The 576,716-nt window shown below is 39.9% G+C and overlaps 20 protein-coding genes and 2 long non-coding RNA genes across 32 annotated transcripts; 10 read left to right on the forward strand and 12 right to left on the reverse strand.

Annotated features, from left to right (window-relative positions):
• Positions 1-1,881: 1,881 nt before the first annotated feature.
• On the forward strand, positions 1,882-8,242 carry LOC148361446 (synaptogyrin-3-like). Its single transcript, XM_088342124.1, has 4 exons — positions 1,882-2,114; positions 4,687-4,921; positions 6,791-6,936; positions 7,012-8,242. Exons 1-4 carry the CDS (start codon positions 2,010-2,012, stop codon positions 7,249-7,251), a joined length of 726 nt encoding a protein of 241 aa, XP_088198250.1. The 5' UTR covers positions 1,882-2,009; the 3' UTR covers positions 7,252-8,242.
• Positions 8,243-13,448: 5,206 nt separating this feature from the next.
• LOC148361447 (voltage-dependent T-type calcium channel subunit alpha-1H-like) lies at positions 13,449-175,006 on the reverse strand. Its single transcript, XM_088342125.1, has 35 exons — positions 174,658-175,006; positions 158,142-158,392; positions 118,901-118,994; positions 115,468-115,601; positions 115,071-115,168; positions 109,811-109,970; positions 103,260-103,575; positions 98,026-98,118; positions 92,408-92,930; positions 78,124-78,482; positions 68,532-68,683; positions 68,246-68,431; positions 66,293-66,410; positions 64,467-64,622; positions 61,634-61,721; positions 60,189-60,373; positions 58,453-58,755; positions 56,134-56,234; positions 55,923-56,046; positions 54,640-54,708; positions 49,916-50,103; positions 48,552-48,678; positions 46,566-46,691; positions 46,410-46,499; positions 43,212-43,404; positions 38,955-39,106; positions 38,776-38,885; positions 36,759-36,892; positions 35,750-35,820; positions 30,950-31,028; positions 30,690-30,811; positions 24,910-25,194; positions 23,297-23,453; positions 20,303-20,808; positions 13,449-19,166 (listed from the first exon to the last, which is right to left on the reverse strand). Exons 1-35 carry the CDS (start codon positions 174,676-174,678, stop codon positions 18,624-18,626), a joined length of 6,414 nt encoding a protein of 2,137 aa, XP_088198251.1. The 5' UTR covers positions 174,679-175,006; the 3' UTR covers positions 13,449-18,623.
• A 15,684-nt stretch (positions 175,007-190,690) lies between these two features.
• On the reverse strand, positions 190,691-200,613 carry LOC148361448 (uncharacterized). Its single transcript, XR_015851129.1, has 3 exons — positions 200,494-200,613; positions 195,078-195,157; positions 190,691-194,098 (listed from the first exon to the last, which is right to left on the reverse strand). It is a non-coding gene; the product is annotated as an uncharacterized LOC148361448 (long non-coding RNA).
• A 3,342-nt stretch (positions 200,614-203,955) lies between these two features.
• LOC148361449 (uncharacterized) lies at positions 203,956-218,450 on the reverse strand. 2 transcript variants are annotated; one of them, XM_088342128.1, is made up of 20 exons: positions 217,483-218,450; positions 217,146-217,245; positions 215,969-216,008; positions 214,469-214,510; positions 214,249-214,337; positions 214,053-214,149; positions 213,842-213,978; positions 213,581-213,753; positions 212,607-212,710; positions 212,125-212,519; positions 211,985-212,051; positions 211,760-211,820; positions 211,629-211,686; positions 211,037-211,366; positions 210,264-210,359; positions 208,549-210,121; positions 207,533-208,326; positions 207,362-207,432; positions 205,503-205,587; positions 203,956-205,439 (listed from the first exon to the last, which is right to left on the reverse strand). In XM_088342128.1, the coding sequence occupies exons 1-20, from the start codon at positions 217,646-217,648 to the stop codon at positions 204,566-204,568; spliced, it is 5,352 nt and encodes a 1,783-aa protein (XP_088198254.1). In that variant the 5' UTR covers positions 217,649-218,450; the 3' UTR covers positions 203,956-204,565. The 2 variants fall into 2 exon arrangements, with proteins under 2 accessions (XP_088198254.1, XP_088198253.1); XM_088342127.1 differs by having other exon boundaries at positions 203,956-205,442.
• A 1,592-nt stretch (positions 218,451-220,042) lies between these two features.
• Positions 220,043-223,542, forward strand: ufl1 (UFM1-specific ligase 1). The gene is made up of 2 exons (XM_088342131.1): positions 220,043-220,931; positions 221,023-223,542. Exon 2 carries the CDS (start codon positions 221,051-221,053, stop codon positions 223,409-223,411), a length of 2,361 nt encoding a protein of 786 aa, XP_088198257.1. The 5' UTR covers positions 220,043-220,931; positions 221,023-221,050; the 3' UTR covers positions 223,412-223,542.
• A 1,696-nt stretch (positions 223,543-225,238) lies between these two features.
• Positions 225,239-255,902, reverse strand: gtf3c1 (general transcription factor IIIC subunit 1). Of its 2 annotated transcripts, XM_088342130.1 has the most exons (38): positions 255,445-255,902; positions 253,485-253,661; positions 253,245-253,421; positions 252,988-253,131; positions 250,829-250,925; positions 250,629-250,752; positions 250,177-250,374; positions 249,981-250,096; positions 248,705-248,757; positions 248,307-248,632; positions 247,256-247,386; positions 247,079-247,185; positions 246,856-247,009; positions 244,713-244,816; positions 244,485-244,633; positions 243,698-243,952; positions 243,477-243,622; positions 239,738-239,835; positions 239,572-239,668; positions 239,263-239,446; positions 239,080-239,179; positions 237,526-237,658; positions 237,357-237,444; positions 236,471-236,532; positions 235,697-235,805; positions 234,214-234,356; positions 233,994-234,136; positions 232,385-232,469; positions 232,206-232,318; positions 232,084-232,143; positions 231,924-232,017; positions 230,688-230,860; positions 230,236-230,607; positions 228,560-228,687; positions 228,127-228,488; positions 227,422-227,825; positions 225,579-225,765; positions 225,239-225,497 (listed from the first exon to the last, which is right to left on the reverse strand). In XM_088342130.1, the coding sequence occupies exons 1-38, from the start codon at positions 255,663-255,665 to the stop codon at positions 225,303-225,305; spliced, it is 6,009 nt and encodes a 2,002-aa protein (XP_088198256.1). In that variant the 5' UTR covers positions 255,666-255,902; the 3' UTR covers positions 225,239-225,302. The 2 variants fall into 2 exon arrangements, with proteins under 2 accessions (XP_088198256.1, XP_088198255.1); XM_088342129.1 differs by having other exon boundaries at positions 225,239-225,765.
• Positions 255,903-258,486: 2,584 nt separating this feature from the next.
• LOC148361452 (axin-1-like) lies at positions 258,487-291,445 on the reverse strand. 3 transcript variants are annotated; one of them, XM_088342133.1, is made up of 16 exons: positions 291,289-291,445; positions 287,279-287,386; positions 283,162-283,258; positions 282,428-282,573; positions 271,970-272,660; positions 269,625-269,818; positions 269,238-269,381; positions 268,950-269,084; positions 268,781-268,877; positions 268,388-268,525; positions 267,917-268,304; positions 266,137-266,314; positions 265,880-266,053; positions 263,365-263,676; positions 263,129-263,278; positions 258,487-260,759 (listed from the first exon to the last, which is right to left on the reverse strand). In XM_088342133.1, exons 5-16 carry the CDS (start codon positions 272,588-272,590, stop codon positions 260,633-260,635), a joined length of 2,658 nt encoding a protein of 885 aa, XP_088198259.1. In that variant the 5' UTR covers positions 272,591-272,660; positions 282,428-282,573; positions 283,162-283,258; positions 287,279-287,386; positions 291,289-291,445; the 3' UTR covers positions 258,487-260,632. The 3 variants fall into 3 exon arrangements, with proteins under 3 accessions (XP_088198259.1, XP_088198261.1, XP_088198258.1); XM_088342135.1 differs by lacking the exons at positions 282,428-282,573; positions 283,162-283,258; positions 287,279-287,386; positions 291,289-291,445 and adding an exon at positions 275,531-275,739 and having other exon boundaries at positions 265,880-266,050; XM_088342132.1 differs by lacking the exons at positions 282,428-282,573; positions 283,162-283,258; positions 287,279-287,386; positions 291,289-291,445 and adding an exon at positions 275,531-275,739.
• Positions 291,446-305,839: 14,394 nt separating this feature from the next.
• Positions 305,840-315,421, reverse strand: thumpd1 (THUMP domain containing 1). Of its 2 annotated transcripts, XM_088342139.1 has the most exons (6): positions 315,270-315,421; positions 314,994-315,200; positions 312,680-312,842; positions 311,346-311,431; positions 307,918-308,080; positions 305,840-306,497 (listed from the first exon to the last, which is right to left on the reverse strand). In XM_088342139.1, exons 2-6 carry the CDS (start codon positions 315,198-315,200, stop codon positions 306,076-306,078), a joined length of 1,041 nt encoding a protein of 346 aa, XP_088198265.1. In that variant the 5' UTR covers positions 315,270-315,421; the 3' UTR covers positions 305,840-306,075. The 2 variants fall into 2 exon arrangements, with proteins under 2 accessions (XP_088198265.1, XP_088198264.1); XM_088342138.1 differs by having other exon boundaries at positions 314,994-315,421.
• Positions 315,000-316,589, forward strand: LOC148361454 (uncharacterized). Its single transcript, XR_015851130.1, has 3 exons — positions 315,000-315,457; positions 315,557-315,689; positions 315,761-316,589. It is a non-coding gene; the product is annotated as an uncharacterized LOC148361454 (long non-coding RNA).
• Positions 316,202-328,681, reverse strand: eri2 (ERI1 exoribonuclease family member 2). 2 transcript variants are annotated; one of them, XM_088342137.1, is made up of 10 exons: positions 328,468-328,681; positions 326,151-326,215; positions 322,715-322,795; positions 322,494-322,621; positions 321,095-321,257; positions 320,932-321,032; positions 319,835-319,916; positions 319,665-319,753; positions 317,271-317,448; positions 316,202-317,174 (listed from the first exon to the last, which is right to left on the reverse strand). In XM_088342137.1, the coding sequence occupies exons 1-10, from the start codon at positions 328,488-328,490 to the stop codon at positions 316,630-316,632; spliced, it is 1,455 nt and encodes a 484-aa protein (XP_088198263.1). In that variant the 5' UTR covers positions 328,491-328,681; the 3' UTR covers positions 316,202-316,629. The 2 variants fall into 2 exon arrangements, with proteins under 2 accessions (XP_088198263.1, XP_088198262.1); XM_088342136.1 differs by having other exon boundaries at positions 316,202-317,448.
• Positions 328,682-328,991: 310 nt separating this feature from the next.
• rexo5 (RNA exonuclease 5) lies at positions 328,992-348,968 on the forward strand. The gene is made up of 18 exons (XM_088342140.1): positions 328,992-329,082; positions 329,704-329,964; positions 330,178-330,304; positions 330,388-330,511; positions 333,116-333,226; positions 333,314-333,399; positions 333,471-333,586; positions 341,035-341,173; positions 341,264-341,461; positions 342,728-342,810; positions 342,889-342,997; positions 343,744-343,839; positions 343,904-344,038; positions 344,116-344,208; positions 345,646-345,940; positions 347,518-347,687; positions 347,793-347,902; positions 347,974-348,968. Exons 1-18 carry the CDS (start codon positions 329,000-329,002, stop codon positions 348,038-348,040), a joined length of 2,403 nt encoding a protein of 800 aa, XP_088198266.1. The 5' UTR covers positions 328,992-328,999; the 3' UTR covers positions 348,041-348,968.
• Positions 348,777-369,228, reverse strand: parn (poly(A)-specific ribonuclease (deadenylation nuclease)). The gene is made up of 25 exons (XM_088342141.1): positions 369,106-369,228; positions 368,830-368,907; positions 367,111-367,190; positions 366,969-367,036; positions 366,173-366,254; positions 366,020-366,080; positions 365,474-365,642; positions 365,318-365,380; positions 365,185-365,223; positions 365,070-365,112; positions 361,793-361,873; positions 361,669-361,725; positions 361,506-361,583; positions 361,376-361,419; positions 361,260-361,302; positions 359,610-359,685; positions 359,429-359,539; positions 359,274-359,343; positions 359,129-359,184; positions 358,826-358,912; positions 358,499-358,748; positions 356,235-356,353; positions 352,611-352,653; positions 352,379-352,533; positions 348,777-349,359 (listed from the first exon to the last, which is right to left on the reverse strand). The coding sequence occupies exons 1-25, from the start codon at positions 369,122-369,124 to the stop codon at positions 349,313-349,315; spliced, it is 2,019 nt and encodes a 672-aa protein (XP_088198267.1). The 5' UTR covers positions 369,125-369,228; the 3' UTR covers positions 348,777-349,312.
• Positions 369,229-372,008: 2,780 nt separating this feature from the next.
• On the forward strand, positions 372,009-379,217 carry atp6v0e2 (ATPase H+ transporting V0 subunit e2). Its single transcript, XM_088342142.1, has 4 exons — positions 372,009-372,204; positions 373,997-374,044; positions 375,352-375,450; positions 377,331-379,217. The coding sequence occupies exons 1-3, from the start codon at positions 372,101-372,103 to the stop codon at positions 375,443-375,445; spliced, it is 246 nt and encodes an 81-aa protein (XP_088198268.1). The 5' UTR covers positions 372,009-372,100; the 3' UTR covers positions 375,446-375,450; positions 377,331-379,217.
• Positions 379,218-381,696: 2,479 nt separating this feature from the next.
• On the forward strand, positions 381,697-407,788 carry LOC148361459 (uncharacterized). Of its 4 annotated transcripts, none has more exons than XM_088342143.1 (11): positions 381,697-382,079; positions 390,434-390,495; positions 391,210-391,281; positions 391,370-391,486; positions 391,627-391,950; positions 392,359-392,662; positions 395,074-395,250; positions 397,795-397,984; positions 400,204-400,277; positions 402,837-402,965; positions 404,264-407,788. In XM_088342143.1, the coding sequence occupies exons 3-11, from the start codon at positions 391,273-391,275 to the stop codon at positions 404,392-404,394; spliced, it is 1,455 nt and encodes a 484-aa protein (XP_088198269.1). In that variant the 5' UTR covers positions 381,697-382,079; positions 390,434-390,495; positions 391,210-391,272; the 3' UTR covers positions 404,395-407,788. The 4 variants fall into 4 exon arrangements, with proteins under 4 accessions (XP_088198269.1, XP_088198273.1, XP_088198270.1 ...); XM_088342147.1 differs by lacking the exon at positions 381,697-382,079 and adding an exon at positions 382,113-382,137; XM_088342144.1 differs by lacking the exon at positions 381,697-382,079 and adding an exon at positions 388,918-388,997.
• Positions 407,789-415,507: 7,719 nt separating this feature from the next.
• Positions 415,508-435,315, reverse strand: LOC148361460 (ectonucleoside triphosphate diphosphohydrolase 7-like). 2 transcript variants are annotated; one of them, XM_088342149.1, is made up of 14 exons: positions 434,416-435,315; positions 431,854-431,938; positions 430,688-430,846; positions 430,335-430,540; positions 430,071-430,221; positions 425,368-425,471; positions 425,228-425,287; positions 425,001-425,149; positions 423,905-424,071; positions 422,942-423,146; positions 422,729-422,848; positions 419,523-419,608; positions 419,275-419,436; positions 415,508-417,391 (listed from the first exon to the last, which is right to left on the reverse strand). In XM_088342149.1, exons 2-14 carry the CDS (start codon positions 431,859-431,861, stop codon positions 417,175-417,177), a joined length of 1,794 nt encoding a protein of 597 aa, XP_088198275.1. In that variant the 5' UTR covers positions 431,862-431,938; positions 434,416-435,315; the 3' UTR covers positions 415,508-417,174. The 2 variants fall into 2 exon arrangements, with proteins under 2 accessions (XP_088198275.1, XP_088198274.1); XM_088342148.1 differs by lacking the exon at positions 434,416-435,315 and adding an exon at positions 432,534-432,715.
• LOC148361461 (mitoferrin-2-like) lies at positions 434,433-444,520 on the forward strand. Its single transcript, XM_088342150.1, has 4 exons — positions 434,433-434,872; positions 440,511-440,739; positions 440,812-440,868; positions 442,309-444,520. The coding sequence occupies exons 1-4, from the start codon at positions 434,543-434,545 to the stop codon at positions 442,851-442,853; spliced, it is 1,161 nt and encodes a 386-aa protein (XP_088198276.1). The 5' UTR covers positions 434,433-434,542; the 3' UTR covers positions 442,854-444,520.
• Positions 444,521-453,584: 9,064 nt separating this feature from the next.
• Positions 453,585-458,489, reverse strand: LOC148361462 (homeobox protein Nkx-2.5-like). The gene is made up of 2 exons (XM_088343129.1): positions 458,133-458,489; positions 453,585-455,180 (listed from the first exon to the last, which is right to left on the reverse strand). The coding sequence occupies exons 1-2, from the start codon at positions 458,437-458,439 to the stop codon at positions 454,609-454,611; spliced, it is 879 nt and encodes a 292-aa protein (XP_088199255.1). The 5' UTR covers positions 458,440-458,489; the 3' UTR covers positions 453,585-454,608.
• A 31,375-nt stretch (positions 458,490-489,864) lies between these two features.
• On the forward strand, positions 489,865-501,616 carry LOC148361463 (aspartate aminotransferase, cytoplasmic-like). Its single transcript, XM_088342151.1, has 9 exons — positions 489,865-490,056; positions 493,804-493,985; positions 494,572-494,695; positions 494,788-494,900; positions 498,044-498,148; positions 498,227-498,377; positions 498,457-498,622; positions 498,771-498,913; positions 500,301-501,616. The coding sequence occupies exons 1-9, from the start codon at positions 489,948-489,950 to the stop codon at positions 500,438-500,440; spliced, it is 1,233 nt and encodes a 410-aa protein (XP_088198277.1). The 5' UTR covers positions 489,865-489,947; the 3' UTR covers positions 500,441-501,616.
• Positions 501,617-507,426: 5,810 nt separating this feature from the next.
• On the reverse strand, positions 507,427-530,141 carry LOC148361464 (metal transporter CNNM1-like). Its single transcript, XM_088342152.1, has 13 exons — positions 529,658-530,141; positions 527,755-528,016; positions 526,076-526,428; positions 523,765-524,098; positions 519,114-519,257; positions 518,682-518,822; positions 517,312-517,481; positions 515,472-515,562; positions 515,288-515,409; positions 513,395-513,650; positions 511,344-511,424; positions 511,165-511,269; positions 507,427-508,514 (listed from the first exon to the last, which is right to left on the reverse strand). The coding sequence occupies exons 1-13, from the start codon at positions 530,126-530,128 to the stop codon at positions 508,396-508,398; spliced, it is 2,649 nt and encodes an 882-aa protein (XP_088198278.1). The 5' UTR covers positions 530,129-530,141; the 3' UTR covers positions 507,427-508,395.
• A 1,451-nt stretch (positions 530,142-531,592) lies between these two features.
• On the reverse strand, positions 531,593-542,873 carry LOC148361465 (beta-1,4-galactosyltransferase 3-like). Its single transcript, XM_088342153.1, has 7 exons — positions 542,733-542,873; positions 539,784-539,969; positions 539,461-539,699; positions 536,993-537,183; positions 536,119-536,241; positions 533,387-533,491; positions 531,593-533,317 (listed from the first exon to the last, which is right to left on the reverse strand). The coding sequence occupies exons 1-7, from the start codon at positions 542,857-542,859 to the stop codon at positions 533,149-533,151; spliced, it is 1,140 nt and encodes a 379-aa protein (XP_088198279.1). The 5' UTR covers positions 542,860-542,873; the 3' UTR covers positions 531,593-533,148.
• A 1,371-nt stretch (positions 542,874-544,244) lies between these two features.
• On the forward strand, positions 544,245-553,329 carry LOC148361466 (uncharacterized). The gene is made up of 5 exons (XM_088342156.1): positions 544,245-544,484; positions 544,601-544,719; positions 547,184-547,293; positions 548,808-549,656; positions 551,875-553,329. The coding sequence occupies exons 3-5, from the start codon at positions 547,197-547,199 to the stop codon at positions 551,919-551,921; spliced, it is 993 nt and encodes a 330-aa protein (XP_088198282.1). The 5' UTR covers positions 544,245-544,484; positions 544,601-544,719; positions 547,184-547,196; the 3' UTR covers positions 551,922-553,329.
• Positions 553,330-554,214: 885 nt separating this feature from the next.
• On the forward strand, positions 554,215-572,397 carry hoga1 (4-hydroxy-2-oxoglutarate aldolase 1). Its single transcript, XM_088342155.1, has 7 exons — positions 554,215-554,599; positions 557,895-558,023; positions 563,843-563,970; positions 565,435-565,569; positions 569,800-569,896; positions 571,054-571,187; positions 571,310-572,397. The coding sequence occupies exons 1-7, from the start codon at positions 554,359-554,361 to the stop codon at positions 571,457-571,459; spliced, it is 1,014 nt and encodes a 337-aa protein (XP_088198281.1). The 5' UTR covers positions 554,215-554,358; the 3' UTR covers positions 571,460-572,397.
• The last annotated feature ends 4,319 nt before the right edge of the window (positions 572,398-576,716 follow it).

Consider the following 576,716-nt stretch of genomic DNA (forward strand, 5'->3'; position numbering starts at 1 on the left):
ACAAACAAGATTCCGGACGATCGTTCGTAAGTTGAATTTGTTTGTGAGTTGAATTTGTTCGTAAGTTGCTTCAGTACTATATTTTGTATGTTTAAGGCTTGTATAAGAAACTGGTTTTGTTTTGTACTAATAAATAAACATTTCAAGAAATAATATGCTCAATAAGGATAGATAAAGTTTGCTGCTTGAAAAGTAAGGGAGATTTGTACAAGGGACTTTAAATAAATGAGCTATCACTCCATTTTGTAAAGATACGCCATGGACAATACCCGATTGGATCAAATTTAATCCTACAACAGGACAATGACCTAGAACACATCCAATTATGCAAGAACTATTTCGGGAAGTATCACCCTACTGGTATTTTTCTGTGATGGAGAGGCCATCGCAGTCACCAGCTCTCAACCGCATTGAGCCGTTGTAGGAGTAGCTGAATCGTATGGTACGTAAAGTGACCAAGCCAATTTAACTTGTGGGTGGTGCTTTTGGAAGCCTAGGGTGAAATTTCTCCAGATTACCTCAACAAATGAAAAGCTAGAATGTTCTTCAAAACTGCAATGGGTGCAAATGGAGCATTCTTTGATTTTCATCAATTTTTGAAGGTTCAATTTTTTTTTTCTCCAAAATATCATTATTTTTAAACTTCTCAATGTTTTGACATACATTCATTTGATAAAATAGTGTCACTTTTCATGGAAAACAAAATTATTCAGTTACATTTTTGTTCTATATTTTCACATTTGTTGGATTGTTATTATATTAGAATTATTGACTTGATTTGCATCGAGGGCTTCGCGGCGGCTGAGTGGTTAGTGCGTCGGCGGCACAGTTCTGAGATCATGGGATCTAAACCAAATACCAGCCTTTTATGTGCGGAGTTTGCATGCTCTACCCGTGCTTGCATGGGTTTCCTCTGGGCACTCCGGTTTCCTCCCACATTCCAAAAACATGCATGTCAGGTTAATTGGCCGGTCCAAATTGCATACCTGTCCACCTGTACGGTTTTGCCGTACAAAGTACGTTTTTATGCATTTTAAGACGAGTACGACGCACAAGGAAATCTGTGCGGAAAAACGCAAATTTGATGGGTACCTCCCGGTATACAACGACTATCACGAAACGACAAATCAATCAAGTCAAAGGAGTCCGCCGCGGAAGCCTCTATCTCGGTATAGTTTTTTTCGTCGCAAACGAAGCGAGCGGTTTGATGCTACTGTGCGCATGCGTCTACCACCTGGGGATTTCCCATCATGCATCATTCTGTGGTAGATGTTTGGTGAAAGGAAGTCCGTCTCTTTAGAGAACCGGCTTTTTCGGCTCAACTCATTAAAGAGAGCCGGCTCTCACACGGCTCACTTGCTTTGATGCATTAAATTACGAATTATTATGTTGTATAAAGAAGTTCAGAAAAAAAGGAAGTATAAAATGAGAAAATGAAAAGACAGGTTTGCGGTTATCCCTTTAATCAGTATATTACCAACATTAATTTAATGCAGAAAATGAATTAATAATTTGAATAAGAAAATGTATTATTCTACTTAATTATATTTGCATGTATTTTTTTCTTCTACAGTGAAGGTCCAAGCTACTTAATTTTTGAACTTTTTTTTATAATAAACCTCATTCATGTCGAGCAAGTCAGGATCTCACAACAAAATGTTAATTAACAATATATATTATATAACAAAACGCATGCACAATATAGCATGTTAAACTACAAAAATAAACACGTTTGGAAAAAAATATGGTGTAAGATTATTTTGTATTTTGTAAGGGAAAATACGACATTTTGTAAGGGCATGGAGCCCTGGAGCTTGACAGGTATGCAATAATCAGCATGCAGTAGTCTGAGTGTGACGTCATCGCGTGGCTGCGGGACGCTGCGGCTGCGCACAGTGGCGCACACAGCTGCTTTCTCGCGCCGTCTCGTCCGCTTCAATCGGCGGGGAGAAGGAGCCACAATAAGCCGGTGGAGGTCGCCACTTCGCTCACAGGCGAGGCCGACCGCGATGGAGCGAGCGTCCGCCTACGGAGTCGCCAAGTCCGGCAAGCTCGCCTTCGACCCGGTCGCTTTCTTTACACATCCGCGGACCATCTTAAGGCTTCTGTCATGGGTGAGCATCTTTCCAATGGGGGAAAAAAGGAGGGGGGCATATCCTGTCTTTGTTTCATGACGTGAATGGTCCAGGATCTGAATTAGTCAAATTAAGATAGGCTGTTGTGGACTGATGTAACAAAAAGGGACATTTCGTTTTGTTAACATCAGCAATTTGCTCGAGAAGATTATGCAAAATGAACATATTACTAAAGCAGAGGCAGTGACGTGCGGTAAGGTTCGTGTCTGGTAAGGCAGAGTCGGATTTACATATAAATTAACCTTTGTCATATTCATCATTTGATTGGCAGGGAATAAAGCAATAAAGGAACTGTTGCATAAAAGTATTTCAATGTCTTACCTTAACCTATGCATGAAGTCTATATGCTGGTCTTTCTTTTTGAAATAAAAGCATTAATAGATAGGTAATCCTCTATTTTGGTAAAAAAACAAAAAAAAAAAACCCACAGAGGTCAGATCAGAATCCGTGGTCTCACTATCGCCCTCTGCGCTGAGGCAAGAGAATTACGTGCCTCACTCTCAGCACAGTAATACGTTACAGACTAATTTTATTCATAATTTCCATAACATAATGTGAAAATTAAATGATTTGCAGTGACAAAGAATATCCCCCAATTGTGAAGTTAAATGTAAACAAACTTTCATACATTTTAAATGTTATATTGCAGGGGCGGCAGTAGCTCAGGAGGTAGAGCGCTCGTCTTGGGATCAAAGGATCCCAGTTCGAATCCCGGCTCGTCTGTGTTATATGTCGAAGTGTCCTTGGGTAAGACACTGAACCCCTAATACCCCCAATAAGCAGGTTAGCGCCTTACATGGCTGGAAGGCCGCTATTGGGAAATGTGGAGCACATTGTAAAGCGCTTTGGGAAGTCATTGACTTGAAAAGCGCTATATAAATGCAGATCATTTCATTTTTTCATTTAACAATTTGGGAGGGGGTGTCCTTAGCAGCAAGATGGCCGACAATCATGTCAGCTCCCTCTAGGTGAGTGTCACATTCATATAATACTTAATGTATTTTTGTATTTTTCTCATTCAACCAATATTGATTTACTTCTAATAAATGACATAATGAAAACGTTTTTTTTTTTGTTTTTTTTTTTAAGTTTTAGCCTCTAGCAGGCACTAAATTATACACAGTGTCCCTTCAAGTGAGATATCTGGAACCTTTCGGACTCAATGTGCCAAAATATTTTATATTTTTATTTTGGGGGGAAAAGCGGTATCTTATATTTTAGGACAGAATTTAAAAAAAAAACTGCTAAACCCGCTTTCCAGACAAAAGCTTTTTTTCCACTTTGTGATGTTTGATGTTTTAATAACATTTATAATATAATAATGATAATAATGTTTAAGCCCCATATAAAGAAATATCCTAATTGAAATGGTCTCAGTCCTCAGAAATTCGAAGTTCATTTCTACCAGCCTTTTCATCATAAGGATTTCCAAACAGGGTGCAAGCAGACTTATTTTGTAAAAATGCCACAAAAAACTGCAAACAGGAAGGATATAAAATATATCAGGGTCGGAATTGTTTTGAGCCAGAAAGCCATAAAAGCAAAAATGTTTATGATTTTTCTTTCTTGAGAGAGCCAAACCTTATATTTTATGACCAAATTCAATAAAACTGCCAAACCTGATGTTTGATGATTTGATAAAATGCATTAAAAATAATAATAATTATGTTAGAGCCTATGTCTCATATCAATATAATAACGATACCACTTAAAATCTGTCACCCTCCCGCGCTTGACTTAATCGTGTTGAGTTTTAAGTAATGGTTTTAAAATAAGGTGCGAGCAAAGATAATTTGTGAAAATGTCACAAAATACCCATACCCCAGCCTCCCTCCAGAGGGTGTTAGTTTGAACGAGTCTGAATACATGAAAATAAGGCTAACACCAGTGTCTTATTTTTAAATACCGGTACCTACAATTTGAAATGTGCACATTCAAATACAGTCCCATATTTCTAAAAACACACACACACAAAAAAAAATCGCACTGGTAAAGTTCCAATATTCCAATATAAAAAATCAGCATATTAAATTTGATGTAAAAATAAAAGTGTATTAGAAAACACATTTTAAAAAAATGGTTCAAATGTATATAATAACATCAATATTTTAAACCAACTTTCAGAGTGAAACCTGCTCTGTCAGGGGTTTCCTTATTTTGAAAATATACGCTACAAATACGCTATTTCAATGTATTAGTCTCCTTATACTTTTAGATACTGTAGATCCAAACTTTTGAAATATTGTTTAAAATTTAAATGGTAAAAAATAAACACATACTATTACAAACACTATAAACGCACACAGAGAAAAAAACAAACTCACACATATTTTTTTAATATTAGAATAGAATAGAATATACCTTTATTGTCATTGTTTCAAAATGGGTTAACATATTGTGACAATGAAATTGGGCATTAAGATCAAATTATACATATTTTTTCATTTTTAAAGGATCGGTGTGTAATATTTTGCTCTTCATTGTGGTGAAACAAAACAACTTCATAAAAAAATAAAAGTAAAAATGTTTTTTTTTCCCTTTTGACTGTCAGGTTTTCTCCATGGTGGTTTTCAGCTGCATCGTCAACGAGGGTTACGTCAATATCGGCAGCGAGCGCCTTCTTTGCGTATTCAACAAAAACGCAGACGCGTGTAACTTCGGAATGACAGTGGGGGTGGCCTGCTTCATGGCTAGCGTCTTCTTCCTGATCCTGGACGCCATCTTCCCATCCTTCAGCAGTCTGACGGACAGACGACGTGCTGTGTTGCTTGACCTCATCTGCTCTGGTACCCCAAAAACTTTGGAATTGACCAAAAAGTCATGAAACCTAACCCCATTTAGTCTTCACACCTTTTATTTGAAACCCAGTCTACCCCAACGGTTCTCTTTTCCCCACATCCCTTATTTATAACCATAACCTTATTCAAAACCCTCGTTGGAACCCTGTCTCTTCCTCAAAGCTCATCCTTCAAACTATATGAAACACTTTTAAAACTATAAACCTTTTTTGTTGTTAACCCCTTAACATTTCCCCAGTCCGCCTGCGACTCGTCAGACTGTTGATAAACAAAGTTGTGTCTTCACGATATAACTAGTCACTGAAATACATCATGCCACCTATCGTTGGAAAGCTTAAAGTCTTTAAGATATGATGACCATTTTAAAATAGACTCATTACAGAAACATAAAGATCAGTCTGAAACATGATACCTGAAAACTATAAAGCCAGTTTAACTCACCCAAATGTGGCGTGAAATTCCACTCACGACATGATTCCCCACAAACATGTTCTGGTTACATTCTCAAGAGTCCAATGAATCCATCCGTGTAAAATATTTACTCCAAAATACACAATAATGCCAACAGAAAAACCCCCCGCCTAAAAGCATTACTGTATTGTTGTCATCAGTTCATTTCGCACCAATAATCCCCTTACAAGATAGACGGACTCGTCTAATGATTTCTAATATGGTCGTTACCTCTGAATTTTTGTCCGAGACCACTCTCAGCTTATTGCAAGCCAGTGACACGCTATGAGGGCCTGTATTGAAAAAAAAAAAAACATCAGGATCTACATCGGCTTTAAATATCTTTAGCCAGTACAAACAGAATCAAATGACGATTGACCCATTGGTTAGCCAATAAAATCTGAAGAAACAAATACGCAGATGAATAATGTGTATTTGAATTAGACCCCAAAATAAACATGCATAACGTCACTCGTGATTACTTTTCACGCGCTACTATTATGCGCAAGTGTGCACAATTATTGACTACTATTCACAACTCTTTCAAAATTCCTAAAAAATTAGCCAATGTAAAATACACAGTTGCAAAGATGTTAGTGCTGTAAACAGGTCATTTCTAAATGGCTACTTTGGGAAACTACTAGACTTACCAATATTAAAATGTTTAAAATACAATGCTTAGTTTTTCAAATTGCGATCAAATGTGACTAGGTACAGTTTAAGGCTTCAAGCTATTGTCTCACCTGTGTTCCCAGCTAAGATGACCATATACACTCTCCTGGAGGCATTCAATTGCAAAAAATGCCTGATTACTCAACCTTAGAAGCACTTGCAGTGATTATTTCAGTTTGAGACAAAACATCGGAGTCTTATCTTTCAGAAGACCCCAAAAACCGTCACCTTCTTCAAACGCTTTAAGAACAGTTTCAATTTACTTTGGGTACGTTTTGGATTGGGATTCTAGGCGAATTGTACAGGAACATTAAGAAGATTACATTGACATCAACACAGTAAGTAGCTCCAGAGACTCCATGTAACAACTATCTGGTCTGCCTAGCTCCACTCGGTCTAAGGGCAACTTAGTAATTCCCTTAAAAGTATTTATTTGTACGATAAGTGGCCAAGATCCCTTTCACCTCTTCAAAGGTCTAAGACTATGTATATAGTATCAAATTGTCATTTACTATTCAGTTATCTCCTTACGGAAGTTAGAAATGAGTTGTTGAATTTAATAACATCCCTTCAGTCCGGCCCTTGGCTTGCAATCAAATTTTTGATTTAGCCCTCAGTAAATTTGTCTTTGACATCTACTGGTCACACAATACACACGGTCCTTTTAAATGCACTTTCAAAACCTCAACCTTGAAGTCCTTAAACTTGCTGTTTGTGTGTTTTTCCTCTCCTGAGGCGTGGCCAGTTTTCTGTGGTTCGTCGGATTCTGCTTCCTAGCCAACCAGTGGCAGGCGACATCACCGGACGAACTGCCGCTGTCGCAGGGATCCGACGCCGCACGGGCCGCCATCGCTTTCTGCTTCTTCTCCGTCATCACATGGGTTGGTCGCGAGCACTTTTTGGAACGAGAATCTTCATTCTGATATTAAAGATTTACTTGAATTTCTTGGCAACAGACGGTGCTGACACTGAGCGCCCTGCGACGCTACATGTCGGGCTCGCAGGCTAACCTGTTCACTTGGCAGCACCTGGAGGCTGGCTCCGCCCCCGGCCACACCCGGGCCACGCCTTATCCCATCGCTAATGGCGCCACCATTGTGACCACCAAACCCTACCAAGCTCCGCCCTTCACCGAGACCCTGGATCCGCAGAAGCTCACGCAGCAGCAGCACAGGCCTGTTGCACCCGCATTCTAACTGCTTGTGTTGCCATGACGACCGTCTCTCTTTGCTTTTGTGTATTTGCGTCAGGCACATTCACGGGCACGCCGCGGTAGTCAATCACTCACACACGTGTGCACTCCAACACTCTCAAACACGAGCATGTTCTTTTGGATTAGAACAGTGGTCCCCAACTTTGTCCTGACCACAGGCCGATTCATTGGCTGACAATATTTTCAAGGCATTAAAGATTTTTGTTCACGGTTCATGGATCCTTTAACTCTCTGGGTTGTCCTGGCACCACTTCCTGTGGTGTGTCTTGAGCAAGTACAGCCTGGCAAAACCCATTCATTTTTGGGGTGAGGGTTTGCTCCCCTACGTGAAACAGTTTTCCATGGTTATTAGTAGCAGGAGAAGCCTCCTGATTTGACTCAGATACAGCACCTTTATCGTCTGCTCAAAGTTGTTTTTTAAGTGTAAAGTGTCATCCCACTCTACATGGATAAGCAGGACCTTGGCAGCGTTGTGTGATGTCCTAAATCACTGGGGAAAAAAATATTTTGCTCCGAAAATAAATCCACGGTACGGAAGAGCCCGAAACAGATGGGTGGACGTGGATATGGACTAGCTCTTTTAGAAAGGAGCAATTGCACCGTCAGAAACAGGGCTAAGTTCAGCGTCCATTTCGGGCCTTCAAAGTACAAAACCTTCACCCTAATTAGTGGACGCTGAGGAAGCCCAAAGACAGCATTTAACATGTTTGTACTCTTTCTAAAATAATAATCACAATATTAATAACAAGACTAACATTTATAATACTGTACTGTAATAATACAAAAATAATACAGATATACAACAACAAAATCTACTTTCACATACAATAAAAGTACTACAGAAAAAAATCCCACTATGGAAATACTACATAAAAATTAATTCAGAAATAGTACAAAAATAAAACTATAGCAACACTACAAAAACTACAGAACTTCAATAAAAATCTGACTTCAGAAATACAAAAAAAATAAAATAAAATTACTTCACAAGTAACAAATGAAGTGCTTAAAACGGAGACCTAATAGACTATTTTGCTCTAATTGTGTTTGTTTCCAAACCAATTTGATGAAACTTATTTATTTAAAAAGAAGTATAACATGTCACATGCGGCCACCGACTCCAAATAGTTGCCCACCCCTGGAGCAGAACATGGAATGAGTTCTAGTAGGTATGCATATTATCAAATAATAGGGGGCCCCAAATCTACTTTTGCTTAGGGCCCCATGAAGGCTTGGGCCGGTCCTGTTGGGGACCACTGGATTAGAAGACACTGTCACTTTAACAAGGGACATTTTTATTGGAAGCATTTCATTGGCTCACTGTATGAATGTCATAGACTGCGGGTTTTGCGGGATATCCTGGCAGGGGAATTTTTCAAAAAGGCAGGCCAGAAGCTTCCTGAATATTCCGCTCCATATGAAATATTCATGTGACTTAATATTTCATTGTGATATGCTCAAGTGTATGTATAATAAAAAAGAAAAAATGAACAAATAAAACCAGCACCATTATCAAAGGGTTCTTCCTTTGTTTGTCAGCACGTACATGCATCAAATCGGAGCTTATTGACATGCATGGAAAAGTAAAATATTCATCGTGTGGGATTTACCATCTCTAATTTGCATTCGTGTGTCTCTCTCGATAATAGCTTTCTTTTAGATGAACCTACCTTTTGTTGTTATCGGTAGCTTAGATACAAACAATAATACATTTTTTTTTCATTTTGGTGTTTAAGTTCAAATATTTGTATTATTCAGTGGTTACAAACAAAAGAATCGCAAAAAGCAATCAAAAAGACAAAACGTGCTCACTTTAAGTCACTGTTTGAATTCTCCCTTACGTTTTTTTATCGTGCTCGATTTAAGTTGCAGTACAAAATACAGTGTCATCTTGTGGTCAAATAATACACACTGTCACTAGTAAAAGAAAACTAGATTTTCACAAATGCATTTACGTACATGCATGCAAACCTGAAAAATTCTACATGTTTATGATGTTAATATTATTTATCCAAAAAACACAATACAATTAAAACTTTACTATAATTTTCTGCAATATAATCGCTTTGATGAGCTTAAAATGCGTGTGTGTGTGTGTGTTTGTGTCTGCAAGTGTCGATTTCTATCAAATTAAAGAAAGATAGAAAAAATGGAAAATAAGACAATTATCCTTTGGAGCAGGGGTGTCAAACGGGCGGCCCATGGGCTGGATCAGGCCCGCTAAGGGATTGAATCCGGCACGCAAGATAACGCTGAGGGAAGTGCAATAGAAAAACGAGCTGCAGGTTGAAATATGTCCACTTGATGTTACTAAAGCCAGGTGCCTCTCACTCTCTCTCTCTCTCTTTCTCTTCCTTTGTTCCTCTTTGTCTCTTTCTCTCGCAGGGACTTTTTAACTTCTTCCTCTCTTCCTTTTTTACTTTTTCTCTCTCTGTTCTATCTTTCTCTCTCTCTCTCTTGCTTTACCCTTCTCTCTTTCTCTCCCTTTGTATTTCTCTTTGGATTTCTTTCTCTCGCTTTCTTTCCCCCCTCTGCTATTTCTCTTCTTTTCTCTTTTGTTTTTATGCTTTCTCTCTCTCTCTCTTTCTCTCTCTTCCTTTCTCTTTCCTTGTTCCACTCTTTCTTTTTCTATTCCTATTTTTCTCTTATTTCTTTCTCTCTTTTCCTAAATCTACTCATCCTGCCCCCTGAAAGAATGTTTGTTCTATCATGTGGCCCCCGAGTTAACATGAGTTTGACACCTTTGCTCTAGAGTAAATGTTTTATTTTTACTTAAGTATTTTTCCATTATAGATCAAAGCAGCTCATAACCAATAAACTCCAATAAAATTCAAGAAAGATGTAGTAAAATAGAACAATAATAAATGGTTGAAAGACCTAATAAGCGGAGTGACCGGAGGCAAGTCAAAGTCTGACAGGAAGTAGTTTTATTTGACAGGTTCTGTTTTAAGCCCTGCTACTCTCTGTGCATCCCAGATCATTTTATGTTTTAAACTTCAAATCATCATCATCATACATACATCCCGAAACATTCAAAGGTTTTCATAATACACCTCCTTTCTTTACTCGGTTCTGCTGCCGCCAAGTTAATAAAATAGAATCTTCATTGTTTAATCATGAGTAAGCCCTTCTCATTTCCACACCTAAGCCCCAAAACACAAACAGATAGTTTGGATTTTTCTCAAAATGGCCACCATCCTTTTCAGTATGATACAAATGTCATTGATAATCTCAGCCCAATGTCAGGTTAATTAGTTATTGAAGCACCTTCTGAAACAATTTGTTCACAGAAGGGACACTATGTGTTATTTGACCACTAGATGTTGCTATATTGAGTAGAGCAACTGAAAATGAGTGCTACAAAGCACAAGGAAGATTATAAACCTGAGAGACTCAAAGTGACAAAACTGCACTATTTTTATAGGGCTTATTTGGAGGGGGGTATCCTTAGCAGCAAGATGGCCAAAAGTCATGTCAGCGCCCTCTAGGTGAGTGTCATGGTATGTCAAATCTCTTGACCTGTGAGTATTAAAAAAAAAGAATGTTTATTTGATACTTCATGTATTTTTGTTTCTCATTCAACCAATATTGATTTATTTATAATAAATGACGTAATGAATAAAGTTTTTTTTTTTTTTTAGTTTTTACCTCTAGCAGGCAATAAATCATAAACACTGTCCCTACAAGTGGGATATCTGGAACCTTTTTGACTCAATGAGCTAAAACATTCTATATATTTATTTTTGGGGGAAGAGCCGCACCTTATATTTTAGGACAGAATTAAACAAAACTGCTAAACACGCTTTCCAGACAGAAGCAATTTTTTTCCACTATGAGATGTTTCATGTTTTAATAACATTTATGAAATAACAATAATGATAATAATGCTTAAGCCCCATATAAAGAAATATCCCATTAAAAATGGTCTCAGTCCGCAGATATTTGAAGTTCATTTCTACCATAATTTTCATCATGAATAATGATTTCAAAACAAGGTCAAGCAGAGTTATTTTGTAAATATGTCACCAAAAACTGCAAACAGGAAGGATATAAAATATATCAGGGGTCAGAACTTTTTTGAGCCACAAAGCCACAAGAGCAAAACTTTTTATGATTTTTCTTTCTTGAGAGAGCCAAACCTTATATTTTATGACCAAATTCAATAAAACTGCCAGACCTGATGTTTGATGATTTGATAAAATGCATTACAAAATAATAATAATTATGCTAGTGACTGTGTCTCATATAAATATGACAACGATACCACTTAAAATCTGTCTCCCTCCTGCGCTTTACTTTTCATGTTGAGTCTCAAGTAATGGTTTTAAAACAACGTGCGAGCAAAGATATTTTGTAAAAATGTCACAAAATACTGCAAACAAGGATACCAACGTATTTACCTTCAGTGCAGACAGAGCTGGGCTAAAAGAAGAAGTGCGGGCGTCCTGTCCTGTGTATAACTCCGACCATTCCTACCGCTCACCCTATCAAATTGCTTCAGTTGCTTTGCTAGAGATTCTTGGTAAAAAGTTTGTTTAGGGTTAGAGTTTGTTTTTTGGCTTTTTACCATAAAGTGTCTCAACAAAGAACAGATTGTTTAACAGGCTTCCATATCAAAGTCAATTGAGATATTTGCAGCCAAAACAGGGTCTGTTGGTGTGACACCTTGACTGTAAACTGTAATTATAATGGTGTACTTTACAAACTGGACTGGACTTCTTGGACACCATTTTAGTTTTGGCTTTGCATGTGTGTCAATCAGCATTGTGGTTTTCAATTAATTCAATACAGTAATTACATACTATTTATTCATCTCCCAACCATGGTCAGAATTCCAACTTTGGGAATTGAGTCATTGTTATTTGTCCTCCCATCTGTTTTATAAAATGTTCAACATCTTTGAAATCTACATTTTTCTTAAAGGTTCTCATGTGCTTCATTTCTCATTTGTCATTTTTTTATTAACTTGTACATTTCAAAATATATTCAGGAAACGGTATATGAGCATGCGTATTCTGATGCATCTCAATGGCTAAGTTACATGGGGAAAAATCCTAATGACATGTATCCTTACTATACTTGAAGGTAGCACTTCTGCCTTTAGTGGTAGAAGCGCAGTACTGTATTGCAATCTCTGCATTCCCTATTTCGTTTCTTAGGGTCATGACAAACATGTCCACAGGGCTGAATTTGTAAAACTTCCAAGGGTGTGCCATTGATTGACATTTTTAGTATTGTGCCATTGATTGACATTTTTAGTATTTTCCTCGGTTCATCCACAAAACAGAAACTTTTTAATGTTTGTGTTTGAAATGTTGCATACATTGTTGCATTTTGGACCAGGTTGAAGACCCAATCCTCCTCAACCCAGCCCCCAGCAACATTTCTTTCAGGTCCAACTTCAGACAGGAAGCTAAAGCTATTTCTACCCTGAGATTACAAAGCCATAAAACAGGAAAGAAAACTCATCAGGTGGTAATAGTAAGTGAACAAATATTGAGTGTGTGCTGGGAGCAAAACCAGATCAAGACCCCTTAAGCCTAGGTCACATTTCATGTTTGATGTATTCATCGGATTGAGTATATCAGAAAATGGCCTCCTGGCAAGAAACCTCTGGGAAGTTGCGGCAATCAACCAGATTGCTAAATACCTGTTACATTTACTATTGAAGTAAACAAAATAACTAAAATTGCTCTTTAACATGTATGGAATTTTTGTGATTTAAAGAAAATGTGGTTTTTTTCACTACTGTACATGTAAGTTATATGAAAAAATGTGGGCACCCTTGATCATCTTCAAGACTTTCTTTTAAAAACAATTCTTTGGATCAGCAATTTCCGTTCAATATACCATTTAGCACAGTGGTCAGTAATCTTTTCTGTACTTCTTTCTGAATCTCACAACCTGACCCACAAAGAACATTAATAAAAATAACAACAATAATAATAATTATCAGACATGGGGACTTGAGACTTAGTGACTTGGACTCGAGTCGACTCGAGTCGCTGTTTTTATGACTTGTGACTTGACTTGGACTTGGCAATCTAAGACTCGGGACTTGACTTGTGACTTGACTTGCCCAAGAAAAAAATACTTGGGACTTACTTGGGACTTGAAGGTGAAGACTTGAGACTTACTTGAGACTTGCACATGTGTGACTTGGTCCCATGTCTGATAATTATTATACAAATGATATGTCAATAATAATAGTAATAAGCCTGAATCCTCTGTGTTGACACAATATCTCAAGAGAACTACCGTAAATTCCGGACTATAAGCCGCTACTTTTTTCCCATACGTTCTAACCTGCGGCTTATTCAGTGATGCGGCCAATTTATGTAATTTTTCTAACAGCCGCCAGCGGCGCTCGAGTACAAAAGGTAAGATTTAGACCGGTGGAATATGTGCGCCGAGGAAGACTGCAACTTCTTAGCTTGTGCACAAATTAAATTAGCGTAGAAATATCCTCACCATGCAAATTGCACAAAGAAAGGCACAGGACGCAGCTTTCAGGCTAGATGCAATCGAGCAGTCCGATAAAGAAGGAAACATGGCTACTGCACGTAAACTTTGCGAGCGTGTTGCTAGCATGTTTTTGAATAAGGGAGCGTGGGACGACGTCTATATGACATAGTCTCTTTCCCATACTGGGGAAGACGACTTTGATGACGTCAGTTATAAGTAGGAAGTTGAGGACGGATTTCCGTGATTACCACAAGTACGGTATGTTTTTTTAACAGAGCCGTTTACTGTGTTGTGAGTGTGTTTCTAGCAAAACGCTACCCTTCACAGGCACGGTTTGGGATGAAAGTTATAATATTATTATTAAAGCTTTGAAAACTCTCTCGGTGTACCGTCTTTCTTTGTAAATATGTGTAACCATGTATAATATGTATTTGCAACTGTATATTTTTGTAATGTATTTATTTTAGAGACTTATTCTGATATGTTTTCCACGGGCGAATCAAAAAGAAGGGGTGAAAACAACGGGGGCTGACGGGAAGTGGAGTAAAGGTGAGACGTGTTTGTAGACGCAGTGGACAATAGTGGATATATATTTTTCCCACCCTTACCTTTGGAAATATACATTTTTTTTTCCTTGGATCATTTTCAATGGGACCCGGACTCTGCAGGTCTGCATCAAACCTTAAGTGCCGGTATCATTTTCCGTTCATTTTGCCGGCTGTGGTTTTTGGACTGTGTACCTTACCTGTATATTCAGTTACAATCGCGGGACTCAAAGTCGGGTTTGGGTTAAATTTGTGATTGTGTTACATGTTTTAATGTGGGCGCATGCGGCTTATATACAGGTGCGCCTTGTGTAAGTACAAAAGTGGTTATCCTCTTAAAATATGGTGGGTGCGGCTTGTAATCAGGTGCGCTCTATAGTCCGGAATTTACGGTAAATGACATGGGAAAAGCATTAGATGTAACCTGCTCAGCACACTAGTTTTACTGGCAGTACCACGTTGTATCAGATTTGTTAACTTGAGGGCTCATGTGATTTAGAATCATGCACAGATCGCTGCAATGGGAGCCCAGCTGATGACATGGGAAAAGGCATTATGTTTGATCTTATCATCCCACTATCTTTATTCACGGTAACCCATTTGTATCGCCTTTTTAAAATTGAAGGTGCATGTAATTGGTCAATCGTTGTACAATGTTGTTATCACTGAACTAATTCCCCTAATGTTCCATTACGGTTCCACATTGTAGAATTTAGTATTGGGGCATTATGAGAATTAATTCAGCCAAAACAACGTTGTACAACGTTTGACATATCGTAGCGCCTTCAAGATAAAAAAGCTAGAAAACATGATGGCGTGAGTAAAAATGGTGTGATGATGAGATCAAATCTAATACATTTTCCTATGTTATCATCGGTATTCTCAATGCTACAACCTGGGCTTGATTCCCGTTGCATCCAATGTTAATCAAACATTATCAGAGGTTTTTGTCGACTAAGTGACTTTTGCCCAAATACAAAGACCCCTCGCTACTTCTCACTACCTCTATGACTCCTTGCTTTGGTTATTGCTTGTTCACCCCTTCACAGATTTTTAAATGATTTGATTTTGTCTTTGTTGTCATTAATATCATTGTGTGGTGCATTGTGTTCAGTTGGGACAGATTAAGAAGGGCTCTTTGAGATGGGTGGGCATGAATGTCTGTGTGCGCAGCCGTGATAGGCTGCTGTATGCAGTCTGACAAACAGGCGGACATGCACAGTCAACGTCCTCGAATACAAACAAACTGCGAAGCACAGTGACAGCTAAGCGGTTAATGACATTGAGAAACAAATTCATCAATTAAAACGGACCCTAAGAAAAGTCCGAAGGGTGCAAGGAAATTGTGATCACCAGCAGGTGCTTCGTGGATTATTCGGCTCCAGAAGCGACATGGGCAAGACAGATGCTGCTAGTGCGGCTTCCCGCTAACGGCTAGGCTAACAATTCTTGGACGCCACCGCAGCAGACCCTGTATCTTGCCAACGACAGGTCTATTAGCCATGAAATGGACGATTTGGAGCCGCAACTTCTGGACAACCACTGCATTTGGGACGGTCTTATTTTAATCATCGCAGAGATTTGTTTCCATTTGAGGACACTTGATGTTAGCGCGTAGCTAGCCGGCCGCTCTCTAAATTGATTCTTTAACATTGGAAGGAAAAGCCCTCCAATTTTGTTTTACTTTTGTTTAATGACAATAAAACCATTCATTCAACTGCTATTATGCGTTATGTGTTATTATTTGTAAATCTATAATTGTTATTTTGTTACAATCCTATACTCTCAGTTGGTGATGAGGTCATCTTGAGGTAAGTTGAACCTTTTTGGGGCTTTCAATAATGGTGCAACGCTTCTTCGCCGATTTTAACTTTTCGCGGGTGGTTCAGGTCTCCATTAACACCGTAACAACCCAGAGAACTGTACCGGACCCCGTTTTGGTGTTTTCTGACCACTGATTTAGCAGACAAACACTGTGATGATTGAGAAGTAAAATCAACTTTGTAAGATTTGCAAAAAGTGTTGAGGGTCATTGTTGAAATATCCAGCCCTGGTTCAACTTCAACTTTACTGATTGTTCGTAAGTATATGCTAATACTGACTGGAGTCCATGCGACCCTCAACTTTTTCAGTACCGGCAATGGCCATACAGACTCACACTGTGATGGAACCCCCACCAAATTTTACTGTTGTATCAAGTGTTTGTTTTGGAATGCTGTGTTCTTCTTCCACCATGCATACCACCTTATTATGTCCAAATCATTCCATTTTTGTTTCATCAGTCCATAGCACCTTATTCCAAAATCAAGCTGGCTTGTCCAAATGCTCAAATTCTACTGAGACCTCAGTGTAATTGAAAATCTGTGGTGTTATATAAAGCGGGTCGTCCATGCTTGGAAATGATCAGACCTGACTAAGCTGGAGATGTTTTGTAAAGAAGAATGGTCAAAAATAGCCTCAACCAGAATCCAGACCCTCATTGTAGGCTATACCAAGCGATTAGAGGCTGTTTTTTCTGCAAAATCAGGATCTACAAAATATTTATGTAATACTTCTGTTTGAGCGGCCACATTTATGCCCCTGCTTACTTTTGTCTAAGTAATTTTTACACTCTCGGTCAATCCTATAATCTTGATTTCGTTTCTCACTATAAGATATCCAATGAAATCGCTGATCCAAACAACCAATGATCTATAAAGGAAAATATTGAAAATGAAAAGGGGTGCCCAGACCCTTTTCATTCAACTATATTTGAGTAAAACAAAGGTGTTCAAATTTACTGAAAAAAATGGAAACATAAAAATGGTGCTGATTATGAAAATGTGCAGGGGAAAAGCAAAACAATTCGTAAAAGTTGCTAACAACATAAGAGTTGAGCTGACTGTGCAATAAAGGGTTTACTTTCCGCACATGCTGGTTTTTATTTGGAAGTTTCTTGTGACAGTCCTCAATTCTTCTCAAATGTGATGCAAAAAAAACAATAATTGTATTCAATTAAATTTTAAAAAGTTGCAAAATCCGTTCAAAGCATTCGTTAAATCTGGATGTACTTATTACTGGGATTTTTTTGTCCTCATAAATAGAATGTCTTGACTAGTCAACCACCAAAAAAACTACGCAAAACAGAGTTCATCATTACCTCTAATTGTCTATCTTTTCAAATTCCAGCAAAATTTGGAGCATAAAACATTACAAATATTAGCAAATTTTGTATTGCAGGTTAACCATGGTGCATTTGTACATTAACACTTTAGAAGTACTCATTATTTTTTTGTTCCATGTATTTGACACATGACTTTGCAATTGAGCAAAAAAAGCAAATATTCTCACCAAAACATGAAAAAATAGGATGCAAAGTTTTCATTAATTATCCAAAATATATCTTTTTCTCTTATCATCCATCGCAGATAACATCACATTTAAGGGCGTAGCTTTGGCATGGACAGTGGGGACATGTACCCACCAATATCCAGCAATCATTGCTACGACCCCATCAAATTTATGCCCTTGGTCTTCATACACTTGTAACCAGAATAAGAGCAATAACCATTTTTTTGTTCCATATTTTTAGAGACACTGTGTATTATTTGACCACTAGGGGTCGCTGTACTGTGTAGTTTAACTGAAATTGAGTGCTACAGACCCTAAGAAAGATTACAACCTACGGAGACTTAAAGTGACAAAACCGCAACATTTCCATTCTCAATTTCCCCCCCAGCCTTTTACAAGGTTTTGTTTTTTTGTGGGTACTCTTAGCAGCAAGATGGAGGACAATCATGCCAGTTTCTTCTTAGTGAACATCATGGGATGTAAAATAAATCTACATATCTTAAATTACGAGTATTAGAAAAATGCAGGTCTTTATGATAATTCATGCATTTTTGGTTATTTTTCTAATCGATACTTTCTTTTTTTTAATGAATGACAATTTTTTTTACCACAAGGAGAAGCTAAATAATACACAATGTCCCTTTAAATGCTCCTAAAATGTAAGGGCAAGTTACGGCAGACATTTTTATGTTTTTATCACTTATTTGGTCTTTTTAATTTCTTTCTTTCGAATCATTTTGAGTTCTTTTTGTGGAACAGAAGATACAGTAAATTCGTAACAGTGTTGAGTTTGTATTTTACTGTGACCTTGGCTAGAGGTGTAAAGAGTTTAAAACAAGCAAGAGCTAAGTGGACGTGTAGTCAGTAAACGCTATAGGCTAAACGACTTCAAAGTTGTGCATCTTGTGTGCATAAAACAAACAAACTGCATGGCAGGGAGCAGTCTGAACACACAAACCCTGTGATTGGCCCGGACAAGGCGAGGGGGCGTGGCCTAGCCTGCTTTCAAAAAAAGTCAGTCGTCCACAGAACCGGACTCGGACTGATTGGTCGCCAAAGTGGTGGCGTCAAATGAGAGCGTCCGCCTCCTGAGGTCCAAACTGCTGTCCATTAGCTGCGTCGCCGTAGTAACCGGCTCCTCCCCTGGGGGCGGGCTAACGCGCTCCTTCCTGTTGCGGCTCGACACCGGCGACACCGATTGGCAGAGACGCTCGCGGGCCTCGTCGGGATTAGGCGTTAGGTGTCTGTGCGAGTGTGCGTTGATGAGGTGCACTTCCTCATCCACGTCGTCCACCGTTTGCGGACCCGAACCCCTCACATCCTTTACCACTAGTTCCGACTCCGGTCTGGGTTCGGATCCGCCCGTTTCGCCGCGACTCCGGCTTGAGATGACCCTCTGTGGTTGATTGTACTTTAAGGTGTGAACGCTGGACGAGCGCTGGCGAGGCGGCGTGGAAAGAGGGGCAGCGGTGGGCACGGGGGTAGGCACGGGGGCGTGGCTGTCCGAAACGTTGTCGGTAGAGCCGCTTTGATCCAGCGAATCACAACGCACGGCCTCCTGCAAGCAAAAACTTTGGCGATGAGGTCTATCAGAGTATATGGCCCTTTGTGCCCTGCTCAGAGATAAGGTCTTAAGATCAAGCGCGAATCCGACCTGACCCTGATTGGACCTAAAATGTCAATCATTACGTTTGGGTCCGGCATTTATTTGCCTGCCGTTTTTTACTATTCAACCGTCATTGATCTTCTTTGTCACTCTGCTTCTCCCTCTCTTTAAGTGGCATGCTTGCTTTCTCAGGACAAACTTCTGCTGTAGTATGTCACCAAATTATCAGCTTGTCAAAAAGACGGACGGATTTAAAATTTTTGCATCAACTCTTAAAAAAACCCATCAATGATTTAAAATTGTCTGTAAATCTAAACTCTGAAGACACAGAAATATAGAATATCTGAATATTTGTACAGCCTTGTTTAACTTGTTTTTTGTTACAAAAGACAGTCTGTAATTAGTTATCATCAATCACCTCTAAACAAATAAAATAGGAAATTTCAGGTTTGCTTCAGCCTTGGTCTTGCAAATCAAGTAAATTGGTCAGGCTCGGGCTGGGTCGGGCTTTATTACCCGTGGGTCTGGGTCTGGTCTGGCTGGATATTTTTAGGCTGATCTTAACTCTGACCCTGACAAAAAAATTATACTGTTTATGTTTTCGTGGGGAAATATTAACAAGAAATTAATTCATACACTGCCTGCCAACTTAAGGAAACTGAGGTTTGATGCCGATAGTGGTCAATAGCACAAAATGTGTGTGTGTGTTGGGACTAACACGTTACTATGTTACTGCACTATTTATTAAAAGCAGATTATAAGGGTGGGCGTGTTTACATTCACCCACAAAGGAAAACTGAATACAGTTACGGTGGCTCCTTCTCAAGTAGTAGGAGGTGGAATTTCTCCTCATGGAGATATTCTCCCTACTGTATATACTCACATCAGAGTCATATTTACAATTAGAAAATAAAAATTCTGAAATCAGGAAGTCAGTTTACATGAGCATTTCTGGTTGTGTGTCACCTGTAGCGACTCAAAAGGTTTGCCACCCCTGGTCTAAAATCACAAGTTTAAACATATGAAGATAATAATAATAGTAATAATCACCTGTACTGCTAAAATGAATAGTTTCAGAACACACTTACTTGTCTACGCAACTGTCTACCCGTAGCACGGAAGGACGCCGGCCTCTTGAGGACGGAGCTGTCTGGGACATATGAAGGGCTCAGCTTGTTACGGTCCAGGCTCTCTTCAGGGCTCAGCCAGTGAGACGGCCCTCTGCTCGGACCATGCCAAGGGCTCAGCCTGAGCGAAGGGTGTCTGTCTATACTGCAGCTGGAGACCAGCTTGGCCCTCTCAGGGCCCGCCCGGTATCCGTCCACGCTGTGCGCCGAACTCAGTCGACGGATGTCGGGGACGCGTGCGGGGCTAAAACGGCATCCGTCTACACTTAGGGCCGAGTCCAGTCGGCGTCGGTCGGACGGGGCGCTTCGATGTGGTGAACACCGGTCGATGCTTTGTGAGCTGCTTAGGCGGATCATGGGACGACTACTGTGTCCATAGCCCAGCGAGGCGTGGCTGATGGCGGGGAGGGCGCCCGGGACCTGCAGCAGGGAGCCGCCCCCGCTTGAGCCCAATGAAGTCACCGACCCTGTGTGACCACATGCAAAATTATTATGCAGACTATCATAAGCGTCATAAATTCTGGCCTACAGGCTGCTACTTTTTGTTTGCATTTTAAACACTTTAAATATGATGCAACTTATTTTTATTTTTTTTTGCGAGGCAAATGGTCGGATACATCTCGGTGGCGTACACCCGCCAGGCCCCGCATCAACTGTGCGGCGCTTTCCGCCCCGGCAGCCGGGCAGCCCGGCGCAGAGTAACATATTGTGCCGAAATCAAGACACTCGTTTAAAGACTGTGTCCGTAGCTTTCAATCGTAAGCAACTAGCGCAGCAGTCAATATTAATTACATTTGTATTAACATATAGGCAGAAATACGATAAAAACATTCTCAAAACAAAACTCAATGTACTGTACTGACTAAAGTTCAGAAAAACATACAATCACACCAGCCTGTACACAAGCTGTGAAAATTGAATGATCTTAAGCTCTCCCATCCGTTGCGCACATAACAAAGTGATAGAGGAGACCAAGTATTGTTACTACTACATTCGAAACATATAACTAAACATGTCAACACTAGTTACTAACTGTTCAACTTACTATCGTGGCTGACAGTTGTTGGATTGATAGCAGCCTAATATGACTTTACAGTTTTGGGCTGATAGGAAAAATATACATAATATTTAGTGACCTGTTTGCACACTTAAATTTCAGCCAACACTACTTGTTAGAAAGATTCCAAGCATTTATGTAGAATTCTTTTTTATGTAAAGGAAGCAATACTTGGTTTCCTCAATGGCTTGCACATTGTCTCTTTATGTTTCACATTATTTCACTCATCGTCCTCTATATCAATTTGTCATGTGCACAAAGGATGGGAGAGCTTAAGATCAGTCGCAAGACTTTTTAATTTTAGTCAGTACAGTACATTAGGTTTTGTTTTGAGAATGTTTTTCTAGCACTCAAATATGTTAATTTAACATAAATAGAATTTTGACTACTGCACTAATTGATTAAAATTGACAGCTTACATAGTCTGCAACGAACATCGTAATCACGGCACAATGTATTTTTTCCCTGTACTAAACAAATCCCTGCTGTTTTTTTTTAAATGTAGGAAATGGAAGTGAATGGGTTCATTTTAATAGCTATTTAAGTCTGCGGCCTAAAATCTTGTGCGGCCTGTACAAACGCAAAGCTGAGTTTCTTGCTTAAAGGTAGTGTCCGCAGTTTGAAAATATCCAATCGCTGGCGCCATCATCAGGTTGAAATCATCATTGCAGCCTCTATCAGCTGCTTGTGTGGCGCGTGTAATATGTGTCTAAGTTGCGCTCGAAAAAACTTTGCTTTTTTAATATTTCTCGGGATTCGGGTTGGCATTTGGACTGTAATTGAAACTGTCATTTTCTTACTTTCACCATTTTCACCCTAGAATTAAAAAAAAATGACAAGAGCGGGAAATTACTCTCCGGACCCCTCCACCTGCCTGGTTTCCTACAATCTAATGCGCTTCGTGGCCTAACACCAATGATAAAAGAAAGATAAAAGCAGATATGCATAGTTAGTTAGTTGGGTATGGTTAACACGTACTTAATATAGAAAATATTTAATTTTCAACTATTTAAAGAAAGCTCAAACTGGGCACCCCACCTTTAAATTTGCACATGTGGCTTTTAATCTCATCTCAGTTAGCACATCTCAATCCCGCCTCAGACACCTTTTTAATGACACTTTCAAAAAACCTTTAGGAAATGAAAGCATTGTAAGAGCCGCTGAAAGGACAAGTTCAAATGAAAAATAAATAAAAAGGGGGTCAAATTTGCAGAAAAGAAAAAAAAAAGAAAAAAAGAAGTGTGCTTGCAGTGGTGGAGAGTGACGGGATGCTCGTCCTTGCATTTTTTGTTTCTATTTGTTAGTGTAACAATAAGTGGTGAAAGTAAGAAGGGGCCTGTTTCAAGTCCAAACGCCAACCCAAACAACAAGAAAGATGAGAAAAAAAAAAGAGTTTATTCAGGCGCATCTAAGAAATGTACATACTTGCACGGGCATCATAAAGGAGTTTTACAGATGTTATAATGATGATATAAGCCAAAGTTGGCGGGTACAAGTAAGAAAGATTCTGTACAGCTCTTTTAAGTATGCAATACATAATATTGGTAAAAATAGTAATTACAGTAATTAGTTATACTATTTTTTAAATATATATATTTTTTGATGACCGAAACATTTTTGGACAATTCTCAGAAACCCCCTCATCAGAGCGTTTTTTTCTTTTTTACATTTCCATATCCGCATTTCCATTTTGTTTTGTGCAATTTGCATTTTCCATTAAACTGAGGGGAATGGAATGGAATAACAAACTTTTGTTTTGAAGCATCAATTTTTCAAAAACATTCATGACAATAATAACAGCAAACATAACAATTTTAACAACAATAATAAAGAATTTGTTCGACATCCCCGAAGGCCAAAAAAGAGGCAATATAAAAAGTTAAAAAAAAAACAAAAACCTGAGTAGCTGTACGCCGAATAGGCGTCAATGGCACCCGGCAGGTATGGCGCGCATCTGATGGGCAGCTGCTGGTTATAGCTGTCACTGGGCAGGGACAGCATGCGGCCGATGCTGAGGAGGTTACCGTGGCGACGCTCTTCGTCCTCCACCTGCACCTGCCCGGATCGCATCATATGTAAATTAATGTCACAATACTCAATCATTCATGGTCCCTTTAAACCTCAGCCAATTGCTCTCCTTATTGATGATTGCATTTTCCCTTATCATAAGCGTAATAAAAACAATGCAGCACCTATTTATTCACATCAACACATACAATGAAAATATAAAACAAAGAAAATGAGTATAAACATTTTTATTTTATTTACCAAACAAACAACATAGTTGTTTCAGCATCTTTCTTAGAAAATTAAATTTTGCTTGTGAGCAGTGCAGAATTTTGAAGACCATGTTCTAGGTTCAAGGTAGTTTTCCTCTGGAACAGAGGGCCACATACCCTTCGATGATGAGGGGTCAGGGTCAGTTTGTAACAGAAAAGATGTGACGACCGCAGGGGTGCCCAAATGTAAACATTTATTGTTTTCCAGAAAGCCACAATCAAATTACTTTCTGGATTATTCACAGAACTAAATTCCGAGAATAAAAAAATACTACTATTTATGAAATAAATAATAACCAAATAAGACTGAAAAAAAGAATAGAATGGAATTTCTTGTCATTGTAACATGCACAACAAAAAATAACATTTGTCTCTGGTACTAAAGCAATGTGATAATGAGATAAATCCCAATGCCCTTCCACTTGTCATCCATTTGTTTGTAAGAGTTCAGCGCCGTCAAATGCGGAACCTGGGTTGTAATACTGTCACAACCAAAAATATGCATCCAGACTATGACTTATTTTTAATGTAAAACAAATGTGTGTCAAAATGTTAATATTGTCTGGTATTGTTAAGGGAGGCAGGTTGTAGTTTGGGGACCAATGCTGTAACAGAAGCTTTTCGCAATTTTGTTGAAAATAAATGCTTGATCGAGGAAAACACTAACAATATGCCATTGTCATCTGATACCACTGACCGAGACAATCAAGATTAGACCAAAAATGGTCAAGACAATACCATCCATCCATTATCTGGACTGCTTATCCTCAGTAGGGTCGTGGGGCTGCTGGAGCCCATTCAAGCCATCTTTGGACAATGGGCATCCTGAACTCGTCAGTCACAGCCAGTCTCAGGGCACACAGACAACTTGCTCAGTCACACCTAGGGACAATTTGGACTGGGCAATTTACCTCACATGCATGTTTTTGGAATGTGGGAGGAAACCGGAGTGCCTAAAGGAAACCCAGGCACGAGGAGAACATGCAAACTCCACACGGGGGAGGCTGTGGTAGCTGGACTTGAACCCTGAATCTTTGCACCGTGGGGCTGTGCGCTAACCATCCAGCTGCCTAAGATGAGATCAGTCTAACAAAAATACTAGTATTTTTTTCCCCCCCCGAAATAAATTGTTATAATGCATGCACGATTTGGAATGTTCAAAAACGTATAAATTACAGGGAAAACGTTTAAGTTGGCAGGTACGATGTCCCCTGACTTAAAAGGCAACCCACCTGGGCAGCAGCATCTCCGTTAGGAGCGGCAGCATCCCCGCCTCCTGATGCCGTGCTGTTGCGACGGGCGGCCTCCTCGCGCTCTTCGCGCTCCCGCCTCTCCTCCATCTCTTCCAGTTGCGCCTCCTTGTTGCTCTCCTCCAGGTGCTTCATGAGGACGGCCACCACCACGTTGACCAACACAAACTGCGCCGTCAGCACAAAGGTGACGAAGTAGATGGGCGAGATTAACGGCAGGTAGCTCAGGCAGTGCCGGTCCTCCGGTCGGCATTCGCGTAGTGTGTCCTTTAAACACAGAGACAGTTCTGGATATATAGATATGAGATTAATCAGTTCACGGATTGTGCCTGTATCTAGAATTTCTCGTATCTCTGGCAAATTTTCCCTACACGAAACAATCTCGTAAGAAAAATTCCCCATATTATGCCGGTTTTAGAGAATATTGTGTTCATTATAATGTTTTCTATTCTCTATTCAACTCCCCTTTCCCCGCATGGTTCCTTTTCTTTTGTTAATTAGAGGTAAGCGATTATCTCTTGTCAACGATTTTCTTTGATTTTATATTTTATTTTCCTGTATATAAATCATAGTTTGTTTAAAATCAAACCAGCCATCCGTTATCTGCACTGCTTATCCTCAATAGGGTCGCAGGGGTGCTGGAGCCCATCCCAACCATCTTCGGGCAGTGTGCAGGGGGCACCCTGAAGTGGTGCCAGCCAGTCGCAGGGTACAGAGGGACAATTTGGACCGCTCAATTAACCTGACATGTATCTTTTTGGAATGTGGGAGGAAACTGGAGTGCCCGGAGGAAACCCACGCAGGCACGGGTAGAACATGCAAACTCTACATGAGGACCTGAACCCTGAACCCCTGCACCGTGGGGCTCCATGCTAACCACCCATCCGCCATGCTTAAAATCAAACCACGTAGCATTATTTATTTGTGTGTCTAAATTTTCCGTTTGAATTGATCAATCATTATCAATCATCATCGATATCAATAAACTGAAAACTCAATAATATAAAGCTAAACACAATGTTTCGAGGATTGCTTCCTTTAGAATGAAATGAGACTGTATTTTGGGGAATAATTCGGGTGGGGAACCTTGAGCACTATCTGCTGGTTGACTCAGTAACCACCCAATTTGATACTAAACCAAATGAAAATAATTTAAAGCAATACTCCATTCATCACTTTGAATGCGTTATTATTTACTGATTTTATGTAATTGTATTTTTCAATATTAAATGGTTAGACTATATCAGTCAAAAATGTTAGTTAAGGATTTTTATTTTATTTTTTTTATTTCATTTTAAACATTTTCTGTTAATAAACCTAGTTTTTGTCTTAATTTAGTCCATACATCTTTCTTTTTTATTCCTCTTATATGTTAAAGGTGGGGTGCCTTGTTTGAGGTGTCTTTGAAAGTTGAAAGTTAAATATTTTCTCAATCAACTCCTTACCGTTCCTGTAAAATTTGCCTAAAATCCCAATCCAAAGTAAATTGAATGCTGTTCTTGAATTGTTTGGAGAGTATGGATGGTTTTGGTCTCCTTTGAGAGGTAACACTCTTAAGTTTTGTCCCATACTACTGTGAGTGCTACTAACAATGAAAAATCTGAGTTGGAACACACAAACATAGAAGGCTATTATTCTCGTCTTTTACAATCAAATGCCTGCAGATAGGTGAAGCATGGGCATTTTAGCTGGAAAACAGGTGGGACAATAGCTTTAAGCTTTACCAAGTACCTGGTGAAATTTTATCACAAAACTAAACATTTGATTTTACACATTTTACTAATGGTAGGTCTAGGCGTTTCCAAAAGTGGCCATTTGGAGAAGACCAGATCACAGCCCTAAAAACCTTCTTTTATTTTATTTTGGACAATTTTAGACCATGTGAGAGAGTTGTAAAGATTTGACTTATTTTTCAATCACTGACTGTGCACATTTGCACGTAATAATTACGTGTAAAAATGGATCCCGGGTTGCATTTGGCTGTGTATATTCGGCTCTGATTTCAATACAGCTCGTAAAATTGAGTAAAATTTTGTTGGCTAACCAATGTGTCAAGCCGCATTTGATCCGGTCACTATTGGCTAAAGATTTTTAAAGCCGAATCTGTGATGAGGTTTTTTTTTTTCCAATACAGGCTTTCATAGGTTGCCACAAGCTAAGGAAAGTGAAAAAAAAGCTTGCAATTGGCTAGGACTAATTTCAATCAAAAGGTCAGGGGCTAACGGCTATACCATAAATCTGTAAAGAGTTATTTTTAGTGGGGAGTTATGGAACCAAACAGATTGATTAGAACAAATATCGTCAGATGATGCTTGTGGGTTCGAGATAGGTTTTCTTTTTCCTAGGAGGTCATGACAGAAAATAATTGAGAAGCACTGCCATGGAGGAAGTCAGCGGCTGGTGCTGGAGGAGTGAAGCATGAAAGATTGTTGATGAAATATAGGTGGTGAAATGAAAAGAAAACAACACAAGAACGATGGATCTGGTCTGTATGGCGGGAAACGCACGTGCTAGCAGTCTCGACCAGTTTCTAGTGGTAGCGTCAGGAAATTCTCATAATTGGGATTTTCTCTCGGAGGTCCGGAAAAACTTTTGCTGGAAAGAAATCTCTTTGGATTTCTCGTATCTTGAGAAGCTGTATGGAGAGGGCCCAAACTGTGGTGTAATATCACAATACGGAAGATTTTGATCATTGTGAAACACTTGTTCACAGCCACTGACATCTATCAACGTTAATATTCATGAATGAAAACAAAAACATAAGAAAAAATCATAACTGATACCTTAAAATAAATTTGGGTAACGGCTTGGGACAGATAGGCAATATCGATACTAGCACATCCACAAAGGAAAATAGGAGGGAAAAAATATTTTCCCACACAGGGTCCTTTTAGTGATGTCATCAAATCGACCACATTGGGCTTCTATTTGTCTCCGACTAGAGGTGCAAAAGACCTTGAGGCAGCCGAACAACAGGCTCCCTTGTCCAGGTTCTTTACGAGATTTGATCCGGTCTCCAGGCTGTCTCATAAAGTACGCTTAGCTTCGCATGAACCCTTACAATCTTTTGTCTTTGTTAAGTACCAGACAGGTTTGACATAACCTTCAGAATTCCAATACGGATGTCCTCATTGGACGGGGACAAAAAACGATGAGCGATGATTTAGTCACCGTTTTGCACCTGACTGCTCCACTCACTCTACTTTACATTCAAGAGACGTTTAAAACAAAATATATAAACAATAAGGAAATGTCTTAAAAAACATTAGTATATATATATATATATATATATATATATATAAATATGGGGCGCAGGGTTGGGTAGGGTTACTTTAACTGGCATACTTTCAACTACTTTTGGATTACTCCAATACCAAATATGCTAATAAAAGACAGAAGAAACTAAATATGAATAAAATAACTAAATTTTGTGCAGGCTTGGGGAGTAACGGTATACATGGAACGGCAAAAATGATGTTAGCAAGCTGTTTGGATTTATTTTCATTTTGTTTCTGTCCCATTTTATGTTAGTTTTGCCGGAGATCAAAGCCAGGAGAGAAAGCTTACCACGTGTTGTGAGTCATAATTGTATTCATATTTAGTTTATTTTTTCTTTTATTAGCATATTCGGTATTGGAGTAATCCAAAAGTAATTGAAAGTAATCCAGTTAAAGTAACCCTACCCCACCCTGATGGGGCGGCACGGCGGATGAGTGGTTAGCGCTTCTGCGGCACAGTTCTGAGGTCATGGTATCGAATCCAGCTACCAATTAGGTCCACACGACCAGTGGTCTGCAACCCCTGGGCAGCAGACCGGTACCGGGCCATGGGTGGTTTCGCACATTTTTATTTCATGCTCATACCATATTAATGTATACAGTACACATTTATTTTGCCCTCACGAAAAGTTTGGGTGTATATATGAAGCTTTAAGGTAGTAGGTTGGTTGGTTGGATACCTCAACCACTAGGGTCGTAGCGGCACTTTTTCCTGTAGTGTGTCTTGGGCAAGTACAGCCTGGTGGCGCCAATCCTTCTCCAGGCTAGTGTATTCTCGTATTCGAGCTATGATTGATCAGCCGATATAGACGGCTGACCACTTTTGCTCAGAATTGGATGCAATAGGAATTTAACCCGCATTTCGGCAGTGAGTACACTGAATTCCAATCACTGGGCCATCGGGATTGAGGGCGGCACCCGAAAACACATTAGATTATATCCCATCATCACACTATTTTCACTCACAGTGCCATGTTGTACAACAATTTAATGGAGCTTTTTGCGAAATGGTTTAGCCAAAACAACATTTTTACAATGCAGTTGACAAATCCCTTAAACACCTGGGTCGTTGAGACACCACTGAGAACACAACTCTGGACAGCTTTCTCTACTGATAATGGAAGTTTGCCCGTTTTGGGGTCGTGGCAGAGTTGGCACTGGTCCATTCCTCAATTTTGACGGCACAGTTCTTTTTTGGTCCTACTTTCTTCCTGCCCTCTGGACTGTGGCCTGGAGAATAATCTTGGCCAGTCTGAGTATCTTGTGTTGGGAACCGACCACTTTACTTTTTGTCCGCGCAGAGTTGACAACAGTTCTTTGTAGGGTCTAATGTTTCCTCTGATTGTGTTCATACTATTTTGTTTGTTACATGGGCTATGTAGCTGATACCTGGAAGTTTCCTGTCGCATCGCATCTCCAGGGTCTAATTTTCCTTTCCAGCTTTGCTTTGAGAGTCTGTATGTCTGGCAAGCGTTGAGAAAAATGGAAGTAACCAGCGCTTGCATGAGTCTGATGCTTTGTCCCAATGATTGACCAGATTCAGATTCAGATTCAGATTCAGATCTACTTTATTGTCATTCTAGTACACGTGTATACAGAACGAAATGTCGATGGATCTGACTCCCACAGTTTCCCTCAGTGTCCTTCTCTGAGTTCCTGTTCTTCTGTTGCCAGTCCCGTAACATCATCAGCAAAACAAGGTTAATGACATTGTGTCCCCCAAGGCTGACCGTACCTCCATATTGGTCCAGTGCTTTGATCGCGATCCTCTTCAAAGATCTTGAATAAAGATGGGGAGAGAATGGAGTCTTGTTTCACACAGACTGTGGTTTAAAAACCCGCTCCAATGGTAAAATTGATTAGTAACCTCACTGTTGGCATTGGTGTACAGCTGTTCAATGGGTCTGAACTAGTTTCTGGCCCATGTTGCAATTTTGCTTGCGGCTTGCCCTACTCTGTCAAACGTCTTCTTGAAATCCACAAAGACTCGGTACTGTGAGCAAAAATATTGTGATAATGAGATAAAATCTAATGCCTCTAAATCTGTAGTGAATACACAGTGGAGGAAGGCTTAATATCATTATTATCATTGTTATTACTACTATTATTATTTTTGTCATTATAATCATCATTTTTACTATTGTTATTATTGGGCACGAGAATATCCTTGGACATTAAACTGGTCAGTCGTACAGAAAATGTTGCGGACCACGGCACTAGACTATATAATTTGATCAGCTTGGCCCTTGGGTTGTTGCTATTATTGGGCCTTTTTTCCGTTTGACTGTGACCACCCCAATTGTATGAAGTGTTTTTCACATTGTCTCTCAAAATTCTCCAAGAGGGGGCGCCAAAGCCCTTTGGCCAAACAAACAATGGCATCATCAGCCTTCCTATTGTTTCCCCACTCTTATTGTGTCCCCGTTTGATGACAGTTTCCGAAAGTAAACTCTTGCTTAGTGCTTTGACTGTCCAGCCAATCACCTTCATGATTCCGTTCCAGTTGTCTCCGGTGGATACTCGGAAGAGCGTCAGGAAGGCCATGCCAAAGTTGTCAAAGGTGGCGTGACGACTCAGGCCCTCGCACGGATTCTCCTCCGAGCACTCTGGAAACCAAATGTCAGGAAAACCTTAGACCAAGGTTGGGCTTGAGGGAGTCTGGTGGTCTCTGATTGACATGATTAATGCATACAACACCACAAGCGCGCACAAGCGCACTGTACGCATGCACACGCTGCACTAACCCAGTTTTCCAAAGAGCTCAACTCCCAGAGCTGCATAGATGAAGAACAGCAACATGAAGAGCAGACCCAGATTCCCCACCTAGACGGACGCAGAGTACACACACACACACACACAAATACAAATATGTGTACGAGGCCACAGACACACACACGTACAGAGAAAGTGGACACACACGCACAAAGAAAGAGAGAGGTATACATAAAGCAGACAGAGCGCGAGGGAGAGATGCTACACTAACTTTAAATCCCAAAAGGGATGTGAAGCCCATTGGGTGAGAAAACACAGGGGATCTACCCTGTTGTAGACTTATTCAAAAGGTCTGATTCATCCACATTATGTCAAATATGGAAGTAGCGTAAAAAATAGGACACAAACTCAAAAGACCTGAAGCTAGGGAAGTGCAGTCAGGGGAGGCAAACGAAGCTGTGCCTCACCTGTTATCCTGGAAATATAAAAAGAAAAAAATACATGAAATGGTTAGATTTATTCCCTGTTAACGGTTCTTTCTCATTTAACTTCACAATTATAGATTTTTTCTTTTTCAAATTGCTGAATTTTCACACTATAAGAAGAATATTAATAATACAATTAACATGTAACATATTACAGCGATAAAGGTCTGCAGATGCAGAACGAGGCACGGAATTCGCTTGCCTTATGGCAGAGGGGAATAGTGAAAACAAGGATCCTACCTTAGACCCCGACAATAAAATTTGTGATAGTATTAGCAAGACAACAGCAAGTCAATCAAGGCAGTATTGTTTTTTCCTCCTTGCATTTTTTAAACAATGGAGGATTACAATTACACGTTGAGACAACAGAACGTTTGTTTCTATGCTAGACTTTTGCCTTCTTTTCATGCCAATCAAATGATGAATAAGATGAAGGTTCATGCATTTGTAAATCTGACTGTGCCTCTTCAGACACGAACCTCGCCTCCTGTTACTGAAGTACACATGGTAAGTAGGGTAGTAGTCTAAAAATATTTTGAAAAAAGCTGAACTGTCAAGTATTTAAAAAGCATAAAATGGTTTTGCAACTCATGAACAAATAGTCATAGTCTTTATCCTGTGCATAGAATAACAAGTCTGAATAACTACCCCCAAGTTGTCATGTCCAGAGTAATGATGATTAAGAGTCAACATTTTCTTAAACACTTTAAAATATTTTCCTTTGGAAGGCTGAAGTAAAAATCAACATGACAGAAGTGTTATAGCCTTTATCCTCTGCTTAGAACGAATACCATTGGCCTTAATACTGACTCCAAGTAGTTATGTGCTGAGTGAGTAATGATGATTAATAGTAAAATTGTTTTTAAACACTTTTATTTATTTATTTATTTATTTATTTATTTATTTATTTATTTTGGGGGGGGTGCTTATAAGGCTGACATAGATTGAAAATAGAGGCAAAAAAAATTAAAATGATTAAAAATTGTCGTATATTTGATCGTCCCACTGTTCGAAAAAGTAAGCCTTTCTTAGACTTTATTTTAATTATTATTTCTATTGCTTTTTATATTTACAAGCCCTTTTAACAGTCAAGAGCGGGGAGGTTTTGCGTCAATTGCAGCACAATTAGATTTATATTAAATTAACCTAATTCATATTCATCATTTGATTCACAGAGCAAGAAAGCAAAATATAAACTGTAGCAATAAAAAAATAGACGTTTTAAGTGTCTTACCATAATTTATAAAGAAGTAAATCCGCTTCATTAGGAAAACAAGTTCAATCAACAAGAACTAATTGCAAAAAACAAATGCAACGAGAAAAAAAAAATACTTCGCGGCTTGACTTGCTGTTAGCTTGCTAATACTATCACTGATTCGATTGTTTAGGGCTGAGGTGTGCGCCAAAACATAATACTTGGTCTACTATTGCCCTCTACCTTGAGACAAGTGAATTCATCAATCAACATCTGCAGATCCTCAGCTCAGTAATACTAATAGTATTAATCATATTCAAAATGTAAAAAATCAGCAATTTTGAATAAGAAGATCCCAAAATTGTGTTTTTAAATAAGAAAGAACTTACACGAAATAAATATGACAATTTTTTGTATTTCTAATTTTATATTTCCATATTGACAGGTGAGGCACAACCTTGCCTGCCCGCACTGCCTTTTATATGGAGTGCTGGTTGTTTTTGTACTTTGTTAATAAGTTGAGTGCATATAATGAAGCAGATTTTTTTCCTTTCCATCCATGATTGTTGTTGTGGCCCCTTTTTCCATTTTTAAAAGGACCCACCAGCGACTGATGGTGGCCTTTTGATCTTTTCTCATTCCAACCCTTCAACAACAACAGCAACATTCCGCTTGCCTGCAGTGTTTTGCTTCCCATTAAATACGATTTGTTACACTTGTTACACAAACATCAAGCAAATCAGCCAAACGCTGTTAATTTCCCGACGCAATTCTCATCAACGTGACACCTTTATACGCTCTTCGGAGTGGTTTTCCTCTATATCTGATAGCGAACGCGCGGGAGCCGAAGCCTTTACGCAAAAGTCGAATGACTTCATTTGCCGTTCATCAGGCGCACAATTCTGATTAGGCGAGAAAACTGCAAAACGACGCCGTGAATCACGCTGCCATGCTGCATAGGTCGGGCAAAGAAAAGAAAAAGGACAAAACGTTTTCTGAGGCTTATGTCAAAAGAAATATCTTGTAACTGTTATGTTGCGTGGCTCTCCTGTGACCTGTTTCAAGGTTATGAAATGTAATAACTGATGTGTCTCTGGGGCCATAATGTCATGATTGTCTTATTTGGAATACCTGTGGCAACTTGATTGGCGCCAACAGCCCGGACAAGATGATTGGTGGCCACACCCTTCTTAAACCCCTGTCTCTAGTTCAAACTTTGTCAGATCGTTGCGAGCTGTTGTGTTTTCACTCAGTGAGCGTTTCCGTCTGACTCCGTCCCTGCTAAACCTGTTTTCTGCCTGATCCCTGTTTTTGACCCATTTCTGAACCTGACTACGCCTGCTCTGCCTGCCGCCTGCCTTCGATCACTTTTACGAACTCGACATCGCCTCTGATCTCCAGCCCTGGTCTAACGACGTGCCATTCCCGCCTGCCTTCTTCCGACACGGATGTGTCACCCCCGCCTTGCTCGATTCCGCTCTTCGCCAGTCCTCGGATCAAGCAATCAAGCAAGCCTAAATCTCGCTCTCTTTCAATAAAACCTGAGAAACGCATGCAATTGAGTCCTGTGTCCGTTCTGGTCTGTGACACAAAAAGTCAAATTACAATGGGAACATATGGTTATGGATGCATAATAGCATGTAGGATACTCTTTTATGTGGTCAGGACTGAGTTAGATCCCGGGTCAAAATGGACCTGCTAACAACGATTATTGGTGCCAATTTCTTACACAACATGAGGGTTAGAATGCATTTAATGAACCCAAGTCAAAGAAAAATTGTGTTTTCTTTTAAAACGAATACAAATCTTAAACCCGGAGTGGGGAAACTCTTTGATTGGCGGGCCATATTGGCTGGGCGTATCTCATTTTTTTGGCCCTTTATCTAAACATTCCATTCATGCAAAAAATAAAAACAAAATGTATTTTAATAAAATGCTTTTATGAATAAGAAAATGAGAATGTGCAATGGACAAGGCATTATTTATTTAATATTCCAAAATTTAAAACTTTTATCCTTAACTTATCATTTTTAACCGTGGTATTTTACCTTGTTATAATCTTACACATAAGGGTAGCCCTTATGAATTTCGTTTTCGAAAATAAATTCCATTATATTCTAAATAAACATGAAAAAATGTTGTTGTTTTTTTATTATAAATTGACCATTTGCCAGAATTGGTTTTAAAGCACTCAGAATTAAAGCAAAGTAATACATTATAATCCTTTTTAAGCACTAAAGTTAATGATATGCATTGATAAACTCAAAATGTAATACAGCTAGTGTTTTACTTTTAGGATATTTGATATCTTGATAGATAAAATAAATACCAGTTTTAAAAAAAAAAAAGCACGTAAAGGAAAATGTAGCCAAATTTTATTTCATGTTGGGAAAGCTGGGAACAAAGTGGCACCAAATCATCCATTATATATCTATATTATCGTTATATTTTTAACATTTAGCGGGCCGGACTAAAAAGCCTGACAAGGCCACATGTGGCCCACGGTCTGCAGTTTGCCCACCATTGTAATAGACAGTTGGTTCTTAATTTGATACATTTGAAAATAGTTTTCTGAAAGGTTAAACAATATATGTTTTTATCTCTAAAAAATATAGAACCTTACCACCAAATATATCAAAAAATGATATCAAATAAATTAATATTAAAAAAAAAGATAATAAAAAGTGGTATTAATTAGGTATTAGTTAATCTACCTTATGATCCATATATTCAAATATCCTTGTTTAATTCTTATTGACTATTGTGTCCTATCAATATAGCCATATACCTAACCATTATATAGTCTCTACTATATACTACAAGTGGTCTTCTGAATTACTGTTAGGAGATCTTGTGTCTAATCAAACCACCTTCAGGATTAAGTCTGGACAAAGGACTGGTGTGAAGCTGGGATTTGGGGAATTTTACACTAACTGGTTTAATTTTTCTCATAGCCCGCTGTGTTTCACCCTTAATCTGGACTCACAAGCCTAGAATATTCTCCTGTATTCACTTTATTTATTTTAGTGTAATAGAAACATCAAACTGCTCACTCCAGCATTTGTCTTTACCCGTCTTGTCCCGGGACCCAGATGTTGATTCAACCGCCCAGACGAAGAAAAATTCTGTCCTCTTTCACGTGTTATTGTTACCTGAGGTAGCGCTTGGATGACCGTATCCAGCAGAGATCGCATTCCCGTGGCCATCTTCAAAAGTTTTAGAACTGCAATATACAAAGCCCTGTGCGTTAGGAAGCCTGGACGCTAAAGAATGCTAAAACAAGAGCGCAATCCCGATAAATGACCATTAATGGGACATTGTTTGTTATTTGACCACTAGATGACGCCGTTTCACGTAGTGCAACCGAAAATGAGTGCTCAAAAGCAGAAGGAAGAATACAAACTATGGAGACTATGGTGACCAAACCGCATCATTTTTCTTCTAATTTTGTCAAGCCTTTTATTAGGTTTTTCGTTTATTTCGGGTAACTATGGCAGCGATATGGTTGACAATTATGTCAGCTCCTCCTAGGTGAAACTCATGTTATGTCAGATAAAATGATAAGACAAATGGTACGTTTTTTTTTTTTTTTTTTGAGTTTGTAGTTTTTCTTCCTTGTGCTTTTGAGCACTCATTTTCGGGTGCACTTTGTAATACAGAGTCACCTAGTGTCAAATAATACACACTGTCCCTTTAATGTTCATGTTATCTGGATCTTTAGCGGAGGGAGTAACCAGTGTGTGCTGTCGTGCCTCTCTGCTGGTGAAGGGTTGCATGGCACAGCAATTTACCCCTGGTTGTGCTGTGGGCTCAATATTCAGTGTCAGGTTAGGAAGAGCAGAGGGAATGAATGTTTGGTGAATGTAATTGTTTTCTTGACTCTTGCCACCTCCCATTAGGCGGATTTGGCTTCGGTATATAGATAGTTTTAGTTGCACGACATTACACTTTACAGCGAGATGTACTGGTCAAATATAACACACACAGTCCCTTTGAGTAAAGTCTATATCAACACTTGTTATCCTCACCAGTTCAGACCAAGTGTCAATTTGAGATTAATTGGCAGATATGACCTCATAAGAGCTTGCTCAGTCGGTTTTACTTTTGAGGAAATGGAGTGCTAAAGTTTTTTGTCGTTGTTTAGTGCGTGTTTGCGCATACCCCGTGTGATCCTCAACACCCTCATGATGCGTATAATGGTTGGGTTGATGGGCAGCGAGGCGTTCAGGTCAATTTCCTCCAGCGTGATTCCCATGATGGACAGCAACACGATGGCGAGGTCCAATTGGTTCCATCTGGATAACAAGCACACAGTCAAAAATGAATAAATACATTTACAACTTTTTCGTCAAGTCAAGTCACAACTGCATTGCCTTTAATCAGTGTATGTTGGTAATAAGTAAGTAAGTATATGTACTATGACGTTTTGACTTTGGCTTTTTTATTCAAAACTTATTTTTCAATGCTCGCTTTATTTTAGTTTTTTATTTGTTCGTTTGGTTGTTTTAGGTTTATCAGTTTTATGTATTTAAAAAATTGTGATTTTTTTCTTAGTTGGTTTTATTTATATATAATGGAGAATGTTTCAATCAATAGCCAAAATATGCAACAACGTTGAGTACAATTATTAGATGCAAATTGGAACAAATGCCTTTTTGAAAATTTGATTTGACCGTATTTCTGGCATTGGCTGGTAGGGCCATACCAAAATACATTTAGAGTCAACCCTGAAGGCTCATGTTTATATAAATACATAAATAAAATATTTTAAAAAATGTACATTTTCAAGAACCTTTCAATGGTTTTTAAATTGTAGTTAAGTTTAACTAATATTTTGAATATAACATATAGTGAGTAATGAATAGAATTAATGTTTCAACAATTTTTTTTCTTTTCATTTTAAAAGCATGGCTATTTTATATACTTTAACAAAAATCAGTTCAAATCAGTCATTTTGTTATATAAAGAACTTTACCATTTTGTATTCTTAAAAGGACAATGTATATTATTGAGTGCCTTTTCGTGGTAAAAAACAATAATGATATAATTCATATGCAAAGATTAATCAAGTATTGTATAAACATGCGATTTTTAAAATACTCATATGTCAAGAAATTTGTATTTGCTGTACATAACATGACATCATTTTCCGCCATCTTGTTGCTAGAGGTACCATGTCTCATATCAATGTAAATATGCCACTTAAAATTTGTCTGCCTCCCGCAGTTTCTTGAGCGTGTTAAGGCTCATTTTGACATTTGCCATTTCAAAATAAGGTGAGAAAAGTTCATTTGTTTCACAAAATACTGCAAATGATGATACCAACGTATTTACCTTCAGTGCAGACAAAGTTGGGCGAGGTTTGGCAGTGCACGTGCCCTATGTATAGCTCCGCCCATTCTTACCGCTCAACCAATCAAATTGCGTTAAGTACTTTTCTTTTGAGTATTCATAGTTAATTCTGTGGCTTTTCATCATGAAGTGTCTTAACATAGATTTTTAAATGAGCTTCCATTAAAAGGATGATTTAGCAATGTAAAGCCAAAACGGGATATGTTGGTGGGGCACCTTGACCGTAAACTGTAGCTAGAATTGAAACAATCAGCTCAACAGGTAAGAAAACGTTAAGAATTGCACTAGATCTGTTTTACCTTCAACCCATGTGTACTAGCCATTTATGGCCCGCGAGCCATAGATTCCCTAACCCTGGGTTACAACCTACTCCCTTTGGGTACATGTTTAAGTACAGTATTATTGTGTTGTACAGCTGTTTGTGTGCAAAAATTTGTTTTATTTTGTTGATTTATGATCGATGCTGTTTCTGGTGTTCTATTCCTAAACAAAACAAAAACAAAAACAATAATATTACATTATTTGACTGAGTTCATAATAGCATATTATTTCGCAAAATTACACTATTTGGTTTTACATTTTGAGTTTTTTTAAACTCCATTTGTATTTAAAGTACACTTAAATGACATTTTGGGTGGAACTTTGGGACCAGTCGAATTCATTTTTAAAAATGTGTTGAAAAATATGACTTTGGATAGATTCAAGCCAATTTTATGTGTGCCCAATTTGTGCGGATAGCCGGATGTTTGTGTTAAAGAGGGCACATTGTGACTCGCCACTCGCCAAAACGGCACAGGAGGAAGATTGCATGTGGAAACGTCGCAACCTTTCTTTGAAAAAGCGGCGGAGGCCCAACGCGATGAGCTTGAGGATGGCCTCGATTACGAAGACCACGGTGAAGACGTAGTTGCAGTACTTGAGGACATCCACCAGGTACTGTTACGCAGACACAAAACGAGGGCGGTTATGCACGCTGATGAAAGGAGGGACTGTTGCCGTGGATACCTGGGGTTGGTTGTAATGCTCCATACTCATGGTAAGCAAATTGGTGAAGATGATGATGGTGATAAAGAGGTCCATGTAGTGGCTGGTGCAGACGCTGTGGATGGAGCGACGAAGCGGTGAGTAGTCCGAGTAGTACGGCTTTTCTAGGGCCTCTGCACACAAATTCACACAAAGATTATTTCACTCCGTGCAAGCTTCTCTCTCTATGGAGGTCTGATTCCCCCACTGGGATTTGTACACACACAAGATTCTGTGAGGACACCTCGTTTTATAGGTACACATAACTCTGTGGGGACAAACAAAGCTTTTGCTCAAATAACTGTGAAGACGCACACCTTTGAGAAGACACTTACTTTTCTAAATTTACAATACCCTGCGGGGGTACAAACTACATGGTTTTGAAGCAATGGGAGTCTTTTCTTGATACGCATCTTCGGGGACACACAAACTGTGGTCAAAGTGGTATTTATTTACACAGGAGAAGACAATGTGTTTGTTTAAAAAGATATAGTAAGGTATTGTGACATGCAGTCATATTCAGTGTTGAAGTTATTTTTCATTTGATTTAACAATTTGGGAATTTCTATTTTTTGAAATCACGGAATTATTCTTATTTAAGAAAACATTTTGTTTAATATGCCGGAATAAGCTTATTACGATTAGAGATAGGTTTTATTCATTTATTTTGTTAAACAATTTGAATTTTATTTAGTAATTTTTTGAAAAGTACATTATTAACCAACTTAATTGCAAATTACAAGTGGAAAATAGCAAACTATATCTTTTGAAATAAATATTTGTATCAGTTTTTGTTCAATATTCCCTAAAAACTGGCAGACGTTTTAGGTAAGTTTTAAAATGTATTTACATTATTAAAGTAGGGTTAAAAAATAATGTACTTGAAACAAATAAAAACACTTTATTTTTCATTTATTATTATTTTTTATACTTTTATTTGAAAAAAATATTGTATAATGCAGTGACGTGCAGTCTGGTAAGGCAGTTGAGGATGTTCCTCACCTGTTGTCATGGAAATGCTGTATCAAATTAGAAATGGTTATATGAAGTAGGTGTTAAAGTTTGTTCTCAATATTTTACGTTTTTGGGGGATTTTCTTTTTTAAATCGCTAAATTTTCACATTATATAATGAATACATTAGTATGTAACATCTTAGTCTGCTGAGCATCTGCATATGCAGTGTGAGGCTCGGTGAGGCACGCAATTGGCATGCCTATTTGCTTGTTTATTGCCAATCATCAATGACAAGGCTCACCATTTGACAAAACACAAATACTGGAAAGCACAGATGTTTATAGCAAAAATTAGCGACCTCTGTGGCCAGGTTATTGTGTAATAAGACGCACAACAAAGTCTCAAGGACATTTGGTGAGAAATAAACAGGAAGCTAATAATTTCAGTGAGGAAAGGCCATTTTCGCTTCACTGGGACTACCTTGTAAAAAAAACAGGCTCTGGATGTAGTTTCAGCAATTCACATAAGAAATGGGTGGCTTTGCCTCACTTGTCATCATGGATCTATAGAATGAGGAACATAGTGAATTTTTATATTTATTCAGTTATATTAAATAGTTTTAAAGTTATTTCTGTTTTAATTTAACTCGACTAAACTTTAACAAAATTTCTGGATTTTCTTTTTCAAAATTGCTGAATTTTTACATTATATTATGAATATTATTGAAGCACTTAGTATGTAAAGTATTGCTATGTTGAATGCCAGCAGATGGACAGTGAGGCACGCTATTCTCTTGCCTCATGGCAGTGGCTGATAATGAGACCAAGCATTCTGATTTGGCGCACCCTACAGCCCCAAACAATAGAATTAGCGATAGTATTGGCAAGCTCAAGATATCCAGCAACTTGTTTGTGCCTGCATGGACCTTTTCTCCATAACGAAGCCTATCTATTGTTGCTTCATCTATAAGTTTAAGGTTCCAAGCGGAATTTCCTTTTACGCCTTCTCCTGTCAAGTCATGATCGCAGCCTCAGTCAGCTCATTCATGAACATGTGCATTTTTAGACACGCCACAATAAACTATTCTTTTTCTTATCCTTTTTTGGGGTTTTGGGTTGGTGTTTGGGCAGTGGGCAGGGGACACTCTCAACTGGTAGCCAGCCAGTTGTAGGGCACACAGAGACAGACAACTCACTTGCTCATTCACACCCAGGTACAATTTGGACCGACCAATTAACCTGACATGCATGTTTTTGGAATGTGGGAGAAAAAACTGGAGTGCCCGGGGAAAAACCACGCAAGCACGGGGAGAACATGCAAACTCCGCTTATGAAGGCTGTTAGCTGGATTTGATCCCATTACCCCAGAACTCTGCGGCAGATGCGCTAACCACTCCTCCGCCGTGCCGCCTCTGTAAATCTAGGTGTTTCTAAAGTGTTAAGTGTCTGTTTACGCAAAGTAATGTGGAATTTAAATTGGAAATGTCTGCAGTGAGTAGTGCCTCTCCATAGATTTGGGTTTCCCCGTGGGAAGATATGTGCTTGTGGAGTGAATTAGGGTCCCTAGACTAGGCGCTGTGTCCTTATAGATTAATGTGCATCGAACAAGTTATGTGCGTGCATAGGTATGCCTTAATGATGCAGCATAAACAAACAGTAGAAAGACACACACACATATACACAAAGTTAATAAAATGCTTCGGAGGGGGACACAAAATAATATGTAAAGCAAAGTTGCTGATGAAACCAAGTGAAGTGAATGTAGAAAAATGTTCCACCTCATAAATTGGGCACTCTACACACTCGCATAATACACACTTGAAGGTGTCTTTGGGCCAAAACGCTACTGTTGGCAAGGGAAAAGAGGGGGCTTTAAATACGAGTGAGAACTCAATTAACACTTTGGACCCGTCTTTAAGGAAGGTGTTCAGTGTGTACGCATTTTGAGGCGTTTTCGGATGGACATAAGCATTATGTATCTATAAGTATATATTTACTCAAAGGCCGCAATTAGAAATACAGAATATGTTTTCATCATGTACCCTAAGCTAGATGTTGCCCCTATGACCTTAGAGAATTAACCAATCAACCAATCACCTTTTTAGCTAACTATCAAGCTACCTTTTTACCTATTAAAGCAAGGCATCCAGGTAAGTTGCTTTTTAAGAAATGTATATAAAACTGGGCACCATAAAGAAACAAATATTAGGGTCTCTGCTTGAAAAAGGGTGGAGACCCCTGTATTAATATGTACCTGTACCAGTGTCTGAAACTCATGACAAAAAGTTAGCGGACACCAGGGCAGACAACTCTGAAAAGTTGCCTGCCCAGCCCTGAAGTCGCATGCCCCATTTTTCACAACTTGAAACACAATAAGACAACTAATCGCAAAAAAAAAAAAATACCTTGTTGCAAAGTATTAAGGATTGATAATCAGAATATGTAACAAAACAACACTTTAAAATTAAGTTTATTATAAATCTACTTATAACATTCATTGCATGTAAATGACACCGCTGTTTTCCATCTGCCATCAGTATGTACCTGTATTTACTCATCTTCATTCATGCAATATTTGTGTCGCGTCGCCTGCTACAAGCCACATGACCTCCTTTCCACAATTCTTTTAATGTACGTTTACGTTTTGTAGCGTCATCAATTTTGCTTGTTTTGAATCTTTCTTCTGAGGCTGAGGTTTTGGCTTGATTCCAAACCACTTATCCATTTTTCTTGTGTTTTCTGTGCGTCTACTTTAGAAAATGATATGCAAATGCACGACCTTATAACGCTCGGGAAAGTCCGGAAGCACGAAGTTATTTGATGCAGGCTTCTGATTGGCTGCCCAGTATGCAAATTGCCAAACGAACCGATATTCCGAAATTTCCAAACCGAAAGAAAATTTTGAAATCGGAATAAATAAAACGTTTGATTTGAAAAAAAATAAAATTAAAAAAAATAAATATATATATATATATATATTTTTTTTTTTCCCTTGAAAAAGTGTTCCGCCACCCGGGCGGAGACCTTTTGTAAGTTGTACGCCCGACGTAAAAGATGCACGCCCCGGGCAGTGTTATTTCAGACACACGTGGCTCTTACTATAGGCTCAATTTCATACGCCTTACGTATGACAAATATATGACAAAAAACTATTATTGGTGGGGGGGGGAATGGGAGCTTATGATCTAGCACGCCTCACAATGTGAAAAATACGGTATAGCAATTTTTGGTGATGTCACCAAGACTGATAAGAAGCTGGCTCCGGTGCGCTTGCCCTGAACTCACTTCGCCTCCTCTTCTCCAGACGCTTTCGTCGCTTCTCCTCACGCAGTCGCGCCTCCTCCTCCTCCTGCTGCTGTCGACACTTGTGGAAGTTCTCCACCACCACGCCCACGAACATGTTGAGCACGAAGAAGCTGACGATAAGCAGGAAGGAGATGAAGAAAAGCAGCATCCATGGATTGTTGTTGCGCACGGGCTGCCAAAAAAAAACAAAAAACAAAAACAAGCGGGCAGGAGGCCCGAGTCAGCAGCTGTCACAGCGCATCCAGTTATCTGACACGTTTTCCTTTTTTCACCTTCCTCCCTTCTCCTCAAATATCCTTGTTTTTTCACCCCGTCTCGCTTAAAACTAACAAGATCACGAGGCACTGTCGGATCTAATGCGGTTTCTTGACAATTAATAATGCATTACAGTTGACTTTTAAAAGAGAAAAGTATGTCAAGAAGACAAAAACTGTCAAACTGCTCGTATGAATTTGGTTAAAAGAAAACACCCTATAAAAATACTATTGAATGAAATGGACAGTCTGTATTATTTAGATACTCTTAGTGGTGAAAAAAAAATGTATTTGTTAAAGAAAAAACAATATTGGATTCAGTAATTATCAAAAAATACATGAGCTATCATAGAAAATGCATTTTATAAATACTTGCAAGTAAAAAAAAATTGGATGAATATAAACATAGCAAGAGCCTCAGCTACAAAGGGCTGACATAATTGTCCATCATCTTGCTGCTACAGGTAGCAAAAAAAAAAAAAAAAACAACCTTAGTCGGCAAAAAAATATCAAGAAAATATGAAAAAAGTGGTGCTTTGTAATTTGTATTCCTTTTTGTGGTTTATAGCATTAGTTTTTGGTTGCATAACACAATTCAGCGCCATCTGGTGAAAATAATACACACTGTCCCGTTAAGTTCTTTATTCAAAAACATTTTTTGTAATACATAATAAGCAAATTACAAGTACAGATAAATTTGATTCATTGAATTTTATTTTCAAAATATTTTTTAAACAATTCTACAAATTATTTCAAGCTAATTATTCAAGTTATTTTAAAATATTGCAAAATAAGAATAATTTAATGAAAATAAAGATTTGTGAAGGTTACATTATTTTGCAAATTTCCCTAAAATCTGGTTCCAAATCATTTTGAGAAAATTTCAAATGCATGTATCTTAAGTCAACAAGTCTACCAGGGGTGAACTGTCAAAATTACTGATAGATGGACATTGATCAACCATGGAAAACAACCCAGAACGTCAACAATGGTTTTGCACTCAGAAAATGTATAAGAGCTTGCTTCAAATGTCGATTGCACACTATTGTCCGAAAGTAACTTTTGTCTGCATCACAATGGTGTCCCAAATATTCTACCAATAATAAACGTCTCGAGAAGTAGTTAAATTTTCATCAATTAAATCCTACTTTGAGGACAGTCATAAGAGCTCAAAGAAATGGTGATCACCATCGGGGGCTCTTTGGAGTAGTATAAGGTTCCAGAAGTGACTAGCTTGGCATCTAAGAGAAGGAAAGATTGATGCAGCTTCTAGCGGCTAGGCTAACATATCTGAAGCCACCGCTGAGGACCCAGTATCTTGCCAACGCCACGTCCATTAGCAGGGAAATGTATGACCTGGAGCTCCAACTCGTGGCAAACAGCTACATTCGGGACGGTCTTGTTTCAATCGTTGCGGAGATCTTTCCCCTTTAAAGGACACCCGATGCTAGTGCGGAGCTAGCCGGCCGCTCCCATAATTGCTTTTTTACATGGAAAGGAGAAGCCCTCCAATATCGTTTTACTTTTTATAACGACAATAAAACAATTCATTCAAATGCTATTACGTGTTGTGTGTTATTATTTGTAGATCTAGTTTTTTTGTTGCATTTGCGTACTTTTGGTAAAGACCTTAACTCGAGTTGAACCCTTAAGCCCCCCGCACACCCAGTGCCAGCCTCGTGAAGGTTTGGCGTCGAGACGCCATTGGCTGCAGAATGCCAACGGCGACCAGCCCACCACACCTGATGCGGTTTTCAGTGGCGTGGTTTTCCTCTTTTCCCAAGATACCCTAAAAAATAGTGAATACTATATAGTTAGATAGCAATTACTTATAAAGTGTTTACTAATGCGCCAGGAAAAAAAGGTCATAAGGGCTCTGTCGCAAAAAAATTGAGCCCTACATTTGACCGTGCTATTGTCAACTAACGTGTTTTGTTCACAAACGAAATGGCTCTATGAGCCGGCTCTTGGAAGTGGATGACACCATTTTTCTTTTGTGATTGTTCAAAATGCTTTTTTTCTCAGGGACTGTGGGCTGTTGACTTTACATTTATTAAGTATAAAATAGATTGAAATTGTTTTGTATTGTATCTTTTTCATTGTACATTTATAAATATTTTAATTTATGTTTCCTGTGTTTATCAGTGTTACCGGTCAAGTTTTCTTTATTTCACTTCTCTAAAGCATTCATAATAATTTGCGATAAATAGGTAATATATGAATTTAATTAGACAGGACAGCGGAGTTTGCATGTTCTTCCCATGCTTGCGTGGGTTTCCTCCAGGCACTCCGGTTTCCAACAAACATGCATGTTAGGTTGATTGCCTAGTCCAAATTGTCCCTAGGGCGAGTAAGTTGTCTGTCTCTGTGTGCCCTGAGACTCGCTGGCAACCAGTTGACGGTGTTCCCTGCCCACTGCCCGAAGATAACTCGGATAGGCTCCAGCAAACCCGCGACCTAACTGAGGATAAGCAGTGCAGATAATGGATGGATGAATTACACAACCTGAAAAGCCGTTTGGGAGCCGAAAGCGTTGGCTTTATTCTGTGAGCCGTGCCGAAAAAGCCGGTTCTCTAAAAACAACCGGAATTCCCATCTCTTCAACGGACAATTCGCTCCTCGAGGATAAAACTCCGGCCAAAGACGTGTTTCGCATTTAGAGCGCATGCGTCAAGTCGCGGTTTTCCTCACTACCCTTGCACACTTGAAGAATTTGGCGACCGAGCGCCAAAAATATCAACCATGTTTGATACCCGGCCTTTTAGGGGGCTTTTATGAAGGTGCGATGCTACTTTGCGGATTTTCACTTTTCGCGAGTGGTTCTGGTTCCCGTTAACAGCGAAAACCGAGGGATATCGTCTTTCAAAAATATCAAGTCGGGATTCTATTAAACAGGTGTTTGTTGTGATGTACGGCGAGGCACCTGCTGGTCGACACCGGCAGCGTCCAAACCGTCGTACATGATGCTGACCCAGCCGTCTTTACACGACAGCACAAACAGAGACATCAGAGCCTGCGAAACGGATATTTCAGGGACATCAAGATTTTTCGGCGTCACAGGCCAGCGGGTGTGTCACACCTGTCCCAGGTTGTCGAAATTGTATTTTCTTCGCAACCAACGATGCCCCGCGTCCAAGCACTGCGTCTTGTTGGTGATGCTCGTCACGTTATAGCCTTCACAGTGGAAGAACTTGCCTTTGAATAACTGCAGACACAAACACAAAAACAAACACGGGAACACGGTCCGTACATCATAATATCACCGGGTGGGTGACTGTAGCAACAGTTTCTAATTCTCTCCGGGTCGAGCCCTTGAAAAGGCCAGCGAGCCGTGGCCGTTTACCGTGCTCAATTAATTTTTGATTTCAAAAGAAATCCACTTATAATTGGAGAAAATTTTTAGGATTCATATGAAAAGTGAAGTAAGATTAATGGCACTGATGCTGTATATTTGCTTTCTTCCAGTGATTAGCTGGGTAACTGTAAATTTATCCATATCAGTGGGTGGCAGCAAAATGCTATTTATTTTACCTTTCAATCTAGTAATTGCCTGCTCGTGATGTGTGATGTGGTTTAATCACTAATTTTGTTTGATAAAGCTGTTGTATCATTTGACCACTAGATGTCGCTGTATTAGGTAGTGCAACCCAAAACAAGTGCCACATAGCGAAAGGGACAATGCAAACTACAGTGACTCAATGTGACGAAAGTGCACCATTTATTTGTATTTTCTTCATATTGTTTGCCCAGCCTCTCGTAAGGTTTTAAGTTCTATGTAACAGCTAGATGGCAGACAATGATGACAAACGCACATTTCTCAGCCTGCGAGTATTTTCATAAAATGCACATTCATAGGATAGTTCATTTATTTTTGCTTATCATTTAATTTTTTTTTTAAAGAATTAAGTTCTTTATATCACTAGTAGGCACAAAATAATACACACTGTCCCTTTAAAATTGCAAAGCAAAAATAATATATCAAGCAAACTAAAAACCTTGCACATCATTTTGATTTTAGTTATTGTTCATTGTACAACAACTAAGTTGTAACATATAAATAACTTGTTTACTTGGCAGATATTACTTAAAACGGGTAAAAGTTGTTTTTGTTATTTTTCTACATAAAAAAAGATCAAAAATATAGTACTGGGTAACACTTGATACAGTTTTAAAGTTAAGTATAATTATTGCAAAATTATTAATCAAAATGGACTGTGGTTCTTTTTTTTTTTTTTACTATATTTTAACTTGTTTTGATAGTAAAATATGTAGAAAATAATGTATTTTTTCGTATTTTTTTCCCTCTTGCCCCAACCTACTTGCTGATTTGAAGAATTTCCATTTTATTTTAATGTAATCTTTACAATTTTAACTTTTCACAGTGAAACAAGAACATGTCTTAAGATTGATGGTTACTATTTTACAATATTTTAACTTATTTGACTTAATTGCATAACATTTTAAAATATGTCTGTATTTGTATCATTTTTTTCCTCAACTGGAATCCTATAAAGCTATTTTAAAGTATTTTTTTATGTTTAATAGAATTTTAACGTTTTAAATTTTACTGTGATGGTACAACATATTAGTTAAAGTTTTAAGAATTATTGTTATTTGTTTACTGAATTTCAAGTAAAAAAATGATAAAGAAATACTGGTTGTCTCCGTGTTACTTTTGATATTTTAGTTTAATTCAGCAAGATAAGAAAATTAGACACGAAATGAGTAAAATTGACTTACTGTATTTATATCTATCTATCTATCTATCTATCTAATTCAAATAATTTGTAGTTGAATAAATTACAATTAATTCAAATTCAAATGATCAGCCAATGGGGAGAGTTGTTTTTGTAAAGTTCCCCTGTGTTTTTAAAATTTATTACTATCAGCGTCACCAGCTTTTGATTGGAATCAATACCAATTCTAGCAGAATTGCAAACCACTGGAGTGAGATGCTTGTTCAGCACTCCATTTGCATTTTCCCACCGTGTCCCGTTTTCATCTGTAATCCTGCACCTCGTTTGTCTTCAAACCATGTGCATGTTTATGTTTGGCAGATGTTTACCTGAACCCCCAAAATCCCAAACACGATGAAAAAAGCACAGCAGATGAGAACAATGTTCCCGATGGGCCTGAGTGACGTGATCAGAGTTTCCACCACCAATTTCAGACCAGGAGCTCGACTGATCACCCTGAAACAAAGCAAATATTCTTTAGCTGCAAAATTCAAAGCCTGATATAGCAGTTGGAAATGACGTGGGTGTCAATTTGTGTGGGAGATTTACCTGTTATCGAAATAAACTCACACTAACAGAATGAGATACAATTCTCCACCTTAATTCTCAAGAAATCGCCACAATGAGTCCAACTCAACGAATTCCCTTTTGCGCCTCAAGGTTGTCAATTGAAAAATGTGACAAAAGGATCCCTTTAAGCGACATACACATATCAAGTTTGACCTTGTGGAGGCAAACTTTTAAGTTTTCATTTAAAATGTGCATTTTTACAAAAACCTAACTTGCCATATAATTTTCGACTGAAAATATTTCAAGGTTTACTGCAGTGAGTTGCAGTCAGGGGAGGCAGTATTCATACAGTAATTATTAGGTGTTAGAGCTATTTCTTATTTGAACTTCACAATTTTGGCAATTTCCTTTTCAAAATCGCAGTTTTTTTTCACTAAATTCTGTATATTATTGCAATTAGGGTGAATTACCGTGCTGAGCGTCTGCAAATGCAAAGGGAGGCAAGCAATTCTCTTGCCTCATGGCAGAGGGCAACAGTGGGACCAAGGATTATGAATTGGTGCACAACCAAGCCCCAAACAAGAGAATATAGTTTTAGAAAGCCATCCAATAATTTTTTCTTGTTGCAAGGACTTTTTTTAATAATGGAGAATTACTTATCTATTGATGCTTTTATTCAAATGGATTAGTATGTTTTTTCTTACTGTGCTGACATTCTACAGATACAGAGTAAGGCAAGAGGAAGATAGTGAGATCAAAAATTAGGATTTGGTGCACACCTCAGCCCCAAACAATGGAATTAATGAAAGTACTAGCTGGTTAACAGCAAGTCAAGCCATCCAGTCTTTTTTTTCATATTGCATGATCATTTTAATGTAGGATTTCTTATTCTATTGACACTTTTATTCAAAAGGAGGAGGGCTTCATTTATAGGTTAAAATCGGACAATACAATGTTTTATTTTCTATGTTACAGTTTACATATTGCTTTTTTGCTCTGCCGATCAAATTTTGAATCAGATATAGGTTCATTTATTTGTTATTCTGACAGTGCCTCACCAAACACAAACCTCACTGCATCTCGCTGGTTTACTGTATGTTGAGACTCCAACAAAGACGGTTCAGAATTTGTATTTTGGCTGTAAATGTTAGCCTGAATGTTAGCCGCTGAAGAGGACTGGTACCTGAGTGGTCGCAGGGTGCGCAGCAGCCGAAGTACACGCAGGATACCAAGGATTCGATTCCCACCCGCTGAAGCCACGGACACTAGGATGTCCACCAGGGACACAAACACCAGAAGCCCGTCCAGGACGTTCCAGCTACTTTGCAGATACACACCTTTGCCACCAAAGTACATGCCCATCGCCACCACCTAAAATCACACAGAGAAATGGATTTATGTATCTCTACACAATGGTCAAAACATGTTTACATAGTGTCGGAGGAAGGCTTTTATGTTCCTTCCTGTGTTTGTTTACTTTCAGGTTGTGAGACAGTTAAAATAAGCACTGCAGCTGAAATGAGCAGTTTCTTCAAAGTTTTATTGTAACGGAATATTCTGGGCACAGGTGAGCTACAGAATTGCTTGTAGGGTTCATATGTGCACCATCAAAACGGCTGTCAATTACTTTTATACTGGGAGGGCAGTTCCAAGGACTAAGAGACTAAACAGAAACATACATGATGAGCCCAAGCCTCTACAAAATAAAACACAACTGACATAATGGGGAAGTCTTACAATAGCGACTGAATAAATGAAGACGTTAATTTCTTATGGCTAGATAAATGAAGACGTCACAAATGACTGAAATAATAGTTTTTTTTATAAAGAAAACCTCACAAATACTAAAAGAGACATAATTTTAAACCAAATTCGTTTCTTTTGAAATATTGAAATATGTCACAGTGTATATCTTTACGATTGTCTGATTTGTTTTTTCATTTCCAACATTTTTATTATTTCTGTCGTTTAAACTTACTTCATTTGTTTAGTCATTATTAATGACTACGTGATTTTATTTTAATTAAGTATACATTTTTACTTCTTTATATAATTATTTGACTTATTGAGATATCCATTCGGTTGTTATTCAGTTCTACATTGTTTTAAGAGGTCTTTTAAGTTTGCAGTTAGGAGAAATCTTGAGTTTGTTCAGTATCCCTAAAGACAAACGGGCTGGTGTAAAGTTGGGATTTTCCCACGACCTGTAGGATTTTTGTCATCGCGCTCCCTTTTAGTATACCGTAAATTCCGGACTATAAGCCGCTACTTTTTTCCCAAACTTTCAACCCTGCGGCTTATTCAGTGATGCGGCCAATTTATGTAATTTTTCAAACGGTCGCCAGCGGCGCTCGAATACATAAGGTAAGGTTTAGACTGCAACTTCTTAGCTTGTGCACAAATTAAATTAGCGTAGACATATCCTCATCATCCAAATTGCAAGAAGAAAGACACATGACGCAACTTTTAAGTTGAACGCAATCGAGCAGTCCGATTAAGAAGGAAGCAGAGCAACCGCACGCAAACTTTACTTAGCGAACGTGTTGCTAGCGTTCTTTGAATAAGGGAGCGTGGGACGACGTCTGTATTACAAAATCTCTTACCCATACTGAAGGAAGAAGACTTTGATGACGTCAATTATAAGGAGGAGGATGCGGACGGTTAGCCGTACTTACTACAAATACGGCAAGATTTTTAACAGAGCTGTCTACTGTGTTGCGAGCGTGTTGCTAGTAGCGTTTTGCTACTCTTCACAGGCACGGTTTGGGATGAAAGTTATAATAATATTATTCAAGCTTTCTTTGTAAACATCTGTAACCATGTATAATATGTATTTGCAACTGTATATTTTTGTAATGTATTTATTTTAGAAACTTATTCGGATATGTTTTGTACGAGCAAATGAGAAAGAAGGGGCGGGGCAAAAAAGGGCTGACGGGAAGTGGGGTAAAGGTGAGACGTGTTTGTGGACGCGGACGACAATAGTGGATATATATTTTTCCCACCCTTACCTTTGGAAATATACACTTTTTTTCCTTGGATTACTTTCAACGGCCACCCGGACTCTGCAGGTCTGCATTAAATCTTAAGTACCGGTATCATTTTCCGTTCATTTTGCCGGCTGTGTATTTTGGACTGTATCGGGTATGGGTTAATATTGTGTTTGTATTGCGTTCATTCAATGTGGGCGCATGCGGCCAATATACAGGTGCGGCATGTGTATGTACAAAATCGGTTTTCCTCCCGAAATGTGGTGGGTGAGGCTTATAAACAGGTGCGCTCTAGAGTCCGGATTTTACGGTAAATGTAGTTGTCAACCACTTTGACTGCACACTTGTGATTCAAACAGTTTTGTTCTGTACCTCATTTGTGTCTTGGATGTTCCCAATAAAAAGTTCAAAAGACCTGCTCAAATCCAGTGCTTGTCTTACCCGTCTCTCAGCCGGGATCTTAAATGAACGAAAAGTCATTTCCCTCAGTATTTTATGACCCTGGTGGCCCACCGTTTTTTCTTCACCTCCACCAGGCTATCAATGAATGCCGATAAATAGTAATGGCCAATAGACATGCTGAGTCCCTTTACCCATTATACCAGCTCAGTAGCCTAGATGGTAAGGCGCCCGCTTTGAGACTGGGAGGTCGGTGGTTCGCGCCCCGGCCGAGTCATTCCTAAGACTTAAAAAGTGGTCGGCGGCGCCCTCTGTTGGCTGCGGCTGCATCGGCTCGCTACAACGGGTCAGGTGCAATCGACATTTCGTTCTGTGTACATTGTTACACAGAATGACAATACAAGGAAATTATTATTATTATTATTATTATTATTGATTACAAAAGTAAAATATGGATCGCTGAGAGCATTACACCACCAGTCCCATTCATCTCCCTTTTCCCATTGGCTGGGCAAACAAGGTTTTCTGGGAGAAATCCTGGGCTTGATAAAATAGCCGCAAACTTTGACTTGAATTGGAATAATCACTTTTACAACCTCATAAAGGAATCATTGACTATAATGTTTTATTGCCAAATATGACATATTTTACTTGAATGTCCATAATCACACATACCATACATGGTTCTAGAATTTAGATTTTATGTCCAGGCATTCACCATTAGGAAACATGTTTACAAAGGCATATAGGTTGTTAAAATATTAATTTGGGACTTGTGATATAACAATTGCTGCTGTTAAAGTGACATTGTGTATTACTTATTGCCTCCTGGTGGTGAAAAAACGTCATTCATTAAAAATTGAATAATTAGCAAAAATACATGAACTATCATGTAAACGTGCGTTTTTAAAACACTTGTAATTTGAGAATTGGTTAAAAATTGTGTTTTACATAGCATGAGTCTTACCTAGAGGGAGCTGACATAAGTGGACGTAATTTTGCTGCTATGGGTCACACAAAAAAAAGTACCAAAAGATAAGAGGAAGAAACGTGCAGTTTGGTCACTTTGAATCTCGGTAGTTTGTATTCTTCCTTGTGCTTTCTAGAACTCCTTTTTGGTTGCACTAAACAATAAGTGGTCAAGTAATAGACTCGGGCCCTTTAAGGCACAGGTGTCGAACAGGCGGACCGCGGGCCAGATCAGGCCCGCTAAAGGATTGAATCCGGCCCGCAAGACAACTCAGAGAAGTGCAAGAGAAAAACAAGCTGCAGGTTGAAATATGTCAACTTCATGTTGCCAAAGCCATGTGCCTCGAACAAAGACACTGTACTTGTATTTCTTTTTTCTCTCTCTCTCTCTCTTTCTCTTTTCCATCCCCTTTCTCCCACTTTCTGTCTCTGTCTCTGTCTCTGTCACTCTCTGTGTCTCTCTTTTTCTCTTCCTTTGTTGCTCTTTGTTTCTTTCTCTCTGTGTGTCTTTTTAACTTATTTTGCTCGTTTCCATTTTTCCTTTTCTCACTATTCTCTTTCTCTCTTCCTACCCTTCGTGCTTTCTTTTCTCTTTTCTCTCCCTCTGTCTTTCTTTTTCTCTTTGGATTTCTTTCTTCCTCCTCCTTTTATTTTCCCCCGCTCATGACTTTTTATCTCTTTTGTTTCTCACGCTCTCTCCCTCTCTCTCTTTTTCTTTCTTTGTCCCGCCCTCTCTCCTTTTCCCTCCCTCTTTCTCTTATTTCTCTATCTTTTTTTTTCTTTCTCTTTAATCTACTAATCCGGCCCCCGACAGAATGATTGTTCTATCGTGTGGCCCTCGAGTTAAAATGAGTTTGATACCCCTGCTTTAAGGTATTGGATTTATGCAGACCAAAATTAGATAATTTTAGGAGTGACTAAAGTTAAGAAAACGCATTTGCCTGTATAAATCCTGGTAGTGTTTTGACTTGTAATAAAGAAAAGCTAATCCTTCATATCATTTCAGTTCGGCATGTCCGATTTATGACCCCCCTACAACCCAAAATGACAGGATCACGTCCCAATGACAGTCGTAAACTGCTCAAAACACCCACGCGGTAAACACTTCGTTTTTGTGACAAAAGATTGAGAAATCCATTATTTCACTAAGGTCATGAAGTTTATGACCCTCAAATGTGTTTTGTAATCAGTCACAATCAAACACAACTTTTAAATATCCAAATATTTTTTCCTATCTATTTAAAATACAATTTTTGTTCAATATTCGTTTCTTAATAATAAGCTCAAACAAATGTGTAAAAATTGTCGTGAAAGTAAATAATATTCCCCAAGTGGTATATATATATATATATATGTATACCACTCAAGCGAAACCAAACGCACGTATCAGGAGACAAATCAGGTTAGTTTCTGATTTGTGACATGATTAAGTAGTCCAATCGTAGGACTATACTGTTACGTGATTGATGTCACCTAAGATGTGACTTTGTCATTGAATTCGATCCCAGTGCGAGAGAAATATGAACAGAAATGGCGTAGCCAGATTCACCTTGATCATCATTTCGCCGACAAAGATCACAGTGAAGATGTAATTGGACACGCTGAGGAACACTCGCTCCTGTAACGAACACACACAAAAGCGCACACACAAAAAAGGAACATTTGTCACGACGTCCCTTCTTAAAAGAAAACAATTATTGCCGCAGAAGATGAAATGATAATGAAAAACCTAGCGGGACACTGTAATCGTAATAATCATGGCTGGTTGATTATTATTAAGTCCGCACGCTCAGAGGGGAATACATTAAAATGCCAATGGCAAATGCAGATCAAAACGAGAAGTTTAAAGGAAAATGGTGAAGTCGTGAATTGAATCGTCTCAATATCGCTTGATATCAAAAATTTGGGTTATCATGTCGAAATACTAACCTGCAGTTTTAAATATGTCCATTAGATGTTGTGTTCACAGGCTTTCCAATATTGTTTATTACTTTATGTATATTTTCTTTCTTTATTTGTTTATATTTTTTTCCATACTTTTTAACATTTCAGTTTTTTAGGTACTTTTCAGTAATTTTCATACTTTTATACTACTACTACTACTTTTTCATACTTAACAGAATACTTTTTATAATTTCATTCTGTACTTTGTGATGCTATGTATTACTTTTTAATACTTTGCAGTACTTCCCAAAACAATTTTGGTACCTTTTCCTACTTACCAGTACTAATGTTACTTTTTTTTTTAGATATCAATTTTTAGTCTTACTTTCCCCTACTTTTTCATACTTTACAGACACTTTTATATTTTTTTCAGCGATTTTCATATTTGTCAGCACTTCTAAGTACTTTTTCATACTTAACACACATTTTTGTACATTTCCCATACTTTTTAGTACCTTTTTGTACTTCTCATGACTTTTCAGTATTTTTTAGGTAACTCTTTTTAACTTTTTTTTAAACTGTTCTGTTGTTTTTAACTGAGAGCGTTTATCTTTCCCAAAATATGTTTGACACCCCTGGTCCAAAGAGATCTGAGATTTTTCGTTTTGTGATAAAAAATTCTGTTAAATTTCAACATTTTCGTAATGTTCTCGTGTGTCTTTAAATCAAAACAAAGGAAAAAACATAATATTTGGTTTATTTATAGCAGAGTATTGAATCCTTTTAGTCAGGTCCACTTACAATCTTCTGATGCCGGCTGTGGCCTATAATGTGAAATGAGTTGCCTAAGTGTGTACGATGTACCTAATGAAGCGTCCTTGATCTGCCACTTTCTAAATGATGGATGTTGACATGTATGTGTTTACATGTGCGCGGTGTGTGCGTTACCATGCTGTGAGGCTGAATGTCAGGTCTCTCCAGTGCGATAGTGATGCAGTTGAGGAAGATAAAGAGCAGGATGATGTGATCGAACATCTTGTGCCCGATGGTCTTCTGGCACCACTGCCTGAAGCTAAACACACATACACTGTGTAAACACTGAGAGCGCACACGCGTGTTTCGATATGCCGCTCGGTCGACAGCGCACGAGGGGATTTACCGGTTGTGTGGAGCAAATACGTAAAGTGACCAATCTTCGTGCTCCACGCACCACTGAGGCTCGTACGGCTCCAGAAGTTTTCTCAGCTTCTGGTACAAAGTCTGCAAAGGCGCACAATCGACATCCTCAAGGACCGCATTTGCTGTTAGTAAACCACTAAGGTCAGTTGTTTTGTGTTTGATGTATGCGTGTGACATTTTAGTTTGAGTTTCAAGGAATATATGAGACACAATTTGCAAGTTGCAGCTTTAATTTTGGGGTATTTGAGTCTGCATGTTTGTAGAACCTTTAAAGAATAACTTATAAACAATCTTGAAGAAAGTTTTGAAACACAGCTAGTTTTTTCATATGTCTCCTTCAGGTCTCTTCAAGGCCACTACCACAGTCGCCTTCATTTTTTACAAGTTTAATAAATAGGTTTCAATCTCATACTGTGTTTGGTTAACTTAGCTCAATTATTTTCTGTCATGTCCCCCCTCGGAAGAAGAAAGCCTCCCGCGCCCCCACAAGTGAGAGTGCTACTGCCCCTTGGTGAAATGAAAAAGCAATTGCACGTTATTCTAGGACAGTTTAAAAAAAAGTTTCAAACACACACACCTTGGCAACTGGGTTAACTAAAGGGGTGTCCTAAAGAAAAGTTTTCATTCGTTATGGCTATGCCTGTTCCAATAGCAGCCATGCAAGCTGATCTATGGCCTGTTTTAAAGTATTTCTGTTCCTATGCATATCCCATTACTGTTCATATTTCTGCCTTGCCATTACTTTGGTCAGTGTTTATCTCGGTCTCAAAGTGGTCTCAAACATTTCATTCACGCAAACAGTATATTTTGTCCCTCAGAGCCTTTCCCAAAATATGGATTTGTGATAACTTCTCCCCTGCTGTGGCAGTGATGTCAGCAACTGTCGGGTTTGGTTGTTTTCTTCACAGTTCTCACAATGTTTCCATCATCAGCTGCTGTTTATACCCTCAGCCCACCTGCTCAATGTCTGTTTCTAAATACAGCAGTTGTTTCTTTGTCGGGAAATTTTCTAAATTTGTATCAGAGACATTCACAAAGACTGCCATTTTTTCAGTTTTCTTTTAGCTCCTGAAGTGTTTTTCCCATTGAAAGCTTTTTTGGTCGTCATGTTTTTCAAACCATCACAGTATTATATGTTAGATGGACTACACAGTGACATTAAATGAGAAGATATCTGCTTTATTGGTCACTATGAAATCTGTAAGAGTCTACATATGAGATACCCTAATACGGGAAATTCAAGATATATGATGTCTTTCAAGCAAAAATCTTGCCCAAATATGAGAAAAAAATCCAGTTTACGAGAATTTTAGGTTGCTCTTTCTAAAGTTCTGCGTGCTGGAGCCCGCTTACTACCAGCATCAGCTCCTCCCAATAGCACAAGTCTTTCCTGCTATGCAGACCTGATCCCGTGCTCTTGCGTTGTGTGTGTTTTTATAGCATCGCTTATGTATTATCAACAGTCTCTTGTGCTTCTTCACTCCTCCCCCACCTATTTCTCTAACTCCACCATGCTTTCATCTGTTTGCAGCCACAGACTTTCTCCGTGGTAATTGATCATAATAAACTGGCATTTTGTTTTGTTAATATTACCTTATTTATCTTATTACTGTTATTCTAAATTTGAATTGTAATTTGCACTTGTGTTTAGTGATCAGGAAGATGTGTTTTACACTTATTTATGGTTAACTTTGTCTCAATCCTGCACTCAGGTTTGGGTTCCTCTTTCTCTTTTACTCTCACTTGACCTTGCCTTATTTGGTCGCTTACTTCCTAGCTCTAATTTCTACCCCAAACCTGTCCTGATTATTTTTTCAATCACACGTCTCCCTATTTAAAATAGTCTGTCCCTTTGGCTCTGTGCTAGTACAATGCCTACGTTGTCATGTCCCAATCCCTCTTGTCAGAGGCTTGTTGTTCCCAGTGTACTGAACCCTTGTCTGGATCACAAGTACAGCTGCAGAACCCTGGATTTTGCAGTATTAGTTTAGGGGACCACTGACCTTTGCCTGCATCACGGACCACGATTTTTGCCTCACCCCTTGACTTGCTGTGTACCAAACCCTGCCCAAATACAGAAATCTGTTACTGCACTAATCTGTTTGTGCGTTGTGGTTCTGCACCACCAAAAGTGGGTCCTACACAAACTTGGATGATTTTGAGAGGCCCGGAACAGATCAATTGGTTTCCAGTTATTTCTTATGGAAAAAAAATAGTTTGCGATACAAGAAAATCTAGATTCAAGTTCGATCCATTATGTAAGTAGAGGGGAAATCATACGTAAAATTAAATTGCCAACCTCTTCTACTTCCTCATCCTCTGCGTGGGTGGCATAAAGCGATGTCTGGAGCGTGTCTTCATAAGCGTACTCGGGCAGGTGGAAGGCGGCACTCCCATTGCAGTCAGGCGTGTGCAACACAGGCACCTGCAGGTAGTCGGGTGTATCCACCGACGCTTCTCTGCTTCCCCCATTGGAGGCGCTATAGCCGTCGGATAGCAGCGACTCCATCTCCCCCGACTGGCTCCTGCGGTGGAGGCTGGAGGCCCGGCTTAAACTTGTCCAGCTGGAGCGTCTGCTCTCCAGGACACTGTCCCATGGAGGCTGTGGGGATGACATTATAAGATTATTCTGTTTTTAATAATGATAGATAGATAGATAGATAGATAGATAGATACTTTGTTCATCCCCGAAGGGAAATTCACATTTCCAGCAGCATCCCTGAGCTGAGAACAAACAATCGAGAACAATCGAAAATAACACGGGAGCTGCTGGAGTGGCTGCCATTCGTGACGGCGCCGGAAGAAACGATTCAATTTGAATCATGTACAAACAAACAAACAAAATATTTATGTTTCAATAAGTGGAAAATGGGGGGAAAATAATTTCTCATACTGAAATGGTTTAAATTGTATTACATTCCCAAAAAATGCAAGACGACGTGTTAATGGACCTCTCCAAAAGATTAATACATAGGGTGCCAATCCTTCATTTTTCTAATTTTGTTCGTCGTTTTGACTATTACGCACTGTTTACTTCATGGTCACTATCACAAAATAATGTTGCTGTTCTTTGATTACCACACCCTTTAGGGCTGGTTTGCTTTTGTCATCTAGAAAGTTTCATAAAAATAATGGGCTTTTAGAACAGATTTGAAATTCTGCCTCTTGATGGTTTCTTTTACAGTCCTGACAAATGATATGTGTATATATATATATATATATATATATATATATATATATATATATATATATGTATACATTTTATATATATATATATATATATATATATATATATATATATATATATGTATACATTTTATATATATATAAAATGTTGATATCACATATTTACAATTTTTGAATGTGCCATGATTAAAATTAGCAAATATAAAAAAGCTAGCTAAAGATGAAATTATTATGGATTGTACAAGCATTATGAAATAGCCCTAAAACATTTCTAGATGTTGAACTATCGCTTTTTTCATTCATTCCTTTTCCGAATTACTGATGAAAATATTTTTTTGTATTGAAATTGTATCTAAAATTTCTGAAAACCTCTTATTTCTTCATTATGCATATTTTAAATTATTTTCAATAATAAACTTTGTTTTTTTACAAATGTGTTTGTCATTTTTATTAGTATTTGTAGTTACAATAAAGTTTTTAAAATGCTAAAAGTTCATATTTTAAATCGAACTAATATTTTTTCATTTCCTGAATAACTAATTGCATTATGGTTTTTTCAATTTTGAAAATATTACATACAATTTCAGAAAACTTCCTCTTAATTTTTCATTCTACAATTTAGCAACATAGCTTGCATTTTTTTAGCCCATTGTTTTACAGTTATAAAATAAAAACTGTGTTTTTACAGAAATCAAAGCAAGATAAATTAATATTTTCAGTTTTCAGATTTAGTGCTTTTACCTTTGTTTTCATATTCTTTAGTTACATTTTCTTATAACATTTTAAGGTGACACCGAATTATCTTCTATTGTATTTTATTCCAACGTAAAGAGTATCAAAAAAACTCACCGGGGACCTCTGTTGCTCGAAGCTGTCAACTACTGAGGCAGCACTAGCGCGCCGCGATTGGCTGTAGATCACTGTGGGCGTAGCTGCTGTGTGTGTGATGACAGGCAAGGAAAGGGGCGGCGGCATGGATGCTCGAGGATTTAGGAGACCGTTGGGGCTTGAGATCATAGCCTGGATCTTCAGTTCTTCCAGTTCCAAGGAAAGAAAGTGAAAAATTGAGTATAGGCTAAGACGGCTACATTAAGGGTATTCTTCAAGACGTTTTTTTGTTAGTTAATTAGGCAGATCGTATAGCCTTCCTCCCCACAATATTCCACGCGGCAAAGGACTAGAGAAACTAGGTCTCAAAGCTGACGGATTGGGCTTGTTTCCTCTAGAGCTGTAGCGTTATTGGAGGACACAACAGTTTCAAAATGGCGAATCCCGTTAACACAACCAGTGTGACAGCTCTGAAAAAAAAACAGCTATTGCAGTTCTATACTTGGAGAACTTTAATTACCTTGTCGCAGGGGGCTTTGTGACTTTTGTAGCCGTGCAAAATACTGCACGGGGTAAGTTTACCTGCCGCCTTTACAACGTGCATTCTTTCTTTGCTTTCTTCTTTTAGGTAGGCGATTGTGGCTTTTTTCTATGTATTTTTGGCCACATGTGTCGCGGTTAGTATCATTTGTCCTGCTAGTTTCCGGTTAGCTTCGGGGCTGCCATATATTCTAAACCACTCTCTGCACAAAATCTAGTTTTTCCGCTTATTTTATTTAGCTGTGTGACGTTAGATGATTTGATCAAATTTAATAAATAATAATACTGCCAGTGCCTGTGTCCCATATCGACAAATATACCTCTTTAAACTTGTCTCTCACTCCCAATTACTTAAGATCGTTGAGGCTCATTTTGACCTTCCTTTTTTTTCATAAATAAAGGTTTCACAAGAAGGTGCAAGCAAAAGTTTTTGTAAAAATGTCACAAAATATTGCAAATTAGGATACTGACGTATTTGAGTGGACTGTGTGTACTGCTAAGCCCACCCCGACCGCTCACCGAATCAAATTGCTCTGTGTGTTTGGCTGGTGTTTCTGGATGATGACAGTTTTTCTCTGGGGTTTTATTATCATCTCATTAATGAACCTAAATAGTTTAATGAGCCTTATATGAAGGATTCTTTAGAGACGTACAGCAAAAAAGGGGTCTGTTGGTGTGGCACCTTGACTGTAAACTGTAGTGAGAAGTATGATCTTTATATACTGGACCCAACTATCAATACCAGCACTACTTCAGCTATGCGCACAAGACTTGACTCTCGCTTATCAGATTTGGAACGCTACAGATGAGATTTGTATGGCTACGTTTTTATCTCCAAAGCATATATACTCACGTAAAGAGCCATAGGTTTCGACTTCTGTTTTAAAATATGGGAATACATTTAACTCCTCGGGCTAGACAGTCACCTGCAGCGTACAACTCCCTCAGCTTTTCCTCATCATCCAAAGACAGCGACTGGGCCTCGCCGTCGGAATCTGATCGGCTAGCGTCGCCCTAAAAACACACACACATGGAAATATACAAAAGCATAAATCACATCAGGCAGACAAGCCAGGAGGATATTTTTCGGGGCACTAATATCAAATTGTCACGGCAATGAAAAGTTGCCCAGTTTAATTTTTCGTTCCAAGGATTAAGGAGAACGGCTGGGACGTAGGGCATTGTCGTGCATCTATCGGTGTGTGTCTCATTCTGTATGCCTGCCTGTCTACCATTGTGTGACTATCAGTGTGCACCGTCTGATGATGGCGATAAAGCAGCGAAAACTAAACAACAAAAGCTCACCAGCTGTGAATGACAGAGCGATACCAAACACAAGTCTGCCCTGGAGAGTTTTGTGTGTGTACAAATGTGGGTATGTGTAAATGTGTGTGCATGAGTTTCATGGAAATCTATGTCCAACTGGAGCAAAGCAAAAGCATGTAAGCGGAATTGTAGGGATTATTCTCCGTAAAACAGCTTTCCCAACACATTTTCTAATGCTAAAGGACGCCTACGCCTACATAGACAACTGCGTTTCCATTTAAGCCTTTGGATATTTTTGCTGAAAAATATTTGGACTTGTACATTGAAGAGTGATTTGCTTCTCGTATTACAAAAACACAGAATAACAGCATGAGATTATCTGGTAAAGGGTTAGAAAAGAAATGAAAATAACAAGGTGACTATGAAGTAGAGATTTTTAAAGAAGACAGCAGTGACAAGAACAACAAACCTTGAGACTTTACTGATTGGTGACAGAAAGCTTTCTGTATAATTCTTCTTCAGTGTTTATCTCCCATGAGCAGTATATATGGATGTATGTATGGATGAATGGACGAAAGACAGACAGACGGATTTTTTTGTTTGTTTGTTTGTGTGTCTGTCCACCCAACAAAAGGGCGGAAGAAGTTTAGATATGACCACTATCCTTCACAGGCAGTCAGGTAAGTTTCCTTATATGTGAAAAATGCGCAAAAAAGCTGACTCAACAGTGTTTGTTTTGCTTATTTAGATTTTTTTTTCCCCAGAACGACATTCCAGGCTGAATGACATTGAATATCAACCCAATTGTTGGATTTCAGTCTCCATCTGTATTCAGTCTTACGCATCGAATTTACCATTATCTTGTGCCAATGACCCTGCCAAAAATGAAATTCCACCCAAAAATTATTTTTGCATCTCAAAATGGGTGATACTCTAATTGTGCACAACCATTTTTGTTTTACACTAAATTTACTGCTACTGGTTTGAAGGTTTTATAGAGAAGACAAATGTACTATTCTGAGGCAAAGTCCGTAGTCTGGAAATAAGATCATACAGGATTAAAAAAGACAACCCAGCTGACATTGGTCAATGGGCGGGGGAAACGGTTGCCAGCCAATTGCAGAGTACTATACATTCATTTGGACAGGTAACTTAAAATTAGTTTTACCTGATGAATATTTTGTTTGTTTGTTTGTTTGTACATGATTTAATTGTTTGTTTGTTTGTACATGATTCAAATTGAATCTTTTCTTCCGGCGCCGTCACGAATGGCAGCCACTCCAGCAGCTCCCGTGTTATTTTCGATTGTTCTCGATTGTTCTCAGCTCAGGGATGCTGCTGGAAATGTGAATTTCCCTTCGGGGATGAACAAAGTATCTATCTATCTATCTATCTATCTATCTATCTATCTATCTATCTATCTACATGTATAGTATCCGTGTACAGGTATCAACTTGTCTCTCTTGTTGTGATTTTCTGAAAAACATACAATTGGGTCACATGGGGGCTGGAATTCGAAAAAATAGTGTCTCCATTACGCTTTTTCAACACATCTTAAAAAACACCTCTTAAAGCCAACAACATTTTTGAGATAAGTTTAAGTTTTTAAAACACAGAATTTTGATTTACAGTTTGTTTTACTGGATTTGTATTTTGAGCTAAACTGAGGGGAATCGAAGCGCACCTGGTATTGATGCAAGGATTCCCCCTAGATTGGTGCAGATGCTGACAAAACAACAATAACACTGGTAAAACCAGCAATGGCTCCAGGGCAATCGCTAAAACATCCAAAAACTGTAAGTAAAATAATCTGCGTCAACAAGCTGCCACTGCTTTACACCCCAATGTTGCAATCAAAGCTGCCGATGGAATAACATCAGCACTCACGCCAAAGGCGCCTTCTACCATAAACACAATCACACAGTTGCCAACACCATGACAACAGCATGTCAAACATACGGCCCATGGGCCAGATTGGCCCATTGGATGATTTAATCCGGCCAGCCATACATTTTTGAATATGTCAAAAAGAGAAGCGGGTCACTAGGTCTTTTCCATTAAAAGTTCTGATTATTTTAAATAAATGCAAACCATTGCACCTAGAGGATAGTGTTGAGTTTACATAGCGAGGTAGGTTAATTCAGGTGTGAAACAGTATTCACTCAACTGGTAAATTGAGTTAAAACATGAAAATCTTTATTTCTCCAATTATTTGTGAATAGATGTGTTTAGAAAGGATACCTTGTCATCCGTGATTATAATATGTAGGGGAGGTTACTAAAGTAGGGTAAATGAGAAAGCATGATACTGAAAAACAAAGATACAAATTTGAAGTAGACATTATCTTGCTGATCTGGCCCGCCTCAGAACAGAAAGTCTGAATCCAGCCCCAGAGCCAAACTGAGTTTGCCGAACCTGTCCCTGAATAAAAGCCAAGACACCACCCATGCCATAAGATCAATATCAAAAGCCAAAACCAAGACGTGCCCTTACTTCGGCTTGGAAACCTTCGACCAAAATGGCTACGAGCAGGTTGAAGAGGACATAATTGCCAAAGGTCATGAGCGCGACGAAGTAAAGGGCGGCTAGCGGCGTGGTGGAGGCCATCCCGTTGTACAGGACGGCGTTCCAGTCCTCCTGCGTCAGGATCTAAGGACAACAGGGACAAAAGACACACATCAGATCCAATGTGGTTTTATTGGTAAAAATTTCTAAACACGATCTTCAAAATTTTACACATGTTTATAGTAGATTAAAAATGATGAGTTAGAATGTATGTTATACCTGGTAAAGGTTATATGTTTCACAAGTTGTATCACAGCTGCATTTGTTTAGAAAAGGACAGCATGGTGCATTTTGATCGATTGCACTTTTTACAGCTTTACATGTAACTGTTTAATAATCATAAAAATATATTTAATTTAAGAAAAGAAAATACAAAATTATGTAACTCATTCACCCCTAACTTTAGCGTGTGAACATCATCGCCAATGTCAATTCAAAAAAATCACTGCTTATTTAAAAATTACATTATTCAGTCAAGGGAGGAAGGTGAGGATATGACTCACTCGTCATCACGGAAATTTAAAAGTGAAAATAGAATAAAGGGTTATACAGTATTTATTCAGTATTACAGTTATGTCTCGTTCAACTTCACAATTTTTTGATTTTATTTTGTCCAAAATTGTTAAATTTTCACATTCTATTATTAATCTTATTATTACAATTAGTATGTAACATTTTACTGTGCATGATGTCCTCAGATGCAGAGTGAGGCACGCAACTCTCTTGCCTCAGAACAGAGGGCGCTAGTGAGACCAAGGTTTTTGTTTAGGCATTAGCCCCCTAACATTAGAATTAGCGATAGTATTAGAGTTACCAGGAGAACCATCATCATTTATAAGTTACAGTAAGACAATAAAACATTTGTTACTATGCTACAGTTTATATATTGTTTTCTTGCTTTGCTAATAAAATGATGAATAAGATGTAAATTAATTTATTTGTAAATCTGACTGTGACTCACCAGACACAAACCTCACCAACAGTCAACTAATGGAAACCAACTCAACAATCAAAAAGCTATTGAAAGCCATTTATTTAGCATTTGCAAAACGCTTTTTAATGACAGTGTGTAGTGATTTCAACTATCCTAATACAATTATTAAAAAAATCGGACTTCTGGTACAATCCTAAGACATTTGTCCGGACTTTATTCTCAAAATGACTGCCACATAAAAGCAGGAACTGTTTTTTACATAGCCACAAGAAGCTTTCTTTTAACGTTAGATTTGAGGAATTAGCTTAACCAATTCTGAATAAATGTAAAAAAAAATCAGTATAATAGCTACCAAGGGATGGAGAAATCATTTGGGGTAATCATTTGAGAGAAAGTACTCTCTCCCTGTGGTATAATAATAAACACGTTAACGTAGAATTTAATATCTGTCTCTGCGGGGCCAACTGCAATAACGCTCGTTGCTGTTAAACAAGCTCCTGCCGGGTGCATTTTTCTGCCTTGCGGTTTCTACTCTTCTTTTTTTTCTTTTTTTTTCTTTTTCAGAGCACATCATCTGGCTACTCTACCGTTTGCTTGCATTCGGTCATTTCTAGGTGGGGGGTGGGTTGGCTGGGAAGTGGGGGGGTTGGTTCCGACAGCACTACATTGGATTAAAATAATGAAACTGAGTAGCAGGGTTGCAGCCAGTGACACTACAAGCTGCTTTGGTATAAATGCCCGACGATTTCATTTCAAATTAAATAGCACATACCACAATTGTTTCTGCACGATTCTGTACATGAATGTGTGTGAGTGAAACCTGGAAGACGGTGACTGTGGCCCAAAGCAGTGAGTCAAAGTTCTTTCTGTCAGGTAGCGTGTCGCCGCTGTCTTGTCTCAAACCAAATTTACATCCAAACAAATGCATCCCCAAGATACTGCAATAAAAGAAGCAGGTGGAGTATAAGTATCACACATAGTACATTTACTCCACAAGAAGTGATCAAAAACTTAACACAAGGAAACCAAATAAACAAACATATTAATAAATTATTTTCAGAAAAAAACTGATGCATAAATAGGACTTTTTTAAGTAAAAAGGAGTTTCAGTTTGCAAAATTAGCATTTGGTGGTCATTTATCATGCGAGCATCAACAAAAAGGATCAATTACCCATGCCAAATTCACATTTTTAGCATGTGTTCAATGAGTAAATAGAAAAAAAACACATAATAAGCAAATTTAAATATGCTATTTTGGATTAAATAGGCACTTTTGGCAAGGCCTTCTCTGCTTGTCGAAAAATATCTGAATCATGTGATGTTAATAATATGTTTCCCATGAATACTTAATAAATAATTCAAAATTGCTTGTCAGCTTCCTTTAATTGCTTTTCCCCTGTTTGCGCTGATTGATTCCAGGTGTCTGCTTTCATATTCAAGCATTTAACCAATCACATTTCAACCATTACTTGTTGCCAGGGTCAGTAATCTAACCGGAGTCCTTCACAATGAGCTCTGCAGGCCCGGGGTCATTAAACAAGTGTTAACGAAGCTGTTGGTTTAGCGATTGAGATTTGGTGACACCCTGGTCTTCTAGAAGGTGTAACAAAACATCAGCGATTTCACAAACTGATTGGCTAGGGGTATCACAGCAAAAATGTGAACAATAAATTACCCTTCTACACTGCTTCTGTCAAACTGACTTTGTTAGCCCTAAATAGGATAAAAATGTATGCCAGAAATAGGTTTTATGGTTTGTCAAACCCAACATTCAAAAAAGCCTGGAGAGTATTGCAAAACGCAGAAAGTTTAAAATTCTAATTCGAAGCACGATTAAGAACAGGGATGTCAGACTCATTTTGGCTCTGGGGCTGGATATAGACTTTGTTTTCAGGTGGACCAGATCAGTAAAAAAATGTCGACTTGAAATATTTCAGCTTTTGTTTTTTTCAGTATTATGATGTACGATTAACCCTATATATTATAATCACAGATGAGAGGGGATTTTTCCCAAGCATAGCACGTTTCTCAACAAAAGACGAGAAAAAAATGATTTTTCTGTTTCATTAAATGCTTTAATGTGTTCTAAACGTTAAGTGAATGCAGCTTTACACCTGAACCAAATCCCCACGCTATAGAACCTCAATTGGACGGTATAAAAAAATAATGGTTTGAAATAGATACAAAACAAATAATAAACAATGGAGCTTGGCCTACTATAGCTGAGAGTACATTCCCCAGATCCCGCTCATTCATCGCTCTGAGCGTAACGGAGGGGGATGCGTTCAGTCTGCATTCTGGACGTCAGCTCTTTTACAAATTGATAGCCCTCTAGTGGCTAGAAGAAGTATTTGATTTGCATTTGTTTAAAAAAAATCAGATATTTTGATTAAAATGACCTAGATACTCGCTTCTGTTTTTGACATACTCATAAATGTTATAGCGGGCAGGATTAAATCATCCAATTGGTCGGTCCGGCCAGTGGGCTATGTGTTTGACCTGCATGATCAAGAAGCTGGGGTTAGAAAAAAAAGGTTGAAGACAAAGTGAAGAGAACGGTTTTGGTGGCTAAGTAGCATACACCAGAATGTTAAGAATATTTCAGTCCCTAAAACAGCTTTCAAGTAGCAGTGTTAAATGTTTGGCCATTTATATGATGACACACAAAAAGTCTACAGACGTTATGCCCTGCAAACAGATAGAAAGTCGTCCATTCTGTAAGGAAAGTTAAGGTGGTGACAAACCCAAATACTGTAATTTTGAATCCCATACCTGAAGATGAAAATAAAGAGCATCAGCAGCATGCAGAAGGTGGCCACGTTGTCCATGGTCTTCATAAGCACCACCAGTTGCCTCCTTAACGCCGGCAAGAAGCGGACCAGCTTCAGAACCCGCAGAAGACGGAAGGTACGAAGCACGGACAAACCTCCGTCGGCCTCACCAACAATCTCCCAAACGCTGACACACGCACAAAAAATATTCAAATAACATCTCCAAATGTGACTGGGAACATTAAAATGCCCTCTAAAATGTCTCGCGTGTTAAAAGAACATTCCACCTGATGATGACGATGATGCTGTCGAAGCCGTTGTAGGGGTTCTTGATGTAGCCAAAGAGTCCAAGGGCCAGGACTTTGAGCAACATCTCTAGGCTGAAGAGACTTGTGAACACCATGTTGCTGATCTCCAAAACGTCCGTCAGTTCCTGCGGCTGGATACAGGACGGCTTTAGCTGAATAGACTAATATATGCTTTTATGCTGTAATTCCTTGTTGCAAGGCAGAACTTAAATGTAGAATCAAATCCCACAGAGTCAAATGGATGCATTTTGTATCATTTTCACTCCACAGATTTTTGCTGCGCAGACTATAGAGGTTAGTTGTTTTTTTTTTTATTGACAGAATGAATAATCAATGATAAGTGTTAGTACACCTTTTCATGGCCAAATTCAAGCACTTTTTAAGGACTTTCTCCAGTACCATTCAAAGAAGAAATCCGATTTTGCAGATCCAGAAATATATTTGCGATTCCCATATGAAATTTTGAATCTTAGCTGTCCATTCACCATGTCATATGATTTTTATATTATGAGTGAACAGCAACTATACTTGTGTGTACATAATTTTAAAAACAACTCTCAATATACAGTAGGAGTTGAGTAAAATGACGTCAGTGATTTGTAGATTACAATTTCAGTTGCAGGAAGTTCTTCCCCTAAAAATTTACCACAGGAAAACACTACCTTATTTTTTAGCGTGGCTCATAAATAAATGTTCATAATTTATATTTAATGCTTGCACAAAGAAACATTTCATAGTGCTGCTTCATAGGACGATGCCATACAAACTAAAGATAATCAGTTTCCGTTTCACGAGAGAAGAAATGCAAAAGCAAAGCAACACCACCAGAGAGCCGTGTCTGCATCATTTTTAAGCAGACTTGCGAATCAAGGCAACAATTTCAAGCATTTACTAGCACTTCACCCTCAAAATTCAAGCACAATTCAATCCTTGAATACATATTTAAATTAAAGAATTTTCAAGGACTTCAAGCACCCAGGCAAACACCGTACCTAGTAATAAAACAGATCAACAAAAGAGAGATTCATAAAAAGAGGCCTTTGCTCGGGAAAAAAAATATGAAGTAGGTTGCTTTTCAAAAGGAACATACAGTATGTTATTTTACCAGTAATGTGTACTGAGGTTTGTGTATAGTGAGGCATGTTTTATTATTCTACCTTAACTTATAAATGAAGTCTATGTGCTGCTTCTTTTGAATAAAAACATCAATAGAAAGGTATCCATCCATTCAATCCATTTTCTGCACCGCTTATTTCAGTAGGCTCACGGGGTAGGTGATGGAGCCCATCCCACCTTACAACCTTACCTCCCCCTACCTTCGGGCAGTGGGTAGGGGACACCCTGAACTGGTTGCAAGCCAGTCGAAGGGCACACAGAGACATACAACTCACTTGCTCATTCACACCTAGGGGCAATTTAGACTGGCCAGTTAACTCGACGTGCATGTTTTTGAAATGGGGGAGGAAACCGGAGTGCCCGGAGGAAACTTTGGCAGGAACGGGAAGAACATGCAAACTCCAAAGAGTAAAGCTGGTAGCCGGATTTGAAACCCATGACCTCAACACTGTGCTGCAGACGCGCAAACCAATTAGAAAAATGGTCATACAATGAGAAAAACATTACTGGATGACTTGACTTGTGGCTGAGGTGTGCACCAGAATCCTTGGTCTCACTATCACCCTCCACCATGAGGCAAGAGAATGGCATGCTTCACTTTGCATCTGCAGACTCTCTGTAAACTGATATGTTACATACAAACTGTGTTCGGAATATTGATAATGTAAAGTGAAAGTTCAGCAGTTAAGAAAAAGGAACCCCCAAAATTGCGCAGTTAAATGAAAACAAATTTTAACACTACAGTATATAAATATAACCATCTTATATATTTATAATTTAATATTCTCGCGTTCTGTGACTGCACATGACTGTATTTAACATGTCAATATTCTGTATGAAAACACATACACGCATACACGTCAAACTGTTGAAATATGTGAAGAAATGTGGTTACAAATCCATGCTAAGGAATTAATGGCGCTAACTGAAAGCTGGGATTCAATTAGTTTTATCAGGACCGAGTTACATTTGCATAATTTCAATTTGTACAACAGAAATACATTCTGCGTTTTAACTCTAATTTAACCTCAATAAAACAAAGTTTATAATGTGCCTGCAGCACCTAGCCCATACAGAAGGAAATAATCATTTATAACAACGCTAGAAAGAAACCATATGGAATGGGGAAGACATTTATTTATACAAGTCTGCACGTGTGTCTGTCTGTAACATCTGGCAGTATTGCCGATGTTCTCCAAAGACGCCACGGCGGTCTCCGATGTGTTCCAGACAAAACCGAAAACTGACAGCAGGGTCGCGTGCATTGAAACGGCAAACGTGTAGAGTATAGTGCAGCACGGAGCTTGTCAAAACAGGAAACTGCCTTGACAAATATCTTTGTCCAAAGTGGACAGTTGTATCCATTTCTCTGAATTAGCTTCAATGTCTAGAAAGATGCAGTAATCAATTTCAAGGATCACTCAACAATAGTTTTTTATATCTAAAAAAGAAATGTTCTGCTGCGTTAATTGGTTCCAACCAATTAAAAAAAGATGCATTAGTGGTGCCTGTTGATATTAGCTGATTAAAAAGAATCAGACTATAAAGTTTTGAGAAATGTATTCAGTAAATAATCCAAATTGCATTGAGTTTCCTGATGCATAATATTTACTATGCGGTCGTCTGAATCAAATTGAATGGTTTCGTTCACTTTGAGATACATTTTAAAAGACCACAGTTGAATCACTTCGTTTTTAAAGATATTAAGGAATTATACACAACCTAAAATTCCGATCATACCTCATGCGCCTGAAGCATTAAATCAGGGGTGTCAAACTAATTTTAACTCGGCGGCCACACGATAGAACAAACATTCTGTCGGGGGGCGGACTAGTAGATTAAAGAGAAAGAAAAAGAGAGAAAGAAATGAGAGAAAGAGGGAGGGAAAAGGAGAGAAGGCGGGACAAAGAAAGAAAAAGAGATAGAGGGAGAGAGCGTGAGAAACAAAAGATAAAAAGTCGTGAGAGAGGGGGAAAAGAAAGGGAGAGGAAGAAAGATATCCAAAGAGAAATAGAAAGACAGAAGGAGAAAAAAGAGAAAAGAAAGCGCCAAGGGTATGAAGAGAAAAAGAGAAAAGAAAGAAAAGGAAAAAAGGAAGTTAGAGCAAAAGAAGTTAAAAGACACAGAGAGAGTAAGAGAAAAAGAGCAACAAAGGAAGAGAAAAAGAGAAACACAGAGAGTTAAAGAGGCGGAGACAGAGTGTGAGAAAAGGGGTGGGAGAGAGAGAGAGAGAAAGAGAGAAATAAATACACAAGTACAGTGTCTTTGTGAGAGGCACCTGGCTTTAGCAACATCAAGTTGACATATTTCAACGTGCAGCTTGTTTTTCTCTTGCGCTTCTCTGAGTGTTGTCTCGCGGGCCGAATTCAATCCCTTAGCGGGCCTGATCTGGCCCGCGGGCCGCCTGTTTGACACCTGTGCATTAAATGATGAAGACCTCGCCTTGTTTGACCTTTTCGGTCCCCTTACTCATGAACACAGCTCAAGTGGTGTATATTTCCTAGGCAACCTCTGCTGGGATGAAAACGCCGGATATGTCCTACAGTTGAGTAAATAGGCCAAAAAGGCAATCTACCCTCCGCAAATCAGCAAGCCTTCATTGACTTGCTTGTACTGTCTTACCCTCCCTTTCCCAATCGCTCTCTCTCACTCACTCTTGTCCAAGGGTCACACTTTAATTAACACTTCAGGTCTTATGAGTTGCTCACATACACGCACAGACACACAAGCACACATTGAGCGGCGATCTCAAGTGAGTCTTGTGGCAAGTGTTGATTGCATTTCATTGAAGCCAGCAAGCACGTCATTAACACGCCTGTTTTTGGCATCATTGCAGCGTGAATAAATCTAGCCAATAAGTGATTGTAATGTCACGAAGCGTAACCCAAAAGCTGCATCAATCGTTTTTCAACGTTGCTGACGGTCTGTAGAAATTACTACCGTAAATTCCGGACTATAAGCCGCTACTTTTTTCCCAAACTTTCAACCCTGCGGCTTATTCAGTGATGCGGCCAATTTATGTAATTTTTCGAACGGCCGCCAGCGGCGCTTGAGTACATAAAGTGAGATTTAGACCAGTGGAATATATTCGCCGAGGAAGACTGCAACTTCTTGGCTTGGGCATAAATTAAATTACCGTAAACATACCCTCATCATGCAAAATGCAAAAAGAAAGGCACATGACGCAGCACATGAAGAAGATGAGGACGGTATGTTTTTTTTTAACAGACCCGTTTTTTACCAGACTGTGTTGCGAGCGTGTTGCTAGCGTGTTTTGGAATAAGGGAGCGTGGGACAACGTCTATATGACAAAGTTTCTTTCCGACACTAAGGAAGGCAACTTTGATGGCTTCAGTTCTAAGGAGGAAGATGAAGACGGTTTACCGTGATTTTTACAAGTACAGTATGTTTTTTTAACAGACCCGTTAACTGTGTTGCGAGCGTGTTGCTAGCGTGTTGCTACCATTAACTGCCCTGTCACAGGCACGGATTGGGATGAAAGTTACCGTATTTTCCGCACTATAAGGCGCACCTAAAAGACTTTATTTTTTTCAAAAGCTGACCATGCGCCTTATAATACAATGCGCCTTATTTATGGATCAACATTAAGTTTTCCAACTAACTTGCAGCCGCCGACTCGATTTTCCCCCGAACGCCAAGTAGTACGCGGTGGATGGTGGGATTTATTTACCGGCGTTTCATTGGCTAACCAATGTGTCAATCATCAGTTGAATCGATCACTATTGGCTAAAGTTATTCGGAGGTCAAGAGGCGGATCCTTCTTATCATTTACAGACTGCCATTGGCTCAAACGGCAAACAAAGCCTGCAATTGGCCGAAAAAGATGTGTCAATCATCAGTTGAATCGATCACTATTGGCTAAAGTTATTCGGAGGTCAAGAGGCGGATCCTTTTTATCATTTACAGACTGCCATTGGCTCCAACGGCAAACAAAGCCTGCAATTGGCCGAAAAAGATGTGTCAATCATCAGTTGAATCGATCACTATTGGCTAAAGTTATTCGGAGGTCAAGAGGCGGATCCTTTTTATAATGTACAGGCTGCCATTGGCATAAACAGCGAAACAAAGCCTGCAATTGGCCGAAAAAGATGTGTCAATCATCAGTTGAATCGATCACTATTGGCTAAAGTTATTTGGAGGTCAAGAGGCGGATCCTTTTTATAATGTACAGGCTGCCATTGGCATAAACAGCGAAACAAAGCCTGCAATTGGCCAAAAAAGATGAATGCGTATAGCATGTGGCCGATGGCATAGAGAAAGCATTTTTTTCTATTCTGTATTTGTAAATATTGTATTCTCCTGGATTTACTACCCTCACGGATATAAGAGGACATTGCCTGCACATTATTATGAACACAATGACTTCGGTGAGCTATTCCCGGTTTTATATTGTCTTGTTTCAGACTGAACTCGATGTTTCTGTGATAAGCGGTGCAGATAATGGATGGAATGGAGTGTCTTATTAAATTAAACTCAATTCCAAGTGTTTATTGTCATATGCACAGTAAAGTTGCGAGCGAAAAAGAAAATAGATACGAAGGAATGGTTATCATTTCTTAAATCCCAAGACTTTAACCTTCCGAATGATGGAACGATGCATTTGAGTGACATCTTACGGACACCGCATTTGCACGTGTTCACGAAACGTATTTGCGTCTTTGCAAGCTTTCGGAATGTTAAGGGGGTAATAAGTTGGACTGAACTATCTGACTGTTTTGTCCACGTTCCCATTGTAGCGCCTTATAATCCGGTGCGTCTTATATATGTCAAAAATAGGACCAAAAACTATTTTTTCGGGGTGCGCCCTATAACCCGGTGCGCCTTATAGTGCGGAAAATACGGTATATTATTATTATTAAAGCTTTGAAAACTCTCTCGGTGTACCGTCTTTCTTTGTAAATATGTGTAACCATGTAAGATATGTATTTGCAACTGTATATTTTTGTAATGTATTTATTTGTATTTATTTTAGACACTTATTCTGATATGTTTTGCACGGGCGAATGAAAAAGAAGGGGCGGAACAAACGCGGGGTGACGGGAAGTGGGGTAAAGGTGAGGAACAGACAGACCTGTTTGTGGAGAGGGCGGACAATAGTGGATATATATTTTTCCCACCCTTACCTTTGGAAATATACACTTTTTTCCTTGGATTACTTTCAACGGGACCCGGACTCTGCAAGCATCAAACCTTAAGTACTGGTATCATTTTCCGTTCATTTTGCCAGCTGTGATTTTTGGACTGTGTACTGTGTGACATTTAGTTTCAATCGCGGGACTTAAAGTCGCGTTTGGGTTAATTTTGTGTTTGTGTTACATTTTGTAATGAGGGCGCATGCGGCTTATATACAGGTGCGGCTTGTGTAAGTACAAAATCGGCTTTCCTCTTAAAATGTGGTGGGTGCGGCTTATAATCAGGTGCGCTCTATAGTCCGGAATTTACGGTAATTCTTTGTATTTTCTGGATTATAAGGCTGGTCTAAAAACCTCAATTTGGTACTTTTGTTTCATAGTTTTACAGCAGTGGTTCTTAACTGGTGGTATGACGGTTAAGTGGTTAGCACATCCATGGCACAGTTCTGAGGTCATGGGTTCAAATCCAGCTACCAGTTTTTCTGTGCGGGATTTGCATGTTCTCCCCATGCCTGCATGGGTTTCCTCTCAGCTCTCCGATTTCCTCCCATGCATGTAGTGTTCATTGGCCGGTCCAAATTGTTCCTAGGTGTAAATGAACGGGTGAGTTATCTGTCTTTGTGTGCCCTGTGTCTGCCTGGCAACCGGTTCAGGGTATCCCCAGCCTACTGCCCGAAAATAGTATGAATGGGCTCCAGCACACTCGCAACCCTTGTGAGGATAAGCGGTGCAGAAAATGGATGGATGGGATCTCAACTGGTCAGACTTCAGGACCCGACATTACACCCTGATGACAAGCTGCGACCCAAACAAACTTATCCGATTAAAGGAATGTGCAGTATAAAGCACACATAGCATAATATATTCCTCTTTTTCATTTTTTTGCAAAACCAAAATGACTTCAAGTACGGTATTCCCTTCCATACAAGCCTACATCGCGTATAAGCGACCCTGTAAAACTGCTTTAAAATAGCTGCATACGAAAAATCAATTTAAAATATTTGTAAAGCTTGTTCCTAAACATTGATAATTATTTAATTATGTATTTTAGAAACATTATCATACTGGTGAAAAGCTAAAAATTTCTGAAGCATTTGCTGTACCTAGGTCTTCAATGGCAGGCACTTGTACATTATTTATGTAATTTGAAATCCTTTTGAAGTTATCGTTTTGCTTTGACTTAATCGTTGTTGTCTCAGTTTTCTAACTTTCCTTTCCCTTGTCACTAATTTTCTTGGGACCCATTATTATGGGCAGAAAAGAAAATAAAACCAACAATATCCCAATAAAATGAGATATGGTCCCTCTCAAACACTATGATTGACTAAACAGGAAGAAGCAGAGCATTATCTCCATCTACTGTTTAGGACTGTAATTGACCTTTTGTTTTTTTCTTTTTCTCAACATTGTTTTTACAAGGCAAAGGGCTGCAACCCACTTTTGGGTTGTGACCAGTCGCGAGACACTGTTTTAAATGATTTAGTACTGTCCCCCAGAAAAAAAGGACTTCAAATTTGTAATCAAGGACAATGTTGCACTCAGGGCAAACTAATGCCTGACACCCCACATGACGAGAAATGTAGAAGTCTTCAAATTCTCATCTGTGTTTCAAACAGTACCTACTGAGTAGTGTGCAAAATTATGTAAAATGTATATCCAGTATATTAAAAATAGATGGGGTGTCCTAGACATTTTGGTCTCCTACTGCAGTGTTTCCCAAACTGTTATAAGCCAATACACACTTTTTTCCATCAAAAAAAAACATTGATTTATTGTTTCATGTTTAAAGGAACTGTGAGGAATTTAGAACTTTTTACTCAGGGCGCCATCTCCTGGCTTGTGTCATCATTGCAGCCTCTGTGAAGCTTCTTATGATGCGTGTGTAGGTACATGCATTTCTTAGACGCACTTGATTGAACTTCACATAAACTTTTTTATCTTTCTTGGGGTTTGGGTTGGTATTTGTACTGTACTTGAAACAGGCATTTTCTTACTTTCACCATTGTTCATGCTAAACTAACAATGGGGTTGTTTTGTTATGCATTATTGTATTGTTATCCATTTGGAGATATAATTATACATGACCAATTTTTTTCTAAAGGTAAACAAATGACATACAGTAATTCATTTCATTACTGACATCTTATTTGTTTGTTTTTTTAAAACGAATTATGGGTTTAAAGGTGTAATTTATTGCCGGTGCAAACTTAGAATTGATCACTTTTGGTGATATCGTTAAGTAGGTCAAGTGGTCTTCTTCATCTCTGCTTTCACCCGAGCCCGCACTGTCCACTGTTCCGCCTCTTCTGAAAATTTTACGCCGGTAACAAAACGAGTATTGTACATCTCTCTTCTTTTTATCATCACAAATTTCTAATTGTTGTCACATCCATGAGCAACATTTGATACTTCCGTGTACTTTAATATGTTAACGAAAGTAAAATCCTTCAAAAAAAGAGAATAATCGGCGATGGAAAAGAACGCTTCGCTATGCTTGGCGACCATTTTTAATGCCAGAGCGGTGCCAGTAAACAGCAGGATCACATGACTTTGGGACTGGAATGCGGCCTCCGTGCATTAACCCCATTATAAATAAAAGAAAACCACAATGAAGAGAAAGAAGTAGCTCTCATGTTATGTCAAAAGACTAAAAAGGCAATTTTGTTTTGGTTTTTTACCAATGAGTATATTTTAAAAGGCACCTTTAGTTCCTGTACTTTTGCATTTAAAGTTTTGTTTTTACCACTTGTAGGCGCTGAATAATACACACTTATCCTTAAACTCTGTATCTATTTACCCTGGTCATATCCCTCGAGAGGGGTGACCGACAGTAAGTAAAACACAAACACAAAAAGAAAAGAAAAAAGAGAAAAAGTAGCAAAAAACACACACACACATTTTTGGACCATGGCCAACCCAAATGTCCAAACCTCCAGTTAAGCCCCTGGGCACCCAAGTCGGTCATGCTTTCATCCTTCCAGATGAAACGAGACACAAGAAAGCCGCCATGTCAATCGGGTCAGGGTGACACAACACACTCTTCTGTTCAACAGCAGGGCCGGACAGCTTTCACTGGTTTACCCCTGCCGCATCATATAAACATCCCACTATCCTTTTACAACACCTCACCAACAAGAGCTCTAGCTTCCACTATATTTAGACCTCTTTCCTGCAGTGCACTCATAACACCATCCAATCCACGTCAACACTAACCCTTTAAAGACGTAAATTTATTAGAAAAAAATCATAAAGAATTCACACTTTTATGTGAGGTTGTGTTCACGCAGGGGCAGCACACATACCTGTTCATGATACTCAATCCCCATGGACAGCGTGTTGATGAGAATAGCAATCATGATGCCTCTGTTGAAGTATCGACTGCTCACGATCAGCTCCAGTTTGGCCCTTAGTTCGGCCCAGCACTGAGCGCACGCCCGCAAGAGGTGCCGGGCAGATGTGCCCTCGCGCGGGCCTGGGCTCTTGCAGGCTAGTTGTTGCAGTGGCGGGGGACTGGCAACAGGGCCCCGCAGATGTTGGTGCCCCCCGGCCGCCTCGTTTTGGGGCTCGCACAGTTGGTTGTAATAGCTGCAGTACGGACAGGCCGAGGGATCTACGGGGACTTCGCCTGGCAGTGGCAGCGCAGGGTGTGCCGCACAACCTCCTGCACACAAACACACCATCATCGGTACTGATAATTCTATAATGTAGATATCTAAAAAAACAAGACCATGCGAATATCTTTTCTTTATTGCATTTTTAAGAAGTTTACAAAACACATCATATAAATGATGTACTTATTTTCAGTAAATGTCAGATCAATATGATATTTGCTATTTCAACATATTGACCTGACCGCAAACACAATTCATACACATTTTTAAACAATGTATAGCACGTCTCTTTATAAGTGTCAAATATTTAAAAAAAAAAGGTAAATTCTTCGGGAAGACCAACAGATAAGACAGAAAAATATAGCATTAGCATTATCTTTCGCTTAGTGTGTAAAAGGAGTTGACCAGGTATTTCAAACAAAACAATACATAAAGAGAAATAATGAGGTCCAGTACTAATTATTTTATAAAGTCTTCACTTTTTTTCGATACAAACTTCTCTACCAGTAACTGGTTTGGTCCTTCAGTAAATGTATTTTTCCTGAATTCACTTCTCCTTCTTTAAATTTACAGTATAAAACAATAGTGTGTGACAACCTTGTTGTCAACTGTGAAATTACACTTCCAATAATATACAGGAACGACAACCTTGAGTCACATAAAAAGTACAAACCAAAACTGGAAATATCTACCTGTACCTATATTATTCTTTGTCATTTATACAATTAAGTTATTATCATTGTTTAGGTACACGTTTCATAATGTTTTGTATCTGACTGCAGAAACACTACAAGACTATAACTACAGTCTTTATTTGTTAGCCTTTCAAAACCAATTTGATATAACTAATGTATTTCAAAACAAATCTAAAGAAATATAGCATGTAGATGTCTGCGTATATATTCATTCATTAAATAAGAAATTGCTCTCTCTCCAGAATTGGCCTCATGGCCACATTCTTTAACCAAATGCAGCCCGCCACTCCAGAATGTTGCCCACCATTGTTCTAGATTGAATTTGATATCCACAAAACGTGTAAACTACATTGTTTAAAATGGTTTCTAAGGACTGATTCCGAAACACATATTCTAGTTTAGATTATATCTGTGAATGTAGGTGGAATTTCATCTGATCTCTGTCGTGGGGATAAAAAAACGTCAATAAGAAAGAAGGTTGCTGCCGGGATTGTTCGAGCAGTGAGGTGTTGGGTTTTTCTTAGAAGTGTTACTGTGCGTGCACAATCATTAGCGAGCAGCCCAAGGGGCGAGAGAAAGAAGGAAAACGCTGCTGTGACAAAAATATAAGCGAGTCATGGAGAAGGAGCTCTCCTTTTGGCGCCTTGTCTGAAATTGCCAACGCCGTTTCCCTAAAGATCGCTCAATCCAATCAAGTCACTCCGTCATGTGTAACTCTACGTAAAGCTCGACAGGAGGCGGAAGCTTCCTGCCCGAGGGCCTCCATCGCGAAACGTACCCACGCTGCCGCTTCACTGACAATTCAAAATCGTCTTTGATGTTCATAAAAACTTGCGGTTTGTTTGGTTCATTAAGGATTGGGAATTGTTTTCGCCAACACTTTGAACACTCGTTTAATTAATGGCTCTTTAGTATCAACTTTAAATTTAGTGTCATCAATTCAACCATTGTTTTACTTGTCTTTGTAGCCCTAATTGTCTTTGATTAATATCACGGTTTAGACTCATATATATGTCCTCGCAGTTAAAACATTTTGAAGCTAATACTAAAAGCGTGTTTTTCGAGCTTTGTGACACGTACAGGAGTCAGTGTCTTTTGGTATAAGAACACTTTTATCGGGGTCATTGATTATTGTCTTTGATTTTCTAAAAATAGAAAATGTTTCAATTTTTTCCCAAACACATTGGCAAATAATTGTTTGTGTTTGTGTTGTGATGACTGATTAGTTTCACTTGTGCCCGCTCATTTGGCGCCGACCGCGGCGGGCTACCTGATTGGTTCCCCGGCCTTTTTAAGCTCAGTCCTGTCACTCGCCTGTTGTCAGTCCGTCAGTGAACCTCTGTTTCTACAAGGCAAGCACTTTGACTCCCACTCCTGTCGGTCCCGCTTTTTGCACCAGTTTTCCACCCGTCCGTTCCTGATTTCCCCGTTTGTTTTTTTGACCCCGACCACGTTTTGCTCTCCTGTCCCGGCTGTCGACCTCTTTTTTTCCCGTCCTCGACACCACGATCTCCCGCTCCGGAAGATCCACTTACACATTCTGAACACGTTCCGATTCTGTGAGCGGCTTGCTTCCCGCGTCCAGCGAGCATCGGATCGCAGGCGCTGCCTTTCCTCTTTATCTCAATAAACTTGTGGTTAACATTCCGTTCTGGTCGTGACTGTTTGTTTCAATAGGATGTTGAAGACCTGAATTTGCTTGAATTTAGAAAGGAAATTGCAACATCTTTTTGATGCAATAGCAGAAAACTTAAAGCTTAATATAAGTGTAGTTAATCTCATTTTTCGGTACATCAACTTGTTTTTCTGGTCAAAAATAAGTACATTTCTTTTTGAAATATTAACATTGTCTTTTACAGCAGAAGGTTGATAATTTTTCTTTTTTTTTTTAATCTTGGTGGGAAGTATTTCTTAAAGTGGGACCAAATATATATTCTCTACTCCATAAGATCATTTTGTTTATTTTAAAGATTGAAAGTGTATAATCCTTTCCCCCCCATGTGTTCTAATTAATATCCAGGTTGAGAGAGACTACAGGAGTAAAATCAAGCTTTGGAGGAGAGCAGTCCCTTTGAGGTTTGTACAACAATAAAAACAAATGTTAACAAATCCGAATATACTCAGGGTCCGTGAGTAATGAACTGCTGTGTGTCCTTCACAAAAAGCATATAAAAATTGTCTGACCACTGGTTTTATAGGAAATGGGCGTGGTTTGGAAGAATGAAGCATTGCTGGTCCAGTGGAAAATTGCCAAACCTCTGTCCTCACAACAAATCCCGGTCAGACTGAATCTTGCTTTTTTTTAGGTGGTTTTAAAAGATCCAGACTCAAGCCTTCACCCTCAGCAAAACAGATATCCTTGGAACAATGTAAAGACTGTATAACTACTAAAAGAACGAATTAATACAGTGAGACATCATGTGAACACATTAAGAAGTATATAAGTAAATACTTATTAAGTTAACGATGTGATGATTCAAATTAAAATGTTATAATAAAAAGAGAGAAACTCTTACAGATGTATTTTATTATTTTAGTACAGAAATGCTAGGTATGTTGGGTGCACTGAAGCAGACAGGAGAACCTTACAAAGGGTCATCAACAAAGCCCACATAATCATCAGGTGCAATCTTCTCAGTGTGGAGGACATTGCCAGCTTGCAGTTCCGCAGCCGAGCAAACAACATTTTAAGGACTACTCTCACCCTGGCCACCACCTCTTTGACCTGCTGCCCTCTGACAGATGCTACAGATTTCTTTAAACAGTTTCTTCCCCAGGACAATCACCACCCTAAACAAGCACATAAAAGTGTGAAGAAATATCTTGCCCTTTGTATAAACGGATTTATATACATATCTTATTTTTGTTTTTTCACAATGTTCCTGTTAAATGTCCTTGCATTATTTTCCTTGTGCTATCTTATAATGAACTTAAAAACAAGGCCAGTCTACAAGCACTATGTCTGATATTCTATGTTTTCTTCTTAAAAATATTTTGTCACATCTTTATCCTGGAGTACCATGTGTGATCTTATAAACAACGTGCACTAAGTTGCAAGCAATGACAATAAGAAGTAAGACCGGGCCTAAAAAAATCCAGCCAGACCTGACCCGCGAGGACATAAGCCTGTATCAGCCCGAACCCGACCGATTAACTTGATTTAAGGTACCAGGGCCGAAGTAAACCCGGAGCTGCCCTTCGGTGCTTTGGTTGAAGTATGAAGGGAGCCCAAGTGCAGCGCCGATGTGCAGCTTTGGGTTTATCTCGGGCTCGGATCCTCAAGTTGAGTGTGCACTTTGGCACCGAAGTACGCACTGTCCCAAAGTGCACTCTTCAGCGGTGAAGTACAGCGCCGAAGTGTGTTACTTCAGAATAATATTACTCGAGTCGAAATTAATAAACTGCGAGAGAGAAGCCCAGCCGACCAAAATTTCAGGCTGGGTTCGGGCCCGGGCCCAAGATCTTACCTGTAATGGTAATAGAGGAAAATCTAATTCTAAAGAAACACCAAACAAGATTGAATATCTTAAAATGAGAAGAAAAATAAAATAAAATTATCATTTATTTGGTTAAATAATATTTTTTCAGAGCTCTTCTTAGAACTGTAACAGTTACAAAAAATGTAAGATAAAAACTGGAAATAAAAACAGTTTACAATTGAATAATTCTAAAAAAAATGCTTTCTTCACTGCTCAACACTTTATAGACTTTTTGTTGAGTCTATATAATGCTACTACAAAAGTTTTTCACAAAATAAAAAGGTATTTCAACAAAAAACCTGCATTTTGCCAAAAATACACATACAAAAATCAGAGAATACTTTCAGGTGTCTCACACTTAACGGTGCTAATCTAGCACATGGTGCTTATTTCTGTGATTTTCTGTCAACCCTTATTTAACTGGCATTCTAACTGTCAGTTTCACTGACTTTGCAAGATAGTAGGCCCGTCTGAAGTCTAGATAAAAACTAAAGGGGTGACCCTACCAGCCATAGCAAGACAAGTTGATCGTTACAAATCTGTGATTTCAAGAATATTGATTCTTTGTAAAACTACACTCTTTCAAGTCCACGGTGGACAAATGCAAGAGAGGATAGGTCAGTGCGGAGGATATCAATGGGTAATTGCTTCCAAGCTGCAGCTGAAATTGCTTGCCAGTTCAGTGCTGAAAATGGTTAGGATCTGTCTCGCCGTTAAGGAGCATTTAGACTAAAGGCCCACATTGCAGTGAACAAACCTCTGATTAGCAAAAATAATCAAAAAGCTAGACTGAGCTTTTCTGAAGAGCATGCTGTGTGGACAGTGGAGAACTGGTCAAGAGTTAACATTAGTGATGAAAGCCGATTTAATTTTTGGGGTCTGATGGAAAGCAATATGTCCGGCGACACATAGGAGAAAGACTAAACCCAATGTGTGTCAAAAAACTAATGAAAGGTGGAGGAGGACGTGTCATGGTTTTCGGCATGTTTTCTTCAGCCTCTTGGACAGCTTCATGGTTGTGTGAATGCAAATATGTACCAGAACCTTCTTCAACAGTACATGGTTCCGTACTTGGGTTCGTCACTCAATCAGCCAGCAGTCTTCATGCTACAATGTTTCTTGTCACACAGCAAAATGTGTAAATAATTTCCTTGAAAGTGAGAACATTTAATTAATGGCATGGCCTGCCCAGAGTCCTGATCTCAACCCAACAGACAACCTCTGGAAAATCGTTGGTGAAAATGTTACGGTCAGAAACCCGCTACAATCACAGAACTGTAAAGGTAGCTAGAAGAAGAATCGACCAAAAATTACATTAGAACAGTCTGAGGGACTAGTGTTATTCTGTGGCCGCAGATGTGCTGAAATAATTCCCAACAGAGGCTTGAAAACTTCTTACTAATTACTGACTGTTGTAACCTTCAGGAATTATTTTTCATGCCAAAGTCATTCCTGTTCTCTAAATTGGATCAGTGTGTTATCTAGTTTTGATTAGTGCGTTTTTTGAAAAATAATTTTTGGTCATTTTGTGAAAAAAAGAGTTGTCGCATCATGATATAGTCACAATTAAATGCCGTTGAACTGTAGATGAGTGAAGATCTCATCTCATCTCATTTGCTACACCGCTTATCCTCAGTAGGGTCGCGGGGGTGCTGGAGCCCATCCCAGCAATCATCGGGCAGTGGGCAGGGGACACCCTGAACTGGTTGCCAGCCTATCGCAGGGCACACGGGGACAGACAACTCACTCGCTCATTCACACGTAGGAACAATTTGGACCGGCCAATTCACCTGAAATGCATGTTTTTGGAATGTGGGAGGAAACCCGAGTGCCCGGAGGAAACCCACGCAAGCACGGGGAGAACATACAAACTCCGCACAGGAAGTCTGGAGCTGGATTTGAACCCACGCAGGAGGTTCCCAAGACATAAACTGTGTCGCACATGCACTAACCACTGCGCCGCCGTGCTGCCCCATGAGTGAAGATGTTATTTAAAAAAAATCTATTTATTATTAAAGATTGTTCTCTAATTTTGAATTTCAATACACTGACACAGGAGTTCGGAAAGACTATGCTAAGATGTTCATACAAAATCACACATGTAGACCAGGTTTACAGAAGACCGTAAAAGGCTTGGGTTACTTAAACAGTCTCTATTATTCATGAAACAGTCCTGAAAATTACTTTTATTGAGATGCAAAGGTAGGCAAACAGAAATTTTAGTTTGGCATTTAACCGCACTTTTCTTCTTCTATTTTATTCCAGACTTTTTTAGATTCCAAAAATGTACTTGTACGTCAATAAAACCGACATTCAGTATTGATGTGATGCCCCCCTCTGAGTTTCACATGAAAAGTAACTTCACTAATCCGTTTTGTGGCTCATGCCGTTGTGTATTAGCTGTTGTTCCGATTTTCATTCGTGTAAATGAGCCCAAAAGTCAAATCCGCTTTGTGCAAGATGACTACGCTCAACAATAATACCTCCAATAGGATTATGTCCCTCCTCAGATCCTGTAGTGCACTGTTTGCTCCCAGCTACTTAGCTTTAAACCAATTAGGATGAGTGACAATCTAGCAGGCGCTCATTTAATATCATCTTCCATATTGGACACGAAATGAATAAGCCCATCTTTTATTTACTATATTTGTAATGACTGTTGCAGTAAAACAGAAATCATTTTAATGGTTAGTACTTGGTGTTACTTTATTTCTAGGATACACTAGGATGATTTTAATGGCCTTTTCAAGTGTTGTTAATTAGTGGCCATTGTACCATAAGCCACTACAGTAGCATATTCTCCTTGAAGATGTCATTAAAAGTTACATAAAAACTAATGAAAGCTGGGGTTTTTGCTCTGGGCCAACGGAAGACACCACCCGAATGTAATTTATATTCATATTTTATTTCTTTATTTTTGCACACTGCTGCTGCTAATGTCCTTGCAAAATTTTTCAGTGCACTATTTTCCAGTGCACTATTTTTCAGCGCACTTTTTTTCTGACACTCCTACAAGTTAGGCCAGTATACATGTTAAAGTCTGGTACACCTTCGACCAGAGGGCTCCAACCGGGTTTAGAACCGGGCACATGTGTGTCCAGTGCAACACACCTGTCCCTAAATATTCCCCACCCTTTATAATGACATTTTGAACAGCACACGTCATCGGGTCATTTCATTTCCACTGCCACGCCGTCTTTGTTTTCTTTTATTTCTGGTTTGGTGTTTGGACATTTTGTTTGTAGTTTAGTACTCACTCGATAGTTTGTTACTTTGTTCTTTGCATTTTTCGTTTCTGGTTTCAGTCTTTGTTTCTAGTTCGGACTTGGTCTGGTTTGATTTTGTTTGGACATGTTTTGAGCCCTTTTGTTTGTTGTTTCTTTGTTCCTGATTTCGTTAATAAAATACTGTTAGATTTTTAAAATAGATCACTCAGTATGTTGTCACCATAACATAAGTTTATTGATTGATCATCACATTTTGGTTGCCGTAAATGCACATCATGTTCGTCCATATCTTTAGTGATTTTTTTACGAGCTGTATCCTTTCTTATCAGTACTATCCCAGCAATGGTCTCCCACCCTTTCTTTCTACGTCTCAGGAATGTGCAGTACTCAATCTCGTAGGAGTTATCCTTTCTTATACCTGTAATGCGAGATCCCAGAGGTGCCTGTAAAGTTTCATGTTCCATTTCTCAAATCCACACTCTTTCCCTATAAGACAGGGGGAGAAACATTCCTGCATGCATTTTGGTGGGAGCGCACTCCTGGCCAATATCTTAGTGGGAGGGCGCTTCCCATCCACTGGTCCTGAGTGCAATCTTGATTTTATCGTTATGTTGAAACTTTGTAATAAATGTCTTCAACTGCATTGCTTTTCTCCAGCTCTTTTTTTCAAGTTCTGAATACTCGGTCTGGTCAGGAAAAGAACACGTAGCGAGACACTGGAAGAGAACACGTGGCATGACATCGGAATATCTTTCGCCTTCATTACCATTCTTAAAGGTAGTGCGCCTGCCTTATTTCCTGATTCCCCCACATGGGTCCACACTAAAAGAAAACACATACCACATACACACTACATGCACTATCCACCCAAATATTATTTTAATATTTCTTTAGGCGTTCTATTACATGTTTATCCTGGAGTGTTATGTGTAATGTTGTTGTAAATAATGTAAACTATACTTCTTAATGAATAACAGTTAAGACTATGCTATCCTATTCTTGCTTTATATCAGCCATGAAAATAAAATTCAAGTCATTTGAAAATGTGGGTCACGACCTCTGATGGCATCAAAGAAGTAAATTATAAAACCAAAACACAAGAGCTTTCGGATTATTATTTGAACTAGAATTCCAAAATAAGTCGAAAAATAAGATATGAATCCCCATTTTTCTCTGTATAGGCAAGATACAGTGAAGAAACTATTTGAACACCCTGCTATTTTGCTGTTTCTCCCACTTAGAAATCATGGAGGGGGTCTTAAATTTTCATCGTGCGTGCATGTCCACTGTGAGAGAGATAAACTGAAAAAAAATCAGGGTGTTCAAATAATTATTTTCTTCACTGTATATGTTTTTTCCCAGTCTTGTGCGCCTGTTTAGGATGGTGATGGCCCTGGTGAAGAAACTGTCTCTAAGCCTGTTAGTCTTTATTTTAAGGAACCTAAAACGCTTTCCATAGGACAGCAGGTCAAATAGGTGGTGGCCAGGGTGAGAGGAGTCCTTTATAATGTTGATTATAATGTGTTATAATGTCGCAACATCTAAATGAGACACATTCTTAAAACCAATGCAATTGAGATCATTAAATCATTCATTTTTCAGCCCCTTTCCTCACTAAGGGTCAGGAGGGTGCTAGATCCGATCCCAGCAGACTTTGGGCTGTGGAAAGGAGGATATCCTGGAATTTTGACTTGCCAATCAACCTACGCGTGTTTTTGGTACGTGGGAAGAAACCGAAAAAAAGCTCAGAGAAAACATGCAAACTCCTGGCTGGGAGCTGGAACCCAGGACCTTCTAATGGTGAGGCAGATGCTCTAACCAGTCACCACCATGCCAACCCATTTGAGATCAAAACATCAAATATTGCGCTTTTTTTCTTGGTGTCAATGCAAGTAGATTGCAACGGTAACCGATTTAATCCAAAAGGATCTCTGTACCAGAATAACAAATAAATTAACCTACATATTATTTATGATGTGATTGGCAGAGCAAGAAAGTTATACATAAACAGTAGCATAGGGAAAAATAACGTTTTTTTTGTCTTAACATCTTCGTGAAGTGATGCACTGCTCCTTTTGAAAAAGAACAAAAGAAAAATAAATAGGTAATCCCCCATATATTCCAAGATGGCGGCGCGCGCGAATGCAGCGGCTTCAGGGGCTCCAGTTCGTCTTTTGTTTTTCAGTGTTCTTTTATCTCTCATAGTTCCCTTCGACTCCTTTCACAACTACAATAACATCCACAACATCGCGAGGGATATACAGAGACCACCGATCTCCCTGGGTGATCTGCCTGCCGACAACGATGGAGCAAAGTAAAAGGCTGCCGGTCGGGCCTAGGCTAAGAAGGCGACCACACAGACCAGCGCTTCCAAGCATGTTCCTGACCATCACCAGATCCACCGTCCACAAAATGAATGAATTTGAGCTGCAGATCGCCACCAACAGCTTCGTCCGAAATTAGAGTATTTTTGTCATCACGGAGCCTTTGCTTCCCAGACGCCGCAGTCCAACTAGTTAGGACGCACGCTTCACTGGCACGAACGAGACGGAGACTCCGGTAAAAACAGGGGTGGAGGACTATGCGCTACAATAAGAGCCGAATCATTGACACACACTGCTCACTCAATATAGAGTTACTAGCAGTATCGTGTAGACCCTTCTATCTACCGAGAGAGCTAACTGTGGTCATTGTGGTTGCTGTTTACGCTCCACCGGATGCTAACATTCCACCGGATGCTAACGTTAGCATAGCTAAATCTCCTGTCCGCTGCTATCAATAAACAGCAGCTTGCACACCCCGACGGAGCTTTTATCGTCGCCGGACTTTAATCAGGCATGCTTAAGGACTGTACTTCCCAAATTCACTCAATACGTGAACTGAGCAATTAGGGGAAAAACACTGGACCGTGTGTACAGTAAGATCAAACATCTAGTTGGATCCGGCCATCGCTGTCTGTCCCTCACCCCCTCATACAACCCCTCCGGAGGAAAACAAAGCCTATGCAACAAGGACAGTACAAACATCTTCTTTGTTCCTTTATCTCTTTGTTTTCTTTATCCTCTCTGTAAAATGTGAAAAGGGGTGCCACGTCCAATTTCGTTGTCACAATATATTCAACCCATGTTGTAACAATGACAATAAAGGTATATTCTATTCTATTCTATTCTATTCTATTATGAAAAAAGTCCATGCAGCAAGAAAAAAATACTGGTTTGAGGTGTGCTTTAAATTAGAACCCTTGGTCTCACTATCACCCTCTGCCTTAAGGTGAGAGCATGCCTCACTATGTATTTGCAGACTCTCAGTAATATATACCCTACTAATTATATTAATAATATTAAACATTCAATATTTGTGAAGTTATGGTTATAAACAACTTCAACACTGAATGAAAATAACCATTCAGTATGATTTTATTTTTATATTTCCATGATGATCAGGTGAGGCTGTGCCTCACCTGCCTCCCTTGACTGCATGCCACTCCTCTCACAAAAACTGAATAACTCACTAAATGTTTTCCAGTTGGAGGTATTTAATGTACCACCACTCCATTTGGCCTGTCGCAAGTGGACTGTAACCATAAACATAATACTAAAATGGGTATATCTTCGGATGCAAATAGCCCCCAAAATGCAACTTAAGTTTTATATCAGTGTTTCTCAAACGGTGGTACTAGTATCCCTAGGTGGTACTTTATGGCGCTTGAAGGGGTACTTTGAATTTTAAAATAGGTCTTATAAAGTAGTACCAATGCAAAATTTAGAGCATTTACCTCCATTGTGAAAAAACAAAATACACTTGTCCAATTTTCAAATCATCTTTAAGTGCGTAAGAAGATTTTGTTAGCAAAATAACAATATAAGAATTAGATTTTTCTAAAAAATAATATTGTTAAATGATCCAAATGATCTGCAACATCAGATGATTTTGTGCTTCAGTTTAAATTTACTTCATGATGTATTTTTCATTTTACTACAAAATAAGTTGAAAAATAGTGTAATAAAAAGAATATTAAAAAAGTGGTATGAAAAAAGAATAAGAACATTCTAAATCCAAACAATTTCATGTCAATTGGATAAGATTATTCTTCAAACACTAGCTATTTGGTTTAAGAAATTTTCCACTTGGCGGACATTGATAAAAAAAAAAAAGGTAGAGGAACTTTCCAACTTCCCTTTTTTCTCCACTGACACTGCTACAAGTACTCAGCTTTTACCAGCTCATACTAATTTTACTCATGAAAATCGCTGCAAAAGAAAGACCTATTTTTGAAACGGTGACGTCAGACATGCCCTTCCCACGAATCTCCACAGCCCGTTGGGGCCCTGTGTCGACGCAGAGTGCTCCCCACCTCATTTGGTGGTGTGTCCCCGCCTTGCTACCTATTATCTGGCTTACAACTGGTGTGGACCACGGAAACCTACTGTGTGATGTGATTTCTGTCAAGTCCTCTGAATGTCAAAATGAAGAACATCAATGAAGCGCGGGTAAACGGCAGGAATAACTATGACGTGCATGAATGGATGAACGAGATTCCCACTGTTCCTATGGAGCAAGATTGGGATCTTGGCAGAATCAGAGGAGAAATGTCTATTACAGAAAATGAACACATTTTGCCGAGATCAAGACACTTGTTTATGGACTCTGCCCGCAACTGTTCTCAATCAACTAGCGCCGCAGTCAATCTTAATCAAATTAACATTAACTTATATGCAGAAGTGAGACACAAACATTCCCAAAACAAAACTCAATGTATTGTATTGACTAAAATTCAGTACCTGTAAAATCACAACAAGCTCTGCACTTGCTGTGCCTTGCGACTGATCTTAAGCTCTCCCATCCTTTGCGCACATGACAGAGGGAGAGAAAGAGAGGAGACCAAGTATTGCTACATTAAAAAAAAAAAAATCATTATATATGCTGACACAAGTTACTAACTAAAGAGGGGTACACGATAATTATTGGGCTGACAGTTATCCGATTAATCGGACAGCCTTATGTGACGTTACAGATTTCGGCCCGATAAAAAAAGATTATACCTGATGATTAGTCACCTGGTACCACAGTAAAATATTCAATCAGCAATACTACTTGTTAGAAAGATTTTAAGCATTTACGTATAATAATTTTTGTCGCACTCCTGTAATTAACGTTGGCTGCTGCGCCAGTTGATTGAGATTGACAGCAGCTTAATCGTGGCACAATGTGTTACTTTTCTCTTCTAGACATTTTCCCACTGATTTTTTTAAAATGGAAGAAATGGACGTGAATGAGATGATTTTCTGGCTGTTTAAGCCTAAGGTTTAAAATCCGATGCGGCTTGAACGAAAAACAAAGTTGAGTTTCGTCCTTATGTTTACGCAAGCGACTTTTGATCAGGTGCGCTCTGTAGCCTGGAATTTATGGTCTATATACAATGAAAAACACAATAGAATTACTCTGTCGGAAAACCTTCAGTTCCTAATTATATCGCCAAAATCATGGCTAGATGTCCTGTCAATTTCCGTCATAAATACAGATACAGCGGAACCTCGGTTCTCGAACATAATCCGTTCCAGAACCCTGTTCGAAAACCGATTTGTTCAATCACCGAAATCATTTTTCCCATTAAAATAATGTAAATCGTTTTAATACGTTCCAACACCCTGAACGTTTACCATGAATGTTTAATGTAAACATGAAGCTAACCCAGGCTAATCGTACGTTCGCGTTATCGTAATCTTCCGTACGAAAGATTACGCTAACATGAACGTGTAAAAATAAAAATATCAGGTCGTTTACAAGTCCTTTGGCACCCGGGTGTCCACAACAAGTTGTGAGCGGTTCATTGGAAAAGGGGCGCCGTTCCAACACCCTGAATTTTGGCCTCAGTTCCAACACCCTGAATGTTCAACGTAATCACAAAGCTAACCCAGGCTAATCGTACGTTCGCATTATCATGTTTGCGTAATCTTTCGTATGAAACATGAACGTGTAAAAACAAAAAAAAGGATAAAGAAAAGAATTATGAATATGATTTCTTACCTTTGTGGTCGTCAGCAGAAGCCATGCTGTATGTATAGCAAGATCGGAAACTCGCACACCTCTTTCATATTTAGCCATTATGTCTTTCTTAAAGGCAATAGTTGCACGAACAACTTTTCTTTTTTCACCCGTCCTGCTTGCACCGACCTTCTTCGGAGGCATAATTAGGGGCTAAAACACTCCGTTCACCGATATTAAAAGCAAAAGCGAAAAGAAGCAAGTGCGCACGTGATAACAGTTGGTCACGAGGGGTGGGGGCTATCTACACGATCTACACCTGTACGCCGCTCAGCATCGCACCCTAGCGTACCGGCGTTCAAACTCCGATTTTTTGACCGAACAGCGAAGCAAGAATTTCTTGAAATTTTGGGTCGAACACCGATTTGTTTGAACTGAGAGGCGTTCGAAAACCAAGGTTCCACTGTATAGCAAAATATTGTTTGATATTGACCTGCAAATTGTATCGGTAATTGCCCATCCCTACTCCTGAGAAGCTCGCTGTGACAAAAATGAAGTAACCCAGAAAAAATACTCCAACTCATCTCACCGTCTCCCAGCTGCCTGTTGAAAGTATCCGTGGCTACGACTGACTTGTGATACGGACTCCTCCCATCATGGTGAGAGAGGAGTGGAGATATGACGGGGTAATTAAATCCTCCGTTACTGAGCCGACCTTCCGGTGGCGGGGGCGGCGGATGGCGCTGGTGATACATCTGATGGAGGTGCGTCAGGTCGCCAGAAACATGGCCGGAATGCCGATTCGCCAGCCCGTTGACTTCGGCGATATTTCGTTCACGACGACGAGCGCAAAAGCAAAGCAGGCCGGCAGCCCATCGGGCGGCAAGCCGAGACAGCCGGCGCCACGCCTTGCGGCCAAGGTGCGCCAGGTAACGGATGATCTCCTCGTAGCAGCTTCCTGGTTGGCTGTCGCTGGCCAGCGTGGAAGTCGATTGGTGGAGCTGACGGGCGCGCTGCTCCGACTTCATCAGGGCGTGCTCGCGCTGCTTAGTCTCAGAGAACTGAGTGGCAATGACCACCAGGCACAGGTTGATCATGAAAAAGGAGCCCACCTGGGAAGGACAAAAATACATATAAAATTGTTATTTGTTAAACAGGAAAGCAAGTCATGTGCAGTGAGTACTCTTACTTTTTAATAGTTTAGGGACTAGAGTAGGGGTGGCGAACACGCGGCTCTAGAGCTTGGCCAATAAGAATGCGGCTCTTTGCCTCATCATATTTTCTATATACTGTGGTTCTTTGCCTCTTTTCATGTTTAGTTTTTTCCCCTCTTAAATCACACTTAAATCCATCAGAGTTAATAACAAATAATAAATAATATTTTGAAATCAATTAGGCAGATTTGTTGTTTTTATGATGCTCCGGACACATAACGGACTCCCAATCATCTGCGTAGGTTACGTCTAATGGCGGGAAATTAAGTAAACATTTCATGAGCGTGCAGACTGTTACCCTCATGGTCAAAATGGCAAAATGCAAAGCGAAACGGAAATATGAAGATGAACACAGGGCATTTCAGGACTACTTTTTTGTTGAACGGAATGACAAATCACTCTGATTATCATGCAGTACCACGATATCCCATTTCAAGACTTCAAATCTTCAGCGTCATTTTAGCACAGCCCATGCTAATATTGACACGGAATTCGCCAAAAGTACTGAACTACGCAAGCAAAAATTGAGCACCTTGAAAAGCCAGGTGAAAAGAAAGTCTCAAGTGCGTGGTGTGGTTCTTTGACCCTCACAGTTAAAAATTTTGGCTCTTTGTGTCAAACTTGTTCGCCACCCCTGGACTAGAGGTACTATCGGGCCTATAAGATCCAGCCCGACCCAACCCGCAGGTATTGAAGCCCGAACTAGCCCGAGGCCGACAAATTAACATGATTTGAGGGACGGAGCCCTAAGCAGATTTTTAAATTTTATATGTAAAGACTCTTTTTTGTGAGAAGGAGTAGAAGGATGGCTTCTTTCTCGCTGAGTTTTTTAAAGATTATCTACCCGTAATTGTTATTAGTTTAGGATCACTGCAATAGATTTTGTCCCCCTTTTGGGCAACCCAGCCCGCGGACTGGGACACGGCAAGCCAACCGCATGGAAACGGATGCGTTGCACAAAAGGGGAAAAGAATCCGCTGCCGGATTTCCCACAGAGAAAAACAAACTAAGAACTATGACGGATGTGCACCACCACTAGGACGAGAGCTATGTTTTGCAAAAGGGGGACAAAATCTTCCACACGGATCCACCATAAAGAAAAATAAACTAAGAACTATGACGGATGCACGCCACGCGTGTGGACAAGACCTGCATTGCGCAAAAGGGGGAAGGAAGCCACTGGGCGGATCCTCCACAAAGAAAAATAAACTGAGAACAACCATGGATAATCGAAAAAAGAAATCAACGAGAGAAGCCCGGCCTGACTCCAACACGATGTAATGATTGACAATTTTAGACCGACCCGACCTGAAAATTCCATTCAGGCCCGGGTCTAAGATCTTACCTCTCGTGTGTCTTAAGCATTACAACGGAATGCAATCTTGGAACACAATAACTTCTGCATACCGAGTACTGTAACACGTTATTAATACTCGTTTCATATACAAGGTCACAACCTTCCCTCAATTCGGTAAAGGTATCCCCTGAAGGTTGATTGTATTTAGCTACAAAAAAAATCAAGAAAAAAGGGTAAAAGAAAAGGAAGAGGAAAAGTCACAAAGAAAGACAGTCTTTTGGGTCTCTTAACTGCGTTTGTGTTATATTAAAACAATGTATGAATAATTTGAATGTAACAGTCAATCTTTTGGCCAAAAATGTACATTCAATGAAAAGTGTGATTAAATACAGTTCTGTATTGTAATAAATAAATCCAGAAATGTTAGTATTATGTCATTAAAGATATTTTTTAAGAAATCTCGCGTTATAGTTGTTTCCAATTATTCCAATCCAACTATTCCAATACTACATTAGTCAATTCATTAAGACTTGAAAAGACTAACTAGTGTTGCCTCCTGAAAAGCCAGCAGAATCTAACTTGATTTGATCTTACTGTGCTGAGCGTTTTGATTTTACATAACATGAGGCTCACCTAGAGGGCGCTGACATGGTTGTCGCCATCTTGCTGCTACAGGTACCTCAAAAAACTAAAACCTTGTGAATGGCTCGGCAAAGAAATGAGAAGCAAAATGGTCACTTTGAGTCTCAGTAGTCTGTAATCACCCTGTTGCGTTTTAGTACTCGGTTTGCACTCCAAGAAACAGCGATATCTAGCGTTGAAATATTAAACATGACTTTACTTGACTTAAATATTGTCCCTTTAAGGTGCATTTTTTTAGATGGATACATTGAATAAAATACATAGATCCTTAGCCCATTGGATGACAATTTGGCTCATTTTAAAAAAAATGTTAAATGTTTACATTTAATTTAAATATTTCATTGAATTTTAAGATATCTTACATTGTTTCTCAAATAAAAAGGAAACTAGAAAAATGGCAAAATTGTCTGATGTGTCAGAACCAGAACAGGAGGAGGACCAAGACGTGTGACATTTCTCACACAAGCTTTATTTTACAGGAATGTGGCAGTCATGCACGTTAACACAAACGCCAGTGATTCGGCGATTGCTGGGCGGAAGAAGAAAAGCAGAAGTCTGGCGTGGAACAACAGAAAACCAGAGGCCGACGAGATCAATACCACATACACGAGCAGATACCGGACAGGCGGGGTTGATAGCGGACAGGTCGGGAACGATACCCGATACTGGAGATTGTAGCAAGGTATCAAACAGGACAAAATAGACGGGAACGATACCCGATATTGGGCGATCAATACAGGACAAGATACAAAAGCAGGAAACCGGAGGGAGTCAAAACACATGTCTTGCTGGTGTAGAGGTTCGTTGCCGGACTGACAAAGGGCGAGTGAGAGCACTGACATTAAATAGGAGGGCGATCCAATCCGATAACCAGCATTAGCTGGTGCCAAACGAGCGGGCACAAGTGAGTGTAATGAGTAACCGTGACATGATGATGGATTGAGTTATTCATTTTTATTTTTTTTCCCTATCTTGATAGAGTCTCATAAAATGAGCAAAATTATCAATCATCTGCTAGACAGTTTTGCTCATTTAAAAAGAGCAGTGAGTAGATTTTGACCAAGAGACGTCGCTATATTGCGTCGTGAAGCTGAAAACGAGTGCAACACAGCACACGGGAAGACACAAACTAAGGAGACTAAAAGTGACAATGAAGCACAATTTTTCCTTTATTCCTTTTTGTCCAGCCTCATTCGGCTCAGGTGGTAATACAAGTTATTCATTTTGGTTAATAAATTTCCAGTGATTTAGGATTTTCATATAATTTTAATCAGTTTTTTTTAAATGTAACTATACATTATCTTGTTTTTGCCCATTTTACGATGATCGAACTAAATATTTTTTTCTATACCTATTGTTACCTTTTTTCTTGTAAAATTAAAAGATTAAAGACGCTCCCCTATTTAAGCCCATTCGACTTATATAAAACGGTAGAAACGAACATTTTTTTCGGGACGTCGAAAAATATCCAGACATTGCTGAAAGTTAGATTTTGTATTGTGTGCACCTCTTTCCGAGTAGAGGACATTACTATAGTGCTTCTTTCCGCCGCTACAGACGTGTGGCTTATACTCCCTACTTCGTGTGTAAACATACTGTACTCCATGTACTGTATCTCTAACGCGCTAAGAAATTTGACATTTTTTTTGTTTAATATCTTGTGCATTCATTCGATATGGTTGGTGTAAAGTGTAAAGAAGAGGCAGGCCGTTTCTTTTGAAACAAAAGTGGAATAAGAAAGCTTGATGCGGTTGAGAAAATGGTTAGATGGCTTTTTTTTTCGTCATCTTTTTGCCACGGAGGAGGAAGTCGCCTTACTCTTCCAAAAAGGGATTAAACTTAACTTTATTGATCTTTATAATCAAGTCAAGTTATGTTTATTTGTATAGCCCATAATCACAAGGTGTCGTAAAGGGCTTCACAGACCACAGAATGTCAATGCCTAATGTGTAGCTTTGTTTTTCAGTACTATGCTTTATCATTCTGCCTGCTTTGTAACATTATAGAGCATATTATTTTATCAAACGTTTATTTTTCAGTTTCAAAACAATACTGGTTACTTATACAAGACTTACACATACAAAATATAGCACTGAAGCAACTAACGAACGATCGTCCGTAAGTAGGGCAGCGTCTGTACTACAACCAGAAAAATGATGTGCAAGGTTTTTACTTTATTTGATTTATTATTTTCTAAATGCACTCTTAAAGGGACAGTGTGCATCATTTGACCTCCCTCGAGGAAAGGTTTTCTATCATAAAATGTCAAATTTTGTGAAAAGAATAAACATGCAATTGTTCAATTGAAATGAAATGAAATGATCTGCATTTATATAGTGCTTTTCAAGTCAATGACTTCCCAAAGCGCTTTACATTGTGCTTCACATTTCTCAATAGCGGCCGTGATCTGTGCAGCCATGTAAGGCGCTAACCTGCTTATTGGGGGTATTGGGGGTTCAGTGTCTTACCCAAGGACACTTCGACATGTAACACGGACAAGCCGGGATTCGAACTGGGATCCCTTAATCCTAAAACGATCGCTCTACCTCCTGAGCTACTGCCGCCCCAATTGACGATCTTTGTGTGCTTGATAAATGAAAGGTGAAAAAAAAATTCAAAGTGGCTCTCACATTCTTTATGTTCTCTGCTTATCGAGGCAATTGAAAGAAAATCTTTCAACAACCATGTATTATATGAATACATTTTAAATATAGGTAATGATGTAGAGGTCTATTTGGCTGCGGTGACCACTTGAGCAGAAATGCATGCAAGGTATAGTAAACAAAAAATGTGAAAATAAATCCTCGGTATGTCTTTTCTCTCCTTTGCTTCCTGTTGCGAGGCGGCGCGTCTGCTCGGAAGAGCGAAAGGCTTCATGAAAGACATCAAACGTTCTGCAATACTAAGCCTCTTTTGTTTGATATGACATGCAGCAGCGGCAATAAGCTTACGCCGCACAAAGTAGAGCCTGCGACACGTTCAGCTTGTCAGATACTTCATGTCTTGAGTACCTGGGATGGAGTGTGTGTATTGTGTGCATGTGTGTGTTCTTACTATGATGAGGAAGATGAAGTAGATGAAGTTGTAGAAGGAGTGGGCATCCATGACGTAATACATGATGTCCACCCAGCCTTCCAGAGTAATCACCTGACAGAGCACACAGACGCATACACGTGCATTCAAATGTCAGTCGAGGCCCAGCTTCATTTGTAATCGATGGATAACTGAATGTACAGTTCCAGAAAGGACAAAGAAATACATGTTGTGCCCTATCAAAACTAATTTTAGATTGGGGGCCACATGCTGGAAAACTCTTTGATAAATGATAAATGGACTGCATTTCCTTGGCACTTTTAACCAGTCCCTGAACACCTCCCAAAGCGCTTTACAATGTACTTCACACACACTCACACATCAGAGCCGGAGTAGTAAATTAATGGCATCAGAAGTGTGCCTGAGCTGCAGGGCTGGGGGTCTTTTCAGAGGCTCGCAACTAAACTTGTATTTAGGGATGTAGGATTTGATGATAAAGCAATTATGTTTTTTTTTTTTACTCAATATTGTTTTCCTTCACTAAGATTTATTCAAATAAAATCAAATTTATTTGTAAAGCACTTTTCAGGGAAAAAATTGCCATTCAAAGTGCTGCAGAAAAGCATTCAGCATTCAACAAGACACCCATAAGCCCCCGTGCTGCTGAGTTTTTTAATACAGTAAACCTCGGATAAGTCGGATCCAGATGGACCGGTCATTTTCATCCGACTTATCCGAGGATCCGACTTATCCGAGGTCGCAAAATTTCGAACTAAGAAGAAATTTAACTCTTAGAAAAGTGCATACTTGTATATGTAAAATGAAATACCAAGCAATGATATCTTGTAACATGAACGTGATTTATTATCAAAAAAGTTCTTAAAATGAACATGAACATGGTTGATATGAACTATGGTTAATAATACACTGTATATGAACTGGTTATGTAATTTTATCCGTACGATTCATCGTCCGTTAGATTCGTAAGTCTGTTAGGTTCGGAGTTACATTGTACTCATTTGAAAAAGTCTGTAATTTTGGTTTGTTGCATAGATAACTGGGATTGTTTCAGCAGCAACGTCTCCATCTGATCGGCAAGGTCTTCGAGTTCTGGGCATGCAGCAAGGCCGTAATACCTCAAAGTGCGCAGTGCACTGTAGGCGTCGTTGAGTTTCGGGGGCGGTCTTTCAACGTCCATTTGCTCATCCTCCTCCTCGTCACGAAGGAGACCTTCCTCCGCTGAAGGATCACGAACGACTTCAACAATTTGTTCATCTGTTAATTCCTGGACAGTTTCTACATTGTCGTCTACGCAGAGATAATCATCAGGGTTACTTGGAACTGCCTCTCCAAACAAGTCTCGTAGTCGCGACCATATGTTCCGGAAGTTTGTCACTTCCTCTTCTGAAGTGTCCTCCACGACCTCTGGTGATTCGTCACGGACTTGATCGTCGGTTCCTACATCGTCAGCGATCTCTGCAGGTCTCTCAAAACCAGCTTTTCGGTAACAGTTTTCGATGGTCTTGGCAGTCACTCGCTTCCACGCAGACTTAAGTGCGATTACTGCGTCCAAAATCGTCCATGAGAACGGAGGAGCGTTATCATCTGTTGCCTCAAGTCTTCGCAATGCCAGTGTACGTCTGTAGAAATACTTCAGGTTTTTTATGATACCCGAGTCCATCGGCTGGGTGTGCGAAGTGGTATTTGGTGGTAAAAACACCAATTCGATATTGTTCAGTTCAATGGTTGGATGCGCCGGACAATTATCCACCACCATAACGATCTTCCTCTTTTCGAACGCCATCCTCCTGTCCAACTTTTTCAGCCAAGCTTCAAACAACGACGACAGCATCCAAGCCTTCTTGTTGGCCTCATACAGCACCGGAACTTCTACGTTTTTAAAGGCTCTCGGTTTTTTACTTTTTCCGATAACCAGCAACGGCAACTTATCAGTACCGTCCATATTGGAACCCACAAGCACTGTCAGTCGAGATTTTGGTTGTTTCGCACCGTGATGAGATTGTCCAATAAAACCGATGGAATTATCCGGCAAAAGCAGCCAAAAGAGGCCCGTCTCGTCCGCGTTATAAATATCCTTTGGCTCATAATTCTTGAGTATTTCTCGCAGTTTTCCGCTTTTCCATTCTTCAACAACCTCTGTATCCACTCCGCCCGACTCCCCGGCTTTAGTAATCCGCCCAAGTCCATATCGTTTTTTGAACCTGTCGATCCACGCTGGTGCAAGTTCAGCCGATTCCGGTGAAAACTGTTGGCGAAATTTGTTAGCTTGCATTAGCATCATTCCACAGTCAATTCTGATTTCAGGCCTCGATGATTTTTGACGGAACCACAAAATCAGTGCTTTGTCGACATCTGGATGATCATTTACCCTCTGCCTTTTAGCGGTCGGAGCTCTAAAATCTGTCGCACACATATCTTTTATCTTCTTCTGGCTTTTCAGAATGTCGCTCAAAGTTTGAGGGCTCATTCCAAACTTCGCCGCGATGTCTTTTTGCTTCATGTGCTGATTCTTTTCTTGGAATTCAATGATAGCGAGCTTTTCTTCATACGTTCTAGTCTTGAGACTCCTGCCTTTGGTTTTAGAACTTGAGGCCATCGCCACACCGTAGACCGCACAGACCGCAAGGAAGTCCAAAGAAATTCACACAAATTCAATTTGAATGCTAGCACTACTGTAATAAGAAACAATGGGATTATGATTACGAGGCTTTGTTCTATGACCGCGTGCTGTGATTGAGAGTGCTATCATTCAACACTGAGGAGGAGTTTGATGAATAGCCTCTGCCAATCACGGAACGCCACGTCACATCAAGAAATCTTCCCGGAAAATCTGGGAGGGGTGAAAATCTTCCCGGAAAATCTGTGAGGAGTGAAAATCTTCCCGGAAAATTCCATCGCTTACTGCCACTGGAGGCTGAAATTTAGAGCATTTGGGAGATGTCCTAGGCGACCTGATACCGATCCGACTTATCAGAGGCGAAAACCATTAAAAAGGGTCAATTGTACGGAAAAATCCATCCGACTTAGGCGAGGATCCGACTTATAAAATCCGACTTATGCGAGGTGTAATACTACAGAAAAGCCTAGAGAACAAACGTTCCACGCAATTTGTCCGACTTATCCGAGAATCCGACTTATGCGAGTCCGACTTATCCGAGGTTTACTGTAGATGCAAGCTAGCAGTACTCTTTTTATGAAGACCAGAGAGCAGGGCATCACAATAATCAAAAGGAGAATATATAAAAGCATGCATCAGTACCTCCGTGTTTGCCTGAGAGAGATATGCGTACTATAGCTATATTCTTGATAGAAAACAATTTTAGTTATGTTTTTGATACGGGAAGTAAAATTGAGCTCAGAGTCAAAAATAACTCCCAAATTTTTAATGTAATTTAAAGGTCTTAAATCTTGTAGTTTTGGTAAAAGTTTCTCTCTCTCTGACTCTAAGGACAAATGAGTAAAACCTCTGTTTTTTTCCCTGGTTGAGCTGTAGGCAAGTTTCTGCCATCCATGACTTGATATCTGATGTGCAATTTTAAAGGGTATCTATAGGACATGTGTCATCAGGGGACACGGCAATGTAGAGCTGGGTGTCATTAGCATAACTATGGAAGTTGACCCCAATGTCTTCTGATGACATTCCCAAGAGGAAATATATACAAATTAAAAAGTACTGGGCCTAAAATTAAACTTTGGGGAACCCCGCATGTTTAATCTCTTGTAATGTGTGGCAATTGTGTACTTTTAAGAAAAATAGCAAAACAACAATTGAATTCATTTCCACTACAGTTTATTTAACTGTAGCGTAACAACTCATGCAGACTTGAAAGTGACTAACATAGCATACAAACACTGATATAAAAGATTAATTTAATGATGTATTCTTTTATTACGTTTTAGTATTATCTGTGTTTTTTTTTTTAATGTTTACTTCGGTGTTAGATTTAATATCTATTACGGAAAGGAGCTGAGCTTATTTAAACTTCTGCAAAGACACCCAGGTACTTTTTTCATTTTTTGAATTATTATTTATTGTCTTGAACAGCGCTCCCATGACTTTTGATTACGAAAAATAATATCAGGGTGGCTGATTAATTGTCGTCAGAAAATATAGTTACAGCGGGTGTTTTGCAAATGGCGCCTGGCTTTGATGACATCCAGTGGGTATATTTAAAACTTATGCCTCTCCAGCATTGTCTCTCAGGCCACATCAAATGACGTGGAGGGCCACGCTTGGCCCACGGATAGTAAGTGTGACACATGCGTCCTATTTATAAAGACAACATTAAAAAAAGAAAATAAATAAAAACATCGGTAACTGGTTAATGGATAAAAACTGTAACTCCCTAAAAATAAAATGTTACAATTTATGAAACTTTTGTGTATTCAAAAGAAAAAGGCATAATAATAAATGATTCAATTATTTTTCCATTTTCAATTAAGAGAAGGTTTGTATTATTTGACCACTAGAGGTCGTTTTAATCTGCAGTGCTAACTAAAACGAGTGCTACGAAGCAAAAGAATACAAACTACACAGACCCAAAGTGACCAAAAGCACAGTTCTTTTCCATATATTATTTTTATTGCCCAGCCTTTTGTGAGTTTTTTTTGTTTGTAGCAGCAAGATGCATACAGGTAAACTTTCTTACATTAAAAAGCGGTAGACACAATCCACCTCCAGAATATATATAAAAAAAAAATCTATACGTTTAAAACTAAAATTAGCAACAGTTTTACCAAAACAGATATCTATTGCGATCGTTGGAGCGGTTTATTCACGAAAGAGACTTAATATCTTAATATAGATTTTTGTTGTTGTTTAAATTTGTATAAGCGGTAGATTTTTTTCTTTAATAAGTAGGCGTTTTTCAGGAGAAAAGGCATTCTAATGTGTAAAAGCTGTAGTGTTTGTGAGTATGAAGATGGCTGACAATTATCTCAGCTCCCTTTAGGTCGCCTCATATTTTGTAAAATAAATACAAAATGCTCCACACACGAGCATTTAAAAAAAAATGAATGTTTATAAAAAAGAAAAATGGTGCAGTTTGCTCACTTTGAATCTCCGTGGTTTGTAATGTTACTTGTGCTTTGTAGCACTTGTTTTCCGTAGCACTGCACAATACAGTGACACCTAGAGGTCAGATATTTCACAGTATCCTTGTATTATTTTTTTTCTTACATAAGAATTGTATCCACATTAAGGTCACTCAATCAGGACTGTATCCATTAATTACCTGAAAAATGGCAATCCAGGCATAACCGATGTTATCAAAGTTGATGGCACCCTTGTGGGGGTTTAACTCTCCAGCACGGCACTCATTGTAGTACTGGTACCAGTTGACGCATGACTGCCCGTGCCCGGTACCCGCTGCCGCCCGTTCGGTACGGGCATCTTCAGCCGGCAAAAAGCAGGACGTGCCGGCCACGCGACGGCGAGGTACGTCGCTGCAGCGTAGCATGCCGTTGTCGCGCTCGGTTGAGCAGATGAACGGGTGGTCTTCTGTGATGCCAGGACGGTAATAAATGCTCAGGAAGGAGATGTTGTACCTCCTGAAACACGGGTGGACATAAAATCCAATCATAAAAATGGTTCAAATAATAAAATGGGTCACTAAATATACCGGTGATTCATTGTGTGAGTTTTCCAGTTGTATTTTCATTCTTTGAAATCACATCAATATTTTGATCAAGGTAATCATTTAGAGGTAATTAATGCACTGTATGATGATCCATATATTTGCATTTATGTACTTAATTAAGTCTTTTTTTTATAAGTTTTTATTTCTCGCACACATTTTGACAAAGGTTTGATTCCTCCATCATACAGCAACACAAACACAAAATAAATACAATTGGCATAGCCATAAATAATAAAACAAAAAAAACAACAACAACAAAATGTTAATAAAACAAATACAATAAAAAGTGAGGTGTTTAGACATCAAGTAAAAATGGTGTGATAAGCTTCCATCTTCTCTCGAATTGATCTAGTTTCATTTGAAGTCTTGCAGTGATTTTTTTTCCATAATGTACATTTGCTTTAATTTGTCTCTTCATTGTTTTATGTCAGGAAGTTGTGGTTTCAGCCAGGACACTGTGATCATTTTCTTTGCTACCAGAAGCAAAACCTTTACTATATATTTATGTTGACCAGTCAATAATTCTTCTGGCAAAACTCCTAATACGTTGGTCACTGGGTCTAACCGCAACTCCCAACCAATAATTAATTTTATTTCTGTCTGAATACTTCTCCAGAAATGTAATATTACAGGACAATTCCAGAAAATATGCGTAAGATCTACGACCCTCCCACGGTTACGCCAACATAGATTTGAGGTATTTTTATATTTTGAAGTGATAGAGGGTGTATAAAAGAATCCCATTTTTACTTTCCATTCAAACTCCCTCCATTTGGGGCTGCTGGTTATTTTGAGTCCCTCTTTCAAAGTTTTTTCCCATTCGTCGTCTTTTATCACTACATTAACTTCTTGTTCCCGTTTTTCCTTAACCACCATGTCATCATTACTGAGATCCATTCGCAGAGCTTTATATAATTTTGAGATAACGACCTTTATTGATTGTCCTTTTGAGTATATTAATAATTTCCTCAACTTTAGTTGGCTCCTTACATATTTTCCCCCCATTCATCATGTTTCTGGAGGTAATGCCTTAGTGCAAATATTTGTAAAAATCATTTCTAGGTAGGTCAAATTCTTGTTGGAGTTGTTCGAACGATTTCAATGCCTGTCCTTCGAACATTTGGTTAATCAACATCAATCCTTTTTGAGCCCATTTTTCAAATCCTACATCCATAACCCCAGGTTTAAAGTCGGGGTTTTTTGCTATTTTTGTAGTTACGTCTTGTTTTATTTACTAAAATAATTTATCGAGTCTTTATACAGTCTCTACTTAGTTGAAAGTGGTGTTCCGATTTACTGTTAGAAGGGAGGCCTTGAGTCTCATCAAACTACCTGCAGTATTCAGTCTTGACAAAGGACTGGAGTGAAGTTGGTGCCTTTGGAATTTTCCACTGACTTCTGTGTTACGCCCCGTTGGTAAGTATGTAAACAACAGTCAGCCATTTTTAAAGCGCATTTGTGAAACCAGTCCAGCCTTGTACTGTACTCACAATCCCAGAATATTATTTTGTATCAACTACATTTATTTTATCGTAATAAACGCCTCAAACTGCTCACTCCAGCGCTTGTTTTTACTTGTCTGGTCTTGCGATCCAGATGTTTATAAGACAACGTGGAGGGAAAAAATGCCAGTCCTGTTTCAAAATGTAAAATAATTATTTTTGTAGAATTTAATACGCAAAGTGGACTACAGGTGCAACAAACAATTATAAGGAAAATCTATCAATTACTGAAGATTATTGATGAATTGGATGGACAAATTATGATTGTATTTCAATCCCTACATTTCAAAATAGAACACGAGTTGAAACCATTAAAGAAAAATTGTTTTTATCACTAAGTAATTCTTGCAAACATTAGGGATTTTAAATAAAAAAATAAAAAAACAAAAAACATGTTTTGAAAATATAGCTTTTTAAAGCCAGTTTCTGTCATCTAAAATGTGTTTCAATTCAGCACAACCCAACGCAGAACCTTCTATCAAGTAAAAACAACCAACAAATAAATAGGGGAAAAAAGGGTTAAATATTTAGATTTTAGAATCTTAAATTGATGGTCAGTTATTTGTTGATCAATTAACTACTAAACCTCTAAAATGTGCATATAAAAAGCAAACAAAACTGTTCCAACTAGTGACGTGCAGTCAGGAGAGGCAGATGAGGCGGTCCCCATGGCAAAATACAATTCAAAATATATGAAATGGTTATATTTAGTCAGTGCTTCTGGTGTTCCCTTTAACTTCACAATTTTAGGCTGTCCTTTTTCAAAATTAGTAATTTTTCCATTATAATGTGAATATGATTGAAATATAGCTATGAAACATTTTACTTTGCTGAGCTTCTGCAGAAAGTGAGTCACACAATTTTTTGCCTCAAGGCAGAGGGCGATAGTTAGACCAAATTCTGATTTGGCTCCCTTCTCGGCTCTAAACAATGTTATCACACTGTTAATAGGTAACGACCAAGACAAGTCTGGTCACGTTTATTTGTATGGCCCTTAATCACAGGAAGTCTCAAAGGAATGTACAGACTACAGACTATTATTACATTATTACACAGTAATAACTCTAAAAAATGTTTTCGACTTTGTTAATACTAATACTTAACTCTTGAACCTAACTGACTGCTACCATATTGCGAGGCTATGCTACAAAAAAGGCTGATATTCTTAAAGAAATGCTTTTAAATCCCACCATCATAGATGTGCTTGGATTGCATGAAATAACTGGCAATTAATTGCTCCATAATTTCTAGTTTGTAGTTCCTGATTATAAAAAAAAGCTAGTAGAGGGCAGCTGACACTTGGTATTGGGCACTGTCATGAAATGAAATAAATTGATCTGCATTTATATAGCGCTTTCAAAGTCAATGACTTTCCAAAGCGCTTTACAATGTGCTCCACATTTCCCAATAGCGGCCTTGTATTGCAGCCATGTAAGACGCTAACCTGCTTATTGGGGGCATTAGGGGTTCAGTGTCTTACCCAAGGACACTTCGACATGTAACACGGATGAGCCGGGATTCGAACTGGGATCCCTTGATCCCAAGACAAGCGCTCTACCTCCTGAGCTTACTCCTGGCTGCCCGCATTTGGTCATAAGCATAACCTTACTTGGGTTACGACTGTCTCATAAAATCAGAATATTGTGATAAAGTTCAGCATCAATACCAAATTTGTCTCACCCATTGAATTAAATCAATCTGTATCAGCCCAATACTGATATCTGGTTTTGGAACTTAAATCCCAATTGTTATTAAGTTCAGTATTCAAGATAAGTAAGTGTATTTAAACAAAAGAGATGCTGAGTGGCTATTCCTTGAAAAAGATTTATGAAATTGCATGTTCTCGCCGTGATACTCCACGATGGATGTTCGCAGTCAGCAGTATTCCCCCATACGGGCTGGATTAAAAATAGACAATTTCAACCAAACGACAATGGTAAGCGCGCAGCATGACACAATCCACATCAACAACTCTTGTTAGCGGGATTAATGGTGCAGTGGCATAACCAAAAGAAGCCGCAACCTTAAATAAACGAGCGCTTTACCCGGTGATGAATGACTTGAAGCTCTTTGTGTTTCTAAACAAAGAGGAGACGGATATCTAGAAAAGATGAGGGATCGATCTTTAAAGAGAGCCGGTGAAAAGACGTTTCGCCATCGTGAGGATTGGCTCATTCGTCCATATAGCAACTTGCAGATCGCTAAGTCATGTTCGGACCTTCGAAATATTTGAAGTTGTTTTTCAACATGTTTATGCTAAAGGAAAGAATTTGGTACATAAAGTAAAAAAGAGGAAGGGGAAAGGGTTTATAGACCTTTGTCATGGCCAAATTCAAGCACCTTTAACAGAGGTGGCTAGTAACAAGTTACATTTACTCCGTTACAATTACTTGGGTAAGTTTTTTGACATTTGTACTTCTGGAAGTACTTTTGAATCACTATACTTTTTACTTTTACATGAGTAGAATTATGAAGAAGAAACTGTACTCTTACTCTGCTACATTACGCTACATTGAAGCCGTTACTCAATTAAATCCCTACTCTTTTCGTCGGCTGAAAAATAGTCTGTGTAATATAGTGTAATAATCTGTGAAGCCCTTTGAGACTCTTTGTGATTTAGGGCTATACAAATAAAAATGACTTGACTTGACTCCACGTAAGTACACGCATTTCTCTGAGTCTACTGCGTGCTTTTTTTCTCTCCGATGAGAGCCACTGAGTGGCTTACCCCCGCCTCTTTTAAAGGGGCAGCGTCACATACCAAGCAGGTGGCTGTTTTAAAGCAAATCGGCGGGTGTGTGATCGGCCATGGAGCAAAGAGGTAAAGAGAGAAAAATAACTCAAACTTAAACTGTATTCATGTAATTGTATTTTCTTAACCTTTTCAAAAGGTTGCAATTGTATTTCAAAAATGCATGCTTAGTTTTATTGCACTCTTTTTGTTGGCCAGATGAGGAGCCACTGTTTTCGTCCATTTAACTTGCTGGCATAAAAAGTGATTTGACTCGTTACTTCCCCAATATGGACAATCTATGTGTAGTGCCAATCAATTGCAGGTTTTTTGTTGTTGTTGACTAAAATGAAGTTGCTATCTTGCATCTTGCACATACTTTTGGCTTCTTTGAAGATTTTACTATTTATGATCCGCAATCTTTTTCTGGCAATCGACTGGTATGAACTGACATGAATTACACCGTTCTGGCTACGTCCTACTTGTATATGGGGCGATGACGCTTCGCATGACAACGCCATACAAACTAATGCCAGCTGCCATTAATCACAAGACAAGAGGAAATACAATGGCAAAGTTAAGCCACCAGAGAGCAGTGTCTGCATCGTTTTTAAGCAGACTCCTTTTATTTTTCTCCATTTAATGCGTGGTCTATTGAGTTAGACTGCTGAGAAACATGGCAAGAATTCCAAGCATTTACAAACACTTCAACAAAAATGTAAGAACTTTTAAAAACACAACATTAAAATTCAAGCATTTCATTAAGGATTTTAAGCACTCGTACGAACATCGTGATATATATTAGATAGATAAACATATTTTGAATATCATTGCTCAATGCTACAACTACAATAGCAAACACATTGACACAACAGGTTTAGTGGGGTACTTTTTTCTAGGCCACCATTAATTTTTGTTTTGTTATATATATTTTTTCAATAAACAATGTACAGTAGATATCAACATGATTAATGATGTGAAAATATTTTTGAGTAACCACATTGGTAAAAAAAAATAACAAGGGCCACTTTTTACTATATGTTACACGTCAGTCTTTGTTTTTCCGTTGTTTTTTTTTTAACAGAAACAAAAAAAAACCTTCTGTAAGGTTAGTTTAAAAAGAAATCTATCTCATTTTACATTTTTGTGACAGTCTTAGTTTTAGCGTCTGCTGTTGGTAGTGGAAAAATGTCGCCCGGGACTTAGTTTGGATACCAATGGACGTAGCACGTAGGTCTTACTTTGTGGAAAATAATATTGTTTTCAAACTAAAATTGCCATATTAGTTTGTGATATTTGAAGGAAAAAAGCCTTAATTTTTATGAGTTTTAAGGAGTTTATTTTGAAAGAAAACGTCAGTATTACAAGGAACAAAACATTTTAAAATTAAAAAGAATAAAAATGAAATGTCATGAAAATAAGAATTGAAATATTAAATGAACGATAAAAAAAAGGATAATAAACTTTAAGATAAACTCATATATCAAAACTTCAAATTATTATTTTTTTAGTCTTTTGAATTAGAATTAATTTTAACAATATACTCTCATAAAAAAGTAATACAAATGAAATATAAAAAAATCATTATTTAAATAAAAATTTAAAATGAGAATAAAAATAAGAGACAATATATAACATAAAAAATAACATAAGCATTTATTACAATTTTTCTCTCATTTACCGAAATCTCAAATTAAAACTTGTATTCTATTGAACTAGAATTACATTTAACTATATCTTTCGAGAAAAAAAACAAAACCTATCAGTTTTCTAATCAATACTCCTGATTGGTGATTAGCACCTGTTTAATCAGGATGCACAGCCAAGGGGAGACATTTCGAGGCTTTATCGATCGCGCGGCGACGTCACCGAGACAATGTGTGAATTGTGAGGCGGTCGCCGCGGTAACTCACATCTTGATGTCCTCCCCCATGAAGCAACGGTTCCTCAGGAGTCCTGCCCACAGTTGCACGCCCACAATTCCGAAAATGAAGAAGACAAAGAAGCACAGCGCCAAAACGTTGCCAAGCATGGGAAGCGTGTCCAGCAGGAGCGTCACCAGGATGCGCATGCCTGTCATCACACAAAGAAACACAACTTTTTTCTGTTTCAAAGTTTTTCGGCTGTTATTAAGTGCGATGTCAACGTTTCCTCACAATTTTCACAGCAGGATATGTCACAATGAATAGCCGATTGCCAGTAAAAGCTGGGCTGTGATCGATTGGGAATGTGCACTTCGAAAAGTTCAGTGGGAAAAAAATGATAGTAATAAAAACAATTGTTCTTATTATTATCTTTCGCTATCACATAATTCAAATTTTTAATACTGTAAATTCCGTACTATAAGCCGCTACTTTTTTCCCGATTGTTCAACCCTGCGGCTTATTCAGTGATGCGGCCAATTTATGTATTTTTTCCAACAGCTGCCAGGGGCGCTCGAGTACAAAAGGTAAGATTTAGACCGGTGAAATATATGCGAGTGTGTTGCTAGCTTGTTTTTTAATAAAGGAGCGTAGGACGACGTCTATATGACAAAGTCTCTTTCCCATACTGGGGAAGACGACTTTAATGACGTCAGTTAGAAGGAGGAAGATGAGCACGGTTTACCATGATTTTTACAAATACCGTATTTTTTTTTTAACAGGCCCGTTTCCTTGTGTTGCGAGCATGTTCCTAGTAGCGTTTTGCTACCCTTCACAGACACGGTTTGGGATTAAAGTTATAATATTATTATTAAAACTTTGAAAACTCTCTCGGTGTACCGTCTTTCTTTGTAAATATGTGTAACCATGTATAATATGTATTTGTAACTGTATATTTTTGTAATGTATTTATTTTAGAGACTTATTCTGATATGTTTTCCACGGGCGAATCAAAAAGAAGGGACGAATACAACGGGGGCTGATGGGAAGTGGAGTAAAGGTGAGACGTGTTTGTGGATGCAGCGGACAATAGTGAATATATATTTTTTCCACCCTTACCTTTGGAAATATACTTTTTTTTTCCCCTTGGATTATTTTCAACGGGACCCGGGCTCTGCAGGTCTGCGTCATATATTAAGTACCGGTATCATTCTGCGATCAATTTGCCGGCAGTTGTTTTTGGACTGTGTGCTTCATATTCAGTTACAATTGCTCTTAGGGATCTTTTCTATAGTTTTTGACGATTCTGAGAATCATAACGACACGTCGGGAGCATGATCATAACGACACGTCGGGAGCATGATCATTCGCAATGATCGCAGCAAGGCTTTAGGGCTAGGACCTTAGCTTGGCCTTTTGGCTGAGAGTAAGTGTCCCGGCTCCTAGGCTTTGTGGCGTATTATGAACTGACCGATAACAGATAATGGATAATGAATAAAGAAGGTAGAACAATAACCCTTAAAAATCCCTCCCCCCCAGTTACAATTGCGGGACTCAAAGTCGGGTTTGGGTTAATTTCGTGATTGTGTAACATGTTTTAATGTGGCCGCATGCGGCTTATATGCAGGTGCAGCTTGTGTAAGTACAAAAGCGGTTATCCTCTTAAAATGTGGTGGGTGCGGCTTATAATCAGGTGCGCTCTATAGTCCGGAATTTACGGTAATTCTTCGTATTTTCTGGATTATAAGGCTGGTCTAAAAACCTCAATTTGGCCAGAAAGTTTAACGTGCATCTCACAATTCAATGCTACTCATATAGGACAAAATACGGTGGATAAGATTGGAAATACATACAGTATATACGCACAAGTGCTTTACTACACAAGGTATACAAAGACCCCTCGCTACTTCACGCGTCTGTTATCGCTGGTTCGCTCCCATACGTTTTTTTAATTGAATTGTTTTTGTCTTCAATGTCATTGATATCATTGCATCTTGCATTGTGTTCTGTTAGACTGCACACCTCGGGGACACATTAGGGAGGGCTACTATGTTGAGTAGGTGTGACTGGATACGACTCTGATGGCTTACACCACCCTGTCAGTCAACAAGACAGCGGTCGCTGCCTCTGTGAACAAACTGGTGGCTCGTTACATTGAAAATGAATTAATCAATTGAATCGGACGCTAAGGAAAGTTTTAAGAACGCAACAAAATTGTGAACCAGCAGGTGCTTCGCAGGATTATTAGATGGTTCCAAAGGCAAGAGCGGTGCTGCTTGTTCAGCCTACTGCTAACGGTTAGACTAACAACTCTTTGAAGCCACCTCTGCGGACCCTGTATCTCACCAACGGTCCATTACCGATTAAATGGATGACCGGAGGTTAGAACTCATGGGAAACAGCTACATTCGGGTCACTTGTATTTTAATCATCGCAGAGACTTTGCTCAAGTCGGGGGCACCTGATGCTAGTGCACAGCTAGCCAGCTGCTCTCTAAATCACTTTCTAATACTGACAGAAGAAGCCTTCCAATTTTATTCTAATTTTTTATGACAACATTCATGCAGCTACAAATATATGTTGTGTGTTAATGTTTGTAGATCTATAATGGGTATTTTGTTACAGAAGTATACTCTCAGTTGGTAATGATGTCATCTGGAAGTAAGTTTAACCTTTGGGGGCTTTTATGAAGGTGCATGTTACTTTGTGGATTTTCACTTTTCGCGTGTGGTTCTGGTCCCCATTAATTGCGAAGACCGAGGGATCTATGTACATGAGAAAATAAATACTGGGGAAAAAAATTACAAAATTAATGAAAAAATGCATACATAAACAGGGTTGGGTAGGGTTACTTTAACTTGATTACTTTCAATTACTTTTGGATTACTCCAATGCCAAATATGCTAATAAAAGACAAGAAACTAAATATGAATACAATTATGACTCACAACACGTGGTAAGCTTTCTCTCCTGGCTTTGATCTCTTTGATCTCCGGCAAAACTAACATAAAATGCGACAGAAACAAAATGAAAATAAATCCAAACAGCTCGCCAACATCACTTTTGCCGTTCCATGTATTCTGTTACTCCCCAAGCCTGTACTAAATTTAGTAATTTTATTCATATTTAGTTTCTTTTGTCTTTTATTAGCATATTTGGTATTGGAGTAATCCAAAAGTAATTGAAAGTAATCAAGTTAAAGTAGCTCAACCCAACCCTGTACATAAATCAACAAATTGGTTTTTATGGCAGATATTTACGCTAACATGATTTATTCATGTGTTGATTCACTCATATTTATGGAAACATTTATACATAGAGCAGGATTTGTCATCCATACTGTTAACTATTTTTCAGGGAAGGTCTCCATTTGGCTTGCCAGTGCCATGCAGACCAATCATCAAAAACATAAAAAAAAAAGCATAACAAAATTCACCCCCCATAGTGATTGCCACAAAAATGTAGTCATTACTTTTTTCAAGCAAGGTTCTTATTTCAATTCAGCTGATTCCAGCTGAAAAAAGTAATGAAATTGATCGTGTCCAATAGCATTCAAATGTCAACTGCATACACCACACAGATGGTCCACATCAAATTATGGAGGATTTTAGTTTTGAAGTACTGTGAACAATTCAAGTGCTGCTCCTTAACATTACACAAACTATTTCCACTGCCAAAGTCGAAACGAAGCACTCGGTAAGAACCCTGTTGATGGCCCACAGCGGACGCAAAACATGTTCAATTCAAATCTAATCTAATTTAATATTTTCTAAATATAAACTACTTCATAACTCCTGATGTGTGTGTGTGTATGTCAACTGATTTTCAAGAAAATTTACACATCAGGCCTCTGCGAGTGTGTTTAGCTAGGTTTCCTGTCAGGGCATTCTCTAAATACCAACAAAATCGTTAAACATCTGCTTTTGTGTGGTATGCTCTCGTGGGGTCTCCCTCAAGCTCCCAGGCCGCAAAATTGGGTAGTGCAGCTCTGGACCACCCCAAGCAGCCAATTCCAATCTGCTATGTTTTTATCTTCTTGCTTGTTACATTAAAAAAGCGTATCAAAGTTCACCTCCCAAAGTGATTGCCACAAAAACATGCAGAAACTCAGTCATTGTTTCTTAAGCAGTGTTTTTAATCCAATTTATTCAGTTCCAGAACCCAAATAGAAATTATTTTTAATGTGCCTTATCTCATGCATGTTCGCACCCGGAGTAGAAAAAGAAATTTGATGTGTGCTGTATGTTGTGTGTAGAACATATTTGACAATAAAGATAAAGTTGAGTTAATAATGGCAAAATATTTTGATTTTTCAGCGCATTTTTTTCTCATTGTAATGATTTGATAAAATTGATCAAATCAACAAATATACCACTTTAAACTTGTATCCCTCCCGCAATTAAGATATTTGAGGCTTATTTTGACCTCATTTATTTCATGAATAAATGTTTTAAAAGAACGTGCAAGCAAAGTTCTTTTGTAAAAAGGTCACACTAGATAGATAGATAGATAGATAGATAGATAGATACTTTGTTCATCCCCGAAGGGAAATTCACATTTCCAGCAGCATCCCTGAGCTGAGAACAATCGAGAACAATCGAAAATAACACGGGAGCTGCTGGAGTGGCTGCCATTCGTGACGGCGCCGGAAGAAAAGATTCAATTTGAATCATGTACAAACAAACAAACAATTGAATCATGTACAAACAAACAAACAAACAAAATATTCATGTTTCAATAAGTGGAGTGTTAATAAAATGGGGGGAAAATAATTTCTGATACTGATATAACCAGGTAAAACTAATTTATATTGTCCCTGTATCTTGTTTCAGACCGAACCCGACGCCCCCGTGACAAATGACACAAAATGTCTGACGTGGGATGAGTACGAACCCTTACTAAGCAATGCTCAACAATAATGGGCGAATTTGATTAATAATATAGAAGGTTACTATTACAGATAATATTAGTCTCTGTAGAGACTGTCAAAAATTGCCATGGCCGACTATATATGCAGCAAACGAGGATACTGACGAGGTTACTTTCTGTGCAGACGGCGCTAGGCAGAGAGAAACGAGTACAACCGCCCACCCCTACCGTGTGGTGTGCGACTGGCTGGCAACCAGTTCAAGATGTCCCCTGCCCACTGCCCGAGGACAATTGCAAGGGGTTCCAACACCCCTTGCAACCCTGCTGAGGATAAGCAGTGCACATAATGGATGGACGGATGGAAGTTAACCACTAATGCTGCTCCCTAATAATTTCAAACACTAGATCCATTTTCAAAGACAAGAAAAAATGAAGCACTCACTTGGAACCCTGTTGATGGCTCTCAAGGGACGCAAGACGCGTACGGTTCGAATGGCAGACAAGCTCACGTTGTGTCCATCCAGCGAGTACTCCAACATCCTGCAGGAAAGAGCAAAGAGAGCGCTGACCTGCTTGGTCCAGCGGGAATAGGATGGAACGTGCTGTCCAGTCTCTGGAATCCTACAGTGGCTTTTAACTGGGAATCTCGGGGGCCTCCCAGGACATAGTGATTCTGTTGCCATTCTCCAACGCTCTGACACACACACACGCTTGACATTTCACTGGCATTAAACAAGTGTCTATGCTCCACACACACACTGAAGCGCACAATTTTGGCTGGTATTTAATGTCAGCAGCGCTCGTGTCGGCACGCTGGTACACATGTGTCAAAAACTCACCCCACGATGACAATGAAGAAGTCCAGTCGGTTCCATGTGTCTCCTAGGTAACCGTTATGGCCGATGATTCCCAGGGCCACCATCTTGACCAGCATCTCCACGGCGAAAAATACGAAGATGCCGTCGTCTAGTGCCTGCAAAAACACACACAAGTGCAAGGGATTAGTAGAAACTGATTAAGATCAGGCAGCTGACTCTTGTTAATGAAGTCCCACTGCAAAACATAATTAGTCGTTTTGACAAGTATTTAGCAAGTTATTAAACTTTTGAAAAAAATCTCGATTTAGCGGAACTCATCTTTTTCACGACAATAAGACAAAAGAAAATTTCTGAAGAGCTGCTGGAAGCTTATCATATTAACCTGTGGGCATTTCAAATATTTATATTTTTAGGCTAGTCTCCTCTGTCTACTCATGCCTACGATGAATGTCATTCAGTGAATCCTCGTTTATCCTGGGTGTTACTTTCCAAAAAGTATCAGTGATTGGCAAAATATGTGAAGTAGAATACTTTACTTTTTATAATTATTATTCAATTGAATCATCTGTTATACATTGAAATCTGATGGGATTATTGTAAGTAAATTCATTTTTAATTTACTAAAATGTTAGAGTTACAATTTGAATCAGAATCGTCTTACTTATATAGGGTTCCTATAGTTGAGTAAAATGTTTTTCTTGCTTCAAAGAGTTTTATCACCTTGTGAACCACTCAACCATTCGCTTGAGAAGAGAAGCTGCTGCATTGTCATGTACTTTTCCTCTGGTCTGTTTGATGTTTCTTGTTTTACGATGGTGTCCTCTGGCTATGTAAAACTCTCCTCCCCAATCTACCCCGTGACTCAGGTGTTTGCAATAAAATAAGGGAGCTGTTCCAGTTCTGGTCAGAATGTGAATCAGGCGTTGACTGTTAAGCATCTTCTTTGAGAAAATATTAGTGTCGCGTGTCATTCTTATTTTGTGTTTTATTCAGAGATCTAAGGTAATAGACCTGACAAATCCAAGATCAAACACTCTGTGCAGGTCTAATCATTCGTTTAAAAAAGAAATACTGTAAACTGTACCGGTAAACATTTATTTATTTTATTTATTTTAGCTAATCAAAAATCAGACTACATGATGCTAAATGAAAACCCATGAAGCAAAAAGACCGTAAATGATGAACTGTGTTGTCGCAAGGGATTACTGTTTTGTCAAATGGAACTACTGTTTTTGTGGTAAAAGAAAAAAAATCGTATTAAAGGTGCTTTTTCAAACTAGACTGGCTGAGTTAATTTACTTTGTTGGTAAATAATCTTATTGTCTTTTTATTGTTTTTGTTGTTAAGGTTTACTCTTGGGGGGTATCACACAAAACTGGGATGTTTGTTATTTTTTCTGAATTTAGCCGCAAGTCCGTTGCATCAAAGCAGGTGGAATTCAGCCCGGCTTGGTTACCATGGTGATTTGTTTTCTACTGCTATCCTGCTGCAGACTAGGCTAACAACCAGGCTAAGAATAACCACTCAGATACATGTGGCACTCCTATTGTCAACCGTGTGAAAGATGAATGGATTTTATAGTATTTCCATGGACATTCTCGATATGTTGCATTAATTCAATCACCCTGCATCATAAATTTTACTCATGGGTTATTTTGTCATTTTGTAAACTCGGTTGCCTGTATAATTGCAACAGACATTTACAAGTATTTCATGTCATAAATATATTGCCATCAGATAATGTGCATTATTAATATGCCACTTAAGAATGCTTGGAGAATTGCTATTAGAGCTTTGATGATTCTGTATATTATTACTGTTTTTTTAGGTTCTAAAAAGTGATGCAAAATAATAATAATAATAATAATAATAATTTCCTTTGTATTGTCATTCTTTGTAACAATGTACAGAGAACGAAATGTCGATACACCTGACCCGTTGTAGCGAGCCGATGCAGCCGCAGCCAACAGAGGGCGCCGCCATATTACCAATTAGGTATGAGTCGGCCGAGGCGCGAACCAGCGACCTCCCAGTCTCAAAGCGGGCACACTACCATCTAGGGTACTGAGCAGGTAAACTAGCTGGTATGAATATATATTAGGTTGTATTGTTGTTTTGAATGTGTATTAGGTTTAATGTTATTGCACTTATTTTCATTGCACTATTGTTTCAATGAACTTTTTCTTCTTCATGCATTATTATTCTTAAGCCAGTTTTTCAAAGCATTATGTTGCAACCTCAGTGGAATCTAGGCTTAAAACACACATCTAATCTATAGTTTTTGAATGACCTTTATTTTATGTTGACAATATCTATGTATTATTTGTTATTGCATCATCCATTGCAGCCTGGTCATCCTGGAAATTACCCCATGTGCAGTCCCTTCTCAAGGTTTTTTCATTTACCTTATGTTGAGGATTTTGAGTTTTTCCTTGCCCTCGTGTAGGTTTTAGATCAGGGGGATAGTGTAATAATAGTCTGTTGTTTGCTATAGTCGGTGGTGTGTGCAGCCCTTTGACACTCCTTGTGTTTAGGGGCTATACAAATAAACATGATTTGACTTGACTTGACTAGCAGCTTTATTGCCTAATAATCCTGACAGTGTTTCATTTTTTCCATTCAAAGTCTTTATATTACATGTTTTACCCTGGAGCGCCATGTCTAATCTCGTTGCATACAATGTTTCACAACTTTAAGGTCAATGACAATAAATATAATTCTAATTCTAATTCATGAAGTCTTTGACAAGGATTGTATAAAGGTCTAACCCTCATTCATCGGTTCCTTTATCAAAGAGAGAGAAGTTTGTTCTTTAAGAAGGATCAATGAAATTAGAAAAAGCAGCTCACAGTTCTTTAGCTAATTTTCTATTTATCATCTGTAGTTTGCAATAATATTTGATCTGTGCAGCCCTTTAAGACTCTTTGTGATGAAGGGCTATACCAATAAACATGACTTGACTTCAAGATAAATAAGCAATCATTTATCATTTATCAAACCCAGGCCTCCCGCTCAGGAGGCAAGTATTATAACATTGAATCGGTGACTCACATAGTATGTTCCATGTATACTATTCATTTTAATAGAGCCGATGCGCAATTGTCTGCAATACCTTCTCTGTTTCATTAATAACTGTGGGTGTAACCTTTTATTTTCATAATTTATTTGATGTTTTAACAAAACTCCATAAAGAGCTGTTGTTTAGCGGCTGTAAAAGAGAAAGGGGGGACACTTCCCCGTTTTCCAATCCTTGATTCAGAGATCTATCTAAGAAAGTGATGATTGCGCTCATCTATTTTTCCTCACATTTAATTCAATATTGTTTTTAAGGGATTTTTTCCCCCACTGATAAGTTCTAAATAATACACACTGCTTCTTTAAAGCTTTTTGTGGGCTCACACTAGAAAGACATCCTCACCAAGCTCATCTTCTTGTGTCTGTGTGTGCCTGTTACCTGCAAAAGGAAGTGTGTGTCATCGCAGGGCTGGAACATCCCCAAAGTCACGCAGTTGAGCAAGATGGCCAAGATGCTGACGCGCTCGAACCAGGTGAAGAAAAAGTCAAGGGTCACACTTGTATCGATTACACAAGGAAGGGAACCGATAACACCGCCGACCACAACAATCAGGGAGAACAGTAACAATATCGATCGCGGCAATGAGAAAAAACGACAAGGTATTGATGACTGACATCCAGCCGACTTTCAAGCTCCTGATGAGGAGAAAACTGGAGATTGATCCGAACGGTGAAGTGTGAAATATATGGGAGCCTCAATTCAGCACGGCCAATACGATCAACTGAATTAAATGAGTAGTAAACTGTATTGGAATAAGAGAAAGTGGCTACATTTAAGGGCAAAAATGGAAAAGCACCAGACATATACACTATTAAGCTTAGTCCAGAACTGTTTAAGAATTTCAGAATTTACAAAAACATACTGCTACCAAAATATCTCTAAGTAATAGTTTTCAACCCTGATTTAAAAGGTTTTGCTATATAATTTGACGAATTGAGTGGTGATTCACTGATGGTGGTAGTTTATTTCATTAGTTTGCAACATAACAGCGAAATACTGCTTCACTTGTTTCCTTTACCTCTACGTTCCCAACCCTGCAGGTCTCCGCAAACTGCTTAGTCCAGTGACATGCAATCAGGTGAGGCAGGGGAAGCTGTGCCTCACCTGTCATCATGGAAATATAAAGATCAAAACAGTATACGGATATATTTATTCAGTGTTAAAGTTGCTTCTCATTTAACTTCAGAATTTTTTAATTTTCCGATTTAAAATCACTGACTTTTTCACATATTATGAATAATATATTATTAATACAGCACGGCGGCGCAGTGGTTAGCGCGTGTGCGGCACAGTTCTGAGGTCGTGGGAACCTCCTGCGTGGGTTCAAATCCAGCTCCCGACCTTACTGTGCAGAGTTTGTATGTTCTCCCCATGCTTGCGTGGGTTTCCTCGGGGCACTCCGGTTTCCTCCCACATTCCAAAATCATGCATTTTCAGGTGAATTGGCTGGTCCAAATTGTCCCTAGGTGTGACTGAGCGAGTGAGTTGTCTGTCCCCATGTGCCCTGCGATTGGCTGGCAACCAGTTCAGGGTGTCCCCTGCCCACTGCCCGATGATTTCTGGGATGGGCTCCAGCACCCCCGCGACCCTACTGAGGATAAGCGGTGCAGCTGATGAGATGAGATATTATTAATACAATTAGTATGTCAAATATTAAAGTGCTGAGTGTCTGTAGTTGCAGAGTGAGTCACCCAGTTATCTTGCCTGATGGCAGAGGGCGATAATGAGACCAAGGATTCTGATTTTGAGCACACCTAACAACAGAATTAGTGATATTATTAGCAGGTCAAAACATTCATTTTATTTTTCTATTTTTCATAACGGAGGATTACCTATCTCTTGGTGCTTTTTAATTGAATTTAATTTATAAGTGAGGGTAAGACCACAAAATGATTTTCCTATGCTACTGTTCATATGTTGCTTTCTTGCTCTGCAAATCAGATGATGAATAAGATGTAGCTTACATTTTATTGTAAATTGAACTGTGCCTCCACAGACACAAACCTGGCATCGTCTATAACCAAGAGTTGATTAATCCCATTGAAAAAGAACCTAATGTGGCTTAAATAACTAATGCATGATATCATTGAAATTAAATCAGTTAAATGTAAATAACAATAATTGACTCTATTGAAAAAATATGTTTTAAATATATAAATACTCTGGATATTGACAATAAAGATAAAGTTGAGTTAATAATGGCAAAATATTTTGATTTTTCAGCGCATTTTGTTTCTCATTGTGATGATTTGATAAAATTTATTTAATCAACAAATATACCACTTTAAACTTGTCTCCTTCCCGCAATTAAGATCTTTGAGGCTCATTTTGACTTCAGTTATTTCCTGAATAAAGGTTTTAAAAAAATGTGCAAGCAAAGTTCTTTTGTAAAAATGTCACACTATGCTGCAAACGAAGGACCTTCCAAAAAATTTATCACATTTGAATTACATTAATTTATCATAGAAAATTAAGGAGCTAATCTCATCTCATCTCATTAGCTGCACCGCTTATCCTCAGTAGGGTCGCGAGGGTGCTGGAACCCATCCCAGCAATCTCCGGGCAGTGGGCAGGGGACACCCTGAACTGGTTGCCAGCCAATCACAGGGCACACAGGGACAGACAACTCATTCACACCTAGGGACAATTTGGACCGGCCAATCCACCTGAAATGCATGTCTTTGGAATGTGGGAGGAAACCGGAGTGCCCGGAGGAAACCCACGCAAGCACGTGGAGAACATACAAACTCCGTACAGGAAGTCCGGTAGCTGGATTTGAACCCACTCAGGAGGTTCCCAAGACCTTAGAACTGTGCCGCACACGCGCTAACCACTGCGCCGCCGTGCTGCCCTAAGGAGCTAATCATATATTATTATACACCTACCCAGAAATTTCCCACTATAATCAAATTTCCTACTTGAATATGTTACTTTCCATTTATTAGAGGTGGTGTCTGAGACTTAAAATTTTGCTACTCTCTGCTGCCATCGCCTGGCTAAAATCATGATCGCATTCCTCAAGTACCAACAAACTCTTCTTTCTTCATCCTTTTGGAGTTTGGGTTGGTGGTTGGAGTGTACTTAAAAACTTTTCCTCTCTTTTGCCATTTTTAGGCTACACTAACAAAAAAACTCAGGGATGAGCATAAAACCACTCTTGACACACCCCCACTTCCTGCTTCCTAATGAGTTGCGAGTCCCAGAACAGCTGTGCTAAAAGCAAGATAAAATCAGATAGACAAGGTGAAAAAAAAACAACTACAGAGGCTCTTTGAACTACGTTAGGCATTGTTAGCAAATACCTAAAAGAGAAAATATTCTACTTTCAACTTTTTAAAGACACCTTAAATAATTGCACTCCACTTTTAAGGTTTATTAAGTCAAGCATAGTAGTAAAATAATGAGTTAATTAAGTACCTCAACCTGGAAGACAAACTTCCTTGACGGAGGTAACAAGGTCATCGGAGTTTGATTTCAAAGTGTCAATCGGGCTGACCGGGCTCCTCCACAGTTCACCTTTCAGCGTTTCAACATGATGAAGCAAATGATTATTCGTATTATTACTCACCCTTCTTAAAGCAATCGGTGACCCGTCCTGACCCGCTTCCCAAGTATCTGCATCTATTAAGCTTCCGTGCTCACTTCATCAGCCTTTGTTTGTCCTTTGATTGGTAGCCAATCCATATCTAAGCCGGTGAGCCTTGCCGCCATATTTTTACGCCCTCACACCTTCCACTAATCCATGAAGATGTAATAGTCCAAGGGTAAAACGTAAGGGAAAACAAGATGGAACATTTTCTGGATAGATAATTTATTTACCTAGAAGGCAGTGACATGCACTCAAGGGAGGCAGGTGAGACTGTGCCTCACCTGTCATCATGGAAGAACAAAATTACAAATAACTTAAACGGTTATATTTATTCAGTGTTAATGTTCTTTCTCATTTAACTTCACTATTTGGGATATTTCAAAATCACAATTTTTAATTATATTATGAATATTATTAATGCATTTACTATGTAACGTATGAATATGCTGGACAGATGCAGAATGATGCAAACAATTCTCTTGCTTCATTGCAGAGGGGGATAGTGATACCAAGGATTCCGGTATGGTGCATGTCTCAGCCCCAAAAATATATTTAGTGATAGTAGCATCATGCTAAAATTAAGTCGAGCCAACCAGTATTTTTATTTTGCCTTTGCAGTGAATTATTTCAATTTATGCTTCATTAATAAGTTAAAGTAAGACAATAAAATGATTTTTTTCTATGTTATATGTTGGGGTCTGGTATGCCACCTTCCCCCAGAGGGTGCCAACAGGGTTTGGAACCGGGCATAGGTGTGCCCAATCGCCACACACTTTAATAATGTCATTCCCATTGTCATTGCTACCTCTGATTTTGTTTTGGTTTCGTTTTTGTGGTTTTGGACATTTTGTTAGTTGTTGCAGCCCACTTGTTTTTGAATGTCCTTTTTTTTTATTGCATTCACACTGCCACCCAGGTTTGTTGTTTTTTTTTTATTCTGGTTAGTTCTTTGGATAGTTTGACAGTAGTTTTTTGACCCCTTGTTTGTTTCTTACTTTGTTCCTTGCATCTGTTTTTACATTTGAGTCATTTTTTTTCCTTTGAACATTGTCAGGTCTGAATTTGTTTGGACATGGCATTTGTTTCTTGACCCTTGTTTGTTTGTTTTTTGTAACTTTTTTTCCAGGCTTTTTTAAATACCATCCTTATTTTGAGTGACCCTGCCTCAGTTCCTGCTTCCCTTAACTTGGGTCCCCACCCAAAAAGGGTAAAAATACTAATAGGATTTACATGAAGGTTGCCTCACCAGACACGAACCTCACTGCATGCCACTGGTACCAGGTAAGGCAAAAACATAATAAAGTTGCAAACCTTGGTAATGGACACAAAATGAGTTTTGAAAATGTTTAATATCCGTGAGGATAAATTGGAAACATCAAGAATCAAACATTTTACTCCATCGAGGAGTAAACTGAGTTGGAATAAAACAGTTAATAGTTTTAGTCATAAATTTTGAGTTAACCTCAAATGGCTAATTAGTTCAAACTTAGAAAATAAAATTATTTGCGGCTGATCTGTCCACCAGAACTGATTTTCATTTGACAGCAATCGAAAATATCCAGGATAAGATTGTTTTTTTAAGGAGTCCCAGATAGAGCCTTAGACACTCCTTAACAAACAAAATAGTACTTTATGCACAACCTTTTGAGACTTTTTAATAGGTCTAAATATCTATCAAATTTCATGTTGCTAACTGATTTGGGGGAAACAATTTATCTAACTACCTTGTATGATAAATGAGGGAATAAATAAATTGATGAACAATAATATATAATAACAACTAGGGGCATAGTGGCACCATTTCCTGTGGTGTTTCTTGGGCAAGTACAGCCTGGTGCTACCCAACCCTCTCCTGGCTAACAAATGTTTCCACCCAGTCTCAAACGGGGACGTTTTGCGTGTCAGGCGAATGTGCTAACAACTGCATTGCAGAAACAGTAATAACTTAATAAAGAATGAATGAATGGATGAATGACTAAACAAACGAACAAACGAAAATAAAAATGTGCAAATGTATTTTCAAATACTCCGTGGTACTGAAAAGTGTTACGAAAACATGAATAAAAGATGGTAGCTACCGTCTGTATCATCTTTACACACATTTTCCTTCATTTAGTGTGGTCTATCGAGTCAGACATGGCAATGGCAACAATTTCAAGCATTTTCAAGCACTTCACCCAAAATTCCAATCTGTGCCTAACCGTGAAAATACAAGAATTTTCATAGATTTTAAGCACCGGTACTAACGCTGTTAGCATGTCACTGTTGTTCGTTATTTTGACTTTTCTGCGCTGTTTACATCATTGTTACTATTGGCCAATCATGCTGCTGTTCTTTGATTTCAACAACCCTTAGGGCCGATCAGTTTTTGTAACCTGTGAGATTTGATTAAAAGGAAGGACCTATAAAACAGAGTGTAATTTGCATCTTGAGGGATTCTGTATTGATGTCTTCTCTCTTTATTTTGAGTGTTTACAAAGTGATAAACGTATTAAAGTTTTAATTTCAGACACTTTCTCGTGCTTTTTATTAAACATGGATTTCGCTTATGTATTGACTCGCTCTACCTTTACGTAAAACAAGGTTCCAAATTATATTGGAAAAATCTGTTTATGACAGACATGCCTCGCTTATACCTGCTTGCAACTGTGGCGAGACGTTTTGACACGATTCACTATTCATGCCTACCAAAGCAGCCGGCATCAAACACGTGCGGGTGTTTGATGGGAGCGAGAGAGCGAGGCCCATTTGAAGTAAGTCTGTCACACCGGAAGACAAAGTTTGACTACCAAGTGTGATAAACACAAGGAGGAAATATAACCAAAGGTGACAAATAAGAGTCAAAATAGTGTCGAATGAAAGAAAGGAGAATGCAAGGATGCATGCATGACAGCATGGATCGTCCACACACACACATAAACACACACAGATGCCTTTGTGGACACTTTTCTCTCAAGAGGGCGGAAAAAATTAATGAGAGCACAATCCTTTATCACCCTTGAGACACAGCGAGCGAGCGAGTGAGCTCGAGAGACAAAGTGAGAGAGAGAGAGAGGGACTGAGTGAGAGCGAGAGGGTAATCCAGTGTCATCCCGGTGCTCAGGTTGCCATGGGAACCCAACATCTCTTACCGTGGGAACTGACTTGTGAGTTTCACAATCGGCCTCGTCTGGGCCATGAAGCAAAGGATGCATCTAAACACACAAACACAAGCTTGCAAGCAGTAGGGGAAGCTGTGTCCTTCAGCGCAACAGAGGCCTTTAAGTGGAATTTCTTTGTGTGATTATAGGCAATCTTCAATTCATGGGCTTTTGTTTAGGATCATACCTTGACAAAACACAGGCGAGTGAAGTCAGCCTGATGTACACGTCTATTAGAGGCCACGGGATGGACAGGAATATGGAACAAGTTCGCTAACACAAATTTAACACAGTGAACCGGAAGCTAATACTTTCAGTAAGAAAAAGCAATTGTGTTTTAATCAGGACTACGATTTAACAAAAACACCTCTCCTATATACGTTCTGATGGTTGTTTGGAGTTAGGGGTGAAAAATCATTCAAATCAAGCTCCCCATAGCGGATTTTGGCGGTAATGCAGCTCCTATAGGAAATGCAGGCTTTGAAAGTAGTTCTAGCAATTATCATAAAAAAAAAAAATAAGTGCACTCCAGAGACGCGCAGGCAGGAAATGCAGGGGAAGCATCTCTCCTCTTTCACAAAGGAAATGAAAGAATAAGAAATATATTCAACGGTTATATTTATTCAGTGTTAAATTTCGAACATTTAACTTCACAATTTGGGAATTGTATTTTTCAAAATTATATTATGAATACTATTAACAGAATTAGTATGTAACGTATTAAGGTGCTGAACAGATGCAGAATGAAGCATGCAATTCTCTTGCCTCATGGCAGAGGGCAATAGTGAGACCAAGGATTCTTTTTTGGCGCACAACTTGGCCCTAAAAGTAGAATTAGTGATAGTAGTATCATGCTAAAAGCAAGTCAAGACATTACGTTTTTTGTCTTTGCAGGGCCTTTTTTCTTCATGGAGGATTACCTACCTATTGATTCTTTTTTTCAAAAGGAACAGCGCATAAAAGTCATTTAGAAGTTAAGGTAATACAATGAAATGTTTTTCATATCCCTCATATTACTGTGTTGGGACTAACTAGTTACAAAAGAACAAGTTCCTGGAACGCAATTACTTTACTTGATAACATGTACTCCAATATATTTTTGATCAAATTTAGTAACTCAATTATCGTTACTATATCAATACGCCATGGGCATGTTTGCAGGCACCTTCAAACTAATACTAAAAACAGTTATGTGGTGCAGTCTCAGGAACAGAATACAAGGATGCTTAAATTCTCCTTAGGTAGATATTCTCCCTACCGTATATACAGGCATCCAAGCCAAATTTATAACTATAAAAGACAATACTCAAATCAGGAGGTCAGCTTTTATGCGCAGATTCGATTTTGTGTCACAAATAGCGAACAAGAGGCAGCGCATTGGGAAGAGGGTGTGACTTATACAGGAACAACACACCAACTCAATCCACGAGGCAAACAAAGGCACAGAATGTAGGGTAAAAGTGTGCTGAATTTACGCTGGCTTTCCCTGAAAGTGTATGCCATCCTTTTGTCCGTAGAAAAACAGATTTCCCAATGCGTTTGTCTTTGTGGGACGTCTTTCCGGTTATCACTGACTGACTATATCATTGTGATTCAAGTTGAGATCTATTTGTGCAAAACGACACCAAAGGAAACTGCGCCGAGTGTCACATCACGGCGTCAGTGACAGAGAGGAGTCGAGAGGACCGGACATTAGAAGATAAAGTATAGATCATACAATACTGTAACGGTCATACTGGCATAAAAAAAGAAATATATCGCGGCTTATTTTCACATGAAACCTCAAACATTGTCAGATATTCTGAAAAACGCGGTATGTATGTTTCATTAATATTCTGTAGTGGGTTTACATAATTCACCCACGGAACACTGCTAAGTTGCGCTGTCCCTTCTTTCGGTTAGAGTGATAGCAATGTGCTATTGTTGTTGTGCCCTGTTTTGAAGAGCTATGTCAATAAAGCTCCCATTTTCTCCGATATTTATTATTCCGCCTCAGACTCCCTTTCTTACACGCTACAATTCTCGTTCTATCTGTGAGGATATAAACGCTTGAATCCGTGTTCAAACAAAAGCAGATGAGTTATTCATGTATTTTCTACTAAACACCATTTTGAGGTCAGGGGGTCTGAGAGTACCGGACATTGGCTCATCCGGATACACGGATTATCCGGATAATTTTCCCGGTCCATTTGAATCCGGATTAACCGAGTTTTACTGGAGATGCTAGTTACTTTTGGAGTAGTGCAGTGTAAGGAATCTGAGTTAAATTCTAAATGAAGTGACTAGTAACGCTAACAAATTCGTGTTTTTCAGTAACACACGCCGTATACTGTATTTTCTGCACTATAAGGCGCACCGTTTTATGAGGCGCACCCCCCAAAATATTTTTTGACATATATTTTCTATACATAAAGCGTACCGGACTATCAGGCGCTACACTGCGAACGTCAACAAAACAGATAGTTCAGTCAAACTTATTAACCCCTTAACATTCCGACGGCTTGCAGAGAAGCAAACACGTGTCTCAGACACGTACGGACACGGTGTCTGTACAATGTCACCAATCACTCAAATGGGTCATTCCACATATCATTAGGAAGGTTAAACTGTTGGGATTCAATAAATGCCAATCATTTCTTGGTTTCTATTTTCTTTTTTGCTGGCAACTGTTTGGAGAGCAAAGTAAGAATTTCATTGTGCAGGGAAACGTGGTTCTTTACTGTGCATATGACAATAAACACTTTGAATTGAATTGAATTTGAAAATAGACTCATCACAGAAACATCAAGATCAGTCTGAAACAAGATACTGGGAAAATATAAAGCCGGGGTAGCTCACCAAAGCCGTCTTGCAGCCATCACGTTCAATAATAATACGCAACCATAGTCCTCTTACATCCGTGTGTGTAGTAAATCCAACCGTGTAAAATATATAATATAATATAATATAATACAATATAATGATAATAATATAATATGTAAAATATATATATAAAAAAGCCGCCGAGAAGCATCTCTGCATCGATGGACGTTGCCTGTTGCTAGCTGTCTGTTTAGCCCCATAATTCCTGTTTACAAATACAGACTAGTAAAAAAGAATTATCTAGGCCGTAGAGTGACCTAACTTGTGATTCACATCTTTTTGGACCAATTGCAGGGTTTTTTTTATGCTGTTTTAGCCTATGAGAGCCTGCAAATGCTAAAAAAGACCCTCCTCCTTCCTTGAAACATTGGTTAGGAAATGAAACGCCGGCATATATATCCCAGCATACTCCGCAGACTACTTCGCCTATGGGGGAAAATCTAGTCGGCGGCTGCTTGCCTGAGTTGCGAGACCTTGGGACTCAATATTGATCTATATGTAAGGTGCACTGTATTATAAGGAAAAAAAAAGGCTTTTAGGTGCGCCTTATAATGCGGAAAATATGGTAGTTTATATATTGATTTCTTGCTCTGCAATCAAGAGACTAATAAAACCGGTTCCTACATTTAAAAATCTGACTGTGCCTCACCAGACACGAACCTCACCGTAGGTCATTGATGGATGCTAGACAGAACCCACTAAAAGGTTCTGAGGACCAAAGCCGGGAAGAAAACACCAAATGTGTATCAATTTCGAGTTCAAAATCCACATGAGTCAAATTCAAGATTTTGTACGTCAACCAAAAACAACTGAAATTAAATCAAATTTGGTAGACTTTATATCCCTCCAAAGTTCACTGGGAAAAAAAACTCTCAAGGACCTATGCTAGGAAACTGAAAAGTAGTTTTGCTTTAAAGCAGCCTAATCTGAAGCAAGTGCCTCAGACAGTCGGCCCCATTTTTTTTCTTTTTTACTCAAGTCATCGAAATTTGTTTAGTGCTCGCCCATGCAAGGTGACGTCTTGGTCAAACTTGGTGTACGTGGGCTAAAAGCCAACCTGAACGTATCCCTATGTCATCTTCCCTCATCTTCCTGTTCTGTACTTTCTGTTCTGTCATGTTCTGTGATTTGGGGCTTTCAGTGGAAATATTGCTCATTGTTGCCGTAAAATATGATGTCACAAAGAGTTCTTGGAATTATATAAGAGCACTCACAGCTTCCACCGTTTTGTTGGGTTTTTGTTCCTCTCTGTGTCTTGTTTCCTCACAGTCACTTTGTTGCTACTGATTGCAAGTCGGAATTGTGACTCTCATCTGGTAAATTTGTCATTTTTAAGAGCCATAAAAGCAAAAAATGTTTTAAAAAGAAATTGAGGGCGCCACATCATATATTTTCAGACAAAATTGAAGCCAAACACGCTCTCTAGACAAAAGCTAATTCTTCAGCACATTTTATTTCACTGTGTGTCATTTGTTGATTTAATCAAATGTATGCAGGGATCAGAATTTTCCGCGGATCCGCGGATTTCCGCTGTTTTTGAACCCCAAAGGCATTCCGACTTTTTCACTTTTTCTCTTGCGTAGCAAACAAATTCAAAATCCGACTGTCTCACTCTTTCCTTTATTGCTCTGGCGCACCCTGGCGGCCGTTAGAAAAATTGGCCGCATTGTTGCTCAAGTTGCTCCGCCCTGCTTTATTCCTGGACCCTGGCTATTTCAGCTGAAAATGAAAATCTCCATTCTGATCCCTGTGTATGAAATGATAATAATGCCAAATCCCGTGTCCCAAATCAATGTAAATATCTCATCTCATCTCATCTCATTAGCTGCACCATTTATCGTCAGTAGGGTCGCGGGGGTGCTGGAGCCCATCCCAGCAATCATCAGGCAGTGGGCAGGGGACACCCTGAACTGGTTGCCAGCCAATTGCAGGGCACACAGGGACAGAAACCTCGCTCGCTCATTCACACCTAGGGACAATTTGAACCAGCCAATCCACCTAAAATGCATGTCTTTGGAATGTGGGAGGAAACCGGAGTGCCCGGAGGAAACCCGCGCAAGCACGGGGAGAACATACAAACTCCGCACAGGTAGGCTGGTAGCTGGATTCGAACCCACACAGGAGGTTCCCAAGACCTTAGAACTGTGCCGCACACGCGCTAACCACTGCGCCGCCGTGCTGCCCCAATGTAAATATGCCATTTACAATTTGTCTTCCACCTTCAGTTAAGAGTGTTGAGGCAATTTTTTTTCCATGAAATTTGTCCTTAACAACGGTTTCAAAACAATGTGCATGCAAAGTTCTTTTGTAAAAATGTCACAAATTAGTGCAAACGATAAGCATATCGTCATATTCACTTTCGGTGTAGACTGCACTGAGCGAGAGAGAGAGAGAGAGAAGGAAGTGCCTTGCGCTGTGTGCGGGGATCCGCCCACCTGTACTGCTCACCCAATCAAAGTCGTTTGCCAGCGTTTTTATTCATCAGTTTAAATGGTTTCTTATCGAACTTTTGCATTAAGTTGTTTCGGCTTTATGTGGACCAAAATCGGGATGAAATCACTTGACTTTGGAACGCCACAGAGAGATGTGCAATAGTTTCATTTTATTTCGGAGCCATATGTACTCATGAAAAGAGCCATATATGGCTCCCAAGCCATAGGTTCCCTACCCCTGTTTTATGGTCTCGTCATCATAGTATTGTTGTATCAATGTCCTGCGTTGTCCTTTGTCATGTTTTGTTCAGTAAAGGTTAGTTATTGGAATATCTCATCTCATCTCATCTCATCAGCCGTACCGCTTATCCTTATTAGGGTCGCGGGGGGGCTGGAGCCCATCCCAGCCATCTCCGGGCAGTGGGCAGGGGACACCCTGAACCGGTTGCCAGCCAATTGCAGGGCAAGTTATTGGAATATGTCACTGCCTAAATAGTTAAGAATTGTATACATTCTTTATTAATAACCTTTTTATTATTTCATTTATATCTACTTATTTAGTCGTAATTAATGTACTTCAGGATCACTCATTTATTAATGTGTAATCATTTACTTCTTGAAGTATTTGACTTGACTTAATATTGGCCCTTTGCACGTGACGACACGTTGCTTTTTTGGCAGAATAAGAGCCATGACGGACGGCAAGTGGCACTTGAGCGCAGTTAAAAAGGCAGTTGAGTTAAAACAAATAACAATAACCACGACAGGAGAATTTAACCACCACTGTTTACCATGGTAATTAATTCCTGAGCGGTGGGCAAGCTTCTAAAGCTAAATTAAAATTGCATCCCTTCTGATGAAGACAAAAGACACTAACGTTTATCTACAGCCAAACGCACAACACTGGCATGCTGGCAGCGCTCAAGTATTCCAGGATTGCAGCGAACATTTTTAAAGGAAAGTTTTTACAAGCAATTTTATGTTAAGTCGGTACAAGTCACATCCAAGACACTCAATACAATAAGTTAGCTAGTGCTAACTAACAACATTAGTGTTTTACCGGTGCCATTTCTTACTACGTAAATGAGCTGCTTTTATGGTGATTAACCAGGAATTCAAAACAGTGATCTCGCAAATATTACATGTATTTAAAACTGTTCCCTACGATGAACCTTATTACACCGAAATGAACTGCCAAATTATCAAGGGAGAAAATGCTACATGCTCTAAAGTGTTTTTTATGCAAGTTGTAAATGTCGCATGCGTTACTGTTCTATTATATTCCTCAAAAATGGAGCTACAAAGTTGTTTTATTAACGTTTGCGGGAGGGGGACATTTCACGCAAAGGTGCATTCGTTGGCAAAACGAAACACAGTAACGCATACTAGCCACGAATAACTTGTATAAGCTTTTAGATCAGCACCGGTGTATGGGGATACTCCATCTACAAAATAGTGGTACAAATTGTGTGGACTGAAGTCAGGCAGACTGGACGATTTTTTTAGATGTGTGAGTATGTCAGGACTGTATTACTCTGTAGCTCGCATGGCTAATACTTTACTCAATTTCTCTAAAAAGAGCCCTTTGTCTTTTCCGACAAGGTGAGCCACCTCATCCGACAGCTGCAAAATATTTGTTAGACTACTCAGTGTCAACGGTGTTGAATATTTTAGCTGTTTTAGCTGTTGTTATCTACTGTTCACTAGCCTCGTCCACTGTTTACAATGGGTTATGAAGGATTTTATACATTTGACTATAAAGGATTTTATACGATTGAATACAGGTTACATTTATTGAGTTTAATGCTGTAGTTATTTACTGACTGTGCCTTTATTCAATGAGCAGTGAAAGCTCAGGGCACCCTGGTAGGAAATATTGTTTACAGGGATGGCGGGAACGGGACGTAAGGCTGATAAGATAATCAGCACATCCAGACGCAGAAAAGCCCTGATGACAGAGGACGGCAGGCATTGTTTTGAGAAACGCTCGGTGCTGTTTTGAGTTTTCCAGACATCGCGGCGAGGTGCTGGAGCTCACGTTGGGCTTCATTGGCACGCCCATGGGAGGAGCCGGCACACCATCTTGCAGAAAAAAGTGGACCAAGAGGAGAAGCTGGAGGACTTCAGAGAAGGCTTGCCAGGGACCTCGACGACACTAATTCAACTAATTTGGCCATTTTCGATGGAGTACACTTAGTTCAATTGCTAATGAAATTAAATCTGCCCTTGTGTGATAATGTCGGCTTTTTTTGTTCATCTTTTCCATCAAGAAACGAGCGCGCATAAATTTTTTGGTGAATGTAGGTTGTGTTTGGTTAATGGAGTCAGATAACTATTTCGAATGATTTGGTAAACGGTACATTTAATATTTAATTCCCAAGTTACTACCATCCGTCATGGTGTCGTCATGTGTGTTCAAAGGATCAATATCCATTCAGTTGTTATTCAGTCTCTACATTACAGTGTTTTTAGGTTTCAAGGAAAGGCTTGGGTTTTATTAGTACTCGACACACCCAGTCTAGACAAAGGGCTGTTGCGTAGTAGGGAATTTTCCACAACATATAAGGTTTCATTTTTGGCGTGATACGCCCTCTTGGTATAAATGTAATTGTCACCCTATTTGACGGAAATAAGTCATGCAACCTGTTGTTCTGTAGCTTATTTGTGGCCAGAATCTTCTGTTATAATAAAACTTCATCAAAACTGCGGATTTCAGCTCCAGCGCTTAATTTACCAGTCCCACAGCCCGGATGTAAACAAACAATTTTCCAACCTTTCCTGTGTTGTCCTGTTCTATGTTGGAGCTAGTGTTCCAACATATAATGAGTTTTCTTGCCATTAATGTTTTTGATGAGTTAATTTTAGGTAACGTTGTGTGACTCCGTGTTTTTTTCGTGTTATAACTAGAAAGTAAATGGTATATACTGCTTTACCAATTACTGAGCACATCCAAAGCGCTTTACAATACATTTCACACTCCACACACACACACACACACACACTTACACACTGATAGCAGAGTCAGCCATGCAAGGCTACAACCTGCATAACGGAGGCATCAGTATATCAACATATCCCAAAATGTCTTCCTTTCATGTTTAGTTCAGGTAGAGTTTGTTTGTGTTCAAACATATCGTGTGCCTTCCTTCTCTCAGTTCATTTAGTGTAGTCAGTGTTTCAATATTGTCAAATAATTGGCTGCTCTCTGCCCAGTCTGGAGGACATTGCACTACATGTACTTTAAAAAAGAGCTAACAGGCTAAGAGATCGTATATCCCCAAGGCCATCACCACCCTAAACACACGTACATGACTGAAACATATAACGTACATCTTGAAGCTGCAGTACCAGCCGTAGCTGCTAGGGGCACTGTACTTAGGAGCCGCAGTACGCAAGTTGACAGATATGTGCATACCTATCAACTAGTACGTTTTTGCCGAAGAAAGTACGCTTATTATGCATGCATGTACGACATACGAGAAAATCTGTGTGGAAAAACGGAAATTTGTCAATTATGGGTACCATCCGGTATACACCGACTATTACGAAACGGCAAATCAATCAAGTCAAAGGAGATCGCCACGGTAGCTTCTATCTCGGTATCGTTGATATTGAGGATTGGTTTACAAAATAGAAATGCTTACTGATTTTTTCCTCCAAAAAATATCTTTATTAACAAATTTAAATGTAAAGTGTTATTAAAGGATATTTTAGTTACGCTGATAACAATTGTTCCTGATTTTTGTATTTATTTTTTATTTTATTATTAAGAATATGTACAGAATGATATAAGGAAACACATGTACAATATAACATGTTAAACTACATAAATAAATATGTTTGAAAAAAAATGTGGTGTAAGATTTTTTTGTATTTTGTAAGGGAAAATACAAAAGTTTGTAAGGGCATGAAGCCCTGGAGCTTGACAGGTATGGATGGATATGTGGCATGTCTAATCTTTTTGGAACAATGTTCACTAGGTTGTTATCAATGACAATAAAGACAATTGTAATTCCAATTCGTGGCGTGTGTAGTTGGAGTAGCTTTGATGTCATGTCCAGCATGGTCGCCGTGGCGACCGTCTGGCCCCGCCCCCTGGGCACCGGCTGTAGCAGATCGTCTAATTTGCGTGTGTGCTTCTTAAGGGGCGTTTTGGGTATTGCTGGTTGCTGCTTCATTGCGTTTTCTGTTCTGCATTTATCTGTTCTGTTTGACTTGAGGAATCCTGTGTTTGCCCGTTCTGAGTAAAAGCCTGTTTTGTGAGTATTCCTAGTCTGAGTTCCTGTTTGCCTGTAAGCCTGTTTTTGTTTTGTTTTGTCCCTGAGTGTTGGACGACTTTTATTTCCTTAATAAAAGTATCTGATCGTTAACGCGAATGAGTTCTCCCTTCCTGCCTCCGATGTGGTCCGGTCTCGTGACATTTGATGTCTTTTGAATTATGTAGATACTAGTAAACAATTTTGTTCAGTTTCTGTACACTATCCGATACCAATCCCTTTACTGTGAATAAATCAATGTGTATGTTGAGTAATTTGCTTGCCAGTTCTGGCAATGTTAAAAACATCTGTTCGATTGGTGTTCTCCACCGAGTTCTCACTTTTAGTACTCAGTATGTCAGAATTAAACATGAAATAAGAGTTCACAGACTCTCGCCAGCGACATAAACGCACAAAGCTACACAAGACAGGCCAGGGTCAAGGTGCGAGTGATGGATGAGGCGGGGACTCATTTCCTCAGCGGGACCATCATTCAACATCACAACAGGGAACGTCCTTTGCGTCCCCTCCTCCTCCTCTACGCGCTTTCTCTCCGCCATTTTCCCGCCTCGTTCGGCCCAATTATTTCCTTCCCTGCCCGTTCTGCTCTTTTCCTTTTTTTTCTTTTAACCCATCGCCAAATGATTTCACCAGCCGACTTCAACTCCTCACGTCCCTTTCGGAGTGCCTCGCCGTATCAGGAACCAGAGTGTCAGCCTACAGATAAACTGTGACTTTGCTTAATAATTAACAACGGCACGGAGACGGAGGCAGCCCGAAGGGGTACGGGAGATAAAGTTAAAGGTAGATGTAGCGGGGTATAGGATGGCGGAGTGAGGATGAGGGACAAACTCTTGCACACAGTCATCTTCGCTGACCATCAGAAGTTCTTTTTATTTCCAACCTGGCAACATGGAGCCGAAGAGGCTGAGCAGGCAGGGGAGATGGGCGAGACTGTGCCTCATCTCTTATCGTGGAAATGTCAAAATGAAAAAAAATTACATTCTTGTATGTATTCAGGATTAAAGTTATTTCTCATTTCACGTCACCGCTTTTGGATTTTCTTTTTTAAAATTGCTGCAAAAAGTTTGCGTTAAACTATAAATATTGCAATTGATATATAATGTATTACTGTGTTAAGTGTCAGCAGAGTGAGGCACGCAATTCGATTGCCTCCTGGCAGAGAGCGACAGTGAGACAAAGTATTCTGATCTAGCGTCACCTCATCCTCAAAAATAGAATTAGGGATGGGATTAGCACGGGTCTCAAACACAGGGCCTGAGGGGAGATTTTGTTTTCAAATTATTATCGATAGTGACTTCAGATATGCAACTAATTGTCTTGATCTTCTGTCTTATCTGCTTTACCAGGGTTTGCGAAAATAAATTTCTCCTATTTTTCATTTTAATGGGTTTGTCTTTTACATTGATTCATTACGCGTTGGAATTTAGAATTTAAAGCCCCTGTCTTGGTTGCCATGGGGCCCAATTGGCCTCACCCAGGCGTGTCACGGTTGCCATGGTGCCCAATTGGCTCCGCCCATGTGGCGCCAGCTGCAACTCGTTGAGAGATTGGCTTTTCATCTATATTAAGCTTAGCGCTCTCTTGCGTTTTTGTCAGACCGTCAACAAACCTCTGTCCCACAACATGTGGGTTCTGACTTGGTCCTGTTTTCCTGTTGGATTTTCCTGTCCGGTATCGCTCCCGTTTATTTTGTGCTGTTTAATTTCGGTTTCCAGTTTTGTTTCCATCTATTTTTGTCCTGTTTATTATTTTCTCCAGTTTTCGTTCCCGTCTAGTTTCTCCCGTTAATTTATGATATCCTGATTCGATATCATCCTGTCTGTCCCTTCCTGTCAAATTATCAACTCGGGCATTTGGAATCGGTTTCGTTGGTCTCTGGCCTCCTGCCTTTCCACGCCAGAACGGCTGCCTAACGTTCATGACTCCCCATTTCCCGTAAAATAAAAGGCTTGTGTGAGAGCGTCACGCGTTTGGGTCCTGATCCTGTTCTGGTTTCTGACAGCCCCTTTAAAAAATCATTCAGAAATGCTCATTTTGTTATATTTGGAGTAAATGGAAATCACAAATCTTGTCTAAACTTCTTTTTAAGCAGTTTTAATATTAGTTTTAATATAAAATAAAATGCATATCATTCTTACTGTAGTTAAGATTTTTATTATACATCAATAAAACTAGCGGTTAAAAAAAGTCAAGCCTGATAAAGGTTTATAAATATTTAAGAACTAAGATGAAAGAAAAACCTCAGAGAAAAATCCAACTTCATTGCAAAAAGTCAATTCAAAAAAAGGAAATAATATTTAGTTAAATTGTCTCGCTTCACTGACAAGATATTTTTGCTCATTTAAAAAAAACATATTTTCTGTTTTACGATTTAGTAAAATTAAAAAGATTGTAAAAAAATAATACTTAAAATGAGCACAAAAAACAATTTCCCATCCCCTACATTTAATTGTTCTGCGGGGTTTTCTCTAGATATGTTGTGCTCTGTACAGCCCTTTGAGACTTTTTGTGATAAAGGGCTATACAAAAAAATATGACTTGACTTAAAAAATACACTTAAAAAATGTTTTTAAATTCCATGCATTGTGTTATTTATTACAAAACCAGTCAGAAATATAGTAATATCATAAAATAACTCAAACAAATTAGCAGTATATGCAGTGTCTGAAACTCATGACAAAGTGTTACCGGACACCAGGGCAGATAACTCTGAAAAGTTGCCTGCCCCATTTTTCACAACTTGAAACATAATAAGATGACTAATTGCAAGGAGAAAACAAAAACAAAAAATAAATAAATAAATAAATAATTGCAAAGTATTAAGGATTGATAATCAGAATATATAACAGAACAACACTTTAAAATTAAGTTTATTATAAATCTACTTTTAACATTTATTGCATGTTTATGACATCGCTGTTTTCCATCTGCCATCAGTATGTACCTGTATTTACTCATCTTCGTTCATGCAATGTTTGTGTTGCGTCGTCTGCTAAAAGCCACGTGAACTCCTCTTTCCACGATGCTTTTAGTGTACCTTTACGTTTTGTAGCGTCATAAATTTTGTTAGCTTCTTCTGAATATTTCTTCTAGGGCTGAGGTCTTGGCTTGATTCCTGATATGTCAGAGTGTGCAGTTTCCTCATGCGTGAGAAGATAAGCGGGACATTGTGGTTCAGCCTTTAAGCATATTTATTCGTCAACAGCAAGCAAACAAGAAAAAAAATCTCACAGGGGCCAGACTAGTAGGTTTAAGAGAAAGAAAGAAAGCATGAGAGTGGGAGAAAAAGAGACTAAGGAAAAGTGAGAGATAAGAGAGAGAGATAAGAGAGAGAGAGAGACAGAACCCGAGAAAAAAGGGAAACAAGTGAAAAAGAATAGAGATACTAAAAGAATGAGAAAGAAGTGAAGAAAGAAAGAAAGTAAGAGAGAGGCAGAGATTAAACAAATGAAAAAACTGAAAAAGACAGAACGAAAGAGAGAGAAAAGGATTAAGCATGAGAAAGAGAGAAAGAGAATGAGTGAGGAAAAGAGAGAGAGAGAGCAATACAAATTATAAAGAGAGAATAACAAAATAAGAGTGAGAAATAGAAAGAGAGAGGGTGAGAAAGAAGTAAAAAAAGAGAGAATAAAATAAAGAGAGTAATAGAGGGAGTTGAAAAGAGGGAGGAAAAGAGAAAAAAGAAAGAGATAAAGAAGAAACAGAGTGGGTGAATGGGAAAAAGAAAGAGAGGAAGAAAGAAAGAAAGAAAGAAAAAGAAGAGAGAGAGAGAAATACTACTACAAATGCTTGTTGAGTGGTGCTTGACTTGGGTGGCATCAAGTGAACACATGTGAAACTGCAGCTCATTTTTCTCTTCTGCTTCTCTCAGTGTTGTCTAACGGGCCGAATTAAAACCCTTGGCGGGCCTGATCCGGCCCGCGGGCCGCCTGTTTGACACCGGTGCAGTTGAGCATTATTCTGCATCACAACTATCGAAAATCCGAAACTCCTTTTGAACGGAAAGCTATAAAAACATCTGAAGCGAACGAATGAATAAATGAATACGATGACTCCATAAACAATGTCCAACATAGCCGACCTAGCACAGCAACGAAGGGCAAACTAAGCAACCGATCAAAATCCACCCCTCTGCTCTTGGAGGACGTCCAACGTGGCGAGCAGGTGAAAAAACATATCGGCATTACAGGGGGATTAAAAGCGTTAAGACCACGAGGCCGTTCAACAGACAGCAAAGGTCTCTTCTGTGTAATTAAGCGGTCGTGGAGCAGACCCGAGCTTCTCACTGCGAAACTTGTCTGCAACAAGCAAACGGCATCCCTCCTCCGACGGCAACACGGGTGGGAAAGGTCAGGCAGACATGATGAATCAAAGGCGGTCGCATCACTCGTGATCTTTGCGCTCCAGGATTTTTTCCCGAAGAGATTTTCAGGCGGAGCCCTCGGGAAGCGACGGGGCCAACAATTGCAAAAGTCTTGAATTCATTCGATGCAGCCAGACACAAATTGACTTGATCGGGGGAGATTTTAGGTTCAGAGCTTTGGGGGTGCTGAGCATCCAAGAGTGTCTGGTAAAATCTAATTATAGAAATATTATTTTTATATTTTGACTTTGGCTTTGTATTTTAAAAGGCCGTTATCATCAATTGAATGTTTGTTTTAAGGTCGTTTTTCTTTAATGAATGTTAATTTTTTCAACTGAATTATAGCACTCTTAGGCTTCCATACATACTCTCACCATAATACATTGAAGCCTCCACAGACTCCGCCACTATGCCGCAAGTGAGACTAGCTGGGGGAAATGGGAGCAAGGAGAGGGGCGAGATCAGTGCTAGGAGTCAAATGATTGTGGAACTAGTCAGTATTTATACTTTCATCTTGTGTTTCGTTGGGGATAGTTGGTGTTCTAACATGTACATTTTGAAATCATTGGACAACATTGTTGACTTGCGATACTACAGCAGAGTCAACAACATTCTCTGACCCTGGCTACCACCTTTTTGATCTGCTGCCCTCTGGTAGGCACTACAGGTCCCTTAAAACAAATAAAAAAGGCTCAGGGACAGTTTCATCCCCAAGGCCATCACCACCCTAAACAAGCATGCAAATTTGTGGGAAATATATCCTGTAAATTCTGGAGTACAAGCTTACCGGCACTGAGGAAAATGGCGAGCTGCTCTTTTCCACCACGCACGCGATTTAAATACAAAATGGTGAGGTCTGGAAACGTTTATGGCACTCTTCAAGAGAAATGTGTCCATGTGTTTGCCAACATTATTCATATAATACACAAGAAAAGCAAAAGGGGAGGTTTGACAGGATTTTATCAAATAGTTACAATTTATTCGCGATATTTCAACTTTTTCCCTCCCAAATCAACTCCTCAATTTATACATCCGAATTGAACAGCAGTGGAAGTGATCCATTAAAAATCCTACACTTCTCTTTCTGTATCATCAACGCTCATGTCAGGTCACTGAAGTTTCCTTTAATCCTCAAGGAACGATAACAAGCTAATGCAATTTGGTCCATCACCACGGCAACCACCAATGACAACAACTCAAAAAGACACGTCTGTGTTGCAATCTTGCACTTTTCTCTGAATGTTTGCCCTGGCGCGGTCATCTATAAACATAGGGCTCACAGTCTACGCGACAAAGCTCTCATTTCTTTCACCGCAGTAGTAAATATGTGCTCGTCTTTGTGATCGCCATCTCGAATGGTCCCATGACGTAAAGCTTTCAGAGCATCTAAAAAAATGACGCAACTTAAATGGCGTCAGGTCACTGATGGGGCACTCCGCTGTTGCTGTTCTGCAGCCAAGGGCGATGACTGCCAAATTTCCCATGCAGTTGGTGCCAGGTGTGCACTGGACTTAAAATGTAAGAAATTGACGTAGTTTAGTTCATTTGTATAGCTGTTTAATCATGTGGCTTTGAGTCTGGCTTGGCTCATACAAAATAGAGTTCTGTTCTGATAATTAAGCATGCAGCTTTTAATCAGGTGCACTATGTAGTCTGGAATTTACGATATTCCTTTGTTCAAATATAAGGTGCACTGGATTATGAGGTGTACTACATTAAAGAGCAAGGTTAGCGTATAAAAATGTCCGAAAATTTGAAAAAAAAAACATTTCGTAGAACATAAATATTCGATTCCTTCATAAATGGTTGCCATATGTACAAGTATTTCATAGTATTTATGCATTTCGGATTTTATTTACTGTATTTCCGGTCTAAACGGCGCACCAGGTTATATAGCAAATTTATGGAAAATCTGTTTTTTTTAGGTGTGCCTTACTTCCAGATAATATGGTTTTCAGTTTTATATTTTTTAAAAATGCAAACATTTTGAGGGGTTTGTAAGTGTCCTCCCTGTTATTGGGAGCGAATAAGACAATTTTCCGTAGGAGAATTTGGTTTTAAAGCACCACTAGGCTAAACGTTTACAAAATGTCAGGATACTGCAACAAAACCAAACTGCTAGACTTCCTACCTTTGACTGAGCATGACTTTTGAAGATCTTATTGGGGTCTACTTTTACTAAACATCCTTTACCTCATTGGAAATCTAAATTAATTATTTTGGAAGCTTTCGGAAAGTCCTACAAAGTCAAAAAAGCTCAATGACAGACTCCCTCTTTTTTCTGTGCCTGACTTTTGGAGAAGTTGTTTGTACTTGTACCCCTACGACCCAGGTGGTTAAGGGATCCGTGAAACAAATTATAAATCTCATTCATTTTTGGGGAAAATTTCATGAGAGTGCTACTAACCCTAAATGGCTGCAAACCAAAACAGCCTGACTTCCTGATTCTTTGTGACTTTAGCTTTCTGAGATTTTTTGCTGGTGTACGCATTATAGAAGTCACATCATTTAAGCTTAGTAAGTGGAATTCTGAAATAATTTGGATGTGTCAGGAAAGTGATGGCAAACTAAAATAGATGTGTTAAACAAAACCTGAAGTGTTCATGCCTATTTGTAGCTTTTAAGAAATGTTTGAGTTTTTTTCTATCCATCATAAATTACTTATATTAGATTAGATTGTTATTAAACTATTTTGGCATAAGATGAATGTGCTACCAAGACAATATGGCAGCGTCAAACCAAAATCGCAGACCTCCTGTTTCTTCATGGGAGGAAGTAGTTCAAGAGGTAAAGCGGTTGTCTTGGGACAAAAGAGGTCCCAGGTTTTATTTCGGCTCCTCCAAGTTAAATGACCCAATGTCCCTTGGGCAAGACACTGAACCGTTAATGCCCCTGATAAGTAGGTACCTGCCTTGCATGTTTGACTCTGCTTTTGATGCGTGAGTGTGTGTAAATGGGTAAAGTGTGAAGTGCATTGTAAAGCGCTTTGGAGGTCCTCATTGACTGGTTAAAGCGCTATAGCAATGCAGTCCGTTTCAGAGGCCTAGCTTTTTCAGCCTCTTTTGGGTCTCTTTTCAATCAACATCCCTGAGCTACTTTTGTTTTGTTATGGGGGATTTTATGTGATTTTTTGGTGAAAATTCCACAAAGTGATACTCCGTCAAAAAGGCTGCGTCTAACCAAAATAACTGACTTTTTGTAGAACTAAGTACATTGACGAAGCTTTGCATATTATACCTAAGCCTTCAGTAGTGCTACGTCTGAATCAATCCGACCCTCAATAACAACCTCATAAATTTGCTTTATTTTTTAGGAATGTAACCAAACTTTACTCACCAAAAATCATATTTATTTGTATACAAAATCCATCCTGCTGTGGTTCCTCAAGAAGATTTTGATTACTCTGTTCTACAGATTGTCCTTGAGTTTCAGTTCCATCAAGAAGTTCTTTTCTACCGCTATTGAAGCTCATGCTGAAATTTGCAGTGTTCCTCCTCTATCACATGACAATCATTCAAGTTCGACAGTGGTTGGCACCATAACTTTGGTGGCATTACCGTCCCCAAGCCAATCATACTTTGTAAAAACGCTGAAGCTTCCCTATGCCGAATCAAGGGTCCTGGTGTCGCCAACTCGAAATATGATTGTTTGAAACAGCTTTATTGGCACTTATGCAGAACTGATTTTTGAGGCCTCCAGGTAGATTTGTGACCCTGGCATCAAGTCATGGCTGATATGTTATTGGTTGAACGCTTGAATATGAAAGCCCACACCTGGAAGCAGCGCAGCCAGGGGAAAAGCAATGAAAGAAAGCTGAATGACAATTTAGAATTATTTAATAAGTATTCATGGACTAACTATTCATAATGTTTATATCAGCAGAGAAGGCCTTGCAGGCCCGTAAGGTCCACCACTGTCTAAATATGACTAGGTCAAACTAAAATGTCTTTTTGACAATTTTTTGGGTCTATTAATGCTAGGTTTCTCTTTTTTTGTATTTTATTTTTTTTAATTAAGCGTCAGATTTTATAATGGGGGGGTAGTCTGCATTTTTAAGCGCAGCTCCTTGAAACCTTTTTTGTGATTCTCCTCACGCTTGACGCGTCAAACTAATTTCACCTTTTGAAACTATGACCTCCAGAGAGAACTAGCGAGCACATTTTGGCAGGTAAGTTAAACTGAGTGGGTCAATTTTTCTCCTGAAAGCAAAAGCCCGGAAAAAGGGCCAAAAATAACAAGCACGAAAAGAAAAACATAACATTGAAGTTATTCAGAGAACAGAAATACAATGTGGGAATTCCTCCAGCCTGTTTCCAAGTATAGCAGGGACATTTCAGGATGAGTCGCAAATGTCCTTATTAGATTTATCACAAGCCTTTACTTGTTATATCTTTGAAGAAAATCAAAACAAAACATCAAAAAGAATGCCTAATATTCTTGCTCTACTTTTGGCCAATCTGGGATCAAATAAATCAGTGCATTCAAGTACAATTAGCTTTCCCTTAAAGTCTCTCATCACTGAACTTAAAAAAAAACGGAAAAATATTATCTTTCATGTAATAGAAGCTAAAATGTATTTGTTTTCTTAGACTTATTTCGTGATGCCTTGAATGGTGATGCTGTTCCAAATTCCAAAGGCCTTCATGCAAAGATTAGGGTTTCAAAGAAGCATTTGGATGCAAGGTTGAGGTTTCAAATTTTGGCTGTGGGTTTGATCTCAGAGTAGGGTTTCAAATATGACAAAGATATGATTGTGGTTTCAATGAATAGTTAGAAGCAAACGGTCTAGTTTCAAATAAAGGTTTTGAGATTGAGTTCGGGTTTGAATTAAAAAGTTTGATGACACTGTCATGGATTCAAAGTTGGGATTCAAGATTTATCGTAGTTAACATAAAAGACAAAATTAGGTTATTTTTTAATGAAGTGATCTATAACATAGATTACGGATTGGGGCGGGAATATTGATGTTATATTATAGGTTAAAGGGACACTGTGTTATAGTGACCACTAGATGACACTGTATTGTGCAGTGCAACCAAAAATGGGTGCTACAAAGCACAAGGAAGAATACACATTATGAAGACTCAAAATAACCAAACCACACAATTTTTTTTCTAATTTTGGGGGTTTTAGGGGAAACACGATGTCCGTTAATATATTTTTTATTTTGGATGTACAATTTTGGTCTGACGTTGTTCTTTAGAAAATGTCTGAATTTCAAACCAAGTCATGCAAGAGTAGGGTTTAAAATCAAGATTAGAAAATTGGGGTAAATCTACTTTGGGAATGGGTCAAATTATGGTTTTCAGGCAAAAGTTTTTAAATTAGGGTTTTAAATCAAGTTGAGGTTTGAAAGCAGAGTTGAGCCCGGTTTTATTCACTGATGTCAAAATATAGTTATATATCCTGGTTGATTTCATTCAAGAGTTACGGTTTCAAGTAGGGCTGCAATAATTAGTCGACAAAAATATGACACGAGAAAATCTGAAAATAAATTTCATTGTTGTCGACAGTTTTCTACAGACACGTTATCTCTGATCATTATTTAGTGACATTTGAGGTGCTAACTAAATGTAGAGTTAATAAAGCTGAGGGATTTAGCGGACGCAATATAAGCACTGGCACAGTTTCTGAGCTCTTTGAACTCCTTCCTGGAGCAGTTGCGTCCTTTCCTAAATACAATGGCTCGATTGACTCACTCATGAATGAGTTCAATACCATCCTGACTAGTGTGCTGTATTCAATAGCGCCCATAAAACTAAAATCACGTCCTAAAAGACGCACACCTTGGTTTACTGATGAAACTAGAACCCTTAGAAAAGAATGCAGGAAATGGGAGAGAAAATGGCGCGCTACCAAGCTTGAGGTTTTCCATCAAACCTGGTGTGACAGCTTGTTAAAGTATAAAGCGGCCCTTGCCTCTGCAAAATCGGCCTACCTTTCGAAGGTGATTGCGTCTCAAAAGAACAACCCCAAAGCCCTTTTTGACACTGTAGCATCGCTTACAAGGCAACAGGCTATCGCAGACAGTTCGACACACTCTGCTCAGGACTTAATGGTCTTCTTCACTAAGAAGATTCAATGCATACAGGAAGAAATTGCAAAAGATATTGTTAGTACCACACGTATTAAAGGACTGAAATTTACAGATGCACGACAGGGTGGCTGCCCTGGGAAAATGGCCGGTTTTAGTGAACTGTCACTTGATGATCTCAAACAAGTGGTGAATGCGGCCAAACCGACAACTTGCCAGTTCGACCCGCTCCCAGGTTCACTTATTAAAAGTCTTTTTAGCGTCCTTGGGCCTTCAGTTCTAAATATTATAAATACATCACTCTCCTCAGGTGTAGTTCCAGCAGCTTTTAAGTCCGCCGTTATTAAACCCACACTGAAACGACCCAACCTTGATCCAGAAATATTAAGTAATTACAGACCTGTGTCAAACCTACCTTTCCTCTCTAAAGTACTCGAAAGAGTAGTGGCACAGCAGCTGAATGCTTTCATATCGGAGAATAACCTTTTTGAATCCATGCAATCAGGATTCAGGGCTAACCACTCTACTGAGACAGCTCTGATCAAGGTAACAAATGATCTCCTAATGTCAATGGATTCTGGCGCTTCATCACTTTTGCTGCTGCTGGATCTTAGTGCCGCTTTTGACACAGTGCGCCACAATATCCTACTAGAACGGTTGGAAAAATGGATTGGTCTCTCAGGAGCCGTCCTCTCGTGGTTCAAATCCTACCTCTCAGATAGGACGCACTGTGTTAAATATGGTGAAACGACATCTGAGCCCTTTAATGTTACCTGCGGTGTTCCGCAGGGTTCAGTGCTCGGCCCCCTACTTTTCAACATTTACATGCTTCCATTAGGTGATATTATTCGCAAGTACAATATCAGCTTCCACTGCTACGCAGACGACACTCAACTATATCTTCCGTTGGAGGAATCTTCCACACTAAACTGTGGAAATTTGGAGGCCTGTCTCACTGAGATAAAAGAGTGGATGTCACTCAATTTCTTGCGTCTTAACTCTGAAAAGACCGAAATGTTAGTCATTGGTCCTTCTAAATGCCGGGACTTATTCTCAAAAACTGCTGTGAACATTGACAAATGTCACATCACACAGAGTGACTCAGTTAAAAATTTAGGTGTCATATTTGACCCTGATCTATCCTTTGAGATGCATGTAAAGCAAATTACTAGAACTGCCTTCTTCCATCTTCGCAACATTGCTAAAATCCGTTCAATACTGTCTCAGTCTGATGCGGAAACAATAATTCATGCATTTGTTACCTCCCGTCTCGATTACTGCAATGCACTACTCTCCGGTCTCCCGAAGTCCAGAATCAAGTCTCTTCAGCTAGTACAAAATGCCGCAGCGAGGCTTTTAACTAGGACAAAAAAGTACGATCACATAACACCGATTTTGGCTAACTTGCATTGGCTCCCAGTTAGCCAAAGATGTGACTTCAAAGTTCTCTTAGTATTGTACAAAATCATACATGGACTTGCTCCCTCTTATCTTTCAGATCTGATCTGCCACTATGTCCCGGTCCGAAGCCTACGATCTGAGAGTGCTGGTCTTCTGATGATCCCGAGAGCAAAGAAGTCTTCTGCTGGTTCGAGAGCGTTCTCCATCCGGGCACCGGTGCTGTGGAATGCTCTTCCCCCTGAGATTCGATCTGCAACCTCAGTGGAAATGTTTAAATCTAAACTTAAAACTCACTTCTACTCCATTGCATACGAATAACCTACTCCTCTTGTCGGTTGAAAATAGTTTGTGTAATATAGTGTAACAATCTGTGAAGCCCTTTGAGACTCTTCGTGATTTAGGGCTATACAAATAAAAATGACTTGAAAAATGACTTGACACGTTTTTCAACTAAGAGAGGCATCTCTAGATAATTATAATTTCTCAATAGCGTCTCTGTCTCAGCAGTAAAATAACATACAGAGATGTCAGCATCAACATTACCTACGGGTACCAATCTTCTAAAGTTTGGGAGCATTTTAGCTTGGATACGGTGATTAAAAAGACTACTTGAGAAGTTTGCAAAGCAGACCTTGCGTATCATGGCGGTAAAGCAGTGATGCACGAACATTTAAAGAGCACGTCCGAGAGTTGAACGAAATGAAGTATGAATTGCCTCGGTATGATTCAAGTAACATTTAAGCCAGTGCGTTTTTTTATGACACGCGTTGCACATATTATACGCGTATAATTTGCTATAAAAGAGAGTTTCGTTATGCCAGACTGTGCCTGACAGTTTGAAATTAAATGCATGCAGTCCAATAAACAAGTCAATTGTTAAAACACCAAATGTTTGTTCAAAGTTGATTTTAAACCATTGAGAATCGTTAAGTACATTTGTTGCAGGCTTCAAAGTTAACCAGGGAATGTTCTTCACAAAATGGACATTATATTCATCCCCTAAATAATTGGATGGAGGAGTATTAAAGTATCTATGGCTCTACTGATTAAGCACAGTGACTAATTGGTTTCTTTTACTTTTGTACGAAACCGAAGTATGTTCATTAAAAGATGTATTTTCATTGTACCCATTTTTTGTGATTTTTTGCTACATAATGAATTCAACTTCGTGCCAAATTTAAGACAAAATAATAATCATCCGATTATTCCACTTATTGTTTCAAATGTCGGTGACTAGTCGATTATCAAACTCGTCGTTAGTTGCAGTCCTAGTTTGAAGTAGGGTGTGTTAGATTATTAAAATAGCTCACTGAGTATGTGGTCACCATAACATGGGTTTTGCAGATATATTAAATTTATTATTCAGTCATCACATCGTTACTTTCAGGACCCGGTTGCGGTATGTTTCTCACAAGTTTTATTAAAGGAAAGAGGAAGGGCTGCGCCCACAATCCGGAGTTCGCTAGGCGCGAGACGCAAGTCGCTCTCGTACTCGGCTTGTGATCCGAACACGGAAGTGGATCTTTTGTAGCGAGTGATGGCCGTGTAAGGGACGGTAAAACTGGTCAGTAGCCGGGACTGGAGAGAAAAAACATGGTAGGGGTCAAAATGCGTCGTAAGCCGGGACGGGAGAGCAAACGTGGTCGGTATCGAAAACGAATCGTAATTCGGGACGGGAGAGCAGACGTGGTCAGGATCAAAACGGGTCGTAGCCGGAGACAGACGGGAGCAAAAACGGGAAAGGTGGGAGTCAGGGTTGAAAAGGCTTGACTAGTATTCACTGAGGTTCGCAGGCGGACTGACAACGGGGGACTGACGGGACTGAGTTCAAATAGTGACAGGGAGCCAATCAGAACCCGCAGCAGTTGGCGCAAAAAGAGCGGGCACAGCTGAATCACACCAGTAATCATGACAGTTACTTTGATAATCACGTTATTTGTTTTAGCTGTTGTAAATGCACATCATATCTATCCACATATTTTAGTGAAGTGTTTACTTGCTGAATGGATTCTTTTATATCAGTGTATTTCTCAGGAATGGTCTTATCACACAACCTTAAAGATTCATCTGTGTGTCAATCTCTTGTACATGGACTTTTTTTGACTTGTAATGTGAGTTCTGTATGTCTCTTTGTGCTTCATGTTCCATTTCTGCAAATGATCCTCATTATAAGAGAGGGGCAGAAACATTCTTGTTTGACTTTTGGTGGGAGAACACGCCTCCACCAATTGGTCCTGAGTGCACTCTGATTTTATCTTTATCGTGAAACTTTGTAATAAATGTCCTCAACTGCATTGTTTTCTCCAGCTCTATTTTTTCAAAGTCCGAATACTCGGTCTGGTCCTGGAATAGAATATGTGGCGAGACATCGGAATGTCCTTTCGCCTTCAGGTGTCAGGTAAAAGTTTAGCTTTACAAGTAAGGTTTATAGGAAGGGTTGGATTTCATATAGTTCCTATCCATGTATATGTATGTGGGGTTGAGTTCTGTCAATTTATCACCATCTACCTCTGCCACCCCTCTCTTGAGCAACGCCTATATCTACCGGTTACCACGGCAACATGCCGCATCCACCTTAATTGGATGGGGGGTGTTACCGGGTTGACGGCTTCAGCCTACTTTGAGCAGGACCACGTGGGCACGTTCGGGTCTTCATCGGAACTACGAGCAGCCATTCAACGCGAGCCAATTAAGTGGTATAGATAGAGAGAAAGAGAAATAAATAAACGAGCAAAACAGAAAGGTATAGTAAACATGAGGGAACGAGGACAAGAGGAAAGCCGTGATAGAATGAGCTTTTCGCATCGTATAACAAAAGGAAACACCCTGAATGTTTCATGCACTAATGAATAACTTATCATTTGTGTTTGCATGTGCGCGCGTATGTGTTTCACACGTGCCAATAAAGGAGCAGTCCATGAACGTACCACCACATGAAAAAAAAATGTTATAACAGTTTAATGACTGTACGTAGTGTCGCTCTTTCGTTGCGTTTCAATGCAAAATAAAATTTTACACATTTTAGCTAACCTGCATTGGCTCCCTGTTAGCTTAAGATGTGATTTTAAGGTTCTGTTGGTAGTATACAAAATCATGCATTGACTTGCTCTCTCATATCTTTCAGATTTCATTTCCCCCTATTTTCCGGTCCGGAGCCTTCACCCTGAAAATGCTGGTCTACTAGTGATACCAAGATCCAAGTAGAGCTCCGCAGGTTCGAGAGTGTTCTCCTTTCGGGCTCCGGTGCTGTGGAATGCTCTTACCCCTGAGATGTGATCTGCAACCTCAGTAGAAATGTTTAAATCTAAGCTTAAAACACACTTTTATTCCATAGCACAGGGGTGGCGAACAAGTTTGACACACAGAGCCGAAATTTTTAACTGTGAGAGTGAAAGAGCCACACCACGCACTGAACATTTGAGACTGTCTTTTTACCTGGCTTTTCAAGGTGCTCCATTTTTGCTTACGTAGTTCAGTACCTTTTGGGAATTCTGTGTCAATATTAGCATGGGCTGTGCTAAAATTATGCTGAAGTCTTGAAATGGGATATCTTGGTACTGCATAATAAACAGAGTGATTTGCCATTCTGTTCAACAAAAAAGTAAGCATTTTCCCATTCTTCCTAAAATGCCCTGTGTTCATCTTCATATTTCCGTTTCGCTTTGCATTTTGCCATTTTGACCATGAGGGTAACAGTCTGCACGGTCACGAAATGTTTACTTAATTTCCCGGCATTAGACGTAACCGACGCAGATGATTGGCAGTCCGTTATGTGTCCGGAGCAGCATAAAAACGACAAATCTGCCAAATTAGTGGCAAAATATGATTTATTATTTGTTATCAACTCTGATGGATTCAAGTGAGTTTTAAAAGGGGAAAAAAACTAAACATGAAACGAGGCAAAGAGCCACAGTATATAGAAAATATGACGAGGCAAAGAGCCGCATTCTTATTGGCGAAGAGCCGCATGTTATAGCATATGAATAACCCATATTTTATGTTGACAATATCTGTGTATTATTTGCCCTCATGTAGGTTTTAGATCAAGGGATGGTGTCAAAATAGTTTGTGGTTTGCAATAATATGTGGTCTGTGCAGCCCTTTGAGACTCTTTGTGATTAAGGGCTATACAAAGAAACATGACTTCACTTGACTTGACATTTTGATGGTTTGTAACAATGTTTGTTATTTTAAAGTAAAGATTGTCATCTCAAAATAATGTTTCAAATCCAGGTTATGGTTTGGGACACAGGCGTAAAGTTCTGGTTTTAAGTCCATAAGTGTAGGGGAGACTGTGCCTCATCGGTCATCATGGAAATATAAAATAAAAATATATTAAATGGTTATATTTATTCAGTGTTCATATTTTGTAGAATTAGCAAGCTAACAGCAAGTCCAATCATCCAGTATTTTATTTTTCTCATTGGATGGTCTTTTTTTCTATTGATGCTCTTAGTCAAAGGGAGGAGCAGCACATATACTTAATTTATAAGTTAAAGGAGCTGTACAGAATTTGGAACTTTATTCATCTTTGCCGTCAACATTATGGCTTAAAATCATGATCGCAGCATCAGTCAGCTCATTCACGATGTGCGTGCGAGGATGTGCATTTCTAAGACGATTTGAATAAACTCTTCTTTTTCATCTTTTTGGTGTTTTGGGTTGGCGTTTTGAAGCAACATTCTTCTTACTTTCACCATTTTCATGCTACACTGAAAAATAGATACAAAACAAAAACTGATACTGATTATTAATATATTATTAATTACTGTATAATTCATGGTTCACAGATCCCTTAACCACCAGGTTCGTTGGGTCACCACTTCCTTTGGTGTGTCTTGGGTAAGTACAGCCTGGCGATGCCCATCCCTCTCCAGGCTGTTATTTTAAATAGGTGTTTATGATACTGAAATATTTTCTTCTTGGTCATAGCAGTTTGTGTTTGAGAACACAGAGGAGGCTTTCTGTTGTGACTCAGGACTGGCTTAAGGGGATTTATGTATGGAGTCCTACTTCTGACAATTTTTTTTGTCTGTGCCACAGTTGTCAAGTGCATTGTGGCATCAAATTTGAGTCAAGAGAAGTAGTGGTTGCAAAACAAACCTCTGAAGAGCAAGAGTGGGTCTGGTGCCATTGAAGACACACTATCTGTGTACAATCTCCTGGATATTACAATGTTTCCAACTCTGAAGGCAGTTATTCAGATTTCACTAACGATTCCAATAAGCAGCTGTAGCTGCGAAAGGTCTTTCAGGGCATTACCCTGGCTTGGTAGAACCACCGGTTAAAACAGAGTCCAGCACCTAGCTGTGATGGCAATTCAAAAAGATGTGCAAAAGTGTATTGACAGGATTGCAACCCTCAAAGTCAGGAGACACAGCTTAATCTGTAATGTGCAGGGTGGAGTTGTAAAGTGTTAAATAGAATACATCATTGTCTTATTAGTTCCATGCTTCCTTTTTTGTATGCGTATGTTTTTGTGTACTTGTTTAGAAATAAATGAATAAAAACTGGGCATAGCGTAGTAATAGTGTTTGTGCTGATCAGAAAGTCTAATGTGATGTTCCCAAATGGGAAGTGACAGTCTTGAACAGTGTTGAATGACCCTTAATCGCCCCTGCAGAATAATAGTGTGTATGAGCGTATAGTAATATGAGTGAGAGTATGGTAGTTTGTGTATTAGAGTAAAGTAGTATGAGTGAGACAGAATGTGTATAAGAGTAGTATTTATGAGAAAGTACAGTAGTGTTTGTGCATAGGTAAGACCGTGTCTGTATTAGAGTATAGTTGTGATCCTGTGAGAGTTTGTCGTTATAAGTGAGAGCAAGTACGATTTACTTCTCAAATGGCCTCTTATAGGAAAGTGTCGGTTGAAACAATTCAAACACATCAATTCACACACATGCAATGTTTACAATGTGGATTCCGCGTGAACGATACGTAAAATCGTGTGCGCGCGTGCATGCCACAGATGCGCGAGCGGAAGTGTGGCTGTCACGCCAGAGTTGCTAGGCAACCGGGTGATTCCTCCAAAGAGAGTCTCCCTGGGAGATTCCCTGCCCGTGTCTGTGTGTGTCTTTCTGTGCAAGTGTGCATGTGTGGGCGTATGTGTGTGGCACATGCCTCAACATAGAGAGGAATAACTCAAAATATCATTAAAAGGACTTGGACGGTTTTAACTCAAGGTTCCATAACTAGGGCTTTGAGAAAGGGTTGGGCTTCAAAAATGAGTGAAAAGCGAAATATAGAGGCCCGTCACTACTTCCCACTTTGGTTATCGCTGGTTCACTACTTCGTGGATATTTATTTTAATGTAATTGTCTTTATTTTCATTGATATACAGTAAATGTATCATGCATTGTGTTCAGCAGACAGCACAGAGCAAATGCGACCACAGGGGCAGGTTAAGAAGGCCATTGTGTGTTGGGCGGGCGTGACTGTCTGCGTGCGCGACTCTGATAGGCTAGTGTCTGCTGTCAGTTAAACAGTGGACCGGTAGCAGAATTCAATGTCTCCACCCAAAACAAACTGGGAAACATGGTGAAAGTATTGGCTTTAGCAGCTCATTACATTGAAAAGAGATTCATCAATTAAATTGGACAGGAAAGGCAGAGGAGCGCAAAAAAATGATGATCACCGGCGGTTGCTCTTTGGATTATTATCGGGTCCGGGAAATGACTGAGGAAGCGTCGGGGAAAAGGCAATACAGAGGCTGCAGGAAGTTCTTCTCGTTACAATTTACTACTGGCAAACGCTGCCCCAATAAATGTCCATAATAGATACAGTATGTCACAAAACTGAGTAAACATCACTGAAAAAAACATGCTTTGACACAATGAAAGGCAGTCTGTGTAAAGCTTACATATCAGTGTAAATTTATTTTTACTCTCCAAAAACTCAAAATATAGCCATTTTTAGTTAAACCGCTGATTAAAAAAAAAAAGCGGGTACACCCTTAAGTAAAAGTTACTGAAGTTCAATATTTTCCGTGGCCATTTATGATTTTGCAAAACTACTTTAATTCTCCTGGCCATGGATTTCACCAGAGCCTCACAAATTGCCACTGGAATGCTCTTCCACTCTTCCATGACAACATGATTGGGCTGAGCTGGAAGATAGTCAAGATCCTGTGCCTCGCTACCTTCCACTTAAGGATGCCACAAAGATGTTCTATTGGTTTTCGATCCGTAGATATGCTTGGCCAGTTTATCCCCTTCACCCTTAGCCCCCTTAGAAAAGCCTTTGTCATCTTGGAAGTGTATTTGGGGTCATTGTCCGCCTGGTGAACCAGTTTCTGGGGGGAGGGGATCATTTTCTGCAGCAGTTTTTCACAGTATATGTTTGTGTTTCCCTTAATTAAATGCAACTACCCAATTCCAGTTTCACTCATGCAACCCCAAACCATGACACTCCCAACACCATGCGTGACATAGGCACAACACAAACATCTGGTTGCCGCCACACATGCTTCACACCTTCTTAGCCAAATAAAATAATATTTGTCTCATCAGACCAGAGGATATCTTTCCAGTAAGCCATGGCTTTTGTTTAAATATTTATTTTCATTGTGTTAAAGTGATGTCCCTTCAGTGATGTTCTATTAAACATACTGATGAAATCTCCACAGAAATGTGAGGGGTGTACACACTTTTGTGACATACGTAATCCTTGCACTAATACAGTACACATAGTGTAGTGCACTCTTTAGGTGTAGCATGCATCTGTCCTCATGGGCGTGACCCGTAGGGACGATGACGTTTCAATCCCATACAAACTTATGCCAGCTGGCGTTAATCACGGGGGAAGAAATGCAATGGTGAAGCAAAGCATCCAGAGAGCAGTGTCAGTGCAATTTTTAAGAATTGTTGAGACACACTGTGACAATTTTAAGCAGTTACAACCACTTCACTCTAAATCAAGCAACTTTAGATGCTAGAAAACCCAACATTAAATTCAAGGACTTCAAGCACCAGTACATGATATTTGAGAAGCAGGTTTTGGTGATCTAAATGAAAAATCCCAAAGACAGTTGATTTCAGTAAAAAAGACAAATACTACAATAAGAATTTTACACAACCTGTCAAAAAAACTGTGTCTTGAGTTCAAAACAAAACAATCACATACAGGTGCCAGAGCAAAGTCAATACACACGCCCCGAGAAAAGACCCCGAAAAATACCTTGCTCTTCTTATAGGCTTTCCTTTAATTGTTTACTTTCTGCACACTCCTGGAGCTTTTATGTTAACATTGACTGATTGGAAAAGCTCAAAATCCCCTCCAGGCTGAAAAAAATAAAAAGCTTAGAGTCATATGCAAAAGGCTGGTACTACTTCCTTCTTTTTTTCTTACCGGACTTCTTGTCCTTCATTTATTTAACTCAACGCGATTATGTCATTCATATTTCATGCCCTTGTACACGCAAACTCACATCCATTTTGTGACACCGGAAAAAGAAAAAAAGAAATAAAATAACGCCACAGTGACAGGCATGCATAACCCCGTAGATTCATTGAGGACTGTCACCATGGAAACGACCAATCAGGATGGATTAGCATTTTTCTGTCACTCGAAGCGAACACGTTTGAGGAAATACCTACGCATGCACATGCACACGCGTGCATTCCACATCCCTGGTGTGTTTACAGTCTGACTAAACATAAAAGTGCAGTTTTTTGTATCACACGCCAACATTGTTAAAGTTGAGACTTTCATGAAATTCGACAAGCGTTTGCTTGAAATCACCACATGACGCATATAGTAATTTCGAATTGTATTACAGTTCCTTTTTGTGGTGTTTATGTTTAAAAAAACAACAACCCGTATCTAATGTTAGGGTGTGTACACAATAGGACATCACGATTTTGGGAAAAAAAACCTCATTGAGATTTTTTATATTAGAATTGCAATTTTGATGTGATTTTTTATTTTAAAAGAACAGTGCATTTTTGTGCTAGTTTTCCTTTTTGCGATTTCAGCCAGGTCTCTGCAATGATTAAAATACAAGAGTCACGAATGTAGCGGGTTCCCACGAGTTGTAGCTCCAGGTCATCCTGGGTCATCATGGGTAATTGAGCTGACGTTGGTGGTGTCTCAAGAGAGTTGTTAGCCTAGCCATAGCAGGCCAGACCGTTCTTTCCCAACGCCGCCTCATTCGATTCGCAGATGCAATAACAAACAACAGAGCACCCTCTGGTGATTACCATTTCTTTGCGCTATTTTGTTTTCTTCTTACAGGGTCCGATTTAACGAATTAATTTATTATCGAAGCAAAGTCCTGCTAGGTCTACTAGCTGTCACGTCAGGTCGCTGTTAGTTTTGGTGGCCCATTGCGCAAAATGCCCGCTGTTTGCGCAGACACTGCTTGTAAACTTTGCCTTGATCTTATTGGCTATTTTCGTTAAGACTTGTCTCTAATTGGCCAGCGCCGTTAAAACCCCGACTGTGACATTTCTGGTTGGCTGAGCACTTCATCGCTCACAAAAATGAACTTTAAATCCTTTAAAAAACACAGTGTCTTGCGATCACACAATCGCAACATATCACATCGCAATATCGATTACCTTCAGGTTAAGCATGATTCCCTCATTCACAATGTAGATTTTTTTGGAACGTTTTTTATATTTTAAGTGTACTGTGTTCACATAACTGAGACAACAGGAAGTAACAGGATTGAATGTAGACACGTACATTATTTAATGCATAGATTTCAAAGTGAAGGCTCGTGGGCTGGATGTGGCCCGCGAGGTTTTCCACGGTCCCTGAGATGATCCTGACTCATTACTCTATCTTGCACTTGGATTTTTTACACTTTATGCACATTTTATTGTATTTGAATACAATTCTATTTCAAAATATATTTCAGTTGAGTGAAAGACAGAAAATTGCGACAATCAAAAGTCAATTTAGCTCAATTTTACTGAAATGGAAACAATAGGCGACAGATGTTACCTGAATGTGTCTTTTATTTAATGTTCACATTATGGAATTTTTATCTCATCTCATCATCTCATCAGCTGCACCGCTTATCCTCAGTAGGGTCGCGGGGATGCTGGAGCCCATCCCAGCAATCATCGGGCAGTGGGCAGGGGACACCCTGGACTGGTTGCCAGCCAATCGCAGGGCACACGGGGACAGACAACTCACTCGCTCATTCACACCTAGGGACGATTTGGACTGGCCAATTCACCTGAAATGCATGTTTTTGGAATTTTTATGTCAAGGATATTTATCTTTTGCTCTTGTTGAAAATTAGGATACTGACAGAGCCACAGAAAAAGATAGCTTTATTTATCTGATCATAATTGAGGATTACCCATCTACTGATACTTTTATTCAAAAGGAGTACCAAATACACTACATTTATGAGTTCAGGTAAGACGATAAAAAAAAAAAAAAAAAAACATGCTACATTTTATATATTGCTTTCTTGTTCTTCCAATAAAATGATGAATAAGATGCAGGCTCATTTATTTGTAAATCTGACTGTGTCATACCAGACACAGACCTCACTGCATGCCACTGGGTATCGTATAGGAAATAAAGTTATCGAGCCATCCCTACGTACCTTATATTGTGTTGTGGAATGGTGTATATGTAAAGGAGGATATTGCAGATTTTTAACCACCAAAGGAAGTCATTTTTTGTCATCTGATAAGAACATCACACGGAGTTCATCTGAAATGGCTCTTGAAATTTTAAACACCAACTTTCCTTGAGAGAAACTATGAACATGATCGGATCTTCCACTCTACTCAAAACGTTGTCATCAATAACATCACATTAATCAGAATCCTAAATTTTGATGAACTCAATAAATAACAAATGTTATTTATCCTCTTGATGATAAATATAACAGGGGATTGGGAGTAATCTATCATAAAGTCGGGGTAAAGTACATTTTCAGTGAAGACAAGCCTCGAGAAAAAGTCATCAGCGTCGTATAAATCAGTAATCCCACATTTAATTGAAGCCATCAAACTTTCCACGAAGTGTAATAAATCGAGCAGGTACTCCTACTCTTATACACACAAACACATTAAAGGTGAGCCTTAAAAACCCAGCTCGACTTGACCCAGGCCTATGGGTATTTAAGCCCGATCCAGCCCGAGCCTGGCCAATTTGATCTGCAGGCCAGGGCCTGAATCAAACCCAAAATGTCACATATTATTTGTGAAGACTTGGGCAGAGGAGATGATTTATGACAACAAATTAAAGACCGTCTTTTGTAACAAAATCTTAGTTAAAATAGAAAGATTGAGAACCATTCAAACATCACCGGCATTGAGACAGAATTCCCATTGAGACAGAGAGAGACAGAGAGAGACAGAGAGCCGAGGAAGAACAATGACAGGTGGATGAAAAAAAAATCAGCGATAGAGAAGCCCCTTCCAACCCAAACGTAAGAATTTACATTTTCAGATAGGGTCGGGCTCAGTCTCGGGCATAAGATCTTACCTCTGACACAAACAAGCAGGCACGCACATACACATGCACATACACACACGAGGCGCAAGGATATGGGTGACATACGGCTCGTAGGCACCAGGACCTGGGTGGACTTGTCTGGGACAGTGCCAACAGAACCACGGGGGCCAACGTGGGGTAGGGAAGCTCATCTTCTTCCTCTTTGGTCTCCGTCTCATCCTGGTCTTCGTCATTCTTCTGTTGCCCCGCCCCCTCCACCGACACCTGAACCCCGATCCTGGCCTCCGGCTCCGTCGAGGGTCCTCCGTCGTCCGGCTCCGGGGGCTTTGTCATGACCCGAACCACCTAAAGGAGAAGGGTTGAGCCATGAGGATTCCTCTGCTAAATGAATGTGAGTGTTCCTGCAGGAAACACTGTGTAAGACGTAGGGCTGCAATGATGACTGTATTTTCTGCCCTATAAGGCGCACCAGTCAATAGGGCGCACCCCCAAAAATTAGTCTTTTGTGATGGGGGGGTTTTCATATATACCGTATATTAGGCGCACCTGACTATTAGGTGCATAAAACTTCAGTTACGGTTTGAGTTGCACTAAATGTAATAAGAACCATATTTGTGCATTTATTCATCAGTCAAGCTTTATCACTGATCACAATTGCAAAAATTGGATGTCCTGGGAATCGAACCGAAGAACCTAGTGACAGAAAGGTTAGGTCTTATCCACTAGAATAGGAGGGATACCAACAACAAATCAAAAGGCATTAGGTTTTATGTCATCATCACACTATACATAGCCACTACCATGTTGTTGATTTTATTATTGTGCCGGGCTGTGAGAATTACGTCAAACATGAAACCGTGTTACAGAAAAGTTTGAGGACCGCTGAAATGCAGTATTGAATCACTGGCTTGCAATGGCTCAACATATCGCAAGAGATTCTAAAGTGAATGAAGGGAAAGGCATTGTGGTAAGTAATCCGGTTGTCCTGGAAGGTATAAATAAATGCAATGCTGCACGTATGTACATTTCTGGCCAGTTTGGGGTTTTTGAGTTCACTTTATATTCCGTAAAATACGGTAGTCGAAGACATTATACTGTTAATACTGTTGTTGTCAGACACATTTTTCGAACAGAGTGAGGCATCTTATTTGATTATAAGATAGTCGCTTCTAAAGTTTGGGAGCATTTTAGCCTGGATAAGGCCAATAAAAAGACTACCGTATTTTCCGCACTATAAGGCGCACCGGGTTAAAGGGCGCACCCCCCAAAAATAGTTTTTGGTCCTATATTATCTGCACCGGATTATAAGGCGCTACAATGGGAACCTATAGTCAAACTCATTACCCCCTTAACATCCCGAAAGCTTGCAAAGAAGCAAATACGTGTTGTAGACACGTGCGGATGCGGTGTCCGTACGATGTCACCAAACAAACATTTCTTAGTTTCCATTTTATTTTTTGCTGGCAACTGTGTGGACAGCAAAGTAAGAATTTTACTGTGCAGGGAAACGGGGTTCTTTACTGTGCATATGACAATAAACACTTTGACTTGAATTTAGTTTAAAAATAGACTCATCACAGAAACATCAAGATCGTTCTAAAACAAGATACCGGGAAAATATAAAGCCTGATAGCTTACCTAAGTTCTCTTGCAGCCTTCACGTTCATTAATGATACGTAACCATGGTTTTCTTACAACCGTGAGTGGAGTAAATCCAGGAGAGTAAAATATTTACAAATACAGAATAGTAATGTTGTGGAAAAATTGTAAAAGTAAAAATTGTTTTCTCTATGCCGGAGTGCAACCCAACCTGTGACTCACATTCATCTTTTTCGGCCAATTGCAGGCTTTATTTCGCCCCTTTAGCCTATGCGAGCCTGTAAATGATAAAAAGGATCCGCCCCCTTTACCTCCGAATAACTTTAGCCAATAGTGACTGATTCAAATGATGATTGACACATTGGTTAGGAAATGAAACGCCGGTATATAAATCCCAGCATACACCGCGGACTACTTCGCCTTGGGGGGAAAATCTAGTCGGCAGCTGCTTGCTTTAGTTGCAAGACTTTGCGACTTAATATTGATCCATATATAAGACGCACTGTGTTATAAGGCGCATGGTCAGCTTTTGAAAAAAATAAAGGCTTTTAGGTGCGCCTTATAGTGAGGAAAATACGGTATTTGAAAAGTGCAAAGCAGACCTTGCTAATCGAGCCAGTAGCTCAGTGATGCGCGAACATTTAAAGAGAAAGCACGTCGGACAGTTGAATGAAAAGGAGTCTGGCTTGCCTACATAAGATTACAGTATCAGTAATCTTTAAGCCAATATGGTTTTGATGACAAGCATTGAACATTGTATGCGCGTATATTTCGCAATGAAAGAGAGCTTGAGTGTTATGCCAGACTGCCTGATAAATGTATCTAAAATAAAAAGCGTGCAGTTCGAAGAACATACACAAAATAGGTTGTAAAAACCCTTTAATTTCTAACTGTTGAGAAATATTAAGTCCTTTTGTTACAGACATTGCAGTTAACCACTGAAGGTACCGTATTTTCGCGCCCATAAGGTGCACATAAGTCTCTGGTTTTCTTCAAGTTGCAGGGCGCGAACTATGGGCAAAGTGGTGAATAAAAACCAGCTCGTTAGACTTAGGACTGGGCGCCCGCTCCTGAGAACGGAAGGTCACGGCTCGTACCCTGGGTCAAACCATACAAAGTTTCTGTGTGAAATTAGATTTTTTTTGTGAGATTGCTTACACTTCCCAAAAAATTGCGTCTCCTGTGACTTCTAAGTGTCTGTTATTTGATTGCCATCATATCCCCCTTGCGCGAAAGAGAACGTGTGACATCAAACGCAATGCATTGTTAGCGGAAGTGCTCATGGATGCTAACGCGGTATTTAGCAATTTGAAAGTTATTGTGCTACCGGAGGCTAAACAGAGCTGTCTCTCAAGATACAAATTTAATCCAAAACCTCACTTTCCCTCCTTTGACTGCTTTCCGCGGAAGAACATGGCCGTGAGAGAATTGAATATTAATGAATCGAAGGTTCACATGTTGGATGAAGTCGAAAATGAACCGACAGTTTTTTATACGTGTGTTTTACTTTGTAATCAATATTTAAATAAACAACAACCTAACTCCGTTTTGCAACCACTGTATTTTTGAATACGCAAACTTTGTCCGTGTTGTGCCGAAAAATGACCCAACCACCCTCTTGCATGAAAATTACCCCACTCACAAGACACACGTTAGTAAAATGTCTTTGTATCTAATTTTAGGGGGATGTAAAAGAACAGAAAAACAAGGAGCATTTGCACCTTTTATGAGCGGGGGGGAAACATTTCATGAAAATGTGTTAAATTCTGAAATAGAACCAACTACAGAGACTGCGCCCTTTCACACTGTGCGCCCTGTGGACGTGAATATACGATACAGCACACATTTGTTTTATTTATTGCTCTGCTGCTGTCAATGAGTCTGTTCTTGATTTGAACGCATAAGTGATGTTGACTTGATTTTGAATTATTATTGATTTACCTGTCCCTAAAAACGGGACAGAGATTTATTCATGGATTTATGTCTCTACTTACTGTCCAGCATTGGTTTCAGATGGGAATTTTTAGTTAATTTTTGTATAAGTCCCAGTATGTTCAATAGTAAAATACAATTTTCATTGTACCCATTTTTCTTGTGTTCAATATCATTTAACACATAATCTAAGAAAAAAATGACAATTGTCTGATTATTGAACTTATCAATTTTAAAGTTTCAATAGTAGGTGACTAGGCAACTATTGAAATAGTCGTTGCAGCCCTAGTATGGTGAAAGTGCTGTTTTGTGTCCAAGAGACAAATCTCCTTCAGAGGCAAACACTGCACAGCCGGATGAAGAACGTAAACAAACAGACTGAGAAGCTAAGCAGGCGCTTTCAGTACCAGACCAGATATGCATGACTTTGATTAAAAATAAACTACAGACAATTTTTTAAATACAATGCAAAACATTGTAATTACTGCAGTTGTAAAAATTAAGTAAGTATTGTGTTTCCATAATATGAACTAAAGAACTTGTTTTTTCAGATAATGATTCTCAGTTTGAATATTGCTTTTCTTATATTGCGATTGTACAGGAATCATCCACTACAACACACTATAATTTTCATGGTTTCGCTACTTCACGGATATGCATTGTGCATGGGGTTCAGCGTTCTGATTGGCTAGACCACATATGTCAGAGTCAAGGCCCGCGGGCCACATTAGGCCCGCGAGAGGGTTTTACCTGGCCCGCGTGACGATATCAATATATTATTAGATCCCGCCCGCAGGCCGCTGCAAGCCAGCAGCCCGCAGTACGCATAAATACTACATTTCCCACAATGCAACGGGGACGCGCCGAGCGGGAGCAAAGCGGGAGGCGGTTTGATTTATTCAGCAGTCGATCAGCAGTAGTCATTAGCATAACAGCAAAAATTAGCCCACATTACCCATCAACAATGGCTAAACGGAAGGTGGACACTGAAAACCGGGGCTTTCAAACAAGGTGGGAGTTGGAGTACATGTTCACGGAGGTAGCTGGAAAAGTATCAGCGTCAGCCTCAAACAAGTAATGTAGAGTTGTAGTAATACAGTACTGTATATAAATGTATGTAAATACAGTAATAATACAGTAATGTTTCCTGTGCAATTACACATTTGAAGTTTTTACTCCGTTCAAGTTTAAAAGTTAAATATGCACATAAAGAAGGTCTTGTTTTTTGTTGTTCCCCTCGGGAATTTTAAAGCTTTATTGTCTATGTTGACTATGTTGTTTTTGTTTGCCGACTCTGTCCCGGGAGTGTTTCTTGTTTTTCGGCTTTTCATGGAAAATAGATCTTGATGTGGACAACAGTCTTTTGATAAAATTGTCTCCTATTTAGCAGAGAAAATGACTTTTGATTGTTATTATTTGTTAATCAGTAATTCCTTTTTTTCACACTAACCCAGAGAAAGCCCAGAAAGGAAAGTCAATGTACATTTGAGCAGGACAGATGAGGTCCAGTGTGTTGATTGCTATTGGTTTTAAGTAACAAGAGATTTTTGCACTTTATTTTATTGTATTTCGAGGCAATATTTATTTTTAATAATTTCAGATGATTGAATGATAGAAAATGGTTATGAGTTGTTGTTATGAGATATGTTATGAGTTTTTTATATAAAGGACATTTGTATTTTGTGCCTGCTGAAATTAAAAATGACTGACAGAGTCATAAGAAAATATTGCTTTATTTATACAATCATATTGTAATATATTTGTTGTGTTTTCAGTAGGTTAAATCTTGGTTTCAGTAAAGATTGGACAGTCCGGCCCTCGGCTTGTAGCCAAATGTTTTATTTGGCCCTCCGTCCATTTGACTTTGACACCCCTGGGCTAGACCATCTCCCACTGCTAGTTATATTTGTACGAAGAAAAATAACGCTTTTGCAGTATCTGTATTCGTGGAAAAATGCTTGAGCCTGTAAACCGGTTGGGGTATTTTTTTCAGTGTGCTGTATAATAAAGTATTTACAGACGCTTCACTACTTACGACCAATCGAGTTCCAAAAAACGGTACATACGAACATTTTTTCGGGATGTCAAATAATATCTGGACATTGCTGTAAGATAGATTCTGTATTGTGGACCATCTACCGAGTACAGGGCAGTACTGTAGTGCTTCTTTTTGCCTCTACCGGCGTGTGGCGCTGTGAGAGCTCACTTAGCATCCACCCCGAAGAAGAAATGCGCTTCCTCTTCCTAGTTTGTGTGTAAACATACTGTACTGAAGAACTTTGACATTTTTATTGTTTAATATCTCGTGCATCCATTCAATATGGTTGTTGTAAAGAAGAGGCGAGCCGTTTCTTTTTAAATGAAAGTGAAACAAGAAAGCTTGATGCGGTTGAGAAAATGGTTGGATCACTTTTTTTTCAGCCACTTTCTTCCACGAAGGAGGAAGGCGCCTAACTCTTGAAGCTTATCTTACAAAAGTAAGTTAAACTTAACTTTATATATATTTATATAGCATATTATTTTATCAAATGTAGCATCTGTACTTTTATGAAAATTGCAAAAAAATAAAGGTTTCTATTTAACAAATTTCATGTTCCAGTTTTCTTTGGAACGTAACCCCCTGGGATAAATGTGGCCTCACTGTATTGTAAAAAATATATTTAGTTTCACAGATACTATTAAATAATATCAAATAATACTGAAAATGATTAATTTTGCTTATCACTTTACTTATTTTAAGTATTGTTTTTTTAATTTAAGAGAGTAACAAGATCAAATATAGTTAAGGTCGTGTTTTCGTTTTTTTAAACTCTGTTTTCCTAACTCTAAGGCGCACCGGATAATAATGGAAATGAGAGAAGAGTTTATCACTTCATGTTCTTTGTGGAATTTGCTAAGATGGGGCAGCACAGCGGCGCAGTGTTTAGCGCGTGTGCGGCACAGTTCTAAGGTCTTGGGAACCTCCTGTGTGGGTTCAAATCCAGCTACTGGACCTACTGTGCGGAGTTTGTATGTTCTCCCCGTGCTTGCGTGGGTTTCCTCCGGGCACTCCGATTTCCTCCCACATTCCAAAGACATGCATTTCAGGTGGATTGGCCGGTCCAAATTGTCCCTAGGTGTGAATGAGCGAGCGAGTTGTCTGTCCTTGTGTGCCCTGCGATTGGCTGGGAACCAGTTCAGGGTGTCCCCTGCCCACTGCCCGATGATTGCTGGGATGGGCTGCAGCACCCCCGCGACCCTACTGAGGATAAGCGGTGCAGCTAATGAGATGAGATGAGATGAGAGATGAGATGTAGACTGCTTCTGCATTTCCGATTTAACGATTTGCTTTTAAAACACAAATTTGAACATATTGTCTATTCGTGACCATAAGGCGCACTGGATTGTAAGACACAATTATGACGTTTTTAGGAGCGCCTTGTAGTGCTGAAAATACTGTCTTAAAAATTGAATTTACATTTCTTTAATTCTAAAGTTATAATAAGAATATGTTTTCAAGTATTATTTATAAAGGGACAGTGTAATATTTGACCACGAGATGTTGCTGTATTGTGTAGTACAACCGTAGAGGAGTCCTACAACCCACAAGGAAGATTACAAAGTACAGAGGCTCAAAGTGGCCAAAGAGCACCATTTTATCCCCCCCCCTAGCATTTCACAAGGTTTTCGGTTTTAGGCAGTACCAGTGGCAGCAAGATAACTGACAATAATGTCAGCCCCCTCCAAGTGAGGCTCATGTTATGTAAAATTAATCCAAATTTCTTGAACTCCGAGTACATTTATATAATATTTCATGTATTTGTGCTTATTATTCAAATCAAAATTGCTTTTTAAAAAATTGGGTTTTTTTACTCCTAGGAGTCAATACATAATACACAATGTCTCTTTTGGTATTGTGTTTGTAGATCAAGTGCAAGTGTATTATTAACAAAAGATTAATCTATCAGTATTATAGTATTAATTATCAGTATGAGTTTTCTTATTTGACTGAAGATAAGGTTATGAATATAATAAATTCATTTTATTAGGTAGAAGTATTGGTTAGTGCTAGTTTTTGAGTAATGATCAAGTATTTGTCTCATTATTTTAAAAAAAGCAAGGTAACATATAACAAAATTGAAAATACTTACTTAAAATGAGTGGAACAAAATTGATTTTGCAGTTCAGACATTCATTAATGATAAGTATATGCTAAATTATGATAAAATACCAAAAAAAAAACTAAAAATGTGTTTATTAAGCCATCATCTACAATAAATGAATCCAAATAGGATGTCACCCTATAATAGCCACATGTTAGTTGTATACTTATAATGAGAAATATATATTTTTTGTGCCATGAATGCCAAGACAATTGAAGAACCATCCAACAGCACCAACAAGTTTGTATTTTTTCTCCAGTTGAGATCGTTTGAGGTTAAATCCTCCACTGTTTTTGTGCGCCTTTAAAATGGGTTTTGTTGCAACATGCAAAAAAATTGATTTAGCTCCACATCATGAGTAAAATATCAAAACTTTTACAAGTCGCCATTAAACTATGACCAAGTTCTGTCGAATCAAATGACTGTTGAACAAGCATAATGGCCTGCAGTTGCCGGACATTCTACTTGTGCGATGTTATTGGGGCCGTGGTTTGTCTAAAAAGTGCCTTGAAGCCACTAGGGAGTGCCAAAGAGCTGGAGGGCCGTATGCAGCTGCAAAGCCGCTTGGATACAAGAGCAGATGTTTATTAATTTTCTTGTTATTTATTGAGGCTGCCTTGACACCAAAGCTAGCTAAAAACACTACCTTAGGCCTAAAGTACAACTGTGTAAATATTCACGAAAACCAGTGCAGCCGTTTTGTGGCCTATAAGCCACATACGAACACTAGCGCGCAAATCTGAATTTATGAAAACGTATAGTTTAGATAAAATTATATTAATAACTTTGCTTTACAATGACATGACAATGAACACTTGTCACTGTGAGATGAAAGAAAATAGGGGATAAAATATTGCAAATCAATTTTCTATCCATCTATCTACCTACCTTGGTCATATCCCTCAAGAGGAGTGACCGACAGCAAGACAAACACATAACAAAGAAAATAAAATTAGGAAAAATAGCAAAAAACACACACAAACATTTTTGAACCATGGCCAACCCAAATGCCCAAACAAGCAAATAAGTTAAGCACCTCGGCACCCAAGTTGGTCATGCTTTCGTCCCTCCAGATGAAACGGGACACAAGAAAGCGGCCATGTCACTCTGGTCAGGGTGACACAACACACTCTTTTGTTCAACAGCAGGGCCCGACAGCTTTCACTGGTTTACCCCTGCCGCATCATACAGGTGCCCTGCCCATCCCTTGTAACGCGTCCAAACATCCCACTATCCTTTTACAACACCTCTTCACTCATTCCTATCACTAATAGGGTCACTAAATCAATTTTAATCAAAAAAAATTGAGATTTTTTCAAAGTTGTATGTCCCGAGGTGACATAAGTGCTAACAACAGTGAATTGTGTTATTTTAGAATTATTCTACTTTCACTTTCAGATCACAATCTCACCAAAATTCAAGAAATCTTGTATCCTGTGTACGAAGTGCATACTAAAAAGAAGGTACTTTGAATACCAAAGGTAATAATATATACCATAAAGTATTTAATGAGTATATGCAAATAAGGATGAAGCATACTGCCAATTATTATCAAGTTAACTTATTGAGCAGGAGAGCTGGCACTCTTTAAGAGACACAATGAGATGCCACTCTCACACACAGAATGTGCATATTGGTATGACGCGGCGGGCATGCAGCCTGGAAGCCAGCGAGGATTCCAGAGCACTTTCACTTTGAGGCTTTTTCCCACTTTTTTTTCCTGGTATGCGATGCAAGCTGTTGGGTGGACATCAGTCAGTCCGTCGTTACACAAATACACACACACACATCCGCACACACTGCAGAATGTGATTTCCTGCACCCTTGAAACGAGGCAAGGAATGCTTTCAAAGGACTTGAGAAGCAGAGTCGACAATCGCGCAGTGTGGCATCCGAGTACTCTTCATCTTGATGAGCAACAATAACAATGCACGAATCAGCACAATCCAGTCCAAGATAATATGATAACATTAACATATCCTCTTTCCATCCTGTTATGTTGACCTCAATTTCAAGTAAGTCCAGTGGTATTTACAAGTAAACATTAAAATTAAATGGACAGTGCGTATAATTAAGTTTGTCTTGTTTTTTTGAAAACTCAATTCATTAAAAGAAAAACAATATTCATTAAAACAATAAGCAAAATACATGAACTATCTTACACTACCCTGCTATAAATGAATTTCCCATAACCTTTTCCAGACACCGACTCTGCCAACATCTCGAAAGACCCACTATAAATTTACAAGACCCTCACTTGTTCCTAAATGGCACACAAGAGCACACATAACAGGGCCCACGGACTGAGATTGCATTTAAATTTACAGGAAATGATCAGACTCTCCAGATGTATGATAAATGTGTGAACCCCCAATGTGGTCATTTGTAATCAAAAGATGAATGTTTTACATATGTGTGTCATGCTTCATGCCAGAGGATTTATTTCATTGCGGGTCCGAATAAAATTTCGCCTATTATCTATCTTGTAATCAGAGAATTTTATTGTGAAAAGCACCAACAGGAACTCCCACACAGGAAGCACCCCCCACCACACACACACACAAGTGACGGATGATATCAGAGGCAATTAAATAAGACTCGCGAAATCCTCTCTTGTTCTTTTTTCTTTTTTACACACTCCTTCCTTAAAGGGGAGACCAGAGGGGGACCTGGTTGGCCTTTGCCCCCGGGACCATGGGGACAAAGAAGGCTGGGATCAGAGCAGGCCGCTCGACGAGGAAACCTCAAGCACGACAATCAACTATAGAATTTCTTCTCACTCCCCATTGCCAACACCGCAAGTTCTTGTGTCAACAATGTTGTTAAATCTTTGGTTTAATTCAATTTTCCTTGCAATGTAAATAAATTGGAGTTGGTTTGAACCAAACCACGTTCATTCTTTATTTGTGTGTCCATATAATTTTTCTTTTGGATTGAGCAATCATTTTCCATATCAATAAACTTCAAAGGTGATCATTTAAAGCTAAAAAGACAATATGTTAGCAGGTAGTTGCCTTGCATGGCTGACGCTGCTTTTGGTTAGTTAGTGTGTAAAGGGGAAAGTGTGAAGCATATTGTAAAGCGCTTTGGGAGGTCTTCATTGACTTGAAAAGCGCTATATAAATGCAGACCATTTACATTTTTACATTTATTGGTTCCTTCATGATAAACACTGCAGGCACAAAAAAAGAGGCTATTTAGGGAAATAATTTGAGGGGGAAATCAAGTGCACCAAGTGCCGGCCGAATTAGTAACCACAGAATTAGATTCTAAATGAATTAATAAAGACTACACATTTGCGACAGTGAAGGTGCAGAATTTTGCCCTGTAGACCACTAGTGTTACAGATGACAAAGGAAAACGCTTTAAATTTTATCTCACCATCACACGGTTTTCACTCACGGTGCTATGTTTTAATGTGCCATTATGGGAAAAAGTTCAGCCAAAACAATGTTTTACAACGTGGTACCTCAAGTAAAAGTAGTGTAATGATATGAGATTGAATGCCGATTCCTATACAATCTTATAACCCTAGAAGTATAGTATTTAAGGTCTAGGTTCAAATCCTGCTGCATTGAATGTTGTGCAAGTGTGGTCCTGTTTTTTTGACATGTCAATAATTTCTCAAATATGCAAAGTACTAAACGGGTTCAGAATCACCTTTGCAAATTTTAGACACAACACCTGTGACCTAAAACGCTTAATTTGAGCCAAGTAAAAATGAAAGAAAATGGTATACTTTTATGAAAAATATTATATTTCTTTTTCATAGAAAATTAAGGATGGGCGTTATACGAGAGTGCTCGTTTTAAATGACTAAATAAAGTAATCTTAAGTCAAGCTAATAGCATTTATTTGACGCACCGTGACCCTCACCTATAACTGTCCGCCATCTTGCTGCTACGGGTACCCAAAAACCTCAAACAGGCAGTGGCAATGAAATTAGAAGTAAAATGTTGCCGTTTGGTCACTTTGAGACACTGTAGTTTGTATTCTTCCTTGTGTGTTTTAGCACTTATTTTCTATTGCAGTACACCATACAGTGACATCTAGTGGTCAAATAATACATACTGTCTCTTTAATATAAACATATGATAACATTCATTTTCATTGATTTTTGATAGCATTTCTTGAGTTTTGAAAAAGCAACAAAAGAGAATAAAAAATAAAAAAGGGGAAAGGACAATAGTAAAATAAGAAAAAGATAAAAAGGAAAGAAAAATCATAGAAGAAAATGAGTAAAAAAGATTGAAAACAAAGGGGAAAAACACACACACAAAAACTAAGGGGTCTTGTTGCTAATGCTAACCACATATTAGATGAAGTGGTGAATCCACACACACAAAAAAAACAAATATGATGCACTGACCAGTAAATTAGTTTACAATATATCCATGTTCATTTACTAATGATATACAATTGATTGACTTCAATGACTACTACTCATAATTCGAATGCAGAAATATATAATATCTCTATTTTTTTAAGTGAACTTGCAGCAATGCATGTTGTAATACACAATAAATATGCACAATCAAGTTGCACATTCATGATGAACCCAAATCCAGTTAGGATCAATCTTTGTTCCCTATTCACTGATAGGGCTAGGACCTTAGCTTGGCCTTTTGGCTGAGAGTAAGAGTCCCGGCTCCTAGGCTTTGTAGCGTATTATGAACTGACCAATAATGAATAACGAAGATAGAACAATAGCCCTTAAAAACCCCATTCACTGATAATAAAGCGCTGTTGCACTACATTTCAAAATCAAATTGTGACAAGATCTTCATAAAAATGCAAATAATAAACATAACTATTTGATGACATCCAAATTTGATTCCATGTGAATTCAATTGTTGCAAATTCACTCTACGATTCTGGTCAGTCACAACATTCATTTGGACAGGTAACTTAAAATTAGTTTTACCTGGTTATATCAGTATCAGAAATTATTTTCCCCCCATTTTATTAACACTCCACTTATTGAAACATAAATATTTTGTTTGTTTGTTCTACATGATTCAATTGTTTGTTTGTTTGTACATGATTCAGATTGAATCGTTTCTTGTACATGATTCAATTGTTTGTTTGTTTGTACATGATTCAAATTGAATCGTTTCTCCGGCGCCGTCACGAATGGCAGCCACTCCAGCAGCTCCCGTGTTATTTTCGATTGTTCTCAGTTATTTTCGATTGTTCTCAGCTTAGGGATGCTGCTGGAAAAGTGAATTTCCCTTCGGGGATGAATAAAGTATCTATCTATCTATCTATCTATCTATCTACTTTTGACAAAACTGCATTCCCATTTAGGTGTACTAATGAGCGAGATAAAAGCCTGTCCATTTACAAGAGCTTGATTCACCAGAAAATAGTCTTCAGACTCTTCACCTATGAAAAATCTACCTTGACCCGTAGCAGCTAGATGGCGGATAATTATGTCCGCTCCCTCAAGGCAAGATTTGTAAGATTTGTAAAATAAACGCACATTTCTCAGCCTTCAAGTATTTTTAGTGCAAATTCATATGCAGGTTCCTTTTTCTTTAGAAATGAAGGGAGGATGCACTGAATAATACACACTATCCATTTAAGACGTGACAAATCCATGAAAAATACGATGAAGTCAAAGGTGCTCATCACCTTTTAACTCATGAGTGCCACTAGTGGCCAAAAACGTAACTGCAGGCCTTTGTGAAAAACGTGGTGCCACTGCAGCCCTCCCTTCAGCAGGAAATTTTGTATTTGACCCGAAATGCTCTGAACTGGAAGCTGTATTGAAGCTGTCACAGACTTTAAAAAAAAAAAACGGGCACTTTCCGCTCATCTACTCATTGGTGGATTCTGCTTGAAGGAAAAAAACGTTTTTTTTCTGCATTAACATTTTATAGACTATGATGCACATTAAATATTTACCTAGAGTAATTTTATTTGAAGGGTTATGTCACATATGTTAAAATGCTAATTCACAATGAATTCTCATGAAACATAATTTTAAATATAATATATATGTGTACAGTATATATGAGGCTACAGCTATGTACAGTGCGCATACAGTTCACGGTTCATGGATCCCTTAACCACCAGCGCAAGTGAAAATACTCTTACCAGATCCTACATCACTTGAGAAAAAAAAAATCTGAAATTTTGAGTATCACATTGTACAATAGATAGATAGATAGATAGATAGATAGATAGATACTTTGTTCATCCCCGAAGGGAAATTCACATTTCCAGCAGCATCCCTGAGCTGAGAACAATCGAGAACAATCGAAAATAACACGGGAGCTGCTGGAGTGGCTGCCATTCGTGACGGCGCCGGAAGAAAAGATTCAATTTGAATCATGTACAAACAAACAAACAATTGAATCATGTACAAACAAACAAACAAACAAAATATTCATGTTTCAATAAGTGGAGTGTTAATAAAATGGGGGGAAAATAATACTGATATAACCAGGTAAAACTAATTTTAAGTTACCTGTCCAAATGAATGTTGTGCCATCTCACCTTTCCCACTCTCTCTCCTCTCACCTTTCCCACTCTCTCTCCTGCAGTTGACTTGCTGCTGCTCGCTCCTGAAACTAATACGATCTCCTGACGAGGGTGACGTTACTTGGTCACCTGAAGCCATAATCGGCAATACTAAAATAAATAAAGGCCTGCAATATTGCATTTGATTAGCCATGAATCCAGAAAGTATGACGATATACATTGCATCACTTGTGGCTGTCATATGTTTGTTCCAATACAAACTTTATGGCTTTTGCTCTTGTTCTACACTCAAATTATGAATGTATTTAAATGAATAAGTAAAACACTAGATGGATAAATACATACAATGATTCCATACGAAAAATAAAAGAATAAATTATTTAAAATAAATTCCACTTAATTTAAATAAGTTCTCTAAATAAATGATTCAAAAAAATACGTGAATAAATACATTTCTAGAGGGATGAAATGAAATGATCTGCATTTATTTAGCGCTTTTCAAGTCAAGTCAAAGCGCTTTACATTGTGCTTCACATTTCCCAATAGCGGCCGTGCAGCCATGTAAGGCGCTAACCTGCTTATTGAGGGTATTAGGGGTTCAGTGTCTTACCCAAGGACACTTCGACATGTAACACGGAGGAACCGGGATTCGAACTGCGATCTCTTGATCCGAAGACGAGCGCTCTACCTCCTGAGCCACTGCCGCCCCGATGGATGTGAAATTAAAACATACCTAACAAGCCACTGTCCGGCAATAAAGTTAAAATAAAAAACGTTCCTAACCGTGCTCATAAGTGCCACCTGTTGGTTGTTTGGGTCACTGCTCAAATCGAAATAAAAGAAACAAATAAATAAATAATGCGCCTTAGCAGAGACAGAGAAACGGTTACTTATATGGAAGGGATTTAAGTAACGGCTTCAATGTAGCCCAATGTAGCAGAGTAAGCGTATCTTTTCGTATTCACAAACCTACTCGAGTAAAAAAAAGGATAATAATTTTAAAATACTCCTAGAATTACAAAATGTCTCAAAAATTACTCAAGCAAATGTAACGGAGTACATGTAACTAGTTATTACCCACCTCTGATTAAAGCTGTGTTCATTTGCAATCATTACAATTAAACATTGCCACTGCTATTCTCAAAAGACTCATTTCAATTGTTTTGTTGATATTCTTACCACAACTGGGATGTTTTCACTAAAAAAATTGCAACAAATGTGATGAAAATGGAAATTTGTATTTGTGAAACTGCAGTGATGAGATTATATGATATAACATTATATGATATAATATTACATTGTATCATTCCGTTAAATTATGAAAAACAAATGTTTGTTTATTTTTAAACTCAACATTTAACTGTATGAACTGTCTGCTGATTTAAAATTAATCCAGACGAAGTTAAGACAAATCAATATCAATTTACAATTTTCATTGAATTCTAGTAAACAATGTTCTCTTAAAGGGACCATGTGTATATTTTTGTGCCTTCCAGTAGTAAAACTGTTGGAAAACAATACTACAAGATAAACAAAAATACGTGCATTTTTAGAAGTACTTGTGAGGAATTTCCTTTTCTTTTTTCCTGCTTTTACATATAATGAGACAAGCGGAAGCTGACTTGACTTTGCAGCTTAGAGTACTCCCAAAAACCAAAAATCTTTTGAAAGACAAAACCGAAAAGAAAATTTGTGCTTTTTTGTCAATTGAGTATCTGTAGTTTTTATTCTCCTTTGTGCTTTTTGCACTTGTTTCCCTTTGCACACCCCAACACAGCAACTCCTGGTCAAATAATACACACTGTCCCTTTAAAATTTGACAACTGCTAGAACGAAACGCCTATTCAAGATGTCTTCTATGTGTATGAATTTGTCAAAATACTAAATTGTGTTGGATTCAGATTAGCAAAATCTTAATTTTTACAAAAAGTAATAGTTGCAGGTAATGTACAATAATGATCATACAGACTTTATTTTAGATTGCCCTGATAAAAAACACCATATTTATTCAACTATAACCAGGCTACAGCAATGACAACGTCAATTCACAATTCGCATTTGCTGACCTTAAATCCGTTTTTTAAACAAAAAGTGCAAAAATATACAGTTTTAAAAAACCTAAAACAAAAAAAACTAAAACAAACCAATTTGTGTGCATGTGTGATCATTTTCTATGGCAAGAGCAGTACTAAAAGTATATTATTACGAATGAAAGCACCGCTTAATGCCATTTTACTTACAAATTAATCCACTGCAGTCAGCAAACACAATGAATGCTCACATCGACATTGCAAAAAAAATAAAAATTAATTGCGTAAATCAAAAACAGTTTGGTCACGTTTTTCTTTTCAAACAAAGAGCGAAATCCAAGCCTGGTAAACACAAAGAAATTGTGAAACGCGTCAAGAAAAAGTCGACCGATTAGACCGAAAAGTTGTTGCCGGGGCTTACCGGGGAGCAGCGTCCGTCCATCGGTCACTGCGGGTCGGCCGCGCGGCCGGAGCTCCCCCGGGAGCCTGGATGATCCATTAAGCCACACTTCACTCGTGCCCAGACCGAAACATGGAAAAATATTCAATTTGGGAGGAAATTAAGTCCATTAACTTGTTGTTTTTATTAAGGGAGAGGGGTTTGGGGGCGTTATAAAATGGGGGGCGTGGGGGGGCAGTAAAGTTGTAAAAGACCAAGCGACCCCCGCTTGCTTGCTTGCCCCCTCAGCCGCCGGAAGCCTTCTGGTGTCAGGTAGAGGAGTTCACCGACATCGGGGTGGGGGGCGGAGAAGCGGGAGAGAGAACGAGAACGAGCAAGACAGTGTCGGAAATACTGGAGCGCCCAGCTTCAAAATAAGAGTATCCTCTGAATACTTCCGGTAAGAACACTGCTTTTTTTCTCGTATATACAGTAAAGAAATTAGGTATTTGAACACCCTGCTATTTTGCTATTTCATGGAGGGGTCTGAAATTTTATTCATAGGTGCATGTGCACTGTGAGAGAGATAAACTAAAAAGAAAAATACAAAAATCTCCATCCATCCATCCATTATCTTCCGCTTATCCGGGGTCGGGTCGCGGGGGCAGCAGCCTGAAAGGGAAGCCCAGACGTCCCTATCCCCAGCCACCTCCTCCAGCTCATCCGACCGGATCCCGAGGCGTTCCCAAGCCAGCCGAGAGACATAGTCTCTCCAGCCTGGGTCGCCCCCGGGGCCTCCTGCCGGTGGGACAAGCCCAGAATACCTCCCGAGAGCGGCGTCCAGGAGACATCCTTATCAGATGCCGAGCCACCTCAACTGGCTCCTCTCAATGCGGAAGACAAGTGGTTCTACACAGAGTCCCTCCCGGATGACTGAGCTTCTAGCCTTATCTCTAAGGGAAAACCCAGACACCCTACGGAGGAAACTCATTTCGGCTACTTGTATCCGCGATCGTGTTCTTTCGGTCATAACCCAAAGTTCATGACCGTAGGTGAGGGTAGGAATGTAAATCGACCGGTAGATCGAGAGCTTTGCCTTTCAGCTCAGCTCCCTCTTCACCACGACGGACCGGTAAATGGTCCGAATGACGGCAGATGCTGCACCGACCCGTCTGTCGATCTCCCCTTCCATCCTACCCTCACTCGTGAACAAGACCCCAAGTTACTTGAACTCCTCCACTTGGGCTAAGATCTCATCCCCAACCCAGAGGGAGCATGCCACCCTTTTCCGACTGAGTACCGTGGTCTCGGACTTGGAGGTGCTGATCCTCATCCCGGCCGCTTCACACTCGGCTGCAAATCGCTCCAACGAGAGCTAAAGAACACGGCCTGAGGAAGCCAACAGCACCACCTCATCTGCAAAAAGCAGTGACGCAATGCTGAGGTCCCCCCAAACCGGACTCCATCCCCACCAAGGCTGCGCCTAGAAATTCTGTCCATAAAAGTTATTAACAGAATCGGTGACAAAGGGCACACCTGGCAGAGTCCAACCCTCACCGGGAACAAATCCGAATTACTGCCGGCAATGCGGACCAGACTCTGGCACCGGGCATACAGCCAGGATAAGACCCCATACTCCCGAAGCACCCCCCACAGAGCCTCCCGATGAACACGGTCGAATGCCATCTCCAAGTCTACAAATCACATGACAGGCAAACTCAAAGACCCTGCAGAGTGTGTAGAGCTGGTCCAGTGTTCCACGGCCAGGACGAACACCACGCTGTTCCTCCTGAATCCGAGATTCGACCTCCTGGCGGACCCTCCTCTCCAGTACCCCTTAATAGACCTTACCAGGGAGGCTGAGATGTTTGATTCCCCTGTAGTTGGAAAACACTCTCCGGTCCCCCTTCTTAAAGAGGGGAACCGCCACCCCAGTCTGCCAGTCCAGAGGCACTGTCCCCGATGTCCACGCGTTGTTACAGAGGCTTGTCAACCATGACACACCCACAACATCCAGAGCCTAAATGAACTCCGGGCGACCCCCGGGGCCCTGCCACCGAGGAGCTTTTTGACCACCTCGGTGACTTCAACCCCAGAGATGCGAGAGCCCAACTCAGAGTCCTCCAGCTCTGCTTCCCCAGAGGAAGACGTGTCGGTGGGATTGAGGAGGTCTTTGAAGTACTCCGCCCACCGATTCACAACGTCCCGGGTCTAGGTCAGCAGCGCCCCATCGGCACTATACACAGTGTCGATGGCACACCGCTTCCCCCCCTAAGACGCCGGATGGTGGACCAGAATTTCCTCGAAGCCGTTCAGAAGTCGGCCTCCATGGCCTCGCCAAACTCCTCTCATGCCCGAGTTTTTGCCTCGGTAACCGCCGAAGCCGCATTCCGCTAGGCCAGCCGATACCTGCCAGCTGCTTCCAGAGTACCACAGGCCAGGAAGGCCCGATAAGACTCTTTCTTCAGCTTGACCACATCCCTCACCGCCGGTGACCACCAATGGGTCTGAGGGTTGCCGCAGCGGCAGGCAGCGACTACCATACAGCCACAGCTCCGATCAGCCGCTTCGACAATGGAGGCGCGGAACATGGTCCACTCGGACTCAATGTCCTCCGCCTCCCTCAGGACATGGCCAAAGTTCTGCCGGAGGTGTGAATTGAAGCTTCTTCTGACAGGAGATTCTGCCAGCCGTTCCCAACAGACCCTCACAACACGCTTGGGCCTGCCGGGTCGGACCGGCATCTTACCCCACCATCAAAGCCAACTCACCACCAGGTGGTGATCAGTTGACAGCTCCCTCCCTCTCTTCACCCGAGTGTCCAGAACATGCGGCCGCAGGTCCGATGAAACGACGACAAAGTCGATCATCGAAGCACGGCCTAGGGTATCCTGGTGCCAAGTGCACATATGGACACCTTATGTCTGAACATGGTGTTCGTTATGGACAAACTCGGCTTCAAGTCAACAGGGCCGTTCTTCCCAATCACGCCCTTCCAGGTCTCACTGTCATTGACCTCGTGAGCATTGAAGTCTCCCAGCAGTACGAGGGAGTCCCCAGGGGGCGCGCTCTCAAGCACACCCTCTAAGGTCTCCAAGGAGGGTGGGTACAGTACTCTGAACTCTTATTTGGTGCATAAGCACAAACAACAGTTAGGACCCGTCCCCCCACCCGAAAGCGGAGGGAGGCTACCCTCTCGTCTACTGGGGTGAACCCCAACGTATAGGCGCCGAGCCGTAGAGCAACTAAAATGCCCACACTGTCTCTGCGCCTCTCACCACGGGCAACTCCAAAATGGAAGAGAGTTCAACCCCTCTTGAGACGACTGGTACCAGAGCCCAAGCCGTGCGTGGAGGTGAGTCCGACTATATCTAGTCGGAATTTCTCAACCTCACACACCAACTCGGGCTCCTTCCCTGCCAGAGAAGTAACGTTGCTTGTCCCAAAACCCAGTTTCTGCAGCCGGGGATCATCGCGCCAAGGACCCTCCCCTCCTGGCCTGGCTCCAGAAGGGGGCCCCGGTAACCCGCGTCCGGGCGAGGGAAGTTGAGGACCAATGTTTTTTGTCGTCATGAGGGGTCTTCTGATCTGCGTTTTGTCTGGCCACTCACCTTGAGCCTGTTTGCCATGGGTAACCCTACCAGGGGCTTAAAGCCCCCGACAACATAGCTTCTAGGATCATTGGGACACACAAACTCCTCCACCACGATAAGGTAGCAGATCAATGAGGAGTACAAAAAAAAAAAAATCTCAATGCATGATTTTTTAACAATTTATTTGTGTGATACCCCTCCATGATTTCTAAGTGGGAGGAATAGCAAAATATCAGGGTGCTCAAATACTTATTTTATTTGCTGTACTTATTTTTTGCTATTATGTTGCAACAAACATCACATCACAGAATGAACAAATCACCTGAAAAGTAAAACAGGATTACAGGTTGAACCCAAAGGCTTATAAGAGACCTCTCCCCACAATAAGTGTAGGTGCTTTTTCTATCAATCATGTAAACGAATTATCATATATTTAAATCTTTATAACAATTATTTGTTAATTAATTTAAAAACAATCACATGATCATAGCCGTTAATTCCCCCACTAGCGTTCAAGCCCTTATGCAATTTAAGGTGCTCTACAGATACGATACGATTTATAAGCAAGATACCGTACAGGACGCGACGGACGGGATCGATACCGGATACTGGAGCAAGATACCAGACAGGACGGGACAGACGGGATTGATACCGGATACCGGATACTGGATACACGAGCAAGATACCGGACAGGGCAGGACAGACTGGATTGAGACAGGAGATCGTTTTTTGGGGATTATTTCAATATTTTCGTAAAAAAGCCATCTTTGGCAGGTCCCCGACGATCGTTCGACAACTATTATTAAGGATGACATTTTAGCCTTTTACTTTTTTGATATACTACTTTTTTGGAAGCCCTCAGGACCACCTATCTTTGAAATGTGGCGACACAATATAGTCTTTTTGCTTAAATTGGAAAAAAATCTAATGTAATCTCAAAGGATCTGATAGTAAATTCATTGGGAACCTTCGATCCACTGTTTTGGAATGCTCCCACCGGACAAGATGTCTGTCTCTGTGTGCCTTGAGACTGGCTGGCAACCAGTTTAGGGTGTCCACTGCCTGAAGATAGGTGGGATGGGCTCCAGCACTCCCACAACCCTACTGAGGATAAGCGGTGCAGACCATGGATAGATGGATGTCTAACTTTAAATTTTGGTATTTCAGAGGCTTGTGTATTTGGGGGGTTGCTTCTTTATGAATATTGAGTATATTGTATGGCAGTTCAAGAGCGCTCAACGCAAAAACCTGTCAGACCCTTTCTGATCTCATCACAAACACAGCGAAAAAAGCTCCTTCGCACTTGTCCTCAATCGTGTTAACATACTTCTGTACATCTTTCGTCCATGTTTAAAAATAAGCTATCTCGTTAGTCAAGTAAATATTAAAACCTCAGCCAATTGCTCCTGTAGTTGATGGTTACAGTCCCCAGTGGTTTGGATTCAGCTCTCTCACCATGCAACCTGGGATCTATTCCCATTGCATCTAATGTTAAAAGTGGTGTGTGTCATTTGAAGTGTCCTTAAAAAGTTCAAACTAGAATATTTTCTCTATTACGTATGTGTTACACAATATCCAACTGAGTTCAAAGAGACTTTATTTACTCATTTTTCCACCACGCCTATCTGCTTTTATCTTACTTTTTTCAGAGCAATTCGGGACTCACGGCACATTGAAAAGCAGGAAAAGGATAGAGGAGGGAGGCAGTGATTCAATGATCATGTTAACATGTTTCTGTTAGTGTCACGGATTGGCGTGGTGACGTGGAAGGTGACCGGACCAGAACGGAGGCAGGAGGCATGAAGGGAGAACTCAAATGCGTTGACGATCCATAGGTTTTATTTAATAAAATAAAAGTCGCCCAATACTCCGAGGCAAAACAGAACAATACAGAGTTCCTCCGGCACGAACTCAACAGGACAAGGCATAACAGACTAAAACAGGACAAGGCATAACAGACTAAACAGGACAAGGCATAACAGACCGGGACTGTGAAGAATGAGTAGTAATGAACCCGCAACCGCAGAGCCCACCATGCAGCCTTAAATACAGACCCACCATTAGTGGAAATGCTTTCAGCTGTTGCCCAGGGGGCGGGGCAGACTGGTCACCAAGGCGACCGTGACAGAGCCCCCCTCTTAAGGGACAGCTCCCGAGGTCCCAAAAAAGAAAAAATTACAACCTCACGCCCCGGAATGGTTCGACGCTCACGATTGGGGCAACCCCGCTCCCTCCTCCGAACACGCAGGAACGGGGAGAGGCAGGCGCCATCTGCGTCGGGCGGATCGGAATCGGCGCTCGGCAGGGGGGGGTCCGGCGGGCAAGCTGGACAGGGGATAACAGACAGGCAGAACCGACGAGAACAGGACAGGCAAAATCAGAGCAGAATCAGAACAGGTAAACAGGACAGGCAAAATCAGAACAGGTAAACAGGACAGGCCGATGCAGAAGAGTCGCACTCAGGACAGGCCGATGCAGAAGAGTCGCACTCAGGACAGGCCGATGCAGAAGAGTCGCACTCAGGACAGGCCGATGCAGAAGAGTCGCACTCAGGACAGGCCGATGCAGAAGAGTCGCACTCAGGTCAGGCCGATGCAGAAGAGTCACACTCAGGTCAGGCCGATGCAGAAGAGTCGCACTCAGGGGGGTCAGATTCAGAAGAGTCAGACTCAGGGGGGTCAGATTCAGAAGAGTCAGACTCAGGGGGGTCAGATTCAGAAGAGTCAGACTCAGGGGGTTCAGGTTCAGAAGAGTCAGACTCAGGGGGTTCAGGTTCAGAAGAGTCAGACTCAGGGGGGGATCAGATTCAGAAGAGTCAGACTCAGGGGGGAACAGATTCAGAACAGACAAGACAGGACAGGAAAGACTGAACAAAATCAGTACAGGGAGACTCAAGGCAGGCATGGGAGTCGAACAGGCAGGCATGGGAGTCGAACAGGCAGGCATGGGAGTCGAACAGGCAGGCATGGGAGTCGAACAGGCAGGCTTGGGAGTCGAACAGGCAGGCTTGGGAGTCGAACAGGCAGGCTTGGGAGTCGAACAGGCAGGCTTGGGAGTCGAACAGGCAGGCTTGGGAGTCGAACAGGCAGGCTTGGGAGTCGAACAGGCAGGCTTGGGAGTCGAACAGGCAGGCTTGGGAGTCGAACAGGCAGGCTTGGGAGTCGAACAGGCAGGCTTGGGAGTCGGAGTCGGACTTGCACGCAGGGGAGAGGGAATAGCAGGCAATCGGCACGGGAGTCGGGCAGGCAGGCGTCAATTCTTCCTGGGACCCCATTCGAGGCACAGCAAGGGCCACGACGGGCGGGGCCGTGGTTCGAACGGGCAGGGAAGGCCAACTCAGTAGGCGCCTGCCGAACTGCGCTCTCCAGCTCCCCAAGTCGCGCTGGGATCGTTCGCTGAGTTCTATTTGTTGGCGGGTTCATTCTGTCACGGATTGGCGTGGTGGCGTGGAAGGTGACCGGACCAGAACGGAGGCAGGAGGCATGAAGGGAGAACTCAAATGCGTTGACGATCCATAGGTTCTATTTAATAAAATAAAAGTCGCCCAATACTCCGAGGCAAAACAGAACAATACAGAGTTCCTCCGGCACGAACTCAACAGGACAAGGCATAACAGACTAAAACAGGACAAAGCATAACAGACCGGGATTGTGAATAATGAGTAGTAATGAACCCGCCACCGCAGAGCCCACCATGCAGCCTTAAATACAGACCCACCATTAGTGGAAATGCTTTCAGCTGTTGCCCAGGGGGCGGGGCAGACTGGTCACCAAGGCGACCGTGACAGTTAGTGTAGCATGAAAATAGTGAAAGTAAGAAAGGACTGGTTTAAAAACAGTCCAAATGCAAACCCCAACCCCCAAAAAATAAAAAAATGAAGAGTTAAATCAAGGGCGTCTAAGAAAACCACCATACTTGTACGCGCCACGGAGACTGCAATGATAACGTAAGCCAGAAGATGGCGTCAGCGAAAAAGAAAATGTCAAAAATCCGGACACCATGTCACAGACCAGAACAGACACAGGACTCAATTGCATGCGTTTCTCAGATTTTATTGAAAGAGGGTGAGAGTAAGGCTTGCTTGATTGCTTGATCCGAAGACTGGCGGAGAGCGGGAATGAGCAAGGCGGGAGTGACACTTCCGTGTCGGAAGAAGACAGGCGGGAATGGCAAGTCGTTTGACCAGGGCTGGAGATCAGAGGCGATGTAAAGTTCGTAATAGTGGTCGTAGGCAGGCGGCAGGCAAAACAGGCGTAGTCAGGTTCGGACACGGGTCAAAAAACGTGAATCAGGCAGGAAACAAGTTTTAACAGGAACGAAGTCGGACGATAACACTCACTGAGTGAAACACAACAGCTCGCAACGATCTAACAAAGTTTGAACTGAAGTCGGAGCTTAAGAAGGGTGTGGCCACCAATCAGCTTGTCCGGGCTGTTGGCGCCAATCAAGCTGCCACAGAGGTTCCAAATAGGGCAATCATGACACACCACCTTTAAAGAATAGATTGATGCCGTCTTTGACACAACCAAAACTCAGGCCAGGAACTGTCGGCAGTGGAGAAAGCTGTCCAGAGTTGCATCCTCAGTGGTGACGTGACAACCCTGGCAATTGAGGGATCCGTAATCCATGATGTGAACTGGGAAAGCTTACAAACACAACGCAGCACCTATTTACTCACAGCAAAGGAAACTATGTAGAAAAAAAACCCAAAGATAATTGGTTTAAACAAATTTATTTACCAAGTAAACAACACAATTGTTTCAGCACCTTTATTAGATCTTTCCCCACTTGCAGTAAATTAAGTGTTGCTTATTATACATAGCAACTATATATATATATATATATATATATATATATATATATATATATATATATATATATATTTGTGTATGAATATATTTATATATATCCCATCCCATCTCATTAGCTGCACCGCTTATCCTCAGTAGGGTCGCGGGGGTGCTGGAGCCCATCCCAGCAATCATCTGGCAGTGGGCAGGGGACACCCTGAACTGGTTGCCAGCCAATCGCAGGGCACACAGGGACAGACACCTCGCTCGCCCATTCACACCTAGGGACAATTTGGACCGGCCAATCCACTTGAAATGCATGTCTTTGGAATGTGGGAGGAAACCGGAGTGCCTGGAGGAAACCCACACAAGCACGGGGAGAACATACAAACTCCGCACAGTAGGTCCGGTAACTGGATTTGAACCCACACAGGAGGTTCCCAAGACCTTAGAACTGTGCCGCACACGCGCTAACTACTGCGCCGCCGTGCTGCCCTATTTGTATATATTTATTTATTTATTTATTATTTCATTTAGTCATTCATTTATTTATTTATTTATTACACAATCCTAATTGATTAAAAAACATAAAATACAGGGAAAACGTATAAGTTGACAGTATGCCAACAGAATTGTTCTAACTTCAATTAAAGAGAAATCTAATTTACCAGAAAATCTCTATAGGGGCCAGTAGGCAGAGGCATACCCTCAAGTGCTATTATGGAAATATCAAAATAAGATGGTTGCATTTACTCAGTGTTAAAGTTCTTTCTTTTTAACTCAACAAATTTTGGATTTTGTTTTTCAAAATCGCTGAATGGTTTTCATTCTTTTGTGAATATTATTAACGGTATATTATGTAACTTGTTACTGCGCTGAGCGTCTGCAGATGCAGAATGAGGCACACAATTCTCTTGCCTCATGGCAGAGGGCGATAGTGAGCCCAAAAAATCTGATTTGGCACACACTTCAGCCCTAAAGAATAGAAAAGTCATAGTTTTAGGGAGCTAACAGTGAGGCAAGCCATCCCAAAAGATAATAAAATATATCAAATAAAGTAAAAAATGGAAGCATAATTTCATTTTTATTTCCCTTCCTCCCCATAGAAAATTAGAATGCAGTAGAAAAATATTTGTTCCACTGAAAGATCATCGGAAAATCCAAACGTATTAACTAAATGAACCACCTGAGCCACAGCGGACACAAATGATAAGAAAACCTGTGCACTGTCCATTCAGGCAACATTGTTTTTTAAGATAAAACTGTTGCCGCCATTTATTTTTCTTTTAACATTTCTGATTAACACTGGACAGTGTTTTTAATGAGAAAGTGTGCTTTGGCTTCAAAACACTGAGGGAATTCAACTTGCCATCAACCTTTGTCAAGTTAACCATAGATAGTTTTCGAGTGCAAGAAATGCATCAAAGTATCATCATTAGCATTTAGCTTAGCATCCGAGCATCTACATTTCGTGGAACCCATGAGGACAAATCCTGGTCGAACATCTGTCGGAACGCGGTGACCCGCGCAGATGTGTGAGGGGTCAAAGTTCGTCGATCCGGATCGACCCTGCTTTGCCTTTGACGGACAGCTGCACAAACCACGCACAATTATATCATTACAACACAATGTAACACCAAAAATGGACAAAATACAAGCTCAAGGGCGGTCCTGAGTGTTAAGTTTCGTGAGTTTTAGTGCAGTTTTGTACTTAATTTATGAAGTTTTTGAGGAATTCTGTAAAAAAAAAAACATTCACTTACAAGAGATTTATTGCACTTTCAAGTTAAAGGGATAGTGTTTAATACTGATCCCCTCTCAGTGGTAAATAAAACTGAATTCCTCAAAGAAGAACTATTTCTAAATCATACAACCATAATGGCTTGGCGTTGCTGGGCATTCTACTTGAGCGAGGTTGTTGGGGCTGTGGTTTGTTAAAAAAACATCAGGAAACCACTAGGGAGTGCCAAAGAGTAGTATGAGCACGTGTAGCTCCTGATCTGCTTGTACATGAAAACAGATTTTCTTGGTATTTAATGGAGGTGCCTTGACACAAAACTTAGCTAAAGACACACCAGAGGCCTAAGGTACTACGGTGTAAATATTTCAAAAAAATTGTTTCCACTGTTTCGAAGCCTATACGCTACATACAAAATAAATCAGGATTTATATAGCATACATGAACTTTAATTTAACAATGCATTTTGAAAAATTGGCATTTGTTCTTGGAACATGAGCAGAAGGGACCTAATATAACTGTCCGTCATCCTGCTGCTACGGGTATCTAAAAACCTCAAAAATACCGGTCAAAAATGAGATGTAAAATGGTGCGTTTTGCTCACTTTGAGTCTCCGTAGTTTGTATTATTCCTTGCGCTTTCTTGCACTTGTTTTCAGTTGACCAGTACAGCAACATCTAGTGGTCAAATAATACAAACTGTGCCTTTAATTTATGGTACTATTTGGTTACATCATGAATATAAGTGCTCAAGAATGGATGGATATGAATTTACAGCACACCCACGTTGCTTTATAATGAATTCATTCAATTACAGTAGCGTCAGGGTGGTTTAAGATGACTTAACTAGTAAATCCGTGTCGGTTTGGGACATCTAAAGATAATTAGGATATCTTAATCCACGATAACTCCAAGTTAATATGTAATAAATCCATGTTAAAGTAAAAAACATGTCCATGTCAACCCAGAACACACAAGTTCACTAACAATAAATGCACAAGCCTGAGATTGAAGGGACAGTGTTATTATTTAGCGCCTCCTAATGGTAAAAAAAACAATAATTGATTTTAAAAAAAAAAGCAATATGTGTTTAAATGATAAGCAAAAATATACAAATGATCAAAATGTGTATTTATTTGACATAACATAACCTTCACTTTGAGGGAGCTGATATAATTTTCAGCCATCTTGTTGGCTTTGGGTACCCAAAACTCAAAACCTTTCCGAAAGGGTTGGAAAAAAAAATCGAAGAAAAATGGTGAATTGGTCACTTTGTAGTTTGTATTTTTCCTTGCGCTTTGTAGCGCTCAATATTGGTTGCACAACACAATACAGCGATATGTAAAATTATAGACACCGTCCCCTTAACAAAAACTACAAGCGTCAAGTCAATGATATATTCACTAAGATGGACAGGCGGCATTTTCCGCGTACATTTTCGTATAGCGTCTTGGGGGCTCCGGGAAAATCTCACTGGATCCCATTTGGAGAAACTAACATCCCAACTACTATATCCAATGCTAGCACTAAAATAAACTATGTGCTATGGAATGCTCTTGCCCCTGAGATTCGATCTGCAAGTGGAAATGTTTAAATCTAAGATTAAAAAACACTTTTATTCTGTAGCATATGAATAAACTATATTTTATGTTGACAATATCTGTGTATTATTTTCCCTCATTTAGGTTTTAGATCAGGAGATGGTGTCATAATAGTCAGTGGTTTGCATGAATATGTGGTCTGTGCAGCCCTTTGAGACTCTTTGTGACTAAGGGCTATACAAATGAACATGACTTGACTTGACTTGATGTACACCAGTACAACAAACATAGTTTATATTTACTTTTGAACTAGTTATTTGTGTGTAGTGTTAGTTCTTGCTTTTATTGGTTTGTTTTTTTGTTTTGCCTTTTTTTGGGTCAATGTTTTTAATCAGCGTTTATGCCATGTTTGTTTTGGTTAGTCAGTCGGTCGGTCGGACAGTTGGTTAATTGGTTGGTTGGTTGGTTGTTATTTTGTTTTTGTTTTTTTGGTTCGTTGGTTTGGGTTGGTTTGGGTTGGTTTGGGTTGCGTTGGATTGGGTTGGCTTGGCTTAGCTTAGCTTGGCTTGGCTTGGCTTGGCTTGGCTTGGCTTGACTTGGCTTGGCTTGGCTTGGCTTGGCTTGGCTTGGCTTGGGCTGGGTTGGGCTGGGTTGGGCTGGTCTGGTCTGGGCTGGGCTGTGTTGGGTTTGTTGTTGTTTTTTGGTTGGTTGGTTGGTTGGTTTTGGGGTTGGCTTAGTTGGGTTGGCTTGGGCTGGATTGGCTTGTATTGGGCTGGGCTGGGCTGGGCTGGGCTGGGCTAGGCTGGGCTGGGCTAGGCTGGGATGGGCATTGTTGTTTTTGTGTGTTTCATTGGTTGGTTGGGTTGGGTTGGGTTGGGTTGGGTTGGGTTGGGTTGGTTTGGGTTGGGTTGGGTTCGGTTGGTTTGGGTTGCGTTGGATTGGCTTAGCTTGGCTTGGCTTGGCCTGGCTTGTTTCATTTTGGGTTGGCTTGGGTTGGCTTGGATTGGCTTGTATTGGGCTGGGCTTGGGCTGGGCTGGGCTGGGCTGGGTTTGTTGTTTTTTTGTGTTTCATTGGTTGGGTTGGGTTGGGTTGGGTTGGGTTGGGTTGGATTGAGTTGGGTTGGTTTGGCTTGGCTTGGCTTGGATTGGGCTGGGCTGGGCTGGGCTGGGCTGGGCTGGGTTTGTTGTTTTTTGTGTTTCATTGGTTGGGTTGGGTTGGGTTGGATTGAGTTGGGTTGGGTCGGTTTGGCTTGGCTTGGCTTGGCTTGGCTTGGCTTGGCTTGGATTGGGCTGGGCTGGGTTGGGCTGGGCTGGGCTGGGTTGGGCTGGGCTGGGCTGGGCTGGGCTGGGCTGGGCTGGGCTGGGCTGGGTTGGGCTGGTCTGGGCTGGGCTGGGCTGGGTTGGGCTGGGCTCGGTTGGGTCGGTTTGGGCTGGATCGTTTTTTTTGTTGTGTTGTGTTGTGTTGGGCTAGGCTTAGTTGGTTGGTTGGTTGGTTGGTTGGTTGGTTGGTTGGTTGGTTTTGGTTTTGGTTTAGTTCTCTGTTGGGTTTGGGTTTGGGTTTGATAACGTTTACATTACAGTTATTAAGAACCAAAGTCAGTGTATTTTCAATCATTCAGCTACAATTATAAGACTAATTAGTTAACTAATTAACTAATTAACCTTGAACTGTCATGATTGCCGAAGTGAAGACACTTGTGGCAATCATTTGGCGCGCCGGAGCGCGCTCTCTGTTTGGCTGACGTGCACTTTTTAAGCGGTCAGCGTCCAGACAAGGAGGTCCGATCGTACTCCTGTGTTCCTGTGTGTTTCGCCAGATTAGCAAGTACCAAAGACTACTCTCCTGTTTTGATTCCTGCCTTCGGTTCCGACCTGTTTCTGCTCCGCACTTACGAGCTACTCTCCTGCCCTGGCCATCGACCTGCCAGCTAAAGGCCCGGTCACACAGCCTTTCGCGGGCGTATCGCGGCTGAATCACGGACAGAAATTTCTACCCGTGAAGCAGACGCTGTTGGACGCTTTGAGATTGCGATACGGACGCGATACAGCCGTGCTTTACACGCGGTAAGAAATTCACACGCAGTTGGCCGCGCGAAAAAGTTTTGCGCTGCTCAAAAATTTAGACCACGGGTAACCGCGGGCGGCACAGCGATGCCGCCCGGGGTTACCCGCGATAAGGACGTGGAACAGTCGCCAGCCAATTTTGCACATTTTCCACCGCGGGCAACCACGGGCAAAAAAAAAAATCGCAAAATTTTACCCGCGATACAGACGCGAAAGGCTGTGTGACCGGGCCTTAAGACGTATTGATTCTGCCTACCTGTCACGGGACTGCCGTCCGTCCGATCGCTGCGAACCTTCAGCTCCCGCTAAGAGAAGTGCCACTTCCGCGTCACGAGCGACCTGCTCCCCACAATCAACGATCACTTGATCGTGGGTGCCAGCTTACATCTCCTTTCAAATAAAACTAAGAAACTAACACAATTGGGTTCTTGTTCTTGACAAAAACATATTCTACGGAAAACAAGGAATACGGTTCAGATCATTTTAGTTTTCCGTTTTCCGAACCAACATTTAAATATAAAAGTGCTTGTTGGCCATTTTTTATTTCCTTACATTTCGTTTTGACTCATGGATCTCCTCTCCAGTGTAAAAGTGATTGTCAGACTTCTTTGATTTTTACACCAACAGTCACTGTCCTGTAGCTAGTTTTTGAACGTAATATTCTGTAATAAAAACATCGAAAGAACTGCTTACCTCTTAGATCTTACTTTGACCGATCTATCGTCTCCTAACCTGGATGTACGAACGTACATGCTTGTTACGCCCGAATTGTTGGTTAATAATGAAGGAACAGTTATCTTATTTATTTGTTTCGGATGTTTGGAGTGTTATAGTGTATTCAATTTTGTGTTAGTTTATCATTTACGTACCTATCCTTTGAGGGTTTTTTTAATCTCGATCGCTGTGATCACATGCGATGTTTTCTTTCTTAATTCATTTTGTCTGTGATTTTGTTTTCTAGCTAATGAATGTAACATGTCGGTTCAATTGTTTTGCCTGTTAATTGGTGTAAATTGATGCTTGGTTTATGTTAATTTGGTTAATTTGTTAGTTTATGGCAAGAATCAGTGGATAAATGTAAAATTTTTGTGTGTTCTTTTGTCGAATTAGTCAGTTTTATGCAAAGTTGGATATACGTGGATGTGTTATTTCACTTGCTGGATATCAACAAGATTTGGAAGATTTTGTGCTAAGGAACAGAATTGATGGTTAGTTAGTAATTTGGAAATGGGAATCAGAGGATTACACTAAGCCAAAAGCCACTCTATTTCCGAGAAAAGTCTCTATTAAAAAGTTGGGTTGTGGTTATAAGGCTATCATGTCATCATGTTACATTGGGGTTGTTTTTTGGGGGGGGAAAAAGTCTCAAGGATGATAAAACTGAGAAGACTTGATGCCCGGGGCCCTCTGCGGACACTCTAATGAGATGGCAAATGATTCCAGACTGCAGTGACAGACCATAATCCGGCAAAGAAGCCCCCCTTCTGCGCAATGAAGTTTTCTATTTGGGAATAATTGCATCCATCACTCCGGCTCGGAATTTGGAGTGTGTTTTTGACAGCGGCGAGGAGGATTAGCATGTCGTTAGCGTTCGCTACGCGTCTGTTAAAATGCTATCAGGTGACAATTTGTATGGTGAAAGAAAATGTCCACCGGCCGTCTTCTGGGTTATTAATAGCTGCTTTAGCCCATTGTTTAGTCAGTCGGCCAGGCTGGCTGCAATATTACAATGTAAACATGAACATACAGACATTTTTTAACAAATACGTTTTTTTTTAGCTGAGATTATATGACACGGATCCTGAGCATAGTGAGTGAGTGAGTGAGTGAGTGAGTGAGTGAGTGAGTGAGTGAGTGAGTGAGTGAGTGAGTGAGTGAGTGAGTGAGTGAGTGAGTGAGTGAGTGAGGGAACGCTGCAGTTGCGTTTTCTTAGTCTAGTCAGTCAGTAACAGATAAGTATATAGTTTAGTGTTTCTGTTGTGCAGTGGTTAGCACATTCGCCTAACAGGCGAAAGGTCTTCCGTTCAAGACCAGGTGGGAAAATATGTTGACCTAGAGAGGGATGGGTGCCATCAGGCGGTACTTGCCCAAGACACACCACAGGGAATGGTGCCTCTATGATCCCTGTGGTTAAGGGAACCGAACAAACCAGACACTTAAAATAAGGAGAGAAGACATCAATTAATTTTGAAGTCGAAGGACTGTCCAATAAACCCTCACAATCTGAAATTCAGAATCCGTTCTCAGAGCAATCCCCAAAGCCATTTTTGAATTCAAGTCAAGTCAAGTCAAGTCAAATTTATTTATATAGCCCTTAATCACAAAAATGTCTTAAAGGACTGCACAGGATTACAGTTACAAAATTACACAATTACCTGATCTTAAACTAGCAAACCAGCATGCGGGCAAGGAAAAACTCAAAAACCTCAGTGTGAGGAGAAAAGAGAAACCTTGAGAAAGGACCTCACATGTGGTAATCCCCCTTCCAGGATTGAACAGGGTGAATTACAATTAGCATTACTGTACACAGAATAGTAAACACTAGGTAAGATGTTGAAAATGTCCGGAAAGAGCATGACATCAAGGACGACGCCAGCTGGTAAATGCAGGGGTTGACATGCTGCAGGTCAGACCCCGGTCCGCTGACCCATCCCAAATCATCCTTCTCCTTCGTATCAGCCAGGCAGGCCTCAGAAAAAGACAGGACAAAACAGAATACGAGGTGGGCATCAATCATATGCTTTGGAATAGAAGTGTGTCTTAAGCCTCAATTTAAAAACTTCCGTTGAGGTTGCAGATCTTATCTCCAGAGGCAGGGCATTCCACAACACCGGGGCCCGGATGGAGAACGCTCTCGAGCCCGCAGACTTCTTGGCTCTCGGAATCACAAGTAGACCGGCATTTTCCGAGCGCAGACTCCGTGCAGGAACATAGGGGGAAATCAAATCAGAGAGATAAGAGGGTGCAAGCCCATGCAAACATTTATATGTTAATAAGAGAACCTTAAAGTCACATCTTAAGTGGACTGGGAGCCAGTGCAAGTTGGCCAATACAGGTGTAATATGCTCAAACTTTTTAGTCTTAGTCAAAAGTCTAGCTGCCGCATTCTGAACCAGCTGCAAACTTTTAATGCTAGACATCGGGAGACCAGAAAGCAATACATTACAGTAATCAAGCCGAGAAGTAATAAACGCATGAATTAAAATCTCTGCATCTGATTGGGACAGCATTGAACGAATCTTCGCAATATTACGGAGGTGGTAGAAAGCTATTCTAGTAATATTTTTCACATGTAACTGAAACGACAGATTAGGATCAAATATAACACCTAGATTTTTGACCGAGTCACTATGGGTGATATTACATTTGTCTAGGTTCAGGGTAATGTTTGAAAACAAATGACGACAGTGAGCTGGACCAATAATCAACATTTCAGTTTTTTCTGGGTTAAGGCGTAAAAAATTATTTGACATCCATCTTTGAATCTCAGTAAGGCAATCCTCCAGATTTCTAAAACTTAAATGTCCAGTTTTTTCCAGTGGCACATACAGTTGAGTGTCATCTGCATAGCAATGGAAACTAATATTATACTTGCAGATAATGTCACCAAGCGGGATCATATAAATACTAAAAAGAAGGGGGCCAAGTACAGAGCCTTGAGGAACACCACAAGGGACATTAGATTGTTTAGAGGTCATATTGCCATAGTTAACACATTGCATCCTGTCTGACAGGTAGGACATAAACCACGAGAGTACAGTTCCTGAGATACCAATGCGTTCTAGACGAATCAATAATATGTTGTGGTCGACCGTATCAAAAGCAGCGCTGAGATCCAGCAGCAGTAACATTGATGAGGCACCAGAATCTATTGTTAAAAGGAGATCATTGGTTACTTTTGCAAGGGCTGTCTCAGTAGAATGATTTGCTCTAAATGCTGACTGGACAGTTTCAAAAAGGTTATTTTCTGACATGAAGTCATTTAGCTGCTGTGCAACGACCTTTTCAAGTAATTTCGCAAGAAATGGCAGATTTGACACTGGCCTATAATTACCTAGGCTTTCTGGGTCAAGGTTAGGTCGCTTAAGCGTGGGTTTAATGACGGCAGACTTGAAGGCTACAGGAACAATACCCAAGGATAGCGATATATTAATAATTTTTAAAACTGATGGTCCTAAGATCTCAAACAGATCCTTCACCAGTGAAGCTGGAAACGGATCAAGCAGGCACGTAGTTTGTTTGGCCCTACTGACCATCTGTGTTAGATTATCAAGGGACAATTCATTGAAACTGGAGAATGTTTCTAAACAACCGCTGACACAGTCCATACCTAGCACCTCCACATCTTTGATATAGGAGGAGGAAACAGAGCGTTCTTTTAAAATTTCATTCCTGATTAGTTAAATTTTTTTATTAAAAAATTCCATAATGTCATTAGCAGAATGAGTGCAACCATTTGGGTTAAGTTGTTGTCTGGTAAGTTTCGCCACTGTGTCAAATAAAAATTTTGGATTATTCTTATGTTCAACAATAATCTTAGAGAAATACGAAGCTTTAGCTGAGGCAAGAGCTACTTTATATTTCAGCAAACTGTCACACCAGGCCAGTCGAAAAACCTCCAGCTTAGTAGTGCGCCATTTTCGTTCAATTTTTCTGCAACTTTGTTTGAGTAACCTAGTTTCTTCAGTAAACCAAGGTGTATTCTTCTTGGGTCGGAATTTATACTTTAGGGGCGCCACAGAATCAAGAACATTTACCAAAGCAGTATTGAAGTTGTTTGTAAGTGAGTCAACAGACCCAGTGTACGAAGGGAAGGCTGCAGTTACCGTAGGTAATAATTCTTTTAAGGCTAACACCGTTTTAGGGCGGATATTGCGACTGCTAAAGCCTATATTTTCCTTATCACAGTAAACATTAAACAACACCTCACATTTAACAAAATAGTGATCAGAGATGGCATTAGGATACGGTAACACTGTAACATTTGAGGCTACTACGCCACGGGTCAGGACAAGATCTAGAGTGTTCCCATCTTTATGAGTTGGCACATCAACTATTTGATTGAAACCAAATGTATCCATCAGTGACTTAAATGCAATTGCAAGTGAATTTGATGGGGAGTTTATGTGAACATTAAAATCACCAATAATTACAACATTATCCGCATACGTAACTAAGTCTGTTAACAAATCAGAAAATTCTTCCAAAAAATTTGAGTATGGTCCAGGTGGGCGATACACAACAACTACATAAATTGGTGTTGACATTAAGGACCTCAAAACAAGTGCTTCAAACGTTTTAAAACTAGTAGGGGTATTAGAAGTAAATTTCAACCTATTTTCCGATATAAGAGCAACACCTCCACCTTTTTTGCATGGTCGTGCCAAGTGCGCACTCACAAAGTTAGGGGGAGAAGCCTCATTTAACACTACAAACTCATTTGGTTTCAACCAGGTCTCACAAAGGCCAATAAGGTTAAGATTGTGTTCATTAATAAGGTCATTAACAAGTAAAGCTTTGGAGGCTAGTGATCTAATATTAAGAAGGCCAAGCTTCAGCACTGTGGACTGAGCTGAAACCTTTCGTGAGTTTTGCACCTTAGTGGTAACCACCACAGGATTCGACTGCCGGTCCCGGGTCTTGTGCCTTGCATGACGGCAGATGCGGCCCGAATTCCATACCACAGGAATATTGTTGACCGGTGGAGTAGCAGGATGACTATTGGTAGAAAATAATGTTATTTCTTCTCCCTCCTCACCTAACAAGGGAGAAACAGAGGTAAGAGGCACAGAAGAAGATGCTATAGAATAGTATAAATCAGGGTGTATGGTGCAGTCAGTAGAACACTCTAAACTACAAAAACTATGTGAATTGCATGAATCTAGCATAGCGCTAGTTAGCTCTAGCGTTACAGACTCCACACCCATGGTAACAGGTTCACTAATCACCTGTGACCTGGCCTGCACTAGTGTATCCTGTCATGGAAGGCTTAAACAGTAATCTATATTTTTAGAAAGAGTGAGAGCACCTTCCCAGTTAGGGTGAAGGGCGTCTCTCCTCAGCAGGTCAGGTCGGCCCCAGAAAGCAGGCCAGTTATCCACAAACCTAAATCCCTTCTGATTGCAAAAACTTGCCAGCCATCGGTTAAGCGAGACTAGTCTGCTAAACCTCTCATCATTGCCTCTCGCAGGCAAGGGGCCAGAGACAATTACTCGATGCCGACTCATCTTTCTGGCGAGATTACAGGTCCTAGCAATATTTTTCTTTGTAATCTCAGATTGTCTCATTCTAGTATCATTGGAGCCGACGTGAATGACTATATCGGTGTAGCTAGCCCTGTCCTGGTGTCTAGGTTTGCTCGTCAGCTCCCTCAAATTAGCCTCAATGTCGGGTGCTCTGGCCCCAGAAATACACATAACCGTGGCTGGGGTGCTAAGCTTTATGTTACGGGTGATGGAGTCACCTATAACTAGGGTGCGGGAGCCAGTAGACCGAGGTGGAGTGGGACTAGCTAGGGGGCTGAACTTGTTATGCGTCTGAATTGGCTCACCGCGATTAGCATGCCGTTTAGGGCTAATGCTAACCGGACTAGCAGGTTCGCTACAACCCACGCTAGCAGTGGTGTCCGAGGCACCTAACATTTTCCGTTTAAACTGCTCTAGCTCACGGACACGTCCCTCTAGAAGGGCAACCTGCCTACGGACACGGGAGCAACCTTTACAGCAACCCATACTTACTTGTAAGCGTCGGATGCCAAGAGCGTCCTAGCAGCCGTGGGAGGGGATATCCTTCAACAACGATCGGCAGCAGCTTCCGACTGTAAAAACAATTGTGCGCGGCACTTAATAATAAATGTAATCGCTCAGATTACAAAAAGCAGATGTACCTTAAACATTTTTAGCTAACAGTGAGAATGATGTAAACGGTGTATATAAGCCAAAATAACAACCAACAATGAGGTATAATAATACGGAACTGGCATCCGATGCAATCTCCTTTGCGGGTGTCCAATGTTAAAAACAGAATAAACTTATCGGTAACTTAGAAATCATGTTAGTTGTCCAGTAATTTTGGGATCAGTTCTCTATTTTTGGGCTAAGAGTCACCAATATTGGTGAGTGAGTGAGTGAGTGAGTGAGTGAGTGAGTGAGTGAGTGAGTGAGTGAGTGAGTGAGTGAGTGAGTGAGTGAGTGAGTGAGTGAGTGAGTGAGTGAGTGAGTGAGTGAGTGAGTGAGTGAGTTTTTTTGTTTGTTTAATTGTTTGGTTGTTCATTAGATTGTCAGTCATTAGATTGATCTGTTAGTTAGTTAGTTAGTTATTGTTTGTTTGGTTGGTTGTTCGTTAGTTCACCAGTCTGTAGGTTGATCTGTTAGTTAGTTAGTTGGTAAGTTAGTTGGTCCGTTGGACGGTCAGTCAGTCAGACGGTTAGTTAGTTTCAACTGGTTATAGATGCGTCACAGTTAAATTGCCTGTGCTAACGAATATGTGAAATATTCTTAACAGGTGGTTAAGTACTTTTGTGGTTGGCTATGTTAGGATTGTAGATGTAACAATGAGTTCATTGGTTTACTTTGGTCTAGTTGTATAAAAGGTCAATAAATCAGCCAGTCCTCAGATAAAATGACCATTTAAACTTGCTTACTCCAAGTCACCCATTGATTTACTGCGTGACTTTGCCTTCAGTGGCCAACTGCACCTGGTTTGCTGAACATCAGCATCCAAAAGGGGGCTCCGATCAACTCACTACTATAGTTTTTGCAGGGAGTCTCTTCCCTGGAGGAAGGGTACCCGCGTTACGTAATCTTCAAAGGCACGCTTGCGAGAATCTTCCGGATGATGATGATGTCATCTCTCCTCCACCACTTTGTGTGTGCGTGCGTACGTTCCGTAAACTCATCCAACTCTCTGTTATTCTGCTTACATGAACTCATTTCATGCATTTTTCACCGCGTCGCTGTCACTACCCCGTGCTCAGATGCCATTTAACGCACACACGTACACAGCCGGGATAACACACTCCCTGTGTTATTGGTCGAGCGTGAGTATCTAGGCCAAACATTATTATCGCCCCCCCACCCCTTCCCCGTCTCCCCATTGGGTGTGTTTCCATGGCGACCATCACATCACCGGGGAAGTGCCTGATTCCACGCCGCCGTCGGACATACGTACACACACTGTGGGAATTCAACCGCCAATCAATACTGTTGATCAGTTGGCGGAATTGCTATGGCGACCACCCGGGGGCACATCACACTTTTAATTGTGCACACAAACACACACCGTGCTTAACTTGACCTGGTTACCGCACAGACACACTAAGGGGTCAAACACGCGCACACAAACTGGCGTGTCGCTGTCAAAGTGTTGTACTTAAAGTTTGTATCGAGTTGGCTTCAAACGCAAATTATTTAGATCACAGGTGTCAAACAGGCGGCCCGCGGGCCAAATCAGGCCCGCCAAGGGATGGAATCCGGCCCGCAAGACAACACTCAGAGAAGCGCAAGAGAAAAACAAGCTGCAGGTTGAAATATGTCAACTTGATGATGCCAAAGCCAGGTGCCTCTCATAAAGACACTGTACTTGTATTTATTTTTCTCTCTCTCTCGCTTTCTTTTCCACCCCTTTTCTCCCACTCTGTCTCTGTCTCTTTCATTCTCTTCTCTTCCTTTGTTGCTCTTTGTCTCTTTGTCTCTCTGTGTCTTTTAACCTCATTTGTTCTAACTTCCTTTTTCCTCTTCTCTCTTTCTCTCTTCATACCCTTCGCGCTTTCTTTTATCTTTTCTCTCCTTCTGTCTTTCTATTTCTCTTTGGATTTCTTTCTTCCTCCCCCTTTCTTTTCCCCCTCTCTCATGACTTTTTATCTTTTGTTTCTCACGCTCTCTCTCTTTTTCTTTCTTTGTCCCGCCTTCTCTTCTTTTGTCCTCGCTTTCTCTTATTTCTTTCTCTTATTCTACTAGTCCGGCCCCCGACAGAATGTTTGTTCTATCGTGTGGCCCCTGAGTTAAAAAGAGTTTGACACCCCTGATTTAGATGATTTTCGCATGGCCGTCCATGTGTCAAATTGCTTGGCTACTTAACCTCATGGGTACTTATGTGCATTATGTTCGAATATTGAAATGCGTCAATGTGTATGTCGTATTTTTTCATCTATGAGGCACACTGGATTATAAGCCGCACTTTTGAAATAATGCCTGTTTTTTGTCGGGGGTTGTTTTCAAAAAAACATCCCGCGATAGTTAAAAGCCATAAAGTAGAAACCCTTATTTATTTATTCATTTATTAAATGGTCAAGAACAAACTCAATTTGCAGGCTCAAGTATTTGTTTAACAGATAAAAGTACTGTATTCTATGAATGTTTTTTTTTTACAAATAACTTCTGTACTGTCAAATAATAATTTAGAAAAAAAACTGTTTTGATTTAGGACAAGATCCACTTTACTTTATATGATACTTTTTCGCTATCATGTGGAAGTCATGTCACGGTTACCCATGGCGCCCAATTGGCCCCGTCCATTTGGCGCCAGCTGCGGCTCGTTGACTGATTGGCTTCCCTCCCATTTAAGCTCAGTGCTCCCACTCACCCTTTGTCAGTCCGTATACGAACCTCTGCACTCGCAGGACGTGGGTTTTGACTCTGTCCGGTTTCCTGCTTGTGTTTTATTTCATTCTACAGGGTCTGGTATCGTTTCCGTCCATCTCGTCTTATTATCGGACTCCAGTCTCCAGCGCCTGATATGAATCCTGTCTGTCCCGTCCCGTCCGGTATCGACCTTCTGCCTGATGCTTGTGCAATTGATATCGATATCGTCGGCCCCTTCATTCCACGCCAGACTGCTGCCTTACGTCTTCCGCCCAACGATCGCCGAATCACTGGGGTTTTGGGTTAACGTGCATGACTGCCCCGTTTCCCGTAAAATAAAGCATGTGTGAGAAACGTCACGCATCTGGGTCCTTCTCCTGTTCCGGTTCTTGACAAGTCATGGAAAACTTCATATACTTTTCAATCAGTTACCTGAAACAGCCATATTAGACAAAAAAGCAACATATGACCGAAAAGTAACAAAAAGTCAAGTCAAGTCATTTTTATTTGTATAGCCCTTAATCACAAAGAGTCTCAAAGGGGTGCACAGGTTATTGCACAGACTGTTATTTCAGACTATTATTACACCATCCCCTGATCTGGAACCAACATGAGGGCAAGGAAAAACTCAAAAACCTCAACATGAGGAAAATGAAGAAACTTTGAGGCGGGACCGCACATGTGGTATTTAAACATTTCCACCGAGGTTGCAGATCGGATCTCAGGGGGAAGAGCATTCCACAGCACCGGTGCCCGGATGGAGAACGCTCTCGAACCAGCGGAACACTTCTTGGCTCTTGAGATCACCAGTAAAACAAAACAAAAAATTGCGAATACATAATATAGGGAGGCTCCTTCTGCTACTAGTAGTCATGGAAACTAGGAGTATCTGTTTCATGTGAGGGAGCAAACCCCTACCCAAAAGCAGCCTGGAGAGGGATGGGCACGAACAGGCTGAAATTGCCCACAATGACAAACAACAGGAAGTGGTGCCGCTATGACCCTAGTGGTTAAGGGAAGCGTGACCGTGAACAACTCGGACCACGATGCACAGGCAGACAAGCATAAAAGGGGCGGTGTAACTGTTAAGCCAATCAGAATCCAGAACACCATACACGATAAAATTCCACGAAGTAGCAAAACCGTGATAAGTAAACCTCGATACAGCAAGGTATTACTGTACAGCACGCTGTGGTGGCTGAAAAAAAAGAGTACTACCGACCCCAAATCGCCACTTTAGGACTTTTTCGTGGGTCAGGAAAAAGAAATCATTTAAGTGAGTGAAATGGGCTCAATTGGCCATCATTTCTCATCAGGTTGAGTTACTACAGGAGATAAACGCTAGCTCTTGAAAACACGCTCAAGATGCACCACAATAGAGTGCGAAACATCTTTTGTGACACTGTCAAGTTGCTTAGCAACCTTTGGCCTTGACGACAGGAAGGGACGTCACCCCACCAGAAAGAAAGTAGTGATGGGAATAACGTCTCTTTTAATTAAACATTATGCAATCAAGTAATTTGTTTTGAAAATGTATTATGATACAATATTCTACAGTTAAATTTTACCTCATTAAACTTTCATATTGTTTATACTAAGCAAAATACACAGAGATTACGCTACTAATATTGACCAATCTTGAGCGTCTTTAAGAGGGTACAGAGACAGAAAGCTAGAGAAAGAAAGAGAGCTATATAAAGGGGAAAAGACACGGAGAGAAAGAAATAGTGAGGGAAAGATATATATATACCGGTACTATATAATATATAATAAGAGAGAGAGAGAGAGAGAGAGAGAGAGCGAGAGAGAGAGAGAGAGAGAGAGAGAGAGAGATAAAGGGAGCAAGTCAGACATGAAGAAAGAGGGGGAGAAAGAAATTGAGACGGAAAAAAAGAGAGTGGGAAGAAAGAGAGAGGGGGAAAGAGGGGCGTAGAGAGAATGAGAGACGAAGAAAGAGTTTGAAAGATGGAGAATGAGAGGAAAGGATAGAGAGTGGGGTAGAAAGAAATAGAAAAGAAAGAAAGTGGGGAGAGATAGAAAAAGAAAGAGAGAAAGAAAAAAAAAAAGAGGGGGTGAAAAAGAAAGAGAGAAGTAAAAGAGAAAGATAGAAAGGAGGAGAGAGAGAGAGAGAGAGAGAGAGAGAGAGAGAGAGAGAGAGAGAGAGAGAGAGAGAGAGAGAGAGAGAGAGAGATACATTAGGTGAGAGGAATAAAGAAAGGGTTTCGAAAGGAGTCGGCTCCTAATTGATGGTGAACCAGCCCTCCTCGATCACTTCAAAGAGCCAGCTCTTGGAACCGTTTCGTTCACGAACCACTCCCAATAACAAACGTGGCCTAAAACGTGAAAGTGTGAAGCTACGTGGCAGACACTCGCACAATATTAAAAAAAATAGTCACTGATAAACGTTCAGGGAATAATGGATGATAATCTGTGCATGGGGTTCAAATAATTAATCTTCTTGTGTGGGCCTGCATCCATTAGAGGACGGCCTTACATACGTGACGATAACATAAGCCGACTGTTGGCTGGAGAAAGGAAACCCATCTGCTCAGCCATTTCGCTGCCTTCTTACCTGAATTGTGCTCATTAAGTCTCACAGCGCCACACTGTGGCCAAAAATAATTTACAGTTTGCTTAAAAAGATGTTTTACTATAATCAACGTTCCCCCTGAATGCTCAGAACCAATTAACATTAAATCAAATCCTCTTACGTTATGTTGCATTTCCGGTAAGGGTAGGTCGATCCAAGCATCGATATTATCGATCCTGGTTCTAGGGATCGATGCTGTGTTTTCATTACAACTAGTACTATGATAATGAATTTCGTGGGTCATAAGGTTGTGCATACATATAACTTTTAAATTGTGTTTTCACTTTATTTGCAGTACTTCTTTTATCTTCACTGTAAAATGTGTAGCTGGAGTGCCACGTCCAATTTCGTCGTCACAATATGTTCAACCCATTTTGTAACAATGACAATAAAGGTATATTCTATTCTATTCTATTCTACTGACTTTATTTTCAAAATGGAATGTATTTATCTATATTGCTGCTTTTTTTGTTTAACTCTTGACTTTGTTTTGAAACAGTTGTAATAGAAACATTCATATCTTTTTATACTATCAAAGTTTTCAATTAAGTCATTTTTAAAAAAGAACATTTTTAGCACCTAAAATCTTTGTGCTGTTTTATCATACATAGAAACAAATCTATCGGGGTTTAATTTTTTAACCCTCTTGTTGCCCTCGGGTCAGAATGACTGCGTTGTTAAAAAATAATAATAATAATCGCCCGATTTTATTTTATTTTTCACTTTAAATTATACGACTTTACCTTAATTGGTCCCAACTGTAAAAAAAAAAAAAAGTATTGTATTGATTCACATTCCCAAGTAAGTTGGATAAAAAACAAAGATATCCTTTAAATTAATGATCATGACAGTTTCTGACAAAAAGTATTGGTATCGATTGATGCTATATGGACAGACAGACAGACAGACCGATAGATTCAGAACGACAGTACGACAGATAGATAGATATACCGAGATAGACAGACAGACAGACAGACAGACAGACAGACAGACAGACAGACAGACAGACAGACAGACAGACAGACAGACAGACAGACAGACAGACAGACAGACAGATAGATAGATAGATAGATAGATAGATAGATAGATAGATAGATAGATAGATAGATAGATAGATAGATAGATAGATAGATAGACAGACAGACAGACAGACAGACAGACAGACAGATAGATAGATAGACAGATAGACAGATAGATAGATAGATAGATAGATAGATAGATAGATAGATAGATAGACATACCAAGATCGATAGATAGGTGTAGGTAGATAGACATTCAGAGATAGATAGAGATAGACATACAGGTATAGAGATAGATAGATAGACATACAGGTATAGATAGATAGATAGATAGATAGATAGATAGATAGATAGATAGATAGATAGATAGATAGATAGATAGATAGATAGATAGATAGACAGATATAGACAGATAGTCATTATTTAAATCAGAACCTCTATTTTTTCAGTCATTCATAACTACTGCGTTTTTCATTTAGTTTGTCGTAATTAAATAACTTCATCATGTATATATTTATCTGGTTGTTATTATTTGACTTATTGATTTATTTGGTAGTTATTATTCAGCTTCTCAATTTTTTTAGGTCAGTGTTTGATTTGGTAGCCAGAAGTTGTCTTGAACTGTATCAGTACTTGTTAGAACCGGTTAGACTCTTATTTGGGGGATATTCCTCTTCAGCCATTTCTTCACGCCTGAGTGTCTCAAATTCCACTTTCCTGGAAGCCTCTAGGGCTAGGGTCTGGGTGAGGTGTGTCCATGTAGGATTTTCCAAAAGAAAAATATTCCACTATTCTCAAATAGGTCTAGTCATGTTTATTTGGATAGCCCTTTATCACGAACAGTCTCTAATAGCTGCAGAGATTACCATTAAACCATCATCTGATCTGAAATTTAGATTAGGGCAACGAAAATTAACTCAAAATTCCCGTTCGACACTGTAGAAGCTCTCACGAGGCTGCGTAAATAAGAACAAACGATAATTTAGTCCAAAAATGTTTGTCTTACTGTATTTTTATTTTTCTAGTGAATTTCGTTTACAGTATGTTCGGTGTTTTTTTGTCGCAGTGTCTCAACAGTGAACATACATTGTTGGATGAGCTTCCATATAAGGATTATTTAGCCATTTACCGTCAACGGGGTTTTTTGGTGCGACACCTTGACTGTAAACTGTAGTTGAGATTTCATCAAATACAGAATTCAGGTAGGTCCTCCTTTTTGGTTACAAAACGGTGAATTTCTCCTTAAGACGAGAGATTTTTTATGTCTGATCTTGTTACATTAATCAAATTTGGGGGATTTACATCATTGGTGGCACAGAATGGTTCTCATTTTAGTACAGTGCTTATCAAATATCTTGATCTAATTGGTGCATCTAAACGCTGTGACTTGTTCTAAAAAACTGTTCTGAACATTGACAAATGCAATATCACCCAGTGACTCAGTCAAAAACGTTGGTCTCATATTTGACCCCGATCTGTACTTTCAAACACACGTAAAGAACATTACTAGAACAGCTTTTTTCCATCTTCACAACATTGCTGTCTCAGTCGAATGCGGGGATAATAATTCACACGATTGTTACCTCCAGTTTCGATTATTGTAACGCACTACTCTCCGGTCTCCCAAAGTCCAAAATCCAGAGCCTTCAGCTGGTACAAAATGCTGCAGTGAGGCTTTTAACTAAGACAAGAAAGTTTGATCACATCACCCTAATTTTAGCTAACCTGCATTGGCTCCCTGTTAGCTTAAGATGTGATTTTAAGGTTCTCTTGGTATTATACAAAATCATGCATGGACTTTCTCACTCATATCTTTCAGATTTAATTTCCCCCTAAGTTCCGGTAATTATAAATTATAATTATTACCATCTTATTTCCTGGTTAATTATGCAGGGATCAGAATGGAGATTTTCATTTTCAGCTGAAATAGCCAGGGTCCAGGAATAAAGCAGGGCGGAGAAAACCCTATGGTAGATAGGGTTCCAGGGTCACTCAACCACTAAAAAAGGTCATTTTACTAGAAAAATCAAAATGACCAAGTACTGGTGAACTATTTACAGAACAGGTCTGCGGACCCCTGAGCTGTCCTTAGGGGGCCCCGTGATGGAGGCCGCTGGTTGTGCCCCGAAAATCTCAAAAGAAAAAGTTGCTCGACTTTCCGTTCCTTATATATCCTGTCCATTGTTTTCTCACATTATCAATGTTCAATCGTAATAATTATAGTTATTTGACACATATAATAGTTATTCTTATTCAATAAAAGGGTTTCCTCACTCCTCAGCCCGACTTTTAAGTGTTCTATTACAATTGTCAACTCTTAGTATTTTAACCTGACGCAGAGACCTTTGCGTTCATGGTTACGTTTCAAAAGGTTCCTGTGGTTTAATTTGATTTTACATACATTAAATAACACGAAGAGCCAAAGTTTTGAGGGGACAACGTTTTAATTTAAAAAACAAACAATTCACCAGTTTAGAATCGTCAACTTCTCGCCACGAGATCAGTCCGGGCAAAACTATAATATACAAAATAAGCTTGTTAGATTCAACAAAACCGCGGCTCTTGAATCCAGTGTCGCGCTGATTGCACTAGAAAGGACCACAGAATAGTTTCCTAGTCTGAACCGGAGAATGGTCACACGTTGAGGTGCAATTCACAAAACCTCCCGACTACCGAGAAAAATCACAGCTTCACAATGTTGAGAACCGTCCTGTAACGAAGGGTTGCTTGTCAAAGTATGACAGAAGTATTTACACATTGACGCTTCCAATTCATTGGCGAAGCTTCGATAAACAGTCTCGAAACATAGCCATCAAACAATATTTACAGGTGCACGCCATTCATGCATGTGATCCTTCACGTGGAAGTCCTCATAAGGGAAGGAAGCAAAACTTTCTGGTTTGCTGTTCAGCGATATAACAGACGGGAGATATTAATCTCCAACGCATCCCTGAGTGAACGGATTAGCAAAGTGGCTTCAAGGTTAAAGGTCTAGTTTTGTCTCTCATCACGTTAATGCTCATACCAAGTGCCAGTCAATTTGCCAGTGAGGAGTCAAGTTGGGTCTCCTCTTGTTTGACATTTAAAGTTTTGGGGGATTCGGATTCAGACACGGTTTGTGGCTCTTCATCCTTGGGGTTGGCTTCTTCGCCTTCCTTGTCTTTGCTCTTCTTGTGTTTTTTCTTCTTGTGTTTATGCTTGTGATCTTTCTGCTCGCCACCCTCCTTGTCCGCTGCTTTATGCTTCTTGTGCTTTTTGTGTTTCTTGTGCTTCTTATGTTTCTTTTTCTTCTTCTTGTCGCCCGAGGCAGCTGAGTGCGAGTCGCTGCGGTTGCTGTTCGAACGCTGGCTGGCCGTAGGGCTGCTGTCGGAGGCCTCGTCCCCTTCGCTGTAGTCTGGAACGAAGGCCGCCTCGTCAGTCTCGCGACCCAGGTCCGAACACAGGCGCGGTCTTTTGGCTTCGGGCCTATTAGCAGTCTTTTCCTCCTTCCCAGGTAATCCTCGCTCTTTGCAGTCTCTTGCATCTGGTTTCGATCCCCTCTCCCCCCGAATCGTTTTTCTCTCCTGTCGCACGATCTTGATTTTAGTGGGTTTACTGCCTTTGCTGTCCTCTTTTGGGAGCCTTTTTCTTTCCTCCTTGACCTTCTCAGTTCTGGTTGCCTCAGTCTTTTGGGGGACAGGTGACGTCTCCCTGGGAGTCTCTTGAGGAACTACAACCACCGACGCCGCTAGCGCTTGCTCTTCCTCTTCATCATCCTCGCGTTCCCATTTTGAGCGAGGGGGCGCCTGAATAAGAAGCTGCTCCCCAGCGGGCTGACTGCTAGATGCCGTGACCGGATCCGCGGTTCCAGAGGAGTCGCTCTTCTCTTCCTCTTTTACCTCAGTGTTCGACTTGGGCTCCTGAGTGGACCTACTGGAAGGGAGGATTGTTATTCATCACAGTCAAAAAAACTGAGTGAGTGCATCGAATTACCTGGCAGTGCTGGCAGGTTGGCTTGTTAACACCTTGCGGCTGATCCTGGGCTTGCCCCTCACTACTTTTGTCTCCCCCTCTTTTGCTGCAAAGATGAGGAAAAAAAATTCGATTAGAGAAAACCAAAACTTAATATTTAAGAGTTGTTTTCCAAACCATTACCAATGGGATAAATAGATTAAATTTACAATTTCCCCTCTTTCAAATTACTTATGGTCACAATTTAAGTAATTATACTTAAAAATGACCGTTTTACAGCACCAAGTCATGTTCTGCATTTTACACCCAGTCAGTGGCACATACATAGCACAAAGAATGAGTATGACGTGGGGACACCAAGTGTTGCATATCATAAAGAGACTCCATGAAAAGTATTTAACCGGGTTGAAGAGACAGGCAGAACAGGGATAAGGAGGAAAACGAAATTCCCCTGAAAGCCAAGACGAGGAAGTTTGAAAAAACGCATTTAGCGCTTAACTTCACCGTGACCACTTTATTAGACGGGGAAATATGTGTGCTTGCTATTCAAAAATGTTGACAGGACAAGGCATGAAGCAAAAAAGGTTAAGCTGTCATTACACCCCAATCACACTGATGCAGGGATCAGAATGGAGATTTTCATTTTCAGCTGAAATAGCCAGGGTCCAGGGGCCGCAGGCCCCGGCCAGGTCCAGGGCGGAGCCCGGTGGGGGGGGTCAACAGCATTTATCTTATTTGCTATGTGAAAATTGCACTAGAATGAATTAAATCCAACAAAACAGAAACCATGTATTATATATATATATATATATAAATTAAAAAAATAATAATATATTGACATTAAAAGCATGATCATGATGATACAAAATAATTTATTTTAATCATGTTTATAACAAATTTTAAATTTTGTTTATCCTGTTCTAAATATTGTATAAACACAAAAGATAAAATCATTTCATAAATAAATAGATTAATAAATACCTCAGATTGGGATTTTCTGTAACACAGGGGAACCAGTGGTTGATTGCTGCTAGTATTTGAAGTGGAAGGATTTGAAACGGCCAATAATGTTGAACCGGTGGTGTTACTGTTAGTTTCACTGCCGATTTTAAATGCGGATCCGAGTGCATAATTTGATCGCTGGCAAGCTATTTTTGCTTTGAGCTTGTTCATTTTAGCATAATCGATCAGTGCCACACAACCTCGCGTACCATAATTGATCAGATCGACACAGTATAGACACTTTGCTTTCCCTGGAACATCACACTTTGCGATGAACTGGCTCAAAGTTTCTGTAACTTCCTCGATCTTTGCGCCGATTTTAACGTTTACTGTCACATTCTTCTCCAGCCATGACCACTTAAATTTATTCTTGATTCCTTTATCAATCTCGGAGACAGAAGCCTCGTCTTCTTTTCTTAGTATTTTCATATTTACTTTTTCAAACACTCATTTCACCGTTTGAAAAGACCGGAAGGAGCGCCATGTTTGAGAAAGCCAATGCTCTGAACAAAAGCTCCGCTGATTGGTTATCAGCGAACCTATCGACCAATGGTCTAAATGCTAACTTGGGGTGATGAAACAGTCACGTATCAGACCTCACCCCCCCAAAATATTTTCTCATCGAATTTAGACGATTTACGGGAATGACCTTTGGGGTTCAAAAACAGCGGAAATCCGCGGGTCCGCGGAAAATTCTGATCCCTGACTGATGAGACACTTGAGTGAAAATGTGGCCAAAAAAGGGCTTGGATTGGGCATGAATTAAAGTGATGGATAAGCACCAATATTTAACAATACTTTCAAGCAAGATGTTTTCTTCTTCAAAGACAGAAAATAAGAAGCACTGCACTAAGTCCATAAGTTTGTCTTTCACTGACCATCTTTGGGAACAGCATCTGTTTTCTTCAAGGTAGATGCAGTCTTTGCTGTTCTTTCTTTGGAAACACTCCTGGAGAGGGGCATGAAACAAAGAATCATATAAGTTGGATTAATTATCCATTGGTTATAAGCAAGTGCACGAGACAAGTGCACGAGACAAGCGCACTCACCGGTCGGATTTTGACGCTTTCTCAGCAGCCTCCTTGGAGGAACTTTGTCCCTGCTTCTTGCTAGTGGCTTTCTCTGCAATGGTCATTTTGTCCAAACAGACAGATCTGCCGGGTGCGGTTCCAGAGTTTTTACCCTCTACTTTGTGTGACTTTCCACTCGAGTCAGTTTCTTTTGCTCCAGAGACCTTCTTTGAGCTTGATCCAGACGCTCGGTCGCGCTCTTTTTCAGAAGTCAGAGTCCTCTCTCGGTCCGATATTTTTGCACGATCCCGGTCTGAACTCTGCTCTTTTGCCCGGTCGCGGTCAGAAGCTTTTTCTCGGTTTCTGTCAGAAGCTTTACCCCGATCACGATCTGTAGCTTTTTCCCTTTCCCTGTCTTTATCGAATCCTGAGACCTTTTCCCATTCTCTGTCAGATGCTGAAGCTTTTTCCAGGTCTCGGTCTGATCGTGAAACCTTTTCCCGTCCCCGTTCGGAACCTCTTTCGCGTTCTTTGTCCACCTTCCAGTTACCTTCCCGCTCTTTGTCTACTCGTGAGTTCCGGTCAGGGTCTCTATCAGATGCCAAAAGCTTTTCTCTAGATTTTTCTTTTGATAGGTGTCCATCAGAAGTAGGCCGCTCCATTACCTCATCTGCTTGTGACTTAATGGCAGATTTGGTGACGTCTGGGTTGTTAGGTCCAGATCTGTCTGCTGAGGTCTTGTCATTGCCAGAAGACGATCTGTCAGTGACGAGATTGTCTCTTTTAGCGGCATCTCGGTTTGGAGGGATACTTCTCTGTGCAAAAGGCTTCACCTAGGAAAACAGGCAAAGTTATGTCAGGTTCGCTTAAGTAGAAATCGTTTATATCTGAAAATACCACAAAGTTATACATTCTGTGAGTGGCTTGCCAAAACATAAGCTCAAGTCTAAACATTGACACCATTTGTCAGAATATACGGTTAATGGCAAATGATAAATATATATATCTATTTATTTACACATTACTCATGAGTACTAGGAAAACTAGAGACCCACCGGGAAATCCATGAGCGGTCTGATTGCACTTCGGTCTTTATCCACCCAGACAATCTCACGACCCACCGTCACAGGAAGCAGCTCAGGTCTGTCAGGCTGGTGTGAAAATCTCTGGAGAGCTGACAGATGAGGATCGTGCAGATGATGCGAGTAGACCTCCACACCGATCCCGGGTCCATCCAGCCTCCGCAGTTTTCCGGGCGGCGACCCGAGTGAGGAACGGCTCTCCTCCCCCATACGTGAGGGGGGGCGATGGAGGTACGGGAGCACTTGGTGGGGCAAGGGAATGATGCCACCACCATGCGGGTTGTCTCTTCGACCGCGGATGTCGTTGCCGGGTCGTAGGCTGTCATTGAGAGTAGGATGTGGAAGAAGCAGGCTTTGAGAGAAGGATGGAGGGGTCTTTGACAAGGGGGGTCTCACAGAAGCAACTTTAGTCTTTTCCTTTTTATTTGTGTTTTGAGATTCTTCGGGTTTAGGTTTGGCAGTCTTCGACAATTTTGCTGAAGAACCTGTAGATAAAGGATCTTTCTTTTTGGTCAACACCGTTTCGGCAGTTTTTTTCTTAACTTTGTCACTTTTGACTTTAGAAGCATCGATTTTGGCTTTTACTTTGGCCTTCTGGCCCCTGTCCTTCTTGGTCTTGTCTGTCTTGAGCGTAGACTTGAGTGAAGGTTTTGTGGCTGATGTGGTGCTTTTGGAGGGGAGAGCCTTTGAGTTGACACTTGAGACCGACTTGGAGGATATGGGAGGAGTCTTACTTGGCGACAATATGTCGTCCATGGGCTCGTCTCTGACAGGTGTGGCGTCACCTCTGTCAACAGAATGCTGCGATTGTTCACCGTCCTCCCCAGCTTTTCTCTTTTTGACTTTCTTGGTCTTCAGGAGCTTGGGATTTGTCTTAGTCACAGATGATGTGGATGAGGGAAGATTTTGAGAAAGTGGGACTTTTTCATCACGACCTCTTCTTATTCTGCCGGCAGGGGAATACTCCCTATGAAACGGGGATGCCCTTTCTCGGTCTCTGTCCCGCTCTCGTTCTCTGTCTCTTTCCCTGCTGCTACGGCCTCTGTGATGCAACGCCTGCTGTTGTTTCTCATAGTCTTTGTAATATTTGTTGTACCAGTCTCGATACTCTCGCTCCCATTGCCGGTAGCTATCGCGTTCCCAGCGTTCTTGACTAGTGGGACTAAGACCGTAGGGCGCCAACTCACGTGGTGCTGGTTTTCGTCCGACGGGACTGCGGTTCCTGAAACCTCCCGGAGAGCGGGAATGAGACCTGGAACGGAATTGCGCGGCACCCTCCGCCCCCTCCCAAGCAGCGTTGCGGATTGGGGGTGGTGAACCAGAGCGCCGGTAACCATATGACCTCGAGCGGGAGCGGGATCTTGACCGAGAGCGGCCATAACTGCGTCCATTACGCCGGGAGTAAGGTGAGCGTGGATAAGGCCGCCCGTGGGAGCGTGAACGTGAGCGTGAACGACTTGGGGTGTACGAATAAGATCTCGATCTGGACCTGGAGCGAGAGCGAGTGTAGGAGCGGCTGAACGGAGAGCGGCTATATGACCGGGACCTGGTTCAAAGGGCGAAAAGAAAACAGTATGAGAGACATCTAAAGTTTGAGTGGGCATGCTTATACAATCGCAATTCAATTTCACTTTATAATTTACTAGGCCAACACTTTGTTGTTTGATGCGCTGATAAAATGAGGTTACCTGGAATATGAACGTCTCTGCCTCTTAGGTGCATTTCGGTACTTCATCAGCTCTTTGTGAAAATCTTTTGTAAATTCATCAAGTTTGGATGAGATGCTGTAAAACGAAAATGTGGCACTTGTTTAGAACCTTAAGAAAAATAACCTAATGCTTACTGACATATTGATATCACTTTACCAGATTATCATAGCTATGGGCTATGATAATCATGATTACAAGTCTTGGATTCAAGACTAATGTTCTTTGTATTTTATTTTAGTTTTTGAAGCAGTTCTGTTGAGTTCAGTCAGATTTTTCATGGTAGGAATAGCTTCATTTTTATTTGTCTTTTTTAGGGGGACCTAGTGCAATTTTTTATTGCCAAAGATGAAAACCAAGGCCGCAAGAAAATCTGAACATAGTTCATTTTTTACCATGATGACAATATAGTTATTGCAATGTTGTCAAAAACACTCATACAACAATCTTAAAAAATGCAAAATACAGGGGGGAGTGAATATTTATTTTTGGCTATTGTGATTTCACATCTAGTAAGTACAAAATTATAAATTCCCACAATCCCTTATTTTTTTTATTTCAGTGTTTAGCCAACCATTTATCATTATGTGTTTCTGCCCATAGTATTCAATCAGGCTGCATCTGTAATCAGGGTTAGGTCATCAAACTACGAATTATGTGTTAAAAATACTAATCTGAAGAGGTTAATACTCTAATAAATTAACAAGGCTACTCAACTTAATATTGGAGAACTAACTGTTATAGGTTTTACTCACTTGTCTTGTCGATGATGTCGCTGCCTGTAGAAATCTTCTTTTGATAGGGGTGGCTGATTGAGGGAGGAAGGCAAAGGGAGCAGAGGGGGTTGGCTGCCAGGTGCAGTCCATGGAGGGTTGACACCCGGTGGCCCGTGGCCATACATGGGCTGAGGAGGGTAACTCATTGTCGGTGGCGGGAGGAGACCAGGAGCTGTCGGGTAGAGGGGTGGGTATGCCTGTGGTGGCGGCGGGTATAAGGTGGGTGAAACATAGAGCGGGGGAGCGGGAAGAGGAAGTTGGCCAGGCTGGAGGTGGGAAGAGGGGGGCTCGCCTCTGCTTCTATAAGACCTAGGATTAATAATAAGGGATTTTAAGGAAAACCAAATTCAATTTTTATGGAATTTACATCTGTTTAGTATTTAAGGTAATGATCAGCCAAAAAATGTTACTATAAAAGGTTATATAATTGTGGAAATTGTGAATATTTGTTGCTGGCTTAACAAGGCTGAGTTATTTTGTTTTGCTTAACGCACATTCTGAAAAATATTAACAACAATATTTTACACAAAAGACAGAAGTTTTGACAAGTGAGTCGTAAATATGTCCTTACCTTTCCCAATGGCTTCCTCCCCTGTCCCTGTGAGGTTGGTGGAGTCGGGAATGCGGACCTTGAGAGCAGAACCAACAGTTTTAAATGCAGATACTCTCTCTGTTACAATTACAAGAGACAGGATTTCTTACCAGAAAGATGAGAGTGTGGCCTCGAGGATGAAGCTGCACCAAGGAGGGGCGGATTGTAAGCCTAATAAACAAAAGGTTGTTACTTTTTAGACAATAATCAATTTTTTTCCCCAAGTTCAGAATGTTTGGATAAATATTAACTTTGTCAGCAGAGACATAATCATTTACTCTACATAAACCTGTAGCAATAAAATCATTTATATTTTACAGGAAAAACAGACTCACCTGTGATCTGCTTTCTGCATCGTTGGGTGGGCCTGGTCTGACAATGGGTGGTGGTGGCTCTGCCTCACTATTAGACAAAAGAGAATTAATTCCCTGTCCATTTGCGTTCTTTTTGATAATACATAATTTGCTCAACTCACCCTGGTGGAGGTGGTTCGTCCTGATTTCCAGAGTCCTGAGGAGATTTACTGTCCATAACAGGTGACCCAACTGGCAGCGGAACCGGCGATGCTTCTTTACTTTCCTCTTTGATTTCAGTTTGGGGTGGCGGCGAAGGCGTAGGGGTGGGTGTGTTAGTGGCTGGAGGTACTGTCGGTGGAGTCTGAGCCTGAGGGGCTGTCACAGTTGTAACAGAAGCAGGTTGGGGAAGAACCTGAGGCGGGGGCTGGGAAATATTGGCCATCAGCGGATCCTGCTGCCTGGACTGCAGATGCCTGTTCAAGAGATGAAGCCGTGGAGGAGGAGGTGCCGAGGGTTGGATTTGTTTGCGCCCACGCTTGGTGTAGCCCGTCTCATTTTTGAAATTGTTCACAGCCTGCAAGGCGGGGTAAAACAAATGTATGATTAAATTGATACGTTAAAAGACAAAGAGGTGTAAAACAAGCCGTAGCAAAGTGGTCACCTGTCGAAGGAACTTGTTGGCAATTAGGTTGTCAGGCGAAACATCAGATTGCTTACAGGTGAAGCAAACGTGCTCCTCAGAGTCCAACAATGTTGTCCGAATACCTGGAAGCAAAACAACATTTAAAAATCCAGATTCTAAACATACCATGTCGAAATATTCTGAAGGTTTGTAACGAAGATTATTTAATTTCTTTATAAAAAATTACAGTACGTGAGACTTTGTGATCTATTTGGTTACAAAAAGACAGTGACTGAAAGAGTACTAGTAACTGGGGGTTTTAATGTAGGAACTTCAAGGGGTACATTGAAGTTTTAAATAAAAAGCATCAGCAACAAGGTGCATTACTCCTATAAAAGATAATGTCCAATTAGATAGAAAAAATATTTTATTTTAGGAATTGCAGTCAATAATATTTACTGATATTACATTCACTAGATAACATATTCCCATTTTCTAAAATAATGTTGCTCATTTAAAGATGACCAAATTATAACATGTACACATTTGTTTCTTTTAAAGTTTTCATTTTATTGGATACACAAGTTGAACATATAGTAAAGCAAGGCCAATAAAATCATATACAATTTTATAACTAGAAGTTGTGTTTTATTTTGCTATAAAAAATAAAATATTTTAATAATCTATAATTATAAATTTGGTCATTAAAGGATTACTAAATTATCATTCATAATTTTTTGTTAAGCACTTTTTATTTTATTGGGAAAACAAGGGAAAATGTAGTAAAATTAGACTCCTTGTTAACTAAAAAGTTATATTTTTCTATAAAAAACATGTATACATACATATAAGCAAAATACTAAAGAACAAACACAAATGAGAAAAATATTCTGCCAATAAGAAGCTTTTTTTTCAGCAGAGCACAATGACAAAAGTACTTAGTAATTTTCTGATTGAAGGGGCACAAATCCTTTATAAATCAATAAATTCTTAATCACTTTTTCAAAACTCACAATCATCACAATAGCTGTTTCCACAGCAGGGAATGACCACAGCATCTGTCATCAGATCATTGCAGATTGGACATAGCAGCTCATCTGGGATAGGATCTGAATCGTCCTCAGACGATGATTGGTCATGAGGCACAAAGGGCGGACGCTCCTTCTTCCCCTGCGCATAGGCCTCCCTGTGATGAATCCAACATTGTCTAATTAAAGGCCAGGTCAAACTTTCCAGAAGATAAAATGAGAACAAGATTTAGACTTTGGACGTACGCATCAATAGCAGGTATGGCGTATTCTCCAGTGCTGGTCAACATGGCTCCTTTAGTGCCAGGCTCAGCTTTCACCATAAAACTTTGAGGGATCCCTTTGCTGGTTCTAACTTGCTTAGGACCCTCTGCGCTCTTATCCTGCACCGATAAATTGTAATCACTATCCACTACTTAACTAGGTTAGAATCTCAGCAAGCCGATCAGGTCATTACCATGAGCATTGGGCATTGCCGAATGTAGTGACCGGTCTTTCCGCAACGGAAACAAAGGTAGTGAGACGGAGGCGGTCCAACTGCCTTCTTAGAGTAGCTACAGGAAAAAATTAGGTGTCACTTGTTCCAAAAGTTTAACCTCCATCAATGTGGGAGGAAGGATGGGCAAAACTTGTAAGAGTGATGAAATACTAACTGAATAGGGTCATATTCGTGGTTGGACTGAGTCATCATGGCTTTAATCTTGTCCTCTTCGGATGCGTTAGCATCAACGAGATTAGCGGTCTACAAAAAGAAAACGATTGAAAAATTAAGATTCAAAATTGAGGTGGAATGGGTGTTTGGGTGAATCTGCTCTCTGTAGCATTAAGCAAAAAGTTGAGCGAGATTCTTTAAGTGGTCAAAGTAAACGCTACCTTGGTGAGCTGGGCGAGTGACATTGATGGTGAGGAGTCAGTCTGCAGGAGAATCATAATACAAGATATTCAAGGTTTAACAAGGCTATTTCACATGCCCCCGAATTGTGTCCAATTCCTCAGTTAGTCTAGTCGCAAACCTGAAGCAATGAAGACAAACTTGCTCATTTGAAATTTATTAGCTATGATTTTTTTTTAAAAAAAGGCACAAAACTTTCCAGTATAATGTATTATTACCCTCAATGTAAAAAATATAAATTCTCGGTGGGCAAAAACTATATCTCTCTTGGTTGTTCTTAACCGATTGAGATTTGCTGTGTAAAAACACGATTGGACACCTCAGACTAGTCATTCCATTTAGCAGAGAACACATTGCTTGAAAATTTGATCAATTAAGAAGGCTCCTAGCATTAGCGTTTCGAATGAATCAGAGGCCTTGAGGTTGTTGTCTTTGAAAGTACCAGCTATAAAATAATAGGAAGGTAGGACATTCATATTAGTTACAGGCATAAAAAAAGCAAACCCGGCTTCAGAATGTAACCAGAGGCGCGACATTCGTGCCAGGGTCAGCTAACTTCCCCCATATGACCCCTAAAAGACATTGAGCCAAAAAGGTATTTCTATATGATTTAACCACAATAAAAAGTAAACATCTGTTCGGAATGTAGACTGGATATTTGTTGAGGGAACACACAGGGAATGTGGTGCAGAAGTGGCTCTGACATGCAGAACCCACTTGAAAACCTTTATTGATAGGCTTCACCATCTTACAAGAAAACTACACCAGCAATGTTGTGTCACTCATAAAACGCACCTAAGAATAAAACCTTTACCTCCCTACACTAGTGTGTGTGTTCTGTGTGGAATATCAAAGATGCAAGAAAGTGGGTTATGTGCAGTCCATGAAACAAGGCATTATATACATGAGACATCTGACAAATTAGGATTGCTCTCAAAGTGTGGCAGAGTTCACTTTCCAAACTAGAATAAAATAATTCAAAAGAGCAAAGCAATTCCTTGAGATTCCCCACATTCCCCTTCACTCAATTGTGAATTACAATCAATCCCAGGAACTCTTCATTGGTTTTCTAAAAAGCACATGTTATTTTCACAGAAAACACAATTACATTATCATGACATTAATTTACCATTATGTGACAAATAGTTGCCCGAAGCGTAGCGGGCTACAGAAGCCATTTCATTATGAAACACAAGTTAAGAAAGTGCAAGCACTTGTAAGCTAGCAAACAATACATCATGAAGAAAAATGACTGCTCGATTGTTGGAAAACAAACAATCCCGTCAGTACGAAGACACCCCCAGCCCCCTGCCCGAAAAATAGGGAGAGCCGAATCACATGTAGCACTATAAAAACAAAATGCTCACGATGCAATTGATAGAATGTCGTCAGAAAAGGAGGGAGTAGATAGGTAAGGGGGGGAAGTGAGTGTTGCTTTTTTGGGTGTGTTTGCTTTGTTTTTGGTTGTTTTTGTTACATACGAGTCTCGAAGATCCTGCCACAGACGTGTCAGAACGATCTCTGTAGAAAAAACAGATGAGGAAAAACGTAAATTACCACAGCAATTAAATCATCACTTAAATTAAAAATGTATATATGAATTTGATTTACCGTCTTTGATAAACACATAGTAAACATTGTTTGCAACGTGATTAGATATAATGCTTCAGGGTAAACACTTGATAAAAATAGAGAAATGTCAGGATAAATTAGCAAAAATAATTGCAATGTAGTGCTTGGACACTGGTCTAAGTTGTTATTTGATTACAATGAATAGTGCAATAACATAAGCAGCAAACCCCCCAAAAAAATATTTTCTCTGTGTTGAGCGCTGGTTTAGGGTGGTAAAGGCCCTGGGAGAGAAACGGTCTCTGAGCCCACTTGCCCTTGATTTAGGGGACCCGTCTCTCCTTCAGAGAGCAACAACTCAAAGAGGTGGTGGCTGGGGTGAGAAGAGTCCTTTATAATGTTTGATAGCTCTGCGGCAGTATCGAGGAATTTATCACTTTGTCAGTGGAGATATGGAGATTCTAGGTAGACATTGTTTTAAGAAGGCAAATTCTAATCTCGGAGAAAAAAACGTTAACAGAGGAGCGAAGTAAAAGAAATAAATCTTGTTGGGTCAATGTATCTCATAATAAACTACTGGGTGATTATAAAAAGATAATTATTTGAATATTATTATAATAAATATATAAGTATTTCACTACACTAACCGAGGAGCAGATGATTTGTATATAAATTGACATATGACCCTCCAGGCACTGCACATAGTGAACATATGTGAAATCGATCACAATCCACATGCTTTTGGATTTAGCATTTCGGTTTTAAGAAATAAATCTTGTGATCTTCGAAATTAATACTTTCTAATGCCATTTGCCTTAATCATGTACTTTCTTTGATATCTGCATCCCATTTTTTGCCCGTATTTTCCATTTATGTCAGGACTTTGATGACTTAGTCCCAATGAACGAATTGGCCTTATCAGTAGTCATTTTGGCTAAATTTTATTTGCAAACTTTATTTGGCTGAGAGGACGCAAGGATCCTTGTCCATGTAAATTTAAACAGATAGAGGCCATTCCTCCAACAGCAGGTATTTAAAACTGACGCAAACTTATACTGTCTGCAGTTTATTATTTTGTAATATACTTACACTATGAACGTCCTGCCAGCAGGTTTGACTCCGCCAATCGGTGTCCTTCTGACAATTACAGAGGAATGCTTGGGGATGTGGGCTTCGTCATCCGTGTATTCTAAAAAAATGATAAATCAAGTTTAATTGAAGTGACCTTGCAATATTCAAGATTGTTTCTGGAAGTACGTTGTCACTTTCACATAAGTGCAGAGACTAATTTGATGTAATTGTGTCTTTAAGGGGAAATAGATAAGACCAAAGAAGCGAACTCTTAAAATGTTTAATCTAAATTGAAATACAATGTACTATTGTCGAAAAATATAAAAAAACATTGCATGGTGACGTCAAAGCTCACCTTCTCGCGTCTGCGCATTGGTGATCTGTAGGTCGCAGTCAGTGGCCTTGAGGCGCTCCCTGGCCATGATCTGGCGCTTGAGCTCACACAGGGTTATATGCAGCCCGTCGAACGTGACTGTGTTGTAATCCAGTTTAGAGGAGAACTTGTAGTGAACACACGACATTTTGTCACACTTTTTTTTTTTACAACAACAAGGATCGGGGGAGAAAGAGGGTTGCAGGACTGGGGTGATAATAGACACAGGCTTTCAATAACCAAACACTATCAACACTCAAAATCACAGGAGGCCAAACCTGGTAACTTTTTAATTACTTGAAAATGTTCTTGAGAAAAATGGACAAAAATTGAAAATAGGAGGGTGAGTCAATGACGCAGAGTCCTCGTTTAATTCCAACGTAAGCGATAAAAGGCCCGCACGCCGATCGAAGGCGCCATGTGGCCTTCAATCAAGTCCTCTCGAGTCCCAAACCAAAGCGAAAACACAAGCAATGACACGGAAATCCAACCCAAAAGGGAAGCATAAAAAATGAGTCCGGTGTTTCTTCTATTGAGAAAACGGCATTTGAAAGCTGGTTTCGTCCGCCGGCAGTCCTTGGGGGCACAAGTAGACGGCAAGTACAGGCCGCTCAGTTAGCAGCTAATGTTGCTAACCGCAATTCATACAACATACTGGATTTTAAATGCAAATGGTGTCCTTGTCCCCATTTCTTCACAAATGTCCACAGAAAATGAAACCTAACATCACTCGACCGAGAAGACGTATTAGTTGCAAACACCGAGAAGGCTTAAAAAAACGAAACCGATGGCGAAGATATAGCAAGCTCCGGCTAATATAAGCCTCTGCTATGCCAAACAAAAAACGTTTATTTTCCTCTCCGGGTCCATCAGAGTGTGTCCATTTGTCTCCTCGACGCAAGTATCCAAAAATATAAAAAGCAAGAAAAAAAAAGAATGTATCCGTCAAAACGTCGAGCCACAATAGTCCTTGTCGTCGCTGTTTCATTAAAATGGCGTCGATCGGAAAGAACGCCTGTGCAAAGAGTAACAACACATATGACGATGAGAGAAGTCCGCTCATATCACTTCCTGTTTGGACAGACACGCCGTAACGTTGCGTTCAGAAGCGGAATCAAATTTTAACAGCCAAGTTTTATCAACTTGTGCTGAATTAAACACATCCCAATTATTATTGTTGCTTTTTTTCTACGTACTTTTGCAGCACTTATTTTATTTTATTTTTTTAAATTGTCGATTTTGCATACCTTTCAACCTCAGCCAAATGCTCCCCTTATTAATGATTGCAATTCAAGTTCAGGTTTCGTTTATTTGAAAAGGGACTAGTATGCACCGTAAACTCATGTCACATACTATAATATTTTAGCCATTGGTGTGTAAGTGAATGGGTAAATGTGAAGCAAATTTTAAAGCGCTTTGGGAGGTCTTCAATGACTTGAAAAGCGCTATATAAATGCAGACCATTTACCAAAGCTAATTCTCAATGTCTGTCACCAGAAGGGCTTTTGCAGTCAGTCCAGTCATGTTTATTTGCACAGCCCTTAATCACAAGAAGTCTCAGAGGGCTGTACAGAAAATACACAGGCAAATTCAATTCATGTGTGTGAATATTGGGTACAAAACAAGGTGCGAGCAGAGTTCTTTTGTAAAAATGTCACTAAATACTGCAAATCAGAAGAGTACAGATGCATCTACTTTTGTCTGACATCGTCAGTTATAACTTTGAGAATTGAGTAGTCCTTAATTGTTGACCATTCCGTTCCATAGAAGTGAATCTTGAACATATTTAAAATCTACAAAAATTTTTATGATCATTGTTTTTTTTGTTTTGTTTTTTCCATAACTTGCACAGACTACCGTTATGTTTGACAAAATTTTCCCGGAAATGATAGCAGGCAGACGTCACACTCGTATGTTCTCCTCTGCACTATCGTACTCCAGTGTTATTGTTATTGTATAGTGACTTGTTTACCTGACTGCCCATTTTGCACATCTGGTTAGCTGCTCCTCTTGCACTCTTTGCACTTCTGTATAATACTATACATAGCTATAATTATTTAGTATATTATTAGTACTTCAATACTCCAACTCAATACAACATTTTATTTATATCTGTACATTCAAGGAAACTGTGCGGGTCGATGTATCGACATTTCGTTCTGTATACACGTGTCCAAGAATGACAATAAAGTATATCTGAATCTGAATTCTGATGCCTCTCATTGGCCATGAGACACAGGAAAAAATCCTAATGACATTTCTTCTTACTAGCATTAAAGGTAGAAAAGCACTACAGTGTTCCTGCCAGTTGTGGTAGAAACTCAGTGTTTGAGTTCCGGCCTAAATGTCTTAAAATAGTGAATTTTATCTCCGAGCCAAATATACTCAGAAAAAAACACAAATAAAATACACAATATTATAAAACAGCACAAATGGAGAGGCTTCGGGTGGTCAAAACACTGACCTCTGATTAAAAAGTCTTTGAGTTTATGTCTAAAAAGGACCCAGTTTGACTCTTCCTTTAGTTTAGTGGGTAAACAGTTCCAGGCTTTAGCGCCTTGTACTGTAAAAGCTGATTGTCCCGAGGTAGTTCTTCGCTCTGGACTTGACAGTTCCCGCTCTGAGCTCCTCTGGTTCTGGAGCCCATACTCCTGAGGTGAACCATGCTCTCACTAGGAATCTAAGGGGCCTGTTGATGCAAGCATTTATAAATAAGCTTCAACTCTGCACATTTAATGAAGTTCTCGAAAGATATCATTTCTACAAACAAACACAATGATGTGACCTAATGGACTTCTTATCTAGGATTTTAACCGCTCTATTGTAAATCCTTTGTAGTGGCTTTATTGTAGTGACCGTGGCCTGTGACCAGGAAGAGATCCACATTAGGCGATAATAAGCTGCACCTATATACTGTTCTCACAGCAAGACAAACTATGTAAATTAAATAGATTATTTTGATTACAAAGTTAATAACACAAAATAATTAATCAAGTGTCTGTCTCAGTTCTTCCCCCATTTGCAGTAAATTCAGTGTTGCTTATCATACGCAGTAGGATACTTTTAAAATGTTTTCCTGTACAAAATATTTTATACGACATTCATAATTTGAAAAACGTATAGACTATTTATAAGTTGTCGAGTATGATTACGAATTGTTGTTTTTTTTTTGGCTGTTTCATGCCAATTTTGTTTGTAATGTTCAACGAAAAGGGAAAGGTGTTTCATGTGTGTCGCTTAAATTTTACGTCATTTGCCCGCGCCTATGACATTTAGCAAATTATTTGTGGGCGGGCAGACACTTATGCAATTTTTAACTAAATTCGCCCACAGACAAGCAAACGGAATAATTATTTTTGTTGCGTGAATTTTGTCGGTGGTGTTCCCTCGTCCGCCTTTGCTCCAACCACAAAGACCCCAAACACGAAAAGGTAACATCTCGCTCTGCAAAATGAAATCCGCCTCTTTGTAAGTATCGTTGACGTGTCTTTAGACTCATTTCCCCCTTTGCTTGTGTGCTAGTGAACTGAAAAAACTATATCAAATAACAATGGCAAGCGAGTGGGAAGAAATTCGACGGCTTGCAGCTGATTTCCAGAGAGCACAGTTTGCAGACACAGCGCAAAGATTATCGGAGAGGGATTGCATTGAAATCATTACAAGACTTATCCAAGACAATAAGTTGGATGTGGTGCACACAGTCGACGGGAAGGAGTACGTCACCCCTGCTCAAATCACCAGAGAAATCCGAGATGAACTTTACCGTCACGGAGGGCGGGTAAATATTTTGGAGCTCCAGCAAATTCTAAATGTCAATTGGATTGATGTTGAAACTCGAGCACACGAAATTGTGAAAACTGACAAAAGTGTCCAACTGGTGCTTGGACAACTCATCGATGATACATACCTGAACCAGTTGGCAGAAGAAGTCAACGACAGACTGCAAGAAGCTGGTTTGATCAGCATCTCCGATCTTTGTAAGAGCTACGATCTACCAGGAAATTTCCTAAATGATGAGCTCGCTAAACGACTTGGGAAAATTATCCGAGGAGAATTGGATTCGTACAGCCGGGGAGTCATTTTCACTCAAGCCTATGTTGCCCGGCACACAGCCAAGATCAGAGGACTGTTCAGCGCAATAACTCGCCCGACTTCTCTCACCGGGATAATCAGCGCTTTTGGACTTCAGGAACATCTTCTGAATTCCGTACTGGAGGAGTTGGTGAATACCGGCCGTCTGAGAGGAACCATCGTAGGAGGGCGACAAGACAATGCTGTATATATCCCTGATATTTACTCGAGAACACAGAACGCTTGGGTGGATTCCTTCCTCCAACAAAATGGGTATTTGGAGTTTGATGCGTTGATTCGACTAGGGATCCTTGAGCCTGTGAGCCACATTAAGAAGCGCTACATGAGCCACAAGCTGCTTTTCCTCAGCGCTGCTTGTGTGGGCCAGGCGCTGGTCGACCAGGTCGAAGCCTCCGTGGAGGAAGCTGTGAGCTCTGGATCATGGGCAGACATGCAATCGATTTTGCCGAGCTGCCTGTCAGAAGAGGACATGGGGATGCTGATCAACCAGGCCATGAGGAACACAAACGTGCAGTCGTCTGCCAGGCTTTTGGGTGGAACGTTTATTGTCAGTGCAAAGTATATCAGCGAGTGCTTGGGACTTTTCGAAGCTTCGATACAACAGAAAGCTCAGAAGGAGTTCAAGAATAATCCCGTCCTACTGATCACAGAGGATGATGTGAAGCAGGCGGCCTCGCTGGTGGAAAACCTGTCAAAAAAGGACAAGCGGGATGTAGAGCGCAAGAAAAAATCCACAGAGGGAAGCGGGTCTGTCAAAGCGGGGGGTGGCGGCAACGCCAGAGAGATCCGAATTCGCAAAACCAAGAAGAAAGGACGGAGAGACGAAGAAGAAGAAAGCAGGCCTTGTCCGAAAAAGGAGGAAGTCCCATTCATGACGCAGGAGGAAATCGAAGCCATGCTGGAGGAGAAAGCAAGCGACTTCCCGCATGAGATACTTTCAGAGCTGGCTGAGGATTTTGTGCGGCCGCTAAACAAAGCCTACCGTGAGGCGTGTCAGGCTTTGTTGGCATCCACCATTTGCCCGCTTGCAGGTGCCAGCAAGAAATCTGTCAAGGATCTTCAGGAAGAGCTCACGAACCTTTACAATAACATCAGGCTCTTTGAGAAAGCAGGCAAGATTTTCTCAAACGAAACCCAGGTGATCATTGCCAAGCACGTCCTCAAAACTGTAGGTACAGACCTCACCAACATCCTGGTAAACTTCCTCGCGACCGACCTGATGATGTCGGCCGACAACCCAAGTGCCATCACCGCCGAGCTGCGGATGAAGATCTTAGCCAAGCTCCCGGACGACACCAGAGCCATCCTGATGCGGCTCCACCACTGTCTGAACGGTAAAACCATCGATGAGTTCCTTGAGAACTTTGAGGCGTCGGCGGAGGCATGTGGATTTTTGCTGAAAAGGGCGGACAAGAAAAAAGAGCGCCAGGCCTTGTTGCTGCACCGGCAGACTCTGAGCGAACAGCTCAAGGATGCTCAAGAACCTGCGCTGGTCCTCCACCTGGCCAGCGTGCTCCTCTTCCAGGATAGCACCCATTGCATCCTGCATGCCCCGGGACGCTGCGTCCCTCACATCATCGGTACCCTGACGGGGCGCATACCTGCTGAGCAGCATCAGTTGCTTACCAGCTACCAGAGCCTGGTGGTGAAGCAACTGACTGGCAAGAGTCAAGGCCGGAAGAAAGACGAGGAGGAGGAGGAGGATGAAGACGCCTTGAGCGTCCAGAATCAGTTCAAAGTTCTGACACCACAAGTCAAGGAGCTTGTGCTTTCTCAGAGGAAGAACTCGACGAGTGAGGCCAACGCTCAAGATAAATGACAAAGCAGATTTCATCATGATGCTGGCGGCAAGGCAGGATGTTGAAATCCTTGCAGAGGCCACTTGGATTTTTGTTTTAATTTATCATGAATACAAAAATCCTTCAGTAAAGCTACTTGGTTTTGCCATTACTTTTGTCTTTTGTTTAGGGGTGGGCAAACTTTTGAGTCATGGGCCGCATTGGTTTGAAAGTTTGCACAGGGGCCGTAGGAAAAAAAATAGTTGTCTTTTTATATTTCTATATGCTGAGATTCTTAAATCTGATAGCCATTACATGAGGAAAAAAATAACGAAGCCAATTGATTTTTTTATCGTTTGCATTTATCTGCAGAAAGTTGTGTTTCATTGTCAATTTTTTATAAAGGGAACATTTCCTCCAATTGGTTTTGAAACACTTGAAATATACAAAATATTAATTTACTACTAAAAACTTGATAAGTAATAGCTCCCCTTTTAAATTTGATTATTTCATCAAACTACAAGCAATAGTGCTACTTCAGAAGTGTTTCATTGCACAAAATTTAAAATTTTGATGAATAAAATTGATTTAATTTTTATAGCACATATATAAAGATGAATTCAGCTATATAAATGTTTGCAATGAGCGCAGTGAAAATGACACATCGTAATATATATAATCTCCACCTTTTATCCTCTGTAGGGTCGCGGGGGTGCTGGAGCCCATCAGTTATCTTCGGTCAGTGGGTAGGGGACACCCCGAACTGGTTGCTAGTTTGTATTATTTTATATAATATATACATGCAGTATGTATATATACAGGAGAGTGTAATTATATTGCCATAAACAAAAAAAATATACATAAAAAAAAAAATTAAATACATCGGAATGGGCGTTTCCACAAATGCTTTTGGAGTACTTGAATAAGTTACTTAAAAATGGACCTTGGCCAGAGCCGGGCAAATTGTAGCCCGGGGGCCACAGTAACGTGTCAGCCGTTTTCATGTGACTCGCCAAATGAAAATGGTAAAACTAGAATTATATTTATAAATTGATAAAAAGACTAACAAAAGTGGAACTAATGCAAATGAGTTAATTTGGTACCAATCGTGTCCCCAACATTCAAATAGCTGGCTAGATTTGTATTTAATTGCCGTTATTATCATGTATTTTTTGTCATTATTTAATCAAATTTAATGAGGGAAAAAACAGCTAGCCCCTTTACCTCAATTTTGAGCGTATAAAAAGCAATCTAATTAAATGCTTTGTAGACAAATATTCTAAAAACACTTCTCTATTTGTTGCAATTTTTGTATGTTTGCATGAACTAAATGGGAAAAAAAAAAAGATATGCAGTATTTTTGAGACTAAGATGAATTGAGATAGGCAGTCATATTTTGCCCTCGTGTTTTGCAGAGGTATCAGATTAGAGACGACTGATAGGTTGGTACAATTTATCCATATTTTTTTTCTTCCTGGCCCTTTTGCTAATTTTGTCAACCCAATGCAGCCCGCATGTCATAAAGTTTACCCACTAGGTCTAAATACCTGTGATCAAAGTTAGCCCTGTAAAGTTTACAGTAGAAATATTTTTCAATTTAAAAAAGTTCCATGAATCCAATAAATTCTGAATCTTCACAAAAATAAATTTCACCAACCCTAATATTTTTGATCAAAAGAAACATGTCAGGCAAATCTGTAAATGGTGAAAATATTTTGCTTTTGTAAACCCATCAAAATAAATGAGAAAATTTAAATTTTTATTTAAACTTAATATACAACCATTATCTTCCTGAAAGTCATTTTCATATTTAAAAAAAAAACTCCTATTTTTGTGTCACTGTTGTGTGTGGACAAAGAATACACTCATTTGAGAGGTTAAAGGCTTTATTCCTTACAAAATAAAAATATCTATTAAAAAAAAAAATTAAAGTTACGATCCATAGTTCCAGTGTGGTTCGTTTGGCAGCACCTGGGAAATTCTGATGCCGCAGCTGACCGTAGGCTCGTAAAAAAAACATTCTTGTTCCTCTGTGGTTGCGTCTCTATACACCATGGGTCTGAACAGGGTGGGCTTGGGTCTTTTTCGCAGGGATTTCTTTGTCACGCAGCCCATTTTTATCAGCGCCTGCATGAGAAGGAAGAAAAAGAGTTTGGGATAAAAAAGGAAAGACCGTGTAGAGGATTTAAAAAAAAAAAATGTTTTCACCTGGACCAGCTCCAGAGCCACGACAGGGTGCAGCACCGCCTCGTAGTCCAACAACAGCTTTTGGTGTGTAATTCCGGGGTGGATCATGATATGGTGGAGGAAACTTTCTAGCATGCCTTTGCACACCGGGCCATTCAGTGTCCCATCCACCATGCGCCACGGACGGCTCACAAAGCTAATCCTGTCCCTGCGGCACGGCCACACAAACAGAAAATAGCATTTGGTGTACATTAGGGTGGTCTTATTTTCAAAATTTTCATCAGCAAAGGCCTCAATATAGTGTGAAACAACTAGAAATGGCTTCCTATGAAGTTTCACACAGATCACAACCTATTTAAAAAGGTACCTCAAAGTCTAATAGAGTGGGCTCTCATAGATGGGGGGACTTTCCAAAATTAATATTTCAACTAAATATGGCATCAAACTAAGAAAAAACACATGGATCGGGAATATTTAAGGGATTCCCCGAGGCCAATTTGGCCTGGTAAAATAGGAATTCTGAGCTGTGCTTTTAAAAGGATTTGTTTTAGGAAAAGTGGGTTCGAAAGAACGTAGGGTGCAAGACATTAAAAAGAAACATTAATATTTGTGTGGTTAACTTTAATTTAGTATTATACTTTATTCATCACTAATTTTGTTCCAACTCAGTTTTATAGGTTATAGTATTGGAGCGATAAGCATGGCTACTGTGAATGCAACGAAGAAGCAGCAGAGGTCTGGCTCATTGGCCGGCGAAGTTAAGACAGTACTGACTTCAAATGTGTAGTACCGTCAATTACTTTTTTCCCAAACGTTCAACCCTGCGGCTTATTCAGTGATGCGGCCAATTTATGTAATGTTTCTAACAGCCGCCAGCGGCGCTCGAGTTCAAGGCACATGACGCAGCTTACAAGCTAAACGCAATCGAGCAGTCCGATAAAAAAGGAAACAGAGCTACTGCACGCAAACTTTACCTTGCGAGCGTGTTGCTAGCGTGTTTTTGACTAAGGGAGCGTGGGACGGAGTCTATATGACAAAGTATTTTTCCCATACTAAAGGAGGACAACTTTGATGACGTCAATTATGGGGAGGAAGATGAGAACGGTTCACCATGATTTCTACATGGATGGTATGTTTTTTTTAACAGACCCAATAACTGTATTGCGAGCGTGTTGTTAGAAGCGTTTTGCTACCCTTCACAGGCACGGTTTGGGGTGAAAGTTGTAATATTATTATTATTAAAGTTTTGAAAACTCTCGGTGTACCGTCTTTCTTTTTAAATATGTGTAACCATGTATAAAATGTATTTGCAACTATATTTTTGTAATGTATTTATTTTGGACACTTATTCTGATAAGTCTTGCACTGACTAATTAAAAAGAAGGGGCGTAACAGACGCGGGGGATGACGGGAAGTGGGGACCGGTAAAGGTGAGTGTTTGTGGACACAGCAGACAATAGTGGATATATATTTTTCCCACCCTTACCTTTGGAAATATACCTTTGGAATGATTTTTTCCTTGGGTTACTTTTAACGGGACCCGGACTTTGCAGGTCTGCATCAAATCTTAACTACCGGTATCATTTTCCGTTATTATGCCGGCTGTGGATTTTGAACTGTGTACTTTATGTTCAGTTAAAATCGCGGTACTCAAAGTAGGATTTCGGTTAATTTTGCGATTGTAATACATGTCTAAAAGTGGGCACATGCGGCTTATATACAGGTGCGGCTTGTGTAAGTACAAAAGTGGTTACCCACCTAAAATATGGTGGGTGCGGCTTATAATCAGGTGTGCACTATAGTCCGGAATTTATGGTAATCACTAACTCCCTAATCTTCAACCAGTTGTCAACACAAAACTTACCCATCAACGTTGCTGGTTTGTTGCGCAAAAGACTCTTTACAGTCTTTTATCTCATTCTCCGTTTGGTTCTTGGTAGCCACATCCTTAGTTTCTGTGTTTTCACACTCCAATAAAACGTTCCCAGCAGAGTCCTTGTTTTCTGGCTTTTCGAACCTTATCTCTTCGTCCTTACGGACTATTGCAATTTTTTTTGCTGGTAGCACTTCTTCCGTTTTGTCGTCCTCCTGGGCTTTGGTCCTTCGCCGCTTGTGCAGGACGCCATTGCTTTCACCACTGGAGGCGCTATGATAGTGGGACCAGTTTTTGGGATTAATGGTAATAATCCAAGGCTCTGCATGCTGGCTGAGCACCCAGTGAACACTGTAGCCGCCTACTTTGATGACATGGCCTTCTTCTTCTAAATCCTAAAGTGGATGAGGGAGATGGAAAAACACATGAATAGTGTGTGTAGGTCTCGGGTTATTTGGTTGTTAATTTTGATACAGTTGATAACTAACATTAAATAAATAAATGTTCTTACTTAGCAGGTTTTGACGATCGCGAGACTTTTTTGGACGCAACCCTCCCAAAAAATGAGGGATTACTGCACTTTTAAAATTAGGTATCTTGTGACTATTATTTTTTCCACTAACGTGCTCAACACTGTTGACCAGTGACTTTAATTTCCAGCCTTTAATGTAAAATCCACAGTCTGAGGCCACTTACCTCCAGGTACTGCTCTAGGTTCCTGGTCCGTCCTGACAGCGGAAAACTGAGGTGAGCTAGGTCCCGGAACAAATCTGCCTGGTCCACCCCAATTTCTCCCGCTTGGTCCAGATGCTCCCTAATCTGAGTGCTCGCCTGTTCGTCCTCAAGTGAATAGCCTTTGCGCTGACATGGATTGGACGCAACATTTCGGACGTAACGGGTAAAAACTGCCGGCAGAAGGGACAGGCCAGATGCGGACAAGTCCAGAGAACCCAAGTCATCGCTGAAAAGACTGCGGACCGGCGTTTGTCTCAGCTGCATGTAGATCAAGCACGACTCAACCACGAGGCTGTCGGTGGGGCTTAAATTCCGAATTTTAGCTGAAATCAAAATTTGAATCAATACCACTTTTTGTCCTTTTGGAATTCCTGAGTTTCAAACTGTAACATACCGATGCCTGGACTGCTAAATCCTTTCATTAACAGGTACTTTGTGTGCGAAGCTTTTTGAGCATTCACTTGCGATGTCTTTTTGCCCTCGCCGGCAACATCGTCGTCCTCTTCCTCCAAAGACACCATGCTTGAGAACAATCAAATTAAAAAAATTATACAAGTGCTACATAGCAAACTAAATAGCTAGGCAATTCATAAGGCATTACTGTCAAAGTTGTATTCTTTTACCATGTGATGTGGTAATCCATCTTAGAAGAAAAGGTGACCTGTTGTTGTATGATTAGACTAGTTGTACTAACATACTGCAGCTATAACACACCTAAATTTATTTTTGTGACCTCAACATAAAAAAATAGTTTTAGAGCCTTTCGAAAGCCTTATCTCTTGGTACGAATACAAGTCATTCAGTATTTGCTCCTCTGTAGTCTTACAGATCATATTTTCCCAAGTATAAGGCTCACCTAAAATCCCAAACTGGGCCAGAAATTTGTAATTGTGCCTTATAATCCGGTGTGCCTTATATACCACAAAATAAGGCAGATAAGATTGTAAATGCATACAGTAACTATATGTACTTGTTACCTTAAAATGTTTTACAGTAATACAGAATTGGAGCAAGGATTGAGCAAGAGTTGACCAAATGGATAAATATCATACTCAGATAGCCAAACATGGCATGCAACGGGAACCGAACCAGAGTAATGGTGGTGAAAGTGTAGACACTTAACCACGACAATACATTGGACTATTGCATTCTAACACTATTTCTACTCAGGGTGGCAGGATCTGTCTCGTGCATTCTGATAGGTTGAACAGTTTCTCCACTTCACCAATGAATGTCAGAGAATGGAACAAACACGATTTATTTACGATACAAGTTCTTTTACATAAAATTACATATTGAACCTAGAGATTTAATGGTGAAGAAGTGGAGAGAATGTTAATCCTATAAGAATGCACTATGTAAACTAATAAGGGGATAATTGCCAAGGTCCTGTTTAAAGTCATCTGTACTGTATCAGCGCTATCATGGCCTTTACTAAGGTTAGATTCCCATTGCATCCAATATTTTGTGAATGTGGTCAGCGGCACATTTTAATGCATTGCTTTAATATTCACACAGTCTCAATTTCATGCACCTTATAGTCTGATGCGCGTTATATATTAAAAATATAAGACAAAATACTATTTTTAGGGGGTGTGCCTTAAAATCCAGTGCACATTATAGTGCGGAAAACAAGGCAACAATATCAGGTGATTCAATTTTTACTTATATAAATTTACTTCTACAAACTCTACTCTTCTTCATGCTTGTCACGTTCTTATACACCCCTGACATACTGTGGTAAATATTGATAAAAGGATGTATATATTACAATATATATGTATCAGTCTGGAAAAGCAAGAAATAATAGGTTATCTATATAGGTTTTAAAAACAGTGTACATCCCTATTCATGATTCACATAAATGGCATGAACACAAAATGTATGGTTTTGATGTCAGCTCAAAAATGTTCATATCATATTGGTTCAGTGAAAATAATGCATTAGGGAGATGTTACCTGCTGTGATGCCAGCGTGACTGAGCTAATGTGAATCCAAGAGTCGTTTGTCATGGAACAAAAGAACTTGAACGCAAATGATGCCGCCTTGATGGCATGATGAAAAACATACCTCTTGACGTCACTGCTGACCAAGTTGCTATCCACCACTACCATCTTCTTGGGGAGAGAAACTTGTACCGATAAGAGTCCCAAACTCATCAGGGTTAGCGAAACCAGGCATGCTGCTCCGGGAGACTCCAGAGAGAAGGGCATCATTCCAGAATGTTCTGGATTGTCGGTTTGTCTGCCGTCTGCTTTTTCTGTCTCTTTGGGCAGGGATTGTGTTTTTTCTGACAGTACCTCACTACTTTCTAGCCTGTTTTCTGTCTCAAAATGGTAAAAGACAGAAGGCTTGTTGTCGCATGTACCATGATTAAGTAAAGTCGTCAGGAAGCAGAATGAGTCGCCGCACAGGTTGTAAGGAAAAGAGCATGAAAATGACCTATTGGGACAAAAACATGCATTACACCTGGGTCAACAATTCTTAGAAAAGGAAGTTCTATTAGTCTTTGGGGCACATACCTGAAGTAAGACTGTGAAAGCTGGTACGACATTGGTAGGAAGGGCAACGATCGCTTCTTTTTAGGTCCTTTCATCCGAAAGACACGGCGCTTGTTGACCATATGACGTTTACGGCACCGAATAAACACCTGGCACAGAAGGTCCTGGGAGTACTGACTGTAAATGTGGAATGTCTGGTAACAAAAAAGACAGCATTTTAAGTGGAGGAAATTACTGAACACACCTGTAATGCTATTTTTATAGACAGCAATTGAAAGTGCTTGTAATTTACCTTTGAAATGACTGCTTACATTTTTATGTGCTTATACTTTTATTTTTAATCGTCTACTTCCTATTTAGCACAGGAGCTTGATATCCTCTATATCGGCAAATGTTTCCTACGAAGCTTTAGCAAAGATTCACTTTCAATCATCTTAAAGGCCATGATGTATTTCATTTAAAAATTGTTAAACAATAGCGCGTTTGTAGAGTGAATGTAGAATGTGAAAAAATTTTGTCAACGTCTCATCTCATCTCATCTCATCAGCTACACCGCTTATCCTCATTAGGGTCGCGGGGGGGCTGGAGCCCATCCCAGCCATCTCCGGGCAGTGGGCAGGGGACACCCTGAACTGGTTGCCAGCCAATCGCAGGGCACACAGGGACAGACAACTCATTCGCCCATTCACACCTATGGACAATTTAGACCGGCCAATTCACCTGAAATGTATGTTTTTGGAACATGGGAGGAAACCGGAGTGCCCGGAGGAAACCCATGCAAGCACGGGGAGAACATACAAACTCCGCACAGGAAGTCTGGAGCTGGATTTGAACCCACGACAGGTTCCCATGACATGAACTGTGCCGCACAAGCGCTAACCACTGCGCCGCCGTGCTGCCTTTTGTCAACGTTAAAATGCATATTTGTTGCGCAAACACACAGTTTAAAAGGTGCATGGTCAATCTTTGCTCAGATAACTGGCAAAAAATAATCATAATCTCCTGCAATTACAAAGCACATTTTTCCGAGATAGCATAAAACCTACTTCAAATATTAGGTCATAACCATATTAGGCAAAACAGGTCAAATTTGATTTATTTTTAAAGACGAAAACGTAACAGAGTGCCCTTCTCCAGAAAAAAAGCCTTTTTAAACTAGCATTGATGTCATACTCAATGAAAGTAATAGTGGTATTGTGCAGACAGAACATACAATATAGCCACTTGCCATTCTTAATCCTTGGTGACTAATGTTACCTGAAAGGACCTGGACTCCTTCATTTGATCGTTGGTCATGGCCAGCGTACTCTGGATAAGGTTAAACAACACCAAGGCATGGATTTCCATTTTGCTGGAACGAACAAACAGTATAAGGTAATGAATTCCCATTTGTGCTAGAGGAAAATATAATTTGTACCAAGTCAAGGTGTCCCGGGAGGGAATCTGCTTTTCGGTCTGGATGACGCATACTTTAAACCTGTGAAAAAGTGAAAAGTATTACAAAATCTTGCCATGTTGGTTCCAAGCTTCTTCACTTACTGTGAAAAAAGTTGATGTTTGGTTTCAGGCAATTTCACATTGTCACTGTTACAAACTGCGGTGAACTTTTGTCTGAGAAGCTTGAAATACTTGTTGAATGATTTGGTACAATCCTGAAGATGAGTAAATAGTTAAAAATGAGTCTGGAATTAAAAAAAAAGCATTAGGAAAAATGTTACCTCAACATTATTGATATCAGCAGGCTTGTTCTCTTGGAGCTGTTTCAGCAGATCTTTGTCCTGATTGACTTCAGCTAGGCAGATCCTGTAGAACAGAATCACACAGTTGATACAAGTGGACACACAAACTGGCAACAAAATCATTTTGTTATGTAGAGTAATACTACAGACACAACCTGAAGGTGAAATATCGCTTTGCACCTCAAGTCTTGCGGTAAATTGTTTGCGGGAAGGGCTATTTGCGCTCATAGCATGTGACAAAGACGATGGGGCTCTTACTCCACAACAAACAAACAAAGATACTGGGTAGCCAGAAAACTGTTCCCATTTGGAAAAGATTTGGTGTGACGTATTGGTGGTGCTTGTTTTCAAGTACTAACGTGTTTCCCACTCCATCTTGCACTTTTCTCAATCAAAGTATTGACCTTTTCACTTCCGTTAGGTGGTCTACAAATTGCAATTGTAAATCTGTTGTCCTCCATTGTCAAACCTTTCGCCTATTGTTGCACGTTTTTTACATCAGGATTGGCCGAACTTTTTGAGTCGCGGGCCTGATTGGTTTGAAACAAATTGCCAGAAGAAATGGCTGATTGATGTAGTTATTATTTTTGTATATGCCATAGAGTGTCTTAAATCTGATACCTCAGCAATAAAAGAGAAGAAAATATAACACAAGCCAAAATATTTTCCCCCATCTGCATTTACCTGCACATGTTTCATTGTCTAATTGTTTATAAAGGGACCATTTAATCCAATTAATTTTGAAACAAATATATTAATTCATAGATTAAAAAAAACTTTATTTAAAAGTAAGTAATAACTTTCTTACTTTTACAAAAAACTCCCGTGAGCACTAAGTTTGCTCATTTGCCTTAAAAAACTCAATGCAATAGGGCTACCTCAGTAATGTGTTATTGTAGGAAATATAATATCTTGGTAAATGAAATTGAAATTAAAAAAGCAAGAACAGAAAAATGTAGCCAGCTATTTGAATTTTGACCATGAGCGCAAGGAAAATTTCTTTTTATGGGGGTACACAAAGGGACACATCAACTTCTATTTTGAATAAAATGAATAGGGATGGGCGTTTCTTCAAATGTTCTCTGGTTGATAAATTGTAGTCAGCATATACTGATACAGTAGGTTAGGAAAGGGTGTGTGACCATAGCGACATCCAGTTGACATATTTAAAACTGCTGGTCATTGTTTGACAAAAAGCGTCTCATTTATCTTTCTTATGCTTCTCTCAGCATCGTCTTGCGGGCCAGATTCAATCAGTTGGCCCAAAGTTTGCTGACCCTTGGTTTACATGATCGTGCAAAATATTGCATTGAGCTCTCGTGTACTTTCCGAATCACATCGCGCTCAACACAGATGTGCCACTGCACAAGCCGTGTCTGTAGCATAAGCCTCAAAAGTATTCATTTTTTAATTGGTTTTGCATTACGTCAAATGTTTACATTTTTTTGTAGGATATTTGTATGTTAATTGCCGATATTGTTATATATTTTTTATCTATCTTTTAATATTCATTCAAATGTTTTCCTTTTTATTTTTCTATTATTTTGTAACACATTTTTGATCCTCATACTTAACCGGGAGAACCAACCTGTAGTTGAGAAACGTCTGAGGATTCTTGAGGATGTAGTAGGTGCGTCGCCCAACTGCCACTGAGGTTTTGTCCTCGGAGATGTAAAACTCCTTCTGGAGGAGGTCTCGCACCACGCAATGGGCAACGAACTTCCTTCGTAACTGAAATCCATTGCACGACCATGGTGAGCGACATGGGCTTGGGACGGCAAAACATGTGGCAAAAGCTAATTGGATACCTTGCAGTTGAGCAGATGTGAGGCCACGTTACATAGGAGTAGCAGAGAGTCTTCTTGTATCGTCCAGAAGACACGCTGCCTGGTCATCTTTTTCAACGCTTTGTGGTCAGCATCGTCGTGTGCGGGGATGCGCTTCTTGGGCTCTACACAGAGGACAATGGATGCACATTTAAAAACGACACACATGCATATGGTAAAAATTATTTTTGAAAAACATCTTTATCATTTTGTTTGATATTCGGTCCACTTTTCAACATCTTGTGTGTGTAAATATGTATATATATATATATATATATATATATATATATATATATATATATATATATATATATATATATATATATTTATATATATATCAGTACGTCACTAAAGTGAGTACATTTTTCACATTTCTACAGAGATTTCATTACAATGTTTAATGGAACATCAATGAAGAAACATCACCTTAACACAGTGAAAAGAAGTATGTAAACAAAGACCATGGCTGGTCTGATGAGCCAAAGATTATTTTTCGGGGCTCAGATGGTGTATCGCATTTGTGGTGGTAACCAGTTGAGTACAAACATGTTTGTGTTGTGCCAAAAGTCAAGCATTGTCTTGGGAATGCCATGGTTAGGGCTGCATGAGTGCAACTGAAATTTGGGAGTTGCAATTTATTAAGGGAAACACAAACTAAAGGATATATTGTTAAATAGTGGAGCAGAGAATGATCCCCTTCCTCCAGAAACTCGGTCGCCAGCCTGACAATGACCCCAAATACTCTTCTAAGATGACCATGGTTTTTCTAAATGGGCTAAGAGTAAAGGAGATGAATTGGCCAAGCATGTCTCCAGATATGAATCTAAAATGAAAATCTTTGGGGCATGCTCGAGGGAAAGGTGGAGAAGCACAATATCCTGAATATCCCCCAGCTCCGTCATGTAATCATGGAGTAGTGGAAGAGCATTTCAGTGGCAATTTGTGAGGCTCTGGCGAAATCCATGGCCAGGAGGAATAAAGTGGTTCTGCAAAATCATGATAGCCACACAAAATATTGAACTTCAGGAACTTTTACAAAAGAGTGTACTCACCTTTGTTACCAGGGGTTTAACTACTAAAGGCTATATTTTGAGGTTTTTGATGACCAAATACATTTACAATGCTATATTATTTTACACAGAATATGTTTCATTGCATTGTGTCAAAGTGATGTTGTTCAATTAAACATTAAAACATTATGATGAAATCTTTGCAGAGATGTGAAGAGTGTAGTCACTTTTGTGACACACACACACACACACACACACACACACACACACACACACACACACACACACACACACACACACACACACACACACACACACACACACACACACACAATAATGGTATTCTTGTTCTTTAAAATGTGTAAATTATTAAATGCAATATTCCGTAAACTTATAACTAATTTTATCCCTTAATGATGTGTTAAGGGCACTATCTTAACATGGGTGAGACTAACCCTTTTTCTTCTTGCGAGGAATCTTTACAACCTCCTTTTTGAGTCTCTTCCTTTTCTGCCGCTTCCCACCAACCACCCGCTGATTCCTGGATGAAGGCTCAATAGCCACCTGGAGCATAATGGGGTTATTAGTTATGGAGGTTGACCTGGAAATGTAAAAAATGTAAACACAACAAGGTAGTAAGAGAAGTACAGTGGGACCTCGGTTATCGCGGTTAATGAGGACCAAAACCACCCACAAAAAGTGAAAATCCGCGAAGTAGTGGCGCCCCTTAAAAAAAGAAAATAATAATAATAATAATAATAAATATATTTTTATTTTATTTTTATCATTATTATTTCTTAGACCCAGTTAATGAAAATCTGCGACGTAGCGACGCCCCTTCAAAAATGCTTTAAAAAAAAATGTTTTTTTTTTTTAATTAATTTATTTTATTATTATTTTTCAGACCGGCGAAGCTCTGAACCCGCGAACGTGAAACCACGAAGTAGCGACGCCCCGTCAAAAATGCTTGAAAAAAAAAATACAATATATATTTATTTTTTATCTTTTTAATTATTTTATGTTATTATTATAATTTTTTAGACCCGAGAAGCTCTGAACCCGCGAACGTCGAACCGCAAAGTAGCGAGGTCCCACTGTATTTCCACAGTATTCATATACGTACTCAGGTTAGATTTTTAGTATTATATTGCAGACCTACACCTAACACTACAGTGGTATTTTACCTTTAATATTTGAAATATTATAATGGCAGACTCCCTTTTTCTCACCTCCACAGTTTCTGCCGTCACTGCCATCTTCTTGGCAGTCAAGAATCGGGGTGAAGAAGCTCCTGTGAAACGCAAACATGTAAATAACCCATGGCAAAGAGAACCCCTAGAGGACAGAAAGATTATCATACAGATACCACATGTGTGTCCCAGGGCTGTATCATAGGGGCCCCTGCTCTTCATAACCTACCTCATCCCCCCTAAGCCATATATTCAGTGAATATAACATTTATTTCCACTGCGTTATAGAAGACACACAACTCTACTTTTCTTGCACTTTCCCGCCATGATTACTGGAATTCTCTCCTCTACAGCCTACCTATAAAGTCCTTGCGTATACTTTAGCTGGTCCAGAGCCCCGCTGCCTGTATCATCACCAAAATCCCCTCTCGCCACAACATCACCTCTTTCCTTCAACAACTCCACTGGTTCCAGATCAAACAAAGAATCACATACAAAATCCATCTGCACAACTATAAAGCCATCAATAACCTTGACCCTCCCTACCTTTGCCACCTCCTACACATTGCCACGCCTCCACTCACTCTCAGATTTTCTTCTTCTCTCTATCTCACCGCAGCCTATGCCCGTCTCATCTCCATGGGGAGAAGAGCGTTCAGTCACTCTGATCACTAGCACCTGACTCACAGAATTATGCGACCCTGTCCATCTTCCTATCCAGACTTGCCTATCCATCATAAATGGCCTCAAATGCCCGCCCCCTTTTACTTTAATTGTCATTTGTTTTTTCCTTCTTGTATTTATTCTGTTTGTATTGATACCACCGTTCTTGTTCCGTGTACATTTACCTTGGGTGTCCTGAAAGGCGCTTCAAAATAAAATGCATTTTTATAATTATTACTTTTATTATTAGGCACAAACTGACCGGCTTGAAGAGCATTCCGCAGAGCTTCTTTACTCAGTAGGCTTTTTAGTCGCACATTGGCTTGCTGTGAAGATGGTGGGTTGTGCAACTAACAAGGCAGCATAGACAAAACATAAAAGTTAGGGTTATTCCAGAAAAGGGCCAAAAACTCCTGTGGCTCTGGTCATACATTTTCAGACAGGAGCAGGCGATTCGTCCAAATCCAGTTGCGCTTCATGTGAGAGAAGAACTTGGAGGGCAGACCAGCAGCACCTTTCCCGTCGCCCGGCACGGTGCCGTTGTCACTCACGACACTGCTACCCCTGTCATTGCGCATGTGTACAGTATACAGATTTAAGCCTCTCAATCAGAATTTGAAGATAGATAAATACTTTATTCATCCCCGTAGGGAAATTTATATTTCCAGCAGTATCCTCATGTTAAACAATAAAATAAAATGGGAGCTATAGAATACAAAAAATACCCAACATAACATGTAGGATGAAAAACATTTAAATAATGTTAAAAAAATCGACATTGTAAAAAAAATAAAGCAAAATATGCAAATGTGAGGTTTAGGGCTTAATGTGGGCTTTTACTCCCTCAGGTGGAGTTAAAAATCCTCATGGCATGAGGAAGAAATGATCTCCTCAGTCCGCCCGTCTCTCAGCCATAGTTGTCAGGCTGTCCAGCTCTGTGCCCACACCAGAGCCCGACTTTCTCACCAGTTTATCCAGACGTTATCTTTCTCATGATATTGTTTTATCTAATGTCTTCTCAGAGCGCGATATTTTTCTAATCCAGTGTTTCAAACTTTTGATATTCTTTCAATTCATAATATAATAAATATATGCATTTCCCTGTACTAACTCATGAGCAGATCATTTGTATATAACAAGAAAAAAAATACTAATTTTCTGGAGACTGCTACCTGAAATAAGCCTTATTGTGTTTGGCAGGAGCTGGATTATAGACTTGACGTATTTAGTGTATCAGGCGGTGTGCATATTGAACATTTGTGAAATTGTTTAGGTGAGCTGCATGCTTTTGAATTTCTCATTCAGATTTGGAAGAATACATTTTATGATCTTCAACAACAATACTTTTTAATTGTATTTGCCTTATTCATGTACTTTCTGTAATATTTACACCTCAAAGGAGATCCATTTTTTTAACACCCTGAATTTTACCTTTCCTTACCTCTAATATTTTGTCATCGAATAATTTAGTTTTTTGTTCAAAACACGCTTATGTATTATTTTATGGTTTTGCCACCAATACATATTTTTACCACGAATCCGTTTTTCTTTGATTTTTTTTTAATTTTCTATAAATTTTGGGGGGAAATGAACTGTTCAATATTTTCTAATATGATGCTTTATGCAAAATTTCAATTTAATTCACAACAATTTAAATAATTTTGTCACTGACGAACACATAGTTTAACATTGTATGCAGTGAAATTTGTAGGGCACATGAGGATAAATGCATAATAAAGAGGTTAAAAGACTGTCAGGATAAATTGTCAAAACATTTACAATGTAGTGCTAAGAGACTGGCCTAATTTGTAATAATAGTGCAATAAAAAATATTGCATCATTACAATAGTGCATTTAAAAGTAGTGCATTAACATTTTGCAAACAAAAAAAAATCTCAAAATCTATCAAGACATACTTTTCCCACAACATTGCGCACCCGTTTAGGGTCTTTACCTTATCATGCATACATCGCTCCATCACTTACTTGAGCAAAGAAGCCATTTCCACAAAGAGGCTCCTGTCACTCACAAAAGACGGCTTCTCTTCATGACAATCAGTGGCACCTTGCTTGGAGCGAATGCACCCTGTAGAGATTTTTTCCTTATTTTGATTTTTTCTTAAAGAACACTCAAGGGCTGAACACATGCAAATGCAATTATGTACAAACCCAAAGGTGTGTTGAGGCAGACACACATGAGGTCGAACCAGTACGTATCCAAATCTTCAGCACTGTTGAAGGTGTAGCGACGTCTTTCAAAGGGTTTGTCAGTGGGCTCTTGCACCAGCCAAAAGTGCGGTTCTGTATTGATGGTGTCTACAATGGTGGTGTGGCGTTTTAGGTAAAAAAGCAGCTGTGGGCAAAAGTGATGAACTGTGAGGCAGTTTTAAAAAAAAAAAATAGGGATTACATTCTGAGAAAATGTTCTCCTCGATAAGAATAATGACCCAAAGAAAAATGTCTAAATGGCCTACTTACCAGGGCTTTATCCTTCATCTTCTCCACAGGAGCTAAGTGCACAAGCCCCATGCAGACCAAGCACTTCAGGTTCTCAAAGAACACCAAAATGTATTTTCTGTTAAGGCGAGAAGATTTTTTTAACTCGTAAACTAACTAAGATAGATAGGCAGGGAGTTCAAAGGACCGTTTGTAAAAGAGCTGCCTTCTCATTGCAAGCGGCAAATGCCGAATCAGATGGTGTTGCTTCACGGGGTCCTTCAAGTACTCCTCCAGTCCTTCAATCTGCAGATGGACACACCATAGATGAGTGTCAGCAAGTAAAAATACCTTTCTTTAGCACCACTCTCTCTATTATACTTTAAATAATTACATTCTAAAAAGCAAAAGAACATGTATTTTTAGGATATTTCTCACCATTTTTCTTTATTGTTCCCTTTTTTAGAAATTGTCTTCACATTTTTAATGTGGTATTTTACTAATTTATTCAGTCATTTTCATCTATTTACCAAATATTTTATGACCTAATATAATAATCTATCTGATCCAAACTATTATAGCTAACACTGGTGTCAGGTTGTTAAATTAGATTCACATGAAAATGCATGACCCAAATGTAATATTTGCAGAAAAAAAGTTAAATCAAAATAAAAAACTGGAAAAAAAAAATGCTTGACTCCTCAATAAGACAAGAAGAAGCTGTACGGAATTTGGAACTTTTGTACACACTGGCGCTATATCCTGACTTGAGTCTTTATTGTAGCCGCTTTCAGCTTGTTCATGGTGCGCATGGAGGTACGTGTATTTCTTGGATGGATTTGAATAAACCCTTTTTTTTTCATCTTTCTTTGAGTCTGGGGTGGCGTTCTGACTGTACTCTAAACAAAGCTTTTCTTACTTTCAACATTTTCATACAACACTAGCAAATAATCAAAAAAATTTAAATCATGATGTCACGCTCCAGCACTCCCTCCAGCCCCCGTTCCTCCTATGTAATGCGTTACACTTCAAACAGCTTTGCTAAAGGTAAAATAAAAGCACAATGGAAAATGAAGCATAAGGACTTTTTCAACTCAGTTGGACAGAGTTGAATGAATGAAAACTTTATTTCTAACACTAGGAAATAAAAACAGGACACAAAAATGACTCAACAACAAAAATAATAATAACATAACATGTTTCGTAAAGGGGTAGTAAGAAGCAGACACTTATTTTCCCTACCCCTTCATCTTCCTTATTGATTACATTTCACAGATAGCACCTCTTTTGTGTCTAAATATTACAAAACCTCACAGATATACATATTACCTAGGTCGGATATCAATAATTATAATAATGACAATAGTCACATATGTTATATACAATTATCTATTAACATTATAATGCTACTAGTCACTAAATATCATTGAGACACCAATGATAATAACAACAATAGCAATAATAACAGTTATGATATAATAATAGTAACAATAACAAGGTTAACTATAGTGGAAAACCATCCATTTGCCACACAATATTTCCAATCTCTAGTATCACTCATACCCCATTTTCTTCATTTCTGTATTCTGCCAGTAATGTTTTTTGTATTTAAATTTGAACACGAGAATATTTGGACATTGTTTGATTTGTCTTGTAAAGTTAGACTCCACACACAGACACACACATACTTTTCATGGTGGTTCTCACCAGTGGGATTTTGAATTTACTACAGCCCTTTAAGTTATAACTTCCCTCTTTCCGAGTGAATACATTTTGGATGTTTTCTGGCACTATGTTTTTGTTGACCTTAAACAGCAGTTGTGAAGTGAAAATGTTTTACTAAAACATCTAATTTTAATAATTTGGACTGCAGGAATAAAATACTAGTATGATCACGATATCCTACCCCGTGTATGGTTAAATTGCACGTTTTTGGAGGATAAAAAGGGGCTGTAGTGAACTTTTGTAATTATTGCCCCAGACTTCTGCACAATATGTTAAGTATGGCAGAACAAGAGAACAATATAATAAATACAATGCATTAAAGTTTAAAAGGAATTTATTAATTATTGAAATGCTTTTAGATACCTCAGTTTGTATATGTCTGATGTGTGTTTTCCAGCTTAATTTATTGTCTATTATGACCCCTAAAAACGTAATTTCTGATACAGCGTCTATTGCAGCACCATCCATTTTTACTTCTAAATTTTGATTTGCCCTGCGATTACCAAAGAATATTACTTTGGTTTTCTTTAAATTTAAAGATGATTTATTTATATCCATCCATACTTTTAAGTTAATTAATTCATGATTAATACAGGTTACTTAATCAATACAATTATCATTTGAATAGAAAATGTTAGTGTCGTCTGCAAATATTACTAATTTTAATAGTTTTGAAACATTAAAAATATCGTTAATATACAATTCAAATAACTTTGGACCCAGGATGGAACCCTGTGGTACTTCACAACAAATGTCCAAGGATTCAGATGACAACTCTCCGATTTTTACATTTTTTTTCCTCCCTGTCAAATAATCCATTACAAAGCCACGCCTCTGATGCCATATCTTTCCATTTTTTTTATTAGTATACTATGATTAAAGGTATCAAATGCTTTTTTTTTAAGTCAATAAATAACCCAACTACGTATCTTTTCTTTTCTATGCTATGGGTGATTTCATCTACTGCATCAATAACAGCCATTGTTGCTGATCTGTTTGCAATAAAACCTTATTGACATTCATTAATCAATTTATGTTTATCTATACATTTTTCTAGTTTATTATTGCATAGTTTCTCAAATATTTTAGAGAACTGAGGAAGCAGAGATACCCGTGTATAGTTTGTAAAGATGTGTTTGTTTCCATTTTTGTGTATTGGTAAAACTTTTTCTATTTTCATTTGATTTGGAAATTTCCCAGTTAGAAAAGATAGATCACACAAGCAGGTTAATGGTTTCACAATGCGAAGTATAATTTGCTTAACTAGTACCATATCGATGTCAATAAAATCCATAGATGTTTTATTTTTACAGTTGTTCACTACGTCTGAAATCTCGGATTCCGTAACCCCAGACAAAAACATGGTTTTGGAGGTTATTTTTATCAGTGACTCAAATTGCTTACAACTGCACTCTGGGATATTTGCAGCTAGCTCTGGTCCAACATTTACAGAAAAATCTACTGAAATTCTCAACAATTTGATTTAAATTATAATTTTCACTGTTCTTATCAATAAAGTAGTTTGGATATGCATTACTTACATTCTTTCCTTTTATCATACTATTTAATATTTCCCAAATACCTTTAATATTACTTTTGTTATTATGTAATAAATTGGTATAATATAATTTCTTGCTAGCTCTTATTATTCCTGTGAAATTGTTTTTATACGTTTTATATCAGGATGCGACTTCTTCACTTCTTAGTTTTAATACATTTTATATATAAGGTGTTATTCTTCTTACATACATTGTATAAACGCTTAGTTATCCATGGATGCTTTACAGATATATTCTTAATTTTAGTTTGTCTCGTTGGACAGTTGTTATACTCTTTGCTGAATATTTTCAAAAATATGTCAAACGCACTATCCACATCATCTGTACCATATATAGCATTCCAGTTTTGTTTAATAATTCCTCATAGAGTGCTATAATAGTCTCTTTAGTTCTAACTTGTTTGTAAATATATTTCATAGTTGATTCTTGTCTAGTAAGCTTTTCATCATACACTGTAAATACTTGATAGAAAAAATATTTAACTTCCCACTTTTTTAAGGACACCTGAAACGACGAGACACACCTTTAAAACGACAGCGTCAAGTGAGAAAAACAATACAAGGAAAATATAATTTAAAAAACAGTATTATATACTAAGAGCAAAGTTTTGAGAATGCGTTTTGTGCTGTTTCTTTTGGATGATGTGTGTTGTGCAATACTCACGTGATAGTTGATCTGTACAATTTGAATAAATATGGAGAGCGGAAGGCACAGGAGCAAGTCACCCACAAACACCCAACCGCTGCCGCGATCTTTGTGCCTCCGAACGGGTGGGACAAACCTCTTCCATGAATCCTCCTCACAGTAGACTGAACACAGGAAAATGGTGACAAAATGTAAACAAATAGAAAATGCGTAATTAATATTAAGTTTAAGTGTTATACCTTTTATCTCACAATTTGAATTACAGGGAATTTTCACCACGGAATCATCCTCCTCCCCTGACAATACCACATCCAAATCTTTCATCATAATGTCATCGTCATTATTTGGTTCTGGTGGTTCTTGAACATCTTCAGGACCTTCTTGAGGTTTTGGCCCCATAGGGTGGTCATAGATGGTATACCAGAGGAAGGTGTGCAATAAGCGCAGGCGGTGCATTTTGGGCTGGAAACCTAGAGTCTTTCCCAGTCCTTTAACTGGAGGGTACATTACAGGAAATAGATTATTTTTTTGTTGTTTTAAAAAGGATATTACATGGAACTCAAAGAATAATAGGAACTCTTTTCAAAGAGGTTTTGTTTTGGTTTTCAAACAGTATGTATCAATATGAGGTTAACAAAATGGCAACTGAACCAAACTTAAGCAATTGTTTTCCTTGTTAAAACCAGGCTAGACTGTTAGTCAATAAAAAGCAGAATATGATAAAGCTGTCAATTGCTGAAATTCTTAATTTAAAAAAACACACCCTTAGTCACAACACAACCAACGGTCATTTAACTTCTGGCTGGGGGACGTTTCACATTTCAGTTTTTACTTCTAGTACATATCCATCACCCGGATTTCACCATTTTACACAATTCCTTACTTCTAAATTATTTTCATTTCGGCTTAATGTTGTATTTTAATAACATTGTTGAGAAAATGGGGGGAAAAAATACAAATAAAAAAAAAAGTTAAGATTACTAAAATGTCAGACTTCAGAGGATTTCTCGGGTAATCTTCACTCACCTATTGTAGGCTTGAAACTTTTCTTTTCCTGTTTTGAAAGCTTCTCCTTATTTTCAAGTTTTTCCTTGATTTCTGCAAAGCTTTTGAAACTCCGGCTTGACTCTTCCTTTTCCACTTTGTCGGGGCTCCCTTGGCCTACTGGTTGCTGGCTACAATGACGAAAAAATAAACACGTGGAATGGGGAAACTGTGCTGTATCCAATCAAGCAGGCTTGGTTGGTCACTTACGATATATTAGCACAAGAGCTGCTGATTTTGAAGCGGACTTGATCAATGGTTGCCCTCACCAACTCATGGTCAGGTTGGACAGACGGATGGACAAACAACTCCACCTAGAAAGCACGTATTGGCTATGTTTAATATAAATATAACAACAGTGACTGAAACTCATGACAAAAAGTTACCGGACACCAGGGCAGGCAACTCTGAAAAGTTGCTTACACAGCCATAAAGTTGCAGGCCCCATTTTTCACAACTTGACACATAATAAGACGACTAATCGCAAAAAAAAGTATTAAGTATGTTGCAAAGTATTAAGGATTGATAATCAGAATATATAACAGAACAACACTTTAAAATTAAGTTTATTATAAATCATCAAAGCGGCACCGCCACAGAGCGGCTGTCTTTCCAGCAGCTCCGCTGTTATCTCTCACTTTTTGTGATTTATTGTTTTATTGTCTGCTCCTATCTTCGGTGTTTTTCTTCCCGTTTGACAACTACACTTTGGATTACTTTCTATCCTATGGACATGGGTTTTAGCGCACAAAAATGCGTTCTTTCGAGGAATCAACTCCCTGCCCTGAAGAATTCTCGTGCCGGCGTGATCAGGGGGCCTATTGTGGAAGAAGAGCCGGAGCTAGCTAAGCGTCTAGCGGCGTTATAAGTCTTCGTACCATCTGTAATCATGGTAAATGTGAACTCACTACCAAATAAGACCAACGAGTGCTGGTGGAAAACATCGAAGCGCACAGGGAGCGCAGTTGCTGTGTTTTGCGGAAACGTGGCTCACGTTTAGCACCCCGGACGCTAACGTGTAGCCACCCGGAGCTACCCGGAGCTATCCAGCTTTAGCGCCGCCATACAGAGACACGAAAGCCTACGGGAATCAGAGAGGAGACGAGCTCGCTAACACGAGGTGGTGTATCCCTGGACACAAAGAAACGATTTCCATCTGCCGCAGGGATGTCGAACTTTTGGACTAGCGTGTGACGTCATCCACTCCGCTACAAGAACCCCTAGGGCATCATGTTAATCTGTTAATGAACAACAGGGTAGACTGCTGGAAGTGTGAATTTCCCTACGGGGATGAATAAAGTCTATCTATCTATCTATCTATCTATCTACTTATATGATTCATTGTATGGATATGACATTGCTGTTTTCCATCTGCCATCAGTATGTACCTGTATTAACTCATCTTCATTCATGCAATGTTTGTGTTGCGTCGTCTGCTACAAGCCATGTGAACTCCCATTTCCATTATGCTTTTAATGTACATTTACGTTTTGTATCGTCATAAATTTTGTTAGCTTCTTTCGAATATTTCTTCTGGGGCTGAGGTTTTGGCTCGATTCCTAACCACTCATAGATTTTTCTTGTGTCTCTGTGCGTCTACTTTGGAGAATGATATGAAAATGCACGACCTTATAACGCGCGGGAAAGTCCGGAAGCACAAAGTTATTCGATGCAGGCTTCTCATTGGCTGCAGAGTATTGCCAAACGACTGAAATTCCGAAATTTCCCAACCGCACAAAGATTTCGAAATCAAAATAAAGGAAACGTTTGATTTGAAAAAAAAAAAATTTTTTTTAAATGTTTTTTCTTGAAAAAGTTGTCGGCCACCCGGGCAGAATAAATATTCATTGCATATATAAACTTTTTTCTATTTTCAGAAAAAAAGCTTAAGAGTATATCTAAAAAAAAAAATTATTTCAAAATATTTAATGGCTAAGTGACGGCAATTAGATATTTCTTTATCATCATACAATTACTAGGCCTGAAATCCCATTAAGAGGGGTCAATTGAACATTGAATGTAACTTTAAGAGAGTTCCAAGCCATTTGTAATAATTTAAAGTGTGGAAATGCCTATTCAAGCTACACAAATTTACTGCGACGACAGGATGTCTCATCCTTTTACACACAATAAAGCTTTGTTTATGAACCATTCTTAAAATGCTCATTAATCTATCGACAAAATGTAAATGACCTATTTTTAAACTGCTCAATACAATAAGAAGTCTAAAATCACCACTGTGCCATTAAAGGTATTTTACCTGCTTATAAACATTATAACAAAACAAAGGATAAATAATTGCATAGTTACTTGAAGTCCATTAAAACAAATGAAAGTGTGTTTGTCGTTGCACCTTCCTGCTGATACCATCCTGTATAATGGTGGTTGTAAAAATCTTGAGCATTCCTTCTTTGACCAGAGTGTAGACGAGGCGACTTATGGTTTTCTTGCAGCACCTGGTGGAGACACCTTGCAGCTTCTCTTCATTGTTGATGAGCTTTTGAAACCTGGCGAAAAAGATTCATTCATCATAATTTCGATTCCTTTCAAAGGGCACAATTCAAGATGAGACTAACTCGTGAAGGTTGCTGAAGACTTTGAACTTAAATAAAGCCTCCATGATGAGGTTCTTCCTCCTGAGCACACGATACGTTTCCTTAGAGTTGTTGGTGCTATTGGCAAACTGAAGGTAAACATTAGCTTTTAGATTCTGACGCAAAAGAAAGTGACCAACAGTATCAAAGGAAACAAACCAAAAGCTCCTTATGATCCTTTTCCAGCACCACAATATCCCTTGCTGGGTTTGCTGCAGTCTCCCCTTCCTCCTCCTTGCATGAAGGCAAAGACTCTTCTTCCCATTTTTTTTCCTCCACCGAAGCTTGGTCTGAAAGAGACGCAAATTGCCACTGGGTCCCACTACTCAATTAAACTTTATTCATATAACATTTTAGGACAACCATATTGGTGCCGTTTAAGTACTACTATCAGGCCGAAAATTGCCTTGATTCACAGTCCAGGTCTTATAACCTAGTTTGGATTTTTTTTTTAACTCCATTTGTTTGTGTCATGTTCACATGACACACCAAATGAGGCCATAAGTTTGTTGTGTGAATGACAAGTGCTCCCGTGCGCAGAAAAAGAGTCAACATCACTCAGTGTTTTATTCAAACATGGAGGTAAAACCCTAACCCCAACCCTACTTTAAATTTCCCGCCACGGGGGCAATTTTGATGAGAGGATACAGAAATAATATTTTCGGACAATAAAGATTTTCGATCTTCTTTGATTTATGGAGCACGAACCGACTAGGGATGAAGTCACACACTTGTTGTGAGAAACAAAGACTGTTGTCTGCATAGCTGACATGCAAATTTGTAAAATATGACCATAAAAAAAGACACAAATTGCAGAGGTCAAAAAATTTGACCAGGGTCCAATTTAACTCCATTGGTAATGTGGCTATAATGACACAAACCTAATTTTCTGATTAATAAATACCAAATGGGCAGCCAATTAAAGTAATTCCTTAAAGAAAATTAAATCAATAAAATTATTAAATAACAGTAATTAAAAATTACCATTATGATTAGCAAACTTAATATTTAATTGTCAATTTAACTTCTGGTGACATCTTAAAAATAATTCTGCAGAAATTAGACAGGCTAACTCAAGTAAAACATTTAAATCTCCAAATGAGATTATCCTTCTACAACAACATTCCTCATTTAACCACTTAATTTTGGCATAATACAGACAATTCTACCCCACACCCTTATGTGTTCTGCATTGTAAACTAAAGATTACCTGTCGGGCTATCAGGTTCCGGGTCCATTGAAGATGGAGTTGGAGCAGCAGCCTCCCCGTTGACGGCCTCAGACTTTGTCTTATTGTTAAGATTCATTTCAAATGTATCTTGAGAGTCAACCTTTGAATTATCACCTTCCTCTTCTCTCTTATCACTTGCTTTTCTGCTCTTCTCTGTAGTTTTTTGCCTTTGTTTGCCACTAGCAGTTGTATGAAGGGCGCCCTTACAGGTGCTCGATGATGCAGCAGAGGTCGAGCAGTGGAAAAGGTTCTTGCGTTGCTTTTCTTTTGAAAGGCGCTGCAGGTGGCCGCTCGTAGCTACATTCCTAATAACAACAAATCTAAGCATCACGGGGAGTTTTGCAATATTATACAATAAATGGAAGCATCAAACCTACCTGTGACAGATGAACTTTGTGACCCTCTGACGGCCCTTATCCACCATGAATCCCTAAGAGGAAAGTAGATGTGACGTGAGATTGAAAACAACAAGTACCGTACATACCGGATTATAAATCACATCTAAAAACCCCATATTGGCCAATCTTTTAAACGTGCATCTTATAAACCAGTGTCCCTTATATGGGGACATACGTTCCAATATATGTGCAATTATGCAGACATGCATTTCCATATATCAGTGACCACAGTTGCATAACAAAAGGTGGCAGTGAGTATCGAACCATATATTAATGGTAAGAGCAGTGGATTCTAACCACAAGGTCACCAGGGACATGGATGGTTGTTCACTATTGCACGACATTTAATAAAACGGGAATTGAACTCCGGATGGCGACGGGGAGAGCACCAGATCCTATCCACTAGACCACCAGGGATACAGACAACAAATGAAAAGTCATTAGGTCTCATCTCACCATCACTAGTATTTTGGGTCACAGCACCAGATGTTAGAGTAGAGAGAATGTGAAGTGACAAACATTTTGAATAGGTGTGGTCATCCGTTTATTTATATATTTAAGCACGACCACATTACTTCCCACAATGGCGTTCTCTTCATTCTGTTCAGAACGACCTCAGTACTTTCCCTGATGGCTTTGTAGTAATTCTTGTGTGCCTTGTTAAGACAATGTGAGTCGGCTGTACCACAGACCGGTTTAATGTCTGACAATATTCTCGTGGCCTGGCCCAATAATAACACAATTTGGTACCGTGACTAAAAACATGATGATAACAGGAGGGCTAATGCCATTTCATGTGTTGTCTGTATCCTTAGTGGTCTAGTGGATAGAATCAGGCTCACTCTATATTGCACGTTTCTGTTATTTATGCTACCCTAGCACTGCTGTAGTTTTCATTCCATGTGCCTGATAGTCCGGTGCGCCTTGCATATGAAAACAAATATCACAGAAGACTGTTTTTTGGGGAGTGCGCCTTATAATCCAGAGCACTTTACAGTGCATCTTCCAAATAACAAGAGAAGCAAGACATTGATAAGCTTGCAACATAAAGTTTAAATGTAATTAAATATATATATATATATATATATATACATATATATATATATATATATATACAGTATATATATAATTGCCTAAAAAGGGACATCACATCACTGTTTATGGTAAAGCCTTCAGGACATGCATTTCAAGACTACACTTTTCTAAAAAAAAATAAAAATTAATGGGTCAATTTCCTAAAAAGATGGCAAATTACTTTGATGACATGTTCCCTTTCCAACTTCCTCCACAGCATGCGAGCCTCCAGTTGACCGACATTCATTTGAGAGGCGATTCCCGACTGAGGAATTCCAGTGGTGCCGCACGATACAACTGGTAAACGAAAACAACACAAACATATTAAAACAGTATCAGGAACAACTAAAACAAGTCAAGACCCTGACAAAACGTACTCAGCTTGTATGCCTGTGCCAAGAGGTCCTTCTCCATGATCCGGCCCATTGGGGGAATAGCTTGCCTCTTGTCGCTCTCATCATCATACTCAATGTCATCATCATCATCGTCGTCCTCTTTCCATTCGTCTACTGGTGTGTCAACTTTGCCTGTGTACGGCTTGAGTAACTTTAGGCAGCGAACGTGCACTTTTTTGCCTGTAAATGTCATTTATAAAAAGGAGACATTAGACGGCGATAAAATGGAAAATGTTTTTTTTTAGTCTTTTAATTACTAGGCATTAAATGAGACCCATATCCCAAAGAGAAGAAATGAGACTTTGGGGGAGAAAGGGAAAGAAATCTCCAGATTCATTTCTTCAAGATGTGTTAGAGTATTGGTTAAATTGTAGATGAAAACCCATTCAGAGTAAAGTTTAGAAAATTTCATAGTGATAATAATAGATGTTTACCTTGCTTGGTAAACAAAGGCTTTCCCTCGTTATCCAATTCCTCTAATGGCACGCTGCAGAACTCCACAGATTTGACGTCTCGCAAAAATCGAAACACACGCTTGCATATAATCTCTTTCAGATTCTACAAAAACAAAAATATTTTTTAGGTTTAACGGCAAAAATCTGAAAATATTACAAAAAAAATCATAAAAGCAAACCAAGTGCTCTCGGATGGTGACCATGGCGGCAAGCTGACGTGGCATCTTCTCGAGGAACTTGGACACATGCTCCATAAGCATATCATACTTTGACCTCCTAAAGGTAAGCAAAAAAGCAGTTTTGAATGTAACTTTAATCTTAATATTTAACAGGATATATCTTCAATTCGACAGATTTGACAAATAGATTAACTGAAAGCCACGTGATGGACCAGAATTTGGATCCCATTACCTGCTGTTTTTTTTTTTTTCGAGAAACAAAAATCGAATTTTGAGAAAAGATATTAAAGATCATAATATAGATGTTATAAATTACTAATGCCACAAGTCATAATTTCACAAGATAAAATGTTAGTCCTAAAGTTAGAGGATATGGCTAAAAGATCATGACTGATTTGTCCACAAAATTTAATTGACAATCTCGATGTTATCACAATTTCTTTTTAAAGGTGGGTGTGTATTTTTATACTCTTGCTCATTTCTGACCAGTCTCCTATCATGTTGAACTAAAAGGAAATCAAAATAATTATTTAGTTAACTATGCCCTCTGAACATGTTTTGATTTGAACGGTGAAGATTTCTACCAATTGAGGATGGAGTTCAATAATTAGGCCCAAATCAAATTAAAGCACACCATTTCTACTCACTGTACATTAGCACACACTGGCTTTAATCTATTAAGAGGGCTCTATTCATATGGTTAGCCTCTTCCTCAAAGTATCACATCACAATCGATAATGATAAAATAACAACGATAACAATAAAAGTTGGCTGCATTTAGTAAAACTCTGTTCTCAATGTATAGGTCTATATTGTCTATTAATAATTTAAAAATTCCTGTTTTCCAAAAACACTGCAGTTACCTAACCACCCAGACACTGACAAAGAGACATTTAAATCCATAGGCTCTGCCCATATATTATGTTCCAAAATCTCTGTAGTTTGCTTGTACCCATGAGCACGTGTGAGCTTCATCCAACAATTAAAAACTCTTAGATTGGACCCTCAGTGGCTTTACTGAAACAGGGCAAGAGAAGAATCTTGGATATGTTTGTTGATTAAAAACAAATCACTGACTGTAAGGAAATTTAAAAGGACGGAATGGTCTTCAGTAAAATATGGACATTCTTCCTATTTTGAAGCTGTTTAATGATGTAATTTTGTTTATGTCCTTAACAATCTAATACAGTGGAACCTCGGTTTTCAAACGCCTCTGAGTTCGAACAAATCGGTGTACGACCAAAAATTTCGAGAAATTCTTGCTTCGCTGTTCGGTCAAAACATCGGAGTTCGAATGCCGGGAATGTGTGAGTGCGTACGCTAGGGTGCAATGCTGAGCGGCATACGGGTGTTTAGCCCCTTATTATGCCTCCGAAAAAGTCAGTGCAAGCGGCAAAGTTGCTACAGGTGAAAAAAGAAAAGTAGTGCGTACAACTATTGCATTTAAGAAAGAAATAATAGCCAAATATGAAGGTGTGCGAGCGCTTTCTGCTGACCACCACAAAGGTAAGAAATCCTATTCATAAGATTACGATAACGCGAATGTACGACTAGCCTGGGTTAGCTTTAAGTTTACGTTAAACATTCAGGGTGTTGGAACGGAGCCCCATTTCCAATGAACCGCTCACCACTTGTGGAGACCCGGATGCTACATGACTTGTGAACGACCTGATTTTTTTTATTTTTACACGTTCATGTTAGGGGATCTTTTGTAAGGAAGATTACGATAACGCGAACGTACGATTAGAAGGATTAGCTTTATGTTTACGTTAAACATTCAAGGTAAACATTCAGGGTGTTGGAACGGATAAAAATGATTTAAATTATTTTTAATGGGAAAAATAATTTCGGTGATCGAACAAATCAGTTTTGGAACAGGGTTCTGGAACAAACAAGAGCAAAATTGGTAATAAACTAAGATGGTAAATGGGCTGCATTTATATAGTGCTTTTCAAGTCACTGAAGACCCCCCAAAGCGCTTTACAATGTGCTTCACACGTACCCATATTGAGAATAACCCAATCAATGTAAAAGCATTTACTCAATTATGCATGGTACATTTGATTGATTAGAATACCCCTGGATGATTGGAAGAAATCATAGTTCTACGCTCTTCTTTACGGTAACTCATTTCCCTACATGAAATAAATGCGACAGACCTGAAAACATGGAAGCGCTTGAGCAAGACGAGGACAGAGTTTTGAATTTGTCCTGTCTTTTGGCGTTTGGTGCAGGCCTGAATGTTCACCAGACCGTGGCGGAGCAGAGGCTTACGCATGTAATGCAACTTTCGCGAGTCCAGCCTAAAAACATGTAAGTGTGCACATGCAACCAACACAGAAACACACATGCAAAATAATGTCAGCATCTATGATTGTGTAAGTGTGGGAGTCTGTGTTTATGGGTATGCAAATACTTGAAAGAGTAATTGTGCAAGTCACTCTGCAGTTCCCCCTGCCATCGTGCCCTTCCGACACGTTCCAGCATGCAGTAGGAGTCGTCCATAAGTGAAATGTCAGGGTCAGCCTGGCTGCAAATCAGAGCCCGGAAACGACAACTCTGTGACGCCACCGCCACGAGCTTCCTGCCATACCTGCAGCAAATAAGACCGCAGGTGATGCTTGGAACACCAATGAACAAGTTGGTGCAATCGTACCTTTGCAAAACATCCTCAAGGCTGATGGCAGTGGAGCGGAGTTGCGCAGTGACATCGACCCTTTGGTGAAAGGTGGAGCACGAGCCCTGTAAGCCGTCCTCATTTCCTTGGACGATGTGCAGCGGGTACACATCCTTCTTGTCTTCAACATAGGTGTCTTCTGGACACTCCCTAAACCTGACACGTGATTACAAATAAAATGTACTTTTTACAGTGTAGAGAGCAGTGTTGGGAATAACGCAGTTATGTGTCGGCATTATTTTTCAGTAACGAGGTAATCTAACTCACTGTTTTTCAACTAGTGTGCCGCTGGAATTTGCCCAATTTTATCTTTCCAAAAAATCAGGCCCTCATTCAGTATTTTTGCTTTCTTCAGACGAGGATCTGTAACAGTCATCCATATCACTAGGTGGCAGTAGATTTTTAGATACTAATTATCTGCTCATGAGGTAGCACACTACATTTAATAACTTGAGTTGTTTAACAAAGCGCTTTAAGATTGCACTGCAAAAAAAAAAACATAAATAAAGCACATCATTCTTTTTTATTTTAAGTATTATTTTTTTTCTTTGTATATACCAATTATCTGCTTATTAGGTGCAGTGAAATATTTGACATAACTTCATTTTCAAACATTTGACGGATGGTGTGCCTCAGAGCTTTTTTATGTACAAAAGTGTACCTTGGTTCAAAAAGGGTTGAAAAACACTGATCTAACTAATTACTTTTTCCACCAATTTTGTTACTGGCAGTCAAAAGCGGTGAAACATTTTAGCTGCAGATCGCCAACAGCAGCATATCCCCCACACCTGACACAGTTATCAGTGGCGTGGTTATCCGCTCTCTTCAGAGTTCCTTACGTCACATCTTTTGGGATCATGTCACCATTCAAAATAACAACTACCATATGGTATTTACTGAGTAAGGAAAGAAAAGGCGAATTAGTGAGTGCGGTAACAGACTTATCATTCGTGAACAAAACGGCTATATGTGCCGTCTTATGGAAATGGGAGGCAGCTACCCACCAATTGAGAGCCGGTTCCTTTTGAAACACGATTTTTTTTCATTATTGTTTTTGGTTAAAATTCAAATTTTCAGGGATTTTGTGCTGTTGACTTTGAATTTTCAAGTATAAAAATGTCTTGGACATTACCCAGAAAAGGAAATATTAGAGTGGTTAGAAGACAAAAGACAAGATGGATATGAAGTGTCTCAACTGTTCGTTTGCAAGCTCTCAAGATTGCACAAGTCATGTTTTTTCCTATATATTTTATTATCTGGCTATAAGCAGGGTTGAAAGTAATCAAGTTAAAGTAACCCTACCCAACCCTGGCTATAAGGGGTCGACTTCGCTAGATAGTCACTTTCAGAGTAACACACTACTTTTGGGTGTCAGTAATGTGGGGGGTACCACACTTATTTTTTAAATTGATTAACCATTACAGTAACCAATTGCTATTATCAGTAAGGCATGTTCCCGATAACGAGTTGGCATTTGGACTGCACTTGAAACAGGCGTTGACAAGCATAAAGTCAATCTCCCACCTAGGATAGACGGAGACAAGACAGATATGCAGAGAATCCCCCAGAATATTTCTGAAGTGCACAGCAGGGAAGGTAAGGATGAAAATGTGAGTTATGGTGAATGGTCTGCATTTATACAGCGCTTTTCAAGTCAATGAAGACCTTCCAAAGCACTTCACAATTTGCATCACAGTTACCCATTCACACACACCATAGGGAGTCAGCCATGTAAAGCACCGACCTGCTTATTGGGGGCTTTAGGGATTCAGTGTCTTGCCCAAGGACACTTCTACATATAACACGGAGGAGCCGGGAATCGAACCTACGATCTCTTGAGTTCTATCCCCTGACTTTGAATTAGGAAGCCATTGTTTGCCAGGCCCGATCGAACTTAAATTTTAGCACTTTAAAGTCAACGTCGAATGGGTGAGCATACCTGTCGTACAGCACCACATCTTCCCTCTCGGTTGGCAGTGCGTAGAACGTAATCTCGCTATTGGCCACCAACGATCTCCACAAGAATTGTTTTGTGGCGTCGTCCAACTTGAGTGAAAACTCGGGTTTCCTATCCACTAGTCGTATCCACAAAGTAGGAATGGTAATGCCGTCCAGTCCTTCCAAAGCCACTTCATCCTCCACCGCGCTCAGCGGATCCATGTCAAACAACAACAAAGCTAGCGCTTACTCGTCGCGTCAGCTACCTAGCGTGTCTAAGTCAAGTCATGTTTATTTGTAGTTTTGAGCAGAACACCGACTTTCTTTTACACTGTAACGTTAAACCAAACCTTGGTAAATTCGTAAAGAATAATGTGTCTAACAAGGTGTCACAGAATGTGTGCCATTTGAGGCGTCTATGTGTGATAACTTTGAACCCATGATAAATCACACTATATCACCGAAAGACGGCGCACAAGCACACTTCCTTCTCCTAGCTACTTCTTCTGTGGTCATATCACAGACGCACGAGGAACATTGCCCCCTATTGGTGAAGTTGATATTGGAATTAGAATTGCCCTTATTGATTACGAGATTGGACATGACACGCCTGGATAAACACATATTAAAGCATCAAAAGAGAAAGATAAGATAAAACGAATGTAAGGACAATTTGGAAAAATCTATTTACAAAGTCGTGATTGGAGAATGGCCTCACAAAAATAGAGCAATGAGAAAAAGTGTGATCACGTTTAACAGGAACACAATTCCAAAAATAAGCCAATAAGTAAGATATGAATACCATTTCTTTTATAAACAGGCAAGATATATATTTTTCACAGTCTTTTGTGCTTGTTTAGGCCCTGGGAAATAAACTGTCTCTGATCCCATTAGCGCTGACCAGAGGGCATCAGATAGGGGCGGTGGCTGGTGAAGGATCAGTCCTTAATTATGCTGTTGGTTCTGCAGACTGGGCATAGAGCCGTCAATGATTTTCTTTGCAGTGTTGAGGACCTTCTTTATGTTTTTTCCGTTCGCTGCCGTGCTCCAAGTATACCACACTGTGACACCGTATATTTTGAAAAGAATGCTCTGTGATCTGAGAATAATGCATTCATGCATTTCTGACCAAGAGCATTTATTTTAAATATGTGTGTGTCTGCCATAGACTTGTTAAAAAAGGCACTAGTCTTGTGTACAATTAGGTGTACCATCAAGTCCCTAAATTTGAAGCATGTAATCAATAATTCATGCCCTTTAGTTGAATGATGTTTATTTATAAACTATATATATTTATAAACTATATATATATATATATATATATATATATATATATATATATATATATATATATATATATATATATACATATATATAAAAGCAATGACTGGTTGCCAGCCGGTCGCAGGGCACACAGACAACGTACTCTCCCATTTGTACCCAGGGATGATTTGGACCGGCCAATTAACCTGACATGCATGTTTTCGGAATGTGGGAGGAAAACGGAGTTCCCGTAGGAAACCTAGGCAAGCACGGGGAGAACATGCAAACTTCGCACAGAAAGGCTTTGAACCAATGACACCAGAAATGTGCCGCCGCCGCGCTAACCACTGATCTGCAGAGTCACCCTTATACATATATCCATCCATCCATTATCTGCACCGCTTATCCTCAGTAAGGTCACGGGGGTGCTGGAGCCCATCCCAGCTATCCTCAGGCAGTGGAAACCCTGAACTGGTTGCTAGTCAGTCACAGAGAAGAGACAGACAACTCAATCGCTCATTTATACCTAGGGACAATACGGACCGGCCAATTAATCTGACATGCATGTTTTTGGAATGTGGGAGGAAACCGGAGTGCCCGGAGGAAACCCATGCAAGCACGGGGAGAACATGCCAACTCCAAACAGGGAGGTTTGATATCACAACCTCAGAACTTTGCCGCACACGCGCTAACCACTGTGCTGCCGTGCTGCCCCTTTATATATATATATATATATATATATATATATATATTAGTTAAATGGTATATCAATGTGTCTATATATTGGTAAAACAACACTTTTTTCACAAAATGACTCAATGCATTTCACAAAAATATATTTTACAGAAAACGCACTGATCAAAACCAAAGAATACACACTGATCAAAATTAGAGAAGAACAATGACTTTGGCATCCAAAAAGTAATTCTGAAGGTTACAACAGTCAGCAATTCGTAAGAAGGGTACAGGCCTTTGCTGTGAATGATTTCTGCAAATGTGCGGCTAACGCTAGTCACTGCTCTGGTGTGACTTTGGTCCATTCTTGTTCCAGTTTCCTCCACCTATGGGTCGATTGTAGACCGTTTCTTGACCATAACTTTGTCACCTAAGTTCTCTATTGGTTTGAGATCAGGACTCTGGGCAGGCCAAGCCATTGATTCCATGTTCTCACCTTCAAGGAAATTCTTAACCCGTTTAGCTGTTGATCAATGAAGATGGTATTATTTCAAAATTATTAAAAACATTTTTGTCTCATAATTTTGATCTCTGGTGTATAAAAAATGCATAAGCAAGAAAGTAACAACTTCATTGATTAGTGCATCTTGATTACAATTAGAATATTAATGGGACAGTGTGTATTGTTTGACCATTAGTTGTATTGTGTAGTGCAACCGAAAATAAGTGCTGCAAAGCACAAGAATACAAATTACAGACTCAAGTCAAGTGACCAAACCACATGTTTTTTCTTATTTTAATTTGTTTTGGCCAAGTCTTTTGTAAGGTTTTTTTATTCAGGTACCGGAAGCCGTATGATGGCTGACAATGTCGACTATTTGTAGGTGAGGCCTATGTTATGTCAAATATTTTTTTTTTACGTAAGAGTATTTTTATATACACATGATAGTTCATGTATTTTTTCTTATTTAAATCGATATATATTTTATAAAGCTTATCTCTAGGGGCTTAATAATACTCACTTGTCCCTTAAAAAACCTGATTACCTCCCATTATGTGTGACGAAAGAAAAATCTTTTCTATAGGTAGACAAACTCCAAAGATGGCTTTTAATCAAACTTCTTTATTTATGAAGTACCTTTTTTGGAAAAAAAAAAAAATGTACAAGTGGAGCCGACACAGTGACATTTTGCGGTGGCGCGTGTATGAAATGATAATGTACATATTTACAGCAGACCAGCTATGATAGCTACAAGTAAGCTTAGCAAATCTGAAGTGAAAATAAACAAGTACAGTAGAGGAAAAAAAAAAAAAAAATTCCTCCCCAATAACAAAGGGACGATGAAAAGGCACTGCGTTTCTCACGAACAGGAACGAGATGTTAGCTAGCATTAAAAAAGAAAATCCACCGGCAAGGCAATTACAAACAACGTACAGGACATGCTTTAGTGATTATTAAAATTATTTTTCTATAAACAGATATAGTTTAAAAAAGTTCAGAAAGGCATAAATTGAAGTCAGTTGAGGAACCCGACATATTACCCTGCTGACTTGGTCTGAGGTCCACGCATTCAAATGTCAGTTTTGTTTTCTTCTGTATGTTCAAACTTGGCGCACACACTTACTTACATTTGACATAAAAAATACATTCAACCGACACTCAAGTATTATTTGACATTCAGACAAATTTGCCTCTTTTTCCAACCATGACACTTCATTTCATAGCAAGCCTGATTTAAAAGTAGCGCATGTGGCAATAGTTTCAAGAGGGAGACACAATATGCCCATAAATTACAATTGTTTTTGTCCATTTTAGTAAGAAAAAATCATTTCTGTCGTTTCAATTAAAAGCATCCCATTTTTTTCACTCCACATTTGAGCTTTGCAAATATTTTCTCTCAGCATCCATATTCAAGTAGGAATACAATATTTTCAAATCATCCAAGTGCAAATTGCACTGTCATTATTTGTACTTTTTCATTAGGATGTCAAACAATAGTTTCTATTATTTTTTTGAAAGAAATTGAGACATGCATACTTTTAAAAATAAGGTAACAGACATGCCTCATCTAGAAAGAAATCTGTATTTGGGGTGCTGTACATCACATTTTTTGTTTTATAGTTTAGCAAATATTTCAATGCAACTTGTATATATTAAATTCATAACTTTAACTTGCACCAGTAATCCTGTTCCCTCACTGCGTTGACAACAAGTTGTAGTCGAAAACTTCCTAATGACGGACAATTATTTGACGCTTTAAATAGCCGACCTTACGAAAATGTCACATTGCATTGTGGTCAAAGATAAAATTCTGCTGTCAAGAAAATTAGGCTACAAGGGACGTTAGGAGCCCTGTTATTTTTGTTTTATTGTACTTTTTTTAAATGTGACTTCACATTGAGATTTTTATCTTTTTCATTTTTTGACTGGTGCCCAACTGTTGAGGCAAAAGTACACAGAAAAAAAAAAACCCCTTACGTTTCTAACCAAAGCTGAGTTACAACAAAGTTGAAGACCTAGAAATAAAAGGATGTCAACATTTTTTGCATTATGATAAAAATATATCCCAAACATTCTGCAGTGTCTTGCCAACTTCTAGCAATAACTAGACACAGCATTTCATTCTTTGGCTAAGCTGGACAAAATTTGCAACCAACTTCTATCTTTTTTTAATATCGTTACGCAAGGGTATAAAAAAAAAATCAAAAGCTATGTTTATCAAAAATAAAAAGCATTGTGCAAGGTACTGAATCAGAACCGCAGTGACAGCAAAGAGCGGAATTAGCTAGAAGTGGGGGAAAAAACAAAACAACACACAGGATAATACAATGTCTATGTCCGAACCAGGCTGCATTAATAGTACCATATGTTGTATATAAACATTTCAAATAATAATTTGAACACAAAAGAAAACATAGCTTTGGTTGGTAAACACATCTGGAGAACGTCTTGTCGTCGATGACTGGTCACGAACGTCCCACAAACAGCGCTGAGAACTTGCGCACAGACATCCCTTTGATCCGCCATCACCCGCGAAGCACCTAAATGAAGGTTTATGTTTTTTCTAGGGTTGCCGTGATAAAGTAGCAGCATCGGTCTGGTGTAGAGTGGAAGACGACATGATCCCCAGCCATTTTGTCCACGGCAGTAGCCGTTTTAGAAATGTGACGAAATATCTCGTTGCTCTAGATATCCCACTTCACGCTCCACATGCTGCTTCACCTTCTGTTTTTCCCAACTTGAAACCTTTTCAGTCCACCTTCTCCACCTTGCCAATGATCTTCTCCTCAAAGATGGGGAGAATAGCGTCATCGTCACGCACCTCCTCAAACACCACGCCACAGTCAAACTCATCGCTGACTTTCTTGAAGTAAAACCTAGCGGAACAAAAGAGGCATTTTGGGAAGGTAAGCACGTGTGCACCTGTCCTCTTGGGCGTGACCAGTAGGGGGCAATGGCGCTTGCAATGAAATACATACTAATGCCAACTATTGTAAATCACAAGGGAAGAAATGCAGTGGCAAAGCAAAGCCACCAGAAAGCAGTGTCTGTCATTTTTAAGAAGACTTATTGTGAAACATGAAAACAATTTCGGGCATTTACAATCACTTTAGCCAAAATTCAAGCACTATCCAATCTGTGAAAAAGCAACATTTAAATTAAAGCATTTTCAAGGATTTCAAGTATTTGTACGAACCCTGTGAACTTAACTTTCGGGCAGTATTAAAGAAGCATTCAGTATGTTTACAAGTAGAGCACATTTTATTTAAGGAACTGATCAAATCTATAAAATAATGCTAGTGCCTGTGTCCCATGTCAATTATGTACCACTTAAAATTTGTCTCCATCCTTTACTTTCTTATTACGAGTTTTGAAACTTATTTTGACCTTCATTTTTGTCCTAAATAATGGTTCAAAAACAAGCTTCAAGAAGGGTTCTTTTGTAAAAATGAGAATGATATCATCATGTTAACCTTCAGCACAGGTTGCACTGAGCAAGATAACTAAGCGCAAAGTTACGTCAAAGCTGCGTCTTCCTTGACACACATATTTCACATTCCAATATTTCGTATTCCAAGTCGACATGCCGTTTTTAAAGTCTTCTTCCCGGGAAACGCTGGATGACGCAACCTTTCGGGAAAGTGTATGCCCTCCATTTGTCCATAGACAAACAAATTCCTCTATGCGTTTGTCTTTGTGGGACGTCTTCTTGGAAATAACTAACTATTCCATTGTGCTTCGATTCAAGTTGTCATCTATTCATGCAAAACATCACCGAAGGAGACTACGCTGGGTGTCACATCATGGCGTCAACGAAGAAAAGGAGTCAGGAGGAACGGATATTAAAAGAAAAATTAAAGATCATACAATACTGTAACGATCACACTGGCATAAGAATGGAAGATAGCACATCCTATTTTTACATGAAACCTCAGACATTGTCAGATATCCCGAAAAATGCGGTATGTTTCATTAATATTCTGTAGCGGGCTCACATAATGTGTCAAGGAAGACGCAAGTTTGATTTAACTTGGCCCTTTGTGCATGAATAAAACTACCATGAACAGGCCCTCATCATGGAATAGGTGTAAATCGTAAAGGGACCACTAACTACCATACTGGGAATAATTTCCGATTCTTTTTATTTGTAAACGGAAATAGTGTTGCAAAATGAAACGAATTACAAGAGGCAACGTCCAACGAAGCAAAAATGTTGAAGTCGGATTCCTATTTGTCTGTTGGCATTATCGTGTGTTTTGGAGTGAATATCCAACGGATTGTCCTTGATGTAATGAAGCCATTTTTGTAGACATTCAAAGTTGAAGATGGCAAGGGGACATACTGGTGAGTTACCTCAGCTTTATAGTTTTCGGGTATCTTGTTTCAGACTGATCGTGATGTTTCTCTTTTGAGTACATTTTGGAATAGTCATATCTTGAATCCCAAGAGTTTAAGCTTCCGATTGATATGTATTTCAGTGACTGACAACATCGTACAGACAAGTATTTGTTCAAAAAAGGCTGACGTTTAAGGTACTGTATATTATTAAAACTCTTTATGTTGACTGTCTTTCTTTGTAAATATCACATGTTTCAATGTGGGCACATGCGGCTTATAGTCAAGTGCGGCTTATGTGTGTACAAAATGATTTTTTCCCCCATTTAAAATGTATTGAGTTGCGGCTCCAAATGTTTATTTGGGGATCCAATATTGCTCCTTCAACATTTTGGGTTGCCAACTCCTGGTCTATTACAAAAAGCAATATAAACGGGGTTAACTCTAGTCACTAATCATTCAAACATAGTATAAGGATCGGTCCATGAAACCCAAATTCTGATATTGACCCGACAATTCCTAGCAAGGAAAAAAATACCCACTGACATAAAACATTGGAGAGACAAATTAAAGCAAATGTACATTATGGAAAAAAAATCACTGCAAGACTTCAAATGAAACTCGATCAATTCGAGAAAAGATGGAAGCTTATAAAACAAATTTTACTTGATGTCTAAACACCTCACCTTTTTTTTAATTGATTGTATTGTATTAACATTTTTTTTTTCCTGTTGTTCCTTCTGTTATTTATGGTTGTGTCAAGTGTATACGTTTTCTGTTTGTGTTGATGTATGATGGTGGAATCAAAACTCTGTCAAAACTTGTGTGAGAAATAAAAAGTTATATTAAAAAAAAACAAAAAAACCACTGAGGGTAATTAAGTTTTGTCGAGTTCCAAGTTCTGCCTCACCTGTATTGGCCCTTTTTGGTGAGAAGCTCCTTGAACTGGCCCAAAGTAACCACCCGTCCCTTGACCGAAGTCCGATAAGGGATAGGCTCCCCACAGAAGTAATAGGCCACTGTCATGTTCTCACACACTTGCCGCTTTCCAGACTTGTGCCTTCAGATGGAAACCAACGAGGTTAGACTTATGACATGACATCACCAGTACATATAAGATCTTGAAAGTAACATTTTGAGATGCACCTCTGTTTAGTCTGTTGAAGCGCTGCCCTCCACCTTTCCTCCTCCAGCCGGCGTCGGGCCTCTTCTAGCTGCGTGAGTGGGTTGGGGGCTGGGTTGGGAGGCATAGCCGGGTCCTGGATGAAAGGGTGCGAGGGCTGTACCTGTCCAGACACGGCTGATGAGGGGTGGGCTGCCAGGGCAGGCGATACCGAGGAGGGGTTGTTGCGTAGCTGGGCCGACACCCAAGGGTGGACAGCCCCAGGCCGCTCCACTGAAGTGGGCCGGGGTGACTCGCTGCTGCCCCCGGTCCGCCGAGAGCTGCTGGTGCTGCCTCTGCAAACAAGTCAAGGTTTTTATTTTCCGTTTCCTACTTTTCACACCAGAATCTCAAATTAAACAGCTGTGAACAAAATGACTAACTGTTGAGGTGCAGCTAAGATTTTTTTTTTTTTACCACATTTTTTGCACCAAAAGGTGCACCCAAAATAAGGCAAACACCCCCAAAAAAGTATTTTGGAATATTTCTGTCATATATACTGTATGTCAAAAAAGTAAGAACACCAGTCACATTTCTGCAGAGATTTCACTCTAAAGTTTAATTGAACAACGCTGACAAAGCGTCGCTTTGACACAATGAAAGGGTAGTCTGTGTTAAGCTTATATGGTTCGTTGGATTCCTTAACCACTACGGTTGTAAGATCACCATTTCATGTGGTCTCTTGGGCAAGTACAGCTTGGTGGCGCCCATGCCTCTCAAGGCCAACAGTCCAGATTCATTTTCCCTCTCAAAAGAACACAGACTATAGCCATTAGTAGCTAAACCCTTGATAACGAAAGTGAGAAAACCCTTCAGTGAAAGTTCCTGAAGTTCAATATTTTGTGTGGCCACCATTATATCAAAGAACTCCTTTAGTCCTCCTGGCCATGGATTTTACCAGAGCCTCCCTCAAAAATTGCCGCTGGAATGCTCTTGCACTCCTCCATGACAACATGAGCTGGGGGGTATTCAAGAGCTTGTGCTTCATTACCTTCTACTTGATAATTCCTAAAGATGTTCTAATGTTCATCAAAGCGGCGCTGCCACGAGCGGCTGCCTTTTCCAGCAGCTGCCCTATTGTTTTATTGTCTGCTCCTATCTTCGGTGTTTTTTCTTCCCGTTTTGACAACTACACTATGGATTACTTCTATCCTATGGACATGGGTTTTAACGCACAAGAAATGCGTGTATTCAAGGAATTTCAACTCCTTGCCCTGAAAAATTCTCGTGCCTGCGTGATGAAGGGGCCTATCGTGGAAGAAGAGTCGGAGCTAGCGAAGCGGCTAGCGGCGTTATAAGTCTTCGGTACCATCCGTAATCATGGTAAATGCGAACTCACGACCAAATAAGATCATCGAGTGCTGGTGGAAAACATCGAAGCGCACAGGGAGCGCAGTTGCTGTGTTTTGCGGAAACGTGGCTCACGTTTAGCATTCCGGACGCTAACGTGTAGCCACCCGGAGCTACCCGGAGCAATCCGGCTTCAACGCCGCTAAACAGAGACACGAAAGCCGGGGGGAATCGGAGAGGAGGCGGACTTGCTAACACGAGGTGGTGTATCCCTGGATTTTCACAAAGAAAAGTTTTCCATCTGCCGCAGGGATGTCGAATTTTTGGACTGGCGTGACGTCATCCACTTCGCTACAAGCACCCCTAGGGCATCATGTTCATCTGTTAATAAACACTGGGGTAGACTGCTGGAAGTGTGAATTTCCCTACGGGGATGACTAAAGTATCTATCTATCTATCTATCTATCTAATGAAATTTGGTTCTCGAGACATGCTTGGCCAGTCCATCCCCTTTACCCTTACCCACTTTAGAAAAGCTGTGGTCATCTTAGAGGTTTGTTTGGGGTCATTGTCATGCTGGAGCACTGCCCTGCGACCCAGTTTATGGAGGGAGGGAACATACTCTTTTGCAGTTTTTCACAGTACATACAAGTTTTTGTTTCCCTAAATGAAATGCAACTCCCCGATTGCAGTTGCACTCATGAAGCCCCAAACTATGACATACCCAACACCATGCTTGACTTTACGCACAACACAAACATGTTTGTACTCCTCACCTGGTTACCGCCACACATGCTTCACACTGTCTGACCCAAATAAATTAATCTTTTTCTCGTCAGACCAGAAGATATCTTACCAGTAAACCATGGACTTTGTTTGCGAACTTCTTTTTATTTTGTCAAAGTGATGGTTCTTAAGTGATGTTCTAATAAACATTATAATGAAATCCCTGCAGAAACATGAGGGGTGTACTCACATCTGTAAAACTTAAAGGGCTAGTGTTGCACTACAAATGAAAAAGTGCAGTATATGTGCATTGATTGATCAGAATTTATCACTGGTCCTAATTGCATAACATTGGATGCAACAGGAATTGAACCTGGATCGTGAACAACCATCCATGTCTCTAACGTCATTGTTCTGTCCATAACATGTGAGTTTAAGCTTTTGTATACATGCACAGTCAAAAATAAAGTCTGCAGGGCTCACCCGTGGGAGCTTTTTCTCTGTCGGTCTCCCTCCATCATCCACTGGAGGATCTTTTGATTTCTCTCCAGATCCTCCAGGGGGACCTGTGCATCCATCACGCGGTTGCCATCATCAACTTTGCCTGACACATCAGATGACTTCTTGCCTCGCCTAGACAGCGTACTTCCTTTACTACTGCAAAACCATTGCAAACCAGTTAGAATATGGAGGCATCACAGGGATTCAAATCTTATGAGCTCTTATGAATCTTATTTTACTTGTAGCCCATCGCGTCCTGGGTGATGGTTCCAGCACCGTCAACGTAAGTGCGACTCCTGGTGGCATAGTGGCCAACTGGCTCACCGTTCCACAGGAAATTAGGCGGAGGCCGGGGACCCGCTTCTTCCTGGCTTTCTCGTCCTCTGTGGTGATACAGCTGCTTGTGGTGATGCATACCTGATAAAAAAAACTGAATTATTGCTTTGTATGAATTAATGATGCATTGAAAAATAATTAACAAAAAGACTACCAAACATGCTTACTATAGGCTATTCAACATATTAAGCACTGCCACCAGTTTTCTTTCTATTTTCTTTGTTGTTTTAGAACTATACGCATCAATGCATTAATGTTACTATTTTTTTCTACTCATGATGGACTTGGTGTCACATTCTCCTTTTTTAAATTCAATGTATGTTTGCAATGTACAAAATTTACCCAAAAAAATCCTAATACTTTCCTTTCACGTGACAGCGACAATGTTTATCAGATGTGTTTGAGAGGGAGCCATTTAAAATGGGATAACAGCTCTAGAGAAATAGTGAGCATTGACCGGGCCATGGACCGGTACCAGACCGTGTGTCGTGTCATAGTGAGCCGCACAGCAAGCAATAAAAGTTGCCTTATTTTTAGGTTATTATATACATATATACCACAGCCATATCCCCCTAGTGGGAGGTGGCTAGAGTCATTTCTGACTCTTTTTGGGAGACTGATTCAGAGGAGGGGATTCTCAGCCCCCTCGCTCAACCCAACTGAGGTGTTGGGAGTCATTAGGTGACCAAACCCCCCAATTCCAACCCCTAATGCTGAACACCAAGCAGGGAGGCAACGGGTACCAATGTTTAAGTCTTAGGTATGACTCGGCCGAGGTTTGAACCACAGCCTCCCAGTCTCGGGGCGGGCGCCATACCACCAAGGCCACAGAGCTTCATTACTCTATATAATGCACATTCCTTTTACTCACATATGCACAATCAAAGGTTGGGTGCACATTATACACATGGTTTTACGGTAGAATACTACCAGATTTTAGCAATGATTGATTAGTCGAAAAATATTGCTGACCACATTTACACAACTCTGCAACAGTCCTCGAACCCGGATGGCAATGGTAAGAATGCCAAATCCTAACTACTAGACCACTAAAGATGTAGACGACATAGGAAAAGACGTTAGATTTTACCTCATCACCACACGATTTTTACTCACAGTACCACGTTGTTAAAAATGTGGGGCCATGATTAAAATCATTAATTGACAACGTTAACTATGAACACTATATCTACCTAAAATATAAAATGCATTTAATTTATGTCCTTCAAAGTACACTAAAGTGTTGTTTCACTTGTCGTGCTTTTTTGCGTTTCTTTTTCATCTTTAAGGACGTCTTTGTTTTATTCATATTAGTTTTACATTTGTTTATGGCACGATGAGTAAAAATAGCGCAAGTGTGAGATCAAATCTAATGTGTTTCCCTATGTAATCTACATCCCTAATGGTCTAGTGATTACACAGTGGATTTAGGATTATTATTATCATTTCTAATATCATTGGACCAGGCTGCAAGAATATTGTCAGACATTAAACTGGTCAATGGTACAGAAAAGGTTGGGAACCACTGCTTTAGAGGACTGTTCTTTTGGAGCCCAAGTTTTGGAAAAAACAAAGTAATGTTAATAAAAAACAACTTCCCATGCTGCTTTATTGAAAGCAACTGTATCTCTCTGCAACATTGTCATTAAGAAGGAGCTTGTGTGTTCTGTTGTAACTAATTACCTTTTACCCCAGCAGCAGGTAGACTGTGTCCTCCAACTCTGTGTGGTGGGTAGTGAGGTGGACCAATACCTCCATCTGGCGACCGGGATTTGGGTGGGGTCTGACGGCCACCACCCCCTTGGATCACGTTGGTGGCACCTGGAGACTGGCAGCCCGGCGTTTTCATCACCCTCTGCACATGTTCGTCTAAAATGGACTCTGGGTCGTCATCATGCGAGTCACCCATGGCCACCAAGCCGCCATAGGTTGTGACTGCCGTCGTATTAGCAGTGGTCTCTGAGTAATGAGCACCATAAAGAGGCGGGAAGGAAGAAGGGAGTGGGAGCGACATGCTATGTGACGAAACTGAGGTGGTGATGGAAATGTCGGCATCATCCCCTTCTTCTTCCTGTTTGAAACGCGTGTCAATATCAAGCGTACTGCGTCTTATTCCAATTAGTGTTGGGAAAGTGCTTCTGTGTAAACGCTTACCAGTCGTACTCGCTTCAGCCTCTCTTCGAGCCGTTCTTCAGCATCTCTTTCTCTGAGGACCATTTCCAGCCTCTTTATAAGCTCAGCTGCAAACCTTTCAGGCTCTACGTGGATGTCCTTTGGCATTCTATACGTGCGCTGCATTGCAAGCACAAGTTCACAATATAGTATCGGATTGTTATGGATTGGTTTCATTTTTTTGTAATTGAATTTTTAAAATAATGATTCGTATTTTTAGCACCTATTTGTTGCGCTAGTAGGCACAATGAATCGCAGAATAATATTTGCCCCATTATTTTATTAGATTTAAGAACTATTGGTCAAAAAGTCCAATGCATCCCTGTTCACTTTGATCAAACAGATGACAAATGACAGCTTAGAAAATTTACTCACAGGTATATGAGGTAGGGGCACACGTCCATTAGCTTTGGCACTTTCATGCATCTCCTTGCGATGCTGCTTCCGATAACGGTAAGGAGGAATACCATCTCTGCAAGGCACAAAAAGTGTGAAACTAAATAATTGTGCTAAGTGCAATTGGAAATAAGAGGTATGGACTTACACGCTGCTGTCAGTCAGCGACAGAGTATCAGCGTCACTTGACATGCTCTGCTGCTCACTGTCGTTGGCACTGGTGGCGGGGGCACGGGCGTAACCCACATTGGCATAGTAAGGGTTCACAGGCTCTTTCCAGGGCCTGAAAAAACAAACACAGCTATTGCGTTATGTAAGTGTACTACTTGATTTCTTAACTTATTGAACCTAAGGGTTTATTTATTCCACAGTTTAGACCAACTTCCTCTCAATGGAGTTGCTACCTCGCATTACTACAGATTCTATTGAATCCTACCTGTACTCCCTCGTGTCTTGCCGCCGCCTGTTGGTGGCGGTCCTCTGCGGCACAGATGGCATAAGCAGGCTGTGAGTAAGCCTTCCTGCTGGTGTATCCCCACACTCCTTCTCTTGCTCCTCTTCCTTGGGCCCACCTCCACACCTGTAAGTAAACAATTTCCAAATTAAAAATGAGATACCGTCAGAATATGTTTAAAGGACGTTTTTGTGATGATAGCTATAAGTGATTGTCTCCTAAACATTTATCCACTCATTTCCCAAAACCTTGTCCACACAAACAGTAATGTCAAAACTAATTTCAAAATAAAACAACCTGGGCAGAATTTTGAACAGCAAAAAAAAAAAAAAAAAAAAAAAAAAAAAAAAAGGACAACACCATTTATACCTCCACTCTTCATCTTCCGTCAGTGTAGGCAAGCAGCCAGGCATGGGCTTGGCGGGCCCTGATGATGGGCTCTGGTCGCTGGGATTAAGCTTTGGGCTCTCACCGCCAGTGCGCGTGTACTCCAAGTATAGGTCTGATTTAAGGAATAGAGGGTAGGTGTTCTCCTCCATCATTGCTTGGATCTCTGTCTGGGCCTGCACAACAAGGGAGATAACATTACTTCAAATAATGTTAATCAAAAGATAGGACACAGTCACCAGGAAGTTTAACAGCTTTCAGTCTTGAGTCAAGTCACATTTATTTGTACAGTGGAACCTCAGTTTTCGAACGCCTCTCAGTTCGGACAAATCGGTGTTCGACCAAAAATTTCGAGAAATTCTTGCTTCGCTGTTCAGTCAAAAAAATCGGAGTTCGAACGCCGGTACGCTAGGGTGCAATGCTGAGCGGCATACAGGTGTTTTAGCCCCTAATTATGCCTCCGAAGAAGTTCGGTGCAGGCAGCAAAGTTGCTACAGGTGAAAAAAGAAGGGTAGTGCATCCAAATATTGCCTTTAAGAAAGACATATTAGGTAAATATGAAAGAGGTGTACGAATTTCCGATCTTGCTATTGAATACAGCATGGCTAAATCTACTATCAGTATAATAGTAAATAATAAGGAGGCTATGAAATCGAGTGATGCGGCTAAGGAAATTAGCGCTATAAGCAAGCCACTGCCGCAAGTTTTGGAAAAGGTTGAAAAACTTTTGATGATTTTTCTCTCCCCACCGTCCACCACAAAGGTAAGAAATCCTATTCATAATCCTTTTATTTTTACATGTTCATGTTAGCGTAATCTTTCGTACGGAAGATTACGCTAAGGCAAACGTACGATTAGCCTGGGTTAGCTTCATGTTTACGTTCTTGCTAAACAATCAGGGTGTTGGAACGGATTAAAATGATTTTACATTACTTTTAATGGGAAAAACGATTTTCCGTGATCGACCAAATCGGTTTTCGAACAGGGTTCTGGAACGGATTATGGTCGAGAACCGAGGTTCCACTGTATAGACCTAAATCACAGAGAAGTATCAAAAGAGGGGCACAAGCCCACAGTTGATAAATGGAAACAATATCCCTTGATCTTTTACTTACAGTGTTCACATAAGAGTAATTGGAAATTTCTACAGTAGTACAAGAGTAAAAAGACATCTTATCATTTTGAGATGTAGAAAAAGTTAAGTGGGGCAGCATGGGCTCAGTTATTTAAATTTATTTTTCACTCATCATTCAGGAAAGATTTTTGATTTTAACACGATTGTAATTAAACGATAATTCAAAATATTGATTATTTAAATTTAAAAAGTCCTGTTCATGTCTTGGGCATAACAATCTAAAATGCCACAATTAAGTAGTTAGTAAATACTGTATAAATGTCATAAACAACTGAAAAACCACGCACCCATTAAAATGGTCAATTGTTTGACATAATTTAAAATCTTTATTTAATCCAGAAGAGTTTATGTACCTTATTTATTCATGAAGTTAAGTCTACTTTCATGGGTATTTGATTTTTAGCCTCCCTGTGGATTATTTTACTATAACAGAATTGCAGTGCCCACACATTAGTCCAACAGTGTTTGTTTTATTTGTCAGTATTAAGTCAATAACCTCTGTAAGTCTGTTGAATCCTACTTGCTGGCAAACAAAATGAAAGAACATGCATCATGTATTTAAGTTTTCTCCAGCTGAATGACACTTGGAACCTGAAACATGTATTCGGTGTACCTTTTCCTTTCGGATATATTCTACAAATCAATCAAGTTTTAATGACCGACTACTACCTTTTGGCTAACATCTGGCATCTTATTTAGCAGTTACTAATGCATGAAAGTTACAGTCCATCAATTACACAACTTCACATCAGTCCTAAACATGGCTATTAAAGGTATTAAAAGGTAGAATATTTAAATTAATGAACCAAATATTTAAAGCAAACATGGAGTATTAATTAAAATTTACAATATAGGCATTTTTCTCCATTACTGCTCATGTAATGTTGCTCCACACGAGCTCATAAATTTAGAAACCAGTGACTCTGGTTATGCAATAAGCATGTATTAAGTAATGTTAACAGTAATTGTTGTCAACAGTAAAAGGGAAAGATAAATTAATACATGAGAGAAATAGTTATTGAGCCAGTGGGGGTCCAAGACACTCAGTCTAAATTGTATCATAGAAAAATCAACACAGGCCTGTAAAAAAATATACATCAGAGCTCCAGCATCAATGAGAGATGTGGTTCAAAGTGTCAACTAGCTGTGCAAGTCAACATACACCCGTGCAATTTAAATGTTAAAAACGTACCTGTTCAAACATGGCAAGGTCAGGATGCGGCCTCCCCACACAGTCACGTATGAAACTCTTGGTGGCCGGCTTGATCTGCCTGGAGACAATTCCACCACCATCCACAATGTACTTCCTGTAGATGGCCTTGGCCAACTTTCCCCGCTTCTCCGGACTTGTCTTGCGGAATCCTGAGCAGGCAAACCAAAAGTCCAGAAGGTCGGCACAGCCTTCCTGGCAAAGGAAGTTGCGGAACAGCTGGATACCCTCCTGGTCATCCAACAAAGAGTGTAGGGACTCAGCCCACTTAAGGTAGGGTGGAGTGGGTGACGCCGAGCCCTCCGGTTCATAGCCCAGGTCGAGGTCGGGTCGGCGGGGTGTTGCGGATGACGAAGACGAGAGCGTATAGCCGGAAGAGTCTGCAGTCTTGGCGGATAAGGAAAGCGGGAACCCAGCAGTTTGCAATAGTGTGCCGGGACGAGGGCCCGCAGACTGCAAGGGAGGCTCCACATCGGAACCCTCCTCGCCAGGGACCGGCGGCCGCGGTGCATCCTCCGTAAAGTGGGCTGGGCCACTCAGCGGGGTCACTACCCCACCACCACCTCTGAATCCAATCCCGTGCAAGTCCCTGACAACGCTCATGTCTCTGGTTGTGTACAGCAGAGGTCACACTTGGCCTCGTAGCAATGATTTTGTGGACACAAAATTCACCCTGCAAAAAGGGGGACAAGAATAGCGGGTGGTGTCACAAAGGAAATCAACTTGGGGGGAGGGAGGTCATGGAGTGAGTATGTCTGTATGTGTGTGTGTGTTTGGGTTATAGCTGTCAAATCTATTATTATGGCGAGCACTCAGACATGACATTAACCATCCTCATTGTTGTGCATCAAACAGTAATTACATTAAGTTTCTCAAAGCAAGCATTACAGTTGCTGTGCCTCAGATAAATTTTAGATGAAATATGTTTTACAATTATGATAATTAATGACAATATATTTTCGTTTAAGACAGCACAGCGGCTGAGTGGTTAGCGCGTCCGCGGCAAAGTTATAAGGTCATGGGTTCAAAATCAGCTACCAGCGTTCCGGTACTGAGTTTGCATGTTCTCCACTGCCCACTGCCCGAGGATAGCTGGTATGGGCTCCAGCACCCCCGCGACCCTAAGAGAATAAGCGGTGCAGATAATGGATGGATGGGAACATGACTTGAAATATATTCGTGTACAACTAGGATTTTTGTACTTAAAAAAGAACTCAAAGTTAGGGTACGCGTTATACTACTGTATAATACCGTATTTGTGCAATGATTGATCAGTCGAAAATATCGCTGTCCACATTCGAAAATCATTAAATGCTATAGGAATTGAACCTGGGTTGGGGTGGTGAGAGCGCCAAATCCTAACCACTAGACCACTAGTGATAAAAATAGACAAATGTTAGAGAATGGAGAAAACAAAGTTAGCCTCAAAGATATAAATGATTGCAAAAATGCATGACAACTTTTTGGTTTACCAAATAATGACATCATAGGCGCCGCCGCCAACGGCAGCCTTTCCAGCAGCTCCGTGTTATTTCGCTCTTTTTGTGATTTATTGTTTTATATGTCTGCTTCTATCTTTGGTGTTTTTCGTCCCGTTTGACAACTACACTTTGGATTACTTTCTATCCTATCCTAATGGGTTTTAAAGCACAAAAATGTGTTTATTCGAGGAATCAACTTCTTGCCCTGAGGAATTCTCATGTCGGCGTGATGAAGGGGCCCTATCGTGGATGCAGAGCCGGAGCTAAGGTCCTTCACCTTAAGTGGCTAGTCACCTAATTGGCTAGCGGCGTTATAAGCCTTCAGTACCGTGCGTAATCATGGTAAATGTGAACTCTCTACCAAATAAGACAGACGAACTGGCAGTGCTGGTGAAAAACATCAAAGCGTACAGGAAGTGCAGTTAGCTGTGTTTTACGGAAACGTGGCTCACGTCTAGTATCCCGGACGCTAACGTGGAGCTACCCAGCTTCAGCGCTGTTAGAACAGACAGAGACACAAAAGCCTGAGGGAAGCGGAGAGGAGGTGCACTCGCTATCTACGTGAATCGAGGTAGTGTAACCCTGGGCACAAATATTTCCATCTGCTGCAGGGATGTCGAACTTTTGGCCTAGCGTGTGACGTCATCCACTACACTGTTGCTAAACTACAACACAGCACCCTGAGGCCATCCTGTTAATAAACAACAAAAGGATACTGCTGGAAGTGTGAATTTCCCTACGGGGATGAATAAAGTATCCATCTATCTCTTTATCTAATGAAGCGGACTTTGAAAGACAGTAGATGGATACATTGTCAACGTTATGTTTGCGTTATTGTGTTCATGGTTAATGTCAATAAATAATATACTCATAGCTTCGCACATTCAGCAATGTTTGGCACTCACAATGCTTAGTTTGTGCTGAGAAAAAGTGGAACATGATGTTTTAAAGATTTTTGATCATAACATAGGCGTATACGTTGTACACGACTGTGCATTATACATGAATAGATCTGGTAATCAATATTGTTCCTTGTTTTTTGACTAACAATAAGCAACTTTGTAATTCTTAGGTTCCATTTTGAAAACCGTGTCACTTATACCAAATAAAGAGTTCATAAATAATAAACATCGCTTGCAAATTGATCTATGACGAAAATGTATCATACGAATCTAATACATATCTTAAATGACAAAAGAAGAGTGCACAGGGGGAACACATTGCGATCAGGCCGTATCATTTTGCATTTGGAAAGATGCATTTTCCCGGTGATTATCAAATATAGAGGGCGATAGATTTAGTCTGTGAAGCATACACAAAAATGGTGTTAATCGTGAATTTGAAAGAACAGCAGCCAGAATAGTAGCCGTGCTGAGCAAACAATAGCACGGTTGCATTCTACTCAACGGTGACAGTTAGCCACTGTTAGCAAAAGTTTGCTAGCAGCGACTCTCCTATCGACTACCGCCGTATTGAGTTCACAACAATCCGTTTTTAAAAAGCAATCAGACTCCGACTTTTGAATTGAAGTGGTAAATTCTTATTAACATTAACAATACACCGAGATTAAGTTTTCAATTTTAATAACAGGCTAGCGATCGTTAGCACGAGGGGCTAGTTGGCTAACAAGCCTTGAAGCTGTGCCCACCCGACAGTGTGCCAAGGCTTTGAAGTGAGAATCTCATTCATCTTGGGCCTTGCGAGAGGGGCGGTGTATGAGTGGGGGATGGGGGGACTACAGCAACAAACTCCACAACTACATAAAACGGTCCGAACAAGAATTAACAAAAAAACAACAGCAGCAGCAGCAAATCAACTACTCCGCTAGTAACATTGACACTACTTTCACGGTTGTTCATTTTCACAGAAAACACAATATTTCCAAAAAAGTTGTGTCACTGCTCCGCGAAGGAAATGAAAAAAAAAAGGCAAAGTGGCACGTTTCCACTCGGGAGACTAGCCTGTTAGCATGCTAGTTAGCATTAGCATCATAGAGCGCCCCCTCCACACACATACACTGTTTTTTTTTTTTTTTTTTGCTTGAGCCACAAACGCGTCCTACCGTCTCTGTGAGGCCGTTTCCCCTGTCGTGCCGCATTGGGGATAATGGCACCGAGTGTTTACTCCGCAAGGCGACATAAGGGAGGCTTCCTTAGAACGCAAAGGGAAAGAAAAAGAACTGAAGCAAACGTCTTTGCCCCCCCTTTCCTCAACTCCCCATGGTGGCCGAGTGGCTCGACAGCAATAACGAGAGAGCCAGCCAGACAGAGAGAGAGAGAGAGAGCGAGAGAGAGAGAGAGAGAGATAGAAAGAGGCAGTGGCTCGCGCGTGTTTCGTCTACTGCGACGTGGAAAGAGGAACTTTAATTAAAAAGTTTCGTACGTTTCAATTCCACAAACGTGTAAAATCTTTGACGTATATCTATGTCAGACACCCCTATGTCACCCCAACATACATGGTGGTCATATTTTATTTTCACTTAAAAGATCAAATAAACAGGTTTTTAAGATGTACAGTTAATAACCAAACCTGTCAACCTCCACGGCTCCATGCCCTTACAAAACGTTGTATTTTCCCTTGCAAAATACAAAATAATCTTACAGCATATTTTTTCCCAAACGTGTTTATTTATGTAGTTTAACATGTGATATTGTAGATGTGTTTCGTTATATCATATGTATCGTTAATTAACATTTGGTTTTGAGATACTGAGTTGCTCGACATGAATGAGGTTTATTATAAAAAAGGTTCAAAAATTAAGTAGCTTGGACGTTCACCGGAGAAGAAAAAAATACATGCAAATATAATTAGGTAGAATAATACATTTTCTTATTCAAATTATTAATTGATTTTCTGCATTCAATTTTTGTTGGTAAAATACTGATTAAAGGGATAACCACAAACCTGTCTTTTTTCATTTTCTCATTTTATACTTCCTTTTTTTCTTAACTTCTTTATACAAAATAATAATTTGTAAGATAATGCATCGAAGCAAGTGAGACGTTTTAGAGCTGGCTTTCTTTAATGAGTTGAGCCGAAAAAGCCGGTTCTCTGAAAAGAGACGGACTTCCTTTCACTACATCAAACCACTCGCTTCGTCTGCAAATTAAAAAAAAAATGGTACAGAGATAGAGGCTTCCGCGGCGAACTCGTTTGACTTGATTGATTTGCCGTTTGGTGATAGTCGGTTATACCGGATGGTACCCATAATTGACAAATTTGCGTTTTTTTCGTACAGATTTTCTCGTACGTCGTAGACGTCTTAAAATGCTTAATAAACGTACTTTGTACGTCAAAACCGTACAGGTTGACAGGTATGAGTTAATAATGTTTCTTTTTTCGCAACTTGAACCAAAAAGAAAATTATTAAATTTTGGAGTTGTTTACAAAATGTTGATCAATGCAGTGTTTCTCAACTTTCCTAGAGCCAAGGCCCACTTTCTTTTTATTAAATGTACAACCATCCATTATCTGCACCGCTTATCTGGCAGTAGGGTCGCGGAAGTGCTGTAACCCATCCCAGCTATGTTCGGGCAGTGGGCAGGGGACACCCTGTCCTGGTTGCCAGCCAGTCGCAGGGCACACAGGGACGGACAACTCGCTAGCTCATTCACACCTAGGGACAATTTGGACCGGCCAATTAACCTGACATGCATGTTTTTGGAATGTGGGAGGAAACCTGAATGCCCGGAGGAAACCCATGCAAGCACGGGAAGAACATGCAAACTCCACACAGGAGGTTCGATCTCAAGACCCCAGAACTGTGCCGCACACACGCTAACCACTGCGCCGCCATGCTGCCCCATTAAATGTACAGCATTTCCAAATTCTTAAACATGCCAAATGTGAGGAAATAATACATAATGTGTGCATAAAAACATTGGTATATCCTAATTATTTCCATAGAAAATGTATTTTAAAAACAGCATGCCTTGTCTTTGTCATCCTAAAATGTGACATCTCAGAGGAATACCAGCACACTAGCAAGCCAGTCGCCGTATCGTTTTAAATTTTAAGTCATCTAAGAGATTACGCGTGTTTTAAGCAAAGTTTTGGTAGTTTTTGTGGGGAAGGCATAGGCAGTAATGGTACAACAAAGGGCAACAGGGTTTCTACCCCTTTTCATAGCCAAAGTCAAGCTCATTTTAAGGTCTTTCAAAACCAACTTTCTAATTTCTCCATTACTATCCAAGGAAAAAAATCCAATACAATTTAATCCATAGCCCTGTCGGTTAAGGTCACTGAATGCTGCCTAAAGGAAAAAGAACAATCAATTTGGATCAATCATAAGCCAAATATTTAACCAGCAACTCCTATTTTAAAGCTTATGAATGACCTATATTTCATATTGACGATGTCTGTCTATTGCAGTATCCATTGCAGCCTGATCATCCTAGAAGGGGGATTACCTCATGTGCGGTTCATTCTCAAGGTTTTTTCATTTTCCACATGTTGAGTTTTTTTAGTTTTTCCTTGCCCTCATGTATGTTTTAGATCAGGGGATGGTATAATAATAGTCTGTGGTTTGCAATATTCTCTGGTGTGTGCAGCCCTTTGAGACTCCTTGTGTCATGATTACCCAAGTGGAGCCACCTGGGGTAATCATCTGGCGCGCTGGAATGCGCTTCCTGATTGGTTTATGTTCCCTTTTTGAGCATGCTACGCGGAGACCTCTTCGTCGGAGGATACTTTTTTTACCCCGCCCGTTTGACTCGCCTGATTTTCCTGTGTCTTTTTGACTTGTTTACCTGATTCTGCCTGCCTCTGATCCGACCTGCTTCCGTTCCACGCTACGATCTTCTCTCCAGTCCCGGTAAACGCGACTTGCTTCCGTCCCACGCTACGATCTTCTCTCCAGTCCCGGTAAACGCGACCTGCTTCCGTCCCACGCTACGATTGGCTACGTGTTCCGAAGTTGTCTTCACGGCGTTGCTGCTGACGTTCGACGGTCATCGCGTCTCCCGCTAACCCTGTACGCTTCCCCAAATAAAAGACTTGTAACGAACGCTCTGGGGTCCCCTGCTCTGTTCTGGTCCTCCTGACACCTTGTGATTAAGGGCTATACAAATAAACATGAACTGACTTGACTTAAAAGGGGCATAGAATATTAAACCGAGTTTCTGTGCCCGATTTTATTGATGTTTGCTGTCATCGCATTCACACAGAAGAACATATCCAAGTCACATTTAGTTGGAAATGTGTACGATCTCACAAAAACATCGGATTACCCCCAAAATTGGATTTGAGCATTAAGCTCTGCAGTGTGAACCTAGCCTTATTGTACACTGAAATATTTTATACAGCACTTGTTGTGAGAGGGAATTGATTGCCTGAAATGCGCTTTCCAAATAAATTTGATTTGATCTCTGTTTGGCGTATGTTGTATCACATTTCTTGTTGTTTTTCTTACTGAAAGCACTCGATGAAGTCAAACTGTAGAGAAAGGAAAGCAAATTATTCTAAAGCTTATCTTGTGTGTGAACTAAGGCGGGTCTGTGTCATTTTTAAGTAGACTTGGTTTTTTTTTTTCATTTAATGCGTAGTCTAGAGTTAGACGGCTGAGAAGCATGGCAACAATTCAAGAATTCACAAGCACTTCACCCAAAATTGAAACACATTTTAAACCTTGAAAACACAACACTAAAATTCAAGCATTTTTAATTATTTTAAGCGCCCTTGCGAACCCTGGGGCAAGTAGCCAAAAAGGGGCTAACTGGCAGAAATAAAACACTGAGAGATGTCAATGGGGGGGCTAACCTCGACCTACCAAGCAAAGTCGGCCGCGGCTTTGGCGGAAAAACGCAGAGTCGAGCGACAAAAATATATGCAGTGAGCAGCCAGGCTAGCCAGGAACCATCACTGAAAAACGGCGAAGGCTACAGCGATAAACGCAAAGCCGTCCAGAAATGAATCAAGCAACACGGCCAAACCGGAGCTAACGCCAAGCTAGCCAGCCAAACAACACTGGCAGCCAATGAGCGCCAACCAGGGACAAACAAAACATGAAAGCCCTCGGCAGCCCCGACACTAACAGGGAGCTAGTTGGACAAAATTATACCAACCGGAACACACCCGGCAAAAAAAGAAAACGAAAAGCCACAATCGCCTACCTAAAATGAGGCGAAGGCAAAGATGGAACGCACGCTGTGACGATTGCAGGTAAACTTATCCCACGCAGCTTTTGGAGGTCAAGCATGCAACTCTGACAAACCAGTCACAAGTCCCTCAGCAACAGGGAAAGTAAAGTTCCAATGTATACAAGCAGAAATGAGCGTTATGCAATCACTGTTAACTACAACCGCTGTCTGTTTCGGAGCTTGCCTTATATGTTGTGTTAATGGGATTCACCATTTTGAAAGTGCTGTGTTCTTACAATGACGTCACTGCTCTAGAGGAAACAAGCCAGATTGGTCAACTTTGACACTAAATTTCTCAGCCGCAGAACGTGGAATCTTTTGCAACATATTTGCATAATTGTGGGGAGGAACACTAACCATTCTGTGCCTCATTGAAAGAAAAAAAATCTGTTTGGGAATACCTTACAGTTTTTTTATTTAGCACCTCCTGGTAAAAATACCCTTACATTATTTAAAAAAAGAAGTAAAAAATACATGATATATCGGATAATAATGATATATATTTTTTTAGAATTGCATACATTTTACAGAACATAAAGCGTCAAAGGGAGTAAACATACTTGTCCACCAATTTGCTGCTAAAGGTACTCAAAAACTTCAAAAAGGCCGGTCCAAAAATTAAGAAGAAAAAATTGTAGACCCCTAAGAAAACCTCAGTAGCCCACAGACAGGTTCTGAAAATAGCTCACCAGTAATGGGTCATTGTGATTTTCCAGGAAATTTGTTTCTGTCTGGCATAATGTTTCAGTGGTTGATTTAGCTCATTACTTTATTATTAACTCAACTTATATTAAATTCAATCTGATAATAACATAGTAACAACATAGTAATAACATTAAAAGTTGTCATTTTAGAAATGTATATAAAACCGGTAGCCTTTCGTGCAAGTCAGTATGAAAAAGCAGTTCTCAGCTTCAAAATAGTAGATGACCCCTGCACTAGACCATACAGCGATATCTAGTGGTCAAATATTGCGATGTCCCTTCGAATTATCATGATGCCTAAATTTAGGTGCACAACGTTCTTAATGTTTGTGGTCAGCTTGGCTCAAAAATTATCCAGGTTATTCATTCATTTGGAATAACAATGTTGTAAATTGTATTTATGCTTTATTTTTAACTGCTTTTTCAGGTTTAAGTATATTTCTCTTTTTTTTTTTTAAGAAAACAAACAAAAAAAAACAATATTTGAAATGAGCAAAAATGATATGCCAGTGCATTTTTTTACTACATTCTAACTCGTTTCTTTTTTTTTCTGTAGGGCAACTATACTAATTATCAAATCAGCAAAGAAAAAAACTATTTAAACAAACAAAATATCCATCCATCCATCATCTCCATTTTAAAATATTAGAAAATTGTTAGTGTATTGTCTTTTTTTGTGAATGGTTGCTATTTAGACGTGTTGTTTTTTTTTAATAAATGATGCATGATTTGAAGAGACAATCATAACTTCCACTGATTTCCTTTTCGTATATCTATGTATTAAAATATCAAAACTATGGGTAATAGTAAAACATTTCTTATATAGTTTGATGTATGGATTCTTATTATTCAAATCTACCTGCCATGCATGTTTATAGAACATGGAGAGAACATTCTCGGAGTAAACTCTCTAAGGCACGAGGAGAACATGCCAACATCACACATGCAGACCGTTTTTTGGAATTGAACCTGGGAACTCTAAGCGTTGAGGCAGACGTGCTAAACACTCATCCACGGTATTAAATACAAATAATATATTTTACAATATTATAATTTTATGGCAGTTTTTAGATATCCGAAAATTTGTTATTTTTTCCTATAATTTATTTGGTTTAGTTACATCATGTCTTGTAAAGTGACGCTTTTTTAAAGAGCCATTGTGTGTATTTTGTGACCACTAGATGTCACTGTATTGTGTAGTGCACCCACATAGAGTTCTAACAAGGAAGAATACAAACTATGGAGACATAAAGTGACAAAGCCACCCCTTTTTCTTCCCATTTTTTGCCCAGCCTATTGCAAGTTTTTAGATTTTTGTGTACCCATAGCAGCAAGATAGTGTACAATTATGTCAGCTCCCTCTAGTAAGACTCATGTATAATAAATGCAAATTTATTGACCTACGAGTATTTAAAAAAAGGCAAGTGTATATAATAGTTCATGTATTTTTTCTTATTAGGCAAATCACTGTTGTTTTATGTGTGAATGAATTGTTTTTCACCTCTAGGAGGCTCTAAATATTACACACTGTCCCTTTAGAAATTACCAAACCAATTTTGTGATCCATCACCTTGTCATATGCCTATTGATAGACATTTTTTTTGTTTTAATATATGTTATAGTGGGTACTATATATATATATATATATATATATATATATATATATATATAAATATAAATAGGGGTGTAACAGATCCCAAACAGTCTTTGTTCAAATCCCATGGCTCATTGCGTATGATCGGACCACAAATGCGCAATTTCATAGCAGCATCTGCACTGCAAAGAAGGTGGCACTAACGCATAAAATCAGTTAAAAAACTAAAATAGACACAAATTGGTGTCCTACACAATGCGCTTCTGTTTTTTCCATTACTGCCCAATGAGCCTCTTGTTGGCAAACATAGGTTAGTGCACCCTAAGCACTGAGTTAATTGAGGTTAAAGCGTATCGGGAAAAAATGGATCGATGGAGGTGCTAATTAACGGCTTGTTTGCTTCAGTACGTCACAAGTTCATTAATTAATAAGACAAATTGGGCATGTCTATTCATCTAATAATTAACTGCTAACAATTGTTATACTGTATGTGTTAAATGGGGTAAGAGAAAAGGTATTCCTACCTGCGATTTCTAACCTGCGTCAGTTCAATGGGGCTCACATCCACTTCTGCACCCATCCAGCAGCCGGCAAGCATGCTGCCCACATGCAGCATCCTCATAGCGGCTTTCAGTCAGCCAGTAGGCGCACCTACTGACTGAGTCTTCATCTGTAGAGAGGGAGAGAGACAACAGGCGTGTGTATGTGTGATAGAGAGTAAGAGAGAGAGAGAAAGAGAGAGAGGGAGAGAGAGACCGATGAGTCCACAACGCATACGCATGTACCGTAATGTAATTAAAGATTTTCAATTAAATCTACCATATTTTCTGCATTAAAAAGCACACCGGATTATAAGGCAAAAAAAAGATGACATTTAAAAAGGTATGAAACGTTATCTCGTTATTACACTATTTTTACTGAGCCAGAAAAATTGTTTTGCATAGTGCATTCCGATAGGTTAAACAGTTTCTCCACTTCTTCAGCCTGTGCGTCAACAATGTGTGGTTTAATATGTATACGTACATAAAATACATTTTCTTGAAAGGCTTTCTGTTTTCCCCATTCTCTATCATTCGTTGGTGATGTAGTGGAAAGACTGTTTAGCCTAGCAGAATGCACTATGCAAATCAGTGTTATAAGGTGCACTTTCAAATTTCTGGTCAAATTAAAGTTTTTAAGTGCGCCTTGTGGTCTGGACATTTTGGTTGGTGATACTGTTTGTGATATATTCTTAAAATAGTTTAAGTAAATCGCTTACAGTCATGTCTCCTCAGTCAGGTGGGGTCCACACATTTGCACTGGTCCATTCCTGAACTGGTGTTTGGTGCTGCTGTCTCACGGTGGTGGCACATAGCCTATAGGAAACAACATTATATTTAAACATAAGCATAGAAATTGAAGGCGACAGACCTCAAAGTCTAATGCAGAGGGCAGGAATGTATTGTTCACGAGTCAGATATGGCTCTTCTCATGAGTACATCTGGCTCGGAGCTAAATTAAGGGTCATAACACTCTTCTCTGTGACTTTCCGAATGTAGTGTATGTGAAGCTGAAGTAACACAGAAAACATATTGGGCATAATTTCAAATACAGTTTACGGTCAAGGTGTCACTTCAGGTGCCTTTGTTTTGGTTGTACGTCGCTAAGGAATCCTTTTAATGGAAGCTCATTGAGCAATTTATCTTTACTGTTGCAACAGTTAATGAATAAAACCCACAGAAAACACAAGCCAAGCACCCAGAGCAATTTGATTGAGTGAGTGGTAGGTGTGGGCTGATCTCTCCACACATGGCGCACTCTCCCAAATACGTCCGTATCCTTCTCGTCTGCAGTATTTTATGAGATTTTTACAGATACATTCTGCTAACACCTTGTTTTAAGACCATTATTCACGACAAAAATGATGGTCAAAATTACCTCAATGATCTAAAGTAACTGCGGGAGACCAATTTTAAGCTGTATATTTGTTGATATGGGGCACAGGCTCTGGTTTTATTATTTTATAAATTTTGTCATATCATGAAACTGTCACAATCACCCGGATCGGGAACACCTGTGCTCAGGATTTGGCGCCAACAGCAAGGACAGCTGATTGGCGCACCCTGTCCATTTAAATCCTCAGCTTCCGGAAACAAGCTGTCTGATTGTACTATGCCACCTGTTGCCATCTGCTCAGAAAGCCCGTACCTCCGACTCTTTGCCTGCCTCCTGTTTTCTTCCACTTGATCTCCGTTGCCGACCCGTTTCCGAATTTGCCTACGACCTGCTCTGCCCGTCTGACTCTTGATCACTCTTCCAAACCCGACGACGCCCTTCTTCTCCAGCCCCGACCAACAACACGACGATTACGCCTGTTCACGACCATTCCCGCCAAGCCTTCACCCGCCTGTCAAGCTTCGTCAATCCGTCAAACAACGGATCGAAGAATCACGCTTTGTCATTCCTTCCTTCCAATAAAAACCAAGAAACGAGTGCAAGTGATCTCAGTCTTCCTTTCGCCTGACAGAAACATTACACAGTGAAGTAAAATCTGCTGAAGAATTACCTTTTGCCTGGAGAGAGGGTTTGGTGGTTTTCTCTTTATTTCTCTTAAAATATTTGGTGTGTTTCTTGAATAAAACCCAAATATTTTTCTTTCATGGCCCTTTGAGTCAAAACGTATCCCGACCTCTTGTTTAATGGGACAATAGAGTTTCTAATCGAGATTTCCTGAAACAATGTGATGCCATCATGATTGGGGTTAATCTAGTCTGTAAAGTACTAAATGTCAAGTGTTGGCTGAACCTAAAGAGACAATGTGTAATATTTAGAACCTCCTATTGGTATAAAACATTGGTGCATTAAGAAAAACGACTTAATGCATCAAAATATCGGCTAAAAAAATAAGCAAAAATACATGAAATATCGGGCAGCATGGTGGCACAGTGGTTAGCGCTTGTGCGGCACAGTTCATGTCATGGGAACCTGTCGTGGGTTCAAATCCAGCTCCAGACTTCCTGTGCGGAGTTTGTATGTTCTCCCCGTGCTTGCGTGGGTTTCCTCCGGGCACTCCGGTTTCCTACCACCTTCCAAAAACATGCATTTCAGGTGAATTGGCCGGTCCAAATTGTCCCTAGGTGTGAATGAGCGAATGAGTTGTCTGTCCCTGTGTGCCCTGCGATTGGCTGGCAACCAGTTCAGGGTGTCCCCTGCCCACTGCCCGGAGATGGCTGGGATGGGCTCCAGCCCCCCGCGACCCTAATGAGGATAAGCGGTACGGCTGATGAGATGAGACATGAAATATCATATACAGATGCTTTTTTAAAATACTCGTTAGTCAAGACATTTGTACAGTATTTATTTTGCCATGATTGTCCACCATCTTGCTGCCATGGGTACCCCCAAAAACCAAAAACCTCACGAAAAATAGACAAAAAATTAGAACATTGCGGTTTGGTCACTTTGAGTCTCAGTGGTTTCTATTCTTGGTAGCACATATTTTCATTTGCACTACACAACACAGCAAAGTTTAGAGGTCAATTATTACACAGTGTCCCTTTGACTTTGAAATATGGATTGTTTTCCCAAAACCTGGACTACAATTATCCATGCAGGGAAAAATGAAATCTTAAAATTATCAATGTAAAAACTTTGATCATTGTAAGGTTCTTCTGGTGCTGCTAAGCAATTTCCAGTACATGTTGGCTTGAAATCTCAGATATAGAGCCAAAATTTCTATTAGATGACTGAAGGCTTGGCTCTTTTGATTGGCACACCTTACGTGCATGTAATACTTATTACAGAAGTTTAATCACATCGAACACACCCACACACACAGATTAGTCTTTCTATCCTAGTCAAGACATTCCATTAAAATACATTTTCAAGTCCCTTAACCTCATCTTAACATTTCAAACTGATTACCTAACCCAGTAGGGTTCAGTCGGGTTTTTTTCTTTCTCTCTCTCAACCTTACCCTATTCTCCAAATATCTGTGGGCGCTTGCCTTGATTTCCCCATGGTTTTTCCTACTATCACAACTCGTCTCCTTTCTTTTATTAGTACTCTGTCCCTATGGCTACTTGCTCGTACGCAGTCTCCCTTGTCACATCCTAAGCACCCTTGTCTCAGCTCCTTTTTCTTCTACTGTCTGCCTTTACGGATCACAAGTGCTGCTTAATGGATTGTTGCCATTGCTGTTTGTTTTTTCTGGAACACAGACCTCTCGCCTCACGGTTATTGCCTATGGTGTTCTAGAATCTAAATAGCGATGGGCAAAGTCAAGCCTGGTCAACCAATGAGACATTGGTTTAACGTTTTCAGCCAAAAGGTTTACTATTTGGTTTCATTCATATTGGCTCTTTACTGACCCTGAGGCACTTGTACAACACAACAGCTCTATCTAATATTGTAATGCGCAACCGAAGCCCTGAAGAATTACTACTGGTAATAACTAGCTTTTTCTCCCAACAAATAAGAACATTAATGCACATATATATTTACAAACACCTTTTTATTTATGTTTGGCTTCATGTGTTTTGTCTATTGACTATAAATGAATGAACTACCTGGCTTAGTGCCAAACTAAATGATTCAAATATAACTAACTCTCAAAACACTACTACTCACAATTTCTCTGAAAAACAATCTCTGTCCAACCCTCTCTCTCTTTTCATCTCTCTCTTTCACTCTCTCTCAGAACCCCTCAACCTGCTACCCATTAACACCAAATTCAACTCAGCCTTTACATACCTTTGTGATACATCACCAAAAGAGAGTGATGGGTCGAGACTGGTCACGTGACCATTCCCGCTCGACGAGCTTCGCCCAAAACGAGGCCTCGTTTGTCAGAGATCGCGTTACACAACTTCACTAACACATATTTTGAAACGAGGCTTTATTTCACATGCCAACTTTTACGTTGAAACAGTGGTTTATTTTGTCTATCATAGTTTTTAGATACTTTTGTCTACCTACCTGACTCTCTGTGTACCGAACCCTGCCCAAATAAAATACCTGAGTTTGCTGTACTAATCTGTGTTTTTGCACTCTGCATCAACATCAAATATCCTTTTTAGGACTATTGGTGTCCACATTGAGAGTAAAAATCCTGAAAATGGCTCCAAGAGAGTAACATATACAGTACACACGTACACTCAAACAAATGGTGTTGTTATTGTTTGCAGTTGTTGCCCCCGGTGTCAAAAAGGAGCATGAGAAGGAAAGAAAGACAAAGGCAGAATACTGAGGAGGCTGAACTTGACCTTTATGGTGTCTTGGTGAGGAAGAGTTGGGGGCATGTTGCCACTTATGAATCTATAATGAGTCTCTATTATATGTGTGTGTTTATACGCTTGTGTGTGTGTGTGTGTGTGTGTGTGTGTGTGTGTACTTACGTGTATGTGCTGTTGTCTGAGCGCTCAGCTGAAGAAAGGTCAACCCACAGGGAGGGCTTTAATACACCTGGCATCCGTCCATCCACCTGCAGCACCTATGACCTCCACCTTGAGAATAAAACAACATTATTATTATTGATAGTCTAAATGTCCGATGGCTATGAATGTGTCTACTAAAGTTGTTTGGAAGTGGAGAACAACCCAATTTTTATAGTGAATCCTCGACATGATCAAAAACTGCTGAACACGTCATTTGGCTCAGCGATCTTTTTGTATGTTAGGGCAGGTTAAGGCAATTTCCCTAGGAGAGGTTTGTCAGAGTGCAAGCATTGATATGATTCGAAAGAATGACCTTCAAAGATAATCCAAGGTGGCCAATTTACTGTCATGCATGGGTCTTTGAGACTTTTTTCTGTCCACCCAAGATTACAATAAATGTTCAATTTTAGGGCCTGGAGTGTTTAGATTGTATTTGTAGCTCTTTACTTTATTGTTTTTAAAACATTTATATTTGCCATTTATGCAGTTTTTAGTCATGTTGAAAAATCTTACATAACAAAATTATCAAATCAACTGAAAAGAAAAAAAAGCACCTAAGGCACCTAAGTTGGTCATGCTTTCGTCCCTCCAGATGAAATGGGACACCAGAAAGCGGCCATGTCACTCGGGTCAGGGTGACACAACACACTCGCCCGACAGCTTTCACTGGTTTACCCCTGCCGCATCATACGGGTGCCCAGCCCATCCTTAAGAACGCGTCCACAATCCCACTATCCTTTCACAACACCTCTCCACTCCTTTCTATCACCAACAAGAGCTCTAGCTTCCATTATATTTAGACCTCTTTCCTGCAGTGCACTCATAACACCATCCATCCACGTCAATCGTGGCCTTCCTCTTGGTCTCCTTCCTTTAGTAAATATAGTGTTGCTTATTATAAGAAGCGGTGCATTTCCTATAATCTTCAGATGATTTTACCCTATAACAGAAAGTTTCACAATTTACCGCGACAAAATTATCAATATACGATGACGTTGTGGTCTGCTACCAGTGACTGAGACAATCGGATTAGATCCTAAATGGGCAAAACTGGATTGGTCAAACAAAATTGAAATAAAAAAACAAAACAAAAAAAATATACACAGTATTTACAATTTAAAATGATAAAAAAAAAACCCGTATAAAATACAGGGAAAACATATAAGTTGACAGTTATGTAGTTTGAACTAAGTAGTATCTGTAATGCTTGTTTTGTGATATCTGATGTTGTTTTGGTAGGGTTGTTTCAGTACTACAACTAAGATAATTATTCCTTTATGTACACCTATATTTAGAAAGATATTAATTCCAAGAGCTGTATTATCCACCCTGCAGTCATTGACAAACAAGCCATACTAGAGTGTCAGCTCACATAATAAGGCAAAATTGGTTGGAACTCTTCACTTCTTTACTGCTGACAAGCACGTGACCATGACTGCCACTTCAAATGAAGACAAAAAGTAGGGACCAGGATGTCTGGAATTGAGTGGAAACCGAGGAGATGGGTGCTTTTTGTCCTGTGCTTTGTTCCAGCTGCCACTGCAGATTTAGGCATCTGTACATAGGGCCTGTCAGAAACAGGCTTATCTCTTTGCCCCCTCCCCCTTTTCTGAGGTACAAAGAGCCACTTAGATAGAACTGGCCCGCAGTAAAATCTTCATTATGTGGCGTTAAAAAGAGCAACAGACCTTTGGCTCTTTAAGATGAACTCCAGACAAGTGCTTGACCAAACAGGGGGGGGGGACTTGATGTCGATAGGCTTGAACTGATGTCTGGGCAAAACTGTGGCCAGTGGTATTTACATCATTTTTCTACTTGTGCCTTTTAAACACAACTTGTTGGTGGCTTGATTCCTACGAAATGTATCACATTGAAAGGACATTGTTTAAAAACATGATGTAGCTATTTTTAATGTAAAATTTTGACTTAAGCTTTGTCTTCTTCGATTTCTTGTTTTTTAATGTCTAGTGCCATGAAAACAAGATCAAGTAGCTAACTGAATAAAACAATATAGCATCTAAAAGCACAATTTGGGTGGTACAATGCCAAATTTGACTTCAATTAGCTAAGGAAAAAGTCTGAATCAACGTAATTTAGGGTTTTTCCCACAACATTAATCTTTATACAGTAATTGAATTTCACATTTTTTCCCAAGAAAACATATATTATATTGTTTTGTTATATTAAAACCCCAAATGACAGGAATAAAGTCATTTAAGTTTATTTTTTATATCATTATTATTCTTGTATCACCGAAAAAGAATGTTGAAAAGAAAGTGATATAAATCTAAATTAAGTACAGTAGATGGATAGATAGATAGATAGATAGATAGATAGATAGATAGATAGATAGATAGATAGATAGATAGATAGATAGATAGATAGATAGATAGATAGATAGATAGATAGATAGATAGATAGATACTTGTAGATAGATAGATACTTGTAGATAGTTAGATACTAGATACAGTAATACATTATATTTCTATTACCTAAAGAAAAACAGTCTGAATCAACATAATTGAGCTATTTACACATCATTTCTCTTTAGAAACTGACTTGTATTGAATTTCATTCCCCCTAAGATAGCGTACCAATTTAACAGGAAAAAAGGACAGTATACAATTTTATAATTTTGAATTCCCAAATCATCGGGATCATTCAGTCATTTAGTTTTGTTTAATTTTATTCCAAAAATTTAAAAATGGAAAAAATATGTTATTTAAGATTGAGTTATATTTAAAAAGCAAGACAAGCAAATATTCCCTATATTTGTATATTCATGTAACCAATGCCACATGCCATTATTATAATTGTAAATACAGCACTAGATCCCATTTTAGGGTAGTTCAGTTATTTGGCACAACAAGCCAATAAGACATGATTTTTGGAACCAGATCAGACTCAAAATTTGATGAAAAACTGTCACTCCTAGACAAAAAGATATAAATGAATGAAGCTACTTTTTACTGCATTTAATTGAGCTGTCTAAAAGCCTAGCCACTCTGTGCTATTGCTATTGGAACTTACGTATTATAGGATATTTAAAGAGAAATCTTCAATTAGTTGAACAGGCCAGTTGAAAAAGCTTTTAGAAATCATCAGATTACGCAGGTAAAAAATGAAAAATTAGTAGAATTAGGTCATTGCCTTATCATTAATTGTAAATATTTCTAAATATTTAGGATGATGTCTGGCCAGTGTCAGATCACTAAACATTTATGTAGAAAAAGGTGTCGATTTTTTTACCGCAGGTTGAGTGGACATAAGAAAGGCGTCAGCAAAGCCTTTCAACGATTGCTTCCATCTCTCTGTCCGTCCATCCAATGCATCCATCCATCCATCTGCTGGCCTTTCCCAGCCGTTCCCGTGTTGGTTTGCAAGTTGTCAGTAAATCTGCCGTGGCGTCCCGCTGACGTGCATTGTGACGGGCCTGAATACTCCTTGGCCGCCAGTATGGCCTGCGCCAATGCTGGATTAGCCACACCGGATTAGCTGTCCGCCCTCCTGCTGCTTATTCAAATATTGTTTCACGTATTGTCATCATTCGTATAGAAAATATGCTAAAAATCAAAATAAAACCGAAAACAATAAAAGGCCGGTTTTCCGAGCGATTTCAGAAGGAGTCGGAAAGGACAGGCCGAAAAAGCGCCACTGCTTATCGACCGCCACCCGCTGCCTTTCGAACGAAGACGACCAAACGAAAATGAGGCATGAAAGTGAGCCTTGATCTTTGCTAACATGGCGTTTGTCTGTCTTTTCCTTCTCTCTCCCCCTTCTCTCTCCTTCAACCCTCTCGCACATACACTTGGGAGTCAAGGCAATTGATGTGCTGCCTTTGATGGGAAAGAGCGGCCTATATTAGCAGCCAAAAAGGAGCCCTCGATGAAAGGGGGCAAAAAGAAAATGGACGGGATAAATATAAAAAAAGACTGGGGATGGTAGAGATTGGCGAAAGCGCAGTAGCTTACCGTGCGAGTCCGATGGCGGTCGCGGCATTGACACTCGGTCTTTCGTCCCGGGTTTTCGCTGGGCGTACCGATGCGGGCGTAAGGGGGCTTAGACCCTCGCCGAGGTTTTCGGGGGGGCATCCTGCCGGCCGACGCTGTCGCCATCTTTGTCCCGTTGTTGTCTTAGATGTGCCTCTCCTCCTCCTCTTCCTCAGCATCTTCATCCCTCCCCTTTCCCCGGCTTTGATCGCGCCTCGCTCCCCTCCCTCGCGATGACATCATCACGCAGAGCATCAAAGGCGGCTTCTGGGACTGGACCCTGGGTGGAAATATGGCGCATAAGGAAATCTTGGACGACAACACACCCAACCGGCATCAGATCCACCCTTTAAACAGGCGTACCCCAAGGCCCCCTGCTGGGACCCTTGATGATTTTTTTAAAGGCTTCCTGCACCGACACCGGCAACTTGTGTGATGCTCAAGTCTATCCCAGGATGATGGCTGGCCACCCGATTCTGTCTCCCCTCCAGCAAGTGGATACCATGCTTAAAATCCTCTTAAGGTCCCCCTGCATGTTCTTGATGTGCCATAACACATGTTGCACAGTCAGAATCACTGAAAGTGAGAATAAAGTGTATTTTTAAGCCCTCCCAAAAACTTGTAACATTAAAAGAAAAATACATAAATAATACTATAAAAAGTGTATGTTTGCATTGTACATGATGTAATATATTTGAATAAATAAAAAACTACTAAAAACTAATTAATTTGGTCTCAAATTTGGATAAAAAAGATCTTGTTTAATTTCGAAAATCAAGTTTTCTTAAATAAAAACTTTCAGCATTACTTAACACGAACAATTCGTATGTATATATTATGTTCAACAAAGAAAGTATTTTTTTTAGTCTGAAAAATGCTTGAATGCAAAGAAAAATAAAACATAATATTATCCCTGTAAAAAACGTTTTTTTGCCGGAAAATGAATATGGCAGGATGAAATGTCATCTTACCACAATAGCAAAAAACAAAGTTAGTTTTTGAGTCAAACTATTTTTGGAGAAAAAATTACAAACGTCATTATTCAATGTCGATACCTTGAGAAAGCAGCAAAAAATATTTCTGCCGCCTACAGGAAAAAAGGCAAATTTTTAAGAGAAAAGTCATAAATAAGACAATTTTGTTTTGATAGCACATTTAGTGTTTGTGTAAAATGAAAGTCACAATTACATTTTTTTCTAGATTTTATAAAAATTAATATCCTAATAATATAGCATGCACATAAAATGTAGGAATCTATGCAATATTTGAGTCTGAATCTTACAAGAATAGCCTCCTTCTCTCCCAGCACCATCATTTTGTGTGACGCTTGCCTCTGACCCTGAATGTTGGCCGCACCTCCCCATCTTACTTCAGCCGGTGGGCACCCGTCTGCAAATCCTGTTAGCGACCCTTGTGCGTGCATGTGTGTGTGCCACACAAGTTGCACTAACGCTCTCAGCTGCCAAACCAATCTGATGAGGTCTAGAAGAAAGAGAAGGGAATAAAAACTGATTTTAATGGATTCTAATAGGTTGAGCTAGTGTTCTTAAACTTTGTAGCTGCATGGTTCACAAAGCCTGCTTTGATGTAACCTTGTCTACTTTGATGATTGATACCACTGAAACTTTGTCATCCTTTTCTACCTACTTTTCTAAAATCTTGTTTTTTGTTTACTTGTATGTGATCCGCCTCACATTACAACGTCATACTATACGAGTAGAATTAACTTATTAACTTATATTTTGTTACTGGCACAAATGGGTACTTAAGTGAAATGAAATGTATATCGATTTTGCTACAGGTAAATAGTTTTTCCCTAGGCCTAGGGAATTAGGATCTAGTATCAGTACCACACTTTAAGGCTTTGGGGGCAATAAACTGCAGCAGACATACTCGCTTGGGCCACTGCCTGTCAAGGCCAAGGTCTGGCTCATTTCTGAAGAGAGCGGGGACACTTTACACAAGGGATTGAGAACCTTTTTGACACAAAGGAAAAATATTTTGATATTTGGGGGGAAAGAGCCACACCATATATTTTGAGAGAAAATTAAACAAAACTGCTAAACCCGCTCTCCAGATCAGAGTTTATTCTTCCGCACATTTTATTTCACTGTGTGACATTTGATGTTTTGATAAAATCTATGAAATAATAATAATAATGCAAAAGCCTGTGTCCCATATAAATACAACACTTAAAATTTGTCTCTCTCCTGCAGTTACTTAATAGTGTTGAGGCTCATTTTGACAGTCATTTTTGTCATAAGTAATGGTTTCAAGACCCGAGTAAAGTTCCATCCATTCAGCCATCCACTATCTGCACCGCTTATCTTTACTAGGGTCGCGGGGTGATGGAGCCCGTTCCAGTCATCTTCTGGCAATGGGCAGGGAACGCCCTGAACTGGTTGCCAGCCAGCACACAGAGACAGACAATTCACTCACTCATTAGCACCTCGGGAAATTTTGGACCAGCCAATTATCCTGACATGCATGTATTTGTAATTTGGGATGAAACCAGAGTACCTGGAGAAAACCCATGCAAAAACAAGGAAAACATGCAAACTCTGCAAAGGAAGGCTGGTAGCTGGATTTGAACCCATAACCCCAGAACTGTGCCGCGGATGCACTAACCACTCAGCTGCAGTGCCGCCCCCGAGCAAAGATCTTTGGTAAAAATGTCAAATAATTCTGCAAACGATGTATTTACCTTCTGGGCAGACAGTGCAGGGCGAGAGATAGGAGGGAGTGCTTGCACTATTTGCATAGCTCACACTATATGAAGTCTTTGCTAGAGCTTCTGGGTAATTAAAAATAGTTACGTGGCTTTTCATCATAAAGTGTCTTATTAATGAACATATACATTTTTTGTTGCTATATTAAAGATTCCTTAGCGATGTAAACTTTCGTTAAAATTTGCCCTATATATACTGGACATTACTGACAATTATAACAGTGTTAGTTCTCAACCCAATTCTGAAGTAAACATAAAATAATCTTGATTCAAATCATTCAGGTAAAATTTACATGAAACACTATTGAAGAACTAATTTTCAAAGCTATTGAGTGTGAGTTTTGCTGGACTTTGAGTCTCAAATATTACGGTAACTGTAATTTACTTTAAATCACCTCTTAATGTGCAACATCTGATCTAGAGATGTCAAACTCAGTTTGGCTCAAGGGCCGCATCCAGACTTTCTGTTTTCAGGCAGACCGGATCCGTAAAAGAATGTCAACTCCATTATTTTATAGCTTTTTTAAAACGTATTATGCTTTATAATTCAGCCTATATTAGTGATTTACCCTTCATTTTATAATCAGGGATGACAAGTGATCTTTTCTAAACACAACACATTTATTCACAAAAAATTGGGAATAAAGATTTTCATGTTTGTAATTGAATGTGTAAAGTGTTTGTTTTTTAACAGTTGAGTGAACACAGTTTCATACCTGAACCCAACACTGCTTTTTAGTAGGATTTGGTTTGCATATACCTAAAAAAATCATAACTTTTGATAGAATTGACCTATAGACTCGCTTCCTTTTTTTGACATACTCAGAAATGTATGGCAGTCCGGATTAAATCACCCAACAGGCTGGACCTGGCCCGCAGGCCATATGTTTAGCATGCCTTAATCTAACGAAATGATTTAGGCCACAACAACAAAATACACATTATAATGTTATGTAAATAATGTTTACTCAGATCTCCCAATCATAAAAGCAGAATAGGTGAATGCAAATACTATATTGCTGCGGGTATTAGGAAAACTCATTCGGCCGCACTAATAGCCCTCCCGCTCTGCTTTTTCTTCATCCACAAATGACTTCCCGCATAATCCTCATCAACTAAATCCTGAAAGCCCACCTGTAGGATCATCAGGGGGTAAACACTGTTAGCAGGCTGCTGAGGTTTGATAAGCATTTTTCTATTAGTACAATAGAGCATCCTTCCTCTGGGCCTGTTACTTACACACACTCCAAAATGTTCCCATCATGCGAACTAACAATGGATGAAATAAACAAATCTGTGCAGTGTGTGTCTGTGTGTGGGGAGATGCTGCACCTGCCTGGAGGCCACAAGGGCACAAAACAGCTCTTCACTAAATCCTTGTTTGGCACCTAATAGCATGCCGCAAGTTGTCAAGAATAACAACGCTGAAAGAAATGCAACTTACACTTGTGCATGCACACACACTACACTCCTACAGTTACTTGTGATGCACTGCACAACCTCATTTAAATAACAATAGCACTCATCTCGCGCTCAATCGTGCAAACATGTACACAGTGGAGCGGTCTTTAAGCCAATTTTTTCCCCCGAGATCAATATTTTATCATGAAATGAATTAATGGAAAAAAACCCTCTATTTTTTCTAGTTAGTTATCAGAATCAGCCTGCATTTGCTGTGAGACAAAAAGCAGCATATTACAAGAATATAGCGTCTCAGCTCAACCAAATCATTCATAATTGATACAACCCGGCAACCAAAACTAATGTACAAATGTTTGGGGTCACTTGGAATTGTCCTGATTTATTTAAGGAAAATCACTGTTTTTTTTCAATGAAGACAACATGTCATGGCTGGGTGGTTAGTGCGCAGCCCCACGTGGAGTTTGCATGCTCTCCTCGTGCTTGCGTAGGTTTCCTCCGGGCACTTCGGCTTCCTCCCACATTCCAAAAACATGCATGTCAGGTAAATTGGTTGGTTGTAATTGTTCCTTGTTGTGAATGAGCAAGTAATTGGTTATCTGTCTCTGTGTGCCCTGGCAACCACTTCAGGGTGTCTCGAAGTCCGAAGATAGCTGGAAATGGCTACAGCATCCCCGTGACCCTACTGAGGATAAGCAGTGCAGATAATGGATAGATGGAAGACAACATGAAACTAATCAGAAATGCACCATTTCCAGCAACCGGCACGCCTGTGTTCTGATCGTACATTGTCTTTGATAATTGCTTTAGACAGCTAACGGGTGATTGGAAAACCCTTGTGCTATGATGTTAGCACTGCTGAAGCGGTTTACCTGGTTAAAAAGCTATAAAAGAGACCTATTGTTTGGGCTAGTCCAATATCTGGAGCATCACATTTGTGGGTTTGATTATTCTTTCAGAATGGCCAGAAAAAAATAAAGTTTGTGTGAAACTCTTCAGTCTATCCTTGTTCTAAGCAATAAAGGTTATTCCCTTACATACATTGACAAGAAACTTAAGATCTTCTATGATGGTGTGTACTATTCCCTTCAGAGAGCAGCACAAACAGGCTCAAAACGAGGAGAAAGAGAAGTGGTGAGATGACATAAGTTAGTCTCTTGTTTAGAAAAATAAACAGCTTACAGGTCTTTAACTGGCAGCTTGGTTAAATAAACCCGCAAAACAACAGTATCAAATGAAGAAGTGACTGTGAGAGGCTCGCCTTCAAGACAGAGTCCAAAAAAACATGTGAGACTGGCTAATCAAAGGAATAGATTAATATGGGAAAAAGAACATAGATATTGAACAACTCATTTGATAAATAAAAGTGTGACTTTTTCATGGAAAACACAAAATTGTCTGAGTGACATTATACTTTTAAATGTTATTGTAGTTTTCACATTTGGCGAACAGACACAATGCTAGGGTTTACTGTTGTTGCACCGTTTTAAATATTGATGGTACCATATCCTTACATCCTTGCAATGCAGAGAGAAAGCTGGATGTGAAGTTTGTGTGTGTGAAGTTTGTGTGTGTGTGTGTATGTGTGTTTGGGTATTGCTCAGCTAAAGTAAGACAAACGAGACCCTGGAGAACACTACTTAGCCGCTCATAAAGGTCAAATATGGAGGCACAGCGGCTAATCTCCAACCCCCCCCCCGGGACGGCAGTGGATGCTGTTGTTTCGCAGCCGTGTGACATTTAAACCTTAGTGCGCCGCACAACGTTGTGGATGTGTCTCCAGCCTCCTGTACTGCTCTAGAGTGCCCGCTGAGGGTTAATTAGACATGGCCTCAGAAACCATTGTTAATTATTTTGAAGTACAGCCATTTCTGTTGACGCAAACTCTTTACAAAGTACAGCTAATGACTTGTGGACTGACTGAATGGAGCAAGGGATGAGAAGAAAATTCCTGACTACAAGCGGCTACTTTTTTTGCTACATTTTAAACATTGCAGCTTTATATACGGTGCAGCTTCTTCTTTTTTTGTTTTTTTTTTCAAGGTAAACAGTGGAGTGCTCTCTTCCACAACGCATGCGTTCTAAACACAAAACACCGTGGGGACGTCTGGAAAGATTTATGATGCCTGTAGGGGAAATTAGTCTATGTTTTTAGCAACAGTACTCATACAATACAAAAATAGGAGCAAAATATTTACAATGTTATTTCAACTTTTTCACCCACAAATCAAGTCCTCAATTAATAAATTCTAATTACATTGCAAGTTATCCATCCAAACGCTAAATTTCTTTTATCGAATCATAGGCGTCAATGTCAGGTCGCTAAAGTTTCCTTTAATCCTTGAGAAACGATAACAAGCGAATTGGCAATTTGGTCAATTACCGCGGCAACCACAAAAGAGAACAATACAAAAAGACACGTCTGTGTTCCAATATGGCACTATTCTTCACAGAATGATTGCCCTGACGCTGTCGTCAAAAGTGACTCAGCTGAAAACAGCGTTGTTGATGTTATGCATGCAAAGTTCCCCACTCAGTTGGCGCTAGGTACGCGCCAGACTGAAAATGTAAGAAATGTATGTGAATTAGTCATTTTTATGGCTGTTTAGGCCTGTGGCATAAAATCCAGGGCAGCTTGTACATCACAAAATTGATTTTCGTTCTTAAATTTGAGCATGCAGCTTTGAATCAGGTGCGCTGTGTAGTCCCGAATACACGGCATGTACTATGGCACAAGAAGTTGGTTAAGAGTTTGGTAAGAAGTGCAGATTCCAGGAGAACAAGCGAACCAAGCTTGGAGACATCAGTGGACAAATGTGTGGACTCTGCAATAAGTTCTGCTCTTGTAGAATTACCCATTTATAAATTTTGGAAGAAAAGCCATCGGCTAACCTTTGAAAATAACTACAAAACAACTAATATCTGAAGCCTTGGTGTCAACTGATAAAAACAAGTTGCATGTCAGTGATGACATTTTCATCATTAAATGTATTGTCCAATCAGCTCAAAGAAACGTACAGAATGCCCCGCCTCTACTGGGCAATCACAGCAGCAAATCATTAGAAGAACTTCAATCACTCACGCTCACATATCCCTTGAGCACATGGGTCATAGGGGCACTACTTCCTGTGATGTGGCTTGGGCAAGTTGAGCCTGGCAGTGCCCATCCCTCTTCGGGCCGTTTTTTTGGGTAGGGCTTTGCTATTCCACATAAAACAGATAGTATTGGTTTACAAGGTTACCAATAGAAGGTGAAGCCTCCTCATCTGACTCAGACACAGCACTTTCACCATCTTGTCGCTGTTGTTTTTCGGTGCAAAGCGTCATACTGCTCTTCTGAGATGACCTTAGTAATGACTGGCAACAGCGTGTGTATAACAATATTGATACTAGATCCTAAATCAGTGGGGAAAAAACAATGTTCTGAAATTTTGAGTACAGTGGGACCTCGCTATGCTTTTTTTTTATTTAAAGCATTTTTGAAGGGGTGTCGCTACTTCGTGGTTCCACGTTCGCGGGTTCAGAGCTTCGCAGGTCTAAAAAAATAAATAAATAAGATAAAATATTTAAAAAACAAATATATATATATATACATATATATATATATATATATAATATTTTTTTAAGCATTTTTGAAGGGGCGTCGCTACTTCGCGGATTTTCACTTTTTGCGGGTGGTTTTAGTCCCCATTAACCGCGATAACCGAGGTATTACTGTATAAGCATTTGATCCTTTGTTGCTTTCAAATTTTGTTAAAAAATAAACTGTAGTTATTTGCTATTCTGACATAATAAAGACTCAAATGCTCTTTGTACGGTAAAGGACTTTGCATTTGGTATACACAGATATGTTCTTATATGTATTCAAATTATGTATTTATTTAGATTAATAAATAACTAGATGGATAAAAATGCAATGGTTCCTTCAAATAAAAAAAATACATAACTATTAGCAAAATACAATTATTCAATTAAAAACACATGAATACATCATTCAATATTATTGTGCCATTGATAATACACAAATAAATAAATACATAAATATCTAAATGAATAGAAATGAAGACATACCCACAATAAATTATTTAAATTCTGTTCGTAAATGGGTAGACATAATTGTCTGGCCTCCTCCGCATAAAAAGCACCACGGTAAATCTCATTAATAAATATTGTTGTCGCACGTTGTTACAGTTGAGGGCAGCCACATCATTAAAATTCCACCATGGCGCTCGCTATATGTTAACTGTCACGTCCTCGAGTCACGTCTAATTGGCTAATCTAATCAGAAAAGTTGCAATTGTCTGCGGGGTCACGCGTTGATTGCGGCTGCTGACAGACAACAATGCTGGCCAAGCGAATTTCCACGCAAAATATCCAGAGATAACGAATGCTGGGTCAGCAGCAGTTCAGCCAAAGAGTAACAAGCGCCGAGAAAACCCACAAAAATGGTGTAAGGTTGAGCGTGACGCTGATTAAATAAGCAATGTTTCACCTGTCAAGAAAGAACGATGAAATACAGCAAAAGAAATACAACAGAAAACTGTTAGAAAAATAGGCAAAACAGTTTTTTGCGCTTGTTTAGGGTGATGATGGATCTGGTGAAGAAACGGTCTCTCGGCCTGTTTGCCCTTGGTTTTAGGGCAACTGGTCAAAGAGGTGGTGGCAAATGTTTTGTTATTTCCTTGTGTTAATTAATAAGTAGTTGATGTTTTTTGTGTGTGCTGTGCCTAAATGTTTTAAAAATATGATATTGGTCTCATAAAAAACCATACATCTTAAATTTGGAAACGTTGCATTGTAAGACCGAGCTTTGTAGAATTACAACATTTACCCATCCATCCATTATCTGCACCGCTTATCCTCAGTCAGGTCGCAGGGGTGCTGGAGTCCATCCCAGTTATCTTCGGGCAGTGGGCAGGGGACACCCTGAACTGGTTGCCAGCCAGTCGCAGGGGACACGGAGACAGACAACTCACTCATTCACACCTAGGGCCAATTTGGACTGGCCAATTGCATGTTTTTGGGATGTGGGAGGAAACTGAGGTACCGGGAGGAAACCCACGGGGAGAACATAGAAACTCCACACAGAAAGGCTTGTAGCTGGATTTGATCCTATGACCTCAGAACTGTGCTCAGACGCGCTAACCACTCATCCGCTGTGCCGACCTTCAACATTTATATTCTTTTCAAAAATCAGTAGCAATATTTTTGTCGTTGTGGACTTTCTTCACATTAACATAGTCATTGGGTGCTTTTGTTTGGACTCAATTATTCTGGGTGGGACATTTGTATATAAGTCCCGGCCCACAACTGTAGAACTTTCACAATCTGCAAAGTTTTGGCTGGGCAAAACTTTTAGAATTATCTCATCTCATTAGCTGCACCGCTTATCCTTAGTAGGGTCGCGGGGGTGCTGGAGCCCATCCCAGCAATCATCGGGCAGTGGGCAGGGGACACCCTGAACTGGTTGCCAGCCAATCGCAGGGCACTCGGGGACAGACAACTCACTCGCTCAGTCACACCTAGGGACAATTTGGACCGGCCAATTCACCTGAAATGCATGTCTTTGGAATGTGGGAGGAAACCGGAGTGCCCGGAGGAAACCCACGCAAGCACGGGGAGAACATACAAACTCCGCACAGTAAGGCCGGGAGCTGGATTTGAACCCACGCAGGAGGTTCCCACGACCTCAGAACTGTGCCGCACACGCGCTAACCACTGCGCTGCCATGCTGCCTTTTAGAATTATTAATTGTGTTATTTACAGTAGCCAACGAACAATCATGCACGTGTTGTTTTCTGCAAGGTACAGTATAAACGTTCGCACCTTTCCATTCCTACGATGAATACAGAAATTTCTGCTACCCTATTCATCCTGTGTTACGTCCTCATAAAACTGTATAATTTTTTTGCAAACAATTTATTTTCATCTCCAAATGCCTCATACAACACCATTTAAGAGGTTAATTACATTTTTTTCCATGTATAGGCGTTACAGGGTTAAATTTTGAATGATGATAACTTTCAACAATCTTTTTGAATCAATGCAATCAGGATTCAGGGCTAACCACTCTACTGAGACAGCCCTGGTCAAGGTAACCAATGATCTTCTACTGGCAATGGACTCCTCCGCTTCATCACTCTTGCTGCTGCTGGACCTTAGTGCTGCCTTTGACACTGTGGACCATAATATCTTCCTAGAACGGTTACCAAAATTGATTTTTCTCTCAGGAACCGTCCTCTTATGGTTCAGATCCTCCCTCTCAGATCGGACACACTGTGTTAAATATGGTGAAATGACATTTGAGCCCTTTAGTGTTACCTGTGGTGTTCCGCAGGGTTCAGTACTTGGCCCCCTTCTTTTTAGCATTTAGCAAATATAAGATCACCCAGAGTGACTCAGTCAAAAATTTAGGTGTCATATTTGACCCCGATCTGTCCCTTTAAACACATGTTAAGAATATTACTAGAACAGCTTTTTTCCATCTTTGCAACATTGCTAAAATTTGTCCTATGCAGTCTCAGTCGAATGCGGAGATTATAATTGACGCGTTTGTTACCTCCCGTCTCGATTACTGTCATGCACTACTCTTCGGTCTCCCGAAGTCCAAAATCAAGAGCCTTTAGCTGGTACAAAATGCTGCAGCGAGGCTTTTAACCAAGACAAAAAAAAGTTTGATCACATAACCCCGATTTTAGCTAACTTGCATTGGCTCCCTGTTAGCTCAAGATGGACTTGCTCCCTCATATCTTTCAGATTTAATTTCCCCCTATGTTCCGTTCCGGAACCTTCACTCTGAAAACCCCGGTCAACTAGTAATCCCAAGAGCCAAGAAGAGATCCGCAGGTTTGAGAGCTTTCCCCATCCGGGCCCCAGTGCTGTGGAATGCTCTTGCCCCTGAGATTCGATCTGCAACCTCAGTGGAAATGTTTAAATCCAAGCTTAAAACACACTTCTATTCTTTAGCGTTCGAATAACCTATATTTTATGTTGATAATATGTGTATTATTTGCCCTCATTTAGGTTTTAGATGAGGAGATGGTGTCATAATAATCTGTAGTTTGCAATAGTCTATGACCTGTGCAGCCGTTTGAGACTCTTTGTGATTAAGGGCTATACAAATAAACATGACTTGACTTTAAATTAGCCTACTACGTTTATTGCCTTAGAATTAACATTTAGTATTTGTTAAAGTTATTGTACGCTGATTTGAGCAACACTATTAAACGATAAAATATTGAACTCAACTTTAAAACCATTATGATATAACTATTACTACAGAAGCTAATGTAAGCCTTCTTACCTGTCGGCGGTCAAGGTGGAATACCCGAGGTTTAGTCGATTATAAAGATTAATTTTGTACAGGACATACAGTATTGTCTAATTTTACCTGACAAAAACGTGCATTTTAAGCCTTTCATTACATTCAAGCTACGAAACATTGATTTTACCTATTGAGAAGTGATAGTTGTGGGGAAAACACCCCCAAAAAGATAAAAGTGGATTGAGTGCGCGCATAAAAATGCAAGACTGACTCCATCTGATGGCACACTGAAGCACTGCATCTCATTTCCAATCAATAATACTCTACTTAATTCAATTAATGCAGCTCAATGACATTTCTTATTAAATTACCCTTTTCTGTCGACCCTCTATTTATGTGAGAATCTAAAAACCATTGCCTGCTAGTTATACAGCACCAGAGCCAACAACATCAACGTAAAATGTTGTTTCTGGTATTTCCAGATTGTTGTGACTTGAGAGCATAGCGACACAAACACAAAAGGCTGCAAAAAGGGTACTGAATTAAATAACTCTCTTGGCTTTGAGGCTGTTATCACATGTAGGATCTGTAAGCAAACATGGACATTAGTATGGTACTAATGCACCGAGAATTTGGGTTGCATTAGAAACCTTTACATTTGGCCTACATAGGCTATGTATCAAACAAAAATGAATGAACTTATGTTGGTCCTTTGTTTGATCTCCTTGCGGGACCAGAAGCAGCGATTTAGACGATAGAACGCCGAACGGGCTAGGTTGATGCGGATGGCGTTCACATCTTTGGCCTGTCTTGTGGCAGTGAATGTGGCCCCAAGGTAATTGAACTGATCAACCTCTTCTATGGCGGATCTGTTGAGCGGGGATTTGCAAGGGGGATATTCGGAGAAAAGGATTTTAGTCTTTGCAATGTTTATCTTCATGCCTCCTTGTTTCGCCATATTGTTGATTTTATCGAGGACCTGTTGATTAGGTGGTGAATGAGGACCCATGGACTGCCACATCAGCGGCAAAGTCCAAGTTAGTGATGGAGGTGTCGAGATCCGTTTGCACTCCCTCAAAGTTATCAAGGCTGTTCTCGAGGAATCAGTTGATAATGTAGTTGAAAAGAGCTTGATAAAAGATGCAGCCTAGCCGGATGCCGGTACGGACGAAGAAGAGTGACTCCTCACCGCAGCAACGTTTTTTGTGTATGGGCATAGTAGGCTTTGATTAATCCACTGTTGGTTACGTTAAGTTGGTTAAGTAGTTTCGGCGGGAGGCCATCGTGGCTCATGATCTTCCAGAGACTGTCCCGATTGATTGAGTTGAATGTTGCATGAAGACGATAAAGCAGATGACAGATGGCTGTTGGTATGCCCAGCGATGACTGAGGATTCGACGGAGCGAGAACATTTGGTCTGTACATCTTCTACCTCTTCAAAATACCGCTTGGTTGGGGCAGGTTCGATGATTCCTATGGGCTTGAAAATGACATAGAAAAATGGTGGCAAAGGTTTATCGATAAGGCTGATTCCACATTAGTTGGAGCAGATTCGGCAGTCCCCAGTCTTAAAGAATGAGAGAAGGATGGCATCACTCCAGTCTTGAGGAATAGCTTCTGTGCAAACCCGTTCACGGAGTCTGGTGAGCCATTTGGCCATCACTAGTTTGACGTGTGCCCACCGTTTGAGTACCAGGTGACAGTGTGCTGGATGGGATGGTCAAAGCAAGTGTTCATTATGATAATTTTATTTGTGAGCGAAATCTGATCTCCGTTCGAGTAACGTTCTATTTAGTTTTCCGACAACACCTTGTGATAGAAGGTTGTTTTCCCATCCGCATTCCAGTCTCCGGCCAAGATCAGCATGTCACTCATAGGTCCGCGCCGAAAAGCTGCGTGAGGATCTTTGGAGAATAGGTTTTTCATCTGGCCGTCAGTGTCACGCATTTGAGCATAAACTGCGATCAAAAAGATGATCCCACGTAGGCGGACACACGTGAGTCGTTCTGATATAGGCTCCAGAAGAGCACGGGCTGGTCTTTGTTTCTTCAGAAGGCCGTGACTCCATGCAGCCTAGACCGGAAAGCAGGAGGTCGGCGTCTTCTGGTCAGCCATCCTTCTCAACAAACTCTTCCAACAAGACACCTTTGGGTTCCCGTGAGGTGAACCAAGAAAATAGTTCACGACGGACTGTTTTGGTGCAGGGGGAAATCATGTTTCATTTCTGACATGTAATGAAAATAATTCCTGATCATTGAAATGAGTTCATCATCTTATCTGGGTTTATAGAGCAATGACTTCATTAATGCTACCATTTTTTTCCCTCTGTTCCCATTTTCTAAGTCTGCAAGGGCTTGTGTCAAAGATGTCATTATATTCTTTTGTGTGATTCATGTTTCCTGATCATGTAAAACATTTATTTTGTTAGTATCAAACACTATTTGATCATTTAATCTAAAATGAAAATATGCTTGAGACAATATGAGGCAATATCGAAATAATTTGACTGGGAAACCGTTAGCACCAACTGCTGGCCGAATTAGTAACTACCGAATTAGATGCGGGATTAAATAGTATAATTTAAAGCAATTTACTGTACTGTACTCTTTTCACACCCATCTACTACGCAGATGTAAAGATGGTACAATAGCAGCCCAGTTAACCCGAGGCCCGCTGGCCGGCGCGGCCCTAGACCACCGGGTGACAGACCAATCCGCCATGGTTGGACCTACCAGTAAGTAAACAAGTGCACAAGGCTGTGGAATAAATATATATCTCGTTTTTGTAAAGAAAAATGATCATTCATCTTATTTCAGAAATTTGTTTCTGCTTGATGTCATTTCACTACTTTTTCATTCCAATTCAGGCCAGTCTCCAAGCACTCCATTTTAAATCTTTTAGCCCTTTTTTCCGCACATTCTTTTTTGTTATTGTTCTCTTTCAGGTCTTTATTACATGTTTGTCCTGGAGTGCCGCGTCTAATTTTGTTGTAAACTATTTTTACTATGTCGTTATCAATGTTGATAAATACAATTTTCATTTTAATGTGTATAGTGCACACGACTTTTGCATCCGTGTCCTCTCAAGCAGGAACATTATAGTACAAACATCTTATAACGGAAGAGTGAAAACTTTTTTTTTTAATTCTGCACCTTTGACAAAAAAACAGAATGTGACACGCGGCAAAATGCAAGAGGCAGAAATGAAAACACATTGGAAGGTTTAAAAAAATAATTAAAAAATATCAATGATCAGTAACCTTCCCAGTTTAAAACAAAAATAATTTTAACAATAAAAAATAATCAATTCTCTCCATCACCTCCCCCTCATTATCAATCCTTCCTGCATCTCTTCTACATCAGGCAGCCTTCTCATCCTCATTGCCACCTGCAGCTACAAGTTCAGCCTTTATTTTGTCTTCCCCCTCCTTGAGTAATTCCACCCTGCCGATGTCTGCTGCTGTCGTTTCTGTACCATTGTTGCCTTCTTCCATCTTGGCGACTTCCTTGTTGTCAGGAGATTGTACTTCCTTTTCAGTTACAGCCCTACATTCCTTGTCCTTGGCTGCCTTCTCCTTGTCAGTGTTTTCCGTTGTGGAGCCTTCTTCCTCCTTTTTGGGCTCTTCATCCTTGACCACTTCCTGCAGATTATACTTCCTGTAGCGCATGTACTCACGGACAACGCTTACACAGCAAACCGCCTTGATGACCTCCAAGATGATGGTGAGGTCGGGATGCGTCAGATCCACCTTGTTTTTTGGGTTTAGCTGCCCAACCAGGCCTTTGAGGGATGCATAGAAGGTTGAGGGGTGAAAATAAAAATGGAGCAAGTAAATACGTGGAACAATTTCCTTACAAACAAACTGTTGTAATTGTAGCAAAAGGTAAGATTGGAACCAATAAGTCAAGCCAGACCCAGGCCCACGGGTATTATTAAAGCACGACCAAGCCCGAGACTGACCAGTTAACTTGATTTGCAAGGCCGAGCCCGAAGAAAACCCGGAATTTCGTATTTAATTTGTGTGGACTTAGGAGGAGAGATTTATAATAAATTAAAGCCTGTCTTTTGTCACGAAATCTAAGTCAAGGAAAACATGTATAAACATTTACATCTCTTTCATAATTCTGTGTCTGCAGATGTTATATTAACCAACAATTTCCCATTATTGACCGAGGTGTTTTATGAATTGACGGGAAAATTATAAGGCCGTCATATTGAGCGCTTGAAAATTGGGAGATAAACGACAGCAGCAGTACGTTCTTAATAGGGCTTCGTACACCTTTTTCATAGCCAAATTCAAACACTTTTTAAGGGACTTTTAAAGCCAATTTTACAATGTTTCCAGTACTATTAAAAGAACAAATCTGGGATAAATCGTGTATTTTGCAGAGCCAAATATACTTGCAATTTATGATTTTTTATCTTGCATGTGCATTCATCAAGATATGGGATTTTAGATCTTGAGTAAATCGTGCATAGATTGGTTTTGGGTAAAAATGAGTAATATGTAGCTTAAAATTTACCACTGGGAAATGTTACCTTAATTTTTTTGCATGGATCATACAAAATACATAATGTTTGTACTAATACACATTTAGGTGTAGCAGGTCCTTTTGGTGTGCAATCTGTAGGGGCCACTGACGCTTCATAGGACAAAGTCACACAAACTAATTCCATCTGCCATTAAAGGGAAGAAGAAATGCAACGGCAAAGTGATTCAAAAGAGCAGTGGCAGCGTCAAATTTAAGCAAACTTGTTGAGAAACATGGCAACAATTTCAAGCATTTACAAGCACTTTAGCCAAAACTCAAACACTTTTAAATCCTTGAACACACAATATTAAAATTCAAGCATTCTCAAGAACCCTGCCATTAGAATCTAGCATGGCGCTTTAGGAAAAAGAGAAGCAAAGAAAAAAACAACAGTGACGGGTGGATAATAAAAAGGATATAGGAAGGAGTTCTTTGAATTGTCATTGAAAGAGTTAATTATTGCACATGTTATGATGAGGGGACAGCGCACCTAAAAAAAAAAGTCAGCGAGGAGGAAAGCCCCGGCCAACCCAAACATAATTGTTGACATTTTAGGCCCAACTTGGGTTAGGATCAGACTCGGGCTTATGATTTGAATTGTAGTAAATTATTTTTCATGTAAACGCTTACTTTGGCTTTCCCTTAGTATTTTGTCATTCATAGCTTACCAGCAACGGCCTTGATGACATCATCCCTCTTATTGTGGCTGCTGTTACGCGCCTTGAAGGCGATCTGATAGGTAGCGCAATTGGGCGTCTTGAACCAAGGCTCCAGAAAAGTGGACATATACTTCATCATGTCCTCTGGAAAGGCCTTGCACGAGCCTGTTACCTGTGTCACACAAACTCAGGTTGTCATTTTGTAGCTGGCCCTTATAGCTACAAATCAGTTAATACAGGGGTGGGCAAACTACAGCCCTTTATAGGTTTTAACCTGGGCCGCTAAACGAAAATGGTATAAATGATAAATAAAACGGCCAACTACATTTACCTATACTAGCCATTTCTTTCATCATGTATTTATTTTATTTATTTATCAAATTTCAAACAAAAACACTTCTAAACTAGCCCAATTGCCCTTTGAAGCCATCATTACATATTGTTAAATTTAGTGCAAAAAGGGAGATATTATATAACTTTGCTTTAAATATGAGTGTTTCAAAATTAATTTGATGAAATGGTCCATTTATCAACAGGTATAATAATAACTATAGCGTGCATGTAAATGCAAAGAAAATGGATAGACCTGCATTATTTTTTTCTCATGTATTGCCGAGCTATCGGATTTGAACTCTAAAATGACAAAAGGAATTACTAAAATATATGTTATTTAAAAACATAAGTGGGGCTTGGCAGTAAATCAAAGCAATTCAATGATTCTGCAATTTTAAAAATCCGAAATTCGCTAAACAGTAAAATTGAGGGAATTATTTTATTTGTTTGTGAAATAGTCATTATTTAAAGCTAGTGTTGATTATTAAATAGTAATAACTAAATAATTAATCGTGGCATCCGAGCAAGTTAGTCACAAGCTATGAAAGCCAATCTTTGGTTTTGGTTTAGGTTTGCGTTAAAACTTGTGTTGTCTGAAGATTATGCAAAATATTTTCAAATATTGTGATGTGATGTTAATTGCGAACAAAGCAATTAAAGTGTTAATGTAGCTGTTATTCCCCACAATGTCATTTAAACACCTAGTGGTGGAAATTTGGTTTGCTTATTTTTGTATTCTATTTTTAACCCTCCTGTCTTGCCGTAGCCGTTTTGGAGCGTGTCACACAATGTAAAGGCACAAGGGAAACAAAAAGACACAGCTTTACAAAATTTCACTAATTAGGTATGAATAGGTGAAGTCTCTTTTGTCTTTTTTCAACAAGAATCAGAGAGAGCGCGAGAGCGAGATAGAGCGCGAGAGCGAGAGCGAGAGCGAGAGCGCGAGAGAGAGAGAGAGAGAGAGAGAGAGAGACAGAGAGACAGAGAGACAGAGAGACAAGATAGTTTATTCATCCCCGTAGGGAACTTCACACTTTCAGCAGTATCCTTGTGTTAAAAAAATCTATCTGCTAAAGCTAACCAGAAAGGAGCAAGAGCAGAATACACACTGACTGTGAATGATGAAACTGGGCGTTTACTTTTTGGACAGAAAAATAAACAAATAAATAAAAATGTGAAAAATATTATCATCAGTTAACATCGTTGTTCTATGAGACTGTTGTGGCAAGCACCCTCTCCTATGCGGCAGCGTGTTGGGGAGGCAGTGACAAGAAGAAGGATGCCTCTCGTCTTAATATACCGGTGAGTAAAGCGGGCTCTGTTGTGGGCACAGAGCTGGACAGCCTGACAACAGTAGCTGAGAGATGGGCACAGAAAAAGCTGCGGTCAATCATGGACAATTCATCACATCCAGTACACAGCATCATCTCCAAACGGAAGAGCAGCTTCAGCGACAGACTGCTGTCACAGTCTTGTTCCACGGACAGACAGAGGAGATCATTTCTTCCATGAGGCTCTTTAACTCCACCAGGGGGAGTAAAATCCCACATTACATATTAAGCGGCGCTGCCAAGAGCGGCTGCCTTTTCCAGCAGCTGCCCCTGTTGTTTTATTGTCTGCTCCTATCTTCGGTGTTTTTTCTTCCCGTTTTGACAACTACACTATGGATTACTTCTATCCTATGGACATGGGTTTCAACGCACAAGAAATGCGTGTATTTGAACTCCTTGCCCTGAGGAATTCTCGTGCCGGCGTGATGAAGGGGCCCATGGTGGAAGAAAAGCCGAAGCTAGCGAAGCGGCTAGCGGCGTTATAAGTCTTCGGTACCATCCGTAATCATGGTAAATGCGAACTCACGACCAAATATGATCATCGAGTGCTTTTTGAAATACATCGAAGCGCACAGGGAGCGCAGTTGCTGTGTTTTGCGGAAACGTGGCTCACGTTTAGCATTCCGGACGCTAACGTGTAGCCACCCGGAGCCACCTGGAGAAATCCGGCTTCAACGTCGCTAAACAGAGACATGAAAGCCGGGGGGAATCGGAGAGGAGGCGGACTTGCTAACACGAGGTGGTGTATCCCTGGATTCTCACAAAGAAAAGATTTCCATCTGCCGCAGGAATGTCGAACTTTTGGACTGGCGTGACGTCATCCACTCCGCTACAAGCACCCTCGGGCATCATGTTAATCTGTTAATAAACAACGGGGTAGACTGCTGGAAGTGTGAATTTCCCTACGGGGATGAATAAAGTATCTATCTATCTATCTATCTATCTATCTATTAAACCACACCCTCACATAGCATATTATCCTATTTTTATTAAAGTGTGTATTTTATGTAGCACTATTTAAATACTCTATATCACAGGTGTCAAACAGGCGGCCCGCGGGCCGGCCCGCGAGACAACACTCGGTGAAGCGCAAGAGAAAAACAAACTCCAGGTTGAAATATGTCAACTTGATGTTGCCAAGGCCAGGTGCCTCTCACATAGACACTGTACTTGTATTTATTTCTCTATCTCTATCTCTCTCTCTTCCACCCTTTTCTCCCACTCTGTCTCTTTCACTCTATGTATCTCTCGTTTTCTCTTCCTTTGTTGCTCTTTGTCTCTTTCTCTCTCTGTGTCTTTTAACCACTTTTGCTCTAACTTCCTTTTTTCCTTTTCTCTCTCTCTCTTCCTATCCTTCGCGCTTTCTTTTCTCTTTTCTCTCCTTCTGTCTTTGGATTTCTTTCTTCCTCTCCCTTTCTTTTCTCCCCTCTCACGACTTTTTATCTTTTGTTTCTCCCCCTCTCTTTCTTTCTTTGTCCCACCCTCTCCTTTTCCCTCCCTCTTTCTCTTATTTCTTTATCTTTCTTTTTCTTTCTCTTTAATCTACTAGTCCGGCCCCCGACAGAATGTTTGTTCTATCGTGTGGCCCCCGAGTTAAAATGAGTTTGACACCCCTGCTCTATATCAACACGTAACATTGGGTATTTATGTAGTATATTCGTTTTACTTTATTATTGTTTTTTTTTTTCAACACAAGGATACTGCTGGAAGTGTGCATTTCCCTACGGGGATGAATAAAGTATCTATCTATTACTTTTTTAAAATCAAGCTCACCGGAAGCATGCGAAGGATGACGCGCGTCTTTTTCTTCTTGGTGGCGTGCAGGTCGGACAAGATGTGATGGACCAATTTGTCAGACTCTTCAATATGAAAGGAACATAAACAGCAGGTTCCAAAATGTAAGGGCACGTCAAAGCGAACAATTAACCTACGCATGCGGCTAAATTGACCATAAAAACTGATCAGGTCAACAAAACGTGAGAGTACCAAGTTCCCTTTGCTGTTTGTTTTATTTTAACTCACTACTTGATAGTCGCCATCACCTCCACAGACTTGTCCCTACCAAAGAAGGGTGCAACTAAATCCTCAGGGCAACCAAACAAAAGTGCTAAAAAGAACAAGGAAGAACTGAAACTACGGAGACTCAAAATGACCAAATAACACCCTTTTTGAGAGGATGCTTTTTGTGGTATGGGTAGCAGCAAGATGGCGGACAGTTATATTAGCTCCCTCTAGGTAAGGCTCATGACATGTAAAATAAATTTAAAAAAATCCACCTCTGAGCATTTTTAAAAACGCATGTTTATATGTATCTTTGCATATTCATTAAATCAATATTTTTAAATCAATTATGTTTTTTTTTATCACTAGGAGGTTCTGATTAATGATCTGCATTTTTATATAGCGCTTTTCAAGTCAAGACTTCCCAAAGCGCTTTACAGTGTGCTTCACATTTCCCAATAGCGGCCGTGCAGCCATGTAAGGCGCTAACCTGCTTATTGGGGGTTATACATTTTCATATAAAAATAAGCCAAATTTTGACCCATACGGACATTATTATAAGGGACACTGAGTAATCTTTGACCACTAGATGTCATTAGATTGTGTAGGCCAACCTAAAACGAGTGCTCCAAAATCACAAAGAAGAATATAAACTATGGAGACTCAAAGTAAACAAACAGCACAATTTCAGTTCTCCTTTACTTGCCCAGCCTTGTCTGACCTCACCAACATGCAACCATAAGGTTTTTGGGTATCCATAGCAGCAAGATGGCAGACAATAGAGTCAGCTTATTCTAAGTGAGGCCCATAATATGTAAAATAAATACAAATATTTGTTTGTAAGATAGTTCCTGTATTTTTGCTTATTGATCAAATCAATATATATATATATTTTTTTGAATGAATCATGTTTTTCTTTTACCACAAGAAGGCGCTAAATGACACACAATGGCCCTTTAAGGATGACAGTCATATTGCTGTCTTAACCAGCAGTATGCTACCCAAGGATCCACAAATAGCGATTTATTGATTATCCTTTTGAATCAATCTCAATGTTTTTATCCTGTGCTACTTATAGTGTTTGCAAATACAGTCAAAATCTTTACCCAGGTTGCGTGTTCTGATGAAGATAACGTTGTTTGCCCCACTCTCCAAAGCCTGGAATCGTCTCTCTTGTTTCCTATTGCTTTCTCGTAGCTTTTCTACCTCTTTTTTCAGAGAATCCTCAACATCTTCTTCTTCGCTGCAGCCTCCAGCGTCCTCTTCAAACTGAAAGCACAGCTTTTTTACTTTGTTGATGCCAAAATAATGGACTTTGTTTCAGGGGGGACAGATCTTGGGGAAAATTATTTTGGGGTGAAATTGAGTACATTTTTGCTGACCAATTAAACTCATACGAAGAGGTACCACTTCATCTTTTTCATAAGTTGGATTTCTCTTGTTGATACTGGTACTCAGGAATGTGCTTGTTTACATATAGCGTGAGTTAAAGTGTATGTCTTATGTCTCTCATTGTGTACTCCTCTCAAAAAGTAAAGTAAAGTTGTAAAATAAAACACAACTGAAGTAACATAATAATGACTAGATCTGCAACCTCAGTGGAACTGTTAAAATCTAGGCTTAAAACACTCTTCTGTAGCTTATGAATGACCTATATTTCATTTTGACAATATCTATATATATTTTTTTTAATTCTACATCCATTGCAACCTGGTAATCCTTTTAATTTTTTACTGTACTTAAATTATTCTAGATTTTATTTCTAATGGTATTGTTTGGTATTGCCACATCCATTGAAGCCTGGTCATCCTGGAAGGGGGATTATCTCATGTGAGGTCACTTGTCAAGGTTGCTTTATTTACGTCATGCTGAGGTTTTTAAATTTTTCCTTACCCTCACGTAGGTTTTAGATCAGGGGATAGTGTAATAACAGTCTGTAGTGTTACCTGTGGTGTTCCGCAGGGTTCAGTACTTGGCCCCCTTCTGTTGAGCATTTACATGCTTCCATTAGTTGATATTATTCGCAACTATAATATCAGTTTCCATTGCTACGCAGATGACACTCAACTATATCTTCCGATGGAGGAATTTGCCACACTAAATTGTGGAAATTTGGAGGCCTGCCTCACTGAGATAAAAGAGTAGATGTCAATCAACTTCTTGCGCTTTAACTCCGAAAAGACCGAAATGTTACTTATTGGTCCATCTAAATGCCTTGACTTGTTCTCAAAAACTACTCTGAACATTGACAAATGTAATGTCACCCAGAGTGACTCAGTTAAAAATTTAGGTGTCATATTTGACGATCTGTCCTTTCAAACACACATGAAGAATAATACTAGAACAGCTTTTTTCCATCTTCGCAACATTGCTAAAATTTATCCTCTGCTGTCTCAGTCAGATGGAGAGATTATATAATTCATGCGTTCGTTACTTCCCGTCTCGATTACTGTAACGCACTACTCTCCGGTCTCCCGAAGTCCAAAATCAAGAGCCTTCAGCTGGTACAAAATGCTACAGCGAGGCTTTTAACTAAGACAAGAAAGTTTGATCATATTACCCCGATTTTAGCTAACCTGCATTTGCTCCCTGTTAGCTTAGGGTGTGATTTTAAGATTCTGTTGGTATCATACAAAATCATCCATGGACCTGCTCCCTCATATCTTTCAGATTTGATTTCCCCCTATGTTTCTGTCTGGAGCCTTCGCTCTGAAAACGCTGGTCTACTGGTTATCCCAAGAGCCAAGAAGAGATCCGCAAGTTCGAGAGCGTTCTCCATCCGGGCCCCGGTGCTGTGGAATGCTCTTCCCCCTGACATTCGATATGCAACCTCAGTGGAAATGTTTAAATCTAAGCTTAAAACACACTTCTACTGTATAGCATATGAATAACCTATACTTTATGTTGATAATATGTGTATCATTGGCCCTCGTGTAGGTTAATAGTCTGTAATAATAGTTTGCAATAGTCTTTGATCTGTGCAGCCCTTTGAGACTCTGTGATTAAGGACTATACAAATAAACATGACTTGACTTGACTAGTTTACAATAGTCTGTGAGCCCTTTGAGACTACTTTTGATGAAGGGCCAAAAAAATAAAAATGATTTGACTTGGCTTAAAAACTTCTAAGTGAATATATACAATCATGACTAAATATGGACGTTCACGTTCATCAATTTTGCAATAATCTACACAGCATGTGTTGGACCGTTGTGTGAACTGTTGCTGCTGATACTGTACAGACCCCTCCGGTTTAGGGGATTTATTTTAAAACTCTTCACTGAGTGAAAATGTGTAAAAAGATCAACTATACCAACAGCCCTTTGGGACTCTTTGTGATTAAGGGCTATACAAATAAAAATGACTTGACTATAAAGAAGACCTAATAATATACGAGACCTGTGTGGTGCGTTCACTGACCTTCTCGGGTCCGTACAGCTGGTCCGCGTACTCGTTGAGAAGGTTGTAAGCCTCCGCCATGCACTTCTTCTCGTTCATGTTGCATGTGATCAGGATCCCCTGCATGCCAACCTCCAACTCCTTCGAGCCCTTCCAGCGTTTAGCTTGATTTTGGCCGCCCATGTAATGCTTCTTGATGCGCTTCCGACAATCATTCTGCGCCGCCATCTTGACAATGACGTCACAGAAGCGAGCTATTAATAAATCCCAATTTTCTTTTTTTTTTTTTAAGTTTACCTGTACAGCTTCTTAGCGTACCAGGGCTAAGAATTTGCTTCAGGGCGAAAGAACGCGCAATAAAATCTGATAATTGGTTATTAGAATTAACATGTTCTATATTCTTAAAGGCGCGTTCAAGTGAAGAACTTGGTGACGAAAAAACAACTTCACGTTTTTCACTAACGGAAAGCGAAGAGGAACAAATGGTATCTACCCATGTTGGGAGTAACACATGCAAGATTTTGTATTAAAATAAGATTAATGTCATTTTATTTCAAGACCCCTTTTCTTATTTTAAAATTTAGGACATGCGGGTACTCCAGGCTCCAGTGGCACAGCAGCTGAGTGGTTAGCGCATCCATGCCACATTTTGAGGTCATGGGTTCAAATCCAGCTACCAGCTTTCCTGTGCAGTTTGCTTGAGTGGGTTTTCTCCAGGTATTCCAGTTTCCTCCTACATTCCAAAAACATTCATGTCAGGTTAATTGGCTGTTCCAAATTGTCCGTAGGTGTGAACGATCGGATCGAGCTAGTACGTTGTCCGTCTCTGTGTGCCCTCCAACTTGCTGGCAATTAGATCATGGTGTCCAAAGATACCTCGAATGGACTCCTGCACCCTCGCGACCCTACTGAGGATAAGCAGTGCAGATAATGGATGGATGGATGTAAAGTTCAAATAATACTCGTCACTAAAAATAAGAAGAAAAGACATCCATGGATTTTGATCTCGCAACGACCGGGAAAGGGGACTTCAGGCAAGAGAATTCTATCCTGTCCCGAGGCCCTCCCCCGAGATTCCTTTTTATTCAATAATAAAGTTTACAAAACCTGATAACCTGAGGGGTGTAGATATCAAAGAACAGCAGCATGATTGTCTGTTAGCGAGAATGCTGTTATAGTCAAAACAATGAACTACATTGCACAATTAAAGTCAAAATAAGGAACTGGCAACCTATGAAATCTCATTTTTATTTGTCCAATATTAAAAACAAACTTTTCACATATTCAGGACATTACATCATGAACAGTTGATCTTTTACCTCATTTTTAAAAAAATACATGTGAGATATGGCAGACAGATTGAAAATAATTATATACAGTTTATTAACCCAAGACACGAAAAGTACCTGCATTTACAGGTTTTGCTATATGTGGACAATCAAGGTTGTCAGCAGGGGATCTGATATTGTTTTTATTTTTGTAAAAAACTAAGTAGGTGGACAACCATGACAAAAACAGTCACATATTAAATCACAAAACTAAAAGGGAGAAAACATGATTAGATTTGTTTTTACGTAATGGTTGAAACCATCATTTGAAACCTAAGTATTGCACGATTTGTTGTTTTTTTTATAATACGGTGAAGTCTTATTGAGCATTACCAGCTTTTCCTCAACTTGGACTCTTGATGCGACCGGCTGGCTTTGATCTGAACTGACGAAATAGACCACCTGGCCTTTAAAGTGGACTCCCACTTGAAAAACTGACACCCCTTATTTTTGTTCGGCCCCGTTTCCCTGACACCGCCCGAACGTCGGACAGCACAGCAGTAGAAGCCCTTGCCTTGGTTGGGTCCCCCATTTGATACCTGCAGGCGCTTGGCACGCCGTCCACAGTTGCAAAGCGGTGATGTCATCTTCCCATTGGTGGGTAACGAGGAAAGGAGACTTCGTTTTTGGGCCCCACCACTGCCACTAGGACGTGAACTAATGATCTCAGATTTTGGTGTCCTCTCCTGGAGGGGGAAGCATTTAGGCTGGAATATGGAGGGTGTGTTTGACTTAATCACCACCGGAGCTTCTAGACACTCTATGTTGTAATCTGAAACAAACACACCAGCAGAATCCTCCAGAATCACGTCGTCGTATGTGGACCGGTTCTCATCTTCCACAGAGAACTCCTCCACACTTTCGAAATTCGAGCCTGGAAGTTTGAGACAGACCAATGTGCCAGTGATGGAGGAGCACAAATTTAGGCTGTTGCTCTTGTTCTGAATCCCCCACCGTGGCGTTGTCCTACCATCCAGAACTGTCTTCGGGGACAACAGTCTCTGAACGGGAACTTGGTCTTTGATGTTTAGGACCAAGTTTTTATTCTTAATGGGTGTTTTGATTTTTGCAGGCAGACGGTTCTCGCTGTTGGGACAGTGGGCTTTTTGGATAGTTTTTGCCAGTGTGGGTTTAGCTGCCGGAGGGATCTGTGATAAGAGAAACACAATTAGTAGTGTGAACAGTTTGGCGAATAATATCCCTAAGATGTGGCACATGTTTTTCCCAATTAAATTGTATTTTAAGTTAAACATTAAGACAACAATGGATACTCATTGTGTATTCAAACAAACATTAACCTTGTCTTACAAATGTAAGCTAAATTCATTCTAATCCACTTTGCAAACACACAGACAAACCACATGAAATCAAATTTATTTGTAAAGCACTTCTTAGGCCCAAATTGACCAAGTGCTGTATAAAAGCATTCAGTATACAACAAGAAAATAAAATCCATGCTCTCCCTTCCCTCTCTCCCAACAACCTGAAACACTTCATACACAGACACAAGCAATGCTCTTATTGGGAAGACTGGAGAGCAGGGGCATTACAATAATCTAAACAAGCATATATGAAAGCATGCATCAGTACCTTGGTGTTTGTCTGAGAGAGAAATGAGCAAACTCTAGCTATATTTTTGAGATGATGAAAAAAACAGTTTTCGTTATATTTTTGAAATGTGGAATAAAATTGAGCTCAGAGTTGAAAATAACCCCCACGTTTTTATTGCAATGTAAAGGTCTAAAATCTTGTAGTTTTAGTAAGTTTCTCTCTCTGACTTTTAGGACCAATGACTAAGACGTCTGTTTTGTCCTGGATGAGCTGCAGGAAGTTCTCTGCCATCAATTTAAAAGGGTATTCATATCAGGGCACACAGCAATGTACAGCTGGGTGTTGTCAGCGTAACTATGAAAAGAACATTGCCTGCTTGCAGCTATTACAAAACTCAGCGACACGGGTGCTTTTCGAGGACCAGGGGGAGGGGTATCCCAAGGGTAAGCATTTACAAATTGCACTACTGGGCATAAAATGGAACCTTGGGGGACCCCATATGTAACTTCATGGGTACTGGAGGAACATGAATCCATACCTACAAAGAAATGTCGGTCTGTGAGATAGGGATAAAACCAGCTTAAAAGAGGTAAGACAGGTAATTGGAACAGCCTCAATGCCATATTTTTACCTTTTTTAAAATATGCTGGAATTCAAATGATGCAGAATTACACTTAGAAAATATGAGGAAAAAATAATTTTACTGTGCAGTTCTACAGTGTGTATTTTAAGTAGCACTATTTAAATACTCTATATCAACACGTTATATTGGGTATTTATGTATTCTATTTCTTTTATTTTATTACATCTATCTATCTACACACACTACTATACTGTAACCAGCATTCACAATCCTGCTCCTTAAGGGCCGCAGGTTTTACATGTTCCAAGTTTCTAACAAACGCAATTCATACAGTTTATCAGTTATCGAAAGGAATGGTAACAATCTCAATCCTAATTGAATTAGATGTTTTAAAACATACAGGGCTATAGTATTTGAAAGCCTTGATAAGACAAGCCTGCCACATTAATAGTGTACTAAACTCTGGTGACCGATTTGTACATAGATACACAGCTCAATGGAATGAAGCAAAACATTTTTGAACATACATTTGTTTTCCTGGGTTTCTTTTCACATTATGTGGTGGAATTCATTACATAAATCTTGAGTTCCTTACTCGTATCACAAAAAAATAAAGTGTATTTTGTATAGAATTGGACTGCGACCAACAATTTTGGGCTTTATTATCAGTTTTTTAATTTTTGTCCTAATAATATTTTTGCTGTTTTATCTGTATGTTATTATCATTCAATTTTTCTTAACCTTTTTCTTTTAATGTAATATTATGTTGCATACGCACACAATTAAAAAACAAAAACAAAAAACGATCCTTCTAAAAAAATATTTTATCAATAAGTTTGTGGAACTGAAGTCCAAGATTTTTTTTTTTTTTTAACTTGACATTTTGTCTCGCTATATTATGTATTCTATCTAAGTGAAATATAAACAATGTCAATAGTATACTTTAAAACAAAGCACATATGGAATTTTAAAATTCAGAAAGTAATATTGAATGAATTTATATTCAAAAAATCATTTCAGTATTACAGTAACTGTACTATAAATCCATACAACCACAGCTTAAATCGCATCTTAAAATAAAAGACAACAAACAAACACCATTGAAAGCATCAGACCCTCCCCCCAAAATATATAAATCTTTATTAAATTCAAAACAACTGCAATGCCAGGGTCGCAAACAGGAGATGCGAGGGTTCAGGAACTGTGGTGTGCGATGGGACGTCCACTCACCCTCTCCAAGCTTCTTGTGATCTTCATCACACATCCATCTCTCATCATCCTTGCTGCCAGGTGAGCTGTGTTCCTGGCATCATCTAGACCTAATGAGATAGCAGATTTAGTTGATTTCCAATAGATACGTTTTAGATATGAGTAGAGGGGAAGCCTTCGTCCACACATACCAGAATGTTCCCTTCCAGAGAACTGAATTCCCAAGTCCTGTAGCGCTCCATTTAGACCTTTGGGTTTCCTGCTGTAAAACATCTATAGGACACAAAAATGATTTGGTATGAGAGGAAACTATTGGAATTCTGCTTTTCCCTTGTAATAACATGTTTTTCTTTGCACTCATACGACTTACTTTATATATGTAGATGATAAAATATAAAATAAATTCCTGTTAGTGTACATCTTTAGTTCTGTAAAATAACATTTCCAGTATTGTTTTATTCTGGAGTAAATTACATTCTCTTAAAATGCTATGCTCCAATATTAGCTCTGAGATCATAAAATGTTGATTATTCTCGATAAAAGAAATGTTTTTAGTTTTTAAATAATAGTTAACTGACATTTTTTTCAAAATAAAATTACATTAATATAAGACGTACAATTATATGAAAGGAATTCAATACATAAAATGTTTTTCACAGCACAGCAACTTCTAATTCAGATTAAATATTCCTACTTTTGGACTTTTTCCACATGGATTTATTAGTCTTTAAAATGTTAAAAAAACACAGCTGAGTTTTAGTGATTTACAAAGAGGACCAACTAAGAAGAATATGACATGATTGACGTTTTTATTTGGGGAAGAGCTTAAACCAGCTGGAATACATAGCTAAAAATGTGTCTAAGACTGTTTTTTTTTTTTTTTTTTTAAAGAAGGACGGAGTGTGCGCTTTGTGCTATTGACTGAGACATCAGTCCAAAACATTTTATGAAGAGAGAATACGAAAGCTTGTGCACCAATGGGAAAATGTGTAAGAAAGAGCCCGGAAATTAACCAGGAAATAAAACAACAAAGTAAGCTAATTGTATTCAGAGTCCTTATACAAAATCATATTTCACATTTATTGCATAATCCCAGTAGTTCAGTTTGAAAACAATTGCTAAATATTAGTAAAATTACACATTTGTTTAAAGTCTTTGAAAAACACCTTTTTTTCTTGTAACATAGCTCTCTTATCAGAAACTTACAGAACTTGTAACATGTTGACTTCATTCACAGTAATAGTTTCTCATGAAAAACATTTATCATAAAGGTGCAAAACCAACTCACCCTATACGTGCTCCTAAGGTCAATCCAACTGTTGAGCACGTCTGGTTTGTGGATCTGTTTGCGTTTACACTCATAGTGCAAGCACACACCTAGATCCCAGTCTGATATCGTATATTCATTATTAGAAGTTCAAAAATGCATGTAGAAAAATGTCTAGTTTTACCTGACCAGGTGAGGAAGGCACTAAGCTTTTGTTCGGGCAGGCCAGTGGAGGAGCTCTGTTGCCGGGCGGGAAAGACCACACCCTTTTCCAAGCTTAGTTTCTGCAGCCAACGGCCAAACTGAGACAGACAAATTCTCAATGGGATCCCCGCCTCAACCTGCGACTGTACAACACGGGGGGAAAATCTTACTTTACAATCTTTACCATGTAATTAAAGTTTGCACTGTGTGAAAATTAGGAAAGAAAGGTCACTTCATCAAAAAAGTTCTTTTCATTCACAAGGCAACCTACTCACTAAAGGAAATGCCATTAAGAACAAAAGCAAACAATTATAAAAGTTCACCAGAACTAATAAAAAACACATACATTAACTAGATTTAAACACAATAATACAAAAATGTTAAAGTGAAAAGATAAGCAAAAATGTTAAAATTGAGAAATGAAAGTAGGTTACTTACATTATTTTAATTCTAATATTTTGCTCCAGTCTTTTTGAAATTTTTAGGTAACCGAAGCAGAAAGATGGTGGATAATTGTGTCAGGTGCCTTTATGTAAAGCTCATGTTATGTAAAAAACACATAAAAGCGGCCATGTCACTCGGGTCAGGGTGACAACACTCTAATCAGTTCAACAGCAGGGCCCGACAGCTTTCACTGGTTTACCCCTGCCGCATTATACGGGTGCCCTGCCCATCCCTCAGAACACATATAAACATCCCACTAGCCTTTTACAACACCTCTCTACTAACAAACAAGAGCTCTAGCTCCCACTCTATTTAGACCCTTTTCCTGCAGTGCACTCATAACACCATCCTATCCATGCCAATTGCAGCTTTCCTTTTGGTCTCCTTACATTTACTTCTGCTCTGTAGATCCTCTTCAACATTCGCTCCTCATCCATTCTCTCCATGTGTCCAAACCAACCGAGTACTCTCTTATCCACACACTTGCTCAGTTCCACTACTACTCCAGTTCTGTCTCTCACGATTTAATTTCTCAATCTATCCAATCTTGTCACTCCTAACATACTCCTCAAACACTTCATCTCAAAACATTTAATTTCCTTCTCAAATCTGCGTTCAGGTTCCAAGTCTCTGCAGCATACAACACAGTCGGCGCAATCACATTCTCATACAGTTCCATCTTAACATCCATACTCATACTGTTTGTTGCTCATCACTCGCCTCAGAACACCCAAAAACTTTGCACCTTGAACCTTGAAATACTGGCCTCTTAAAATAAACACAAAAACGATTGAAAAATAAACTTTGTTGAACCAGTCAAAAAATCAGATCCAACAAACTGAAAATAAACTTCCTAGTTAGTGTAACACAAATGAGTCTGAAAAAAAAAACACATGCCAAATAAGTGAACATTATTTTTTTCTTTTGCACATTACCTGTGTGATGCCAGTTAGCTCAGTGCAGAAAGCTGACAGTATGGGACGCTCCTGAGGTTGAACGTATGCGTGAAACTCCGACTCAATCTCCCCCGTGGACGTATCAAGGAGAACGGCTGGAAACTCAACTGTGTCAGAAAGGCAAAAAGAGTAAAAGAAAACAACAATCATCCATTAAGATTCCAGTTTAACAACAAGGAAATTTCCCAAATCAAACGTACTTATTTCTTGAGTGTGGTTGTTTTTCTCTCGCCAGCATGTAGATTCAAAATCAATGACGATCAGGTATGAAAAGGTTTGATCTGAACAGAACATTTTATTTGACAATTTTTAAAACACCACATTTGAAATGAGGAATGTTTGTTTCCCCCTCGGATGGGTCTGGCCTTGATGCGGCGAGGGGGCTTGCGTGTTCCAGTGACCCTGGAGAGCGATACCGTCGGGAGCTTGCTCCTGGTAGGGTCACCCATGGCGGGCCGGTCTCCGGGGTAGGTTCCAGACAAACAAAGACCCCAGCGTGTCGGTACGCTGTGAGGTGGCAGCCCCACCAACCGACTATCCTGCGGAGGGCTAACAACTCACCCAGGAGAAACACACTTTGTTACGAAACTGACCAGAGAAAGAAGCCGGACTGACCAACACGGTAACGGACCCCAGCCTGCCCCCGACCAACGAGTACGGATCGATCTTCGTCATAAGACCCGTGTCGCCACCTGGAATGTCCAGACACTCCTTCGCCCCGGAGCTGCCACCCTGCTGTCCCGAGAGCTCTGTCGCTATAACATCACCATGGCAGGGCTCTGTGAAGTACGATGGCAAGGCAATGGTGAAACAACAGCTGGCAACCATTGCTACATCTGGAGTGGCCCCGAGAGTCGGACCGGCCTTTACGGTGTGGCTCTTGCCATTCCAAAAGCCCTCCGGAGGTCCCTCATCAGCTGGACACCAATAAGCGACAGACTACTGTCTGCTCGATTCCTCCACCATCACGGCAAGATGACAGTGATCGTCGCCTACGCCCCCAACGATGTCGCTGATGAGGATGCGAAGGACACGTTCTTTGACCAACTCCACCAGGCTGTCAACCAAGCCCCACCACACGACGTCACCATCATCCTCACTGATGCCAACGCCACTCTATCCAGCAATGATCGGTCCCCCGGCTCACCTGTCGGCACCACCTTCGTTGACAGCACAACAAACGACAATGGCAACCGCCTCCTCCTCCTCTGCCACCAAAACAACCTTTGTGTTGCTGACACCTGGTTTCCCCGGAAATGCATCCATCACTGGACGTGGTACAGCCCAGATGGCAGAACCAGGAAGGCATTGGACCACATCCTGATATCACGACGCTGGAAGTCGTTTGTAACCAACTGCCGGGTGTTCAGAGGAGCACAGCTTGGCAACACAGACCATCGTCTGCTGGTGGCCCAGCTCAAGCTAAAGCTCCGAGCCAACCAGCACAAGACTCTGCCTCGCCTCGACTCCTCCCGACTCAGCGACCCCAACATTGCCAGAGACTTCAGTTGCTCCATCCGCCGCTCTCTTGATACCCTGGCTCCTGACAAGCTGACAGACTGGGCGGCCTTCAAGGAAAGTGTCCTCCAGTCTGCTCACAATGTCCTCGGACGCCCGCGATCCTCCCCGAGAAAGCCCTGGATATCAGAGAGGACACTAAACATCATAGACCAGCGGCGTGAGGCCCGACTCCGAGGCGACCTCACAGAGTATCGGAGACTGAATCGCCTGCGCAATGTGGCCATTGCTGAAGATAGGGAGAGGTTTTGGCAGGCAGAAGCCCAACAGCTTGAGTCCGCGGCCAACAACAACAACATGAGCCGCGTATTCAGTCTACTACGCCAAGCCCGTAGCGGCCCACACATAAAGACAGCCCTGGTAAAGGACTCAGACGGCAACCTCATCATGACAGAAGCCAACTGCCTCGAGCGCTGGAAGGAGCACTTTAGCCTCCTCTTGCAGCACAGCACCATCCCGGCTGATCCCACCCTCCTAGGGGCTGCGAGCACAGCACCTCCTAACGACACCTGCTGCACAGACCCTGTAACACCCGAGGAAGTGAGAGCTGCTCTGAAGAAGCTGAACACCAAGAAAGCCCCCGGCATCTGTGCCATTACCGGCGAGATGCTCAAGGCCGGCGGTGATGGCATGGTGGAGTGGCTAACCCGCCTATTCAACCAGGTGTGGGAATCGGAGCAGCTGCCCACCGACTGGACCAGAGGAGTCATCTTGCCCTTCTGGAAATGCAAGGGCGACAGGCTTGTCTGTGGAAACCACAGAGGCATAACCTTACTCTCCATCCCGGGCAAGGTCTTTACCAGGATCTTGCTCAGCCGTGCCCTTCCAGCAATCAGAAGCTGCCGCCGTCCCCAGCAGGCTGGCTTTATGCCCAACCGCTCCACAACGGACCACATCTCTGCCGTCCGTTTGCTGATAGAAAAGACCCGTGAATTCCGTAAAGATCGCCATCTATATATCGGATTCATTGATCTGAAGGCCGCCTTTGACACTGTCTGCCACTCTTCACTGTGGAACATCCTCCAAGCTCTCAGAGCACCACCCAAGATCATAGCCCTGTTCAAGCTGCTCTACAGCAACGCAGAGAGCTGTGTCCGTATCAACGGCATTGACTCCGACTGGTTTGCTATCTCCAGCGGCGTTCGCCAAGGCTGCGTGGCTGCTCCCGACCTTTTTAATTGCATCATCGACCATCTGATGTTCAGGGTTAGTGAGCGCATCCCCGGAGTGTCTTTCGGCAACTACCACCTGACTGACCTGGAGTATGCTGACGACACCATTATTCTCAGCACTTCCTACAGCCAGCTGAGAGACGCTCTGGGCATTTACAGCGAAGAGGCAGCGCGGCTTGGCCTGCAAGTGAGTTGGACGAAAACCAAGTTCATGTATGTCGGTGATGGACCAGATCCACCTCCCATCCAAATTGGTAGCGACATTGTAGAGCCTGTCAAGAGCTTTGTATATCTGGGGTCCATGGTGACAGACAATGGGGACCTAAAACCAGAGATTCTCCGCAGAAGAGCCCTGGCAGCATCTGCTCTGCAGTCTCTCTGGAAACCACTCTGGCGGCACCAGACCATCGCACGCAAGACGAAGCTCCGCATTTACAACCTCGCCGTACTCCCTATCCTGCTTTATGGCTCAGAAACATGGCCCCTGAACGACACCCTGGCCACAAGAATCGATGGTTTTGATAGCAGGGCTCTCAGAACCATCGAGAACATCAGGTGGCCCCAGCGAGTCTCCAATAAAGAGCTCAGAGCCCGCACGTGCCAGCCCCAAGCATCTTCCTTGGTCGCACAACGCCGCACCCGCTGGTTTGGCCATGTCCTTCGTCTACCACCAGACCATCCGACACGAGCCATTCTCCAGTTTGACCCAAAGGCCGCAGGCTGGAGACGACCACGAGGGAAACCCCGCACTCGATGGCTCGACGTCGTTGCGGGCGACCTCCAACAACACGGAGTTGCCGTAGAGGATGCAGAACAGCTGGCACAAGACCGCCAGCATTGGAAAAACCTGGTTCATCTGGTCGGCTCAACGCACAGGGACGGGACCCCCCGACCTTCGCTGGAGCAATAAGTAAGTAAGTAATGTTTGTTTAATTGCGTCACTTACTTGACAGAAAATGTTTTTTTTGCTCTGTGGATGAATGACTCCGCTGCCTCAGTAGTCCCAATTCTCTGTGGACATAAATAAGCATTACCAAATATCAATGGATACTTTCATCAAACAATGTCATTTAGCATAAACGAATGATGATAAACCATTGCTCTTCTAAATTACTGCAGCTCTGCTTACCTTTCAGCTTTGAAACAATACTATGACTGTTTTCTGTTCACATTGAAAGTTTGTCCTATCTTTTAGGCTATCAGTGATGTGCAGTCACAGGAAGCGGGTAGGCAGTGCCTTAGCAGTCGTCACGAAATATAAATTCAAAATGATATCAAACGGTTAAAAGTTTACATAACTTCTCATTTAACTTCACAATATTTGGATTCTCATTTTAAAATGGTTATATTTCCGACTTAAGAATATTCTTGACACTAAAGCATTGTAATATTGTGCTGAGCATCTGCCGATGCAGAGGTAGCATTTCTCTTGTCCTGTGGCAGAGGGCGACAGTGAGAACCAGGATTCTGATTTGGAGCACGACCTCAAACAATAGAATTAGTTATATTGTCAGCAAGCTAACAGCAAGTTGAGCTATTCAGTGTTTTTTTTTTGTTGTTGTTGCAAGTTTTTTTCCATGATGGAAGATTACCCATCTATCGATTTATTTATTCAAAAGGAGAAATATGTAACATATTACTGTAGGCCTCCAGCGTTTGATTGGTCCCGCCAGAGTCTCATAAACTTGTATGATTAAAAAAACACAATATTTTAATAAAAATCAGGGCTGCAACCAACGATTATCTTAATAATTTCGATTAACTTTTTTTAAAAAAAAATCTTCAATATTCAAATATTGAAGTTTTGGACAGAAATAAAAAAATAGTGCACAACACAACAGAAGAGTCTATAATATAAAACAATAAAAAAAACAAGTGTTTGACCAATAACAATAAACAAAAATACATACAAATGTATGCCACTGTATAGGATACTCTTTTTTAATTACTTTTTCCATAGATTACATTACATTTAGACTTATTACACAAAACAAAATTTTGAAAGTGCAATAAATTTAATTCTTATGAGTGGCAAAAGTTTTATCAGCCAAAAAATATAAAAAATGTAGACCCATTCTTAAAACTGTTGTCAACAATTTTTTTTAATATTAAAATCTATGAATATGATCAACATTCCCAATGTGAAAATAAAATACAATATGCTTACATGCAATTATAAGTTTTGCATATTTTTTTCCCTCTGTGTTTCTGCAGCACTTTCTGTTACCACGTTAACTTTTTAGCGCTTAATGCCAATTTGGTTTGCCATGATGCAATGTTAAAATTTTCTTTAAATGATTTGGAAAAAAAAAATAAGATACTTCAAAGCACTGGTTCTCAAATAGTTCTCCTTAAATCTAACATTTTTCAACTTTTAGTGTCCAGAACAAAAGGTTTAGCGCAAAGCGTTCTGCGCAGAAAACCTACCGAGTGCAACGCGGCACTGCCCGCGCAGGCAGTTAAAACATTTCGCTCAGAGCAGAAAAATGCTTCAGTGGACACGAGCCCTTCTCTCAAACACCCACCCACCCTTGGCAACTTAGTTTATGCCTGTGTAACTGAAAGGCACACTTTTAGCAACTCTCCCTACCTGGCTTTTTTGCTGCATCCTGCTTGCATTTTTTCAATGACAGAAAAGGACAATGCCAAATGTAAGTTCTGTGGTAAAGTGGTCTGCTATTGTGGCAACAGCACACATTTACATGAAATCATGAAAAAAGCTCACCCGGCAGAAAGCAACAAGCAGCAACAAAACAAGTTACTATTCCTGAACCTGTAAAAACCTGGAAATCCGTGGTCACGATGGAAACAGCGCCAATAAGACAAATGACACCTTATTTGCATTACTGACTGAATAATTAAGATGTAGGTTCATTTCTTGACTGTGTTTATACAAAGTGTGCCCCAGAAGAAACGTACTTTACCGGTGTTGTGCCCAATTCCGACTCCCGTACAGAATCCTCCCCCCCTCGCGTAAACGCGCATTTGGGAGTCGGAATTGGGCACAACACCGGGCGTCATTAGTGTTTATTGTGCAACCTAAACATTTGTGTCGAAAAACAGTCGCACACACTTTTTCATAAAATAGTGTAATGATTTTTGCTTTATTATTTAATCTAAGAATGTATGTATTTAGGACTCGACCATATTCATAGAAACACTGAATATATACCATTAGTCTTTCTAAAAAAATACCATGGGTTGTCTTGTTTCTCAGCAGAAAAATACAAGTTGGAGTAACTCAAATTTTGGTTAATACTTACTTGGCAAGCTTTTTCGTCGACATTTGCGCCACCTTTGTTGTCTTCGTTTCACCATTTATAGTAAAATTGAGGTTCGAAGAGAGATTATCTTTACAAAATCGCGCTTTCTTTTCAAACAAGCAGTATCTTCGAATCTTAGTTCGGCTAGTTTTGTCTGCACGGTAGGCCAATCGATAGCAGAGTTGGTAAAACGGATTCTTTAATAACGCATGAGTGTAAAACCTTTTTCATTCATTTTCTAGCATACATCATACATATACTCATTTTATGAATGTGCATTGACTAGATTGAATGTATGAATTTGTTTTTCCATGTAGACAACACGCATACACACTGTCATACAAAAAATTGCATTGCAGCAATGTGTATTATGACCAACTGTACAGCAAAACAAATACAAAACAAATAAGTAAACATTCAAGGGGGTAAACACAAGTGACATAAAAGTACCAAAATACCTGTCAATATATTTTTTATTAATTCAAACTTCCGTTTAATTTTACGTCATCATTGTGCGTCCGCATCGACCCTCATGTGGGAAGTTTTTGTTGTCGTTGCCGTGCTTCGTAACATTAAACATGTGAGTTTTGGAATGCATTGGATCTCCGTTACATGGTAATCAATTACATGTGTCATTTTGATTGATTTTGGCATTATTTTCTCCTACTTAATCAACAACCATGTATTAACTCAGAATCATACCCGGTGTATTTCCTTTTCCCCTCTCTTTGTTTGAGTCAAAGAGTGATTGATATGTTAAAAGGCTTGCTTGCTTTTTAACAAAATGACCTATTTGATAACTCATGCATATTTCACTCATTTATCACTATACTTTTGAATTCTCAAAATTTTGAATTTACTCACTGATTTGCTAATTTAGGATACTACCTACTAATGTTCTCGTGGTTCGAAATGTTGTTTCACTGTAGTGTTAAGTTATTATATTCCAAAGTAACTTAACCACTGCCTCCCATCATTTTACAAAAAAAAAAAAACCCAAAAAAACAAAAAACAAAAAAAAACACTCAAACTCTAACATGTGTCATTGGCTTATCTACACACTCAGGATCATCTATTTACTGATTCATTAACCTTCTATCTTAAAAACTAATACAACCACTGATCTCACTCATAAATTAACTTCAGTTACTGTATTTACTGATATGGTACAAGAAAAGCATTTCAGCATTAACAGTGTTGTAATTGACATTTGGATTTATTTTTCATCAAGATCAGCTGCAAAATGGAGTCTTCGCCGTCAAAATCATTCAATGGAAAGAAGAAAAAAAAGGATCGGGATCATTATTCTCATGACCATGACCATCACATGGCTAAGAAGTTCAAAAGCAAAAATGAGAATGTCAATGACATAAAGGATGTTGCCCCGTACATCTCCATATTTCCCGACCGCCTGCGAGATCACATCACCACTGAGGATCTGACAGAACTGCTGCATTTTGCTGCTCTGGGTTTGGGCAACGGAACCAGACACCCAAGGTGATCATGTACCTAATTATTTAAAATGACTTGAGAATGAAAATAACACCCTGCATCATAAATATTTAATATGGATAATGTTTTGGTGTAAAACATTTTTAACGTCATAAGTGAGTTTGTTGGGACAGGAAGTGAATTATTCAGTGACTACGAACATCAGGTGGTTGTCATTGAGCAATTAATTTTTAAAAAATTGTTTTGTTTGCTTTGCAGTTGGTTTGTTCTTCACGGGGAAAGACGTGTAGAATGTGTCAATATAGTGGTGGTGGAGGATGTGAGCCAGAGGGACTTTTATGAACACTACATCACTCTTAGGAACATGAGGACCAAGTACAGTAATGTGGGTCAAATCTATGGAACATGTATCTTTACTGAGGAACCGAAAAGAGTTGACGTTCATGTGTTTTTTTTTTTTGTTAACAGCGGTTGACCCTCATTTCATCAAATAGCAGCAGCCTGCTTTCTTCAATATTCAGCAGTCGGGTGGATGCATTAGCACATTCATCGCTGTTACATAAACAAACGGACAATAACAAGCTTCGTAAAGGTAAGCAAACACTTAATGTCAACAAAGACATATGCAATCAATTATTGTAGTCCTCAAAAGGTCAGTATGACATTTTCTGAAAAGCATCAGTATGTGCACTCCAATCCTGGTGGTGGCGTTAATGCACAAAATCACAAAGAAGGGCTTCTAGACACTAAGTACAAACACATGTTACTATCATCAAATCTGTTTTTTTTTTTTTTTTTTTGCTTGCCACTTTTCATACAATGAAATATGCCAAAACGTGCTGTTTGTATAACTACCAATCTTCCATACTTAACAGCATACAGTTTATAGAGAATTATGGAATACACATTTTCTATGAAAACTACAACAATCAGGAGGAAGAAAATCAAGCAATGTTCATTGTTGTAATCACAATGTCAATTATTCCTTGCTTATTTCTGGTGCATTAGTTAGAACAAGCATAAAGGCCCGGCGTTGTCGGGTTTGGCACTCTACTTGGGCAAGGTTGTTGGGGCCGTGGTTTGTTGAAAAAGTGCCAGGGAGCCACTCGAGAGTGCCAAAGAGCCAGATGGAGCGCCATAGCCGCTTGTACAGGAAAGCAGATGTTAATTGATGTTGTTGGTATTTATTGGTGGGACTTGACCAAAACCTAGCAGAAAACACTCCCAGGAGCCTAAAGTACCACTGTGTAAAATTACACGTAAATTAGTTCAGCCGTTGTGGAGCCAATAAGCCACATACACACACGCAAATCGGGTTTTACATAGAATAAAGTTTAGATACGTTTTAGATAAGACTTGTCAATAAAAGTACATTGTGTAATATTTGATCTAGTAGATGGCACTTTCTAATGTGAACAAATAACTGCCAGTTGAGCATGGCTTAGCAGCAAGCTACCAGAAAAGCATGATGGATTCCACTATGTAAAAGCAATACAAATATTTAAACCTATAAATATTTATAAAATATAACATAAGTGTTTTTTTTTACTGAATAAAGTTTTTTTTTTTTACTGTACCACTAGGAGGAACTAGCGATTACACAATGTCTGTTTAATGTCATTGATAACAACACAGTAAACTTAATTTACAACAAGATTAGAAATGGTACTACAGGATAAACATGTAATAAAGACTAAAAGGAGAAAGATAAGATTATAAGAATGTCTGAATAAATCGGGAAACGTATTTACAAGGTAGTGCTTGCAGACTGGCCTAATTTAAAAGTGCATCATAAAAATAGTGCAATGAAAAAATCGGGAAATATCATTTAGCAGCAAAAAATAATAATCAAATAATTAGAATAATCAAAGGAATATACTGTGCCATCTGCTGGACCTTTTGAGTAACATTTTTGTTTTTTTGGTCAAAGAACTACTTTAACTTAAAAATGGCTTTCTTAAACGCTCCTACCAAAAATTTAAAACACCTCAAAAATCTCTTCACATATTCCAAAATAGGATTTTCAATGTTTGAAAGCTCTGTTTTATTAATTGACTAACTAGCTACTCGTTTTTTCTCTTCATAATTAATGACTCATTCATGATTTAATTGAAACACTTTCCTAACATTATTATTATGATTTATTTCCTTAAAATACTTACTTATCTATATTAGCAAAGTCGAGTACTCTTTGTTTATACACTCATTTGCTGACAAAGTAACCCACAAGTCCAAACTAATTATTCAATAATCACTCAATCCCATACTAAATCAACAATGCACATCACAAAGTTGGTCAGTAACCCATTAGTTTAGTCCCAAACTAACTAATTTGTCTAAGTTACTCAATATGAAGTACTTTGGCACTAACCCAATGGAATATTTTCACTATTTTCCTTTTGTGTCAAATATTTCAAGTAGATTTAAATGGTTAAGCTATGAACTACCTTCAGGTAACGCCTTAATTTTGACAGCACTGGTTTCCTTCCAGGGCAGCACGGCAGCGCAGTCGTTAGCGCGTGCGTGGCACAGTTCTGAGGTCATGGGTTCAAATACAGCTACCAGCCTTCCCGTGTGGATTTTGCATGTTCTCCCCGTGCTTGCGTGGGTTTCCTCCAGTTCAAAAACATGCATTTCAGGTTAATTGGCAGGTGTGAACGAGCGAGTGAGTTGTCTGTCTCTGAGGGCCTTGCGACTGGCTGGCAACCAGTTCAGGGTGTCCCCTGCCCACTGCCCGCAGATAGCTGGGACGGGCTCCAGCACCCCCGCAACCCTACTGAGGATAAGGGGTGCAGATAATGGATGGATGGTTTTCTACCATTAGCATTACGTAATATAAGATTAACCCGTCAGACTTCCTGTGTGGAGTTGGCATGTTCTCCCCGTGCTTGCGTGGGTTTCCTCCGGGCGCTCCAGTTTCCTCTCACATTCAAAACACATGCATGTCAGGTTAATTGGCCGGTCCAAATTGTCCCTAGGTGTGAATGAGCGAGCGAATTGTCTGTCCTTGTAGGCCCTGCGACTGGCTGGCAACCAGTTCAGTGTGTCCCCTGCCCACTGCCCGAGGATGGCTGGGATGGGCTCCAGCAACACAGCGACTCTCCTGAGGATAAGCGGTACAGATAATGCATGGATGGATGGAAGATTAACCTGTCACCAAACTGTTTAACTTTTGAGTGTGTCTGTGTGTCTGCAGCAGTGTTGAGAAAACACCCTGTGGTCCTCAAGTATGGTATTGTCAAGCGTGGCCTAACAGCATACGTTCTAACGCCGGAAGAGATGATCAAGCGGCATTACCCTGTGAAAGGTAATTTAAAATATAAAGATTTTTGCCTCTGACTTTTTCTCATTTGTATCTCCCTTCTGTCCCTCTGCCGTTTGTCGTCTGCATCAGGACAGCCAAACTTTGAGGATTTTGTATGCACCGACTGCATTGAAATCACAGATGCCAGCCCTCTTTTTGGGTTGGACTGTGAAATGGTAAAAATCTCTTTTTGGTTAAACCTCACCAGCTTACCAATTCACAACTTTTGATGGGTCTTATGTGCCAGTGTTTCACTGCAAGCGGCTACGAGCTGACTCGAGTCTCCCTGGTGGATGGCGAGGGAAACTGCCTGATGGACCAGCTAGTTAAGCCAGAAAACAAAATACTCAACTACCTCACAGAGTAAGCCTGGGAAAAAAAGTCAATTTTTCAGTCGACATGAATGAAAACCAACTTAAAACCAAGAGGAAGAATCAAAACATAGATAGATTACATTTATAACACAGTGGTATTACGAATCAAGCGATAGAGAATATGATTTGTTCTTTAGTCAACTAAACAATTCTCTACCTGATTGGTGAATGATTATGTTTCCAGTTATTTAGTTTGTCATTGACTAGTTATCTAGTTTGTTGCTTAGATGTTATGTTTTTCCTCCATATTTTCAGTTATTTACTGACAGATTAATTTGGGATATTAATCTTTGGCTGATATGAGAGTCAAGGAAGATGCAGGTTTGATATCAACAGGAGGCCTCCAGTAACCGCGGGGAGAAAAACGGACCCACTCCATTGAATGACTCCCTTTTTCTCACCGTGGCCCAGTGACCTGAATGTTTTTATTTGGAAGAAGTCAAGCAGTTGTAAAAACATACCAAGATGACTTTCCTGTATCCTTCAAAATAAAGACTGAAAGTGTGCATATATTTTAAACAGAATCATATAAAAGAGTAGAAAAATAGAGAATAAGTAATAAAAATAGTATGAACTCAAGTACATTCCATCAGAGCCATTTGTGACGTGAATAATAGAGATAACAGAGAAAATTACAAATAACTAGATTTAATATACCTTACATTTCCCCCCTGTTGTAAATTTCGAAGAACATCCATGAAAACAATACCAGAGGTTTCAAGTTTACACATCATTAAGAAATCCATCAGGTAGGTAGCTTTGTGGAGGGGCGAAAAACCTTCGTAAAGGAAAAAATTCCCCTCCTCCCACCTCGTTTTTATGAGGTCGAGAGTGTTTCTTATAAAACATAGAAAACATAGTAGTAATAAGTGATGGTTAACTTTAAGAATCATAGCTAAAACGAACAAAAACCAAAACACACAAAAAACAAAAAAAAAAAACGAAATCCTGCCTGCGCGTTGGTCCCCACAGGGCCTAACCCGAGCCTGTGTGACATCGTAGGTCGCCTGCCGACGACGGTGTAAGCAGGGGCCCGACCGGCCTTACCCACTCGGATCTTCGTGTGTCAGTGGTGTATACAGTGAGGGGGTTTTCCCTTTTAGTTCGTAGGGATAAGTCCATTAGACAACGCTGTCTGGGTCAGTATCATCATCATCAGAGTATTGTGGGACAGAAATCAATTTGTAATGGTACATATGAGCAATAAACATTCTTGACACCACCTTCTTTGTCATGGGCACGATGCAGCAAGAACATACGCCACACAGGAGAATAAAGATCACTAGGATTCCGACAAATGGTGCCAGGATCTTCACCAGAATCTGGGACCAGCTGCCAGAGTACAGCCAATCGAGCCATCCCGGCTGAACGTCCTTCTCCTGGGTCAATGTGTTTTCATCCGGGATGTAGGTGCAGCAGTGTTCTCCTATCAGTGCACATACACCACCTTGAGGGGCCAGAGCGAGGTCAACTGCCATCCTGGTCTGGAGGGCCATGATTAGGGATATACCGGACCTCCAGACCAGGTGTATTCCCCTTCTATTGGCTTTATGACAGGACATGTCGTTTGTTGGCTTTCTGGACCCCAAATTTTCGTGCGGATGTTGGCTTGCATCGATTGGGCTGGCAAGAGGAGCAGGGTGAGGATGAGTCCCCACCCTAGGATGGTGACAAGCATGTTTATTTGAGTTCGGTGATTTTTTTGCAGTGACTGGTGAATCCAGGTGTCTCTTTCAGCTATCTTGATAGCTGTCGGCGTGGTGAGCAGGACTGTATATGGCCCGTCCCAACGTGGACTGGACCAGCTCTTTCTTTTCACCACTTTTATGAGCACCAGGTCACCAGGAGTCACTGTCTCCTGAAACAAAGGAATAGAACCAGGCGGCAGATCATTTGCAGACACAACTTGTTTCTCTCTAAATAGTTTACATAACCACTCTTTCATTGGATCTGCTTGGTTTTTTTCTTCTGAGAATGGCTGACCTTCCCACATTGGAAGGTGGAAAGGTCTGCCATGCACAGCCTCAAATGGTGTGATGCCTGTGTTTATTGGTGTAATTCTCATATATGTTTTAACTAGACTTAGACATTCAGGCCATGGTTTGCCTGTTTCTTCCATTGTCTTTTTGAGTCTTAGTTTAACTGTCCCATTAGTTCTTTCAACAAGCCCTGCACTCTGTGGATGATAGGAACAGTGGTATCTGAGTGTTATACCCAGATGGGTAGCCATGTTGTCAATAATGTCATTGACATCACTCCAGAGCACTCTTGGAATGCCATGCTCTGGGATGATGTGTTTACAAATGGCTTTGGCAACTGAAAGTGCATTGTTATATTTTGACGGTACAATTTCTACCCATTTTGAAAACGAATCAACAAGCACAAGACAGTATTTATATGGACCACTTTTAGACAGTTCAATGTAATCCATATGTACGATTTCAAAAGGGTAAGTCCCAGCTGGGGTCTTCCCTCGTTTTGGCCTAATGTTACCTTGGACGTTGTGTCGGCAACAAACCAAACAAGATCTACAAACATTTTTAAAATAGGTTTGTAATCCTAACGGTACTATACACTGAGATCCAGAATGGGAGTTGGTAGCAGATCTTTAGTCTCATCAAAGTTCTCCTCATCTTCCTCCTTGTCTATCTCTCTGTCGGTTAGTCAATCTTCGGATGATTGAGGATTATTATTTTTATGATAATGTCTTGGTTTCGGCTTGGAATTGCACTCATCTGCGAAGTGTCCATATTTTCCACAATTGTAGCAGTTGTTGTTGTTCTTTGGACGTCTTTTCCTTCTTCCGGTTAACCGGCCGTACTCTCTTCCACGACCTCTTCTTCCTTCTTCATAATACATCGGCGCAGATGGGGTGTTTCCAGCGGCGGAAAGACCTTCAAGTAGTGTTGTTATGGTGAAAACAGCTGTCTGGCTTTGCTTCTTCCTCTTCAGATCTTCAGCGTGGATGGCGTGTGTCACTAGATCACTCATTGTGGCTGTTCTCCAGGTGATCAGATGTTTTCTTATATTATTGACGATGCTGTCTTCCAGACCATCTAGGAAAGCCGACCTTAGCATGATTTGGAAAGGTGTATCCGGGGCTTCAGCTTCTTGGACTCCACTGCAGTTTCTCATTTTCTCCGTCAGCCTTTCGACATATTGCCTGACTGATTCTCCTGCTTCCTGGCGGCATTGGGTGACGGAGCTAAAATCAGGTGGCTTGGTGAAAGCTTCTCTTGTTCGGTCCATAATTTGGGTGAAATCCGCAGTCAAATCATCTCCATATGGACGTGCGACTTGGTTGACATCGAGGGGGTTGAAGTTCCCCATAACCCGTCCTACCCTGTATCCTAAAAGGTATCTGAGGACCGTCACAATTTCTGGGCCATTTAACCTGTAGCTGTTGACAAGCTCCCTAAGTGCTTCAATTCATCTTCCCACGTTCTGCTCTAAAGGAGGGATGGAAGCACAGGCTTCTTTCATCTCAGTTTGGGTCCAAGGGCGATAAACGTGAATTTGTCTTTCTTGGCCCAAAACTCCGAAAGCTGGATTTGCAACAGCTATCATTGGATATATAGTATTTGTTGGTACGGACGAATCAGGCAGTTGGGGGTACAAGTTGGCTGGTTTTGTGGTGGTTATGTTGATCCTCGCCGTTTGTTTTGGAGCGGATGTACTCATCTCTTCATTCTTTGCTTGAAAAGTCTTGCCTCTGGTGCGGCCTCCCATTGTAGAGTGGTGCTTTTCAATTTCTCTTTCTTCACCCCCAACTTTTCCTCCTTTTGCTCGCTCATCCCTCTTATGCCTGTCGCTGACAGCCGTACGTTGATACTCCTCTTCTCTAACCCTCGCTTCGTTCTGCTCCTGTTCTCTCCTCACTCTGTTCCTGACTATCTCTCCATTCACCCCAGTTTCTTCTTCTGCTTCAATCTTCATGCGTAACATTTTTCTCTCTTCCTTGCTAGCAATATCCATCCTTCTTTTCTTACTCTGATCAATCCACAGATGTAATATTCCTATCTGTGAGTCTATCTCACTTGTGTCTCTTCCCTTCCTAGCCCTTTCCTTTCTCCTGTGAATTAACTCAGTTTTCAATTCGAGCTTTGTCTCTATTTCCTTCAGTTTTTGATTAAAACCTTTCTTTAGCCATTTCTCCAAATATTTTGAACTATCAGGGTGTATTCTATTCATAAATTTCACATCTGGGTCCTCTGCTAGCATCTTTCTTTGGGCCTGGCCCATTTTTTCTTAAACAAATGTCACCCACAAAGAAAAGTATCTCTCAATAGCTTATTCCTGATCTTATTAAACTTTGACTTGCTAATTTTAAACTAAAAATGGCCTTTTTTTTTCTTTTTTTTTTATTAATTTTATTTCCTGGTATTGCTTTTAATTTATCCGTGTAAAATTACCAAATTGTATTTTACCTAACTTCTTCTTTCTTAAATTATCAATTTTCAAGTGAAAAAGGAGAGGAGAGTGTAAAGGAATCCTTTGTTCTGCCTCTCTTTCTCCCCCCCTCCAAAACGCAGGAATAATTCCGTGGGCCGGCGAGCGCTTGCGCAGTACACAACACATAAGACAAAGGACACCAGAGGAATGCGGGAGGGGTTAGGGACATGCAAAAAGTAACTAACAGCTCAGATACATAAATCACGTACACAGACAGACATAGGGCCCACAGACAGACTCCTACAATACTCCCCACTTTAATGAAGCCACGTATTTATTCTGGGTTATTTTATTTTGGCCTGCTCATTTTAAGACGATTTCAAACAGAGGACTCTGCCGACTGCAGAGATTATATATATTCTCAAAAGCGAACCACTTTATGCCTGTCTTCTCTCTCTGATTTACGAGGCAAATTCCTCTAGTAATATCATAAAAGTGCCGTCTAACTTTCCGTTAACAGCAACTGAAACGAGGCCTATTCCTCTAGTTTCATTCGATTGAGACTAGTAATCAATCGTACAGGCTACCGACACCGTTAGCGATGAGGCGAATCCTCGAATCCGATAATCGGCTCGTCAATATATGAATCACACACACACACACATATATATATGTATCATACATATATATGGACATACACAATCATATTTGACTCGGTGAGGCACAACCCTCGAACCAATTTAATAATTCGCTAATGAATCCCCAATTGTCAACCTCTTATTTCATTTTATGGCTTTCCTTAATTATTTTTAATCTTAATATCAAAAATGCATCCCACCTGATTGATCAGATCAGCCTCCCCTTGTTCGAAGAACGGTTTTCCCAGGTCGTTGACTGAAACTCGATGGGAGAGAGAAAAAGGAACCAGTCAGGTGGTCCTTTGTTTGAAAAAAAAAAACTGTTGAAAAGTTCTCCCTCCAGACCGTTCCTCAGTCAGACGACTGTTGTGGGTCACGTCCCGGGTTTCGGCACCAAAATGACAGATTAATTTGGGATATTAATCTTTGGCTGATATGAGAGTCAAGGAAGATGCAGGTTTGATATCAACAGGAGGCCTCCAGTAACCGCGGGGAGAAAAACGGACCCACTCCATTGAATGACTCCCTTTTTCTCACCGTGGCCCAGTGACCTGAATGTTTTTATTTGGAAGAAGTCAAGCAGTTGTAAAAACATACCAAGATGACTTTCCTGTATCCTTCAAAATAAAGACTGAAAGTGTGCATATATTTTAAACAGAATCATATAAAAGAGTAGAAAAATAGAGAATAAGTAATAAAAATAGTATGAACTCAAGTACATTCCATCAGAGCCATTTGTGACGTGAATAATAGAGATAACAGAGAAAATTACAAATAACTAGATTTAATATACCTTACATTTACCCCAACTGAGTATTAGGTAGCAAGCTTTGTTGTTAATCCGGGGTTAATTTGCTTTTGCTGTTATTTGTGAAATGACTGTCTTAGTCACAATATTTTCAATTTGGTGGTCAAAAAAGTGTTATTTTGGCACCTATGTAGTTATTTCCTGCTCTATACCTGTAGGTAAGTAGTTGATTTATTATTTGGCTAGTTAGGGTAGTTTTACGGGTAATTATTTCATGAGCTAGTAAATTATGTAATACTTTAGTTTGATGCTGATTACTGAAAGTAGTTCAATGCTTAGTTTGTTGTTCAGTCATTGTTGTGGTAAATACACTTGCAAATGTAGAATGGATTTGCATACATGTAGAAATTTAGAAAGACTTGCTTACAGTAGTGGGAAACGGTCGGGTAGACATCCTTGAAGATACTCTTGGCAGACATTAAGTTTCCTTGAAGATAGCGTGCAAGGGACGGGACGCTCTGTACTTGATACGTGATACAGGACCGCCTTTTGGGGTGTACTCAATCGAAGCCTAATCGTCACTACCAGCTTTAAATACATTGTCATGTTCCTAGCTCTGTGAGATCTTTATTGACGCATCAATAAAGTGACATCTCCCTCCGTAACGAGGCTGGCTCCTGTCTATTTCTCTTATCCACATATGAGAAGACTTTTCTCTCGATTATCGGACCTCCAATTTCTACAACATCATTTAGTAAGCTGTTTTGTTAAGTGGCATCCAAACAGTATATAGAGAACTTGTTTTGATAATTAGTTAATCATGTAGTTTGCGTGATATGGCAGCATGGTCTCTAGTAATGGTATTTATCTATGTGGCTAATTGTTCATTGATTAGATGATTATTTATTTTGCTTTGATTTGGTACAAAATTATCTATTGAGCTAGCCTGCTTCCAAGCCAAATAGTCGATTAGTTAATTTGCTAGTTGTTGGACTACAGTTATCCATTTTCACTTCATTAATCTACTCAGCGAGTTGATTAGCTGATCAGCTGTTGAAGAGTTGATAGTTTAGTAGACACTCAAAACAAGGAGAGAAGACATCAAGAGAGGACAATACAAAAACCCTCCAGATGCAAAGATTGTACTTTGTTCTAAAGGTCCTTCCCTTAGCAGTTTCTTTTTATTAAATCATCTTGGTTATATATAGCACATCCACCCTAAGGGGTGTGGATATCAAAGAACAGGAAACATTTTGGCTGATAGTGACAATGATGGAAAGAGTGCATAATGGTCATAATAATGAACAATACTGAGCAATAATAGTCAAAATGATGAACAACCCTGGCATCCTATGCAATCTGCTGTGCAGGTGTCCAACAGTAAAAACAGAACTATATTCTTTTTGCAAGCAAGCAGAATAAACGTATCAGCTGTTGAAAGGGAAACTCAACACTTTATTCTGATTCGTTTTGCAGATATGATTTAAGAAGCAAAATCAACCCATTTCTATCCCATCTGAGTGAAAAGCCATTTTTCTAATTCCTGTTGATTAAAAATGACATCATATTAGCCACATTTTAGGATACAGCTCATTACAGATCAGCTGATTGATCTGAAATAACAGACACAAGATATTTTGATCAGTTAATTTGTGTCAGGTTCTCTGGCATCACGGCAGCCATGTTGCTCCCGGTCAATACAAGTCTGCGTGAGGTACAAGTGAAGCTTAGGACGTTGTTGCCGCCGGATGCTGTTCTTGTGGGTCACGACATCATCAACGACCTCCGGGCTCTCAAAGTAAGTGAACCGATGCGTCAAAACTCAAACTGATATCTGAAAACCCGAAGCGTCTTCATGATTTCTTTGCATTTGCCCTTTACGGTTTAGATGATCCATCCTTACGTGATTGACACGTCGCTGCTCTACAAGAGGAACTTGGGCCAGAAGTTCAAACTAAAGATTCTGGCTGAGGTGGTGCTCGGCAGGAGCATCCAGACTCAGGAGGAGAAAGGACACAATCCTGTGGAAGACGCCTTGGCCGCCTTGGACCTGGCCAAATACTTCATACGCAAGTCACCTCTGAAAGTAACAGCCAGCTAAATCCTTTTCAAAGATATACTGATTTGTCACTAAGCTTTAGTGAATAATCATCTTGTTTGCCTATTAGTTTCATTTTTAATCAGTGAGCTGAGTATTTTTTTTCAGTAGGTTAAAAATACCTACATATTGTTATTCTTTAATGTTTATTTATGCTCAGCTGTTAGTTCAGCTATGTTTGTTTGATAACAGCATGGCGGCACAGTGGTTAGCGCGTGTAAGGCACAGTTCTGACGTCATGAGATCAAAACTTCCTGTGTGGAGTTTGCATGTTCTTGCCATGGCTGCGTGGGTTTTCTCCGGGCACTCTGGTTTCCTCCCATATTCCAAAAACATGCCTGTCGGGTTAATTGGCCGGTTCAAATTGTCCCTAGGTGTGATTGAGCGAGTGAGTTGTCCGTCTCTTTTGTGCCCTGCTACTGGCTGGCAACCAGTTCAGGGTGTCCCCTGCCCACTGCCCGAAGATAGCCGGGATGGGCTCCAGCACCCCCGCGACCCTACTGAGGATAAGCGGTGCAGATAATGGGTGGATGGATGGTCTTTTGTTATGCAAAGTTAAGAGTCCGACAGTCAGTTTGCCCGCTAGATTATTACTTTTTTTGTTAACTAGCTGGCTAGTTGGTTAGTTATTTGGTCAATTAGTTGGTAGGTAGTTTATTTTTTTTTTGTGCATCCGGTATTTGGTTTTGTATTTAGTGTTTTGGGATACCAATAAGTTGATTAGCTACCTAGTTAAGAATGTAAACTATTATTGTTCACTTTTGAAGTCCTTTTAAGAAACAGTGTTTACCCAATTATGATTCTGTCTTTTGGTTACTTTGTGAGGTATGTAAATGTTACCTAGTTAGATAGTTAGTTGGTTGAGTAGATATGTCAGGTAAATCGTTGGTTGTTTGAATCTTGGGTTTTTACTTAGTTATCTTGTTATGTACCTCCGTAGTTCACAGTTTTTTATTTTTTAGTTAGCTGGTTTGGGATCTGCTCGAAAAATGAGAAATTTTAGATACAAGCACGATCGGGAACACATTTATCTCGAATGTTGGGGTATCCCTGTATAAGTGTTATCTGCCATATTTGTCAGTTATTTATAAGAAACCCAGCTAGTTAGCCAAATATTTTATGTTTGCATTGTTAATTCATGAAACACTTGTGAAGTTGTGTGCGTTCGCAACTTCTAACTCACAATAGCATCATCAAAGGGAATGAAGTATCACAGCTGTGCCATGTTTTGGTATTTTTTCTTGTTTTTGCAAGGTTGTTGAGGATCACCTGGAAGACCTTTGGGGTTTGACCATAAAAGAAGAAGCCAAAGAAGCTCCACTCACACCCAGTAGCAGGTGAAACTAGCACGCACCAGTTTTATTTACGATAAATTTCTAGGTAATCTTGTCCTTCTTCCTTCTTTTGGCATGCAGGTTTGTAGATGTGATGCAGAGCCTTGGCAGGTCTGTCTGTTATGTGGGCAAACGCAGTGACATCAGCATACCGTTGACCATTCAGCAGTGGCACAGCTCTGACAAACAGGTGAGACACGAAGTTCTCAATTGAATTGAATGACCCCTCCTCTACATACGAGATGAATTCATTCCCGGATCTACAGTACTAGAATTTTTTTGCATCTTGAACAAATGTTTCCCATAAGAAATAACTGAAAGCCAATTAATCCGTTCCTGGCCCACCAAACTCAACAAAATAAACCTAGATAGCTACAAAACACGTCTTCCTGATTTCTAACATTCAAATCATTTAAACCAAATTAAAGTACTGTATAAAAATAAGGTAGTAAGATGAATTCGATAATACTACCAAAATAAGAAGTGAGTTTATTACAAGGAGTTATTGTGGAGGAAGTAGGCGGTTTCTAACAGGTATATGCATAGTGGCGGTAAAGGAGTGAGCGTTGCATGTAGGGTGAGGGAGCATAAGAGACTAAGATAAAAACACGACACAAGTGTGCAGGATCAGGTCTGTATAACGGGAAACGCACATGCTAACTGGGATGAGCTGATGCTGGAGCTGAGCGGTTTCAAGCTCTTGGCCCTCTACTTGTGGTCTCTGACATATTTTCTCGAAACTTTTTTCGTATGTTGGGCAAGATTTTTGCTAGAAAGACATATCGTATCTCGAATATCTTGTTACTAGAGTTGCTCGTATGTAGAGGGGCCACTTTACATAGTAGTGGGAAAGCACGAGAAGTTGCATTTTCCTTGTTTTCTTAAATGAGCATTCAACTCCCCTTTTATCAACGTCACCTATGGAATGTTCTACAGGCCGTGGCCTCTTTCCTGGGACAGAGCAAGTGTCCTTACTTTTCTGTCCTCAGCTTGTCTTCCTTGTCACAAGTCACTCCAAGTCAAGACCACAAGGTGAGGAGTCTTTGTGTAAGTTTGTGTGTTTTGCCCTTCTAACTCTTGAGTGTTGTTTTAGTAGGGATCGCCGTTTCAAGACATGCGCGTAGTGTTTGCCGGACCATTACCTCCCGGTTTTTCCGAGAGAGAAGTGAAGCGATTGTTCCGCTGCTGTGGCTCAGTCAGGGCCGTCAAAATGCTGATCACCACACACAGGGTGCGCTTGATTGACAAGACTTAAAATAATGTAAAATGGGTTATGTTTGATATTGTCTCCTTTTTTGGTTTTTACAGGTTCATGCTGTGGTGGAGTTTAAATTGCTAGAAGGAGCCGCGATAGCGCTGCAAATACTAAATGGTGTCAGTGTGCTGGGACTCACCATGAAGGTTAGCTCAATACAACCAAATACTTTAAATCAGGCATGTCAAACTATGGCCTGCAGGCCAGATCTGTCTCGCCTTAATTTTCTGATTATGTCAAAAAAGAAGCAAGTATCTTGGTTATTTCTATCAAAAGGCAAGATTTCTTCAAATAAATACAAACCAAATGCTCTCTGGTCGCTAGGGGGCAGTTTTGAGTCTATGGTCATGATATTTAGTTTAGTTTAATAAAGTAGGCTAAATTATAAAGCATATAACTGGACACTTGCAGTAACAGCAGGTTTGATGCGCAGTACATACGTTGTCTAAGAACCACTTTCAACTTAAAATGCCGTTTTTAAATGCCACTTTAATGTAAATTTCTAAGTACGTCAAAAAAAATAATCATTTTTATCAAGACTTATGATTTTTTTAAATAAATACAAACAAAGTGCTCCTTCCCGCCGCTAGAGGGCAGCAAGGATATAAAACAGCTAATGTCCAGTCTGGTATTATGTTAAAGACAGTATTGTGCAGTATTTTCTCAGCCTTAGTAGGCTTAACCTAGTAGTTTGCTCTGATGTTATTGCCCATTCACTGCTAAATATATTATTTTGTATTTCTTTACTTATTTTACAGCAGTATGACAACTAAGGCAAGAATTTAATGATTCATAGCTCCCACTTGAGTTTGTTTATGTTTATGATGTTTGTGGTGAGTGGGTTCAAGCTGAATTTAATCAACTGTTAAAATAAACACATTGTTGACACATTCAATGCCAAACATAAGAAATCATTGGTTTGTAAATAAATGTGTTGCGCTTAGGAAATATCCCTTTGTAGGCATAATTATAAATATTAGTACTGAAAAAAAGCTAAATATTTGGAGTTTACATTTTATTTCTGATCCAACCCACCTGAGAACATGACGTCTGGCCACCTTCCACTAGGGGGATACGGCTGTGGCCCCTTGCCAAACTGGGTTTGACATGCCTGCTTTAAACCCAAACTCGTGTTAGCGTTCGCAGCACAGGATTTGATTAAGCTACTACATATATTTCGTTAGCGCGTCAACCCTACAGTTCAAGGGTACCAGGATCAAATCCAGCTACAGGCCTCCCTTTGCGGAGTTTACATGTTCTCCACATGCCTGTGTGGGTTTTCCTGCGGTTCTACATGTCAGGTCGATTGGTGGATCTAAATTTTTCCTACATGTGAGTGATCTCGTGAATGGTTGTTACTCTTCATGTGCCCTGCGACTGGCTGGCAACCAGTTCAGGGTGTCCACTGCCCGAAGATAGCTGGGATGGGCTCCAGCACCCCTGCGACCCTACTGAGGATAAACAGTGTAGAAAATGGATGGATAAATATATTTTGTGCCAGTTATTTTTCAAAACAACAGAGGGCCATCAACGCACTTACGATTCAACCGAAAGTCAAAAGTAGTTGAATGCATTTGTTTCAGGTACAGCGGCCAGTAACTGAGTCGACGCTGGATTTCGACCTGACTTTGGACGCTCTGATGAACGACGCCATCAACGCACGGCGCCTTTACGTGCTTAAGTTAAACTTTCCCACGATTGCCAACGGACACAAGCCGGACAGAAATTTTGCAGTGAACGGTGAAGCGTCTGCGTCGCTTCCGATTAAGACGTGCGAGTTGAGCCGCGAGGAGCTGACAAAGACGTTCAGCCGCTTTGGCGCAGTGGAAAGAATTCAGATGGGCAAACCTGAAAGACCGGCCAACCATGCATACATACGTGAGTGGTAAATTAGGATTTGTTTTGTTTCCTTGGAGGCATTTCACATTTAGGCTTTAAGTCACATTTGTCTAGCCCTTAATCACAAAACATCTAAGGACTGCACAGGTTACAATGAAACCATCCCCTGATCTTAAACCAACATGCGGGCAAGGAAAAATTCAAAACCTCAGCACGAGGAAAATAAGAAGCCTTGAGAAAGGACCTCACAAGTGGTGATCCCCCTTTCAGTAGAAGTAAGATCTTAAGCCCAAACTCGGCTCTGAATATTGGCCCAGATTAGGCCTAAAATGGCAATCATTATGTTCAGGTCAGGCCAGGCTTCTCTCTTGCTGACATTTTAATAAATATTATCCATTATCCATAATTATTATATTTTTCTTTTTCCCACAATGGATTGTTCCTGAATAGGTTCAGGGCTACCCGTTGTAATTTCATACAAGTGCATACGAATTGTTTTTTTTTACAAAAAATAACATCTGTTTGAACATTTTTTAAATAATTCCGAGAAAAAAGTTATGATAAAAATAACTTATTTCTGTGAATTTGTATTTAAATACACACCGTAAATGTTTACGTCTGGAATTTTATTTCCAATTTATTAATATATATTTGAATTGGTCACTAGTGGCTAAAGATTTTTGTTTTTCAATACATGCCCTCCTAGGTTGTCACAGGCCAAGGACCAGGGAAAAAAAAAAAATTGTAATTGGCTAAGAGTGGTGTCAAACGGATGTATTGAAAATAATCTGACGAGTCTGTTTATTTTCAAAGGGGAGTAATGGAGCCAAACAGGCAGATTACACAAAGATTGTCAAACAGTTGCAGGAATGCTTTAGGGCGGATTTTTTAATCTGTCGGCATTATCGTGTGTTTTGGAGTAAATATTTTACGTGGTGGGATTTACTGGACACTCGTGAATATAACCACACCATATTTGCGGGGAATCATTCTCTGATGAGTATATTTTGAAATGGTCATATCTTGAATTCGAAGACTTTCCAATGATACTTGGCATGATGTATTACAGTGACTGGCCACATTGTAAAGACTTTGTTCATCAACATTTCGAGTATATAAATAGATCATTTATAATCTTTGATCTATTGTAAACCTGGTGTAATTCCATGAATTTCCTAAAATTTTGGTATTTTTCTCCTCAGTGCTGTAGGGTCAATTGTTTGCTAATTGAAAATGTTGAGTGTTTTTGTCACTACACCACCTGGTGGCACTTAAGCCCAAATAGTGTTTCTTTGACAAAATTAATAGGATTTTGGGGAAACTGCTATTGTAAAATAATGGTATGCATATAAAAAAGTCACCACTTTTTGACTAATTCCAAGCGAAAATTATGCCATATAAAATATTCACCAAGAAATGTTATGTATATCTTTATGCATTTCAGTGTTCTAAGGAGCAGTGGGTATAAATAAGTGTAGGTAGGTCTGATGCCACCGAAAATAGAGTTGTTTGAAATGAAAAAAACATAGTTATCAGACTTTTAAGTTTACGTCCAAATAATGTACTCGATCACGCCACGAGGGTTAAGTGACGCAAACTGGGCTTCTCTTCCACAGAGTTTGCGGATTGTGAAGGAAAGAAAGCAGCCGTCGAGTCGTCAGCAGAACTCTGGGAGGAACGGTACGTGGCGTGTGCTGCCCTGACCCCAGCACACGCCACTTCTGGCATGTGGCTGCATGAGGGGCCTCACCACTCAAGAAGCGGAACACACCAGCAACCTCCTCAGGTCGACAATACATTTAAACGTACAAATATCAAACTGGGGAGCACACATACATGTCTTTTTACAGGTTGTATCCTCAAACTTTGACCTGCGTTGTCTTCCATACAGAATGGAGCAATGTGTCACATGATGAAGAAGCTGGACAAGCGCCTGGGAAAAGTATTTAACTCTCTCCCAGAATGCACTTTGTCGATTGTGTTGATGCTCGCTCCTAACAGGTCTTTTTCAAACCTTTTGTTTTTTTCCAAAAATACTTAAATTTCTAATCTTTTATTTTCTGTCTCTTCAGTGCTGAAGAGCCACCATCACCTGGTTTGTGCCTTCTGGATATTAAGTCAAATTCAACAATCAAATGACAGCCCGACCAGGATCCTGCGATTTTCACTCTTTTGAAGAAAACTATCAACTGACTTTTTCTAGAATACAGATGGTTTTAAAATACGTGACATAGCTATTTGGGTGTCATTTTTTTGTATTTCAACCTCATCATGAAACATAACCTTAGTTTGTAACCCATTATCCCAAACCCTATTTAAAGACCAGAACCACATGTTCAACTTTTACCCCCAAGTGTATAGCCCAGTGTCAGAAGTCAAGGCCCGCAGGCCGCACATGGCCCTTGAGAATGTGTCCTTTTGATCTCTCAAAAGGATCTTGATTCATTGTATTCTACACTATAAATCATTGTATGTTTTAACTGTACAATACTTCTTGAGAGAAAATTGCCTCTAGTTTGTTCTTTGAAAGGATTTTTTTTTATCCCACTTCTGTGAAAGTTAGCTATTTATGGTGCCTTACTAGTTTCATTTAATGTTCATGTAATGGGTATTTTTACAATCAGGGAAATATGTATTTTGTGCTGGTTGAAAACTACAGATTATTAAGAGTCATTAGAAAATATTGTTTTATCTGTTTATATTGGAATATATTTGTTGGCTTTCCAGTGGATTCAATTAATTTCACGAGACTATATGCATCGTTTCAAAAACGGTCAACATTCCATAAGTCCAGCCCTTGTTTATTTGTTTGGCTTTGACAACCCTGAGTCTTAGTTATCAAAAGCAATGGGCTGTACAAAATAACCAAGGATACTTTAGTAAGAAAATTCTTTAATTCTTAACATCTCCCTGCCTTTTCTTCTTCAGGGAAATAGTAAAGGTTTTGAACCTCATACAAAACAATGTCGACATTTATATAGATTTTGACAAATTTGCCATACAGCTACAAAAACAAACATCTGTACAAAAACAAAAAAACATAGAAGCACCTCCTGAAAAGTCCAAATCAGTGTCATAATAAATTATCACATGGTGGTTGTGGTTTCTTGATATGCTTGATAAAACAAGACAGTTTTATATTTGCTTTTTAAAAACAGGCATTACGATGAACCCTGATGTTGGAAACTACATGTTCACCATAGAGCAGCTCGCCTACATGTACACAGGTAAAAATAAGTCAACCATGCCGGTTCAATCCCAGTATCGTCACGCATAAAATAACTGTTTGAAATTCAAAATAAGAGTGTGACTAAGTTTGAAAAAAGCAGAACCGTCATTATGGCTTGTGAGCTTTATATGCTGGTCCGCACTTTTGAGCTGCCGTGTTCCCGGTCACTGAACGCTTCTTGATCACCAGGCCTCAGGAACCTCAAACAGTGACGATGATGTTGCAGCAGCTGGACGGGGGGAAACAGACGTGTAATATATATAATAAAATATTGATATCGATAGAAAGTAAGTACTTGGATCAAATCTATACTGCTGTCCTGGGATCCATACTCCACCAATTTCCTCAAAGTGCTGCTTCTATATGTAGATAGCGTAGCCCTTTTCTCTCTCACCTAGGCCACCTTCTAAGTTTATGCGAGACTGACTTCTAGCACATCTCCCTACCTGTCCTGCTGCTGCATCTTGCCTGCAAGGCAGGGGAGAGGGCCAAATCTATGCACACTTATCATAAGCTAAATATGATAGAGGCGAAAAGGAAAAGCAGCACTTTCTGACTTTATTTTTAAAGATTGTGCAAAGGAAGGTATAATAGACATAATATTATTAATTTTATTTGGCTGTGGTTTGCAATAATCTGTGGTCTATGCAGCCCTTTGAGACTCCTTGTGATTAAGGGCTATACAAATAAACATGACTTTTGTTCTAAAACTAGTAACAAAAATATTTCTATTTTATACTGTTGAAGTTTGAATTGTAGTCATTTTAAAAAACATGAAACATTTTTAGTGCCTAAAATCTTTGTGCTTGGTTTCTCAAAGGTATAATCTAACTAAGGGAGCGTATTCAAGTATTTAATAAACATGACATTTCCAATCAAAAAGTATTAGATCGCCCTCAATTGATGCTATCATATATCTACTTGGATAGCACCGATATAAATTCCCAGTATCGCCTAACTCTTTGTGAGAAAGAAATGGTTTGTCATGACGCTAAGCCAGGGGTAGGCAAATTTTAAGTCACGGGCCGCACTAAGTTAAAATAAATTGTCATAAGGATCAGACGAGGAGAGTCTGGAATCTGATACATAATGAAAAGAGAGCTATCCATTTTTTTCATAATCTTACTTGTAGAAAAAAAATTACATGTTATTAGTACCATATTTTGCACACTATAAGGCACCCTTGACAATAAGGGGCAACCCCCCCCAAAATAGTCTATCATATTTTTTCTCATATAAAGGCCCATGGAATTAATACCACTGTAAGAGCTACCATATTTATTTCTGATAGCCAATGCATCTTTTATTACCTTACAGTGATTATTATCGCAATGATTCTGACCAAAATCGCAAAACACTTATGCAACGAGAATTGAACCTGGGTCACGGTGGTGCGAACGCCGAAACCTAACCATGAGCCCGACAGTGATATCGATGACATATGAAAAGGCGTAAAATTTGATTTCATAATTACACTATTCTTACTCCCGGTGCAAGCAAGAATGTTAGAGAATAAAGAGAACAAAATCGACCTGATTTAAATAAACGCAAAAAAAGCGCAACGAGGGAATCAGCTCTTTAGTGTAGCTGATGATGAATCGATCTTTTGGGAAGAAATTCTGTAACATTTGATTGATCGATCGATCGATTCTCATTGCATACAATGCTTTGCGGTTATGCTTGCCATTGGATTATCAATTTTTGAAAAACTACGGTACATCTTAAAATTTCACACATAAATCCTGTAGGCATTTCCAAACCTATCGAACATATTTTGCGGTATAAGGGCGCACTTTCAAATTTCTGGCCAATTCCAAGGTAAAACTGACCAAATCAAGATCACAAATTAGTCAGAAGTGCCATTTAAAAATCTGCAATATGATTAGTGACCGACTTGGACACTTTTGAGCAAAAAGTGCAGCTCTTCATGAGATGCTGATCAAGGCAAAAATCTCAATTTGGACCAAAAAAAAAAAAAATTGAGTTACGCACTTATGTGATCAGTGTGACGATAAATTATACGTTCACATGTGCGTTTGGCAGACCGGATTAAAAAAAAACCCCTGATGTTTCGCGGGCCATTGTTTGCCCACCCATGCGCTAGACTAGTCATATCAATTAGTAAACATCAGAAATCAGGAAAATCTAAATATTTCTAAACTCCAAAATACTGGATAAAAGTGTGCCTAAAAATGCCTTAGGGCAGTGGTCAGAACTAGCCTAACACGCGAAAGGTACCCAGTTCAAGAACGGGTGGAAACATTTGTTGGCCTGGAGAGGGATAGGCGCCACCAGGCTGTGGCTGCCCATCACACACCACAACCCCGTACAACCTTAGTGGTTAAGGCAGGGGTCAGGAACCTATGGCTTTGCGAGCCATATATGGCTCTTTCTAGGAGTACCTGTGGCTCAGACAAATTTGATTGCATGCAAATTTTCTCCATCTCGTTCAAAACATGAGCTATTAATACTGTTCAGATACACGCAAAGCCAAACCAAAGCTGAATTACGAAGCAGTACTTCGCAGAATATATAGGGCACATTTTTCACTGCAATTTACAGTCTAGGTGTCACACCCAAAAAAAAAAAAATCGTTTTGGCTGTACAAAGCTTAAGAATCCTTTATATAAAAGCTTACTATATAATCTGTGTTCAGTGTTCAGATACCTTATGATGAATCCACAGAACAAACTGTAAATATGCCAAAACACCGGAAGAGAACTTAGTTATTTGATTGGGTGAGTGGGAGGGATGGGTGGACCTATGCAAAAAGTGCAAGCACTCCGTCCCATCTCTCACCCTACGCCGTTTGCGCCAAAGGTAAGCACATCAGGCTCCCTGTTTGCAGAATGTTGTGACGTTTTTACAAAATAACTGCTTGCATCTGGTTTTGAAACCAATATGTATGTAAAAAAGGGTCAAAATGAATTTAACCGATCTTGAGTAATTGCAAGAAAGAGACACGTTTAAAGTGTTATGTTTGTTGATTTTGGGACACGGGCTCTGGCATTATTCTCTTTTAATAATTTTTATCAAATCATCAAAAATAAATGTGCTGAAGACTAAGCTTTTGTCTGGGGCACGGGTTTAGCAACTTAGTAAATTTGTCTCATAATATATGGTGTAGTTCTTTCCCAAAATAAAATTAATATATTTTGCTTTTATGGCTCTTTGAGTCAAAAAGGTTCCCTACCCCTGGGTTAAGGGATCCAACAGAAACCTCCCACCTACACCGAATATAAATATACCTTCAGAGTTCTGGTTCTTTTGACTTTTTTGTGCGGCGGGCACTGCCGCTGCAGCAGAGGCCTGCTGCCAGCTGAGCGTCCCCTCTGTGTCCTTTGCCGAATCAGCGTCTACAGAACAGCCTTCATCTGCACCAGGACTAGACTCCGTGGTGTCCCTATAGTGTACAGCATGAGCAGGTTATAACATTTACCAAAGGGTTTATGTGCAAAAGAGGTGAAATCATGGACTTACGTGGTCTTAAGCCATCCTTCGGATGTTTTGCTCTCCACAACTTCTACAGAAAAATCAAGAGTATTTAAATTCAGCAAATCATGAGGCTTCAAAAAAATTGTCTTTTTTACGTCCGTTCAGACAGATGATTTAATAAAGAAAAGAACACCTGATGGTAAACAAACTTTATATAGAAAGGGCTGCACCAAAGGATCAATGAAACCAATTAAAATGGATTTTCAAAAGTGTTTGCAACTTATTTTCCTCATCGATGCGTTGTGTCGCACGTTTTACAGTGTTCTCGTTTGCCTGCGTCCTAGACACATCATTTTTGCTGGGGACGCATAGTGTCAAATCAACGTGCGTCCCCAGGACGCAACTTTTTTTGACACTAAATTGTCATTACCCGATTACTTTTTTTTTTTCAACAAAGATTTACCGCACTCCAAACTTTTTGTCAGGCAGATCCGCCATTGTTGTTTTGGTCTCGCGTTCGAGTTTTCGTCTGCGCGTCGATCTCGGCAAACGAGATCTCGTTGCTTCGAGATTACGTCATTGTTGTGGTGGTTGTCGTCGAGGGAAGGTGTAGGTTAAGTATGCCCCCGAAAAAAACAGTATTAGGTGAAAATCAACACAAAATTGGTAATTTCTTTAGTGTCAGTAATAAGTCGAAACATAATGCTGAAATTCTTCAGAAGATCGCGCAGACAAGGAAAACGCGCGTGTTGAAGCAAAAGATTCGACGAAAGAAAATAAACAAAAGAATACTCCTAGCAAGAAAAGGATTTTTCTGCCAAAATGGACTAAATTATATTCCTGGTTACGCTATGAGGAGGATGATAATGGATTGGACCTTAAGAAGGCATTACAACTGTGGCGGGACAGCAAACCACGAAGAATATATGAACTGAAAAATCTGAAGTGATAACTGCTTTGTATTACCAATCAACTGTAATATTAAAAACTGAATGAAAATATAGATTAATATAATTATTTCAGAAATATTATTTTGTATAATGTACAATATTGTTGTGAACTGAAAAATCTTTAAGTGATAACTAATTTGTATTACCAATAAGCTGTGAAGATTAAAACTGAATGAAAATATGGATTTATATTATATATATTTGTCGCCGATTTACAATTCAATTCAACCTCGATAAAGTTTGGGGACCCATAGATCTCTGTTGGGACACATAAACCTTTGGGCATGCGAGTACCCGGGACCCATCACTTTTCAGAGGTAAAATGAACACTGGTTTTATGAGCCACTAAGACCGTTAAATCGAGTAAAATAAACACATTACAATTCGATGCGAAGTTACGGGGTTGTAGTACCACTTCATTTCGGCAGAGGGCGCCCTAAGAACCTTTTCATAAAAGTCAAGTCATGTTTATTTGTATAGCCCTTAATCACAAAGTCTTAAAGGGCTGCAGGCCACAGATTATTGCAAACCACAGACTAATTATTACACCATACCATGATCAAAAACCTACATGAGGGCGAGGAAAAACTTAAAAACCACAACATGAGGAAAATGAAGAAACCTTGAGAAAGGACCGCACAAAAGGTAAATCCCCTTCTAGGATGACCAGGCTGCAATGGATGTTGCAACAACAAATAATACACAAATATTGTCAACATAAAATATAGGTTATTCATGTGCTATAGAATAGAAGTGTGTTTTAAGCCTAGATTTAAACAGTTCCACTGAGGTTGCAGATTGAATCACCCACTGATCTGAAACCTACATGACGGAAAGGAAAAAATCTAAGGAAGAGGAAAATGAAGATGAAAATGAAGAAAAACTAGATTTCTTCTTGGCTCTTGGAATAACAAGTCAAATTGCATGACATGACTTCGCTCTGAAAATGCTGGTCTACTCGTGATCCCAAGAGCCAAGAAGAGATCCGCAGGTTCGAGAGCGTTCTCCATTCGGGCCCCGGTGCTGTGGAATGCTCTTCCCCCTGAGATCCGATCTGCAACCTCAGTGGAACTGTTTAAATCTAGGCTTAAAACACACTACTATTCTATAGCATATGAATAACCTATATTTTAAGTTGACAATATCTGTGTATTATTTGCCCTCATGTAGGTTTTAGATCAGGGGATGGTGTCATACCGGTTCCTGTAACCATCAAGGGAGAATGTGTAGAATTTGTCCAGACCTACAAATACCTGGGTGTGCAGCTGGACAACAAACTGGACTGGACTGCCAACACAGAAGCTCTATGTAGGAAAGGGCAAAGCCGACTTTACTTCCTCAGAAGGCTGGCCTCCTTCAACATCTGCAAAAAGCTCCTGAAAATATTCTATGAGACAGTAGTGGCAAGCGCCCTCTTCTATGCGGCAGCGTGTTGGGGAGGCAGCGTCAAGAAGAAGGATGCCTCTCGTCTCAATAAACTGGCTAGGAAAGCGAGCTCTGTTGTGGGCAAAGAGCTGGACAGCCTAACAACAGTAGCTGAGAGACAGGCACTGAAAAAGCTGAGGTCAATCATGGACAATCCATCGCATCCGCTTCACAGCATTATCTCCGGACAGAAGAGCAGTTTCAGTGACAGACTGCTGTCACTGTCTTGTACTACGGACAGACTGAAGAGATCTTTTCTTCCTCATGCCATGAGGCTCTTTAACTCCACCCGGCAGAGTAAAGGCCCACATTAAACCACACCACCTACATTGGATATTACCGAATCTTACTGCATTATGTGTTCTGTGTAGCACTATTTAGTTACTCTATATAACATGCTAAAGTGGGCATTTGCACGTCACACTGGGTATTTGTATATTGTATTCTTTTGGCTTTATTATTGTATTGTTCTCAGCTCAGGGATGCTGCTGGAAATGTGAATTTCCCTTAGGGGATGAATAAAGTATCTATCTATCTATCTATCTATCTATCGTCTGTGGTTTGCAATAATCTGGTCAGTGCAGCCCTTTGAGGCACTTTGTGATTAAGGGCTATACAAATAAACATGACTTGACCAAACAAAATGAAAATTATATCTTTTTTAATTAACTTTGCATCACTCCAAACAAAATTGACATCAAACAGTCAAAACCCTATAAAGTTAAAAATGTTCAAGAGAACATAAAGTGCTGCAAAAATAGAGACAAAGATCATGAATGATACACATAAAATAAAATGTATTGTTTTATATGATGAATCCAAATTTAATATGAGCTCTGGATAAGGTGGTAGGAAAAGAGTATCTTACACATTTGCCGGTGTATCGTATACATTTGTATGCCATCCATCCATTATCTGCCCTGATTATCCTCAGTAGGGTTGCTGGAGCCCATTCCAGCTACCTTCAGGCAGTGGGCATGGGACACCCTCATGGTTGCCAGCTATATTTGTGTGCATTTTTGTTTATTGTTAAGTTATTTAACAAACGTCTGGGTATTTTTCTATGGTTTTCTATTACAGAATATTCTGTTTTGTGTACTATTTTAGGACCTGTCTAAAACTTAAATATTTGAATAGAACAGGACATTAAAAATGAGTTTTTTAAAAAATCAGAATCATCGATGAATCAAAAAAAAAAGAAATAAATAAACCAACCAATTAATCGATTATTAAAATAATTGTTAAATGCAGTGCTCCCCAGGTATAGTTAATAAAGGAAAACAGGAGCACCCACCCTCGGTTTTTGTCTTCTTGCCCCCTGTGCTGTCCCCGTACGAGTAATGGCTCCAGCCGTCTGCAGCCTCCCCGCTTCCCTGGTCCTGCATGGGACTGCCTCTGCGCTTCCTCGCAGACCTGTAGCAATGACAATGAACAGGTTGCTTTAATGCTTTTGACCCCCCAAAAACATGAACAAAACTAGACTATTTGTCATTGATAACAATACTGAACATTATTTACAACCAAATTAGATATGGCACTCCAGGATAAACATGCAATAAAAGACTTCAAAAACCAAAATAATAAATAATATCAGGATAAATATACAAAAAAAATTACAGAGTTGGAGACTTGCCTGAGTTGTATGTGCATGGAAACTCTAGAATTTGAACAGTGCAATGAAACAGTACTGCAATGGAATTTAGCAGCAACATAATTCCAAAATAAGTAGAGGAATAAAATGATATATTTTTCAATACATTGCACTTGTTTAGGATTGTGATGGCCCCGATGAATGTAAAGGATACAACAGAAGCAAAAGAAATGTATGTAGCAGTTAATTTGGGACATGAGTATAGTATGTCAATATATGGTTGAGATGGGAAGCTGCTTCGTTGCTGTCATGCACTTTCCAGACAAATTTCAGCATGTTACCTAGTGTTCTCTTTTATTGATATTTGTGTACTGTGACCCAATGCTAAATCTTTTCCACCCTGGTCACATTGAAAGGGGGATTACCACTTGTGAGGCCCCTTCTTAAGGTTTCTTTTTTCCTCATGCTAAGGTTTTGAGTTTTTCCTTGCCCGTATGTTGGTTTAAGATCAGGCGATGGTGTCATTGTAATCCTGTGCAGTCCTTTGAGACATTTTTGTGATTGAGGGCTATACATTTAAATGTGACGTGACTTGGATGTTGTTCAATGCAGAGTTTCTCAACCCTTTTTGAGCCAAGGCACACCCTTTTTGTTAAACAATCTCGGGGCATGTCGTTTGTAGAAAACGTTTAAAAACTAATTTTTAAATGCTCTATTGTCACCTGCTCTCAGCAATAATCGGCCGGGGATAATGGAATGGAGGCACAAATGTGCATTTAAATTTAGGCAGACCAGAACAGCATGCCTCCTGACAAAATTACCTTGTGCCCCAGCCCCAGCTTGCAGCAATATGGGATTGGAGAGTGCAGTTCACTTTTTGGTAGATTGAATGGCAAAAAGAGCCACCAGGCCTAACAAAAACCCGCTCTGCCGGCAATATGCAATCAGGGATAATGAATCGCGGAAACATTTTCAACCTCCGATTTACTGAGGCTGCGTAGTACGAAGTGCAAGGTAGCAAAGGATTACAAGTATACATATTATATATATATATAAAAAAGTAATCTTGTGCCATCCACTGATATAGTAATAATGAAGATACTTGACTAATCACTAGAAGACAGCAAAGATACTGAGCAATGGCATGTTTTTCTTTTTTAAAGTTACAAAAAAGCAAGCAATTTGCTGCATCACAGTAGATCAAAGTCACACATCACACTATTGTGCACCTGCACACTGGTTGAAAAACACAAATGTATTGTGTTCTACTACTACTTCCACCAAATCAGCAAGAGAATGGGATGATGCAACATTTTCATGACATTTTTTAATATCTCATTTAATATACTCCAAGTGGGACATTCATGCAATAACCAGGGTTTTTTTTTAACCGGGTTAATAATTAGAAATTATTATGCAGCCTTTGAAAGTTGTAAAATACTTGCTCCAACAAAAAGAATGAAAGTGTAGCATTACCTGAAAATATTATCCAGCAAAGTACATACATTGTTTCCCAACCAGTCTTAACATCGCATTTCAAATAATACTGTTTTGATGGACTACGAAGTCAGAATCAGAATCAACCCATTTGTATCTGATCTCTGGGGACTGCAGTTTTATTTACTTGCTGTAGTTACCTGACCCTTAAGCAACTTCTGTGTGTAAGCTGACAGTAAGTGAGGTTTTCCTTGCCCTCATGTAGGTTTTAGATCAGGGGATGGTGTAATAACAGTTCGTGGTTTGCAATAGTCTGTGCAGCCCTTTGAGACTCCTTGTGATTAAGGGCTATACAAATAGACATGACTAGACTTGATAAAATGACGAATGAGATTCATAAGATATTATTTTGCTGAGACAATTTTCCGATTTTGTTGCCCATTAAAAGAACAACATTCATGCGGCTTTGTGCTTACTCTTAATAAATACAACCTTTGTTCGCATAGAGAAATTTGATATAAAAGTCATACTGCGAGTATCCGAAGCTGGTAGACGAGGCGGAGGCCGCATAGTTAGGCTTGACCCATCCGTCCTCCGGCCAGGATTTGGAAACGGGAGCCTTCTTGTCTTTCTCCTGCTTCCCCCTGATGTACTCGGCGTACGTTTGAATCTTGTAACTCTCGGCGTAGCGACTCGTGTTCATGGCAATCTGCACCTGATCCGTTTGACTCAGCGACACGAAGGCGGACGTGTCATCCATCCACGAGACCTGGATATTTCCTAATGTCGGCAGTATGTGAGAAAGGATGACATTGTTATTTGTTAGTAGAATTGATCCTGCTAAAGTCAGAATTTACCAAAGGCACTGAAGAGTTGGTAGAGATCACTGGTCTTCCACTCTTTGGGGAAGGTGACGTAGAGGACGTTGTCTCTCATTGGTTGCACTGGAAAATAAAAAAAACAAATTTAGAGTTAAAAACCTGATATATCTGAAAGAGGTTTGATGATTAAATGTTTATGTGATGATATGCTTTCCCTATGACAAGGGTATGACAATTCAGTGTGCTGAAGTTATGCATACTGAGGCAAATTGTAATGTTGCTGTGCCAGTAAATGGTTTTAATTTTCCACTACAAAGTGTGACCAGCTGCAGTACTTACAGTCTGGTCCTGTGATATTGAGGTAGGGGATGTCTATTATTCTCATTAGGAAGAGCCTGTTGTATGGAAAAACAATTTTTTTCAAAAAATGGAAGCATAACATAATGAAAGATACCAATAAAAACATCTCACTATAATAACTCACTTGTTGAAGAAAGGCTCAATTAGTTTAGAATGAGCAGAGACATATGCTTTTGGAGGTGTCAGGAAAGAACCTGGGGGAAAAAGAAAACAGTTATTATGAAAAATATACATTTGCTTTTGGTCCATCGGTCCCAAAGGAACGGCGTGGCGCACTACCCAGGAAGTTGGCCATTGAGATGAAGCAGCGTCCGGTGATGTAGGCATCATAGCCAGCTTCGTGCAATTGCTCCTTGGCTGTGTTGTAGCTTGGAAAGCCTTCGGCTGCCTCTGATTGGAAAGCACGACCACATTACACTTCAATGCGGAGTGCTTACGTCCATCCGTAGGGTCTACTCACCAATTTGAGGAGCCTTGAATGGGCTTTCATTCAACTGCTTCTCCAGCTCGGCAAGAGATGTGTTGTTAATCAGATCCTATGACATATGTAAAAATGAGCCTTTACAAATGGTAATCCTGTGCGTATTTCCCTAGTTTATGTGCGACTCACTTGAAAAGTCACAATTCCAGCAGACTTAGTTGTTTTTATGCTCTAAATTGCTCCTAGACTACTAGTGAATCTGAAAGATATGGTACAATAATGCAAATTTAAGTTTACCAAATTTTAGCAACCATAAGGCGCACGACAATAAAAGGGGCATTATTATTTATGTGCTCTTGTTGTATTTGGCTCACGAATAAGACACTTGTTGAGAGGGCGCAGCTTAATGTTAGCATGGTGTCCTTTACTAACATGGTGTCCCCTACCTTACACCAATGCCATACACACAAGCGCGTACTTTACAATGGAGCCAAGACAAGTTTGGTTATGCTTTGCCACGCACCGTTTTCAGAGATGCTTTAAGTTGTGTTGATCACATGTTTGGGATCCAGTGACCATTCAAAATAGCGTCAGTTACGTAGTATATTTTCACGATCACAAGTGGTCATTTAAAGTTTTTAGTGGATATGTGACAGAGTCGCACATTCTTAGTCTTGCACATAATACTTCTTAAACAGACTATTCAACACTCATACTTCCCCTTGAAGCTTAGGCTTGTCCTGTGCTTCAAAATCCACAACACATATACAGGGCTGACAGCAGAATGGGGCGCGCTATTCATTTTAAAGAAAATGTAATACAGACACTCCCCTACTTTCAACCATTTGACTTACGTAAAACGGTAGATACGAACATTTTTTTCGGGATGTCGAAAAATACCCGGACATTGCTGTAAATTAGATTTTGTATTGTCTGCATGTTTTTCCGAGTACGGGACATTACTGTAGTGCTTCTTTTCACCGCTACCGGCGTGTGGTGCTGTGAGAGGTCACCTAGCATCCACCCAAAAAAATCTGCTTCCTCTTTATAGTTCGTATGTACAGAGCTACGTGTGCTGAATCTCCAGCGCGCTCAGAACTTTGACGTTTTTACAGTTAAATATCTTGTGCATCTGTTCATTATGGTTGGTGTAAGGAGACAAACAGTTTCTTTTGAAAAGAAAGTGGAATAAGAAAGCTTGATGCGGTTGAGAAAATGGTCAGAATGCTTTTTTGTGGCCACTTTTTATTATGGAGGACCACTCAAAGCACATCTTTCAAAAGTAAATTACACTTAACTTTATGTTTACAAAGCATATTATTTTATAAAATGTTAATTTTTTAGTACAAAACAATACAGGTTATTTATACAAGCTTTTAACATACTTATATAAACCTTGAACATACAAAATATAGCACTGAAGCAACTTACAAACGATCATCCGGAACCTATCTCGTTTGTAAGTCAGGCATCGTCTGACATAATGCGCGACTCGTTTTGAAGAACATTTTACCCTTTAAATGTGCCTTTAAGTTGTGAAAATACGGCTAACTGAAATATCTTTAAAAGTATTGAGAAGATAATGTGAAGTTTTTTCACTGCACAAGTATGCTCGTAAGCTATAAAAAACAAATAAATATAGATCTCTAAACAGGCACCTTTTCCTTTTTCAAAAAAGTACTCTTTCACCTTAAAAGGCTGAGTGGAAGCCATCAACTTGGTATCAAGAAGTCTGTAGGGAGACGAAAATCAACTGTAGACACAGGAAGCATAATTTGCGGTAATGATGTGGACAACAAACGTACCTTGGTAAAACACGCATGGTGACTTCTTTAAAATCTTGAAGATCCTACAAAGTGGGAGAGAAAGCGAGCATGCTGTTCAGTCATTCAGAAATGAGAAGACAATCACCATCCAAGAACACAGCTGGTGTACCTCAGGTAGAGGACAGTAAAACTGGTGGATTGTGTGCATCACATCCAGCAGCATGTTGTGGCCTACCACCAGTTTACCCTGTGGACACATTTATCTCTTGTTATCTGTTAATGACTAACTTTTTAAAACAGGTCTTTTTTCCAGAAGAACAACATTAACTTACAGACTTGGAGATGGCATGGATGACCCTAGAGAAGCCCACTGCATCATTTAGCTCTCCCTGGTGGAGAAATTAAGGATATAAATGAAATAATCTCATGAGTGAATAAAGGCACATTTTTGAAAACCTGCTCTTTCTCCAGTTTCTGCTGTTCCCTCTTCTTCCTCTCCTCCTCATCCACCTTGCTGACTTGGATGAAGCGCTCTTTCTGTGACAAAAAAATGCACAGAAAGAAAAAAATAAAAGTAGATTTTTACGGTCATTGCTCAATTAAAATCAACGTTCCTCACATTGTAAGTACAGTACTACTTTGCTGTATCGCGGTGCGATACTTTACACATTTATACTGTGCGTTATGTTCTTCTGCAGCAAACAACACACAGCAAATGCTATCACGCGGTCAGGTAGCGGAGGGCTTTGTGTCTATATTGAGTGAGCGTGACTGTGTGAGACTGTGATAGGCAAATGCATGCTTTCAGTCAAACGACAGGGGGGGCGCATAAGTCAATGTGTGCACTAAAACAAACTGCCAAGCACGGCAAACGCTAGTATTTTAGCGGCTTTGTGCATCGTAAAGAAACTATTAAATCAGACACTGAGGAAAGTCAGAAAAGCTTAAAGAAATACTGAACACTGGGAAGAGACTAAGGCAGCGTCAGGAGAAAAAGCTATAGTGGTGCCGCAGGTCCAGCATACTGCTGCGGCTATGTAACGACTAGTGGTGGGCAAAAAAAATCCGATCATTTATCGTTATTTTAGGTTTGGCCACTTTTAAAAATCGCCGTTTCTCCCCAGAATCGATTTGACGTCATATGTACGCAAAAATGCAAGAAAGAAGGTGGAAAATGGAGAGAGAAACAGGTGACTAGAACAAAGGCTGGCGCCCTTAGATTTTAAATCCAAAGTATGGACAGATTTGGGATTTTATACAGTTTTTGGGATGACAAATTTAGACATACCAAAACTGCTCGGTAGCAGAGATGGTAGGGCGCCCGCTCCTAGACTGGGAGGTCACTGGTTCAAGCCTCGGCCGAGTCATACCTAAGACTTACAACATTGGTACCCATTGCCTCCCTGCTTGGCGCTTGGCATTAAGGGTTGGAATTGGGGGGTTTGGTCACCTAATGACTCCCAACACAGCAGTTGGGTCTAAAAAAAAAAACACCCGGCGCCGATCAAAGGCGATGAGTCACGTAGATAGCTTCGCGTGACAAAAATGATTTCCGGTAGATATCATGTTGATGGTTGATACTGGCTGAATAATAATAAAAATACACTGATTGCTTGGTCGCAGCTTGTGTGAAAAGGGTGGCCCACGGGGCATAGTTTGCCCACATCTGACATAAATAATTCACGCGATCTGCATTGTTTGAACATCATTTATGGCTTATCATCCCAGAACTGTATGATTTAAGTTGCTTCTTTTTAGGGAAAGATAATGAAATCACAATCAATTACATCGAATCAAAACACTTCACATCGCAATTATCGAGAATCGTGATATAGATCAAAAAGGCACCTTTGTGTTGTGATACAATCGAATCGTGAACAAAGTCTACCGTCCCACCCCTAGTAACAACTTTCATGCCACCAATGCTGAGCCTTCATATCACCAACGCCAGATCTACTACCCATGAATCGGATGACCTGGAGCTACAACTCGTGGGAAACCACTACATTCTTATATATTAATCATCCCAGAGACCTAGATCAATCCGTAGATCGCCCGTTGCTAGACAGCCAATCTCCAAATCTCTTTCTTACACTACGAGGAGAAGCCCTTCAAATTCTGTTGTACCATGGTATAATGAAAATAAAAAGACCATTCATTCAACTGCAATTCTGTGTTTATGTTTTCATTTGTAGATCAAAGTTTTTAATTTTGTTATTCGTACATATTATGTTACTGATATCTGATAAATGTTTCTACGTCGCGGGTTTTGACTATCGCGGGACCTTTTTAGAACGCAGCCCCTGCAAAAAACAAGGAATTACTGTACATCAATGACTTGTGACCTTCTGGAGGCGACCTATGGATCAAGTTTGACCTTGAGTGGCTGAAAGACCCACAGGCAGTAGAGCTTCCAGGCCTTTATCAGCTGGAAATTTGCTCCTTTGAGCGCCTTGGACGAAGATGTCGAAACCCTGACCAGAGTTCTCAGACGATGACTGAATCAAAAAAATAAATTGTAGGAAAACACCGAAATAAAAAAGCCGTGGGGTACAAACAAAATTCCCTAAAAGTGTGACACGAGCCAAGAACTAAAGAAAAGAAAAAGGAATGGAGGGGCAGCAGAGTATAAAGCAGCAGACAAGAAAATTTGAAAAAGCTTGAAAAAAAGCCAAGAAGACCAATGCTCACAGAAGAGTGCCTTAACAAGAAATATTAAAAAAAAGCCTTCCAGATTGTAAAAGACCTAACACAAACCAAACAGGCAAAAGTCAGCATTATTCAGGATGAGGCTGGAAATAAGCTAACTGAAAAAAGAGATAATAAATAGACAAAATACTGCTCCAAACTCTAAAACCACCAGACACCATGAGACCTTGAGGGTCCTAAGGAATTCCAACCCAGGGGAAAAGTGACGACTTCCCCATCTTCAGAGAAGAGGTAGAGGCAGCAATTAACGGAAAGTCTCCAAGGATCAACAACATCCCATCAGAACTCATTCAAAATGGTGGTGAGCAAACTATGGACATTTTGACAAAGATTTGCAGAAAGATCTGGCAAACAGGACAGTGGCCACCTGCATTGGAAAAATCACTAGTAATTATGCTACCAGAGAAAGGAAACCTTCAACTATGCTCCAAATACACAACCATCGGTCTTATAAGCCATCCAAGTAAAGTTTTGCTAAAGGTCCTGCTGAACAGACAAACCACAGGCTGAAAACATCCTAGCTGAAGGACAGGCAGGTTTCAGGGACGGAAGGACCACGATAGAACAGATTTTTGATCTGCACATCCTATGTCAGAAGTTTCAACAACACTAGAGAAACCTCTATCACATTTCAAGAAGGCGTTGGACGGGGTAATGCAAGCCACTTTATGGGCTACCATGCAGAGTACAACATAGGCCAGAAACTAGTTCAGACCATTGAAAAACTGTATGCCAATAGAGCGGGACTTATCAATGTTAAGGAAAAGAGGGGTCAGAACCAGAAATCATGGCCAGGATAGCTCAAACCACAGCTGCACTTGCCAGACTTTAACCAATCTGGATGAACCTATTATTCTTTAAAAGCACAATACGTTTTATGATTCACATGTATTATTTTCGAGGATGTATGCATTTCTATTTTGAAATATTGCTCAAGACGCTGTACAACTTTCATCACATTTTAGAAAAGTTTACATCAAAATGTATGTTTCACTGTACATAAATTGGTCACGTTATTTTGTACCTTGTCCATATCCATTGTTTCTACATGAAGTCCCTTTGGAAACCTGACATTCAAAAAGAAAATCACAATTTATCACAGTCAGAGAAATTAAAAAACAACAGCAAAGAGGACATACTTCCAGTTTAGAGTTTGGTATATCAACTTCCTCTGAAACCTAAAACATGGTGACCAATATGAATAAATGAACAGGACGTAATTAAAACACGATTACACTTTATGCTAACAGGCAACTACAAGCTTCAGCTTACCCAGTGCACGGGTCGAGGTCAACGGTTTTCTCTGTGCTTGAGAACAAGGCTTCAACCTTCTCCCTATACGATTAAAAGCATGTCATGATTGATGAAACCGAGATAGGTGCTCGCCTTTGTTTCAATTTTGACCAATAACGTAAGTATTGTACGCACACCACTCTGTTGATGAAGTCTTTGTGCTCATCTGGGACGTGGGCCGGACCCTTGGAGCTGGACGGCGAGATGTAGGATGGCGTTCCGACGCCATTGGCTTGCTGGTTTCGCCTATCCTCGGTCTGCTCCCTTAGCTTGATTTCCTCGTCCTTGTTCAGGTATGGGATTCCTGTTAAAATATGGCTCCACTTAAGACTGAGCGATGGAGACTTCAAATTAAATCTCAAAAGGGTTTATTCTCACAAAAATATATTTTTTTTACTCTTGAGAATGAAAATATTTTTTCTTAACACAGTTTGTACATTTCTGCATCATGAATAAAAACTAAACACATACCGATTAACAGCTCAAGTTTTGGCAACAAAACAAAGTGCATCCGATGGTGAAAATTAAAACCAAAAATCAGCTCTTTATTATGCCTGAATCAAGATGTAACACTGTATTTTATTTATGATGCACTTATCAAGTTCTCATCAACAGCTTGAAGTAGCAAAAGTCAAACACACTCAACATATGGATAGATGACCGAATCCCCGTTTCACTTACCGTGACAAAAAACCTTGTTAAAGTCAAAGCCTTGACTTGCCAAGAAGTCAATACTGGAACTCTTGAATCATGAAAAAATGTGTATATGTCCAAGGTTAGTTTTAGTATAACTGTATAGGAAACTGAAAAATAACATAAAAACGTCATACTTACTTGGCAGATAAACTTTATGTCAGGTGACGACCGGTTGAAAGGTTTTGGAAATATATAAAAGTTAAAAGTCTTTGTGATGTACCTGCAAGAAAAAAGAAGAAAACATTTTAGAGCATAAAACAGGTAGGATTTTGTTTTCGGTTAATTTCCACAGGATAAAAATAAAATAAACTGTGAGTATTACTTCGTGTTTAATGTACACGGCTAATTATTATTGTTATAAAATTTAGTTTCACTTTTTCTCAGCTTAAACTGTGTATTGTAAGTGACTAACTGTGAATGATAAAATGTAATTTTTTGGTAACACAAACTATGAACACTACAAACATAAAAAAAATACAATGTATTTATTTAATGTCCTTTAAAGTCAAATTCATCCTTAGAAACACTACAGAGATGTTTCCCTTATTGTGTTTTTATGCGTTTATCTTACAGGACTATTTTCTTTTTTATCCATCCTCCAAAATTCATCTCTGGTACTGTGACAACAACAGTGTGATAACAACATAAAACCTAATTTCTCTTCATGTGTTATCTTTATCACTGGTGGTTGAGTGGTTAGGATTAGATTTATTTTGCAACCCTTGTTTAGCGATTGTGGTCAGCAATATTTTTGAACTGATCAAAGATTGCACATATACAGGAATACACTACCGTTCGAATTCGTGTGTAACGCACACCCAAACTTTGAGTTCTTTTTCAGACAAAAAAAAAACAAAAACAAAACAGTGCCTCATACATGCATAACTATAGTAACTAATCCATCCATAGTCAATCCAAATGTGAAAACACTCACTTGGAGTCTGTCAGGTCATACTTGAAGGTGCACAGCCCGAATTGAAAGAGCAGAAAATCCATGGAATGCTTGCCGACAACAGGAGAAGAGTTTAGATTGGACCGTAGAGTATTTTATAGGTTTCAGAGTCTTGCCTTCACACCTTTTTAAGCTTTGTGTAGCGTTCCTCCGGTGTGTCCAGCCCATTAGTGAGCGCACTGACGCTGGGTCCATCGCTGATCCCTGGGCAACAGGCAAAAGGCTCTTATCCACACTAGAAGGCTTTTATTACCTTAATAGCAGTTGTTTGCAAATGGTAGTACGCAAGGGCCCCAAGAGGGTAGATGAACTTTTGAAATCAATTTAAAAGTCAACAATCAACAGAGCTGCCATGTATTGAAAGTTTTATTTCAGAATGGACAGAATTTACGAGTTTGGAATATTTTTCCCTTGCAATATTATTGAGTGACTTAGATCATAGTAAATCTAAAAATAGTGCAAACAATAAGCTGGTGATCATTATCTTTCTTTAACAAATTTTGTATTAATTTAATAAATTTCTAACAACTAATATTTTCAATACTGAATAGAACTTTGCATGATTTTCTCTCCCGTATTTTTTCATAGAAAATGCGTATTAAGTAATTGGCAATAAACTGGTGTAGTAAACCACAGAAAATTCTTAGTATTTGGAATCTCTGCATTCAGCCAAAAATGAATAACATATTGTAATAAATACTTCTGGGAGCTGTGTGCATTATAAAATATGAAATAAAGAAAACATTGGTTCAAAAGATAAGCAAAAATACAAGAACTGTCATATAAACTTGTAGGTTAAAAATTTGCATTTATTTTGCATAGCATGAGCCTCACCCAGAGGCTTCTTGCCGCTACGGTGCCCGTAAAAATCCAAAAGTTTGCAAAAAAGCTTAGCTAGGAATTAAAACCAAAATGCAGTTTGGTCACTATAAGTCCCTGTAGTAGGGGCAGCAGGCGGAGCAGTGGTTAGCGCGTGTGGGTCACGGTTCTGAGGTCATGAGATCGAACCTCCTGCATGGAGTTTGCATGTTCTCCCTGTGCTTGTGTGGGTTTCCTCTGGGCACTCCGGTTTCCTCCCACATTCCAAAGACATGCATGTCAGGTTAATTGGCCGGTCTGAATTGTCCCTAGGTGTGAATGAGCGAGCGAATTGTCTGTCCCTGTGTGCCCTGCAACTGGCTGGCAACCAGTTGAGTGTGTCCCCTTCCCACTGCCCAAAGATAGCTGGGATGGGTTCAAGCTCCCCCGCAACCCTACTGAGGATAAGCGGTGCAGATAATGGATGGATGAAGTCCCTGTAGTTTGTATTCTGCCTTGTGCTTTTTACCACCCTTTTCGGTTGCATTACACAATGCAGCTATATATAGTGGTCAAATAATACACAGTGTCCATTTAAGTGTATGAAAACATGCACTGCAAAAAAACTGACAGGTTAATTTATCATATATTTGAACATGTTTTAATTTGAATTAAAAAAAATATCAAAATGAGAAAAATATGTTTCCAATTACCAGTTGTTTTTTTTTCATTCTAATAGATTATCTATGGAAAAGAAGAAAGATAGCATCAATACGCTCTAATAATTATTATTTAACTTGATAAGATAAGATTGAAACAAAATACTGTGAAATAAAAATATAGTCAATAAAAATTCACAACTGAAAAAAAACTGTAAATGTATAGTTAAACTACGTAGTTGATGAAATAGAATTTAATTCAACAGCACTGAGGGTGTATTTTTTTCATGAAAATCGTCTGTTTATGCAGTGGTCTCAGAGAAAAATATTTCTCAAGGGGCATATTTGACTGGAAACAAGATTGAAAACCAATGCACTGGTCATACCTGAAAACTCTCCATCGATGGCAAGAAAGTCGGCTTCGTTTATCGCAGCGTAAACCAGATTTAAACAGTCTTTAAAAGCTGAAAATGTTGCAGAAAAAGGACATTTTTTGCGTTAGCTTGGCAAGCTAAGGTGCTACACTCACACACGCGCTAGCAAAAACACAGAGAGGGAGGGAGACGCGCACTTTGTTAAAGCTACACGCGCTTATTAAATTGTGGGATTAGCGAGAAGTACAAGTATAAAATAAAATAAAAAGGATATCGTGTAAAACTTACATTTGCGTGTCACCTCCATCCCGACGTGATGGCTGGGACTACGGCCGGTTGCTGACAGCTAACGGTTGCTAGCCGACCTCGTTTGGCTTTTTTAAGGTGCGTTCAGGTGCTGGGAATTCGAAGTTTCTCACTGCAAGGACAAGCAAGGCACCTTGCACCCAGAACTCGAAATATTTTCGCAAGAGGTTTTTGGGGGGACAATGCAGTTTTCTTTATTCAAAAAAATCTTAAAGAACACCCTCCGTCTAAAATTTTAAAAAATGACTACCAGGCAACATTTTGTGATTTTTTTTTTCTTCAAAGCTTAAATGATCATGTTACACAAATCGACAGTTTAAAGTATTGATTATCATTTGTGCTCACCTTGCTTGTAAAAAGAATACAGGTTATTCATTTAGGGATATAATTTTGCTGTAATTTTGGATTTTGCTACGGTTTAAACCGTTTTTTTAAGGTTGAATATATATTTCAACTTGTTTTTCGAAATAAGTAACGTAAGTAATGTTTAAAATGAGCAAGGGTTGTCTGCCAGTGCAACAAAAACTACGGGTATGTTGAAATTGTATTTTTGTCTAATAGAATAAGAAAATAATCATTAAAATCGACAAAATTATGTGCAAGATTTCCGGCGTACCATTCCTCCCTTAAGAGAGTGCCACCCTGGGGAGTGGCTGTGTAGTCACCCACAATGATCTAATGTGTCTTCACATCCGCACTTCCTTATAATTCCTGCTCTTTATTGGTTGCATGGTCATTTTTACTTGAATTGATTTATTTTGATTGCTTAATTATTTTTGCAAAGCCCTATCGTGTAGTATTTGACCACTAGATGACACTGTATGGTCCGATGCGAAAAAAAAAACAGTGCCACAGAGCACAGCGTAGCAGCAAGATGTTTTTCCCCGGAGTGCCATGCCTTAACTTGTTGCATACAATGTTTCACAACGTTGATATCAATGACAATAAAAACAATTCTACTCTATTCTAAGATACCAGACAAAGATTGAGGCAACTTCCAAGTAGAGATTCCACTAAGTAAAATAAATCGAAATTTCTCGACCCATGATTTTTTTTTTAATACAAATTAACATTGGTAGTTCATGTATATTTGCCTACTATTTAAATAACAGTTTTTCTTTTACTGAATTTAAGTTTTTTTGTACCGCTAGGGGACACTAAATATTACACGCTGCCCCTTTAAATAGCTTCATCAAACAAAACAAGTTATTAGATATATTTTCCTGCACTACTGCGTGAGCAGATGATTAACATATTAAAAAGAATATTAATCTGCTGCCACCTACTGATATGGATGACTTTTGCAGTAACTCAGTTAATCCCTGGAAGAAAGCAGATACTTAACAATGGCATTCTTTTTTGCAAGATAAAATTTGAAGTAACCAGCTCTTTTAGGAAGCTCCGTGGTGCTTTGTGGGTACTGATGGATTTTATACATTTTACTTTAAAGGATTTTATACGATTAAATACAAGTTACATTTATCGAGTGCAATGAAGATTTTCACCGGGTAGGCTGAAGTTCAATGACAGGTCACGCTGATCCAAATGCGGAATGTTTTGGCTGGGGAATTTTAATAACAGGACTCTGGTGAAGGATGTCAGGCATTGTTTTGATAAGCGCTCTGCTGTTATGAGTTTTTCAGACATCGAGGTGAGGGGGTGGACCCCAAGTGGGGGTTTTCCTGGCACGCCCATGGGAGGAGCTGACACACCGGCTTGCAGAGAGACGTGGGTCGAGAGAGAAGAGAAGATCGCGAGAGGAGGCTTGACAGAGACTCAAGCGACACTAATTCGGCTAATTCGGCCATATATTCGATGGAGTTCACTTAGTTCAATTGTTTAAGAAATTAAATCTGCCCCGGTGTGAAAATGTCGGCTATTCTTGTCCATCTTTTCCAATCAAGAAACAAGCGTGCATTGTTAGGAGAATGTAGGTTGTGTTTGGTAAATGGAGTCAGATAACTAATTCGAACAATTTGGTAAACGGTACATTTTAATATTTAATTCCTAACAGTCCTCATTTGCATCACTCCCATTTACATTAACATGTCTGAAATATTACATTTGCACTACTGACCTTTAATTCCGTTTGAATTAATATTTTTATTTAAAAACGCTGATCATGTTATAACACCCTTTCAAAAATGGGGAACATGGATAATTAAATTAACACATACTGAACTTTCATTCTCTGCCTGCGTTGACATTTTAACATTGTAACGAAATCACATCTTCCGTAGCTGAAAGTATTTCAGTACATGCTCACTAGATATTTTTTTAGTTGTGGGACGGGCGGATCCCATGTTTTAATAGATTGAGGCCATTTAACCGAATTCCAAAACATCTGGCCCAGGTTTCAAATCCCTTATTTGAGTAGTAGGCCCTGCGACTGGCTGGCAACCAGGTCAGGGTGTCCCCTGCCCACTGCCCGAAGATAGCCGGGATGGGCTCCAGCACCCCTGCGACCCTACTGAGGATAAGCGGATGGATGGCTGGATGGATGGGTTATTATTGATTGATTGATTTCTGATCAAACCTAGTGGATGAAATAAGGACCATATTTATGCTTCTCATCTACAGAAGATTTACTTTCCAAATAAAATTTTCAGTAAAAAATAAGATTGTAATAGCTAATTGTATGGTAATAAGTGAAAGCCATTTGTAAATACTCAACTGCACAAACACTCTCATACAGAATCATCTTTGTCGTGAGTAAAACGTGAAATCGCTGTGCAACAACAGTGAAAAACAGTTGTATCTACCAATCAAATGTCGATAAAAATTAGTAGGCGGGCAGAAATTGACATGTACGGATCAGAGTCGACCAATGGAATCACAATTGTAGGTTTATTTTAAACCAATCAAATGGAGCCTTTTATTGTGGGCGTTACTGTTATAATCTGGCTGTAGACAGCCATTGATGCTCCTGAAAGGACACATCCCTTGATAAATTCGATATTTCCTCCCAGTCGGAGTCATGGTGTCCCATTCTCTTGCTCTGCCGATGATTTGTTTCACCACGTTGTGGGCGCTGGTAGGGGTGGTGGCTCCCTTTTTGGTGCCCAAAGGACCTAATCGAGGGTAAGTGGGCCTAGCGGAGACGCTAACGACATTGCTTGTCTTTTATTTTGCTCTCTTTTCGTCTTTTCTCCTTCTCTTACCGCAATGTTAAAATAATATCTATTAGTATATTTATATTTTTTATGTATTCATATTGTTCATTCGTCGTTGTTTTGTACCTAATAAGGATGGATTGCCTCAAGGGACAGTGTTTATTATTTGACCACTAGATGTCACTGTATTGATAGTTTTCGCGTGACATCACGTGCATCCCCGGATGTAAACTGTCGGCCATATTGGATGGGTCCACTGAATAATGTTTGACTTTGTCACTGATCTCTGCTTATTTGGTTGGATATTCAAATGAAAAAATAATGTGAAAATGTCTGTTTTTGAGACTTTACCATTTATTTCTAAGTTAAGTTTCCTGGTGAGTGGAGGCCAGAGTGAGAAGGTTGCTTGTTATTCGCCTATCAGAAATAGCGGTCGTGGTTTCTAAACCCAAGGATGAAATATTGTGCCGTTTTTCCAAAGGAAATGAGCTCCAAAGAAAGCCCCTATTCTCCCTAAGAAGTGGTCCGAAAAGAGTGCACCCTTATCCGGTATGCGGAGGGCAGAGATGGGCTCTTAATTTAAGCAATGGGATCCCGGGGATGGTGCGGACACGCTAATTAATTAAATTAAGCCCTTTGAGACTCTTGCCGATGATAGTTTGCTGGTCGCCTTATTTGGACCCTAACCTCTACGCCACACTTTATTCTCTTATGGGTCTTGTTCATACTTTAGTAAACATTTGTTGTCGTAACTTTGCCCGCAACATTTATTGACGGACAAATCAAAGCTTGATCGCTATATCTCGAATTTTACTCATGAAAATATTGAGTAAGGTAAACATACACCCATCCAGCATGGCCGCCACTACTCTGGTTGCCCGGCTTTTGTTCACATTTTTAGGAACTATCTGTTGTATCGTGCAACCGAAAACAAGTTCTTAAAAGCACAAGAAAGAATACAAACTACAGAGACTCAAAGTGAACAAACCGCACCACTTTTCTTGTCAAATTTTTGGGACAATATATCAACCTTTTATTAGTTCCAGGATTAAGGAACTAGTTCTGGGATACGTTCTAAGTAAATCGCTTGTGATGCGCCAATTTGCGTTTTTTTTTTTTCTTACAATAATTATTTTTTGCCACACTCTAGAACAGTAATCACCAAACTTTTTGAAGCCAAGAGCTTCTTTTTTGTTACTGATTAGAGGAAAGGGCACCAGTTTGATATGCCATTCTAACAGTTGTTACCATGTTATTACATGGTTTTATCTCTAAGAGGTACAGTCTAGATAGGCTCAATCAACCACTATAGTATCTGCCTAAGTAATTTACGTATTTTAATTAATTTTAGAAGAATTGATAATTTATTTAAAGACAAGATTTAACATGGAAGTTAGTTAAAAAAAATTACTCAAAAATAACAACAACCCATCCATTGGGTCAATGCACAATGCACACTGGTGAACTAGTTACAGAACTAGTTCCTGGGCTACTCTGGTGTTCTTATGGGACATTCTTGTGCCCACAAGCACATGTTGGTGACCCCTGCCCTAGGATTTCTAGACTAGGATACAGTTTAAAATTAGGTTTTAAAGCCGAGATTTGGGTTCGCAATTTCATCTGAAATCTTTCGCTTCGGTTTAAATTAAGTTTTTTTTTTATTGGTTAGAGTTAGAAACAAGCTCTGCAGAAATGTGAATTGTAAAACTAGTATCTGCAGTGTGTGAAATAATTCTGTTTTTAAATATGACTCTTTCCAGGGTGATTGTCACGAGTTTGATTCTCACCGCCGTCTGCTGTTACCTCTTGTAAGTACCTACCTTGGAACTAGAAAAATAAATGTAATGGGGGTGCCAAATTGATTGACTGTTACACCACCAGAGTGAGCAAAACTTCATTATTATGATTGCTGCAAGACTTCGAAAGAATGAATGAATGAATTAACTTTATTTCGAACATTAAAATAAAAACAGGACAAAAACAATGAGTCAACAACAAAATTATGTTACATAACATGTTCGAAAAGGGGTAGTCAGAAGCAGATGCTTATTTTCCTACCCCTTCCTTCATCTTCCCTATTAATTACATTTTACAAATCCTCTTCTCCTCTTGTGTCTAATATAACAAAATCTCATGGATATGCTTATTACGTATGTCAGATATTAATAATTATAATAATTACAATAATCACATATTTTATACACTCGTCTTCGTAATATCCATCCCTCAACGTCATAATGCCACTAGTTACCAAACATCACTGCGGCACCAATGATAATAACAACAATAAAGATAAAAATGATGTTCATAATAACAGTTATGATATAATAATAGCAACAATAACAACAAAGTTAACCATCGTTTTAAACGCAGTATTTCCAGTCTCACTCATATCCCATTTTCTTCATCCCTGTATTTCGCCAGCAATGTTTTTTGTATTTAAATTTGAACAAGTGAATAGTTGGACATTGTTCTATCTCGTCTTGTAAATCATTCCAAAGTTTGACTCCACACACAGACACACACATACTTTTCCTGGTTGTTCTCACCCTTGGGATTTTGAATTTACTACAGCCCTCTTTCCGAATGAATAATTTTTAGATGTTTTCTGGCACCATGTTTTTGTTGACCTTAAATAACAGTTGTGAAGTGAATTTTTTTATTAAATCATCCAATTTTAATAATTTGGACTGCAGGAATAAAATATTAGCATGATCCCGATATCCTACCCCGTGTATGGTTCTTATTGCACGATTTTGAAGTATAATAAGGGGCTGTAGTGAACTTTTGTAATTATTGCCCAAGACTTCTGCACAATATGTTAAGTATGGAAGAACTAGAGAACAATATAATAAATACAATGCATGATAGTTTAAAAGGAGTTTGGCTTTAGTAATTATTGAAATGCTTTTAGATACCTTAGTTTGTTTGTGTCTGATGTGTGTTTTCCAACATAATTTATTGTCTATGATCCCTAAAAACTCAATTTCTGATACAATGTCTATTGCAGCACCATCCATTTTTACTTCTAAATCTTGACTTGCCTTGCGATTACCAAATAACTTTATTCATGTGTCAATGTATCAAAATGTTATCATTGTGTGTTTTTCCTCAGCTGGTTAATAGCCATTCTGGCGCAGACCAACCCTCTTTTCGGCCCTCAATTGAAGAACGAAACAATTTGGTACCTGACTTACTTCTGGGAGTAAACCAGGTGACACTGACACAACTTTAAACATACATGAAGTATTATGTCGTTTTCCACATTAAAAATATTTAAAAAATCTAACAACAATTATTTTACATGATTTTTATTTAAATTAGTTAGACTTCAAACTACAACTTAATATGGCATCTCCAATTAAATGATATAGTATGTCACAAAAGTGTGTACATCTCTCATTTCTGCAGATATTTCATTATAATGTGTAATAGAACATCAGAGAAGAAACATTGCTTTGACACAATGGAAAAAAAGAATGTAAACAAAGGCCATAGCTTACTGGAAAGATAACTTCTGGTCTGATGAGACAAATATTATTTTATTTGGCTCAGACGGTGTGAAGCATTTGTGGCTGCAACCAGGTGAATACAAACATGTTTGTGTCGTGCCAAAAGTCAAGCATGGTGTTGGGATTGTCGTGGTTGGGGGCTGCATGAGTGCAACTGGAATTGGGGAGTTGCCTTTTATTAAGGGAAACACAAACTCAAGTATGTCCCGTGGAATACTAGAGCAGAGAATGATCTCCTCCCTCCAGAAACTGGGTCGCCGGTCTGACAATGACCCCACATACTCTTCTAAGATGACCAAGGCTTTTCCAAAAAGGCTAAGGGTAAAGGAATGGACTGGACAAGTATGTCTCCATGCCTAAATCCAATAGAACATCTTCAGTGCATCCTCAAGCAGAAGGTGCAGAAGAACAAGATCCTGAATAACCCTCAGCTCATTCATGTTTTCATGGAGGAGTGGAAGAACAGTTCACTGTCAATTTGTGAGGCTCTGGTGAAATCCATAAACCAGAAGGATTAAAGTGGTTCTGCAAAATCAATGTCGGCACTCAAATTATTGAACTTCAGGAACTTTTACTTAAGAGTGTACTCACTTTTGTGACCAGGGTTTTACTACTAATGGCTATATTTTTAGTTTTTTGAGAGCAAAAATAAATTTACACTGCTTTGTAAGCTTTACACGGACTACCTTTCATTGTGTCAAAGCAATGTTTCTTTCAGTGCTGTTCAATAAAACATAATGATGAAATATCTGCAGAAATGTGTGTGGAGTACTCACTTTTGTGACATACTACTTGTTATTTTTAAACTAAACACAATAACTATATTGTGTTTATATGTCAAACTGACTACATCTGATGCATATATGATCATGCATAATGCATAAAATATGATTCAAATATCTTAAGGTTGTAAATGGTAAATGGTCTGCTTTTATATTGCGCTTTTTAAGTCGACGAAGACCTCCCAACGCTCTTTACAATGTGCTTCACACTTACCCATTCACATACACACTCACACACCAATAGGGAGTCAGCCATGCAAGGCGCCTACCTGCTTATTAGGGGCATTAGGGATTCAGTGTTTTGCCCAAGGACGCTCCGACATATAACACGGAGGAGCCGGGAATCGAACCTGCGATCTCTTGATCTCAAGAAGAGCGCTCTACCTCCTGATCTTGGAATAGGATATCAAAACATTCCTATCACAATATGCTACCTATGATGCGAGACTAAATGTGTTTATAAATGAATACAATTTTAAATATGGTACATTAGGGGGAAAAGTAAATTAATGTAGATAATTGACTATATCAAATATGTGTGTATACATATATGTATATAAGTGTACAAGTGTATGTGTATTGTTAATATTTGTTATTTATTTACTCTGAATATGCATCACATTAGTACTACATTGAATATAAGACGGTAAAGATTCAAAATTCTTTTAATATCAGACACCTACGGTACACGCATTACATATAACGTATGTGTATGTTACAGCACAAGTGTACACATTAAATAAGATGACAAAATGTGACCTACATCAAGTAATGTAATTTTTGTGGTCTTTTTCTTTCAGACAGCCATTATCATCTCCATCCTGATTCTCATGCAATTCAAGCGCACACAAACACACACATCAATGTTTTAAGATGAATACTACTGTACAGTTGATGTTGATTTGAACGAATGTTTAACATAATGAACATTTAAATGTGCAATGTGTTAATTCCCCTTTATCACTGTTTACATTTTTTTTTAAAGGTGTATTTATTTTATTCCACGTGAATGAACTGACCTCAGTGTAATGTGTTACCTACCCCTCCTTGTTGCCATGGTGATCTGCTCACCTGATTAATTCACACCAGGACGCGTGTAAACTGGATTTAATTATCTTTCCACACAACATGCATATGCGTGCGTACCCACAGCATAATGTATATTCTGACTGACAGTAGTGGGTTTGTTATATTTTCCATGCAGATCACTAAAATATATATTAAGTCCCAAACCAAATGGTTAGACTTTGAATACTTCCAATTTTTTTTTTAGTTCTGTTCCAAACAAACTCTGCCCTACAATACAATCAAACCGATATGGACCTTCTTTTAAAACGTCCGTACTGTTGAACAAAGATAAAATGGTTACAATACAAAGTCATGGATAATAATGTCAAGTTTTAATGAATAATTGAAAAAATGGTTACACAATGTTATAATTTCCCAGAGGAGTTAAAATAAATTAAATTATGTTGCCACCTTGAAACATCTGCTCAGTGTTCAGGTTAAGTATATTCACTGAAACATTGTAGCTTCGCTGATATCCTTTGTATACTATTCTTTTGTGTCATCTTGGAGAAAAGAAAGCCAAAGAAAATGTAAACAAAGCACTCATTATGTCATACCTTCTTAACGGAGTTGAGCGTTGGTGGTTCCTCCTGTAAATGAGTAAATAGTTGCTTTGAGCATTTAACTTAAACTGCGAGCCTCTACCACAATGAACAGCCCCAATCCTGTGAACTCTTACCCTAGTCCCACCTTGCTCTCCTTTTTATTTCCTTTAAACCAAAATGCTTCAGCCAAAAAGATAACCCCAAATAATCCAAATAAACACTTAAATACAGCTACTTTTTTCAAAGACCAAATTACGTTGTATCCTATCCTTTACATTGTGGTATTGGCATGCACCTGAAGAACTCCCAAGGTTCAAAATCCCCATAAGACAAAGGAATTCAGCTATATTGGCGGTCATTTTGACACTTGGGAAAATGATTTCCCTTTGACAAAAAAGGTAATCCAAAACTCCAGCTAGTGATACTCTCTAGCATAAAATTTGATTGACAAAGCTGTCATGAGAAGTGAAGTCTGCCACTCGGATGAATTTTCTTCTTTGAATTGTTTTATTTTCTATTTTTATTATTTTTATTTAAATCCAGCAATGTATCAGTAAGACCCAGTAGAAAGTCTATTCAAACTATAGATCATCATGAAAATGCTGGAATCCGTTCATCATAATTATAGCCACCATTTACCATGAGTTAGGGGATTCCCCCTATTTGATAGCGACGTGGCATGGTGTGATATTTTAAACAAGTATCTACATTTGACTTTAAGCAGCAGGAATGTGAGCACCATGTTTATTGGGATCAGAGAACAAAGCATGGATACATTCCAAGTTGTTAAGTTCCACATTTCCCCTCAAACACCCACAAACATCATGGATAACATTCCATGCTTCCTGCTTTTTGATATTTGCTTGTTATCCCCTCAATGTTTGTGCATGCATGTGTGAACAGTGGTAAATGTGTGTGTTTATGAGGACTCGCCATGGCAACAACGTCCACTACTGCTGTAATTGTCATTGTGACCTTGTGTTGTTAATGCTTCTGTCGTGTGTGTGTGTAGACATGAAAAAAAAGACTATTGTCACAGAATTCCTTATGTTGAAATAAAGAGTTGTGAAATGACTTGGCAAGACACTTGATTTAAACAATGAACAAGTGGTTAAAACTCAAAGGCGGGTCGTGCATTTCACACCTAAGCCTTCAGTAGTGCCACGTCTGAATCAGTCCAACCCTGAATGACTATTTTATGGCTATAAAGCCTTTATTGCAGCTATAGCTGTGACTCGTATAAAAAAGAAAAATAATCTCATAAAACTGCAATATTATTTCAGAGCGATGCCCAACTATATCCACCAAAAATCAGATTTATTTGTACTCATGATCCTTAAAAAGATTTCAATATCTGTCGAACAGATTATTTGTGCGTTTCATTCCATAAGGAAGTTATTTTCTTGCGCCATCGTATCTCAAGTTTTCATGTTCCTCGGACCCTCTGAGCCAGGGGTTCCACTCGTAGTTAGTGGGCTGAAAGTGGCGTACAAACCCTTTTCCCGGGTGCAAAAGGTTTTCTAGCTCTGTAGTTTCCTTCTTCTCTTAATGATGTCCAGCTTTTCTTGAAAGATTGAAACTTTGAAATGGCAGTTTATCCGCGACAATCAGTTTCTTCTCTTCCTTCTGCCATTACGGGTTGAGCAAAACGCTGTGAAATCAACACAACAATATATTTGCTTGTACAGCTAGCTACAGATACAGTTTGTCATAGCTTTGGCTAGCACACTCTACCACTAGCCAGTCATTCTCCTTCATCCTTTTCAAGTTTAACAGCGGTTAGTACCATCACTTTGGTGCATTACTGCCCCTTGCCCATCATAGTTTGTTTAAATAGATTGGTTAAAGCAACAGAGTTATCGACTCTTATTTTATGCTACAAGGCCTGCAAAACAAATTGTGAAGGCCTCCAGGTAGGTTTTTGACACTGGCAAAAAGTAATTGTTAAAATGTGAATGGTTAAATGCTTAAATGGTAGTATAATAGTTTGTATGTTCTCCCCGTGCTTGCGTGGGTTTCCTCCGGGCAATCCGGTTTCCTCCCACATTCCAAAGACATGCATTTCAGGTGGATTGGCCGGTCCAAATTGTCCCTAGGTGTGAATGCGTGAGCGAGTTGTCTGTCCCTGTGTGCCCTGCGATTGGCTGGCAACCAGTTCAGGGTGTCCCCTGCCCACTGCCCGATGATTGTTGCGATGGGCTCCAGCACCCCCGCGACCCTACCGAGGATAAGCGGTGCAGCTAATGAGATGAGATGAGACATCTAGAAACAGTGCCAGCCAAGGGAACACAATGAAAGGAAGATAATAGACTCTTAGGAAATTATTAAGTATTCATGGACAAAATATAATCATTTCATGTATTTTGTAGGCATTGCAGGCTCATCACTGTTAAAATCTTAAAAAGTTCAGCTTTGACATGTTTCACATCACTGCAATGTTTAAGATTTTTAAGTTGCATCACTTTAAAAGTGACACTTCTGGTTTTGCTTAAAGTCGAAAAACAATATTATAAATCTGCTCTTAAAAGTGAAGCCCTGACAGTGAGCTTTATCTAAGCCTGGGCCTACATACAACATGATTTGAATAGATGTGAGATAAATACAGATTAACAACCTTTAATATTTATACACAGGCTATGTTGTCCCAAATGGCCAACCACTCCCCACCCATACCCCAAAAAACAAATCTTTACTAATGCATGCATCTATGCTGACCCAGATACATTGATTATTATATTAATCGCCAGTAAGAATCTGGAACATTATTGAGCTGTTGTTTATTCTCAGGGCTGCCCATTTTTGTTAATGCACTCTTTACACACTTTAGTAGAACTAAATCGATTCTTAATTTTGTGGGGGTTCCTTCAGCAGGGTTGCTTTCCTGAAGTGTGAGGGAGGGGGGGCTTTGTGTTGGGTTCAACGGGTTCACATCTGCTGCTTCTGTGTCCTTAAACGCGCACGCGTCATTCCGCCCCGTCGGCCAACTCTGGATTTCTAAACAAAAGCAATTTTCACTGTCGCGTGATCAAAAGTAGTCAAATTTGTGATATTAATACCACAACTTAAAGTCGTTAACGGGTTCAGTACGGACGTCGCTTTAGAGAATTAACCGACCAAGCTTTTACTTTGAAACGCCCTAAGGAAGTATGAACGTTCACCTCGTTGTATTGTATGGGTAATTTAATCGAGTCGGTTTTTTTTTTTGGTTTGAACAATTGTATTGACACTTTTGATAGCAATTAAACACATTCACAGTTTAATTATATCATGTTCTAACAATATGAGGTTTAAACAATTTGTATCGAGACTTTTATCAACAGTTAAACACATTCACAATTTCACCATGCTTGCTCCTGCACAATAGCAATAAGAGCCCTGTGATTTTGTAAAGTGTGACATTCTGTCTTTGCTCTTTATTTCCGCCAAAGCTTTACGTGAGGGGAAACACTTGTCTAAAGATGAAAAAGTGTTAGATGTTGAACGGAGAGTGAAGTACCGGCGATTTCCGATTCAGTCACGTCAGCCGTATATCCGGACGGCACCATGTCGTGAGGCCACGGGGGTGCACAGCTCTCCCGCCCCCTGTCACCCGCCCCTACCAATCGAAGCCGGGGAGACAAGACGAGAATTACGATGTAGGGGGTATCCACCAGCCACACGTCCGTCCTCTGTTTCCAGTTGGTCCGCCGTACAGCGAGTCAAAGCTCGGCGTCAAATAACTACCTTCCTTCGGGCTTGGAGCGGTACTTCCCGACTGAGCAGTGAATGCGGGGGCCGGCCTACTCATTCTCCGCCGTCTCGCGGTAGAATTTTCCCGCTCCCGTCCCCCAAAAGCTGCAAAGGGCTGCAGCCAAGGCGGACATTTTTGTTTCTTATCCGGGTTCCGGAGGAGACTTCCTTCACTTTGGCGAGGAGCACGCATAAGAACACTGCGAGGTAAATAAATACCCACCTCGTCGGACCGCGCACACCCCCATCATCAGCTAAACAAACAGTATTTTTAGGCTTTTTCTTTAATATCAAGTATTAACTTGCACATTAAGCAGTTTAAATAAAACGGACATAAACGTTATAATCATCATATGTTAGAAAAAGGGTTTTAGACTAGCGGTTTATATGCGTTTACAAGGCAGGTTACGCGTTTATTATTTATTTAAAAGTTGCCAGCAAGTGCTTCTCAAAAGTTTAAATTGTGTTCAGAAAAGTGTCTCAACCTATCACCATTGCTTTTTGTTCGTTATTTTTAGGAAGGCGTCGTTGGGGGGGGGGTCTAATGGCTAATAAGTAGCTGGGTTTGTGTTCGTTCGCCGGGCCTCGTTGCCAGGTTGGCACGTTGAAATTAGTCGGTCTGTATTTTGAAATTTCTTATACGGCTGTTTGATGCCAACCTAAAACCTAATATGTGCCACGGAAGGCGTGCACAAAATGGGCCGTATTAACAATTCATGTGGAACATCCGGTGGCACTGCCAGTTGCGAGTCCAATTTTTTTATTGTCTGCCAGCTTTAGCCACTGTGTGTGCTGGGTGATGTGAAAACTGCAGTAAGGATTGTACGCTTGCATTTGGAACTGAGGACGGTGTACTGTCTGTTCCCTTCCGCCATCTGGACCCATCGGCGGACAAGATAACACCTTCTCGGGATCGGGCTATTATCGTTCTCCAGCTCTGCTGCCCTTAAGGTTCCAGCTACGCGGGCACACGGAGCCGTCGTGACCCATTAGCTGCGTTGCAACTGCTGCTTTATTTTTGGAGATGATTTGGGGAGGAGAGGGTGGCCGTGAACCGCACCACTGGTCTAGGAGAACCGAAGCTCTCAAGGGCATACAAAGAGGTGTGTTGTAGATAGATAGATACTTTATTCATCCCCGAAGGGAAATTCACATTTCCAGCAGCATCCCTGAGCTGAGAACAATACAATAATAAAGCAAAAAGAATACAATATACAAATACCCAGTGTGACGTGCAAATGCCCACTGTAGCGTGTTATATAGAGTAACTAAATAGTGCTACACAGAATACATATTGCAATGAAATTCGGTAATATGCAATGTAGGTGGGGTGGTTTAATGTGGGCTTTTACTCTGCCGGGTAGAGTTAAAGAGCCTCATGGCATGAGGAAGAAAAGATCTCTTCAGTCTGTCCGTAGTACAAGACGGTGACAGCAGTCTGTCGCTGAAACTGCTCTTCTGTCTGGAGATAATGCTGTGTAGTGGATGCGATGAATTGTCCATGATTGACCGCAGCTTTTCCAGTGCCCGTCTCTCAGCTACTGTTGTTAGGCTGTCCAGCTCTTTGCCCACAACAGAGCTCGCTTTCCTAGCCAGTTTATTGAGACGAGAGGCATCCTTCTTCTTGATGCTTGTAGTCACCTACTGTAAATCAGGGGTCCCCAACCTTTTCTGTACCATGGAACAGTTTAATGCTTGACTGTATTTTCACGGCCCATGGACAATATTGAGTCCATCCATCCATTATCTGCACCGCTTATCCTCAGTAGGGTCGCGGGGGTGCTGGAGCCCATCCCAGCTATCTTACGGCAGTGGGCAGGGGACACCCTGAACTGGTTGCCAGCCAATCGCAGGGCACACAGGGACAGACAATTCGCTTGCTCATTCACACCTAGGGACAATTCAGACTGGCCAATTAACCTGACATGCATGTTTTTGGAATGTGCGAGGAAACCGGTGTGCCTGGAGGAAACCCACGCAATCACGGGGAGAACATGCAAACTCCACACAGGAGGTTCGATCTCATGACCTCATAACTGTGCGGCACACGAGCTAACTACTGTGCCCCTGTGCATAAATATATTTATACTTTTATTTAATAATATCTATGATAATAAGAATGAACATCTGCCGTTATGCGGAACCTGTACCTGTCCCTCCCGGTGAAGAAAGAGCTGAACTTTCCTTTGTTCCTTTCTTACCTATGGTCACGACTAAAAGAGCAAGATCCTGGATACAAGTGGTTGATATGAGTTTCCTCCGCAGGGGGCTGATCTCTCCCCTAAAGATGGTGTAAGTAGCACTTTCATCTGAGAGAGATTGAATTTAGACCTGCTCCTCCACATTTAGAAGAACCAGCTGAGGTGGCTCAGGCATATGGTAAAAATGCCTCCCACTGGAGGTGTTCCGGGCATGTTTCTCTGGTGGGAGGCCTCGGGCATGACCCAGGACACGCTCTAGAGACCATGTCTCTAAGCTGGTCCGGGAACGCCTCGGGGTCTTATTGGATGACCTGGTCAAGGTGGTTGGAGATAGGAAGGTCTGGGCTTCCCTGCTGAGACTGCTGCCCCTGCGGCCCAAACTCAGATCAGCGGAAGATAATAGATCGATGGATAATAAAACCCAAATTAATAATAACAACAATAATATTAAATGTAAATGCACTGTGTTATCGCAACCTCGTAACTTCACACCAACGTCTTATGACGTGGTCAATTGCGTCAACTCACTGCAGTACCCTTTGGTTGTCATCAATAGTAAAAATGTCATGCCAAGCTGCAGTTCAAGTTATCATAAAAACTCCCGAAATAAATCGACCCTAGCGAAAAGTTGGGTTGAGTTGTCTGGTCTCCTCGTGCTCCTTGTCTTAACAATTACATGTATCTTTGAACTGCAGTAATCCATCATTCATACATTGTTTACTCTTTTATTTAAAGACATGTCTGGTATAATCATTGTAGCCAGGGATGAAATTGATTTTCTCCATGGTGATTGGCGATATTTAACACCAAAGTGCAGATATTTGGGTTGATCCGTTCCTTGCTATATCTTCCTCTGGTGGGGACCCTACCTTCCAACTTGAGCCACACTGATTTTAGTTAGTGTTGAAAAATCCAACCAATAAGTATAGACCGTATGGTTTTTTTCTTTCAGTGTGGCCTGGTACCGAATCACCCGAGCCTGGTGGTTGGGCATCCCTGGTCTAAATGAGTGTGTGTTTATTCATTAGGCATACTTTCTAGATGTTCTAGTGCCAGTTGTCGATGAAGGTAGTGGCCTTTTTTAAATGAGGTATCGGTACATAAGATGGTGGGCAATACCAGTTTTTATGGTTTTCAATAACTGTTTAACAAACACAAATCTGCAATTAATTTTCCCAATAATTAAATGACAACTGCTTTATGTCAACTGGAATGGGCTCCGACCCTAGTGAAGATAAGTGGTTCAGAAATGAATCAATGAATAAATTCAATAATAAAGAAACTATTACATTTGGATTTAAATGTATTCTTTCAAAATATCAGTCTTTTTTGCAGAGGGGTGGAATAAGGAAGGCTGCTTCTCTTTTTTCCAACATCTTATTTCTTTTCACTCCTTCCTTTTACTTTCTCTTTAGAAATAACCCTTAACCACATGTCAACAAGGTTCCTTTACTTAAAATGTATTTTATTTGTTTTTCAAGAGACCCTGTGCTGCTAAATTATTTTTATCGTCCGATGGACCTCAATGACTTGGACTGTAAAAAAGTCTCACCTAAGAAATATTCCTTAATAACACAACATTAATAATTGCTTAATTCATGTATGGAAGTGTAAATTGTCGTCTAATGGTTCAAGGATTTATGCTGTAGTCTGCATTTGTCCACATTTGACAAGTCAAGAGAACTGAGATGTTGCTGTTTCATTGTTATTACAAATATTTTACGATAGAGTTTGAAACTTGTGACAACAAACATTTTATTATTCACCACTATTGATTTCATCGTCTAATTTACAAGTAATTCCCAAAATAGCCTTCTATTTTGGGATCTGTAAGTATTACTCACTGCATTGAGGGGAGAGTCACACACAAATGGATGAAACAGTTTTGTTTCAAGAATCAAGCCATGACTTTGACCTTTTTTCACTTGGGGGGGAAAAAACTTTCAACGTTAAGTTGTTTCATCTGCTTGTTGTTGGAAACAGATATGTCTACTTGGCTTTTTTTTTGCATCCTATACTGTATGCATCCAACAAGACTTCAGCCCTGCTTGGATTTTGTATTTAACATTGTATTACATAAACTGTCGTGTAAGAGCTTTTAATGACATATAGAGAATCTTAGATGGACATCCAGCAGGACTGGATGGTTAGTTATATTATTGTGTGGGGACCAGTTGACAACAGAGCACAGGATTTAGCATTGCATTACCTTGACAACCACCCACTGAACCTTTTGAGCCCTAAATGTGATTTGATGTCGCTTGGAGGTGATGTCTCCCAGGGAGTAATTTAGTGTAGAACCGCCACTGCTAATAGGCATAACCCATCACTTCCTTTTATAAAATATTGTAATGCTTCCGCAAGTGCTCCAGCATAGACACCCTTGTAAAGTCAATTGCTTTATTAAGCCTACAGTAAAGAAAAGTAATGAATACTTTAATACATAATTTGCTTCACATACAACAGATGGTCAGGCGCTCACACTAATTATCAACCGTCAGCTGCAAATTTAAAATCACAACAGGAAACTTCTCCCGTTGTTTAGCTTCCACAGCACTTGACAGATTTTGGTTCTTATAGTCGGGCTGTTACAAAAATGGTATTGAACGTGAGACATTAGATGATAGTAAACAAAAATGTCTGCCTTGTACAGCTACATTTTGTTTAATAAATGCAACGTATTTTTATTGTATCACAATTCATGTCGATGGTTTTGTAATTTATATAATTTTACTCCTGTAATTAGATGACAGCAGTGAAGTAGATAGTAGCCCCAAGTTAGTATTTCAGAACAATGAATTTTTATTAATAGGAGCGCACTGATATATCGACTGTATTCTGGGAATAGAAAGGAGGTAAATTATTGCCTACTTAGATGGTGTCGAGGAAAATAACAGAGCAGTGTTTTGTTTGAGAAGTCCGTGTTGCTGTTGTGTAAATGTTGCACGTTTGTCTTTTCAGAAGTGTTGTTACATAAGCAACATTGGAATCCAAATGATAGAGTAGATTATCTTAGTCTTTGAGATCTTGTTGAGAAGTCGTTTGCATCTTTTGCTCATTGGTGAATGTTCACATAGTAAAAGGCAAGCTTCTTCCCAATGCCTCCTAGATTGACCAGTCTGCTGCCTTTAGAGAATCTTACAATCACATCACCCCAGACGATGTCAGTAAGCGAAAGGCATTGTGTGTACCTCCAGTAGGTCATTCTGTGTGATATCAACCATGAATTCTTCCTTTTTACCCTGGAACTTCTCAGAATTTCCTGGAATGTTCACATGGTTCCCTCAGATCCTTGAAAAGTCTTAAAAGGCATTAAATTCACTATTCTAAGAATAAGGTCCTTATTTGGCATTAAATCCAATTTTCGAAAGTCTTAAAAATGAGAACACATTAATAAGATATTTGTTTGAACTAAAAGCTTTGGTAACAGTCTTTTCTCATCCTTCAAGTTAAAAATGCTTAGCAGAAGTTATATTGAATTAGTAAGTATTTGCCAGTTTTGACTCAGGATCCATGATTTACCAGATAGATAGATAGATAGATAGATAGATAGATACACTGTACATCCTTTAGTGTTTTTCAGATGGAAGTTTTTTTACTGATCCAAAATGTGATTTAAAATAAATTAAAATCAACCTTTTTTTAAATTGCCAATAATGATGATTTTGTTTGTTTCAATTGTTTTTTTTTCCAATTTGGGCTTAAATTTGATTTCAAAAGTCATTGAAAAAGTCTTTAATTTAACCAAGCTTTAGGAACCGTGGTTAATGTTGTTTTTTAAACCAAAGTAGAGCACCTAAATGTTGTGTACAAAAACCCCTGAAAAAAAAAATCTAAGTTAGAGTGTGGCCTGTAAAGATCTGGTGTCCTGTCAGATTGTATTGATAAAGAAAATAATAAATAACTTGAGAGCACAGCATGCTGTGTGAGCTGAGCTGACTTACCACATTGCTCAAACCTAGGGCTGCAGCAATTAAACATTTAGTTATTTACTCATCCTACTAAAATGGATGTCTGTTTTGTACCCCCTGGATAACATCTATTTACATGTCGTTTGGTTATTGTTGAAGTACAATTAATGAAGTATAAAAACCTCCACATTTCTATTTGATAGTGGCTACTTTTCATTTTCGGATTATCAACATTTTTAGATATAATTTGAGTTTGGTTAGCATCCCACCAGTTTTTTGTCTTGTAACCGGATTTTGGTAGTAATGTTGGAATGATAGACTTTGAGATCGCCTCGGTTGTTATAACCTAATTTGTTTGAACAACACTAATGTTAAGCAATCAGCACACAATTGTGCAGGCTTTAGTTGTTTTCATCCATTAAACTGCCTTGGAAAATTGATCAGATGGCTCTTGCTATTTTCCCACCTATATGGGGCACTTGATTCTTGGCAAGGGATAGCCATAGTGAAGTGTTTCTCTTAAAAAAATAGGAGAAGGTTTTGTTTCTTATGTTTCAATTAATTACCAGTGAGTAGAATTTCTTCTTCACAAAACCGTTTATAATGGCAATTCAAATGCCCAAATGCAGTATTATTTCCCAAACTGCCTTTTTATGTGAATATAACTGACCTTAATAAATGTAGCATATAAAGTATTACTGTATTCCAAGAGTCTTTTGAACATAAGGGTGTAGTGTTCTGGATCAAAAATGTAATGGATCAATTGTTGCCCAATCCTCGTATTTTGCCAACTCCTGCTTCGCACATCTTGGTTGTTTGTGTCGGCAGTTGGCCGTCATCGTTTGCCAAATGTGGCTTTACCACAGGGCGTGCAAACAAGGCACTATCACTGCTGCCCTGCCCGCCCTCATTTCCTCATTCTTTGGCGCGAGAGCAAGCATTGCGGTGTTGTTTGCCCAAATGGATCAAGTGGGAGCAGCTTTTTTTTGCAGATTGTTGACAGGTAGTGAGCGGTAGGGCTACTTACCATGTTTGTAGATATGGATTTTATTTCCACTTGTATTTCTCAGTCTTTCTGTATTACACTCTTTCCTACACCACTTTCATTGCGGGGAAATCTCACTTTTTAGAGAGCTTCCGCTATCTGATTGTTGGGGCACAACACACGAGGTAGATCCAGGGAGGCAATGTTAAAAGGGAACGCTTTTTGCAGGACATCCATGTTATATTCTGTAGCTTGTTGTCAAGCAAGTAGAGACTCGATGTATTCATTTACAAATTATCAAATCAAAGTTTGTGATCTTTCTGGAACAAAAATACTGTAATTTGTAAAAACATGCTCCACCTTTTTATTCAATCCTTATAATATTATATTAGTAACAAAAGTTTATTGAAAATCCTGCTACAGTACATGTTGGTCTTGAGACTAAAAGCTTACTCTCTAATATATCCAACACTCCACTTGTCATCCCCCAATTTTTGATAATCTGACGATTACTTTAAATGATAGGTTAAACCATAATATTTGAAAATATTATCAAAATATAAGGCTCTTTTCACCTGCTGTTTGCAGGTCAGGGTCTCTAAATCAGTGGTTCCCAAAGTGGGCAATACTGCCCCCCTGGGAGTGGTGAAAAAAATTGGGGGGGGCGGTGAGGAAGAAGGGGGCAGTAGGGTGGCGGCAGTCTGAAGTTTGAACGTAGTGCGGTTGTGAAACCGCAAAGCATTGCGTTTTTTTCAAGGTTTTGTAGTGAGGGATGGAGTTTTGGCCAACCACAATTGTTAATGTTAGCGTTTTAAAAGCGCGGACCAATCAGAGGCAAGTTTTAATGATAGCATAAGCCAAAAAACGCGATTCAAAGTTTGCAAGCATCACACTATGCCACACCCACCGTGTGAGCTCATTGAGTGTCATGGCGGACTCTGTAAACATAGTCCCAGAGTCAACAAATGAGAAGGAAACGAAGCTTGCACCGAAGAAGGGCGGTACATCACTAGTTTGGACCTATTTTGGTTTTGACGAAGCGGACATGGAAGACAACACCCGTTGCAGAATTTACTTTCGTGTCGTCGCTAGGTCCAGAGGAAACACAAGTAATTTTTACGAGCACCTTAAAAATGATCACGGCATGTAAAAATGATTACAAGTAAAAGACAAAAAAGGTGCATCTACAAAAGGACTGAGCGGTAAACAAACCTCCATCAAAACAGCATTTGCGACCTTCGCGCCGTACAAATAAAGTTAGCAAGAGCACAAAGAAATAACCAATGCTGTGATTAGCTAAAAATACACGCTAGGAATACACCGGGGAACCAAGGGAGGGCGCCAGCCTGCAAAAGTTTGGTAACCATTGCTCTAAATTAATGCAGTTCCTAAGTGTTTTGTTCTTGCCATTTGGTGAACCCGTCTTTAACTTCCTGTTTCTGTCTCTTTGTTTTTCTTTTCCAGTGAGCTATAAGGCGTCATGTGAAGGATGCTCAACCTTTGACCGCCTCTACTGCAATTTTGAGGTAAGAAAATAATTTGAATTCAAATCACTCAATATTATCAAGGGAATTGTGTACTACAGCAAGCTATAACAACAATGGTTATGAAATAAAAATCTAAGCCAAGATCTAGTGTCACATAGCAACATGGAAATTGGTAAACCTGTTTATTAGACCCATTACAAATTCATAACAAGCTTTTTTGGCTCAGATCTTCTTGCTTATGTGTATCCAAAACATTGCAACTTTGTTTGGCATTTAGATTTGACACAATACTACCCAACCACATTTCTGCTAGAAAATACTTTTAATGTCAAAGCACAAATATGCTATAATGTGCATCCAGGAGTAATAAGGTTTCAGTAATAACGTTGGAGACTTATGCCAGGTCAGAATTTGGTTTTGTGTTACCATGACAACCAAGCTTTTTAAGCCCTGAATGTGAATTTTAGCCGCACCGGGTCAACATTAGAGGTTGTGCGTCAGTAATCTGGAGATATCGTAATCTCTTTAACAGTACTCACAAATGTTACATACAATCTATTAAAAGCTGCTTTCATATCGGGAATGATGGACATAAACTAGGGTGTTTTTCTTTGCTCAAATTGAGTGCATGTGATATTCGAGTATAAATGCTTTTCCGAACTGTTTACTGTAACCGTTTTTACTGTGTACAGGATTGGCTCACTGGAAAATGCCTTCTATGAATGTTACATGTATATTGTTTGTTTTATGCAGTCTAAGTGACCAGAACAGATTTTTGTGACTACAATCTGACCCTGCACATCCAAGAACTTTGGCATGCCTCAGGTAAAATTGTGTCAACGCGTGGCTCTCCCTGGCTTTTCTCACTGGACGTGGCCTTCATCTTTTCATGTGTGTGTGTGGTTCCTTTCAGCCGGGAATGAATGGCATGGAGCCTGCTTTTGGCGAGGCCTATGGGGGCCATCGGGCTCTCCTTAGTCCCTACCCAATGGCCATGTCACCTCAAGGGGGCAGGACGGAATACGACCAGGTGATTAGTCCAATTTACCCAGATTCTAATCTTAATATAAAACATTGGAAATAAATCAATATGTTGCCTTGAATCCCTTATGTAACATCCTACCCCTGCTTTGAAATAATTTAAATTCATGCTTTTATACCCGGGTCCAGAGCATTCTTCTCATGCTGGGCTCACCAGCGTCTCCCCTCAAACGGCCTTTTGAGCTGCTGAGTGACTTGGTAGACGATGGTGGCCAGTGTGAGGATCTACACGCTGAACGGTGGGATGTGTCTGCTCTGGATGAGATGGCCCGGTACACCAAACTAGGTCTGGGCGTCAGTTCTGAAGACGCTGTGCTCATGGCCCGTTGGGGACGGAGCCGCGAGGAAGACAAGCTGGCTGACAGGGTGACCAAAGATGATTCCATACCCACAGGACGTAGACAAGACGGAGGTGCAGAGAAGGAAAACACTGTGGAGATTTACAAATCAAAGGTGAGGAAGAAGTGCCAGCAATTAGGTTTAATGTTTCCTTCAATAGTTTGTCTGAAATTATTATTAATTTTGGTTATTGCTACAGCAAGTGTAAACAAATGTTTTCTAATGTGTTTTGTTTATTAACCACAATTTTTTTCATTTTCCTATCACAAACAGCTACCAAAGTCTTACAATATATACCAGTGAGAGGATGAATTTTGGGGATTTTGGGCCAATTTACTGTGCTTATTATGAATCTAGAATGTATGTACAGTATGTACCATTTCTGAGGCAGTCATGTAAAGTTGGGTGTGTTTTTTTTTTTTTTTGAGGGCTCTCTCTTTCAAGACACTCTACCTGAAATGTGACAGTGCAAACAACTTGAAAGACATAAATTTGCTGAGTTTGGAACTAATTTCACTTCAGGTGACACAGGAGGATGACCACCAAAAAGACGCGCTGGCATCGGATTTGCTCCTGGAGCACTGCAGTGAGGAGCATAACTACTCCCTGAGTGGGGGAGGAGAGCCGGATAATTCTCACAATGTGCAGGAGAAAGCGCAGCAGCAAGAGCAGGAAGATACAGAGCAAATGCAGGAGGACAAAGACCAAAAACTAGACGAAAATGTTGACGATGTTGGAGAAGATGATGATGAGGAGGAAGAAGATGAAGATGAAGGAGATGAGGAGACAGTGGCAGAACTCTCAAGCTCTTCTGAAACAGAATGCGGTACGTTTTTTTTCTTTCTGTCTCTGAAAAGCAACTTGTGCTGTGTCCACGCTAGACCTCAAACCACATTGTATATCTTTCATGGCCAAGAGCGCAGGCACGGATGTGAAACAGTCACCAAAGCTGTGGTCTTCGCGGACAATATGGAATTTATACCGCTTTGCTGGAGTCACTTCCCAGAACTGCATCAAAAACAAGTCCAGCGCATTTGTTCTGCCCATTAACATTCAAGGCGTCCACCTGTTATTTCAAACCATAATACATAGCTACATATTAAAAATCAACTGTACTTTGAACTTTGATTTGCAAACTGGAATCTTTAAATTTCAAGCCCAATGCTGAAACATTTATCACCCAGTCTAAAAAAAACTGGCCAACCCTTGTGATTCTTTTTTTCTGTCCAAAAAAAAAGGGGGGTAACCCATTAAACAAATCATTGAATATTATTGGTAACTTTTTCACAAAGGTGTGTACAAAAAGAATCTAACTGCAGGCTTTTCTGACCCATTTTAAGTGCATAATATATGTTCTAAATACATCAAGGCCAGTCTGTAAGCACTGCTTTGTAAATATTTCTGCCTATTTATCCTGACAGTGTTTTATCTTATCTTTCTTTTCAAAGTATTTATTACACGATTACCCTGGAGTGCCATGTCTAATCTCGTTCCGTGCAATGTTTCACCCCGTTGATGTCAATGACGATAAAGAAATTTCAATTAATTGTCGCTTGCTGAAATTAATGATAAGCAGTACCCAACTAGCTTCCACTGAATTATTCAGTGTCCTTTTAAATAACTTCTGCATGGCAGTTGTCAAGTGAGAAAATATGTGGCAAACATGTTTTAGCATTTTATCTTCAACCTCTCTGTGGCCTACAATCCACAGCAATCCACTATGCGAGTAAATTGGTTAGCGCTTGTGCGGCACAGTTCATGTCATGGGAACCTGTCGTGGGTTCAAATCCAGCTCCAGACTTCCTGTGCGGAGTTTGTATGTTCTCCCCGTGCTTGCGTGGGTTTTCTCCGGGCACTCCGGTTTCCTCCCACGTTCCAAAAACATGCATGTCAGGTGAATTGGCTGGTCCAAATTGTCCCTAGGTGTGAATGAGCGAATGAGTTGTCTGTCCCTGTGTGCCCTGCGATTGGCTGGCAACCAGTTCAGGGTGTCCCCTGCCCACTGCCCGGAGATGGCTGGGATAGGCTCCAGCCCCCCCGCGACCCTAATGAGGATAAGCAGTACGGCTGATGAGATGAGATGAGAGTAAATTATGGTCCTGAGGGAAGTTTTTGTGTTTGGTCTGCTTTTAACATGTAATAGAGCTTGCTAGCATTAGGAGCTCTACTGCGTGTTGTTTTTGTTGCGACATGTTTTGCATTTATTTAGATGCATTTATTTAGATTTATTTAGATTTATTTAGATGCATTTATTTAGATTTATTTATATTTATTTAGATATTTAGATTTAGATAGATCCACAAGCTGAATAGAAGTTGGAATAGGCAAGTGAGCTATAGAACTAACTGTTTGCTTTGTTTGATCATGTGGCGCTTGCAAGATAAGCCGTGACCGAGTCTTTCTTTAGCCTTGAGTATTTTTGCTGTAGTTTTGAGTTGTTAGCAAATCACAAAACCCTTCAGATGAATACCATAATGATAGTTGTTGAATATCTAACGTTTGATTATGGAAAGGCACATTGAAAAATGATGGCTTTAATGAAAACAGACTCTCTTGGCATTAATTGATGTTTTCTTCCAAAAGACCCACCGAGGATATCTCGTCATAAACATGAGTCAAATGTGAACACACAAATACTAATATGCGTGATTATAATATGATAAATTATATACCATAATTCTGAATACCACGTAATTTCCTATACCACAAAGTAAAATATATTGTTTTTATTCATGTTTAATGGTGCACTCTGGCTATTTTTTTAGTGTGTGTCACTGTTTATGCATAGGGGCATGTTTGTAACACTGAACAAAACTAGCTTAAAGGGCAAGGAGAGTTCAGACAATGTCATTATCTGCAGATGGGGCCAGACGTCGCATTAAATCAAAAATGATCTGTGTGTGTGGGTGTATGTGTGGTGCTTGTATAATATAGTAACATGAGTAAGGTTACAAATGTGGTTATATGAATGTCCTGTTTAGAAGGCAGAGCTCAATCCAAGAATTTATTCAATTGCTAGTCTCTTATATGTTATACTTTCTTACTGCCAAAACATTTTTCGTTCCTCGTTAATAATGCTCAGCTTTGCCTCAAAACCAAATCCGAGACGAACAGGCCAAATGAATCCAACTTCTAACCTTGGTTTGAAACACTACCCATGACTTGAAAGTCAAATGTAAATCCTTACTATTGGTGGGAATGCTTGAAATTCTGTTTTGCATGTGTGTTGACTTGCAGAGGTGGAGGCAGAGCCTTCGAGGCCACTGGGCGAGCGTCCTTCTAAACGGCGTTGCTTCTGGGAGTACCGACGCTCCCGGGATTCCGTAGCCATGAAGAAAATGTGTGAAGGGGGAGGCGATTGGTCGCTCTCGTGGAGCTCGAGCACACTGCCCAGCACTTTGTACCGACGACAAGGTCAATACAACGCATGCACAGCATACTGTATACTGTTTGATTGGCTTTTTCTTTAGGAACAGGACACACAAAAAAAGCATTAAAGTGTCTTAAATCCAATTTTGGGAAGTCTTAAAATGTGAGCACAATAATAAGATGTATATTTGTTTGAACTAAAAAGATTAAGTAACACAATTGTCTTTTTTAATAACTCACCGATTTAGCATAGCTTGACTACCATTATGAAACTAATCAAAATGGTGATGTGGTTTCAGTCAGGCTTTTCAGTGCAGACGCATGTCTTAGGTCTACCCGCAATACACAACCTCGGACCGAGACGTTTACTTTGGACCATGGTATAGTGTACATTTAATGTGGATGAACTACTAACATTTTTGGCATGGTTAAAAGCTGTGCCATGTAATGTGTATGTGGCAAAATCTATTGTGTGCAAGAAATATTTGAGTTTTTTTTTTTGATTGTCAACTTGGTCTCAAATTTGATTTCAAGAAGCATTGAAAAGTCTTTAAAATTGTAACTTTCCTTAAGCTGTACAATATAATAATACTTAAACATGTGCCCATTGGGAGTAGGCTGAAGCCAACGCTTTTAAGTGCTTACCCCTCTTTCTTTTTTCCTTGCAGGGAAAACCTATTCAAAATCATAACAAGAAAACAGAACTTTACCCCTCAAAGGAAAATTAAAAATAAATAAATTACACTTTAAACTTATAATAGTAGTGCGAGTGACTCATATAACATATACAACCCAAAGAAACTCTTGATATATTATTCTTATTTGTATATCCTTAATACGTAGAGGGTTTTTTTTTTTCATGGAAATGAGGGACATTTTAATGGTCATCATCTATACCAGGGGTCAGCAACCTTTTTGGTGTAGAGTGCCTCTTTCAAATTTCCTTGTAAATCAGTGTGCCACACCAAGATTAATGACTCGCACAACATTTTTTTAATTTCCAACAGAGCTGGAATTTTACACCAGTCCAAATATACTACATGGATATACATTTTAAAAGTATAACTCAGTGTTTTTCAACCCTTTTTGAACCAAGGTACTTTTTTTATTTATAAAAAAGTTCAGAGGGACAACGTCCGTAGAAAATGTTTGAAAATTAAGTTATGTCAAATATTTCACTGTACTACCTCATAAGCAGATAATTAGGATATGAAAAGAAGAAAATAATACTTAAAATAAAAAAGAATGATGTGCTTTATGTTTTTATTTTTTACAGAGCAATCTTAAACCGCTTTGTTGAACAAATTAAGTTGTTAAATGTACTGTGCAACCTCAAGAGCAGATATTTAGTACATAAAAAGTATACAAAAATCAACTGCCATCTACTGATATGGATGACTATTACAGTTCCCTGTCTGAAGATTGCAAAAATATTGAATAATGGCCTGATTTCTTGGAAAGATAAAATTGAGCAAATTCCAGCGGCACACTAGACAAGGTCTCACGGCACACTAGTGTGCCCTGGCACACTGGTTGGAAAAACACTGGTATTACTGACCAATTTATCTTCCATTATTCTCATTCATCAATCAACTAAAAAAAGGAATGTGAATAACAAGTGGAAAGGCCTGTCGCCATCCATGACTTAAACTTTTTGCCACAAGAATTAACCAGAATCAACCATTCTTCATTCACAATGAATTACAATAAAAAAAACAAGTGGCAGCACGGCGGCGCAGTGGTTAGCGCTTGTGCGGCACAGTTCATGTCATGGGAACCTGTTGTGGGTTCAAATCCAGCTCCAGACTTCCTGTGCGGAGTTTGTATGTTCTCCCCGTGCTTGCGTGGGTTTCCTCCGGGTACTCCGGTTTCCTCCCACATTCCAAAAACATGCATTTCAGGTGAATTGGTCGGTCCAAATTGTCCCTAGGTGTGAATGAGCGAATGAGTTGTCTGTCCCTGTTTGCCCTGCGATTGGCTGGCAACCAGTTCAGGAGATGTCCACTGCCCGGAGATGGCTGGGATGGGCTCCAGCCCCCCCGCGACCCTACTGAGGATAAGCGGTGTAGCTAATGAGATGAGAAAAAAACAAGTGCCATTCACCAACGATTTCTTGTTGCAGAAAATATTAAAACTTGAAATAACATCAGTAAAGCAGAAGGCGCAAGTAAAATACATTTAAGTTATTTATATATCATGAAACCAATAATGGTCCCTACACAAACCCTTGAGGGACTCCACAGCTACTTCTCATAAGACTTGTATTCTTATTGAGATCTAATTCAGGGATGTGATTTTACCCTGTGATGAGCAATTCCTCTTATTCATATTGCTGTCGCTGTTGAAGTAGTATATTGTGATTTATTGTATCAAAAGCTTTTCTCAAATCTTTGAAATGCCATTGGAATACAGCTTGTGGTCTATTTCATGTGTTTTATATTCTACAAGATCAATCAATGCCATAGCCGTAGAATGTTCTCTGAAGCCATGTTAATGAATATCGTGTGTAATATATAGTGTCAATTCACACTTCACTTATCAACATTTTACCGTTTGCCTTGCATGGCTGTTCTCGCTTTCTGCTCTCAGGCAAGAAGGGACGGCGCAAGGCTCGCAAGACCGACGCCAGCGATCTGACCCCCAACCCGCAGAAGCTGCATAATATTGGGGAGCAGCTGCAGAAGTTGAATGCTGCCATCGACAGCATGGGCCCCGTCAACGACTTGCCTGCCCTTGCCAGGGCCAGGTCACGTAAGGAAAAGAACAAGCTGGCGTCCAGGTACTCTTACACGCTATCTGGGAACCAAACTTTGAAAAAATATTTTGGGGGTTTCAAAATCACATACCATTTCCACCCTGTCTCCTAATACATATGAGCTTCATTTGTTCCAACATCGTGCTGGTAGCTCTAATTAGTCTTTTAACAAGCTATTTTTCTGGTGTGAAATAATTGAAAAAACATTTGACCAGTTCCCAACCTCTCAAAATGATCAAAGTTCTACATGTAAATGTCAATGGTCTGCATTTATATAAGCACTTTTCAAGTCAATGAAGACCTTCCAAAGCCCTTTACAATGTGCTTCACACTCACCCGTTCACACACCGATAGCAGCGTCAGCCATGCAAGGCAACTACCTACTTATCGGGGGCATAAGGGATTCAGTGTCTTGCCCAAGGACACTTCGACATATAACACGGAGGGACAGGGAATCGAACGTGCTACCTCTTGATCCCAAGACGAGCGCTCTACAAGGAGCGCTCTACCTCCTGAGTTACTTTTTCTCAGTCACCCCATCGTTTACCTTTCTGGAACTCATGGCTAAGGTCACAAAAAGGAGATGCTATAAAATGTGATAAGAGATGCGATCAAAACTATTTTGCCGCGGTATACAGGTACTCCACAGGTATAACCAAATGCGTGGAATCAGGGGTCCTTATGCTGGGAGCCACAATGCGCAAACTAGACCGACCAGATGGCGGTGAGCAGTATCAAGCAATCTCTGGTGGTAGCCTCTGGGACTGCTCTTGAACTTGATTTTCCTTTGTATAGTGAGCAAAATAACTCATATCAAAATTATTGTGAGGTGCTTGTATAAAGAGGTACCACTGTATGATAAAATCAACCTTTATGCAAACGAAACAGTCTCCACGGGATGGAACTTTTCACAAAGTCACTCTGACTAAGGCAGACGGAATGACCGGAGGGAAAGCAGACCGGATGAAGGTAGGTCATGTGGAGTTCATGTGTGCGGGGGTGGGAACGTTGGGGAAAAGGCTCAGTTTACACAGCGTTTTCGTGACACTTTATTAATGTAAGAATGACAAGCAGTAATGTGTCTTCCAGAGCACATTGAAAATTAAAAGCTTTCTTATAAAAGAACTTGCACAAAACGCAGTCAACACTCATTGTGGCTTTTGCTCACATATCGTAAAGATGTGGCTGAAGATAAAGCTGATGCGAGGAAAATAAGTATTTCAGAAAACTGTCCTCTTCATCCAGTAAACTATACTTGTTGACTTGTTGATGTCTTCTATATCTTCTCAATCCTCTACTTTCTCTTTTTTTCTGTCTTTGCCCCCTCCATTTATTTCTGCCTTCTATCTCCCCCTTTTTTTCCTCTCTTCTGTTTTGTGGGGTCTTCCAGCTTCTTCTATTTCCTCATCATTCCGTAAATCTTCTTCCCCCTAGTTTTTCATTAAATTTTCACATTTCACTTTTGTGTTCCTTTTGAAATTGCTACCTATTCACTTTTCATTTTATTCATCAACAATGAACTACAATAAAAAAACAAGCTATATGGACAGCTACGATACCATTCATCAATGAAATCTTATTGAAGAAAATATCAAATCTTGAAATCACAGCAGCAAGGTAGAAGGCTACTTGAAAATAAGTGTAACAGAAATAGCCACTGAACAGCAGCACGCACGCAACATGCATTCACACACACACACACACGTGCTCTTCTTTAATATATTCGCCATCAGTAAATGGTTTTCCGTGCTTTGCTATGCAGTGAGCAATTTGATAACTTGTGGTTTTAGCGGTGAAAATGTTTTCATGGTCCGTGTTTGTTTGCGTTTTAACGTCTCCGCCTTGTCGGGCTCATGCTTGAATTCATGTTCATGTTTTGTCTCGTAATGACATTTAGCACTTGACGTGAGATGCACAAGGGAAATTTTCATATGAGACCAAGATGATTTGTATGTAAGAAATGATCACAATATATGTCATGATTCATTCATTTATCGCACGCCAGTGTTTCTGTGGCTGGGTTAAAACACGGATCTCTGCGGGGGGCTGCGCAGACACACGTAGCACTTGCGCGCCGTGTTTTTTAGGGGCTACGGTAAAGCCTCTAAACAACACGGCACACAACTGAAAATGTCTAAAATTTTGGTAAAAATTTGCATTTAAAAAAAATAATTATAATTAGCAGTGGCACGCTAGTCATAGGTTGCCGACCCCTGCTCTAACCTTTCTTCTTGTGACTACAGGGCGTGCCGTCTGAAGAAGAAAGCGCAGCATGAGGCCAACAAAATTAAACTGTGGGGCCTCAACCAGGAATATGGTCTGTAAAACAATATATTTTTATTTCTATTTACAATGTAACTGTAATTTTGAAGCTGTAGACATTCAGAAAGTATTTCATCTTTTACTCAGATTTTACTGAAGTGGGGAATTGTTTAATGTGTTTCCTGAATTGGTTAAATTTACCTGTATAAAATGAATTTAACAGCCTGACTTTTAACCTTCAATCCCTTTTCACATTGCACCCACCTACTGTGAAAGAGCAAGAAATGACAAAACCACATACAGCGTATGGACATCATGGTACAACAACCTCACAGGAAGTGAATTTGGACACTTTTTTGACACATGTTTGAACACTTAATTTAAAACTGTGACACGGACCTGAACCCCTTACCCTGAGTTGAAGTTTATAAGTTTACTTTAAGGCCATGGACCTAAAACACCAACCTTGAATTCTAACCCTAAAGGAAAACACCCAACCTTTCATCAAAGCTTTCTTCAAAAAGAAACCCTTGTTGATGTATCTAATATAAACCCCCAAATAAGATCTAGCTGCATATGAAGACTTGGCTTTAAATTCTCATTTTGTTAGCTTCTACTACTTCAAGAAAAGCCGTACTATTACGGCTTTTAATTTCCTTTTAATCTTTAGTTTGCACCCGTGAGTTTCTGTATAGCGTTTCTATGCAGTATGACATCATTGAAGCCTACACTTATCCTTAAAATCCTTGTAATATTTTTGTTTTTAGTCCTCACCCATCCTCGCCCCCAACAACATTCCACTCATTTCTGTTGACCCTGCCAAGGACTTAATGGCTCTATAAACTTACTTGGAACTCCGCACACATTTTCAAGGCTTCTGTTACATAATTAGTCGTTGATTATTTTTTTTCCATTAACGAAAGTATAAACTTTGCTTTATTATAAAAAAAATTATAACTTACAACTATCACTACTTTATACTTGTAAGATTCTGTTATTTTGCCTCTGAAAGCCTATTATGAAAGTTATTGCCTTTAAATGACTCAATTATTGTAATACCTTTAATATAATACATTTTTTTGTTATAAATACATAATCTTTGGTTTACAATGTGTTTTGTAATTACTTGAATGAATGGAAATATTTGTATTTGTGACTATGAAAAACATTCATGTAATTTTAATTGGATTCCAACTACCTAATCATCATGAAACTTTTTGTATTTCGAAAAAAAAATCACTATTATTTATCCATCTCAATTACTTTTCAGATTTTTAATGCAATTTATGCTTGTTCTGTTATTATTCGTTTAAAAAAATATAACAGTTTCCACTTAAAATACCTTTCCTTCTAAAACAGACTTCTTTACCTCTTATTATATTTTACATTTTTTAATGTCAAAACTTTCAGATGAACATCTAACTACATTATATCACATATATTCTGATCATTTCTTACATACAAATCATCTTAGTCTCATATGAAAATTTCCCTCTTCCTCTCCAAAATGTAACCTTTTTTGTTAAAATCAGGTGTTTTGTTGACATAAAAATCTGACCTCATTTTTCACAACTTTTTTCCATTTTTTAAAGGGACAGTGTGTAATATTTAGTGACTCTTAGTGTTACAAAAAAACTTAATTTAGTTAAAAACAAAATAAAAAATTGATTAATATAATAGGCAAAAATACGTGAACCATTAAACCACTGTTAATTTTTATAAATATTTATAACAACTCTGAAAAGTTGCCTGCTCAGCCATAAATTTGTCTGCCCCATTTTTTACAACTTGAAACACAATAGGACGACTTATCGCAAAAAAAAACAATGTTGCAAAGCATTGAGGATAGATAATCAGAATATATAACAGAACAACGCTTTAAAATTAAGTTTGTTATAAATGTACTTGTAACATTCATTGCATATATATGACATCGCTGTTTTCCATCTGCCATCAGTATGTACCTGTATTTACTCATCTTCATTCATGCTATGTTTGTGTTGTGTCGTCTGCTACAAGCCACGTGACTTCCTCTTTCCACGATGCTTTTGATGTACGTTTACGTTTTGTAGCGCCATAAATTTTGTTAGCTTCTTTTGAATCTTCTGGGCTGAGGTTTTGGCTTGATTCCAAACCACTTATCCATTTTTCTTGTGTTTTCTGTGCGTCTACTTTGGAAAATGATATGCAAATGCACGACCTTATAACGCTCAAGAAAGTCCGGAAGCACGAAGTTTTTCGATGCGGGCTTCTGATTGGCTGCCGAGTAGGCAAATTGCCAAACGAACCAAAATTTCCAAACCGAACAGAGATTTTAAAATCGGAATAAAGGAAACGTTTCATTTGAAAAAAAAAATAATATATATATATATATATATATATATATATTTTTTTTTCCCTTTAAAAGGTTGTCAGCCACCCAGGTAGAGATGTTGCGTAAGTTGTACGCCCGGCGTAAAAGATGCACGCCCTGGGCATCCGAGCAGACGTTATTTCAAACACTGGCATTAGACAATACAGTGCCAATTTGTGGTCAAATATTACACAATGTACCTTTTAACTGGTAATGCATGCTTTCTCAACTTTTCAATTTAATTTTTTATTTTGCTCAAAGAGAACCTTTTGGGGTCACTTCTGCGCATCAAGGAGCTGATCCGGCAGAAGGTGGAAAGCGGCGAAGAAGAGGATGCTGACGAAAGAGGAATGACGTGCCGTTTGGAGGATATCCTTGCTCAGTCCGACGGTGAGAAAAACACATTTACTAATCCGCAGAACCCAGTTAACTAAAACACACACACACGCACACACTTGATGATTTTTATTTTAAGGTTTCAGGCATAGGCCATATACCAATATATTTTTGGGATCTATAGTAATTCGTTTGTTTTTATTAAGGATGGAATAGTAAAAAAATATTATTGTTTTGTTTTCCGCATTTGCCTGCATGGACTTGGCACCTAGCCTAAGCGGCTGCCAGCCTTTGGCAGCTAGCATCGCGTGTGCAATTGTTTTGTCATTATTAGGTCAAATGTGTTTTAATCTCCTGTATTTAAAACGTATCATTCTAATAAATGTCTGAATAGCAAAACATTTGCAAAAATGGTTCATAATGTTTAAGGGGCTGGTGCAGACAGAAAAAAATCAAATCTAGAAATTATTTTCTATGTCAAAATCACCCACACCTTTAAGGTCATGACTTTCTCTTATTTACTACCCTCATTTACAGTTAAAGTCATAACCAATCAATCTTTGTTGGGCTAAATATGACCGATATAATGTTAATTAAAATGTTTTTAAAAAACATTTTTTGCATCTTAGTAAACATTTGGTTTTCGTATTCCAGCTTATGACAAGAAATTTTAAAAAAAAAACTTAAAATATGTTGGATTTAGACTTCAGTTTGGGATAATGTAATTTGATTCTCGTAAAATAAACCCTGGTTATTTCTCTTATACATCTTCATTTTCAGAATATTGTTTTTCTGCATATTTTACGAAGTGTAAAACATGAAGTGCATGAAGTAAAATGTAAAAACACATGCAAAAAAAAAAACTATACCAATACTATAATTATCTGTACAAAATCGAGAGTAAAATGTACTGTAGCTCCCTCACCAACCCTTAGAGGGGAACTCAAGGCAATACGTTTGTTTTACCTCAGTTTGGCTAAAAATGATAGTATTAACATAGTGTTTGTAGAATATCCATAAAGCGGACGAATCTTATTTTTTTAGATTATGTCCATATTATTTTTTGGCATAAATTTATTGCGCTTTTTATTGAACATCGCATCATTACAAACAAAATTGGCATTAAATGGTCAACAACAATACAAAAGTAACATTTTCAAGGGATGCAAAAGTGCTGCAGAACCAACTAGGAAAAATAAAATCAAAATAAATAATAATTTTGGGGACATTTTTAACTCAACACAAAGGGGATTTCCTTAATCAAGCACAGGAATCTTTCAGTATATAAAGTGCATCGTTGAAAAGAAAAAAGTTGCTGGCCAGATGTAAAAAGCTATGCGTTGCAACCGTAGGTCCTCTAGTTGCTGGGCGGACCAAAGACTTCGTGCAAAGGATCTTGGCGGCCAGCGGGGGTTCCAACCAGCACAAGGAACCCCTCCGTAAGGTGGCGCTCTTAACTTCAACCTCCAAGTCTCCCTGTTGAGTGGATGCTGCTCTTGTAAAATACTGTATTGCCCCTTTTCCCACTGTGTGCTGTACTCTGCCCTATTGTGCCTATAAATAGACATTGCACTGTTCTTTAGACGCTTGTAGTGGTCCCCGTTGGGGTTTTTAGGATCCGTGGGGGTCTCATAAAGTAGGCTTCCTCCCAAATATTTTCCAGCACCCCTACTTGACTGCACCGTGTGTACTGTACTTAATAATTCCATTGGAGCTAAATGTTTTAAATCGTAATGATATCAAATTACGATTTATTTTTTTCATTGAAAAAAGTCGTCATCTTACGATATTATTTGGTCTTTTTACTAATCTGATGATTTGATATTTTTCTTGAGTAAAAAAAAAAATAAGATGGTACATTCAGATTCGGGAAGGAAAAAATGTTACAGTAAGTTTTTTTATTCAAGGAAAAAACAAATATTTTACCATTTAAAATTCTAAATCAACTAGTTTATTTGCCGTGCCCAATTTGAAAAGTTGTTGTCTTTTTGTCCTTTCTTTTTTTTGGTGAAAAACATGTTGACTCCTGATGTCGGATCAGCTACACCCACCCCCCTAAGCTCTATAAATACCCACTCCTCCTAATTGTCACATGTTAAAAAAGCTGCACCTTACTCGATCCAAAGCTACCAAAGAGAGAAAAAAACACACCAAAACTTTGCACATGCTGCCAATTTTACTTTTTTTTTGATCTCCTTTTATTTTGACTGAAACACCAGCATGCATCCCCATTTTTACACCACCCTACCTACACCCCCCTAAAAATGCCTGTTTCAGCCCTTGTGGCCCTCCAGATAAAAATGTAGTGCACCTTTTGAAGAGATGTTAAAAACACTCTTAGAGGGCAAATAATGTTTTTTTCCATATATATATATATATATATATATATATATATATATGGACTGTCACAGTTAGTTATGTATGGAGGACCAATCCTGACATGTAGAAATAAACAAATAAATAAAAACCTATAAATTTATGCCATATAAATAACTTAACACATGGATACATCACATAATACCTATATGTATTGCATACGTGCAATTTATTTATGCATTTTGTCATTTATTTGGTTATTTACAATATATAACGTTTACAGAATGCACCTGATTAAAAGTGAACAAAAGAACGACACTCAATTTTGTCTTCGTAAAAGCCGCATGCGATTTTAAGACTCAGGCTTAAACAGACATACAAAATAACTAATTTGTGTCCATTTCCTACTGTACATTTTAAGCCACAAGCACATCTAGTGCCAACCTCGTCGGGAATTTGGCGCCTTTGACTGTAGAACACCAAACGGTGCTCTGCCCCTGCACACCTGGCCATTTTTACATGAACAGTTTTCAGTTATTCCTAGGGTTTTATTTTTACATCATGCGTTTTTGGATCAATTCAATATGGAAATTACAAAGACTAGCTCATATTTACTACTGTGAGGAAAGAAAACGCAAATGAGGGCTGTGTCCCTTGAAATGTGAGCGCTATATTTCTAGACAGCACCAGGGCAACCATACGGTTGAGAATAGTGCCCCCGCCCCCTCATTTAACATTTTATTGTGACAAAATACATGTCAAATTAAATTACAAAATAAATGCCAAACAAATACAGAAACTTATAAATGGCAAAATGCTTAATTAGAATTAAATTGCCTTTATGTCATATGCTTAAGTATTACATGATTTATTTGTGTTCATATATTGATATGGTATATATGTCTTCATTTATTTCTACTTTGTTTAAAGTTGATTAGTTTAGTAGACACTCAAAATAAGGAGAGAAGAAATCGATGGAATTTGAACTTGCAAGGCAAACGCAAACCTCACATGAGAAATCCCAAGCTGTTCTAAAAGCCCCCCTGAGAGTGCTTTATTATTATCAAATCTCCTAGGTTACAAAAACAGATCCACCATAAAGGGTGTGGATATCAAAGAACATCAACATTATTTGTGGTGAGTGCCAATGACATAAACCGTTCATACTAGTCCAAATAACGAACAACAGTGAGGTATTAAACTCAAAAAACTAGCTGGCAATCTCCTTTGCAGGTGTCCAATATCAAAAGCAGGATCAACTTATCAATATGGCTGGATTGGTCCTCCATTGTTATGAAGCGTGAGTTTTTGTGGCTAAGGCTTTGAAGTTGCTCAAACTGTTGAGTTAAAGCTTCAGAGCTGCATTAACTCTTGAGTAAAAGCTTTAACGTTTGACAGTCCGTCTGACACACCCACACACACAAAATGTTGGCGAAATTGGGCTTTGATGCACTGTTTATACACCAGCAATTTATCGCAGGAAACAGGAAAGTGCACAGAAAGGCAAATAAGTTGATGTATTTGGGAAAGTTAAATATGCGTCTTTGCCTTTCAGCATCTTGTTATAGAAAAATGATGAAACGTGCAACACTGTTAAACACGTGTGAGCATTTGACCTTCATTACTGTAAGGTTGGTTCAAGCCTAATGACGCAAACATCTCGTGGGTTGTGAAAGACTTTTGTGTTTGGTTTTGGCCGTATTTGCCTTTTCTGTGAATCTGTAGACCGACTGTGTCCAAGGTCTTTAAATGTTGTGGGACATAAAATGTTGAGGACCCTTTTGAATTGCACTGTGATATCAAAAGATCTACGCACCTTTTTAGAGGACGTGATGCCCTCCGTAAGAAAAAAACAACAAAAAAACGTTTTGGCACCTTCTTTCAACTCTGCAGTCTGAAAAGACAACAAGCAGAAAACGCTGACTGGTTTCTGACAGATGAGCGTCACTGTGTGTGTTTGTGCCTTCACAAAGTGCCTAGCATAGCTTCGTAGCTTAGCGATTTTTCCGCCGTGACTGTGTGTTAAGATTTACACTGTTTTTTGAAAGCGTGTTTGTGTAAATTATAAAGCCCACACACCCTAGTTTATTTATGCAAAAACGTAGCCCAAAATTTTTGTTTGTGATGTAACCACCTTCTTCACTTATCGCAGTGGTTTGCTCTTCCCCACTTCCACCCAAGAAAACGGAAAGGAATAAAGAAAACGTTTTTAGTTCAAAGTAGCCAACACTAAAAATAACCAAATTAGCAATGTATTATTGTCAAAGTCCTGCTGGAAGTTTGAGGAATGTTCAATTCATGAAAATGGTATCACCAAACACTAACGTTTTGCACTAACTCACATTTGTCAAAGCCAAGGACCGCGGGCCAAATCAGGCCTGAAAGAGGGTTTTCCATGGCCTCCTGATTATTTTGATTTACGATTGTGGTTTATTCCAAGTATCATGTATTTTTTTTCACTGTAAGTTACTTTTCCTTGAAGAAAGTGGTTTTGTAAAGAGATGTTTGCACTTTATTCTATGTCAAGCCAATTAAAAAAAAAACGATTTCAGTTGAGTGAATGACAGAAATTTGCTATTATTATTTTGTATTTGAAATATATTTAGTCCACTCATGCTAAAATAGAATTCCTTGACCACTTGGGTGATCGGGGCGCCACTTCAAAAAAGCTTGATTTCGAGGGTCGCGTGATTATTGAAGCGGCCACCATATTGGATGACTACTTACCTGTCCGAGAACCAAATGATGAGCATTGATCTCTGCTTATTTGATTTTTCTCAGCTGGCCATTAACACATCGTTTCTATACTGCCCGGCTTTTATAGGATGAAGGCTGTTGGATTGTACAAGGGCTTGGTCGCTGTATCAAGGACTTTACAATGTCCGGTTATGAAATTTCTGTTTTTTAAAAAAATGCAAATATTTTTTGTTTTTTATTTTTCTGTTGAAAATTCAAGATGACTTATTTATTTACATGATCATATTGGAATATATTTGTTAGGTCAGTTGAGAAGCAGTGGTCTAGAGAACCTAATTGAAGCCACTGAAACCTGACTACAGGAACCATTATTTCACCCTAATGACAAGCTGTGACCAAAATCAAGAAAAGAGTTCCACTTTTTAAATATATCCAATGAAATGATTGTGTAGTTTAAAGCAGAGCTAGTAGAATATATTCAACTGTTTTTCAGAAAACAAAATGACCAGCAAAAACCATAGCCTTCAAGTCTACAACGCATATAAGCGACCCCCTAAAACTGATTTAAAATAGCCACATACAAAAGAAATTCAAAATATTAACAAAGCATGTCACTCTACATTGATAATTATATAATTCTGAAGTTAATAAAGATGAACCTTGTGCCTTCCAACAGAGCTTCAATGGCAGACAATTTTCGTATTTAGTTTTCTTCTTGAACTCGATCGTAGTCACTGTCTTCCTCTTTTCCTTCCCCTTATCACTAACTTTCTCAGGACCGAGTATTATTGGCAGAAGAGGGAACTAAAACCAGCGAAATCGCAATAAAAGGAGATGTGGTCTTCCTCAAATGAATAAACAGGAAGAAGATATTGATCAGGTTTTTATCACCATGTACTGTCAAGGAGTCTAATTGACCCTCCATTTTTTTTCTTCTTTTCAAGTATTATTTCGTCAAGGAAAAGGCCCGCTGAAAATGGGTCCACAACCCCCTTTTGGGTTCTGACATTTCAGTTGAGAAACACTGCTCTAGGCTATATGCGTCACTATGAGAAAAAAAATCCACATTCAATCAGTCCGCACCTCGGATCGTAGTCACTTTTTCTCTTGAAGTTTGACACCTCTGCACTAGCGCATTTTTTCCCCGTGTTTCTTAAAGTCGGCGTCCTCGCATCCGTCAGAAGGACAAAAAATGAGGATAGTCTTACTTGTATAACTCTAAAAACAGCAGAAAAAACGGCAAACATGGTCCATCTTATGTCACTCGTTGAAAACAAAATCAAAAAACATTTCAGTTGTTAAAACGTCAGATCTGCACAGAAGCACCTTGAGCTAAGTATTATTATAGCTTTAGCTCTGTGACGGCTATCAGCCAGGAATCGACTCAAGAATGTTTTTCATCCCATTTATTTGGCCTGGCATCATTTCAACATAAGACTTTTTTTTCAAACTACTATTACACTGATGGAAGCATTTACTAGATACTTTAAATGATATTGGTAGCATTCGTATGTGATTGAAACTCCCTTATTGTGCAGTAAAATGGCCCCTTTTATTTATTTTGGTAAATATTGAAACCATTGAATAGTTGTAGAGTATTAATGTGTGTTTGGGGGGGTTGTTTTATGGACAGAACACAGCTTAAATGCATCCAAGTTGACTTTTGAAAAGCTTTATTGTTCAAATTATTTTTGCCTAAATAAACCTAATTTACTGCTATGTTGATACGATCATTGTAGCTTTACTTTTCTTTGAATGAGCGAAAAGTGATTTTATTTACCACTTAATCACAAGAAAATACGACTTGAGAGATCTCAAGCTGATGTTTATTATTTCCTTTAGTCAGCCAATCAAATGAGGGCAAAGAACATCAACCAAAGCACTTACCTTTCATATGATGTATAAATTACCCCTATTTTTTTATTTGTTGTATTTATTTATTCTTTATGCATTTGCACGGTCTTTCCTTGCCAAGAAACCAGTCAGCCGTTTGTGTGGAGCTTGAAAAAAATGAGAGGCTGTTTGAGCAGTGAACTGTACTCTTTTACATACAAGATCATAGTCTCGCACATGAACAATATACTCTCATACAGTCATACTCATGCACAAACACTACTATACTCTCACACATGGTATTTTACACTTATACTTACTACTATATCATAGACTACTCTCACAGACATACTACATAGTTCGAATACACACTAATGTTCAACTTAAAACGCATCATCAGTGTTGACACCTAAGGTTCTCTTTGTGTTTCGGGTCTGACAACAGTGACCCTCGCCCAGGGGTTGTTCAAGTCCCGGCTTGTGTCCACATGTCGCACCGCTTGATCTACAGCTATCTGGACGCCCTTTCCTCTTCGTCACTTCGTTTCTCAATGGCTCGCCTGTTGTGCAGTCCCTTCTGTCCCAGCATCTTTAGTGCCCTGATGAGCGACTGATTGACAAATCCTCTGCACCTTACCTTTAATAGGTCTTCCATCCCCTGCTTTGGCTTCAGCCTGCCAGTTCCTCATACTTGGCTCTCTTACTTTCAAAAGCCTCCGCAATAATGTCTTCCCAGGGAACAGTCAATTCCAGCAGGACCACTCTCCTTGTTGTTTCTAACACAAGTACCATGTCTGGCCTGATTTTGGCCATCGCGGTGGTCTCTGGGAACTTGCTAAGAGACCACCTACTTCACCCGGTGCTTCTGTGGTTTCTTGCCACCTCTGACAAAGACGATGGACTGCCTTGCTGGCTGATGGTGTTTGCTGGGGAAAATCACTGCTGAGAGCACTTGGCCAATGCGCCAGCAGTAGCGACCCCTTCTTAGTGCTCGTGGGCAGCAACTCAGGATGTGCTCCAGAATGGGCACAGTGGGTTCTCAGCCAGGCCTAGTGGTGGAGGTTGGATGGGCTTGGTAGGACGTCGTAGACAGACTGGATGAGATTGATCCCGTGTGGCTCAGATCGCCATTGCTCTGTCCACAACATCTTCTGGCCAGCCATTTCTTCCCATCGGGTCAACGCCACCATTAGCGCATTCCTACTGTCCTAGTGCAGCGCACTTCCTTCACTCCTGCCCAAACCTCTTTCTGGATAAGCAGTTGCTTTTCCTTCCCCTGTGCCTTGTAAGAAGGTATTGGGATACTCTCAATTCCTGCTCTTCCGCACACGACTGTTTTCACCAGCTCGTGGTGTAGCTGGCAGGATTCAGCCTAGTCGACTGCCTCTTGAGCGTTATTTGTGCCGGTTCTTACTTGTAAGCCGGCCAATGAGACTTTGCTGTCACTTGAGCCCATATACAGCAGCAAAGAAAGATCTGAATGATCTCATCCGATTCTGGTCCTGCCACCATTCCCCCCTCCGAAAACGGCAACATTTGACGGGTAAGGGCAAAGATGAGGGTGCATTCTCTGCGGTAAAGAAGAAGAAACACAAGCACCTTTGGCTTCAGTGCACCGCGCTCCAGAATGCCCGTTACCCCGGCCGACCGGGATTCTCCTTCGGCAAACTAAGGAGCTTCCCACATGCGAGTCTTGCACTACTGAGGATTCTCCTCGGGCGCCTTGACTGACTCAACGACAACTGCAGCACCTCTCTTGCTGGGGTAACCATAAACTTCTCCAGACTGCTGAACGGCAGAGTTAACTAGTTGTTTGGCCCGTATAGTGCGATGCTTCTTGGAAGGCCCAACCAATACTATAGTCCCGCACACACACACACCAAACTACAGACTCTTTCACACACAGTACACTGACACACACTACTCTTCTTTCTCAAACACCATTAAAACAGCTAAAACATGTTTTTCACCTCAATTCTCGTTTTCCTTTGGTTACTTTTGCTTACCATAGCTATCCACGCTGATCTGTGTATATTTGGTCTACAGTTTGATGTTAAACTGAAGTTACTCCCAGGGTAAACGTATGTGTGAGAACATATAGTAGTAAATGTGAGAGTATGTGTGTGACACCATATTAGTGTGGGAGCACAGTAGTATGTGTGAGTATAGTTGTAAATGTGAGAGTGTGTGTGAAACCATAGTATTGTGAGAGTATAGTAGTCTATGAGAGTATAATAGTGTTTGTGCATGGGTTTGACTATGAGAATATCGTTGAGCATAGATGAGTGTGACGTTTTATGTAAGAACAAGTACGATTTACCTCTCAAACTGCCTCTCTCGTGAAAAGATGCTTTTCGCAAATTGCAAACATTCCATCATATTCATGTCAAATATTGTACAGTCAAACTTTCTCCTATTACAATAATCGTACTACTTCGTTGCTCCTGCAGTAGTATTTGGACCTTTTAACACATTTAACTTTTGTCACTGAGTAAACCTTTAAGGTAAAAAAGAAAACATACAGAAGTGCCGTAAAAATAGAAGCCTGATATTTTTGGGTTTTTTTTTTGTGTGCTTGTTTCTTGTAAAACCTGTATAATGTATATTTTAATATTTATATGCAGCTGTTGTATTAAAAATATATTTTTAAGATAAAAACATGTGTGGTTTGTGTGTGACACAATGAATGCCAGACAACACTTGTGCATATAGTTTTGTCTTGTACTATACAAAAATGATTCAGAATAATGTTCATATTTAAAAAAAGGAAATGCTAAAGACCTGCCGTGAAGGACCATGGAGAGATTACCATCAAATCAGTGTTTGACAGTTTTAGACATTACTGTATAATTATTCATATATTTGAAAATAATTTAAACTATGAGAAAGGACCTGTGAGAGCAATTTGATAATTATTTCGCCTCACTAGGTGATTTATCTGAAATAGATTTCTTGAAAGCTGTATTTAAAATGCGTATTTATATGATAACTTGACTATTTTTGCTTATAAGTTTATGCATACATTTTCTGTTAAGTAAAGGTACGTTCCGATAATGAGAAAGATGCCATGCCCTTGATGGCAATAGTTAAGAGGAGGAAGTTGAGGACGATCTACCGTGAGTTTCACGATTACGGGATGCTTTTTTTTTGACAGGCACGTTTGATGCATTGCGAGCGTGATCCTACTAGTGTGTTGGTACCTTTTAAAGGCAGGGTTTGGGATGAAAGTCATATTATTATCATTAAAGCTTTGAGGACTTTCTTCCCAAATATGTATTTGCAACTGTATATTTTTGTAATGTATTTATTTTAGAGATTTATTCTGTTATGTGTTCCACGGGCGAATCAAAAAGAGGCGGAGCAAACGCCGGCTGATGGGAAGTGGGGTAAAGCTGAGTTACGGGTAGATCTGTCTGTTGTCGCAGCGGACAATATTGTATATATATATATTTTTCCCACCCTCAACTTTGGAAATATACATTTATTTCCTTGGATTACTTTCAACGGGACCCGGACTTTACAAGTCTGCATCATACGTTAATTACGGGTATCATTTTCCATTCATGATGCCGACTGTGGTACTAAGATTGTGTACTAGTGACTTTTGGATTGTGTCGCTAGGAGGATAGGACCTTGATTCAGCCTCTTGCCTGGGAGCAAGTGTCTCGGCTTATTGGCTTTGTAGTGTATTTTCATTTGACGGATAATGGACAATTGATAAAGAATATAAAACAATAAAAATCTACAAAATCACAATTGTGGAACTTACATCCTTGTCTGGGTTAAACTTGTGATCGTGTCACAAGTTTTAATGCGGGCGCATGCGGCTTATACACAGGTGCGGCTTGTGTAAGCACAAAAGTGGAAAATCACTTAGAAAGTGGTGGGTGCAGCCTATAATCAGGTGCGCTCTACAGTCCGTATTTTACGGTAATCATTTCAACAGTTTGTGGCTTGTCAGAAAATAGTCATTTCTTGCAGCCCTAGTACACGCTCGTCACTCACACAAACTCCGCATCAAATATTACCCTGTTACTTTGTTATGAAATTACCGTAAATTTTGGACTATTTGATAAAGTTTCAGGAGCGAGCAGCAGCAAGTCAACTGCAGGAGAGAGAGTGGGAAAGGTGAGATGGCACAACATTCATTTGGACAGGTAACTTAAAATTAGTTTTACCTGGTTATATCAGTATCAGAAATTATTTTCCCCCCATTTTATTAACACTCCACTTATTGAAACATAAATATTTTGTTTGTTTGTTTGTACATGATTCAATTGTTTGTTTGTTTGTACATGATTCAAATTGAATCGTTTCTTGTACATGATTCAATTGTTTGTTTGTTTGTACATGATTCAAATTGAATCGTTTCTCCGGCGCCGTCACGAATGGCAGCCACTCCAGCAGCTCCCGTGTTATTTTCGATTGTTCTCAGCTCAGGGATGCTGCTGGAAAAGTGAATTTCCCTTCGGGGATGAATAAAGTATCTATCTATCTATTATTTGAATGTTTTTTTAATGTCTTTACCACTAGGAGGCGCTAAATAATACACAATGTCACATTGACAGAAAAACCAAAAGTGTTTAATTAATAATAATAATTTCCTTGTATTGTCATTCTGTGTAACAATGTACACAGAACGAAATGTCGATTGCATCTGACCCGATGCAGCCGCAGCCAAGAGAGGGCGCCGCCGACCACTTTTTAAGTCTTAGGAATGACTCGGCCGGGGCGCGAACCCGAACATCCCAGTCTCAAAGCGGGCGCCTTACCATCTAGGCTACTGAGCTGGTTGGTATATAAGCAAATTATTACTGGTACTATTTACTATAATACTAATTATTTTTTCTATCAAACTGTAGCAGTCATTTCAAATGAGAACGTTTCAGTAAATTTAATTCTACAAGAGGAAAAAGTGTCAAAGGTTATGATTCAACAGGACTATAAATTGTGAAAACTTTCAAATTAAGCGTTTTACTTTTTTGGACAGAAGATAAAAGTTGTGATAATAAAGCCTTTAAAGGACTGAGTATATTTTTTTGCTGACTAAAAGTCACTGTATTATGTCGTAAAACCGAAAACAAGTGCTTAAATGCTCAAGGAAAAATACAAACTATGGAGACTCAAAGTGATAAAAAAAAAAATGTCTTATCACACGTATTTTTTATAAAAAGACAACAGTTCGTAAAATAACGTGTTTTATTGGCATGGAATAATATGTGTTCACATTTGGGTAATATCTGCTTACTATTGCACCTCGCCCTCATGGAATCATTTGAAAACTCACTTCCCAGTTTCACTTAGACTACAAAAAAGGAATGTAGGAAAACAAAGGAACAATTTTGGTACAGGCGCTCAATCAGCGTCCAGAGCAGCTTGCGATCAAAACATTTGATCAAGACGTCACATGACCCGACTTGTCCGCTAAGGAAAAACTAGCGGATGAGCAAATAAATGAGTTTTTCGGAAAACGGACACCTGAGCCAACATCACTGAAGGTGAGAGAGTGGTGGATTATTGATAGTTTATGAGTAATAGCAGTGACGTGCAGTCAGGGGAGGCAGGTGAGGCCAAGCAGGCTTTAAAATAGGTAAGAACTCTGCCCGTTAAGTTGCTATTGTAAGTATTACAACACCACTAATTAAATGTATTTTCTGCAATTTAAACTAAGCTTAATTATCAAAAAAATCTCAGTGACGTACAAATAGGGGAGTCAGGTGAGGCATTGTCTCACCTGTCATGGAAATAAATATATATATAATGGTTTAAGTTCCTTCACAAATTTGAACTATTCTTTTTCAAAAGTGAAAGATTTTCAGATATGATGACTATTAATACAATTAGTAGGTAGTATATCAATGTGCTGAGCGTCTGCAGATGCAAGGTGAGACGCTCAATTCTCTTGCCTCATGGAAGAGGGCGATAGTGAGACAGGATTTTGATGTGGCGCACACCTCAGCCCCAAACAATAGAATTAGTGATAGTGTTAGCAAGCTAACAGGAAGTCAAACCGTCCATTAGTTTTTTTTCTCGATGCATCAACCTTTTTTTTTCCACAATTGAGAATAACCTATCTGTTAATGTTATTAATAAAGGAGCACTGCATAGAGAAAAACAGCATTTAATTTCAAATGCCACAGTATATTTCGTGCTTTCTTGCTCAGCCAACCGAATGGTGAACAAGATGTAGGGTTCATTTATTTGTAAATCCGACTGGTCCTCACCAGACAGGAACCTCACTGAACGTCACTGAATAATAATAAGAATAATTAACCATGCAGCTGTTTATATTTGAAGTATATTTTACAATTGTGTGTTGCTCAGAAGTATTGTCATTCTTATTATAATCAACTAATTAAAAAAGAATCAATATTGTGAAATGTATAAGAGATCATTTTACTTAGGCAGGATTTACCAACGCAGAATTCTTACCAACTTAAAAGGTGTATAAACACGTTACGTACATTTTTACAGTATTAAACGAGTTATTCCCAAAAAAGGGCCACATTGTGTTGCCTGCTTGCAAGGTTAAGTTATAGCGGAGTACCAGGCCTGGCAGAGTGTTGCTGATAAGGCATTTATTTAGGATTGGCGAGGCAATGCTGTAAATTTCTTAAAGTGATTATAAGATGTATAAACAAAATAAAAATATATCTTGTAATAGTATAAACAACTATATATTTTTAATAGCTCAGACAGTTGTAAGGTTTATTCTCAATGCACTGTATTGTATTGTTGCAGATTTCACCATCAGGAAAAATGAAAGCTCCTATAACACGTTCCCTGTGGTCACGTTCCTTCTTTGATAGCTTAGCTTGATGACACTGCAGTGAAAAGGCATTGCCTTGTTAATCCTTACACATGGATGGGGATGGCTTGGCATGCAATAGTCCTGTCTTTGTTTATGTTGAGCTGATGGAACAGGAAGTGATGCGGGGAATCCAGAAAGAGTAATATTTTGCTACACTTTTGAACTTAAAGCTCGAATAAGCATATATTTATGTATCGCACTTCTTACTGAACACACATGTTTTAAGCCTTGCATTATATTTTAAACACATTAATTTATTTAAGAAAAACAATTGCCTTATGGGCGACACACTCCCTGCCTGGCCTCGTAGTCCACTTTGACTAAACCTTGCAAGCAGGCAGCACAGTGATCAATCACCAATTTATAAACATTCCTAAAGATTAATAGACCAATTTATGTTCATGAATTAATTAGTCGAAATGAACATCCAACCAATCTGCGGCATGTTAACGAGGGAATCATTCAAGTAGAACAGGATAATGACGGAAATCAGAAAAGCCCAAACTGGAATCTGACTGATCAGGATTTGTTCATCAAGTATCTCGACACGATGAGAAGTTCCTCATAACTATTGCAGTTCGCCATACCAGTATCCTAATCGCCATTTTTAGGGTATGAGCACCTCTCCTTCGTCGGCCCAGAGCATGTCCAGCGTGTCGGCCTGCCGCTTTTCTCGCTGGTGAATGCGTCTCAGACGAAGAATGTAGAGCAAAATGGCCAACACCACCACCAACAGGCACAGGGAGAACAGATGGTGGTTGTACACGAAGGAAGCTCGAAGCCAGCTGGGGTGGCTCTGGCGCAAAGCCTCCTGCTGGAGATCCCTGAGCATGAAATTGGATTGTAAAGTGAGTATTCGTGCATGCAATTTAAAAATATAGTATCAGTGATAAGACAGTGACAAATAATTACAAGGTTAGACATGGCACTCCAGGATAAACATGTAATATAGACTATAAGATAAGAATGTTAAAATAAATGGGCAAAAATATTTACAAGGTAGTGCTTGGTCACCCAGCATCAACGGGAAGTCAAAAAAATTCGCTTCCTCTTCCTAGTTCGTGTGTAAACATTCCATACTGTATCTCCAGCGCACTTTGACATTTTTATTGTTTAATATCTCATGCATCCATTCAATATAGTTGGTGTAAAGTGTAAGGAAGAAGCGAGCCGTTTCTTTTCAAATAAAAGTGGAATAAGAAAGCTTGAAGAGGTTGAGAAAATGGTCGGAACGCTTTTTTCAGCCATATTTTACCATGAAGGAGGACGTCGCCTAACACTTGAAGCTCATCTTCCAAAAGTAAATTAAACTTCACTTTATCTTTACAGAGCATATCAGTTTATGAAATGTTTATTTTTTTAGTACAAAACAATACAAGTTACTTATACAAGCCCTAAACATACAAAATATACCACTAAAGCAACTTACAAACGATCCTCCGGAACGTATCTCGTTTGTAAGTAGAGCAACGTCTGTGTGTGTGTATATATATATATATATATATATATATATATATGTTATATATATATATATATATATATATATATAAATATTCACAGTCTAGTGTGATTGTTTAGGGTGGTGCTGGCAAAGAAGCCTACCCAAAGTGACATTTTATTTGTTCAATTGGAGACTGCACTGTTTATTTCAATTTCAGATTGTTAAAAAAAGACCCCATGCCCGGCAAAACACAGAAAATCTGCAGGGTTTTTTATTCTAACAGCGTATTTTTAGCTCACTGCAAAACGTCCAATTTGAAAAAAAAGGTTGAAAAATATATAATAATTCTATCTTGTGGTTTAATATATAATATTTTTTAAAAGTAAAATTTACTGTACTGCTAGCATATATTCTCATTATCTTTCAGTTTGTCTCAGAAATATTTTTTAGTAGAATAAGAAAAATGTATAAAATGAGCATAGATATAAAAATAGAAAAGGTTGGATTTTTTCCAGCTTTTATTTATATGACTATTTTTACAAAAAACCAAGCTCCAATAAAGTTAAAATACAGGAAAGTTGTGTTCATCAGTTAGATAAGTTTTCCCTCAAGATCCAAACCAAGGCGGCAAGTCCACTTCCGAATGGCTCCCAAAAAAATTATGGAGGTTCTGAAGTGGCCGAGTCAAGGTCCGGATTTAAATCCAATTGAGATGCTGTGGTGTGACCTTAAACGGGAAATTCAGGCTCGAAAAACCCTCCACTGTGGCAGATTTGAAACAATTTTGCAGAGAAGAGTGGGCCAAAATCCCTCCACAGTGTTGCGAAAAACATGTTACCAATTATCGTAAATATTTGATTTTTTGTTATCGCTACCAAAGGTGGCCCAACTCGCTATGAGGTGAAGGGGTTAAATACTTTTTCACATAGGTTTGAATTTTTTTCACCTTAATGGAATCCACATTTAAAACCTGAATTTTGTTATTTCCTTGGGTTGTCTCTGTGTGATATTTAAATTGATTTGCTGATCTGAAACCTTTATGAGTGACATTTATACAAAAAACAGAGAATTCAAGAAGGGGGCTAATACTTTTTCACGGCACGGCGGTATATTCAATTATATATAACATGTTATTGATGGGAAAATGAGAAAAAAATACCGTTTGAATTAAGTAAAATGATCCGACAGTTTTTTCGCATCCGTCTTTCCAAGAGCCCTTCAAGGATCAAGATTTGGCCCGACGATCCCAAAAACCTTTTTGCCTACCTGAGTGGCAGGAATCGCGTCTTGTACAAGATGGCGCCCAGCGTCCATTGCACTTCCTTGTCGTAAACCAGCTGTGCAGTCCTCAAACTTCGATAATCGCTGGGGAAACGGAAGCCGGCGTGCAGAACCTGAAACATCCACGCCGACTTGAAGCATTGAAACCTAAAGAAGTAGACACCGCAAAAATACACATTGTGTTTTGGAGTTGCCGTTTTTTTCTCTTGAACGAAATTAAAGAAAAAAAGTACTTGAGTCGCTCGATGTCAGCCTGCTGGGAGAAAAGCTTCTTATCCAGACGCTGTTTTAGTATCGACCAATTGGTGGCGCAGAAGTCCTACATTGTGCACACAGAGGAAAATAAACCCTTTTTTTTCTCTTCTAAAACAAAGGTTGGGAACCTATAGCTCGCCAGTCATAAATGACTATTTTCATGAGTACATACAGCTCAAAGATCAAATTTAACTGCTGCACATTTCACTCTGGGGTTGCTGATCGAGCGTTTTTTCAACCCAACTTTGGTATACGCCAAGCCTAAACAACGCTGTAATCACCTTGGTTCAGTCCAGTATATATAGGGCACATTCTTAACTACAGTTTACAGTCACAACATTCTCCGTTTCGCAATAGGATGATAAGAAACCCTTTCATTGAAAGCTCATTAAACTTTGTATGTTTGCTCGCTATTGAGATACTTTATGACGATGGCCCACAGAACAAACTGCAAATATCCGAAAACACCAGCAAACCAATAGGAGCAATTTGATTGGGTGTGAGGTAGGGGTGGGCGGATCTCTGCGCACAGCACAAGGCACTCCCTTCTCTCTCTCGCTCAGTGCAGTCCATGCCAAAGGTTAACGCGACGATATCCTTATCGTTTGCAATATTATGTGACCTTTTTACAAAATAACTTTGCTTGCACCTTGTTTTGAACCATTGTTTAGGAAAGTAATTAAGGTATTAATAAATATGGTGTGGCTTTTCTAATTTGTCATGAAATATTTTTGCTGTTATGGCTCTTTGCGTCAAAAACGTTTCTGACCGCTGTTCTAAAAGGTAGGTGTATACCAATGACGTGCAGTGAGGTTGGCGTCTGGTGAGGCAGTCAGATTAACCTAAAAATTAACCTACATCTTGTTCATCATTTGATTGGCAGAACAAGAATGCAATATATTAACTGTAGCATAGAAAAAAAGTAAAGCCTTACCAGTAGTTATAAATGAAGATTATATGCTGCTAATTTTTTCGGTAATCCTCCATTATGAAAAAAGTCAATGCAACGAGAAAAAAAATAATAGATGGCTTGCCAATGCTTGATTGGTTGGTTTGTTGGATCCCTTAACCTCAAGTGTTGTTGCGGCACCCTTTTCTGTGGTGTGTCTTGGGCAACCCTCTCCAGGCCAACATGTTTCCACCCAGTCTCGAAACGGGAGCCTTTTGATTGTTAGGCGAATATGCTAACCACTGCACTATGGAAAATACTATCACCAATTCTATAGTTTGGGGCTCAGGTGTGTGGCAAATCAGAATAATTTGTTTTACTATCGCCCAGTGCCGCGAGGCAAGAGAATTGTGTGCATCACTATGCCTATGCAGACATTCAGCACAGTAATAACAAATTTATTAATACTATTCAAAATTAAATTCAGACATTCAGCAATTTTCAAAAAGATGAACCAAAAATGATGACGTGAGAAAGAACTTCAACACTGAATAGAAATTTTGACTTAATATATTTTTAATTTTATACTATGATGACAGGTGAGTCACATCTTCTCCTGCCTCCCCGGATTGCACGTCACTAATTCACATTATATGACTAAATCTGAAAAATATGATGCCGTTTCTGCCCGGCAGTTATACATTAAATACTGATCATTTTGAATGAAAGCATCAAAAAGAAAAAAAAACTGGATGACATGACTTTTATTAGTATTACTGGTTTCTACCACTAAATGATGTTAGTGAACATTCATTGGACAATTTTGTGTATTACTAGGACAACTACCTGTTACCTGTGGCATATCAGATGCGGTTTGCCCATTTATGCTGCTAGTTTACTTGTATACATCTAGGATGATTATAGTAAACCTCCTTTTGTCACAACAGTATTAACGTTCTTTGCTAGCCTTTTAGAAGACAAGCACACTAATGCCAGTCAGTTTAGAACGCTGATGATTCAAAATAAAATACAGGGCATCATTTCCATTTGAAGGAACCTCAGAAAAAGTCTTTTGAATTATACCTTGCCCTCATGTAAGATTCAAATCAGGGGGTGTTTAAATGGTGAGCTGTGAAGCACTTTTGAGACTTTTTGTGACATTAATGTGACTTAACTTGCTCATGCTATCACTTATTTTATTACAGATGCTGCCTGACTTAAGAACGAGTTTGGTTCCGGACGATTGTTCGTAAGTTGAATTCGTTCGTAAGTTTCTTCAGTGCTATATTTTGTATGTTTAAGGTTTATAGAAGTATGTTTAAGGCTTGTATACGTAACCTGTAGTTTTGCACTGAAAAATATACATTTGCTTTATAAAGATATATAAAGTTAACTTTAACTTACTTTTGGAAGACACGCTTCAAGAGGTCCTCCTCAGTGGTCAAAGTGTCCGAAAAAAAGCGTTCCGACCATTTTCTCGACCGCATCAAGCCCTTCTTATTCGACTTTCATTTCAAAAGAAACAGCTCGCCTCTTCTTTACACTATACACCAACCATATTGAATGGATGCCCGAGACATTAAACGATAAAAATCTCAAAGTTCTTAGCGCGCTGGAGATCGTGTAGGTGTAGAATATGAGGTGCACATGATTGATGTCAGAAGAGCAAAGTATGTTGCGAGAGTTTTGTTTTGGAGATAGTTCAGTGTGTTTCCAATAGACGGGTGCTGACGGTTGTCGCTTTCCAAAGAGACCGTAAGTGTATTTTTTCATGAACGAGGGGCATTACCCACACAAAGCGACACACTACATTGGTGGCAGCGGTGGGATTATGAGCAGGTTGAAGAGAGATGTTCACACACGAACTAGGAAGATGAAGCGGAATTTTCCACTTCCGGGTGGATGCTGGGTGACCTCTCATGGCGCCACACGCCGATGGTGGAGGAAAGAAGCACTACAGTACTGTCCTGTACTCGGAAAAATGTTCACACAATACAAAAACTAACTTACAGCAGTGTCCGAATATTTTTCGACATCCCGAAAAAATGTTCGTATCTACCGTTTTACTTAAGTCGAATGGCCGTAAGTAGGGGAGCGTCTGTATTTAGGGGTGAGGTTGCACCAAATCAGGACCCTTGGTCTCACTATCGCCCTCTGCCACGAGGCAACATAATCACGTGCCTCACACTGCATTTAAAGACGCTCAGCACTGTAATACTATTTGTATTAATAATATTCATAATATAATGTACCTCACCTGCCTAACATGACTGCACATCACTAGTCTATACATACCTTGGCAGCCTTGGCGTATTTATTGCTGTCGTACTGTCCGCCTATGCGCAGCACGTCCTCCATGCAGTAGTAAAACTCAGAAAATCCATAAAACTCACTGTTGCTGAAGTTGATGGGTGCCTAAAAACAGGAAAAAAAAAAATTAATATGGGCTCATCAATTATGCAACCTGCTTGTGACAGACAGTTGTAAAATATACAGCCTTTGCTTTACCTGATAGACGCCCCCAGTTGCTGTCATAGTGCCGTTGCGGAGACCGAGGAAGGGCTGGATGGCCTGCAGGCAGCGGCTCCAGTCTCCCTGTCCTCGAAGGTGCACGGTGCGGTTGTCTTGGCCCAGCGAATGGGACAAGGCCATGGGTAGGCAGGGGTCCAGGTAGGGTTTGTTCTCACTCAGGCCCATTTGTGCGCTCAGGAACCTAAAGCGGCATCACCAAACAAGATCTGTTACTAGCAGTTAATGCGTAGCAAAACCATCACAAAGGCCGACCGACCAGTCAGAAGATGAAAAGATGCTCAAAAGTCTTTACCTGGTCGGATTTCACAGACCCCTGGAGGCAGATTACATTGACATGGAAACACACAGGACTGAATATAAAAGTATCTAATAATGATCGGATTCTTGCTTGGGCCGGGCAACAGTTGAATATGTTTGATTAGGTGTAATTACATCGGGTTCTTGTGGTTGACTGATTATTCAAATCAGAAATTACAAAAAACAAGCTTTCAAACCCCTTTGTATAACACTTATTTTTCAATGCATTGTCATCTAAATTTAAGTGCCATATCATTTGCTTTGCTTTCAAAATTCTTATTACACAAGCTGTTTAATTTGTACTGTGAATCTCAATTTTGAATATGTTCAATTCCCACGGCACCAATGTTAAGCAAAAGTGGTTGCCGACATTTGTTGACTGATCAATCCTTGCTTAAATACGGCGATTTAACACTGTTAAACCCCACAAACGTTGAGGCTTTTATAGGTATAAAATAACTGCGTGTGTACACGACTAAATACAGTATAAAAAACCGCAAGGGCAACTTTATTTTCTTTCTGAGCGGCCCAGTACCAAATAGCCCACGGTCTTCGCCTCAATGGTTACCAACCACAGTAATAGCCAACACAAAGATAACATTACAAATGTATTTTCCTATTGTTATCTGAATTAGATATTACCTGTTGTTGTCGAGCGTCCTGTTGATGATGGCTTGCTCGTAGCGCTGTCGGGCCAAGTTGCCGCCAAAGCCCAAGAAAGTGGTGACGTAAACACGGTACACGTGCTGCGTGTGCTCCACGTCGCAGCCCAGGTTGAACTCGGCAAGGACGCTCTTGCCCGCCTCCTCCTGAAGCAACACAAATGGCTCAAGTTATGGCTTCAATGTATTCACAAACAGAAATTTTCTTTTTACATGGTTGCATGGGGTTTGTAAACCTGCCACTTGTTTGCCTTCACTTCCTTTTAGGTAGGCGATTTTGGCTTTTCTTTTGTGTTTTTCTCTGCGTGTGCCACAGATGTAAAAATTTGTGCAACTAGCACCTCGTTAGCAACGGGGCTGCCGAGGGCTTTCCCTTTTTTTTTGGTTCCAAATTGGTGCTCGTAGGCTGACCACCGTGTGTTTGTTTGGCCGACTAGCCTAGCGTTAGTGGCGGTTTTGCTTTGTTTTTTGGTCTGTTCCCAGCCAGCTTTGCCTTTTTCGCCGAACCCGTTGACGCTTTTGTTTGTTGGTTCCCGGTTAGCCTGGCTGCTCACTGCGTGTTTTTTGGGCGGCTGACTTGCGTTTTTTCTTCTTGGAGCAGGCGCCTTTCGTTGATCGGTCCGAGTCAGCCCCAGCCCCCCGTTGGGAGCTTTCAATGTATTTTTTTTGCCAGTTACCTTGTTTTTGGCTGCCAACTCTTTGTTATACCATTACTGCATCTACCCTGCAACGCCTAGGGAATCCCCACCAAAACCACCCAGACTTCACTTAAAACACTTGAAACCTGTTTTCGACTAATAAACACGTAAAACAATATATCATCTGGCTTGCTACGGTGATGTTCCTCCGATGATGTCACAGCTCAGGAGGACAAAGACAAGACATGCTGTCTTCAAAATGCATTACTTTAGAAAATATTTAAGAGTACACATATAAAAAAATAATAACAAAATATATATATTTATATATATATAATGCAAAAAAACAAATACTTTTTCCTAACCTTATGCATGTTTAAGAATGTCATTACCTCTAATTACGCTACTGGTTAGTTACAGCAAATCAGTCACTCTTACCTCTTGCGGCGAACTGAAGGTGATGGCGCCAGGCACCTCATAAGCGATTTGGAGCGAGGCTCCACCCATGTCCATGATGCCCACCGTGCGGCGACGGCTGATTGGTTGCTGGTTTTGGGAGCCAGTGGTCACTTCCACCTTGGCGTCGTCTGTGCCGCGGAAAAGGACAAACTTGAGTTTTTACACCTAAAATTAATGATGGTGGCGGCATGTGCAGCGTTCCTCACCATCATCTGCGTGGTCAAAGCGGCCTAACACGAAGTTGATGCCGATCCAAGCATAAACACCTCGGAACAAACACGAAAACACCTTAGTGCCTGCATGCCTTTGCTTTTTCCCGAATACGTTAAAAGAATTATCAGCTCACCTTCCTGCTTCCCGGAGATGACTTCCGCATGGGAGTGGGAAAACAGGAAGTCAAAGTCCAGAGGAATGTCATTCACCAGGTCGTCCAAGATGGCAGCCTGTTGGCTTCAGGACAAATAGTGACAAGTTTTATTTGTCCGCTAGATGTCGCTGCATTGTGTCATGCAACTGAAAGTGAGTGCTAAAGAGCACAAAGAATACAAACTACGTAGACTTCAACATAACCAAACTGCTCAATTTTTCGACTTTTTTTGCCCATTCTTTCACAAGCTTTTTGTTTATTGGGTACCAGTAGCAGCAAGATGGGAGAAAATTATGTCAGCTCCCTCTAGGTCAGGGGTCGGGAACCTTTTTGACTCAAAGAGCCATAAAAGCAAAAAAAATTTTATTTTGGGAAAGAGCCACACCATATATTATGAGACAAATTTACTAAATTGCTAAACCCGCGCCCCAGACTAAAGCTTAGTCTTCAGCACATTTATTTTTGATGATTTGATAAAAATTATGAAAAGAGAATAATGCCAGAGCCCCTGTCCCAAAATCAACAAACATAGCACTTTAAACTTGTCTCTTTCTTGCAATTACTCAAGATCGGTTAAACTCCTTTTGACCCTTTTTTCATACATATTGGTTTCAAAACCAGATGCAAGCAGTTATTGTGTAAAAACGTCACAACATTCTGCAAATAGGGAGCCTGATGAGCTCACTTTTGGCGCAGACGGCATAGGGCGAGAGATGGGAGGGAGTGCTTGCACTTTTTGCATAGCTCCACCCATCCCTCCCACTCACCCAATCAAATGACTAAGTTCTCTTCCGGTGTTTTGGCCTATTTACAGTTCTGTGGATTCATCATAAGGTATCTGAACACAGATTATATAGTGAACTTTTATATAAAGGATTCTTTAGCGTTGTACAGCCAAAACGAGTTTTTTTTCCCGCTTTTTGTGTGACACCTTGACTGTAAATTGTAGTGAAAAACGTGCCCTATATATACTGGACTGTCTCAGAAAATTAGAATATTGTGATAAAGTTCTTTATTTTCTGTAATACAATTAAAAAAACAAAAATGTCATACATTCTGGATTCATTACACATCAACTGAACTATTTCAAGCCTTTTATTATTTGAATATTGCTGATTTTGGCTTACAGCTGAAAAAAACTCAAAAATCCTATCTCAAAATATTAGAATACTTCCTCAGACCAAGTAAAAAAAATAATTTCATAACAGCAAAACTAAATCAAACATTTGAAAATGTCCATTGATGCACTCAGTACTTGGTTGGGAATCCTTTTGCACGGATTACTGCATCAATCCGGCGTGGCATGGAGGCAATCAGCCTGTGGCATTGCTGAGGTGTTATTGATGCCCAGGATGCTTCGATAGCGGCCTTCAGCTCATTTGCATTTGTAGGTCTGGTGTCTTTCATCTTCTTCTTAACTATACCCCACAAATTCTCGATGGGGTTCAGGTCAGGGGAATTAGCAGGCCAATCAAGGACAGTGATGCCATGGTCAGTGCACCAGTTACTGGTGGTTTTGGCACTGTGGGCAGGTGCCAGATCATGCTGGAAAATGAAATACTCATCTCCATAGAGCTTTTCAGCAGATGGAAGCATGTAGTGCTCTAAAATCTCTTGGTACACAGTTGCATTTACTCTGGACTTGATGAAACACAGTGGACCAACACCAGCAGCTGACATGGCTCCCCAAACCATTGCTGACTGTGGGAACTTCACACTGGATTTCAAGCAACTTGGATTTTGCTCCTCTCCAGCCTTTCTCCAGACTCTGGCGCCTTGACTTCCAAATGAAATGCAAAACTTGCTTTCGTCTGAAAAGAGGACTTTGGACCACTCTACAACTGTCCAGTGCTTCTTCTCCATAGCCCAAGTCAGACGCTTCTTCCGTTGTCTTGAGTTCAGAAGTGGCTTGACCATGGGAATACGGCTATTGTAGCCCATTTCCCGGACACGTCTGTGAACTGTGGCTTTTGATACCTGGACTCCAGCTTCAGCCCACTGTCTTTGAAGCTCCCTCAAATTCTGGAAGCGGCTCTTCTTCACAATTTTGTTAAGGCTGCGGTCATCTCTCTTGGTTGTGCAGCGTTTCCGGCCACATTTTTCCCTTCCAACAGACTTTTTGTGGATATGCTTTGAAACTGCACTCTGTGAACAGCCTGCTCTTTGAGAAATTTCTTTTTGTGTCTTACCCTCCTGATGGAGGGTATCAATGATGGTCCTCTGGACAGCAGTCAGATCAGCAGTGATTTAGTTTACTGAACCAAGCTGAGTGTTTTTAAGGCTCAGGAAACCCTCGCAAGGTGTTTCGAGTTAATTAGATGATTCAGGTGATTAGTTGAATAGCCTACTTGTATACTTTTTCATGATATTCTAATATTTTGAGATAGGATTTTTGAGTTTTCTTAAGCTGTAAGCCAAATTCAGCAATATTAAAATAATAAAAGGCTTGAAATAGTTCAGTTGATGTGTAATGAATCCAGAATGTATGACATTTTTGTTTTTTTAATTGCATTACAGAAAATAAAGAACTTTATCACAATATTCTAATTTTCTGAGACAGTCCAGTATACTGCGAAGTAGTATCATGTTATTTAGCTTTGGTTTGGCTTTGCGTGTACCTGAATAGGATAGACAACTCAAGTATTGAACAAGATAAAGAAATTTTGCATGCAATCAAATTTGTCTCTGAGCCACAGATACTCATAGAAAGAGCCATATATGGCTCGCGAGCCATAGGTTCCCGACCCCTGCTCTAGGTGGTCCTCGTGTTGTCAAATAAAGCAAATTTCTTGAACTATGAGTCTTTTTTTTTTAAATACACATTATGATACAATGAGAGTTTAAGTATTTTTGGTTTCATTATTCAGAGCAATATTGTTAAAAAATACACAATGTCCCATTATATACATTGTGGATACTGTGTTGTCACTTATCCTGCCAGGTAACAAGTGCGCAACTCCATCATGTTTTGATATAAGATAATTCCTTATCTTATGTGTTTTTTGACAGGGTGGCCAAATACATGTGGTTCCTCCTAAAATGTCAGCTTTTAATGTAATTCTTCATCATTTTCATAACAGGATAGCTTATCTCATTGACCTTTCCCTTCCTCCGCACTTTTCAAGTTACGCTGGACGCTTTTTGCAAAATAATTCTCTCCCTCTTGCTTGCCCGAGTGTGCTTAGTTAAGACCCATTTATAGTCAGTTGGCAACACTTTACGAGACTACAAAACTTGGTTTGTTTTAAAGTCGGCTGAGTTTTTAGCATGTCTGCGGCACATTTCTGAGTTCGTAGATCGAGTCAATTTCATAACCACTGGCCAAAACTTCTAGGACAGGGACACCTCGCTACAGGCATGTCACGTTAGTGCATGCTTGCCTTGCGCACTCATTTATAGAACAGACTTACAATTAGATCAGTGGCCCTCAATTGCTAGGAGTGACATCACTTGTTCTCAGCCAATCAGAACGTGAGGATGAGAACAGCCGGTGGCTGCCAATTTAAGTCGACCATCTTTGTATCACATGTTATCCATACGCTTGTACAGTGGTTCCTTTACGGATGAATTTAGCTTTGTAACCTAAAACATTTGTAAGTAGAGTGTTTTGTATCAAAAATGTTTTGACGACGTGTCTGGGGCACTTGTAACGTATCCGGAACAATTGGTAGGGGTGAAGTTCGTCCCTTTTCCTAAGCCAAAAACTCATTTGGAAAAGTATTTGAAGTGGATAAAGCCATGCCTTCGCCCTCACATTCAGCTCAGCGTGAAGACAATTGATGGAAACCAGAACAATTTTATTCATTCTACAGTAAGTATTATTTTTGTTAAATTGAAGTTTACGCTGCTGTTGGGTTGGTTATAACATGGCACCCTATCAGCTCCTCCGTGCCACGTTAATTTGGCATATTACCATGAAATAGAAACCTGGACACGCCTTGAAAATTCTGGAATGGTTTTGTTCCGTCATAGGTTATGAACTTATAATGGTATCTGCAAAGACAGCCTACAGAAAACGTTGCTTCTTTTGTAGCATTAGATGCTCCAAAAAATGTAAGGTGACATATCTAAAACCCATTATGTACACAAAGGTAAACAATGTGTACATACCCTGCTTTACATTTGTAGTAAACGTCCGTCAGAGCTGACAAATCTGAATCAATTACTATGTGAAGTTGGAACAGGGCTGATGACTTCCTCATAGATTGCCAACATTACAAGGTTATAAGCGTCTTTGGACACCTTGTTGCCATGAATATAACTTTGTATATAATAATTGAGGCCCTTTTCTACTGTCTTTTGAGAAGTTTGCATACCAAAACAGAAATTATGCGGCTATGCAATCAGAATTAGCGACTAAAGAGCCGCTCCAGTCGTTTCAGCCGCCCTTTTTGCTCCGCGTAACTATGAATACCGTAACTATGGTGGCCGTGGCTTAACGCTCTCTGTTGGATCTATTCTTTATTTTTTCGTCCATGCTAACAATTTTAACATAGCAAGCACACCGGTCTTTTCTCATCTCCCTCTAAGGTCGCAGTGAAGTGCTATGGGAGAAGACCACCAGGAGGTCCTGCCCCACTATTTGAGACCACTACATTTGATTAACAGCAACATTTTTGGCCGTGTGATAATGCTGCATGATAACGTGGATAGTCACCCAGCTCCTGTTGAAAATATGATACCTTTCTGGCAACAGCCTCATGCCGGCTGTGCAGAGGATGTATAATGGCGTCTCTTTATGTTTGTTGGAGGGCACGTGAGTGGCAGCAAAGCTAAGCAGAGGATACAGGTAGTCGCTGGCACTGGTCGGCGAGGTTGCCAGCGAGGAGATACCTGAAAGAAAAAAACTAATTGCAAGGGGTGCCACCAAAGAAGCAAAATTTTGCTGAAAAGCACGGCATGAGATTCTATCAGATGTTGAAAAGTGTTTTCTTTCTCTAATGTACCCGGTTTAATCTTCTTGACTACAGGTTGCAGGTTAAGGTCCCTCATCTGCCGAATATCGAGTAGCGTATGGGGGTTTCCATTGTGAGGGGGCCAGTAATATACAAAAATACGAGAGCCGCTGCTGCCGCAGTCCACGACCACGCCATAGTTAAGACCCACGTCCTGCACGTCCGTGGCCTCCATGGATTCAGCACTGGAGAGGTACCTGGAATTAACCAAAGCCTAAGCCATCAAATATAAATAAAAACATCTTTAACAAGAAAGCCTGTGAAGTAAAACACCTGCACATCTGTTTTGATAACTTATCAGGAACATTTGTGTTTACTTACAGTACACACATGCTTTCACTCACTTGCTCAAACGAGTCCCATGTGGTCTGCGGGGGGCCCGCAGAAGACTCTGGTAGGTCCCAAGGAGGACCAGGATGGAGGTGGCCACCAGCAGCAGCAGCAGCTTCTGCCTGGGGGCCACACCACAGTACCAGGACGCCGGCAGGAACCACAACGTGATCCTGAAAAGACAAATAAAACACAAAACCTTGTAAAACAACAAAACACAGGTATAATGATTATGTAAGAGAAGATGGAATTAAGTAGGTATATCCAATACAAAATAATACAGAGATATTATTTCACTACAACAATTTTCAGAATGGGACTGCTCAAGGATTGTTTATGTTGGAGCAATGAGAGAAATACACGGATACTTGCTTCATGGGAATTCTCCAAAATTGCTCCATTATAGAAAAACAGGCAAAATGGCCCAGCATTGTGGGGCCGATTTAAGATTGAATTTGGCTGCTCGGAGTGGTCAGTGGTTCGGGAGCTGTGGTGCCTAAAATGGCAGCTAGAGGGTGTGAGAGAGCAATTTGGGGTGAGACCCGCGGAGGTCTAAAGTACAACGGTGTAAATTTTCACAAAAATCGGTTACGCTGTTTTGGAGCCCATAAATCACATACATGCACGCACGAGGATTTATAAAGTAGTTTAGATAGATTAGATTACAGTTGGATTAAATTTTGTTGAATGTACAAGAAAAAGGTTGAAACTTAAATCATCAAGACTGAGTCTTGATGCGCTTGGACAATTTTGAGACACTAGAAGCTCCTGGATAACCCAAGCATCAGTGTTTAGAAAACACCGATGGACACTATACTTTGTGAAAATGCTTGGGAGATAAATGAGTTGAATGTGACAAACAAGCGATGAGACGACTTTGGCAATTTTTAATCCCAAACATAATCTGCAACATCTTCGTATCTGTAGTGCATTGCACCACACTTCTAGTGAAGTATAATGTTGTCGTTTTTTTTTCTACATATGATGTTGAACTGCTCTTTTGCCTGTCTTTGTCTAATATTATTTCATTTTTGGATCAAAAATTGTAAAACACTTAAAAAAACTGCAAGTTTAAAAAACAAGTAATAGGTGTTGCCATGCAGAACGACATGTGACGTCCAGTTAAAAAAAGTCTTGAGCACATACATACTGTATAAGCCAGGAAATGTAGATGCGTTACCGTGCCATATGTCCACCATGTGTGGTTGTTTGAAGCACACAAACGTCACCTCATGGTCGCAGAGACTCCCACACACGACTTTGACCTGTGTTCAAAACATTTCAATACATTTTTTTTGTTATTGTGGACACTATTGGCTCTTGGTTGCAGTAGTTTGTTTGGACGGAGTACACGTGTTAGTTTCCTGTATTTACAGCCCTATGACAGTTTTTCTCAATAGACAGCTGTTGTATGCAGAATATTTAGTTTATGATCTCAAGTAAGTTGTTTATTTAGTAAATTACAGCAGCCATGTGGCACTTTGTATTAATGGTGCACTAAAATCATATTAAGATTCCTTGCAGATTGCAACATGTTAAAGAAAAAATATGATTTGTTTAGCCTTAAACTACTGCCAACTATTTCATCAGCACTGTACATTATATCAATATGACAGTTTTTTGAGAGTAAATATTTATACGTGAGTGTTCACCCGTGTGATTGACTAGAAATTTGTTGGTTGCTCAACACGGTATAAAATATTATTGATAAGACTAAAGCTTTTCTACTTCCGATGACGAAACAAGAGATTAAAAACATCGCCAGTGGCTCTTCCATCTGAACATTGCGCTCTGTGATATCGCTTAGCATTCAAATACCTACGAAATCATATGTTGTTAAATTACGTCATTTTAACTTACCGTAACGCGCTGTTTACGATCCGTGACAACACTTGTAATGTATTCAACAGAGAATATGATAACATTAAAATTCCGGAGGAAACAATGAAATAATGTTTGAAAGCGACAAAAGAAGCGTCCGTGAAGATTCAGAACAACTACTTCCGGTCGGCATTCGATACTACGCGATAACGTCACAGAGTACGTGGCTCTATTCAGGAGACGCATTCGGGTACCTCCGGAAAAGACGGGATTTCAACGCTCTTTAAGATGGACGTGAACCTCAAAATGGAGTTGACATTGTGCTAATTTGAAAAGCAAATTGTGTATGCAAAAGGAACTCGGTTGCCTTAAATCATCATTTACATTCATACACTTTGTTGTTTTACAGTCGGGGAAAAATACTGTCATAACAAGAGTGAGTTTATATATTATCTGTGATGTTTTGGTATTCAATTGATTGGGAATTTATTTTTTACAGTTAATTAAAGGGACACTGTGTAATATTGACCACGAGGTGTCAATGCATTCTATGTAATATTGTGTATTTTGCTTATCATTTAGAATTACATTAAGAATGCATAGAGAAATAAAACAATCAATTAGTAGTAAACGAATATACAACTTGCAAAGATTGTACTGTATTTACATTCAAGGAACAGTGCGTATTACTTGACAGATGTCACTGTGTGTGTTGTGCAACCAAAAACATGTGCTACAAAGTACAAGGGAGATTAAAAACTACGGAGACTTAAAGTGACTAAACTACACTGTATTTCTCATGTTTTTGTCTACCCTTCTGTGAAGAGAGGAGAAAAAGAATAAAAATGAAAAAAAAACAAAGAGGGTAAACAAGAAAGGAAAACAGAATACAATAGAAAGGGGGAAAGGAAGGAGAAATGTATAAAGACAAAAGAAAAGAAGAGAGGAAAGAAAGAAAGAATGAAATGAAATCATTTGCATTTATATAGCGCTTTTCAAGTCAATGACTTCCCAAAGCGCTTTACAATGTGCTCCACATTTCCCAATAGCGGCCTTGTATTGCAGCCATGTAAGACGCTAACCTGCTTATTGGGGGTATTAGGGGTTCAGTGTCTTACCCAAGGACACTTCGACATCTAACACGGACGAGCCGGGATTCAAACTGGGATCCCTTAAACCCAAGACGAGCGCTCTACCTCCTGAGCTACTGCCGCCCCGAAAGAAAGAAAGAAGGAAAGAAAAAAAGAAAGAAAAAAAGAAAGAAAAAGAGAGAAAGACAAGAAAAAGGGAATAAGAGAATAGAAAATCAAAGAAAAAAGAAAAGGCAAAAAAGAAAATAAGCAAGTCAAAGGAAGATGAAGAACGGAAACAAGAAAAAATAAGAAAAACAAAAAGTCAAACAAAAAAAGGCAAAATAGAAGAAAAAGAGTTTTGTTTTGCTTTTGAGGTTACTGTAGAAATAAGATGGCAGCAATTCATGCTAGCTCCCTCCAGATAAGCCTAACGATATGTCAAATAAATGCAAACATCTCCACTTACAATTATTACATATTTGCTTGTGTATTTTTAATTTTTTTAAATCAATATTGTTTTTCTACCATTTTCAGGTGGCAAATAATGCGTATTGTAACTTTAGACTTTTGTATTAAGGTTGAGGCTTATATCTATCATCCTGCGGGCCGCAATTGGGTTTGATGTTGATGGATCAATATTGGGGTTTTTGTGACGAATGGAGTTTTTTTTCACCAGAAGGAGGCGCTCAATAGTACACACTGTCCCTTTAACTGCAAACGTTGCGGACATTCACATTTTGCGCAATATGAACTTGGCCGCCAAGGACGCAAACTGACCAATGAAAAACAAGCCGTCATTTATTCTCATCATAACAGCCAATGACCTGCCGAAAACCATACAACGTCACCTCTAAGGTCCGCCCACAGTAAATCCACGTTTCCGCGTGTCTTCGCGCTAGATGAGCGACCCGCCTAGTGACGATCCGTCGGCGCCAGGCAAGACCGGCTGGATCACGTCTCAGGTCCGCCATCTAAATGGAAGCAGGCGCGTTCGTGTCCCGACGCTCCTCGCTGGATACGACGGCGGTCGACAATCGAGTTGCTGGGGTGGCACCCGGGACAGACGTTCGATGGCTGGGCGGAAGATTGCTGCGCAACTCTGCAGGATTCGTCGGGATTTTGCCCGCGAGGGGATCCGGAGAGCAGGACTTTTCCCCGGTGTCGCACAGAACAACTTCGGCGAGCGAGGCGGACGTGGACTATGAGGGGCTGCCTCAGGGCGCCACCACCGGCACACACATGCTGGCCGGAGCCGTGGCTGGAATTATGGAGCACTGTCTCATGTACCCTGTTGACTGCGTGAAGGTAATACATCACCCAGACGATGAATTCCCTTAACGTGTTTAACTTTAATAGCGAATTCTCGTTCAGTTTCAGCAAAAGACGCGTTGCGTAAACCAGGAAGGCCGCGAAGCGACCCTCTCCTCTAATGGCTACAAGCTAACGAGCTAGCAGAGTAACCCTGCTAGCTGACCTGTAGCCATTATTTATGGATAAGTTGAATAACAGCGAACAAAAACGGTATTTTACCAGTCTGATGTATCGACTAATGACATTTACTGTAATGTAATTCGCAATTATGACTGTTACTCATCTTCGGCCATGTCATCGATCAACTTTTGGTAAAGCGCTTTTTTGTCCGAGCAGTAACCAAGTTAAAAGTCATTATTTAAAGAAATATGCCGACTTTTGTGATGAACGGCTACACAAATAAACGTGACTGTCATGTTAGTGGCGGGAACTAAGAGCCAAGAACGAAGTCACGGCAATGACAGGTTGCATTCATTGAGAATCGTGTCGGTGACATTCGATATCACGTAATCTCTTATTTTCGTATGATGTGTGCTTGTCGTGACTTTTTGCAATATACACTAATTAACAGTTAATCATTTGTAGAGATCATATCGGCTTATAAACATTTACCATCAATCCATTATAAGCACTAATGAAATTGTGAATATGTTTGATTTTCGAGAAGGTTTGTTCAAACCTCACTTTGTGTTTGCTGTTAAAAACGTAATATTGGAATATAATATTGTGAATTGCTGTTGAGATTGTCATGATTGTTTTCTGTTTTTAGTGTCAATAAATTTGTTCAAACAAAAAAAAAAAAATCTGCACCGCTTATCCTCAGTAGGGGGTGCTGGAGCCCATCCCAGCTATCTTCGAGCAATGGGCAAGGGACACCCTGAACTGGTTGCCAACCAGTCACAGGGAAAACGGAGACAGACAACTCACTTGCTCATTCTCACATATCTGGCCAATTAACCTGAGATGAATGTTTTTGGGAATGTAGGAGGAAACCGGAGTGGCCGGAGGAATCCTACGCAAGCACGGGGAGAACATGCAAACTCCATACAGTGGGTTTGATCTCATGACCTCAGAATTGTGCCGTACACGCGCTCACCACTGCGCCGCCGTGCTGCCCTAAACACTTTACCGTTTAGAGAATTTGTTCGATTATCAAGAGAACCCCTCCAATTTCGCTGTACAGTACTACTGTACAATTACAATGAAGGTCATTCATTCATTGATACTCCACTAACCTGACTTTCTTGTCAACTGTTGAGAAAAGTTAAAGGGACAGTTGTTATTATTTGACCTTTATATGTTGTATTTTAGGGCGGCACAGTGGTTAGCGCGTGTGCGGCATAGTTCTGAGGTCATGAGATTGAACCTCCTGTGTGGAGTTTGCATGTTCTCCCCGTGCTTGTGTGGGTTTCCCCCGGTCACTCCCGTTTCCTCCCACATTACAAAAATCATGCATGTCAGATTAAATGGATGGTCCAAATTGTCCTTAGGTGTGAATGAGCGAGTGAATTGTCTGTCCCTGTGTGCCCTGCGACTGGCTGGCAACCAGTTCAGGGTGCTCCTGCCCACTGCCCGAAGATAGCTGGGATGGGCTCCAGCACCCCCGTGACCCCACTGAGGATAAGCGGTGCAGATAATTGATGGATGGATGTTGTATTTTGTAGTGCTACCGAAAATAAGTGATAAAAGCCTTTAGGACGAATCCAATGTATGGAGACTCAAAAAGGACTAAACCACACCATTTTAATTTTTATTTTGTTTTTCGCGTGCTTTTTATTTTTGTTACATTTTGGTACCCATAGCAGCTTGATGGCAGACAATAATGGCAGCTCCCCAAAGGTGAGGTGATATGTAAATTAAATGCAACATTTTGACCAATGAGCATTTAGAAGAATTTACATGATAAATTAAGGATTTTTGATTATTTAAACGATGTTGTTGTTGTAATGAATGTATTATTTTATATCAACGGGATGCTCTAAATCAGACCTGGGCACTCCAGTCCTGGAGGGCCATACGTCCTGCCAGATTTTGAAGTTTGCTCTTCTTTAACTCAGGTGATACAAATTATAACCTCGTTAGCAAGCTAGCAAGTGCTCGTTAACGATACTGGTGATTGGAATCACCTGTATTGGATCAGAGAAACCTCAAAAATCATGCAGAACATACGGCCCTCCAGGACCGGAGTGCCCAGGTCTGCTCTAAATGATGCACACTGTCCCTTTCAGAGTAGTTTTAATAAGGACCCAAAACATATCAACAGTGATTAGTCCGTAAACAGACACAACAGCCTAATTAGCACATCAAGTCAAGTCATGTTTATTTGTATAGCCCTTAATAACAAAGAGTCTCAAAGGGGTGCACAGATCAAATACCCTTGCAAACTACAGACAATTATGACACCATCCCCTTATATTGTCAACATAAAATATAGGTTATTCATATGCTATAAAATAGAAGTGTGTTTTAAGTTTAGATTTAAACATTTCCACTGAGGTTGCAGATCGAATCTTGGGAAGATATTCCAAGAGAAGATATACTATTATATGTTTGAAATGTCATTTCTTTGTATTCTCTTTTTCTTAATTATGGGGAAACGTTCAGTTTTGATTTGGAATATGCCATCCCTGCAAGGAAAAATAAAAAAACAGTAGTAGTAGACACTTGAAAGCTTCATCTTCAGCTTACTCCTTTTGGGCACATTGTATATGTATTGTGGCGCTCTCCATTTGGGCCCCACAGCACCGGGGCCCGAATGGAGTGCGCTCTCGAACCTGCGGATCTCTTCTTGACTTTTACTCAATTTTGACTGTTGTCCTTACTGTTGTATAAGAAAAAGTACATACATTAGTAGTGTGTCTAGTGCAGTGTTTTTCAATAAATGTGCTGCGAGATCTTGTCCAGTGGGAAATTGCCCAATTTTCATCTTGACTATAAAAAAAACCCCATGCCATTTCTCTGTGTCTTGGCTAAAAAGAACAAGGGATTTATATTTTAGAATTTGAAAAAGGGCTTATAGTTCTAGTAAATTTCAAAATCACTCTATTATTATTGACCAAAATGAGTAACGTGTTATCTCAGGAGCCAAAGGTTGTACTGTCAGTTCAGGCAACATAATAATTTAAGGTTTGAAAAAAAAAAAACTAAAGAAAAAAACCTTAAATCTGGCCTGGGTGTGCCTCAAGAATTTCAAACTTTTAAAAAAGTGTGCCTTGGCTCAAAAAAGGTCAAGAAACACTGGCCTAGTTTGCAAACTGTTCCTATATTAACGGATTACTTCCATTACAGTGTCTTAATTCACAAAGCTAAATCAGACATTTAGTAACTGTTAACAGGTTTGTACACAAACTTACTGTTTTCTGTTCCCTGGCGTCTTACAAGGAAGTTAAGAAGATAATTGCAGTTCTTACGTTTTTTTATTTCCAGAACGTCAGAGGAATGTTTGATGGAAAGCTTCCTTCTTGTTGCTGAGTCATCAGCCAAACTTTCCAACCTGAAGAAATCTTTGCAAACTTAGTCTCTGTCAAAGTTTACCCTGGCTGACTGTCGTGATGTTTACATTGACCCTGGCTGGCACGTAGACCTTTTAGCCATGACTTCACATTCCAATTCGCGAAAATGAGAATGGTGCCAATTGGTCAACACACTTGTCTCATTTCACAAATGCAACGTGATTTAGTAAATTGAATGAAGTCACAAGATTAGAATTGTTCTCAACCGTGTCATTTAATTCATCGGCGTGTCCGTCGAAGAGATGCTCCGCAAAATAAATGACAATACTACTAGTAGCCTTTAAAGTCCTTTGCTACATCTGACCATCATGATACTATGAAAGCTGCTTCTTGAGGCCACAGTGTCACTGTACTTTGCATAGGTTGACCACACTGTTATTGACCCCCACTCCCCAAAACGGTTGAGCAACACAGTCATAGTGACTGGACACATTCCAAGATTTCGTGAGCAAATAATTTCCACCCTGAACGGAAACATCCAGGACATTTATTCCACGTCACACTTCTTGATTAGAAGATTTGATAATCATTTGTAGGGCTGCAACTAAATATTTTTTTATTAATCATTAACCTGCTATTTGTTTTTCGATTAACCGATGAATCAGATAAAAAAAATACATTTGTAATTTCCTCTTCTTTATTCAAATATTGAAAATTTGGGGACCAGTAAAAGCTTGTCATTGTTTGCTGTTTTCTATTGATATAAGAACGTATAGTATGAGTATTTAGGCACAATTTACAAGGACAAAATAATCACCAATTAGCAAATCAACCTTTTGCTAATTAGTGGTTGGTACTGTTTTTTGTTGTGCACAAATAAACTTCATTCTTTCATTTAGATAGATAGATAGATAGATAGATAGATAGATACTTTATTCATCCCCGAAGGGAAATTCACTTTTCCAGCAGCATCCCTAAGCCGAGAACAATCGAAAATAACTGAGAACAATCGAAAATAACACGGGAGCTGCTGGAGTGGCTGCCATTCGTGACGGCGCCGGAGAAACGATTCAATTTGAATCATGTACAAACAAACAAACAATTGAATCATGTACAAGAAACGATTCAATCTGAATCATGTACAAACAAACAAACAATTGAATCATGTACAACAAACAAACAAAATATTTATGTTTCAATAAGTGGAGTGTTAATAAAATGGGGGGAAAATAATTTCTGACTGAAATAGAAAAAATATTTCTCTCACACACAAGCAGTTACTTTTAAGCTACCAAGCAAACGCTAGCACATCAAGTGTGTGACCAGACGTTAACTTTCTTCACTTAATCATTCGGACATAGCCAGAAAAGTAAGACTTGATGCTCAATTTTACGACCACTGTGTGAAAGTTGATTTTTTTTTTTTTTTTTTTTTTTTTTTTTTTTTTTTTAAATGAAGCACGATTTACCCTGCTTAAGATGATTTAACTGAGATAAAGAGTACCTTCCACACACATGTGCGCAGTCCTTAATCAGCAAATGCTAACATCAGTTAGCTACCAGAGACAAAGGTTACGTTTCCACACTTAAAAACACAAAGAACAAACGAATTAAAAATAACGTCTTATGCCTTTTCTGATGTCATCTGTATCATTGATGGGTCAGTGGTTAGGATTCCGCACTCTCACCGCCACAACTCTAGTACGATTCCCGTTGAAACCGATCTTTTGTGATAGTGGTCCGCTATTAATCAGTGCCCAAATGGTAAAACCTGGTAAGTGATATACATGAATAAGTACAGTAAGTAACTAATATATATTTTAAGTTGGTCTCGTAAACTCATGTCCTTCATTTTGCCACTTTATCAAAAGCTTTTAACTGTGGACTTCTGTAAACCAAAACGTATTACTTAAATGCCTTCCCTTGAGTCCACGATTTATTACATTTTTGAGTTTAAAATTGACAAACAATTACAATAATTTGAAAATAATTAGATTAGTAGCCCATCTCTTTACATTTGTCATCTAGGAAGTAATGTAATGTATCCTTCTGCATTGTATTCTTGTTAGTGCTCTGGCGTATCTTAGCCAGCCCCTGCTATTGGTAGCATCTTCTGATCTCACCACGCCGCCACTGAAATCATCAAAGCGTTCATTTTAAAACCTCTTCCTCTCCCTCTAGACTCGGATGCAGAGCTTGCGTCCCGAGCCGAACGTGCGCTACCACAACGTGATGGACGCCCTGCGGCAGATCGTTCGCACGGAAGGCATCTGGCGGCCGATCCGCGGCGTCAACGTGCTGGCGGTGGGTGCCGGTCCAGCCCACGCGCTTTATTTTGCCTGCTACGAGCGTATCAAGTTCACCCTGAGCAACGCCATCCATCCCGGTGCAAACAGCCACTTTGCTAATGGTCAGTTATTGTTCGAGTGCATTCTTTCCTTAAGTGTGTGTGCGTATGATTTATTTTTCTGTTTTTCTGCAGGGTTGGCAGGGTGCATGGCGACCGTCATCCACGATGCCATGATGAACCCAGCTGAAGGTAAAACCTTAAACACTTTTCAAATCACTGCTTTTAAAGCCCTTTTAAAGGGTCGGTGTTTATTATTTAGCACCTTCTAGTGGTAAAAAAAACTGTTCATTAATGAAAAATAATACTATAACAAGCAAATAATAATAAGCAAAATACATGAACTAACATATAAACATGCACTTTTAAAAATACTCATAGGTCAAGAAAGAAGACTTTTTTATTACACAACATGGCTCACTTTAAGGAAGCTGACATGTTTGTCTGCCATCTTGCTGCAAAACCAAACCTTGTGAAAAGCCAGGCAAAAAAAATGCAGGAAAAAAGTAGTGCGATTCAGTCACCTTGAGTCTGGTGTCAAGTGGTCAAATATTACATATTTTTTCAATGATAAGATAAAGACTTAAATTAACAGGGAACAAATGACCGTAACACATGGGTCTCCAATGTGACACTCGTGATTTATTTCCCCCAAAAGGTTTTTGACGCCATTTATCACAAAGGTTCCTGTTATCACAAGCCTTTTTTTGCTCAATGCATGCAGTGCATGCCGATGCCCCAAAAACATTGTGAAAGCCGTGGCTAAAACTATTAGAAGAAAAATCGTGGGTTTGGTCCCTTTGAGTCTCTGTAATTTACATTCTTCCTTGTGTTTCTTAGCACTTGTTTTTTTTTTCGGTTGTTTTTTTTCAATACACAATACAGGGACATCTAGTGGGCTATTGTTTTAAAATGTCCCTTTAAAGCAGCACTCCACATTTGACTTATTGGTCAGCCAGCGGAGGCCCTCTGTCAACCCCTAGTGGCTGCCTGGCACTTTAGTTGAAAATGTTTGATATTACAGTGTACATGGTTTATATATATACAATTTTTATTTATATTATACTGTAAAATATATAAAAGTTGCCTTTATATGGCTCTTTAGACCATTTTGGGTTATAAACCACTGCTCTCATGCCACTACTGCTTGTACTTTAGTAATTGTGCATACCTTTAGTTAAGTCAAGTCATGTTTATTTGTATAGCCCTTAATCACAAAGAGTCTCAAAGGGATGCACATACCACAGATAATTGTAAACCACAAACAATTATTACACCATCCCCTGATCTAAAACCTACATGAGGGCAAGGAAAAACTCAAAAACCTCAACATGAGGAAAATGAAGAAACCTTGAGAAGGGACCGCACATGATGTAATCCCCCTTCCAGGATGACCAGGCTGCAATGGATGCTATAAACAGACATTGTGAACGTAAAGTATAGATTATTCATATGCTATAGAATATAAGTGTGTTTTAAGGTTAGATTAAATCATTTCCACTGAGGTTGCAGATCGAATTTTAAGGGGAAGAGCATTCCACAGCACCGGGGCCCGAATGGAGAATGCTCACGAACCTGCGGATCTCTTCTTGGCTCTTGGGATGATACGGTTCTGTTTGTTTTGTCTTTCAGTGGTGAAGCAGCGTATCCAGATGTTCGGCTCTCCATACCGTGGCGTGCTGGACTGCATTGGAACGACGCTGCGCCAAGAGGGCCCGGCAGCCTTCTACCGCAGCTACACCACACAGCTGACCATGAACGTACCCTTCCAGGCACTGCACTTCATGACTTACGAGTACCTGCAGGAGGTGCTCAACCCGCACAGACACTACAACCCTACCTCGCACGTGCTTTCGGGCGCACTGGCCGGCGCGCTAGCCGCCGCCGCTACTACACCTCTCGACGTCTGCAAGACGCTGCTCAATACGCAGGAGGCGCACGCAATCCAGGCCGGCGTGGGCAGCTCGCCGACCGCGCGCCATATTTCCGGCTTGGGTGAAGCCTTACGGACGGTGTACCAAGCGGGCGGCGCAGCAGCCTTCTTTAAAGGCGTGCAGGCTCGTGTTATTTACCAGATGCCCTCCACTGCCATCAGTTGGTCTGTCTATGAGTTTTTCAAGTATGTTATCACCAAGCGGCAGCATGAGAGGCTCCTGCGCGGTGACGCTGACAAATAAGCATATTTTATGCCGCTTGGGTAGAAAATCCTCTCAGAGGAAAAAAGTCTCCTTCCGTTAAATGAGTTGGCCGGCAAATGAGGACAAACTCAAAGATGTGACGGTTTGAGCTCTCTACTAAGAGGTTGTTCAATGAGAGAATTTATCTAATTAAGTGCTCAAAGGTTAACCACAGATTGTTTAGTTTTACTACATAAAAAGTAACTTCCTTGAATTTGAATCCTGTATTTTGCACCCAAAAAATTAGCCAACGATCTAAAATAAAACACAAGCCCAACACTTGATAAAATTCCTAATGAAAATTGTCAGAAGTTGGTTTATAATGAATTGAAAAGGTCCTTTATCTATTACTCCAAATGAAAACATTTTACTGGGAAGAGTTCTGTTTCCATGGTTAATTTTCCAGAATTAACTGCCCACCAGTAGTCTGAATATACAAAAGCCGATTGACTGGAAACTCTGGAATCTGCCTGAATGGCTTCTTCCTGATCTATATTTGTCATGCTTAAACATCGCAATTTCTTATTTCCTTTAACAATAGACTTGTGCAGGTTTTTCGTTAGAAAGTAATAATAGACCTCACAGCTATATATACACCCACAGAACCGTAAGCTTTTCTTTTGAAATAAAAAATAAAATATATATACACTGCATATATAACATTACCCAAATTGCAGTTTTCAGATTTTCCCCAGATGTCTGATCCAAAATCTGTGGCTTCTTGCTCAATTCTGAGGATGGGTCTTTGTGACCTTGATTCCACAGGTGAAGAATTCTTGAGGAAAAAACCTGTATGCAGTACAATGTTTCATCTGCGTTTAATTATGCATGGTAAATAAGAAAACTATTTGTCAATTAATTTTCTGGTGTCGACCAGATCTTTGAGTCCCCTAAAGTACGGTACATGGTATACGTCGACACACACTTACGCTTAAGTGTTCCACAGACACGGGACTGAGTCCGAAAATTGGAATATTGGTGTAGTTATGTTTTTTGCATTGCGATGAAAACATTTTTAAAATAGTAGATTTCACACAAAACTGGATTATTGGAGGACTTTTATTGTTTTAATATTGCTGATCATAGTGTAAAGTTGACTGTAAGCTGTAATCAGCAGTATTAAAATATTTAAGTATAACAAAATATTTCAGTTGATTTGTAATGAATCCAGAATGCATGCTGAAAGCACTTTTTTAATCACGTTACAGAAAACTCATAATATTCTAGTTTTGTGAGACACTCCTGTATGCTGAGTAATTATATTTTAGATTATTGTGAACTGTCATTGATATAGCATTTCTTGCCAGCTTGCGATTAAAAGTCTAGCTCTAACACTTGCCTTCAACTAGCCGCCTTTTCGCAAGCGCACAAACATTACTGTTCCTTGTGGAAGCCATACAAGCGGTTTATATTTATTGTATCCATACCTTTCAAACCACACACAATCAGTATCAAGCTAAATTGACTTCTCCTGGGCTGTGCTTAGGGAAGTTTTGTTCTGTTTTGAAAACCAAAGCGAACCCCTAAAAGAAATAATGTCAATAATGTGAAGAAAGAAAAGGATGCAACTTGAGCTCTATTTTTGTTTGCTTGTAAATAAAAACGCCATAGGCAGCTCCTCGCAGAAGCAGGGTCTTCTCTTGATGCGCCTATGAGTCACATCTCAACACCTTTGTCCTTGAGTTTTTTTTCTCCCTTTCTTGTTTTGGCCACCTTTGCGATTATTTATATCACTTGGAGTAAGGGGAGGGGGCAGGTAAGGCTTTGTCATGTAAATTTAAGGTTGAAAATATGTTTAATTATATTTGTTCAGTGTTAAAGTTCTTTCTCATTTACCTTCACAATTTTTGGATTTTCTTCAAAATTTCAATGAATGTTCACTTATTAACAGAATGAGTGTGTCCTGTATTACTCAGGCCTGTCCAAATTGACCCTAGGTGTGGATGAACGAGTGAATTGTCTTTCCCTGTGTGCCCTGCGACTGGCAAGCAGTTTAGGGTGTCCACTGCCCAAAGATTGCTGGGATGGGCTCCAGCACCTCCGCGATCCTACTGAGGATAAGCGGTGCAGATAATGGATGGATGGAGTTTTTCATAACAAATATAAATTTTATTCTTCATCTGCCTAAATTGCCAAGATACTGATTGAAGATTTTTTTTAAAGAACATAATATAAATAGGCACTGCCAGACGAAACATGTTCACTCCAAAAAGCGAACTGGAAATGAACGCCGTGAAAAGGTGAAGCAGCTGAAAGCTATTTTAACAGCACAGCAGTGCTTTTTACAAAACACTGCGAGTCACATGAAAATGCTACAAAGGCGAGCTACAAGATTGCGACGCTGATCGCAAATACTGCAAATCTTTCACGGAGGTCAAATTAATTAAAAGACTGTTAAGAACGCCAGGCTGAATTGTTGGCCCTCACACATTTTCAGCTTACCAAATCTGGCCCGCTTTCTGAAAAGTTTGGACATCCCCGCTTACACAATACAGTGTGAGCTAGTGGTCAAATACGACACACTGTCCCTTTAAATTTAGCAAGTATGTTTTCGGTTGGCTAGCAAAAACCCATTACAACAAGAACGGACAGCAAAAGACAGCAGAGAAGTGTTGGCCCAAGGTTAGAAATTTAGATATATATTTTTTAAATTTAACAGCTGTTAAACCTAAATATTGACTTTGTTCTGTGTAAAAAACGGTCCCAGGTAAACGGACATTGTCTTGTTGTAGTACCCACATTATTCCATCAGAGTAAGCTGTTGCATAACAATTTGAGTTTCGAATATTTTTCACACAGTTTCGAATATTTTTACCGTTTCTCTTTTCATGTCGGCAGTTTAAAAACAGATATCGTTACAGATATCGGCACAACTCTATATTTATATTTTTTCATGTATCATTATTTTATTTAGTAAAGAAATTGAGTATCCCATAATGCATTGTGGGGATATAAAAAAAAGAGAGAGAGAGGGAGAGAGAGAACGTTTTTTTGGTCAATTCACAGTTGCTCAATGATAAACGATTATTGTGAGCATTAGCACGGATCATTGCATGTAAAGTAGAACCTGCGGGTGTGGATGGAAACATAATGAAGTGTTTCCCTACAGCAACTGCAAAAGCCATTAATCATGGATTGCGCTTGTGCACGCACGTTTGTATCTGTGTGTGTTTGTACTTTTTTTTGTCTGGCATGCCACGCACACGCATTGCTTTGATCTTTGCAATGTGGTATCCATGTTGCATCCTATTTTATTTTATTTATCTTCTACAACTTTTTCTTTTCATACAGTTTGCGTCGTGAGATCTCAACAAACAAGTGGTTAGGTGAAATAATAGAAAACACTTTTGTTTTGTTCCTTTTACAAAAGGAAACTTTGTGTTTTTTGTAAGACACTGCTAAATAAACAGTGTTTGAATTCATTCCCCTTCTAAATAGTAAAACTAAGAAATGTACTTTGTATTTTGTTTCACTGAATTTGGATAGCACTGAATAGTTAAATTGGGTATTTTTTTTTCGTTTTTCATTCATGGTTTTTCACAAATATATACTACATCATTTTTTCTATTGATTCCATTAACAAATAAAAAATGTTTTCAAGTATTCCTGCTGACATCTTTTCAGTTTTTAATTTGACCGTGCTACATGGCCGTGCGTGACCAGCCTGTTTTTGGGGGTGCTCAATCACCCCCAAATATTATAGCATTTTAAAAACTCTTTTCCGTATAACAAAAGACATGATAGGCTTAACTATGATGACAAATGATCTATCTATCTATCTATCTATCTATCTATCTATCTATCTATCTATCTATCTATCTATCTATCTATCTATCTATCTATCTATCTATCTATCTATCTATCTATCTATCTATCTATCTATCTATCTATACAGTATATATTTAGATAAGTAAAATAAAACAAAGATGTGAACAACGCAGTGTCGGAAATATGCCACTGTCTTGAAATGGTTCAGTCCATTTGATTCCTAGCACCGCTATTGCCTCCCTTCCAGCTCCACTTTTACTCGGCTAGTGTCACTTGTGGCATAGCGGTGGAGTCTTTGGAGGCTCCGGTGTATTACGGTGGCAAATGAGAGTATGTTATACAGTGTAGGAACAACTATTTTACCAACTAACTTTGTTATAATCAACAGATATTAGACAAGTCATGTTTATTTGTATAGCCCTTAATCACAAGAAGTCTCAATTTTCGCCGCACTGAATCGAATGCAACGATGACACAGCTTAATCCGTTTGGTGTAGGAGGGAATTTTAAAGTGTTCCATAGGATGCATCATTGTATAAGTCCCATACATTTTTTTCTGTAGGTATACGTGTGTGTATATTCGATTAGAAATAAATTAGTAAAAACTGGGCATGTTCGTAGCAATAGTAATTCTGCTAACCACAAAGTCTAATGGTTTTTTTTTGTGTGTGAAAAAAAAAAATCTCCTGACGATGCCGGAATTTAAAGGGACATTGTGTAATATATGAACAATAGATGTTGCTGTACTGTGTAGTGCAACTGAAAACAAGTGCTACAAATCACAAGCAAAAAATAAAAACTGGAGACTCAAAGTGACTAGGAAGCATTATTTTGCCTCTTGTTTTTTTGCCCAGCCTTACAGTTTTTGGTTTTGGGGTGTTCCCCTTAACAGCAAGATGACGAACAATCACCTCTAGGTTAGCCTCATGTATCTAGTCCAGACCATTATATAAATCCTGATTTGCGTGCGCTCGTGTGTGTGTGTTCGTATGTGGGTTATAGGCCTGATACGGCCGAACCGATTTTCACGAAATTTGACACAGTAGTACTTTCGGCTTCTGGGAGTGTCTTTAGCTAGGTTTTGTGTCAAGGCAACCCCAACAAAATCATAAAAATCTGTTTGCATGTACAGTACATGCTGCTCTAAAGCTGCATGGAGTCATACTGCTCTTTGGCCCTCCCTACTGGCTCCCTGGCGCATCTTCAACAAACCACGGCCCAAACAACCTCGCTCAAATAGAATGCCTGGCAATGCCAAGCCCAGCAACAACGGGCCATTATGCTTGTGTAGAATAAATGCAAACTTTTTGACCTATGAGTACCTAAAGAAATGGACGTTTATATGATTGTTTGTGTATTTTTGCTCGTGATTCAAATCAATTACATTTTATTTTACCTTTATTACCATTAGGAGGCGCTAAATGGTACACAATGTGCCTTTATTTTGGTACATAGCGCAGCTTTCAAATGTATATCGTTTACAGCGCTTTGTAAGTTGTATTTACGATCAACCAGTGATAACTCTTTTTTTCTTGTTTGGTCTGCAGCTGCATCTGGTAAACACTCAATAAGTTTCCTGCGTGAAAATTTACGTGTGTTTTCCTACACACTGTCACTTTGGGCCCAGCGTGGGCAGCTAGCCTAGCGCTCAGATTGGCGCCGCTCGTCCGTTTCCAGAAAACGTGACGCTTTTCGCCTCCCTTGCACGATAAAACTGGGACGCTGGTCTCCAAATATTTACAAATGCTTGATGGACGGGCGTAGAGTGTCTTCTGGACACCAGCCCAGACGAACGCCCACTGGTGACGAAAAGAAAAAGCTTTTCCCAAACATTCCCGAGTGCATTGAATGTATTATGCGCTGTCGGGAAATGTGTCGTGAGAGCGGAGGTGGACGACAATCTGCAGAACTGTTGGTACTGACCTACATTTACAATCTGAATGATCATATTTTGAAATTGTGTTTTAATTTTTCCCATTACCCTTGGTTGGAATTTAATTGTTTTCATTGTCATCGATAACACGGTAGTGAAACTTTGTATGCAACAAGATTAAGTCAACTTAAGTCAAGTCATGTTTGTTTGTACAGCCCTTACTCACAAGGAGTGTTAAAGGGCTGCCCAGACAACATACTATTGCAAACTACAGACTATTATTACACCATCCCCTGATCTTAAACCTACATGAGAGCAAGGAAAAACCTCAGCACGAGGAAAATGAAGAAACCTCGAGAAGGGGTCGCACATGAGGTAATCCCCCTTCCAGGATGACCAGGGTGCAATGGATGTTGCATTAACAAACAATACAACTAATATATATATATATATATATATATATATATATATATATATATATATATATATATATATATATATATATATATATATGTATGTATGTATGTATGTATGAAATAATTAAAGTATAATGTACTATAACATAAAATAAAAAAATGATGTCCAGGTTGCAACGGATGTAGCATTAACATACAATACACAGATATTGGCAACATGAAATAAAAATCATTCATAAGCTGTAGAATATAAGTGTGTTTTAAGCCTAGATTTAAACACTTCTACTGAGGTTGCAGATCGAATCTGAAGGGGCATAGCATTCCACAACACCGGGGCCCGTATGGAGAACGCTCTCAAACCTGCGGTTCTCTTCTTGGGTCTTGGAATCACTAGTAGACCAGCTTTTTCAGATCAAAGGCTCCGGACTGGAACATAGGGGGAAATTAAATCTGAAGGGTATGAGCAAGCAAGTCCATGCATGATTTTGTATACTACCAACAGAACCTTAAATCACATCTTAAGCTAACAGGGAGCCAATGCAGTTTAGCTAAAATCGGGGTAATGTGATATAACTTTCTTGTCTTAGTTAAAAGCCTGACTGCAGCATTTTGTACCAGCTGCAGGCCTTCGGGAGACAGGAGAGTAGTACATTGCAGTTATCCAGACGGGAAGTAACAAATGCATGGATTATAATCGCCGCATCGGACTGGGACAGCATAGGGCAAATTTTAGCAATGTAGCGAAGATGGAAAAAAGCTGTTCTAGTATTATTCTTAACATGTGTTTGGAAGGACGGATTAGAAATGGCACTCCTGGTTAAAAAAGTAATAAATAAGCAGAGATGTCATTCTCAGTCTGGCTCTGGGGCCAGATCCTGACTTTCTGTTCTCAGGCAGGCAACAGTAAAAGAAAAACAACTTAAAGTTTTTAGCTTACCGTATATTTTCACTATCATGGTTTATCATTCAGCCTACATATGTTGCCTACCCTGAATATTATAATCAGAGATGACAGATCGGTATTTTCCAAGTTTTCATGTTTGGCATTGAATGTTGGATTATTTTAACTGTTGAGTGAATAGAATTGTACACCTGCACCAACTCACCATGCTATAGAAACTCATGTGGGAGCTATGTAGAATATATACATGTTTGCCTTATTTGCTGTACTGGTTTGAAATGAATAAAAAAAAGTTTCAGCAGTGAATGTGCAATTAGACTACTTCAAATCAAACTACCATGCTTGGCCTTACTGAGAGTATATCCCTTAGTTTTTAGTTTTTAAACATTTTCGATGGTCACTAAGTCCCGAGATTTTTTGATGAAAAAAGTGTAACTTTGCCAAAATGTTTGGAAAACACAGGCACTGAGTTCTTAACCGGAAGTCTAATTTACAAAATAATCTTGTTTGAATTTGCTTATTTGAAATGTCAAAATGCAAAATAAATATTGAATGAACTGCAAAATATTATATATCACTTTATAAGTTACAACACTTGAGAATTCCCAATTCAGTTTGAGTAAAAACGCCAGCATGCGGTGCAATTAAGTCAATACAAATATTTGACTTTTTCACAAATGGAACTCCTCGTCGCATGGTAATGACCTCACTTGCCCAATTAAAGCTGCTTGTCCTCTCTTTTGTAAAGTTTTAAATAGATTTAAGTGCTACTTGTGAGAACAAATTCCCCTTCCAGGACCCCTACATGTGGCTAATAATCAATCCTTATGAACCCCCACTTGTACCCCCTCCTTTACCTATCCAGTGGAATAAATGGTGTAACTTGTAGCAATAATACCCCTTCTTTCACTATCACGACCCCCACTGTGCCCCCCTTTTCGCACCTCCACTGTAGAGGGAACAAAAAGGTCAATGTGCACGCGCGTCTTTGTATGGTCTAAGAGGCATGTGCCCACCACACCTTATGTGCCCCCCCTTAACCCATTTTCCCCTATTTATAAACGCCATAGTAGCAGTGGGGTGCTTTTAATGGGACCTTTTTCTCAATAAGCAACCCAAATTGGAGCGAGATGCTGCATCTGTTCCAGCATATCCTGCGTTGTCTTTCATGTTTTATTCGGTTAGAGCTGGTTGGTGTTGGAAATTATGTATATGTTCAATCCAGGCGTGAATATACAGGGAGTGCAGAATTATTAGGCAAGTTGTATTTTTGAGGATTAATTTTATTATTGAACAACAACCATGTTCTTAATGAACCCAAAAGTCTCATTAATATCAAAGCTGAATATTTTGGAAGTTGGAGTGGGGCTTTTTTAGTTTTAGCTATTTTAGGAGGATATCTGTGTGTGCAGGTGACTATTACTGTGCATAATTATTAGGCAACTTAACAAAAAACAAATGTATACCCATTTCAATTATTTATTTTCATCAGGGAAACCAATATAACAGCTCAACATTCACAAATATACATTTCTGACATTCAAAAACAAAACAAAAACAAATCAGTGACCAATATAGCCACCTTTCTTTGCAAGGACACTCAAAAGCCTGCCATCCATGGATTCTGTCAGTGCTTTGATCTGTTCACGATCAACATTGCGTGCAGCAGCAACCACAGCCTCCCAGACACTGTTCAGAGAGGTGTACTGTTTTCCCTCCTTGTAAATCTCACATTTGATGAGGGACCACAGGTTCTCTATGGGGTTCAGATAAGGTGAACAAGGAGGCCATGTCATTAGTTTTTCTTCTTTTAGACCCTTTCTTGCCAGCCACGCTGTGGAGTACTTGGATGCGTGTGATGGAGCGTTGTCCTGCATGAAAATCATGTTTTTCTTGAAGGATGCGGACTTCTTCCTGTACCACTGCTTGAAGAAGGTGTCTTCCAGAAACTGGCAGTAGGACTGGGAGTTGAGCTTGAGTCCATCCTCAACCCGAAAAGGACCCACAAGCTCATCTTTGATGATACCAGCCCATACCAGTACCCCACCTCCACCTTGCTGGCGTCTGAGGCGGACTGGAGCTCTCTGCCCTTTACCGATCCAGCCACGGGCCCATCCATCTGGCCCATCAAGACTCACTCTCATTTCATCAGTCCATAAAACCTTAGAAAAATCCGTCTTGAGATTTTTCTTGGCCCAGTCTTGATGTTTCAGCTTGTGTGTCTTGTTCAGTGGTGGTCGTTTTTCAGCCTTTCTTACCTTGGCCATGTCTCTGAGTATTGCACACCTTGTGCTTTTGGGCACTCCAGTGATGTTGCAGCTCTGAAATATGGCGAAACTGGTGGCAAGTGGCATCTTGGCAGCTGTACGCTTGACTTTTCTCAGTTCACGGGCAGTTATTTTGCGCCTTGGTTTTTCTACACGCTTCTTGCGACCCTGTTGACTATTTTGAATGTAACGCTTGATTGTTCGATGATCACGCTTCAGAAGCTTGGCAATTTTAAGAGTGCTGCATCCCTCTGTAAGATATCTCACTATTTTTGACTTTTCAGAGCCTGTCAAGTCCCTCTTCTGACCCATTTTGCCAAAGGAAAGGAAGTTGCCTAATAATTATGCACACCTGATATAGGGTGTTGATGTCATTAGACCACACCCCTTCTCATTACAGAGATGCACATCACCTGATATGCTTAATTGGTAGTAGGCTTTCGAGCCTATACAGCTTGGAGTAAGACAACATGCATAAAGAGGATGATGTGGTCAAAATACTCATTTGCCTAATAATTCTGCACTCCCTGTAGTTCCCTGCATCCTATCCTTTGATTTTTTTTGTTCAGTTAGAACTGGTTGGTGTTGGAATATTATGTAGTTGTTAAATCCAAGCATGGGTATGTTTCCCCTGAATCATTTTACTTTTATGTTCTGTGCAGTTAGAACTTGTGGGTATTTCAACATTTCCGGCTTATTTGCCTTTCATGTCTCTGTCTTTTTAAAAACTGAATGTTTTTATATATCTCATGTTTTGTTCAGTTAGGTTGGGTTAGTGTTTCAACATATCATGTGTTTCTTTCATGTTTTTTTACAGTTAGAGCGAGTTACTGGTCCAACATATGCTGCTTTGTCTTTCAAGTTTTGTTTAGGTAGAGTGAATTAGTGTTCTAACGTATCCTGCATTGTTTTTCATGTTTTGTACAGTTAGAGCGAGTAATATTCCAACATATCCCGTGTTGTTTTTCATGTTTTATTACATTTAAAAAGAGTTAGTGTTCCAACATATTTCACTTTATTTTTTTATGTTTTGTACAGTTAGAGCAAGTTAATGTTCCAACATATCCCGTGTTGTTTTTCATGTTTTATTACAGTTGTAGGGAAGTTGTGTTGACTGTTTTTATACAGCACTTTGAGTTGCATTTTTGTGTCAGAAAATACATTTTGATTTGATTCCCTTTATACCCTTTTTTCCCCACATTGATACCGCTACAAAGATATTTAGAAATATTTTTTAATCTTTTTCATAAATTAAGAGAAAACCTAAAGATATCTTAAGTTTGACGAAATGTTGTCTTGTTATAGGCTATATATTTTAGTCAAACTGAGACGATAATTGTGATCCAACAGCCGACTAAATGTATTAGTCTTATTTTGTTTAGCTATAAGGCAAAACCTTTCAAAAAATGACACAAAACCATGTTTCCATTTTTTCTGATTTATTAGAATACACTTAAAGTTTTCCAACACAAAAGCAAAAAGACCCCAACAACACTACAACAGCTTGCATCAATCACGAGATCTCAAACAACAGCACTAAGTCACCAACCCTGTAATCCACTATGCCAAAGTCGAAGCCCACAGGCCATATCCGGCCCCCAAGAAGGTTCTCTACGTCGCCTGAGATGATCTTGATTCATCATTGTATCATACAGCAGGAATCATAATATATTCGTTTTCACTGTACGTTACCTCTCCATACATGCCTACCTTTTGACATTAAAAAGCGGTAGATTTTATCACGCATGCTATTTTAATGCACAAAACACTATCCGTCCCCAGAATATTAAAAAAAATTGTGCTCTTTTAAAACCAAAAGTGGCAAACGTTTACCAATTTAATGCAATCGTTAGAGAGTTTTATCCATGCAGAAAGACTTAGTCTTGCTTCAAAACAAAACAGCCAAAGAATAAAATACTAGTCTCCTGTCAATATTTTTTGTCGTTGTTGAAATGTAATAAAGCGGTATGTACATTTTTTTAAATCGGTAGGTGTTTTTTTAAAAAATCACTGTACTTTATAAACAAATAAATATATATGTATTTTTCCTTTCTGTGCATCCCTCTGCCAAATGACCCACAAGCCGTTACTGGTCCCCGATCACGGTGGTTGCAAAACACTGGTCTAACGCGTGGAGCGGTAGTGTTGCCTTAGATTTTTTTTTAAACTGTACTCTAGTAAATGATTGAACAGTTTTAGTCCATTTATGTTAAAACATGAAATATAAACTCCTGGTTGTGCCTGAATAATACTAGCTTCTGTCATTTAAATTTTATGTAACTGGGTTTTTTTTAATCTCAAGGAAAATGTTCTTCTGTGTATGTTGAAAATTAAAGGTGAGTGTCAGATCCATATTTATCTGATCATTTCTTAGCTTTTTGATAGATTCAATTGGGACTTAATGTGTCATTTTTTTCTGCCCAGACCTCGGTTTGAATGAATCCAATATTTCTATTAGGCCCTTCCATCAGTTTGATTTTGACACTCTAATGAAATCAAACAAATCGCCTCGTTTTTCTCGTTTCTCTTCCTACCAAGCCCGGATACCTCCTTGGTGGTTATGGGTCGAAACCGAAGGCCCTTGCAGGCCGGCTAGATTGACAAAGGCGTTGGGGTAACTTGCCGTGCCGGATCCGGGCCCGTACGCGCAGCTCGCGTTGCTCTGGTGGTACGCGGGGCTCCCGTACGCGTAGGCCGGGTAGCCCCCTGCGTAACTGTACGCAGCAGGGGCGCTCGGGTAACTGGGAGTCGAGCACCCGCCGCTCCCTAGGCAGGGTTTCCCGTCTCGGACGAGCACCGGCACGGCCACGCGCCTTGCAGGCGGTGGTGGCGGAACTTGGTGATGCGGGCCAGCCGCCTCCAGGGTCCGGTCTTGACGCTGGCGTTTGCATTTGTAACGGCGGTTCTGGAACCAAATCTTGACCTGGTTGGGGGTGAGCTGGAGGGCCGAGGCCAGGTGATCTCGCTCGGGTGCCGACAGGTAGCGTTGATGCTTGAAGCGACGTTCAAGTTCCAGGACTTGAGCCTGCGAGAAGAGAACGCGCGGTCGGCGGCGGCCCCTCGGCTTCGTCGGGCTGGCCTCGTCCCGGGACCAGGCGGCCTCTGCTCGCACCAAGAAAAAGCGGCACAATCATCACGATTTACAATCATACGCTGTTTTAACGTCGTGAAAATGTGCACTGAAACAAAAACGAAAAAATTATTAGTCCAAACAGAAGCACAACCGTGAAAAAGGAATGCCATCGAAAATGACAAAGTTGAAATACATAACGGCCGTGTTTTATTTGTTTTCAATTTAAAAAACAATGCAAAAAACGAACGAGTTTTTTTCCACATAAATACATACATACAATCATAATAAATCAACGTTTTTTAGTTGTGTATTTCAAGATCCTCTTTATTTTTATTATCATTAACATAACAATGATTTTGGCAACACCAGTGTACAATGTTTTGATATGAGGAGTTTAGAATAATAAAATAAAATAAAATATCGAAATATAGAAAGAAACAGACTATGTACATATATTCCGTTGTATAAGTGCGACAGAGTGTGTGTGTCGTGCTCACAGCCTATACTAAAAGTAATAGTAATTCGTAGAAGGCCAACTTTATTATTTAAAAGTACACGATCATGGTTATAAATAAAACGACGACCCCTCCTCGGGTTTGCTGTGTTTTATTTAATTATATACGTGTGCAACAATTACTGTTGTCATATAATTGTACATACTGTAATAAACTCTTGTCTGAACATAATCATGTTTTAGAAAAAAACGGGCCACTAAGTATCCTGTCAATTTTAAGGGTACGCGACCCCGATGCGAAATAAAACAATATTCTCCTAATACCCTCCCCTCAAACCAAAACTACAAATTAAAAATGAACAGGAACTTTATTGTCTAAAATGTTTGACGCAATGTCCTCTTGGGAGGGTAATCTTCAGGATTTTGCGACAGAAAGTGTTTTTATAGGATGTTTATATCTAATCAAATGTAACTTGGAAGAAAGCTTGTTTTCTTCTAAATTAGATTATTCATTATCCTGTGATTGTAAATGTTTAAAAGCATGCGTTACGTTTGTGAAAAAAAAATCTGCATTTTTTCTCCTTATAAACGCTTGCCGTCCCGTCTTTATCCTGCACTAATAAATTGCACATCGACTTTAGAATATTGTTCAGAATATCTGACAAAATGTACATTTGGGAGAGTGATCTTCAAGGTTTTTTTTCACATAAGGCAAGCTTCTTATTTGTTCATATTTGATCAATCGAACTGTTTGATGTATTTGTGTTGTCCTGACACATTTTGTTTTGTGGCCCTGGCCCAATTTTTGTTTTAACTCGACAGATTTTTTAATGAAAGCTCATTTGAGTAAAAATATTTCAAATGTCATTATTAAAATAAAAAGTCCTATGGCCTACATTGATCTTCATAATATGTTTGATGTTGATTGTAAATCATTCTTTATACGGGGTTAAAATATGCCATATTTGCATTTATGTTAAACTGGCCCTACTGTCAATATTCTAAAGAAATGATCAAGCAAATTTTTAATTCATAACCAAAAACATACGAACTAAGTTTTTCAAATTATTTTATAGGTATCTTTTTAAAATGCTGCTCTAAAATCATCAGTTGCTTTATTTAGTATTCCTGAAAATAAATAGTTTTACATATGCCACGTTGGATTTAAATCTTACATTGTAGTAAGGTACAAATAAGTTGCTCCAAAAGAGCAAAAAGTTGCTTGTTTCAAAATGTCCTTATTACAATGAAGTAATTAAACATCCATACCCTGCTTTGATCTTCCAGTTAACATAGTTTATGTAATTGTAAATAATTGTTTTACAGTGTTAAAATACAAATGACTTTTCTATCCAATTCAATTGGCCCTTCCGACAAATATATTATGTTTACATAATGTCCTTGGACTGCTAGTAGCTTTAATCGTTATTCTTTAAAGTAATATTGCATATGCCCCTTGGGCTTTAAATCTTATATTGTATAAAGGTTCAAATTCGTTGCCTCAAAAGTAAAATGTACAAAAGTTGCACTTGAACCAATCATTATTTTTTTCCCCATAAATAAATAAATAAAAAATATCTTGCAAATCTGATTTACAATCAGAATGTGATTGTCCTTTGAGTCAAATGTTGCTTTCAAACCCTTATTTAAGATTTACTAATATTTAAATTGTGCGATTCTTTTTATTACCATTTCTAAATGTGACGAATTTCTCTAAACTTTAGTCACTTTTTTAGAGGGGGAATATATCATCCATCTATCATCTGCACCGCTTAACCTCAGTAGGGTCGTGGGCGTGCTGGAGCGCATCCCAGCTATCTTCAGGAAGTGGGCAGGGGACACCCTGAACTTGTGTATATATATATATATATATATATATATATATATATATATATATATATATATATATATCAAGTATTACATATTATTTGTAGAAATTCTACATATTTTACCAACAGTTTGTACCATCTATTTCGAGGATTGAAATACGGCCCTAGTTTTAATTTTCTTTTTTGTAACTTTTTTTTACAATGGACTGTTTTCACCTGGGATAGTGTTCCCCAAACCACGGCCCGCAAGCTGGTTACAGTCCGCCTCCACATTTGCCCCCTGAACAATACCAGACAGCATTTAGATTTTTTGGAGTATGTCTATTAGTATTTTATGATAAGGTTGGACTTTTGCAATTGAATGTTCCTTAGTTATAAAATATTGTCAGGATAAACCTTTAGTAACTATTTTATACATACATTTAACATTCTGTTACATTAACACATTGTAAAAACATATATTTTCTGTTACAAACGGCCCCTCATTAGAGAAGGGAAAATTTCTGTGGCCCTCACAGTGAAAAGTTTAAGGAACCCCAACCTAGGATGTTGTGCAAGTGTCAGGTACATTTCTTTAACTCACGCACACAATTATTTTTTGTTTGTTTTTCGAATAATATGAGTTCCATGTGGATTTTTTCATGTATGAAAGCATATGCCCGGCAAGTGTCAAGCACAGCAAGTAGTAGTGGACTCACTGTTCTCCTGCAAACTTTCGGTGGCCTCCCCATTGGACCCCAAAAGTCCCCTTGGATGCTTTCCTTGGTACCCGTCTGGTGTGAGACCACAATCCTCCTCCTCTTCGTCTTTTTCGAGGAAAGCCATGCGCTCAGGGTCCAAGAAGGCCGGGGTTGGGTCTGGTGGGCTGTCCTGGGCCAGCATGCAGGAAAGCGGCGGGGGGCTGTGGTAGCGGACCATATGAACGGACGAGTACTCCTGTCCCGGTTTTAGGATGTCTATCACGGAGAACGGCGTGGAGGTCCCGAGCATCATCAGTGTTGTCATGGTCTACTCCCCTGACCTGCTCTCAAGACCCCCATAGCGGGCTCGGGAGCAACAAGGGTCTGCCCGAAGAGGTCGCCTTCCCAAACTGGGAAGGAGGGATGAAGGGGATTGAGGGAGGGGAGGGGGTGTTTGGCAGCCAGGGGACCAATCACAGAAAAACTTTTGGGAATAACAGAAGGAAGGCGGGAAAGTGCATGCATGTGCAGCCTTGTATGTGTGGACAGACAGGCAGCAACCTTTTAGTCCTCCCTAGCGATAGTAAATATTTTCTCCAACTTTTTAGTTTTTGTCAAAATTTCTTTATGTCAGGGGTCCCCAAAGTTTCCCTTCTTTGATGAGGGGCCAGTTAGTAACAATTTGTAACAGAGAAAGTGTGACAATGGCAGTCCCTACATCTAAAAATATAATTGTTTTCCAGAAAGCCAAACTCAAATAACCCTTCTGGATTTTTTACAGGGCAAAAGTAAAAAATAAATAAAAACACAATTTTTGAAATACGTAATAACTAATTAATATTCGGTGGCTTCTTCAGTGAAGAACAAAACCTTAACAGGTCCACGATCAGCTCTGTTGTCAGAGCACCAAACCACCAGTGGTATAAATGACTTGTGAAAAGGCAGTAACTTTGATCTCATTATCACACTATTTTTAGTCACGGTACCAGATAACATTTATGTTGTGCATTTCACATGTTACAATGATATTGTAACATGTGAAGCGCAGAACTAAATTAACATAAGTTTCTGGTAGCATGACTAAAAATCAAGTGATGGTGAGATAAATCCCAATGCCTTTTCATATGTCATGTGTTTTGTTGTTAGTCCAGTGTTATTAGTTGTCAAGTTCAAATCCTGTTACACAAAAATTAAGCACCCCAGCTTTGCGTTCTTTATTTCGGTGTAAAAAAAATGTGCTTCAAAGTGCTCTCTGGTATGGTTCAGGGGGCCGGATCAAAAATGGAGGCGGGCCGTATCTTGGCCTGCGGTGCGGAGTTTTGGTACCAAGTGCTGTATATTTCGCTTTTCATGATGTTATTTTTTTTGTTTTTTTCTAAATGTGCTTCGTCAAGCACTTTTGTGGTTTTTATTTTGTAATTATTTAAAAGCGTTTTTTATACCTTATAAACAAGGGCATCAACAGACAATACACAGTAAACATAAAAATTAATCATCAGTAATAACTTAAATAAATATTATGGTTCCTAATTTTTCTTGTGCTAAGGTTTTTTGAGCTTTTCCTTGCTCTAATGTAGATTTTAGATCGGGGAATGTTGTAATGGTTGTCTGTGTTTGAGACTTTATTGTGACTACAGTCTATACAAATAAATATGACTTGACTTAACCATTGCTATAGCCTACTTTTGGGATTTATTTACAGTGGGACTTCGGTTATTGCGGTTAATATATATATATATATATATATATATATATATATATATATTTTTTTTTTTTAATTTTATTATTCTTATTTTTTTAGACCCGGTTAATGGGGACCAAAACCACCCGCGAAAAGTGAAAATCTGCGAAGTAGCGACGCCCCTTCAAAAATGCTTAAAAAAAAAATATATATATATAATTTTTTTTTTAAATTATTTTATTCTATTATTATTATTTTTTAGACCTGCAAAGCTCTGAATCTGCAAACGTGGAACCACGAAGTAGCGACGCCCCTTCAAAAATGCTTAAAAAAAACAAACCAAAAAAAACATTTAAAAAAAATAATATTTTATTTAATTATTATTACTTTTTTGGCCCGCGAAGCTCTGAATCCGCGAACGTCAAAGCGCGAAGTAGCGAGGTCCCACTGTATATGTAAAACAACTAGGTTATATTTTGTGGTTGCAGATTTTTTTTAAATAGTTTTACTTATTGTAGTTCAGTCTTGCTGCTGTTGCATACTTATATTTGGTTTTACTATACGGCTCAACTTGATGTTGGTTCTGTTTTGCTGATGTTTTACTTTGTTTTCATTCAATTTCTTGTTTTATATACTCTCTCTCTTGTTCCTGTTTTTATTTTTCAACTGTTGATACTGTAGTTTTGCCCGCTATTGTTATTTTGCTTCTGTCTCTTTTTTTATTTGCGGGTTTTCAATCATTTCAGATTTGGTTCATTTTCATTTATTTTTCCATATGTTCTGGCTGTTGTACTTTTTAAGTTTTTTTCTTATAATAACTTTGTTGTTGGTGTTTTAAGTTTTTCCTTCATTTTCCAAAGTTGTTCTTGGTTGAGGTACTTTCTTTGAAGCTGCTTAGATAGCCCTCACCCATGTTGGCATTAAGGCGCCCGCTTTGAGACTGGGAGGTCCGGGTTCGCGCCCCGGCCGAGTCATTCCTAAGACTTAAAAAGTGGTCGGCGGCGCCCTCTGTTGGCTGCGGCTGCATCGGCTCGCTACAACGGGTCAGGTGCAATCGACATTTCGTTCTGTGTACATTGTTACACAGAATGACAATACAAGGAAATTATTATTATTATTATTATTATTAGCTTAAGTCCAAAATCCGTTTCTAACACTCTTTTCCACTTAAAAGTTGGAGCTACAATTGGCTTCTTGGTACATATTCATCATTTCAAAATCTACTGGCAATTCCAATTGCATATAAAGTCAAATTTCAGCAAAGCTTTATTTTGAACGCGAATGTGCTGCTACCTTATCTAGCCGTGGTATTAATATCCACACTGAAGATAAGCAACCATGCTCACACGTACACATGCATGCACACTTTACCGGGAGCAATTAAAATTCCTCCCCAAAAAAGAACAGTGTTTCTTTTTTAGTTGGCCTCAATCTCAATCTTTTCCTTATTTGTTGTCTACGGTCAAGGGACCACTGAAGTCACAGAGACCACCCAAGACCCCTAAAACAACACTAGCCTCACAGCCATCTATTGTTTATCAGGTGTTGGATGGACAAAAAATGACAGTAAGAGAAATGTCGTTTTATCTTATTTTATTACAGCTTCTTAATCTGGGTTGCAGATAGTTAATTGAATTGTGTTTGGTTAGGTTTTTAAAGATATTTGGTGTGTTGCGTTCAACTGTTCTTTGATTTTTGCATACAGTTCTTGGATTTGGTCCTTAATGCTTTATTCTCTGGTTTGGAGTACTCTGGATAGGGTAAATTGGCCCTCTTGGGCGGTTCTAGATTGTACTGTTGTAGAATCTCTACTCGGGATTTGTGTTTTTTTTCCTTGGTGTGGTTCCACTTAATTTGTCAATTGGCATGAAATCGGTTCAACAGTTGGCCCCCCTTTAGTTTTTCTATGTTTGATTTAGCTTTATTTTAGGTTGTAGTTGTTCGTTTGGGCCAGACCTGGGAACTTCGGTCCTCGGAGACCGCATGTCCTGCATGATTTTGAAGGTTTTTCTTCTTCACATCAGCTAAAACAAATTATCAGCTCATTAGGACACTGGCACGGGCTGGTTAACTATCCTGGTGATTGGAATCACCTGTATTAGAGCAGAAAAACATAAAAATCATGCCTCTGGGAATGGAGTGACCAGGTCTGGTTTAACTTTTATTTGGCTTCTTTTGGCTTGGGTTTCAGTTCATTCTCATGTTTGATTCAAAGTGAACATTTGCTAAAATTCTATTTCTGTCTTGGTTGTTAGATTGGTTGGGGTGGTTTGTTGTATTCGTTTTTTAATCTGTTGTGCCGTTTTCAGCCCAACTTAAAGTTGTCTGGATCAGGTTTTTTTATTTCATATCACCATTCAAAATGGCGACGACCACAGAGGCAGATAGCAAATACAAAGACAAGCACACATGAAATTTGGTGTAATTTCCAGGGCACTGTCAAAATCCCCACAATGAACCGTACTGTGAAGAATATGGCCAGATTGCAACACAGATATGGGAAGTTGCTTTGGTTGTTGTTGTCAAAGAGTGGTTGCCATGGTAATGGACCAAAGCCATTTATCAGTTCTGGACAATTAACCAAATGATACCAAAAGAAAACCGTAGTGCAATGATAGATGACTTCCCCTGCAGTTCAATTTGGATGTCCAAAGTAAAGACTTGATTTGTGGGTGACAAAGTTGAAATATTGTGATTACATGGGAAATAATAAATAAAGCAGCGTCAAACCTCCTGGTTGGCTCCTGTTATGAACTATATAAAAAATTTCAAAAAAACATTCTAATCATTCCTTTAGAAGGGCGTCTGAAATGTTTGCAGACATCACCACAGTGTTTTGTTTTTAGAGTGCATGCGTTGTGTAAAAGAGCAGCTGACTGTTTTCCCTCATATGAGAGGAATTTGGTGGCCGAGCAGCAAAATTATTAAAACACGTTTGATACTTGATGTGCGGTTTTTCGTCAAAAAGTGCCCCAGCACACCAGACGTCAAAAGTAAAATGCCAATTGCCCCTGGTGTATGTGCAATCACCACTGTGAATATATATAGTACACATCTATGATATACCCTCAATATATTATGTAAATTTTTATATGTTTAAATGATCTTACTTTGCACTGAATGGAGAAGCACTCCAATCTTATTTTACTACTGCATAATGACAATAATGATCATTCATTCATTCTTTTACTTTGCAGTTTAGTCTTTGGACTGGTTTCCACTTGTCAAGGACCAGAACAAGCACTCGGATCCAATAGCGTCAGTTAAAGCATTTATTTGGACAAGGTTCGGTGGAGCAGGCTTGGGACGTCGTCTCTTGGTAGCCGAAAGCCTCTTTGGACGATATGGCAACTCCGTGGTGAAAACGCGTGACGAGTAACGTAGCAGGTAAGTCGGTGGCCGGGACGGAAGAGTAGATCGTAAACTTTTAACAGACAAGGGTCAGGCAACGAGAATCAGACTTGGAATACACAAAGGGATCGTGGTACCTTGAATGTTGGAGGCTCACTCAGGGAAACGAGGAGTACACTCGAACGTCCATCTCTGGATGCTGACAGTTTATGTAGAAAGCTTCCACCAATCAGGAAATCGCGTTCCAGCACACCAGCTGATTACCTCAGGTGGCTCCAGTTAGGTAATCACGACAGAACCCCCCCCTCAAGGGACGGCTCCAGAAGTCCCCCAGGGAAAAAAAAAAAATAGTCCAAACACGTCACATGGAAACACCGGTAATCCAAGGAACAAAAGTCACAGGCCAGTTACGAATAATCCAAAATACATCACCAATAATCCAAAATGGAAGGCCCAGAGGTCGTCCGATGAACCCCAGAAGGTCATCATCACACCAGCGATCCCCGGGGACGGATAATAAATCCGTTTGCAGCGCACAAAACAAACAAAAAAAAAAATCCAGAGGTAAACTGAGAACAAACAGCACAGTACCTCAGAATTCTTCCGAGTGAATAGACACCCCTTCGTCCGCATCTGAAGGGGCGGTAGCGGGTGGGTCCGCCGGTGGAAGGGTAGCAGCGCCGGACCTACGACGACGACCACGGCGTGGCGCTGGTTGGTCAGGATGCAGTCGATGGAATTCTGCCACAAGAGATCGGTCCAGGATCTGCCTGCTGGGAATCCATGATCTCTCCTCCGGACCATATCCCTCCCAATCGACCAAGTACTGGAAGCCCCGACCCCTGCGTCGGGAGCGGAGCAGGCGGCGCACTGTATAGATAGGCTCCCCGTCCAAGGAGCGTGGAGCCGGGGGAGGAGGTGGAATGGGTGCCAACGGGCTCTGGCTGACGGGTTTGATTCGGGAGACATGAAACGTGGGGTGCACTCTCATAGATCTTGGTAGACGGAGAGGGACTGCTGAGGAGTTGATAATTCTTACTATAGGAAACGGACCAAGATACCGAGGAGCCAGTTTCCTCGACTCAGCCTTCAGTGGAAGATCAGCTGATGCAAGCCACACCTTCTGGCCCACCTGGTAATTCGGAGCAGGACTCCTCCGTCGATTAGCCCCGACGGAATGAGCCTTGCTTGCCCGAAGGAGTGTGGCCCGAGCACGAGCCCAAGTTCGCCGACAACGGCGTGCGTTCGCCGTAGCTGACGGGCAGTTTACTTCCTCTTCTTGACTAGGGAACATAGGGGGTTGGTACCCATATACGCACTGGAAGGGGGACATTCCAGTGGAGGAGCTAACCAAGGAATTGTGAGCATACTCCACCCATGCCAATTGCCGAGCCCAAGACAACGGTTCACTAGAGACCATACAGCGAAGTGCCGTTTCCAAATCTTGGTTCACTCGCTCAGACTGACCATTGGATTGAGGGTGGAACCCCGATGAGAGGCTGACTGAGGCACCCAACAGACGACAGAACTCCTTCCAAAACACGGATGAGAATTGGGGACCCCGGTCAGAAACAATGTCCAGAGGGATGCCATGGAGGCGGAACACATGTTGCTGGACTATCAATGCAGTTTCCTTGGCGGAGGGGAGCTTTGGTAGTGCCACGAAATGGACCATCTTACTGAACCGGTCCACGATAGTTAGTACAGTCGTCATTCCCTCGGATACTGGCAACCCCGTCACAAAGTCCAAGGAGATGTGGGACCATGGGCGGCGGGGAACCGGAAGTGGATGTAACAGACCGGCCGGACGTTGGTGGGATGCTTTGTTCTGGGCGCACACTTGACAGGCGGAGACATATTCCCTAACGTCCTTGGCCATGGTAGGCCACCAGAAGCGTCGGGACAAGAAACTGTGAGTCCGAGCCGACCCCGGATGGCAAGAAAAGTGAGAATTGTGCCCCCATTGGAGGACCTCGGACCGTAAGGGTTCGGAGACGAATAGTCGACCCTCGGGACAGGAGCTGGGGCCCGCCTGATCGGGTAACGCCTCTCTGACTCGGGACTCGATATCCCAGGAAACTGCTGCCACCATACGAGAAGCTGGAAGGACCGTTGCGGGATCCTGAGGTGTTTCATTGGAATTGCCGGGAGAGCGCGTCGGGCTTCACATTACGAGATCCGGGTCTGTAGGACAGAGTAAAGTTAAAGCGGGTGAAAAACAGGGCCCAACGTGACTGGCGAGGATTGAGCCGCTTGGCCGATCTAATATATTCTAAGTTCTTGTGGTCAGTCCAAACTATGAACGGCACCGTTACCCCCTCCAACCAATGTCGCCATTCCTCCAGGGCTAGCTTGACGGCCAACAACTCACGATCCCCCACGTCGTAGTTGCGTTCGGCCGGGGACAACCGCCGGGAAAAGAAGGCGCACGGGTGCATCTTCTGGTCCTTGTCAGACCGCTGGGACAGGACAGCACCCACTCCCACATCTGAGGCGTCCACCTCCACCACCAGTTGGCGCGCAGGGTCAGGCACCTGGAGTATGGGGGCCGTAGAGAAATGAGTTTTTAGACGGTTGAAAGCTGCATTAGCCTCGGAAGACCACCGAAATGGCTCTTTAGGGCTGGTAAGAAGCGTGAGAGGAGCTGCCACCGAACTGTAGTTCCTGATGAACCTCCGGTAGAAATTGGCAAAACCAAGGAATTGTTGGAGTTTTTTCCGAGACTCAGGGACAGGCCAAGAGGTGACTGCTGATACCTTCGCAGGATCCATCTGAAGGGTCCCCTCCGCCACGATGTAGCCCAGGAACGAGACTGTCTTGGCGTGAAACTCGCACTTCTCTGCTTTGACAAATAAAGAGTTCTCTAGGAGACGACGGAGAACCAGCTGGACATGTTTTCGGTGTTCATCGAGGGACTTTGAGAAAATTAAGATATCGTCCAGATACACAAAAACAAAACGATTAAGCACATCTCGTAAAATGTCATTTATCAAGGATTGGAAAACGGCTGGAGCATTGGTTAATCCGAACGGCATTACCAGGTACTCGTAGTGACCGGTGGGTGTGTTGAATGCTGTCTTCCACTCATCACCCTCCCGGATACGGACTAAGTGGTAGGCGTTGCGCAGATCAAGTTTAGTGAAGATCGTGGCCCCCTGTAGAAGCTCAAATGCAGAGGCAAGCAGAGGCAAGGGATAGCGATTTTTAACTGTGATTTCATTAAGGCCCCGATAATCTATACAGGGCCGGAGTGACCCGTCCTTCTTTCCCACAAAAAAGAACCCCGCCCCTGCAGGAGAAGAGGAGGGTCGAATGATACCAGCCGCCAAGGCATCGGAAATGTACTCCTCCATGGCCTTCCTCTCGGGAATGGACAGGGAGTAGAGGCGGCCCCGAGGAGGAGCGGACCCAGGCAGGAGATCAATCGCGCAGTCATAAGGTCTATGAGGGGGCAAGGAGGAGGCCTTAGCTTTACTGAAGACCTCCCGTAGGTGGTGGTAACAGGCTGGAACCTTGGACAAATTGGGTGGGGCCCTCGTGGAAACAGGATGATTTGGGTAAGGAGCGGCTCGCAGACAGGTTTGGTGACAGTCCATGCCCCATTCAAGTATCGACCCAGTGCGCCAGTCGAAATGGGGGTTGTGTTGCACCAACCAAGGATGACCCAGAACAAGGGGTTGGTTAGGGGAGTGAAGTAAATGAAATCGGATCTTCTCTCTGTGATTTCCAGACAACTGTAGTTCTATGGGTTCAGTTATTTGGGATACGGTGCCTAATAGGTGACCATCCAAAGCCCGAGCTGATACCGGGTTAGGAAGGGTTTTAACAGGTATCCCCATCTTGTGTGCGAGTGACAAATCCAGGATATTTGTTTCGGCGCCAGAATCGATCAGGGCATGGAAGGGCTGAGATGAACCGGAAATAATGAGATTTGCCCGGAGAACAGGTCTATCAGTCTTGGGGGACGATACTAAAGCCGAGCTCAATCGGACGTCCCCTATATCCGACGAGCGTTGGCTTTTAACGGGCAATTGACCACCCTATGTCCCTGGCCGCCGCAGTAAAAACATAACCGTTCGGAACGCCTTCGCTGGCGCTCTTCGACGGAGAGAAAGGTGCGGTCCACCTCCATCATCTCATGAGGTGCGGTAGAAGTGGTTGGGGGGTTCGGTATCCTACTCATGTCCTGACTTTGCCTGGTGATGGATTGGCTGGGATCTTCTCTCTCTCGGCGTCTTGCCTGGACCCTACGGTCGATCCGGGCGGTCAGTTCGATAGCGTTGTCAAGAGTTACCGGAGGAGCGTGGGATACCAATTCGTCTTTGAGATAACCGGACAAGCTATGGAGGTAGGCGTCGACCAGCGCCTCTTCGTTCCAGTGACTCTGGGCTGCTAGAGTGCGGAAGTCAATGGCATAGTCGGCAATGGAGCGTCTCCCCTGGCGGATGTTCAAGATGGAACGAGCAGCATCGACTGATGAGGAACCAGAATCAAATACTTTAATCATTTCCTGGCTTAGCAAACTAAAAGAGGTGCATGCTGTCGCCCCTCGTTCGTATTCTGCCGTTCCCCAAAGGCGGGCTCTGCCAGTCAAATGATTTATTACATAGGCCACCTTCGTCTTTTCGTTCACAAAGGCTCGCGGTTGTAGATCAAAAATTAATCGGCAATTTATGAGAAAGGGGCGGATCTGGGCGGGCTCTCCATTGAATCTCTCTGGCGAACCTACTCGTGGTTCAACACTGCCGACCTGATCAGAAAGAGGCGGAACCGGATCTTGTGGTCGTGTTGCCGGGGAAGCTTCGCACTGTTGCTCAAAAAATTGTTGGTGACGTTGTACTTGCCGGACCAGTGTGGATACGTCATGGGCGATCTGTTGTACCGCGCCTTCGGTATGTAGTAGGCGCTGTAGCGCGGATTCCTGCTCGGCATTTCCGCATTTCTCGGAGGTGGGAAAAAATGACGCTGGATCCATTTTTTGGTTCGAGTGTTCTGTCAAGGACCAGAACAAGCACTCGGATCCAATAGCGTCAGTTAAAGCATTTATTTGGACAAGGTTCGGTGGAGCAGGCTTGGGACGTCGTCTCTTGGTAGCCGAAAGCCTCTTTGGACGATATGGCAACTCCGTGGTGAAAACGCGTGACGAGTAACGTAGCAGGTAAGTCGGTGGCCGGGACGGAAGAGTAGATCGTAAACTTTTAACAGACAAGGGTCAGGCAACGAGAATCAGACTTGGAATACACAAAGGGATCGTGGTACCTTGAATGTTGGAGGCTCACTCAGGGAAACGAGGAGTACACTCGAACGTCCATCTCTGGATGCTGACAGTTTATGTAGAAAGCTTCCACCAATCAGGAAATCGCGTTCCAGCACACCAGCTGATTACCTCAGGTGGCTCCAGTTAGGTAATCACGACACCACTTGTTTATTTTATTGTGTTTATTGGGGTTGTTTGTTAGGTGAGTTCAGTTCTGGTGTCATCTGTAGTATTTTTCCATTTTAAATTAATGATTGGTTGAATATTTTCTGGCTATATGGCTAGGAATAAGCTGGTTGTAAGAAGAGTGATGGACAAATTAATGCAATCATCCAAAAATTGTTAACACTGCTCCAAACACTATATTCAGCACATTATAAGATGTACACCAGGAAGAAGAAACTTTGAATTTGTTTATACTTCAAATTTAGTTGTTTTGTATTGTGAACACATGTATTCATGGTAGTGCGAGTGTAGGCGTGTGAGTACATTTGGGTGTGTGTGTGTGTAGTCAACAATAGGAAAGGTGACACTCCTTGTCGGCTGTCATTCTCTGAGGCGCCAGACTTCTTCGTTGTCGTCTCTTCTTTTTTTCTCTGCATTGTTCTTGGATCTTCTACAATGTGCAAAAAAAACCAAGGATGAAACAAAAAGTGAAACTCTCTTTAGAGCACATAAAACAAATCCATAAAAATAAACACAAGAATATAATTGAGTTATTTACCAAACCATTGATTTTTGTTTGTATTTTACATTTAAATGCAACTTTCATATATTCCTTCGTCTGTTGATTTCCTCTTTTTCGGTTGTGGGAGACGAAGGTAATGTTCAGTATTTTTTATTATTACAGTATTTATAATTCATGTAATGGCAGACTGGTAAAGATAATATGTCGGGACCAGAACAGAAACAGGACCCACTTGCGTGACGTTTACCACTAGTTTTATTGAAAGAGAGAGGAAGGGCTGTCCCCATGATCTGCTGTTCGCTGAGCGCGGGAAGCAAATCGCTCTCGTACTCGGATTGTGATCCGAACACAGAAGTGGATATTCCGCAGCAATGGCGGTGTCAGGGGCGGAAACTGGTCGGTAGCCGGGACTGGGAGAGCAAGACGTGGTCGGGGTCGGAAACGAGTCGTAAGCCAGAACGGGAGAGTAGACGTAGTCGGGAACAAAAAGGGGTCGTAAGGCCCGATGGGAGACCAGACGTGATCAGGACCAAAAACGGGTTGTAGCCGGAGACAAACAGGAGCAAAAACGTGACAGGTGTGGGTCAAGGTCGAAAAAGGATTGCCTTGTATACACGGAGATTCGCAGACAAAGGGGATTGACAGGACTGGGTTCAAATACTGACAGGGAGCCAATCAGAACCCGCGGCAGTTGTCGCCAAAAGAACGGGCACAGGTGATTCACATCAGTAATCATGACATAATAAGAATTAAAAAGCATAAGCATATGTTAAGTTGTATTCTTTATTCATTCGTTAATTTTCTAGCCCTTGGAGCCCATCCCAGTTAACTTGGGGCAGTGGGCTAGGGACACCCTAGCCAGCCAATCACAGAGCGTATTTTTATAGAAAATGCAGTTTTTAAAAATACAATGTTAAAAGATGATGAAACCATTTGGAAATTCTCAATAAACAATGACGGATTATTTGCAACAAAACCACGATATCTAAATATCTATTTTACGTCGACTTAATAAAATGAATGTGTCACGGTTGCCCATGGCGCGCAATTGGCCCCACCCGTTTAGCGCCAGCTGCAGCTCATTGACTGATTGGCTTCCCTCCTATTGAAGCTCAGTGCTCTCACTCACCCTTTGTCCGTCCGTCAACGAACCTCTGCACCCGCAGGACGTGTGTTTTAACTCTGTCCGGTATCCTGTTTGTGTATCCTGTCCCGTAGCGATCCCGTCTCTTTTGTCCTGTTTTGATATCGGTCTACAGTGTCTGGTATCGTTCCTGTATATCTTGTTCTGTCTGATATCTGTCTCCAGTCTCCTATCACTGTTATCTTTCCTGTCAGTCCCGTTCTGTATCGACTCCATCTGTCCGGTATCGGCTTGTGTAACTGGTATGGATCTTGATGGTCTCTGGCTTCCTGTTGTTCCACGCCAGACTTCTGTCTTTCTTCTTCCGCCCAGCGATCGCCGAATCACTGGCGTTTGTGTTAATGTGCATGACTGCCCCATTCCCGTAATATAAAGCTTGTGCGAGAAACGTTACTCATCTGGGTCCTCCTCCTGTTCTGGTTAATGACAGAATGTCAATATATGATTATTCTAATTTCCAGTTCACACCACTGTAGGGAGGCCAATGCTGCTATCGACCACCGCAGCACCGTAGCAACTTATACTTTGTAATGAAGGCCAAGTACTGATACCAGAACACATTTTTAATTTTGATAAATCACATGGAAATCCTTCAGCCATATATTGTGTTTGCTTGTGTGTGTACTTTGTTCATTGTGTTTATACCTGGCAGATGCGAGTGTCACATGTACAAGTGTTTTTTTTTTTGTGTGCATTGTTCACACGATGCGTATATCCCGTATGCATCTGTATGTGAATGTGTGTGTCAGGTGAGCATGTACAGTGATGGTCAAATTTCCTGTGATGAGGAGCTAAAAGACATTGGAGTGCTAATAACAAGCATGTAATAGATCTTGTAATGAGCAGACAGGACTTAGTAGTTAAAAGGCAGCTGCCATTCAGATGTATATCTGAAACCAGGATAACACGATGCATGAATACTTGATAACAAAAACGCCAAAACATGAGTTTTACTTCGGGTTATGCCGCTAATATGTATAGAATAATCTTGTTGAGGTACAATTCTCTTCTTACTTGTGTATGAGTGTTGTTTTTGCGCGCATGCACGTGAATGTTTTTTGTTTATTGACATGTGCTGTGACCTGATTGACCTGTGCAGGATTAGCAGCTAATCATGGCACACACACAAACACACTAACACACGATCACAATGCATTGGGGCTTAAAACAGGTCTCCACATGTAATTGAACATGTAAACACACACAAAGGCGCACACTCCTCAGCAATTTGGAGACACTCACGTCATGCACAGGCCTGTCCTGCATATGTGTGTGTGCTGGCCAGCCATTGTGTGACCATGGAGCCTTGCAATGGATTTCCTTCTTTTCATATCTCTATTTATTATTCTATATTACTAACATGGGGCAGCACGGCGGCGCAGTGGGTTCAAATCCAGCTCCAGACTTCCTGTGCGGAGTTTGTATGTTCTCCCCGTGCTTGCGTGGGTTTCCTCCGGGCACTCCGGTTTCCTCCCACATTCCAAAAACATGCATTTCAGGTGAATTGGCCGGTCCAAATTGTCCCTAGGTGTGAATGAGCGAGTGAGTTGTCTGTCCCTGTGTGCCCTGCGATTGGCTGGCAACCAGTTCAGGGTGTCCCCTGCCCACTGCCCGATGAATGCTGGGATGGGCTCCAGCACCCCCGCGACCCTACTGAGGATAAGCGGTGTAGCTGATGAGATGAGATTTCTAACATGAAAACATATTCTCCATTCGAACCAATATTAACATTATACTCCAATTTGTTATATTCTGTTTTCTCATGTGCAAATACCAAGTGTTGGCAAACTTTTTGAGTGGAGGGCTCTACTGAAAAAGAAATTTGGTAAAAGGGCCAGTAGGATTTTTTATTTTATTTTATTTTATTGTTTGTATCTACCTCTATTACTCTTGAATCTGAGCAAGAATGATAATGTAGATCTCTCCAATATTTCTCATATTGTCACTGCTATTTGAAAATGACATGATCTTTCCATTCAAACAAATATAAAATATGTCCAAAAAATGAGATTGTATTTTTTTAAACAGCAGCAATGAAATGCATACAATAAACAAACATTCCGATTTTTAAAACTACAGTACATGCTATAAATCTTTTTGGTCTATGAATAGAAGAGAATAGAATGAATAGAAATAATTTTTTGAACGCTCAGAATGAAGGTAAAGTAATACATAATGTGTCACGACCGGTACAAGCAGTGCACCCAAATGCGTAACGTCTTACACAAAGCTTTATTGATGGATCGGGGAAGTCAGGGCGAGAGAAAAAAACAGCAGCGAGGAGCAGGAAGCCCTCGCGAACAAAGTGTGGTCGGGGATCTGAAGCAAGTCAGGCAGCCGGGACGGAAGAACGGAGCTTGGTCAGAGATCAGAAGCAAGTCGAGCAGCCAGGACCGGAGACGGAGTGTGGTCGGAGATCCGAACAAGTCGGGTAGCCGAGAACGGAGACGGAGCGTGGTCAGAGATCGCAACAAGTCGGGTAACCAGAGACGATCGGGAAGCCAGGAACAGGGTATCGATACAGGAAACCGGGGACGGAATCAAGCAGGATACAGGAACAGGTCGGGAACAGAACGGGAGCCAGAGTCAAAAATGCTTGCCTGGCATGTGTGGAGGTTCGCTAAAGGACTGACAAGGAGTGTACGAGAATGACGTGCTTAAATAGGGGGATGACTAATAAGGGAACGAGTGGAAGCTGGGGCTGAAAGAGCGCAGGTAAGGGCAATTGACATATCATGACATAATGTCCCTTTTTAAGATCTTAATGTTGATATTATACATTGAAAATCTCAAAATACAATACAACTAGCTCCTTTTTTTGAACTAAATTTGATAAGTATCTTGATAAATAAAATACTGTAAATACGAATTAATAATAGAAAGGCAAAGAAAAATGTAGCCAGTTATTTGAAAGTTGAGGACACTGGGTACAAAAATGGCACAGAATCAACACATTTCCGTTAGTAGTAGTAGTTTTATTGTTATTTTATACATAGTATCATCACATTTTTAACATTTTTATTTGGCAGGCCGGATGAAAAAGCCTAATGGGCCACAGGTGGCCCACGGTTCATAGTTTGCCAACCCCTGCTATACACCAAAATAATAAAAAAGTCATTACTGTATCGACTTTAAAAGTTGATTAATTTTCTTTTTACTTTGAGTTCTTGATACATGACAGCCTATTGACCTTGAAAAGCGTAAAAAGTTATCGCGCACTCTATTTTAATGCGCAAATCAAAATCCGTCCCCAGCATATAAAAGAAAAACAACATGCGCTTGCCTGAAACCGAAAGTGGCAAACTTTTGAAAAATAAACTGTGTCCAAATATACTGACGCAGGACTTTCTAAATTCTCATTGACAAGAGGTTAATTTAGCATTTTGTTTTAGCATCATCATATTGTGTCATACATTGTGATGGTGATTGCCTCAAACGCCAACAACTTGAATTATTACTTAATTTGCGTTGTATGCTATCACAATTCATTAGCATCATATGCTACCCTAATTCATTCACTTGAGTGCTTTATATTGCGAGTTGAGTGAGGATTGTGCCTTAGCACTGCTTGTTAGTATCATAGGTTAGCAACACCATGCTAGCTTCAAACATATAATGCCAATTCATGACATTATGTCATCATTTTAGTCTCATCTTGCATTAGCATTATGTTAGCATACTTTAGCATAATTGCTTCTAGAATAGATACGTTTATTCAAGCTCGAGATGCGCGTGCAAATCTGTGCATTTCTTAGATGCGCCTGAGTAAACACTTCTTTATTAACCTTTCTCTGGGTTTTGGTTCTTAAAGAAGGCCTTTTAGTACTTTCACCATTATCACTAACAAATAGACACGAAACGAAAAACAAGCAGGGACGAGCATGACACCTCTCTCGAGCACTGCAAGCCCCAATTCTCCTACCTAATGTGTTCTGCCCCGTACAGCTTTGGAAGAAGTAAGAGAAACGCAGATAGGGGTGGTGGAAAATAAATCATAAGCATTGTCAAGACATACTTGATAGAGAAAATATCTAACTTTCAACTTTCTAAGGACACTTCAAATCACAATTGCCACTATCGGCCAATCATGTTGCTGTTTTTCAATTTCCACCCCTTTTATGATGGCTCTACTTTAGTAACCTAGGAGATTTAATAAAAAGAAATGGGGTTCGAATTTCTTGTCTGAGATTTTGGGCTCTCTCTTGTTCTCTTTGCAGTTTCAAAATCCTGTAATTTATTCTCTCCTTATTTTAAATGTCTGCTAAACTATAAACTTAGTAAGAATAATGTATTATTTTCCCATGTCAGCCTCATAAGTCACTAAATGGTTCATATCATTGCATTCAGCTCTCTGGTTAGCCTCCTAATGTCAGCATGAATGCTCCTGTAAGTTTTCTCGAAACTTGGCAGTCTCTGTCAACTTAATGTTTACCACTCAACAATTTGACTTTTTGAATAACTCTAAACATCTCCCACAAAACACTCCGAAAATGCAGATTTTTGTATTCTATTTACGCGAGCATATAACGATAACAAATGGACTCCACAGGCAGACTCCATCACTTTGTTTACTTCCTTGATGACACGCTGCTGATTTAGGACTAGGAAGGGTCTAGCATCCATCTACAAGGTGGGGTCATCCATCATAAACAATACGGCGTGTATACAGTGCATACTGTAGTGTGGCTTATAAGTGCACTTCCTGACTCAGGGCGTACTGCTGACAATAGTTTTCGTAAATAACTTGTGGCCTCTTGCAGGGAAACTCATTAATTAAAATTTGCGAATGCAAACATACCTTTGGAAATTTCCGTAATTAGCACGTGGTTAGATTCAAATGTCTTTCTTGGCACTTTAAATAACTTTGAGGGTTGTGTTTGATCCAAATGTTTATAATTCGATATTTGGAATGTGATATTTTTAAGAATTATTTTTTATTCTATTTTTTTCTTCTCAGTCGAAACAGATCTTCCTTTATGGATGGACAAACACATGAATTGATGTAGCATATTCAAAAGGATATTTAAAATAAATAATTGTACCTGAAAGTTTGCATTTATTATCCTTAGTTTTCATGCTATACACTATACACTATCCATCCATCCATTATCTGCACCACTTATCCTTACTAGAGCCCATCCCAGCTATCTTCGGGCAGTGGGCAGTGGACACCCTGAACTGGTTGCCAGCCAGTCGCAGGGCACACAGGGACAGACAATTCGCTCGCTCATTCACACCTAGGGTCAATTTGGACCGATCAATTAACCTGACATGCATGTTTTGGGAATGTGGGAGGAAACCGGAGTGCCCGGAGAAACCCACGCAAGCACGGGGAGAACATGCAAACTCCACACAGGAGGTTCGATCTCATGACCTCAGAACTGTGCCGCACACGCGCTAACTACTGCGCCGCCGTGCTGAAACTATACACTAGTTAGTTCTTTAATTCAACTTTGTCATTTTATACCTTTCCTTTCAGTTCTCTGATTTATGGAAACTATTTTGCAATTTTACTTTCCTAAAGGGAAACCACTAGATGTAGTGTGACCGCAAACAAGTGCTGCAAAGCACAAGGGCAATATACAACTAGGGGGAGTAACCAAATTGCACCCTTTAAACCCTCATTTTTTTACCCAGGCTTTCTCAATGTTTTTGTTATTTTGGGGTGCCCATTGCAACAAAATTGTGGAAAATTATGTCAGCTTCCTATTGGTCAGCCTTATTTTATGTAAAATAAATTCAAATTTCTTGACTTCCAAGCATTTAAAGACAAAAAAAAGCACGTTTACATGATAGTTCATGTATTTGTGATTATCATTTGAACCAATATTGTTTTTTTTGTGTTTTTTTTTTCTGAATGAAGTTTTTTTTACCAGTAACGGTTACCAAAAGACACACACTGTCCCTTTAGTTTCATTTGTCAAGCTTTTAATTTTACATTATTAGTCATTGTATTTCTCGGTGAGCAATCTATTAATAGTGTCATAATTACTGATGTGACTCAGCCGTGCCCGCTCATTTGGCGCCAACCGCCGCGGGTTCTGATTGGCTCCCTGTCACTATTTGAACCCGGTCCTGTCATTGCCCTGTTGTCAGTCTGTCTGCGGATCTCCATGAACACTAGGCAAGCCTCTTTTCGACCCTGACTCCCACCTGTCCAGTTTTTTGCTCCCGTTTGTCTCCGGCTACAACCCGTTTTAATCCCGATCACGTCTGCTCTTCCGTCCCGGCTTACGACCCCTTTTTGTCCCCGACTACGTCTACTCTCCCGTTCTGGCTTACGACTCGTTTCCGATCCTGACCACGTCTTGCTCTCCCAGTCCCGGCTACCGACGAATTTTCCGCCCCTGACACAACCATCGCTCGCTATGGAAGATCCACTTCCGTGTTCGGATCACAATCCGAATACGAGAGCGATTTGCCCTTCCTCTCTCTTTCAATAAAACTTGTGGTAAACGTCACGCAAATGGGTCCTGTTTCTGTTCTGGTCCTGACGAATAGTCTCCTCTCATCTCATCAGCTACACCGCTTATCCTCAGTAGGGTCGCGGGGGTGCTGGAGCCCATCCCAGCAATCATCGGGCAATGGGCAGGGGACACCCTTAACTGGTTGCCAGCCAATCGCAGGGCACACGGGGACAGACAACTCACTCACTCATTCACACCTAGGGACAATTTGGACCGGCCAATTCACCTGAAATGCATGTTTTTGGAAAGTGGGAGGAAACCGGAGTGCCCGGAGGAAACCCACGCAAGCACGGGGAGAACATACAAACTCCGCACAGGAAGTCTGGAGCTGGATTTGAACCCACGCAGGAGGTTCCCAAGACATAAACTGTGCCGCACATGCGCTAACCACTGCGCCGCCGTGCTGCCCCCTGACAAATAGTGTTTTCATTTATTTCATTTATTTTTTGTCAGCCGGTTCTCCGATTTTATTATAGACTGCTATAGCAATTAAATCAATTTTGAGATCTTTTATGTTTTTTACAGTTTTTTTTTAAATAATGGGTACCTGTCAACTTATACAATTGCCTGTATTTTCTTTTGTTTTTTCATCACCTTCAATTGCTACGCGGTATAGCAAATTTTTGTCCGGAAATGACCCCAAAAAAGTACACTAATGTAATTCACCCTGGTCATCCTGAAAGGGGGATACCACTTGTGAGGCCCCTTCTCATGGTTTCTTATTTTCCTCACGCTGAGGTTTTGAGTTGTTCCTTGCCAGCATGTTGGTTTAAGATCAGGTAATTGTGTCATTGTAATCCTGTGCAGTCCTTTGAGACATTTTGATAATTAAGGGCTGTATAAATAAATTTGACTTGACTTGACTTGACACTGCTAATGTAATAAGCAACGCTGAATTTACAGCAAGTGGGGAAATAACTAAGAAAGATGCTGAAAGAATTGTTTGTGTTGTTTATTTGGTAAATGAAATAAACTTGTTTACACAATTTATCTTCATAGTTTGTCTTGCTGTGAGTAAGCATGTGCTGTGTTGTGTTTGTATGGTCTATTATAGCTTAGTAAGGGGAATTGGAATCATTAAAAAAGGAGCAATTAGCTGAGGTTGACAGGTTATTATAAGGTATTGTAAAAATGCTTCACAGCTTTATTGGGAAATAACTTTGCCCAACTAAACTCAAGGCACATCTGCAACACTGACTCCAGAAAGGTATAATATAAGACACCCACTACACACACGCACACTTTCTTGTAGCCTCTGGTAGTGCATGTTGATGTGTACACAGCAACAGGGATCACTTCCTGCCACAGATCACCCAGATTACACTCACACAAACACACTCACTCGTGTAAATCAGCGTGTTGACATGTTGTATGCTTACTGGTGATGGGAGGAAGACTAGCAGCCTGACAAAGTACAGACCTCTTCCCTGACTATTGATGCCTTACCTCCAACTATATGACTCTAAGGACATTTTGATCACAACTCCCGTGTAACAGTAAACAAATATTTTATGAACAATTAGAAATCATTTAGTGAATGTTATGATTAAAAAACGTATTTGTTGGATTATTAAAACGGAAATGACTAAATTAACCAAACTTTATCAATGCCCCCTTTGCAGGGGACCACTGAAAACTGAGTCTGCATGAAGCTGGCCCACATCAGGTTTTTCCTCAAAAAAGCCCTGATAAAAAAATTCCAATGTTCTCAAATATATTCATTTTGAACACAAAATAAGAATATAAAAAAATAAACATATTAAAATGTATAGATAGATAGATAGATAGATAGATACTTTGTTCATCCCCGAAGGGAAATTCACATTTCCAGCAGCATCCCTGAGCTGAGAACAATCGAGAACAATCTGGCTGCCATTCGTGACGGCGCCGGAAGAAAAGATTCAATTTGAATCATGTACAAACAAACAAACAATTGAATCATGTACAAACAAACAAACAAACAAAATATTCATGTTTCAATAAGTGGAGTGTTAATAAAATGGGGGAAAATAATTTCTGATACTGATATAACCAGGTAAAACTAATTTAAAAAAAATAAATCCATCAGGAACAAATAATAAAAATAATAATAATGGTACAGGAGATATAAATGACAGAAGAAACCATATATAGTTCCTGCCTAAGGTAAAATGAAAATATTCAGTTCAATTGTCCGAATTAACAATTTTTCAACTTTTAACTTTCTAAACATGAAAGAAACGGTAAACATTCACTGCTCGGAATGTGGTTTCTCTTGCCTACCTGCTGCTTGAAAAGCAACGGAAAAATGACCTAAAAAAACAACCAGAGTATGACGAAAAAAAAAACAAAAAAAAACTACATGTAAATATTTGAAAATTATTAGCCTCTGGCTTCCTATCATTTCACGCCAGACTGCTGCCTAACGTCCATGACTTCCCATTTCCCGTAAAATAAAAGGCTTGTGTGAGTGACGTCACGCGTTTGGGTCCTGATCCTGTTCTGGTTCATGACAAAAAGTAGTCGAAATTAGGCTACTCTAAAGTATGAAAATGCCCAAAGTACAACAAAAAATTGACCTAAAAAAACGAACTTAATAACAAAAATTTACCAAAAAACGACTAAAACCACATTAAAAACAGTGCCAAATCCGACCGATTTAGAAAATATCTTCTAATCAATATACTAACAGGTGCCAAAAAGTCACCCATAGCAACTTAATTGAATAGATTAGCTTGGCAATAACACGCTACTAAATAGAGAGTAAAAAAAGGTCTTTGGTTTTGTGGTCCTGGAGACCTAATGGACTTCATCATCCTGCCCTTTGAAATTGGAGCTGACGATCACATCATCTTGTTTGTGTTTGCAAGGAGAAAAGAACAAAGAAGAGTGACAGTTTGGAGGTTACGTCTTTCCAAAAAGCAAACCTCCATTATCTTATTGGCCGCAGGGGAAGTCTGAACTTCTGTGAGCTCCCAATATTTTCTTTTTAGTTTGTTATTTCCGTTATCTTGGTGATAAGATAGAGAAGGTCCTGAAGAATTCGGCATAATCTGCAAGCATTAATCGTCTTTCATTCAAAAGAGTTAGTAATTGCTTCTATAATGGTTATCACAAAATATTTTGCATGTGTCCTGTAATGACAAAGCATGGCCTCTGGGGTCACCGTTTCAGAAATGACGAGAAGAAATTGGCTAGCGGTGAAGTTAAAATCTTAAACCCAAGCCGGAGTCCAAACCAACCTCAATTTTGGCCCGGGTTGAGCCTAAAATGTAAATCATTAAGTTTAGGTTGGGCCGGGCTTCTCTTTCGCTGGCTTTTTAAAAACTATATATACACCCATGATTGTTCATTTTGTCTCTCTCGGTCGTGCTCTTTCTCTTAGAGTGCCACGCTACATTATCTTAAAAAATAAGTCAATGATGGAAAATCGTCGATTATTGCAAATTTTGCAAACACAAAAATATAAAGGATGGAAATGTTCATACAGTCTTGTTCATCTTATATTTTATTACAGAAGTCATGCCTTATTTTGTTATCATAAATAACCTCTCTTCCACTCGAGTCCTCACAAATAAAATATAAGATTTCGAGTTTGCTTCAGGCTCATCCTACAAACCAAGTTAATTGGTCAGGCTCGGGATGGGTCAGGCATTAATACTCGAGACCCTGGGTCAGGTCGGGCAGTGATTTTTTCTAGGCTTGATTTTACCTCACTTTAAGGTTAAACATCCGTGTATAATTAAGAAACGGGTCAATTAATTTTTGTTGAAGTCAATTTTATTTTGTAAATATATGACCCAGACATGTGATAACTAAAAATTTGATTTTGATCTTTAAAATACCATAGAAATAAGCTTTATTTATTTGTTTATTAGACGTTTAGCACTAATACACTAGATGTTTAAAGAATAGAATAAACAAATACCTAATGTTAACCTCAATGGGCTCAATTAAAGTATAACTGCTAGGAAGACCATCTTTTGGGTAGTTAATAATACTTAAAGTACCGATATATGTATTGCCCATGAAGCAGCATTTAAGTGCTGCTTCCCAGAGAGAAAAAGAGAGTGTCGTGATTACCTAACCGGAGTCACCTGAGGTAATCAGCTGGTGTGCTGGAACGCGATCTCTTGATTGGTGGAAGTCTACTACATAAGCTGTCAGCGTCCAGAGATGGACGTTCGAGTGTCTTCCTCATTTCCTGAGTGAACCTCCAACATTCAAGGTACCACAAGCCCATGTATATTCCAAGTCTGATTCTCGTTGCCTGACCCTTGTCTGTTAAAAGTTTTCGATCTACTCTTCCGTCCCGGCCACCGACTTACCTGCCACGTTTCGCCACGCGTTTTCACCACGGAGTTGCCATATCGTCCCAAGAGGCTTTCCACTGCCAAGGCTCGACGTCCCAAGCCTGCTCCACCGAATCTTGTCACAATAAATCCTTTAACTGACGCTATTGGATCCGAGTCCTTGTTCTGTTCCATGACAGAACACTCGAACCAAAGCATGGATCCAGCGACAGTTCGTCCCACCTCTGAGAGATGCGGAAATGCCGAACAGGAATCCGCGCTACAGCGCCTACAACACACCGAAGGCGCAATACAACAGATCGTCCACGACGTATCCACACTAGTTCGGCAAGTACAACGTCACCAAGATTTTTTTGAACAGTGCGAAGCTTCCCCGGCAACACGAGCACAAGATCCAGTTCCGCCCCTTTCTGATCAGGTCGGCAGTGTTGAACCACGAGTAGGTTCGCCAGAGAGATTCAGTGGAGAGCCCGCCCAGATCCGCCCCTTTCTTATAAATTGCCGACTAATTTTTGATCTACAACCGCGAGCCTTTGTGAACGAAAAGGCGAAGGTGGCTTTTGTGATAAATCATCTGACTGGCAGAGCCCGCCTTTGGGGAACGGCAGAATACGAACGAGGGGCGACAGCATGCACCTCTTTTAATTTGCTAAGCCAGGAAATGATTAAAGTTTTTGATTCTGGAGCCTCATCAGTCGATGCTGCTCGTTCAATCTTGAACATTCGCCAGGGGAGACGCTCCATTGCCGACTATGCCATTGACTTTCGCACACTAGCAGCCCAGAGTCACTGGAACGAAGAGGCGCTGGTCGACGCCTACCTCCATAGCTTGTCCGGTTATATCAAAGACGAATTGGTTTCCCACGCTCCTCCGGTAACTCTTGACAATGCTATCGAACTGACCGCCCGGATCGACCGTAGGGTTCAGGCAAGACGCAGAGAGAGAGAAGATCCCAGCCAACCCATCACCCGGCTAAGTCAAGACATTAGTAAGATACCGAACCCCCCAACCAATTCTACCGCACCTCATGAGATGATGGAGGTGGACCGCACCTTTCTCTCCGTCGAAGAACGCCAGCGAAGGCGTACTGAACGGCTATGTTATTACTGCGGCGGCCAGGGACATAGGGTGGTCAATTGCCCGTTAAAAGCCAACGCTCGTCGGATATAGGGGACATCCGATTGAGCTCAGCTTTAGTATCGTCCCCCAAGACTGATAGACCTGTTCTCCGGGCAAATCTCATTATTTCCGGTACATCTCAACCCTTCCATGCCCTCATCGATTCTGGTGCTGAAACAAATATCCTGGATTTGTCACTCGCACACAAGATGGGGATACCTGTTGAAACCCTTCCTAACCCGGTATCAGCTCGGGCTTTGGATGGCCGCCTATTAGGCACCGTATCTCAAATAACGGAACCCATTGAACTACAGTTGTCTGGAAATCACAGAGAGAAGATCCGATTTCACTTACTCCACTCCCCTAACCAACCCCTTGTCCTGGGTCATCCTTGGTTGGTGCAACACAACCCCCATTTCGACTGGCGCACTGGGTCGATACTTGAATGGGGCATGGACTGTCACCAAACCTGTCTGCAAGCCGCTCCTTACCCAAATCATCCTGTTTCCACGAGGGCTCCACCCAATCTGTCCAAGGTCCCAGCCTGTTACCACCACCTACAGGAGGTCTTCAGTAAAGCTAAGGCCTCTTCCTTGCCCCCTCATAGGCCTTATGACTGCGCAATTGATCTCCTGCCGGGGTCTGCTCCTCCTCGGGGCCGCCTCTACTCCTTGTCCGTTCCCGAGAGGAAGGCCATGGAGGAATACATTTCCGATGCCTTGGCGGCTGGTATCATTCGACCCTCCTCTTCTCCTGCTGGGGCGGGGTTCTTCTTTGTGGGAAAAAAGGACGGGTCACTCCGGCCCTGTATAGATTATCGGGGCCTTAATGAAATCACGGTTAAAAATCGCTATCCCTTGCCTCTGCTTGCCTCTGCATTTGAGCTTCTACAGGGGGCCACGGTCTTCACTAAACTTGATCTGCGCAACGCCTACCACTTAGTCCGAATCCGGGAGGGTGATGAGTGGAAGACGGCATTCAACACACCCAACGGTCACTACGAGTATCTGGTAATGCCGTTCGGATTAACCAATGCTCCAGCTGTTTTCCAATCTTTGGTAAATGACATTTTACGAGATGTGCTTAATCGTTTTGTTTTTGTGTATCTGGACGATATCTTGATTTTCTCAAAGTCCCTCGATGAACACCGAAAACATGTCCAGCTGGTTCTCCGTCGTCTCCTAGAGAACTCTTTATTTGTTAAGGCAGAGAAGTGCGAGTTTCACGCCAAGACAGTCTCGTTCCTGGGCTACATCGTGGCGGAGGGGACCCTTCAGATGGATCCTGCCAAGGTATCAGCAGTCACCTCTTGGCCTGTCCCTGAGTCTCGGAAAAAGCTCCAACAATTCCTTGGTTTTGCCAATTTCTACCGGAGGTTCATCAGGAACTACAGTTCGGTGGCAGCTCCCCTCACGCTTCTTACCAGTCCTAGAGAGCCATTTCGGTGGTCTTCCGAGGCTAATGCAGCTTTCAACCGTCTAAAAACCCATTTCTCTACGGCCCCCATACTCCAGATACCGGACCCTGCACGCCAACTGGTAGTGGAGGTGGACGCCTCAGATGTGGGAGTGGGTGCTGTCCTGTCCCAGCGGTCGGACAAGGACCAGAAGATGCACCCGTGCGCCTTCTTTTCCCGGCGGTTGTCCCCGGCCGAACGCAACTACGACGTGGGGGATCGTGAGTTGTTGGCCGTCAAGCTAGCCCTGGAGGAATGGCGGCATTGGTTGGAGGGGGTAACGGTGCCGTTCATAGTTTGGACTGACCACAAGAACTTAGAATATATTAGATCGGCCAAGCGGCTCAATCCTCGCCAGTCACGTTGGGCCCTGTTTTTCACCCGCTTTAACTTCACTCTGTCCTACAGACCCGGATCTCGAAATGTGAAACCCGACGCGCTCTCCCGACAATTCCAGAATTCCAATGACACACCTCAGGGTCCCGCAACGGTCCTTCCAGCTTCCTGTATGGTGGCAGCAGTCTCCTGGGATATCGAGTCCCGAGTCAGAGAGGCGATACCCGATCAGGCGGGTCCCAGCTCCTGTCCCGAGGGTCGACTATTCGTCTCCGAACCCTTACGGTCCGAGGTCCTCCAATGGGGGCACAATTCTCACTTTTCTTGCCATCCGGGGTCGGCTCGGACTCACAGTTTCTTGTCCCGACGCTTCTGGTGGCCTACCATGGCCAAGGACGTTAGGGAATATGTCTCCGCCTGTCAAGTGTGCGCCCAGAACAAAACATCCCACCAACGTCCGGCCGGTCTGTTACATCCACTTCCGGTTCCCCGCCGCCCATGGTCCCACATCTCCTTGGACTTTGTGACGGGGTTGCCAGTATCCGAGGGGATGACGACTGTACTAACTATCGTGGACCGATTCAGTAAGATGGTCCATTTCGTGGCACTACCGAAGCTCCCCTCCGCCAAGGAAACTGCAATGATAGTCCAGCAGCATGTGTTCCGCCTCCATGGCATCCCTCTGGACATTGTTTCTGACCGTGGTCCCCAGTTCTCATCCGCGTTTTGGAAGGAGTTTTGTCGTCTGTTGGGTGCCTCTGTCAGCCTCTCATCAGGGTTCCACCCTCAATCCAATGGGCAGTCTGAACGAGTGAACCAAGATTTGGAAACGGCACTTCGCTGCATGGTCTCTAGCGAACCGTTGTCCTGGGCTCGGCAATTGGCATGGGTGGAATATGCTCACAATTCCTTGGTTAGCTCATCCACTGGAATGTCCCCCTTCCAGTGTGTGTATGGGTACCAACCCCCTATGTTCCCTAGTCAAGAAGAGGAAGTAAACTGCCCGTCAGCTACGGCGAATGCACGTCGCTGTCGGCGAACTTGGGCTCGTGCTCGGGCAACACTCCTTCGGGCAAGCATGACTCATGCCGTTGGGGCTAATCGACGGAGGAGTCCTGCTCCGAAGTACCAGGTGGGCCAGAAGGTGTGGCTCGCATCAGCTGATCTTCCACTGAAGGTTGAGTCGAGGAAACTGGCTCCTCGGTATCTTGGCCCGTTTCCTATAGTAAAAATTATCAACTCCTCAGCAGTCCGTCTCCGTCTACCAAGATCTATGAGAGTGCACCCCACGTTTCATGTTTCCCGAATCAAGCCCGTCAGCCAGAGTCCGTTGGCACCCATTCCACCTCCTCCCCCAGCTCCACGCTCCTTGGACGGGGAGCCTATCTATACAGTGCGCCGCCTGCTCCGCTCCCGACGCAGGGGTCGGGGCTTCCAGTACCTGGTCGATTGGGAGGGATATGGTCCGGAGGAGAGATCATGGATTCCCAGCAGGCAGATCCTGGACCGATCTCTTGTGGCAGAATTCCATCAACTGCATCCTGACCAACCAGCACCACGCCGTGGTCGTCATCGTAGGTCCGACGCTGCTGCTCTTCCACCGGCAGACCCACCCGCTACCACCCCTTCAGATGCGGACGAAGGGGCCTCTATCCACTCGGAAGAATTCTGAGGGTTCATCGGACGACCTCTGGGCCCTCCATTTTTGGATTATTGGTGATGTATTTTGGGTTTTGGGGAATTATTTGTAACTGGCCTGTGAATTTTTTTTTTTTTTTTTTTCCCTTGGATTACCGGTGTTGCCATGTGACGTGTTTGGATTTATTTTTATTTTTCCCTGGGGGACTTCTGGAGCCGTCCCTTGAGGGGGGGGTTCTGTCGTGATTACCTAACCGGAGTCACCTGAGGTAATCAGCTGGTGTGCTGGAACGCGATCTCTTGATTGGTGGAAGTCTACTACATAAGCTGTCAGCGTCCAGAGATGGACGTTCGAGTGTCTTCCTCATTTCCTGAGTGAACCTCCAACATTCAAGGTACCACAAGCCCATGTATATTCCAAGTCTGATTCTCGTTGCCTGACCCTTGTCTGTTAAAAGTTTTCGATCTACTCTTCCGTCCCGGCCACCGACTTACCTGCCACGTTTCGCCACGCGTTTTCACCACGGAGTTGCCATATCGTCCCAAGAGGCTTTCCACTGCCAAGGCTCGACGTCCCAAGCCTGCTCCACCGAATCTTGTCACAATAAATCCTTTAACTGACGCTATTGGATCCGAGTCCTTGTTCTGTTCCATGACAGAGAGATGAACAGGTTGATGAAGTGAATGTGCTTTTGCCTCCACGCTTCTGGGGTAAGCGGCCATTGGCCGAAACCTTACTGAAGAAGAGGAACTTCCTTTTGCCTGTGGCGAAGACAAAGCAGAGAGTGTATAAAGATTTACTTGATTTTCTCAGAAACTGTCCACCCTCTCTGTCTAAGATCTTCTCGCCTTAGGAGAGGGGGAGTTTAAAGAACCAGTGTGCAACCACTGAGCAAAAGCTCCACCGGCCACAGAAAGCCTGCCCCCGTTTGGAGAAGAATCTCAGTTATTGTTCTCCAATTCCCTAAAACGTTTGGGTCATTAATAAACCTTTCTTTGTTTAACCTCATAAAAACGGTCTCTTGGTGGTATGTCTTTTTGTCACGGTTGCCATGGCGCCCAATTGGGCCCGCCCGTGTGGTGCCAGCTGCGGCTCATTGACGGATTGGCTTTTCGTCTATTTAAGCTCAGTGCTCTCATTTTTCCTTTGTAAGTCCGTCAACAAACCTCTGACCCGCAAGACGTGGGTTTTGACTCGGTCCTGTTTCCTGTTGGTATTCCCTTTCCGGTATTGTTCCCGTTTATTTTTGTGCTGTTTAATATCGGTTTCCAGTTTTGTTTCCGTCTATTTTGTCCTGTTTATTATTCCCTCCGGTTTTTGTTCCCGTCTAGTTTGTCCTGTTTATTTTCAATATCCTGTTTCATTATCTATCCTGTCTGTCCCGTACTGTCCGGTATCGACCCCATCTGTCCGATATCAACTCAGACAAATGGTATCGATCTCGTCGGCCTGTGGCTACCTATCATTTCACGCCAGACTGCTGCCTAGCGTGCATGACTCCCCATTTCCTGTAAAATAAAAGGCTTGTGTGAGTAACGTCACGTGTTTGGGTCCTGATCCTATTCTGGTTGTTGACACTTAAGTGTAAAACCTACCTAATCACCCCAGTTTCCACAATACGGTAAAGTTCGTCGGATCGATCTAAATAGCGATATGGTTGACACTGACCTGGGATTGATACTGTCTTCCCATTTTAACGAGCACTATACCTATGTTGTTAATGGATTGTAAGATTATACATTCTAAATTTCAAATAGGATTAGTTGTGTTTACATTGTGTTTGCACTGTTGACTTTATTTTCAAAATATTGTGCAATAGAAGGTATTATAGTTGTGATAATTTTATTTGTATTTCAATCACATTGCTGCTTATTTTGGTTTGACTCTCTTAATCTTAGTTCTGAAACAGTTGTTGTAGTAGAGACATTTTTATACTGTTATAGTTTTCATTGTTGTTATCTATTAAAAAAAATTCATCCTGCTGAAAATATTTGTGCTGTATTCATCATGATGAGAGTTAACTCGGGGGAGAGAGGGATACAATTATATACTACGCTGTAGTTACTTGGATCGATACCAGAATTCACAGTATTGTTCACACCTAGTATGTATAAATCTGAGTCATACTAAAAGACCTTACTCAATGTCTCCTGGCCTGTTTAACTTGTTTGTTTTGTATTTGCATGTTTAAATTACCAGCTCTCAAACGAGCCTTATGAAAGAGAAAGAGTCAAAATGAATGTCTTCACACGAACAATGGTGCAAAGACGTGTGTGTATATGTGCATTCGCTAAGTTAGGAGCAGCAGGCCGGGAGTGGAGGCCATTTGTCAAACACTTGAGTAAGTCTGACAAGCCCAGGAAGCACACCTGAATGTTTATTTTGACGCTCAGCAATTTACACCTTCCTTCATTTGTTTTGTCCTCACTTAAAAATCATAAACTTCCCATCAGCCATTCCATTAGGTCCACAATCTAATTACGTTTGATACATTTGATGACATGTTTGCTATTTTTATTGTAGTTTGACACTCTCCTCACTGGTCTATCCTATTATTGGATTTTAGAGATGAATTTTTGTTTTGTTGATTTGTATTTTCAATTATGTGTTTTTATTGGACTAACTGACTGCAAAGAGGTGCATAAGAACTAGGTTCTTAAAGCAAAGTCTACATTCCATACATGTTAATTTTTCCCATGTATTTTTTGTTTTTTTCTCGACCATTTCAAATTGTGTACGCCGTACTACATTTTTTTCACAGGAAAAATGTTTTGAAAAATTATAATTAAAAAAAACAAACAAATTTTGTCTTGCCCATTTCGGCCCCCTATTCAGATCGTATCGGCCACTGGTAGCAGACAACAATGTCATGGTAGTTTACTAATGAAGAAGAAGTCTGTGAAATCCTGCATTGCTCCGTATAATAAGCAAGGCTAATTTTACTGCAAGTGGGAAAAGAACTAAACGATGCTGAAAAAAATCATTTGTGTTGTTTATTTGGAAAATAATATAAACTTCATCTCATCTCATCTCATTAGCCGTACCGCTTATCCTCATTAGGGTCGCGGGGGGGCTGGAGCCCATCCCAGCCATCTCCGGGCAGTGGGCAGGAGACACCCTCAACTGGTTGCCAGCCAATCGCAGGGCACACAGGGAGAGACAACTCATTCGCTCATTCACACCTAGGGACAATTTGGACCGGCCAATTCACCTGAAATGCATGTTTTTGGATTGTGGGAGGAAACCGGAGTGCCCGGAGGAAACCCACGCAAGCACGGGGAGAACATACAAACTCCGCACAGGAAGTCTGGAGCTGGATTTGTTCCTATGACATGAACTGTGCCGCACAAGCGCTAACCACTGCGCCGCCGTGCTGCCCTTAATATAAACTTGTTTACACAAATTATCTTTGTTTTTATTTTACATAGTCTGTCTTGCCATGAGAAAAAAGGTGCCGCATTGTGTTTGTGAGGTTTAGCGCTTAATAACAGGAATTGCAACCGTTGATAAACAACTTTTTTTTCTGACGCAGAGAAACCTCAAATTCAATGGTGAGGAATATTTACATTTAGTAATGGGCAGCACGGCGGGGCGATGGTTAGCGCGTGTGCGGCACAGTTCTGAGGTCATGGGTTCAAATCCAGCTACCAACCTACCTGTGCGGAGTTTGCATGTTCTCCCCGTGATTGCGTGGGTTTCCTCCGGGCACTCCGGTTTCCTCCCACATTCCAAAAACATGCATGTCAGGTTAATTCGCCGGTCCAAATTGTCCCTAGTCATGAATGAGCGAGCGAATGGTCTGTCCCTGTGTGCCCTGCGACTGGCTGGCAGTTCAGCGTGTCCCCTGCACACTGCCCAGAGATGGCTGGGATGGGCTCCAGCACCCCAGCGACCCTACTGAGGATAAGCGGTGCAGATAATGGATGGATATGGACATTTAGTAATAAGTTAAGAGACAAGTTTGCAGGGGAGGTTTTATTGCGTTCACTCTGGCATGCTTACAGTGACATCCTGCGGTCAGATATTACCGCGTCCTTCATTTCTGCCATTATCGGTCACGGTCAATGTTATTGTTATTTAATAGCCAAACACGAATTTTGCTCTATCGTGTTAGGACTCAAAATTGAATGTGTTCGGTTTTTACATTAATTGGCATTCCAAAATTCACATTTGAATCTTTGAAAAGCCCAATTCAAAGTGAAATACACAAAAAGAATAGACTTTTTTTCCGGGTAGATCTCTCATTGGCTTCAGGAAAATACGTCACACAAATTGAGGCGTTTCATTGGCTGAAATGCTAACTCCTCTTTCTGTCCTAGTGGATCGGTGAAGGTGAACTCTTCCCTGGCTGTTCCACCATCCGGAAGCCCAGCAACCGTCTTTCTGTCATCGCTCAGCAATCATGTCCGTGTTTAACGACGTCCCTCAGGCGACTCCGGTAGCTGTCTTTAAACTTACTGCCGATTTCCGAAACGACAGCCACCCACAGAAAGTGAATCTTGGCGTCGGAGGTAAGCGGAGATAGATGCTAACTAGCGGTTAGCGGGTCCCATTCAGAGCGGTCCCTTCCTAGTGGCGTTTATGTGTCACGTGGCAAAATGGGTGTTTTCCGACAGAGGTGAAAACGATACTGTTTGTGCCTTTTACAATTTTTATCAATCTTTAACTCGTGTGACTCAGTTCACGTTTTTTTTTAAGAAATAGAAAAAAAAGTTTGATTTTGTCTGAAATAGTGTGATGCGTTCGTTGCCGAGCAGCATCATCGTTCGTGAATTTTCCTGCGTGGAGATTGACCGCTAACGCAACAGTTTCCAATCACACGAAGGTGTGTCAAATAATAAAACTAAAATCGGAACTAAAATGGAATCTCAACTGCGTTCAATATTAACTATTTGACCACATAAAGCTATTACAATCGACGCTCGTGTAGCATAGTTGCCTTTAAGCAGCAGACGTACCCATCCCTTGCCTAAAGGCATTTATTCAGTCATTTATTGTAAACTGTACTCCATGTGAATCATAACTATTTTGAGTACTTTTTTTCAACAAATGACCAAAATTACATCGACAAAAACTCACGACACAAAAAATAGTGTACACATTCCTCTTTTAATTCTAAAAGTACAACATAAATGCAGTAGACCCCCTGGATACGACATGAATCCAATCTGAGGAGGGTCGCAAGGTGAAATTGTCGTATAACAGGGTACATAGCTAATGTGTCCCAAATCCTTGGAAAGTCTTGAAAACAAAAATATAAAAATTGTATATCCGGAAGGAGAACAGACTTTTCTTTCCTCCGCATGTTCGGATCAACATCCAGGTCGTGAGACAAAATAGGTAAAAACAAGTGCTGGGGGAGCATTTCCATTGACGTTTTTATTACAATAAAACAAACAAATAAATAGAATATTCTGGGTTTGTTAATACAGAAAGAGTTTGTGATGGTTTCACAAGTGCGTTGACAATCACTTATATACCATAAGTTTGGGTTCTGACAAAAACAAAACTTATTAAGTCAGTAGAAAATCCCCAAATCCAGTTTCTCACTAGTCCTCTGCCCAAACTGTGTCTGGCTAGTACTGAATAACCTCAAGGACTTCTATCACAGTGTGAAACGCTGTAGAGACTGAATAACAACTGAGTAAATGGAAATATTGAAGAGTCTAGTGATTATATAATGAAGTAAATTATTACACTCTATTTTTGTATTATGAGATTGAGTAATTACAACTAAATAGGTGATTGAGATATAAATGACTAAAATAATAACAAGGTTATACAGTAATCCATTGCTATAACACTGTTCATCTTTCACAGTCTCGCTGCTTTATGGATTTTAATTATGTAACATGTTCTGCATTCTGATTGGCTAAAACATTTCTAAAGAGTAAGAATTGGTGAAAAAAATGGAGGAATAACTGTATAAAAATAACTTAAGGGACTGTATAGAGAACTTTTATTCGTAAAATAATGTTCAGGCCTGTAAAATGGCTTTTTCAGCAACTTTCTGTTGCCAAAACAGCTCCTCATTATGCTCATGCTTGTCTGACTCATTTATTTACATTGCTAATTTTAGTAATTATCTTAGCACTCTGAGGACTTAGAGTGCTTTCTATCGAGTAACATGAAAGGGATAGATTGATAAATAAATGCGGTGTTTTTTGGCACAGCTGTTTGCATATTGCATTTGTTGGTGGGGATCTTTTCAGAATACACTTTCACTGTTACCTGATACAACACATGTGGACACTCCACACGTTCTTCGGGGGTCAACCACGCGCTTGCTCTCAGTTAAGTTCGCTGTTATTTTTGCGCATTGGCCTTTTTTCACTCGCTCACTTCATGACAGATCAGTGCACCAAAACTTGCTGTTGTAGCATTTTGGACCTGATTTGCAGATGTTTGTAGAACATTGATTCAGAAAATGACAGGAATTCTTATGTAAGTGCATCTGTGAGCTGACTTCCCAATTGGAGAAGGGGTTTCCAAAGTTTTTCATACTGAAAGCTACATTTTGTTACTAAGTAGCGCTAAGGGCACGTAGTCTGATATGCATTTTTAAAATGACATGTTACCATTGATTACTATGTTGTTACTAGGTTATTAATAGGTTAATTATTGGAAGTAGCGTTTATACTCATTGAACCTCGAAAAAAATAGTTTTACCTGAAAATCACAATGTCCAAGCACCAGTGAGCTGTTTACGGAACAGTTCCGCGGACACCCCAGCTTTTCTTAAGGGGTGCCCCGGGCACCACGTTGTAGACCCCTGAATTCGAGGGTGACCAGAGTCGATAATGATATTAGATAATGGTTCAAAATCAACCCACCTAAAACTTGAATCAGGTTTAATCCGAAATTTCATAATCTGGATTCATGCTAGATACAGCCTATTACAATTTCCTTCTCTCTTCTATTGAGCAGCAGTCTGATTGTAGGATGCAGAGTCTGCATGATCAATATCACAGCACGTCTGAAGAGACCCTTTTGCATTGGCAAAAGATAACCCAAAATTGAGAAGAGCAGGATTAAAATTGAGGTTGATGAAGTTAAATTGAATAAGTGACATGCAGTCAGGGGAGGCAAGTGCTGCTGTGCCTTACCTTTCATTATGGAAAAATAAAATATATATTAAATCGTTTGTTTATGTGTTCATTGTTGTTTCACATTTACCTTCACAATTTGCATTTTTTTCTAAGGTAAGACAATTAAAAGGGTTTTGTTTCTATGCCAAAGTTTATGTAATGGTTTTTTTTGGATCTGCCGATGAAATGATGAATAAGGATCACCCGTAAGTTTATTTATTTGTTAGTCTGGCTGTGCCTCACAAGACATAAACCTCAAAAAACACTGTAAACAACAGCATGTACAAACATCTGAAATTGTTTCCGATTTTTTATTTTTTTTATTAGACAATATTCTGGGCTGCATGATTTAGTACTAGAAGTAAAAACTTCTTTTTTCAGGACATCTGTATTACTGATGCATAAATAACAAAATCCTTTCTTTCCCGTTTTATATAGTCCCATTAATTGAAACAATAATGGATACAAAACAGAAATATACTGAGCTGGTATTTTGAGCCCCTCATATTTTCAGTTTAGCGTTCACATATTCACCTAATTTTGTGGTAATATGCTGATTTTATTTCTAATTTTATAGTAATGTGTTTTTTTGTTCTTGTTTTTTTATGCTAAAATATCCAACTATAAAGTGACTAGTAGATTTTTAGGTGTTCCAGTTACATAAATATAGTGGTTTGATTACATATGGTGGTTATTTTTTTTTATTTGTTTTTAATTTGATTTTTTTTTTTTAAATCAAATTTTACAAATTCTTAACAATTCACATAAAATTTTTGACACCTTGACAACGCTAGCGGGTCTTCCAATGAATTCAAGGTTGCACACTGGTCACATGACGGGCAGTACAGGTAATTTCGGGCTTGCGGAAATTAAAGCCCAGCCCAGTACAAGCCCGACAAATTAACTTAATTTGAGGGACCGAGCCAAATACCAAATTTTCATAATATTTGTGAGGACATTGGCAGAGGAAAGCTTCTCTCTTGCTGACTATATATTTTTTAATTATCCACTTTTCATTGCTTTGTTTCTTTTTCTGTGTGGAGGATTTGCGCGATGGATTCTGCACCCCTGTCGGACTCTTTAACTGAATTTCAGGGTGGAACGGCTCGGGCTTACGATCTTACCTCTAACAGGAAGTAACATTTTTGGGGGGGGGGCGTTCTCCTGCAGCCTACCGCACGGATGACTGTCAGCCGTGGGTTCTACCGGTGGTGAAGAAGGTGGAGCGCCTCATTGTGGAAGACGGGAGCCTCAACCATGAATACCTTCCCATCCTCGGGCTGCCGGAGTTTCGCTCAGCCGCATCCAAAGTTGCCTTGGGAGACGATAGCCCCGCCATCAAAGAGGGCAGGGTGGGTCTCTTCGGCTATCTTGCATGTTACCTTTTCATCAAAATAGGGTCTTGAATAAAAAGAATGACTTAACATCCTTTAGAGAATCTTTATCCCGATTCATGTTTTGCTAGCATAAACACTGTTAGCATGTTTTTATTGGGCCTTTCTTTTTTGGGGCTGTGGTTCGTGTGTTGTCACTTACCGCAAGGTATCCTACATATACAGTAGTTCCATGTACGGCACTTAATGCGTTAACTGGTTTATTTTATTGTTTGAGTGAGCTTTACACCTGAACCAAATGACCAGGCTATACAAACTCGATACTGACCTCTAGCGACCAGAGAGAGCATTTGTTTTACATTTATTTAAAAATAAATCATTACTTTTGATAGAAGCAACGTTTTTATTGACATACTCAGAAATTCATGGCGGGGAACATAAAATCATCCAACAGGCCAGGTGTGGCCTATGTGCCCTTTTATTTGACATGCCTGATATAATGTATTGTGCCTGTAACGGAGGATTTAGTACAGTTTTAAACCTCTCTAAAAAGGTAATTTTTTTTCAAAGAAATTCACTCAAATTGTCCGTGTGCCTGTCCCAGGTTGGCGGTGTTCAGGCCCTGGGTGGCACAGGCGCCTTGAGGATGGGGGCAGAATTTTTGCGGCGTTGGTACAATGGTGTCAACAACACATCTACGCCCGTTTATGTGTCCGCGCCCACCTGGGGTAATAAACGCTAGCGAGCGTGCACACTCTCAATGTGTAACCTTCTCCTTTTACTGTATTTATTTTGTATGTCGCGTGTGTTTAAATCTCAGAGAATCACAACGGCGTGTTTGCCGATGCTGGTTTCAAAGACATCCGTCCGTACCACTACTGGGATGCTGCCAAGAGAGGCCTGGACCTCAGCGGCCTGCTGGATGACCTTGAGGTAACTTTGTTTTATTTAAACGACATTGGGTGTTAGTTTTTAATCGCAGTTCAAGTCTAAATATGCAGTGGTACCTCTACCGAACATATGATAATGACATATTTATGTCTACTTAGGCGAGATTAACATTATTGATAATATTATCGTTTTAACAAAAGAAATTGAAGTAAAACTTAAAAATATGTATTCAAAAAAATATGTTTTCTAGATTTGATTAACCTTGAGACTTCTTTTGAAATCTCAAGTTTTATTCTCTCATCTCTAGTTGTATTCGTTCAAGGATCATGCCCGTAGCTCGGATTGCTCGTGTACCAGTGTATTTTCCCAATATAAAGTAATTAAAAACTAATTGGCCTGTTTCCAACCTCCCAAACGAGTCAAATGGAACCTTAAATAGCTTTAAAACACATCTTCTTGATCAACAAAAACACATTTGAGTAGTCATTAAAAAATAAAAGTACAGTAATATGATAAATAAGGTATTAACGAAATAAAATGCGGGTTTAATATGAGGAAGTCAGCATCACGAAGGTGTGTTTGGTGCGGGGGTTCAGTTATAAAGGAGGGGGAAGTGACGCCGCACGACTTTTAATACGTAAGCACTCTTTGTAAACTTAAAACTAAAGTTATTGTAACTTTAAATGAAAGTGAACGAACAAAATTATTTTACAGCACAATTTTTTTTCCTATTTCAGTTTTTCTTCATCCTTTTTCCCTTTTAGCTAGACTCAAGGCTTTCACTATCGACTGGTCTTTTAAAAATAAAATGTAAAAAAAATCCTAGGAGTTTTTTTTTCTTCCCCCCCTTCAAATTGTTACGGAATTGTGTAAGCCAGTTGTCATTAAGATGGGTGTCACACAACCAGTTTCCACATTTCTGGATATGTGTGTGTTTTTTTAGGTTTTTTTTTTTTTTAACTAAAGCAGCAACTTCCTTCCACCTCTACTTGACTGATAGATGCCAGCCTCTCTGGTTCTTCTTCCTTTTTTCTTTTGCAGCAAGAATATAACCTTCCTCAGAAATTATTGCAGCATAGCGCTGCGGAATTTCTTCCACGCCTTTGTGATCAGCACTCGCTACCTCCTGATTGTACTCTTTAGCTTGGTCACTCAAACGAAAACCGCGATTGTAGTTTTCGTTAGTTTCAATTGTCATTGTTCTCCTTTTTTTCTTACTGTTTCCCTTTTTGGAACTCCTGGCTGAGGTCACAAAAAGGAGATGCCATCAAATGTGATAAAAGAGATGTGATTTAAACGAATTTGCTGCAGAATACAGGTACTCTGCGGGTTTAGCCAAGGGCGCAGAATCGGGGGTCTTGATGGTGAGAGCCACAATGCTCAAACTAGACCGAACTGATGCCGGTGAACAGTCTTGAGCAGACTCTAGTGGTAGCCTGTTGGACTGCTCGTGAACTAGATTTTCCTTTGTAATTTGAGCAAAATTTTTGTTAAAGGGACAGTGTGTTATTTTTAGTGTCTCCTAGTGGTACAAAAACTTTCAATCGGTAGAAAAAAACATTGGTTTGATTACGTTATTTTCTTTCGTAGGTCAAGTCATGATTATTTGTATAGCCCTTAATCACAAGAAGTCTCAAAGGGCTTTACAGGCCACAGACTATGATTACACAAACCCCTGATTTAAAACCTACACGAGGGCAAGGAAAAACTCAAAACCTCAACATGAGGAAAATTAAGAAGCCGTGAGAATGGACTCTGTTTGAGGTAATCCCCTTTTCAGAATGACATGCTGCAATGGATGTTGCAATAGAAAGACATTGTCAACATGAAACATAGGTCATTCCCAAGCTATAGAATGTCAGTGTGTTTTAAGCCTACAATTAAACAGTTACACTGAGGTTGCAGACTGAATCTCAGAGGGCAGAGCATTCTACAGCATCGGTTCCCTATTGGAGAACGCTCGCAAACCGTTCTCCATCTTTCCTTAGCTCTTGGGATGACTAATAGACTAGCATTTTTAGAGCTAAGGGTCCGAGCAGGAACATATGGGGAAATCAAATCTGAAAGATATGAGGGGGCAATTCCATGCATCCTTTTGTATAGTACTAACAGAACCTTAAAATCACATTTTAAGCTGACAGGGAGCCAATGCAGGTTATCTAAAATCGGGATAGCTTTATCATTCTTTCTTAGTCAAAAGCCTTGCTGCAGCATTTTGTTCTTTGGGAGACCGGAAATTAGTACATTACAGTACCATAAAATTCATACTATAGAGCGCACCTGATTATAAGACGCACCCAGTACATTTTGAAAGGATTAACCATTTTGTACCTAAATAAACCGCACCTGGCTATAAGCTGCATGTGCCCACATTGAAACTTGAGATATTTTCAAAGAAATACAGTATACAAAAAGAGTTTCAATAATATACGGTACCTCAACCCATAAACATTCCTTAACGTACCGGGCCTCTGGACTTTGATAAACAAATGTGTGTCCGTACTATCTCACCAGTCACTGAAATACTTCATGCCACATATTGGAAGGCTTAATCTCTTAGGATTCAAGATATGCTGACCATTTCAAAATGTACTCATCACAGAAACATCACAACCAGTCGAAAACAAGATACCCAAAATCTATAAAGCCGGCGTAACTCACCATTACGTCCCCTGGCCGTCTCCAACTTCCTTAAATGTCCGCATAAAGCTGATCAGAAGCCCTCGGCGGCCGGTGGAAAAATGCCTAAATTAGCCGCATCATTGCATAAGCCGTAGGGTGGTTGAAAGCTCGGGAAAAAAAGTGATGGCCTATTGTCTGAATTTTATGGTAGTTGAGATGGGTGGGAACAAACGCATGGATCATAATCTCAGCATCAGACTGGGACAGCATAAGTCGAGAAATGTGTAATTCTTTTAAATGATGGAATCTATTAACAAGGATGCCATGTTTGCTTGGCAACTTTTGCTCTGTGGAATGTTTTTTTGTTCGCGTGAGACAACACAGTGCCATCTTGTGGTCACATTACACAGAGGGGCTTTAAAAAAAATTGAAATTCTCGTATGTGGAGGTGCTCATAAAAGAGGTTCCACTGTACTAATTTCTTAAAAGGTAAAACTAAAGTTGAAAATCAAAATTGTAAGGTTTAGTCTCTCTGTTGATTATCTTTGGTTGCCTTGTATCAGAAAGCACCAGAAGGTTCCATTTTCGTGCTTCACGCTTGCGCCCACAACCCCACCGGCACTGATCCCAACCAGGAAGAATGGAAGCAGATTTCAGAAGTCATGAAGGTCTTTTCATTTATTTTTTTGGTATCAAATGTCAAACGGCTGTTTTTCGTGACGTCCTTCTTTGTCCTTTTTTTTCAGAGGAGGAATCTGTTTGTTTTCTTTGATTCTGCCTACCAAGGTTTCGCCTCGGGTTCTCTGGAAAAAGATGCCTGGGCCATTCGCTATTTTGTTTCTCAGGGCTTTGAACTCTTTGTGGCTCAGTCCTTCTCTAAAAACTTCGGCCTCTACAGTGAGTACACTCCTAGTTCATTATACTTGTCAAAATGTTGCACTTTTCAATTTTAAGCCACTCCTTTGACTCTCTTTAGACGAGAGGGTGGGCAACCTGACCGTGGTGGCACGAGATGGTGACAACCTGGGCCGCATCCTATCGCAGATGGAGAAAATTGTGAGGACCACCTGGTCCAATCCACCTTCCCAGGGGGCTCGCATCGTCAGCAAGACCCTCAACTGTCCCAAGCTCTTTGACGAATGGTACATTCATGCTATTAATTGTTCATCTATCGTTTTAAACGCTCCAAAATACTCCGCCAGCCCATCTTCTATCATTTCTGTGGTTCCCACTTTAAACACGATCTATATTTTTGGTGATTTGTCATTATTGATGTCTTTTTGTCTGCAGGCAAGGTAACGTGAAGACTATGGCGGACCGCGTGCTCCTTATGAGGGACCAGCTCAAGTCCAAGTTGCAGGCTCTCGGAACACCTGGCACCTGGGACCACATAACCCAGCAAATCGGAATGTTCAGCTTCACTGGCCTCAATCGTAAGTAAATTCACTGGGTTTAATTAAAAAGATATTTGTGATGAATAACATTTGCTCAATGTTAAATTGGTTAAATCATTCAATACCATAACATACATGTAAATACAGTTTCAGAAGCCTTATCCCTGAGATCGAAAAGGTAAAATTAAGTTTTTATTTTATTCAATCAAAAAACAAAAAAGGGTTTGTCACAGCTCACCAGTATGTATTAAGCCTCTTGGAATGATTTCAGTATGATAAATCACCATTAGATGGCAGGAGTGGCTTTGATCTGATCTTTGTCCACACATCGAGGAAGCCCAATTTCCTGTATCCGACGAAATAGTGTGTGTAGGCTTCCCCATGTATCGAGTAGGTGCATTGAAGCAGTGCGGTAAGAGTAGAGAAGATATGGATGAATAGTAATGGACAGTCAACTCCTCAACAGAGGTAATTCCTTTAAAAAAGGTTAACTGAGTCCTATCGCCATCATCTGATCAGACAGGGATGACATTTTGTGCCCGTCCACATGAAAATGAACCCCCGAGGGAACACTATTGCCAGGGTGACCATTTTACCGGCGCTATAAAGTTCTAGCAAAGTCCATTCCTTTTTTATGCAGAGTTCATGCATCAGTTCAGAGTTATAATTAATAAATAATCAATAAAATGTTATCATGCAAGTGCCCTTGTGTTTATTAAAAACCTTGTGTAGATATTGGATTTATCAGAAATGCAAAAAAAAAGCACGAAAGTAAAAGTTCTGCTTGAAATTTGTTTTTTCACTAAAAGCAGTTTTTCTCTGAAGTTCTGGAAACGAGTATTTTTAAGAAACTTAGCCATGTTAACTCTTTTTACTAAAAAAAATGGTAAAAGGTAGGGCGGCAGTAGCTCAGTAGGTAAAGTGCTTGTCTAGAGGTTGCAGGTTCGATTCCCGGCCCCTCTGTGATATATGTCAAAGTGTCCCTGGACAAGACACTGATTCCCTAATGCCCCCGATAAGCAGGAAGTTGCCTTCCATTGGCAAGTGTGAAGCACATTTTAAAAGCGTTTCATTGACTTGAAAAGTGCTATATAAATGCAGACAATTTACATTGACACGTCTTATGCCTACAGAGCTACAGAACTGTTTGCAGAAAGGAGTCAAAATGTCAAAACGGGCTGTTCCAATTTGAGAAAAATGTCCGGCATTGAATGAATTCATTGACTTTTACCTGTCCCAGTTAGAAATGCCCGGCTGCATTTGAAATTTTGAATCCAGAAAACAGGGCTTAGAGAAGAGTGTACATAACACAACACAACTAATAATGCATTCTTTGTAGGAAAAGTTGAAAACTTGAATTTTCCTGTTTCGCACCAATGTAAATGCGTAGCGATTGTCTTGTTAACTTTGACATGTTTTGCTGCAGCCAAACAGGTGGCCTTCATGATCAAAGAGAGGCACGTGTACCTGATGGCGAGCGGTCGCATCAACATGTGCGGCCTCACCTCCAAGAACCTGGATTACGTGGCGCAGTCCATCCACGAGGCAGTCACACAAGTCCAGTGAGAAGGAAAGCGCCCTTCGTTTCCCCCCCCCTTTTTTCACATTTCCTGCTCAGACCAGTGGCAAATATTTGATCCGAGTTGTGCATCCTCACTCCTCTCACGACAACAGTGCTTCCCAACCTGTGTTAAACTATTTTAACAGCCTATTTCACTGTACGATAGTAATATAGCACCATGCACGAAACGTTTTAGCTATGCTCTAATAAACAAAAAATTGGAAAATTTGATCTAGGCTTTTAAAGCGTGACTTAATATTTTAAGCCACAGTAACAATATACAGAGGTTGAAAGTATTTGGACTTGTGCCAAATCGAAATTTGAACTAAATGATCGAAAACGAACATTGCTTGAACATGTCGAAGATATCAATGTAATTATTAAGAGTAAGCTATAAATAGCTGTAAAACCCCAAACACTTCGAATATCATTTCAAGCTTTTGTTACATCTTACTCAGAAGTAGCAATTTTTGTGCGCGTTTTTAGACTCCAGTAACCTTCAAAATATTTTGAAATGAATGTAAAAGAAAATTTTATGTAAGAATACCTTGAAGATAGTTGAGCCGTGTCATTTGAACATAGCGTCCTGTTAATTGGGCTTAAGCATTTTAGGGCGCAAGGTTACTGCAAACGAGTACACGTTTCTCATTGATCTCAATGTACTTACAAATTTAATCAGGTCTACAATTAAGAATTTTAATTGTACATTTCATGATGTAGATGAAAAACATGATGTCCCTAAAACACGTCATTTGTTCCAAAAATGACCTCATCATCTTGAGGTGGGAATCGCTGCATAAATATACACTGTGCTATCCTATGTGAGCCACTTACTGCTGTCAACTGCACATGTATTCTGTGTGTGTACACACACACTTCAAAGTACACTGAAATGGTCATCATTGAATATAAATACTGTGTCATATTAAAGATAACTCCTCTCCTGCCTCTCCTGAAACGGGTCATTGCATAATAATTGCCCATAGATATGTACATTTCATTTTATCGTAGGATCTCTCTGAAGGACTAAGTATGTACCGCACGCTTGCAGGATTCTGAAGTCTGGCGGGTTGGAGGTTGCCTTTGAAAATTGCTTAAAATTTAGTCCACAATGGCTAAATATAAATCATTTCCGTGTTACGTGGTGAAACCAAATAAACTACAAGAACTGAACCATTAAATGTGTTTCATTCGTTATCCGTCATTGGTTACAATTTGTGGTATGAATAAGATTTTTTTCCGTTATTGTATTTTGTACGTATTTTTATACGTATTGTACATTGTGTGTGTGCATGTTGTTATCACCCGCGAACAAAGCGAGGCTGGTGATAATGCTTTTTTGTGTGTGTATGTATACATATATAATATATATATATATATATATATATATATATATATAAAATGTGTATATACATGCGCGCGCACGTGTACATATACGCACGGGTGTAAACGCCTGTGTTTGCATACGCGTGTGTAGATCTATGTTTGTGTGTCTGTCGACCCAAGACAAGTTGGAAGTAGTTTAGATATGACCACCATCTTTCACAGGAAGCCAGTTCGGTTATCCTAGATGTGAAAAAAGTCTGATTAACTTCTTTTTGTTTTGTTGACCCAGCATTTTTCCCAGAAAGGCATTCCACTGTCCCACATTATTAAATATCAACACCATTTCAGGATTTTAGTCTCGGTCTTACTCTTTGGGTTTCCTATGCTCATTTGCCACCCAAAAATGGTTCCGGGTGATGCTCTAATGGTGCACAAGCATTCTAGTTTCCCCTTTTGAATTCTTTCCATGTATGTTTTTAAATTCTATATTTTATGTGTACGGCCCTCACTTTATAAGTGTTTAAAAAATTTAAGGAACAACTTACAACATTTGAGATATTTCATGTGTTCAAAGCGGGGTAAATAAAACTGCAAAACGTACAAAGTTTTTCATTTCTTTAATGGAAGAAATGCAAAAAATGAATTCCTCCTGAAACCAAAACCTACTTCATTTAATACTTTATCCTCTACAATTGACGTTTCTTATATTAAATATGATTTTTCACTTTTGATTTGGGCGTATACTGCAGGGACCAAAATTCAATTTAAAAAAAAAGAGGCGGTTGTTTTATTATTGATATGTGGAAAATGATGACAGCATGAGCGTTAAGAGGCAGGCTGCGGGTACATCAATTCGTCCGAGCATCATTGGTAATGTGTGTTGTGTGTAACATTAATAATTCAAACTTGTCTCGTATAAGTGTATTTTAGTGCGCGTGCATGTTATCCGGGTAAACTCGCATAGAAGCAGTACATACATTTTAAAAAAGATGTATTTAATTTTGTTATGACATAATGAAGTAATTGGAATCCTGTGTGGAAATATTTTAAGCTATTAAGAAAAACAATTACATCATACGGTTGTGAGTACTCAAAATTTTAAATGAAAAATTGAGGAATACAAATACAGTGTGTATCATTTGACCACGAGATGTTGCTGTATTGTGTAGTACAACCGAATATGAGTGCTAGAAAGAAACAGGAAGATTACAAACTACGGAGACTTAAAGCAACCCAAATAGACCATTTTTTTTTTAAATAATTTTTGCGCACCGTTTGAGGTTTTCGGTATGCATAGAAGCAAGATGGCTCCTTCAAAGATTGCTCATCCTTCAAGTATTTAAAGACTTTGGCATGTATGTACTGTATAACAGTTCATGTATTTAGGCTTAATATTTAAATCAATAACATTTAATTTATTGACGTTTTTTCGCCACGAGGGAGCGCTAATATGCTGTCCCTTTAAAGCAAGACAGAATTCATTTCAGTCAGTGATTTTCATCCTCTGCTCAATAAAATAAAATTCAACTTAAATGCTTTAAGTGTTTTCAAAACAGGAGTTTATTAAAACAAGTCTAAGCAAGCAGCATTTATGACCAAGAATCCATTCAAAGTACCGTAATTTCCGCACTTTAGGGCGCACCCCCAAAAATAGTCTTTTGTCGTATTGTCTTTACATATATTGGGCACACTAAGTTATAAGGTGCATTGAATAAAAACTACAGTAAGAGCTACTTTATTAATTTGTGTATAACCAGTTGCACAAATTATACACATTACAGTATATATCAGTGCAATGATCGATCAAACCTTGTATGGAATAGAACCAGGGTCCCGGCAGTGAATGTGTTGAACTCTTGCCACTACAGTAGAGGTACAGATGGTATAAGACAGGGCACTGGACTTGATCTCATTATAATACTATTTTTACCCATGGAGCGAGAAAAGAATGTTAGAAAATGTGGAAAAAAGAAAGTTGTCCTGAAAGATATACTGGACTGTCTCAGAAAATTAGAATATTGTGATAAAGTTCTTTATTTTCTGTAATGCAATTAAAAAAACAAAAATGTCATACATTCTGGATTCATTACACATCAACTGAACTATTTCAAGCCTTTTATTATTTGAATATTGCTGAATTTGGCTTACAGCTGAAAAAAACTCAAAAATCCTATCTCAAAATATTAGAATATCATGAAAAAGAATACAAGTAGGCTATTCAACTAATCACCTGAATCATCTCATTAACTCGAAACACCTTGCGAGGGTTTCCTGAGCCTTAAAAACACTCAGCTTGGTTCAGTAAACTAAATCACTGCTGATCTGACTGCTGTCCAGAGGACCATCATTGATACCCTCCATCAGGAGGGTAAGACACAAAAAGAAATTTCTCAAAGAGCAAACTGTTCACAGAGTGCAGTTTCAAAGCATATCCACAAAAAGTCTGTTGGAAGGTAAAAATGTGGCTGGAAACGCTGCACAACCAAGAGAGATGACCGCAGCCTTAACAAAATTGTGAAGAAGAGCCGCTTCCAGAATTTGAGGGAGCGTCAAAGACAGTGGGCTGAAGCTGGAGTCCAGGTACCAAAAGCCACAGTTCACAGACGTGTCCGGGAAATGGGCTACAATAGCCGTATTCCCATGGTCAAGCCACTTCTGAACTCAAGACAACGGAAGAAGCGTCTGACTTGGGCTATGGAGAAGAAGCACTGGACAGTTGCAGAGTGGTCCAAAGTCCTCTTTTCAGACGAAAGCAAGTTTTGCATTTCATTTGGAAGTCAAGGCGCCAGAGTCTGGAGAAAGGCTGGAGAAGAGCAAAATCCAAGTTGCTTGAAATCCAGTGTGAATTTCCCACAGTCAGCAATGGTTTGGGGAGCCATGTCAGCTGCTGGTGTTGGTCCACTGTGTTTCATCAAGTCCAGAGTAAATGCAACTGTGTACCAAGAGACTTTAGAGCACTACATGCTTCCATCTGCTGAAAAGCTCTATGGAGATGAGTATTTCATTTTCCAGCATGATCTGGCACCTGCCCACAGTGCCAAAACCACCAGTAACTGGGGCACTGACCATGGCATCACTGTCCTTGATTGGCCTGCTAATTCCCCTGACCTGAACCCCATCGAGAATTTGTGGGGTATAGTTAAGAAGAAGATGAAAGACACCAGACCTACAAATGCAAATGAGCTGAAGGCCGCTATCGAAGCATCCTGGGCATCAATAACACCTCAGCAATGCCACAGGCTGATTGCCTCCATGCCACGCCGGATTGATGCAGTAATCCGTGCAAAAGGATTCCCAACCAAGTACTGAGTGCATCAATGGACATTTTTAAATGTTTGATTTAGTTTTGCTGTTATAAAATTATTTTTTTTACTTGGTCTGAGGAAGTATTCTAATATTTTGAGATAGGATTTTTGAGTTTTTTTCAGCTGTAAGCCAAAATCAGCAATATTCAAATAATAAAAGGCTTGAAATAGTTCAGTTGATGTGTAATGAATCCAGAATGTATGACATTTTTGTTTTTTTAATTGCATTACAGAAAATAAAGAACTTTATCACAATATTCTAATTTTCTGAGACAGTCCAGTATGTGCAAAAATGGTGTGATAATGAGATTCATTCAAATTTTGGTGGGTGAGTGGTTAGGGCGTCCGGTACACAGTTCTGAGATCGCGGGGTTTAAGTCCAGTTACTAGCCGTCCTGTGCTGAGTTTGCACGTTCTCCCTTTGCCTGCGCGAGTTTCCTCCGGGGGCACCTGTTTCCTCACACATTTAAAAAACATGCATGTCAGGTTAATTGGCCGGTCCCAATCGTCCCTAGGTGTGAATGAGCGAGTGAGGTGTCCTTTTCTGTGTGCCCTGTGACTGGCTGGCAACCCTTTCAGGGTGTCCCCTGCCCACTGCCCGAAGATACTTGGGATGGGCTCCAGCACCCCCGCGACCCTCCTGAGGATAAGCTTATTAATGAATAGATGTCATCTGTATTGAAGTTATATACTATTTTATACGCTGTTTTATTCCACTTATACTCAAAAATACTTTGTATCATCTCAGCCTTAAGTGAAACCTTTTAAATGCCTGTGCTTTGGAATTTTTTGTTTGGCTTACTTATCACCTCGCCTGGGACGTTTGAATGTGTGTGTTGTGCCCCATTCTGTCCGGAGGGCGATGACCTCTCACCCTTCTCACAAGCTTCAAAGGACGATGGGGAAATTTACATCAACACGGCGCGGACCAATCAGCCAGAGGCTTGGTCATGGGGCTGGACATTTGATCGCCATGTGTCATAAAAGTGGGCAACCAGGAAGCCCCCACCGCTCACTTTTTTTCTACACATACGATTGTATTTGGCAAAAAAGAAAGATCTGTTAAACTCTTTAAATCGGCTGAATAAATTGATATGTGGACTACACTCGTCGGTACGGTTGATTCAACTTCTCCGACTTCTGAACATGCTTCTACTGTAAGGAACTAGGAGTCAGATTTAAGTTTAATAAATGTTAATAACCTTACAGTATCAATAGTGGTCTAATGCTTGAGTTTCGTCTCTCGCCACCGGCACGCTGGTTTGATTCCTGTTGCAAACAATGTTTTTTCATAAACTATTGCGCAAACACTGTAGTATACCATAAAACTTTGTAGTACCGCACATGTATTCATTGACCTATTGCACATACGTGACCAAAGCATGTGACAACACCATGACGGAGGGCAGTAAACTGTAGTAAACAGTGGGTGATGCTAGTAAACGGTAGACAACACCAACAAAAGCTATACTGTTCAACGCCATTGGCAATGACTAGTCAAATAAATATTGAGCAAATAGTCTGATGAGGTGGCTCACCTAGATAGATAGATGGATAGATCAATACTCTATCCATCACCGTCGGGAAATTCACATAAATTCACCTTGTCGGAAATCAGAAAGAGCGCTATTTAGAGAAACGCAGGATTGCATTAGCAGGGCTAGCTACATCCATACAGCCTTCTTCCTGATATATTCACACATTTAAACAAATCATCCAGTCTGTCTGACTTCAATCCACACTATCTGTATCACTATATTGTAAATGGAGTATCCCCATACACAGGTGCTGATCTAAAAGCTTCCAAAAGTCTGGATGCTTACCACTTTTTCGTAGCTGGTTGGAGTTTCTCACTGATGTGCCATTAAATCTAAAAAAGACTGTAACCGATAGCTGCTCAAATTGTCATTTTTATTTTGGCTACATTAGCTACATTGAGTGTATTTAGGCTGACTCGTGGCTAATTTACACTTTTCTGCAGAATCTCACCAACCTTCATGCGAATGGACACTCGTTTTTTTTTTCTTTTTTTAATCACGCCAATCTTTATTCCTTAATAAACACATTATACAAACTACGATTCTGACACTCATTCAGTGTGAAATGCAGTGCTGAGAAGCATAGGAAAAACTGAGTGCCCGGTCACGTTAAAAGTGGGGTGCGGAGTTTGTGGTGTCTTTAAAAAGTTTGAAATTAAATATTTTATTTATTAAGTATGTGTCAACAATGCCGAACTGAGTTCAAAGACCCTATATATATTTTTTATTCACCATGCTTATCGCTATCATTTTTATCACCGGTGTTTCGGTCACAAAGCGCAGTAGGCTGGACAATAGGAGGGAGGGGAAGGAGTCTGGAGAGAGATTGCATTGTTTTATTTTATTCTAGGATGAAAATGGTGAAAGTAAGAAAATTACTGTTTCAAATACAGTCCAACCCAAAACCCAAGAAAGATTAAAAAAGAAGAGTTTATTCATCACAAACGTGCACAAGGCTTGCAGGCAGCTTGACAGAGGCTGCGATGATGATTTCAGCCAGAAGATAGCGTCAGCAAGTCGCAAATTTTTAAAGTTACGGACACCACCTAGAAGGGAGCGAGATTCTTATGCAGGCGAGTCGAAGTTAGCCACAACACTCGTACCTAATTAACATTAAATTGATCGGAAACACATAAAGCTTACCTTGTGACAAATGCTCGCTGCAAGTCCTGGAGTGATTTGAAGGCTGCGAGTCACCGTTTGATTGCGGAAAAACATCGTCGTATTCTGTCTTCATCAAAAAGGGATTGCATAAAAGGTCTTGCCGGTTGGCACAGTCACTCCACAGCAATAAATCAATATCGTAAAAAGTGGCTGGCGGTTATATTATTCTGTCGTCGTTATCTATATTTTTTCAACTCATTCAAGGACTGTCCGCTAGGGTGCTTCTTGCCGTCCGTCATGGCTCTCATTCTGCCAAGGAAGGCAACGTGACGTCATGTGCAAAGGGTCAATACTGTATGCATACCCAATCTTACCTACCTGTATATAAGGCGCACCGGGTTATAGGGCGCACTTTTCCATTTGTGGAGTTTTTAGGTGCGCCTTATAGTCAGGAAATGTTAAGTTACCTTTCTGTGGGGTGGTCACATCTTTGGTATTACGTCATCACAAGAAAACATGACCTGGTTAAGTATTTTCTTTCCATACGAAATATTTGCCCGTAAGACATTTGTGCGTCTTTTTTACACATTCCAGCATCCACATGTTGTTGCAGCAGTGCCGCCTGGCAGAGATTGTTAGACTTCTTTTTAAAAAAAGTAACCATTGTAGTTCTTCTCAGTTGCTATGCTAGCTGTCAACTAGCTTAGAATTGTCCTCTTGTTCACGTTCGTCAAACTCTTTTGCCGAACTGTCGTCAGACTCGTCTGTTTTGTCGTTCTGCCGAGACTTTTGTCTTTTCTTGTGGCCTGTAGATACAAAAAAAACAAACAAAAATCTATTATCACGATGAAAGATGGCTACTTTTTGATAACATTCTACAGGGCTGTAGCCCAGGAGGGGACCTAAAGAAATCAGTGTCGTGAAAAAAAAAGTGTAAAGTGTTTGAAGTGTTATGACATGCGCTAATATGGTTAAACAATACAAAAACAGCATAAACCAAATTCCACGAGGAAATGGGCGAATCTGCTTTGTGCCCCAGCCTATATCCAGTCTCACAGTGCCGCCCTTCCCTCCCGATTATGCCTCATTCTCAATTTGGTGAAGACCTGAGCGAACATGGCCTTGAAACGGCAGAGTCTGTAGCAGAGAAAAGGAAAAAAACAAGAAGAAACGAGATGAAGCTCATGCGTCGCTTGCAGGTAATCAATGTTAAAATAAATAAGTTCATTATTGTGCTGTATTTCCACACCCATTTGGTGCACTGTTTTAAAGGGCGCACTCTCCTTGGTTCAAATTATTTTTTAGTCGGCTTATTTGGCACACTGGCCTATTGGATCCGACCGCTCCGGCGTACTGGCCTGATTGATAAGGTGAGTGTGAATTAATTTGTTGTCTATGTAAAATATTATTTTATCAGCACTAAATTATTAAAACAAATCTCATATAAATCATGTTTAAACAATATTTTACTAAGACAACAAATAAAAACGTCCTAACCTCGTTAATCCAAAAGAAAAAAAGGAAAATTACTCATCTAGTTTTCATGTTTGTTGACAGTGCAAATAAACAAACTGCACTTAGAAATTCAATTTTTGTTTTGTGGCGGTGGTGGTGTTAGCGAGTGACTCTGGAGGAGAGACACCTTGAAAAATTGAATGAGTAACACGCATGTGTGTTTGATGATGTGTTTTTCCTGCATGAGTATTATTTGGACTTTAGTTTATGCAAATTTGAGTATGTGTGAGTGTGTCACTGAAGAGAGGCAGGTGAAAAAAAGCGCAATTTTCCCATTACGACCATTCGACTTCCAAAAATCGGTAGAAACGAAGATTTTTTTCGGGATGTTGAAAAATATCCGGACATTGCTGTTAGATTTTGTATTATGTGCACCTTTTTCCAAGTACAGGGCAGTACTGTAGTGCTTCTTTCCGCCGCTACCAGTGTGTGGCGCTGTGAGAGGTCACCCAGCATCCACCCCGAAGAAGAAATCCGGCTTCTACTTCCTAGTTCATGTGTAAACATACTATACTGTATCTCCAGCGGGCTATGAGCTTTGATATTTTTATTGTTTAATATCTCGTGCATCCATTCAATATGGTTGGTGTAAAGTGTAAAGAAGAGGCAAGCCGTTTTTTCTGAAATTAAAGTAGAATAAGAAAGCTTGATGCAGTTGAGAAAATGGTCGGAATGTTTTTTTTTCGGCCACTTTTTACCACAGAGAAGGACCTCTTGAAGCACGTCTTCCAAAAGTAAGTTAAACTTCACTCTATTTATCTTTATAGAGCATATTATTTTATGAAAAGTTTATTTTTCTGTGCAAAACTACAGGTTGGGTATACAAGAAAAAAAAGTGTTTAATAAATAAATTCATAAATAAATAAAGGTTTTTACTTCACAGCTTTTGAATGTAACCCCTGCAAAAAAGGAAGGATTACCGTATTATTAACGCAAAAATGTCAATCATTAAGTTGTTTGTTTTGTTTTTTTTGTGGAGGATCTTTGTGGAAGTAATTTTTGGATGACTACTTTTTACTTCTGCTTGACTGATATCATTTGGAAGTAACTGTACTTTTACTTGAGTAACACTTGATTCAGGGGACCGAGCCCGAAGTAAACCCGAAACTGCACCTCGACGCCGCATTTCGCCGCCGCGCACACTTTTGTGTCATTTGATGATTTAATCAAATGTATGAAATGATATTAATGCCAAATCCTGTGTCCCACATCAACGTAAATATGCCATTTACAATTTGTCTTCCACCTTCAGTTAAGAGTGTTGAGGCAATTTTTTTCCATGAAATTTGTCCTTAATAACGGTTTCAAAACAATGTGCATGCAAAGTTCTTTTGTAAAAATGTCACAAAGTACTGCAAACGATAAGCATATCGTCATATTCACTTTCGGTGTAGACTGCACTGAGCGAGCTAGAGAGAAGGAAGTGCCTTGCACTGTGCGCGGGAATCCGCCCACCTGTACTGCTCACCCAATCAAAGTCGTTTGCCAGCGTTTTTATTTATCAGTTTAAATGGTTCCTTATCAAACTTCTGCATTAAGTTGCTTCGGCTTTATATGGACCAAAATCGGTATGAAATCACGTGACTTTGGAACGCCACAGAAAAATGTGCAATAGTTACATTTTATTTTGGAGCCATACGTACTCATGAAAAGAGCCATATATGGCTCCCGAGCCATAGCTTCCCTACGTCTGAGCTAAGGTAAGACAATAATATGTATTTGCTATGCAGTTATATATAGCTTCCTTTCAAATGATGCATTTGATGTAAGTTCATTTATTTGTAAATCTGACTTGGCCTCACCAGACATGAACCCTACTGGTGTGTGTGGAAGTGTGTTTCAGGTTGGAGGGTTGTGTATTTTGCATGCGAATGAAAAGCAGATAAAGACGTTTGGAAAACAAAAAGCCACTGAACAGTGTGTGTGAATGTGCAGACTGACTGAGTTTAAGCAGGAGTTTGTTTCCCATCGTGTTCTCAGAAGCGCTGACTGACAAGCTGCTCACGAAAGGAGACGTGTCCGTTGCCGTGGGAACGCAGGCCGCGTCTAAAAACGCCAAAAAGTATGAGGAGTATTACGCTCACGGATGTGCAAAATAATGCAAATGTTTCCATGGTTACCGGCATCTCGGCTGTACGGGATCTCATCCATTCGCAGGAAGACCGAATCGCTTGGACTCTTTTGGCCGTCGGATTTACTTCCTGTAAGATTTTACACTTGCGTGGTGTCATTTGAATCGTTTTAGAATGGCAACATGATGAAAATCACGTGTTTAAACGGTAATTGCGCATGACCAAGTATTTAAAACAAGCTTGCGACTGATCTGGCCGACAGATTTAATCCCGCCCACTGATGCGAGGAGCGCAAGAGAAAAAAAATGAGCTGCCGTTTTAAATATGTTCACTTGACGTCGTCAAAGCCAGGCGCCACTCCCAAAGCAACTAAAGCTGTATTTCTTTCGCTCTCTCTTTATCACTCTATCTATCTTTTCAATCTCTTTTTCTTTCTTTTTCTCTCTTATTTTTCCCTCTCTTCCTTCCCCCCTTCTGTCTCTCTGTCTCTCTTGCTCTATCTTTCTTTCTCACTCATTCTCTCTCTCCCTCACTCTCTCACTTTTGTTCTCTCTTTTTCCATCCTTTCGCTTTCCCTTTTTCTGTCATGATTACTGATGTGAAGCACCTGTTCCCAGTCCTTTGGCGCCAACTGCCTCAGACTCTGATTGGCTCCCTGTCCCTATTTAAATCCACTCCTTTCTGTCACCTGTTGTCAGTCCATCTGCGAACCTCAGTGTACTCTAGGCAAGCTTTTTTGACTCTGACTCCCACCTGTTTTTGCTCCCGTTTTTTCTCCTGGCTTTGACCCGTTTTTTGATCCTTATCACGTCTACTTTCCTCTCCTGGCTTTCGACCCGTTTCCGATCCCAACCACATTTTTTGCTCTCCTGTCCTGGCTACTGACCCGTTTTTTCCGTTCCCGACACCGCCATCGCTCGCCACTTCCACGTTCAGAGCGGCCTGCTTCCCGCGTCCAGTGATCACCGGATCGTGGGTGCAACCCTTTCCTTTCATTCAATAAAACTGAGAGAAACGCAACGCAATTGTCTCCGTTCTGGTCCTGACATTTTCTTTCTTATTCTCATTCTTTCTGCCTTTCCCTCTCTTTTTTTCTGTTTTTTTCTTCACTTGCTCTCTCTTTTCTTTTTTCTCTTTCTTTTTTGTCTCTCTTTCTTTCCTTTTCTCATTCTGTCTGTCTTTCTTTCTTTCTTCCTCTTGTTTGCTCTATTTTTCACTCTCAAGTCAAATCATGTTTATTTGTATAGCCCTTAATCACAAAGAGTCTCAAAGGGCTGCACAGATCAACGACTATTGCAAACTACAGACTATTATGATCTAAAACCTACATGAGGGCAGATAATACACAGATATTATCAACATAAAATATAGGTTATTCATATGCTGTAGAATAGAACGGTAACAAATAGAAAATTAGCTGAAGAGCTGTGAGCTGCTCTGCGCCGCCATCATCATCAAAGAAATCAAACACAGAAATAAAATAAGATTAACTCTCTTTTTCTTTATTTTTTCTTTCTCTCTCTCTCTTCCAGTCTTCCTCTATCTCTTTTTTTCTCTCATTCTCTTTGTCTTTCATTCTTTCTTTCTCTCTTTTTTCTCACTCTCTTTTCCTTTATTTCTTTCTTTCTCTGTTTTTCTCTCTCTGTAATTTGTTCTTTCTTTATCTTTGTTTCTCTCTTTTCTTCTCATCTCTTCTCTATCTCTCTCACTCATTGTTTTTATCTCTTTTTGCGTTTTCTCTCTCTGCCCCCCTCTTTTTCTTCTTTCTCTCCTTTTCTCGTTCTCCCTCTTTCTTTCTCTCTCTTTCGTCTTCTCCTTGTGAACAACTTTGACGGCAGCTGAGACGTTTGAATGCTAAATGCTAAATGCAAATCATCTTTTGTTTTTTCTGTGGATAATTATTGTAAGTATGAAACATATTGCCACGAAGGCCAGATCCGGCCCACGGGCCGTATGGTTGATATGGTAGCTCTAAAACAACCGAAAAAGTCAAAATACCCTCCCCCGAAAATAGTATTAATTATTTGATTTATGAAGTATTTAAAAACACGGAAAATTTTAGCGCAACATAAAAATCGAATCTTGTTTTCTCCACTTACTGACGATGCGATTGCGGCGGTTGAGCACGGTAGTGCTGTGGGGAACACCGGACCTTTGCTCCTGTTGTCCTCCCATCTTGGAGGGCGGGTGTCGCCCCATTTCCCAGGACGGCGGCCTCAGCGTGGCGCCGAGGGAGGGGGCGGCAGGCGCCCCCGTCGGCGAAGACTCCGCCATGTGGCCCTCCGGGTCGGGGGTCTGCGGAGAGGTGTCCATCTTGGAGGCTCCGACGGCATTGTGGTAGTGGCTCCTGGTGATCTGCGACCAGGAAGACTTTGGTTATGTGCTAGTACTTGGAGTAACGCGTCACATAGGAAAATAATTAATTTTCTCATGAGCGAATACTGTAACCCTTTATTTAAAATTTGTTTATTAACTGTCGTTACAACATTGTGCGTTACTCCGTTACTTTAAAAGCAGATCATAAACCACACCGCTATCACATTTTTGACAGCTCTTTTTAGCTAATGTCTCTAAATTGGCCAGCAACACGATGCTGGACACATTAACCAAAGGTTGAGCGTGTTTATATAACATAGATCTATAACAAAAAACTAAATACAGTTAGAGTGGCGGCATCTCAAGCACAAAGTACGAGGTCGGTGAACTTCTCCCTACTGATTTTCTGATGTTCTCCCTACTGTATATACCCGCATCCAAGCTACATTTACAACTATAAGATCAAACACTTAAATTAAGGGTTCAGTTTGTATGCCTGCATCTGGTTGTGTGTCACCAGCTGCAAAAGGTAGGCAACACGAGGGGGGTGGGCGTTGCTCAAACAGGAACAATGAAATCAATGGGGCAAACGTGAGGAAAAAGAGTGCTGAATTTTGGTCTTTTTTTGTCTGTTTATTATTGCACTACACTTTGCCTGGAGAAAACAGGAAAACGTCAGTTTTTTTACATAGATATAAATGTAATGTATTCATTGTATTCTATATATGTTATATTATGCTATATAATATTATTGAGGGAAGCACGGTGGCGGAGTGGTTAGCACGTGTGTGGCACAGTTCTGAGGTCGTGAGATCAAACCTCCTGTGTGGAGTTTGCATGTTCTCCCTGTGCTTGCGTGGGTTTCCTCCGGGCACTCTGGTTTCCTCCCACATTCCAAAAACATGCACGACAGGTTGATTGGCCGGTCTGAATTGTCCCTAGGTGTCAATGAGCGAACGAGTTGTCTGTCCCTGTGTGCCCTGCAACTGTCTGGCAAGCAGTTCGGGGTGTCCCCTGCCCACTGCCCGAAGATAGCTGGGATGGGCCCCAGCACCCCCCGCAACCCTACTGAGGATAAGCGGTGCAGATAATGGATGGATGGATATTATTGGTTCGTCAACTGTAGTAACACAGTTATTAAAGTTTTCTTCTGTTACAAAAAATATTGTTTGCTGCACATGAGTTGCCGGTGAGTTGTAAAAACCTGTTCCGCACTTGCTGGGAATATCAATTCAACAAAAGTGGCAGGAAATTTATTTCAAATTGCTTTAAGTTTTGAATATGTCCCACTCCCTTTTCAGGCATTCTTGTTATAATTTAGGTTATATTTACATGAGTACACAAAGGATGAATGAAATCATTGAATGAATGAAAATATTTGAGTGGTATGATGACCAAAGACAAAATGGATATGGAGTGTATCAGCTGTGTTAGTTTGTACAAGCCAAGAAATAGGAAGGCTTTGCCGGTTCCCCAGTTTGGCGTACACGTTTTCTTCTATTTCTTTCATTATGTGGCCATTCTTAAGCAGTTTTAGGGGGTCAGCTTCAATGTGATTTTGCTGCTTTTGGGTGTCAGTAATCTGGGAGGGTATTGCAATTACCCTTTGAATAAAGTAACTGTAACTAATGGCCTTTTTCAGTAACCCGCCCAAGACTCCCAGGCGATGGGGTCACCTTAAGGATTTGCAGAGGCGTGAGCTGCCGGACGGAGTAGTCAGGGATGTAGATGTTGGCCCCCCCGTTGAGCTGTCCCGGGGACCAGCCCTCCGGCTCGGAGCGACACGGCGACTTCAGGTCTGAATGTCGGAAAAGATTTTTGGAATTCCTTGAAATTAAGCCTCATTTCGAGCGTGGTCACCTGTTGGCATGATGGCAGGAACCCCGAAATAGGAAAAGGCACCATTTTCAAATTTGAGACACTCCTTTCCAAACTCCACCTCCACCCGACCCTGACGGGGAAACAATAAGAAATGGTTTTTCACAATAAAAGCATCCAAGACCAGAGAAAACGAGTGCTGGTAAATATATATATAAATATAAATATATATAATTCAAACCAGAGGAACAACTTACCGGATATAGTATAAAACATCGATTTACAAACAATACTTGTAAAGAACAGGAAGTAGAATTTGGACTTTTTTGTTGTTTTAGAGCAAGCATGTTAAACATACGGCCTGTGGGCCTGGTCAGGCCCATGAGACAATATGTTTCATACTTACAATTATTTTCCAAAGAAAAAACAAAAGATGATTTGCAATTAGCATTCAAACATTGACATCTCAGCTGCGTTTTTCAGGGAGAAAGCGAAGATGAATGAGAAAGACTGAGAGAAAGAACGAAGGAGAAAGAAGACAAGAATAAGAGGGATACTGAGAGAGGGAGAATACGAGAGACAAAGAAAAAGTGAGAGAGAGAAAAAAGAGATGAGAAGAGAGCGAAAGAAATAAAAAGAAAGAAATAATAGAGAACGAGAAGGAGAGAAGAAGCAGAGGAAAAAAAGGAAGATAGAGAAAAAGAGTGTTAGAAAGAGAGAGAGAGAGAACAAGAGAGAAAAAGGAGAAACATAAGAAAAACAGACGGAGAGAAAATGAGAGAGAAAAGAATGAGAAAGAAAAGGGGAGAAAGGGGCAGAAAAAGAGAGAACAAAAATAGAGCGAGAGAGCGAGAAAGTGAGAATGAGTAAGAAAGCATGAGAAAGAAAGAGTGACAGAGAAAGACAAGAGAGAGAAAAATTGAGAAAGAGAATGCAAAAGAGGGACAAAGGAGATTAAAAAAAAAGAAAATGAAAGAGTGATAAAGAAAGACAAAAATGGAGATAGGTCTTTTTAGAATCAGCAATTATAATTATTATTATCATTATTTATGAATACATTAAAATGCAGATATCAACATGTACATGCTGACCACATTTGCTCATCACTGGATGCAACGGGAATCTAAACGAAAACTGAACAAGGATCGCGGGGCTGAAAATGCCAAAACCCAACCCTTAACCATTAAGCTTTTAGGTGCCATTGGAAAAGGCTTTAGATTTGATCTCATCACACAACTTTTACTCTCGGTGCCACGTTGTACAATGTTGTCATGGAGCATTATGGGTAAGAGTTCAGCCAAAACAGTGTACAGCATTGTACCATGAGTAAAATTATATGAGATATTTTTCTTTGTGATCTAAATCCCTAATGGTTCAATAATTACACAAACAATTTAGGCTTATTTGGATCCATATTACTACTAATGTTATCATTGGGCCAGGCCTCGGGAATTTAATCAGACATTAAACCGGTCCGTGTTACAGAAAAGGTTGCGAACCACTGCTTTATGGGACACTGGGGACAAGAGTGGCACGAAATCAACATCTTTTTCATAATCATTTCTTTTGGTGGAACTGATCAAAAGGTATGGTGGCCCGCGAGCAGTAGATTTCCCACCCTTGGACTAGGAGAACTCAAACCAGGAGATACTGTTGCGAAACTAACTTCAACTCCAAAGTAAGCGCAAGGAGAAGTGGAGAAATATTCAAAGTGAAAAAGGTGCATGGAATTGGTTTTAAGACTAGAAGACAAAGAAAAGCCTTCAGAGAAACAGCATCAACAACCTCAAACTAATGAACATGAAAAAATATTTTACAATAAAACCATTAGCCCCCTCCCAAAAACTTAATCTACTTGATGCAACAATAAAAAATAATGTACCTGCAGCACCAGAATGAAGTAATCCGCCGGCTTGTTTCTCTGAAACAGAAAGTGCTTGGTTGCGTGTTTGTTCTTGTCATCAAACTTGAGGTCCTGGACTACACTGGGATGCTTGATGAGCCTCAGCAGGATCTTCTCAGAGATGTGCAGTGGCTTGAAAGGGTCCACCTCTTATAGAGACAAAAAATGGAACACTTCAGCTGGTCCAGAACTCACCAAAAACCTATCTTGCACCAACATCACCCCTCTCCTTCAACAACTCCACTGGCTCCAGATAAACCAAAGAATACCCTACAAAATGATGATCTGTGAAAACGATCTGTATTTATATAGCGCTTTTCAAGTCAATGAAGACTTCCCAAAGCGCTTTACAATGTGCTTCACATTTTACCAATAGCGGCCGTGCAGCCATTTAAGGCGCTAACCTGCTTATTAGGGACATTAGGGGTTCAGTGTCTTACCCAAGGAAACTTCGACATGTAACACGGAGGAGCCGGGATTCGAACCTGCGATCTCTTGATCCCCAGACGAGCGCTCTACCTCCTGAGCTAATGCCGCCCCCAAATCCTTCTGTACACCTATAAATTCCATCCATAACCCTGCCCCTCCCCAATTTACGGACCTCCTTTATATTGCCACGCCATCCCGCACCCTCAAATGTTCCTCCTCCCTCCATCTCACCTTAGCCGTTGCCCATCTCAGTTCCATGCTCCATGGAGGTCTGAAACTCATTAACACCTGACCTGTGAAATTTCGCTACCCTGTCCGTCTTCAGGGCAGCACGGCAGCGCAGTGGTTAGCGCATGTGCCGCACAGTTCTGAGGTCATGGGATCAAACCTTCCTGTGTGGAGTTTGCATGTTCTCTCCGTGCTTGCGTGGGTTTGCACTACAGTAAATAATAAAAAAAGACCAATAGGAGACAAAGACAGAGACAGTTTCTTCTCAAGGACCATCACCACCCCGAACAAGCATGCAAAACTATATATCTTGCGACTTATTTGGGAGTTTTTGATGCTGTCAAATGTTTTTGCACTATTTTCTTTTCTCCATTGTCATGGTGCACTATATTTTATAGTACTATTATAACTTGGGCCAGTCTCCTAGGACTACTTTGTAAATATTTTTGACAATCTTGACATTCTTATCTGATTTTTCTCTTTAGTCTTTATAACGTGTTCATCCTGGAGGGCCATTTCCAATGTAGCTGCAAACAATTTTTACAGTGTTGTTCTCAATGACAATAACAACAATTCAACTGCCTTCCCGTAAACATAGTAACTCTTGCGATTCTTGATTTAGGGCACAGAGCATCTGATTGGTAGATACCTGCCCATACGAGACACCGTTCTGCTGTGTGATTGGCCAGTACCTGTTGAAAGGAACCGGTGTGTTGCCAACAGAAGCTGCGGGGAAATTTTGACTTTCATCTCGTGGTCAGCCATTTTGAAAATGGAGAAGTCCTGCTGTTTCCTCTCGTGGTGAGACACGCGACGCTTGCTGCGGTTGTCGGCTGGAACGGATGACAACCGGAAAATGTTTCAATCTTGAATTGTACTGGATTGCTCTTGATCATGGAAATGATTCAAACGCTAAGATGCTAACAGTCATTATGCTAACAGCAACTAGGCAGCACTGTTGAAGGGAAGAAATGGGAACAAGCTCAATTTGAAAAGCAGTTTTAGTACTTTCAAACAATGAGTGTTTAGGTTAATATTTCAAATAAAAGACTTGATAGGAATAAAGGATGCTGAAAATAAATTTTGTTGTCAAAACAGTGCTAACAACTAAGCGATGGTCATACTGTAGAGGTCGGTCTCGTCCAGAATTTCAGACTTGATAATCTCCTCGATGACGTCCTCCAGCGTGACGATGCCCATGACCTCGTAGAACGGGTCCCCCTCGCCCTCGTTGTTCACGCGCTGAACAATAGCCAAGTGAGATTTACCTGCCCAAAAACACATCAAAATCCCTCAGGGAAACAAGCCGCGCACAACGTCTATTTTGTTGGATGACTAAACTGTTCCACAAAAATAATTGGGAACTGGTCATTTTAACCCTAACCCTAAACAGGACCACAACGTCAAAACCGACAACAAAGAGATAAGCATTTTCTGTCACATTTTGATAGTGTCTAATTTATGATGACAAAGAGCAAAAACAAAAGCAAAGGTCCCGTTTAGTTTGTAATAATTGACAAAGTAGGTACAACTCAATGCAAAACACATTTCCCTCCATTATAATCTCCTTCCTTACCTCCATCCTTCTCTGAGTCCTTCCATCTCTCTTTTCTTCCCTTTTCCTTCGCTCTTCCCCCTTCCTTTCCATCCCCTCTCCCTTAATCCCACTTACTCTCGTTCCTTCCCTTTATTCTTTCCCCCATCCTTACCTGAATTCTTCCTTCTATCCTTCGATATATCCCTCCGTCGATCATCCCCTTCCCCTTCCCTTCAACCTTCTCTCTGGCCTTTCCTTCCTTCATCCCCTTGTACCTCTCCCTCTCCAACCTTCACTCTCCTCTTTTTTCCTTCCCTTAATCCCTCCATTCTAGCCTGTATCCTTCCCTGCATCTATCCATCTATAATTCTCTCTTTCTTTCCCTCCCTCCTTCCTTATTTACCTCCCCCTTTATGCCCCCCCTTCCATGCCATCTACCTTCCATTCTTTTATCCCTCCTTCCCTCTTTCCAACTTTCCTTTTGTCTTCCCTTCCTTCTCTCTTTCCTTCCTTCCTTCCTTCTTTCCTTCCTTCCTTCTTTCCTTCTTTCTGTCCTTCCTTACTTCCTTCCTTTATCCCTTTCTCCCTTAACCCCTTCCTCTATTTCTTCCTTCCTTCCTTCCTTCCTTCCTTCCTTCCTTCCTTCCTTCCTTCCTTCCTTCCTTCCTTCCTTCCTTCCTTCCTCCTTTTGCCCCTTTATTCCTTCCTTCCTTCCTTCCTTCCTTCCTTCCTTCCTTCCTTCCTTCCTTCCTTCCTTCCTTCCTTCCTTCCTTCCTTCCTTCCTTCCTTCCTTCCTTCCTTCCTTCCTTCCTTCCTTCCTTCCTTCCCTCAACTATGTCAAATAAAAGGATTTGAAGAGCAGAACCCAAGTCTATGTGAGTGCATTTGCCATTTTTTGAAAGAACCCCTAAAGAGGAATCTCTGTCAATGGCAGTGAAGTTGCAGAGAGTGTGTTTTTCTCATTCCAATGAGTGCAAGCGCACTGTTTGAAAGCCCTCATTCGGACACACACACAGACTCATACACAGAGCAACAGTGAGCCTTTTAAGCGAGACTCATTGGATTCTGTTCAATTTTCTCATTCGCACACACTTTGTATTCATCTAAATGGGTCAGTGCTAAGCGAGTGCAGGATAAAGCGCTTATGCTAATAATAAAATGCTGAAAGCCGAGTAAAAAGGCTTTTAGTGTTCGCATCCATCTATAATTTCATTTGTTATTCAATACTGAAGTAATGACGATGGGTTTATACACTATAGACATTTTGTGTGAAAAGTGTCATGAGAAGGGACAGTAATGCTAACAAGCGTAAACATACAATGCAGCCCTCTTTATCTTTGTGCAGTGACATGTTTGAATCAATCAAATGCTGCAAAACTTTATCATGTAAGTAGGATTATGTTGTAGAGTATTCAACATCTGGCCGGAATTCCATTTTGCAATGTCAGAAAATGATCAGACCATGTCAAAACATGTGAAGTGAATACGCTGTTTTAAGTCATTCACATAGACACAGTATGTCATCTGACTGATACTGGGTGAATGTGAGGTTGGGGGCGTTAGCTTGCATTTGCGCATCAAAGATTGCCATGACAAGTCCACCACAGTGGGTCAGCCCCTCCCAGGAGACCGGAACCCAGAGCTTGTACACGTCTCACCTCGCAAGGGCAGTCTGAATTTGGCGAGCAAGAGGGCATATCCTAACACGAAGAACTGGACCAAAACCCTAGCCGGTCCTGGCCAAGTCCCAGCTCAACCAGCAGCTAGAGAACCTTGCCAAGTCAGCAGCCAAGATTGATTAAGCTAGAAGCCAATCCAGTGGGACAAAGCTAGCGACCTCAAAGAAGCCTCAAGCCATCAGCAGTCAACCTTTGCTTCAACACCCTGCATCCTGTGGTCCTCGTCCTAACCGTGTCTCAAGCCTACCAGGATTCCTCATCGCTCAACAGACGAGAACATAAAGACTGGGTCATCATCTTTATCGAAGCAGAACTTCGCACAACATCTCGTTGTCGCTAGGTATTGGTACTGATGTGACGTTAAAGGGGAAATTCTATCAAAATACAATAACGTAAAAAATCAAGGCAACGTTGTTTTCTATTCAAATGGTGCCAGTTTAAGTTCTCAACTTCTAGTTTTGTTTTGTTTTATTTTCTTGTTATTGTTTTGTGTTCTATTCAAGCTTCTACAGTAGATGATTAGTAAAAGAAAATTCCATAAATCCAAGAGTGTGTGTGTCTTTATTAAAGTATATTGCACAAAAAACTGTAAAAGTATGTATAGCCACTCTTCAGATTAACTGAACAAGGTGTTCCATCCGTTTTACTGACATTATGATCTTAAAACACATGTGTTGCTCCAAAAAGGCGAGACGAGTTTTGAAAAGAATAAACTCGGCTCTTTGATTCAATTGGTCAATTAATTATTTGTTAGAATAAATTATTTACCACCCATATTAACTACAATTCAAATTAGCCACAATATAAAGGCACGGGGCAGCACGGCGGCGCAGTGGTTAGCGCGTGTGCGGCACAGTTCTAAGGTCTTGGGAACCTCCTGTGTTCAAATCCAGCTACCGGACTTCCTGTGCCGAGTTTGTATGTTCTCCCCGTGCTTGCGTGGGTTTCCTCCGGGCACTCTGGTTTCCTCCCACATTCCAAAGACATGCATTCCAGGTGGATTGGCCGGTCCAAATTGTCCCTAGGTGTGATTGAGCGAGCGAATTGTCTGTCCCTGTGTGCCCTGTGATTGGCTGGCAACCGGTTCAGGGTGTCCCCTGCCAACTGCCCGATGATTGCTGGGATGGGCTCCAACACCCCCGCGACCCGACTGATGATAAGCGGTGCAGCTAATGAAATGAGATGAGATGAAGGCACGGACGGCAAGAGTTACCACCCGTTTTTACCCTGTAGGACAAGCTCAAATGAAAATTAGCAACGTTAGCACGAATTGTACAAACATAACCACATGTTAGATGGAAGCTTGAAGTGAGCCTTCACAATTAATCAACTTCCCGTAGTAAAAGCTGCCAGTATGCTTCTGTGTGCTAGCTGATGCTAAATCAAGGGCGTTCACAAATGGCTCTCCCTCCATGCTCAAGGTGCTCTCATCACAACCATAAAAAAATAAAAAAAACGCTGACAAAGAAGAAAGGCAGGCAGCTACAGGCAGGTCTTTTATTGGTGGGCGAGAACCACAACCCCTCACTCTCTCTAATACATCCCACCGGGTCCCCATTTATGCCTCCCTTTTGATTGCGGCAACCTGCAAAATGTAATAACTTGCTCTCTTGTTTTCAAGGTTTTGCTTTATTAGACACACCTTCATAAAAATTGAGTTCATGTTATTCTGTTCATTTAATTCTATCTCTTCCTTCATTTGAAACATCTCTCAAAGCAGTTTGCTTTGAAACCCTAATCTAATATCTTAATTGTGGCTTTAAATCTAAATGTATTTTCCTCTCCCTTAGATGGAACTTTAATTAGATACCCTAATTTTATCCCCACAATTGATTTGAAAACACATATTGAACCATTTATTCGAAGCATAAACTCTGAATAGAAATCATTCTTTAAATCACCAATTGAGTTTTTTTTTATCAGTGGTTTAAAACCCTAATTTGAAACTCAATTTTGAATCCTTAACCCATGTTATTGCTAACCCTCATTTGACACCCCAAAGCTTCTTTCAAATTCTCATTTAAAATACTAACCATTTTGAATGCATGGCAAAAAACAGTATATGAATTACTAAATGCATTTTAAAACCCGTATTTCAAATGCCATCTCTGATTTGAACCCAAATTTCAATCACTAATCCTGGTTGAAAACTTTGAATTTAATATCCCATATATTAAACTCGATATTATATTTAATATATTTGCCCTTGTTGAGTGAAACCTTAACTGAAACCTTTGAAACCTTAACTGGGCTTTCAGATTCTCATTTAAAATATATTCTTTGCTCATTTTGAGGCACTTATTTGAAGCCCTAACTCCGTTTTGAAGTGTTCATTTTGTTCAAATTCGTGATTTAAACAAGTCTAATTTCAAAGTCTATGTCTGAATTTAAGTATAGATAAACATTATTTGAAACCTAACTTTGTCACAATTATACTCATTACTTATTCTTTGGCCTCTCCACCCTTTTGAACTCTGGGTCCTCCCATATGAATTCAACCCCAATTTGAAACGACAAGATTGGTTTGAAACCCCAAACTGTCAACTCTTCTCAACTTACCTTTCTTGAAGTCCTCCAGCATGGCATCCAGGGTGGTGTCGCTGAAGACGCAGTGCAGTGGTCGATGGTAAAATCGTGTGACGGTCTGCAGCGGTGTGCAGTCGTCTGGGTCGACAAAGGCCAGGTCCTTCACGAAGAGGACATCCACGATGTTGTCACGCGTGTCGCGGTACACGGGGATTCGGGTGTAGCCGCTTTGCAGGACCTCCGTCATGGTGTTGAAGTCCAACACGGCATCGGCCGCCAGCATGAAGCAGTCACCCAGTGGTGTCAGCACCTCCTCCACCGTCTTGCTGCGTAGCTCCAATGCCCCCTGGATGATATTCAGCTCCTCCTTCGCCAAGTAAGAAACAAGTAGCGTTTTTTATTTGGCTTTTTAGGTTTGGGTATTAAGACATGACTGAGTTTTCTGATTTTGTTATCAAGTTTGCCTTCTATCTCTGGGGTTGAAGTCATTCAGATGGTTAAAAAGCTCCTAGCAGCAGGGCCACTGGGTTGGATGAGATATGCCTCGAGTTTATTAAGTCTCTGGATGTTGTGGGCATGTCATTGTTACATGCCTCTGCAACATTGCCTGTACATCGGGGACAGTACCTCTGGATTGGCAGGCTGGGGTGGTGGTCCCCCTTTACAATTGGGAGAACGGAGAAAGTGTTCCAACTACAGGGGAATGTCACTTCTGAGCCTATTTTGTAAGGTCTGTTCAGGGTTTCTGGAGAAGAGGGTCGGTCAGCAAGTCGAATCTCAGATTAAGGTGGAACAGTGGAGTTTTCGTCCGGGCTGTAGAACAGTGGATCAGTTCTACACCCTATGCATTGCCCTTAAGGGTGCTTAGGTAGGATTCCCATCCAGGCTACATGATTTTGGGGGACTTGGAGAAGGCATTCAACCGTGTTCCTCGGAGATACCTGCGAAGAGTGCTTCAGGAGTATCTGTTACCTTAGAGTCTTATCTTTATATTTGGTCTGTATATGACCAGTGCCAGAGTTTGGTCCACATTGCCGACAGTAAGTCGGATTTGTTTCCGATGGAAGATGGACTTTGCCAAGACTGCCTAATGTCACCAATTCTATTCATAACCTCTATGAACAGAATTTTTAGGCACAGCCATGTTGTCGAAGAGGTCCAGTTTGGGGTTCTCAGCATTGCAACCCTGCTTTTTTTCAGATTATGTGGTCCTTAATCCGTGATCTTCAACCAAGTATGAAGCAACTGTGATGAAGATCAGCACCTTGGAAACAGAGACCATGATTCTCAGCCATTAATGGTGGCATGGGTCGGGTATAAGATCCTGCCACACGTGGAAGAGTTCAAGTATCTCATGGTCTTGTTCACAAGGGAGGTTAGGATGGAGTGGAAAATTGACAGACTGATCAGTGCATCGTCTGGCGTCATGTGGACTTTTAACGGTCCATCGTGGTGAAGAAGGAGCTGAGCCAAAAGGCAATGCTCTCCATTCCCATTCTGGCTAGCAATTATGGTGTCTAACTGAGGGTCTTGGTCGAAAGAAAAAGACCTGGATTCAAGTGTCTGCAATGAGTTTCCTCCACAGGGTGGCTGGCCTACAGATAGAGTGTGATGATGTCATCAGAGAGGGACTCAGTGAAGAGCCGCTGCTCCTCAGTATTAAGAGGATTCCAAACTCTAATTTGGGGTGAGGTTAGAAAATGTATACTTTGGTTTCACATTAAAGGTGGGATGCGTAGTTGGAAGGGTCCTTAAAAAGTCCAAAATTAAATATTGTGTTTGTTAACATTGGCCAGGTGATTTCAAAGAACCTCTGTACATTTTTATCCACCGCGCCTAACTGCTTTTATCTTACTTTTTCTATCGGTGTTCTAGCTTGGGGAAAAGAGGCAGAGCGGGAGTGAAAAGTTTCCTTAGTTCAAGGATGAAAATAAGAAAGTCAGTGTTTCAAATACAGTCCAAATGCCAGCCCCAACCCTCAAAAAGATGATAAAAGAAGAGTTTTTTTAAGTTATTCGTGTACGTCTAAGAGAGACAAGTACATGCACGCAGCACACAAGCAGCTCGAAAGAGGCTGCAATGATGATTTCAGCCAGCAGATGGCGTCAACAAGTCGAATATTTTGAATTTACGGACACCACCTTTAAAGTTTTAAGACAGCGCTAGGTTTTCAACAAACAGGTTAAGGCCTCAATTATTTTTTTTTTCAAAGAAGCTTTAGTTATTATCCTATTACAGTTTTCAACACCCCTATTACAATCCCAAATAATAAACGACAACTGTACAATTACAATCTCTGGACGTGGGTAAGGAGGTTGCAGCTATACCAGGTAGATGCATTTACCTTGAGCAGGTCATGATAGGGGTCGGTGACTCGCAGCATTTCCAGCAGCTTTTCCCTAGTGTAGAAGTTGGAGATCTCCTGGTGCAGTATAAGATCCAGCAGCTTGCTGAGCGGGTAGGACACGGGGAAGGAGAGCACCATGAGAAGGCGAGTCAGCCAAATGCTTCGCGCCGCGATGGCCAGGCCGTGGCGCGACGCCGCCGAGTGTGGAAGGATCTCGCCCACCAGGAAGATGCCCAGCGCGCACGTAGCCGTGGAAAGCCACGTCATTCCAAGGATGCGGCAAGTCCACACAGCCAGCGAGGCGTTGATCAGCGCCGTGCCCAGCAGCAGCGTGCACAATACGTAGTTGCCTGTGAGGAAAACCAACTGGCTCAACATACTTTTGGTGCAGCACAACAATTTATTATTGCATGTGCGCAGTGATGCTAATACTGGGATGGGGAAGCTTTTTGAGTTGCGGGTCGAATTGGGATAAAAAAATTGGCAAAACAGCCAGAGAGATTATTTTTTGCACCTACTGATAGTCCAGAATCTGGTACCTCAGCAATACATAAGAGAAAAAGAGCATGTAGGCCTATACAATTTTTGTGACGGCCATTTCAAGAGGATGTAGATCTCTTTTATGGTGTTTTTTTCCTTCTTAATTTTTCGCATTTTTTGAACATTTTATTTAGGCAAAAATTAAAAATTGACCCCCCAAAAAATTGAGATAAGTCTTTTTAGAATAGCAGCTGATGATATGTTCCTTTTTTCTATAAATAAACCATTTAATCAATTCGCCTTGGGAATGCTCAGAATTAAACCAAAGTAAACTTAAAATGGTTGGCTAAGTCTTTGTTTTTCAATTGAAATGGTAAAATATATTTATAATTAAATAAATGCATGATAAAAATGGCAGGTTAAGAAAATTATAGCCAGCTATTTGACACTGTAGACAAGAATTGTACCAGATCAACCCATTTTCACTATATTTTTACCATTTCCAGGCTGGATTAAAACAACTGAGAGCGTATATAGCCCCTAGGACGTAGTTTTCCCACGCTTGTGCTAATATAATGAGCCTATCCCCTACCCAATGCATCCAATACCGACATGGGCTTTAAAGATCAATTCTAAAACCCTAATTGGAAACCCAACCCAAGGCTTGAAACTTTACTTCAAACTCTAGTCTGGTATCAATTCTTAATTTGAAACCACGATGCTGCCTTTGGACTTTAATTTGAGATTGAAAACTCAGATTCCAGGTCCTGATCTCCACCAATTCATGCTTCAAACTCTAACTTCAAATCCAACTACCAGATTTGATTGCCTCTATAACCCTGATCATGGCTTCAAAAAATTATTTGAAACACTTACTGAATTTTTCAGCTAAATGGGAAGGTTTCAGGATGTACATTAAAACAGTGCTAACTTCAAACCATAATTCTAAACTATCCCTGTTTAGAAATCATAGGTTAAACAATATTCTGTAAGGAGGCCCCAGGCACTGTATAACAGTAATACTGCTGGTGTTACTCGTGCAGCAAAGTAGTGAGCAAATGTGGCAAAAATGATGAAACAATATATGGGCCCAACAATCATATTACTAGTTCACCTATAGTTTTCTACCAAGTTTTTTTAACCGAGTTTTTAAATCAAAATCAAATCTGTGTTGTCTTTCCGCGTACGCTACCTACCGTGGCGGCGCACCAACTCGATCTTGCGGGCATAGCGCTGCTCCCGGTCGGTGCCGCTGTTCTGCAGAACTTGCAGCTCAACTGGGTCCAGCGCTAGTAAACTCAGGTTCAGTCCGCTGAAGAGCGCAGACAAAGCTAGCAGAAGAACCGACACCAGGATCTGGATCCACAATTCCGGTGCTTCCCCCGAACTCTCTGCAACTGCCACCCAGAAGTCCCGAGTGCGGTAGTGCTCCCACTTAGAACCGTCAAAGGCGCACATCTGTGGAAAAATAGGGCTAGTCCTAATATTTTGTTTGGCACTCACTAATCGCTACATCTGTAAATTATAATCGTCCTAATACAATTCTGACCTTTCAACAGTATAAATGGACAGTAAGACAAAATATGGGTGCTATCACACTGTAATAAGTAATTACTAGCAGTGCTGGTCAATGGATACTAGTTAAAGGACCTATCCGTTTAAGTAGTAACTCTTTATACGAGAGTGAGAATTTTGGGAATCGAGGTTTTTATTTAAACAAAAATTTTGATCGCTATACGAAGAAAAATCCAGTTCATGAGCAGTTCCAGAGGCTACCACTAGAAATCTGCTCAAAACCGCTCACTGCTAGTGACTGCTTACCATCATCATCAGCTCATCTAGTTTGCACATATGAACTACTGCAGGCAGAAAAAGGGGAAATGTTTTTGTGTGTATTTATATAAAGTTACAGGAACTTAATTCAATAAAGTGTTCAGTAAGTCCTTACGTATCTTTAACCGTATCTCAACCTCATACGTCTGCCAATTGCTCCTCTTATTATTGATTGCAAAACCTCCTTATTAAGTTATAATAAATCTAACAGCGCAACGCGGTACCAACTCACAGCAAGACAGACAATGCTGAATACATGAACTATCGTACCAACCATACCTGTCAACCTGTAACTTTTTGCCGTACGAAGTACGTTTATTATGCATTTTAAGACGAGTACGATGTACGTACAAGAAAATCTGTACGGAAAAATGCTATTTTGTCAATTATGGGTACCATCCGGTATACACCGACTATCACGAAACAGCAAATCAATCAAATCAAATGAGTTCACCGCTATCTCTGGATCGTTTTTTTTCCGTTGCAAACGAAGAAAGCGGTTTGATGCTACTGTGCGCATGCGTCTACAGCCTCGGATTTCATGTGGTAGTTATGTAGTGAAAGGAAGTCCGTCTCTTTTTAGAGAACTGGCTTTTTCGGCTCAACTCAATAAAGAGAGCTGGCTCTCAAACGGCTCACTTGTTTTGATGCATTATATTACGAAATATTAAGTTGTATAAAGAAGTTAAGAAAAAAAAGGAAGTATGAAAGGAGAAAATGAAAAAACACAAGTTTGTAGTTATCCCTTTAATCAGTATATTATCAACAATAATTGAATGCAGAAAATGAATTCATAATTTGAATAAGAAAATGTATTATTCTGCTTAATTATATTTGCATGTATTTTTTCCTTCTACAGTGAACGTCCAAGTTACTTCATTTTTGAACTTTTTTTTATAATAAACCTCATTCATGTCGAGCAACTCAGTATCTCACAACAAAATGTTAATTAACAATATATATGATATAACGAAACACATGTATAATATAACATGTTAAACTACATAAATAAACACTTTGGAAAAAAAATATGGTGTAAGATTATTTTGTATTTTGTAAGGCAAAATACGACAGTTTGTAAGGGCATGGAGCCCTGGAGCTTGACAGGTATGTTATACTAGCGCTACGCTTTTACTTTGCCCCGTTCAAAATTGTTCTACGTATAATTTGACAGGTATGTTATTAGTTAACAACAAGCGTACTACCTTTTTGTTGACTCAAACATGCACACATGATGTTTTTTGTTTTTCTTTTTAGTATACAAACCGAGTAAAACTTGATGGTCTCCCCATCCCGTAGCTGCTTGGCCAGCAGCTCGACGAGGACCGAGTTGCGGCTGGAGGCCGACTTGAACGAACCAAGCACTTCGATGTCCGACGTGCGCGCGCTCTTGTCCGCGCACAAGTTCCGGGAATGGGGCCCGGACTGGGGAGGAGGCGCCCCCGTCCCGGGCTCCTCAATAAAGGCGATCCACGGAGCCGCGCTGGTGGCCCGCGTGCGGTTCAGCCTGTGCAACGGGTGGCTGGAGAAGTAAACCCGCAGAGTGAAGCGGGTCCCCTCGGTGGCTTTCAGAACCCCGTCCTGCACGGAGAGCTCCGGGCCGGTCTCCTCCGGACGGAAGCCGAGGAGGGAGAGCCCCGGCCCGGGTAGGAGCAGAAGGAGGAAGGGGAGTAAGCTCGTCATGACAACGCGAGACCCCTTCTTCGTCCTGGGCTGCTGCTGCCACTTCCAGTCCATGTGCTGAGAGGATGCTGCACTGACGCGCCTACTTGTGACGTCACGGATGCTATTTATAGAACTTGAAGTCGGAGCTGCTGCAGCATAGCAACCCACAGATGTCACCAAACTGCGGCCTGGGGGCCGGTGTTATGCCGAGAAATGCACCCCTGCCGAGATTTGCATCCCGTAGCCACTATAACAACTTTTACCTCTTTTTTATCTCACTTTTATATCACTTTTTGGGAATGTAATGGCGAACATAAAACCAAAACCACTTCGTCTTGCATTTGTTGGGAATGTAATAAAACCTAAACCATTACGTCTTTGTATTCTACTCAAATCGCTCGTATTGAAACTGTTATGCACTCAACCATAAAGCTTATTATGCTGACATAAGCTTTATGGTAGAGTCTCCCTTTTATCCGTTGATGATTTGACAGTTCATTTCAGCAGAAAAAGGCAAAATATACATATTACCTGTTCAAAAGTGATTTATATACGGTGTGCATTACCGTTCGATTACATTCACAACAAATACAAAGACGGAATGGTTTAAGTTGTATTACATTCCCAACAAATGCAAGACGAAGTGGTTTTGGTTATATTTTCGCCATTACATTCCCGAAAAGTGATATAAAAGTGAGATAAAACGAGGTCAAAGTGGTTATAATAGCTACGGGATGCAAATCTCGGCAGGGGTGCATTTTTCGGCATAACACCGGAAACAGCCCGCCTCCACATCTTGTCCCCCTGAACAATGCAGCGGTATTGCTACATACAAGCTTAATTCGTTCGTCGCTCGAATTGCTCTCGTAACGTACAGATTTTCTCAATAAGAAAAAGCTAAAAATAATTTGGCCCCTTCCCAACCACCTTAGGATCAAAGTGAAACCTAAATAGCTATAAAGCACATCTTCCTGTTTACTAAAAACACATTCAAATAATTGATATTTAAAAATACAGTAATGAAATAAATAAGATTTCCTTTATCGAAATAAATTGCGCGTTTATTATGAGTCTTTGTTAAAAAAGTGTTATGGCCTGCAGATATGTGGGAGTAGAAGGCGCAAGGAGGGGTGTGACAGAAGCAGTAACAGAGCAAGACTTTTGCTGATAAGCACTTATCGTACACTTAAAATTAAAATTACTGAAACTTTTAATCATTCAATGCCAGACGTTTCTCTCAAATAGGAAGTGCTGATGCCAGGCAAATTTTGCTATTTTTATGACTCCTTTTTGAAGACCTACAGAAATTTGGGTTCCGTAGCTATATAGCCATAGTTTCAAAGCTTGAACCTTCATCTTTCATTAAAAAGTATGTTTTCTAGCTTTTACTATTTGAGCATTGATAAGTTTCATAGAAAATACTCTTTTCCAAGAAATCTGAGAAAGCGTATTTTTGTGAATTTCCAACAGAACTTTCACTTCGGTGCTTTTTTTTCTTTGCATTTGTGATACATCCAAGGTCGAAACACAAGGGCATTTAACGTGCATAGTCTCATTTTATTGCAAGAACACTGACGTTATGTATAAACAATGCATGAACTTTGCAAGAACATTTCAGCACTCAATGTTTCCGGTGAGATGATCACGTGATTTTGGTGGCTCGGGGGCCGTCTACACACTCTCAACCGTTGGACGTAGGAAGCAACAAGAGGAAGTTCGGGTTCCTCGATGTGTGGACAAAGATCCGATCAAAGCCATTACTGCCATCAAATGTGATTCATCATACTGAAATCATTCCCAGTGGCTTGATACTTACTGTTCGGCAGAGCCAAAGCCTTTAGAATATTCTTTTAAACAAAAACAAAAAAAACACATATTTTTCTGTTTTGGCACACAGGATCAATGCTTTTAAAAATATATTTATAAGTTATGGCACTGAACGAATTCAATGAATGTGAACACACACTTTTTTCAACACAGTTTTTTTAATCTTATTTGCCTGTTTCAGTTTTTATTCATCACTTGATTTTGTTGTTCTAACTGTAGTCGCAATGCCATCACTTTCTACTGGTCTTTTGAAAAGAAAAGAAAGTTCCCATTTTTATATTATATTGATATTTGGTCTGAAGCACAATCAACTTATTAAAGCTTTTGGGAAATATTTTGGCTGGATCCTTTCCACAAGCTCAGCGCAGTAGATAAAATGGTAAAAAATCTGCACTTTTTGTCACTAGTAAATGATTGTCAGGGAAGACCAGAACAGAGCAGGAGACCCCAGAGCGTTCGTACAATTCTTTATTTGGGGAAGCGTAAGGGTTAGCGGGAGACGTGATCAATCGTAGCGTGGGACGAAGGCAGGTCGAGTTTACCAGGACTGAAGAGAAGATCGTAGCGTGGGACGAAAGCAGGTCGAATCGGAGGCAGGTCGGATCGAAGGCAGGCAGGCAGAATCAGGTAAACAAGAAGGCACATGTAATCGGGAGAGTCTTACGGGGTACAGAAGTAATCCTCCGACAAAGAGTTCTCCGCGTAACGCGTTTAAAAAGGGAGCATTAACCAATCAGGAAGCACATTCCAGCGCGCCACATGATTACCCCAGGTGGCTCCACTTGGGTAATCATGGCAATGATACTTTACATTCAACCCCACATTGCCATTTTGTCGGCTTCAGATCCTGATTGTTAAAATACCTTTGTGGTCTGGGACCTTTTGGGCCATGTACTTCGTTCTGATCCTGACAGTACTCTTGAGTTATTAAACATTCAGTTATTTGTGGTGAATCAGAAAATAAAACTTAAAACTTTAATCGCTGACCCAGTGTAGTTTGAAAAGTAGCGTTTTTTGTCCAACAGTTTGCTCGAAGCCAAAACGTAGTCCAGCCCAAGTTTAAAATGAACAGGTTGAATTGCTTAATACAAGGTGGTAACATAATGTCTTCATGTATGTCTAAAAAATTGGACATTTAAAAAAAATTGCAACTCATATACTGCATATTTTATCATATAGTGTCCCAGCAACCTACAAGTCCCCTAGCAATAAAGCAATTAAGAGGTGGTCCATACTTTGAAACGGTTTGGGATGTCTGCATAACGCTACGGTGTGTTTTTTGTCAGTTCTTGAAGATTGGGGTCAGGCCTTTCCCCGATGTCGACCATGATGTGAGTGAAGAGAGGTTGTCGCTTTTTGTACAGCAGCTTGTAAATCAGAGAATTCAGCCCATCTGAGCGCCAATCCAGTTGAGTCCTTCTCAGGAGTTCCACACTAAAAGTTCGAACAAATTTGCATGTCAAAGAGCAGTTGGCAAGTCAAACGAAAGCAAAGCTGACTTACTTGTGCGGATTACGTTCATTTCCTTTGTCTCTCTTGTGCTTAATCATTTTGTAACGAGCGATGGCCTCCGGAGCGTGCACCGGCTCCATGCTAGACAGGAATGCTCTGTTTGTGCAGGAGACAATTCAAAGAGCATAACGTCAAAGTTTTGAAAAATCTTCCTTCTCAATTGTGTCATTGCGTCTGCTTTTTTAACGGTGTATTATTTGACCACTACATAACACTGTATTGTGTTGTGCATCTGAAAACGAGTGCTGCACATAATTTTGCCACTACTGATCAGTTCCATCCATCCATTATTTTCACCATTTATCCTCAGTAGGGTCACGGTGGTGCTGGAGCCCGTCCCAGCTATCTTTGGGCAGTGGGCAGGGGACACCTTGAACTGGTTGCCAGCCAGTCGCAGGACACACAGACAACTCACTCGCTCACTCACACCTCGGGACAACTTGGACAGGCCAATTATCCAGACATACATGTTTTGGGAATTTGGGAGGAAACCGGAGTGCCCGGAGGAAACCCACGCAGGCACAGGGAGAACATGCAAACTCCGCACAGGAAGGATGGTAGCTAGGTTTGATCCCATGAACTGTTTTGAACTGTGCCGCGGACGTGCTAACCGCTCAGCTGCTGTGCCGCCTTCTGATCATTTCATTTTTAATCATTGAAATTCACTTTTACTGAAAGAACTAATAGTGTTCGATGTTTATTTTGCTACCACGACTTGACTTGACTACCCAAGTGCATTGAACACTTTGCATGAAGAAGGTGCCTCAAGCCTTGCTTAGTCAGTGTTGACTGGAGGCGACTAAAAATCATAGCGTGATCTACAAAGAATGCATTACGCAAAACCATGCGCTTCCCAAATGTCGCTTTAAATCCATGTTTGGCAGGAATTTGGCAAGGAATAAAATAAACATCCAATGTGTGTCACGGTTGCCATGGCACCCAATTTGCGCTGCCCGTGTGGCGCCAGCTCCGGCTCATTGACGGATTGGCTTCCTTTCAATTAAGCGCAGTACTCTCAATCACGCTTTGTCAGTCCTTCAACGAACCTCTGCCCTGCAACTCGTGGGTTTTGACTCTGTCCCTTATCCTGCCTGTGTTTCCTGTCCGGTATCGTTCCTGTTTATTATCGATATCGTCGGCCTCTGGTTTCCTGTCATTCCACCCCAGACTGCTGCGTTGTGTCTTCCGCCCAACGATCGCCAAATCACTGGTGTTTGGGTTAACGTGCATGACTGCCCCATTTCCCGTAAAATAAAAGCTTGTGTGATAAACGTCACACATTTGGGTTCTCCTCTTCGTCTGGTTCTTGACAATATGTTCCAGGGCAGATGACTTGGTTCATCATTTCCATCTTTGTAAGACTTGTGTGAATACTACAAATCCTTAATCCCATAAAACTGTGACAGTATGATTATGAAAGTGAGGAACGTATTTGGGGTTTCATATTTTGACACAGTTCAAATGCCAAAAACCCCTATTCAAAGAGAATGCCAAACCTGATCCAGCCAACCCCAGTCTTAGGGGCAGCAGTTACAACCTATGATTAATGAAGAGTATTGGATTGTGTTTGCTGTGATTCTGTCCGACCTCAGCATTGGCATTCAGTAATATACTTGTTTACACCCGTCCTCTCAATTTCTGTGTCTAAAGTCCTTTCAATAAAGGAGTAGGTGCTGAGAAGCTCAATGAGAAAGTGTTTTATTCAGAAGTTTGGTGATAGATCTGACAAAAGGCCATCTCTAAGAATGTTTTTACATTCTAAATGAAAACATATTTGCAAAGCACAAGTTTAACAGTCTAATTCACTGTGTTTGTGTATGAAATCACATTTTGAGCATGAGGCTACATAATTTCAGGGTTGCAACAACAAATCGATTAAAAACGATTTAAATTTAAAACATTGGCAACAAATTTCCTCATCAATTTGTTGTGTCACATGACTTATGTGTCTCTCAACAGGTTGATTAAGTGCAAATGAGAGGGCATTTAATTTTGTTCGGACATCATAGTTTATTCGGGCTGATTGTGCGGATATGCCCCGAGACCGTATTTTGATGCACGAGGTCATTTTGAGCCAAAACCAAATTTAATTATATAGCACTTTTCAGATACCAAAATGTAACTCGAAGTGCTGTATAGAACATTTAATCTACAATAAGATGACAATCGATGAAGTACTCTCATTCTCCTCCAATGTAGCCTCTGTTTTTTTTCCCAGCAGTTTATAAAAAAAAGAGTCTCACATATTTGCAGGTGTAGAGCACACATATGTATGTATTTTTTCTTTTCTTAAACTATTAGACAAACAGTTGGATATTTTAATTGTTTTATTCTAAAGAAAAGTCTGTGTTTTTGTGCACTATTTATCTGTTGAAAACTTCAATGTTTGAATCCATTGCAACCAACCCACCAATTTATCTTATTTTTTATTTTATATTATACTTAAATTATTTCATATTTGATAAAAATGGGTTGTTTTTTTAATGCGCCATATATTGCAGCCTGGTCATCCAGCCTTTTGAGACTCTTTGTTATTAAGGGCTATACAAATAAACATGACTTGACTTGATGAAAGAGAAATAAATTAAAATGTGTTTTTTTATATAAATCTGATTAATCGATTATAAAATAATTGTTAGTTGCAGCCCTACTTGATTTAGTTAAATTAACACAAAATCTGGTTCATTTCACCACTCACCAGTTACCTTTTTAGTTTTTGTTACCTTTGTAATAAATTATCATCCTCTTGGCCCCAGCCCCAAAACTGGTTGGAGAAACCGTTCATCTTCCTGAATTGGTCTGGAGTCACGGCAATAACACCACCAAAAGCTCCTAGATAGTGAAGCCTAACAGGGTGACACGGACAACGTAGAATATGAGGGGGATGAAATTCAAGGTGAACATCAATTTACTTGTTTAAAATAATGTATGGGAATGGATATTGCACTAATCGAGTTACAGGGTGCCTTTTCACCTACTAAGCAATGCTGGATGTTAGATTTATTAACCACTGATAATGATTGTAGCCGTATTAGCAATGCTTTAGCTGTCGCGAAATGCTTGGAACTCTTGCTTGCAGGTTAAAAGACGCTGATGTCAGTGAGGAGTCACACGGCCAATAGGGACATTATGTCATACTTTTTTTGCGTGTGTTTTGTGTGGTGCTTTGAAATTAGCAGCTTTGTGCTTACTGCTCCAACGCTTTTTGAAGAGGGAAGATTACAAACGACTTAAACATATTCCAACTATCTGGTAGGGACATGCAGCTGCCATTAGGCCTATTCTTGGTTATCCTAACTTATCTCCTTTGTTAGCCGGCACTGACTTGATGAGGAATTTGTTTTTTTGATGATGGCGGAGTTAAATATTTTATCAAGCTCACATTGTGAGATGCACCGCGATTCCTTGGCATTGAGATCCTTTGGCACTTTACCTATGCCTGCAAACAGGAGGTGCTGCGTTGACTGCCAGTATATTGGTGTCTTTACATTAACGTTGTCCCAAATTTTGGACACTGTCTGTGTGTGACTAATCCATTTAAAACGAGTCTCACGGACGCTCAATCTCAAGAGGCTTTCCTAATATTTGCTTCACTACCTGTATGCGAACTTGTCAATGGCCACAGACAGGTGGGTGGGGTTAGCCGAGTTGCAGGAATAGGTATTGCGGTCGTCCTCGGGAAGAAGGTCGACATCGTGAAAGATGATGCAGTTCCAGTCTCCGTCTTGGAGAGCCTCCTGCACTCCGGCATTGTACACTCTTCCTTTGTTGAAGGTACCATTCCCCCACTGAAAGACAAAAGGATTACTGTGCCGGATATTTTGTGGGAAAGCTGTTGCACCATGCAAGCATGGAGGTGTAAGGCACAGTCCCATTACGTTCCCTTCATCTACCTACTTTGTCTTGTTTATCAGGAATTGGGAACACACTTTCTGATAATGTCGTCATCACTTTAAGTTGAATTTGTTGTGACACAACATATGTTACAACTGTTCAACTCAATTTTTTATCTGGTTACAGCAAATAACTGTAGTTTTCTACTTGCAAATGAAATAAGTATACAACCAGAGGAGTACTGCGCTTTACTCGTTTTGTCTTCCTTGTCTTCAACCCAACGACATTTCTTGCCTCTAGGATTTTCCTTGTCTCACAGTGCCTTCTGTAAGATTGTACCTTCTATAAACAAACACATCACAAACACACAATTTTTCCTTATTCAATTCCTTCCAAGTAGTCAGTAATGAGAGGGGGACCTGATTAGCGAGAAGCACTCTCAAAGTAACTTTGTGAAAAGAGGGTGTTGTCCCTTACTTCTCACCATTGGCAATGACTGGTTAAACAAATATTGTGCAGCTGTCAGATGAGGTGGCTCACCTTGTCGCAAAGCACATTAAGAAAACTGAAAAATAGCATTAGCAAATGCTAACTACCGACCTAAACAGTCTTCTTCCTGACATTTAAACAAATCGTTCAGTCTGCCTGACTTCAATCCACACAATCTCAACCACTATATTCTAAAAGGAGTATCCCCATACACTGGTGCTGATCTAAAAGTTTCTAAAAGTCTGGATGCTTACCAGTTCTTCAAAGCTGGTACGCATTTCTTTTGCTGACAAATTCCCCTCTGGTGTAAAATGTCTCACTGCCGCAAGCATAACTAAAATGACTTTGTATCTCAGGTTTGGGGAAAGTAATAGAACAGTAAAGCATGGGGCATTTGCACGTTGTATAGAAATAATTTTTGAGCATATTGAAAAAATTTACTTTGGCGAAATGACGTTTAATCTCCTGGACGTTCGCCTACAGCTTTACCCATTAAAAATTTGGTAGTTTATTTCTGCGTGATAAGCTTCATGGTAGAGCACGTAACAGTTTTCAATACATGTACCATTCGGAAGATTACCTTTTTGAACCGCTGTTTAGTTGCATTGAAAGCAGCTCGTTTAGATAGTAGGAAGCGGCAACGGTAAGCTACCAACATTAGCTAGTTAGCACTAGCTTACTTATTATATTGAGTGTCTTTCACGTGACTTGTATGTACTTAACATAAAATTGCTCAAAAATACATCAAACGTCCCCTGAAAAAAATGCTCGCCGCAAATCCTTGAATAATTTGATTCCCTTCGTTTGATTTGCTTATAAATATCACCGTCTTCTGTGTTCTTTAAAACAGATAGATAAATTCCAAATCAGGTCCAGAACTTTGCCGGTTAGCACAGCCCAACGCACGGTAGCAAATTACCATTGTTAAAAGTCGTGGTTATATTGTTCTGTCGTCGTCATTGATGTTTGTTTAATTCAATGGCTCACTGCTATCTCCTGGGGCGCTTCTGCTGTCCGTCATGGCTCTCTTTCTGCCAGGGAAGGCAATGTATACCATACACACTTTTGTTCTCTAGCTACTCTATCTCAGCATGCCATCCGTCAAAAATGTTTAAAAACGAATTCCCGGCACCTGTTCCATGTTTTTGTTGAACTTAATTTGTTGTGTTGTCTAAAATGAAAGCATAAAGGTTATTTTATTATTATTTGTAGTCGCTATTGCTCAGGAGGCAATACAGGTATTTAATTTTCAATAAATAGTCAATAAATTTGCTGTAACTTTTCTAGATTTGAAAAAAAGAAATTGAAATGGGCCCGAATTATCCACCCTTGTAACATTTCTTTGTAAACTAGAAGAAATATTTAAATCCGTATAATTATGAGTAAGATTTTATTTAACTTGAATTATTTTCCTTTTTTTTGAAATGCGACCTAAACAGCTCCTTGAAACAAAATAAGCTGTCAAATATATTTTCCCGACTACCGGATGAAAAAGTAATGCATAAGAAAAAATACTAATCTACAAAGATACTGAACAGTGGCATGCTTTTGCAAATTTCCTGCAGCACACTTGACAAGCTATCACAGTAAACTGGTTGCAAATCACTGCTCAAAGTGATAAAATAGGTTAGATTTCCAGCCCCAGAATTCACAAAGGGTTAAATCCTACCGATAGAATTTTATCTTATGAATACAAGCAAGGATGATGGAACGGTCTCTTTAAATATTAAGCGTATCCTGACCTGCTCCACAAGGTAGATTCCGTAGTGGAGCTGCTGCCGCTGCAGGAAAGGATGCAAGTGGTTGAGAAGCACATAGAGGTGTGTCAGCCGCTTTCGGTACGGTACTAGGATGGCAGTACGTTGCCCAGGTTGGCAGTCCGTCGGACTGTAAAGTCCACCGTGGGACACCGAATTTAACTTTCTGATTATTTCCTCCAAAGTTGGCGGGCGGGAAGAAAGGTTAGCGGGCCTAGGACCAGCTGCACATGTGTGGAAAGTAGAAAAGATAAGTAAGCATTCAGAAGGATATGACATTATACAAACCTTCTAATGCCTTCTCTCACCCAACAGAGGCGACACAATAGGGCAGGAGGCCTGCAGCAGGGGAGATACAGTGAAGAAGGTGTAGAAAAGTGCAAAGGCCACCGCCCCGACAATAATAAACCAGGACTTCTTTAGTTTCCGGGACCTCAAAAGGTGTCGGCAGGTACCCATCAAAAAAGGCAATTTACAAGAGAGATGGACAGCCCCTGAACAACATACAAAAATGATCCGTCCATGAAATTGTCCTCGCTCTTCAAAACGAAATAACTAATACAATATATTTTTTTAAATACTTCTAAAGCCGAAATAATACCCTGATATTGCATTTACATATTTGCACATTTTAATTTATTTAATTCCAGGTTGCTGAGTGTTAAAATGGCCACTAGACGGCATGTGATACTCGTATAGGCAAACACTTCACGTATCAACACAAAGATCTATCGATTATTGCAGTTAATGGGGACAAGAAACACCCACAAAGTGTGAAAATGAAGTTGTGTTACACCTTCATAAAATGCCCCAAAGGGCAAACTCGCCTCGAGACGTCATGCTTACCGACTGAGAGTATACGACTCTAACAAAATAACAACTCTAGATCTACAGATAAAAACAAAATACAGAATTGCAGTCGAATAAAAAACCTTTATTGACATTACAAAAAAGTATAACAAAATTGGAGGGCTTCTCCGTTCAGAGTAGGAAAGCAATTTAGAGAGCAGCTGGCTAGATGCACGCTAGCATCGGGTAACTTCGACTTCAGTGAGTTCTCCGTGATAATTAAAATACCAGAGCCGTAGCAGTAGGCCGGACCTGCAGCATCAGTCATGTTTTGTCTTTCACCGCCGCCTCATTTGCTTCCCGGACACGATAACAATCCACGGAGAACTCTCTGGTGATCACCATTTGTTTGGGCTCTTCTGAATTTCATCAGGGTCTGATTTAATTGATGAACTTATTTTCAAATTAACAAACTGCTAAAAGCTAGCGGTCGCCATGCTTCCCAGTTCGTTTTGGTTTAGAGACATTGACTTGTGCACCTACAAACTCTCTGGTGATCACCATTTATTTGGGCTCTTCTGAATTTCCTCAGGGTCTGATTTAATTGATGAACTTATTTTCAAATTAACAAACTGCTAAAAGCTAGCGGTCGCCATGCTTCCCAGTTCGTTTTGGTTTAGAGACATTGACTTGTGCACCTACATACACCAGCCTATCACACACGTGCACACAGACAGTGACGCCGAGCCAATACACACACACAGTCTTCTCTGTGAAGGCATTTTGTGTTCTCTCTGTTGACCACAAAGAAGGATAGTTGATAAAAATGACAACAAAGACAATTCAATTCAAAATCTGAAGTATCAAGTAACAAGGATCTCTGTACTGAATTTAAAAAAGCTGGTATTGGCATTGATACTGATCAGTATTCCACCTATCTCTTGTAAACAAATAAAATATGTGAATAAAATACATCTCAGTATTTATTTTTTATCCACTTATTATCTAAACTCAATTGTTTCCTAAAGGGTTGTTCAAAGAGAAATAATTTGTCATCATGTTTACATCATGGCCGGGAGACTACCAAAAAAACACCAAAACGGAATGTTAATGAAAACTACTGTAATAGCCTTACCTCCATATATTGAGATGATGCAGATATGTGCTTTCTTTGAGTTGCATGCATTCATTTTTCCTTGTTTCCATGATTTCAATATCAAAAGCATAAGGGTCATTTGGTAGTTAACTCAGCTGGTAGCCGAGGCTAGTCCTCAACACAGGCGACATTGGATTAATATGATACCAGGTTGTGTACTACTTACCTGCAGGTCGTTCTCTCTATAATTTCCCATCCGTCTAAAATGACTTTCCACCCCCAGAAAAACAAAACAAATGCATAACTGTTTATGTAGAAATGTGTAATTTTAGAATTTACCTTTATCAGATATTTAATGAAGCGGCTTCATATATTGAAGCTCAAATTGACGGTGCTTGCTGCTAACATTGTGCCGGGCAAAGTGCAAACCATAGGCGTAACCAGTCCGCTCAACCCAAGCGCCCTCCAAAACGATAGCATTATTAAAACTCTTTTACCTAATAAAGAATGGGATATACTTAAATCCGATGGAAAACCCTATATTTTTTTTTTTTAGGTAAAACGAAACAAAAATGGCAACTCGGCGGATACGTGTTTAGCGCATCCGTAGCACAGTTCTCAGGTCATGGGATCAAATCCAGTGAACAGACTTCCTGTGCAGAGTTTGCATGTTCTCCCCTTGCTTGTGTGGGTTTGCCCCGGGCACTCCAGTTTCCGCCCACATTCCATGTTAGGTTAATTGGCCGGTGCAAATTGTCCGTGGGTGTGAACGAGCGAGTCATGTTGTATGTTTCTGTGTGCCCTGCAACTGGCCGGCAACCAGTTTAGGGTGTCCCCTGCCCACTGCTTAAAAATAGCTGTTATGGGCTCCGGCACACCTGCGACCCTACTGAGGATAAGCGGTGCAGATAATGGATGGATGGAAAACAAAAATGTGAACAACGCAGGGCCGAAAATACTCCACTGCCTTGAAAAAGTTCAGTCCATTTGATTTCTAGCACCGCTCTGGTGGCATAGTAATAGGGTTTCTGCAAACCACAAAGTATAATGTGACATTCACAAAAGGGAAGTGACACTCCTGAATAGTGTTGTATCTTAAATGACTTTCAGTTAAATGAAAAAATAAAATTTTAGCCAACCATACACTTAGGGTGCTCTGAACCTAAAATCTCCCCTGGAGCAAACAGTGCTTGTTGAGAGTGACTGGCAGCCACCCTTAATTGCTAGCATGGCTTATTAATATTTTGCCTTTTCCCAATCAGTACAGATAAAATGACAAACCAACAATTAAATAATCTCTTAATGCCACTGTTAATTTAGAATCGAGTTCAGTTTATGTAGAAAGTTGATTTTTAAAAAGGTTTGACTTTACCAGGTGAAAGGCAAGGCAGGCAAGGTCCAAAGACGATTTTGATGATGGTTTTATCCAGCAATCCTGGCTCTCTGCGTTTCTTTTGGGAGGTGTTCCGGGACCTAAAGTTTCGGAGATTGTTCCTCATGAACAACCCAGAAATGTGGCAACATTATTTGGTCAAAAGGTTTATTTGAACAAGTGAATCACTGCAGGTCAACTTTTGGAAAGGGGTGGGTTGTTCTTGTATTCCACCCACTTATCACTCTCTGTAAAATGGTTTCAGCCAACGTTCATTGTCTGAGCATTTACACAAGGTCTGTAAGCATTGCTTGGAAATACGATGGACAATATGAGTCATGCGTGTAGCTACCAAATCATTAGGACAGGGGTGTCAAACTCATTTTAATTCGGGGGCCACGCGATAGAATAAACTTTCTCTCGGGGGTCGGACTAGTAGATTAGAGAGAAATAAAAAGAGAGGACAAGAAATAAGATAAAGAGAGGGAGAGAAAAAGAGAGAGGGTGGAACAAAGCAAGAGAGAGAGAGGGAGAGAGAGGGAGAGGGAGAGAGATAGAGAGAATGTGAGAAACAAAAAAGATAAAAAGAGAAATAGTAAGAGAGGAACAAAAGAGAGAGAAAGAAAGAAATCCAAAGAGAAATAAAAAGAGAAGAGAGAAAAGAGAAGGAGAGAAAGAGAGAAGGGGAGAAAGAGAGAAGGGAAAGAGAGAGAGATACAGAAAGGGAGAAAAGAGAGAAAAGGAAAAAAGGAAGAGAGAGCAAAAGAAGGTAAAAAGAAACAGAGAGAAAGAGACAAAGAGGAACAAAGAAAGAGAACAAGTGAGACAGAGAGAGTGAAAGATAGAGAGAAATATAGTGAGAGAAAAAAGGGGGAAGAGAGAGCGAAAGATAGAGAGTGAGAGAAAAGGGGGGGAGAGAGGGGGGAGAAAGAGAGAGAGAGAGAGATTAATACAATTAATACAATTAATAAAATTAATACGATTTTCATATGACATACCATGTTTTCCGATTTTATTTCATTGTATCATTTTTAAAGTGATTTCCTTTGGACATCTACAAACACTCAATTGTGCATTTATTCGTTTTGTGATAGCCATTGCGAAAACAGGGAAAATGTAAATGACAAGAAGTGTGAGTAGTATTAAGTAAGGACTTTCATATAAAAAAATACAACCAAGACAAATATCTTACAGGCACCTGTTTGCAATGAGGGTACAGTTTTTAGTGGTTTACTATTTATTAATAAAATCCCCAAAGAAAAAACATTATACGATTTTTTAAATTACATATTAGCTTGACCTAAACGAATTTAGTCACTCAGGGTAATCTAAATACTGTACTGTAGTTGCCACGCACGAATCTGACCGCAAGAGGGCAACAAAGTAAGCAACAGATGTCGAACGCCGAGCAATAGACTCAGCTTACTCACCCCCCCCCCCCCTTTTTTTTTTTTTAGACCTTGGCGGAACTAATTTTCTGTGTTGGGAGCCGACCGGAGACATTATGAGTAACGCCTGTTCCCAGCGGGAGTTTGTTTTGAGATACATACGAGTTCGGTTGGATGTTCAAATGTAGAATGTCTGCCTTGTTTGTGTGAGTAAGAGGTGGAATAAATGCCATTTAGAGTATGGTACATCTTTGGACCCTTTTCCACCATACGTCATTGCTGGATCATCGCAGGATGCGCGTGTATTGTTGACCCAAAACAGCGGGAGTAGCAGTACGAGTTTGAATAGAGCAAGAGAAGATTTGTACGTTGAGTCACGTTTTAGAGTCGAATTTTACAAAACCAACATGACCAGCTGTTATGTGAACGGGTGCTCGGGTCAACACTTGTAATGAACACATTTTTTTTTGCTATTCCCAGGGAAAACAGGTCATTTCTAAAGCACTACAGGAACCTGTGGCTGCAAGCCACTAAAATAACTGACTGGACCGAGGACATCATTAGGAATGTCCGCGTTTGCGGTTCCCATTTCATATCTGGTGAGTTGTCTTGGCTATCTGGTTTGAATTTACTTGGATCCCGATTCCCTTAGTAAGTAGGATAAGTGTTTGGGAAATGGAAGTGTTTGCTACCAATACCTACAATCAGGGTTGGGTAGGGTTAATTTAACTGGATTACTTTAAATTACTTTTGGATTACTCCAATATTAAATATGCTAATAAAAGACAAAAGAAACTAAATATGAATAAAATTACTAAATTTTGTGCAGGCTTGGGGAATAACGGAATACATGGAACGGCAAAAATGATGTTGGCAAGCTGTTTGAATTTATTTTCAATTTGTTTCTGTCGCATTTTATGGTTGTTTTGCCGGAGATCAAAGAGATCAAAGCCAGGAGAGAAAGCTTACCGTGTGTTGTGAGTCATAATTTTATTCATATTTAGTTTCTTTTGTCTTTTATTAGCAAATTCGGTATTGGAGTAATCCAAAATTAATTGAAAGTAATCCAGTTAAAGTAACCCTACCCAACCCTGCCTACAATAGACTGTAAGTTTGCTACTACTGGTGCTGTCTAATAGGAAATTCATACAAATGAGAGCTACCGTATGGCGTACAGCAGGCATGTCCAAAGTCCGGCCTCTGTCTTAAATTTAATATGTGGCCCGCCAGTAAGGTTGACTGCAGTATAAAATAAACTTGTACAAAAAAAAAATCACTATTTCATCAGATGATAGCAGTACCCCTTTGCCCTTGCTTTCTCTGAGAATTTTAGCCTACCCCATTTCCGACAAGGCGACTATAAATAGAAAAAGGAAAGTTGACTGTGAGGGCCGCCGCTTGCAGGACGAGGGCAAATTTCAGTATTTCTTCACTGAAGTCCAGAACAAATGCGTCCGCCTAATTTGCCGATAGATTGTGGCTGGTTTCAAAGAATATAATATTAAGAGGCACGGCCAAATGAAATATGGTGACTACGACAAGCTAACTGGAAACGAATGCTGTTAAAGGTGAAGCGAAAGGAAGCTGATTTAACGGCACAGCAGAGCTTTTTCCCGAGACCCTGCAAAGCAAATGAAAATGCTACAAAGGTGAGCCACAAGGTCACGACGCGCTGCAAACCTTTCACAGAGGGTGAATTTCTTGAAGACTTCAAAGAATACCAGGCTGACTATTCGGCCCTCACACATTTCCAGCTTACCAATTTTGGCCCGCTTTCTGAAACGTTTGGACACCTCTGGCGTACAGTCGTTCCACATAACTACCGTCTCGCTCTTAGCATCATTGTTTGGGACGTGTGACCTGTTTTTTTTTTCCTGATTTGAGCTTCTCATGGCACTTGAGAAACGTGTGGTTAACGAGTGTTACTTGGCCAATTGTATCTTTCTACAGTTGAGATGTCACTGGACCAAAAGAGCTCCGGATAGATGTGCTCTCTATATTTCCATACTGTAAGCAAAAACAAAACCTGACATGACATGTTTATTAATCCATGAATATTCATTGTTTACTCATGTACCTTGAATAAAGTTATCGATTAATGGAACGAGTTAGATGATGGTAAAAGGATTGCATTCATTTAGTGTTTTTCAAGTCACTGAAAACCTCCAAAGCGCTTTACAATACACTTCACACTTTACCCATTCACACACACGGCCATGCAAGGCGACGACCAAGATGATGACCTTAAAAATGTCCCTTGTTTATATAAATCCAGGAATAAAATACTATATATTATACATATTTTGATTAAATATTCTAAAGAAGATTAAGTTTGAAATGTAATTTCCTTTTTTTGTAATCGTCCTTTGTGTGGTAAAGTTCAGTTTTCTTGTTATGTTTTTGAATGTCTTCCCTCGTGGAAAAAAAGGTAAAAAGGGTTACCGCGGATCCTTGAAAAGTCTTAAAATGCATTGAATTCATTATTCTATAAACAAGACCTTAGTTGGTATTAAAATGTCTGAAATTCAATTATTGAAAGTCATAAAAATATGGATACATTAATAAGTTTTAAAGATTTGGTAACATTTGAAAAATATTGTCTTTAAATAGAAATTCATGATACACTGTAAACATCCTTTTTATTCTTGTTTTCCATGTCTAAAGCTTTATAAAGTGCTTTGTTTTTCAAATGCAACTTTTCAACTGGACAAAAATGTCATTAAAAATAATAAATAAAAAAACATGTGTTTAAATTTTCCTCCAATTCATATATAGTTTTTTTTTTCAATTGCGTTTTTTTTAATGTCGACTTTGTCTTGAATTTGATTTTAAAAAGGCATTATAAAGTTGTAAAAAGCCTTAAATTTAACTTGCCTTAAGCTGTAGGCACCCTGAAGAAATGTGGGTAGTGTGTTTGCAAGAGTTTCAGTTTTTTTTTGCAGTGTATGTTAAGGATGGTGACGGCTCTTCATAATTTTCATTCATTCAATATTAAGAAGGAGGAATGCATTGTATTGCAGCCGGAGATCAGTATTTTTGTTCATTTGAGTTTTTTATGTGAAGGTACCAAAGAAAAATGAAATGGAATGAACAAGTTCAAGTTTCTCCACCAAATCAATCTGCTTCTGCCCCTGTAACTCCAGAGGAAGACAACAGCATGGATCTCAGTCTGAGTAAGTGTAACCGCTGTTTGGTCATTTTCATTTATCTGCATTTTATATTTGTTGGGCCATGTTAGGTTTTCTCCCCCTTTTTCTCATCTCAACATCCATTCTCTTCTATACAATCTGTATGTATGCACAGCGCAGACTAACAATCTTAGGTCTACATATTTAACATAAACATAAACTTCGGTGTACACTCAACACTAGAATTCAAAAGTTAACTATTGGAATTACATGCAACAAGAGAATAAATATATTGGATTTAGAGCAATACGTGGTATTATTGTCTGAAAGGGTTTTAACATAAGGTTTTTCCTCAACGCATGCTAACTGGTGTAGAACTAATAATTATACAGTCCATCCATCCATTTTCTGCACCGCTTGTCCTCACTAGGGTGGCAGGGGTGCTGGACCCCATTCCAGCTATCTTTGGGCATCGGGCAGTGGACACCTTGAACTGGTTATAATTATCCAGTATCAAAGGCCTATAATAACTTTGGGTTAATAAGATTTCTCATATTGAAAGCAGGGTTGTTTTGTTTAAATGACTCAATCCTTGTGTGACGAAAACTAGGTGTAAAAACTTGGGCCTACTCATGATAAGGGCAAGATGATGTTTAACCAACTTTTTTCTCCTCTGGAAAGGTTTTAGGAGCGGGATCTGGATATAAACAAGAAAAAAGTATTGAGGAAAGCGTTTTAATTGGAGCAACTAAGAGAATATAAATGGCAGACATAAAACGTAATTCTCAAGTTATGGAAATAGAGATTCAAATCAAATCACATTTATTTGTATAGCCGTTAGTTGCAGGGTCTCAAATTGCTGCACAGGTCACACTTTCGGTAAGTAATAATTGAAGTTGTGCAAAAAATCCAAGGTGATAAGTTCAAGGGTTTTTGTTTTATCTACATTTAGATATTTTTTTCCACCACAATTGTAGTTCTCACAAGTGGATGTGTAATTTGACAATATTCAATTGTGTGGTAGGCCTAAACTGTACATTCAAGCTTGCTGCTTACATTTTGTTTGTCATAGGTGGGGTGCGTCGTTTGAGCTGTCCTTAAAAGCTGAGAGTAGAATATTTTCTCTGTTAAGCTTTGGTTTAACAATGCCCAACTGAGTTCAAAGAGCCTTTATGATTTTGCTCCCACCCCGCCTATCTGCTTTAATCTTACTTTTACCAATGCTGTTCAGGACGCGCAACACATTAAGAAGCTGAAATGAGGGGTAGGAGTGTGGAAAGGGATTTCATGCTTGTCCCCCGTTTTTTGTTGGTGTAGCATGAAAATGGTGAGAGTAAGAAGTTTTAAATTTGGTCCAAAAAGCAACCCAAACCCTTAGAATTATGAGAAAGACTATTCGAGCGCAGCCAAGAAACGCAACTACTTGCACGCACCACATAAGGAGATTGACAGAGGCTGCCATAATGACATAAGCCAGAAGATGGCGACAGCGAGTATAACATTTCAAAATTCTGGACAGTACCGTCATTGATTTTGCTTTTTTCCATTTTCTGTATTAGAGATTCCTGAGACAATTCTCCCGGTAAGGCAAGCTCTTTCTGAAGCAGAAACAATACATGAGGATATCGAACGACCAAGCACTGCAAAAGGAAAATCAGACGATCCAGTGAAAAAGGAGTACTCAATAGAGTACGTGATAGAAGATCACAGTGAGACTGACAAGCAACCAGACATTGATTCGACAACCGATGGTAAAAAGTTCCGTTTTGTGGGCAAAGAGAGCGGAAGGTCCTTCCCCCGGAGAAGGAGGTTCCACCTTCACCGCCACTACCACGCACACAAAGATGAACGCGTTCCCCTTAACTGTTTGAAATGCTGCCTTTCTTTCAAAGACCATCGCAGCCTCGTGGATCACAAACACATGCACACAGAGAGGCCCGTGTCTAGGGACCAAGCTCTTTTCCAGTGTGCAGCGTGTGAACAGTTCTTCCCTACAGCACCAAAACTGAGGCTTCACATTTGCAAAGACTTGGAGAACATGCCCTATCATTGTACGTTGTGTCGGAAAGAATTCACCAGGGTAGCCGAAGTCTCCAAACATATGCGCAGCCACTCCGAAAAATGCAACTGGACTTCTGATCAATGTGGTCAAATCTTTGCGGGCAACGAGGCGACGCGCTCTTCCCAGCGATGTCCACCTGTCCTTAAACCCTACAGCAGTCTGGAGTGCAGCATGGCTTTAACTCACCATACCGATTTGGAGGATTACAACAAGTGCAAGCAAGCTGATAAACAATACTCTTTCCTGTGTCCCGTTTGTGGTAAAGCCTTCATTCACAGGAGTCTGATTCAGGAGCGACAACGCCTGGACGCCACCAGTGACAATCCATTCTGTTGCCCCGATTGTGGTAAGTACTTTGTTAAAAGATTTGAGTATATTGATTGATTGTACCATTTCTTTTTGGGGTGCTGTGGTTCAGAAGAAACATTCGTTATGTTAGTGTGCGTGACTGACTAACAAGGAGGCGTTGCGGTTAGCTCAACAGCTAGCTAGCTGCTGCCGCCCCAAAATATCAATCAACCTTCCGATGTAAACAGCAAGCGAGATGATACTCGTTTAACAAAATGGAGTTTGGGAGCAACGCGGATGTTTAAAAACGAAAAGCGACATGGGTGAGCGCGAGTTAAAAATCATGTGCCCGCGAATAAAACGATTCGGAATGGTGTTCATTTTGGTTACCTACCATCTATGTAACTGTTAGTTCACCAGTTTTAGAGTTGTCTGTTGTGCGAATGGGCGGAAGTTGATAAGCGAAGGGCGCAATTTTACCAATCCAGTGGTACCTCTTCATACGAGTTAAATTAGTACCAGAAATGTGCTCGTAGCTCAAATCGGCCTTGTAACGAGCGATTCTTTAAACGAAAATTTTTAAAACCTATTTGGTCTGCTTCCACCCTCCCAAGAGCATCCAACATAACCATAGTCATATATTTTTTATATAATGAGTACTGAATTAAAACTACACTAAGTGCTACCGCTGTATAAACGTTGTGGATTTCATACACTTATACTTAATATACACTTTGTACTTTATACCACAAAATGACAAGAGATTTGCTTCAATTTCAATATATTTAGCTTTAAAAATAATTATTTTTTATCCGAAGCAGTTGCCAAATTCGCTCCATCCATTAGAAGGCACCAGCGATTCCCGTAAAGTTTAGTTTGATCTGTCTTGTAATCGGAAGGGATGACTCACTGAGGCCTAAGATAAATGGATGTCAGTTAACTTTTTGCGCCTCAACCCTGAAAAGACTGAAATGTTAATTATTGGTCCATCTAAATGCCGTAACAAAAGACTAATTGCCTCATGCAAAGATTATGAGTTTTTCCTTGCCCTCATGTAGGTTTTCGATCAGGGGGTGGTGCGATAATATCTTTTAGTCTTTCCAGCCCTTTGAGACTTCTTGTGATTAAGGGCTGTACAAATAAGCATGACTTGATCCGACTTGATTGACATTTTTATTTTATATTGTTCTAAAGTTGGACTGATAGTTTTTAACTGTGGCAATTAAAATAGGTCCACCAACGTGATTACCTATAATCCTGTACTACAACCTGGTCCTTTTTTGCTACATTTTAAACACCGTCGCTTTAACTACGATGCAGCTTATTCTTTTTTTTTTTTTTTTGTGGTGGGAAAAACATTTTGCCCAGGAACAGTAGACCAATAAAATGAATGAGTAATTAACAGAGGACCCATTAAATTGTATGATTATCCCAAGTAGTATGATTGGTTGAATATCAAACATGTGTGATCATTTTGACGCTCAGTCAACAAATTCCTCAAGTTTGCGGGGAATAGATAACTGCGAGCTTGCATTTATGACTGTGTTTTTGCCGACATTATTCACAGAATACATAACAGGTGCAAAACGGGAGATTTAAGTTATTATATGTACAATGTACTCCCAAAATGTCAACTTTTTCACCCAATAATCAAGTCCTCAATTCATCCATTTGAATTGAATGGCAGTGAAAGTTATCTATCAAAAACGCTCACACATTTCTATTCCGTATCACTGGCGTCAATGTCAGGTCGATGAAGTTTCCTTTAATACTCAAGGAACGATCAAAAGCGAATCCAATTTGGTCAATTGTCGCGGCAACCGCCAGTGACGGCACAAGAAGTCTGTGCTGCAATCTCGCACTATTCCTCACAGTGTGGTTACTCTGGCACTGTCGTCTAGGAATATAGGGCTCACGTTTTACGTTTCACAGTCCTTGTTAGCTTTAGCTTTTGGCGGACTCGAAAATATGTGCCAGTCTTTCTGTTTTCCACATTTGATGATCAAAAGCACGTAATGTAACTAACTCCGAGCAGATCTTAAAAAAAAAAAAAGACGCAGTTGGTGCAAGGTATGCGCTAGATCTGAAATGCAACAAATGGACGTGAATGAGTTTGTTTTTATGACTGTTTACAGCCTGTGGTTTGAACTCAGGTGGAGCATGTACTGAACAAATATTAGTTTTGTTCTTAAATTTGAGCATAAAGTTTTTAGGTGTACTTTGTAGACTGGAATTAACCGTAACAAAACACATTTTAACTGTATTCTTTTTTCCAGTTAAGCATTTCAACGGCCAACATGACAGCCCACATGAAGATCCGTGAGGTGGAGTCTAAATGGCTGAAGAAACATGTTCAGACACATCCACAGATGGGGGGAAAAGTTTGGGAACCAACGGGGAAAACTTCCTAACTCAAATCATGTTTCATAACCAATATTTATGTACTGTAAGATTCAGTCATACCACGGTTGCATGGCCACTATTGATGCCAAGAGGCGAGCAACACACAAACTGCCTTTTTTTCTTTTTATTGATTACTTGTAGACTACAATGTAACTTGTGACTCACAAATCCCACAATTCAAACATCCATCCATTATCTGCACCGCTATCCTCAGTAGGGTCGCGGGGGTGCTAGAGCCCATCCCAGCTATCTACGGACAGTGGGCTGGGGACACCCTCAACTGGTTACAAGCCAGTCGCAGGGCACACAGGGACATACAACTCATTCACACCCAGGGACAATTTGGACCAACCAATTAACCTGACATGCATGTATTTGGAACGTGGGAGGAAACCCACGCAAGCACAGGGAGAACATGAAAACTCCGCACAGGAAGCCCGGTGAACCTATGACCTCAGAACTGTGCCGCGGACGCCCACAAATCAAACATCAACATATAATTCCTTCTGTGTCAATTGTCTGGGAATTTTGTTTGCTAGCATCTTCTTAGTTTTTCAAAAAGGTGTATTGCGTAAATTATTTATATTAAGTAAACCAGTAACCCTAGTTGATGATTTGAGTACTCCTGCGGAGATAACTTATAATAGGCTGTCACAGTTGGATGATTTTTCATATTCGGACCAAAAGTCAGACCTGTCGAAACATTTTTATTTTTATATCCATTGTAAAAGTATTCACTTTTCCAATCTTGATTTGTTATTGAACATTCAACAATGTATGCAAAGATATCAAACCATGGTTTTAACTTATATTTATATTATTTCAGCAGAATAAGACACTGACTGACCTCAGACAAATGAAAAATAATATAACAAATATAATTTTAGAAAATATCGGGTGAATTTTCGAAATCAGGGCAAACATAACTGTGCACAGCCTCATAGACATTTCTTTTAACTCCAAATGATACTTTTTTAAAGGGGCACTAATATTTGAGATGTTGGTGTATTCTTTAGTGAAACAGAAACTAAGTGCTAAAAAGTACAAAGAAGAAAACAAACTAAGGCGACTCAAAGTGACCAAACCGCAACATTTTTCTTCTTTCTTTTTGCCAAAAGTTTCAAAGTTTTGGATTTTGGGGGATACCCATAGCAAAAAGATAATGGACAATCATCTCAGCTTCCTCTAGGTGAGCTTTGTAAAAGAAAAAAAAAAAAAATATATATATATATACTGTGTGTATGTGTATATATATATATATATATATATATATATATATGAATTCCTCGACTGACAAGTGTTTAAATAAATGCACATTTATATTAAAAAATTACGCTGAAAATTATTATTTAAAAAAGAAAATAAGCAAAAATAATATTTTTTTCCATATTACGTTTCTTTTCATTTTAGATCTTTTTTTGGGCAGCAATTATTTTAAATATATTTAAGAACATTAGGTATTTTTTATCAAATGTTTTCGTGTGAAAAAAAAACAAACCCATTCGACTGAACTTCATCCAGACCCTAGCTCCAGTGGGCGGCTTCCAAGTCAACCCCGGTTTCGCCTAACACGCAAAAAGTCTCCGGTTCGAGACCATTTGGAAACAATTGTTGGCCTGGAGAGTGATGGGTGCCACCTGGCTGTACCTACTTAAGATACACCCTACGACCCTAGTGGTTAAAGACACCCCCTCACGTAAATCAAAAATGAAGCGCAGTGCGGTGTAGACTATTTAAGTGGTCTGCTACTGTGGCAACGCCACAGATTTTTACAACTGCATGAAAAAGAAACTCACCCTACAGAGAGCATTGAGCTGCACCCTTAGCTTTTTAAAGTTTGCGTTTTTGAGGAAATCAAATCATTCAAAAGAGGACAACTCAAATGTATAAACTTACAACCAAAGCCATAACCAATTACTGGGTTTGAACAGCAGGTAAGAGCGGGCAGCTTTTGAAAATACTAATGCTTGCCATTGCCTTTTGTGGTCCATAACTATAGTGTACATCACTTTTAGTTGCAATTTATTGCCTGAAAAGTGCTATAAAGATAAAATTTTGATGGATTGAACTGTTATTCTTGACGTTTTGTCATGACCATATCCCTGCCACTTGGTAGCGCTATTGTCCCACCCAGGGCGTGTCAATTTTCTTGTTTGACTACAAGGTAAAAAAAAAAGTGAACAAGCTTCGAGTCAACGAACTGAAAAGCACGAACTCATCAATATTTAACCAGGCGGCTCAGGCTTTAACTACCTAGAAGTAATATCCCACCTAGAAAACGAACAAGTGCTATTGAAGCAGTGGCAGCAGTTAAGGAATTGGAAGTAAGACTATATTCCAGTTTGGAAACGGGCGTCATGTTGTGTTCTGGGGCCCGAATGGCGTCGTCCAGGTGGCTGACAGTTGCACGCCTCGGGTTGGCCTTAGGCCGGAGCAGCTCCGGGCCCGGGAGAACCCGAAGCCTGAGCTCGGCCGGCACCCGGCTCGACTTAAGTGGCGTATACCCTCCCATTGCGACACCCTTCACGGAGCAAGAAGACGTCGACTACGACAAGTTGGAGCACAACCTCCGCAAGTACGCAGCCATTCGTTTTAAAGGTCAGAAACACGTGATGACGTCACATTTCACCTGAATGACATGTCCACCAGCTCTTGTTCAATAAAGCATTAAAAAAAAAAAACCCCTCTGCGTCACTTCCGGGAGAAGCAGAAATTTAAACATCAACGTATTCACCATTATGTATTTTGATCTATTTTAAATGTGGATTTTTAATTGTTTCTCGCCGTTGAGTAACTAATGTTTTTTTTCACATTTTCAATAATTTTCATGAAAACCCAACCTTAAAGATGAGGTGTGTCATTTGAGGTGTTTTAAAGAGTTAAAACCATACCTGTCAACCTGTACGTTTTTGCCGTCCAAAGGACGTTTATTATGCATTTTAAGACGTGTACGACGTACAAGAAAATCTGTACGGAAAAACGCAAATTTGTCAATTATGGGTACCATCCGGTTTACACCGACTATCACGAAACGGCAAATCAAACGAGTTCGCCGTGGTATCCTCTATCTCGGTACCGGTTTTTTTTCCGTTACAAAAGAGGCGAGCGGTTTGATGCTACTGTGCGCTTGCGTCTGCTGCCTGGGGATTTCCCATCATGCATCATTCCGTGGTAGTTGTGTAGTGAAAGGAAGTCCGTCTCTTTTTAGAGAACCGGCTTTTTCGGGTCAACTCATTAAAGAGAGCCGGCTCTCATACGGCTCACTTGCTTTGATGCATTATATTACGAATTATAATGTTGTATAAAGAAGTTAAGAAAAAAGGAAGTATAAAAGGTGGAAATGAAAAAAGACAGGTTTGTGGTTATCCCTTTAATCAGTATATCACCAACAATAATTTAATGCAGAAAATGAATTAATAATTTGAATAAGAAAATTCTACCTAATTATATTTGCATGTATTTTTTTCCTTCTACAGTGAACGTCCAAGCTACTTAATTTTTGAACTTTTTTAAAATAAACATTAATGTCGAGCAACTCAGAATTTTAAAACAAAATGTTAATTAACAATATATATGATACAATGAAACACATAATAATAATAATAATAATTTCCTTGTATTGTCATTCTGTGTAACAATGTACACAGAACGAAATGTCGATGGCACCTGACCCGTTGTAGCGAGCCGATGCAGCCGCAGCCAACAGAGGGCGCCGCCGACCACTTTTTCCTCCCAGTCTGTACAATATAACATGTTAAACTACATAAATAAACACGTTTATAAAAAAATATGGTGTAAGATTTTTTTGTATTTTGTAAGGGAAAATACGACAGTTTGTAAGGGCGTGGAGCCGTGGAGGTTGACAGGTATATAAAACTACTATTTTCTCTATTAAGTATGTGTTAAGAATGCCCAACTGAGTTCAAAGAGCCCTTGTGATTTTTATCTTGAACCGCGCATCTCAAGTATTTGTATTCCCTGTTTATTTTTCTTTTCAGTTATGTTGCAACAAAAATCACATCACAGAATGAACAAAATTACCTGAAAAAAGCATCACTTATATAAACAGACAAACATGATTTATAAGATATAATTTGTATTGCCCTTAATCACAAGTAGTCTCAAAGAGCTGCACAGACCACAGATTATTGATAACTACAGACTTTTATTACACCATCTCATGATCTAAAACCTACATGAGGGTAAGGAAAAACCCCAAAACCTCAACATTAGGAAAATAAAGAAACCTTGAGAAGGGACCGCACATGAGGTAATCTCTCTTCCAGGATGACCAGGCTGCAATGGATGTTGCAATAACAAATAATACACAGATATTTTCAATGTGAAGTATAGGTCATTCATAAGCTATAGAATATAATTGTGTTTTAAGCCAAGGTTTTAACAGTGACTTTATGCTCGTCACTGCAGTTTTTTGTTCACGTAACATGAAAATGTTGAAAGTTAGAAAAGGTCTGTCTCAAGAGTCCAACCGCCTACCCAAACCCCAAAAAGAATACTAAAGAAGTGTTTATTTGAGCACATCTAAGAAATGCACGTATTTGCATGCGCCAGATGAGGACAAAGGCTGCACTAATGACACAAGCCAGAAGATGGTGTCAGCGAGTAAAACAGTTCCTAATTCTGTACAGCACCTTGAAATTTAAGTCAAGTCATGTTCATTTGTGAGTCTCTAAGGGCCACACAGACCAATGACTAGTACAGACTACAGACTAATATTAGATAGAAAGATACTTTATTCATCCCTGCAGGGAAATTCACACTTCCAGCAGCATCCCTGCGCTGAAGAACAAAACAATAATAAAGTAAAAAGAATACAATACCAAATACCCAATGGGACGTGTTAATACCCGATATAGCGTGTTATATATAGTATCTAGATAGTGCTACACAGAATACACACTGCAATAAAAATACAGTAATATGCAATGTGGGGGGGTGTGGTTTAACGTGGGCCTTTACTCTCCCGGGTGGAGTTAAAGAGCCTCATGGCATGAGGAAGAAAAGATCTCCTCAGTCTGTCCGTGGTACAAGACTGTGACAGCAGTCTGTCGCTGAAGCTGCTCATTACACCATTACACATATTACACCATCCTCTGATCTAAAATATACATGTGAGGGCAAGGGAAAACTCAAAAACCTCAACATGAAGGAAATGAAGAAACCTTGAAAAGGGACCGCACATGAGGTAACGGACTCAGCGTGACTCTTCCCGCAACCTCATTACAACAGTGCCCCTGAGACAATATACACTAAAATTGAATTAAAAAAACGCTCCACTTTAATTTCTTTGTTTTATGTTGTATATTACTTAAATGTTACATTCTTACTGTGTCTTGTGTTAAAAAATGAATATATTGCTGATGTTCTTTCATTTTCAAACTATTTTTTATCTTGTTTTTACTCTTTATTGTTTTGTGCCACATTTATGCAACGTATAACCAGGTGGGAGCATTTGTTGAAGGGTGGGCGCCATCAGGCTGTACTTGCCCAAGACACACCACAGGAAATGGTGCCCCTAAGACCCTAGAGCTTTAGGGATCCAAACACACACACAAACGTTTCCTTGAAAACAAATGGTATTTTCCCACCTAATCTTTTAATCCAGTTCACTTCATATTTTGTGTTGTCTAACTTGTTTATTCCACTTGTATTCGCTTTTTCTGCCACGCACCATTTTCTCTCCTACTTTCCAGCTTCCACATTATTTTTGAGACATGGAGAGGGCCACAAACTTAAGAGATTTCTTTACAATATTTCAAAGTTTGCCATTGTACTATTTGGCACATCAAGGGTTTTAAATTCCAGTTCTTAGGAGGGCGAATCAAATGTTGCTTTTTTTTGTCGATTACATTGGTGTGCTTTGTATTTTCAGGTCTGGTTGTGCAGGGTTCCAATGGCGAGTACCCTTACCTGACAGAGGAGGAGCGCGTTGAGGTGGTGAAGAGGGTCCGACGTTCGATGCCCGCCGGCAAGCTGCTCATCGCCGGATCCGGCTGCGAGTGTACGTACGTTACTGTGTTTGTGTAAATTTCTGTCAGTGACTTAAACTACAGTGGCTTGCGAAAGTATTGCTCCCCCAATAACCTTTTGACATATTTCAAGATTCTAACTTATGGATAAAAACTGAGATATCTTGTGAGGATCAACAACATGCGAGGCAGAATCATGAGAAGAAACCAAATCTATTAAACGTATTGTTTACTGGACTGTCTCAGAAAATTAGAATATTGTGATAAAGTTCTTTATTTTCTGTAATGCAATTAAAAAAACAAAAATGTCATACATTCTAGATTCATTACACATCAACTGAACTATTTCAAGCCTTTTATTATTTGAATATTGCTGATTTTGGCTTACAGCTGAAAAAAACTCAAAAATCCTATCTCAAAATATTAGAATACTTCCTCAGACCAAGTAAAAAAAATAATTTTATAACAGCAAAACTAAATCAAACATTTGAAAATGTCCATTGATGCACTCAGTACTTGGTTGGGAATCCTTTTGCACGGATTACTGCATCAATCCGGCGTGGCATGGAGAAAATCAGCCTGTGGCATTGCTGAGGTGTTATTGATGCCCAGGATGCTTCGATAGCGGCCTTCAGCTCATTTGCATTTGTAGGTCTGGTGTCTTTCATCTTCTTCTTAACTATACCCCACAAATTCTCGATGGGGTTCAGGTCAGGGGAATTAGCAGGCCAATCAAGGACAGTGATGCCATGGTCAGTGCACCAGTTACTGGTGGTTTTGGCACTGTGGGCAGGTGCCAGATCATGCTGGAAAATGAAATCCTCATCTCCATAGAGCTTTTCAGCAGATGGAAGCATGTAGTGCTCTAAAATCTCTTTGTACACAGTTGCATTTACTCTGGACTTGATGAAACACAGTGGACCAACACCAGCAGCTGACATGGCTCCCCAAACCATTGCTGACTGTGGGAACTTCACACTGGATTTCAAGCAACTTGGATTTTGCTCTTCTCCAACCTTTCTCCAGACTCTGGCGCCTTGACTTCCAAATGAAATGCAAAACTTGCTTTCGTCTGAAAAGAGGACTTTGGACCACTCTGCAACTGTCCAGTGCTTCTTCTCCATAGCCCAAGTCAGACGCTTCTTCCGTTGTCTTGAGTTCAGAAGTGGCTTGACCATGGGAATACGGCTATTGTAGCCTATTTCCCGGACACGTCTGTGAACTGTGGCTTTTGAAACCTGGACTCCAGCTTCAGCCCACTGTCTTTGAAGCTCCCTCAAATTCTGGAAGCGGCTCTTCTTCAGAATTTTGTTAAGGCTGCGGTCATCTCTCTTGGTTGTGCAGCGTTTCCGGCCACATTTTTCCCCTCCAACAGACTTTTTGTGGATATGCTTTGAAACTGCACTCTGTGAACAGCCTGCTCTTTGAAAAATTTCTTTTTGTGTCTTACCCTCCATCAGGAGGGTATCAATGATGGTCCTCTGGACAGCAGTCAGATCAGCAGTGATTTAGTTTACTGAACCAAGCTGAGTGTTTTTAAGGCTCAGGAAACCCTCGCAAGGTGTTTCGAGTTAATTAGATGATTCAGGTGATTAGTTGAATAGCCTACTTGTATACTTTTTCATGATATTCTAATATTTTGAGATAGGATTTTTGAGTTTTCTTAAACTGTAAGCCAAATTCAGCAATATTCAAATAATAAAAGGCTTGAAATAGTTCAGTTGATGTGTAATGAATCCAGAATGTATGACATTTTTGTTTTTTTAATTGCATTACAGAAAATAAAGAACTTTATCACAATATTCTAATTTTCTGAGACAGTCCAGTATATACCATAATAATCTAAATGCCGTTTATAGGGAAATTCTTTGGGTGTACAATACTTCCACTTAAGGTTTCCTCTTAAAATGGTCACAATGTTCCTTGACTTATTGTGTGGGACAAAACATTGAGCTACATTACCAAAACATTGGGTAATTTTCGTATTGCCCACGCGAAATAGATAGTAATTACCTGTTAATGCCACATAAATGTGGCCAAGAACTTTTTCTGTTGACTTCTGTATTGGATTGATTAATGTGGTCTGGTTTAATGAGGCTGGCCTCTTGACTTCAAGCCGGTTGCCCCGAAGATGCAACAACATTACTAGAGACAACTCATAAAAACAATCTACCATCTATGAAAATGCAAAACATGCATGCAAATGCTGCACAGTAAATGATTGCTGGCTTTTTTTTTATCTTATTAACAATTAAGATACCTCTTTATTTTCACATGATGTAGTTAATTTAAATCCCTTTCTGTAATCCCAAATACAAGTAATGCCTTTTTACCTTAGTTGTTTTTTAACATGACAGAAATGTTATGTAGACATGAATGTATTCATAGTTTTGGACCCATGGATTCACAAATTTGATTATTTTTCTGATACAAAAAAAAATCGGGAGAGATCGGTAAAGGCTATTGCCTTTACCATAAAATAAAATAATAAATAATAAATAAATAAAAAAAGATAAAAATAAAATAAAGTGTACCATAAAGTACACTTTAGAAGTTAATCCAATTTTAGGCAAACTGGGTGGGGTAGCGAAATTTTTAAATAATATAAAGCTACCTAAACATTTTGATAGCTTTAAACCCAAACTTAAAACTTTAAAGGGGTATTGTGTGTTATTTATTGCCACCTTTGCCAAAAAGATCAAGGCGTCGTTGCTCTCATGCATTTTCTGGACAAATTTTAACATATTACCCATGTTTTATTTTATTGATGTTCACTATGTTTTGTATACTGTTACCCAATGCTAAATCTATTGCACCCTGGTCATCCCGGAAGGGGGGTTACCACTTGTGAGGCCCCTTATCAATGTTTCTTATTTTCCTGGTCCTTAGGGTTTTGAGTTTTTCCTTGTGGGTATGTTGGTTTCAGATCAGGGGATGGTGTAATTGTAACCTGTGCAGTGCTTTGAGACATTTTGTGATTAAGGGCCTTAGAAAACTCCATTAAAAATTTTCACCATACTCATTTAGGTCGAATTTATTAAAAGAAATTCTTCCATAACCTAAACATTACCAGAGGGAGCTGACATCAATGTCTGCCATTTTGCTGCTAAGAGTACCCCGCAAAAAAACAAAAATCTTTTAAAAATCGGAGGGAAAAATGAGAAAGAAAATGGTTCGGTTTGATCACTTTGAGTTTCTGTAGTATGTATTCTTCTGCTTTGTAGCACTCATTTTGGGTTGAACTATACAGTACAGCGACGTGTAGTGGTTAAATACGACACAGTATCTCTCTAAAACTCGAGTTCGAGTAGGTTTAAAGCCTAAAACTCGCTGCCCAGGGGCTATTTGCGGCCCTCTGGATTACAGTTTGAGGCCGCCGCATTTAGGAGAAAGCTTTAAAGGACAGTGTGTATTATTTAAACGTCATGTATTGTACTATTCTATTGTGCTACCTAAAATTAGTGTTATAAATCACAGGTAAGAATGAAAATGTCCGAGACACAGAGGGACAATAGTACAATTTTTTTTTCCCCAGACTTTTGCAGGATTTTTGTTTTTTGGGTACCATTAGCAGCAAGATGGTGGATAATTATGTCAGCTCCCAATAAGTGAGGCTCCTGTTATATACAATGAATGCCAATATCTTAACTTGACAGTATTTTTTTTTAAATCCACATTTTTATGAATGTTTATGTATTTTTGCCGGTTAAATCAAATTTTTTTTTTAATGAATTTTATTTTTACCCCAGTTGGTGGCACTGAATAATACACACTGTCCTTTTAAGTGCAACCCTAGCATATTATCAGTTATTTTATTCCCGATTAATGGATTATGTTTTAATATTAATTTTAATCCCAAAATCTTATTTTGAGTAGGGAATTGGAAAAAAATAATTAAAAAAAATAAATGTTAATGTTTCTATCCAAACTTTTTGTGGCAAACCTCCCCCAGACCCTAGCTCCGGCGGCCCCCAGATTAATTGAGTTTGAGACTCGTTTAAAGTGTTAACTCTTGAGTGAAACCAGGTAAAAAGCTTGACAACAGTAGTTAATTTAGAGTTAATGGTGACTATGGGTTTAACTTCTCAGTTAATGTTTGCCTGTACCTAGGCGGGTTGGTACTGTATTTTTAGGAAATTGAGTACTGTAATTCCTTGTTTTTCACGGGGGTTGCGTTCCAGAAAGGTCCCATGATAGTCAAAGCCCGCAAAGCAGAAACCCCTATTTATTCATTTAATACTTTACAATTTATTGAAATCAAAGAACCCAATTTACAAGCTCAAGTATGTGTTTAACAAATGAAAGTGCTGTACTTTATAAACGTTTGTTTTATGGATAACTTACTACGTACTGTCAAATTCTAATTTAAAAAGTATTATCTTGCCGCAATATTGTACAACTGTATACTTTACTCCACTTGATACTTTGTTGCCATCGAATGGACGTTATGGGAAACTGCATTTAATTTCCAGTCGGCAACCCAAAATGTTGAAGGAGCCATTTTGGATCCCCAAAATATAAAAAAATAAAAATTGATGTTTGGAGCGGGAAGTAGTTAAAAGCTTTATACAACCCTATAAGGAAGGAAACACATACCGTATCATCTATATTCATTGGAAAACATAAAGAATTTGTCCTATTCCTATATTTTTATCAATAATTTTTGAAAAAGCGCCAGGGAACCACCGGGGAATGCCCTTCCAGTTTAGCGAGTCGAGAAGTGCAGGTTTGTTGGCGATAGAAAGCATCTTCCTCTGCCTTTTTGCCACGGCCGTTGGTGCTTTTGTCAGTCTGGAGCAGGAGTCCGGAACCTTTTTCAACCAAAGAGCTGTAATAGCAAAATATTCAGATTTTTTTCGGGAGAGCCATACCATGTTTTAAGACAAAATTCAGCAAAAACGCCTTACCTGCTCTCCAGACAAAAGCTAATTTTTCAGCGCATTTTATTTCTCTGCGTGATGTTTGATGGTTTCATGAATCTATGAAATAATTATAATGCCAGGGCTTGTCTCCCACATCGACAAAAATATACCACTTTAAACTTGTGTCCCTCCCACAGTTACTTAAGATCATTGAGGCTCATTTTCACCTTTATTGTTTTCTCAAATGATGGTTTCAAAACAAGGTGCAAGCAGAATTCTTTAGTAAATATGTCTTAAAACAAACTGCAAAAAGTTTATGGATGTATTTCCATTCAGCACAGTGGGCACTTGTGAGAGAGGAGAGCATGTTTTGTTGCATAGCTCTACCCACACCTACTGCTTAGTCAATCAAATTGTTCTTTGTGCTTGGCCAGTGTTCGTGGGAAATTACTAATTACAGTTTGTTGTGTGAGTTTTTATCATAAGGTATCTCAACAGTAAACATACATTATTTAATGAGCTTCCATATATAGGATCCTTTAGCGATGAACAGCCATAACGGGGTATGTTGTTGTAACTGTAGGTAAAACTGTGCCCTTAATATAACAAAATATTTATCTCCCTCAGAGTAGGTTTGGCTGCGTGCATGTCAGACCTGACATAGAGCTTGATCGGATATGTGATCTATGCACTATTCTCAATTTTCCATGGAGCCATATGTACTCATGAAAAGAGCCATATATGGCTCGTGAGCCATACCTTTGAAAAAGACTTCATTGTTATTAATGCACAAGCACAGAAAAAGGGCAGGGCAACTGTTTAGCCAATCAGAATGCGAAATATAATACACAATGAAAATCCGCGCAGTGGAGAAACCACGATAAATAAACCGTGATAGAGAAAGAGATCACTGTGCCCAGGCGGTGCATTTCTGTGTTTACAGGATAGTATGTACTTAAAATGAGCTGTAATTCTGTTTTTCTTTTTAGCTACGAGAGCCACAATGGAGCTCACCGCCAAAATGTCAGAAGCCGGTGCGGACGCCGTCCTCGTGGTGACGCCGTGCTTCTACAAGGGCAAGATGGACAGTCATGCCCTGACCCAGCACTTTATTAAGGTCAAACACTCAAAGTACAAAACATTTGGTTCTCCTCTCACTCACCAAGGAAACAATGTGTAAAAATTGGACGCCTAAGGTACATAGAGTAACAACAATAATAAACCGAGAATAAAACATGCAAGTAATAAATAGCAAAATCAAATCAAAACACAGTGGTGTGAAAAGGGAGGCGGTATGTGAGGAAGATGATCATGAGAAGGCAAGTCTGATGGTGGACAGGGTGGCAGAATCTAGTTGGTATTATTTGACCACTAGATGTCACTATATTGCCTACTTCTTGCTGCAAGAAAAGGACCAAAAATAAAACAACCCACAAAAAGACTGAAAAATGATAAATAAAAAAAAAAAACAGAACAAGAACAAGAACAACCAAAAAACAAAACAGAAGCAACGACCAAGAAAAACGCCCGGAAAGTGACCCAAACACGGAAAAGCACCAGAAATACTTAAAGTGTAAACATTTGAAGAAGATCCTGAAAATTATCAAATACCTGTATAACAAAAAAGGAACTTAAAAGTATGGAAAAAAAATGAATTTTCTTTATTGCCATTGATCTCAACTATGTGATTCGTTATATGCAAAGAGATTAGACATGTCCCTCCATAGTAAAACATATAATAAAAACTTCGAAGAGAAAAAAGATAAAAGACTAAAAGTAATTACAAGGTAGTGCTTTGAAAACTGGCTAATAATAATGCGATAAATAGATTAATGCTCACTGCTTTGTAACAATATTGCAGCAACAATATAAAAAGCACAAATAAGTTATACATTTTCACAGTTTCATTGAACGAGAGAGAGAGAGAGAGAGAGAGAGAGAGAGAGAGAGAGAGAGAGAGAGAGAGAGAGAGAGAGAGAGAGAGAGAGAGAGAGAGAGAGAGAGAGAGAGAGAGAGAGAGAGAGAGAGAGAGAGAGAGAGAGAGAGAGAGAGAGAGAGAGAGAGAGAGAGAGATGCAAACACATACATATAAAGCTAGTGAAATGTGCGAAAAAGTACTGGAATAGAGCTAATTAGTATGAAAAGGTGCTGAAAAGTCTCCATTAGTACTGTAAAAAAGTACAAAAGTTTGAAAATTAACAAATAAACAACTGAAAAATGACCAACAAATAACCTGACCAGAAAACGCCGAAAAAGACCAAGAAACGACTAAAAAGGACCAATAAAATGAACCCAAAAAAATAAAATTCACTGTAAAACGGCCGAAATGACCGAAACAAAATTCAAATTATATATTTTTTCTAAATTTTGTTTTATCTTTTTTAAGACTTTGGCCAAAAACAACCCACCATTTAAACTCAAAACCCACTTTATTAAGACTGATTCACATGGTCTCCCCTTTTTTTTTACACTGTACTTGATTTTATCAGTTTTTATCTATTTAGTTATTTTGTATTACTGACTCTTTTATACTGTGTACAACGACCTAGAGGGTCCTGAAATTTCTTTGTCTCCCTTGCAGGTGGCGGACAGAAGTGCGGTCCCGGTGATCCTGTACAGCGTCCCAGCCAACACAGGCCTGGAACTGCCGCTGGATGCTATCGTGCATTTATCCCAACATCCCAACATCATTGGGCTAAAAGACAGCGGTGGAGATGTGAGGAGAATTCTTTTACACATTCTGTGGGCGTGTTGGGCGCGATTCTGAAATCAAGTGATTAGTTACAGTTACGAGTTACTTCATTTAGTAGTTATTGCATTACCCTTAGACACATGACACACAAAAGTAGCGCATTACTCTGAAAATGACTACAAATTACTGGTTATATTCACATTCAAGACGACCCCTAAAACTGCTCATAGATAGCTACAGTACATAATAAAATAAATGGAATCAAACATGTGGAGGCAGTCAAGCCTTCATATTTCTTGGCTCGGGCAGTCTTGAGAGCTCGAAACCTCACAACTGAGACACTCCGTATCCATTTTGTCTTATATCTTCAAACCACTCAAATACTTCCTTCATAATCTCTTCTAAGACATTTTCTTTTTTTCCAGATATGGTGTATTGCAAAAATAATTTTGCAAAAAAATAATACAAATTCAGCACTATTTAACTGTAAATTCTGTTAATCTTCCATAAGTCACACAACCTCCCAACGTGCTGCCTACTATTTGCTACTAATGACACGACCAATTATGTGCAAACAAACTGTCCCCGGATTTTAGTATATTATTTTCAGGAAGTGAATATGGCATGGATGCAAGTGAGAATGTACAGTAAAGCAGGGGTCGGGAACCTCTTGACTCAAAAAGTCATGAAAGCAAATTATTTGGATTTTAAAAAATAAATTCCAAGGGCCAGACCATATATTATAAACAAAATTCAACGAAACCGCCAAACCCGAGCCTTTTTCCCATTTCAACAAATATGCCACTTACATTTTGTCTCTCTCCAGCAGTTACTTGAAGGCCAAGTGTGTAATATGTGACCACGAGATGGCACTGTATGGTCTAATGCCAAAACCGTTGCCACAGATCTTAGCGTAGCAGCAAGTTGCAAGACAAATATGGCAGCGACCTTAGGTAGGGAATTCCACTATGTAAAAGATGTACACATTTCTCAACCTGCGATTTTTTGGGGTATGCTAGTTTATCTATTTTTGCCTAGTATTCATAGTTACTGAAAGTTTTTTTGTACCACTAAATATTACACACTGTCCCTTTAAGATTGTTGAGGCTCATTTAGACCGTCATTTTTGTTGTAAATAACAAGGTGCAAGCATGTCACAAAATATTACAAACGAGGAGGATGCAGATGTATTTAGGGGCGTGTGCCATGTGTGCAGAGATAAGCTCCCTTTTCCGCTCGTCCAATTAAAATGCTCTGGGTGCATGGCTGGCATTTACAGGCGTTTACAGTTTGTTCTGTGGGTTTTCATCTTGAATTGTCTCAAAAGTGAACATACATAGTTTAATGGGCTCCTACGGGGTCTGTTGGTGTAACATCTGACTGTGAACTTTAGTCAAAACTTTGCTTTATGTAAATTCTGGACCTAACCACAATAACCACAACTTACTGTGTTGTTTGGGCTTTGCTTACACAAAAATTAGAAAGAAACCACAAACCAATAGGAAATCAATAGGGGCAAATGTAGGCACAGAATTTAGGTAAACATGTTCTGAATTATGGGCTTTTTATTCATAAAACAATTTTTGCAATACATTACGTCTGGAAAAAAACGTCTGGGACAGCTCTTAACAATGGAGGAGGAAATCTTGGCAATGGATATGGAGAATCTCGGCTGAGAGTTTTTTTTCTCAAGCTCTCGAGAGTACACAAGAAATATAAGCTTCACAGGTTGGTGTACACGCTTTTTTTCTTTCTTTTGTTTTGTGGCTATTGTAGTTGTACGTGGTCGGCCTCAATATATGCGGACGGGTGTTAACAGAATATATTTTTAAATGAAGTAACTATTAACGGTTACTTACTTTTTTTCAGTACTGTGACCAACACTGGCATGGTCTTACCATTGAGGGCACTATCTTGCAACTCGCAAAAATATATGATTCGATGAGTCCTACGTGTCAATGCCTTTAAGATGTCGAGGAAGTTTTCCAAATCGGAAGGAAAAAGTTTAAAATAGCAAAAAGAAGAATGTGGAAACATCGGTAAGCTTGGCAGGCAGGAGGTCAGCCGTCGCGCCGCGTCGCGTTTGAGGCTGCGGGCAAAAAAAGAAGCTGAGGCTGTGTGGGAGGCTTCTGACCGGATTTGCGATTTGGAAGTGAGATGGTGGCACTTGACCCTGCGGCTCCTCGGCCCTTCGCCCACGCCGCTGCCGCCGTCTCGCCTGTAGGCGGAACTAGCGCCGTAGAAGGTCAAAGGTCCAAAGACGGCCTGTGCGAACAATTTTTCGAACTGTCAAAAAAGTCCGATGACAAATCTGATAACGCAGAGAACTTTTTTACCTGATCACTGCAGAGCGGCGAGCTTTTTACATCGGTCGATTTGGTAGTTATCGTTTGGTTATGTGATCTGTGTAGCCAACGTCACTTAGTCATGATTAAAAGTAAAAAGGGTTTTAATACATCAATTACAATGCCTTGAAAGAGTAATCCCCCCTTGGTGATTTCTGTGTTTTTGCATATTTATCACACACGGGGTTTACAATCATTCAACCAATTTTAATATCACACAGAGACAAACCAAAATAATACAAAATGCAGTTTTGAAACGTTAATTCAATTTATTAAGGCACAAAAAAATCTAAACTTATCTGGCCCTATGTGAAAAAATTGTTGCCCCCTTAACCTAATAGTGAGTTGGTCTACATTTGGCAGCTATAACAGAAATCAAACGTTTATGAAAATTGGTTATGAGTCTTCCACTAAGCTGTGGAGGAATTTGGGTCCACTCTTCTTTAAAACATCTTTTCAAATCTGCCAAGTAAGAAGGGTTCTCTGGCATGGACTGTCCGTTTAAGATCACATCACAGTATTTCGATTGGATTTAAAGCTGGACTTTGACTTGGCCAGTCCAGAACTTACATTTACAGTTAAAGAGTAGTCAGTCAGTTTGTATTCAGTCAATCATTTCGTCAGTTTCTTTGTCAAGTTAATGTATAAGTAGTTGTTTTATGTAATGTTATTGCAGTAAATCAGCAAAATAGTCAATTAATACTTTATTATTATTAAGATGGAAAATCATTGGTTTAATCGACAGTTATCGAATATGTGGCAATTAGTGATCATTTACTTGTTTATATGAACTCTGCCGTGCAGTATTTTATAAGAGTGCATTTAGTAAGTCGGCTGGCTAGTCAGTCGGCTACTCAGTTGGTCAGTTGGCTTGTCAGCTAATCAGTCAGCCGGTCGGCCAGTCATTCGGTCAGTCGCCCAGTCAAGTGGTCGGTCGATCAGCCAGTTGCTCGGACGGCGAGTCTGTAGTCTAGTCAGTCGTCGGCTAGTTGGTCAGTCGGCTAGTCGGTTGGCCGGTAGGTTAGTCGGTCGGCCAGTTGGTCGGTCGGCTAGTCAGTCGGTTGGTTGAATCGTTTTTAGGGTGGTCGTCGGTATGTCAGCAAGTCGGTCGGTCGTTCGTCTAGTCTATCAGCCAGTCAGTCAGTTAGCTAGTTGGTCGGCCGATAGACCGGCATGCCAGTCGGCTAGTCAATCGGTCGGTCAGTCAGCTAGATGTATATATATTAGGTTGGTTAATCAGTTAAATGGATAGTAGGTCGGCTAGTCGGTATTTCGGCTAGTCAGTCGGGTGGTCAGTTGGTTGGCCAGTTGGTCAGTTAGCTAGTCGGACAGTTGGTCGGCTTGTCAGTCGGCTTGTCGGTCGTGAGCCCTTCTAAGTTGAAAATATCTGTCGCTTGGCCTTTATCCTTCGTTTGCTCCGGCAGGTGAGAAGAGCAATTGTGCTTTGAACTAGGTGTTATCGTCCTAAAATCCTCCTCATCTATGAGTAGCTGACAAAGCGACCAATCGCGTGACACTTGACTGACAGCCGCTCGCTATAAATATACGCTCGGGAGGCGGAGCTCATTCCCAGCGGAGTTCTTTGAAAGCCTCACTTCTTACATGGCCAAAGACAATTAAAATATATATCGGCAACTCATTAATTATTCATAAGCCTCCTTTGATGTCCATTCTTGGCACTTGGGAATGTTGTCGTGTGATCCGAGATGTCCAATGGATTGTTTGTCCAGTGGTACCGTCTGTTGACCAAAAACTAACTTGTGACACAGATCCACATAAAAGTGACATTTAAGAAGTTGAACCTCAAGTTTTGGCATTTTGGTCTACTAAAATAGGGACAAGTGAGCCATGCATAAAAACTAACAAATCGTCGGCCATTTTGTCTGCTCAAACTGTGTTTTATGAACAGATTTCCAGGATCGGACTGATTGTCCACAAAACTAAAGAACAAGACTTCCAGGTTTTGGCAGGCTCAGCGGGACTCCTTATGGCTGCCTACTGTGTTGGTAAGGCACTGAATGCTAACATGGCACCCAGGAGCTGACTTTTTTGAGGTTATAGTTTCGAGACCGTGTGGAAACATTTGTTGCCACCAGACTGTACTTGCCAAAGACACACTACAGGAAACGGTGCCCCTACGACCTTAGTGGTTTCTGACACTTAAGAAAGTATAAACGGCAATTAAGGGAACATAGATTTGCTGGATAAACTTCATACTACTTACTGCCGTTGAGGGTTGATAGCATTTCAAATTAGTTTTAGCAAATATGATTACTTACATATACTTTTGCTAAATCTAACTATTTTAGCATTTTAAGCTTACACAAGCAACTTTCAAATAAAGTCATTTGTGTCATTTTCATATTTGTTTATCTATACATGGTAATTTCTTACTGTAATCCTTTGCTACTTTCCACTTTGTACTTTGCGGCCTCAGTGCATCAGGGTTTGAAAAAGATTTCGCAATCCATTATCCATGACCGCTTTGCTGTGAGCGGGGACTGGAACTTCTGATGGGTCTGGTGGCAGTTTTTTTGCTCTTATTGTATTTCCGCTTTGAATGAACTGCCCTTGGGTGGCTGCGATTCACTATCCCCAATCCCATATTGCTGTGAAAACCCTTTTGTCAGGAGGGGTACTGTTTCGGCCTTGCCTAAAAAACACATCCATTGATCCATTGTCCCTGGTAGACTATTGCTGAGAGCAGGGGTCAGTAGAGCTCAGGGGCCAAGAGAGCAAATTAGTGTCATGCGTGGCGGCTATCTTTCACATGAAACGAATAGCACCAGTTTGGCCGCGATCCATTATACCAGTCAACTAAGAGAGGCTGGCAGTGCATATGTTAATATTGGGGGGTGGGGGGCTACTTCACAGATTTTCGCATATTCCGGGGATTTACAAAAACAAGGGATATACAGTATTTGCGTAATGTCTGCACCCAGCCATTTTTAAAGTCCCATTGTCAAAAAATTATATGATTGATAATATTAATAATTTTACAGCTTAAACTTTAAGAAGTCTTCAACTTTGGTTGGGGTGGGGGGAGAATTTTTAAGAGCAGTGTTCTATCAAAAATTGAAACATGACTGCTTACGTGTCTTGTGTATGTCAACATGTTTCTGTTGTCTTTAACTTGTCACCACATCAATTGACTTTGTTTTAGGTGCAGTGGGCGGAGTTTGTGCGCTAGCTAACATTCTGGGTGAGCCGCTTTGTGACTTGGAGCGTTTGTGCACGTCCGGCCGTTGGGAAGAAGCCCGAGAGCTGCAGCAGCGACTTATCGAACCCAACGCTGCCGTAAGGACACCATCTTGGGTCCACTAAGAAATTGAATTCCCTCAAAATATTGTTGGGAGGATTTGACTGTGAATTTTTATTATTTTAAGCTGACATCTGCCTTTCTTTTTGTATGTTTTAAGGTAACCAGGAAGCTTGGCGTTCCCGCCCTTAAGCAGGCAATGGAATGGTTCGGTTTCCACGGTGGCGTCTGTCGTTCGCCTCTTCGACCACTCGACCAGGAACAGACCAAACAACTCCGACGAGACTTCGCCACCAATGGATGGCTCTAAATGTGATTGCCTTTGTAAAATACGATACATGTTTGGATAATTGTACGCTACTGAGAAAAGTGTAGCATGGCAAAATTCAGAGATGGTGTTTGGGCAAAAATAATCATAATCGGATCAATTTTAATAATTTGTTCATAAAAAAGGGACCAAAAGGCTCCTAGGTCATTTGACCTAAAAGTTGGATTCTTGGTCGAGGTAAGATCAGGCCTAAAATACCCAGCCAGACCCGATGCGGGCCCGCAGGTATTAAAGCCTAACCTAGTCGAGCCTGACAGATTAACTTGATTTTAGGGACCGAGTCCAAAGCGAACCCGAATTTTTATATGTTATTTGTGACAACACAGGAGGAGGGCTTCTCTCTCACTGACTTTGTTTTTTTTTATCATCCACCTGTCATTGTTCTTAGTTTTTTTTCTGCTCGATGTATTCTGTCCCCCTCTACCGCTGCTGATTTTTGGGCTCGGGTTGGGTTCCGCTTTCAGATCTTACCTCTAATGTTTTTTATTTACCCCAACATTTTTAGTTGTACTAATAAGTGTAGAAAATGGGATCACCATGAGTAGTCTACAATCTGTAAATACTTTTTAAAAAGGTGTAAACAAAGTCATGGAAGACTTACAGAAAAGCAACTCTTGTACATCATTAAAAAGTGATATAAAAGGTCACATCTCACCTGTTCACGTTCAAAAGACATTTTAATTATTGGTAAATGTTGTCTTTTTGTAATCAGGATGCTCTTTTGAAGTAACGATAACAAATCTATTTTTGAGGGGATGCTGTTTAGTAGTTGACCACTAGATGTCACGGGTTTGTGTGGTGCAACAGAGAACGAGAGCACAAGGAAGAACACAAAATACAGGGACTCAAAGTGACCAAATAATACCGATTTTGTTTGGAATGAGACAATGATCAATTAAAAAAAGCATTCGTAAAAAGTACATTTTTTCTTCTCATTTCTTTTGCCTTGTACTTTACAAGTTTTTGGGTTTTGGGGGGTACCCGTTGCAAGAAAGTGGACAATAATCATCGGCTAAATTCTGGAATCAGGGCAAACAAATCAGTGCACCGCCTAAAAAAATGTTTTAAACTTTACTATATTACACTTTGTCAAAAGGACACTAATATTTGACCACTTGATGTCGTTGTATTGTGGAGTGCAACCAAAAACAATGCTACAAAGCACAAGGAAGAATACAAACAATGGACACTCAGAATGACCCAACCACATATTTTTTGTTCCTAATTTTTTGCTTTTCACAAGGTTTTTGGTCTATGATGGTACCCGTTGTAGCCAAATGGCGAACAATCTTGTCAACCTCTTGGTAAGCCTCATGTTAGGTCAAAAACAAAACTATGAGATATGCTTCATTCATTATTCTTTTTATCAATATTGTTTTTTTAAATAAATATATTTTAGTAGACACTGGTAAAACACAATGTCCCCTTAACAAAATTTATTTTAATTTATTTTCCAAACAACTTTTAATTGTTTGCTGATACCCAACATTTCTCAGCATTTTGATTATAAACTTAACAAAAGGTAAGTAACAGTCACACTCTAAATTTGGATGCTCATGAATTGACTATTCCCATCAGTGACCAACAATGCTTGATTACATTTAATGTTACTAATACACAATATAGTTGATATAAATTTTAGAATATTTTTGCTTACCATTATGTTTTCTTAGTCTTTTTATATTTTATTGTCAGTGTCATGTTGAAGTCAAGTCATGTTTATTTGTATAGCCCTTAATCACAAAGAATCTCAAAGGGCTGCATAGAACACATATTAAAACCACAGACTATTCTACTGGCAATGGACTCCGGCACTTCATCACTCTTGTTGCTGCTGGACCTTAGTGCTGCCTTTAACACTGTGGACCATAATATCTTACTAGAACGGTTGGAAAAATGGATTGGTCTCTCAGGAACAGTCCTCTTATGGTTCAGATCCTACCTCTCAGATAAGACGCACTGTGTTAAATATGGTGAAATGACATCTGAGCCCTTTAGTGCTACCTGTGGGGTTCCACAGGGTTCAGTACTTGGCCCCCTTCTTTTCAGCATTTACATGCTTCCATTAGGTGATATTATTCGCAAGTATAATATCACTTTCCATTGCTACGCAGATGACACTCAACTATATCTTCTGATGGAGGAATCTGCCACACTAAATCATGGAAATTTGGAGGCCTGCCTCACTGAGATAAAAGAATGGATGTCACTCAACTTCTTTCGCCTTAACTCTGAAAAGACCGAAATGTTAGTTATTGGTCCATCTAAATGCCGTAACTTGTTCTCAAAAAACGGCTCTGAACATTGACAAATGTAATATCCCCCAGAGTGACTCAGTCAAATATTTAGGTGTCATATTTGACCCCGATCCGTCCTTTCAAACACACGTTAAGAATTTTATTAGAACCGCTTTTTTCCATCTTCGCAACATTGCAAAAATTCGCCCTATGCTGTCTCAGTCGGATGAGGAGATTATAATTTACGCGTTTGTTACCTCCCGTCTCAATTACAGTAATGCACTACTCTCGGGTCTCCCGAACTCCAAAATCAAGAGCCTCCAGCTGGTACAAATTACTGCGTCGAGGCTTTTAACTAAGACACTAAAGTTTGATCACATTACCCCGATTTTATAATATTTAGAACTGAAAGTCCAAGGACCCCAGAAAGACCTTGTTGAAGAAAAAAGAGGAAACACGTCGAATATGTCAACTTGACACTTCTGTGGACACTCAAAACAAGGAGAAAGGACATCAATGGATTTTGAACTTGCAAGGAGAAACGGAGAGAAGCCTTCAGGTAAGAGAATTCCATTCCAAGTTCTAATTCCCTCCCCTTAGCCTCCTCTTTTTATTAAATCTTCCAAGGTCACTATTCAAAATAAGGTAACTACCATCTATGCAATCTCCTTTGCATTTGCTATATATTAAAAACCGAATAAACTATTTAAGATAATTTCATCAGATTTGTTGACAAAGTTATAAAAACATCTTAAGAAACCATATGACAACTCACAGTCAATCAGTGAAGTTATTGATATCAAGTCAATAGCGCAACTTGTGGAAATTTTGTCAGTATAACACGAGATGATTGGGAAAATATGTGTTATTTATGGAATTGAAAAGAAACTTTACTGGCAACGACCATTAAAAAATAGACTCCAACATTTTGAATACACGTGTTATTTTCAATTATTAATGCATTATCCCACGCTGGAGGCATCTAAAAGCTCGAAGACGAGAGCATCAAAGAGAACCTTCTTCCAAATCTTGGATATGCAAATTAAGCTTGCCTTGCTCCCCCAATCCAAAACCGGCCCCATCCTTCTAAGCAGTATTTACACACTCACTTCCATCATCATGCCTGCAGCCTGTGTGTGAGAGTGTGTGTCTGTGTGAGAGAGAGTGTGAGATGTAGATTAAAATAAAGGCATCAAATTAAAGCAGCCCTATGGGAAAACCGACATCGTTTTAAGTGCAGATTGAAAATGTGGCTCTGAATTAATACAATACATATGAGTGTGTGTATATATCACATATATATACAATGTAGGTATGTATTTATATAACCTCAGCCCTCAAATATAGGCTTATGTTGTCAAGCGCAAACTCTCCAGTGTCCAACTGTGCACAGCGGGTCGCAAAGCAATTAGACACACAGAAAACCACACGCAGTCTCCTATATACACGAATGTGCACGTGTGTATGTGCGTGTTTGTGCAAGCATTTCGACATTGTTTGTGTGGCACCAAAGTTGACATTCGACCCTTACTGAGAGCACAGTTGTTTTGGGAGGGCATATCGATGAATTTATAATCAGATTGTGTGTGTTTGTGTGTATATTCTGGATGTAAGTGGAGAAAATACGTTGCGCTGGTTGCAGGGCTCGTACACAGTTTTCATGGAATTCATTTCAATTTCTCTTGTAACGTTAGAAGAAAGAAGAAATCCGGTGTGAATCGTGGATTTTGCAGATCCACAAATATATCTGCAATTCATTTGAAATCTTGCGTGTGCATTTACTAAGACATCTGTTTTTTTTTAAATCTTAAGTAAATTGCAAATATAATTGTTAATGGGAAAAATCTTGCCTCATATCAGTGCTGGGTAAACGTAACAGTAATATGTACCGTATTTTCCGCAATATAGGGCGCACCGGGTTATCGGGCGCACCTCCAAAAAGTAGTTTTTGGTCCTATATCTTCCATAGATAAGGCGCACCGGATTATAAAGCGCTACAATGGGAACGTCGACAAAACAGTCAGATGATTCAGTCCAACTGATTACCCCCTTAACATTCCGAAAGCTTGCAAAGAACCAAATACGTGTCGTAGACACGTGCAGATGCAGTGTCCGTACGATGTCACTCAAATGCATCGTTCCAAATATCATTCGGAAGGTTAAAGTCTTGGGATTCAAGAAATGCCAACCATTCCTTAGTTTCTATTTTCTTTTTCGCTCACAACGTTACTGTGCATATGACAATAAACACTTGGAATTGAGTTTAATTTAAAAAAAGACCCATCACAGAAACATCGATATCACTCTGAAACAAGATACTAGGAAAATATATAGCCGGAGTAGCTCACCGAAGTCGTTGTGTTCAATAATAATGTGCAACCATGGTCCTCTTATATCCGTGAGTGTAGTAAATCCAGGAGAGTAAAATATTTACAAATACAGTACAGAATAGTAAAATACTGTTTTCTCTATGCCGTCAACCCAACATGCTATTCACATTCATCTTTTTCGTCCAATTGCAGGCTTTGTTTTGCCCCTTTAGCCTATGCTAGCCTGTAAATAATAAAAAGGATCCGCCCTCTTTACCTCCGAATAACTTTAGCCAATAGTGATCGATTCAACTGATGATTGACACATCTTTTTCGGCCAATTGCAGGGTTTGTTTTGCCCCTTTAGCCTATGCGAGCCTGTAAATGATAAAAAGGATCAGCCCCCTTTACCTCCGAATAACTTTAGCCAATAGTGATCGATTCAAATGATGATTGACACATTGGTTAGCCAATGAAACGCCGGTGTATAAATCCCAGCATACACCGCGGACTACTTCGCGTTCAGGGGAAAATCTAGTCGGCGGCTGCTTTGCATTAGTTGCAAGACTTTGCGACTTAATATTGATCCATATATAAGGCGCACTGTATTATAAGGCGCATGGTCAGCTTTTGAAAAAAAATTAAGACTTTTAGGTGCGCCTTGTAGTGCGGAAAATACGGTAGCTTACATTT

This window comes from Urocampus carinirostris, chromosome 8 (assembly GCF_059441175.1).
Source record: "Urocampus carinirostris isolate Australia breed hairy pipefish chromosome 8, RoL_Ucar_1.0, whole genome shotgun sequence".
NCBI classification, from domain to species: domain Eukaryota; kingdom Metazoa; phylum Chordata; class Actinopteri; order Syngnathiformes; family Syngnathidae; genus Urocampus; species Urocampus carinirostris.

What these genes read in the sequence shown, in the direction of transcription:
- LOC148361446 (XM_088342124.1), top strand. Translation starts at nt 2,010, where the DNA reads ATGGAGCGAGCGTCCGCCTACGGAGTCGCCAAGTCCGGCAAGCTCGCC. An exon ending in TCTTAAGGCTTCTGTCATGG is followed by an intron (nt 2,115 to 4,686) that starts GTGAGCATCTTT and finishes TTTGACTGTCAG; the next exon opens with GTTTTCTCCATGGTGGTTTT. An exon ending in TCTTCTCCGTCATCACATGG is followed by an intron (nt 6,937 to 7,011) that starts GTTGGTCGCGAG and finishes TCTTGGCAACAG; the next exon opens with ACGGTGCTGACACTGAGCGC.
- LOC148361447 (XM_088342125.1), bottom strand. Translation starts at nt 174,678, where the DNA reads ATGGACGGACGCTGCTCCCCG. An exon ending in CTGCCGGTGTCGACCAGCAG is followed by an intron (nt 43,405 to 46,409) that starts GTGCCTCGCCGT and finishes TTTTTTTGGCAG; the next exon opens with CCCGTGCGCAACAACAATCC. An exon ending in TCTGGAGAAGAGGAGGCGAA is followed by an intron (nt 39,107 to 43,211) that starts GTGAGTTCAGGG and finishes ATTTGTGTGCAG; the next exon opens with AGGCCCTAGAAAAGCCGTAC.
- LOC148361449 (XM_088342127.1), bottom strand. Translation starts at nt 217,648, where the DNA reads ATGTCGTGTGTTCACTACAAGTTCTCCTCTAAACTGGATTACAACACA. An exon ending in GCCATACCTGCTATTGATGC is followed by an intron (nt 213,754 to 213,841) that starts GTACGTCCAAAG and finishes GATTCATCACAG; the next exon opens with GGAGGCCTATGCGCAGGGGA. An exon ending in GACCGCTCATGGATTTCCCG is followed by an intron (nt 208,327 to 208,548) that starts GTGGGTCTCTAG and finishes CTGTTTTCCTAG; the next exon opens with GTGAAGCCTTTTGCACAGAG.
- ufl1 (XM_088342131.1), top strand. Translation starts at nt 221,051, where the DNA reads ATGGCAAGCGAGTGGGAAGAAATTCGACGGCTTGCAGCTGATTTCCAG.
- gtf3c1 (XM_088342129.1), bottom strand. Translation starts at nt 255,665, where the DNA reads ATGGATCCGCTGAGCGCGGTGGAGGATGAAGTGGCTTTGGAAGGACTG. An exon ending in TTGCACAATTACTCTTTCAA is followed by an intron (nt 253,132 to 253,244) that starts GTATTTGCATAC and finishes ACATGTTTTTAG; the next exon opens with GCTGGACTCGCGAAAGTTGC. An exon ending in TTGTACAGATCAACTATCAC is followed by an intron (nt 239,836 to 243,476) that starts GTGAGTATTGCA and finishes GTCCATCTGCAG; the next exon opens with ATTGAAGGACTGGAGGAGTA.
- LOC148361452 (XM_088342133.1), bottom strand. Translation starts at nt 272,590, where the DNA reads ATGAGCGTTGTCAGGGACTTGCACGGGATTGGATTCAGAGGTGGTGGT. An exon ending in ACCTTGCCATGTTTGAACAG is followed by an intron (nt 269,819 to 271,969) that starts GTACGTTTTTAA and finishes CTTGTTGTGCAG; the next exon opens with GCCCAGACAGAGATCCAAGC. An exon ending in CAGGACGCGATGGGCTACAA is followed by an intron (nt 266,054 to 266,136) that starts GTAAAATAAGAT and finishes ATGGTTTTGCAG; the next exon opens with TAGTAAAGGAAGTACGCTGT.
- thumpd1 (XM_088342139.1), bottom strand. Translation starts at nt 315,200, where the DNA reads ATGGCGGCGCAGAATGATTGTCGGAAGCGCATCAAGAAGCATTACATG. An exon ending in CATCAGAACACGCAACCTGG is followed by an intron (nt 311,432 to 312,679) that starts GTAAAGATTTTG and finishes TTCATATTGAAG; the next exon opens with AGTCTGACAAATTGGTCCAT. An exon ending in TGTCATCAAGGCCGTTGCTG is followed by an intron (nt 306,498 to 307,917) that starts GTAAGCTATGAA and finishes CATCCCTCAAAG; the next exon opens with GCCTGGTTGGGCAGCTAAAC.
- eri2 (XM_088342136.1), bottom strand. Translation starts at nt 328,490, where the DNA reads ATGTCGACGAAAAAGCTTGCCAA. An exon ending in TCGACGAAAAAGCTTGCCAA is followed by an intron (nt 326,216 to 328,467) that starts GTAAGTATTAAC and finishes TTATGTCCACAG; the next exon opens with AGAATTGGGACTACTGAGGC. An exon ending in CAACCACACTCAAGAAATAA is followed by an intron (nt 322,622 to 322,714) that starts GTACGTTTGATT and finishes TTTCTGACACAG; the next exon opens with TTGAGTTTCCAGCCGTTCTC.
- rexo5 (XM_088342140.1), top strand. Translation starts at nt 329,000, where the DNA reads ATGTGGGAAGTTTTTGTTGTCGTTGCCGTGCTTCGTAACATTAAACAT. An exon ending in CCACTCACACCCAGTAGCAG is followed by an intron (nt 342,811 to 342,888) that starts GTGAAACTAGCA and finishes TTTGGCATGCAG; the next exon opens with GTTTGTAGATGTGATGCAGA. An exon ending in TGCTGGGACTCACCATGAAG is followed by an intron (nt 344,209 to 345,645) that starts GTTAGCTCAATA and finishes CATTTGTTTCAG; the next exon opens with GTACAGCGGCCAGTAACTGA.
- parn (XM_088342141.1), bottom strand. An exon ending in GACCTCGACCCGTGCACTGG is followed by an intron (nt 365,224 to 365,317) that starts GTAAGCTGAAGC and finishes ACCATGTTTTAG; the next exon opens with GTTTCAGAGGAAGTTGATAT. An exon ending in CAAGAAGACAAAAACCGAGG is followed by an intron (nt 352,654 to 356,234) that starts GTGGGTGCTCCT and finishes ATTTTTCTGTAG; the next exon opens with AAGTTGTGGAGAGCAAAACA.
- atp6v0e2 (XM_088342142.1), top strand. Translation starts at nt 372,101, where the DNA reads ATGGTGTCCCATTCTCTTGCTCTGCCGATGATTTGTTTCACCACGTTG. An exon ending in CCCAAAGGACCTAATCGAGG is followed by an intron (nt 372,205 to 373,996) that starts GTAAGTGGGCCT and finishes GACTCTTTCCAG; the next exon opens with GGTGATTGTCACGAGTTTGA. An exon ending in GCCGTCTGCTGTTACCTCTT is followed by an intron (nt 374,045 to 375,351) that starts GTAAGTACCTAC and finishes GTTTTTCCTCAG; the next exon opens with CTGGTTAATAGCCATTCTGG.
- LOC148361459 (XM_088342143.1), top strand. An exon ending in GCAGGACGGAATACGACCAG is followed by an intron (nt 391,487 to 391,626) that starts GTGATTAGTCCA and finishes ACCCGGGTCCAG; the next exon opens with AGCATTCTTCTCATGCTGGG. An exon ending in TGGAGATTTACAAATCAAAG is followed by an intron (nt 391,951 to 392,358) that starts GTGAGGAAGAAG and finishes ATTTCACTTCAG; the next exon opens with GTGACACAGGAGGATGACCA.
- LOC148361460 (XM_088342149.1), bottom strand. An exon ending in CATGGGACTCGTTTGAGCAA is followed by an intron (nt 430,541 to 430,687) that starts GTGAGTGAAAGC and finishes GGTTAATTCCAG; the next exon opens with GTACCTCTCCAGTGCTGAAT. An exon ending in ACGCGATTCCTGCCACTCAG is followed by an intron (nt 417,392 to 419,274) that starts GTAGGCAAAAAG and finishes TTTCATGCTCAG; the next exon opens with GGATCTCCAGCAGGAGGCTT.
- LOC148361461 (XM_088342150.1), top strand. Translation starts at nt 434,543, where the DNA reads ATGGAAGCAGGCGCGTTCGTGTCCCGACGCTCCTCGCTGGATACGACG. An exon ending in ACCCTGTTGACTGCGTGAAG is followed by an intron (nt 434,873 to 440,510) that starts GTAATACATCAC and finishes CTCTCCCTCTAG; the next exon opens with ACTCGGATGCAGAGCTTGCG. An exon ending in AAACAGCCACTTTGCTAATG is followed by an intron (nt 440,740 to 440,811) that starts GTCAGTTATTGT and finishes GTTTTTCTGCAG; the next exon opens with GGTTGGCAGGGTGCATGGCG.
- LOC148361462 (XM_088343129.1), bottom strand. Translation starts at nt 458,439, where the DNA reads ATGACAACACTGATGATGCTCGGGACCTCCACGCCGTTCTCCGTGATA. An exon ending in CGAAAGTTTGCAGGAGAACA is followed by an intron (nt 455,181 to 458,132) that starts GTGAGTCCACTA and finishes TGGTGCGAGCAG; the next exon opens with AGGCCGCCTGGTCCCGGGAC.
- LOC148361463 (XM_088342151.1), top strand. Translation starts at nt 489,948, where the DNA reads ATGTCCGTGTTTAACGACGTCCCTCAGGCGACTCCGGTAGCTGTCTTT. An exon ending in TGTGTCCGCGCCCACCTGGG is followed by an intron (nt 494,696 to 494,787) that starts GTAATAAACGCT and finishes TTTAAATCTCAG; the next exon opens with AGAATCACAACGGCGTGTTT. An exon ending in GCCTGCTGGATGACCTTGAG is followed by an intron (nt 494,901 to 498,043) that starts GTAACTTTGTTT and finishes GCCTTGTATCAG; the next exon opens with AAAGCACCAGAAGGTTCCAT.
- LOC148361464 (XM_088342152.1), bottom strand. Translation starts at nt 530,128, where the DNA reads ATGGACTGGAAGTGGCAGCAGCAGCCCAGGACGAAGAAGGGGTCTCGC. An exon ending in CGCCTCTGCAAATCCTTAAG is followed by an intron (nt 513,651 to 515,287) that starts GTGACCCCATCG and finishes TCCTGGTCGCAG; the next exon opens with ATCACCAGGAGCCACTACCA. An exon ending in CCCGTACAGCCGAGATGCCG is followed by an intron (nt 511,270 to 511,343) that starts GTAACCATGGAA and finishes TGGCGTTTTTAG; the next exon opens with ACGCGGCCTGCGTTCCCACG.
- LOC148361465 (XM_088342153.1), bottom strand. Translation starts at nt 542,859, where the DNA reads ATGAGGAACAATCTCCGAAACTTTAGGTCCCGGAACACCTCCCAAAAG. An exon ending in ATTGACAAGTTCGCATACAG is followed by an intron (nt 536,242 to 536,992) that starts GTAGTGAAGCAA and finishes TCACCCTGTTAG; the next exon opens with GCTTCACTATCTAGGAGCTT. An exon ending in GATGATAATTTATTACAAAG is followed by an intron (nt 533,492 to 536,118) that starts GTAACAAAAACT and finishes CTGCACAAACAG; the next exon opens with AGCATTCCTGTCTAGCATGG.
- LOC148361466 (XM_088342156.1), top strand. Translation starts at nt 547,197, where the DNA reads ATGAAATGGAATGAACAAGTTCAAGTTTCTCCACCAAATCAATCTGCT. An exon ending in CAGCATGGATCTCAGTCTGA is followed by an intron (nt 547,294 to 548,807) that starts GTAAGTGTAACC and finishes TTTCTGTATTAG; the next exon opens with AGATTCCTGAGACAATTCTC. An exon ending in ATTCTGTTGCCCCGATTGTG is followed by an intron (nt 549,657 to 551,874) that starts GTAAGTACTTTG and finishes TCTTTTTTCCAG; the next exon opens with TTAAGCATTTCAACGGCCAA.
- hoga1 (XM_088342155.1), top strand. Translation starts at nt 554,359, where the DNA reads ATGTTGTGTTCTGGGGCCCGAATGGCGTCGTCCAGGTGGCTGACAGTT. An exon ending in TGACCCAGCACTTTATTAAG is followed by an intron (nt 563,971 to 565,434) that starts GTCAAACACTCA and finishes TCTCCCTTGCAG; the next exon opens with GTGGCGGACAGAAGTGCGGT. An exon ending in TAAAAGACAGCGGTGGAGAT is followed by an intron (nt 565,570 to 569,799) that starts GTGAGGAGAATT and finishes TTTTATGAACAG; the next exon opens with ATTTCCAGGATCGGACTGAT.